General features: G+C 38.4%; 1 protein-coding gene and 1 long non-coding RNA gene across 13 annotated transcripts; one reads left to right on the top strand and one right to left on the bottom strand.

Annotated features, from left to right (window-relative positions):
- Nucleotides 1-162,288: 162,288 nt before the first annotated feature.
- On the bottom strand, nt 162,289-467,258 carry ptprt (protein tyrosine phosphatase receptor type T). Of its 12 annotated transcripts, XM_063473709.1 has the most exons (38): nt 466,822-467,258; nt 419,753-419,878; nt 385,700-385,860; nt 384,383-384,493; nt 380,965-381,046; nt 379,470-379,585; nt 378,564-378,738; nt 361,747-362,040; nt 326,255-326,370; nt 324,815-324,995; nt 313,439-313,548; nt 291,760-291,961; nt 287,942-288,044; nt 283,479-283,755; nt 274,276-274,312; nt 272,250-272,306; nt 259,244-259,379; nt 253,722-253,754; nt 245,523-245,552; nt 233,276-233,430; nt 227,626-227,706; nt 227,473-227,508; nt 214,486-214,578; nt 213,870-213,979; nt 210,192-210,279; nt 190,661-190,737; nt 189,174-189,210; nt 188,598-188,695; nt 188,161-188,277; nt 181,606-181,760; nt 177,596-177,731; nt 175,020-175,169; nt 174,698-174,871; nt 174,474-174,605; nt 173,961-174,086; nt 171,700-171,863; nt 166,968-167,103; nt 162,289-165,283 (listed from the first exon to the last, which is right to left on the bottom strand). In XM_063473709.1, exons 1-38 carry the CDS (start codon nt 466,907-466,909, stop codon nt 165,230-165,232), a joined length of 4,554 nt encoding a protein of 1,517 aa, XP_063329779.1. In that variant the 5' UTR covers nt 466,910-467,258; the 3' UTR covers nt 162,289-165,229. The 12 variants fall into 12 exon arrangements, with proteins under 12 accessions (XP_063329779.1, XP_063329769.1, XP_063329771.1 ...); XM_063473699.1 differs by lacking the exon at nt 245,523-245,552 and having other exon boundaries at nt 174,468-174,605; XM_063473701.1 differs by lacking the exon at nt 245,523-245,552.
- A 51,520-nt stretch (nt 467,259-518,778) lies between these two features.
- Nucleotides 518,779-519,376, top strand: LOC134627297 (uncharacterized). The gene is made up of 3 exons (XR_010093888.1): nt 518,779-518,903; nt 518,990-519,215; nt 519,299-519,376. It is a non-coding gene; the product is annotated as an uncharacterized LOC134627297 (long non-coding RNA).
- Nucleotides 519,377-543,868: the final 24,492 nt, after the last annotated feature.

Genomic DNA, 543,868 nt, shown 5'->3' with positions numbered 1-543,868 from the left:
GTATCTATGAATCAAATATTTAATTAAATTACATTAATAAAGAAGTTATACAAAGTCATAAAAAGTGGTATCACTGTATACAGCTACAGAGATCAGCAGCACACTGTTAATGATGACGTTAACCTTGTCACTAAACCTGCCTTTCCATAATGCAGCATTGCTGGTAATGACCTGTTAATTACCCTTTTCTGTGTATGTGTCATAGATCTATCTAGCTCTTTCATCTGTCAGCTTTTTAAGTTTGAGGTACCGCAAGAGAATAATTCCATTGTGGAAAAAATTGATTCTACTGTATTTTGCCAAAATGTTTTATTTTATAGAGAATTTAGAGACAAATTGAAGACATTATTCTTCACTGCCTACACCAAGCCCATTTACACATTTTACAAGATACAGAGTGATTAAAACTGAGTTTAGTAAAAACATCAATCCATATAAGAGATTTCTTTTAATACTGAAAGTGGAGTTTGAATTTATTTTTAAATTTTATTCTTTATTTATTTTATTTTATTTTTTAAATAATAATAATAGGGGTTATCATCTAAATCAAACTTCCTTTTTTTCCTTTCTCTTCCCCTCCTCCTGACAATCCTTGTCTTCACAGATCATTAAAGGAATGGATTAAAGCATGGGCTGATAGATGGATAGGTGGAATGTTGAGTGAACATAAACACACACCAGTGAGCATGCCTCCTCTTCTAAGATATAATTTCTCTGACACAGCAGGTGGGATACCTAGATTTTGTGTTTGTGTATGTTTTTAAATGGGAAGATCATTTTTCATATTCTGTTTATATGTGTTTGTATTTGCTTAGGTGTGTCATTTGCATTTAAAATTGGATTTTCCTGTTGTTAATCTCTGGTTTTTCATGTTAATCTACCTTCTGAGTATCTTGCTTTTTCTTGTCTGCAAAATAAAACATAGATTGGGCTATGTATTTGACTTTCCAGTAGGATGATAGGTCGATTGACCAAACAATGTTATAATACTGGAAGACTGGAGTTGGATTTCAAGTTAAAGTCCTAAATTGACTGAAAAAAGTCACTTTCCAGATGCAGAACTTTCATGTCATCAGATTAATATCTATGTAGACAGTAAATTACAGACTATAAGTTTCAGTAAAAGGACTAGATGTTACAATCCCTGATAATGCATTGCTTTAAATGGAGAAAATCCTGAAGGATGGCTGTTATGAGGAAAGGCAGCCCAGAAACTTTACCAGCGGCACACATCATTGTGTGCCTCAACTTTCGGTTTTTTACCCAAGCTAATCTGCCATTATTTCTTCCTTGGTTAGGTTTAGGGACTAGAGATCTGATCTAGATTATCATATTCAAATTTGGGACACATCGTCAGTAGTGGACCTTGGATTGACTGAGTTCCAATCTGGAGACTATGGGAGGGTCTGTACGACAATGAACTTGGATCGGGGTGCTGATACCCCGAGGACTGTGGGGATTCTCCTGCCTCTGGGCTTCAATCGACTGACTTGACTTACTTCTTTAAAAGTCATTATATAAGACATTATATTAGGAAAATATTATTCTTCAGGCCATTCTCCATGCCAACTTCTTCCACTGCTCCGTGGTCTAGTTCTAATACTCACAGCCCATTGTTGCTGCTTTTGGTGGTAGATAGGGGTCAGCATGTGCACCCTGACTATGACTATGCAGATAATCAGTATTATTCACGTCACCTGGAATTATGCCTGATCAGTACCCCCTCCTTAAACCTCCCTTAATTCTGTGTCTGCCCCCAATTAGTGCAGTTCCAATTCTTTTTGCAGAGCGAGCTAGGGCATTGGTTTGGCTCAGTGGGATGAGCAGGTGAACATATGCCATATAGCCGGTGTACTGCCTGTCTTTCTCTCTCCCTCCACTTTTCAGCCACTAATCAGAAGGTCGCTGGTTCGATCCCAGGCTGCCTCCTGACTGCATGCCAAATATCCTTGGGCAAGCTACTAACCCCATGTGGTGGTCAGAGGGCCCGGTGGCGCCAGTGTCCGGCAGCCTCGCCTCTGTCAGTGCGCCCCAGGGCAGCTGTGGCTACAATGTAGCTTGCCATCACCTGTGTGTGAATGGGTGAATGACTGAATGTAGTGTAAAGCGCTTTGGGGTCCTTAGGGACTAAGTAAAGTGCTATACAAATGCAGGTCATTACCATTTACTCTTGAAAAAAGGCCCCCCAAAAAGCAAGATATAGTGTCAATACCCCAGCTATTTACAATGCACCAATATACTTCGATATTTGCCTAGCATGTGTATATGTATTGTAGTGTAGGCAGGACACACCCCATCCAGTAGTGCGGTATGAAAGCTTTTGACATGTGGGTTCAAAACAGTTGGCTTCAAGCTGGGCATTTACATGACCTCACATATTCATTGTAACGCACAGACATCCACACCCACAATAAAGTTATTTTCTGTCTGACACAGCATGTTCTATTTACACAGATGCATGTATTCCCACACATTTGCATCACACTGAGCTTTCATATGAAACATAAACACACAATTACTGACAGGCCTCCTGTTGTTGCTTAAATTTGTTATGTTTCCTCTCTGAACTGCAGGTCTAGAATGAACACAAAAGCACACAGCAGTAGGGACAGCTTTTCATATTTGTCAGCAGTTAATGCTTTGTAATTAGCTGAAGCAAAAGCTGAGTTTAATTGTGTTATAATATAATAGAATGATGTTTGTGCTAGGTTTTTCATTTTGGGCATAGAGTGTGATCTCACATAAAACTGAAGCTGAGAAGCTGATATCAAGTACCCAAACATTATTGAGATATTTTAAAATGAAGTTCTTAGTATTGTTTACATGGACAGAATCACTGAGTCACAGGTCAAACAACGATAGGTAAAGTTTATTAGGTTTGAAGCTTAATAGTTTTAAACAAGATAAGATGTATATATATCAGGAAGATGGCCACAATTGATCATGTGCTCAGCGAATAGCTCAGGCACCAGAAACCTGAGAAGGAAGAGGAGTAAGGATGGGAACCATCAGAGCCAGGAGCCAAATTCTACTAGTGGCTGAGGCTGGACAAAGCTGGATTGCAAGACAGTACAGAGACACTAATCATGGCAGCACAGGAATAAGCTTGATTGTTACTGTAGACTGCACTGCATAGCAATAAGCTTATGGTCTTTTCCCTGGGAGTAACAGCAAGTAAATTTGTAATGTTTTACAACTGTAATTACAATTAAAATCTTAAAATATATTAAAAACATGTTTGTTCTTGCAACATGCCTCAACAGTCTCGCTATGGATGAACACCTACCTCAGTCTCATTGAAACAGCATGTGCTATAAAACTTCAAGGTAAACGACTGACTCAGCCTTGTGACCATGTCTGAAGGGAAATGTGTGTATCTCCATTAGTGTATATGTGTGTACCTTTTTGATGGACCTGAATGAAGTATGGCAGGTGTTCCTGCCAGAGGTGCTGGAAAAGAAGGACAGATCAGAACAGCTTTCACAGAAACACCCTGAAACTTGCTTGGATATTGCAAGGCTTTGTAAGGTTTCGGGCATTTGTGTGTCTGTTGTGTCACTCATGTGCGTTATCTATGCTTAGGTGTGACAAGGACAAATTCTCTTTTTCACATTCTTTCAGAGAATCTTAATTCTATTTAGACAAGAGAATAACAAAAGTTTTTTTTTCTATAAATACATTTTTGCCTCTCATCAGCTTTTTTTTTTTTTTTTTAAAAAACATGTAGTTAATGCAAAAAATATTCTTTTTTAATTTGTAGGAGTGCATAATATCTACTAAAGATCCTCTGTCAGATTGTTTAAGGTTTTAAAATATTTAAGAAGTTTTAAATAGAATTTCTCTTTGTTTTTAAGAAAGTGATTCCATGTGAATCCCACTCTTTTAGTCTGATTGGTTTGCTTTTTTTTTTTTTTTCAGGTAAAGACTGCTGTGTTAGTTCATTTCTAAAGAATTGGAGTACATACACAACACTATTACTGTTCCAATACTATACATTCTACTGTGTATTCACCCACTGATCAAAACACATGCCTGCTGCCACATTATCTTAGTTCCCTTTTCTAATCCTTCAAAGCCTTGTCAGTTCTGGGCACTGAACCCAAATGTGATATTGTATGACCCTTTAATAATCTCAAAGTGTGATGTAGGTGTACCAAAAGGAATTATGTTACACCAAATATGAATGAGTAGGAGGTTAATTGTATATATCCTCTTCTGTGTGTCACAGTGTTAGGATTGACAGAGTTAGAGAATGAAACACACAAGGAGGTCCAGATTATGCTGGCTCCTATAAGAGTGTACTGAAAAGAAAATGCATCTAGCATGAAATATGTAAAGCAAAGGAGCTGAGCTGGAATCTTTCATGAGCTTTAGGGAACTTGTAGACAGCCACCTATTTAGATTAGAAGAGGAAATGTACTTAGCACAAAAAAGTAGGAAAGATAAGGTAATTTATGTTTGGTCAATTATCTATTTGTTGTAATGATGCATCTTGGCAATAAATCTTATACTGTGGGAGAGACTGTTTATTTCTTCTTAAGTGGTGCCACATTTGTAATGAAAATGTATTTGTTAGTTGAGCTGCAAAGTTGAGCATGTAGGTTGCACTAATCTTCTCTGCCAAGGCCAAACAGCTTCTGCTGTTGACTCTTATTTTCAGCTTCTGCAGCTGATTACCAGCACCTGCACTGACATAGACAGACAATCTGGAAAAGACTGGACACAGCCAATCTCAATCTCACAGGGCTGAAAGGATGCCTATCATATCTGCCCTTTACTGGCAGGCCCACTTGCATTGGTGTTGGCAACATGTGCACTGGAACCTGAACATGTGGAGGAATGTTATGCGTTATACTTGTGTACTGAAAAGCCATGCGACAGGCAGGATTAGGACCCAGAATTCAGGACTTGGGAAGCAAAACTGGCCTTAAAATGAAGCTTTTGTTACTGGCAACTTACAGGTTAAGGAAAATAAACATACCAAACCCCACAGGGTGGGGTGAGAGGGAGTTTTTTTTTTAGAAAGCTGTATGCCCGGAGTGAGCTAGACACTGACTCACTGATCCACCAGGATCTACATTGAGGACACTGAGACACTGTCATTCGGACTAGATATGTGTGGTCAAATGATTACATTTTGTGTGTAAAAACCTTATAAATAAGATTTAAGCCATCAATACATATGCTCAACCAGCTGAAATAATAAGCTGATTTTTGTAAAACAAAACTTGTGGTTAGTGCTTGTGTAATGTGTGTCTGGTAGAGTGACCATTGGAGATTATATGTGTTAATTAAATAAATAGTCCCCTAACACCATTATACGATTGCTCTCATGTGACAAAAAAGTTAATGCATTAATAATGCATGATGTTCGATAATGTAGCAATAAAGCCAAACAGGCTCTTGCAGTTCACACATGTGACTGTGTTTGTTGTGCTGCCCATCTGCTGCTCCATTTGAAATTCTGCTTGTTCTGAACCAAAGTCTTTCCATTGTCATGCAGACTGGTGTCACAATACACAAATGCATTGATTTAGTCCCGGGACACACATGCTTAAACCACATTTGGACACAGAGAGACAGAAGTAAATGTTTCAGAACTTACTAAGCAAAAATTGTATTTATTTACTGTAAAGTACACGACACACACGGTGATTGTGCTCACGAGTATTGTGTTTTATTGACAGTTCTGCATTCAAGGGAAACAGTCCGTTCCAGTCCAGCTGTTTCTCTCCCCACTCGACTCAGCCTTCACTATATAAAGAAACAGAAAGAGACACCGTCATCAGTCAATCGCCACCACCTGTGGCTCACCTGTCTCCTGGTACCGCCCCCTTGAGCTCACTGCACCACTCCTCCCCTGCAGCTGAGCCAGGGACCACACCTCTGCCACATTTACCTTTACATGTGCCCCCAAGTTCAATATAACAACAACAAACACAATGGAAGCCCGTTTTACAGAAGCCACTTCAGCTGCAGCCCAGAGGCTCATGTACAAAGGCCAAACCTGACGCACAACCCATTTAAAATTTATTTTGTAGAATTAAAGTATTAGAGTGAGACTTTTCGAGAAGAACATGTGTACTTTTGAACAACCTTAATGATAATACTTTGTAATAATCAAGAAAAGCAAAAAAAAAAAAAAAAAAAGCAAAGGCAAAGGCAAAGCGCCATCCTTCAAAAAACCCTTCTTTTGAGTAATCACATATTATAATGTCATCATATTGCTTGGTAACCACCTAATAACAGGCTTAAATCACCAAGTGGTGTATTTACCTATAATACCTTAGAAAATCATTGTAACATTTTATTTTATGACAGTAACATTTAATTTATAGTCACAAAATTTCCAAATATTATTTGAATTAATATGCTAAATGCAAAATAAAACTGGCTTTCAACATTTATGTAACAATATCTTGTAATTCACAGTATAAGAGGGCTTTCTCAGGTCTAAAAATACTCCTCCTACTACTTTAATACGATCTAGATATCCCTTAATAATTTCTGTAAGATAATATGTTGCCATTTATGTTTAGAGATATAAATACCCTAAACATTGCTTATAAAGCCCAATTGTTTTGGCTTAATAAGCATCTGTCTTTTCACTTTTAGAAAAATGGACTGACCATGAGCTCTTCAATAACATTACAAAATGCAGGAAGAACTGAAGTCAGTCAAATTTGGTAAAACAGTGTAAATATATGTCGATTACAACACCTATTTATCAAAAACAAACAGTGCTGTGGTCTGCACAACCAAAAATTTGGTGTTGGGGTTTCTTTTAGCAAAATGGGAAAAGTGAATAACCAGTGCATAATAATTATGTAGTGCTGTTAGGTAGTTAAGTACTACCTAGAATGCTTTTGTTCTCCAGTGACTATATATGCATGTAAAAGAAATATGTATACGAAAAACACATTGTATTGGTTGAGGGTTTCTTTAATTTCCTTCTTCTGTCATCATCCACCCCTCTTCCAACCCAGTATCACAGCAAAGCATGTATTAGACACACTATCCCACCGTGTATTTCAGTTCATTACCAGCAGGGGGAGATAATATATTTAAAGCTACGAAGTTGGCAGTGAATAAAAAATGTATGAAGTATATGCCAGGGTCCTTAATTTTCGGAATCTATTAATCTAGGTGGCTAATATGTATATACATGTAAATGTGTCCATAATGTCTGTTTAAACGCTTTTCTGTGATTATTTTCCTGCTGGCTTAAAATAAAATGTCTCCCTCTCCTGTAACTGCAACTTACTGCAACTTTTGCATGTTTGGAGCGACGTGTCCAATGTACACTTTACCGTGATAATGGGTTGCCTCCACGGCTACTATAAACTGTCTTCAGTTATGTAATCAATCACCCCATTATATACTGTTTATACTACCCTGCTTCCCTTTATTGCCTGCCACATTGTCTGTTTTATTTTCTCGGTTTTCCATTGTTTCCTCATTACATTCCTTCTCTGTGGCTTTTTGCCTGTTTTGAGATTTTTGCCTCCAGCTTCATTTAATTTCTTTCTTTCTTTTTCACAAAGACAGACTTCCAGCAAATAACCTCTCATCTTATGCTATAGTTTGGGGATTTGAATTTTTACCGTCTCTATCCCATGTTCTTCCACGTAAACCCCTGTACATGTTGGTAGATATGTTGTTACTTATATCTCTGTAGACTGTAGTAATTGTTTGCCTATATCCATACACACATACACACAGGCATGCACCTAAACTTTCACCAATAACACCTGTTAGAGCAGTTTAAGCTTTCCATCTGTGCCTTTTTCCTTCTTTCCTTCTTGTACCTGATTCTTGCAGTGTAGACATCATCCAGGCAGTCTGGAGGCTGCAAAGGTTGGTGCCCACCTGGCTCGGTGCCTTGTGACTATTTAATACATACATTGTCTGACAGAACCTTGGCTGGCAATGTGCATGTGTTTTTATGTCCATGCCAGCCTGAAAGCCTAACAGGCAGAAAGACCTCTGACAGTGACCGGACACTTCTCAACAATTTGCACAATACATACACACTCATATGGCCTTGTGGGTTTCATGTTTATGTTACTCCTACAAACACTTGTAGATTGTGCCAAATGCTTATTTTCCCACAAAGTCTAAGCTTATGTGGGTATTTGCGTGGTAGAAAGACAAATTTATGTCTATTATATTTGTGAGGCCTATGACCAGTGTACACGTGTGGTGGTGCACATCCATTAACAATGGTGGATACGGGGCATAAAGCTGTGTTTCTGTTGAGAACTCAGTGAAAGTAATTAATTATCATTTAGGGTCTGAGGGCCCAGAAATTTCTAATTAAAAACAAACAAACATAGAATAATCACACTTTACAATATCTAGTTTAATGGAAACTGTCATTTTACAAGCCCATTAACAATACAATGAGCACCATCTAATTTTCTCCTTGACTCTTTTTTTTTTATTTTCCCTTTCCAACTTGCTTTTATCTCTCAGCCCCTTTCAGCCCAAGGCTACAACAGTATGTAAGCAACCCTGATTGATTAACCAAAGGGTGGAAACTTTTACAAAATGCTATTTTTCATGAAAAATGTGTTGTGTGTATGGCTGAACATTAATGACCTATATCTGTAGACTCAATATGTTTGTCACTCAAACCCTGTGATGAGTCAAGAAACAAGTTGTTAAAAAAAGAAGAAGTTTATAGTTGGTTAATTTCCTTTGAGTCTTGAATATAATAACAAATAAATTCCAATGACAAACTCTTCTGTTGGATTGTTCAGCAACTTGTTTAATGCCTAAAGCAATAATGGACAGTGGTGCTTGTCTGTATATCTGTGTGTTTTAACAGTGGTTGCCGTTATGCTTACCAGCTATAATGTGTATGCTCAGTATCTTATTTTAGCATGTTTAGAGGTACATACTTGCAATTTACTAATATGTTTTCTTAAGGACAAAGTGCAGTTTTGGCCTGAAAGTTAGAGTATTTCTAAAATGACAGTGCATCCTTAGAAGGACACTGAAACTCACATATAGTCCATCTGATCTAAACTAGAAGCTGATCATCAAGTTCAGCATGACTCATTCTCTTGAGCTCATGACCCAAAATACCTTTGCAATCCCACCTAATATTGAATGTTTAACAAAGCATGGGAGTTCTATTTATGGTTATGATAGCATCACAACAAATATATGGAGTTTAAACCAGGATCCAACAATAGGTTGTCCCATTCTTCATCCTGGAGTGTGCTTACATGGAAAACCAGAGAGAGACAGAACAGCAAGACAAAGAAAGTAGCAATGTGACACTCATAAGGAACTGGGGTGGGCGTGGATTGCAAAGCAGCTTGCAAATGTGGAGCAATTTCAGTCAGTCTAAACAAGTTAAAGTGCATATCCTATGTTACATTTGCCATATGTTGGCAGTGATACCAGCTCAGGATTTCAGGATTAGAGACTGAGGCCAGTTTTTGCTAGGAAAACATGGAAATAGGTAAATTCCAAAAATTGGAATTGTAATAACCTTGAATATCTGTATTTAGTATGACTGCCTTTATTCTTCAACAGCCTGAACTCTCTTAGGGAAGCTTTCTTCTTTCAATTTATTTAAGTAATCTTTGAGAATAGTTCTTCAAGCTTCTTGAAGAACATTTAAAAGCTCTTCTTTGGTCACTGGCTGCTGTTTATTCCATTATCTGTCAAGATAACTATTCAATGATGTTGAGACCATGACTAATAGTGTTCCATTTTATGTTTTGCTATCCAGATATACACTGGAAGTTTGTATAATCTGACTGTACTTTTCTGTTTTTATTAATTAGATCATCAATTTAGACATGATCCCGAACACTGGTAAGACTAGCCCCCAACCATGACAGAGTCTGCACCACGGCCTCTCTGTGTGAGGATCTAAACGTATTCTACGCTAGCTTCGACACAGCGAACACCATGAGACCGGACAGTGTGCGCACCGCGGATGACGTCAGTGGGCACACTGTGTCTGAGGAGGATGTGCGGAAGTGCTTCAGGAGGGTGAACGCACGCAAAGCTACTGGTCCGGACGGGATTCCCGGCGGCGTCCGCAAGTCATGCGCGGCTCAGCTGGCTGGAGTGTTTACACACATCTTCAATCTTTCCCTCTCTCTGTCTGTAGTCCCAGCCTGCTTTAAAATGGCCACCATCGTCCCTGTACCCAAATCCTCCACCATCTCCTCATTGAACGACTGGCGACCTGTAGCCCTGACCCTCATCGTGAGCAAATGCTTCGAGAATCTGGTCAGGGACTTCGTTTGCTCTTCACTACCCGACTCACTGGACCCTCTACAGTTCGCATACCGCCACAACAGGTCCACTGATGATGCCATAGCCCTGACACTACATACTGTTCTGTCACACCTGGAGAAGAGAGACACGTATGTAGGGATGGGTACCGGTAGACATAAACGGTAGTAACCAGACCGAAAAGCAGCGCACATTTCGGTGCTTCATTTTGGTGCTTTTTTTTTACTTGAGATGTCATACACTTTGGATTCTAGCCAATCATTTTACCTTTGCAAGCGTAGTAGGCGGGCCCAGGTACGTACGTTCTTTTAGAGCAGAGCTACAGATTAAAAATGCCCAAGGCGAAGCGGTTAAAAGTCTGGCTGTACTTCACAGCAAAAGATGCAAACTCAGCAGCCTGCAACAAGTGCTTTAAGCTGATACTGGGATACTGTGCAAAGGAGGTAACTCCTCGAATCTGATGAAACACCTGGCGACGCATAGCGTTTTTTTAAAAGCCGAGAAATGCACTGTATTTGACAGCTTGCTGCGAGACCTCACACCGTGCACATCTAGTGCGGGTGGGTTGCCTGTTATCGGACCCGGAGTTAGCAACATCCCCCAAAAACCCGAAGAGGAGAGTCCTGGCCCCTAGCCCTGCCAGTGTAGCAGAAATGATGACGAATGATGATGGCAGCAGCAGCCGTTCTTCTCTGGGTCAGTAGCTTACTGTTGTTCATGTATAATTTACGTTGAGTAGGCTAAGCACGTTATTACATTAATGCATGTAAGGTAAACTAGCAAACACTGTTGTAGTTACATGCGGCTGCCTTCTTGTGTGATGGCAGATACTCCCTTCACCCTGGCCAAAAAGGCTAAAATGACCCAAAAAAAAGTGGGAAACAGCTAAACATGAGAGGTTTTTAGATAAAGTTGGTGTTTTTTTTCCATTGTTTAAGCACTGCTTCCAGCCAAGAGTGATACCATAAATCCCCTATACAGAAAAGGCTAACATTGTTATCTTTTTACAAAAAAAAATAAACAGCTAAACATGAGAGGTTTTAGGACAAAGTTTGTGTTCTTGATTCTTTAAGCACCGGTTCGAGCACTGTTTAAGCACCGGCACCGTTTCAAAAGTACCGGTTTGGTACTGGTATCGGATAAAACCTAAACGATACTCATCCCTACACGTATGTGAGAATGCTGTTTGTAGACTACAGCTCAGCATTCAATACCATCGTTCCCTCGAAGCTCGAGCAGCTTCCGCTTCCTTGGTGTACATCTGGCTGAGGATCTTACGTGGTCAGGACACATAAACAAAACAGTGAAGAAGGCGCAGCAGCGCCTCTTTTTTCTCAGGAGACTGAAAAGATTTGGCATGAGCCCCCGCATCCTCAGGACCTTCTATCGCTGTGCCATTGAGAGCATCCTCACTGGATGCATCACCACCTGGTATGGCAACAGCACCGCTTACAACCGCAAAGCTCTCTAGAGAGTAGTGCGGTGTGCTGAACGGATAATTGGAGGTGAGCTTCCCTCCCTCCAAGACATCTACAGGAAGCGGTGCCTGAGGAAAGCGGGAAGGATCATCAAGGACTCCAGTCACCCCAGCCATAAACTCTTCAGACTACTTCCATCGGGAAGGAGGTTCTGCAGCATCCGGTCCCGTACCAGCAGACTGAGAGACAGCTTTTTCCATCAGGCCATCAGACTGCTGAACACGTCATAGACACCTCACCCTCACTACTGGAACTTCAACATTATGCACTCCATACTGTACATTAATGCCACTGTTTTGCACATGTCCAACTACCAACCTCTGTATATTTTATATATCTTATTTTATTGTTTACTCTATTTAATTTGTAAAATATGTACACACACACACACACACACACACACACACACACACGTAGAAAAACATATTTAGTATACACATCCAGTAATGCATATACTCTTATATACTGTACATATATTTATTACTCTCAGATTTAGCCATTCTTATATTTTGCTTGTTTTACGCTATTGTATTTTTGCACAGCGCTGTTGCTTGTGAAGCTCGCACACAAGAATTTCAGTCGCATGTACTGTACCAGTGTACCTGCACATGTGATGTGACAATAAAAAGTGATATGATTTGATTTGATTTGACTGTGTTTTAGAGATGGTGCTGATAATGAAAAGTTAGAATTAACTTTTTTTTTGCTAAATTGCTTTACTCAAATATCCTTCATTTAAAAGTTCTTTGTGGAGATTCCCCTTTTAACCCTTTATAAAACCATGTGCATTATAATAAGATCATAGGTTAGTCACAGGTTACTCTCAAAAAGTAACAGATCCTTGGGGCCTAGACAGACAGATTCAGACAGGAATACACTTAAAACCTAAATTATAAGCATGCTTTGAAATGTTTTCCAGAGAAAACATTATGCAACCTGGGACGTTGCCCCTCAAAAGAACATACATAATCAACTTGTTAATATAAACATAAACATACAGAAAATACAAATATCAACATAGTTGAATTTTACAGGAACACACACAAACACATGCACACACATTATGAGTGGTAGGGTGCCTCATTATTCCTGGTTATTAAAGTGTAAAAGATTTTCATTAGTGCTGACAAGCCAGCAGGCTGAGGACATAGCTGACTGACAAGAGGTCAGACAGGAAGAGGAGAATGGATGATACAGGGATTAGGGGAGTAGAGGGAGAAGAACAAACACAAAGAGGTAAGCTTGTTTATGAAGTACTTATAGAAGAATGACAATGAGTATAAAAGTAAAAAAGCAGGAAATTAGGAGAAAAAAAAACTTGGAAAAAAGTACTATGTTGTTAAGCAGACAAGGAGAGGGGGTGGGGTGGCTGAACTATGAAGAAATTTAATTTAAAAAGAGAGAATATGAGGAGAAAGAGATTGTATTGGAAGGCATGTAATTTTGAAAAGGATGGGGATGCAGGGAAGGATACATCCATAAAAAGTCGTGAGATTGAGTGAATGATGAAAAGAGAGAGAAAAGGTGATAAAAGTGAGACAGAACAGAAAAAAATTCAAGCTTGCTTAAACTATAAGTTACCGAAGAGTCTTTTAAAGTCTTTTAATAAGCCAGACTCCAAAAGTCATCACAAATTGAACACCATAGAAGACCTGAAAGATTCAGTCAAACCACTTTTTGACTTTTTTAAAACCAATCTTTTAAAAAAACAAAAAAACCCAAACAAACAATAGGACATTAACAATATGAAATGACCCACCCCCTTGTCTCTCACTAAGTGTGTTAATGTAATGTTTTATACCTTGTCTCTCACTAAGTGAGAGACAAGGTATAAAACATTACATTAACACACAGAATGATTGACTGAATGGTTGGACAGACTGATGAAAGCACAGTATGTGTTTTTAAAACATTATGATATTGAGAATGAATAAAAGAATTTTAAACCTTTTCTGTTATTTTCATTTTTCTCCATTTGTGGCACTTTGGATATAGTGTGATGACAGCTCAATACATACCGTGAGCTGTTCTTCATTTCTTCTTATTTAGTTAAATAATTTAAATAATTTCTATTCCCATTGCTTTTATCTAACAATCACTATCCAAAAAAGTGACATGGCAGTGCCTTATCGCATTCTATTCAGTATTTTCAATACTTTCTATGCTGCACCACACAATGAATTTAATGAGTTTATAAGAAATATATCAGTCCCAAAGTATTCAGAGATTACATTAATTATAATGGATGTAATTTGCCTTGCAACAAATAAGTCACGCCTTGTCTAAAATTAATATTGACTCTGAGTTTTTCTTTCTGGTCGTCTAACATTAATGTATTAAGTATAGTACATTTAAAAATGAAATGAACAACATGCGTCTTTGTTACTGGCATTCAGGGTTGACACTTTTCAGTTTGCCAAGGCACACTAAGAGACAGTGTGTGTATACACATGTGTATCATTGGGTATGACAGTATGTCCTTCCAGATCCAGACAGAACAGTCAAACTAAAGTCACCTCCTCATCAGCTTTCAGACAGCCTTGTGCGTGTGTATGTGTGCGTGTGTTTGCTTGAACATTTGTAAAAGGTTTTGTGTAAGTTTATGTGAATATCTGTTTCCCACATCATATACTGAATGACATTATGTGCACTGCGGTGCACAAGCTCACACATCTGAGGTTGCAGTGGGAGTTGCAAAAAGCTGCAATCAATGTTAAAGTGGAAAACATAATCAAGAAAAGGGAAAATTAAAGCAAATATTATAAACCCAGTTTGCAGCTGCTGTGACATCCACACAAATATTGACTTGCAGAAATCTTTTCTGGGACTTTGAATCCAGGCAGAAGAGGACATACCGTAATGTGAATCACTCAAGTTCTCAAGAGAGTTGTCTCTCTCTCGTCTCCAATACAGTTTTTGGCCTAAGCTTGTTTCTCTGTTTTGATCTGTGGAATTACTTTATCTATATTTAATGGCCAGTGTTTCTCTGCTATGTACTGGGTGCTCCAGCTTCCTCCTACAGTTCAAAGACATTTAGGTTAGGTTAACTGGTGTGAATATGAGTCTGAATGGTTATGCATGTTAGTTCTGTGAAAGACTGGTGACATATCCAGGGTGTAGGCTGTGTCTTGTCCCATGACAACTGGGCTCCCACCATGACCATGTGTTATGTGTGATAAATTGGTTTTCTGGTTAGTTTGCTTTTCACAGTTTTTATAGTGGTCTAGTTTTAATTACTATTGTTAGACTAAGTTTTCTTATTGTTTGTTTCTAATTATGCTAACATTCCGAGTTCTGTTTTCTGTTGAATTATAATTATGGGTTCGTTTTGGAGTTTGATTAAACCCAGCATTGAAAGTCCACAATCCAGTGAACTCCTTGTAGTGCTCCTAGTGCCAGTTCCAAACCCTGATAAATGGGGAGGGGTTGCATCGGGGAGGGCATATTGCATTGAAAATTTTCCAAATCAAACATGCAGATAACCAGTAAGATTTCTCTAATAACTGGGTCAGGGCTCAGGTTAACATCAACATTGTCCAACAGGGTGGTAGTGGAAACTGTGCTACTGTTAGCCAAAGACAAAGGAAGAGGAGAGGGGGAATTCGTGGACTTATAGTGTAGGAACTATGACTGGTAAATTAAGAAAGCTGACTGAAATGATTGAGAGAAGGAAAGTGGAAGACCAGCTGGAAGAGAAGCAAGTATGGCAGCATCAAAGGTGGATTTGAAGTTTGGAGCTGGAAATTGAATGGGGTGATGTTTAATGTTGTCACTGCTTATACACCAGATGTTGGATGTCAGAAGAGAAAGATGAAATATGAAGTAAGTTGGATGAAGTAGAGAATGGTGGAAGTTACAGATGTTAGAAGGCTAGGGCAGGGAAGGTAGGGAAGTTACTAGATGACTGAGAAAGTACAACTGAAGAAGTGAAGGAAAGGAGGTATTTGGTTAATCCTTTGGAAAGAGGAATGAAGGGTAGGTCACTTGGTGGTGGAATGAGCAAGTACAGAAAAGTGTTCAAAGGAAGATGGTGACAAAGAAAAAATGCAATAGCAAGGGAGATAAAGACAGTAGATAGGACTACTGGAAAGTTAGGTGTACTACAAAGGAAGAGGAAAGAAAAGGGTTATGACGAGTTGTATTTGAGGCACTAAGGACTGACAAAAAGACTTGCTTTAATTGGCTAGACAGAGAGGTCAAGCTTGAAAGGATGTGCAGCAGGTTATGGTGATTGTGGAGAAAGTGAACTATTAATAGAGAAAAATATAAACACAAGTGAAAACAACATGTTGAGAAGGTGGAAGCAGTACTTTGAAGAGCAGGTGAATAACAAAAATATGAGAGATCAGAATCAGAATCAGAATACTTTATAATACTTTATAATTACACATACTAGAATCCCCCCCCCCCCCCCCCCCCCCCCACACACACACACACACACACGTCCTTCACTTGTGCTCATCCATTATTTAAAACAAATATCTCCCATTGAGCAGTGTGGAGGTATGGGGTAGAGACACTGAGACTGAACACTCTAATTAGCACAGTGAATGGTAAGCTTGTTTTTGGAAGAAGAAGGCAGTGGAACACTCAGAGTTTTGACATATTCAGCTGGGAGACAAAACAAAGACAGAAACATTGCTTGGAAGAAAAAAAACGCAAGGAGAAACCAAAGTTCAGTTTATAATCTTTGGATGTTTTTCAATAATTCCAATATATTACAGACATTAGAGCACGGGATAGCCATTGAAGGTACTATGCTGCAGTGGTTTAAATCATATTTATCTACATGACAACAATTTATTCATACTGTGTATATGTGAAGTATTCCTCATATTCTAATGTTAATTATGGAGTTCCACAGGGTTCTGTGCTAGAACTTATTCTGTTTACATTATGTTTCTCTTACCAACCAGATTGGATTTGGGAGATAGGCACCTACTCTACTTTTAATTATACATGGAGTGTTTCTTCTTCACTCATCTTTTTTCCCTCACTATGTTATCATACACTATTCTGCATTTAGTCATTTGTTATTTTTATTCTCCGGCTCTCTTCCACAGTGTACTTTTTGTCCTGTCTTCCTCCCTTCACCCCCAACCAGTTGGGCAGAAGGCTGCCCCTCTCTGAGTTTGGTTCTGCTGGAGGTTTCATCCTATTATAATTAAGTTTTTCGTTCCCACTGTCACCAAGTCCTTGCTCATAGGGGCTAGTTTAATTCCCGGGGTTTTCTGTATTATCCTAGGATCTATATGTTACATATAAATATAACAGAACCTTGAAGTGACTTTTGTTGTGTTTTGGCACATAAATAAACTGTACTAAAATTGGATTTAATTGAAATCCTGTACTGTCAGATAGAAAAATCAGATATTTGTTTAAATTGAAACTTGGAAAAAAGTAAATAAACAACGAAAAAAGTGAAAATTCACAAAACTTAGATTTCTGAGGTGGACTGTACAATTTATGTGAGTACGTGCTTCTCTGTGTGTAATTGTACAGCTTGTGGATATCACATATAATGAATGGGGTCAGCTGTAAATGTGTGTGCATGTAGTTCTCATTGTACGGTGTCTGAGAGCTGTTATGATTTACAGAGAGAGAGAGGTTAGAGGTCACAGTATACTGCTGCTCTGACCCTGAGAAACACTGCCAGCAAGAAGTGCTGTTTGCACACACAGACACACAGATGAAGATGTGTGTTGTGTGAGTAACATCTGTAAAAACATGAGTAAAGAAAAACTTCTCCACCAGATTTGTTTCTCTAACTCTGGAATGGCATGCCGGGTGGAAAAGATGTTAGGCTTCTGTGCACAAGTGTGTATGAGTATGTGTAACTTTGCTTACTGTGTATTTGTGCTACATGGACATTATTAGCTTAGTAAAAAGGCAGAAGACAGCAGAGGTTGTGCCCCTCACCTTTACCACTTTCAGTAATATAATTAATTCAGGATGAGGAGAGTTATTCCTATGTTTACTTGTGTTGCTGATGTTGTACGGGCATAATCACATTATGGCAACTTTTTGCCCGTTAAAGTAAATTTTGTTGTTTCGGGAAGGCATATGAAGCAATTTAATGTTGCATTTTAATTTAAACTAAGGTCATTTTACTCTCTCCAGAAGTATTTGCTAAGATGCTAAGGTAAATTTTCTTTGTCCTCCTGAAGCAACCGCAGAATGTTAAATGGACACCTAAATTTTAGGTGGGATCAACTGTTGTAAAAAAAAAAATACTCTTGCAACTGTTTAAATATTGGTTCCATAGATAATGTACACAAAATTGTTGTGCTGACATGTTTTGATAACTGAGTAATATTTTGTGGAAACATTTGTCAGGTCAAGCTGAGGCAATAAAAAGTCTTTTCAGTTCGATGTCTAATGAAACTGTAAAAAAGAATTCATAGTTGCCTCAGCTGCCTCATTAAAAAGAAACCACTCCGCCTGGCAGACACTGAAATTCTTGCTAAACAGTACAAAACAAGCAAAAACATTTTATCCTGATTCAAATTCAAAGCGACCCTTTCTTTTGATATTCAACTTAAAAAGAAAATAATTAAGCTGCAATCAGCACATGCTAACAACAAATAAATAGACAGAAGAATGTGATCACATAACTGGTCCCACAAAACAAGTATAAAACTGCACAAGGGTGAGCGTGGCAAAGTTGGGTCTGTGGCTTGGCTGCAGGGGAGGGGTGGTGCAGTGCAGAGGTTCAGGCAGTTGTGTCAGAGGGTTGGTTAACTCAGCTGGTGCTTGTTGTCTAATCATGCCTCCCCTATTTCAGTAGAACGGTGGGCCCTGGAGTGGTATGGAATCAGAGAGGCAATGGCGGAGCTGGGTGGATATGGTGGACTGAAAGAGTGAATATGTGTGCGAACCCCATTGTGAATAAAGGGAAACTCACATTGTCAACAAAAACTTTGTGTGTGGGATATGTTATGTCAGGTTCCTCAGAACAGTCAGCATGTTACAGCGAGTTAATGTTTTGCAGTGTCACCTATCATATTAACCAAATTAACCAAGAAATCACCAGAAAACACTGTCTATGTTTAGCTCAGGAAATAACAAGAAAATCAAAGTATGCTCAGCTTAACCCTCCACAACCTGATTTCATGTTTTATAATCTTTTAGGGTATAATCCTTTAGTGTTTAATCTTTTAGGGTATCATTAGGGTATATAGCTTTACACACTTCTCATTCTGTTTAATTAACATAAACATAATTAGACATACTATATAGAATGTGTACTTTCATATTTTCTACTTGCCTGAGAATCTTTTTAACCCTTTTTGGGACTCCATGATTAAGTGTTTGCAGTTGCCTCACCCACCAGTGAAAGCAATGGCTTTCTTTAATATTCCACACTGCAACAGCAGTAGTCTCTATATTGTTGTCTCAGTGTTAAAAGATGTAACACGGTTGTATGATGATGTTGTTTATATAACAGTTTAGGGACATAGAATAGTCTCTTGAGGTTAGTAGAGATTAAAACACTGTTTTTTTGCGGGAGGGGGCGGGTTTGCCCTGCTCCGCATGAGACGTTTGCCTGCTGTGTTTTAATTGGCTATTATATATTTTTGTCATTTATTTTTAACTTATCGAAACCAATAAGCATTATTTTTTATATTCTTTGTATAGTTTCAGCACTTGTATGGAAGTGTTTTTCCAATAAAAGTTGTGTTTTGGTGTGTTTTACTCATTTTTGTTGTGATCTTACTAGTGTATACACAGAAACATGTCATTACGTTCTCTTTATTAGCTTGCATGGTTGCATGGTTACTCTTCTACCCCAATTTTTTCTTTTCTATCAATTTTTCATTCCTCTTGCCGGGTTTTCAGCATGATTTTATATTGATTGATTGATTTATCCCAGCTGTCTTATTTTAGCACTGCTGCTGCACAGCAAGAAGGTCCTAAGTTCAATTCCACCATCAGGCCGGGGTCTTTCTGTGTGGAGTTTGCATGTTCTCCCCGTGTTTGCGTGGGTTCCCTCTGGGTACTCCGGCTTCCTCCCACTGTCCAAAGACATGCAGTTTGTGGGGATAGGTTAATTGATTAATCCAAATTGCCCATAGGTGTGAATGCGGGAGTGAATGTGTGTTAGCGACAGTCTGGCGACCTGTCCAGGGTGTACCCCGCCTCTCGCCCTATGACAGCTGGGATAGGCTCCAGCACCCCTCGCGTCCCTGAAAAGGATAAGCGGAAGCGAATGGATTGGATGGATGGATGGATGACTGATTTATTGATTCACAGTTTTCACATTCCTTTGATTTACAAAAAATAAAAAATAAAATAAAATAGTCATCACGCCAGTCCACTAGTCTGCCAGCTGTGTCAGAACCTTTTATTTTCCCTCAGCCGATCACATCACCGCCAACTCAGCTTAATGCATTATATTTCTTTGTTGTTGGAATGAGCATTTATAGATAGTGTTATCAATCTTAAAACAAGGCTTTTGTTAAAAGAACAATTGCTACAGTGTTCTGTTAATATCATAGAACTGCCTATCTCACATTCTGGAAGACATGTCTATGCAGTTTCATATTTAATAATTTTTGCATCATATTTTATATTGTTATATCTAGGGATGGGTACCGGTATCCGGTGCCATGATGGCACCGGTTCTGACATAAACGGTAGTAACCAGACCGAAAAGCAGCACACATTTCGGTGCTTTATTTCGGTGCTTTTTTTTCCTGAGATGTCATACACTTTGGATTCGAGCCAATCATTTTATGTTTCCGAGGATAGTAGGCGGGCCCAGGTACGTCCGTTCTTTTAGAGCAGAGCTACAGATTAAAAATGCCCAAGGCGAAGCGGTCAAAGTCTGGCTGTACTTCACAGCAAAAGATGCAAACTCAGCAGCCTGCAACAAGTGCTTTAAGCTGATACTGCGCAAAGGAGGTAACACCGCGAATCTGATGAAACGCCTGGCGACTCATAGCGTTTTTTTAAGCTGAGAAATGCACCGTATTTGATAGCTTCCTGCGAGACCTCACACCGAGCACATCTACTGCGGGTGCGGTGCCTGTTATCGGACCCGGAGTTAGCAACATCCCCCAAAAACCCAAAGAGTAGAGTCCTGGCCCCTAGCCCTGCCAGTGTAGCAGACATGGTGACGGATGATGATGGCAGCAGCAGCCGTTTTTCTCTGCGTGAGTAGCTTAATGTTGTTCGTGTGTAATTTACGTTGAGTAGGCTAACCACGTTATTAAATTAATGCATGTAAGGTGAACTAGCAAACACCGTCGCAGTTACATGCGGCTGTCTTCTTGCTTGATGGCAGATGCTCCCTTCACCCTGGCCAAAAAGGCTAAAATGACCAAAGAAAAAGTGGGAAACAGCTAAACATGAGAGGTTTTTGGGCAAAGTTTGTGTTTTTTCCATTGTTTAAGCACTGCTTCCAGCCAAGAGTGATACCATATATGCCCTATAGCTGAAGAAAAGGCTAACATTGTTATCTTTTTACAAAAAAAACAGCTAAAAATGAGAGGGTTTAGGACAAATTTGTGTTTTCCATTCTTTAAGCACCGGTTCGAGCACCATTTAAGCACCGGCACCGTTTCAAAAGTACCGGTTTGGTACTGGTATCGGATAAAACCTAAACGATACCCATCCCTAGTTATATCACACACCGGGCCGGGGACGAGTTCCTGCTCCAAGTGGAGGAGTTTAAGTATCTCGGGGTCTTGTTCGCGAGTAATGGGAGAAGGGAACTGGAGATCGACAGACGGATTGGTGCTGCGGCCGCAGTGATGCGCACCCTGCAACGGTCCGTCGTGATGAAGAGAGAGCTGAGTGTAAAAGCGAAGATCTACGTCCCTACCCTCACCTATGGCCACGAGCTGTGGGTAGTGACCGAAAGAACGAGATCGTGGATACAAGCGACGGAAATGAGCTTCCTCCGAAGGGTGGCTGGCCTCTCCCTTAGAGATAGGGTGAGAAGTTCAGCCATCCGGGAGGGGTTCAGAGTAGAGCCGCTGCTCCTCCACATCGAAAGGATCCAGCTGAGGTGGTTCGGGCATCTGACAAGGATGCCTCCTGGGCGCCTCCTGGGTGAGGTGTTCCGGGCGTGTCCCACCGGGAGGAGGTCCCGGGGCAGACCTGGGACTAGGGATGGGTATCGTTTAGGTTTTATCCGATACCGGTGCCAAATCGGTACTTTTGAAACGGTGCCAGTGCTTAAACGGTGCTCGAACCGGTGCTTAAAGAATGGAGAACACAAACTTCGTCCAAAAACCAATCATGTTTTTATTTTTAGCAGTCTCTTTTTTTCTGCAAAATGATAAGAACCGTAACAACATATAAACATCATCTGTGCAAAGATTTATGTTTTTAAAGTAAAACAGTGAAAAATTACAGCGCAGTCAATACATGAATATCCAGACGTTGTACAAAAATGTCCAATTCTGGCACACAATTGGACACCTTGCCAGTTGATTTTTTTAGGTATTTAAGAGCAGACATTAATTAATTTTATTAACATGCCTGAAAATGCTTTTTTTAAAAATAATTTTTTGAAGAATTAACCATACATTTACATGGTAATGGGCCTTTTCTGCCATGGAGCACTCTGGCCCTTTAAACTCCGAGGGGCTGTAACTTTGGTTTCTTTTGGTCAATTTGCATGATTGACACCTCTTTTTAATTGTTTGAGCCAATAGAGTCACAGTAACGATGCCACGTTCACGTTACTTCAACCAATCAGACGTTCCAAGGCCAAAACCCACGTGGGCCCAAATTTACTGCATGTGACGTCTGTCCAGTCACGTGTCTATAGGTGGGTCTAAAATGGAGGTTGTTGACGGAAAACGACTCTGATGTGGCTAGGTAGGCGTGGTAACTGCTGATAATCACATGGCTACCGGCTACCGGCGAAAATAACGGAGGAAATCTGGACGGTAAGCCAATTTCTATCTTAGCGCATTTGCGCCGCTTTGTGTTTTTGTGGTCTTCTTTTGCGGCTCATTCAGTGAATTTTGGTCAGAGTGTGGTGAAACTTGGTGTTTGGAATTGGTGATAGCTCTGGAAGATAACCAGCCTTTCTTTAGCCGGTTACATGAAGTCTGGAGAATTTCTGGTTCGCCTTGTTTGTTTAGCGGACTTGTGCGCATTTACATAACTGCTCGTTTAATCATGGCTTGTTTTTGTTGAGTTTGGTGGTTGTAGAAATGGTTTATATGACATTTTAGCTGAGATTCAGAGGTTTCTGTGGATACCACACATGTCTGGACTTATATTTCTCACCCCGTGTTATAACTGATTAAACGTGATCTCCTCCTTTTTGCTTGCGGTACCGGGGGCGTGGGGCTTAAAGCACTGCTGAGTTTGCATCTTTTGCTGTGAAGTACAGCCAGACTTTTGACCGCTTCGCCTTGGGCATTTTTAATCTGTAGCTCTGCTCTAAAAGAACGTACGTACCTGGGCCCGCCTACTATCCTTGTAAAGGTAAAATGATTGGCTAGAATCCAAAGTGTATGACATCTCAAGAAAAAAAAAGCACCGAAATAAAGCACCGAAATGTGCGCTGCTTTTCGGTCTGGTTACTACTGTTTATGTCAGAACCGGTGCCATAATGGCACCGGATACCGGTACCCATCCCTATCCGTGACACGCTGGAGAGATTATATATCTTGGCTGGCCTGGGAACACCTTGGTGTTCCCCCAGATAAGCTAGAGGCGGTGGCTGGGGAGAGGGAGGTCTGGGCTTCTTTGCTCAGGCTGCTGCCCCCGGGACCCGGCCCCGGATAAAGCGGAAGAAGATGGACGGATGGATGGATGGATGGATATCACACACAGCTACTCAAATAGGGAAGGCGTAATTAGATGATGGAGGTCAGCTGTGTGTGTCAGCCTCACCTAAGACCACACCCTGAACCCACTGCTCCCCTGCAGCTGAGCCGCAAATCACACCCCTGGCACCCGAGGAGAGGAAATCAGCCACAACCATCTGTGCATCGGGCCTATGGAACACCTTGACCTTAAAAGGCTGGAGAGTCAGATAGCAATGGGTGATCTGGGTGTTGGCATCCTTCTTATGTTGGAGTCACTGCAGTGGGGCATGACCTGAGAGTGAAAGGGTGGCCCTCGAGGTAATGGTTGGCCAGGCACTACTTTTCCACAGTACTTCCACTGCAAGATATTGTCTGAAAACCTGTTACTAGTGTTGATGTAAACCCTACCAGAAAAAGGATGATGGGTGCTGACCCATCAAAACACCAAGACTTCTCAATAATGGTGCCAGGACTTTAGTGACTTAGCCACTTTTGCCTGTGCTTGTGCACACATGTACAAATGTATCTGTTTTATTTATAGTTGATGTAGAAATTAGGCATTAGGTCATCTTAAGGATTGTACTCCTCTCTTACTGTTCTCTGTCTGCTGTTGTTGTTTTCTCTCCCTTGCTCTCTTTGCATGCACACATGCATCTCTGTATGTACTGCTACCAGTTAGTTGTTTCTGCACTCTGGGGGATCAGAATGAGACATGGGCATACGGAGCTAACATTTTCCCACAGGGCTGCTCATGCCAACACTCCTTCATATGTATGAGATTTGCTGTAAGCCAAGTGTGTATTAGTGAGTGTTCATGCATGTGTATATCTGTGTAGAGCATTAACATATTTCCACCTCTAGATTGCACTTTTTTTTAAAGTATGACTTTATAAGTAATGTTTACATGTCTCTTGATTAAAAATCTTATGCTAATTTATATGCATACTTATATATATATCTATCTGTCTAGGCTGGTGTTTTCAGTTGCTCTTACTGATTAATCCTCCTTCAAGTTGCAGCTGGGATAGGCTTAGCTTGAATCAGCTGACACCAATAATATAACCAAAAATATAACATCTTGGTAAGTTAGCATTACAATTAACCCACTTTACCATGTCATTGTGTTTACAATCTGAATTCCCAAAAGGTAGGTAACCCTACAATAAAATATAGGAAGCATATCAAGTTTTTACCTTAAGGGAATGTATAATTCATCCATCGGTCTATCCTGTTTCCATATCCAAGTGGCAGGGGTACACTCTGGACAGCTAGCCAGCCTGTTGCAGGGCTAACACAGAGATAAAGAAAACCATTCAGACTCACACTTATGGGTAATTTAGAATCATTAATTAATCCAGTATTCCCAAAGTGGGGGGCACAGAGCCATTGCAGGGGGGGGGGGGGGGGGGGGGGGGGGGGGGGGGGCTGCATGAATAATATATATATAAAAAAAGAATGCTTGGACACTGCTAGCATAATGGACAGGTTTTTTCACGGGCTCCTACACAAATGGAAAGCAGCGGTTGAAGCATTGCCAGATGCTTCCAAGCCAAAGACTAGAACATATGATGAAGCATATCTTGCCTTTGTTCTTCACCTGCACAACAGCTCTCATGCCAATTTTCCGTTGTAACCCTCAAACTGAATGGAAACGTAACTACACTTATTTTTCACTTTTTCACAAAACTAAAACATCACTACTTCCACGTCTAATTGTCTGTAATGGAGGTGGAGTAAACTGGATCTGCACTCCGTGCCCAGCGAATGCTTGCAACACAGGGGGAACAAATTTTGTCGGAGATACCTATCTTGGTACAACACTGATCCTGCCACAATTTGTCCCCCCCAGTTCAAATCACGGACAAACAGTATCCCACAGTTGTTTATGTTTTTACACCCATTTTGCACAGAGAAACATTTTTTGAAAAATGTACTGATAGCAGTGTTGAATTCCCCCCCCCAAAAAAAAAAAACAAACAAACAAACAAAAAAAACCAACTATAGGTTTCAGTAGCTAGGCCCACATCCTCATTTTAGGTTTGACAGCATTTTAGTAGGTAAAGGTTAATGCTTGGACATGAATTGAGCTGTGGTTTGGGGAAGGCCTCGAAGGGGACTGGCAACGGCTCCCGGGCCTGGCAGATCCCCATGTACTAAATAGGGGTGAAGAAGTTAAAGAATTTAAAACAAGGAGCGAGGGAGGGTGGGGCACGTAAACGAGAATGAACAGCTTGAAGAACTGGGGGAACCTATATAGATGACAACTGGAAGGAGTATGTTTGGAGGCACGGTCGCTCCTGAAATTCCGATACATAATCTCCAAAAAATAATTAAAGATGGTTTGTTTTCTGTGTTTTTTTGTTTTGTTTTATTTAATTTCAGGGCCCGTTTATTTAATTGCAACCTGTAATTTATTGCAGTTTTATTTGTTTATTTGTTTACAAAAGGTTTGAGGTGTGGAATAAACTCCAATGGAGTTTGAAAACAAAATATGGGTGTGTGTGGTTGGTAGTGATGTGCGATACCACTGATTTCCTTTCCGATCCGATACCACGTAAAATTCAAGGTGGTATCGACGATACTGATCCGATACCGATACTTTGTACAAAAACTTATTTTATTTATTGTATCTCAAATTATAGCGTCATAATGATTACAGGACATCAGATTACTTGTTCTTATCACTTAATAATGCAGAATTCATCATATAGAAATAAAAAAACTGAAGTTGTGTGCTATTTGAACGCCTTGCCTGTCTGCAGCACTAAAGGACTCCGCGAGAGACGTCTGTCTCGCCCTAGCATCACCTGTCCCTGTCCACTCCTCTTCAGTTCGCCTCAACATACGCTCATCATAGGTGTTTGACAAGGTTAGTGGTGTTGCCACAACACCTCACTTTCTTGCCACATGTATCGCAAACCGCGTCTCGGTTGTTTGTGGATGTAAAATACGTCCGCACATAACTCCAATTACGCTCAGCCATTGTTGTGAGTGTGCACGCCAAGGGGCTACTACACATTTATACAGCCGTATTTCGCACATGACTATGAAAGGCGGAAGAGGAAGTAGTTCCTTCCAATGTAGACAATCCGAATGATATAGTTTCTTTCCACTGTGTTCCTGTTAATGATAAACTACAAATTTACCCTAAATTACTATAATATCGATATTTTAATGTGAGAATCGATTCTAGAACATAAATGACTGGTATCGGAGGAATCGATATTTCAGTATCGATCCGCACATCACTAGTGGCTGGAGTATGTGTTTGTGTGGGAGGGGGGGCACGCAACGATTTTCTTGTAAAACAAAGGGGGGCCTAGCAAAAAAAGGTTGGGAACCACTGAATTAATCTAATCCCACTAACTACATGTCTTTGGACTGAAGAAGAGAGAGTTCATGAAGAGAACCCACGCAGACTTGGGGAGAACATGTAAACACCACACAGAAAATTGTGTGGATTCAAATCCGTTCTTGCGACTACCTTTTTGCTCTAAGGCAACAGCACTAACCACCATATCACCGTGTTGGTCTGAATGTATTATTTTAAGAAAAAAACAAAAAAAGGTCATTTTGAATTTGATGGCAGCAGAAAAAAGTATCAAATAAAGTTGGGACAGGGCCCTGTTTACCATTACTTTTAGCATCCCTTCTTTTTAACAACAGTTCAATAAGGAAATGAAGGAGAGTAACATGGGAGAGCTGGAGATGGGGAGGAGGTGGGTTGCACAAAGGTGTCTGCAAGGGAGAATAACAGATGTGCTGTGAGATGTGAAGCGCACAAAGTTGAGGCTGAAAACCAGGGAGAAAGATGACTGGACTAGACAAGTGATGTCAGCAATGAACTTGACAGTGTGGGAAAGTGGAAGTGATGTAAAGCCTGCTACAATGGCCCTTGTGATTACAGATTTTCCTTATTGAGCTTACACCTAAACTTCATTTTATAAATGTTTTGGGAATTGAGACGATCGGTTGCTGGACTTTTAGAAGAGAAATATCTTATTTTTGTTTTATATAGGGTTCTAGCTCCACAACAGTCTTGGTTCTTTGTCATGTTTTTAGTTTTATGATATGCCGAGTGTTTTCAATTAGTGAAAGGCTGTACCATGGGCAAGCCAGTTCAGCACCCACATTCATCTACTCTGAAGCCATGCTGTTGTAATAGATGCAATATGTAGGTTAGCATTGTCTTGATGACATGTGTGTATGAATGTTTTTTCCACTTTTTTTTTTTTTTTACAAATTTAAACAACAAGAAAATGCAATATATGTAGCTTTCAATTAATAGACTGTTTCACACAAGTGATAGTGTTCCTGCTGTCACTGTTGTCTACAGTGAGGATTAAAAATCTGCTGCAGAGAGGGAAAAAAATAGATGTCAGAGATGGGGGACTGATTCCAGCTGTGTAATTACAACAAATGAATTTGTAACATTATCAACATGGGTATCAAGGGAGAGTGTTGCAGCTCAACAAAATCAGCTGAATCAAAAAATAATGTCTGCCAAAGATAAGCTGTGAAGCAATAAGACTGAGAAAAAAATTTAGAGATTTTAGTACCTGTGTACAACTAGCAAGAGGGATCTGTCTGCATCTTGGAAATGCTGCAACATGGAGGCACTTTATTTTTACATGACATGCACTATCCATAGAGCTACATGTAAAGAGTATGCAGGCTGACCTTAATATAACAAAAATGCTCTTTGCAGTCCATTGTGAACATTTCTAAAACAATAAATTAAATAAATTTTGTGAAGCTTCTGCTGCTTGCATATGTTGTTTTAGGGGGGTCCTTTTATTTATATTTGAATTAGTAAGTGCAAAGTACAACTCATATTGACACAGTAGCCACGCTTATGTGTTGTGCCACACTGAAATAAACCAAAATTATCCTTAAGCTCATAATAACATTGAATTATAAGCTGAAATATACTCAATGTGTTTGTCTTCTTGGATTTCACAAGCAGTAATGGAAATGAGCTCTGCAAAAATCTGTTTTGCAGCTTTACAACATGAGGCAATTTGGCATTTTGAAATAAGTACCCGCCTGTACAACGTGCAACAGTTCCTGCTCCCAATTTAACTCTTATAATTACATGCCTTTGGAATTTGGATTGCACAGTGGCTGCATGGTGTGTGCTTTTGGAAGCAATATTGGATATGTTGTTGGTTTGGGGGCCAGAAAGAGTGCAGAAAATGTAGGCTGGTTCTGGCTGCGAGTGGAATCCACTGTGGTTTACCTCTATCTCCCCTCATGCAGGGCTCTGTCTTTCTCAGCCTCACTGTGTTTTGTTTTCTTTAGGGGATTTCGAGGTCTCTAACTCTGCCATCCAAATCCATTGTATTTGCCATACACTCTCCTTCAGTCCTCCTGTATCTCCTCTGCTTCTTCTCATGCCTCCGTACTCTTCATTTCTCCTCAGACTTTCTCTATTTCCTTCTTCTTTTCTTCTCCCCAGATCTCATCTCTGCCAATTTTTCTTATCCTTTGTCTATCTTATTTGTTTTTTTTTCTCCTACCCAGCATCACTATTCCTTAATTTACCTGATCACATCTCCCACATGGTTATTCTTGTCTCATTTTTTTCCCTTCTGATTTTCTCACTGTCTGTATTTCTACTTTTTTTCCCCTCATCATTACTTCTTCTACCTGATCTTAACTTTTATTATCATCTCCTTATTTATTTAATTTTCTTTGTCTTAGCATTTTTTTCATCTCAAAACAATCCTCCATAGTCTACTTTCTACTATTTTTCCATGTCCTCTGATTTATTGTCCAGTCTGCGTTCCTCATCCTACTGATATTTGCTTAATTTCTTGTTTCCTGTATCTTTTACACCCTCCCAATTTCATTATTTTCTTGTGCCAGGGAATAAAATGCTGTTCTGTCAGATCAGAGGGATCAGAATTGATAAGCGTCTAATGATTCAGATTCCATGATCAGCATCACTTATCAATTCAGTTTCTTGTTAATTCTCATTGGGTCCACTTTGAGAGCCACCACCATCGATAAGCAGCATATCAAAGACAACATGCGTTTAAATGAATTTACTCCACTTTAACACTACTCTGGCTTCTTCGCTAACTTAGTGTTAGCATGTGTCATGGTTAAGTTAGCATGCATCACTATTACACAGATGTTATTTACGTTATCTCAAAAAAAAAATGATGACAATATCCACAAGAATCAAAGCACCATAATTTATAAGCAACACACACCTCATATCACCTGGTTTTGTTCAACAGAGTTAGAAGGTAAAGATTTTGAGGCATATTCACCACAGAGAGGGTGCGACATTTTAGTGAGGAGTGCTTGCCCTTTTCTTACTGCTCAGGGCTCACAAAGATGTATCAAGGTATGTTGCTGTTGATCTTCAATGTTTCTGGACATATTTACAATCGTTGTTGAAACTTTCTAGAAAAGTGTGTCTCTCCATGTCAAAGTGTTATTATGACAGTCAGTGGAGGAAGAGAATTCAAACACAAGATACACATAAAAGACCATAATTCAGCCTTTGCTACTAAAAACCGGTGATAGTCATACATGGAGAACAGTGATGATAAACAGTTCCAATGAGAAGCAGGCCAAAGTCAAGGTCCATAAAACACCCCGATGGTCAGATACAAAGAAATAAACATGCAAGGGATAAAAACAAGAAAAACATGAGCAAAACAAAGAAGACTAGAAATATATGAAAGGCCTGGGTGACTTTACTGTTGGAGGAACAGTGCAATATGACAAGTAGAAGTGAACAAGTGGAGTCATTTTCACTGAGAGTGATGGTTTAAATGGAAACAAGTGACACTAATATTGGTGGAGCAATCATGAAGGAGAGAAAACTAATAAAGAAAAGAAGTAAAAATGCCAACAGTATAAACTGACTAAAAAAAATAAAGCAGGAAGAAATATCTTGAATAATCAGGCCCCATCTTATCTTAAAGACCTCACAAGGCTTCCTTGTGGTCTCTAGGGTAGTTTAAATAGAATGGCCTTAAACAGAAAAGCCTCTAGCTTTCAGGGCCCTCTTCTGTGGAACCAGCTCCCAGTTTGGAGCCATCTCTACTTTTAAAACTGGGCCTAAAACTTTCCTTTTTGACAACGCTTGTAGTTAGGACTGGATCAGGTGACCTTGAACCCTTAGTCACACTGCAATAGGCCTTGGCTGCTTGACGTTTCCTATGAGGACTCCCATGGGTGTTTCTTCTGCACTCACCTTTTTTTTAAATCTCTGCACTCTCTCTTTAATCATTAGTTAATATTAATCTCTGACTCTGTGTCTTTTGTTCTGTCTTCTTCCCCTCTCCCCCAACCAGTAGCAGATGGCTCCCCCTCCCTGACCCTGGTTCTGCTGGAGTTTTCTTTTCTGGAGTTAAAATAGAGTTTTTCCTTCCCACTGTCACCAAGTGCCTGCTCACGAAGGTGGTGTAATTGTTGGGTTATTTTTTGTAATGTTGTAGAGGCTTTACATTACAATATAAGGCACTTTGAGTTGATTGTTGTTGTGATTTGGTGCTATATATACCGAATTGAATTAAATTGAATTGACTTACTAGGAGCCTAACATCATGGCAGTCTTGGCTTCTCTATGAAGTAAAATTGTTCATCAGTCACTTTTGCTGCGATGTTATAGGTCAATGGGCACAAATCTTCTGCTGTGATACAATGATTAGGTTTAGAAACCAGAAAATTACTTGAATAGTTTTTGCATTAATTGTTAAATGGTTAGCCTATGGAAAATATAGCACTTTTGGTTTGAATATGCCGCTTGACAACATTAAATCAGCATGAGAAAAAGTATCCAGCAAATTTCACTGTGAAACCAATGGGGACAGGAAAAGAGTTTTCCACAAGCCATCATACATAATAATTAATCTCTTCTGGCAGCATTTCTTTTTATTTCCATCTCCAGAATCAGAGGCAGGTTTGGTCTCTTTAAGTAAACTCAATATTTCATTTTAAGAGTTTATTAATACATTAAATTTTAAGATAATCCAAAAATTGGATTTTGCTTTCTTTTGTCTGCTGCTGATAATTTTGTAAAGAAAATGGGCAAATTTGCAACTGGGCTGTTGCAGTTAAAATAGAAAAAAGGTATCCTTAGAGAATTGAGAATGGGCAGCTAGAACTGGAAAGCATTATCTATTTTTTGCAAGTGTCCATTATAGCTCTTGGCTTGAGTTTTCTTCTCCAACCACTCGTTCCTATATGCTTGACATCGCAAGGAGTGGCTTTATTAAAATCAGTGGTCTACACTAAAACAGCTCTTCAAAAATTTAAAGCATTTAAAGAATTTGTGTGTTTTTTATTTGTGCATTTAATGAGAAAGAAGCATGTAATCAAACAGTAGTGAAGAAAAAAGAAGAGATGCTGTGAGGTTGGTGGTTGTGTGTCGGTTTTGAGGAGGAGGCCTGCTGCTTCTTTCCTGCAATGCAAAACAGCTTTTTGGGATTAGCTTCTGTGGTCTCCCGTGGCAGAAAATCTGTGGAGGAAAGGGGATGGATTGGGATAAGAAGAAATGAGAGGAAGTGTGGGAGGAAAAAAGGAAGCTAGAAAAGAGAACTAAACAAAATCAGCAAGGAAATGAAAAGGCAGTGTCAGTGGGAGATGATGGGGTTGAGAAGAGAAAAGTTTAAAGAAATGGAAGGAAAGGAACTGAAGGGTTGGAGAAGAAACTGAAAGGAAAGTTTATCCAGGAAGGTTGAAGATACCTCTTTAAACCTCTCTGGACCTCTTTACAGATGTTAATAAAAACATTGCAATGATTGGGAAATTATTTAAATCCTATACATCAAAAAAAATGTTTTACTTTGGTATCAGTTTGTCTTTTGTGCTTTGTATGTAGTTTTACTTTCCTTGTCCTGTTTTCTGTGATTAGTTTCAGCTGTGTTCCCCTGGTATTGTTCTTTTCTGTGCTGTACCATCTGAAGTTGTCCCATCGCCCTCCCATCATGTTCCTATTAAAGTCCCTGTCATATTTTCTGTTTAGATACTTGGACTTTGTGATCTGCTGCTGTTGGGGCAACTGCTGCGCCTAAATAAAGTTTAACTTTTTCTACATCAATCCTGTACTCTGAGTCTGTGTTTGAGTATGCATCCACACACATTACGACAACATTGTTGGATTATTTGTCCACCCCGTTATTCACAAAGTAAATAGCTTTGTGAATGACTATGTTTGTTTATAGACTTCAGCATCTACGGTAGATTATATATCATTAAAATAATTATTGCAAAATCTCTGCAGGGCAGGGACAAGATTGAAAAATAAGACTGAATGGATGTGATCCTTGGGCCATTTCAACTAGGGGTACGCAATAATAATGGACATCTAGTAAAAATCACTGCATGGGCTCAGGGACACTATTTAACATCTGGAAATATGAGTGAACGCTCGGCAACAAGAAACAAAACAACAAAGACTAAAGTCCAGATATTTCATCCATTGAAAATCCTCTACTTTATGAAACAAAAACTACAATAAAGAAGACATTTTTGCACAGCTGAAAATGATCTCAAGTAATGAGTAATCTCAAGTAACTGGAAACATTTTGCTTTCCGAGCTATAGAAGTTGGGATTATCACTTCTAAACACTTATAGAGGGTTGGAAACTGCTATGTTATATCAGTATCTCCTTCATGTAATCGTTTTATTATATTATTCATTTTAAGTCCCTGCTGTATGTATTGACCAATGGGGACAGGACTCAAGCTGCCATTGGCTATTTAAGTTGAAATGTAAACCTGCATTGGTATTCATTGTAATGTATACTGACAGCTTTTCACAGGAACTTGCGGCTTCAAAAGTTAGTTAGCAATGCACTCCAAGATTGCAACCCTAGAGTTAGTCTACTAGTTTTCACATCACATTATTAAATGTGCTGTTTCTCACTGCTTTTCTTGTGCGTGGGAACATAATCCAAATTCAAAGTATGTCTGCTACTACATACAGGGACAAATTATTTTTTGCTCAAAGTCCTGCCCATAATTGAATTCTTAGGGATTATAACATAAATCATATTTCACTGCTTAAAAAAGCAACTGCATATGTGCTAAAGGTTTGGACATTCATAACTGAATCAAAATTAAAACATTTTCTAACTACAGTACGCATTTCAAAAAGTCTCTTCATATGCCAGTTTCTCCTTTTTTTTTCTGATGGCAGCAGTCTCAAAATCCTAATCATTTTGGATAGAATGCAGATACGTGGGAAAGGAGGTGTAAGAGCATTTCATTGCAAGGTGTATTTTTTTTTAATCTCTATTTCACATACCCACCGTCCTTACATGTCCCACTCTATCCAGTTCTGCATGCAGCTCTGCGATATGCTTCTGCCATCAGGTTTCTGATGAGATTAGGCACCGATTTCTAGTGAGGATGGAATCTTTGCAGATGACAAGTCTCCTGAGCAGAGGTACTCTTCACATCCTGAAAGACTGGTTAATGAGTTTGTGCATACAGACACCACTGCGATGGCTGGCAGTGACACTGGATCAGATTCCAGCCATGGTATGTCTTAAAGACTCGTATAACTCAATGTTTCATTTAGCATTCCACATATGTTATGAATGGAGTATAATAATAAACGGATAAAATTATATGGTAATAATAAGAAGAAGAAGGAGGAATGGATACTTTTTAAATAAATAGTAACAGTAGCTGGGAACAAAGGTGGCTATATTATTGTAAACTAGGAATAGCTTAAAACTGTACAACAGCTGCGACTGATCCAGCCATCTTTAGCTGCATAAACATTGTTAGGTGTAATTTACAGCTGAATCTCAATGATTTCAGCACATCTCTGCTCTGGTGTTAGTAATATGACCTGAATCATTTGAATTATTTTGTGTGGTTTCTTCAAAAAATTCAGCTGTAAGGAAGAATTAGGTCTATAACCTTGAAAATGTGGAGCATATGCATTAGAAGAAAGTGTATGGGTGCCTGTGTCTGTGAGTGTGTGTATGAAGCTTTTCTGATTTTCACCATTAAATATTAAATATCACCGTTAATATTTGATAGTGAGACCTACCTCTGGAGTTTCTGGATGAGTTCACAGTTGAAGTTCCCTTTTTTTTCTTACATTTCCACGTCTGTTCTTGTTTTCTTGTGATTAATACTATTGCAGTGTTCTTCTTAATGAGCTTATTACATCTTGCTTTTTTGTGTTTTCCCTTTTTCTAATATTTTCTCCATATTTTAAAAACTTTGTCTGACCTATCTCAGTCTGAGATTGAAGCATCTCTTCAAAATTCAGATTCAGGTTTGGAATAAAATTTGGTACAGACACCACTGGTCCTTAGACAATAATGACTGATTTAACCTAGCATTCCTACAGGGTTTATCTTTATCTAACTATTTAATGTGCTGCCATCCATTTATCAATCCATCCATCTATCCTGCACAGACTGGAAAAGTCAGGGATCAAACCACAAACCTTCTGATTAGTAAATGGCCTGTTCTACCTCCTGAGCTACAGCCACCCCACTGACAAAGCAAAGTATGCCTAGAAAGGGACCCAGGATCCTTTTGCTGTAATGCAACATTGCTAACCAGTGCAATGCCATACAACCCTGGATGCAATTCCATTAATACAAACATTCATGACTCCCTTAGGAAGATTTAGAACTCTGGTGCTTGTGGTACTGTTAACAGGCCAAAACATTTTCTTTTTCTCTTACTCGTCCACTTTTGCTATTTTTCTTTTTTTTCTTTTATACCTTGCTTCAATTATCTGATTTGCTTTTGTTTTTCCCATTAATATTTAATCTTTATCTCCTCTTTCATCCATTTGTGCCTTTTCCAATTTTCTCCTTTTCTTTCATCATTACGCCACTGTTTCCCTTTCTTTTTTGCTCCGTTTTTTGCAGGCAATTTCTATTAGTCTCTTGCTTCTTTATTACATCCCCTTCATTTGTCAAATGTATTTCCTTCTTTATTTTATTCCATTCTTCAATGTATGTTTGTAATTTAGTCCATCTTGCATGAATGTGTGCACTTTTTATTGGCTGTCGGTTTTTCACTGTAACAGTAACAATTTTCTTATTTCTTATGTTGCTGTGTATTAGCATTTAGTGATTCTGCTTTTATTTCCAATTACATGGACAACATGTCACTTATCTTCGAATATGGTATCTGTTGTTGTTTGTAAGGAGGTCAAGCTATCTAAGTATGATCTGTGATAAATTAAAATTTAAGGCTTTATATCCACTTCAGGATTGTAACAGTGCAGGATGCAGAATGGAATACGAAAATGATCATGAACATGAACATGAATAGATGTTCTTGGCTACAACTGCCACTTACAGTTGATGCTAATATTTCTTTTCTAATCACCTATGATAACCAGAATGCCAAAACTCCATTGCATACTCAGAACAATAGTCAAGGCACATTCCAACTTTCTTTCTCTCCTCAACTTGATTCATGAAAATAGATTGCAAACACATGTACAGGGACAGGTACACAGGCAACTGCCTCTTCCCTTCTTATCAGTTCTGTTTGTGTTCTGTTTATGAATGGTAATAAGACGCATCAAGTTTATGTGTCAGATGAGAGACATGACAGCCGACATGAGCAAGCTGGCATGACACAAAGGCAACAAGAGTTGCAGAAAGAAACATGCTACCTCTCCTCTATACTTCCCGATCCCCTCTCTCATATGTGACCCAGTTGGAACTGATGTGTAACGGCTTCACAACAATGAAAACCAAAGAGACAAGAGGAGAAGTAGGTGGAGGAGGTAGGGTTATCAAAGTAGGGAACAGGGGCATGTAGGTGGGGGTCACCAAAGTAATCAAAAGTCTAATCTTGCACTATCTTGCTCTAGATTTTGATCTTTAATTCTGAGTTTTCTGTTCTTTTCATAACGAAAAACTTACACCTCAGGCTGCTTACTGCTTACTGCTTTTCCTTCTGTATCCGTATTGTTGTTTGTGCGGTGGTGGTGTGTTTTTTTCTTTCAAAGCACACAAAGTGAGAAAGAATTTAAAAAGAAACCCTTGCAGAAGCGGCTTGTAATATTCGCCTCTGCCTCCTGGATTTCTACTCTCCTCTCTCTGTTGTTTTATTGCAGTTTATTGCTTGTCTAATTTGTCTCCATATTTAGATGAAGTTAAAACATTTCACACAAAAACCTGCGCTGACAACCCATTATATTAAAGCACCCGACTCCATTTGTAAATGGGTATGAACACCATCATCCACGCTCAAAATTGTTGGAGTCTTGGATTGAAATTTTTTTTTAATAAGATACCAAAATAGCTATAATAAATTCCCTGAGGGTTGGACTGCAAAGCAAAATTAATGGGTTTGGGAGGTACATCTAGGTGAAGGTCAAAGTTTTCAATGTCATAAAGGTACATCTCTTTTAGCAACTTATACAACATAGCAGTTTATGATGAATATACAACCTGGTTTGGACCTGTAGTTTTGGTTCAAAATAAGATGTTCTAAGTGCAATATAGATCATCTGCTGAAGCAATACATTATATATTGATCAATACCACCAACTGCTGCCCCAATGTAAAGTTACAGCCACAAAAATGGTATAAGCCATTGTACAAACAATTTACATTTATACACCTGGTGCAGAATTGTAGAAAATGTTTTAACACTTTTATTACTGGCCCTAATCTGATACTAAACTGTGTTTGTTACGTCCCCCCGAAGGGGTCTAGGTATGCGAGTGAGGGGACCAGTAACAAATGAGTCCAGAACAGAATGAAAGGAGAACAGACAGGTGCTTATTATTATTATTATTACAGGTGCAAGCCCACACTACTCATATAAAGCGGCTACTCTCCCCACTGCTCCTACAACTCCACACCATAGGCAGGACAATCACACACCTAGCACTCAAAGCGGAGACACCAGAGAACACCCACCCTGCTCACAGCTCATCCCCAGTTTAAATAGCCTCAGAGGTGATTGCTGACTGGATTCAGGTGGCAAACGAGGCTAATCAAGAGCAGCTGTGTCCTGGGGAAAGAGGAGAGTGAGAGAAACAGAGGGGGTAGGAGTGGCAAGAGAGGAGGAGGCGGAGAAAAACACCACGCCCCCACAAGGGCAGATTCAGGAGGCCCAGCTAGGGCCGTAACAGTGTTCTAAACAGATGTGTTCCTCAGAGAACATTTCAAACTGGACAAGGCTGGCTGACCCATTTCATGCCGAAAAAGAATCAAGTGACGTATAAAATTCACCTTTTTAAGCAGAAAGCCTTGGTTAACAAAGAAATGTCATAACCACCCATTATCTCTGCCTGGGGTTTTAGGTTTTGAAAAACCAGCTGAAGCAAATGTATATTTTAAAAATTGTTTTAAATCATCACATCACAGCTACAATTTCTATTTAAAAAGAAAAAAAAAATTAACAATGCTACAAACTGCTGAAAATGATGGCTCGTTCAGAGATTGCCAAAGCCAGGAAACTGGTAAGTGGGAGTGGTACCAAGTGCAGACACAATACAGAGCCACAATAAGATCTCACAAGTTTTTACAGAATAAACAATAGCAAGGCATGAATACGTGGTGGGGAATCTCTGACATGGGACACTGAAAACAGAGGGAGAGGATGGTTAGAATCTGGTCGGGGAAGTGGGAGTGACACTGGTCTTAAGTACCATCCCAGTGATTGCAAGAGATGAAAAACAGGTGGTGAGGTCTAGGTGGATGTGGAGAAGCTGAGCCAGGATGGAAAAACACTGGATACTCACCCAAATCATGACAGAGATGCTTTTCTGCATACCTTGGTTGTAAAAAGTGTTTTTTTGAGTTACACTATGCAGTCTGGCCATTCTCATCTGACCTTTGGCATCATCAAGGTATGTTCATGAGAGAACTGCTGCCCTTTCTATTTTTTCCTTTGGTGTTGGAAAATCTCAGTAGATCTTTAGTAGATTCTGGATTATTCAGACCAGTCAGTCCAGCAACCATGACACATTCAAAGTCACTTAAATGACCCTTCTTCCACTACAAGTATGTTTATTTTCACCTTTGGTTAACTAAAAGGAAATGTGAATTAGCCCTTTTTTTCTTTGTCATTTTTTTCATTTGTTTAGTGATCAGGTGAAATACGCCGAAGGCAATGATTATGTTTGGATTTTGGAATGAGCTGTTAATTAGTTAAGTAGAAGTACGTATATCATTCGAGGAAGAAACAGCTTTCTAAACCTTCTTTTTTTCTTTCTTTAGATTTAGTTTTTACTCTGGAAGCTGAAGCCAAGGATTCTAGCAAGAGATGATCATATGAAAGATCAAATCCCAGAAAAGTAAGGCTCAATTAACTTGCTTTTTATTTTATTTGTTAATTTATTTTTATGTATAATTATTTTGATAAAAAGTCAAAACAAGTAGAAATGATTTGTCAAGGAGACCAAATTCCTAAAAAATGAAAAATCATCATTATAGTGCATCAGATTTACAGTACTCTTCTTTGACTCAAAACACATCACATAATTTTTTTTCTCAGGTTGATTTCCCTTTCACTTTTTTCTGTGTGCATAAAGGTTGCTGTGTTTACCATTACCAATAGGTGCCAGCATTGTTACATCAAGCTATAAGTTTTCTCCGCTGGCATCTGCTAAGTGTTGAAAGCCAGCACAGAGCGGCTGGATGGCACACACTCAGCTACAGCTCAGACTGATAAGGGAATACACCAGACTCAGTCCGGTACTTTCTGTTGGAATACACACAAACTGGTTTTGACTGGAGTGGATGGAGGAGGAGGTTGGGTGAAAGGAGGAAAGAGAGAGGGATTAGGCATCTAATAGGGAAGAAAACTAGAGAGGGGGGAGGAAAAACATCGGGAAGTGATGCTTAAGTGGAAATGGTGAGAGGAATGACATATATACATAGGGTAGGTGAAATTAAGAAATGGGGCAATACAATAAGTAGGATAATGTTGGAGATGTAAGACAAAATAGGGATTCAGAGAAAGAGAAGAACTTAAAAACAGAAACTTTGAGAAATAATGAAGGAAAATTAGATATCATAAATCTTTAAGGATGATGAGGTTAACCTTTTCTCCTTGTTTCTCTCCTCCCTCCTTTGTTTTCAGCTCCATTTCTTCCCTTTCTCTTTTCCCGAATTCCCGTTATCTCATCCTCTCCTCTTCCCCTTTTCTTCACATGTTTTCATTTACTTTCTTCCTCTTTTTTCATGCCTTTTCAATCTTTCTCTTTTCGCCTTCCTGCAAACCCACTCTCTCAGAGCGCTGGAGGTAGACAGTAATGAGAGGAGTGACAGATTGCAGCAAGTTATCTGCTTCCTAATGCTACTTACATGGGGACAGCTTGCCATGTTCCCTCGATGAAGAGATGGAAAAATAAGGAGACAGAGCGGAGGGAGAAGGAGAGCTTACCATTCTTCCTCCAACTTCCTTGGATTTTGTTCTTTCTTTTCTGTTTGCATGTCTTTTTCCAAACTTTCTTCCTGGTCATTCTTCTTTTTTGTACCAGGAATTGAGAGACATATTAAAAGATTGATAGGTATCATTTTGAGGAACCTAGAAAGTGTCATACAAGTTGTATAGATTTAATTAATGCTGCTGTTCCATCATTCTTCTTACCTAGTGGCACATAGAAATTGGTCAGTTTAAAACTTTGTTTGTTTGTTGTATATTTGCTACTATGACAATTCAATTTCCCGCTGGGATTAATAAAGTTTCTCTGATTCTGATTCTGATTGAAAGTATTTCTGAACAGCTAACACTGGCACATGGCACTGGTGGAAAAGACACAGCTATGGCTGTTTTTTTTTTTCTAAGAGTACTGACAAAAGCTGGCATCCCCTACAGGTGCTGCTGAACTATTCCTTCTGTACTAAACAGAGAGTTTTAATATATTGTATTTATGTTTGGTATTTCAGCTGGACAGTAGCTAATCAGAAAACTCTACAGTGGGTTGTGTCAAGAGCCCAGAAGATCACTAGGTTGCAACTTTGAACCCTACAAGACGTTTACAGCAGTCACTGCCTCAGGAAAGTCTCCAACTGCAAGGACACTACACACCCATGCCACAATCTATTTGAACTTCTGCCATCCAGAAAATTCTACAGAGCTTTTCATGCACTGACTAAATCACTGGCTCAGGGATAGTTTCATCCCAAAACCCATAAACACATTTGATCTGTCCATCAAGCAGATCGTTTCAGACTCACAATTACCTCAATACAAATTTAAACTACGACTGTAATTGGCTAACTTGAACTATTTGCTCGATGCACATCATGTTTTGTATTTATATTTTCCTTTGTGACTGTAGAATGAATAAGACAGCGCAGATGTCTGTATGGGATGTTAGCATAGACCAAGGACTGAGAGTCAGACTTTATGGTAACTAGGCAACTCAAAATATGAGTTCAACCCTTGAATTAAAGCAAAGAGCAGGCACTTCTGTTGTATTAAAAGGGTTTCATTTCCAATTTGTTGTGATTTGACATCAGTCCATTTAATTACGCTTATCCATTTCAGGGTCACAGGGGAGCTGGATCCTATCCCAGCTATGGCACTGTTCGGACAAGTTGCCACTCTGTCACAGGGCTGACACTGAAACAGACAACCATGCTCACATTAACACCTACAGACAATTTAGAATCACCACTTAACCTATGTCCCCTGTGGGATCAAGCCAGAGTACCCAGAATGAACCCATGTAGGCATGGGGAGAACATGCAAATTTCTTATAATGACATAATGAGCGAAAATTGGAAAAAATGATGCTACCCAAACATTACTGAACTATCTCTATTTAAATATAGATGAAAGGAAGGAAAATCACAATGATTTATCAAGCAAAATGCACATTAAGGCGTAACCTTTTATGGTGTGGATTTTCTGTAATGTGCAAATAAGAAATGATGACTTAGAGGCGGTGATTTTTCTTTCAAATCCAAACTGAATATGTGGAACATTTTAAGTAAATATCTTCTCAGTTCTGTGAAGATCAGCTTATGCCTTCGCAATGCTTAATGTGCTGAATGTGTTATCTTTTAATTCCACAACAGTTCATTCATTTCACATTTGAGAACTTATTTCCACTGCCTGAATCTGTTGCAGATGTAACAGAGTGTGGTGAATGTAGATTTACTCTGCTTACTATAAACATGCACTATATGATAATGCATGCAGAAACTCCTGGTGGACTTTCTGCATCCCAAGAAGAACATCAGTAGAGAAGAAGGAAATTGTGGCAGTTTTTTTTTTGTTTGTGTGCATTTGTTTTTTTATTGTTGAATGGATACGTATAGAAAAGTCTTAATCTTTGAATTATATATATATATATATATATATATATATATATATATATATATATATATATATATATATATATATAATCAACTGATACTCTACGCTATTTAAGGTGCTTCAGCCTGCATACAGTGGCTGCTGCCTTTGCAAGCTGTTTTGCAAACCCACCTCCAACCAAGCTCTTCAATTCCATGCTTTTTCTGACTTAGTCAATGCCATGTTCATTGTCAGTGGTGCCTACTCAGTTCTGTGAGGTGCCTACTCTGTTTTGCGTGGAGGTCCTGCTTCTGCACTTAGTGACTTCTGTCTTTCCACATACTGTATGTACATGTCAGCTCATACCTCCACACCAAGGATTGTTGGTTACTTAACAATCCTGTAGTGATTTCAAGCAAACTGTTAGCCCATCCACTTTGTGATCCTATGCTACATGACCACAATACTTCTAGCTTCTTTAGTTTTCATTGTTATAATTTATTAATGTCATGGACGTAAAATCAAATAGTCAAAAACTCAACGTACATGTAATGTAAAGACCATTCGTTCGAAAAGCAAATAATTGGGACTGAAACATACTAGATATTAGCTTATTTTATGTTATCTTATTACACAAGAATTGGACTGATATAAAAATAGAAAAGAAAGAAAAACAGCAAGAGCCATAATTCAAAGTAAAGTTATAGGTTAACTGTACTACATGCAATCTTTGATTGACAGATGATTTCTGATAAATATATTGCAATGAAACCAGAGTAAAACAGTAATGAGCAGTTAGCAGCACACGTGGAAGCCAGAAAACACCGCCTGCCCAAACACCCCCTCACCACCACCACCAAAGAGAAAGAAAGACAGGAATAAAAAGGATCATGAGGATTATCACTTTGAGGTTACCAGTGCAGGATCCAGATTTAGTCTCTCTCTGGAGCCAGGTTCATTAAAACATGCCAGTATTGCTGTCATATGAGAAAATACCTGATATAAAGCTCAGCCAGTGACCCATTTTGTTATATAGCAGGAATGTACACTAATGGACACAGTGTTTGACATTTTACACGCTGGCAGTTCTGCAATATTTTGTTTTTGCATTAATGCAAACACTGCCACTGGAAAACAACTTAATCTCACATGCTGTTTATAAGCGCAAACACAAAACATGTATTGTCACACAATTATTCTCATGCTCAGCCTTTCAGATGATGCACAGCATTTCTCAGTCATACATACACACACACATGCTTCCACAAACGCCTTACAGTCACCCTGCCTGTTTGGTACGGCACTGCACTGTGGTGGAAGCTGTCACCAACTAGTCTCACTGGACAATTCATTGTCACACAAAAGTGTGACTGGTTGACAGATCGCCAGACAGACTTATGAAAAGCCTGCAAGACATGCTGCAAGAAAGAGAAGGAGTGGCAGAGAGAGAGTGAGGCAGAGAGAGGAGTGGGAGGCAGGGAGAGAAAAAGGAGAGAGACAGAAATGGAGACAGAAATGATTTAAAGTTATTAATAGAGAGGACAAAACAAAGGCAAGTAGAGAAGTTCAAATGAGCATCGTTTGAGTAAAATTGCGCTATTTCTTCAGAAATACACCTGCTTGTGTTAATTACAGAAGTCATTAAAATCAGCCATTAAAAATACTCATTTTTGAGTGCATTGAAGAAGTAATTACATCAAATGGATGTTGACAACACTGGGGCATTCATTAAGGTCTTCAAATGAATGATCCATAAAAATTAAAAATGATACCAGTCACTGTCACTATTAGCTTGACACTCTCTCCTTTCTCTTGTGCTTCAATCTTTTTTTCTCCCAGAAAGCTTCTACAGTTATACACGGTGAATTTAAATGCTTTTTTGAATCCATTAGGCAGTGAAACCATACAGAGGACACGGGGTTATGGACACTTTGATTGCATACTGCTGTGTATATTGACAAAAATATTAATAATTACACAATTTCAAAACGTGTTTAACCATGTGTTAATAACGAAATGCTAATTAGGTATCATGCAGCCAAAATAAGGCACCCCAACTATCCAATAGAGGTCTTTCTGAGTCCAGAAAGTTTATTCTTTGAATGAAAAAATATCTAAATATCCCATTAAAGTTTTTGTAACATATCTAATATCAGCAATTGAAATAAAAATAAATGCCATTAAGTAGAAAACATGCCATGCCCCATTTAGGTCCTGGCTTGGTTCACTGTCCAGAAAAACTTGCAGACAAGATTCAATAACCAACTCCATTTGGTCATATTATTTTAATTTAGAAACTCGACTGCTGAATAAAATAAAACAAACAAACAGACCAAAAAAAACCATCATCAGAAGCATAAGAAGGACAGGGTGTTTAAAGTTCATGCTGGCCTCAAAACATTTACACACAAAATGTTACACGGACCTACATCCAAGAGAAAATAAAAGCTAAGGTCTGCACACACAAAAAAGACCGCTGTAACAAGCCTTGCCACAGTGGATGCTGCTGTTAAATCCACTTGTTTGGCAAGAGTACATAACTTGAAAGGTGTTTGAAACTGGTTTTGTTTGGGGGTTTTTTTGTTTTTTGTTTTTTTTGCAAAAACATATTTTAAAATATTCTCATGTAAATTTACCAGCAACTGGTTGTGTATCTCTAAGCGTCTGTTATATGTGTTTGGTGGGGTGTAAATATACCCATAACATCAAAACTATTAATGACACCCATACACACATGTTCCACAGCTTCTCTTTCTCTCTCTCTCTCTCTCTGTTTTACACACAGACACACACACACACACACACACATACACACATAACATGCACAGCCACAGGGCATGAGTGGGTGTCTGGTTTAAATAAGCTGTCATAAATTTATCTGATTGAGCGACTGCCTGTCATACATGGCTGTGATTAGCTGACAGGTACTAGTTAGATATTCCTTGCTGTCCAGAGGGGGTAGTCCATCCCAGAATCATTACATGAATTCCAATCTGCTCAGCATACTCCTTATGTATGAAAATTTGTGTATATTCCTTAAATGAAACCGGGGCATTTTACCAGTCACTGGAAACAAGTAATTTATAGCTTACACTGCATGCAGTAATAGCCAATTGACCATCAGTGAGGTATCACAATATTGACTCATCTATCATTAAGTTCAAATTGATCAGGAGAGACAGAATCAATCACTGCCTAATCAGTTTAACTTTTAGCACTGCAACATGACAGGGTCAAATACCACCCCACACGGACGTGTGCGCTCATACATACATGCACTTAGCATAAAAGGGTCATCTGGGCATAGCTGAGTGACACATTACAGCTGAGACCATAGCAGTAGTAATATATTGGATGCCAGTGACTGTGTGTGTGTGTATCTGAATTATGATTAGTTGGTGCATGTGGTGAGAGCAAAATAGAGGTATGTGTGTGTTTATGTGTGTGTGTTGGTCTGTCTCTGCATATTATAGATTGCTGTGGAGAGCAGGGAACTAAAATGTGCGTGTGTGTGTAATTACTAACGTGAATTTCTGACTTATGGTTCTCATGTGTGAGCACGTAATAACTAATGCTTGCAGGCTAGATGGGTGCAGAGCAGAGCAATGATTATGGAGTCATTCCTCAGCTCAAGGTTGGCAGAGTGGACACACACAAACACACATACACCAGAAGAGATAAATGATTACTGGACTGTGATTGTCCTGCCACACCCAGAAAATTCTCATCGCTTACTACAACTGAAAAACGTTGCAAATACATGTTTGTATTCCTGAACTTGTGAAGTGGTTCAAAACAGTTTACTCATTGCTTTTGTTGTTGTTTTCATCTAAAAGAAAAACTGATCCATCTGCACAGTAGTGATATCTGTGCTGGATGTTCTTGTCAGTTTCATGTCGGTATGTGGTTACAGTAAAGCAGGAGCTTCATTACCAAACAGAATTTGGGGAATTTCTTGGGTTTTTGGAAAAAAAATTAATTGATTTGTTTTTCATACATTATAGGAGAATATGTGTAGGCTATGTATATATACTATGTATTGAAAACTAGGTTGTCATGTGAAGCATGTAGCCTGAAACTAGCTACTAGCATTAAGTAGCTACTAGCTTTAGCAGCTACTTCTTGAAGTCTTTAAAAAAGTATGTTTCTTAGTTTGACCCTTTTGATATAGTGAAATGTATATTTGACAGTCCTAAAGGATGTGTCACTGCATGTACATTTATTTAATCAAGACCTATATTTCCTGTGTACCTGTAATACACTACTAAGTTCTAAACAAAAATAGTTACTACTTTCTTATTTATTCTTCCTGTTCTTCTTTATTATTTCCTGTATGCTGTTTTGTGACATTTTATGTTTCTCACACACACACACACACACACACACACACACACACACACAGAGCTCTGTAAAGTTAGTAAAGGTCATCAGGATCCTCTGAGGATTGTGGTTAAGTCTGTGTTTATCCTATTTGCACCCAAGCATAGAGGACAGTAGAGAAATAGTTTTTCTTCTAGTTCTCATTACCAAGGGTGTCTGTATGTGTGAGTGTGCATGTGAGTGCGGAATTAAAAATAAATTATATAAAACAAAATTTGACACTTAAAAAAAAAATCTGTACTTTCTTACTATTTTACTTCATAATTTGCCTTTTAAAATCTACTGCATAATCTGAAAAAAGTAATTGTCAAGGAAAGTGGTAAATATATTACTCATCCAAAGTTATGTTTGTAATTTACTCCATATTTAAATTTGTGTCAGAAATTCCATTATCTGATTGTCCTGTGTATTTATTTTCCAGCATAATATCCATTAAATGAACATACGGTGATGAGTTGGACCATGAAATCTCTTGAACTTTGTTGAATTTCTTCAATGTTTTGTTGAATTCTGCACAATGACTATTTGTGGAATTCTGCGAGTTGTTCTTTTGTCAGCGGTTCCAGTTCATGTTCATCAAATATTAAGTACAACTGTGTGTTTGTATTTTTCTGGTCATCTTTTAATGATGAAAAGATGACAGTGTCAGGCTTGATTTTCTGTGTCTGTGTTTGTAGGTGTGTGTGTGTGTGTGTGTGTGTGTGTGTGTGTGTGTGTGTGTGTGTGTGTGTGTGTGTGTGTGCGTGTGCGTTACGGATATAGGCAGTGAATTACTTTTGTCATTTTTCAGCAGACTGCATATATCAAAACGTGTGCAGTGACCTTAGCTGTCACCTGTTCTCACACAGAAACAGACACACACATGCATGAGCACAGACACACATGCATGCATTATAAATTACTCACCATATTCGGGTTCTTGTTAGTGTAGTGACCTAAGTCAGTATCGATGTACCCTATCATTTGTGGGTGTGAGTAAGCAAGCGTAAATTATATTAGATGTTTAAATATTCATTGGTCTTTCCTCAAAGACTCACAGTTGGAAGGGAGCTGGTCATCAAACTATAGCACACTGGGTCACACAAATAGTCTATGTGCATTGTAATCCACAAAATAATTTTAAACTATTCATGGAAAAATTCTGTGTGTTCCAGCACATTTTGTTCTATTAACTGTTGTATGTGTGAATGTTGTAACTGCAGCTTATTGGAAGAAATACTGCACTAGAAATTAACAGGACATATACAGCTGATCGTCATATTGATCACGATAGCTGTTGTGAATAGAAGAGTGGGGGTGGCTGTAGCTCAGGAGGTAGATCTACTAATTGGTAGGTTTGTGGTTTGATCCCTGGCTGTTCGAGTCTGCTTTCCAAAAATCGCTGGGCAAAAAACCCAACCCTAAATTGCTCTGTGATGCCTCCGTTCTGACATCGCTTATACAGGAAAAGTGTTTGGTGAATGAGGGCTCAGGTTGAGTTGAAAAGTGTTATATAAGAACCAGTCCATTTAGCATTTGCTAAGAGTAGCTTGATGTGCAGCAATTTCAAAATTTCAAGCTTAATGATTTCCTGTAGCATTTTTTCTTGTCTTATTTGCACCAATGTTGCATATTAATGTTTGTTTTTTTATGTCTTTTACAGATTTTATGATGATCATCACCTGATATCAATTCTGATGGAGTAGGCTGCACTCATAAGGATTATTTTGTGTGGCAGTAGACTCATCTGATGAAAGCCTGAAGTAGAAAGCCCGGCTGAACAGAGAAACTTGCTAACTGCCGTCATGCTTCAGTGATGTTATTTTTTCGGTCACTGCCCACAACTTGTGACCATAGGTGAGAATAGTAATGTAGATCAACCAGTAAATCGACAGCTATGCTTTCATGCTCAAATCTCTCTTCACCACAGCAGATCAATCAGCGTCTGCATCACTGCCAATGCTGCACCAATAAATCTGTCAATCTCTCACTTCACTCATGAACAAAACTTCAAGATACTTGAATTCCTCCGCTTGGGGCAGTAACTCTTGCCCAAGCTGAAGTGGGCACTCTACCCCTTTATGGCCACGAAGCTTGGAGACTTGGAGATGCTCTAATCCCAGCGTGATATGGTCCCTTCTGTCCTTCAAAGCTGACCATTTTTATCTTTTTGTGCCCTGCTCATCTCTCTTTTTTACTCTTTCTGACTCCCCCTGTGTTTGTAAGTCCTTGGTGGCACACATACAGCCAATTAATTGATTACTCAACAGTTACTATAATATGATCGGCTTTTGTCTCATTAATCACCAGATCATCCCGTCAATATTGTGGTAAGGTTGCTAGTGATTTTCAGGTATGATATTATCAGTGTTTTTGAAACATAATGTGTCATTTCACACTCGGTTTTAACCTGCCTCTCCAAGCTGTTGGCTTTATCCAACGGAACAGAACTGAACCCAGACCCCACTATCTCTTGGCCTCGGTGCCCACACCTAGAAATTCTGTCCATAACCAGATTGATGGGGTAGATTAATTGAGAAAGGGCAGCCCTTGTAGATATCTGACCAGGAATTAATTTGACTTAATTTGAACCAAGCCCTCGCTAGAGTTGGACAGGTACTAGAACAAAGCACTATCTCAGGCTCAGAGAAGTGATACTCCATCTACATCTAACCAGTTGACTGCCCCTAGAACCCATCATGCAGATTCTGCGCTCATAGGAAGATTGACACATGAACTTTTTTTAGGCTTGGCCCAGTTTTGTATGGCCCTGTCCTGGGCAGATTAACTTGTCCCTAAATCTTGTACTCAAGATTCCTCTGAATCATTCTTAGTCTGGAACATTTCCCAGGCCCAATTGCCTTTGTGACACCCTGTCAGGGGGTGAATTGCCCAGATACACTGGGTCACAAAACCCTTTCACCACTTTGAGGTGGTGATCCACAAAGGGTCTTCATACATGGCACATACATAATGCTAGGATCCCAAGTATTGCCATAAATACTAGTTTTAACACAAACCAAGTTAAACATAAATATATTATGTAATGTATTTTTCCCTGAGTGCCCCATATATGAATGTAGTGTCTTTAAAATGAAAGCAAGAGATGCTTTTAATCCCATTCTTTTTAAAATATGCATGAATAACTTTTCTCTTCAAACCTAATTGATTGCTCGAATCTGCCGAAAGCTTGTTTAAGGTCACATCTGTTTGCATGTTTCAGATGCACCGTTTGTCAAAATAAACCCAACCAAAGAGAAAAAACGATAGTTATTAAGAGACAGCTATTATCACATCCAAGGCCCTAGAGAGATGCAACATGCCACTTAAAGGACAAAACAGAATAATTCTCCACAAATTATAGGCTGTAAGGCAGCACAATTACAACGTCTCCTGGAAGAAATGTGGTGTATTTACGTCTAGATAATGTTTGTGAAAGGAGCAGGTTTGGGTTTTTTCATTAACTCTGGAGAGTATCACATGAGAAAGAAAGGAGACAAGTTTAAACTTATTCAGATTTAAGAATTAAAACACAGAGAAGTTACTTGTCACATAGTGATGTAAAAATGAGATGACAAGAGATGAAGGAGAAACTAGAATGTCAACAGGGGTAATTCTTGTTTCCCTACTTAAGAATTAAGTTAAAACTTTCAGGGAGCTGTATGAAGAACATTTACCACTGGACGCTAACTTGATAATATGGAGATGTAGAATATTTGTGATTACATTCCCAGCACGGTACCCATAGGGGAATCTGGCTGTGCTAATCAGCATAAATTTTTAAACAGAGAGCAGGTATACAAGGCAGATGAAAACAGTTTCATGAGTTTAGCTTCATCACTCCATATAGACATGACTGATCATCTTAACAAGAGGTGAGATGACATAGCCCAAAGTTACAGAATTACACTTCTTTCAAGCCTTTTATAGATCTAAGTATCTCCTTCATGCATGCACTTTTTACTGATTTGGATATATACATTAAAGTATCTAAATCTCCCAGGCATTTATTTGGTTTCACTACTGTCCACTGAATTGAATAACTGGTACTTTGGGTATTTTATATATATATATATATATATATATATATATATATATATATATATACACATATATATATGTGTGTGTGTGTGTGTGTACAATCCAAATCTAAATCCAAAATATCAGATATAAGATACTGCTGTTTGAATAGACAGCTGACACTGCAACACTTATGCCAAGCTGTTAAAGCCTTTGTCAGTATGTTACATCCTTTGACGGCGCACACTGAGGATCCAGGGGGTTTGTCAATGCGTTGTGCCACACCCCAGTGGCTTTCTTTAACAAACTTAGGTTTTTATTTTCATTCATTTACTTCAATTTATTTATTTATATTTTAGCAGGGATTTTAGGAATTCTATTAACCTTTTGGAGCTTTGTACTTTCTTAAATGTGTTCTTAGAGCTGTTGACCAAAGTTTTGATAAGCTATTTTCACAGCCTTTTGAGCATTTATCAATATGTCAAGCCATTTTGAAGAATTTGCATGTTGATGAGGTCTTTGTGTTTTGATTTAAAAATCTTTTTTATCTTTGGGCTACTATTTGCATGAGACTTTGCCTTTTCTAAAGTGAGCATCTGGAAATGTCACCTTAAATAGACATAAACACGGGAACTAAGATATGTCCTTCAGTGTGCATATTTAACAAATGTAGTACTGCTATCTTGCATTTCAACATATCTCTAGAATTAGAATGTCCTGCACCCAAGAATGTCCTGACTTAGATGAGATGCTGAAAAACTAGTTCATGCATTTAAAACTTCTAGACTGACTATTGTAATTAATCATTATCAGGCTGTCCTAAAAAAACTCTCTGAAAAGCCTTCAGTTGATCTAAACCGCCACAGCAAAAGTATTGACAGGGACGAGAAATTGACTTCTCCTCATTGGTTCCCTTTTTAATCAAGAATTTAATTTAAAATCCTTCTCCTCACATACAAACTCTGGAATAATGAGGACCTATCTTGTCTTAAAGATCTGAAAGTACCATATTACCCCAATGGAGTACTTCACTCCATTGGGGTAATGCAGGCTTATTTGTGGTTTCTAGGGTATTTAAAAGTAGAATGGGAGACAAAGTCTTCAGCTTTCAGGCCCCTCTTCAGCTCCCAATTTGGATTCGGGAGACAGACACACTCACTACTTTTAAGATTTGGCTTAACCTCCTAGGACCTGGCGTCCACATATGTGGACATCACATTTTGGGTTATTTAGACCAAAATACTCAATTTTGCTCTACATGGGCCTGATATCCACTTACGAGGACATTATACTGCTACTGTTCTATCAAAATTTTAAACGAATATCCTCATATGTGGCTCTTATTTTTCTTAAAAACAAAAATAAGGTAAAAAAAAAATAAATCTGATAACTCTTTGTTTTTACATTCATCGGGCCCCAATATGCCCAAATATCAAAAGAGAAATTAAAAATGCATGCCGTGGAAGAGTTCGGGTCTTAGGAGGTTAAAGCTTTTTTTTTTTTTTTTTTTTGATAAAGCGTATACTTAGGGCTGGATCAACCTTCAATCCTGCCTTAGTTACTCTCCAATAGACTTTGACTGCTGGGAGCTTTCTATGAGTATTTCAAGAGTATTTCTTTTTCACTCACCTCCTTTCACTCTCTGTGTGCTTATACACCACTCTGGATTTAATCAGTTATTATTCATCTCTACAGTGTGTCTTTTGTTCCGTGTTCCATCTTCCTCGCTTATGTACACAAATGTGCTAAAATGCTAGTAAGATATTGCAGGGTAGTTTGGGATTTATATTGATTTTGACCCTTTTAGTCTTTTGTTCCTGAATATTATGTCAGTTTGTGACAAAAGGCTTGAGCAAACTCAACAAACCAGTACCACTAACTCACCATGTTATTGTCTACTGTTTTTGTATGTGCTGGCTTGCATGTTTCAGAAGTAACTGACCTGGTTTACCATAGTAAAAATGTTCACCATCGTCTCATAGCTACCTGGCATCACCGGCACAGCACGAGCTCTTCCTGGTATACTTTGTTTCCTCCAATCCCATTGGAGCATTACAGCTGAATGCCTCCTGCTTTGCCTGTGTGGTTTTCAAGCAAAAGCCATATTGACAGGGCAAATATCAAACAATGTTTTTCTCTTGGCCTATTTACTCACTGGCAACAATAGGGAGCTCTTTCAAAACTTTTTATGCTTGTGTCAAGTCCATCTGTCTTCCAAAGCTTATCTGTCAACACAGTGTAAATGTAAGCAACATCTCATCTTTCTTTTACATTTTGGAACGCTTTAAATGTGACTGATATGCTGGTAAGATTGTGATTGATGGCTGACTGGCATACATATGTAATGTAGCAGAGATATAATAATGATACAAATTTGAGCTATTTAGGAGCACATTTTCCTATAATGACTGAAAATTATTTCATGAACAGTAAAAACTTTAAATAGTGGAGGGGTCAACCATCAATAGTTGCAGATGTCTGATAACTCTTACTTATCATTTATGGTAAAAAAGTATATAAATACATTGAATAACATGGTTTCTGCAGTACTCGGAAGTACTGTATACACGGAGATCAAATTTATTGTGCTCACCTTACTTATTTAAATGTATATTTAATTCAAGTAAATGCCAAACCTTATGGCTTTTGCCTACTTCTCCTTTAATTTAGTAGTGCTATTCTAGCTTCTGATTGGTTAAGTTAATCACATGTCTGATTAAATTCACGAAATAGTATTGTAGAACTCATGAAAATATGAACATCCATGTCGGTTCATGATCATCCTGTTCTTCTCCTTCTTCTTCAGAAAGACCCAGTAATCTTACACGTTTCTACATAAAATCTTTCCACCACTAGAGAAGTATCAGAGAGTCACTGAAAACAGCAAAAGAGGTCAGCTCGGTAGCAGGTAGGTCAAAGTAAGAAAATTGTTTGGGGCTTGAAGGTAATACACTAAAGTAGAGTTAGTTTGTGACCTGCAAGCAAGGCTTGAATTAACCTCTTGTTTCAAAATGAAATTACTGCTTTCTGGTTTTCAAACTTTATACCTAATGACTGCTCTACGTTTTTGTAGCATATCATGAAATGGCTCAGTAGTAAATTTTACCTTCGTTATGTTTTGATAAATTAGTTTTAGGCAAAACAAAATCCGAATGAATTATTTCACTGTTAAGACATGTAATGTTATACACTGGTGAATTTGGATGATTTAGGAAAAGGATTCCAAATGAATCTAACTGAATATTTGTTTATTGGTATCAACACTGTTTCATATTTAATGATCAATTCAAATGAGTGAGGTGGAGAGGCAGGTGTTAATTTCTTTATCCCTCATCCTCTCTTAAATACACTGAGGGCTGTACTGAACAAATGCATATTTCCTACTTTAAGAGAGAGTTGCTTGTGTCAGATTTTGTTGTTGTTGTCATTTACAGGTTTCATGTTATCTGTGTTGTTGTACAGTTTAAGGGGAAAAAGAAGCCAGTTATATTGCCCATTATTGCTAATTGCAGTAGTATATGAAGTCATTTATTTCAATTATATTTCAAGTCTAGATAAATGTTCCGTGGGGGCTAGATTTTAACATTAACTTGAGGAAAGCTTTAATTGGTCAGCTCTTAATACTTGTTTTGATAAAGCTAATAAATAGGCATGTTTTGCTACTTATTTATCCTAGTAAAATAATATCCCTTCCCCCCCCCCCCCCCCCCCCCCCCCCCCCCCCCCCATGTCATTTTTAAATCTTCTGAAGTCCAAGAGCTCCCCCCACCTTCTTTGAAAACTGGTCTTTTTGTTTAGTAGGTTTTCCTCAGTCACTTTTTTCCAGTGTGCACCATTTCAGTTACCTCCATTAATTTCCCAGGAGATTTATCACCCAAGTGGCAGACAAAATTGCCCAGTAAACAGTGAGCCATATAGTGGAACAATTTAAACACAATTTTGTGCAATTAAGATTTTGTAAAGCATACGTTTAAGTTAATGTTCCTTTTGCCAGTTTTACTGCCTTATAATATTTCAAGTTGACTTAGTAAAGGAGTTGTTCCAGTAATTGTGACTTCTTTTATTCTTCAGGGTTAAATGGTTTGACCCTGGAGCTTATAACTTTGTGCAGTTGCCTAAACTTGTTTAAAAGGAATTCTAACACTAACAGTGATCTCCTGCATTACTCTTAGTACATGTATTATTCTTCTTATAATTATTATTGTTACATGCAATCAGATCATTTGCATTCTGAAGTGTCAGAAGATGGTTTCTATGTCATATATATAAAGCAAACGTAGATGAGCCACTTCATTCCTTATACTGAAGAGTGCATTTAGCAATAAATGTACATTTTGTGACTTGTATTTAACAAGTAGGGTCAGGACCACTGCTATACTGCTAATGTGCTTGTGTAGCCTCAGTAGTGCCCCGTAAAGAGAGACCTGATCTGTTACTGTTGACTGATAGACTGGCAAATAGCATCTGTCTTCTCTATCACTCAATCAGTTACACTCTCTTAAATACGCACATACACACTAGGAAAGATTTAAACATAGACAGAGATATCTGTTGTTGACACAAGCAGAATTAAAGCCTCTGCAGCACTCATCAACTTTGGAGAATTTGGGCCTGATGCCAGTGCGCCATCCTACCATCACTAGAAAATCAAAGATAAATATTTGATGTCTGAAAGACTGTGTGTCTGTGTGTGTGTGTGTGTGTGTGTGTGTGTGTGTGTGTGTGTGTGTGTGTGTGTGCGTGCGTGTGGGTGTGGGTGTGGGCGCGAGCGGGGGTGGGGTGGGGGTGTTTGAGTCTTTTACTGTGTCTTTTTTTCTCTCACTAAAATGCAAAACTTTCCATTGATCCACTCATCATTTTATGCAGCTTGGCTTTTTGGAATGGCATATACAGCAGTGTGTTACTGTACTGACAGTCTCCAAGGGTATGGCAGTGACAACTTCACAGTGTCACCTTGGTGATGGTTGCTTAATGATGAAGGAGGGTGGTAAGTGGAGTGGACGTGTGATACTGACACAGCAGGGAATAAAGCACAGGATGCCAGTGTCCTGCCAGCTGTTTTCCAACCTTTTAATGCCAGGTGAAAAACTCCTATTGCTTATAATTACATCCTGCAGAAGTCAAAAGTATTTTTGCAGAAGTTAAAAAACACATTTTTAAACTTAGCCATAAGCAACTGAACTGTTCTTAAATAATTGTTAGTAAGCATCTGAGAGTTTCTTTGTTTCTTTTTTATGGGCTTGCTATACCAAATATTACCCATCTTTTTTTTTCAATAAAATATGTGTTTTACAGTGCAACCAGTATTTTAACACATCCTTCAGTCTTCAGTAGTCCTTCAGAAGTTTTTATCAGCCCAATTGCTTGGATAAGTCCCTCTGTCTGCCTTTCCAACTATATTTTTCTTTCATCCATCCATCTCCTACCTGCAGTGACTTTTCTGTTGCAGTGCGCCGACTGTGTTGTTGCTAATCACTCTCTTTCAGCTTCGCCTCCAGCAACGATTAATGGGTTTCATTTTCGCTCATTTGGAGCCAACACCTGTGACCAATGAGAGAAAAGCAAGGAGTAATTATACCCATATTTGAAATGAATATGCGTGTTGTGTGTATGTGTACGAGAGGGGGAGAGCAAACACAGCAAAGTCATAATAAATCTAACTTTACTTGATCTCTGTTTGTGTGTGTGTTGTTTGTGTACGACTCCCACCTGAGGTTGAAGTCATTACACTGTTGCAGCAAGTGAACTTGGTGTGTGTGAAATACAGAGAGATGGCAAGCAAGGGATGTGGGATGAGATGGGGGGAAAAAAGAATCATTCTCCAGTGCCCGGTGGTACACCTCATCACTCAGATGTATCATATGAGCTCTGCATGTGTGTGTGTAATTACTCTGATACATCACCTGAACTAGATGTGAACTCTGTCAGGAGCTACCTCTCAGCCCCAGCAGAACCTTTAGGCTCTGCATGTGTATGTCCCCATGTGTGCACATGCAGGTTGACTAACTTATGCAGGAGAGCTCCAAAAGTTGATTCTGTTCATCTGGACGTAGCGTCCAGGGAAACCTGCAGTCAGCTGAGACTGAAGAAGTCACTTGGATGAGTGACGAAACGTTTCTCCCACAAAACGCTACGTCCAGATGAACAGAATCAACTTTTGGAGATTTACTTTCCTGGATGATTGAGAATGCATCAAGACGTTATGCAGGAGAGATATGCACATGCGTGTGCAAGACTGGGCCTGCCCCAAACTATGGAGCATTTTGTGCATTTGTGTAAGCAGTATGCATAAATCCTCTCATGTAAGCTGTGTATTTGCTTTGTGAAGCACTTTGTGTCTCTCGTTTGTAAAAACCACTATACAATTACATTTTGGTTGCCCGTTTGTATATTTTTCTGAATTTGTATTAACTTCTGGTTCATGCCAATCCAAAATTCTATTTTGGCATTTAAAAAAAATACTTTCAGGGTTTAGTAAAAGGGTCAATTCTGAAAGATATCTACTAAAAACTAAAAGATATTTACAACGGTTCTGTACTTTTTTTGTTTTATGAGAATTGCTTTCAAAGCTTGAAATTTTGGGAGGAGAGTATTAAAGTGAATCCTACAAATATCATGCACTGAAGTTTGCAGCAGACAAATGACTGCAAATTGTGTCAAATTTAACACTGAAAAAAATATGATCGTTTCTGCTAGGAGCTTTTATTTATGTGGAATGCCAGTGGGAGATGTTATCAGAACTGGTGTGAAGCTGGCATAGCCGGACGGCTCAAAGTTGTAAGCTTAACACAAAGTTCTAATGGCAAGGTCATCACATTTCTGGCTATCAGTAATATTAGTATTTAGTTGACTCTCAACTAAGAACATACTAACACATTTTTTATGTATTGACATAACAGGCATATGGCATTGTCTCAATAAATCTGTCCCATATCTGTCTCTGTAAGAACTCTTTCAACTCCAGCAATTACACTGGATTTACTCTATGTCAGTGCTACATTTGTCTATAACACTGTATTTGCTCCCACACCTTTAATTACTTCGTGATGACCCACCATGTTATTTCTCTTCCCCTTTCCTGTTTTTTTTTTTTTTTTCTTGCTTTGGTGCTCTTTTTTTCCTTTCTGGTTTTGGTCCATCTTTTCTGAACTAGTTTCTTTTGTGAAAAATATCTACATTATTAAAAAAAAATATTTATTTTCTCTTTTTTAACCTTTATCTGCCCTCTTTCTTTCTTGGCCTGTCTTCCTCTGTCTCTTTGATCATTTGATTTTCTGGGCTTGGCTCTCAGTTCAGCCTCTTTTTTTTGTACAACCTTGTAATAAATATTTCATTCATGTTCTTTGATCAGACTGGGTAGAATCTAATTGGCAGGTGGAATTTGGGCATCTTGTACGGAGGCTGTATTTACACTACTGCTGTTTCCAAACAATTACCTTTAACAGGAACATGCTGATGTAAATTACGTTCAGGATTTTATAGACCTAGAATCAATTTGCTCGCTTTACAGTATCCAATTTAATTTATTCACCTTCATGTCACTGAACCATGTTGTCATATCAATGATCTTGCTTGGTGTTCAAGGCTACTTTTGATTTATGACTGTATTCTCATGAAGCTTACAATAAGGAAGATCTATAATCACTCACCTGCCTGCTTTCCTGGGTGTTTAGCTAGTCTGTTTTGTATATCACTACCACCTTCCACATCTTTACGCTAGCGCAGAGCTTCCCAAAGTGTGGGGCCCGCCCCCTAGGGGGCGCAGTATGAAAAGGGAAAAAAAAAAACGCTTGGACACTGCTAGCACGGGCGCCTACACAAACGCAAAGCAGGAGATGAAGCATCGCTAAATATGTTTCCAAACCAACTTCATTCTAAGCCAAAGACTAGAAAATATGGTGAAGCATATCTTCCCTTTGGTTTCACCTGCACAAGTGCCGAGGTAGGTCTCCCCTGCAGAATTGGCTTTCCCTTCGTCGGGAGCAGCGCTGGGCTCTTCAAATCACGGACAAACAGTATCCCACATTCTTGATTTTTAGTTCACACACACTTGTTGTAATGACTAACTACTCCTGACATTTTGGAGATGTTAGCTCTTTATACAGTAAAGTTACAGTGGGATACAAATAATATCAGGCTGATCCTGCCACGATTTGTTCCTCCAGTTCAAATCACGGACAAACAGTATCCTACAGCTGTTTATGTTTTTGAACCCATTTTGCACAGAGAGGCATTTTTTTGAAAAATGTATTGATAGCAATGTTGAATATTATTACACAGGAAAAAAACAACTGCACGTAAAATAATCACACCCTGACGCCTCTGCCTTTCTAAATGGAGGGACAGTAACTGCGTGTAAAAACTGAAGATAGTCAGATTAACAGTAACAGTGTTTTGTCTCTATCTGCCATTCTGCAATTCATCTCATGTAAACAATAACGTGGCGCACAGCGTGACGTGAAAAAAGGCACATACCTTTGACGTTGCGTGAGGAACTCTGTATTCCTCATCCACAGATAAACGCATAAAAGGAGTGTTAAATAATCTCCGTTTTCGGTGATTCCAAACGCCGTTTACGTGTGGACGAAACAGCTGCGTTTTCAAAAATACCCGTGTAGGCGTGGACGTAGCATAAAAGAGTTAGTAGTTTATTTTATTACTACCTGTAATTTATTGCAGATTACTTGTATTTGCTTAATTGTTTATTAAATGTTTGAGGTGTGAAATAAACCGCAATGGAGCAAAATATGGGTGTGTGTGGTTGGCGGATGTGTTTGTGCGTGCACGCGCGCACGCCGGGGGGGGGGCGAACATTTATCTTGTAAAACAAAGGGGGGCCTCGCAAAAAAAGTTTGGGAACCGCTTCACTAGCGCAGTCATCTTCTTGCCTGCTTTCTTTGAGCCAGTCAGCCTCCACTCTGATTGGTTTAAATCTCAGTGCTCTATATCATTCTCCCTTTCAGACTCTCATTCGTGCAATGGTATCTTCATTTTTTTTGTTTCCCGTGTTAACGCTTACCTGTTTGATCATGTCCAACACTGCATGTGACATGCTCAACGCTGTCCCCGTCCAAGTTCAGCGAGAGTCGTTTGGCTCCTCTCCTGAGTGCCACTTTAAGAGACGGAGATTTCACATCCCATCCAATCAGACCTCCACTCTGCACCTTTCTTCTGTATCCAACATCAATGCAGCCCTGAGAGTAGAGGAATTACAAGGGCTGGAAGCTGCATCAGACATGGCTTAGTACAAGAGGCTAGTCTGTCCATCTCCTCGAAACCCCATTCTTGCCATTTCTGCGCATCCCAAAACAAACATTCACAAGAACCAGGAAATCTGCCAACCAGAATTCCCTCCCCTTGGAAAAGCATAAAATCTCCATGGAATCTGGAATTCCCAAGCCCATCTACCAGCAACAAATATGTGACAAGTCTCTTGCCTGCAAGAGCTAGAAAATGCAAAATGCACGCACTTGACTGTGATCTCTCCCACTCATCAGGCAATGCTCCCTGGGCCTTCTGATCTTACATGCTCATCCTCACAGCGGTTCTTTTTGGCATTCGCTTCTTCCACCTTTTGTAGTGGGCCACCACTACATTCTTCAAGCAGCCACAGTTTCTCTTTTAGCCTACGCTCTAAGCTTCTTCAAGCTAAATACATTAATTTAATTCATTTTCTGCTGCCTTCCCCAAAATGCGACAAGAAAGTCACTGCTAATGCCAGCTTAGCATGTCCTCAAGTACTCCTATCCATGCCTATTCAGAGACCTACCAAATGGTGAATTTCTGGTTGGCTTTGGCATTTTTTTGAGACATCATCTGCTCAGTTTACCCAGAGCAGAGCTAAAAGTTAGCACTGATATGGGATCTCAATCTCAAATACAGCAAAATTCTGTTTTATCAATATCACAAAGCTATCTCCAATCTGTCCTCTACATTTCTCAGTTCAGCACTTGCGTAAATTGGTCTGTTCTATAAAGCTAGAAGCTACTCATTCTGTTAGTAGGCAGACAGGAATTTATCTCTTGTTCCACCTGGAGCACCACTGGGCACCCTGCTTACTTATGCCCCAGACTTTGAATTTCAGGCTCAGTTCAGTCTGGGTGTTCTCCCTCTGCTTCTCTCCAAATCTGATCAGGCTGATGACCATGGATGGCAGATATTTTTTTTCAATAAGCTGGTTTGCAATAACTTTAATGAATGAATGCAAAGCTTCCTCCACGTATGCAGCACATACAGAGAGGCACATCCAAAGTCTGTTTGTCCTCACTTTCGGCCCAGGCCATGTGCACAGGAGTGGAACCAAGCTGGTTCCAAAAACCCTTTCATCCTTCCAACACCACATTGGTAAATCTCAGTGATCTCCATCATTCTCACTTTCAGATCACCACCTTAATTTTCAATTCAGTTCAGTTTTATTTATAGAGTGCCAAATCACAACAGCAGTTGTCTCAAGGTGGTTTATATTGTAAAGTAAAAACCCTACAATAATAAAAAGACACTGCAATAATCCACCTAATCCAAGTCACTCAGGGCTCTATCCAAGCCTCAATCTTCAATTTTACCACTTTCATCTTCAACCCTAACACCACTAGGATTCTGTTCTGCCATGACGGGTCATCAGAGTCTAATCACCAAATACAGTGATTAATATATTGATCAATATATCAATAAATCGTGTTCATTTCTTCCAAATCTTTTTGAAATAAAGTAAGGACAACATGCTCATTTAAAAGTTAGGGGGAAAAAATTAATTTCAACTTCAATTATATTGTCTTCTTGAGATGTTGTGGCTCACTTTGGAATCAGGTATTAGTTAAGTAAGCAGCAAACCATCAAATACTCTCTGCCCTTACTATCTCAGGAATGATGTGCTAAAGTTTTCCGCAAAGTGAAAATACACCCTTTAGAAAATTTAGGTAAAATGGTTTTTTTTGCATTAAAAAAAAAAAAAAAATATATATATATATATATATATATATATATATATATATATATATATATATATATATATATATATATATATATATATATATATATATATATATATCGATAGATAGATAGATGCATCCACAGCATACTACATATTGGATTATTCACTCTAGTTCTTCCACAAGCTCTTTGCAGTGAAGTCTTTGTAGTGAAGACGAAGCCTTTCTGTTTCCAGCAGAGATGCAGGTAAGAATCTCTGAGGATTTAAATAAAGAGGAGTTGAATCAAAATCAGCTGTTGCCTCTGGGTTGTACAGCCGCAGGCTCAGTCCTGGGGGGATTTGGAGTGTGTGTTTCCTTCTGGAACCCGTCATGTTGGATGATTGAACTTGTATATGTGTGCTGTGTTGCTCTCATGAGACTGAATGTGCAAGTGCACAGCTCCACAGGTAAAGGTGTGCAAGTTAGTGAGGCTGAGGAAATGACTAGGAAATTCACTTTAAAATAAAGAATGATGTTGTTTTAGTTGTTTGTTTTTTTTCAGTGAAACCAGTAAATGATAAACATCCGGTTAACATTTGACAATATTCAATTCACAGATCTTTGGGTTTTTTTGTTTGTTTTTTTTTTTTTAGCTTTATTAAAGTTTAATAAAGAAAGAAAACCTTAGGGACTTGCTGTGGAAACATAGGAGTAAACATTGGCCTGATTACTTGAACATTCTGGAGTGTAGCCCAGGATTTACATATATAAATATCAGAAAAAATGTGACTTGCTTCATTCCATGTTGTTAGAAATATTTTTTTAAATGGGCAAAAAGACACTTTTTAGTACATTGTTTTTGTTGAGGACCATACAGGAGGTGACAGTAGAAGTTACGCCTCTTTTTAAAAAAAAATATTTTTAACAACAGTAATTATTCCATAAATTTTTGTGGGCAAATATGTATTTGTATTTGTATCTTTTTTTTAAATTGATGTGTACAGTGAAATTAAGAAATGGCCTGTGTCTTCAGTGTTGTATGTCATGTGTCATCTGTGTCATTTTGGGTCTCACAGATTATCTCAGGTTGAAGTAATGTTTCACTTGAAAAATGCCAAAATAACATTAATTAATTAATTAATTTAAAAACACTATGAAATTCAATACAACTTTCTGATTTAAAAACTTTACCTGGAAAGTTTTAAAGTCCAGGGCTAAGTTTCAGTCTGTCAGCAAAGACTATGAAAGTTTAAAAGGAGTGCATGTGTTGGTGTGTGGGGGGAGTGTGGTTTTTGTGTGTGTAGAGACTCGAAAAGGATTTAAAGATAGATACTGAAGTTACGGATTGTCCCCTGCAGTGCAATATTCTATACCACACACACACACACACACACACACACACACACACATTAGGTAGCAGCTATCCCCCATCGAGCTATATCTTCTTCTGTATCTGACATTCTATGGCTGGATGGGCAGAAAGCTACACACCCACCCACCCACACACACACACACACGCACACACAGAGTTGACTTGGGTCTTTCGCAGTGTCATCATCTTCACTGTGAAAACGTGTGATCCTTCTCTCTCTCTTCTATGTATCACACATTCGTCCCCAAAGATCAATTTCTGGAAATAAATGGTAAAGTTAAATGGAAGGATGGCAATCTGGCAGAGAATCTGGACCAAATGCTGTAGTCAGAGAAAAAAGGTTCCCGGAAACTTTTGAAAACAGCACTTTCCTGCCCCTTTCCTTTGTGAGGAAATAGGTTGACTGCCACCATAGGGCCAATCTAATCCTAAGTGCTCTCTAAAATAGCTTTTTACAGGACCTGCTGTCTTGAATTTCCAAGTAGATGTGGAACAAATCCTCCAGCTTTGCCTGAAGGGCCTTTTCAGGGCTTTCACTGAAGGCAAAGATGACACTTTGTTCATTAAGTTTCACCTCAGCACGATTCATATGAACTTTGCAGACATGCAGTTGTTGTATTTGTACTATGTCATTGTAAAGTGAGTAATATTTTTGCTTAGGTTCTGTTTTGAACTGTCAGTAGGAGTTTAAAGTAGTTTCATTTCTTTTGTTATTTGTTTCATAATAAATTAGTTCAAATCTTATACATACCAGATCCCATGCACATAGTTTCTAAAATTACAGAATTTTCTGCTGGGGTCATAACCTTTTTTGTTTGTTCTCCCTCTTTCTTTTTCATCTTGTGCCTCTTCTTCTTAGTCTTCCTTGTCTTCTCATTTTATAGAAAGCTTGGTAGCTAGTCTTATGAACTGAATTCCCTAAAACTGCATTTTCCTGAGACCAGTTAACAAGACCTAACTGGCTGACAACATGACATGACTTTAAAAACCATTTAATACATTTAATAAATGCTCACAAAAATGAAGTATTGTCTTGTGAAAATTTCTAGCTATGTGTAAAGCTGACGTATATTACCTGGGCCTGCAGTCGGAAAACCAAGCAGTCACATTTCTTTCTAGAGTTCTTTCTATTACAGTTTTAATATACAATGCTGTCCTTGCCCATTAGCTATGATGAATGTCTTGGATTCCTAGTTATGGCAGAGAAAGAGAAGAAACGAGAGCATTCACCTCAAATTACTGTCATCCAGATAAATCGCTTACGGCACGCCAACAAAACTGGCGCAGTGCCCTTTTAACAAGCTTAAATCAATTAAGACAAAATGATCAATTTACCTCAGTAATTAGCCCATGCATTAGTGGTTATTACCAAGAAACACATTTATTCATCAGTTTTTCTGCTCTCCTTCTCAACCTCCATCACTTTCCTTATCAAGACCATACGTGACGCTAAACGGGAAGTGTGCAATCAGCTAAATTGAATTTAATTGATTAAATAATTAGACAGCTTTAAATGAGTCAATTAATGAGAGTCAATTATAGAAGAACAGGCAGGTGGGGGGGTTGGAGATATCCCATGGGTTTCGGGGGTTTATTAATAATAACTAGGATTTTAACATCTTGGCACCAGGGAAACGTAATCCCTCATTGTCTGTAACCCAGAAAAGCTTCACTCCAAGGAGACTCAGTCACTCAGAAAACTCAAACACACTTCAAAACTTCAAATACAGCAGTACAGTGCAAAAGTATGAATGGCTTTATTTCTGACTTTGCAAACATGCACAGTTTTGTGGAATATTTCTCATATTGACATATTGCCAGCATAAACCTTTATAACCACAGCTCAGGGTTGTCTAACTTTTTTGGTGCCCTTTGGGGAGAGCCCTCAGATGTACGGGTAATTCTTCCATCAGAGATTTTGATGAACTGTCAATTTTGAGTAAGTGGATTCAGGGGAGTTTTAATTGACCTATTTACAGCAGTTTTAAGAAAATCAAATGTGTTTTTTGTGTCTAGGATGAAGATCTAAACAGACAAGACTTTTAGTAATATTAGAAGAAAAGAAAAATGTCTTCACCTGTGATGGAGTTCAGGACTCAAACATCAAGTCTTTGTCCAAGAGACACCATGGTCATTTTCAAGAACTGACATGACCTTTAATGTTAGAAGTCTCTCATCCATCTTCTTGACTGTCTCAAATATTGGCAATATATCTTCTTGCTTTTTTACTTTAACTTTAAACCTAACTTTATTTTAAAAAAAAACAGCTCTTATTTCTTTACTGCAATAGAAAAAGGTTAATAATACACTGACAAGAAATATTTAGGGGTCCTTGAAGCTTTATTTCTGCCTTGGATAGCATGAGCTATGGTATGAATAAAAAGAAAACCACAAGATGTTCATAATATGAATATAGAAATGGTCTTTAATAAGAGCTGTTGGCAGAAAAGCATTTGCTGCTCCATACTTTTAAGTCTTACAAGACTGTAACCATTCAGTGGAGCTGGTAACTGCATGTATTAAGTTTAGATTAATTCCAAATCATGTTCCATAAGAGATTGTAAATATCAACACTTCACCGAGTTCTTTTGATTCATCAGAGGCATTCGATGGAAGACAAAACACTGCTCAGTTGACCATTTAACACTTTATTTCTCTTTCACATTACTTCTAGAAGGGAGATGCGTCCTGCATGACACATTGCCGCCGATCTCAAAATGGTGGTGTGCCCCTAACAGTTTTATTACAGATGCTCTCTCATTCTAATGGTAAATGGCCTGTATTTGTATAGCGCTTTACTTAGTCCCTAAGGACCCCAAAGCGCTTTACACTACATTCAGTCATTCACCCATTCACACACTGGTGATGGCAAGCTACATTGTAGCCACAGCTGCCCTGGGGCGCACTGACAGAGGCGAGGCTGCCAGACACTGGCGCCATCGGGCCCTCTGACCACCACCAGTAGGAAACAGGTGAAGTGTCTTGCCCAAGGACACAATGACCGAGACTGTCGGAGCCGGGGCTCGAACCGGCAACCTTCCGATTACAAGACGAACTGCCAACTCTTGAGCCACAATAGTCTAAACAACAGTGTCTCAATAACTTTCCACTAGAGATGGTCCCCACTTATCTGCATTTTCCCAGGCAAGCGGGAGCGAGAGTCTGCAGCTTTCTACTCCCCAAGGACACAAGGTCTGATGCCTTCATTTTTCAGGGCTGTGTCCACTTAATACTACACTATATAACTTTATAACACTTATTATTAATAAAAAGCATAGCATTATTGAGGCACTGCAAATTATTTAATTCCAACAAGATGATTTATATATCTACCACTGATCTGACATGACACACTGTATTCATCCCACGGTGTTATACCTTGACTTGTTCCAAAATTTTATAATTCAGGGCAGTAAAAGGGAACACGGGTAGATAAGAATCTATGCAGCTGTATTTAGCAACGCTGACTGGATGAAACTATTCTTTTAAAAACAAAACACAGACAAAAAAAACATGAACAACATGAAAAATTGGTTTCAAAACTTGTTTCCATCCCATTGATTCTTTGACTTTTTTCTCAGAAAACTCATACTCTTTCTGCTCTCAGATTGATTACAGTCTCTAGTAATGAGACAGCCGGGTTTAGAGATTTTCTCTTCACAAAATGACAAGGTAAAAAATATGAAGGACACCCTCAATCAGTCACTCATATGGACTGTGTCAGTTTGAATAACTGCAGAGCAATTGGGTAAATATGAGTGCCTGGCTATGGTAATGGTAACTGATTGATATTTGAAGTAGCAATGAAACAGTCCTGGTGCCATGCAAACTAATGTGTACAACTTGAGCCAAGTAAACAAAATAAAAAAAATACTTTGTTATACAGAGGGTTTATCAGTGTGAATTACAGTTGGAGAACATAGTGAGTAATATATATGGCTCACATTAAAAGCCATATCAAATCCTAACGTGGCATTCTACTGGGACCCCATTATTTCAGTTTGAAAAAGCTGCTGCTTAAAAGCGTGGCTAAAAATGTTATAGCATGCAAGCAATTCACATTTAGTCTTATTGGTCATATCCTCGTAAGGATATGACCTTACAATAGAATAGAGGGAAACCCAACAAATGTTATAAGAAACTTCAGAAACCAGTTGTTTTATCTGCCATCCAGTGATTGTTTTTTCTCTCATTCTTATTAACCTGATCTCTCCTCTCCGATTAATCCCCGGTGCTGATGAATTGTAGAGGCTAACCTGCATGCAAATAAAGCTAGAGAAGGTGGAGTATGGTTCCTCATTCTCAGCGTCAGCATTCTCCCCCATCACCAGCTTTTATTGTATCCTATTGTTGCATCAGTGAATGGCTAGATTTCTTATTTCATGTCTATTTGTAATCATTTTGGTTTGGCTGTTTGGAGACCTTATTAAAAACGTTTTTGTTTTAATAAGGTCCCTTTGTTCCTGTTAGGCAATTTTATCTTCCCACTCTCATTAAGTGCTCACTCATAGGAGAGCGAGCACTCTCCTGTGATTGTTGGGGTTTTCTCTGTGTTATTGTACGGTTTTTAACTTACCGTATAAAGTGTCTTGAAGTTCTTATAAATTAAAATAAAAGTGTGGTCAGTATTTTACCACTTTGTGATTATCATAAGGCTACCGTAAAAAAAGTCTCTTAAATAAAAAAATATCTTAGGAACAAAGATTAACGGTAATAATTTTACATTAAAATGGTTTACGTGAACTGATCACAGCTAGCTACAGAATGCAAAAAACACAACCATTATGATTTTATGTCCAAAAAATATTTCTAGCATTATATTAAATTGTCTTAATGCAAAATAAATTTAAAAAATATACATATACATAAATCCCTAAATGTGCAGAAGGGAATATGATGCAATATCAGTTTGTACTAGAAGATAAAAAAATGTGGTATCTCCTCTGCCCTTAGTCCAGTAGAAGAAAACGTTTCCCACTTGCTAATATCCAGTGTTATCACGATCAATATGAATTCTATTTTATATTTTATTGACACAGTTTTAAGGCAAACATGTTCACTTAAAAGTAGTTCAGTCCATTTAAAAAACAAACATGACATACTTATTTTCACCCACAGATAGTCTATCTTTTTCAACTAAAACAGCTATTGATGAGCTTGTGCCATTTACATAATGTATTTAAAATGAAATGAAAAGCTTCTGGATCAGCAGTCAGACATCTATCTTAAAGACTGACTTGGGGAATAAATTATCTTTGTAATGCTTTCCCCATTTACAGTCATGTCATGCTTTCTTCTCTAATGGAAAAGTTGAATGGGGAAAATAGCATTGAGAGAGTTAAGTGAGACTTTTTGAAACCTTTTTCTATTTTTAATAGAAAAAAAACATTGGAAATGAATTTATCAAAGGCAATGAGAGTAAAAATGGTGTAGAAAAGTTCTATGTTCAGTTATTTTAAAGTTCTGACAAACACAGGAAACGGCTTTGTCAGACAGTAAAGTGCAATTTGGAGTAAAAGTAAGCCTACAACATAAATTACAATGGTTTTTAGGCTGCAAAGATACAAAGGGAGACACAAATATTAACCCACAGAAATTAAAAATCCATGTCATCAAAAAAATTTTGACATTGTTTAGGGTTAATATATAGAGAATATATCTAAATGAGCAATAAAACAGATATCTTTTGAAGTGTAATCATCAATCTACAAAATGATCTATTCATCATTTCTGACTGTGCAGGGTCTGCTATGCTATGTGATTTTGTTAAGCTTCAGTGTATCAGTCAGTCAGTGTCAAGTTACCTGATTCAGATGAGACAAGGTATACTTATTTATCCGTTATTTGAGAAATTGATTTGTTATACCAGTTAATATAATTTTATTGAAAACATTATCAACATTATTGGTAATAATAACGCAAAGAAGAAGATTTTGAAATCATCAAATCAAGTTTAAAATGGCAAAAAATAAGAAATGGCAATCTGCGGTGTTGCTGTTGATGTATTGTAGATAGATATCGTATGAGATGTCAAAGATTTCCTGTATGTGTCCAAATGACATATAGTTGAAAAAACATCTTTTAAAGAAAGTTCTGTGGGCCTTCCATGCATTGATTTTCTTAAGACTTTCTTTTTCCTTCATAACTATATGATGTAAGCAAAAACAAAATTTTAATTAATCTTTAAGTCTTTTTTTACTCTGTAATCTCAAAGTGAAACTTTAGTATTCATTGATTCCAAATTCAGACTTGTGAATAAATATGCAATGACATTTAAAAACCAGCTTATTTTAAAGCACACTGGTTGAACAGATGTTTGCATTTGGATGTTCTCACTAGGTGGGAATAATGCACCACTTCACTGTCCATCTCCTTCTCAAGATACGGACAAATATACCGGACGTCCTCCACCGTGGGATACCCTGTCTTTTTCTCTCCCATCCCCTCAGCCACTCTCCCTCAAATGAAATTTGCTAGTTTATTTGGTCACAAACCCAGAGTATCCTGCATCTCATGCTTAAGGGTGTGTGTGTGTGTGTCTGTGTGTGTATGTATGTGCGTACGCACAATTCTCATAACCTTGAACCTGCCCGTTGCCACAAGCACCTCTTGGGAAGTTCAAATTCTTGGCCCAGTCTAATGCAGACTGTCATTGGTTCAGCCAAGATTGCTGTGCAAATGAACAAACTCTGATTGGTTCACACGGTGTTGAGGGACACTGGAGGTGCCAGAGGAAATAAGAGGACAAGGAGAATGAAGGAGAAATAAAAAGAAAACATTACAAAAACAGAAGGGGAGATGGAGAGAAAAGGGCATGTGATTTAGAAAGTAATAAGCTTGAAAAAGATCTGAAGAGACAGGGAGCAGAACTGTAGAAAAGAGGGGAGCCAGAAATGAGAGGGATAAATGTGGACACTTAAAAAGTTGTAAGTTGAAGTATAACTCTTCAGTCGAGATTAGAAGTCACCCATAGGAAAGTAGTTGTCTTTTTTTTGGTTTTCTTTTTTTGTTTACCAAACAGCAAGGCCATTACACACCACTGGTTTGCTTTACCAACTTTTTCTTTCCCCCCCTTTTTTTCTCCTGTCCTGTGCAGCTGCTTTTGCAATCAGAACTATGATCTGAATGCACTGTTGTGCCAAACACTTTTTGCTTTTCCAAGATCAGCTCTATAAATTCTGTATAGGTTCCACTTGTTCATGTGTTTTATCTGTTTATTCATTCATTTCTATTTGTGTTTTATTTTTCAGTTACACACTGCAGACATTATATGCAGTATAGTATGACAATGTCTAAGCTGTCAGGCAGGGGAATAGGGGATAGCAGAAAATATAATAAAAGGATAGAGCATAAATAGAAATGTGCAGTGTATCACCAACTACTGCACCTGTAAGAAAAACCAAACATACAGCACCTGGAACAATCTTACTGTGGTGTGTGTGTGTGTGTGTGTGTGTGTGTGTGTGTGTGTGTGTGTACGGGTTCGTACTATCCTGGTGGGGACCAAAATCTGACTTTTACTATCCTGGTGGGGACTTTCTGCACCGTGGGGACCAAAATCCAGGTCCCCTCTGGGTTGAAAGCAATTTTCACACTCAAAATGCGGTTTTACTGTCAGGGTTACAATTAGGTTATGGTTAGGTTTAGGGTAAGGGTTAGGGTTAGGCATTCATTTTTAATGGTTAGGGTTAGGGTAAGGGGCTAGGGAAAGCATTATGTCAATGGGATGTCCCCACGAGGATAGCAAACCAGACATGTGTGTGTGTGTGTGTGTGTGTGTGTGTGTGTGTGTGAGAGAGAGAGAGAGAGAGAGTGACTGTGTATGTGTCTTTGTCACAACATGTACTTGATGATGGTGGGAAGCGCAATAACACCCCCCGGAGCCAAAGGCAGACCCAGGTGATTCGGGCCATCTGCAGATACCCAAGAGTACTGAAGACCTAAGGCCACACATCTGAGTAACATCTGTGCATCCATCCCAGGAGCAGAAGAAGGAAGGCCTCAGATGGGACACCCAAGGCCACAGGGCAAGAGTCCTAGAGAACCAGAGGCAATGGGCAGCCATTCCAACTTCCACATTTATTTATTTATTTATTTATTTATTTTTTTGAAAATTTGTCCTCAAAAAAACATCCTCTGAGGAAATAATTAAGTTGATGTCAAGCAATAATGAGCTGGTTCTGATGGTTCCAAACAAGAAAAGGAAAAAAACTGAGATTTTAGGTTCATCCAATTCTCAAGAGAAGGCAGGAACAGGGAAAATTTTGTGGCTTGATCCAGAAGTTTTAAGCTGTATATCGACATATTTCAGGATATGAGTGGTACAGTTTGAGCTTTTGTTGGCAGAGTTGGCAGCACATCTGAAGAGACAGAGAAATCATTTCAGAAAGCTGAGTGACCTGGAGGAGCGTCTAGCTATGTGTCCGGGGTACTATCATTTTACTTTTACCATATCCTCGTATATTCAGTACGGGTGCCTATTTTGAGCTACGAGCACACTTGTTGCCAAATGCAGTACTGTGATTGGTCATATCTGTTTATTTGGATCAGAAAAATCAAACTCGTTTATAAATAATAAATGCTGTAAATTCATCTAGAGAAATTATGTGGTCGGCATGAATGACTGCATTAAAAATAGGTGAATCGTAAAAATATTTTTAACACAGAAAATATTTGCATGGATTTTATGTGTCTGGTGTGTAAAGGGCTTTACTGTTAACCATCTGAATCAACTTTATTGACTAAGTATGTGTACAGAAACAAGGAATTAGGCTTCAGCTTAGATCATATGTATTGTCGGAGGTCCCAAAAGAGTTGACTCCTGGAACCCAACATGTGTGGCGTAAACATGGATTTACTGGAAGAACGAGATAGTGTTCCAATATCCAGCTCATTTATTGAAGGCTGCTCACTAGGTGCATATTGGCAAGACAGAAAGATGACATGGGGAAAAGTGTGGTTTAGGGCAGATGACAAGGACTGAGAAATGAAGTGAAGCACAGGTAAGAAAAGAGTTTAATTAGCCCTTACAATCCAACTCTCCTTCCTGACATTCTCCTCTCTTTCACTTTTAGTTCTTGCTTGTCTTTGAGTTTTGATCTATTCCATTTTCCTCCTTTGCGACTCCTGTTCGCATTTATCTTATCTTACTATTTTGGTATTTCTCTGTCTCTTTACATCTCTTCCGTTCTATGAAAGTGAGTTGATGGGTCTGTCTAGCACAAACCCCTCACTGGAACAATCAGAGACAATTCTACTACAGTGGCAAAAAGCATTGGACACCAGGCAGAACTCTTTGTGTGATCTCATGCACGAGGGAGATGCCTGAGACGAGTGTTGTTCCTGCTGCTTGAACCCCAGTCACTCTCCGTTAGCTCCCTCGTAGCACTGCTCTTTATTGTGGTTACATGAATATGCATAGGTTCATTAACATGTGTCGTCTTACATAGGCACGCATGTGAACAAAGAGTACTGTCTGTGTGTGTGTGTGTGTGTGTGTACACTATGTGTGTGGGGTCAAAATGTGACCCTCTGAAGACTCCCCAGACCTGCTGGTACCAGGAGGAGTTCACTCTCAACTTGTAGTTCGTAGGATATTTAAAAGTACAATGGAAGGCAAGGTCTTCAGCTTTTAGGCCTAAAAACTTATAGTTAGGGCTGGATTAGGAGACCCTGAATCTTCCCTTAGTTACACAGAAAAAGGGTTCTGAGAGCTTCCCATGATGCACTCAGTGACATTTCTTTACACTGACTATGTATGTATTGTCCCGCGCTCTTCCACAAAGTGTATTTGTCCTGTCTTCCTCCCTTCACCCCCAGTCTATTGTGGCAGATAGCTGTCCCTCCCTGAGCCTGGTTCTGCTGAAGATTTCTTCTTGTTGTCTACTTCCACTTTTGCCAAGTACTTGCTTATAGAGGGTCGTCTGAATGTTGGGGTTTTCTCTGTTTTATTGTAGGGTCTTTACCTTACAGTACAAAGCGCCATGAGGCATGTGTTCTTGTGTTCTCATGAATTAAACAGAATCTGTGGTCAGTATTTTACCACTTTGTGGTACAGTATAAAATGCCTTGAGCTGACTGTTGTGATATAAATAAAACTGAATTGATTTGAATATTGTTACAGCCCTAGCATTAGAAAATTAAAAAAATCACTGAACCCACCACTTTTCAGCTGGCACATACAAAAAAATGCTAAAAGTGATAACCTCAGTCAGTAATTTCACATTCAGCTTTGAGAATGGAGAAAATACAAGGCACAATGAGACTGACAGAAAAAGAAAGCTAGGAGCTGATGGAGAAGAAACTGGAAAGGCAAATGACCACAGCGCCAAGGTAAGGATATGGAGTATGTCCCTGTGATCATATCCAAACAATGTAATTCTAATTGCAACAGACAGATATGTTCTTTACTGTTGGTCCTATGAGCTCAGTTTTTAGGAACAGCACTAGCAACTGTAGCATATTTATAGTGTCAAAATAGGTCTCGGATGAGTTAACTAATGGGGAGCATGAAATGAACAGGAAGAAATGCAATGTTAAAAGTTGAGAAATAAGAGGGGAGGGGAAGCAAGCTACAGAAAGTAAGAACAGAAAAATGATGGTTGTTGAAAAACATCAAAGGAGCCAAAAGAGAGAAGAATCCAACAAATCCTGAAATGTTTTTAGTCTCCGAAATGCAAAAATATTGAGGAAAAATGGAAAATAGAATAGATCTGATGTCTGTACTAACTTTGTTTTTAATCCCTGATCTATCTATCTATCTATCTATCTATCTATCTATCTATCTATCTATCTATCTATCTCTCTCTCTCTCTCCACTGTTACCTCTTTCTACTTCTGTCTAATTACAAACAGTCCATTTAGGCCACTGATTGTCCTTTCAGTGCCATGTTCCACCAAATAGTTTCTTAACATTGTTGTGTCCATTATTATCTACCCACAAGGCAACACTCCAGTGTGAGCAAGGGCCATTTAGCACCTTTTAATGCAAAGTGTTTACCAATGTGTAGGAATGAGCCTAGATCGATAGCACATTGCTGTTTCTCTAAACATCTTTTAACACCAGACTCCCTGCGCTGCTTTCAGGCCCATAATTGTTTCTCTCTGTTTTGTAAAAAAAAAAAATCAATCCAGCAATGATTGGATCCCCTTACCCACCTCACCCCAACTCTGTCCTTCCTTAAAGTCCCATTATGCTTTGGCTGATACATATTTTTTCCTTTTAGTTGTCTAGCTTATTTTTTTAATAATTCACTTGTTCCTGAATTTGTCAATCAATCAGTTAAGGTCACCAGTCAAAGGAAAGTTAACTCAGTCACTCAAGTTTACAAGGTATACAAGGTCAATACAAGATGCATTTTTTTTTTTTACTTTTTTTTAACTTACTAAATGGGGACTAAAAATAAGGATATCTTTAAGGTCCCAAATTGTTTCTGCAACTCCAGAATTATCTTACCAATTCATAAAACTATTTTAAATTTCAAATGTATCTGACAATAAATTGCCATAAAAACAAATTTTAGTATGACTTTCTAGTAGGCCATGTTTAGCCTTGTGAAATATTGTCGCCCTTTTTTCAGCTCAACAGTCACAGTATTATGGATATGCCAAAACATAGAAGTCCAAATATATAGTAAAACACAGAATCACTGTAAGAAAAATAAATCAATTAAATTATGATGAGGGATCTTAGAATAAAACCAATTTATGTTTTTTTTTTCTTAGTAAATCATGACCATGAAGTGATGAACACTTATTAAATAAGGCCATAGTGCTAAACTAATACATCATTAGAACATACATCATCCTCTACTTGGCAAATTGCAAACAAACAAACAAGTAAAACACTTTCAATCACTGATGATTCTTACTGGCTTACTTTTTGTATGTAGATGTATTTGACCAGATGGTCAAATGCATATACATCTGGGCATTTCCCTGCAAAACCACTGTAAGAGCTTTGTCCATCCTGCTGGCAATAAATCACACTTATTCTCGGTGGGTGTTGGACTCTGCCAGGGCTGCACTTTGTCACAAAGTCTTTCCATAATATTTATAGACAGAATTCCATACTACTTTCACCTACTGACTTTGGATAGTGACCAAAAGAATGGGATACAAGCAGTGGAAATTAGCTTTCTCTGTAGGGAGGCTGACGTGTCTTTCTTATTGAAAGAAGCCATATTTAAAGAAGCCAGTTGAGGTGGTTTGACCATCTGACAAGGATGCCTCTTGGGTGAGGTTTTCTGGGCATTTCACACTGGGAAGAGGCTCTGGGGAAGATTCATGACACGATGGAGCGATTCCAGGCTCCGGCTGGCCCAGGAATACCTCGGTGTTCCCCTGGATAAGCTGGAGGAGGTGGCTGAGGAGAGGGATGTCTGGGCTCCTCTGTGAGACTACTACTGTTGCAAATCAGATAAGCAGACAAAAATGGATGGTTGGGTGGATTTTCTGAAAAAGGTCTTTGTTTTATATTATTTGTATTGCTGTGATGTTGCAACCTTTCTTGTATTTGTATGCTTAAGTATCTCTAATGTTTCTCATACCAAGTGAACATGCACACAGCCACACTTCCTGAGTTTCTGTCCTCTGCTTATGGTGCCTCTTCTATAGTCTTCATTTCTCACTTCACACTTCTCAGCATTGTCCTCCAAGACTTCTCTTTGAATTCCTTAGATCAAATAAAGTCTTTGTAACATCTATCTAGCTCTGTATCTGTTTTTTGCTGCCTTCGTTCCAGCATCTAAGTAAGGGTCTTAGGATGTGTAAGGGGGTCATGATTTAGAGGAGTGATGAAAGAATCTGGCAGAAATCTAATGAATACAGAAACTGAATGTCTCTTCTCTTGTGATTATTAGGTCATTTTGGGTGTGAGAGGGGGAAGGTATAAAATCTTCAAATAAGTTTTGCTATGACTGAAATATGTATTTACTATCCTGATTCTAAAATGGTTCCCAAGGCAAGAAAAAAAATAATAAGTACTACAACACTCTTGAAACACATTAAGAATAATCCTTCATTATCTCACCAATTTCCTCTGTTCTTGGCTCAAAATGTAAAAATACTTCCTCACAGACTGTTGAATTGTAGATACCAATATAATTTAACTGCAACCCCTTCATTTGTCATTTTGCATGTGTGTGTATGTGTGTTTTAACTCATTACTTCCTTTCTGAAGACAGAAAAATGATTGACAATATGCTCAGTTTCCCTTTTCCTCCCTCAACCCCAACTTCAGATTTCATTCCATGAGTCAGAAAAACAATTATTTATTTCCTCTCTCTAGTGTAGAGAATGTAGAGGATTTTCTGTCTTCCTACCAACATGACCTTCTTTCACTCCATGATTGTCTCTGCAAGCTCTGAACACAGCCATTGTGGGCCTTTCAGGGGAGTTTTAATACAAAGCTCTGGAATAATGCTTGTAAAATAAGTATTTTCTAGCTGTATGAATAATTTCTGAGGATGAAGACCTAGGAGTGGACCAAGTACTGCAGTGTAATTGAAGGATACCCTTGAGGACTTTTATAAAAAATGAAAACCAAGGCTCCTGTGGCTGGTGGAATTGTGATTTCTCAGGACTTGAAGTATGTCCTTTAAAAAAATGAGCATGTAATTTCTAGTTAATGCCGTAAGCCCAGGGCTTACAAGGTGACAGGTCTGAATTTCCATTTTGCATGCTTTAATTTATTCATTAGTGTAAAAAAAAAGCTTACTCTTACATACACAAAAAAAGGAAGTTCATGTGTTATGTAAACATGCTGACTTGAAATTTACACCTAATACATGAACTTCTTTACTTTGATGCCAAAATTAGTAGGTTTTAAGGTTTCCCCATTATTTCAGTTTACTGTGGAGCCAAACACTCCAAATTATGCTGGATCTGACCTAATTTATACAAGAGTATATTAGATTATATTAAGAAAATATTTATCAGTTTTAATATGCTTTTAAGGTTGTTATCTTTCATTTAAAAATGACAGCTATCAGAGCTAAAAGAGAAATAATATGATTGTTTATTGCTTGCATATGTGAGAATTGTATAGCTTCTCTAGCGATAACAAGCTTGTGCTACATAATTATGTCTGTGTTAATTCTCAGTCATCCAGGTCATGGTGGTTTAAGGAGCTTGAAAACAAAGTGACTGGAGTGAAGTTTTTTGAAGATGTCTCCCTATGACTGTTATGCTTTTTGTGGGTTTATTTCTTTTGTTTTGTTTGTTGTTGTTTTGTGGGGTGGGTTTATGATATATGCTAGCAAAAACACCCAACCTTGACAGAAGTGGTATATCTGGATGTAGACTAAACAGAATGATTGGTACATAGGTGTGAATTTGGCTGGTCACCGTAAAAGGTGCTCACAATTTTCTCAGCTGTGAAGCTGTAAAGTCCCGTTTGGGAACTTTGTGTTTTGCACGTTGTTTCCTTTTTTTTTTCTCGCTCATTAATTTCACTTTCACTTTGTTTTTACCTTGATTGAAGTTTGTAATTTTGGTTGTAGATTGTGGTTTGGATTAAATTATACCCTTTCACAACATTATGACTTTTAAAACTACCAAAAATTTTCTGGGGTCTTTGATATGAGAAAGATGAAGGCTCATATGCTGATGTGAGTGCAATGCACAATTTAACTTTGCTTCCTTTTTCCCCCTCAGACGTAAAAGGCTGATCGGGTATTGTCGTCACTCCAACAAGCAGGCAGGTGGTGTAGAGATCCAAGTTTATGAATGCAATAGCTTGAAAATGAGGCAACGTAGGAGCTTCAAATTGACACCATAGGTGCGGCTACTAAAAGTCTTAGAGTTCAAATTTTGGTTTATTTCAACCTGATGGTCAAGGTCAGACGTCAAGGTTTCTGAATCACTTGTGAATCCGAGAATTTGAAGATGAAGCAACATAGCACTTTTAAAATGATACCATAGGTGCGTCTACTACAAATCTCAGATGAGTTCAAATCTCAGTGACAAAGAGCTCAAGGTCAGAGGCCTTTAAAAAAAAAAAAAAAAAAACATTGTGAATTCGATAACTTGAGAACAAGGTGATGTTGGATTTTGAAAGTGATGCAAAAAGTTGATCTTCTACGAGGCTAAGCAGGAACACTAGCAGTTGCCAGGATTTTTTTCTTGTTGTTGTTGATGTTTTTATTTATACTAAAAGTATGAGGAAATATGTCTGTGAAGGTTCTCAGTCATACAGGTCATTGTGGTTCCAAACTCCTTAGACTATGAGGAAATAATAGTTTTGTACCACGTATGCAATATAAAAAATTCCTGTAAGTAGTCTCCTCGCTGATCAGTTTTTTCCCCAATAAAACACGTGTCTATCCCTTCCTTCCTCTCATTATTTGTTCACCCTCCCACCCTACTCCTCCTTCCGGCTGATTGCTGGGCATTAACAATTTAAATTGTTTGCCTTTTTAGTCACGCCAATTGTAATATTGCTCTCGGAGAGGGAGAGTAGTTAATGAGTTTCTACTTTGGGGTCCTCCCGCTGAGACAACACAGGAATAGATCTTTTCCCTTTTCCCTGTTACTTTCTCTTCCTTCCTCACTTGCTGCATGACAATTGCCCTTTCGTTCTTTTTATGTGCAAAAAAAATATCACAATGTCAATTTTCAGCATGTATGTATATGCCTTTGTCTGAATTTCATTGTGGATGTTTGCCTTTGAATCCCCCTGTGAGCATGTGTAAAACCATTTTTCCCAGTGTGTGCGTTTATATGTGTGTGCATGTGTACATGCACGCGTGTGTGTAGGTGTGTGTGCTGTGTGCATGTCTACCCTGAGGACTTTTTGCAAGTGTGGAATGGGTTCTTAATGCTTAATGAGAAAGCAGTGAGGTAGAAAACTACATATGGTTGCTAATATCTCTCTTTCTCTCTCTCTCTCTCTCTGTTTCTGTCTCTCAAATTCACATATAAAGGTGCTTTACTGGCATTATAATTTCTAAAAACAATATTGCCAAAGTAAGATTTAAGAAAATCAGTAAAGTTATTATAATAAATGCACAGAACTTTTTGAAATCAGTTGACTCACAGCCTTATAGAGTATTAATAAATATGTCCATCAACGATTCATCAGGCACGTTGTGATAAAGTTTTTATCAAACTGACAAACACTAAAAATAAGACTACTTCCTCTGTTTTCTAAAATCATTTTAATTAATTAATTTTATTTTTATTTTACTTAACTAAAATATTTTTTTCATATCTAGTTTTAGTTCTAAGTTTAGTTTTAGTTAACCATAATAACCTTGCCTAGGACTCATTTTAATTTTGAGATAATTTTTAGATCACTGAAATTTGGTATTGCAGAACTGAAACTTTCAAAATAAATGCATCTCCATTTCAGCTTCACCTGTCAACACTGATAACATATTCTGCTCCCTCTCTCTCTTTGTTGCTCCCTCTTTCTCTCTCTCTCTCTCTCTCTCACACACACACACACACACACACACACATGGACACTTTTATTTTATATCAAGGTTGTACTTACTGTCACTAAACCACATAACACAACCACTTATCTCTTTTTTTAAATATTTCTCACTGAAAACTCAATACATGGCTTTGTAATCATCAGCATAACAACAGCGATGGCTTTTGTGCCAAATCCTGAAGCATTCCATCAATATGCCCCCTGTCTTCATCTGCTTCTTCTAGTATTATTAAAAGGTCTCGCATTACAAGCTTTAAAATTTTCCCTTAAGTGCAATTTGAAATGTGGCTTTAAGTTCATCTAATATAAAGTAGTTGAACTTAAAAAAAAATCTGTTACGTAAATAAAAAAAAGATGATTTACAGAAAATAACACAGATAATTGGAAAAAGCAGAGGGAAAGAAAAATGCAAGAATTATATTGATCATGATAACTATATAAACACCTGCGGCGGAGGTGGGGTCCCTGGCTCAGCTGCAGTGTGCTCAAGGGGCAGTGCCAGGGAGGTTGGTGGGACAGGTGCACAGAATTAACTAATGAGGTTTCTCCCTTATACATTGTGAAGCCGGAGCCCAGAGGGTGGTGTGTGTGCTGGAGTCCAGCTGAAAAGCTGCGGGACGCACGTGCCTAACCTGAAAGAACACAAACAGTGTTTTTACCAAATAATAACTGACAAATAAACACGGAACAGTGTGTCGAATCGTCTTCCTTTTCTACAACACCGTGGTTTTTATTGCTAGGACAACTATACTTGAAATAGTTGCCATTTCTGTTTTCTGTATGTAAATAAGACAACAATAGTGTTAGAAAATATTATGTAGTTTAAAGAAAAAGGAAGTGAAATTGACCGAATGGAGGAATGCGAACAAGAGACAAAAAGATGAAGAGATATGAGGGTTTAAAAATGGTGAGAAAGTAGAAGGGAGAAAGCAGAGATTAAAAGAGACAGCCGAAAGAACAGCACAGATAATACAGGGAATATATCACTCATAAAAGAACAGACAGGATAAAAGACAAGATGAACATGTCTCAGTCGTCTTGTCAGTGATTTGCACTGTCAGTCAAAGTCAACTCAAAACCCAGGCCTTTGAAAACATTACAAACAGATCAAGGTTCCTAACTAGCTAACACTCACCGCTTTTTATCCTGGGTGTAATAGAATGTCCTTTTCAATTGTGTGTTGTGTTTTTTTGTTTCCTATTTTTCTGTCAACTATAGTTATAGTTCTATTTAAGGTGACTGTCTGCAGAAAACAGCTTTAAAAAAGGAGGCATCCATATTGCAAACAAGGGCCTCATAAATATTTGGTTATCATTTGTCATAAGAGTTATGTTTTAACCTTTTTGATTCTAATTTCACATTTCTAATTGCAATTCCACTAGCTTTTAACAGTTGCAAATGTGCTTCGAGTCATATTTCCTATGTATCATCAAATGATTGTAATTTTAATTTAATTAAAAAGGGAAATTTTATTTTTTATTATATATGCAAGATTAATTTTGTGTAATAATACCTAATTTGTTCAAGTATGCAGTGCCACAAAAAAAGCATAAGTCCTCTTCCTGATTTCTCAGGGATTTTTTTGTTTTGTTTTGTTTTTTACATACAGTATCTGTCACATTCACATGCATCCATGTCATAGACAAAGATAGGGGATCCCATTTTTGGCAAGTAATCATTTAAAAACTACATTTGACATGTTCACAAATTATCTTTATATAATAATAAAATTTGCTGAACATTCTTAAACACTTCTTCTCCTATTGATCTTTCTGAGTTAACTAATAATTACTTCTTCTAAACCATCAATATTTTTTAGGCCTCCTTCCTATAAGACTTCTCAAAGAAGTCCTACCATTAATGAATGATTCATTCTTAAACGTGACCAACCTATCTCCATTAATGGGTTGCCTACCACAGGCAGCACTTAAGCTGTTACTTAAATAGCCATTCCTTGACCCAGCTTGCCTTGGCTAATTATAAGCCAATCTCCAACCTTCCTTTTATCTCAGAAATTTTTGAAAGAGTAGTTGTACACCAGATATCTTCTCATCACAGTACATAAACAGTTTTAGTAACAGTTATAAATGATCTTCTTATGGCCTCTGACAGTGGACTCATCTCTGTGCTTGTCTTGCTAGACCTAAGTGCAACATGCCATACTGTTGACCACAATATTTTATTACAGCAATGAGAGCATACCATAGGAATTGAAGGCACTTTGCTGCATTGATTTGAATCTTATCTATCTAGCAGAGTATAATTTGTTCATGTAAATGGAGAGTCCTCTTCACACACTAACGTTAATTGTGGAGTTCCACAGGGTTCAGTGCTAGGACCAATTCTGTTTACATTATACATGCTTCCACTAGGCAGTATCATTAGAAGGAATAGCACACAGCTTTATCTATCCATGAAGCCAATAACACACACCAATTAGATAAACTGCAGGAATGTCTTAAAGACTAATTTTTGGCAGCTAAATTCAGATAAAACTGAAACTATTTTTTCCTGCCCTAAAAATCTTAGAAATATGGTATCTAACCAGATGCTTCAGTAACACTTTGAGGAAATTTGAAGTCGTTTTTGACTAGGATATGTCCTTCAGTCTGCAGATTAAACAAATATCTAGGGCTTCTTTTTTTCCATTTGCACAATATCTCTTAAATTGGAAAAATCCTGTCTCAGAGTGATGCTGGAAAACTAGTTCATGCATTTATTACTTCTAGGCTGGACTACTGTAATTCACTATTATCAGGATGTCCTGAAAAAGTCCCTGAAAAGCCTTCAGTTGAGCCACAATGCTGCAGCAAGAATACTGACAGGGACTAAAAAGAGAAAGCATATTTCTTTTATATTGGCTTCTCTTCATTGGCCTCATTTCCTGCTCAATCTAGAATCAAATTTAAAATCCTTCCCATTACATACAAGATCTTGACTAATCAGGCTCCATCCTATCTTAAAGACCTCATAGTAGCTTATCAGCCCAATAAAGCGCTTCCCTCTCGGACTGCAGGTTAACTTTTAGTTTCTAGAGTATTTAAAATTAGAATTAGAGGCAGAGCCTTCAGCTTTCAGGCCTCTCTTCTGTGGAACCAGCTTCCAGTTTGGAAACAGCTTCCCGTATTTCCTCTTCTCTCGCTTTTTTCACTCCTTATGTGTTTATACACCTTTCTCTATTTACTCATTAGTTATTTTGAATCTCTGGCTCTCTGCTACATTGTGCTTTTGTCCTGTCTATCTCCCCTCATCCCCAACTGGTTGCAGCTGATGGCTCCCTGAGCCTGCTTGTGCCAGAGGTTTCTTCCTGTTAAAAGGGAGTTTTTTTTCTTCCCATCTTCGCCAAAACATTGGTTTGAAGGTGTCATGGTGCTGGGGTTTCCTTTGTTTTCTTTGTATTATTGTAGGGTTACTTTACGATATAAAGCGCTTTTAGGCAACTGTTGTTGTGATTTGGCGCTATATAAATAAATCTAAATTTAATTGAAGTAAACACTTAAAGGTAACAATAAGCAAAAAAAAAAAAATGAAAGGAGCATTTATTTTCAAAGCAGGTTACAAAATTTAAGTTTGGTCACTTTTCTGTAAGAGTCACTAAAGCCATGTTTCTACATCAAAACCTAGTAATTTACATTTTGCTTTCCAAATGGACCAAATCTCAACTGTATGTAACCTAATTAACACCAGTAACATCTATGTAATATTTTATTTCACCATTTACACATTTAATTGCGTTACTACTTCCCCTTACTAATTCCATCCCAATTACAAGGCATGTGTGTGCGAATGGCAAGGGTAATTCTGTAAATGGCATGAGCTCTTTCCGTCTTATTGGAGGTGGAGCACAACTACAAACTTTATTAGGAAGAAGAGGTACATATAGATATGTGTATTTTGCTTTTTCATATGTGATTTTGATATATATATCTAGGAACAGATGGGAACAGAGTGGTTAAACTTTGAGTTTATGCTATTATAGTCTCCAAACAACCTAAATGAAGCAAAACGAAGAGATTCTGTGGCTAAGAGAAATCGAGGTAAATATAAAGATAAATGGAGTTTGTGTATGAATTAGATAGTTAGAGAGAGATAAAGTGTGTGTGTGTGTGTGTGTGTGTGTGTGTGTGTGTGTGTGTGTGTGTGTAGGTGTGTGTGTGTGTGTGTGTGTGGACGGGTATTAACATCTTCATGGGGACCAAAAATTGGTAGTTTACTATACTTGTGGGGACAAACAGCCCTTGTGGGGACCAAAATCCCGGTCCCCACGAGTTTGAAGGCATTTTTGAGCCTCAAAATGTGGTTTTAGTGTCAGGGTTACAATTAGGTTATGGTTAGGTTTAGGGTAAGGGTCAGGGTTAGGCATTCATTTTTGAATGCTATGTACTTCCTCGTGCATATGGTACGACAACTTTTCTCCGTGCCCCTGGTACTCTGCTCAGAAACACTTTGCCACACACACACTCCTCGTGCATATGGTACGACAATGTTTCTACATGCCCCTGGTACTCTGTTCAGAAACACTTGGGCTAGGGAAAGCATTGTGTCAATGAAATGTCCCCACAAGGATATAAATACACACATGTGTGTGTGTGTGTGTGTGTGTACGGGTTCGTACTATCCTGGTGGGGACTTTCTGCACCGTGGGGACCAAAATCCAGGTCCCCTCGGGGTTGAAAGCAATTTTCACACTCAAAATGCGGTTATGGTTAGGTTTAGGGTAAGGGTAAGGGTTAGGGTTAGGCATTCATTTTTAATGGTTAGGGTTAGGGTAAGGGGCTAGGGAAAGCATTATGTCAATGGCATGTCCCCACGAGGATAGCAAACCAGACGTGTGTGTGTGTGTGTGCGAGCGCGCGTGTGTGTGTGTGTGGTAAGTGAAAGATAGCTCACAGGGCAGATTTTCTGTGATTCGTCTCAGTGATTGTTCACATCTGTCTGCATCTAATTGGTGGAACGTACATTTTTATCCTGACAAGAGAAGCTCGCCATTTTCTCTTTTCTTCCCTACATTCTGCGTTAGTCACAGTATATTGAGTGGTTGTGTTCAACCTGAATGAAGGGGAGGCCTATTGGTAGATATGATCACACCTTCATACATATAAAGACTCTTAGATGACACACAAAAAATAATTTGAAATGGATATTCAGGTTTCTTCTAATTAATGCATTTCTTGTTTACACTGTATCCATTTCATACAGATTCATCACAGCATCTATATGAAACAGGAACCCTTCAAGACAGCACACGCTAGTTTTGTTTTAAGAGGTAACAAAGCAAACAGGATTATTTCCTCTTTTCCATAGCTCTGCCAATCCATATTCTTGTCATCTCTCTTTTTAATATTATTTATAATAATTTTAACATTAGTTCTAGTTGGCTAAAGAAACTTAAGTAACAATTGTTGGCAGCTGAGAGATAAAATCTCTCCAGTGAGTGCTTGGTCTACCCTGGGTAGGACAGTAGGACAGACCTGGAACACCTTACAGGAGGCACCCGGGAGCCATCCTTGTCGGATGGATGAACCACCTGTCAGTGTGGAGTAACCCTCTTGAATGACTGATCTCCTAACAATACCTCTAAACCAGGAACCCTTCAAAGACAGCTGTTTTCTTTTGCTTTTATCCACAGTCCCATCCTTTTGGTCACTACCTAAAGCTGACCATTGGTGAGGTAAATTTATACTCCACTCTTTCTTCAGCACATCAGATCGATACAATGTCCACATCACAGTTGTGGGTCCAATCTGTCTATCTCCCACTTCCCTCTCTCCTCACTTATGAGCAAGACCTCAAAATTGGAGATGCTAATTCTCACAATGCACCCTCAACAGGCTCAGTGTCCCCAGCCTCTCTGGGAATGCTGTAGACGTTCTGCCAGAAGTGAGAGTCGAAGATCTCACCTACTGGGGCCTCTGCTAGGTATTCCGAGCACAGGCTCACAATACGTTTGGTATTGGTATATAGGCATGCCAGGCCAGTCCAGCATCTTACCCCACACCACCTGATCCAAGTAACCACTAGGTGGTAATCAGTTGACAGCTCAGCTCCTCTCTTCGGCCCTAATGTCTAAGACAAATGGCCTCAGAATGATGAACTGATCATCGACCTGTGACCGAGAGTGTCCTAGTGCCACATGCACTTATGAACAAACTTTTGCTCAAACATTGTGTCCATTATGGACAAACTGTGATTTGCAAAGAAGTCCAATAACTAACACCTCTCGGGTTCAAATCAGGCAGGCCATTCCTACCAATTGTGCCATTACAGATCTCACTGTTATTGACCATGTGAGCACTGAAGCTCCCAGTAGGACAAAGGAGTTGCACAATTAAGCATCATACCCAGTGAATCCAAGAAAGCTGGGTACTATGCATAGGCACAGCAATGGTCAGAACCCATTCCCTGATGCAAGGAGGTAACGCTCTCATCCACTGGGGAAAACCCCAACGTGCAGGGTTAGGGTTAGCCAGCCACCTCTGACTGAGGGGCAACTCCAGATTGGAGCAGAGTCCAGCTCCTCTCCAGTACAAAGATATACCATGGAAAGGAGCCAGAGATTAAAAATGTATAATAATAATAATAATAATAATAATAATAATAATAATTCAATGCGAAGTGGTCTATAAACTCACAGAGAATGGAAAAAGATGAATGAAGAGAGCTTTGAATCAGGTTGAAATTTCTCTACGCATTGAAATTTGGTTATTAGAAAATTTGCACTGAATTTTAAAAAAAAACAAATTCTACAGATTGTGACCCCTGGAGTAAAATTATAGATTCGTTGCATTTTTGTGCATCTCTAACACGCAGAGATCCTTTATCTGTCCCCTATCCGTTATTCTGTGATCTTCTCCCATCCATTTTCTTGTCTTCTAATTCTTTTTTCAATTCAACGCCCAAGTTTTTCTTTTCTTTTTTTCTTCCTAAACTGTCTCTAATAGCATGCCCTTCACTGCCTGACCACAATGGTCTCAGCATTTGGATTACTGTAATGGGGCTTCGCCTCACCCTTATATGATCAGCCATCTGGGGCTTTCTGTCTTTTAGCATTGAGTTAGTATCTTCCCAATAGGATTGACTGAGAAAGCTAAGCTGCAAAAGCACTAATCTCCCAGCACTTGCTATTGTTAGTGTCCCCAATGGCATCTGCACTAAAAGGGGGCTAATTGATGTTGCCGCCTGCTTATTGTAGGCCTTGAGAGGAAGTGGGTGATTATTGACCACTCATATGTAGAGGGAAGTGGGGTGAAGTGAAACTGCTCTGAGCTGGAGGTCATTATTTTGGGCCTTCAAATCACTGGCACATGGTAGAAAGTACAGAATTGAGACTGCTTTGTTTTAGACATTTTTTTGAGTGTGGTTTTAAAAGATTTACTGCATTATTCACCTGAATTTGTGAAGCCATTTTGGAAGGTCCAAACCATTATTGTACCAGACTTTTCCACCCTTACATTATGCTTTGCTGGAGTGATGGAAACTGCAGTTATGTTAATGATATTGGCATTAGTTGACAGTTGTTGACTCTTTTTTTTTTAATCCCTTCCGTGGGTCATTCTTCATAGTGTAAACATTTAAGTTACATGCTTTGGTGTCTGGTTATTAATGTGAGATTATTATATTCCAATTTTAATTTCAGTAATGATTTGTATTTGTAACAAAATTTAATTTGTATTTTATTTATTTAGATTAGACACTCAGAACAGGAGCTTAATCCCAACAGAGCCCTCATCAACCCAGCCCCTCCAACAATAATGTTCAATCTGAGAGAGCCAAGCCTGAAAGAGATAGAGGACGTAATTAAGGCAACACGCTCAACCTCCGCTCTGCTCCGCTGACACCTCTGGAAAAGATGACAGGGAGAAAGGGGGAAATTGCTGACCAGTGGAGGTGTGATGAGGGAGTGTGGATCCCAAAAGAAGAAAATTCAAAGATCACTTACCAATCAAAGAAAAAAACCAAACGGATCATTACCTCATGAAAACAGCTGAAATATGTTTGCCATTTTTATGACATGTTATTATAGTTCAACTATTTTTCAAGCAGGTTATCACCTACAAAATCCATTTTCACACCTATACAGGGGTAACAGCAGTGTGGAACAGTGAGTTTAAAAGCAAAGAGAATGAAGGAATGCTTTCTTATCTGTTAGCCTGCAGCACTGCCAGGCCAACTGATAACTCAACATGGACAAATAAACACATACCCATGGACATTTTTGTACTTACAAACGCACACCCATGACTTAATACCAATTGCAGATCAATGGCTTTCAAACAGGCAATCTGATGGTACAATTATCAAAGAAACAACATAATTATTTTCACCCTGCATCAGCCAATAATGTGTGTGAATCTTTATTCTGTGTGAGTGTATGCATTAGCCAGAGCCCCCTTAACAAGGTTATTATTTTTTATTTTGCATTGTGACTTGTATGTGTTCTTAAAGCAGTGAAAAACCCAGAACTTAAACCAACAAATATAACAATATATTAACAACAACTAGCTGAATAACAAGGCTTGGGCACTGTGTGGTATGAATACCTCTCACAATATTAATGGGAACTAAAAAATGTGTAGGATCTGCACCTGTTTGTTTGTTGGTACTATTTTTGTTAATCATAAATCAGAGATTCTGACTTTATTACATACTATATATTATACAGAAAGATCAGCGATCAGATCAGATCAGAATAACAACTTAGTGTCAATTTCTACTTCATAAACAACATATATATATATATATATACATATATATATACATATATATATAGCAGCTGGAGCAGCTGGTTAGACTACACGCCTTTGGAGCAGAGGATCGCAAGTTCGATTCCTACCTGGGGCGTTTGTATCCAGTAAGGGTCCTAAGGCTAGACCCCCTATGCTAAGCGAGCCTACTGCAGACATGAGCGAGACAGATAAATATGAAGGCATGCCGGCTCGGACGTCGCCCGGATCAACAAGGTCCGCGTCAGGTGTTGAGGAACCAGGGCACCCTGACGACAAGTGGGCTACTGGAACAAGAAGGCATCGGTGGGCAAGAGATGAAAACAGGGTGTTGTTGGAATGCTACTACGCAAGTAACCCTGGCGGAAGGGGTTACATGAATAGGATGAGGGACCTATGGATTCTTCGATACCCAACATGCACAATAACGGCGAAACAACTAGTAGCTCAGTGTTCCAACATTCGAAAGAAGGGACTGCTATCACAGCTAGAGATTGACGAGGTACAACATAAATGCTACGGCAAGGAGGAGTCAGGACGCCAGGTCAGGGGGGAGATATCATCACCCCCACCCGAGATTGGGTACGTGCAATAGGAGAAGGATCGTTGAGTGCGAGAGGAACTGACCTGAAAGACAGGATCATGGCCAAGCTTGAAACCTGGATCCCCCGTAGCCGGTTACCAAGATTACGTGAAGTACCCTCAGAAGGTCTGCTAGATGATGTTAATGCAGCACTACGGACGATACCTACAACCACGGTTACCGACACTAACAAGCTGATCTACACTACGGCAGCAGTGATCAGTGAGATGCTTGGCTACAAGTTGAACAGCCACAAGGGGCAGTACCCTCCATGGAGAAGGAGGCTAGAGGGCAAGATCAAAGTAGCACGGAGGGAGGTTAGCCAACTAACGGAGTTGCAGAAAGGCGTGACAAAGAAGGTGCATAAGAAATACAGCAAGCTGTCCATACCTGAGGCCTTGGAAACTGCCAAGCAAAGACTCACAGCCTTGGCCAGCCGCTTGAGGAGGTACACCAGAGAGATAGAAGGCAGGAGAATAAACCAGCTGTTCTCCACAGAACCAGCAAAGGTGTACTCTCAGTGGCAAGTGAACAATAAGAGAACAGCACCACCAAGGCTGGAGACGGAGCAATACTGGAAGAGCATATGGGAGAAGGACGCAACCCATAACGGCAATGCTCAGTGGCTAGTGGATCTGAGGGCAGACCATAGCGACCTCCCTGAACAGGGTCCAGTAACCATCACAGTGGCAGATATCCAAGAAAGGGTCTCCAGTATGAAGAGTTGGACAGCACCAGGGCCCGACATGGTTCACGCCTACTGGCTGAAAAAGCTGACTGCACTCCACGAGCGTCTGGCAGCACAAATGAACCAGCTGCTAGTTAACGAGAGACACCCGGAATGGCTAACCGAAGGTCGGACGGTCCTGATCCCCAAGGACCCCAAGAAGGGACCGGTCCCATCCAACTACCGACCAATAACCTGCCTCAGTACTACATGGAAGCTCCTGTCAGGCATCATAGCGGCTAAGATGAACAGGCACATGGGTCAATACATGAGCGGGGCACAGAAAGGGATTGGCAAGAATACCAGAGGCGCAAAACACCAGCTACTGGTAGACAGAACAGTCAGCCGAGACTGCAAGACCAGACTGACCAACCTGTGCACAGCCTGGATTGATTACAAGAAGGCCTATGACTCAATGCCCCACAGCTGGATACTGGAATGCCTAGAATTGTACAAGATCAACAGGACCCTAAGAGCCTTCATCAGGAACTCAATGGGGATGTGGCGTACAACACTAGAGGCCAACTCCAAGCCCATAGCACAAGTCACCATCAAGTGCGGGATCTACCAAGGAGATGCTCTGTCCCCACTGCTGTTCTGCATAGGCCTGAACCCCCTCAGTGAGATCATTAACAAGACTGGCTACGGATACCGACTACGAAACGGAGCGGTTGTCAGCCACCTCCTGTACATGGATGACATCAAGCTGTATGCCAAGAGTGAACGAGACATCGATTCACTGATCCACACGACCAGGCTATACAGCAATGACATCGGGATGTCATTCGGGCTGGAGAAGTGTAGTCGGATGGTAACAAAGAGAGGGAAGGTAGTCAGAACTGAGGGGATCGAACTACCAGAAGGCAACATTGCAGACATAGAGGACAGTTACAAGTACCTGGGGATCCCGCAGGCGAATGGGAACCATGAAGAGGCCGCTAGAAAAGCTGCAACCACCAAGTACCTGCAGAGGGTCAGGCAAGTCCTGAGGAGTCAGCTGAACGGTAAGAACAAGATCCGGGCTATCAACACCTACGCCCTGCCCGTGATCAGGTACCCTGCTGGGGTAATAGGCTGGCCAAAGGAGGAGATAGAAGCCACTGACATAAAGACAAGAAAGCTCCTTACCATGCATGGAGGGTTTCACCCCAAGTCCAGCACCCTGAGGCTGTACGCTAAGCGGAAGGAAGGGGGCCGAGGACTGGTGAGTGTCAGCACCACAGTCCAGGATGAGACAACGAACATCCAAGAATACATTGGGAAGATGGCCCCAACTGACCGAGTGCTCAGTGAATACCTCAGGCAGCAGAAACCCAAGAAAGAGGAGGAAGACGAGGAACCATCATGGAAGGACAGGCCCCTGCACGGTATGTACCACCGGCAGATAGAGGAGGTGGCTGATATCCAGAAATCCTACCAGTGGCTGGACAAAGCTGGACTGAAAGACAGCACAGAGGCACTAATCATGGCAGCACAAGAACAAGCTCTGAGTACAAGATCCATAGAGGCTGGGGTCTATCACACCAGGCAAGACCCCAGGTGCAGGCTGTGTAAAGATGCCCCTGAGACAATCCAGCACATAACAGCAGGGTGCAAGATGCTAGCAGGCAAGGCATACATGGAACGCCATAACCAAGTGGCCGGCATAGTGTACAGGAACATCTGTGCCGAGTATAACCTGGAAGGCCTGAGGTCAAAATGGGAGATCCCCCCAAGGGTGATGGAGAATGACCGAGCTAAGATCCTGTGGGACTTCCAGATACAGACAGACAAAATGGTGGTGGCTAACCAACCGGACATAGTGGTGGTAGACAAACAGGAGAAGACGGCCGTAGTGATCGATGTAGCGGTTCCGAATGACAGCAATATCAGGAAGAAGGAACACGAGAAGCTCGAGAAATACCAAGGGCTCAGAGAAGAGATCGAGAGGATGTGGAGGGTGAAGGTAACGGTGGTCCCCGTGGTAATCGGAGCACTAGGTGCGGTGACTCCCAAGCTAGGCGAGTGGCTCCAGCAGATCCCGGGAACAACATCGGAGATCTCTGTCCAGAAGAGCGCAGTCCTGGGAACAGCTAAGATACTGCGCAGGACCCTCAAGCTCCCAGGCCTCTGGTAGAGGACCCGAGCTTGAAGGATAAACTGCCCGTAGGGGCGTGCTGGGTGTTTTTTTTTTATAAATATATATATATATTAGGGGTGCAACGATACACAAAATTCACGGTTCGGTTCGGTTCGATACTTTGGTGTCCCAGTTCGATATTTTTTCGATACAAAAAAATGTTCATGCTTTTTAATTTTTCATTTATTAAAATTATAAATATATATTTTAGCTCAAAAGTACAGTTTTTAATAAATAAAAAACTGTAATAAATCTATCTGATCGAGAAATCACTCATCTTTGGAAAAAGAGAGTTTATTACAGAGAAATGGCTCTTTCCAAAATAAAAGCTATACTATACGCTTCTTCTGGGCTATATTCTCAGCATCATATTAAACATATCAGGTCCCCATAAGGAGAATCATGTGCTAACGGCGGTCTAAATGACTCGGGTAAAGTTTGTAGCATGCGTGCTTGTTGTTTTTGTCTGCTTCCACTTGTCTTCGCACTAGGATGATGTCGGCGTAAATGTGCAGTCATATTCGTTGTGTTCCCACTAGTGCTGTCAGCGTTAATCTCGTTGAAATGACGTTAACGCCACAACACGGCAAATCTCTGTTAACGAGCTACCGCGGATCGCCCCGTGCGTGGGGCTGGACGGCGTCAACACGTTAACAAGCTAACTGCGCTAACGCACTAGTTCCCACCAATGTAATTGAGCATTGCGTGGCACATCCGACATACTGTTTTACTTTTGTCCATGACGCGCTTACCTTCAGGGTCATACTTCACATGAAGACCAAAATAGTTCCAAATGCCAGATCTGAATTAGGGTGGGGGAGGTTCAATTTGCCATGTTGCAACGAGCTTAGCTTCTGTCTTGCTAGCTTGCACTGCGCTCAGTGGATCTGCGCTCGACAGTGCAGCCTAGGCAGATAAGTCGAACGCAGATCCACTGAGCTCTCAACACAGACAGCATCGTCAGAAGAAAAGTTGATAAAATAAATTAAAAATTTTGTATTGTTCGATACATATGCGTACCAAACCGAAAGCACTGTATCGAACGGTTCAATATCGATACGAGTATTGTTGCACCCCTAATATATATATATATATATATATATATATATACATAAAGTATAAACCGCCCGCAGGGGCGTGCTGGGTGTTTTGGGGGTTTTTTATATATATGTATATATAGCAAGTTGTTCATGTTACATTATAGCATTGTGAAAATACCACTGAGATGAACAGGAGAGGGCAACCAAGAGTCACCTGAGCAATACATTTTGCATATGCATCTCGGTAAAAAGCAAAGAGTGTGACTAATGCTTTTGAGTTTGGGATTAACTTTTCCACCCAGAATATCATTCTCTTTAAACCTCCTGACACAATATGCTTTCTAGCACACAAACGCATACTCACATGCATGCAACCAGTATGCAAATAGCTGACTTCTAAAATAGCAAATGTTGACTGAGATGAAAGGTTTGGCTTTTCTCCCTCTAAGAGGATCCAAGCCAAAATGAATAAATGCCAACAATTTCTGTTTGAGTGTGCACGTATGTGTGTGAATGAAAATTGGGCTTCTTTGTACCTTCACTATTCCTTGGCATGTCTTCAAACATTAGTGTGTAATCTAGGTCTATGTCATTGGCATAACAAAGAAAAATGTGCACTGGTAACATGTATTATTCTTTAAATCTTCTTCTTTTTACTTGTTAATGAAGTGCACAGAAAATATACTTTTTACAGATATTTGCCATCAGTTCTACTCCTTTTTGTCTTTTTGCAACCTAAGCCTTAATTTGTTTTCTTGCCTGGTGTTGAGTTTTAAGAATTAAGTCTAGTTTTTAGGGTTTGGCAAGATTTGGTTCTTTTTTTCTCTATTAACAACCATTTACTAATTATTCATTTACTAAAATTTTATCTTTCTGGGCATATTCAAACTCATTAGAATTCCCAAGATTAACATTAATATGGTCGGATATGGTCTTTAAAGAAAAAATTCACACTATGTGAAATCTTAGTCATCAGGTATGGCCGTCAGTCATTAAGGGACTACTTATTACATTCACTTGAGCATTGCACATATATTGCATCATGTCTGATTGAAGCATTAAAATAGAAAGGAAATGCTCAGTGGTTTATGCATAGATCCCTCCTCAATCTGCTCAGAGTGAGAAACAAAGTGTGTCTTTGTTGCACACTTGTGCCTTACTTCTTAAAAGGTAATCCTCTGCGGTTTCTAAGTGACAAGATCACTTTCTTACATCAGGTCTATAAGTTCTGTATAACACTTATCAGTTCACTTTTCTAACCATATTTAAAGTTTTGGATAAACAACGAGCAGAGTTCCTTGTTTTATGTCACAACATCAGAAAATCTGGTGATTTCAGTCTGTTTGTGTGTCTTTTTAGAAGCACTGTGCATCTCAGCATTTGTTGGCCACTTACGAAACACATCTGTTGCTGTACCCATTTAGTTCTTAAATGTGTCCACTTTATGATAATACCACTTACAGTTAATTGTGGAATATCTACAGTGAAGGTTTTTCAAGAACTCACGTGTTGCAATGGTGGCAATGTGTTAGAGTAGTACCCTCAAATTCAGTGATCTCTTTAGAATGACACTTTCCTTCACAAATGTTTGTACAGGCAGATTGCATGACTAGGTGGTTGATTTTATATACCTGTGGCCATGGGAATGAAAACACCAAATATTAACAGCTATTGCCCAATGATTATGTCACTATGGTGTAGAAAATGGGGTTCTGGGACCAATGCTTGTTGGACAGGCGAAACCAAAATTTTCAGCCATAATGCACAGTGCCACAAGTGAAAAACAAATACAAGAAATCTACACAAACAACTCATATCAACTATGAAACATGATAGTGGAGTGTTGATGATTTGGGTTCGATTTGAATAGTCTTCACAGGTTAGGTGGCACCACTTTATAACCCTGTGCCCTTAGGTGGTTGCATGTCGGGTTATTAATCCAGCAAAACTTGTGCATTCTGCATATATATTTTTATCCATTGCTAAATACAGTAAAATAATTATACTGTTAATGCCATGCTAGTGCTGTTGCTTTTCTCCACTAACTTATTGACAACTTCAATTGCTCCAATACTCAAAAATACTCACTACTGCAAGTCCTCCCTCTCTTTCTGCCAGTCTCCTTTATGTCTCTTTATCTTACTCAGCCCCCTCACTTGTTTTTCTTCCCTGATATCCCTCCTGTCTCACAGGAATAAAATTAGTAGAACCGAGGTGAAGAGAAAGAGCAATGGTATAATAAAATCAAAGGACACTCATTACTGAAGGTCTCCTGAAGGGGTGAGATAGGTATGTGTTTTTTCTACAAGTTATCCATTTCACTCAGGGTGTGATGTATTATGCTAAATTACAGCAAACCAGTAGTGTTTGCTAATGTCCCACTTTGCCCAAGAGATTAGGCCTATTTATTTTGGCAGACTTTCAAAGGCAGTTTTGCCCTGTCACTGGTGAACAAATTTGTCACTAAAGAGTAATAATCATTATTGTATGTGAAGGACAGTATTTCAATATTTAGTTTAATTGAGGGCCATTTGGACTATACAGAATAATTAAGGGCCCTTAATGACACATAGGTTCATTATAATATCTTTTTATTTATTTGTATGTATATGCAGCTTTGTTGCAGACACCTCATAACGCTCCTATGGATTGTTTATTCCTCTCCTGTTCAGCACAGCAAGGCACTTTACATTCTTATAATGATGTATGCTACATACATTTTACATTTACATTGGGTTAGTTATCATTCTGTCTACTGTCTGACAGCTACTGGTACTATTAAAGTATTATTGTACTACTGTAAAGTTTGTTTATACTATATTGTGTTATGTCTATTGTAAATACAAACACTGAGTCTGTTATTTTGCACTTTATGCTGTTAATTTTGCACTAAGGGTGTAACACTACGACATGCATGCTGCATCTCTGAATTTTGAATGTTCTGATATATGCGATAATGCTTGTTACGAAACACAAAAGAGATGGTTTTAGTACTAAGCTACTCGCACACAAATAAGGGAAACGAGCCACTCTGGATTTAAGAACCAGTATTAGAGTGAGCAAAAAGGTTCAGAGTCACACACATAAACAAAGCCACAGTCATAATCACAAATACTCTGTTTGAAATATACTTCAATATTAAAGTAACAAAAAGGTTCTAAAATCACAACAACTGTGTTTAAAATCATCGGTATTAATGTGCATATGCAAATAAACTGATATGATATACTTTTTCTGCTTTTTTAAAAAATAGATAAATAAATGAAACTAAATCTTTCAGAGTAGCTTAAAGACAACCACACAGTCCTGGTTATACATACACACACACACACACACACACACAAACCCAACAGTACATAAATAATGATGCTTACTCCCACCAGCCCCAACAGATGACTTTAAATACAGCTTAACACAAAAGGAATGTTTTTGGGTCAGATGTCCCTTAGAGTGGTGGACGGAGGCTTCAGTGACACAATATCCCTCTAACGACATCACAGAATGGATACTAGAAACACACTTTACAGCTTAGAGCGGCCTTTTTAACTGCTTAGACTAAGCTCCTTTGTGGCATTCCAAAGGAACAGTATGGAGTAAAAAAAGGAGGGGGAGATTACACCATCCTCTTTAGATGATAGCCAGACAATAGCCACACGCTTAAAAGATTAGATGGTCATAAGGTTTTTGACGCACTTTAAACAATGCTAAGTGGAGGATTTTCACTTTCTCTATCTCTTTTTGCCCCCTTTTCTCTCCTCAGTTTACTCTTTCTTTGTTTGTATATTTATCCACTTTGCAGTTTACTTTGTCTTTCTCTTAATACTCAGTTGATCCCATGCCTGGGTTTTAAAGTGAATTCCAGTGCAATGAGCTCAGCTGAAATTATTCAGGAGGTTGTGGTTGTAAATGTCACTGCATACCCTTATGGGGATTCTGCTGGTGTTTTTTTTTTGTGTGTTTGTTTGTTTGTTTTGTTTTGTTTTATTTCATTTTTTTCAAATGACACACGAGACAATCCCTGCTATTGTTTACCCTACCCCCACCTACTCCCACATGTTGTGCTGAAAAGGCTTGAATACAAACTGTGCATAAGGAGATGAAGGTCAAGATTGAAGTGATGAGTCATCATGTTTTTAAGATACTTATTATTGTTGACAGAGATGCCTCATGGCTCTGGTTTGTACATCATTTAAATGGAGATCATTGGACAGAATGAATGCAATTCAACTGTTTTTGCCTTGAGTGTCATTTATTAAATATTAAATATTACACACACAGCATTTAAACGGCAAGCTAACGGAACTGTGAAATTCAACATACTGGGCTTGGTCATATCTGCATTTCTTCACTGTGTCAGCATGGAATGTAATTATGAGTGAAAAGTACGATACCTGTATAGTAAATATATGTTATTCACTGAGAGAGTAGAATCAAAACAAAATGAATTGCCAACAGAATGCATCAATTTCTTCTAGTTTTCCGACTGGACATACTTTAAGCTTTTGTCCATCTTTACTTGTTGTAATGTCTGCGAAGGTTCTCAGTCATCCAGGTCATCGTAGTCTAAGCAGCTTGGAAAGAAAAACATCTGGACTTCTTTAAGTTGCTTGAAGACGTTTCACCTCTCATCCGAGAAGCTTCTTCAGTTCTAGGATCAAATGGTGGAGAGTCCCAGATTTAAGCCCTGTGGGAGTAACCCACCGAGAGGGACAATGGACCCCCTAATGAATTTGTGAAGACAGGTGTAGGTCACAATCAGCCAAGGTTTCGGGTGAACTCAGACACCAACTAGGGAGGATCAGAAAGACAAACGCAAAAACATTGTCATCTCAATGTAGTGTATGCTGTACAGTGTAGCGAGGAATGCCCAGACCTCTACATTGGAGAGACCAAACAACCACTTCATAAACGCATGGCACAACATAGAAGAGCCACCTCCACGGGGCAAGACTCGGCGGTCCATCTGCATCTCAAGGACAAAGGTCACTCTTTCGAGGATGCCAATGTTCACATTTTGGACAGAGAAGACAGATGGTTTGAAAGAGGAGTGAAAGAAGCCATCGATGTCCACTGTGAATGACCGTCTTTGAACAGAGGCGGTGGCTTACGACACCAACTGTATGCCATCTATAATCCAGGACTGAGACCGCTTCCCAGATGCCTTAACGCCCACTCACATCCTGGGCCATCTGACCTCAGGAAATCACATGATAGGGTGGAGTTAGGTTTCACAATGAGCTCACCCGAAACCTTGGCTGATTGTGACCTACACCCATCTTCACACCTTGGCTCGTGTGATTAGGTAGAGGATTATTAGGGGGTCCATTGTCCCTCTTGGGGGGACACGTCCATAGGGCTTAAATCTGGGACTCTCCACCATTTGACCCTAGGACTGAAGAAGCTTCTCGGATGAGAGGTGAAACGTCTTCAAGCAACTTAAAGAAGTCCAGACGCTTTTCTTTGCAAGCTCCTTAGACTACTTGTTGTAATGGCAATTCAGTATGAGAACACATAGTCACTGGATGTGCAGAAATTCTGCAAGTAAAACACAGATTGAGGATCACTGAGCACATCGTGTTGCCAGTGCTGTGCAGGTTGCTGCTTTTCTGCTAGATTTTCTGTGTCCTTGTTTGGCTTTTTAAAAGTGGTCGTTTGGGAAATGGTGTTTGTTGGTCTCATGTTACCTAGTAAGTGGTGCTCTACACTTCAAGTAAATTTTTTTCACTTAAACTCTGCCTGGCTTTTGGAAAAGAGCCACAAATTGTAATTTTCATTGAAAAGAAGAAAACCAGGCCAGTGCTTTGAAGACAGGCTCCCAGTGGGCCTGTACCAACAAACACTTAGCTGCCATGTTTATTTATGGCCATTTGCAAAGAAAATAGAGGGTTTTTTTCTCAGATCTTTATTTTTATTAATCTTTTTAATTCTTTAAAACCTGCAATGTCATGCCCTAAAAATCTACTGTGCCTTTACTCGTGATAGTATAAAGTCACTTTATGTAACACCAAACACTATACACTTTAGATTATTTAAATTCCCCCTTGAACTTAAATCAGAATTAATTTTAGGTTTTGCCATCTTTAAATTTTGTGCTGTCAATAAGCAAGACTTTCCTTCGTAGGCGCATCTTGGAGTTCACATATAGTACATGAAAATGAAGTCCAACCATTACTACTAGTGCCAGTCCCAAGCCCATAAAAATTGGGAGGGTTGTTTCAGAAAGAGTATCCAATGTAAAATGGTAATGTCTTGGTCAAATCAAACATAGGGATCATAAAGAATGGGATTTCCGTGTGGGAAGTCAAGTAATAACAACTACCTCCAGTGTTGCTGTCCAAATGGGTGCTGGTGGAAATTGTGCGACTGCTGCAACTTGCTGCCTATAGCATTTATATAGATTGCTAGAGATAGAGATAAATCATATTTATCTAGAGATAAAAGTGAAGGTAATAAGGACCTGGATTAACGGCATGTCAAATGGGCACTTTGAGGGAGCTTGGCTGCCTTTGTTCTAATGGTGTCAATAGAGTAATGAAAGGAAACTAATAAAGACCTTTTTCTTTTAAGATAAACCACTGTCCCAAAGGATAGCTCCACTGAGGTATTAATATTGCTAGTGACTATAATTCTTTATGAAACATCTATACATATCCATCATTCCATCATTTAGTTTTTCATGAATAGGCAGTGTTGGGAAGGTTACTTTTAAAATGTATTCCACTACAGATTACACAATACATGCCCCGGAATACTTTGGATTACTTAATATATTATCATGCTTTTGATAACTACATAAATATTCTATTGCTGTGTGATTTATTACTATTACTGAAGGCTACTCACCATACCAATACCAAGTAGACTGCCATACCATAACGGGTATGGCAGTCCATTCTTCCTGCAGCACGGACTACACCACCCATGAGGCTACATTCTTTAGGGCTATGCCTGTAACACTCTGCCTATTGCCTTCATATTAAATAATTTTTTGAAAAAAAATTTTTAAAGATATTTCTTCACGTCATTATGCGGGCCGCAAGTAGAGGTGACATGGGCCGCGAGATTGAGACACAGGCATTAGAGCCTCTTAATGCGTGTTTTGTTTGGGTTGCCACTGACGTGGAATTACCAAAAATAGAGAGGTCATAGCCTAACATATGAAACAGGAAAGGACCGGCGTGTAATTCATTTATTTCAACAAAGTAACTGTATTCTGAATATCACCTTTTAAAATGGTAACTGTAACGGAATACAGTTACTCATATTTTGTATTTTAAATACGTAACAGCAGTACATGTTTTCCGTTACTCCCCAACACTGTGAATAGGTTACAGTAAAAAAAATAATAATTAAAAATAATTTAATCACCATGAAGAAGAACGTAAATTATTAAAAGAAAAGAAAATGCTATGAACATTACTAGGTTCTTGCTTTAAAATACCAAGCAGTGGTATATGCACTCTTTCATTTAAATAACTGAAAATGTAATAAAATCTTGTTTGCTAAAAAGCTAGCAAATGCTTTTATCTAAAGTTGAAGCAACTCAATTCTATCTCAGAAAAATCTGTTAAAAGACTCACCCAGGCTTAAACAGTCTTACAGATTGTCAGTACAGAGTTTGTGACTCAACAGTGACTAAACGTAAACAAAAATACCAAAATTATACAAAAGCATTCTGAAGTAGTGAAAGAAGATTAAACTTCTACTTTTGTTTTCCTTTGTTTGCATTTGTATTTCAGTGCTTTCTGTAGTAACAAAAAAAGGAAAATTCTCATTATGATATTGAATGTGTTTTTAATAAAGCAGACATTATTACAAAAGTTTTCAAGAGGAAAAAAATAATATAAAAAACAGATCATTGGTGTTGCATCTTTAAAAAAAAATAAAAATGAAATCACTGAGCCTCATAAAAGCTCAATGGCATTTTATCCAAACATTCAAAAAATTTTCGACAAATTTGCTGTTTGCCGTAAAACCTCGTTCTTCTCATAGTTAAACCTCAAACATTTCCTGTCTTATTTATTCTGACAGTCATATACATTTCAAAATTGCTATTTGTTCCACTTAAGTCTTTACTGACTTTGAGGCTGTACATGTATAAATATTTACCTTCTTGTTGTCAATAGACAATATGTTGACTGTGATTGGTTCTAGATTCTTCTCTTGTGGCAGGGATTATTGGTTTATTGTAACAGATACATTATAACAATTAACATTCTAACATTTTAACAACTGACAATTAATCTCACTGCTTTATCTGCAAAGTGTAATGTTAACCTCACAGATGTTTACAAACACAGGATATTTGCTAATGTTGTCACACATTTGACATACTGCTGAAAATTACTTCTTTGTATTGCATTAATCAAACAAGATAAGTAGAAATGTGGAAATGTAGTTAGGTGGAGCAAGAATTGATGGAAAGAAGGAGAGATTAACGGAATACTGTAATTTAAGGGTAAGAGGTGAAACGTATAATAGTTTGATATAAACCAAAAAAGTAAATGATACATAAGACTGTTGAAATGGAAGAACAAGATGAGGTATATTACACATCAGTAATTAATCATTACTGATGTGTAATATAGACACAATAGATGGTAAAAGATTTAATTCATTCATTTCTGAAAATAGCAGTTTTAGAAATAAAATTATGGAATCTAAATACACGCAGATAAAAGTCATTTGCCTTCATGAAAGTCTCGTTCAATACAAACAGCTGTCCAAAATGCCTTTAGTGTCGTTAGCGCTAGCGTTCTTTCTTGTCACAGTTACTCTTTTACTTCAAATATCTTTTTATTTCTTAATTTGTTTCTGGGGGGTTTTTTGTGCTCTTATCTACTTTCTGTTGTTTGTCCCAGAATTACTTTTTTCTTACATTAAATACATATTTTATTCAAAATATTATTTTCAGATTGCTGACAAATAATTTCACTAAAGAATTTTAGTAGAACTTGGACTTGTGGGTGTAGAATATTTTATTCTTTTTTTCTGTTTTTATTGTTTTTATGTTAAAAACTCACACTAGGACACAAACTTAAAATTATTACATTTGATTATATAGTACATTTGAGGTTTGCCAGATGTTGCTGCATCTCACAATTCCCTCTGTAAATGCAGCAGGTCTCATTCTGATTTCTCGAGCTCTGATCAATGGCAATAATGCTGACATACTCTGTAAGACAAAGAAATCAAGGATCTGATGATAAATAGGTCCCCAGAAGAAATGTGTTTTAGTAGATGATAAGCCAGGTGGGGATCGCAGAGAATGAATAGAATTTAGAGTGAGAAATTAGGGAGGAAAGAGAAGAAAAGAAGTAATAACAAATCTGTAATTTCAAACAGCTGGTGGATGCTTGGTTCAAACACTGGGAACATTCATGTATAAGATGCACTCTGCATTCTCATACATGCACACAAACAATAAACTGTATACATACTGCATATTGTAAAGAACACTGAAGAATTATTTAAAAGATAAACCAATAATTTAAATAAAATAGAAACTACAAACATACACACCCGCACAAAACGTGCTGTATGGATGCATATACACATTCCTACTAACGCACATACACACTCACTTGCCAGTGCATCCCTGCAGACTTCCTCTTCTCCTCTTCAGTTGAGTTGACAGCCTTTAGATAAATCACTCTTTAGAGCAGCGTGCGAGCGAGTTGGCTGTTCTACCAATTATTTTAATGAGAACATAAGCTCGCCCAATTCATCTGAGCTCTGTTCAAAGTACCCCCCTTAGGGAAGACAAAATCCTGCTGCTTAAAGAGTTTTGTTGGCTCTTTTGTTTTGCCTCCGAAAATCAGTTATGAAACAAAAAACGGTTTTGTTTACATGTCTGATTTACTGGGATGAAATTTGTGGTGTTGCTGCTTAAAGAAAAAGGCATTCTGCATACGTGAGCTGCTGCCAAGCAGCTTGTTGGGTATATTAAGGAGCTATCATAAACACTGTTATAGATGTTACGTAAAGATTCATGACTGAAATTTACTGTAAAATTTTAGGGAGCCTGGAATTTAAAAAGAAGATGACACTGGACCTCATTTACCAACAGTGTGTACTAGTGCTGGGCGATATGACGATATATATCGTGTGGACGATAGAAAAGTGTCTATCGTGCCATTTGTCTTCTATCGTTTCTATCGCTTCTAACCCTAATTTTATAAATTATTACATAAAAAAGATCATTAACCCTTTACAACCGGTCAGAGCAGGCACACTCCGTTTTCCCTAACTATTTTTAAATCCCTGTAGAACTGGAACCACGTGAGGTAGCGCAATAATTTCTTTTGCATATGAAAACGTAGGAGTTGTACTTACATCTTATTCCATTAGCTTGCCCTAAGTCACGGTTTCCTTCCACATATAGCTTTGCAAAAATTGCATAAAAAGTACTTCCAGCAACAAAAACATAATATTCCAGAAACACGCTTTGCCGATCCGATCAGCTGTTCATAACACTTACTGGTTGGAATATAAGTTAGCGCGAACTATCGCATGTCCGCCATTAGCTGCCCGAAACCGGAAGTGACGTCATTTCCCGGAAAATATAGTTTTTTAGCTTCAAAGCCTATGTTGGTGTTTTTAAAAGTCATGTTTGACTTTATGCTCTTCTGTATCGTTTCCGGGATGCTTAGAAGTCAAATTACACTGTTGGAAATAGTTTATTTTGATGCACATGCTGTGTTTTTGCAAATTTGCATTTATTTATTTTCATTTTTCCTGTGGTATATAAAATTTGTGTATCTCAAAAATAAAACTATGAAGACACTCAAAATAAATTTCTCGTGGTTGGAAACTATTTTGTGCAACTTTTTTGTATTTACAGTTTTGAGGGATAAGCCTCTTAAATTTCTCTAACTAGAAATATATGTAAAAAAAAAAAAAAAAAAGATTTTAAATTTTTTTGTAGTTTATTGCACTTTTTTGCAATTTATGTAGTTACTATAGACTTAATACATACATATTATTAAACTTTGGGCTAGAACGGTTGTATTGATGTATAGCAACTTGAAATGCTCCCACAAATGGCACTACAGCATGTAAAATGTAAAGATAAACTCTGGCGGACTTGGTTCTATGGTAGGTCTTAAAGGGTTAAATAGCCTGTGCAAATATATTAATGTTGTCTTCTCACTATACATACTCTGAACTTTATGCAAGAGAAAATAAAGTATAAAAAAATGATATTTTTTGCAAAGAAACTCCGTCTTGTGGTTTTGCGACATGGTGCTGCTTTACGTGCACCCGGATTTGCGACATGCTTTACGGTAACTCAAAACAACTGCACCCTCTCCACTCGCTGTTTACAGACTGCATACTTTCCAGATGACCACAGGTCAGGTGGTATATCGTGATATATATCGTTATCGTGATATAAAATAATTCATATCGTGATAAATATTTTTTCCATATCGCCCAGCACTAGTGTGTACAAATGTTTGACACACAAATCAGTGTTTGATTAATATTTTCATACCTGATTTTATTTGTACTACTTTAAAACTGAATCTCAGACTATGAAGATCCAAGCTGAATACTACGACTACTATTACTATTACTACGACTAATAATAATAATGATAATAAATTAAAGCTAAAGTCTTTAACCCTTTTTATTTAAGCATATTGCTGACCTTATCTGAACTGATATTGACTTGTCTTATTTTTATCATTCATGCTAAAAGGGCTTCCATGCTTGCAGGATTTTGTCACTGCTTTTTTTTCTGTCTTCTTTCACATGAACCTTGATATCCTAACCTCTCCAAACATTTTTTAAGGTTACCAAAGTAGCTGGGAACACAATATTCAGGAAACCAGTAGTTTAGGCTCTAGCATTGCTTTCTCTACTTAACCTTGAGGTAAATGTTTTTCCTTTTTTAGAGAAATGGGGATACTGTATGCAAATTGCAGGCAGCAAACACAACTTGTGTAGTCTGATTCAATAACATGTAAACTGCAGTAAAAACAAAATTGGCTGGTGTGCATGTGTCATTAATCTGACTTGTGATTTTATTTGCAAACTGTTTTTTGTGCAAGGTAAGAACATTTCTACGGACATGTTAGTAAATGAGGCCCTGTGAGTGTCTGTCCTTTGAAGATTTTTGGATCAAGATATAATGCGGTTTAAATACTAGATTTCTCAGTTATCTGTCAGTAGCTGTGGCTGCACTCAATGCTAATGCTCCAGTCAAAGCTAGACAGATCATATCTGGTGACACAGCTTAGAAGATGAAAATATGGTTGCATGCATGCTGTATTATATGTAAAACAGAGACATAACTTCACAGTTGAAGCAGTGCTGCCCAGAAATCAATGCAAAAAAACAAAGCTACTTATGCTAGCACTGCTTACATTGCCCTCTTGTGATTCGTTAATAGTATAAAAGTACATAAACATTTATGACTGAAATTTAATTAATAATAAGGGGTAAGAAGCAGATACTGGATGTGTGTTGAAATAAACCTTTTTTTTATTTTTACATTTTGTAAAATTTTACATTTGCTACTGATGGATAGTGTTAAAAAAGAAATATCTATTTAATTTCAAGGTAACATGGCCCAGTTCTAACACTGACATCTTAATATGAAATAAACTTTTTATTTTGAGGTTATTAAAAATGAAATATTATATGGTATGCCAAAAACTTGGCACGATTAAAGGAATACACCAATAAGCAACTTATTACCATTTTATTTAAGATTTTATTTATTTTTTTACGTTTCAACATAATATATTTGAAATTCTTCCTTTTTAGTCAAAAGATCCTACATAATTGATTTTTACAAGCACTGACAACCCTAAAAAAATCACCTTCACATGGGAATAGAGACAGGCATGTGCACAAAAAAGTCCTGCCTGTCTCCAAGTATCTTGAGGAGAAGCAAAGATCAAACCAAAGCAGAAGCAGAAGGGGGGAAATGGTTACTATAAAACAGAGAAATAATGGATTCCTTGAATACCTCCTGCTTTCTGCTCCTCCCAGAAAATAAATGAATCAATATGAAAAGAGGAAAAACAGAAGGGTCACAAAAGAAAGCATGGAAGCAATGACAGTGATACTCAGAAAAATAATTACAAAGGAACTCATGCAGGAAAGATGAGATATGAAAAAAGACAGAAAAGAGCTGCCAAACAAACAAGATGAGAAAATTGAGAATGTTAGAAAAGAAAAGGAGCCTACCTTGAGAGAGGTAAAGACAAAGAAAGGGTGGAATAAAGTTTAAAAGACAGAGCTTTCTGTCCTGCTGCTCATGAAGAGAGAATCAAGAACAGGGAAACTAGTATCACATGGTTCATTAAATTCAAGATATTTTAAAGAGTATTAAGTAGTTTTTGACCTTTACAGGAACAGCAACAAAGGGAAGACAGAGAGGACCAAGAGAGCAAATCTCCTAACTCCTCTCATTATCTTTTCTCTGTTTATCTCCTTCCTTATGTCCCTTTTAGCTCTATCTTTTGTTCTGTTTTTTCTCTTCACATCTCCCAACCTGTATAAATGTGTCTGCACCCTTGCCTCATCCTCATCTTCTCCCTAGTTTGTATTTTTCTATTCTTCCCTTCTATTTTTCTTTGTTCCCTTCTTTCTTCATCTTCACCCTTTTGATCTCTTTTGTTATTCTTTGTTGTCATCCTTTGCCTCCCTCTTCTCTCCTCATTTCCTTTTCACCCTTTTACTATGACATTAACCTTCTTTATCCTGTTCCCTTTTCATCTGCTTCTTTCCTTCCTCTTTCCCTCACACTCCTCCTCATTTGTCTCCTCTTTTTACTTCAGTCTTTCTTGTCTACCTCTTCTCTATTTATCCCCACCTTGCTTCACATTCTCTTTAGCTTTTATAATCTGGACTCTTACAATGACAGTATGCAGATTCCCAAGGCCTTGCAGGCTTCATGCTGAATTAACCAGCTAACTACACACAAAGAAGCATGTATAAATTAATGAACACACGGACACACACACACACATACACACTCGTGCACTCAGATGTGATGCCAGCTAACTAGGGAAATGCATCTGCTGCTAACGAGGAGCAAAGCGCTGACAACACCTTGTAGCTTAATGAAGTCTGCTAATCATAAATGAAGGCTAGAAATACTCATGCGCAGGTTTGGTTTTATTATGAATTCTTTTGATTAGTGATTGTAATTGAAGGGTCATGGTGGGTAACGCTTAGTTAGTGTGATGGAGTGGGTGGGACAGAACGAGAGGCAGAAGAGAATAAATATATGTATGTATATATATAAATATATATATATACATATATATCGGTGAACCCGTGCAAATTGTAGCCTCAGTTTTCCTTTTCCTAGAGAGAACCCAGTGTGGTCTTCTGCATTCAGATATGCTTTCTTTATACCTTGGTTGATTTTTTTTTTAAAACATTTTTTATTACTATCAGTGGCAGTTGTTACATTACATGGAATCTGTTTCTATTGAAATTATATCAGAACATCTGAACATTTTTCTTTGTATACACAGGTGTGTGTATGTGTGTGTGTGTGTGTGTGTATGTGTGTGTGTGTGTGTGTGTGTGTGTGTGTGTGTCCACATGTTTGAGAAAGAGAGAGATGCTATAGGTGGTTTAAAACCACTATCTCTTTACTGCAGCTGGATAGAACACAGATTGGACCAGACCTATAAATACTCTCTCTGAGACAGGCGTGCACACACACACACCATAAATACACTTTGTCGCTGAGCTTAAGCTCAGTCTGCTCTGCCAAACGTGATTAAACAGGTTATAAATCACAGCACGTGCACGCGCGGGCACACACACACTCACACTCTTTATAGTGCATGCATGTAAATATACAGATTTGTGTACCTGAAAGCATACACACAAATAGAAAATGATCACAGGAGCCAGGCCTTTGCCTGGCTGTTAGATATTTAGTCGAAATAATTTGAACATTGGCAGTTGAACTTGACACATGAACTTATAGATCAAACTTATTTTTAAGTAAATGTCAGTGCTATTTAGAAAGCATGTACATCAATAATTCAGTAACTGAAAATTGACATAATGATAGTAAATTGATATCAATGTGGCAAAAATGCCGTAATGATATATGAGTGAGATAACAATGTTTATAGAATTCATTTTCATTTATACCAAAAGTTTAACAAACAAGTGCAAAATCCACAGTTTTTTAGGTAAACTAACAGCAGCACTAATTGTTTCCTTACTATTTTTAATCCTAATGCACACAAAACTGTGTAATAGGGATGCATGTTACCATCAGTTATGCTAGAATAGTACTCATTTAATGCAATTTTAAGGTAGTAAGAAGGATTTATGAATATCATTGACTAATGCATTGGAAAATATGAGTGGTGTAGAACAGGAGATGAGTGCTAAAAGAATGAGTACTGAAAAGACACTGGAGTTGTATTTTCATTGAGTAAATATGAGATAAAATGAATAGATTCATAAAGACATTGTGAGAGAAAAATGTGCCGTGATATAGTATTGAAAAAGTTTCTCAGTCATAAATAACAATGCATTTAGAGATAATTGTAATCACTTCCAGTTTGTTTCCATGAGTGACCTTTTTAACTTTCCAACTTATGAGAAATAAACAATGGGACTGAACTTAGATGACTCAGTTGTGGTTTGGGGTGTATGTTCTCTTAAATCAACACATTGTTTACTGGTGGGACTGTCTTAACCTCATTAGCCGCTGCCTGGCTGATTAGCATTAGGCTCTAGGGTACAGGGAAACAGCAATTACTGATCATTATCACTATTTATTTAAATAATGAAGCAACAAGGGCTTTGTATTGGCAAACAAAAGGTCAGAAATTAGCAGAGAAGTGGCTGTATGTTTTGCTCTCTTTCTCCTGTGTGAGCACTGTTATATGTTTCCACTGAATCAAATATCTTATTGGTTACCCTCACAGTAAGAAATTGCTGTTGGAGATGTAATTTAATGGGAAGGCAAGAGAGATGGAATATAATTTATAATAATATTAATATTAACTAATAATAATATTTATAATATTAATCTTTATTTGTACATGTGTACACATTTTTTCTTTCTGCTCCTGCTATTCCAGCTGGCATGAGAACAGTATAATTTGATATGTTAAATTCACTTTTATTTATATATTACCAATTCGCAACAACAGTCACCTCACCACTCTCCTTATTAGCAAGAACCTAGGCAGTGATGGAAATGAAGAACTTTCTTTAAATGGCAAGAGACCTCTGACATAATCAGGCTCAAACTACTGTGACCAGTTGGAGAATGAGGAGAAGAGAAGATAAAAATAGCAAACATAGAGAGATGAAGGACAAAATGCAAACTATGCAAGACAGTAAACAAAAATACTGACATATAGCAGTATATGAACAGACAGGGGTAGAAAAGAAGTGCTCAGTGCATCATGTGAAGTCCCTCAGCAGTCTTCTTATCGAGCCTGAACTATAAGCTTTATAAAAAAAAAAGGACAATTTTAGGCCTCATTTTAAAAGAGGGTGTCTGTTTCCTGAACCCACACTGGGAAATGGTTCTACAGGAAAGAAGCCTGATAGCTGAAGGCTATAAGGAGGCTCGCGTTCTACACTCTAGGAACAACAAGTAAGCCTGGCAACTGAGACTGAAGTGCTCTATTGAGATAATACAGTTAGTTCCACTGACAAATTTGGGCAGTTACACATTTTTTTGTGGTAATTCTGCCTCTGTATATCAGTGGTGTATTTGAAATCAAACAAGATGCTATTGAAGTGGTGTTTCAGCTTTAATTTTAGGGGGTTAACAAAAAATTGTTGCATTGACTGTTTTGGAATTTAAGACATTTTTATATATGATATTTTATCTTTAGAGACTCAAAAGTAATTGTATAAAGTAACCATTCTAAATATGAGGGCAATTTTTAATACAATGAAAAGGGTTTTAGTGAAAATCATTTGTCTGATGTTTTCATTCTCTATAGGGTTGAGACCAAAAAAATATAATAACGAATATCCTATTTTCTTTTTCTTGAGAAAGTCATGGGTTGCTTCAGCACAATGGGTCATTTTCCCTTAAGGTGTACTGTGAATTACAGCAGGTGATATGGTATCCTTTGGATAATCAGCTGTTCCTTTCCTGCTCTATACTTTTCTGTTTTCATCATTCTGATAGAGGTTAATCTTAGTTCATATGTCTATTTTGTTTCTAAAACTGGGAAGACTTCTCACTGCCAAAGTCCACAATCAAGAGACGCCATAGGGGTTGTACTTAACAAAAAGAAGGCCAGATTAAACAATTATATATTTATCTCTTTAAGAGTGATTTGAGTAGGTCAGATGTTATAAAGGTGCTTTTCTTCAAAAGGGAATGAATTCTGTAGTCGACCACCCTGGTGTTGCTGAAGTAACCTATGCATTTATCCTATGTAAGAATGGGACAGATTGTTAACTTCGTGACTCCTAAAGTTCCTGTTATTTCTTGCTCGGGTCTTTTGGATCAGATGAAAGGTTTTCAGCTTTCATACTGAAAGAAAATGTAAAATATTATTACTTCTATAGTTAAATATATCTACTATATTATCAAAATATTTGCCATAAATTGAAAATGACAAGTGGTGGAGGAATTTTTCAAACCATTACTTTAGGAAAAGAAGCAATAAAATACCATGAAATCATCTCACTAGACATAAAGCTGTACAGGAATGATTGTTCTGCAGAAAAAATATTCTCCATCAGTGTCAAACGGATTGTTATTACTGCTGCACATGTTTAAGACTGAGCCCATTTTAAATACTTTATATTCTGTTTAATGTCGAGCATCATATTCGATAAACCCTATGTTTGCATTTGTTGAGGACCACATATCTCTTATCTCATGTCCTCTTGTTTCTAATATGAAAGCTAACATTTTAATTTATGTGTATTTTTAGATTTGACAGGGCAAGAACTGCTTGCTTTGCTTGTCCTAATGGAAAGCCACTATTGTATATGCAATCCAGCACTGCAAGGACTGCACAGATCTGTATGAAATGGACAAAAAAGAACAACTTCACTGGTACAAGGTCTTAAGAGAGTCAGCTCCTCAGGTCAAGAATCAACTATGCAGCCACATCTAAAGGATAAGAGACACTCCTTTGTGTGCATCAATATGATCTGATTTTGGACAGAGATGGCACTATAATGTTAAACAGTGTTGGCCATCTTTAAAATAGGAGAGATGGCCTAATAATGTACCACCTAATACACATGCAAAATTCAGGCTTGGCACTTATCCTGTATTACTACTATTATATCTTAATTCCTTGACAGAATCGGTGCACCAGATGTGTTCTTTTGCATATTGGATTATCACAAAAGTACTCTAACAAGTACAGTAAACTTTATGTTGAGAACGAGACTATTGTCACTGTATTATGTATTATCTCTTTATCAGAAAAATATACTCAGACTCCCAGAAAAGGATAATGACTATATATGATATATGTTTTGATAGCAAACGCTACAAGAAAACAGTGGTTGGAGAATTAATCCTCAGAAAAACAGTGAGCTCTAGACAAAATAATTGTAAAAAATAAATAAATAAATAAAACAAAATAAATACACACATAAAACCCACTATTAGGAGCAGTAATTTTTATTAAAAAATAAAACATACTAACTGTAAATTTGTCGGAATTAGTCCTGTAAACAAATTAAACACATGCCAAATCCTCAGCTTAACTCATTTAGAATGGAGACATGTCTCTAATATTTTTCACAGATGAAACTTCACTTTTGTTTGCATGTGTCACTGACTGGTGCTTTAGTATTCGATTGCTTCTGCTGGTGGTGTTGTGGGGAATCACAGTGTTTCAGTGTGATAAGGGAACAGCAGCAGCTGAATACTGAAAACAGAGTGATTGAAAATGGTGGTAATTACTGTCTTGTCTTTGGCTTGAAAAGATATCTGTTATTTGTCACACACAATTTTCTTTATGTTATGTGTTAGTGTGAGAGCATCAGTGTAAAGCCACCAGGTATCTTTGTCTCCATGTGTTCATGTAGATGAGTTCATCTGATGAGAATGAGTTTGCATACAGTATATGTGTATTTTTGTTGTGTGTTTAAAGCACATATGTACTGTGCACTCACATGAGATGGAAATTCAATGTTTGAGGTGCGGATCTTTCTGTTTCTGTTTCATCTCAGACACAAACACTAATCTCTTTTAAAATTTAAACCCAGATCATACACTTAGATATGTCAAGCAACTTGTTGCTGTTGTGTACCAGTATTTAAATTAAGTTCTGAATTTTGGTCTGTGCAGATATGAACCTAGGTCTGCATTCAAATATTCTGTTCTTGGGAAGCAGAAGACAATATATAGTCCTTACTCAAACTTTGTGCGGTAGCAGTCAGCATTAGTTTTTGTTCATCGTGTGATTTTATTTTTTATGTTTGAATTCATTAATGACTTCAATTCCTGTCCATGGTTTAATGATGAACACACATCAACAAACAAGAGGAGAATTACCTAAAAACAGAATTGTTTGTAGCCATTAGGAAGAGGAACAATACTAAAAAAAAAAATTATATAAAGAAAACACTTTTTTAAATTAAAGGAACAATACACTGATGAGAAATATTTAGAATTCCATTTCATGATGGCATTCATTATAAATATTAACAATTTAAGTTAAATATCTGTTCATATACAGACACACACTAAGGGTTACAACCAGTGTTGGGTAAGTTACTTTAAATTAGTAACTTAGTTACATTACTAGTTACTTCTCTAAAAAAGTAACTCAGTTACTTCAAGTTACTCGTTACTTTCAAAGTAACTAGTTACTAGGGAAAGTAACTTTGGTTTTACTCAGAATTCTCTTGTTAATGTGTTGCTTCCGTAACTGGATACCCAGCAAGATTGCCAGTCTTCTAGCTTGCTTACTTGCCACAAGTGCACTGTGCCACCTACCAATAGAAAGGAAAAAATAATGTGCACATTTCCACGAGAGAAATCCCACGCCTGGACCGTCGTTGACCGCCGCCATGATTCTAGCCTACGTCACAGCGTCATGTGCGCTTTTTACATCCAACACAAAAACTGCAGTCGTGGTGCTTTCAATTGTACTCAGAACTTGGAAATTCTGCCTTCTGAATAGGAAGATGTAGGTAACACCAGACTGCAGATGAGCTGCATACAGAGCTGGACTGGGACAAAAAAATCGTCCCGGGCATTTTGACTAGAGACCGGCCCGCCATTATAGGAAAAATCATAAAGCCTTTGAATGAAAACAAACACTGTTGTGACAGTGATGTACACTGTTCTGATGGTATATATGTATCAATCTATCAATTGTTTGTTGTAAGACTCAGATAATTATTTTTTTAAAAGCGAGACATTTTAAATGAGAATAATAAAGAAAAGTATTTCCTTGTCCCCCCCTTTCCCTGTTAATGCCCTACCTGGCCCCCTGGCAACACTTTGCTAGACCCACCCCTGCACAGTTACCAGCTGTCAGCTACTTAGAAAAGGATCCTGGTGTTATTTGTCTCTCAGAAACAGTTCATAACTTCCCTTCAACTCATTCATGTCACCTAAAAGGTAAACCTGTTTCTCCATCACCTGTTCAGCTCTGATGATTCAGTAAGGACATCTCCTGGTTTCATCTTCATGTTTCCCTCTCACCAGATAACCAAACTGATATCATGACCAGCAGCTTTTACAACTGTGGCTCCAGCAAACATCAGCTGATACTAGAAATTAATATTAAATAAATTCTAACAACAGCTGATCAAGCTTAAACGTGCTGCTGTTGTTTAGCGCGACAGCCGCTGGTTTCCTCTTTCTGGCGCAAAGTGGGCGATAAATAAACAAGAGAGAAAAGCCGATCAGCTGATCATTGATCAGTTTCGTGATTGAAGTAGAAACGGGAGAGAATGAGAGAAGAAGAGGCAGCTGTGCAGCTCCAGCTTTGTGTCTTTTTCATTGTAGCTGAAGTCCGGGACAAACTGTGTTCCTTTTCACCTCAGTACGAAACGCGTAATATTTTCTCTGAATACAAGACGATTCTGTTTTTTAGGGGACGGTTGGCAACTCTAATAATTAACCGTATGAACAAAATAAAGTTCAACATCAGTAACATAGCACCCACCCAGCTGTATAGAAACTCCGTCATGCTAGCTAGCACGCAGTACGAAAATGTCAGCATACCGAAAATAAACTCCACCTAAACTTGGTTTATATCTGACTCCGATAGACTGCAGGTGATAACTTCTTACCTGAAGTTCAGTTCACCTGACACGTGGACCGGTGGCCGCTTCGGGTCTCTCCTCTTGCCTCCCTTTTCCTTCATCCACCTGCTGGCTTCCACCACTTGCTAATGTTACTGAATCTGTGGAAGCTCCGCGATATCCACCACACGAAGTAACGAATAACGAGCCTATCTAAATCCCAGTAACGAGTAACGCGTTCCTGGTTTTGGCATAATAACTAGTTACCGTGCTCGTTACCACAATAATAACGTAGTTACTGTAACGCGTTACTTAATAACGCGTTAGTCCCAACACTGGTTACAACAAAAGTAGTATGGTCGATAGTTAAGCATAGAGTCCTGGAAGCTGACCTGGAAGAGAAGAAGAAAAATATCTGTGACTGAGAAAGCGAAGCATAAAAGATGAAAATGAGAAAAGAAAAGACACACTGGACAGAGAAAGACTGAAAAATTGAATCACGGACAGATTAATATAAACGTAGAATAAATTAAAAAGATGCCAACTGCTTTTAGCATCGTATGGTGATGGTTTGGGAGTACTTTGGTGGGAGATCTGGACAAAAGAGACTTTTGAAAAAGGAATGTTATAGCTCCTTTTGTCAATGGCACCCCAGAGGTACTAAGTCAAGTGTAAGTACCATTAGTCTAAGGAGCTTGGAAAGAAAAGCGTCTGGACTTCTTAAAGTTGCTTGAAGACGTTTCACCTCTCATCCGAGAAGCTTCTTCAGTTCTAAGGTCAAATGGCCGAGAGTCCCAGATTTAAACCCAGTGGGAGTATCCCCCCAAAGAGGGACAAAGGACCCCCTGGTGATCCTCTAATCACATGAGCCAAGGTGTGAAAGCGGGTGTGGGACCTAATCAGCCAGGGTTTCGGGTGAGCTCATTGTTAAACCTGGCCCCACCCTATCATGTGAATTCCTGAGGTCAGATGGCCCAGAATGTGAGTGGGCGTTAAGGCGTCTGGAAAGGGATCTCAAAACTGGATTATAGATGGCAGACAATTGGTGTCGTAAACCACCGCCTCTGTTCAAAGATGGTCGCTCACAGTGGACATAGATGGCCTCTTTCACTCCTCTTTCAAACCATCTGTCCTCTCTGTCCAAAATGTGAACATTGGCATCCTCGAAAGAGTGACCTTTATCCTTAAGATGCAGATGGACTGCTGAGTCTTGTCCTGTGGAGGTGGCTCTTCTATGTTGTGCCATGCGCTTGTGAAGTGGCTGTTTGGTCTCTCCAATGTAGAGGTCTGGGCATTCCTCGCTGCACTGTACAGCATACACCACGTTGTTAAGTCTGTGTTTTGGAGTTTTGTCTTTCGGGTGAACCAGTTTCTGTCTGAGTGTGCTGCTGGGTCTGAAGTACACTGGGATGTCGTGCTTGGAGAAAACTCTCCTGAGTTTCTCTGATACACCGGCTACATAGGGGATGACAACGTTGTTGCGTCTGTCTTTCTTATCCTCCCTCGCTGGTGTCTGATCTTCTTTTCTGTGCATCTTTGCTGACTTCATGAACGCCCAGTTGGGATAACCGCATGTTTTGAGTGCTTCCTTTACATGTGTGTGTTCCTTCTTTTTCCCTTCAGGCTTAGAGGGAACATGTTCTGCCCGGTGGTGTAGGGTCCTGATTACTCCAAGTTTGTGTTCCAGAGGGTGATGGAAGTCAAAGAGGAGGTACTGGTCCGTGTGTGTGGGCTTCCAGTAAACTTCAATGTTGAGGTTGCCGTTTTCTTCAATGTGCACAGCGCAGTCCAGGAAGGGCAAGCAGTTGTCCTTTGTGTCTTCCCTGGTGAACTTGATGTTTTTATCCACGGCGTTAATGTGCGCAGTGAAGGATTCCACTTCTTGTGTTTTGATTTTGTCCCAGGTGTCATCTACATATCTGTACCAGTGGCTGGGTACTCTCCCTTTAAAAGAGCCAAGAGCCTTTCTTTCCACTTCCTCCATGTAAAGGTTGGCTACAATAGGTGACACGGGGGAGCCCATGGCACAGCCATGTTTTTGTCTGTAGAACAAAAACATCACAGCCACAGAAACTGCCATACGGATCAACAAATTATCACAGACAGAAGCAGACAGAAGCAGAGCAAATCAGGATGGAAAGAGTGGAAAGAAAGGCTCTTGGCTCTTTTAAAGGGAGAGTACCCAGCCACTGGTACAGATATGTAGACGACACCTGGGACAAAATCAAAACACAAGAAGTGGAATCCTTCACTGCGCACATTAACTCCGTGGATAAAAACATCAAGTTCACCAGGGAAGACACAAAGGACAACTGCTTGCCCTTCCTGGACTGCGCTGTGCACATTAAAGAAAACGGCAACCTCAACATTGAAGTTTACTGGAAGCCCACACACACGGACCAGTACCTCCTCTTTGACTTCCATCACCCTCTGGAACACAAACTTGGAGTAATCAGGACCCTACACCACCGGGCAGAACATGTTCCCTCTAAGCCTGAAGGGAAAAAGAAGGAACACACACATGTAAAGGAAGCACTCAAAACATGCGGTTATCCCAACTGGGCGTTCATGAAGTCAGCAAAGATGCACAGAAAAGAAGATCAGACACCAGCGAGGGAGGATAAGAAAGACAGACGCAACAACGTTGTCATCCCCTATGTAGCCGGTGTATCAGAGAAACTCAGGAGAGTTTTCTCCAAGCACGACATCCCAGTGTACTTCAGACCCAGCAGCACACTCAGACAGAAACTGGTTCACCCGAAAGACAAAACTCCAAAACACAGACTTAACAACGTGGTGTATGCTGTACAGTGCAGCGAGGAATGCCCAGACCTCTACATTAGAGAGACCAAACAGCCACTTCACAAGCGCATGGCACAACATAGAAGAGCCACCTCCACAGGACAAGACTCAGCAGTCCATCTGCATCTTAAGGATAAAGGTCACTCTTTCGAGGATGCCAATGTTCACATTTTGGACAGAGAGGACAGATGGTTTGAAAGAGGAGTGAAAGAGGCCATCTATGTCCACTGTGAGCGACCATCTTTGAACAGAGGCGGTGGTTTACGACACCAATTGTCTGCCATCTATAATCCAGTTTTGAGATCCCTTTCCAGACGCCTTAACGCCCACTCACATTCTGGGCCATCTGACCTCAGGAATTCACATGATAGGGTGGGGCCAGGTTTAACAATGAGCTCACCCGAAACCCTGGCTGATTAGGTCCCACACCCGCTTTCACACCTTGGCTCATGTGATTAGAGGATCACCAGGGGGTCCTTTGTCCCTCTTTGGGGGGATACTCCCACTGGGTTTAAATCTGGGACTCTCGGCCATTTGACCTTAGAACTGAAGAAGCTTCTCGGATGAGAGGTGAAACGTCTTCAAGCAACTTTAAGAAGTCCAGATGCTTTTCTTTCCAAGCTCCTTAGACTACGATGACCTGGATGACTGAGAACCTTCACAGACATAAGTACCATTAGTGTATTTGTTCCACTGGAACCTGTTTTTGTTCCTATTTGGTTTGTTGTATACATAGAAAGAGTCAGTATTGCCATCCAATATTGTACTGTCCATTTTGTGGAAAAATACAGTTTTTTGTTTCCGTTACAAAAAAGTCTGCTTTTTACACATGTTTAATCTTTCTCATCATATATTAGCATGTTTTTAATTATGGAAAAATCAAATGTAGTGTGTGCTGTATAACTGGTCACCTATGTATAGCCCAAACTTTCCATATCCTGATCTTTCATAATTATAAAATTGAAATTAAAATCCAAAACCTTTTACTGAAGGTTTAAAAGAAAATCTGCAAAAGCAAATGTTTTAGATAATTAAAGATAGCGATTTTTGTGACTATTAACATAATTCTGTCAGCAGTTTTTTGTCCACTAATTAACACAGTATTTTAAATGGTCATTGAAATCCCAATAATTTTTCATTACCTATTGAATTTGAAAACCTCTGACCTCAGCTATTACTGGCCTATCATGGTTTGCACACAGGTGACATTGTTTAACTACTTACATGTCCCTGAAAACAACTGGCTCAGATGTACCTTAATTCTACCTTTATGCTTTATAATATCTTTATAAATAAACCTAAAAAAAATTAACTTATTTCTTTCTGTGCTTTGGGGGGAAGAAAAAGGGGAAAAAATCCAATAGATTGGCACGATTTAAACCCATCTAGTATGAACAAAATACGTTCATTAATAAAATCATTTAGTTACAATTACATGGACTTTATGAAATTATGTATGTATTCTAAGTATATATGTCCATTTGTTTCAAAAATATATGTATGTTTCAAAAATGCAGAAGTTAGCTTGTTTGGGTGCAAGTTCATATTATATCGAGGTTTTACAGTTACTGATTAATTTCTAGAATTTATTTATTTATTTATTGAGGAATGTTGATAAAAACTCCCTTTCTCCAGCGATTATAGCTTCTGATAATTATCCATCTGCCAAAGGCCATACCTCATTTTGATCATACAGCTACTGTTTCACTTAATTATTTGTGTATATTGATCACTGCAGTGTTTGGCCTTCCCAACACTGAGTGCCAGGAAAAACCTTACATTGTTTAAGCAATCAAGCAAATTACATGTTGTGTTATTCAAAACAAACAAACAAACAAAGTCATTAGAAAATAAAAACGTTAGAAGCTTCATCATTAAGTAAGATGCCTAAATTGCAATGACAGACTATTTGGCTTAGTTGAAGAATATCAGATAAGGCCTTTGCGCATACTGAGAGCAAATGTCACATGCTAAGTGTTGTCATGGAAAAATAACAATACACAGTCTTTATTTTGTGAGATGACAATAACTATATTTAAATGCACAAAATACAGTCCAGATCAAAAGTTGAAGCAAGGTTTCAAGTAGAGCTTTAGCATACAACAAGAAGAAATGGGAGTGAGACAAAACATTTCTTTGAGCATGCAATTTATTGAAAACAACGCTTACATTGAAACAGGCTGCTTTATAGCTGATCAAAAGTTTAGGACCAAAACTCCAAAAAAAAAACTCTGTAAACCCCACCAAAACAGAAATCAAAGTTTTGAACATGAATTCAGTAGTGAGTAGCTTCACCGTTATTGTTGATCACTTCAAAAATTCTTTGCATCATGCTTGAAGCAAGCATTTCCATGAGGTGGGTGGGAACATTTCTCCCACTGGTGAAGAAAACCAAAAAAAGGGCATCTACTGTCTGGAACGGTTGTCCATTTTTTTTAAACTTCCCTTGTTATCCATCACAAAAGGTTCTCTATCCGGTCTTTAAGTCTGACATCATTAGCCGTGCCTGGACCCAAACTCCGCAGCAAGTCACACGATCACTGCGGCATCACTGAGAGTTAAAAACTGTCTAAATCCTTTCATCTGTAATAAAATGATCAGCGTTGCTGCTCTACCAGGTGTAACAATTAAGTTTAACATCCAGGCATCCACGAAAACCGAATTTATGAAATTTAACGGAGTTAGAAGTTAGCAGGAAGTTAGCTCGCTAGTTTCCATCTAAATATTATATACCATGTTCTGACTGAGGGATTTGTGAAACAAATTAAGACGTACAGCTCTGCTATCATTTCCGACATAAATGAAGACAGGAAAGTAAACTGCAGTGACATTTGTACAGTAACTGAAGTTGGGCTAGCTGGTATATAATGATGTGCTATGTGATATTAGCATAATATAAACAGTGAAGTTGGAGGATGAACGCTAACTTTTTTCCACTCAATAAAAGTTAACGTGAGGGTTCCCGAAGGTTCGGGACAAATGCAATCGCATGGCAGGGTGCTGTAAACAGACCGAACCTCAGTTGGGAGAACAACTGAGATAATCCATCCACTATACGAGGTTAGTTATAAATATACTGCTGCATGGACTGAGCTGTAGTTACTTTGTAAGGTTTTAAAAACTGAGCATTAAAATGATTAGCGGTAACAAAAACCGAGAGAGGCTGTGAGTGATCACTGACTGTTTTTAGGGGCTTGTTGAGATTAAATAGAACAAGATACAAAGCATTAACACATGTAAAAAACACAAAAGCCTTATTGAACGTGGAGTCGTTTGGGCCCGGAAGCAGAATTCTTCCGGAAGCAGAATTCATCACGTCATCACTTAAAGACCGGATTGGATTTAGATCAGGGTAAATCGCAGGATGGTCCAAAAGAGTGATGTTATTCTCCTGGAGTCCCTTGCCCTGTGGGTATTGTGTACTGTAGCATTGTCCTGTTGAAAAACTCAGTCACACAGACAAGGACCCTCAGTCATGAGGGATGCGCTCTGCAACATCTGGACATAGCTAGTGGTCATTTGATGCCCCTGCACCTCCTGATGCTCCGTTGTTCCACTGAAGGAAAAAACACCCCAGACCATTATGGCACCCCCTCCACTGTGGTGGGTAGAAAACATCTCAGGTGGGATCTGCTTGTCATGGCAGTAATGTTGGAAACCATCAGGACCATCAATTGTACATTTCTTTTCATCAGAGAATAAAACTTTCTTCCATCTTTTAATGTCCCATGTTTGGTGCTCTCTTGCAAAGTCCAAACGGTCAGTTCTGTGGCGTTCAAGGAGACGAGGCCTTTGAAGACGTTTTTTGTTTTTGAAGCTCTTCAATCTCAGATGTCGTCTGATGGTTATGGGGCTTCAGTCGGCACCAATAACGGCCTTAATTTGGGTCGGGGATCGTCCAGTGTCTTGACGGACAGCCAACTGGATCCTGCAGCTCAGTGGTGGTGAAATTTTTGGGGGTCTTCCACTTGAATGTTTTGTTCCATAACCCTCGGGATCACTTAAGAAATTCCAAATGACTGTCTTACTGCGTCCCACCTCAGCAGCGATGGTGCACTGCGAGGCACCCTGCTTATGCAGTTCAGCAACCTGACCACGTTCAAAAAAGGAAAGTTTTTTTGCCTTTGTTATCAGAATGTCATGACAATGTGACTACCTGTTAGAAAATGACAATGAATCCACATTTTTGCACAGATTTGGCCTTTTAAAGGCATGTGGTCCTAAACTTTTGATCAGCTGTAAAACAGCCTGTTTCAGTTTAAGCATTGTTTTCAATAAATTGCATGCTCAAAAAGATGTTTTGTCTCACTCCCATTTCTTCATGTTGAAGCTCTACTTGGAACCTTGTTAAGATCCAACCATGGGTTAGGGTGTTGTTTTTTGGGGTTTTTGCCATTTTCCAAGTGGTCTTAAACTTTTGATTGGGACTGTATATTGTTTCTTATTTTAAAAATTACAATTATCCTAACAAGCTTTAAGTTTTATAATATTCCACTTTACATGTATTTTTTCATCTTCCTACTTTTGACAAGGTTTGCACTGCTGTGCCATTTTGTTTCTTTTAATCAAAGATGGGGTTTGGGGTTTTTTTGTTTTTTCAGTTTCCACTCGTGGTGGGCTTTTTCCAGACCTGTAAAAAATCTGTCCCTTCCATTTCTTCGAGTTCTTTCTTGAAATGTTTATATTTTGAGATTTACTCATAATAAGCTGGTAATTTTTAGGCTCAGGTCCATGGGGCCTTAAACCAGGGCCTTTCAAACCAAGTTCACAAGTGTTCTATCAAAGGCATTTTGAACTCATTCCACTATGCATTTGAAGTCATGCAGATCATGTCCATATTGGGTTCGTCAGTCCATGACCAATTCTGCACATCAATATAATGTCAACATTGCTGTTATCAACATGATACATATCAATACAGATTATTTAAAAAACAGTTATTATGTGCTTGCCTATTGATTTATTGAGTACACGTGGTTTCTTTTTTTATTTTACATTTTCCAGTTTTTCTCTAAACTGTTAGTTTATTTATTTCAATTAATCAACTTAAGCATTGTTTTCAATAAACAATGTTTTATCCTGGTTTGCAACCAGGATAAAACTGTCATTTATTAAAATGTGTTGAAATATTAAAGACACTGAAATTAATGTTAAAATGTAACATAATAATGGTTAAAGTATTTTAAAAAAAATTAATTTCTTTAAAGGTAGTAAAGTTTAAAAAGTAGTAAGTTTAAAAAGCATTTGCATTGTATATGGTTCATTTTTACAAGTATCCTGTTTTATTGTGACGAGCTTTTTAAGAGGAGGTGAATGTGGTTGTGATCGTTAGCCTTCTGTGAGAGAAGTTCTCGGAAAGGCAAAGAGAGTTGTGAAAGTGTGTATGTATGAACTGGACTAACTCATCTGGAGATGCATACAAAAGTGTAAATAAGGCTACAGAAAAATTATCTATTGGCTTACAGAAAACATGTCTTCCATTCTCTGGAAACATGTGACTACAGAGCATATAAAAGCAATTTTACCATATTCTTACAAATCTGTAAGTGTGAATGTAAACCATTCAATGGGAAAACATTGAAACACCCTGGTTAACATGGAGCATTAACACCTAGATAAAATCTCATTGTGGTCTGGGATGTTTTTCTTGGTCTGAACATGGAGTCTTAGTTCTATTAAAGGGGAATCTTAAAGTGCAATGGGATACTTCTAATAATCACATGCTTCAAAATTGTGAGGTGGCAGCTCATCACCAGATAAGGGCCTGTTTTTAATGTCATTTTTTGTGTCATTTTTAGTGCTTTAGATACTGAAACATATTGTTTAATTTAGTCACTCAGTCCATCCTTCATAGCACTCACAGAGGAGAGCTGAAGCTATAGAGTAGGAGCAAATTAAAAAATATTTTTGAGCCTCAATACAATTGAAATGTGTGCGCAGAAGTGGAGTAGCCCCATATGAGAGTGGCGTTGGTAATGTTTTCTACATTGACTGTAAGTCTCCAGTGAGTGTAGTCTGCCCACATCAGAGCACAGAGTTTGGTTATGTGTTTACTCTGAAAATCTCATCTCCTCTGAATCAATACTCCATTTACCACAAGCTCACACTGTGCTCCTCTGTCCTTTCGCGCTCCCATTTCTCTACATTCCTTCTCACCTGCTTGAAAGTGCTGTTGTTTTTGTGTTTCTTCTTCCTCTTTTGCATCTGTTCACAGTTCTTCTTTTTCCTCTTTTCTTTTACCCCTCTTTTTCTCTTTTGCCCCCTATCTCCCTTTCCATCTATTCTATTTCTTTAAATTGTTAGTCCTTAGTTCCTCTTCTACAGTGCTGGGTGATGTTATTTTTAAAAGTAACTTGAACTATTACAGTGATAACTACCATAAAAAGTTACTTGTTAGAGTAGTTTTGTGTCCTTGCATTTCCTTGTCTAGATGGCATGTGGCCTACTGTAGCATCTCTTGGACTGCATAAGGAGCAACAATATTGTAAAACTCTATGTTAACTTTCTATCCCATCCATTCATTTTCTTTCACTTATCCCATTCAGGGTCACAGTTGGGCTAGAGCCAATCCCATCTGTCACAGGGGGAGAGGTGCGGTATGCCATGAACAGGCCAGCAATCTATTGCAGGGCTAACACAGAGAGATAGACAACCATTCAGACTCATAGCAAATTTAGAATCGCTAATAAACTGAAGGTGCCTGTCTTTGGGAGGAAGTCAGAGTACATGGAGAGAACACACACAGACATGGGGAAAAGATGCAAACTCCAGACAGATTGACCCCCAGCCAGCAGATTTAAGCCAATGACCTTTCTGCTGTGACACAATGGTGCTGACTACAACACCACCATGCTGCCATTAATGACTTTAATGGAACTAAAGGCTAACTGTTGTGCTAGCAGTAGCACCAAAGTCACTTACCTTACCCTGACCAAAATCAGCGTAATAAAATTCATTACAATTCCAAGCAACAGTATCTCTGGGATGTTCATTCCAATGGTAAACACCTTACTGAGATCATAGGGAATTGTTGAATTTCCTATTTTTTATTTATTTTAACAGTCCAGAAGGAAAAGAAAACCTCTGTTAACTGTAAAGTTTAAAAAAAATAATAATAAAAAAAAAAAACTTCTACAGAACATAATGGGTGAGAGAGAAGAAAAAGTTAATGATATGCATTATTGGCAAAAAAAAAATGGATTAAGAGTTAAAAGTATCTACTTTACACACCAATTAAATGCTCAAGCCAGAACCTGGTTTCTCAGGCCAGGAGTCTGATAGCTGAAGCCTCGGATTACCATTCTACTTTTGGAAACTCCAGAAACCACAAGTAAGCCAGGAGTCTGAAAGCAAAGTGCTTCTTACATTTCAAGATTACTGCCATTCTGCTCCTCAATGGGCCTCATCGTCATTGTTGTGGAGTTGTTCATAGCTCGCAGGTACTTCTTCAAATCTGAAGTAGCTCTCTTTGCAGCTGAAAGACAATGATAATTACTATGATTATGATGTTGTTCTTGTCCTTTTCAGCCACAAATTCAACATAATGTGAATACTTCCAGCATGTAAAGGCTGCCCTCTCTCGATTCTCTCTATGTGATCGGTACTTCTTAAAAAGATTTTTATTTCTTCCCATTCTGCTTTTGTCTTTTCATTTTCATTCTCTTCTACTGATCTTTTATTTCCTACTTTTTCCTTTTTATTTTACTGATTATTCAATTTGTTATCAAATCAAATTAAAATTCTTTTTATCTTGTTAAATTCAAGACCCTTTTTCATCCCTTTTTTCTCTTCATTTTTCATCTGCATTTCTCTTTCTCTACTCTCCTTTCCTCTTCTCTCCTTTCCTCTTCTCTCCTCTCCTCTCTAAAACCAATTTCCCAATAGGTCACATGGGGTCTCTTTGTGTGTGTGCATGTGTTTATGCAAGTAAAGCCGCAGCTGTATTAAACACTTAGCCCTTTTCCACTCCTGAGCTGAGACAATTTATCCATCGCTCAGGGCGAGAGGAGTGAAATGGCTAAATCACATTGTGCCATTAATTTAATTAGCTTGTAATTGACATTTTAAATGCTTCACATTTAAATTAGCTGGCCTGGCATCGCATGGAAGTCACAGCAACTGAGGAATTGATTAAATCTCTGCAAAGCAGCGCAGAAGAAAATGCCAGCTCTAGCAGGAAAAGAGATGACATACTATAAGAGAGAATCATACTGGAGTATGGGCTATAAGTAAGAAAAAAGACATCAAGGGAAAAAATACACTTAGAAAATGAGATTATGAGGAATAATGTGCAGAAGAACTGTGACTGTAAGAGGTATTGGAAGGTAGGATTAAAAAAAGAGAAGTCAGTGTATTAGATGGAGAAAAGTCCTTACCTACCAGAAATGACACTGGCCAAAGGTCTGTCCACAACTCATTCATCACAGTGACATCTGCCATATGCTACTCTTTTAACTGTTGTTGGTGTGTACACCAGCACATCAAAAACCAAATGGTTCTTAAGAAAGAAATTAACCTAAAAATGAGTTATAAGTTGTTTCTAAGATGAAACATTGACTGAGAGAGTAATTTCCAGCAAGTGTTAAACAATAATATATTGCATCCGCTGGGCTAACTGAAATTCTTTAGGTAATAAAAGTCCTCTTTTCTAACAGTAATGACAATGTTGCTGGAAAAGCAATTTATCAAGCTTATAACACATCCAAATGCCTATCATCTTGTGTTATTCAGCACATTCCATACTCGGTGACTGCCTAGATACTTTGTCTTGTGCATGGTATGTGTCATGCACATCAAACAGTGAATGTGTTTCTATTCCCAGTAAATATTGTGTCTGAAGCTTTTTGTGTGTGTGCTTGCATTAAAAATGACAAAATGAAATTTATCAATTATGAAAGCGTAGCATTAATTGTTTATTGTCTGTGCACATGATCAGCCTGCTGCAGCTGATCCCTGTAGATGGTGAATATCGGGCATACTTGTATAGCCTGTATAATTGTAAATTGCTGCTGTTGTTACATTTCTTGTCTGAGCTGACTGCCTGGAGTTGCTGATATGACAATATTGGTGATGTAACTCTGTTATTGAATAATATATGGCTTAGCAAGTGCTGTGCAACAAAGCTGAGCTATATTGAAGTGTATCCATGACAGCTGCAAGTAATCTGAATAGAACAATTCCACACTTAAATCACTGTAACCAACACTATTCATTGCATTTTACACATTTACATGTCATAAACAATGATGCAATTTATTGGTAAGTATAATCTTTTAGTTGGAAGAGTACAAACAAAGCTTCGTTAGCATGCTAAAATATTAGGCTAACTTTGAGCTTATTTTTTGATGTGTTTGCAAGATGTTATGACATTGGCTGCTGTGCTTTGTTACCATTAGCAGTATTCACATGGTAATTATGTGTAATAGTAAATGTACTTTGTGAGAGCTGTTAATTTTCTTTCTAATGTTCTAATTCCACCAGGATACATATGAATCAGATCTATTCTATCAAGTCAGCAATTTTATCTGTAAGGCTAATTCATTACCAGGCTTTGTTTGCCCTTTGTGTACAAAAACAGGTGTATGTGTTGAGATTATGAAATTTAATGTTCAATAATAGTTAACATTAGTGACATTAGTACCTTTTTCCAAGTTTAAATTAGTACATTAAAAATAAATAAATAAATAACTGACACTTGTCTAATGCCCAGTAGTGAATACTGTGACTAAATAAGCTTTGGTGGTATAAGATGATAAGCTCCTCACTGTCTGTACCTCCTCAGAATATATTCAGTAAACCAGAAAAATGATTAGCACAGCTCTGATCAGATTCTAATCAATGTGTATTTTTGTGTGTGTGAAAGAGAGAAAGAGGAAAATATGCAAAAGTGTTGCATTGACAACATTCTCACCACTGTTTGTAATATTTGTGGGTGAGAACAAAAGTATGTGAATGATAGACAGGATTTCAATTAGGACATAATGAGAGTCATGAACTGATATGACTGGACATCAAGCAACAATAGCTAGAAGATGGAGAGAGCAGTCTATGTGATTGTGTGTCTGCATTGCATATTTAAGTATGTGTAGAAGAGTGCAGAAAGCCAGAATGACTGGCAATGTCAGCACTTTTCATCTATTTTTTAAAGGAGCTCTTCACATCCCAGCACACACTCACACATACACACTCACACTTACAGGCAGGTATCTGGCTGATGCCTGATCTCTCTTCCATGGTCTTTTAATATTCTTTCAGCTGCAGTTTTTCAAAGGGGTCCATCACAAAGACAATCTGTTTGATCTGCACACTGTCATCTGCAGACAGTAGAGGGACAGAGATCTAGACCAATCAGCCACAAGACTAAAACCAACTGCTTTGAGCCATCGTGACTTGGTCTTTGGCACAGGCTGTGTTGGTGTCATTACTACAGAAAAGTACTGTATTACATTACACATTACTCATTAATTTTCTTAACAGTAATGCAAAATGTTGCATTACTTTTTCATAACTCTGCAAAATTACCTGAAACACACTGTCTCATAATTACCAGGTAATATAGACTAATAGGGTACAGCTACGCACAACACAAATCTTTATCCTAATTAGGACAGACATAGAATCTTTCTTTTAGTGTTTATGTACGAACACAAATCTAACAGCGAAATGCAAAGATGAAAACCAGCCCAAAGAGATTTCAAAGCAATCACCACAGTCATTCTGTAGAAACATGAACATGTAGAATTCACCTACAGGTAGATTTGTAAGTTAGTTCAACACTTGGGCTCTTCTTCTTCCTCAAGCTGTTTTTCATATATGTGAAGGTATTTAAAATTATTTCTGAACTACAATAAAACATTACAGAAGAAGATAAGATAAGATAAGATAAGATAAGATAAGATAAGATAACCTTTATTAGTCCCACACGTGGGAAATTTGTTTTGTCACAGCAGGAAGTGGACAGTGCAAAAGTTATGAAGGACAATTAGAATAAAATAAAATAAGAATAAATACAGTACACAACTGTACAGAATAGAATAAAAATAGAATACTATATACAGTAGAATAAAATAGAATAAAATATACAATAGGATAAAAATAGAATACAAATGCTATATACAACTGAGTGAAAAATACAACGGTGCCAGAAAGATTATTGCACATTTGTGTTATTGCACATTTGTGGATGTGTGTGTATGATCAGTTAAAGTCTTTGTTGTGGAGTCTGACAGCAGTGGGGAGGAAAGACCTGCGAAATCTCTCCGTCCCACACCGTGGGTGCCGCAGTCTCCCACTGAAGGAGCTGCTCAGTGCTGTCACAGTCTCATGCATGGGGTGGGAGATGTTGTCCAGCAGGGATGACAGCTTAGCCACCATTCTCCTGTCACTCACCACCTCCACTGGGTCCAGAGGGCATCCTAGAACAGAGCTGGCCCTTCGGATCAGCCTGTTCAGTCTTTTCCTGTCCCCAGCAGAGATGCTGCCGCCCCAGCAGACCACACCATAAAAGATGGCTGAGGCCACCACAGAGTCATAGAAGGTCTTCAGGAGTGGGCCCTCCACTCCAAACGACCTGAGTCTCCGCAGCAGGTACAGTCTGCTCTGCCCTTTCCTGTAGAGGGCGTCTGAGTTATGAGTCCAGTCCAGTTTGTTGTTCAGATGAACACCAAGGTACCTGTAGCTGTCCACAGTCTCAATGTCCATACCTTGGATGTTCAGTGGTTGCAGTGGAGGATGTTTGTGCCTGCGGAAGTCTACCACCAGCTCCTTGGTTTTACTGGCATTGATCTGGAGGTAGTTCAGCTGGCACCAGTCCACAAAGTCCTGAGTCAGTCCTCTGTACTCCTTGTCGTCCCCATCAGTGATGAGGCCGACTATAGCAGAGTCATCAGAGAACTTCTGCAGGAAGCACTGGGTGGAGTTGTGGGAGAAGTCTGCAGTGTAGATGGTGAAGAGGAACGGAGCCAGAACCGTTCCCTGTGGGGCCCCCGTACTGCAGACGACCCTGTCCGACACACAGCCCTGAGTCCTCACATACTGTGGTCGGTCGGTGAGGTAGTCCAAAATCCAGGTAGTGAGGTGATGGTCCACTCCAGAGTTCTCCAGCTTGTCCTTCAGAACCGAGGGAAGAATAGTGTTGAAGGCACTGGAGAAATCAAAGAACATGATTCTCACAGTGCTCCCAGCGGTCTCCAGGTGAGCGAGGGAGCGATGTAGGAGGTGAATGACGGCATCATCCGCTCCAATGCCAGGCTGGTAGGCAAACTGAAGTGGGTCCAGTGATGAGCTCACAAGGCGTCGAAGCTGAGCCAGGACCAGCCGCTCCAGGGTCTTCATCAGGTGGGATGTCAGAGCCACCGGCCTGTAGCTGTTGAGGACCTTGGGGCGTGAAGTCTTTGGCACTGGTACAACACAGGAGGTTTTCCAGAGCTGTGGGACTCTTCCCAGCCTCAGGCTCAGGTTGAAGAGGTGCTCAATCACACCACACAGTTGGTCCACGCAGGACCTGACGACCCTCGAGCTGATGCCATCTGGACCCGCTGCCTTCTTGCCATTAATCCTCCTCAGTTCCCTCCTAACCTGGGTGGTTGAGAGAGACAGGCTGGAGCCTTGTGTTGATTGTGTATTGGATGCTGTTGTTGGGGGTGGGGAGGAGTGAGCAGGGTGAATAGAGGAGGTGTGAAGTGTCTGAGGTGTCAGAGGTGGAACAGCAGCAGTGGGGGTGGTTGAGTCTGCAGCCGATGTTGGAGACTGCCTCATGGCTGAATCAAATCTGTTGAAGAAATGATTCAGTTCATTTGCCCACCTCACATCCCTCCCAGGCAGAGAGTTCTGATGTTTGTGGCCTGAGATGGTTCTGAGGCCTCTCCAGACTTCACCAACGTTATTTTGCTGAAGCTGGTTCTCCATCTTCTGCCTGTAGCTGTCCTTCCCATTCCTTATCAGTCCCCTCAGCTCTCTCTGCACCCTTTTCAACTCCTCTTTGTCTTTGGATTTGAAGGCCCTCCTCTTCTGTTTGACAGGACAGCTTTAATTTCCGGGGTAATCCAAGGTTTGTTGTTGGAGAAACACCGTACAGTCCTGGTAGGTACGGTGTTATCTACACAGAAATTAATATAGTCCGTAATGCATGTAGTAAGGCTGTCGATGTCCTCTCCGTGGTCGTCACAGATCACCTCCCACACAGTCGACTCAAAACAATCCTTAAGAGCCTCCTCGCTCTCCTGCGACCATCTCTGTACTGTGCGGGTGGCTGGTGGCTCCCTGCGCACTAAGGGCTCATACACAGGGACAAGGTGCACCAGGTTGTGATCAGATCTGCCCAGGGGAGGGAGAGGTGATGAACTGTATGCCTCTTCAGCATTGGCATACAGTAAGTCCAGTGTTTTATTGTCTCTGGTTGGGCAGGTCACATACTGGGTGAAGGTGGGCAGTGTGGAGTCCAGTGAGGCATGATTAAAGTCCCCTGATATTATGAGGAGGGCTCTCGGAGATTGTGTTTGCAGTCTGCTGACCACTGAGTGGAGAGTGTCACAGGCTGCATCCGCGTTGGCCGAGGGGGGGACATACGCTGTTATCGCGATAACATGCGAGAATTCCCGGGGCAGGTAGTACGGACGCATGCTAACGGCTAACAGCTCAATGTCTCTGCTGCAGAGTTGTTCTTTTACAGTGATGTGCCCAGGGTTACACCATCTGTCATTCACAAACACTGCCAGTCCCCCTCCTTTCCTCTTACCGCTGTCTCTTGTCCTGTCCGCTCGAAGCAGCTGGAATCCCGGTAGTGTCACGCTCGTGTCCGGAGTTAGCGGTGTTAGCCACGACTCCGTTAGCATCATGATGCTACATTGCCGGTACTCCCTCTGTGACCAGGTTAGCGACGTGAGCTCATCCAATTTATTGTGCAAAGACCGTACATTTCCAATAATTACAGAAGGAAGAGATGGTCGATAACGTCTCCTTCTCGGGCGACGGCGCTCCTTCCCAGCACGACACCCCCGTCTTTTCCTCCTCAGCTCGCTGGGAATGTCGGGTCTGTCCGCCGGTAGTACTGCTGTGGGACGCAGCGCTAACAGCTGATCCTTACTGTAAACAAAGGATCCCTGCTCTGGGTCCCCACACACGGGTGAAAAAAGTAGAAAAAAACTAAGAAAAACGACCAGAACTAGCACAAAACGGTAGAACATGGTTGCAGAGTCTAATTACTAATACGTTAGTTATAGAAAAATTACGAGAAGAAAAGATAAGAAAGAAAGAAACTCGAAATGAGCAGAGCTGCTGTAACAGGCTGCCGCACACGGGGGGCGCCGGAAGAGGATAATATAGGATAGGATATCCTATATTATCCTATAATAATAGGATAATATGTGATGTTATTTCATGTCATTATAAAGTGCAAGAAAGAAAAAGTCTTTTAACCAGTTATGTTACAAGTCTTCAACAGTTATATATACACTGGTCATTTTGGTCCACCTTTTGCTCCCAAAACAGCCATGACCCATCAAGGCATGGACTCCCATAGACCCCTCAAGCTGAGCACCAAGCTGTTACCAACAGATCTTTTAAGTCCTGTAAGCTGTGAGGTGAGGCTTCCATTTTTCTCCAACACATTCCACAAATGCTCCATTGGATTGAGATCTGGGAAGTTTGGAGGCCAAGTTAACACCTCAAATTTATTGTTGTCCTCTTCAAACCATTCCCGAATTAGTTTTGCTTTGTGGCAGGACACATTATCCTGAAGAAAGAGGCCACAGCCATCAGAATACAGTTTCCATGAAATTGTGTGCATAGTCTGCAACAATGCTAATGAGATGTTACATGTCAAAGTAACATCCACATGGATGTTACTTTGACAGGACCCAAGGTTTCCCAGGAGAACATTGCCCAAATCATTACACTGCGTATATCGGTGTGGCTTCTTCCCATAGTGCATACTGGTGTCTGATGTTCCCCAGATAACCGACACCCATGTCCCCAGTCATCCATGTAGTGTAACATAAAATGTGACTCATCAGGCCACGGTACCTCCTTCCATTGCTCCATGGACCATAGCCTCACCTGCCTATGTTGGCGCTTTCGTTTATCGACAGTGGTCAGCACTTGCAGTCTGACCGGTACAGCTATGCATCCCTATATGCAACAAACTGATGCAATGTGTATTCTGACACCTTTCTATCAAAACCAATATCAACTTCTTCGGCGGTTTGAGCTATAGGCACCATAGGGCAAGAGCTGGAGTACACCCTGGGCAGGTCACCAGTCTGTCACCGGTCTGTCACACACACAACCAATGACAGATTATTGCACACACACACACACACACACACACACACACACACACACACACATATATATATATATATATATATATATATATATATATATATATATATATAATAGAGGGAGAGGCAATCTATCTTTTACCTTCTTAAACTTTTGTTTTTACTCTAGAATTCATTTTATTTCTTTTTTCACATTTCCCCCTCTTGCTGTATTCATTCCCCTTTGCCTCAGTGAAGATCTGAAAGGCCACTGACCCTCATCATCAAATGCATTACAATCGCGGACACATGTGTATGTGTGTGTGTGTGTGTATTGCTAACTCTTGCCCCTGAATCCATTGGCATCCATAGGATACTCCATCAGGGTTTCCCGCCCTCCATTCCTGTACACTTGAAGTTATCAAGCTCATCTGTTTGTCATCTGCTGATCAAAGCACCACTACTTATGCTGAGAGAGATCCTTCAGTCCACCTGAGCACTGAACAAACTGCATTAGTGAAACCAGCCTCATTTTGCAAGTTTGCCTCCGTTTACCTTTCCAGCCCCTTACCTGTTCTTTCCTCTGTGCAAAAGTCTGAATTTTTTCTGGTGTGAAAGATTCTGTTTTGGACCCTTGAGTGATTGGAGCTTGGCTCTCTTGGATTCACTAATGGAATTTCCCAGCCTCAAGATTTTGTAAATAGCTCCTTGTCTTACTTGCACTGTAAATAAACTCACAGAATTTGGTCCTACATTTGAGTCTGGCCTGTACTATTGGTTCTGACACTTAGCCTTCAACCCAAAATCTGAAGCATATGTATTTCTTAGTAAAAACCTGTATATAAGATCAAATATGATTAATAACAGTAATAATGTGGGGAAAACAGTGGTTAGGATTATCAATGATGGATAACAGCTTTTTTCAGTGATGACTTCTCAATCCCACCTTCAAATTTGTCCAGTTTGCAGCCAATCACAGAGCCTGTCTTCCTGTTCAGTTTATTCATTCTGGTGTCACCAGCTCTGATGCTGTTCCCCCAGTACACCACAGCAAAGTATACTACACTCGCAAAAACAGACTGATAGAAAATCTCCAGCATTTTGTGGCACACATTAAAGGATCACCTTCCCTAGGAAACAGAGCCTATTCATCCCCTATATCTAGCCTGTTGTTCTTCCCTTTCAGCCTGTTATCAATCCACCTGCAACATCCTGTCCTAGGATCAATATGGGCACTGACTGTAGGTTGATTAATATTATTTGATATTATTGCTATATATGCAGAACCACATATGACCAGCAAATAAATAGTACATAAATAAAAAGAGCATGATGATCAAAGTTAGCAGAGACTGTTGCCTGTGGAAGGATTCTACATAATAGGGTTTTTTTGGTGAGGTCTCTCTGTATCTGAGAGACCTCAGTATGTTCTCCTTGTAATGCTCTCTTGCAGATAACATATTTTTCCAGAAAACTTACATTGTTATCTTATTTGTTACTTTTGCTTAGTTTTTATGAGCAAGATACTGACTACTCCTACAATACAGCTCAAGAAGTCATCCAACAAAAGGATAAAAAAAGAGTGTGTAATAATCTTGGTTATAATAACATATTTTTACATTTCCTTTTTAATGGAAAAGACAGATATCCGTGAGTGAAGAATAACCTCACGTCTCTAGTGTCCTTCACTATGTCAGTAAGTATTTAGACTTTCATCTGGTTTTAACAGCTAGATTCACCAAATTGCTTGGTCATTTTCATAGTAGTCACGCCGTCAAATGCCTATGGATTATATTTCTGATGTGGCCATTTTTAGCTTTGACAGAAAGAACTAGAGTAAATGTTTTTACACAAAAATATAGGCAATCAGATAATCCATTAGTGCTGGTAAGGTGGCAGCATTTTTAGTCATGGTCACAGTAAATATGGAGTCAATAATCCCCCAACTGTCTCTAGAGACAAGGTTATTAAAGAGCCAACACATATTTTACATGCTAAGTTTGCATTGCACACAATCTTCTGGAACTTATACCAAAAAAAAGTGTTATTGTTTGGAAACTGCTGTTTCAAATATTCTGAAGTTTAAAAAATATATTCTAGGAAGCTAAAACAAATCGGTGTTTATTAGTTTGTATAACTGTACTTCCAAAATTATGCTTTTTGGGGGGAGCTCATAAGGATGTGACGCTAAATTTTTTAACAAGTCACAGTTAAATTGAAAGCCTGTACCAATCAATGCTGGAGCAGAAAACGGCTGTTGTTAAAAACTGAAAATATAATAATTTTTACATTAATTTAAACAACAACTGCTGAAATTAAACAAGTTCCTGAGAAAATTAGGTTTTATTTTGCTACTACTGAGTCAATTCATTGAGCTACAAGTTCTTGCCAGTGCACCAGTATGTGCAAAAGATATTTGTAGGATATTTATACCTTACTTTAAAATATCATAGTTTGTGTTTTGTAAAGTAACACAGAGTGTTATTTTATAAATAAATATTTTGTCCATGCAATTTATATCACTATAAGTCAATTACATAGAGCAAACACTGCAAGTTACAATATGAAGATGTCCATATAGACATCGGATGAACTGTGTAAAAAGTCTAGTTCTGTAAAGACAAACTCAGAACAAATAGGTACACATCCTGTATTTTTAATAAGGATATTTTTGTTTTGGCAGCTTATCAGACTCTGGTAAACCATAAAAAAACAACTTTAGAATAATAAAAATTGGGGTTGCATAAAGTGTTCTGCTTGATTGTCCTTTTTCAAGAACTTGATGATATGATGATGCTGTGTTGCAAAAAAAAAAAAAAGATCTTTTGGGTCCAAAAACTTATGGACCTAACTATACATGTTTGTGTATTTGTAATTTACCTTTCCAGTGCATGCAGACACAGGCTAGTGTACGTGCATCAGGTTTTGTATCTTGTTATATTTGTTGTTTCAGTTAAAACCTGGATCTGTGTGTGTATATGTGAATTTGTGTGGGTGCAAACTTGTCTGAGTGTTGGTTGATTGCAGTCAGATGGAAAAACAATTGGAAAGGCCTCCTTAACAGACTGAGCCATATAATCAGAGGTTACAAAGTGAGCTGTGTTCAGAATATCAATATTTTTTCAACACTGCTCGTTACCATATAGATAAGACTGACACATAATGCCTCCATCACTATATTTTTGTCCAACATTAAAATGCAATCAGCAGCCCACCCCTCTTGACAGAAAGCTCTTCAGCTGAGCAGTTCCAGGTTATTGACTGGAAGCAGCATTTAAGAGGTTAAAAGTGTAATCAAAAGGCGAACAATTCTCAAAATATCACTTACACCAAGCAATACATTTCCTGCATGGGGCAGAGCTTCAACGAAAAGTGTTCCATCTCTGCAAAACCGAACTTACCAAGCAGTGACAGTTGTAATGGCAGAAAATTGTTAAAATGCATAATTCTTAAGACATTATCTATATTATTTTACAAAACTGAACAGTACTGAGCTGTGCTGGGTCTGGTTTTGACACATGACTTCTGTTATCCTGGTTGTTAGGTTATCTACAAAAAAGGCTTTCCCACAGGGTTTTTCACTTCGCCAACTCAGGGATCCAATATGCTTCTAGTGAGTCTTTACAGATGCAAATGCAATGTGTTTTTTGCATTTATTAACTTTTTTCTCTTTTTTTCTGTTCCTGTGTAAGAATGCATCTTGTGCAAACATAAACTTTAAAAACAAGAGACAACTGAGACAAAAAAATCGTGCACTGTCCTACTATCCTATCATTTCTTTCTGATTGGACTGGTATGTTTGAACTTTTGAACCCATTTGTTCATCCTTATGTAGAAGTCAATTTTCAAAAACTCAGGCTTCCAAATAAAGTGGACAATCTGGGTGATATCAGAAGTGTGATAAAATGTCAGCACAACAGTGCGCTGCTGCTGAATTAAACCTTCCACACTTTGGAAATACCTGAGAACTTGCTAATCCTACGGGGTATTCAGCGGTCTATTCAGTGGTCTTATTTTTCTTTCAATGAGAGCTGTATAGACGAACCTCACCAAGGACAGCAGAGGTCTACCATATTGTCATTCCCCAGACATGTGTCTGAGAGTACTCACATCAGTATATGGAGGAACTAATGTGTGTAGTTCCATGTTGCAGGAAGAGAAAGTGTTGCACAAAAGAGCCAAATGTGAGTAAAAGACGATAACACTGCATCTGTGTATGGGCATGTGTGACCTACCACCAAGCAACCAGAGGGTGGCCAGCATCCGAAAATCAGCACAAAGTCAAAAGTAAATTCTGTGTGTGTGTGTGTGTGTGTGTGTGTGTGTGTGTGTGTGTGTGTGTGTGAGACAGAGCTCACCATTGTAGAACTGAGTTATCATTGGTGTAGTGACATATGTGCATATGTGCAGGGTTATACATATATTAGCATATTTGTGTACTCCTTGTGTGTTGTGATTCATGCAGTAGGATCAGGGGTCATGTTCCCACCCAGTGTGATGCTGCTGAGGAAATGTGTGTGGGTGTGTGTGCATTAGTATGGGCCACAAAGCACAAGGCAGGGGACCAGAAGGTGATAAGTCAGCCTTATACCTAGAATTATAATGATGCTGCTCTGCTCCAGTTCCCTGCCGGACACCCTCCATCCCTCTACAGCTGCATCTTTACTGTACAACACAGAACCTTAATACACACACCAATAAAACTATTGTAGTTGGCCCATCATGTTACTGAAGTTGTAGTTTTTTCTGGACTTCTACTAAATCATTCATAGGAGGGATTTTATTCAAAAAGTTTTGCCACGTCAGCGTTGACCACTTTCAAAAGGTAGTCAGTGCTGACTGACACTGCAATGGTCACCTGGAAAGCCACTCAATAAAAGTGGAACAGTGGTATGCCACTCCTGGATTGTAGTATTTGGCCAGCACTTTGTTTGTACAGAGGATCCAAGGTTATATGTGTATTTGTGTTATTCTAAATGCCTGCTAATCTAATGGAGGGGTACTGAAAAATCTTCTTTTTAATAAGTGTCAGTCATGGCCAGTTAAAGTTAACCTCCTTGTGTTAGCCAAAAAATGTATTTAAAGTTATGATTGCAACATTCTATTTTACTGAATGTGAATAATGTTTTTCAATAACTTTAGTTTTCTTTTTTAAAGTAAATTTAAATTTTAACAGACACCGGTTTCAATCAGCATCTGTATCTTTGTGCACTGGTTGATTGGATCCCCATTAGCCGCTTTCTGAATAGACACTATTCTGAATACATGTCAGATCGTATGACTTTCTGGAAATTTGTAATTGTTTCTTTAATGAAATAGATGATTTAGATTAATGGTGTTATTGGCCTGTGCTTATCTATCTAAAGGTTAGCTGACTACTTAGATGGCAATAACAATAAATAAAAAGCAAAGGAACTATTTCATAGCTTTTTGAGTCTGTGTATGTTAAAGTAGTTGATGTTACATACAGCAGTTTTCCAGTGTTTTCCACCACTCCACTATACAAACACACATTCCTCACACAGGCCTAATGAAAGGTGCGGTTAAATTAGATCATGAGAGTTATACAATTAGGGCCATCTTTAACACTTGCAGGGCCCTAACTTTAAGGAAGTGCAATAAAGGCAGTCACCTTAGGTGGATTTATACTAAAAAGACTCCAATATTAGAAGGAAATCCCCAACAATCAGACGATCCTCTACGAGCAAGTGGTGACAGTGGTGAGGAAGAACTTTATTTTAACAAAGAGAAATCTCCAGCAGAACCAGCCTTAGGGAAGAACAGACATCTATCAATCAAGTTGGGGCTGAGGAAAAAGAGGAAAGATTTAAAAAAGGAAAGCGTAGGGAGACAAGTAGTCCAGGAGTATGGATGGGTAGACAGCAGAAGGAATAGGTTCAAGGTTCAAGGTTCTTTATTTGTCACATGCATAGTTATACAAGTATAACACACAGTGAAATGTATCCTGACACGCTCCTCAACATGTGCAAAAAAAAAAAGGGGGGGGGGGGGGGGGGTAGAGGAATAACATTATAAATATATATATATATATATAAAGTATATACATTGGGTGAATGTGCAGTAGTAGCAGCAAGCAGGTGAATTCTGTACATTAATATGAATAGACATCTGACTATTTTACAGAATGGACAATATAAACATATTTAAAGTTAAAGGAATTGAGTGTCTGGAGGAGAGTCTCAGTCAATTATAGATGATGTGAGAGGGCGGGTGTGTGTGTGTGTGTGGGGGGGGGGGGGGGGGGGGGGGGGGGGTTGGTTTAGGGCCCGGATGGCTTAAGGATAGAAGCTCCTCTTGAGTCTCTCTGTCCTTGCCCGGATGATGCGGAACCTTCTACCAGATTGCAGAAGTTGGAACAGTTTGTTGCCAGGATGGGACGGGTCCTTCAGTATCTGCGTTGCTCTAGTCCGGCATCTCCTGGTGTAGGTGTCCTGAAGCGGGGGGAGAGCAATCCTGCAGCAGCGTTCTGCTGTACGGATCACTCTCTGGAGAGCTTTTTGGTCCTTCACACAGCTGTTTCCAAACCACGATGTCATGTTCTGTGTGAGGATGCTCTCCACAGCGCCTGTATAGAAGATACTGAGGATCTTTGGAGAGACCCTGAACTTCCTCAGTTGTCGTAGGTGATACAGGCGCTGCCTAGCCTTTTTGGTCTGGGCCTGAATGTGGGCAGCCCATGTCAGGTCTGAGGAGATGTGGACGCCAAGATACTTAAAGGACTGCACCCTCTCTACTGGAGCTCCATTAATGATAATGGGCTTGTAGTCTCTGTGCTGACTCCTTCTGAAGTCCACCACCAGCTCCTTGGTCTTGCTGACGTTCAGCTGGAGGTGGTTGTCCTGGCACCATGATGCCAGATTCTTCACTTCGTCCATGTAGGCCGCCTCATCGCTGTTGGAGATGGCACCCAACACCACTGTGTCGTCAGCAAACTTCACAATGGTGTTGGAGCCGTGGGTGGCCACACAGTCTGAAGTGTAGAGGGAGTAGAGCAGTGGCGAGAGGACACACCCCTGTGGTGCTCCTGTGTTGATGGTGATGCTGTCGGAGACACACCTACCCACCCTCACCACCTGAGTTCTGCCAGTGAGGAAGTCCAACACCCATGCACACAGACGGCTGTTGAGTCCCAGATCCCTCAGCTTTGTGAACAGTCTGCTGGGCACTATTGTGTTAAACGCTGAACTGTAATCAACAAACAGCATTCTCACATAGTTACCCTGTTTCTTGTCCACGTGGCTGAGGGTGGTGTGCAGGACGTGGGCGATGGCATCCTCAGTGGATCTGTTGGGTCGGTAGGCGAACTGGAGCGGATCTGTGGTGTCTGGGATGGAGGAGGAGATGATGTTCTTCAGCAGCCTCTCAAACACCTTCATTACTACCGAGGTCAGCGCAACTGGCCGGTAATCGTTCAGGGATGAGGGTTTGCTGTTCTTGGGCACCGGGATGATGGTGGATCTTTTGAAGCATGTGGGGACCACAGACTTCGCCAGGGACTCGTTGAAGATGTAAGTGAACACACCTGCTAGCTGGTCAGCACAGCAGCGCAGCAGACGGCCGGTGATGCCGTCTGGCCCCGCCGCTTTCCTTGTGTTCACTCTCCTCAATGCCGCTCGGACGTCATGCTCCGCGATGCTGGTCACCGGTCTCTCGCTGATGACGTCACTGTCCTCGGTAGTCAGGCGGTAGATGGCATTAGCCGCCTGGCTAACCTCGAAACGGGCGTAGAACTGGTTCAGCTCATTGGTGAATGCAGAGTCGCCGTTGATCGGCGCAGTGTCCCTGGGTTTGTAGTCCGTAATGGTGCGTAGTCCGTGCCACATACTCCGTGTGTCGCCCTGGAGGAAGCGGGACTCCACACACTCCCGGTACCGGCGTTTAGTATCTCTCACCGCGCGCCGTACGCCGTATGAGGCCGCTTTGTAGGCGCTCATATCGCCAGTGGCGAGACCCGCGTTGTAGGTGGCGGTCCTGGCGTTTACTGCAGCGCAGATCGATCTGTCCATCCACGGTTTCTGGTTTGGGAATGTGGTGACTCTCGCAGTGGGGATAATCTCCTCCGCTAGCATATTGACGAAGCATACTGCTACTTCCATAAACTCGTTGATGTCGACTGCACATGCTCTGAACATGTCCCAGTCGACGTCGTCGAGTGCGTCCTGTAGCGTAGCTTCTGATTGGGCAGACCACCGTTTCACCTCCCTCGTGGTTACTTCTTCCCTCCGTATGTTTTGTTTATACTGGGGAATGAGGAAGATGGCGTTGTGGTCAGACTTCCCAAAAGCCGGGTGTGAGACAGCTTTGTAGCCCTGCTTGTATGGCATGTAGCAGTGATCCAAAATTCGATCCCCCCTCGTTGGACACGAGACATGCTGGTAAAAGTTTGGCATGACTTGTCTGAGGTTCGCTTTATTAAAGTCTCCTGCTACAATGAGGGCTGCGCCCGGATCCTTGTTTTGAAGCGAACTCAGCACATCATGTAGTTCGGACAAAGCCATACCTGTGTCCGCTTGGGGTGGGATGTAGACCACCGTGGCGATGACCGAGGTGAACTCACGGGGCAGATAGAAAGGGCGGCACTTAATGCTCAGGAATTCCAGATGTGGCGAGCAGCTGCTGGAAAGAGTAGAAATGCTCCTGGCATCACACCACTTTCTGTTTACCATGAAGCACACTCCTCCACCTTTGGTTTTGTTCGACTCTGCCGTTCTGTCCGCGCGGAGCACAAAGAATGAATCCGACGGAGTTACGGCCTGGTCCGGCACGGTGGGGGTCAGCCATGTCTCCGTGAAGCACAGAATGTTGCAGTCCCTCATGTCACGTTGGAAGGTGACTCTTGCTCTTAGGTCATCGAGCTTGTTCTCCATGGATTGTACGTTGGCCAGTAGGATACTGGGCAGTGGTGCGCGATGCGCCTGCTGTCTCAGTCTGTTCCTAATGCCAGCGCGTTTCCCCCGGCGCTTCTTTGTTCTACGCCTCGGATGAGCGGCCCGTCCTTTGTTGTTCTCCGCGCCGCGTAGAATCTCTGGCGGCCAGGATGGGTCAGGTTTAAAAGTGTCCAAGATTAGATGTGCAACCTTGTCACCGATGTTTACAAGTGATCTGCCGTCGTATACTATAAGACTAGAGGATTTTGGAATGTAAACCAGTGCAAAAAATAAGTAAAAAACAAGAAAAGTGGATAGTCGGAGCGGAGCGGTCAGGAAGGCGTCTGGACGTGGCCGCGAATATTGAAGATCAGACTAAAACCGTATTCCTGCAAATTACACCTGTTTGGTAAAGACTTATTTCTTCTTTCCGCTCCTGAAACCACACCCCATTTCAAGCATCCACCATTTCTCTTTTCTCTCTTTCCTTTGTCTTATCTGTGCTTAAGTTTCTACTTCTGACTCTTGTCCTCTCACGCTCACTTGTCTCGTCCACTAAGGTCTACCTGGTTTTGTACCTCATGTTTACTTCTGACTTTTTTTTTGCTTTTTATTTATCATTTAACTGTTTCTTATCTTATTTCCACAACACTTCTCTTTTCCTGCTTTTGTCACCTCTTTTCTCTTTTTTCCCCCCATACTAACAACTTCTTTTCTATCTCTCGTGGCCGTCTACTTAAAAAAGAGAAATAATCTCCTTGGCATTTTGGTGAACTGATGCTTTCTGATGACCTAGCTGTGGCACCATGTTCCTCCCCAGGCAAAGAGCTAAATTACAGCAACCTTCACATGGAGCAAAGAGCATTGGAGAGAAAATTGTCTCTCTTTGAAAATTGTATCTCTATTTAGTCCTACAATAACACAGCAAGAAAGCCCAAGGGAAGAATCCCTCTATTCCACCTAAACATGGTTTTATAAAAGGGGGTCTTTTTGCGGTCCTATTGTTCCTCCTCGTGTACCTCCTCTACCCTCTTTCTTGTATTCATTTTCCTCTCCTTTGCTCTTGATTTTGTATAACTCTCTCTGCTCATTCTGTGAATATTCCATTTTTTTCTCACCTTGTTCATCACATCTATCATGCTATCTTTGACTGATGATGTCTCATTTGGTTGACCTTTTCTTTCCTCATCTAATCTCTGATGGATTTATTTTATTTTATTTTTTTTACAAACGCTGTCTTGTCCTCCTTTCCTTCTCCTACACTTATGTACCATGAAATGTGTTGCACTTTCTTTTTCTCCCAACATTTTGACTTTGGCAAACAAAAGTAAACTCCTGTTATTTAATACAGCTATTATAACAGCTATAACAGATCCCACCCATGGCTTCTCAAAAAGAAGCTGTAGGGCACCTGAAAAAATGGGATAATTATTCTGAAGCCAGATTGCTGTAGTCCTGGTATGCTTACACAGAGTACATTTCCTTTCTCACTTACATGTAAAACATAATACTTCACAAGTACACAACAAATGAAATTATTACACTGACTAAAAGTTGCATGACTTCAAAAATGAAATGCATCCACATACAAACTCATTTACGAGCATACAAGAAACATACATTGTGGATAATGCGACATAGAGAAAGACAGAATGAGGGCAGGCTGATCTGACTGGAGAGGGAATGATTTCACCATATACTCATCTCAGTCTTCATGATTACGGCCATCGGTAGAAATGGCAAATAATGGCGGCAATGTGCTGTGAAATGAACACCATTATGTGCGCGTATGTGCTTGTGTGAATGTGAGAAAGTGTTAGAGCAGGAGTGAGAGACACAGGGTTGCACTGGTCTGGGCAATAGAGAGTAAGACAGTCCACAGAAGTTAGAGAGAGAGAGAAACAAGAGATGGAAGATGATGAGCCCTCTGAGACAGAACAGCATGTGTGAAAGCATTCGCGTTTGTGTGAGGGGGGCACAGAGGGAGAAAGTAAGCAGAGATATGATTGCTGGCAATCAGACTCAACAATTTGATCAGGTCTTCCGAGTGTCAAGCTAACACATTACAGCCAGGAGACCCACATGTCGATTGATGCACACACACTCATAGTGTTTTCATCACTTTCAGTGGACATATCCTAACCTCAAACCAGCTCTTAATGATATCATTTAAGGTTTTAAGGGTTTATATCACGGAGACTTAGTTGCTACCACACACACACATGCAGATTACACAGTCTACTTTAGTAAATGGACACACAGTACAATTAGGGCTTTTGCGTTTTACAAATTCAGTAGCAGGTTTGGGTACAGGAAGAGTGGTGTTTTTACAATATTACGGGGAAATTGAAAAACATTAATTTTCTCTTGGGATTGTAGTTTTTAAATGTGTTTATAAATCACAGACAAAATTAATTGCATTACATGTTGTTTTTCACATTGCTTAGCTTACCTATAAATGACCAAGGATATTCATTAGCTGAAGCTCAGGGTTTATACAGTGCACTTACAATACCAAAAGTCAGCAAGAGTCAAGAGACCCCAAGATACAGTGTGCTGTTCCCAAATTATGGTATGTGCTGAAGATGCAGTGGTTAACCTCTTGGGAAAAGTAGCATCAAGGTGTTTGCTTGGTAAAAGTGGTCAGTGCTGATGCTGTAATGGTCAGCCTGTCAGTAAACCAATCCGTCGCTGCTCCAGAGCTCCAGAGCAGTCTACTACTTTTTTCAGACAGTAAACCTGTGCAGTTTGGGAGTGGGCTTCGTTAGATGGTACCTCTCTCTTAAAACTTTGTTTGTACTGACGACATAAGGTTATCTGACTGTTTGTGTCATTTTGAATGCACGCAAGTCTGCAGTAGAAGGCAATAAAAAAATCGTATGAGAAGTTGGGTCAGGAAAAGTTAAAGTTACATTAAGTTAAATAATAATTATATAGTTACTTTTGTAACATTTTGTTTTACTGAATGAGTTTCTTGACCAGTTATGACCATCATGACCAGTTAAGTCACGTTAAGTTTATTTCTATAGCACATTTAAAAACAACAGCGGTTGACCAAAATTCTGTATAGCTAACCAAACAACATAAAACATAAGATAAAATGACAGTTTAAGAATGGAAACACACATTGGGAACCTGAACCTGAGTAAAAACAACACAAACAAGGAGTGCTCTGAACCCATTCTGATTTAAAGGTCATAGAGAAAGAAAATGGGTTTTCAAATGGGTTTTAAAAGTGTCTCTGTTGGGGAGGTCCTGATGTGAAGTGACAGTTTGTTCCACAGTTTCAAAGCAGCAATTGCAAAGGCCCAATCCCCTCTGTGCTTTAATCGGGACTTTGGGACAGCTAGGACCATTTGCTCAACAGACCTCAGTAATCTATAGGGAACGTTCAAACTTAAAAGATCAGAGAGGTAAGAAGGTCCCAACCCACACAATACCTTAAAAACAAATAACGTTTACATTTTAAAGTCAATTCAAAAACTGAGTGGCAACCAGTATAGCGATGCTAATATGGGGGATATGTAGTTTTGTTTGCATTTGCCAGTTAATAATTATACCTGAGCATTTTGGACCAGTTGCAGGCTAGGGAATGAACAAGGTGTGATCAAATGAAGCTTTCTCAACGTATCAACAGAGCAATGGCTTCACTTTTGCAGGTAGCCACAGATAAACAAAGCTAGTTTTAATGACAGCATCAAACTGTTTAAGTTTAACTTCTTATGCATTAAAATCTAAAATAATGTATTTATATTAATTCCTTAATATATTTTGTTTTAGTCAGTGTTAATAAAGATCACATTATGTGCTTTATTTTTCTTAACATTAAAAATGCCACAGTGTTCTCATTGTCCTTCAGTAATCAAGAAAAAAACCCTAAAAATTACCAAATGGGAAAGTCAACATTATTATTATGTGAGTGTTATGATGTGATTTTTAACTGTATTTTCTCTTCTCTTTTTTATTCTTCCTCCAAAACTGGTCAGTTGGGGTTCTCAGTGGCATTCTACATGTATTGTAAGGCCACGTTTCTGAAGTTAATATTAGTATCAGTTGCACATATTTTGGCCTTGATCCCTTATTATATATAATCTGGATGTTATGGTCACTTAATGAGCCCTATCTGAATTTGTGTTTATCTCAACTGAATGAAGAATGTCTGCTGTCTTGCCCATGTCAGTCTTGAAAATATCATTTTTAGTTGTTTTTAGGCCTACTCTGTTATTGAATCAGTAGCTAATAGCTAAGTTAGCTTTTGCTAACATAGTTAGCACAAAAGCCTACCAAGCCTGATTGATCAGCTACTACAATTCAGAAATAACATACCATTAGCCACTTTTACCAAGCAGTTTACCAACTGCCTGACTGTTGCAGCATCTGCACTGACCACTTTTACCAAGTGGTTGACCAATGCAACACTGGCAAATACCACTATTTACAAATGGCTTACCATTGGTCACTTTGACTGAGGGGGTTACCAAGCGGTTTCCAGCACTGGCAATAGCAACAATTCTGGGAGCGGCTTATTATTGGCCACTTTTGGATCTTGGCAGTGCTCCAAAAGTATTGAGCCATCTCTCGTGGCTTTACATGTTACTTCCAAGGAGTCAGTCTTGTTTTGTAATTTTTTTTAAAGTCGCCTTGAACAGTAGTCCTCTAGGCTTCCTGAAGTCTTTACAAGTTTTATTGGCTGTTGTTTCGTTCAACTTTAGCATAGTACTTGTACCTGAACAGTTTCAAAAGATTTTTGTCAGTTTGTTGGTTTGATAAGCCTCTTAACACTAATATATGAACCATTCAAATATAAAAAGGCACCTAATTCAAAGGATGAACCAGTGTTGTTTCCACACATAACAGACAAGTTAGCAAAGAACCCATTTTAAATTGTATCTTTAAGTGCTTTGTTATTAGCAGCCTGTTGCAAAAACACAAAAGGATTTTTGCACCAAGATGATTCCCAAACAGCTATTAACCAAAAATAGGAATTGCTTCCTTCGCTATTATCTTCTTAATAAATAAACAAACAAAACAGTTAAAATAAAACCAAAACACAAAAAATGAAAACAAAAGGAACAAAAAGGTAGTGACTTATCAAAAAAGTAACACCTTAAACATCTACATATTAAAAATTTAATTGATGCATTCTGGATTAAACTGATGTGAATTTGGAGATAAATATTGCAAAGCCTCACCCATCTCCACTGGGAATTGCAAACTTTTTCACAATATTGAGCTTCTCACTACTCCCTCCCCTTGATACATATTGACAGGTGGTTTACAAATTGTGTTTTATTAAACTGACATGTCTCTCAATCAGTTTGTCTATTTACGGTTGTAGACAAACTTGTTCTGTTCTGACAGTGAGAGACCCTTTTTTCTTTGCCTTTCTGCATTGGTCCAGTCTCTAGTTTATTTTGTAATTGCCTCTCCATGTCTGTCATTTGAAGAAAGGAGGCTGTTACACTGCAACCACTCAGTGTTTTCTCCTTGTTTTCTGTATTTTTTTTCATATCTTTGTCCCCAGCTAGCCTTCTGTGAAGGAAACTGTTTTTTGATGTTGTCAAATTGGCATCACTGCTCACACTTTTATCTCTCTTTTGTCTATAACATCTTAAGTCCTTACGATTTATTCATATTTTTTGTCGGGAGAAAATTGTTGATTTTGGAAGCAAAATTTGCATCACCTGTTTTGATCAAGAAGGCTTGTTACAGGCTATCAATACATGTATCTGTGTCTCCTATAAACTACATCAAACAACTATGTTTGGTATTTGCTTTTTCAATATCCTACAATTCATTAACATGACAACAATGACATTTGTTGCTGATTGTTTTGAATTGGAAACCAAAAGATTATTGACTTAAAAGCCTGCACACCAACTGTCTCTCCAGATGAACTGGAGATTTTATATTTTTTAGAACTGAACAAGAACAATATAGTTCAAAAGTATGCTGGGATGCAGGAAGGTATTCATTAAGGGTGCAGCTTTGATGTAGGCAAAGTAGTTGCAGTTTGTGCTATGTGTAGTCAAGAGCCAGAGGCAAAAAACTTCTGTTCAAAACTGTGCATCCAAAAATATCCATACAGATTATTTTTCTCAAAACTGTATGAATATATGGTCCTATGTTCGAAATCTCAGTTATTTTGAAATCATATGTACATGCATGTGCATTATTTCAACTCCTGGCTTCAGTGATGAGTAGAGAGATAAGATCAAACTATATGTAAAATGTTGTTGCATTATTCAACAAGCAATAAAAACAAAGAAAAAAGTTTGAAAAAGCTTAAATCTAAATGCACAGTTAGCTATTGCATATCCAAATTAACTCTTGATATGTTAATCATGTCAGAAACTACCTGTCTTGCAGCTTGTCATCCTGCCACGTATTCATTATTTTTACACACAGATCTCCATTAAATATGGAGGCACTCAGCCAAAGAAAATAAGCTTCTGCAAATTTCTTTTCTTTATTGTCTGTCTCATTCCCATGCCTCTCTCAAATCCAGCTTCATCAGAAAGAGTTGCTGTCTAGAGTGAAGATTTCAAACAAGTGCAGAGCATTAGATTAGGATTGTCTGATAAAAAATTCTCTCTAAAGTGATAGCAGCGCTGTGCATCTCTTTTCTCTTGCTGCTTTTGAAGCAAGTCAGTGTCGTTTTGTCTGGCATTCTTCAAGTCGTTTAAGGAGACAAAATGCTCCATGGTGCATTAACAGGCCCTCTGATGTTTGGTTCCCTATAAGGCATTCATTGCTCTACAGTCAGTATACACTTTCTGCCTTCTTTTCTTTTCTTTTCTGTGTGTGTGTTTATATGAGTGAGTGAAGTCATCATTAATGAATAGCGGTAGAACAGTTTACAGTATAGTTCATTTAGCACACAGGCAGAAATAGTCATTTCTGTGTGTGCTAAACAACAGTTCAGAGTAGTCAACCTTCTTGGAGGCACGGGGTGGAGTGCTGGAGAGTGCTCCATCTGGGGAGTCCATTAGGGACTTTAATACTCATGTGGGCAATGTCCCTGTAAGATGCTGGACAGACCTGTTGTACACAAAAGTCTTGTTAGGGTGCACTAGCATGCTATATCTTCAATTCCCATGTCTGGTTTGGGGGTTACAACCACGACAGGCACCAACCACCTTGAGCAATGGAGGTGCTGAACATGGTCCATTCGGACTCAATGTCCTCAGTCTCCCTTGGAATGCTGTTGAAGCTCTGCCAGAGGTGTGTGTTGAAGATCTGGTGGACTGGGGCCTCTGCCAGGTGTTCCAAGTGTACCCTCCTTATACCTTTAGGTGCACCAGGTCTGTTCAGCGTCCTCCCCCGCCACCTGAGCCAACTCCCCACCAGGTGGTGATCAGTTGACAGCTCAGCCCCTCTCTTTACCCTAGGGTCCAGAATTTATGGCTGCAGGTCTGGTGAAGCAATTACAAAACTGATCATCGACCTGCGGCCTAGAGCGTCCTGTTGCCACGTGCACTTATGGACATTCTTATGTTCGAAGGTGGTGTTCGTTATGGCCAGACTGTGGTTTGCACAGAAGTCCAACAACAAAACACCTCTCATGTTCAGATCCAGGAGGCCGTTCCTCCCAGTCACGCCCCTCCAGGTCTCACTGTCATTGCCCACATGAGCATTGAAGTCTCCCAGTAGGACAACAGTCCCCAGGCGGAGCACCCTCCAGCACCCTATCCAGGGACTCTAAGAAGGCTGGGTACTCTGAACCGCCACTCGGCGCATAAGTGCAGATGACAGTCAGGACCCGTTCCCCAACCCACAGACGCAGGGAACAAACCCTCTCATCCACTGGGAGAAACCCCAACGTACAGGCAGCAAGCCAAGGGGATTCTAGGATCCTAGTATCCTGGTATAATTAAAACCATTGGTCTCCTATATCTCTTAAGTGAATGATAAGTGACTAATGACATTCCGATCACTTTATGCAAACCTCGTTACACTATCAAACTGAAAACACACTGTATGTCTATTAATGAAGAGATAGAGAAATGAGACATGGAAATAAGCAACTGAGCTTTGACATCTTGAACGACAGTTCTGTTCCCCTGAGCGAACTCCTGACAACAGTGCAGCAAATGAATAATTTGAAAGCTGTACTGTAAAAAAAAGCCACAATTACCACAGAAAGATTCCTCTATAGGCTAATATGCTCTGTTAAGCTTGGCAAGCCTAAGAAAGCACTCTGAAATTAGTGTTCAAGTCAGTCACACACATATACACCACACAATGGCTTCACTGTCAGTTCTCTGACACTGAATAACTCTGGCTCTATGTGCTCTGTGATACTGAGCGCCTTAATAGGAGTCAATGAACTCTGCCCAAAGCCCTGTCACGGAGCTCCATTTTCAGACATTTTGCCTGAATAATAATCATTATTGCTGTCAGACTCTAATAATGCAGATAACTAGAGAGTAGATACAATTTGACTGATTTCAGTGAAAATGATAGCACAACCACTATTCACTACACCCGCAGTTACACTACAACTCAATTAGTGCTAGTATACTTACTATAGTTACTTCCTCAAACTCTATGACTCACATAAACTATGTTTATGTCTTTGTCAGCTTTGCTCATATTACACATATTAAGGATTTGGGCTGAAGCCTATTAAGTTTAATGTGATTCTTGAGGAGTCAAATAAAATCTACAAATTCAATTTGTTAATTAAACACCATGTTGATATTGTATACCAAAGTTAAAAATAAGAAAGAAAAACTGTCATTGTATCATTTTTTTCTTGTTTAAAAGTGCCATAAAAGAGAGATGCTAAAATTTGCAATCAAAATTGAGACAGGGATTCTGTGTGGTCTCCTGAAATGAACTGTTTTTTGCATAGTGAATAACAAAAATTTAGCATGCAGCGCAGTCAGTCTGACGTGTGTTTTCATACTGAATCAAAATCTGCACTGTTTTTTAATGCAAAACAGCATTAGGAGTTATCTTGCAGCTAAAGTGTGTTTATTTTACCAGGAGAAATATTCGAGATAAAGTATTATCACTAGAGCTACGCTATATGACCAGTTTTGTACATGCACAGCTCTCCTTAGCAGGGTTTCAAGAACTTTTAATACATTTCAACACTTTCAATAAGAGCTCTCACGTAGACTGAGAGCAGAGTCGGGAAGTCAAAATCTACATAATGCGACTTTCAAAAAAGCAAAAGATCAAATACAAACATTCCTGAAAAAATTGTTGAAATCTGGTAAAAAAAAAATGCATTTGAGAGCCCCTGTATTAATAGCATTACCATGTTACTACACTAGTTGACGAATACTACAAATGAGTGAAACCCTGTTGATTAGCCTGTACTAGCCATTGTGCCTTAAGGCAACTATTGCTATGAACTGGCCCTATAGAAATTGAATTTAATGTTTACCGAAACCCAAAGCTATAGGCCAATTGTATTTTATTTTCAGCTACTTCTACAATCCCTCTAAAAAATATGTAACTTGTGCAAAATATTTTTGTACTTCTTTTCTTGTGCAAGGAAATATTTCTGTGGGCATGGTTTGGCCTATGACTTCAGGATAATGCTTAAAGATACAAATAACATAAATAACGTGAACATGGCAGTCCGTTGGAACTACTACTAAGAGTAGCCCCTGCATAGAGCATGCAGGACACAGGATACATGACACCCACTTGCTTGCTGTCCGTTTTCTATAAACAGTGATAGGAAATTGGTAGGGTGAAGACTGTCATATCATAATCATGTGAATGTTTGCATTTTCCTATGCAGTTTCCCCAGGTAATGTGTAAATCAGTTGTGCAGTCAATTTGTGAAAACTGCTTATGTCTCCTTTTTCTATAGAAGCAACTATGAAAAAGGACAATTGTATTACCCTGGATACTTGTCCATCTCCCCTCCTTTTGCACTATCTTTGTTTGTTCATTATAGAAAGTTTTCTTGCTTTTCTCTTATTCTGTTGTTTTAATTGTGCTATATAAAAAATCACTTTGACCTTGACCTTTAGACTTGTCAACAGATACATTTTTCTATGAATTTACATTACAAAATATATGGTCTTTCAACTACTGACCTTTAAACCAATGTGCCATTGGCTTGAATTAGAACTAGGGCCATCCTTTTGTATTCAAGATTAAAGTATGTGAAAGTATTAGTTGATGTGTGCATGCGCATTCATTGCACACAATTTTAAAGTGATGCATTCTGACAGATAAGAAAATGAAGAAAGAGTCTTAAGGAAATAATTGCAAAGAGGAGTGATCCTCTGGACCCTCAGTCTCAAAGCAAGGATGGAGGAGGGCAATGAACCATTAGGTTGAGATTAGAAAATGATCACATTTAATTGATTATTTGCAGACTCACCTGCTGGCTCTTATTATATTTATGAAACTAGCTGAGCTGGGTGGCAGCAGTTATCCTCTTCTTTGTAAATGGCACTGGCATCTCATGCCTGATGCTCAAAAACTTGTTCAAGCATTTATTACTTCTAGGTTGAACTACTGTAATTCATTTTTATCGGGTTATCCTAAAAACTCTTGGAAAGTTTTCATTTGATCCAGAATGCTGCAGGAAGAATACTAACAGGGACTTGAAAGTCAGACCATATCTCCCCCATATTTGCATCTCTTTATTGGCTCTTGTCCAGATGTCTAAAGTAACACTAGACTAATAGATCTTTACGTAAATGTATATACAATTACTAACTGTAAAGTGCTTACTCCACCTTTTGCTATACATTATGCTATATTTGTTATCAGTGTTGGTCAAGTTAATTGAAAATAGTAATTAGTTAGTAATTACTTATTACTTCTCCAAGAAAGTAATCCCGTTACTTTACTGATTACTTATTTTCAAAAGTAATTAGTTGCTTATTACTTAGTTACTTTTTAAAAACATGATACACAACCTGAATACCTAATAAAGCAATAGACCTTTCAGCCCATGCCAATGGGGGGTCCGGGGGTTTCTCTGTGAATTTCACATTCCTGTGGCAGCGTGCCAGGTGCTTGCTAAGATTTGAAATTAAATTTTTCACTGTCAAAAGAAGTTTTCTTCCCACGCAGAGTTAATGCTTTGTCACTTTTTACGGAATCAAACACAACGTAATGTCAGTACTTCCAAGCTTTAAATGCTGCATGGTCGTACTCTCTTTTGCACTCCATATTATACGTTGTTGATCTACACACATCTGTTGCTGCCACGGATGTCACACGCTCATGAGACACTCTCACAAACAAAATCACAGTTTAGTAATGCAGTAACTAAACGTGCTTAAGGGAAAGTAACAGTTATCCGATTACTTCTTTTGAAAAAGTTAACCCTAACTTTACTCGTTGCTTGAAAAAAGTAATCAGATTACAGTAACGCGTTAACGTTACTGTAATCCATACTTGTAATTGATTTTCATCTTGATTTTGATTGATGGCAAATAACATAGAAATGCAACAGTCCCTTCTCCAGACAGCTGACAATGAGCCAGCTAAACAACATCAGGTGATTTTAAGCTAACATTATGCCAGTGTCCTAAAAATCACGCTGTTCTCTGATAAACTGCATCACATTCTCACATCGTAAGATTCCAAGTTCAACAATCCACTTTTTAAAGAATCAAGTGGTGAGGTTTTACACACTGTAAGTCTTAATTACAGCCTGCATAAACATATGTTGTTTTATGGGGGAGAACCTTTTTGCACACGTGTGAAGTACTTGAACATATATCATGACGTTTTAAGTAAAAATTCTCTGCAATGTTATTTTTTCAACAGGTTAATCAAAGAGAATAATAGCATCTGCTTAAAAAAATCTTTAAGGAACATTTTGTAGATATTATTGACATATTGATATTATTGTCTTGTGTGGTCTTACCAAAGAGAGACTACAGCATTTCAGAAATGTGCATGCATACACACACACACACACACACACACAAAGCAAACCTGAAGGTCATTTTGAGTTCATTTCTGTTTTAATTAATTGGCATGATGGAGGGTACAAAAAGAGATACCCTTGACCAGTATGTCTTTTTTTTTAATTTTGTTCTTTTTTCAGTTCCAGTGTCATTAGAGTGTGTAGTCAAAGCATCAGATGCTGGTTTGCTATTTAATTATTGTTATTCCATTAACAAGCTCGTGGTTTTTTCTGGATGGCTAGTGGCAGCAAAAAGGCAAAGCAAATTTAAAGTCAGATAAAAATGATTCACAAAGTACCTAAAACAGTCAGGTGCACTTTGCAAAAGAATATTAATAAACCCAATTTTATATCAAAATGTAAAAAGGAAGCTTTGTGTGTGTGTGTGTCTGTGTGTACATGTTTACACAACTTTGTGAGGACAGAAAATTGGCATGCCACTATACTTGACCAACAGTCACTTAAGCGGCTAGGGGAAAGCATTATGTCACATGAATCTGTGTGTGTGTGCTTGCATGTGTTTAAACATATAATTACTGTTATTTACATATGATCATGATCAGTGTTGGGTAAGTTACTTTAAATTAGTAACTTAGTTACATTACTAGTTACTTCTATCAAAAGTAACTCAGTTACTTCAAGTTACTCGTTACTTTCAAAGTAACTAGTTACTAGGGAAAGTAACTTTGGTTTTACTCAGAATTCTCTTGTTAATGTGTTGCTTCCGTAACTGGATACCCAGCGAGATTGCCAGTCTTCTAGCTTGCTTACTTGCCACAAGTGCACTGTGCCACCTACCAATAGAAAGAAAAAAATAATGTGCATATTTCCACGAGAGAAATCCCACGCCTGGACCGTCATTGACCGCCGCCATGATTCTAGCCTGCTTTTTACATCCAACACAAAAACTGCAGTCGTGGTGCTTTCGATTGTACTCAGAACTTGGAAATTCTGCCTTCTGAATAGGAAGATGTAGGCAACACCAGACTGCTGATGAGCTGCATACAGGGCTGGTTTGGGACAAAAAATCAGCCCGGGGATTTTGACCAGAGACCAGCCCGCCATTATAGGAAAAATCATAAAGCCTTTGAATGAAAACAAACGCTGTTGTGACAGTGATGTACACTGTTTTGATGGTATATATGTATCAATCTATCAATCGTTTGTTGTAAGATTCAGATAATTATTTTTTAAAAGCTAGATATTTTAAATGAGGATAAGAAAGAAAAGTATTTCTTTGTGCCCCCTCTCCCTGTTAATGCACTACCTGGCCCCCCTGGCAAAACTTTGCTAGATCCGCCCCTGCACAGTTACCAGCTGTCAGCTACGTAGAAAAAGGATCCTGGTGTTATTTGTCTCTCAGGAACAGTTCATAACTTCCCTTCAACTCATTCATGTCACCTAAAAGGTAAACCTGTTTCTCCATCAGCTGTTCAGCTCTGATTATTCAGTAAGGACATCTCCTGGTTTCATATACATGTTTCCCTCTCACCAGATAACCAAACCGATATCATGACCAGCAGCTTTTACAGCTGTGGCTCCAGCAAACATCAGCTGATACTAGAAATTAATATTAAATAAATTCTAACAACAGCTGATCAAGCTTAAACGTGCTGCTGTTGTTTAGCGCGACAGCCGCTGGTTTCCTCTTTCTGGCGCAAAGTGGGCGATAAACAAACAAGAGAGAAAAGCCGATCAGCTGATCATTGATCAGTTTCATGACCAGTGTTGCCAACTTAGCGACTTTGTCGCTATATTTAGCGAGTTTTCAGACCCCCTAGCGACTTTTTTCTAAAAAAAAAGTCGCTAAAAAAAAAGACGTGAAAGCCCGTATGGCTTTTACTCTCAACAAGCAGCGGGTGCTGTAACGCAGTCAGTTCTTCTTTTACTCTTTTACTCTTATGCTGTTTTGTGGATCACAAGGTTTAAAACTACTTATAAACACACACACACAAAGTAACTCCACCAGAGTGCCTATTTCGGGTCACTTTTGCCGGTCCAAGCCCGGGTAAAGGAGCAGGGTTGGAATTGTGACATTAAAAAAAGCAATAATTGCTAAAAGAAATTTAATTTGTAGTTCTAAATAAACTCTAAATGCATTTAGGACGTTTTTTACTCACTTTATGTCTCTTCCACAATGTTATTTCTCTCTCCAACAACATAGGTTACAATTACATTAGCATGACCAATTATGCAAATTAGGTGATGACGTCATTTAGCGACTTCTAGCGACTTTTAGGACAACCGATAGCGATTTTCCTTACTGAGGAGTTGGCAACACTGTTCATGACTGAAGTAGAAACGGGAGAGAATGAGAGAAGAAGAGGCAGCTGTGCAGCTCCAGCTTTGTGTCTTTTTCATTGTAGCTGAAGTCCGGGACAAACTGTGTTTCTTTTCACCTCAGTACGAAACGCGTAATATTTTCTCTGAATACAAGACGATTCTGTTTTTTACGGGATGGTTGGCATCATAATAATTAACCTTATGAACAAAATAAAGTTCAACATCAGTAACATCATAGCATCCACCCAGCTGTATAGAAACTCCGTCATGCTAGCTAGTACGCAGTACGGAAAAAGTCAGAATAACGAAAATAAACTCCACCTAAACTTGGTTATATCTGACCCAGATAGACTGCAGGTCATAACTTCTTACCTGAAGTTCAGTTCACCTGACACTCGGACCGGCGGCCGCCTCGGCTCCCTCTTCCTTCTGCCTCCTCTTTCCCTCATCCACCTGCTGGCCTCCAACACGTGCTAATGTTACTGAATCTGTGGAAGCTCCGCGATAGCTACCACACGAAGTAACGAGTAACGACCCTATCTAAATCCCAGTAACGACTAACGCGTTCCTGATTTTGGCATAATAACTAGTTACCGTGCTCGTTACCACAATAATAACGTAGTTACTGTAACGCGTTACTTAATAACGCGTTAGTCCCAACACTGATCATGATAAACAAAGCATTTTTACTTTGAAAAAGAAAAGAAAAGAAATGACATTAGCATTTATATCATGGTCCCAGTATTTAGAGTTTTATTCTGGACTTGTGTATTTCTTGGAAAGCTATTAGATAATTTAGGTTCTAGTTTCCGAAGATGTTATGTTCTAGTGCCTCTGAGTTTCTTATTTATTGGTCTTGATTTCTTGTTTTATTTTAGTTCTTCTTTCGTGTCCAGTGTGTCCTCATCTCATCTCTTTGTTTCTGTCTTCAGTGCCTTTGTGTGTTTACCTTAGTTTCATCTCTCTGTGTCATCCTTTTCTCTCCCTGTCTCCATGTCTGTTGTTCCCCAGTCCCAGTGTCAAGTTCACATGTCTTATTCTGTGTTGCAGTGTGTGTTACTTCCTGCTTTATTTTGTTATGGTCAGTTTTGCTTTATCTGTCTCATTAGTCAGATTTAGTTCACCTGTGTTTTGTACCGTGTTCCATCTCCCTGGTTACCTCATGTGTGTACTTAAGCCCTTAGTTTCCTTCTTCCCTTGTTGTGATCTCCCCTCATGTTCTGTCAATTGCTGTGTCCAAATTCATGGGCTGCATCCTCCTGAGCACGCATTTGTAGACCGATTACGTCACAGCGACGCGCTGAAGGCTGTCCAAATTCGTAGACTCCTCCAAATGCAGCCGACAAATGCGTCCTCCTTTTCCCCGAATTTGAAGGATGGGTCGGGTGTGTCCTTCGTGGCCCACCATATCCCAGAATTCATAGCGCGGCCCAGCCAAACTGCAGTTTCCGGCAATGGCGGCCACTACTAAGTTTTAAAATTACTGTTATTAATCCTTCTGGGTCACAAAATAAACTTTTAACATATTTTCAGGCGAGAATGTGGGTGTGTAAACTTGAAATATCTGCTCGGTTTATCAAGATATCGCATATTTGCATAAGTGCTTCGACGTTTTCAGAGACGTCTGTTACCCACCAGCTCGATAGCTAGCCGATAGCTCAAGGGTCACTGGAGCCACCGAGAATGGCACCACTCCCGGCACATCATTTTCAGATCACCGCCAACTTTCGCTACACGGGTTAAACGTAATATATAAGTCACTTAGACAACCTAAAAATGTTATTGTTTGGCTTTTTTCAGTGTTTTATTTGTTCGTGAGTAAATCAGTTTGGCTGAGATTAAAGTTATTAGATTAGATAAAATAAAACTTTATTAATCCCCGGGTGGGTTCCTCCTTGGTTTTTACACCACTGAATAAACGTCAAACAGAAAACTGATTAAACAGAAGTATGAGACGGTCGAGAATTTACCCCAGTGTCCTGTTATATTTTAAATAGCAAGGAGCAGACTGCCGAGTTTATTAAACTCCACCGAGACATCGGTGACGTTAATCAGAAGGCTAGACCGTCCAATTTCACGGCCGTTTACTTCCAGCCTACCCGACCTTCTGAGGACCCGGCCCACGTAGACCGCGAAGGCCGAGTCCTCAGGAGGATGCAGCCCATGAATTTGGACACAGCTAATGTTAATTTTTAGTCAGTTTGTTCCAGCTCTGCTCTGCCTTATATTTTGTTCAAATCTGTCATTTGCCAGCCAATAAAACTGTGCTTTGCATTCATGTTTGTCTGTGGAGTCCCACATTTGGATCCACTCCCTTCCTGCTACACAACTTTCCCATGACAATTTAAGAAAACGTTAGAATTTTTTTTTAATGTGTTTGTTGTTGTTTTTTTACTCAAGTTCAGTTAATTTCCTTTCACAATCAGTGTTATGGTAAACATGACTGAATAGAATCGTATCTTAGTGAAGTAGTAATTTCCTGTATAATTTTACTATGTCTCTGTTCAATAATCAAGTACAGTGCTCTACTACTCTACTACATAATCCTCTCTAATCCCCCATTACTCTCTTTTCCATAGCTGCCCTTACCTCCTTTCTTTTTAACTGCCTTTGTAATTTTTAGAGGCTAGTCAGCAGAAACGTTGCCTCCACTTCAAATTCATTACATCCAATTATGTGCTGTGTCCTTCATTAAATTTCAGAGGGGAGTGGAACTCAATTGCTGTCTTGAGTAGCAAATAATTCTATTTTATTATATTATATTTCATTTTATTTGATCTTCTTCATAGATCATTTTTATTGACCCTTGTTAATGTCTTGTTTTGGTACATTTAAGTTTTGTTTGTTTGTTTTTTATTTGTCAAACATTAAAAATTGAAATGCATAAATTCAAACTATTATTATTATTATTATTGTTGTTGTTGTTGTTGCTGCTGCTGTTGTTAATGACAGCAGATATAAAATAGACTATTCAGAATGGCATCCATCCTCTACTATTTGGTCCTGTCCAAGCAAAACTGACAGCTAAGCAGAGCTGTTCAAATGTCCCTCTTCGCTGAAATATCTTCTAGCTCATCTTCCGAGGTCATTCACAAGCCAGATATCGCACATGATCTCTGCAGTGTGTGCTAAGTTTGATTTAGTTATGCTCTGGGCATAAGTAGCTGGTAATTCCTAGAACACCTCACCTGGTAGGTGACCAGAATGCATCCCAGATGAATAAAACTTACTCTGTTTTCCTAAAAATCTAAACCTAAAATTTGAAAGTGAGTTCATATATCCGTCAAAGGAAGCTCATGGAATATACCCTAGATCTTATTCTTTTGATCACAACCCACAGCTCATGACCTGAGGTGACAGCAGAAATACAGTGAGACCAGTAAATTGACAGTTTTGCCTTTAGGCTCAACTCCCTGTTCTTCATAACAGACTGGACTTCCACTATTGCAGATGCAGCGTTGAACTCCATGTCAGTCTACTGCGTCTGCCTCCCCCTAGTCATGATAAGACCCTGGAGGCTTTAAACCCATTTTTGAGGTAAGAACGATGGTTGCAAAGTTTTAGTTGCTAATCCACTTCCAATTTGTTCTGGCTTCAAACCATCCCAGTATAAGATGGAAGTTACAAGGTTAAGGCGTTAGGATCATACACAACAGCAAAGACATGATCCTGAACCCACTGACCTAGACACCCTCATTGTGTTAGGCACCCAAAAAGTTCAGTCAAATTACCTGTCATCATTCACTGTAGCTGTCTTCTATGGTCTTTATGGCCTTTTAACATTACTGAGCTGGTCAGTGCATTCTTTCTTTATAAAGAATCAGATTGTGAACATGGACACTGTTAAAGTTTTTTGCTGTTGCTCAGATAAGTTTATCATTTATTTATTTATTCATTTTTTTCAGCCTAATAATGGCATATTTGGGCAGCATATTTAAAATAACAAAGAAAACAAAACACTTTACTTAAGCTTTGGTTATTGTGTATGCCTCATTTGGCATGAAATAACGTGGGTACAGGACTCGCATTGCCATGAAACTGCTTGCCAATGTATTCTCTGTTTAGTTTTGAGTCTCTGAAAATGGTATAATGTATAAAGATGGCTCTAATTCATAAACACATATTTAACAATTTTTATAAAGACCTTGAATTCAAGATGAAAGTCAACTCATCAATCACATATTGACAGCATTACAATGTTGTAGGTACATAGTAACAATCCATGTGCAGTTCAGTCAACAGCCTCGAAAATAAGAGGATGTCTGTGAGGAGCATAAGATGAGAGGAGCTCAGTTTTAAATTTAAGATTAGTCGGTACGTTATGCTTTAAAATTCCATAAAAATATTGTTAAATGATGTATGAAAATAGCACTCCCTGCAGCAAGCAACGTAGGAGGATACAGCGTGAAGAAAACATGAAATTTAACCAATAGGTAATACACTAAGTAAACAGCATTACCCCTAAATATTTACCATAGTTTGCATTTGTGTGATGATTATTTTAAAAAATAATCAGTCTATTTGTAAATCTTGGGGCTGCATTAAAAGAAAAGTTACAAGCCTTTGTAACATGAGCCTACTTAGTAGATTTGAACAGTTAAATCAGTGTTTCAGCTTAACCTTTTCCCTTCATTTGTAAGCATACTCTGTCCGTCAAATGTAGTGATCAGCAGCATAATATAAATCTACAAATGAAAACCAGCATTTTAAAGGTTGAACCTTTACAGACGTATTGTGACAGTCTCAGAATTGACCTATTTTGTTTCACAGAAAAAAAAGATTTCCCATACGTCTTCATTTTGGGAAATCCAGAAATCCAGCAGAAGCGAATGAGTGTGGAGCTGATAGATTGCACCTTAAGTCATGCATGACTTAGCTTCTCGTTAGCTTCCCACTAGCAAAGAGAATGGAACAATGGCTCAATTTATACAGAGGAAAAAAATGGTAAATGAGCCAACTGTTTGTGCTGGGATCACAACTTTTGTGGAAAATGACACTTATACAAAAAGTACTAACACAGTGTAGCTACCCCACGTTTTCTACAACAGTATGCCATATTGATAAGGTCACATGTTATAGTGGAGAGAAGTATGGTATGTGTGGTGCTGGAGATGTACGAAAAGCATACATCATTAATGTATAAGTTGAAGAATTTTGGACCCAAAACTGACCCTTGGGGTACACCACACGCAATGTCCATACATAAGGAGCAACCACCATTTAATTTCACAAACTGCTTCCTGTCACTTAAATAACTCCAGACCCAATTTAAAACTACCCCTCTGACACCATAACGTTCCAGTTTTCTTATTAATATATCATGATCTATAGTGTCAAATGCCTAAAGTCTATGTATAACCCAGCCACATATTGCTTTTTGTCTATGGAATTTGTGATGTATTCTATTGAATCTAATAGTGCCAATGATATCAATCTGCTTGATCTGAATCTGTACTGACTCTCGGTGAGTAGTTTATGTTTATCTATAAATATTTCCAGTTGGCGATATGTTTTGTTCATTCAGCACACCACTGGCTCTGTGGCCTTTCATGTAGTGGTGGAAAAGCTGGAATGGAAGAAATTAATTCTGTGGACATGTTCAATTCAATACAATTCAACTTTATTTATATAGCGCCAAATCACAACAACAGTCACAGCAAGGCGCTTTATATTTTAAGGTTGACCCTACAATAATACATACAGAAAAAAACCAGCAATCATATGACTCCCTATGAGCAAGCACTTTGGCGACAGTAGGAAGGAAAAACTCCCTTTTAACAGGAAGAAACCTCCGACAGAACCAGGCTCAAATGTGTGTTTTATACACATGACAAGTTAAGATCAGGAGTATCTAAAACTAACTGATTGTAATCTGTGTGCCACGCAGTCACAATTCTGGGTAGGTTGTAGAAGATCAATACTTATTTCACTCAGTGACATGTAAATCAATTTATAATATTTATGTAATGTGTTTTTCAGGATTTTTGATATGCTGTCTCTCATTAATATTAACCACAATAAAAAAAAAAATAGGGGAAAAAGGCCCCAAGGCAAACCCAGGAATCACTGGAGAGATTATGTTTCTTGGCTGGCTTAGGAATGTCTTTTTGACCCCCAGGATGAGCTGAAGGAGGTGGCTGGGGTGAGGGAAGTCTGGGCTTCTCTGCTAAGACTGCTGTCCCTGCGACCTGTACCCAGATAAGGAGGGATGGATGGAGGGATGGATGGATGGATATGCGAGTGTCAATTTCCCAATTGGCTGTTCAGTCATGTAGTGTCTCTCGTTCACCAGTGCACTTACTGGAGTGGAAAGACACACGTTTTGCATTTGTGCTTGAGCATAATGAGAAAAGGGAGGGAGCAGTATGCTACTTTGGAGTTTGTTGAGACATTTTACAAACTTTTTATTGGATGAGTTCCTGCCAGCATAGCTTTTGTGTCATTGCACTGTTAAAAAAAGAACAAAAGTTATGTTCAGAAAAATCGTCAAAGTGCTTGCAAGTCTAAACCTATCGAGGAAAGAAATATTTGCACTGAAATTTATGTTGGAATGAATAAGACTCTAGCATTCAGCACAGAGAAATAATTTAAGCATGTTAAAAGCCTAAAGGGTATCTTACCACAGCTGTCACTAGTTGTATTACATACGCAGAATAAATACAGCAGTGTTGACCATGGTAAACAAAGGGGATACATGCACGCACACACACACACACAGAATGGAAGAACAGTATATTACTGTACCAACATACTGTGCCAGCAAGACCCCTCCTTCTTCCCGCAGATAATGACATTTCTGTGAGAGCAAATGAAATGGGCCAATTTTCAAATTCATTATGAAGTCTGTTCTGAAAAGGAGTTTAAAAAATATGAATCAGAAGAGAGACTAAGGGTGTAAGGAACATGAGATTAATAATAGACATTAACACTGATTATGTATCCATGTTTGTGTGTTTGTGAGAGACTGTGTGTGCATTTTGTGCTCTGCTTCTCCCTTTAGGTGTGCATATGCTTTGTGTTTGTTTCTGTTTGTTTCTCTTCCTGGGTGTGTAGATGCATGCAGACTTATGTGTGCGTTATGTATGCTTTGAGCGTACCTTTTTTATGTGTGTGTGCATACATCACCTCAGCCCAAAGCCAAGCTGACAGACAGCTTCCCTCTGAGGAGCCCCTTAGTGTTTCTGATTGATCGTCATAATGCCAAGGTACAGGCCCTGTCCTTGGTGCCTATGCTAATCTCAAGCTCATGCATATTTATGAGCTCCTTGGGAATCAACTAGCTAAATAAAGGATGAGGCTGTTGGCTTGGAGCTCCGTTCATCACTGAATCTGATTGATTAGAAAGAGGGGGGGAAAATCAGCCTGTAAAGACCTGTGGTTTTTCTTTCTTTTCCCTCAGCCTCAGTTCTGGGGTCACAGTGAGAGCTTGTGGCATGTATGAGACGAAACAGTGGAGACCTCAAGGTCAGATCTTTTATAGATGTTATAGGGTGACTTTTACATTTACTCATATTTTATTTCCTGTTTTTTGCTCTTTCTTTCTGTTTTGTCAATCACTCATAGGCAGGTTTTTGGGTTTTTTTTTTTTTTTTTTGCCAAACAGAGATTTAAACACAAATTTCTAACCTCAAAGTCTGCTTTTGATTATGCACAAGGTTTCATGCATCTAGTCCCTGTTTGTGGATATTGGCTGTGTTTTATAATTTATCAGAAATAAGCATCACGATATGGACTTTAAAGGGGGGAATTTAAAAATTGGTAGGTTTAATATCCCTAATTCTTTTGACAGTTAAAAACAGTTAATTCCTACTTGCCAAATTGACTGATCACCTAGGAAGAGAGAGAAAATGATCTAGTGAAGCGAAGTCCCTCAAACATTAAGAATGTCTCTGAAAGCTTTAGCGTAATTATTTCATACATCAAAATTAGAGGCTGTGAAGACAGAGACGACAACACATTCAACATTTTGGTCCCTTTATTTCATGTTAACCACATTTCAAACAACTAAACAACCAATGGTAATGGCATCACCAGATCTAAACAGCACTTTGCTAGACAAATAATCATCAGAATAATAATTATACAAAAGAAATGTACAAATTCAAGACAAAAATAATCTAAAAGAACGTTAAAAAAAATATAATACATATGAAGGGCCATGATTCAAGTCAATAAAATAAAGCATCAGTGAACAAAAGGATCAAGATATCCAGCATTCACATTGTCTTCAATACAGCACTCTCACTATTTTGATAGGTCCATTAACGAGCCTGACTGGACTCCAGCGAAAAATAAGAATAAAAATAAATCAACGCAAGCACAGATTGAATAGTTTGCTACAACATTTAACTACAAGTATGTCAGCTCTTGCCATAAGCACTGAAATGTTTCCTAACAAAAGAAAAGTTCATCAGAAGCTGAACCTTATATGAAATCATTCTAAAATATCTAATGCATCTAAAAATGTTCGTACTTTCTCGCATGGGAAAAAAGTAAATCAGGTAATTGGTGACAATTATGTATTTTTAATGCATTGGGATTTAAGATAATTCACTTCAGTAGTCTGATTTTTTGAGTGTTTGAAAATTAAGCCATCATTCTGGTCCTTTTTATTAGAATGACAGTGTTTTAGAGAGAGGTAAAAACAGATCTGAAAATAGTATCACCTTAAAGATTCAACACATTTCAGAGGCTGTTCATATAAATACAGGTGGTGTATCTATAACATGAGATTCTGGTTTAGTCTTTTGGGATAAGGGGAAAATGGGATAGCATAGAAGAGTCTGACCAGATGAGTAGGAGATAATGGGAAGCTGAGGTCAATGCCATGCATAATTCTCATTAATTCCCACACTCCCACACGTTCTTTAAGGTGCAGAGGCATCTAAACTATTAGCCATGTTAACTGCCTTTCAACCTGGGGTCAAACACTAACTGAAATCATTTCCTGTTAGTGATTTTCTCAAATGCATTTTTAATATCCGTATATTTCAGTGGGCTTGACGTAAAGCATTCGTTAATTATAAAAGAAATGTAAATGTGGCCTGTCTCTTTGTTTTGTGATGTTCTTTTTAAATCATAGGTTATAGGGGAAACATGGGCCCAATCCCTTAGCTTGGATATTTATTATAGATAGAATTATACATAGAATTACTGAACTGTTTACCAGTCTGCTCTAAGTATCAAGGATTCTTAAATCCTTTCTTAATCTCAGCAGGTTTAACTACTTTCTTATCATTTGAATGATTATTTTTTAGATCCAAATAGTGGCCCAATATCAATGACTACTCGCAACACTGTAGACCAGGTTAAAATCAAATCATCGACACTATAAAGTAGATTAATTCGTCTGTAAGCTACACTCAGTTATTGAACAATTTCACATTAAAGCAAATTGCTATAAAATGACCAAACACTGATTTCAGTTAAGAATTTACCCCAGGCTGTTCAATGTCAGAAATTTCAAGTCTAAATGTTCCAAAATGGACAAACATGCAAAAGTGCAAGTTATAGTTTATGTAGTTTTTAGAGGGGGAACATTTTTTATTTCTTTTTGGGGAATTTGGGGACTCATTTTCAATAAATTATAGTAGTGCTGTTATCATATTAGAGACAAAGTATTATCTGGTTGTTTCATATTCTGTACCAAAAGTGTCACAATAAATAAATAATAAAAAAGTCAAATTTTATAAAAGTTATTCTGAATGCGGTGGCATTAGCTAAATGTGCAATATGCGAACAATATGTCGGCTTTTTTGACATTTCTGTGGAGACAGTCTGTGGTATGGTAACACAGTTTTTAGAGTTATAGTGTTTTGAAATCACATTAATTTGTAATGTACCAGTTGCTGATGTTTGCCTGTTTGTTTGTTTGTTTGATTGTGGTTGTCTTATCCTATTTACAGCAAGGGTGGATGCACACAATAAGATTTTAATTTTGTCTTTTTTTAAGCATTCATGAAACCACCACTGTCCCAGTGAAAAAAAGCCAGAACAGAGACGTGACTTGGCCTTAAATCTAAGGCAGGTTTCTTTTTTTCCTTTTTTCTACTGTTATTTTTTTTCACAGTGTCCCTGACTCCACTTATTGTAGGTTATATATGTTTTTGTTCTTGTGTTTTTCTGACATTTGAACTCAGTGAAAGTAAAACTATAAAAAAGATACAACCATGCTAACATATTTTCTTTTCAGGCCAATTACAGAATTACAAGTGTAATTAAAACGAACTTTTAGTTAATAAAAGGGAATCAGCATGTAATTTGAAGAAAAAAAAAGTTAACTAAGCTAAGTGAGTCATGGTCAAAAAAACGTACATTTCCATTCCCTTTGAGAGTTACCAAAAAAAATCTTCCAGTGGGCATCCAGCCTTCAGAGGGAGACAACATTCAAGGCGTAGAATATATCTAAAAAGGAAATACTGTACAATAGTCACATCACAGCCCAGCAGAGAGGACAGAGAAATAGAGGAGTAAAAGTGGTGCGTCTTTTAAACATTTGTTTTTTGTTTGTTTACCATATTTTTTTTTCTTTGTACAAGCATATAAAGTCCCCAGTCTTGCTGAAGCAAACAGACATTAAAATCACCAGTGTGCATGTTTGTTGCCTTTTCCCTCTTCTGTACAGGTTTGTTGTGTGTGTTGTTGCAGGCACGCATATAGATAAACACTTCCTCAAATATGCAAGCATGCCCTCTCTTCACACACAGCCACGTGCATATGCACTCAAATACAAACACACACACGTGCGCGCACACACCCACACACACAGGCACGCTCAGTCAGTCGGATTCAGGTCAACACAAAGCAGTATTGCCCTCCGTGTTTCCCAGTGTTGCGTTGAGAATGACAGGCATCGACAAATGGCCGATCGGGAATAGAGATGTTTAGCCCACACCCAATCAGAAGGAGTTGAGCGCTTCCAGAGCCACTTCATAGCAGAATTTATACTGTTCCTGTGTAGAAATAAAACAACAAGCAAAGCTAAGTCAGAAAATTCTTGAAATTTGGCTTTGTTTCCCTCAAACTCTCAATATAAATGTATAGCTGCACTCTCAGCTTGGCTTTAAACTTCAAACATGTATGATAAAACCAAACTCTACGCTCATAACTATTTACTAAATATTGACTTATTTATTTAAAAAATGTACTGGAGCACTGTAATAAAAAACAAAAAATGAAATTTCGTGACATATAATTCACAACATAATATGCAACCGACGATGACGAGTATAGAACACAGTAACACAATTTCCATATATTTACCAATGAAAATGAGTCATAATTCATGAACTGAGAATCATAACATTATCAGCATAGCAGGTAATATTGGCCTCAGCCAGACAGCAAAGGATTGGATTGGCTGGACTGCAGTATGTGGGTGAACTAATCCAATGCCACAGCTTTATGAACAATTCTGTCATCATTCTCTAGCTGTGATGACATGTGACGACAACTTTCAAATGTCCAGATGGTTTCATGGTTTGGGATGTTTGGCAAAGAATTAAGAACAATGAAACGCTTTTAATCTTTGACTGACAAGAAACAAAGAGTCAAATAAATCCATACTTATTTGAATTCTTTACATTATTTGTTGTTAATTTCACTGAATGGTAAAACACTGTACGAAGCTGTTCGGCTTAGTACCAAGATTAAGTAGCTGTTGATAACAAACTAAAATCATTTGAACATTTTTGGTACTAAATACATAGATGCTTTTTTTAAACAGTAATCCAAGGGAATTGATGGGGTAATTGGGCAATAAAAAAGAAAGAAATCATAAAAACATTGCAAAATTCATAGCTCTAAATAAGACTTCTGTACAACTAAAGAAATGTTTTTATCTTCCTGCTCAAGTTGTCCGACTGGTTCATTCTTCTCATTCATTAGATATGTTTTGGGTAATCACATGACTGGAGGAGTTAGATCATGTGGGTGCCATAGGCAACTCTCTGACATATCTCTGAATATTATGCTACTACAGAACACCATGCTAATGGTATCACCTCAAAGACATCTCAGTTTTACTTTTTTCTCCTTTAGGAATTTAAAGCCAGTTTTTAAAAAGTTTAGGGTCACCAGCACTTTTTACCCACAGCTTTGTTTTATGATGACAACCCCCCCCCCCCCCCCCCCCCCCCCCAAAAAAAAAAAAAACATAGCCAATCACAATTAAATCTTCACTTATACCACTAAAGGACTAAAGCTTTGGCAAATACAGAAAATTGACTGTTATAATCCATTTGCCTTGCATCTGTGAACAGGTGTGCTTTAGTTCATGGGTGTGAGTAACAAAATGAGAAATTCTTTACAAAGGAGATGTGAAAAGCACTGAAACAGCTGTGACCTGTCTTTATGCAAATACAAATTTTTGGTAGTGTGGGAATACTTGCATGTTTGCTACCACAGAGACAAAAACAGAGTAAAGCTTTAATTCTATATTAATTTATGTAAATCTGTTTATACTATTTACTCATTGCTGCCTTTTAATAACCTGTTTTTACCTTAGTTGAATTCCGCTCTAAACTAAAAATTTCAAGAAACTACATTTTGATCCAATATCATAAAAGCAAAACATTTCAGTAGCATCATCTCCCCATAAAATATACAAACAAATATGTATGTATTGTGATTTCTTACCATAGTCTCCACCATGTTGGTCTTGTTGTTCCTCAGGGTTTTAACAGTGTGGAAAACATCTACAATATTCTGCTGCTGGATCATCTCATTGATGCTGCAGATGGCACAGAAAGTTCCAGAACGTCCACCACCAGTTCTGTAAAGGAGGAGGAACAAAGGAGTAGGACCAAGAAATGAAGAGAGAAAGGGAGACAGAGGCTCTTCAGTATTAAACATCATCACCATTTTGGAAACATAGCTGGAGGTCAAGAAAATCATAGTGAGGTCAAAAAGAAAACAGAGGATGGAATGAGATGAAGGAAAGATACAGGTGTAGAGAGAATATTAGAAAGGTTTTGTGGGGTATTCTCCTAACTGCTTATCCAACCAAGCTGCAGGACAGTCATTGGATAATGTCCTGAAATTGTATGAGCCCTAAACACTTGTTGGAAATTTAATAAAGCTTATAAAATAGGCTATACAGGTTAAATTAGTTTGCTTGTTGTGGTGTCATTTAAAATGTGACGTATTTAACGAATGGTTTCTGTTTAGTAAACTGCAACATTTTAAGGGGATATAAGGAAAAATTATTAGGTTTGGTGATATATGGTGTTATATTCCTTCTTGTAGCCTGTATAGATGACAGAATGTGGAAAAAAAACAATTTACAAAGCTAAACAATGTTTTAATTAGCTCTCAGAAAAACAAGTCACTGCAGAGAGTAAATAGGATCCTGAAAGCCAAATTGGAGATATTAGATGTCACTTTTAATGCTAAAGAAACAAGTATGACAATGTGAGTTGAGAAAAAAGGCTTTAAGGGACAGAGAGTGACAGCAAGTGACAGAGTGAGAATTCAGTACAAAGAAACCTGCCACTGTATGCAGAAAGAGACCTACTAATAGATTTTAGAAATTTGAATAAATGTGTTCGACTTAAATCAAAATAATAATAAAAGCCTTTATGAACATTTTATACAGATGACAAAGTGCCATCTGTATAAAGTGATCCAGCAACACAAACATATTTATGTATACTATATATATTGTGTGTTTACTGGCTATATGCCCCAATCAGCAGTCAGTGCTCTGCCAGTGAAAAGTCAGACCACCCACCATGAAAACAGCTCCAGACTTTCCCATCTCACTTGGTTCCAGCTGAATTCCTTCAGTATTGAGACTGAATAAAACATTTAGGTACTGCGAGGTGGAGTGACAGCCATCAGAAAAATCATCCACTGTCTACCTATTCTGCATTAGGAATGCCAAGGCTGCTACAGCTTGCAGTCCACTCGGAATACCTTTGTTAGTGATAGTGACTGGATTTTTTATAGAAAGTCTATAATCTAAGCTTTTTAGAAGCGCTTCAGAAGGTTAAAAATAAATATGGAAAGTTTTTGTTGCTGTCTCAGAACCACTTATACAATAATATCAGACTGCAAGCTTGAAATTCATTAGTTAACAAAAAATTTAAATGCAAAAGTATTGCTCATGCACTTCTTGATTTCATGTTAGATTAAAATTTCAGACAGTTGCTTCAGTGTCAGAAACTAATTTCTAGGGTAATGGTGAAAAAATGAAAGCAAATACATTTTACATTAGTCCTGTCAAATACATCTAAAAGCTAAAATACATGAACATTATGAAGTACTGAACAACAACCAGAAAATGAAACTTTTCAGACTTGTCAGGACTCAAGTAGCAGTAACAGTCAAGGAAATTGAGTAACCTTAACATCTTGCATAGAAACATATCAGATATGAAAAGTGGTTCATCTCTGATGTCAAACAAAATTAAAAATTCAATTTAAAAGCCACTTCAACTGCAGTCACCTTCTATTGTGTTAGCTAGATTACAGGAGCCTTGTGTGAATATGGCTGATTTAAAAAGAACATTTGCTGTAATTTGTTTCTAGAACCATGCTGGTGTTCAGATCAGTAAATGAATAAAACACTATTTTGGCTCACTGCTCTTGGTTAATATAACACTGCACTAAATTTGATATGATAGATGAGAAGAGGGGTGTCATAATAATAATAATAATAATAATAATAATAATAATAATAATGTTGACTATAACTGTGATGGTCCAACTCCCTAAGGTGATAAGCCATCATCAGTGATGACCCTAACCACAACTCTAGCCCTAGGCAATTAGAAAATTTTACTTTTGTTTGAATTAAATTGCCCAAAGTCTGGCCAATCAGGGGGCAAGGAAAATACTCATTTTGACTAACAAACATCAACAAGCATTCATTTTTCCCATAGATGTTCTAATTTTTCATTTTTCCAAATTATAAGTTTAAAATTGTAGCGTCACTCTTTGGCAACAGGCAAACGATATCTTCATAAGGTTTAAAACAAACTGCCAGGTTGGCCCATCTATGTAAGTAAGTATTAATTGAATTGATGAAAATATTAGGAAGAAAGTGACCTAGCTGTGCATCCAGTTACTCTGAAGTGATGGGTTACTATAGTGGGTGGGTTAGCACTTCTTTTAAAGGTATTTAAAAATGGTCGATATTTGCTTGTTCGCCTTTGTGTATGGTATGTGATTTAAGCTTTGAAAAAATCATTTTAATATATTGGAGTTCAATTTCAAATTGTTTGGATGCCATCCCCTGTTTATCAGTTGCTTTTAGTGTTTACTTCATCCACAGTTTCAGGTGAAATATTTAAAGCGGCTAAAACCGAAATCCAAAACATTACAACTAAATCTACTGCGAAAAGTATCTGACAGTCAGTGGTTGGTGGTTAAGTGGTTTGTAGGAAATAAATTCCTATGTGATTTAAATGAATTGTGACATACTTGAAACCACATTACTCTAGATATGAACTGCTGCATGCTGAATATTACTAATTTGTTAGAAAGAGGCACCTTATCTTTATTACTTTGCTTTATCTAAAATATATATCTATATAACTCGAGATAAATACAGCAAACGCAGATTGCTGAATTAAGTGTGCTAACTCCTCACTATTTTCTAAAAGCTCCTCCCAGTGTGACTTGTTGAAAGTAAGACATGTGCTCAGCATTAAAGATGCATCAAATTCCAACCTTCAGGACAAGTGAAGAGCAGAAAAATAATCAATTTTCACCATCTACTGATAGAACCATCATGTTTCTACTTATCGCTAGTATTACTGAGTCTGTGAAATCAATAGCTGGGGTTGATTAGCCAGAGTAGCCGTCTTCAGCCAGAAGCAGAGACAGCTTACATCTCTGTCACTCACATTTACTGGGTTTGAGCATAACTAAAGAATTTAGCCCCCAAATGGTCTTGCTATCTTAATTTATCTGCTAGTGTTTTAATTTCACAGAAATTAAATGGATTGTAGATTTAAATAGAATGTGTTTTAAAATACCAGTTTGAGCATTTAATTTATAGTGATTGACAGAGTTTACTCAAATTAATATCATATCTATATCTATAGGTGACAGGTTTATTTGAAATGAAGGTCAAAGCATGTGATTACTAACATATATGACACCAGTTATTAAACTTTTATTCTCCATATAAGGGCTAATAGCTGAATTGCACATTGTTCTGTAGCAGTGTAGACTGTTACAAGCTTCAGCCTTAAACCATTTAGGCTTTCAGGCAGAAATAACATGACATTCATAGCCATGTGCTGAGAGCTTTACAAAATATTTGACAGTGACAGATTATTTTACAATGGACATTTATTTTTAAATGTTCAAACATAACTTACAATCTGTAAATTTAGTTCAGAACTAGGATATGAATATTATTCTTTTTTATTTCTGCCTCTTTTTATGTTAAGTGAAGAAAGAAAAGGCTAATAAGCAAAAAACTGTTAAAAAAACAAAAACAAAAAACCCCAAATCAATACCTCATTGGTCCAATGAGGTGTTACACAGGGAGCTGATTGGATGAGCACCACAGATAGGCAGTGTTTGGAGTGTGTGTACACACGTTACTGTTAGCAGTTCTCTCTTCTATAGATTTTACAGCTTCTGTTTCCTTCCCTCATTATCAGCTTCATTTGCTCTGCTCAAATAGGGTGAATTCGTATCGAGCTGAGCTATGTTTTTATACTTGTATACCAACACACATTCATGTATGTAGTATAATAAACATTCTGTAGTGTTATTTAAAATATATTTGGTAAAAACAGAAGTAGTAGTAGCACCGTACCAAACACTGAATAAACCTGGACATCTGAACATAGCATGCACAACCAGGCGTGTGGGTGATCCATACTGCATCAGCACAGCCACACATAACAATAGAGATGAATGATGACCTCTTTAAAACTTGACACATTCCAGGCTTTTTAAGCCATGAGCCTCATTTATATTTAATGAAAATAATTCATAACAAGTCTCACAGCATTTATGAACCGACATTTCAGACGTTTTGACATCAGTAGTGAATATATATGGCTTTCCAGCACAAGATTAATGCTGAGTCTGAGGCAAGTGTATATTTGACAGATAAGTGGAACAACATAAAGCATGAAATGGTACTCAACATGTACAAAACCTACAAAAAGTGTTTTTTGTGTGTGAATATCTGTCTTAAAAGTGTGTATGTGTTCTTTTATAGAAGTGCACAGCTTACTTTATAATCATCTTCCCTCTCTGTCTGTCACAAACACACACTCTAAGGGAAGATTTGTCTTGCCATTCATGTTGATCTGTTATCTCACTGAGCAGTGACTGTTCCAGTCTACTATTTCATCACGTTTTCTATTATTTGTGTCTGCATGTGTCTGTGTGACTATACTTACAGGCAGTGTACCACAGTTCTCCCGTCTCCTCCGTCATATTGTTCCTGCCACTTAGCCAATCTCCTGACCAACTGCAGGATGGAGCGCTTGGAGAGAGGTGTGTCCCTGTAGGCTGGCCAGCCAATAAACTGGAAGTGCTGCACCAGGCGGTAACCATCTTGTGGCTAAGAAGAGAAACGTGAAGATTAGGGTTTTGATCACTGCTGACATAGCTGTTATCACAACAATCAACATCATGCTGTAATTCCATGGAATTCCATTTCAATTTCATGCACAGCGATATTGCTAAAGCTACCATTTTTCAGAATTAAGACCAAAAATTGAACAATGAAACCCACTGGCTCCCTTTAGAAAATATATCTGCATCTAACAGGTCTGTTTGTGCTTAAATGATATGGAAAGTTGGATGAAAAGCTGGTCAACTATAACAAATACAGAGTTGGTTTTTCAGTTGTGGTCTCATTTGGTAATATTATCCATCCATTCATTTTCTTAGCCACTTTTTTGGTTACAGACTATGAGGAGGCTAGAGCCTATCCCACTGGGCAAAGAGCAAAAAGCAGCATACCCTGCACAGGTTGCTAGTCATAATACCAATACAGAGAGATGGACACAAAACAAGTCGTTGGATCCAAACCCAGGACCTTCTTCCAGTGAGACACTGCCATCATTGTGCCACCCAAGTAAGTATTTTGCTAAACTGATACATAAAACACATTTTGTATGTAATCAGGCTTTTGTGCTCCAATTAGTTCCTGGTTTTGAACAAATGTCTTTTCAAAAGAAATAGGCTTGGATTCAACAAAGACCTTAGCTTGTTATGTTTAATTCAATTTCATGGCAGACATGGCATATTTTCAGTTGTCTAGCCCAAGGCAAGTGGCATGCACCAAGTAAAATACCAAAACCCACCATCACTGTCAGACTGATTTACTGATGTTTGTCACAAATGCATATGCACATTGACATTTACACACAAACCAAACAAATTCAGCAGTATCATTTTTTATACCATTTTTCCTTCCCTGTCTTTTCAGTGCACCTGCCATTTACTTTCTCCCCTTCCATCTTTCCTTTACTCTACGTCCATCTTTCTCTAAATTACCCAGTCTCTTATACCAATTAACACTAATCTAAAATATTTTCTGTACCCTGCATTTATGTGTCTTCATTCTACTTTTCTGTTCCCCCTATTTCTTTGTATTGTCACGTATTTCTTGCGAACATTTTCTCCCTTCCACTTTTTCACTGTTCTCTGCTCATTTGATGGCTAAGCGATTGGCGATAGAGACTCGGCTAGGCTGGAGCTGCTCTCGCAGTGTGAGATGTGCTGTTATGGCAATGATATGAGCCATTTCACACTAGACTGCTGATGTGTTTGAGAGAAGGAGAGAGAGAATATAGATAGCAGGGTAGCGGGGAGTTCTCCAAGTGCTATACATAGGAACATGCAGATGATAAGGCACCACTAGAGTTGAGCGGTCATGGATGAGTTAGAAAATGAGATGAAAAGAGGGTAACAAGAAGAGGCAAGAGGATAGGAAGGAAAAGAAAAGGAGAAATAGAAGTGAAAAGGGAACAAAGGTGCATAGAGGTTGGAGAAGACAAGAAAAGGAAGAGGAGGATAAAAAGGTAGAGTTAAAAAAAACAAAAAACAACTGTCATTACTGTACCACATTCAACATCACTATCATTTTTTCTATGTAGTCACCAAACCAGGACTCAGGTAGCCTTGCTGCAAAAGAGAAGCCATAAATTGGTTTTCCAATATATCCTTTTGCCAACTGCCTACTGTGTAGTAAAGGTCGCATGCAATGAAAAAATGCCTTTGCTGTATTGTTATGGTGTGTTCCACGGTATACTGTTTCACTATCTATTGCTTTTACTTGAACTTTAAACACATTTTGTATTCCTAGTAAGTGTCAGGAAAGTAGTGCTTCATTTGTCAAATAATAGAGTCCCTTGAAATCCACAACACATATTTTATTAAGAAGAGGCCTTAAAACACTAAGGCGCTCCATGACTTTGAATTTAGCAATGCACCACAAAATCTAGCCATGAACTCGTAATTTGAAAACTGTCAAGGAGGAGAAGAGAAGACAAAAAAAGAGAAATTATCAAAGTGTGTTCCAGGACACCAACTAAAGACAAACTGAAGATGTTTAGATGTTCTACATGCAAAACATCTAATCTTATAATTTTTTTTCAACTTAAATATAAAATAAAAGAAGTACTGTATTAAATATGTAAACGTTTAGTACCCTAGCCATGTTGCAGATCCTGAAGATTCGGTTGATGATATCCTCATCGATGTCTGCAGATATGAACTCCACTTGAATAGGGCCGTAGCAACATGAATTTTTTTCTGGCCAGTACTGCATACATAACTTTAGAAAACAAACACAAAGGTTGGAAGAAAAAGACAAAATGCAGAAAATAAGAATGGGTTGGAGAAAATGAAGTCCACCAGTTAGAACAAGTACATTCACATGACATTTCTTTCCAGTAAGTGGGATAGGTTTTACTTCTTGGCCAGATCCATGAGCTATGAATCCTTGCTGTAGCCCATGTTACAAATCAGTTACAAATGGAAATAAATAGAAATAAATGGGAGAGACAAGTAATAGAGTAAATAAAAAATCAACTCTGATACATTCATCAGGCTATCTGATAGTGCAGCCAGTTTCAGGTGCTGATGTCCAGTGTCTTTTTGTTAGTTAGACCAAAATAAGTACAGAACATGTTTGTAGATTTGTGTGTGTGTGTACCTGTACCTGTGCTGCATCCATTTCATTGAGCATTACAATGGAGGAGCAGTTGTAGTCAAACACCAACCTCCAGAAGTCACCCATGGTGTTGGGCAAAGGATGCTGAGTAACTATGAAGGCCGCTGGCTGTTTGTGGCTCTAGAATGGTGAAACGAATAACAATCAAAAAGCACAATACAAACTATGATAAGCTTACACATACATAATCAGACATTTAAACAAAAACTTACATCCATTAATGCAGCATTAATGTAATTGGAGCTCTCTCCATCCACAGAAATCAGAAAAGGAAGGCATCGGTCTGCTGGTAGAACATCCATACTGCGGTTCTTGTCGTGGTTTCTGGGTAGCAAACCCACACTGCAGTCCTCTGGACGAACTCTAGGGGTCACTATGTTTAGAGTCTGATGGGCAGAAAAGCAATGATTTGAACCTTCAACCTAACTTGAACCCACACATTCACATTATCAGCTAGGGTGTTGTTCAAATGCACGTGTGGTGAGTGTTCCCAAAAATGACAAAAAACAAACGGGTGTGAATATGCGTGCTCACCTGGAACTCATCTTTGATCTGGCTGGAGTTGGTCTGTGGGTCCAACCTGCTGATGTTGTAGTAAATGGCTCTGAACTCACACACTGGTATGGCTGTGTTTCCACACAGACATGCTTCCAAGATGGCATCGTGAACAAACACATACTGCTCCTGCACCAAAGCAAAATGAGTTCTGGAGTCAAAATTTCTTTCACTGAAATAGAAAACTCTGGCTTATGCAAGCAAACAGTGCTGAACCTGCCTGTAGCCCTTGGACTGGACCACAGTGCCTCACAGTAGCTGTAAGCAATGACACCTCTGGAATAGATGATGCAGTCGGGCAAAGCTGCATTAAGTCTTTTCAAGCTGACAACAAACTCAAACATTCCAATGTGAACACAACTTTTGTTTGCTTTGTGTATGAACATTATTTGCATGCGTGTGCTTTTGTAGGAGCCTGAAAGTGATTTAAAAGGGCACAGTGCTTTGCTAGTGGTGCCTCTGTGGTCTGGCTCAAGTATGTTCTTTGTGTTCCAAATCACTAGCTTGCGCTAAATGCATCAGCTACCATGAGCTACAGCAGCCACCGTGCATGCTAATTTACCTCTATCTCTCTTTCTGTCCCCCTATCGTTGCATTTTTATCTGGGGTTGGCTCCGTTTTTATTTCTCTGTTGCTCGTTTCCTCTCACACTTGTGTTTGTCTGCTGCCGCTCGCTTTTTCAATTTGCTTCTCGTTTTATCTCTCGGTCTCTCTCTGTTGAATGTTAATTGTTGCCCTTGGAGCAGAGAAGAGGCTTTAAAAGCATCACTGAAATGACCTCTCCTGGCCATTACCTATGCCAGTGACATGCACAGACACAATTGCGCGCAAAAACACATGTATACACACATGCACGTCACATACTCACTGAAACATTTACGCACACTCTTCTTTCCCCTGTGCCTTTTAAAAGATTAATTGCTTTGTGTTGTGTGGAGCAGGATTATAATAGCATCAAGCAGCTTCAACACTGACACAAATTGCTCCCACACATATTCAAAAGACAGGGCAGGATGCATTTAACTTGGTATCAAGAGGCATAAAAACACACGTGAATGTGCACAGACAGACACACATACACAAAACTAGCTTTTATACCACTGCTGTCATTTGAAAACACTCAACGTGATGCCCTAGGTAACTTTTCTGAACCTGGCACTTCTAAAACCCATTCAAAAGTCAATTTCATACTCTGAGCTTGAGCTGTCAGTCTGAAAATGAGGCTGTTTTTCTTTATTCCTGGAAAAGTTGACTTTTTGGATATGCAAGGTTTTCATCAGTAACACAAATGGAATGCAGAGGCGGAACGGATTAGGTCGGCTTAAGGTAGCTTTAGAAAAGAAATGAACGCTGCTGTTCCAAAATGGAATACCCAACATTTGAAAATGCAGACTCTTTAAAACGTTTGATAGTACTAAATTAGAACAAATTACGACACCATGTAAAGGATAGTAACCCAAGTACTCAGCTAGCAAAGACAGAACGTTTTAGGAAACATCATCCGTATTTTGGGAATACTGAACAGTGCTGATTTATGCTTGGCCACTTCAAATCTTAACTTGTTGTATAGTTGTGACTACACCAGTACCAGACAATATACCAAATCTCTCCCATGTCATCTGTTATAGAAATAATAAATTAATACAATCTATTTGACTGGGATGTTACATCTCACCTCTGATATTTCTTACCAGCTATTACATACACATATTGACACAAAACTCTCCTAAAACTGTCTATGTCTGAATTTGTGTTTGTTTGATCTGAGTTTGGGTGCATACCATATCTGTGTGAGTTTTTGTACTAGTTTTCATCTGATATTCAGAGAATGTTTAATGTTTAATGTTCAATATATAATAATCTAACTGCATTAAATCATAGATGACTGCTAGAAGTCCTGGGATACTCCATACTGTCTTACTTTTTGCGATGCTACATCTCAAACTTACAACTGCAGACAAAATGACATATGGTACTGGAAGGGAATGAACCTTAATGTTGTTTTTTCTTCAGTGCAATGTATCTAGATGCTTTGCTAATGTAGAAAATGTATCCAGTATGTGCTAATCAAAATTTGATGGAAAGCCTCTGTAGAACTCAAGTCAATAATAATTACAGTAGGTGCTGATGATTTATTTTAACATGAACCAAAAATCTCCACACTTTATTTGAAAAATTTAAAATCCATAATGCATAACTTTTCATGATTGTCTAACCCAGCAGCCTGCCGTACCTGAACACCCACTTGTTTTGACCAACTAGACTCAACATCATCTGTGTTTAGTTATTATTTTGCCTATGCCCCAAAAGGTTGATTCTGTTCATCTAGACGTAGCATCTTCAATGTTTCGTCACTCATCCAAGTGACTTCTTCAGTCTCAGCTGACTGCAGGTTTCCCCAACCTTATAAACAGTACATTTGCACAATAACTGAAACCAGCGCACTGAATGAACAATGGGCTGTGAGGTCAGTTGCTTGATCATTAATATGCAAATTGTCATGGCCATTGATATTTTGCCTATGATTTATATCTATTTTCCATGATTACACTTACCTCTGTCTGAACCATGTTGACTCGTTGTGACCTTAGTTCTCGGATGCAGTTGAAAATGTCCACCACGCCTTCATTCTCCGCCATGTCTAACATGATGTCCACTGCAATGAAACAGCCTGTTCTCCCTGCACCGGCACTGGAGACAATCATAAACAAACATGATACTCTCAATCTAACAAAATTGTAATAATGAACAACTTAATTTTTTTATTCTTAACCTTTATTTATACAGATACTCCCACTGAGACCCAATGTCTCATTTACAAGAGAGACCTGTTCATATCCTTCAGTAAGACCAATCACTTTTAAGCCTTCAACACTGACATTTTGGGTAATGCAACTAACATACAGACTAATTTCTAATAATTTTTAGTGTTTTTCTTTTTCTTTTCTTTTTTTAAACAACGCAGTCAGATCTCTGGGTAGCCATATTGCATATGTATTTGTAGGAGCTTCCCTTTCACGGCACAAAAATTGGTGAAGGGCTGTTACACACAGATTTATGCAGTGGAAAAGATGAATCCTGCACTCTGTCTGAGCTGTCTGGAGTCATCCAGAGAACGGCTTCCCAGTTTTACTGAGCACCCCCTGAGTAAGGTCAGAATCTGACTGAAGATTTTGCCCTTGTATCAGAGCATATCATTTTGTCTTCCTGTTTCTCTCTCTGGTCTGAATATCTCTTTTGTTTTGGCAGCAAAATGTATGCTAAAACCTAAAGTTTTCCTATACTGTTAAAGTTATAAAGTGTTTCTGTGCTGTACGTTTGTGTAGTTAGCAGTCTCCCAGGCATCTCATTAGGATTAGTCTTGATAGGTTGCTTTGATCATTTTTTTAAGAGAAATGAGTGCATCTGTTTTTATAAATTGCTGCACTGGTATTAATTCACCCGCACAACTTTCCACTCCCGTCAAAGTTTTTTTTTTTTTTTTATTGCAGCATTATGCTAATTTTCTTTTCTCAGTAAATCTGGCCCTAAGAACACTGACAAACTGGGGGGCGAAAAGTGAAAAAAAAAAACCCTTCTGCCTACAAGTATCTTATAGTTTAGTAAATACAACTGTTATCGAGTAAATTATAAAGACAAAAGAAAAAAATACAGCATGGTGGATTCATTTCTTTGCTAGATACAGTGACTTCACAGAGTCTAAGCTAAGCCACACCTGGGGTCTGTTCCAGCAGGTATAACACACTCAGAACCTAACCTTAAATTCTGAGTTCTCTTACCTCAAGATGGAAATTAGCATCAGCCAGGTAAAAAAGCATATTTACATGTAGTAGTACAGGATGATATTAGTATGAGAAAGATCAATTTTTTCTTCCACTAATCCAATAGCGGAATAGGCTGGAGCCTATGCCTATAATAATTGTATATAATTGCCTATAATTGTAATAAATTGTTGTTTTAAACTCTTTCCAGAAGAAAAGTAAAATAAATAGTAAAATAAATAAAAAATACTCTAAGTTGTTTCCAATGAATGAGTACTCTGGGCTATTGTGTTCTTATCAGATCAGTAAATGCTCACTGGAATGGCTGATAAAATTAAAATTAGGTATACTATATCTTGTTACTATATTTTAGAAATACGCTGTGAAACCTCCGAGTTTTGTAACTCAGAAAAACCTATTAACTTTGCAATCTCAGCAATGTTAATGGAGTTTAGTATGAAGGTAGAGCCTTTCTCTATTGCTCTCTTTCACTTTCTAACTGACAAGCATAAGTATGTGGAGACTTTAGTAGCCCATGTCAGGTGTTGAGGCGACACATTCTGAACAGCAATGCCTGGAGGGAAGATATGGACAGACAAGCAAACCAACAGATGGATGGACTGAAAGAGCGAGGGAAAGAGGGATGGAAAGGGAATAGTTGGAAGAGTTTAGCGACTGGGAGTGATAGAAGTGGCCGTCACGGGGGAGATATCAAGGGAGGAAAGGAGGCACGGATGGAGGGATGTAGCGGAAACTGAGAGAATGAGGTGTAGAGGGAGGGGAAAAACCCATCTTTCAATTTACAATTCCGCTGACAGTTTTCAGAGACAGCTAAAAGAGAGAGAGCGAAAGACAGCGCGAGAGAAGAAACAGAAAAGAAAGAGAGAGAGAGAGAGATAAGATGTGAGGGACGGAAAGATAGAAAGTTGAAGAGAGAAGAGGAGGGGGCGCCTCGGCAGATTACCTGTCAACCTCTGTGATTAATGTTGAGACCAGAATACTGCTGGGCCTCTATGTGTGTGTGCTTGTGCGTGTTTGAAAGCCTCATGACACAGGCCAATAGCATCAGAGTGCCCCCGGAAATTGGAAGTGACTGCCATAACTTCCTGCCTGCCTGTCCACATACTATGGCTGTCTTTTTATGTGTCTGCTCGCCTCATTTGTCCGTCCAGTTTTTTTTTCATTCTCTGTTTGTGTGTCCAATTTTGTTCTTTGAGTGTGTGTCTCTTTTGACTTTTCCATTATTAATAATCCCAAGTGTTTTTTTAGTTGTAACACACATCTTTCCCAAACCTTAGACAAGCTGATTTATAGTATTTGCTAAAAAGATGGCAACTTGAGAATATACAGATAAAACAATATTCATGCATCATTTTACTGTCTAATGGCTAATTTGGCAAGGGACTGCCAAGCAACCAGGTTTGCTGTTTGTTAGTGGGAAGCTCCAAAGACTTATCCAAATGGTTAGTTTTAGTTAACTGAACAAAAGCATCTTTCATTCCAGCAAAAAAAAAAAAAAAAAAAATTTGTATTGTGCTCCACATACAATTTCTGGTTAAATTATACCTATTCATCTCTGAATCACAATGGTGACTGTATGGGACTTTCTGTGTAGAGTCTGCATCTTCTGAGTTTCCTCCTGGTACTCCAGCTTCCTCCCACAGTCCAAAGACATGCATGTTTAGGTTAACTGGTCATTCTAAATTGGCCAGCTATATGTGATAGCTAAAGTGCATATAATAAATCACTGTATGGATGCATGATTAAATGTGGCTTGTAGTCTAAAGCACTCTGTGAGGTCTGTGACATTAGAAAAAGTGCTATATAGTATGATGGTCCTTTGATTCCATTAAGGACTAACCATGGCAAGGTTAGTCATTTTATTCTCTTTGTGGGAATAAAACTCTAAAGCTATGTGTTGTATCAAGGTGGGCCATGAAATGAATAATTAAATTTAAATGCTTGAGACAAGATGAGGAATCTACTCAAAACCTTTTTTTCATAGCTTGTCAGAATGCTGACCTTTTAATGCCTGTGCCAGCTGAGCACCTGGCTCCAGAAGTGACCTGTTACATCCCATAAAGAACAGAACATTGAGGTTAAATATAGTATCACCATGGGGATCCTAATACTATCACTTTTTCCCCCCTCCTACTTTTCATGGCGGTGTATGGGTGAAAGGAGATAGGAGATGAAATTCTTTTTTAACTTAAAACTTTTTATTCACTTTCTAAAAATTAGCACTATTGATCTAAGCTACAGAAAAGAAAGGGTGACGTGTTTGAGAGATTACAACAGTAATCATACCTTGTCCTATTGTCTTAATTGACAAGGAAAAGGGGAACCTATAAAAAAGTAAAAAAAAAAAAAAAAAAAAGAGTTCTGGAAGAAAAGCCAGTGGAAAGAAGTGTTTCTTAGATTTAGGTTGAGATAAAGTCTTATATTTTGGGGCTTCTGACGAACTATCCAAACTGATTGTTTAGTCAGAAGCCTTTTAAAATGACTCATAAGACCACAAAAATAACTCGTGGATATTTTCAGATCTGCCAAATCACAATTAGGCCAATGCTGTAAAACAATCCAAGGTTTGTAAAGATGATTTTGTAACAGAAATACCAATAGTCATTTGATCATTACTGTTTACCCAGAGCCTTTCCCTGTGATAAGCAAGAAATGTGAGCTATGCATCTGAATGGCTGTTTGTTTGTCCTTGTCTTGCCCGTGCAGCCACTGACCAGCAGCGCCAGGGAATTAAGTTTATCTTCAGTACAAAACCTCTGTGTCCTCTATGTAAGTACGCTTACCTGCAGTGTACCACTATGGGTCCGGCATCTGGAGGGTTGAGGAACTTGACCTGTCGTATGAAGCCAAGCAGTCCTGTGGCGTAACACGGAACGCCGTGGTCGGGCCAGCTGGTGAAATGAAACTGACGGAGTTCACGGATCTCATGATGGCCCTTCTGAAAAACATGCACAGAGGGAGATGTTATGCTAAGTAGCATATTTCATAATGGCAGTTTCACGAAAAGAGTCTGTCTCTTCATGAAAAGTGTTGGCCATTTTGCCTCTTGATGATGACAAATGGCTGAATCTTACAAACTGTTTCATTGCTCTTTTGGGGAAGACTGACAAGAAGACATATCATGGTTCAGGACCCTAATTTACAGCAGGGATTTCAGGAATATGGGGGCCTTGATGCCTCTTCAGATGAAAAATAAATCAATCTCATCGTGGATGTCAAGATGGTACTTCGGGCCACTTCGGGGAATGAGAGGCAGGAAGACTTATTGTGGCTCATTTGCCTAATTTACAGGGGAGATTTGAGGAAACTGAAGGCCATCTCGCTCTACAAAAAGATTAATTGATTTCACAAATCTCATGATGGCCCTTTTGGGAAAGACTTGCAGGAAGAAATGCCACGGTTCAGTTCAGCTGCCCAATTTACAAGGAGATTTTTGAATATCTAGCAATTATCCGACTGCTTGTTATTGTATGAAGTGCTCAGCGATAACAGAAAACATTTAAATATGGGATGTGTTTTAATTAAACAACATTTGTTTCTGAGAAAAGTTTTGCTGCATGACAGACCAAATAAGTTTCAAATGTATAAACAAGATACCGTTGGTTATAAAAAGGATTAAGATAAAACATAATTTGGAAAATCCACTTCTTAGATATAAAGAGAAACAGTCTGCTATATAAAAGTGCAGATTACAAAATAACAAAATGACAAAACATGTGTGTGACAGGATCCTGACATTTTCATGATGTGCTTTCCAGAAACACATAAGCTACAGAATATCTCCTCATCTTACAATTGGAGTATTAGGATGCTAACAATGACATATGATACCTAACAGATAGCAGTGAAGTCTCACATAACATTGCTTCCTTGAAACATGGACATACAGTCTCAGGACTGTGGTGTGCAGTAGGTTCATGCTTATCAGATAAAGAAACAGAATTACTTTAAGTCTGGATCCCCAGACAGGCTGCATTTGAGGGCTCGAAGTCAAAAAAATCTGTTATGACTCTATATATTGTCTCCAATATTGAGTTACGAAAGAAAACTGTATTCTCATTACTCTGTATGAAACTGCGTATTAAGCAAAAAGTAAGGCCACATCCACAGAAGCCAATCCTATCCGAACAATTCGGAATAGCATTATACATTTTTCTCTTTTCCGCCCATTTCTTTTGAAATGTTATCATCTGATAACAACTCGAGCAAAGAACACATTGGAATCCTACAGTCAGGGGTTATTGGAAATGAAACCTTTGTGTCGTTGTTACAGTGCCAACACGGCAATTCTTTCATCAATATGAATTTAAGTGAAAAGTCTTTTTTTTTTAATTTAGGAATATGATTCCAGGGAATCACACACCTTATACTAAAGCTTCAGGACTCCCCTGAAGGCATAATGTATTCTGACAGTGTATAACTTTGAAAGTGTATGCCACCTGCACGAGGCAATCAGAAGGCTAAGAGGGATCTCGCCTCAAGTTTCCTATTTTGAGTTCTGACCTGCATATCCTGGTGGTTCAACTGAATCTCTCCTCACTGGATATAGAAATGTATTTTTTAAATCCTTTCTTCAGCTTCCATCAGTTCAATTTTTTTCTATAATACTGCACTCTTCTGCTCTAATAATTCAAACCGATCGATTCTATTATATTATTCTAAACTAAACGGGGCTCAGTCACGTCCTCCCCAGTTCAGTTACTCTCTAAGAATAGAGTTGAAATGAAACTGCGTCTTCCATTCTGGCTCTGTAATATACAAGGTTGTATTGAATTATTTGTTGTGACAGACTATCTGATAATAACCCGAGAAGCACGGGTAACATAGGAAGTGGGGTTGGTGTTAAGAACCTGAGACTGGGTGGGAAAGAGCAGAGGTTAAGGAAGAGAGTAGGAAGTGGTGGGCTGAGGAAGGAGTACAGGAAGGAGGACAAATATGATGAAAAAAGAAGGAAGGAAAAGATCGAGGAGAGAAACATGGACACGCGACGTATGTGACAGAGACTTGAAGTGAAAAAGAAGGGAAAAAAACTGAAGACCGCAAGGCGATAACTGGACTTTCCATTGATTTGCACTCCTGTGATGTTAAAATTACTTCTCTAAATCAATAGACAACAGTCCAACAGAGCTAGAGACACAGAGATGGGTAAACGAAAAAAAATAAAAATAAAACAAAAAAATAAAACACTGGTATTGAAATGTTGGAAATTGGTGATGAGGAACTCAGAACACTTTAACAGCTCTCCCTACTCCTCTAACCCTAATTGCAATAGATACATAAAAAATAAATGTTTTAATGGATTGAAATTATCCCTCATTTTCAAATGCATTTAAATCCAGTCTCCGTTTCACTGGTACTCATGTTACTTGTCTTAGCAGAAGATGTGAACATGACTCGTTTATACTTTGCAAATCCTCTGCTCTGTAAGAAACACATATATAAATCTATGTGACAACATTTTAGAAAGGTTTATTTGACATCAACAATCATTACGTATCTTTTATTGTTAGAATTTGTTTTGGTGTCTGGAACAGCCTGTAATCACCGTAAGGGGGAGTTCATCCTGACACTGGAATTTGTTGTCCACAACAATCTCTTATGCTGTCATGTCCTCCTTATAATCACTTAAATATGAGTCCAGCACTTCAAACCCTCCATAGAAAATAAAAAAGAGACTGTATGCTTAGCCTCAAAAGTTGAGGTTAAATGTCATGGCGACATACCAGCACTGTGGAAATGTCTTGATTCATTCATCATTTCTTTATATTTTGCTAGTATATAAGGAAAAACAGATTTAATATAATTCTAACAAGTTTGAAAGTCAGTATTCGGTATGTCCACCTTTTTCTGAACTCGTTTAGGCATGCTTCTAATAATTTCTTGACGTAGTCTTCAGGAATAGTTTTCCAGTCTTCTTAAAGAACATTCCAAAGCTCTTCTTTGGATGTTGGCTGCTGTTTGTTCCATTCTCTGTCAAGATGATTCTGCACTGATTCAATAATGTTGAGGTCTGGGAAGGCTAGTCTATGACTGATAATGTTTCATTATCTGTTCTTCTGTCCTGGTAAGCATTGACTGCATTGACTGTGTGTTTGGGATGGTTATCATGCTGAAATATGAAGCTGGTGCCAATCAGATGCTTTCCATATACTCTAGTGTATAGAGTGATAGTATTGTATTCTAAATTCAAATCTGATACTTTACCAGATAACTCAGTTTTGATAAAATCTCCAACACAACTGGCTAAAACGCAGTCCCAAACTCTGACAGAGCCTCCACTGTGTTTTACAGACGGTCGTAGACATTCACTGCAAACTGAAAGTGAAACTTTCAAAGTTAAATTGATCCCTTCAACACTGATTTTTAGTCCAGTTCTTGTGTAATACCCCTTTCTCCCCTGAATGGCTTTTTTTCTCTGGCGAACAGAAAATGAATCAACTAAAAGCTTCTGTATTTCTCCTATTTTCCTATTTCTTAAGGACATGACTTTCAGATGCTTTTCATCTACTGAAGATTGTTTTTAGGCCTTCCAGTTTGTCCTACGCTTGTATAGTTTTCTTAAATTTTCAGCTAACAGGTCTTTGGAAATCACCTTGTTGGTGCAAAATACCTGCCAAATGCCTGTCAAGTTGTATCTTCCTTGGAATTATTCAACTCAAGAAATGCTGTTGTAACAGGCTTGTAGTAAGAACAATATGTGTAGACACAACACTGGCCTGAGAAAAGTCTAGGGAACTATTGCTCAAGACACTTTAAAAATGACATGGTCTGATCCCTTGAAAGCAAAATTCAAGAAATAAGGAGTGACTTTTGTACAGTACTGTAACAACAAAATATCGGTGAGAAAAAAGTTGGAATTAAATTAATTACAAATACTGTGTTATTTTTCATGAAAAAAACTTTGAAATGGATTAATGTTATACAGGATGGCAAATGATCAAAAAGTACCATAACTGATAGGGAAGAAATAAGAATGTATTTAATTTATTTGGCAGATTTGAAGTGCTGATCCTAAACTGTTTTTCTCAGCTAAGCTACGCAGAAGAAAAAAAACATTCTGGGCAAAATATTGATTGTCGGGAGCCACTTGAGAAGCATCTTCTCGTTCATTTGAGGAAGAGCACTTTGTTGTACTACTCCAACATTTCTGGACTGTGTTTAATCTTGCAGACCAGTACAAGCCCTTACTACCCTTGTTTTTTTTTCAAACTGCTGTTTTCACTCTGAACGGCTGCTACACAGATGTCAACTGCCTACAATTTATTACACTGGACTATAGTTTCAGTTGAAAAATGACTCATATGTCCTGTCTGATATGTGTATGCTGGTCTTCAAAGCAATTTTTTGTTAGACTTTAGTCTTGTGAGTCGTGAGTCCTGTTGAGTTTGGCCTCTGCTGTGGTCTTCAGTTTACTGCGGTCTCCTGACATGAGTGTCATTAATCTTATTTTGGGTGTTAGCACATTGGCGAACAAGCCCTTGTTGGCTTGAAAAAATTGATAAAAAAAAAATAAAATAAATAAAATTAAAAATCCACCTGTGTACATACAGTACTATCTGTAGTACTCTTTCATTCCAGCTGCAGCTGTGACTACCTCTGGAAACTTCCTTGCTAATGTCAAGGCTGCACAGTTAAGAACAGAGACAGTAAAACTACTTTACAGTCCGCTTCATTTATAGCAAAATTTTCAACTTCACATAAAACATCAACACTGAAATGAATGCTGCTTAAGCTGCTGAGCAGAAAGTTTTATACTCACATATGCTACTTTTTTCTTTCACAGCTGCTATCATTCTGACATTCAAAGATGAGCTACCTTTTGTCATCCTGCATCTTTAGCTCTTTTTCTCTCCCACTCACAGGCACACATTTGCACACATTTTCTTTTAGTCTTACTTAGTCACCCTCTATTCCTCAGTGCTCAGTTAATCTCTTTGGATGTGCCATTAATAAACCTTTTCATTAAGCTCTTATTCTCATTATTCACTGCAACTGAGGCTATTTAGTTGTTACACAGAACCCACATACCCTCTGTCTTGCTTTCTCTTTGTTTTTCACACTCACACACAGTGGAAAAAACCCACTGAATTTTAAAGATGGAGAATTTGAATTAGCAAGTGTCTGATGTGTGTTTGTAAGTATTTATGCATACTGTCAAACGACAGGCATTTAGAGATCAGCTTTCCTTTGAATTTCAACACGCACGCGCACGCACTCAGAGGTGGTATGGATTAATGGCTTGCTAAATGAGCTGACAGCAAACACTTCAAGACTTGTCTTTATAAGCTGATTTTGCACGACTGAGGGGGGAAGGAAATAGAGGATAGAGGAAAAATGACACTGAGGTATAAAAAGAAGAAAAACGAATGGAAAACACACAAGAGTAGTCAGGAACATGTATTATAATGTGTAATAACTGTAGAAGATAGGTATCTATTCTAAAAAATAAATAGTATTAAAATGATAATGGGCCTAAAGATCAACCTCTGTCCCTTGACTCCCAAGTAAAATATTTATATAAGCAAGATTTGAGTGTTGTAAATACTTTCTATACTCAAACAAGCAAAAAGAGGTAGAAAGTAAAATGAAGGAGAAAAGGAAAAACAATGGAACAGGCAAACAGAGACCGAGAATAAAAAAACAAGACTGAAAGTCGCTCGAAAGATAAAGGATTTTGGATCACAGCCTCTGTCTTGTTGTAATGTGCATTTCTGCAGTTTTTGCATTCAGTGTGCAGAGCCCTGGAGAACAACATCACAACAATGAAACTACATTCGTCGATCATCTATTCTCCTCTCAAATCCCTCCTGCCTGATTACAAGTGCCAAGATTATGCTTTCAAGATTCCTCTTAAACAGTGAGAAGCAAACAAGTAACAGAGCTCACTTGCCTTAAATCCCAATCACATATTGGCTGTAATGGTAATCTAGGTCTGGGCTTTACAAAATATGGAAGCAATACATGCTACAATGGGGTGTAAATACGCTGCTAGAGAGCATGAGTGGGTTCAAATCCCATCACAGGCCTTGTGGGGCAGAGCAAATTGGTGTGACATCATGACTCAATGTTAAAATGCAGGATAAACACTATGACAAAGACATCAACAGCTTCATCCCTTTTTCAGAGCAGGAAAGTTAAATCTTCATATTTCCAATTAAAGCTGCTGGTAGAACTGGTATTTGAAGTCCTGAATGTGGAATAATTCTCACTTTTTTAACAACTATTGTTTTCATTTTAATTACATTCTCAGTGGAATTGACCATGGCATGATTCCTGGATTATTGAATAAAGAATTAAAAATATACTCTTGCCATTAAATATAAAGTTTATTTGTTTACCTTTTGAACAGTGAACGTCCGTATGACATATTCCGCCAGTGGTTCAGTCTCTATGAGGGTCACCTTGATGTCTCCGTACACCTCTGTCTCATCAGGCCAGTAACGAACACACTTCACCTGAAAAAGATCGTTTTCATTGTCACTGTGTTTTAAAATATGCCTTACGTGGTGTTCATTATCCCCCCATGAGCATCAAGAGGCAGAGATGATACTGATTAGAAATCACTAGATGGCATCTCAAAGTAATTCAGTAGTGTGACTGGAGAAAACCTAGAGCTCCAGATAAAACAACAGTAAATATAACTAGATCATACATATATACATACACACACACACACACACACACACACACACACACACACACACACACAGATATACATATACTTTATTTACTTCTAATACACACATTTTTGGAGCTGCTTGGATGATAAACTCACCCTTCCCACTTCCACAAGGTTTGTAACCATGACGATTGAGGCCGAGTTCTCCTGCCACACCATTCTCCAAAAATCCCTCACAGTCTCTTGCATGGGCCCTGACAGACACACACACACACACACACACACACACACACACACACACACACACACACACACACACACAAGGTGTAAACATTTTGATACACATAAACAAGCACACAGACATAGGTGTGTAAATAAGCATATGTTCATTCCAATGCCACGTAAAAATGTCAGCACTGGTAGTACAGACTTGCACAAACACACCCATACAGACACACACATGTATTTGAACACCATCAATCCCAGATAGTAGTTTGGGGGTTTGAGGTAATGGGGTCTTAAATTTGTCAGGGGGGTTTTATACGGCAGTTTAGATTTAGGAGGTTGTGGTAATAGCCTTCCAGTCCGAGAGGACGACATTTACCAGGTGGCTCCTACACGCGTACTCACACACGCACACAAATAGGATCACATGCACACATTCATATCTACACAAATGTGGAAGCACGCATTAATGCTTCTCACACACACTTATCACGTCAGTTTAATTACCTTGTGTGGCGATGTAATGTCTGGGTCTATGGTACCCCTGCGAGACAGAAAAAAGGAAGCAATAAAAAAATATATATCTCCACACTTTCGTCATATCCATTTGTCTCTTTATATTCTTTATTTTTCCTATCCAACATCCAAATTTCCTCTATTTTTAGCACATTGTTTTCCAAGAATTCTCATTCCTACTCACTATTTTTTCCAGGTAATCAGTCTTCACCCATCTCCCCCTATTTCGACTGTTTTCCTTTTCACTCCCCCAAAGTTAGGTAAAGTGTTACATTTTGCATTTTTAAGCAAAATATACTAAAAAATTCCTCCCCTATTCTTTCATTCAGTTTCTCCCAATTGTGTTGCGTTTTCTCCACTTCATTTCTACTCGTTGTTAGTCATCTTCTCATTCATTCACCATCTTTCACTCTTCTTCTTTGTCTTGTCTTCACGTTCAGTTTTTTCCATGTTTTATCCTTCATTTTTTTCCAGTCACTAAATTTTCCCTCTGCTGGATAAAAAGACACCAGTCTCCAACCAGCGATTATTTCTCTCTCTTGTCCCATCATGATTCCCTATAAGATGGATAACCTTGTTGAGATAAAAGCATTTATCACTTTCACTTTGCCATTAGAATCACTTTGTGAGCATGACGTTATCTTCACGGGGGGATGTGTTTTAATTTTTCAATTCTTTTCTTTTCTTCTTAAGAAAAAATCTAGTCTGGGAGACTGATTTTGTACCAGATTTATTAAGACTACCATTACAACAGTAAGCTGTGAGCAGGAGATTAAATCAATAAGTGAAGCACAATACCTGCAGGGGAGAGAGGAAGGGAGTAAAAACGAACGATGGATGGATGGATAAGGAAAGGTAATAAGAGGGGCACACAGTGGGAGGTGATGGAATGACTGATGTAATTAAAGGAGGAAAGGGTAAACAAGGAGGGGGGTATGTTTTCCCCCTTTTCATTTTTTTTATGTGCCCGTTGGGGAAGGAATGGAATCCAAAGGGGGGAAAAAAACAACACTAATGGTTTTATCTGCTGTGGTAACCTTAACTAAGGACCTGATTCACTAGTACAAATTTCAAGCAATATTGTTTGTGTGCAGATGCAGGTGTCTGCATCCGATTTAAAACTGAGAATATGACATCATCCATACTATTGACTGACTGACTGACATCCATACTATTTGATATCCAGGGCATCCACACAGAATGAGACTATTACAACCTGTGAGCACACAATGTCAATGAAACTCACATAAAATAACTATTTGTGAGGCAAAGGGTGTGGTTTCCAAGTTAGACGTCTCTCAAGTTTCAACCAAGTGATAGAAGCAGCTACCAACAGGAGCAAATACTACAGCTGGCATATGATGAAGTTGTAAATACATTAGAGGGTTTCCTACACAAGCATCACAAGACTCACTGTTTGGATCATCACTACAGTGTGTGTGTGCATTGTAATGCAGTGTAATTGTGTAAACACTCACGTCAATATAATTGGCATTGATGTAGTCAGAGTGCGGGTCTCCATCCAGCAACTGCAGTCGGACTCTGGTGTGATCGTCTGTGGGATCAGATAGCACAAAAATACAACAGGCCTAAAGTTACATTTACCCACAGATCGGAAAAACTAACTGACTGGAGGGGGAACTAACTAACCAGGCCCAAGGTTATGAGTCCAAACAACAAATGTAAGTGCACTTTTCCTGCTGCTGTTGCCTGTTCTTTGTAATTGTTGATGGATCAAGTCCTGTCTCCTGTTAATAGTCAGTGTTGGCTTCTTTTACCTGAGTAGTTAACCTTTAGTTAATCTTGACTAAGCAAGATAGCTAAGTCAAATTGTGTCATCCAGAAACACCAAACATCCCCAGTTCCCTTGGTATAGTTTTATTTAGACACTTCATTTCAAATGTTTTTTTCCCCCACTTTAGTTCATTTGGTCTCAGAGCAGTTCCATTCAGATGATCTGAATGGGTATGACAGAAGCAAACACATAAAAGTATTAAAGTAACATTTTGTGCATAACTCCCCAGTGCAGATTTATGACAAATATCATTTGCATAAGTCAGGATGATGGGACAAATTCTGTTTCTATTACTTGCTGCCTCTGTCAGCAAATGCTGTTGCATTTACTACCAAATGACAAGCAACACAGAGTTATTTGTCTCACAGGCCTTTTTGGTTACTATGCAATGATTCCTTTTAGTTGTAAAAGCTGTTGAACAAATTGTTCAAATGAAATGTCTACTGTACCATTTGCAAACAGTGACATGTGATCACCGAATGAGAAAAAAAGATGGCTTTGGACTTCTCTTCTGCTTTGAAATAGTTGCTGGAATAGTAAAATCAACAGAAATTGTGGACATAATCCAGAGATAATAGTTCAAAGTGCAAGCTGCAACTGTACTTCTTCATAGTAATGTGACCCAGCAGGCACCATTTGTCAATAAAAGCTGCAATCCGTCCTCCTTTTCTATAACCGCTTGGATTTTGTCCACGACTGTCTGAAGATCGCTAATGGTAACAGTGGGATCCAGAGTCATTTCTTTGGCAATTTCTCGCATGTAATGTGTGTAAGATACATCTTAGTTGCTCTCGCTGGGATGCATCTTCAGTGATGTTTCTGAAGTCATGAGATGTTTTGGATTTTTCAACATCAGACGCCCTCGCACAGATCAATTTCCAACTTTCATCCCATCAGCAGCCACCCATGGATTAGTCCATGGGTGGCTGCTGATAGGACATTGTTATTTCCAATTCCTTACTATTAGCGTATCTGTTTTGTTTTGTTTTTTCTGTTTTTGTGTCCCCTGAGACTTATATCTCCTCTTCTCTATCAGTCACGGTTGTTAGAATGGAACTCCTTGTCTTTGTTGTTTGTTCTTCCTGCTTCTTTAGCATGTCAGCATCTCCTGTTTTCTGCAGGCATGTCCATTTTTTTGGACAACGACAGTAAGTGTCTAGAGATGGCACAGTTTTAAAAAGAGTTAAAAGAAATCCAAGTAGAGAAATATCACATATTCAAATAACACAAGCACATATACAAACACAAGTTGTTATATCTCAAGGAGTTTATGAAGACAGAGTGAAGGTTCGACACATAAGTCCCAAAAAACTAATAATAATAAATTAAATTATAAATAAATAAATTGATAATCACGGGACTATTTTTTACAACGTATAAGAATTTTAATATATATTTTAACCTCAGAAACTATCTGTAATAATCATAACAGCAGAACCTCTCACCTCACTCACTGTTCATCCTCATTATCCAAGTCCATGTCACCATGATGAAAATGTTTTTTTTTTCTTTTTGAGTGTCAATTATTTTGTTCTTGGCTGTATAATAGCTATCTATAGCATTGGGACACATACGAGTTATTAAGTGTAATGCGAGGCATTGATTTTTTTTCTTTTTAAACTTAGTTGTAACATAGCAACAGCAGGTAATTGCAGATGATGGGGACAAATAAGAATAATTGCACTGCTTCTTGAAAGTTTTTAATTTTTTGAAAAAAAAAAAGAAAGCGAATACAGACTAAATGGAAAAGAGCAGGTCGGTAAATGTGAGATATTACAAAGAAAACTAGAAGACAAGAGCAGAATAGAGGTAAAAATTATGTCACGTGTAGTTGGCAAGTATAAGATAAAGATAAATAACATAAGAGGCTAGGAGAAATGTGGAATGTTGTTACCTTTCAGTCTATGAAATGGCATCTCATATATATTTCTGTCATCCTGGTCGTCATCCTAGTATAAAATGACGCACATGTTTGGTTGTTGACCAGCCTACACTTCTGAACTGTGGTAGCAATTGAGAATGCTTGGGATGGAACAATGTAACAATATAGCAACTGAAACCATGAATTAAACTTCTAGTATTTCTGCAGGATTTATTTTTTACCCATTTTGAATTAAGTTGTTAATTCAAATTGTAAATTGTTAAATTGCATCAGAAACAAAGCTTTTATGTTAGCAGATCTACTGTGTGGTTGATGACTCATGCATTCAATGGAAACCATTTTCTCTGTGTTTATAGAGTTGCATGGGAGCAATCATTATGTTAAAAAGGCATTAACATTTTTTTTTTGTTTTGATGACTATCTTAGAATTGATGTGTGAATTCATTTCCATTCATGGCTGGCACAAAATGAGGCCTGCAGCGGAGTAAACATACTCAGAAGTAGGGTAAAATTGCAGAGACCGTTAACGTTGGAACATTTTTTAACAAGCAAAATCATTTAGAACATACAACATGTATTTGGATTTTCTGTAATAAGGATGTTGCCAAGCAGCTGAACAATATCCTGGAAAGCATAACAGTGTACTATTTATTTAGATGACGCTAAAGCTGATATGATTTTTTTAACTACTTTTTAAATTAAGAAGTGAACAAACACCATTTGTTGATAAAGATCATAACATAGGTCCAAATCTTCAGTGAGAGCTAGGACTTTTGGCTACTTGTGGCTCATTTGCCCATTTCTAGTGGTTCTGACAAAAGAAAAAAATAGGAAAATAAAGATCCGTACATTTTTCTTAAATTCCTATTCAATTACAATTCGAATGAGCCAAACCCATCTCTGATTCAGCAAGTGGCCAATCTATTGCAGGGCTAACAGAGAGAGACAAGTTCTCAGAAACACTGTTTAACATACGTGTCCATGTCCAGCAGGTTTGAGCCTACACCATCAAAGTTTTTAATATTTTATTGTTTCATTAATCATTGCTGTAAATAATTCTCTACAGTCTCCAAAATGTAAAAATATGCAGTCTGCATGCTGAATTTGAGAAAAACGTTAATATTTCAGCAACTAAAATGTGTCATAGCTCGCATCTATCACCTAACACCTTATTCTGTTAATTTTGTCACAGAGTAGAATAGAAAATTTGACATCACATGGACAGTCATTTTATATAATTTTTAAATGGAACAAAAACATTCGATAATTTTAATGGTGATTCAAAGTTCAAGTACCAAAAAAACATCACAAATAGCCCATCGCAGAATGGTCACACAGCCTATTAAGTATGTGATTCATACTTAATAGGCTGAGTTAGCTTTATTATAAGGCTCAAATGTGCAGATGAGCTATGTTGCTCCAAGCACATTTTTTTTGGTAAAACATTTCTCAAAAATGGTGCTTTTAATAGCCAGACCATGGTGTAGATGTATTTAGCTCAAGTTCTTAGCTCTCAAATGGAATCAGTTGCTGGCCAACCTTTACATCTGTGATAAGCTGTTTATCTATGAGCTTAGTGCAGTCTCAGTAATGTTGAGAAGCTGAAACTTTGGAATTTAAACCGTTCATGTAGACTCTTGCAGACATTTGTTTCAGTACAGAAGAGTAAAAATGAAAATAAATGTAAGTATGAAAGCAAAGACATCTTTGATTGTACATGCTTTTGCTGATTTGCTATTTATTTTGTATTTTTTTCCAGAAATTAGGGACGCTTTAACGAAAAGAATGTGGACTCGGCATATGTAAACATTGCTTTAGACTGAGCCTGTTCATTGATTATATTGTACATTCGACTGTGAAATTTATATGTACTATTTAGCCTGTGTGTACAACATGTTGTGACTGAACAACATAAACTTAATAAACTAAGTGACATCTTGTGTAAACATCTACAAAATGCTGCACTCGGGGTTATCCCTGAATTCTGTTGCATCCCTTGGCCAAATTACAATTACAGAACCAAGGGTTTCATGATCACTTAATATGAAAAGACGACCGCATAGAAAGGTCATGACCGTCAGTAGGGATTACCCCAGGACTGCATTAAAATGACAAGCCTCAACTGCAGACTATTCATCCACACGGTCAGGTAATGTCACTGAGTTAAAGCACAGAATACAGTACAAATTCTTAGAATAACAACATATAACACCTTGATTATCACTTTTAGGATCACCTTGAGGAGAATTATTTGTATGACTGCTATCAGAGTAATTTTGCAGCTCTGGCTGGGCAGCAACAATGATGGCAGCATGACTCCACTCTGCTGGTACAAGATTCTGTCATCAGCTATCAGCGCACTCACACTCACGCTCTCAACTCTCTCACTCTCTCAGTCAAACACACACACGCACACACACAAATACACAGCATGTAAAAACAAACACAACAGGAGGTAGTCTGCCAGCCGTCTGCTCGTTCCCTCTCTGTCTTTTTCTTACTTCTCTTCTCCCTCTTTTACTCCGTTTCTCATCTGCCTCTTCGATTTCTATTCCTCCTTTTCTCTGCTGATCCTGTCCATTTCTGTCTACCTCCTCCTCTCCTCACTTCTCCCCCTCCATGGTCTTCTTTCAGCTACCTGTCTCCTCCCCCCCCCTCCCTCTCTCGTTCCCCATGCCATCTTGCTACTTCAGACAGCAATAATTACGCAGGGCTAGTGTCAGAGGCTGTCATAACACAGGAGCCACTGATATGAGGCTGGAGGAAAGAAGGGAGGGGCCCTTCCCACTAGCCTGCACAGGGAGGGGAGCTTCTAATTGGGCTCAAATAGCAGGAGGTACTGACTTGAAAACACTACAGATGTGGACATGGGGCACAGGCTTGAAAAGGCTGATGGGGTGTGTATCATTGAGTGTGTGAGTGAGTGAGTGGGAGAAAGAGAATTGTAGACATCTTTTTGTTAGTATGATATACACTGTGTGCGCATACATGCAGGAGCAACTGATTCTGAAAGCAAAAGAAAGTCTTTTGTTAGAACCAAGACAACCTCAAATACACACTTCAATGATTACATTTGCAGGCACAGATATTACAGATATTTGTAGTTTTTTCTCTTTTCATTCATGTAAAAGGTTTGCACAATTATAAAACCCAACAACTAGGCGAAGGAAGTCATTTTCACCCAACAACAACACATTTTATTAGATGAAATGCCCTGTTTGTAATTTAGGCTTCACTTCTTTAACAAATCTACATTAATTTCTGTTACGCTAGCATAATAACCAACTAGTGGCTAATTTGCTATTGTTCTCAAATAAGAATGCCTCTTGCACATGGCGAAACTTTTGTGGGTGAACTCCAGATTTTGTAAGCAATCGACACCTCTAAGGCAGCACTTCTAGCATCAGACCAGACTGTGCTTTTCTGAAGGAGGCAAATGTTTTTCAGACAGAAGGATGATGGTGTTAATGTACACTACGAGAATGAAAGAAGCTTTAGATGCGCAAAATAAAATAATGAAATTGTGAAAAATATGTGAACTTTAACTGTAAAACTAAAACCTCATGCTCAGGCAACTCAGGCAATAAGAACCTAATACTAACTCCAGTATTATACAAAGTCTTAACCCCAATATAAAAATGTGTAGTTGAAGTCTTTCTAACTTACATCTAGATATGGATGGAGACATAAAATGTAGAGAAGATATGTGCACTCAGCCTCATGTTGGTGTCTGTAGCATTGGAGTAACAACAAAGTCATCAGACGCTGTGGTGTCCAAGGGCAAAGTGTCACGAACCCATTACTCATTAATGAGCTCCACTCTTCTGCTGAGTCGCCCTATCTTCATAACCTTGCAACTCCCCTCTCTACTTTCCTCTCTTCTCATCTCCTATCTACTCTCTGCTTTTAGTTTGGTTCCATTTTCTGTCTCATTTCTGTCTTCTATTTTCAAAATCTTGCCATTATTCCAGCAGCCACTGCCAAAGTTTTGTTGGGGAGGACTTGTTAACTTGAGGGGGTAAGGAAAAGGCCAAACAATATAGACTTCTTGTTTTTATCTCTAGCAAATTTACCAGAGCAGGAGAGAGCTGTAATTTGGAGACATCAGATCAGATGGTATGCACTGCACATGGGGGCTGTACACAAATAAAATGAGCAGGAGCCACCAGCCCTAATGACTGCTATTGTACCACAGCAAACACAAGCAGCTGTTTTTTGCTCTCTTCTATAAATCAAAGGTCAAGATACATTTTTTTATTACTTACCACCAAAAGTAAGACCCATGAAATATACTGCAAATATCAGCAGGGGATAATCTATGAAGTCATTATTTTCCAGTTTCATGAATATATTGCCCTTTTATTGCTTTAAAAGGCCAGTGACCACCCTAAATTGTTCAGGCTTGATGAGGCAAAAAAATTATTCAGGTTATATAAGGCCACCCACCACTGAAAACAGTACCTCTGCTTTGCATGGTCTAACCTGGAGCACATTTGGAAACTAGAATAAACACATATCAAGATCACACATCATCGCTTATGAAGATATTTTATTTAAACTTTCAAAGCTCTTTTGTCTTTTAAAACAGCAGCTCTCACAGATAACCCTGAGAATACTGCATTGTACAAAAGAATGGAACATTTTCTTCTGGTATTTGTATCCAGTAAGTGAGTTTTTTATGTTTGTTTGTTTTTTACCTTCACTAACTCTGAAACAAGTCATCACACATAATTTGACCATGATATAATTTGGTTCAAAATTACAATTTAATTAAATGCCAATCAAAACGCACAATCTTGGACTGAATAGCCGTGTGATTAATTTGGGAAAATTAATTCAGTTAAAACAGATGAGACTCTTCTTTCTTGTGGGTTTCTTTTTGTTTCAAAGACAGGACGACAAAGTAATTACTGAGTTATTCATATTGAACAAAACTTTATTCACCTCCGGCAGATATTACATTACGGTCATTTGAGCATATGAGTTAGTAAAACCCTCTATACTGGCTCTTTAATATTCCAGTGTCTCTCCAGCTGCCTGAAGACAGCTAAAAAATATAAAAGATCTTGCTGTTTGAGAATAAAGAGCGTTACGCTTCAGTATGCCCATTAGGTTATATTTTTCAATGCTGGAGAGATAAAGTGGCACTATTACAGACGAGAAGCATGATGGGAAACTTATGCTACATTCCATAACCTCTTTATAAATAATATCCCCTTTCCCTTTGATTCTTCTACTTCCTGTGATGATGATAGCGGTCAAGGGATCATGAGTATATGGAGCACAATGTAATTGCTTTACCTGTTTGACACTCAAATACTTAAAAGAGAATTAAAGAGAAGCCTTAAGGTTATTTAGTGATATTACATTTTCATAAAAAGCAAAAGCAAATCAAACAAATGGTTTAAAACAAAGTCTAACACTTTAACACAACAAGTTACTTGTTAATTACACTGTTGAAAACAGGGAAACCTGTTAGGAATTATGTCCTCTTTAACAGATTGAACTGAGAAAAATACAAACATGCTCACAGTAGCAAGTTGAAAGTGCTGAACAAGATGTTTTACTCTTCTGTCCTCTCCTTCCTTCCCTTCCCTTTCCTCTCTTCTCTTCCTCCTGCTCTTTTCGCCTCTCTTTTCAGTAGCTACTAAGCAGGGATTGTGTCTGTCACAGATATACTTAATCAGTTAACTCCCTATGGAGCTCAACTCACTCACGGAATACACTCCGCTGTCAGACCGGCTCAAGGCATTAGGGAATTTAATAGCATGTGTGATTGAGTGTAAGTGTGTATATGGGTTAGAGAGAGACTGAGCAGCTTCTAAGTGTGTGAACATCCGTCTCCCCTTTCTTCCTTAAATGTTCTATGTTCTGGTAAATTTTTTTGGGATGTATCCTGACAGGTTTGTGCATGAGCATTTTTAAAAGCAAATTTCAATAGGCTTTTTTGTGCTTAAATGATGTATTTGTTCCACTGTCAGCAACTTATGCATGTGTGTACCTCAGCATGGATGGAAGAGTGTGTGAGTGTGTTGGGGGGTATTATAGTGTGTAATAGCCTATTAAGACCAGAGCTCCCTGCAGCTGATGTGTCAAACAACACAGAATGCTGTCGACTTACACAAATACACACAAACACAAGCCTCGAGATGCTGTTTCCAGCTGTTTGAAGGCTGTCAGGTGCAAAAAAGATAGAGGAGAGAAAGATGGAGGAAGGAAAATCAGCTTTAAAGTTGGACATGGTTCAATAAAGAGTGATACAACAGATGATACATCAGATGTGGAAGAAATATATCTTGCAACCATGTTGTCCATGGGAAACATAAAAATTGCACCAGTCGTTATTGACTGGTGCAGTTTAGCTAGTTCATTAAATAAGCTAGCAAGAAATCAAACACTGTATATTTTAATTTAGAGAATTCAGTATTTGGCAATTTCTTAAGTTCTGCATCTCTGCTATTAACAATAAATAAATAAATGAATACATTTTAAAATTTAAGAACCATACCTGAAGATTTGATTCTCCAACTTCCCTTCAAGGCTGCTTTAAGATTGGCTGGTATGTTTAAAATGCTCCCTGAGAGTCATGTTTTCTGCAATGCATGCTGGATGTGTATACACACAAACACACACACACACACACACACACACACACACACACACACACACACACACACACACACACACACTCTTTTCCAAGTCTTCCTTCACTACATGCATGAATCTTCTCTGCGGTCGCCATCTTTTCCTCAGGCCTGGCACAGCTCTATGTCCAGTATATTCACGCTCTCTCCTCTGCATATACGCAAACAAGTCTCTCAAACATCATCTTGAAACCACTGAAACTGAATGGTGCCAATGATCCTGTTCATCCTGGTCACTCCCAATGAAAATCTTAACTTCTTAACGTCTCAAGCTCAGCCTATCGTCTTTTTTGTCAGTGGCACCATCTCCAAGCCATCCATCAGGTCTTACTACCATCTTCTAAACCTTCCCTTTTACTCTCATTGCTATCTTTCCATCACAAATCACCCCTGACACTCATTTCCACCCACTCCACCACCCCTGGCTTTTTTCATCACCTCTCTTTGTGTACTGTTCATCCCTTTGGACAATTGACCTAATTTAAACTCACCTTCACTACCTCTGCTCCTTGCATTTCCACCTTTTTCCTTCTCATTCCCACCCATTTATTCTGTGTTGCTTATACTTTCATTCCCCTTCTCTCCAATGCATACCTCCATCTTCTTCAGACTTCTACCTGCTCCTTACTCTCGTTATAGATTACAGTGTCATCTGCAAATATTGTAGTCCACAGAGACTCCAGCCTGACCTCATCTGTCACCTTGCCCATCATCATGGCCAACAAGAGTGGGATCTGATCAGAGCTGGTCCCTAATGTAATCCCATTCACACCTTAACCCATCTGTCATTCTGATTGGTGATTTCTCACTTTCTCATGCCGTACTGCTGCTCACTAACTGTCACCTCTACCTACCTACAACTCTTTCCCATAGCTTCATGGTATGGCTAATCAACTACATCCCACCATAGTTACTGCAGCTCTGCACATGAGCCTTGTTCTTGAAAATTGCCACCAGTACACTATTTTTCCATTCCTCAGGCATCCTCTCTCGAGTAAGAGATTGTGTTAAACAATCTGGTCAAAAAGCCAAATGCAGTCCCCCTCTAGACATCTCTATACCTCCACAGCAATGTCATCTGGATCAACCACCGTTCCAGTCTTCATTCTTTTCTCAACTGCTCTCACGTTCTCCCTACTAATGCACCGCACTCCCTGAATCACTAACTTTCCTCCATCTGTCCTCTCTTATTTTCTTCATTCATCAGATGCTCAAAGTACTCCATCCATCTTCTCAGCATGCTCTCTTCACTTGTTAGCACATTTCCATTTCTGTCCTTAATCACTCTTATCTAGTGCACATCTCTCTGCCTTGCCAACTTTACAAGTCTGTTTCTCCTTCCTTGAAATCTAGCCTTACAAGACACTGTAAGTCTTTTCCTTTGTGACCTCTCTCTTTGCTGAAAGCCTAGTTTCCATTTACTCAGTCTACTTTTTTAATCTCCCCGACTATCCCGCGTTTTCTTTTCTAACATGTTCCTTTGAATACTTTCCTATATGGCCTCATTCCAACACCAAGTCTCTTCTCCTCTTCCCTCTGTCCAGATGATAACCAAACTTTTACTCAGCAGTACAGCTGTACTTTCCCAGTCATCTGGTAACTAACTCTTCCCTACCACCCAGAGCCTGTCTCAACTCCTCCCTGAATCACCCTTTTTCACCCAATGTTGTTCCCTCCTCTTCTGATAGTAGCTTTGGCACTAATCAACAGCTACATAAAGCTTGTCAGCAGATTGAAACATGCCTGGTAGATGGCTCCACTGATTTTGGGCTTAATAAAACCAGGTGGACCAACTGCCACCAACACCAGCACCAGCACATGACATAGCACCCCAAATCATCACAAAGTGTAAAACTGTAACCTCACAGTAGATTTCAAACACCTTGGATTCTGTGCCACTCCACCCATGCTCCAAACTCTAGGGCATTGATTTCAAAAGAAATGCAAATTTTACCTTAATCTGAAAAGAGGACTTTGGACAACTGAATATTTCATTTTCTCCTTCGCCCAGGAAAGACACTTCTGATGTAGTCTCTGGTTCAGGTGTGACTTGATATTAGGAATGCAGCAGTTGTAGATTAATCCCTGAAGACATCAGTGTATCGTGGCTCTTGATGCACTGACACCAGCCTCTGTCCAATCCTTGTTTAATTCTCTAAAGTTCTTTAAAAAACAACTTTTCCTATAATCCTCTCAAGGCAGTGATCATCCCTGATGATTGTACAGTTTTTCCTGCCACATTTTTCCATTCCAGTTCCAGTTTAATATGCTTTGATACAACACTCACGCCACCCATTTAAACAATGACCCTCTGTGGAGGGTGCCAATGATCATCATCTGAACAGCTGTCAAGTCAGCAGTCTTCCCCATGATTATGGTTATATGTGCTGAAGGAAACCAAGAGATAAATGGTATTTACAATTTTTGCTTAGCAAATTTACTAAAACTTGAAATGAAATATTTGATCATTTGTGGAACTGTTTTTATGACTTTCTATACACCATAAACGATCAACAATAAAGGTTTGAAATATTTCACTTTACAAGTAGTAAATATAGAATATATGAAAGTTTACCAAGTTTAACAATTTTGTGAGATGCACTTGTATGGCTGTCTAGACAGCAGCACATCTCATTAAATCTGATTCATTCATCAACAATCAATTATCACACACTGTCAACGATCACAGCTCATCATTGTTAGCTATCAACGAGTATCAAACTGCCAACCCCCTGACGTTTTGGAATGATGAAATATAATCACTCATAATCCTCCACCTTCTAATTAAAAATACAATCATTGGTGAAACCATTACTTCAGCATCTCTTTCCACTACCTGATGATTTTGGGGGATAAACAGCAATCATTAAAAATCAGCATCAAATTTCTACATGTTTTGTGATTACCATGTCATTGTTACCCCCCACTGCGTCTGAAGAGGAACAATGATTAACAGCAATCACCTTCAACAGTGTCAATAATACTGCCGCTGGCATTAAAAATCAGACTAATTATTAACGTTATTTGTGTGCATCCCTCCTGGTGGGAGCTGCAAACGAAACCATTTCATTCTTTGGTAGCTCTGGGAGTCTTCTAGGATAAGCTGAAGCTGGTTTTAAGTAGCACATTAACACCAGTGGTTAACACTGGCTACTGTAAAGAACTTTGTAAAGGACCGCACTTAGTGAATTTATCTAAAGTTGTTTAGCTCTATTCCATCATATATTTTAACATCTGTTTCTAAATATGACTTTTTAAAAAACATCACAGGTTACTTTTGAAACAAGAATGCGTTTGGAAAATGCTCGTCATGAGAAAAGAAAGAGTTTCTGAAAAACACAAATCAAATTCATCTTACTGTACCGTCTGTGGGTGGAATAATACTGCAGCAGTACTGCACTGCTGCAAGCAATCAAGCACAAACCAGACTGCTGTGATCTGTACAAACCTGAGTAATATATATGTGTGCGTGCATGCGTGTGCGTGTGTATAGACTGCAGGTGTAGGACTCTCTCTCATTTGTTCAGAGCGTGTGTTTATTTGTATAACTGTGTGTGTGTGTGTGTGTGTGTGTGTGTGAGTATTTGTGACAGCTTGGAGGATGCTAATATTTGTTGTGGTTCTTTGGTCAAACACTTCAGAGGAGTTGTTGGCGTTCTGAGTTCAGAGCAGCTCAACAGACGTGTTGCGAATCTGAGCCAGAGAGGATAAGAGAGGAAGAGGGGAGACACACTGTGTACAGCTGCATATAAAACTAACACACACACACAGTCACTCTCTCTCACACACATACACAATTGTGCTTGTTTTTAAAACCTTCCTTGCCTGTTCACTTTGTTTTTTTTCTCCGCGCAGAACCCCGTACACACAATGCCCTTATCTTCTCTTGCATTCATTTTTCCCTTTCATACACACACACACATACACACTTACGTCACCTCTGCTGTAATGAGAAGCAACATGATGCAGGAGGGGATCCTGATTATGCCAGTGATGCTTGGAGGTGTAAAACCAGGTGAAGGGTGTCTGTGCATAGTAACAGTGTCTTGGAAAAGACTACCAGCCTGTGAAATGATTCTTATTCACCTTACGGACGATACATTAGTGAACAGAAGGAGTCAGAAAGAGATTCAAAAGACAAGAACAAGAAGTAGTGAGGTTAAGTTAAACGAAATGAAAGAAAATGTGAGAAAGGCTGAGGTAGGATAGAATGACTGATGCAACACGAATAGATTAAGTTTAGACAAGTAGTTAGCGACAGAGGGGAGATTCAGTTACATTTCAGAAAGAAAGAGAAGACAGAAAGAGGAAAAAAAAAAGACCAAAATGTGGGGAAAAAAATAGAAAAAGGAAGCCGGATGAAGGAAGATAAAAGGAAAAGCAAGAAAAGAAAATGACAGACTATGGAGTGGCACATTCTCACTTCGGCAATTTAAAATATTTAAGCATTTTGTCTACACTGAGGAAACAGAGTCACGAAGCTTTTAGATGTAACTTGAGTCAATTTTTGAAGTTAAGGGGCTAAACTGTGCCTTTTTGTCTTTTTCACAATAAACATAAAATGGAAATAATGAGATTCAGGAAAAAAACGTTAATGTAGTTGTGAAGAGAAAGAACTGGGAAAATAAAGTTTCCTGGTACAAAAAAATGAGACGGATACAACACAGAAATCTGCTTCCAACAGAACACATATCACTAATGAGTTACATAAAAAAGTAAATGTTTTATTTTCAGCGTTCCTCTTGGGGAAAATGAATTGCAGAAGGAGCTGAACAAAGAGAGTATAGATGTGTGTGTACGTCTATATTTGTATATTACAAACTGTTAGAGAGTTCTTACTCAGTATTACACACTGAGTAAACTCTCTATAAAGTTAAATGACTTATTACAGCAACAGGTTTTTGTTTTGTTCATTTTTGTTTTTTGCATCAAAATGCTTTTCGTTTTTGAGGTTTATAATGCAGAATTCCCAGTGATGCAAAAAGCAATATGAAGAAATCAATAAGCAAATCAATGATCATTATGTGTAGGTTAGACAGATGGTTTCTGAAATATATTAAAGAAACACCACACTGACTTCTGACTTCGTTATTGATTCGATGCAGTTGGTGAGAAAATACATTTTCTCAGCAGTCAGGTAAAATACTGAGAGGCTATCTTGCAAAATATAAACTGAATCCACAGATACCCGACTCTATATTTCTCTGAGTTTATAGCAATGATGGCATTTCTAATGCTCGAACTCAACTCTTGTGGAAATACCAATACATTTCCCTCCTGGGACTGCCTAACTTAACTAATCTGTTTAATGTACAACACTATTTATTTTTTTTAGTCAGGCAGTGAGATTAATTTTACATTATGAAGCAGTGTGAAAACCTAGACAGACCAATATTTATAAACAGTAACATTTGTAGCAAAATCAATTCATTAAAATGTACTAAAATTACCTTTAAATGTAATCCAGGGAATACACAAGCACAAACTGCCTGGCAAAATGCCATACAAAGGAGAAATAAACACTCCAAATATGATGCCGGAGTGTGCATGAAGACTAATAATAGCAGTCAAAAGGAAATCTATCATGGCCTTTGCTGTACAACAGACTTGAGAATGCATCACCTCCTGCTTTCCTTCTTTTTTCTCTTAGAGAACACAAAGACCTCAAACGCATTCCTTAGACTCTTACCATAAGCTCCAGTATCACAGCTAAATGCCTAATCCTAACTGTAAACTAACCTTAATTCTAACCTTAACCCTAAAACCACATTCTGATCATCAAACGGCCTCTAAAGGTTTGTCTGAAAGTTAAAGCCATACAAAAAGCTTAAAAAATATAACACTTAATTTTAAGGTCTGTTAATGAAGCTGTGCAAGGCTACACGGCATAATGCACAAGTACACACAACTCCTTTTTGCACATATGTAAAGGCTTGCCAATAAATGCATTTCAGTTTAAAGAAATGCCTCTGTTGAATTATGAATGACCATATGGGTAGAACTGAGAGCTAAGAGGGAAAAGAAAGGAAAAAGAAGCAAAGTGGAGGAGAAGGATGCAAAGGAGGGAGGAGGAAATAGAAGCAGACAGATGCCTATAATGAGGAAACACTACTGTGCCTTGCCTCAACCCATAAACTGTCAGTGTTGATCAGAGAGGATGAACAGATGGATAGAATCACAGGAAAAGAGAGGAAGAAAGGAAAGGTGGAAAAAAAGATGAAATGAGAAAAACATGACTGGATTGAAGAGAGAAGGGAGGGAAAAAGGGAAGTGAATTTAAATTGGAGATAAAAATATGGTTAAAATTTCCAAAAAAGAGAGAAAGGGTGAGGTGAAAGGAGACGACATGTCGAGAAAAGTGCAGTGGGAGGTGATAGACGGAGGGAAAGGAGTAAAGAAAAAGTAAAATGAAGAACAAGGAGGTGAAAAGAGGTTGATTGGTGAGAAAAGGGAAGAAAGGAAAAAATAAGATTGTAGAAGACAGATGAAAAGGGATTGGGAAGAGAGAAAAAGGAATTGCAAAAGCCGAGTGTTGAGGAAAGGAAGTTGTGAGAACAAGTGGGGAGAGGAGGGAAAGTGTTGAGTAGATGGGAGGACAGGAGGCTGGTAGATTAACATTTATTTAGTGTGCTGAAGGGATTTCAAACATGGCATCAACCGTTTGCGTTGGCAGATGGCCGGAGGAAGAGTGTGTTAACACTTCAACTCGAATCAGCCCTTTCCAAACTGTTCCAGAGAGAGAACGAGAGAGGAAAAGAGAGGTGGTAAAAGTGCGCATTAGTGTGTGTATGTGGAAAGGAGAGAGAGTGCTGCTGAGAAGTCACACATAGGGAAACGTCCTCACAAGGATAGAACAATTATCACAGCTGCCTCAGAAGAGATTTAAAGGCTTAGAACTAGAATGTTGGCTTAAATCTCACAAAGCCAGACCACAAACTTAGGCTCCATTCACAGTGATCTGTGAAGGTTCAATGGGCATTTGTTTGGGTTAGAGATGCTGTCACCGTGCTGACACCGAAACGACCTCTGAGACATAGATGTCACTTGAACTCCTAATTTGGTGAGTCTTAACATAAACCCCTTTCACCTTCCTGCTGCCACTTATAGGGCTTCACTGAAAACTGATTGCTGATTGAGTTTGGAGTGGTGAATGGGATGCAGCGCTGCACAACTGTGCTAAAAAGCTGTCTTGTGGTCTCAGCATCATGTGTAATATAAACTATGTTTAGGTTTGAATGGATTCAAATTCAATCACAGTCCAGCAAGCAGAACTATATGTGTTTATGAACTTTGTTAAACTTGTGAGCTTCAAAGCAAAATGCAAATAATTGGTTTCAGAAGGCAAGTCAAAGTTTAACATGATCAAAGTTAAATGACGGAAGAACCTTTTACTCCTTTTAAAGTTTGATCGTTAGCCAGTTATTCTGTCTCTCAACACATTCCTTGTTCTCATAAAGACACAGAAAAAAGTCATTTCCCCTACGGCCTTTTAAAACATTTTCCTAAGAAAATGAGCCTTTGTATAATCACAGAAAGCAAGATGGACAGTTTCCATTACTAGGTCCTTGTAATTAAAGGATTTATACTAATAGCAAATTTATCATAATTCCTGTTGGCTATCAAGTCCTTGACAGGCTATTTCATTTCAGCACAGTGTTTCATTTTAAAGCCTTCAGGTTACAACAGTGTCTTTGCCTTGACATCTAAACCCCTGTAATGAGATATGTACGCGCACACTGATCTGAGTGGCCAACACACACACACACACACACACACACACACACACACACACACACACACACACACACACACACACACACACAATTTACAAAAGCAATCTTCCGGATCATACTGGCCATGTGGGTCAGGCAAAGCCACACATGCTAAAACATGTAGATACACACCCATAAGGAGCTTATTAAAACTTTAGCCAAACAATATGCTTCTTGTTCAAACCTAATAGAGGTCTGAGGTTGCCATGTACAATTTAACTAGCAAGCACACAAACACTCCTCTACAGAACATCCAATCAGACAAACACCATTCATGCACACACATTCACATGCTAACTCTAATGACCAAACACAATCACATTTACGTTACATATCATATGGTCCCCACTCTGAATATCATTACGGCAGTCTGTCTGCGCTCCAAAATGAATGTTAAGAAAAAAAAACTTCTCTCTGAATAAAATAGGGGCTGGTGGCTTTGATCATCAAGGATTGAAATAAATCCCTCTGCAAATTCAGAGTTATTTTTTACATGTGTATCAGACTTACCAAAGACGGGGATATGAGTTGTAGTCGACTTTGATATTGTGTTATTAAAAAAGGGGGGGCTGGCGATATGCCAAAAGATGGTTTTCTTTCTGCATAAACTTAAAATCAAAATTCTAAATTATTTTTTTTCTTTTAAAGATTATAAGCCTTTCCCCAATAATTTAGCATACATGAGCAAGAGCATCCAACAAAAGAAAAGCACCAATAGTGAGTTTATTATCCTTTCGCTTTATTATTGCAATGATAACAAGATAGCAGCACTTGCAATGGTTTCATGTTGTGTTATTTGGAAATTCTGAACAAAACAAAATGACACAAGTAAAATAAGGGACATGCTTACAATATCATATATTTTAAAATGGTGAAAGTGCCAGTGTAACACTGCCTTCTTCCAAGAGATTGATCTTAATAGTGTTAGAAAGGCATAAATGTTGCAAGGCTAGCAAGTGTTTTCATTTATAATCAAGCTATGTCGCATCCAGACACTGACAAAGGTGACCAAAAAAATATAATAAAAAATAAAAAAGCTATCATAAATGTTGAGTTTAAAAAAGAGATGCTAAGAACCCAAGAAGATTGTTCTGCCTGACCAGAGAAACTGTAAGTATGTGACTCATAAATCTGATATTGGTTTACACAAAAAAAGCAAGTCTTTTTTTTTTTTTTTTTTGGCGAAGCAGATGTTGAAAAAAAAAATTAAGTTGAAGTCCTATATTAACGTGCAGTCTTGAGTTTTTTGTTTTTGTCTTTATTCCCCCATTAATTTAAATGGTTCTGCTGTCAGAGATCAATGTTTCAGTATAATTACAGTAGCGTATCATAAGTAGCATTTCTTAAAAGTGGTCTGGTCAGTGTGTTGACCCAAGTGGACAACTTTCAAAGCCCAGTTCAAAACCAAGTCACCAGATAATTCCATCCATTATCATCCATGGGTATGTCATCCATTCCATCAATGGCATACCCAAAGTTTGGTGGAGTGAGGAATAATTGTTCATAGGTCTGATTGTCTGATTGTTGAGGTTTCTTTATATTATTGTAGCGTCTTTACTTTACAATATAAAGCTCCGTGAGATGACTGTTGTTGTGATTTGGTGCAATGAAAATAAAACTGAATTGAATTTCAAAAAAGGTAAAGGACACTTTAAGGGCGTATGTAGCCCCATAAATATGGACTTGAGTTCTGCAGCTAAAGGAGGGTGTCCTCCTTCATACTGCAGCATATTTTTGTACCTGTTTGCCTTCCTAATAATTTTAAATATAATGAAAACTTGCTATTGATGTTATTCAAACAGTTTTGATGATGATGCATTTCAGCTACAAACAGAACTTCACAGCAGCCATAGAGGGAAGAGAATTTTGTGGCAATGCTTTAATACATCAAACACACTCAATGCCATTAGTTTCACAGAGACAACTATTTGTTCAGATGTTTTGTTTCTATTTTTGTTTAATGCGTGCATATGAGCCAATCCAAAAGCGATCACAGGAGACCACTTCCCAAAGTGGGAACTACAGGGGACCCATAGAAACCTGGCTCCTCTGCAAGTTACCCCTGAAAATATGACTTATGAAGTTCTGGGAAATATAAATATTAACAATAGTCTCCTTCATCACCATGTATTTATATTTACTGGTATGTAATTGGTATTGTAAAACTCTCTGTCACAAGTCACTGTGGTGCTGTGTGTACAGCAGTGTGTACTTTTTATCTGATTTCATAGAATTCATATTATTACTCAGGGCTTAATTTATAAATCAGGTGCTCTTATACCACAGAGAGGGTTCTGGTGGGCGAGGAGAGAGAAAAATTGATGGAATGCAAAAAAACAAAGCAAGACATATGCTTGCTTATTAAACAAATCGAAACCAAAATGCCATCATGCAGAATTTATTATTATCATTATTATTATTATTATTATAATACACTTTACAAGTGCGCAAGTAGCAGAGATCTGCTCTGAAATGCACTGGAGGACACGTGTATGAGTGTGAGCAAGGTGTGTGAGGTGGAGCCGTAAGGTTGAATGCTTGATATTAGTATTTTACCAAATGGTTCATAAATGAAATCCTGTGGTTACAAATGAAACACAGCACACCAAACTAATGTGAAGCTTCAGGCTGGACAGTTAACGGAGAAACGTATTTGTACTGTAGAAAAATCCAACTGAAGAGACGGTTACATATTTAAGCCAATATTCAAACCAAATTAGTCAGTCAAAACAAACACCACAGTAAAAATGGCTAAAATAAATAAATTAAAATAAGTAGTATCAAATAAAGACTAAAATAAACCACACTAAACCTCACAACGCCAGATTACAGTTCAAACTTTACTAAATGCGTAACACAGCCACATTCAGCAAAAAGTACTGCAGGAGTATTCATTCCTGTCATTGCAGTACTCACAAGCGATGATGTTGCCATAGCGATTCTTGTTGCGGTTCTCATCCTTCTTGGCTGTTTCCCAGGGTGCTGTCTGTCCCTCTGCCAGGGCCTAAACATACACATGTCCACATGCATGTGCAGACAGACAGACAGACACACACACACAGACACACACATAGTTTCATATTCAAGTATGAACACACAGAAATATGCAAGCACATATGGTCTGATGCCTAGAGCTTGTATACTGACACATGGGCTGGCAGAAGTTGAAACAGTAAAATGAATATGAATATGAATGAAAAGACAATCAACAGTCCGTGGCTTAAACATAACTACACTCTCACAGAAAAAAAAGGATAAAGGCAGTGATTATTATTTGTCAACCTGGATGTACAAAAGTTAGACTTTCCAGTCAGTAAACACACTACAGAACTTCTGGTTAGATATTTTCTAATGGCATAATACCAGATTTATCAGTCCCAACTGGATCACTACTTTAGCCAGGTAACTGTTCTGCCAAATTTCAGCTAAATATGAGATATCTAATCAACAGACCAACAGACAGGGTTGAAAACATAACCTCATTCCAGCTTTACTGGCAGAGGTAATCTGCTTAAATTCCTACACTGAATTAAAAAAAGCAACTACCAGCAAGCTGCAACTTTACAGAAGAGGGAAGACGTTTTTTTAATTTGTTTTTGGATTTTTTTTTGTCTTTTTTTAATATTTGAAATCAAAATGCACAGGTAAATAGAAGGAAAGCTGAAAAAAAGACAAAAACTTTGAGTTCACTGTTCTGCTGCTTTGGTCTGAAAGACATTATCCTTTCAGCCCTTTGCTGGAGGAGAGAAGACAGATTGTTCTTACTCCCTGCTGTGATACGGGCCTATGTGACAAACCTTGCAAACATGGCAAGGACAAAATGTGTATGTGTGTGTGGGTGTGCTTGTCATTGCATTCGTGCATTCTCATTACTCATTTGTCTATGCACACTTTTGTTGAAATATTTGTATGTGTGAATGTGTACTATGATTTATTGAAAATGCGTGTGTGTGTGCCTGTGTCTGCGCGTGCACATGTATAAGATCACTCTCAAGCTTGCATTAAGCAACCAAACCCCAACTCCCAAAAGCTGCCATATGGACACTGAATTATTTTAAAATAATCCGTACTGCTCATTCATATGGGCACACAAACACACATTCTCACTACAGGGACAAGAGGACAGTCCTTTTTTAGTCCATTAACAGCTTAAGAACAGACAACAGCATTCACTTTTGAACAGCGTTATGACCTATATACACAGACATGCACATACACACACACACACACAAACTAGACAATACAAACACATTGTGACAGAAAGACAAACACCTAAACTTGTTGCTCAGTCAAGCAGAAAATGGATTGTTTCAAGTGGCATATGCGTCTGAGTCCAATATGTGTGTCTGTGCATGTGTGTGAGAATGCGTGTGTGTGTGGACTGTAAGTAGGACTTTCCACTGTTGCACAGTTCATGTTTATTTACCAAAAAGACAGAAAATTGTGTCGTCCTCTAATGTTAGTTAGAAGCTCCATGTGTGATAGCATGTGAGAGCAAGAGAGTGAGATTGTGCGTGTGTGCATGTATAAGAGAGAGAACATTTGCATGAGGTGTGGGTTGGCTGTATTTTCTTGACCTGAAAACATAACACAGTTTTAATCAGACTCTTCTTATTTGAATTCTATTGCTGATTGGGATTATTAGTATTTTGTATAAAATCACTGAGTAGGTGGACCACACACACAGTCTCTGTTGCACTGCTGAGTGGGTGCTTTAGGTTTTTCTGCAGTAAGAGTTCAATTAAATAAAATATTCCATTTACAATATAATTATGGTGGAATTAATTATTTACACTTTTGATCTGCATCATCCAAAAACTCTCCACCGAACTAGGGGTACTATATATTTTTGGACTACATCACATGAAGGGTAAAGATATAATAGCTAGTTAACTCGTCCACCCTATGAGGTGTCAAACAATGTGGAATATTACTTTAGAAGTAAAAGGTGTAATCCCAGTGAGGAGCTAAATGTTGACAGTGTGGCTTCTGTTGGTGTTAGTGGGGTTAATGGGTTTCAACAATGGAGGTCACATCGCATGCAGAGACAAGGACAGGAAAGCTCCATATGGGTTGCGGTGACAGATGAAGACACACGCGTACAAGGACACACACACAAACACACGCACACCCAAAATACTGGAGACAGCTGGAGAGAAATTGTCTGGGTTTAGTAGCTTCCTCTAGAAAACTCAATTTGCTATAGACACTATACGGTTGCGGGTGAAAGGACAGGGAATGATAGAAGAGGGTGTTGGAGTTACTTATATACAAGTTTTGATTAACCGTAGGATAGACAGGACTAAAGTTGTTGTGACATTTAAATAACAAGAAACATACATTAAATGGGACATTGTCTTTTAAAACTACCTCAAAAGTAAATCCTACATCTGATGAAATGACTGAAAAAGTTAGAGGTGGGGCCCTCTATACTGTCTAGTGTCTCCTTTTAATCTCTGAGATTAAATAGATAGACCTGGTAGCTACCAGCTCTTTTTCTCTCTCTCTCTCCCTCTCTCTCGCTCTAATGTACACACACAGAGGCATACACACATTCAACAATAAATCACATTTGCTCTCCCCTGAAACGTATCAGTGGGTTTAAACCAAAATGACAGGAAGCAAATGAAAATATAACGTACGGTATCACGGAGGGACAATTTTCAACACGCAAGCAGAGTCAGTAATAGAAAATATTCATTCTTATGAGAGTGGGAGGTTGAAGGAGATAGAGGAAAAACAGAGTCTCTCTCATGCCTTTTCAAAGATTTATTTCTAGTGACAGAGATGAGGCAAATGAAGGGAAAATAAAATAAAGACAGTAAGGAAGAATAGATTGGTAGTGGAATAAATGAATGAAATCTGGGAATCTGGATTTGGGAGTAAAATGAGGGTATGGCAGAGCGCCAGTGACAAAGAATGATTATGAAAATGTCTATATGTGATAAACTGTGCTCTAAACAAACAGTCGGCAGAGACAGACAGATAATGCACCACTCGTGTATGAAGAGACCGCACAACAGAATGTCATTAAAAGAGAATTGATGGCAAAAAGTGAGGAACAGAAATGAAAGAAAATGGTAAAAATTAAAGCAGGATGGTATTTCAAAGCAGAGCAATAAAGGAAAGACTGATAGTTTGAGTAAAAGAAAACTAAAGAAAAACTTGCTGAAAATGTAAGAGAAAAGATTAGGCATTGGTTTTCGCTAAGTAAAAAACCCCAGAAAAAACTAATTAAAAAGAAAAGCAGCAGCAAATGCAAAGAAAAAAGTTTGCTACAACATCTGCTTGTTCAATTTTCAAATATTGATGAGATGAAGAGTTAATAATTGATAGCTTGCCTTTGCATTAAACTAAATTCAATCTCACACTTTCATTCAGGAACAAAAAAAGACCAACACACAGTTGTCGCACAACTTGGCAGCAACAACAGTAAGAGAACATTTAAGGCTACTTTTGCAAAAGAGGCCACTCATATTCCCAATTTACTGCTAAACTGCTACTGCTAAGCTATAGCTATGACCTTTGACATTATTACTAATAGAAGCATTACTGTCACTCTCAGTATAAGTTCCTGTGTGTGTGTGTGTTCACCTCATATTCCTCCTTAAAACCATAGCCTTGGCCACATTTCATCTGGGTGATGTGTTGCAGGAGGTCTGCTACTCGAATAGCTGGTTGAAACTGGCCTGCCTGGAACTGACCTGCAGAAACAGAAACGTTTTACAGAGAGAGAGAAAAATGAGTGCATAAACACAAAGATGAATAACAAGTACGTGGGAAGGTGAGTGGGTGGGTGGATGAACGGATTAATGCAAGGATCCTGAAACTTGTTCTACCAAATTGCATTTCACTCTTTATGAAGTTCATTCATTCTGATTCTGAGAAATTCTGATCCATTCTCTAAATTACCCTAAATTTGCTCAATGAACAAAAACTTACTCAAAAATACTAAACGGAACACACAGAACCAGAGCTACTGGCTAACTCCTTAACTCCTAGACGACTACATGGCTGAATGACTGCAATGTTTTTTCCTTCTTTTTTCTTTTTCAAATCTGAGATATATAGTATGTTTTACAAATTGTCAAATATGTACGTGGCTGTGAAAACATATTTTCTTTCGTATTTACCTGATATGTCAATGTTATACCTCCAAACAAAGAAAGGGACCACCTAACTGAGGGACTATTTAAAACAGTCCACATACCACTCTGGTAGGAGATCTCCACCGACTCGCATCCTCCATAGGGAAAACTCTGCAGGGTCAAAGAGGGCTGGGAAAGGGAAGGCTGGCTACTATCTGTTAGAGAGAGAGAGAGAGCCATAGATGGAAGTGAGACGGGCAGAGTGATTAGCAACATTTACACCAAGTACAGACATTCTGTCCTGTACCATATGTAGACACTTAAAAAACAATCATTCCTCCTTTAAGTGACAAGTTATGAAGTAAAGGCGTTAAGTAACTTATCCCTAATTGGTGAACAGAATGCTAGGACACTTAAATTAAACATCTGTCCTCATTAGGGGTAATGACAGAATTGATTGGATGAATGTGTGGTGTCTAATAGTGAGCAAAGGTGGAGGGATAAATGAGAGTTCAGGGGACTGAGCTGTGACTGGAACAAAAAACCCCAAAACAATTTATATTTTCAGGTTGGGCATAATACATTTGCAAGGATGTGGGAACCTAAAACATAGCTGTTGTATTCATTTTTCACTAGAATAAACAAGCAGAATGCTCCGGTGTGACTACTTAATAGAACCTTTATTTGTTTTCAGCAGTTACTTCCTCTTTTTAGAGCTGTACAAGTCACCTTTTGCACCTCAGCCAACCAAGTAAAATGTGATATTTTCTCTAAGGGAAAATTTACAAATGGACAAAACAGAAAGACACCAAAAGAGGGAGCAAAGTGAGAAGACTATCTGCAAACCCAACTCGGGAAATGTTGGGATAGTTGAATAAAAACAGAACGCAAAGATCTGCAAATTTCATAAATTCACAAAACGTATCAGATGTTTCAACTGTGGCATTTTACTATTTCGTGAAAAGTACTTGCTCATTGTAAATTTGATGGTAACAACACATCTCGATTTATGTTTCCCACTGTCCCGACTCTTTTGGAATTGGGGTTGCATGTATACTGAGTAAAAAGCAATAGTGAGAGGAGTAAAGGAGAGTATGAAAAAAAGAGAAGAAAGAAACTGAATTTGTTGTGTGACATCTGTGTCAGATTATCTTAGCTGTGAAATCTTCTCAACATAGCTTTAATAAATAAACATTTTGTTGAGTGATGGGGTAACATGGCTTATATGCCGATACTTTCAGTCTCAACTGTTCTGTCTCACTTCTGTGGGTTGTAATGTGAAACGGCTTGACTCTTCTTTTTCTGGCTGCTCCCTTTAGGGGTCACCACAGCGGCTCATCTTCCTCCATCATCCTATCTCTACCATCCTCTCTGTCACACCAGCCCTCTGCATATCCTCTACAACCATGAGCCTGCTTTGAGGCCTTGCTCTTCTTATCCTGCCTGGCATCTCAATATGCAACATTTTTGTTCAATATATACACTTTCCCTTCTCTGCACGTGTACAACCCACCTCAGTGTGATATACTAATTTCTGAGTTTTCAACTCTTTGTTAGTGCCACTGTCTCAACTAGAGCAGGGCGATATGACCAAAAATATTTATCACGATATACATTTGAAAATGTGCGATAACGATATAACTGACGATATAATTGACACTAGACAAAATACTTTACAACTCCACAACTTTATTAGTGCAAAAAAAAAAAAAAACAGCAATGTATTTTCACTTAAACAAGCAGCTCTTTTTTATGTGCATTAAAGTTATATAAAAATGTAACAGTGCAAATGCAAATTCCTTGCTGACAGTTTAACCAAAAGGCATTTCCAGTGGAAATTGGCCGACATATCCTCAGCATAACCATGTATAATATCCACAAAACTTAAAAAGAGGTTATACACACACAATGCGGTAATATTATGTTGAACCACAGTACGCATCACTCCGCGAGGCTCCTGCCTACGATAGCTATAATGCTCCGACAGTCCATCAAGCGGTGCGGGTTCGTAGCTTAGCAAAGTCGTACTAAAACCTTTGACAGATTTTCGAGCGCCGCGTACCACATAAAATCGTTTCAAGGTCAGTAAACACAACCAGAATTCATCCATAAGGCACACGGGATTATAAGGGGCACTGTCGACTTTCAGAAAAATCTAAGGATTGATTTTAAGTGTGCCGTATTTTCCAAAAAACACGGTAATAACGACGGCCCGCTAGCACGCTCTACCAAAAATTGTGCTTTGTTGTGTATCTGATGGACGAAAGCTAAACCAGTTCCACACCACTGAAGTTGCAGCATTTTTACAAACCAATTCTGGTTCATCCGTTTCATTCAACGATCCGCTTTCGCCCTTCTCATTCTCCGTCGCCATACTTTTTCCGCCATGTGCGTATGAAAACAAAGGCACTGCGCATGCGCGTTTTACCCATATTCTATTGCGATATTCATTTTCTTATCGTTGCCCAACATTATACCGGTATTACCGTGAACGGTATGATATGACCCAGCCCTAGTCTCAACACTATAAATGATTACATGTCTCTCTACCATCTTGTAAAATGTCACTTTCACTCTTATCCTTCTGTCACAAATAACCCCAAATAACCTCTCTACCCACTCCATCCTGCCTAGCACCCTTCTTCACCTCTCTTGTCAGTTGCTTTGGACGGTTGACCCCAAGTATTGACACTCATTTGCCTTGACTCTATTCTTTGCATGTACACATTTCCACTCGTCTCTTTCGCATTCACACACATATATTCTTTCTTGCTTCTACTGACTTTCATTCCTCTTTATAAGTGCATACCTCCACCCCTTTCCACCTGTTCCCTACTCTAATTACAGATCACAATATCATCTGCAAACATCAAAGTCCATGGAGACTCTTTCCTGACCTCATCTGTCAACTTGTCCATCACCGTAGCAAACAACAAGGGACTCAGAGCAGAGCCATGTTATCCCACCCTCACCTTACACCTATCTGTTACTCCAACCAGACACCTCACCACTGTCTTGCTGTCTTCATCCATGTCCTGCACGACCCGCACATACTCTGCCATTCCTCACTTCCTCACAGTTCCTCTCTTGGCACCCTATCATATACTTTCTCTAGATCCTCAAAGACACAGTGCAACCCCATCTGACTTTCTCTGTATTTCTCTATCAACACTATCAAATAAAACACCACATCTCTATTTTAGACGGGCAAAAAAGTCACTGCCCTCTCTCCTAGACATCTCTGTGCCTCCACAGGTATGTCATCTATATCAACTGCCTTTCCACTCTTTATAGCTGTCTTCACTCCCACCTTACGAATCTTTTGCACTTAATGATTTGCTTGCTGTGTTCCATTATGTTTGTTATGGCCATGTTTTGAATATGTTTTCTTGAAATAACTATGTGCATGTTAATGTTTCACTTTAAATTTAATAACAGTTTTAAGGTTTTCCAGAAACTAAATAATGAAGACTGAACCTGCTGGGTAGGTCTTTCACAAGGTCGTATTTGGGTATGTGTGCTCAGGACAAAATAAAAGGTGGTGAAAGAAGTCTGCAAAGTGTTTCAAAATAGCTGAGAAATTCTGTTGCTTGAAATAAAAGACTACAAGACACAATAAGAAGGTGACAAAATTATGGGGAATGAAAGAAGAGCTGTTGACTTGAGAAAAACACAGTGGTGGAGAAAATGGGAAAGAAGGCAGATGAGGGGGAAAGGTGAAAGAAAGACAGGTGTAAGGAGAGGAGGAAACAAGGAGAAAGGTCAGGACAGACAGACTGTCTGCTCGCAGAAACAGAACTGGGGTGCACTACGCTTGCCTACTTTACACAATCATGTCAGATAAGTCCAGTTGAGACTTTAGCACTTACGTTAAAAGCTAAATCTGATTTACACCTCTTTTAATTTTACACCTTTAAGAAAAAAATAATTAAGTTACTGTAACTCTGTGGTTGAAATAATTCCCAAATTTTCATAAATAGCTCTAAAAAGAAGATTTTTGGTAGCCAGGAGTAAATAATTTCAGTAATCTCTAAATTCAGAGATCATTTCATCAGTTTGACACAATGACTTAACTTCAATATAATTGCATGTGAAAATATGAATGATAGTTTTGGTGCACTGGATTTTCTCCTGTCATGCGCCCCGGGCATGATGTTCCTCTACATAAAGAGAAATAGCTCAGAGTATAGTCCATCTTACAATGCAGCTGAAATGAAACACACAGTTGTTCAAGCTCATACTTTCAAGCACAACATATTTTCAAATACAATCGGTGTGCTTTCATTTGCCGCTCTTTTTTTTCCTCTCATCATCTTCTTAGTTGTTTTTTTTTTTTGTAGCCACCATCCTGCTCTTTCATTTGCGCCTTTACAAGACACAAGAATATGTTTGTACGTTTTCTTAGTCTAGTCAGTTTAGTTTCTGATAGCCAAACGTAGCAATTTTATCCATCAGGTTGCCTCTTAATCACCATACTAACAGACACACACAGTATGTTGCCAGTGAGTTAGTAAAACGTGTACTGCTGGCCCCCAAAACAATACATAGAACCATACAAATATACAACCAGCGCAGGGGCCACATAAGTGTAAGTATCCACACAGAATACTTTTTTTTTGGCTAAATAACTCCCAAGCATGAAGGTCATACATGTGTTGTTGATGTGTATTATTTGTATGCAAATATTAACGTTTTTATATACTGTAAATGGATGTGTATGTACCTTTCAGTACTTGCTGTTTTGCATATGTGTGTGTGTGTGTGTGTGTGTGTGTGTGTAGGCACATGCACGTGTGCGTACATGTTAAACTCACCAAGGTCAAATATGCATTAAGCCAGGCATGAAATAGAGTCATAGCAGTAGCTCCACAACACTGACTATGATGAAGACATCTCAATGCTAATGGGGAGATTTATTGACCCCACAGGCACAAGGTTGTATGTGTGTGACAGACAGATATAAGGACGGAGCTGGGTGTGCACAGCTAGTGTGTGTTGACAGTGTGAGAGAGAGGGATTGATTTGAGTGAGGTGTGTGTGAGTGCGTGTGTGTGAAGGCCGTTTATGCTGTCGGTGAGTGTGTATGTTAATGCAGTCCTTCATGCTTGGCAGTGTGCTATATAAAGTTCCCTCCTCCCACCCTGTGACTTTATTAAGACTCAGTTATGGATGACTTCAAGTCAAAGTATCACTGTGTTAGCACTTAACTCCATCTTCAAAACTAGTGCGCCCATCTTTCTGCCTTTAAATCTATATTGTATACCCTTTTTCAAAGAGAGGCAAAATGTTCCCATTTAGCTCTGTAGTCTTCCAGGATTAAAAGCTTAGCCTTTTTGCTACAGTATATGCAATTAAATATCACAGGCATGACCACCACTATGTTCATCATATACTGCATATTATAAATTTAGATTGCTTTAAATTATATCTCACAGTCAGTTATGATTTTTTGTATGGCTATGGTTTGGCCTCACAAAAATAACTGACATCCACAACATTTTTTTCCAAGTAATATGAAAGAAGTGGCTTTATTAGCAACCGAATATCTGTATTTACAGAGAAATAAAAAATCAAATTCTGCTTTTATTCATTCGGCATGCATCGGCCAACACAGGCACAGTCACTGTAATTAGAGTAGTCAAACTATTATTCAAACGGAAATTGAAATTATGCTAAACAATACACACTATTAAAATATAACCATTATTTTCTACTTGGACATTTGTAGATGGAAATAAGTAGCAGACATGCCATTCTTGCTTTATTCTATCCCTATCTTAGTCCACTGTTCCGCATTACAACGTAATAATGCAACTCATTTTACATTCATTAAATACAGCATTTCATTTTAAATATGCCTACCATGATTCAATCGTTTTCTTCTAGCTACACATCCTAGCATGAAGAAACATCTGTTATATCAGGCATGCCTTTGTAAATGCACAGTTTCTTAAAATGCAAATAACACATTCTGCAAACATTACAGCACTAAAGGTCAAGAGCTGGAAACACTCTCATGCAGCTTGGAGACAGAAATCTTAGCAGCGAGCATTTAAAAAAAAGTGAGAAAGCTGTGGCTGGTAAGTTTATCTCTCTAGTTCTCTTCCTCTTTCTGTCTTTCAATGAAGCACAAGGTCAAGTTCAACTCCATTTCACTGCTGCACAGCCTGGCCGGTGAAATTCTCTTCGGTATGGATGAAAAATTGCTCAGATATTTGAAACACATTATAGCCGGTAGAAGAACAGTAAGCCGTTAACATAAAAGATGGAAAATACAAGTGCAACTGAGCTGTCCAGGGGAGGAGGGATGAAATGGAAAGCAAAAAAATGATAGAAATGCAGACAGCAATCAGTGGATGAAAGAGTGGAAAATGAAAAGAAATAAAGAGATCCCTTGAGCCCAAATATGTCTCCCAGTCAACAAACAATGTATAGTAAAATTGGCCTTGAAGGGAAGAGGGTACACATATGTTTGCCCAAAGGAGTCAGGTCTTTTACCATTACTTGCTGCTAAATGGTGCTAATATTTTCAAAAGAACAGAACACTTAATAGGGCTGGTCTTCGCCTATTAAAAAGCATAAATATAACACATGAAATGATTATAGGCAACTGAATGCATCAATTGTGCTAGACTTGACCCATCTTATGATCTTGTTTACCACCTTTAAAAAAAAAAAAGACTTAACAGTATTTTTTTTTTTGGTTGACACAATGGCAGAGTGGTTAGCACTGTTGTTATGTAGTTTACATGTGTCCCTGTGCAGGTTTCCTCCTGCCACAGTCCTCCTTCCAAACTGGCTCTTGGTATGCATGCGAGAGTGTGTGGTTGCCTGCCTCTCTATGTTAGCCCTGTGATGGACTGGCAGTATTTCCATGCCTTTCACCTTATGGCATGCCAAGTGCGTGGATGCATACTTTTTTAAAGCCTTAGTGGGTCTGAGTGATGAGCGACAAAGGATAAAAATGACAGGAGAGAAAAAAATTGAATCGATTTCTTAGATAAGGATCATGTCATTAATTAAAGTGCAGTTCGCTGATTGTGACTACAAATTCAGCTTAGAAGACTTTGAAATCCAGAAGAGAAGAAATGAAAAGAATGACAAAAAAAACAAAAATGGAGAAGGATTGGGAAATAAAGGGCGATAAATGACGGAAGAGAAAGAGCACCAGCAGAATATATATCTACTGAGGGTCACAGAGATCAACTGGTCTAGACAGTATCCCAGCGGTTTACCTCATTTCACCTCCCTTCTCATGACACAAGGCCAGAAATCACTTATTCACAAACTCCTCATAACTGTGTGTGCATGTGCACGAAAGCCTGCCTCTTTGTAACATAGAGACACCATAGTCGAACAGAGATAACTGTGTGTGGGTGGGTGTTTGTTTGTACATGAGTTACTTAAACTGTGATCTGTGAAGTCAGCACACAGAATAGTCTGCTTCATGAGAATTTCTTATTTAACAAAAATTGAGTCTTATCTTATCAAGTTAGCAACTGAGAGAGAAAGAAACAGGTGGCCAGAAAGCTTCTCCTACTTCTCTTTCCAGAAAAAGAAGCATCAACTTCAGATCCTTGTTTGCCACAGTTTGCTGTGTACTGTTATTCAGTTTGTTAGTATTGATGACTTTTGCCTGATGCATTGAAATAAAAATTAAAGCTAATAATACGTGAGTTATACTAGTTAAATGTCTTCATTTCAAAGCTGTCAAAAATCACATGTTTTTCAGTTACTCCTGATATAAGAAACCACTACTAATACTAATATTATTACTAAAAATAATAAGCCAACACATTCTTGAATCCAACCTACGAATCTGAAAATGCAATATGGCAGCAAAGAGGTTTGTTGGGGTTTTTTTAGTATTAAAAAATACAGATTTAATCTCACTGGGCCCTTTCTCTGTGGAGTTTGCATGTTCTCCACATGTTTGCGTGGGTTCTCTCCAGGTACTCCAGTTTCCTCCCACAGTCCAGACATGCAGTTAGTGGGGTTAGGTTAATTGGTGACTATAAATTGCCCATAGCTGTGAATGTGAGTGTGAATGGTTGTCTGTATCTGTGTTAGACATGTACCATCATCGGTGACCTGTCCAGGATGTACCCCCTGATCCTGATAAGGATAAGGGCTCCAGACACCTCAACCTAGTTTACATGTCCCTATTTTTATCCGCACCCTTTGATCTTCAGAATGCCAAGAAAAATAAATAAAATAAAATAAAATAAATCCTGGAGATATTCCTACTATGCATTTTCATTTGCTCATTGCATTTTCATCTGAAACCATTTTTTTTTTTTATATTGGTATTTTTAGTATGTTCCTATACCCTCGCACACTAAGCCTTACTGAATGAAGAAAAAAAAAACTGAAAAGGATCCCAGTCATTAAAGCAAACTGAGCCAACTAACTGCCGAAAAGGTCTGGTATGCTGGGTTTAGCTGTGGCTCCCCAGTCAAAAGGAAGTATGTCTGAGAGACCAGTAGACTTGAATATAAGCTGTGTAAGCAGGCAGTCAAGATGTGGCTGAAAAAGAGCACAGAGGTTCAATCTGCCTTAAGAGCATAAGGTTTAGAAAAGCTTTCTCTCAACCCTGCACTCACCTTCAATTACCCAGCAGTGCCACATTATGGCCAAACAAAATGACTACCATTAGCCATAATCACCTTACATGCAGCCTGATGCTATGCTGAACTGGACTGGGAAAATAATTGGCCCTCAGTAATATGGTTGGGGAAAAAAAGAAGAAGAGATATTTCCAATACGAGCAGGGCTGTGGATAGAAAATATGTGCTCTTTGCACAGGTGGTAACTCTGGACGATCATCAACTTTCATTGTGCCAGCAGCACGGTTGCTGTTAAGTGTTCTACTTACTTGCACTGCAAAATATTTTTTTGGAAAATGTCACGTCAACAAGGTCTTTGGACTGAATCGTTTCTTTCAGTAAAATATGCACTGAAAAAAATCAAGGATTCTTATCTTTTCATTATGTTAGTTTGCTCAAAATCTTTTCAGCACTTTTCCTGCGTATCATTTTTTTGAACAAAGATGTCCTTCACTCGTATGTATTGGCCCTTTTCAATCACAGCAGCTTCTTAAGGGACCTTAAATTGTTCATTAAAATGGAAGAACCTAGCTCTAAACTTAAACGCCATAAAGTATAGAACAAAGTAAAAGTCCAGGTGTTAAAAATATGTTAGGTACACACTGTTCTCATCAAAATCTACTCCCAGTATTAGTTTCCCATGCATGTACATACATGCATGTAAAACTTTTTAACAAATAATGGTTGTCATAGGACACTGGCACTTGGATCGCCTGCAACTTATATCTTGTCCTTATTAGCAAATGTTTTAGCAGTAGTATATATATATATATATATATATATATATATACAGTAAGAGTAGAAAAGGTACTGATAAAAAATACCCCAAAACCTGACATATTTACAGTTACCTATAGTAATGTGCTACTTCCACCAGGGCCAAAAAGGTGTCCTCCGGTCATCTTTTAACCACTAAGGCTGTGCTGTACTGATAACACTGATCACATAAACAAAGTGGACCCTGATCATGATTTAGGGGAGCAAATTAATATACTGAACAAATGATCCCTTTTAATGCACTTCTGCCTTCAGTCAAATTTAATCAAAGCCTTGAAATTTTGAAGCTGTAACCTTCTGTTGATTTGAGTTTTCCCAACTTTAAGGTTTTTAAAGGCAAGCAGGAATATGCAGAGGGGAATTTAAAATACAGATTTTTATTGTCTTTTTCTTGAGCTCCTATGCGTCTGTGTTTGCCATAGTATTTGTGCAACTGTGTGTACCTAATTAACCGCAGAAAGCTCCTGATCCATAGAAAAACATGACTTCTGTGTTAACAGCAGCAAAGGATTGTCCTTGGCAGGGTATAAAAGGCTGACACTTCCTTTGTGAACTGACAGAGAACAGTGTTGCGTAACCTCTTAACATACATCAGTGTCTGACAAATTGATTTTTAGACAAAAACGTGTTTGCACATAAAATGCACACTATGCCGCTGTGGCTTTGTACTGATCCACAGGATTTATGTCACATCAGTGTTAACACTGTGCTGGGTGTATGTGCATATGGATATTTGTGAGTGTGTACTCTGTGTATTTGTAACTTTGTGATGCGTTCTTGAGTCTTCATCTATATATTTGCATTTTTGTCTATATCGTGCAACAAAAACTTAAGGCGAAAAACAGCAAGGTTGTGTGTGCATTTCTATGGAATACCCTTTGCGGAGCCAAAAAAAAACACCTGAGTCTAAACACACATGCCCTCCTGCTGCCCCAGAAAAAAACAAAACAAAGCAAAAAAAAAAAAAAAGGAAAAGAAAGAAAAAAAGCTTTTCTTTGCATAGTGGATTTATTCAAGCTCCTTTTACTTCCCTTTGATCCTTCAATCTGTATGTCTCTTTTACTGTCTTCTTAATAACTTTCTCTCTCTCTCTCTCTGCACCTATCTCAGCTCTTCCTGAAAGCTATTGAAAAATGATCCCCACTAGCATCATTGAGGCTCCTGCTACTATTATCCATTTTGAAAAGCCTGAATGGCATTGAAATGTATTTAAATGTAGGAATCTTACTTTTAAAGTAATATGATTTTTATCCATTTATTATAGATTGAAGTTCAGCTGCCTTTAGAAGTCAAAAAAAGAACTATTGGACTCATTAGAAATTAAAGTGTTAAAGTGATAATGTATGACCAGAGAAAAAATTATTAAAAGGGTATTTTAACATTCAGTCTTGCAGTGATTTATATGTACTATTTGCTGTCTGCTTGGTCAATTTGGTTCAAGCGTAGATTTCACATTGTTTTCCTGTCTTGCAACAGAGGCTGTTTGGTTTGTACTTTAAATTTATGGTCAATAGAAGACATCAAAAGTATGTGGATTTCTTTAAGTTAAGTTAGGGTATTACAGACTGAAAATAATGAAAACACTGCCATTTTAAATATATTTAAAACTATCTTAGAAAGTTAGTAAAAGGATGGAAGTCTTCTGACCACTATGCTTACAATGTATAAATACATTGAGGTTATTATTGCACTATTTCACAAATGACTTTAGTAAGGTCAGTTCTGTTAACTAATAGATACATGTCGACATGGATTAAATGGAAAAGAAAACTTATGCTAAAATGGAAGGTACTGATTCATATTGTCTGGTTTATTTCTATTTTTAACATCTGTATTTCCTATTCCTCTCTCTTTCCTCTTTTTTCTCTTCTACACTCTGCCTTGTTACCTTGGATAATGATGTTGATGATAATAACCTAAATTGTTATGCTTAGGATGATGTGCAACCAACACCTACACTGCTGCTATATGATGACTACAGATGACATTTATGCAGGAAGAGATAAACTTTATAAAATCCAGGAAACCTTTTTTTTTTTTTTTCATTTCTTAGACCTTAAAAATATGTAAACTCTGCTATTTATTTTTTCACTGGATGAAATCTATTTTTTTTCTATATTTTGTGTATTAATTGTAGTGGATTTTTCTTTGAGTAATGATCAAAGTTTCATTTTACATCCCTTGATTTTCGAACTGTAGTAAGAACAGATGGTTCCATAAAACACTAATGTCATACCATGAAGATGTATGACAGCAAATTTGTGCCATTGCACAAATCGCTCAAGCATTTGTTTGCATTCTGCTTCATCATGCCTTGATGTTTCATCGGCAAATGGCACAGACACCTCTGTACCGACTGCATGAATTGCAGAAAAGAAGCTCAAATACATTAAAGTTGGATCACTGCTATAGAATAAAAGTTGTATTTTTCTACAACTGTCTACTTTGCTTTGGTGAGTTTTTTTTTTAGGGCAGGAACAACTCAAAAATGGGTGTTTATGACAGTGATTTTCCAAAAGGCCTAAAAACTGTCTACACAGATGTATGTGAAACTCATGTCCTTAAGAAATGAGGGTGGGCGGCTATCAAAGAACTGACATCATCCTTGATCAATCTACAGTTTGCTGAAGCCTCATCAGAAATGGTCTCAATGGAATGGTGGGTGTCAATGGCAAATTACACAAAAACTGGGCTCAAAAGTGCCAAAAGGTTTTGGAGAGATAGAAAAGCATATAATGGAACAACATCAGTCATAGATTGGCCTCCCCAGAACCCAGACTTCATCAATATTGAAGAATTGTGGGACCATCTTGACAGAGATTGGATCACAAAGCAGACAAAAAAACAAAACAAAACAAAAACCTTCAAGAAGTCTACTCTTTAAGACTACTTTGCGAAATTAGAAGAAGGCTTGCCTTTGTGGTGGAATAAAGGTGCTTATGACAAATACTGAGTTTTAAGCTTTTAAGCGACTTTTTTATTAAAAATTGTACAGAATTGGTTTTGGCTTGTATATGTTTATCTTTGGACATTTCAATAAATCACTGCACCCATTTGCAATCTTCCTAGCAAACTATAAAGAAATGGGGGTGGCTTTTGGACAGTACTGTGAAAAATGAAAAAATAGAAACAGTGAAAAAGAACGGAGAAACTCCACAATCAAAAGAAAGAGCGGAAAGTGGAAGCAGAACATTTGGAGAAAAACGAGAACACTGGCGAGAGGAGGTGTGGCAAGAAGAGGATGAGCTAGGAGCTGACTGATAACTATAATCACATAAAACAAACTTTCCTGTAAAATCCTTTGCATGTGCAGAATGTGTGAGACTGTGTGAAGTGGTTCACTTATGCAAAGACAAGCTATACACAGACGTCACACTTTGGCAGTGGCTTGAGCCAACCTTCTTGGCAAAGAATGTGTCAATCTGGCCAACAGAAGGGAAGAGAGGGAGGAAATGAAGAGAAAAAAACAGAAAGAAGGTACAGGAAAATGGTTTTGCAATTTCATTCTGTCCTTGTGTAAATGATGTGATTGTGTGTGGACACATTTCTCCTAGCGTGTGAGTACAAGGGGACTCAACTTCATTTCAAGATCAAGCACAAAAAATAAGACATGAATTTTTTCTGCTTCATGTATCAGTGCAATTAGCAATAAATTGCGTATTGCAAACATTAGTACATCAGATTTATGCCTTGAGAAAGGAAACTCATAGAAATCCAAATTCTTACCTATAGAAGTTGTGGCTGGAACTGGCTCTTTGGACACTGCAAAGATATTCACAGTCATAAATGAAAAAAAAAGTGCTCAGTTATGAATAGCATTCAATTCAATGTAAAATTAAAAGACAGATAGACAGATAGTGTGTGAGGATGTGTGTGTACCTGAGTAGTAGGAATTCAGCAGGGATTTGCTCTGCAGCATCTTGCTTCCTTGCACTGAGAAGGAGCAGGGAGAAGGAGAAGCTGGGAAGGAGACAGAAAGGTGAAAAGAAGGTGAAAAAAAGAATTCAAAACAATAAAAACGGAGGAAGATGAAAAAGAGAGAGAAGGAGATTAGGGTGGACAAGGAGAAGTAAATGTAGACAGGAAAGAGCAAAAAATATATATAAAATGAAAAGTTGTACAGTGAAAGTTTTAAATGAAACAAGCATAAGAGTAAGAAAGTGAAACATGCAACATGAGAAGGAGAAGAGGTACAGGAATCAGGAGGTTGAAAAAGAAGAGAGTCAGGTTTGATAAGAAAAGAAAAGGAAAAACAAAATATCATAGGACATGAAATTAAAAAAAATAATCCACATAAAGACAGATCAGTATCCTATATTCAGCAGTTCAGGGGGCAACTCAATAAAACTAATGGCACCATTATAGTTAACAATATTAAATTTTGAGGATAACAGGACTTATATTCCAATAATTGTGCACTAAAATCTGGTGTAAAAACGAAACCAAAAAAGACCAATGGATAGGAAGATCACAATTTGTTTTAGGAAACACAATATAAGCATTCTGTAGGATTTATAATACTATACCAATGATATGTCAGTTTTGATTAAAACAACAGAAGTCATTGATAAGAAGTCAGGGAAATTGTAAACACAGTACTTGCATGTGCTAATTTGACCCTTCCTGCCTTAGGTGCCACCCTTTTTGTAGAGCTGACTCTAATCAGCAATTAAGAGAGTACTTAAGGTGAGAGAGAAAGGTAAGGTCTAAAGCAGGGGTGGGAAGCTCCAGGCCTCAAGGGCCAGTGGCCGGTGGCTGTGTATTCCTGCTTTGTTGAAAGCAGTGTGTTTTGGTCATTTAGCTTTTTGCCTTTCTTTTCAGTTTAGTGAACAACTCCTGGGTTTTGTATTGTTTTTTCTTTTTTTTAAAGGTGATAGCCGCTTCTCCGTCTCTTTTAGTTTAATTAGTAATAGAAATTAATAAAAGCCTTTAATTTAACAATTTTGCCTCCCTGTCTCATTATTTTTCAACCTGGACACGTTTTGTTACTTTCACACATCCCTTGGAAAGTAACAATATTATTCATGTAATTTGTCACTTATTAGTTGACAATTACATATGTCTCCTAGAAATACACAGAAATATGAACGGTGAGCTCTGGACACACAGTTTAACTCCAAATGAGAGTGACAGATCTGTCTCAGTATACCCTTAAATCCAGTGCATAATAGCTCAGTGCCAAACATTTTATGCCTTTATGTGAGATGCCAGCAGCACTGACAAAACTTCAGTATTTAATGCCCTTGAAATGATAAATTGGCTGAAAGTAGGACTCCAGAACAAAACAAGAACCATGAGCATTTGTTGAAGTGACTTAAGCTTGCATCTATCGTCACTTTTATGGTTATCGGAGATACAGATGGAACAAAAGCATTACAGTGCACTTTTTTAGTTTACTGAGTTTTAGTTTACTGAAATTCTGTAGCATTCTGTCTCATCAAGGTGGTTAGTCAAAATTGCTATTGCCAGTTCAAATTGGCCACCATGGGAATAAAGTCAATCAACCAAAGCTGAAAGTAGTTTAGGAGATATGTCATTGGTAATAAATGTGACTGACGTACTTGGTTTATTAAACAGTGACTAAAAGCTATAAGTCCTTGCACATACACTTTACCTCTCACATATACACATACCTCTAGGGTTCTATAAATAAATGATATCTGGGATAGACAGAGGCCCACATATAAACAAATACAATAAGACAAAACCTAAGGGGAGTGCTGGGAAACTGACAGTTTCATATCATATGCTACCTAGCCTGTTCAATAATCCACATTATATGCCATAGCTAACCTACACATATTTATCTCTTAAGACCTGTATGCATATGGATGCACATGTTTATGCCCACTTAAAGGTAACTGTTCTTTGTCTGTAGCAACTTGGCTCATTTACATGTTAGCATAGACATCACTTATGAATGTGTTAGTTTTTTACTATCTGTGAATTTTGATGGTCTAAAGTGAAAAGGTTCCTTTTATGTTCACTGAGCAGATCACAAGATAATGTGCATTTGTTTTCCATCTTTTCCTCTCTCACGCCGTTTTTTTTTTTTTTTTTCATCTCTACTTTGTTGCAGTTTCTCTTATTTTGATTTGTTTCCCACACACATTCCATTTGTATTGTTTACTTAAGCATACAGTAGTTATATATTATATTTGTAATTAGTGCTAGTGTCAGATTCCATCCATCTTCCAGGGGGCTGGAGTGAGTAGAGCGAGAGGCAGGGTCTGGGCTCACACAAAGAGACAGACAAACATTCACAATCACATACACACCAAGAGGATATTTAGAATCACCTGAGCCCACTAATGGCATGTCTTTGGACTATGGAAGAAACCTGGGATAGCAAACCCACAGAGACACGAGAAGAACTCCACAACGTTTTTTTTAAACACAACAACAACAACAAAAAAAACCTCTGCTGTCATTTTGCGGTTTCAAATGGGTAAGGTGGTTTCAGGAATCATCTCTTACTTTAGGAATATTGCTGATAACCAGATTACTATGTAATAATGAAACACCAAGAACAGATTCTATAACCAATGTGTGATATTCTCTCTTCCCAAATAAAAAGGAATAGTGTTTATTTAGAAAAAGCGGCAGTAGACTAATGTCCTAAAAAAATGGATGGATGATGAATGCCCATTAAGCACACATGCGCGCACACACACACACACACACACACACACACCACCAAACATCCATTCACCCGTCCCAGCTAATTGTTATTCAAACTATGATACTCTGTTTGCTGTAACGTTTTCTGATACAATGGCCCAATTTCTCTACTGCTGATTATTTAAGTTTCGTCTTCTCTCTCCATTGTCCTCTTTCCTCTGCCTGTTCTCTAGTCTCTTCCCTCTGCTCTCCTCTCCTAATACCCCCACATAACATATTTTCTCCTCTTCTATGATAAAATCCCTCACGTCTCATGTGTACCGGCACTGTATGCTAATGTGCCGGAGAAAGAAGCTCAACTTTAATACAGTGAGGAGTGTACCTGCATACAAAAAGAAATCTGCTTTGGCAGCAATGTCCTGTGAAGTAAGCTGGTGACTGGGTGAAAACACAATAACACAAAAAGGTTATTTGCCCTGTGAGGGTCCATTTCCGCAAATATTATTGGGTCCCCTATCTTGTGTCAGCATTTTTCTCTGTCTCATTAAGACTGAGCTTGAATTGGTGACTATGGTGTGTGTGTGTGTGTGTGTGTGTGTGTGTGTGTGTGTGTGTGTCCAATTTCTTTATTTCTTTTTCAAATATTCACAAGACACTGTAAGCAGAGAACAAAAAGAGAGAATGAATCATATTTTTATACGTGTAACCTTGACAAAGTTTTGTACAATCTTTCCAAAGCTCACAATGGGCAAAGTCAAGTCTCTTTTACATATCCAAATTTTCATTTCACATTTACTGAAAAATTGCATAAAGAAATTCAGTTTCAATGCTCAAATTTTGTTTGGCTACAGGGAAGGTCTAGTAAGTTCTCAAGAAGCACAAGATGTCAAGCTTCTGTCTTATACATTCAAAAAACATAAACATATTTATAGACCTAGGGTAGTTGTTTCTAATTGAAGAAAGGGAATTACAGTTTGGTCCATAAGTTTTTGTTTAATAACACATTTCTTTGTATTTATTGACTCTGTGCAATGACTGCCAGATAGACATCACCAAATGCTATTTCTGCCTTTGAGATACTCTGACTGGTCTTTAGTGCATCCACCATCAGATGCTGCTTTTTTATGGGTCTTTCTGCCTTCAGTTTCCAGCTTCCAGATCAGGCCACTCACTTGGCCATTTAAAAGTATCCCATTTCTCTTCCTTGAGAAAATCTTTGGTTGTATTTGCATTATGGTTTAGATCATTATCTGTTTACACTGAGGTGCTTTCTGATCGGTTTTTCAGCATTTGGCTGAATCTGAGCAGAGTATAGCCATGTACGTAGACTTTAGAATTCATCGTGCTACTTTCATCACCAGTTAGATTATCAATGAATACTAATAACACGGTTCCAGTGACACCCATACATGCCACAGCATGCCTCCACCCACCAGATAATGTGCTATGCATTGGGTTGGTATGATTCCACTCTGTTATTGGGTTTTTCACTCTAATGATGGGCTTCTTCACTTGCATAAACATCTCTTTGGACATTATACTGAAACAGCTACTAAATGCAAGTTAAAAAGTTGGAATCAACTGTAGAAGGTTTTTGTGTGTTTTTTTTTTAAATATTTTTCTCTTTCTCTTATATATTATATATCTTAACTTGTTATAAAGTAATGAGGAAACAAGCCTCACCTGGCCATAAAAACATTTAAGTCAATTGTCAAATTACTTTTGAGCCTTTGAAAAAGTGAGACTGTGTACGAATGGCTGCAATTCTTAAACAATTAATCCAAAGCATGTGTTAATCCCTTGAATTAAAGCTGCCCTTCAATGTCATCTGATGAATTGTTTTAAGGTGTCAGTAAACTGGCAAAATTACAAAAAAATCATTGTCATTGTCCAAAGACTTGTGGACTTATGGCTGATAAAACATTAAATGTCAAGATGAAGGTTAGCTCCTTTTTCTATATGTTGCAAATGCAAAAACTAATTGCAAGGTATATTTGAAGGCAAGTAACCTGTCAAAATTAAAACATCACCTGCTAATTTTACAGTATATATAGGTCCTACACTCCAGATAAAAGTGGTCTGCTTTAAGTATTTTCAGTACAAAAACATTATTTTACGTCAAAACTGCAGCACGGACAGTTAGAAAAAGAGTGCAGGCAATTACGTCCAGCATTAGCTTGGTACTTAGTCCCTCTTCACCATCCCTGGCTTTCAGTGGTCAAGCACTCCCAAAAGGCCAGCATGACATTTTCAAGTGAAAATGCCCTCCTGAGAGGTCTTGTCTAATTACATCAGAATCACACACAGTTTTACAAAAAGCTGGGACTACTCCCCAACAAATCAAGGCCTAGTTGAAATGTGTGGAATATGCTGTGAAAGAGGATATGTACACTTATATTGTACTTGTATAAAGCACCACATAAAGGGAAAAAATAGAGAGCTCAGCTGAAAATTCTTAAAACAGCACTAAGTACGATGGAGGCTAGTGAAGCAGCACAACACACTATGGGTGAAAGACGGCCATATGGAGAGTTTTATTATAAAAATGAAATGTCCACTATTTGAATAAATGAATGTGACAAAATGATTAATGGTACAGAGTCCTAGCATATGCATATTTTAGGGAGTGACAAGGGGAAAAGAAACTTTATAATGTGAAAGTTAACTTTCAGAGAAACAGCAAATTATTTCAATCTGTGGGGTTTTTGTTATTTTTTCTTAACACTTTCCAGAAAGAATACAATGTCTCACAGACATGTTGTGTATTCTTGATAATTCTTGGTATACAATTGGAAAGGACAATGTAGTATTATATTTTCTTGTAAAAAAAAACCCATTATGGTGCCATTTACAGCTGATATCTTCTGGATGCACCTTAGGGCTAGAACTGCGGAGCATTTTGACTTACTGAACCCATTGAGGTCCTGGTTGGAGGTGGAAAAGGGGTCATCTTTGTGTAAGGTGCTGACTTTAGTGGTGCTCTTATCAGCTGTGGTGACCGGACCCATCTCCCTCTGCTGAGTGGAGCTGCTAGCAGTTTCCTTCTGCTTTTTTGCCAACTTTCTATAGAGGTTCAAAAACATAAAAACAAGGATACACAAAGATGAATTATTCACATACAGAAATGCATGCAATTCCTTACATCCACATGCAGTGCGTAAACACAAAGGCACATATGCAAAGAAATATTCTTTACGGAACAACAATACTCTTTGGAAGATGAGTTATGGTGAGAACACTAAGAAAAGAGAACATTTTCTTTATTATATGCTGTGACTTGAAACAAAAGAGAATAAATGGCAATATAAGAATGAACAGTGAGTTCTGTGCGCTATAGTGTAGTCAGAGACACATTTCACAGCAAATATTATATAAAACATATATTTTTTATACTATATGTCAAAATGACAAGGAATATCATTTTGATGATGTATAATGAGTAGTTAAACCCAATCAGGAAGTAAACATGTGCATCTGCATCATCTTTTTAAAAGGTGTGTTTTACCAGTTTACACCAACAATAAAAAAAAGTTTCTCCATATCATCATTCTAAGGGGCTGTTTCCTGTTGAAAAATGATCAAACTGCATAAAAAAGTATGTTTTAAAAATGGCCTATGTATGTATAGAAAAGCCTTAGAAATTACAGGGTAAGCTGTTATTTTGTCCTCTCTTATATTACTACAGCAAGGGGAAAAATACAGGTGATATGATTCAATGTGGAGAGGCTGACATTCAGTACTTCCGGAACATGTGGGGCTTCTAAAGTGACTATATATAATGGTAAGGGTAGTTATGCAGTGACTGCTGATGAGATGCCCCTTGAGTGTGAATGTATCCTTTGATATTTTTTCTTCCACTTATCTGCCACAACGCCCATCTGTTGGCCATTTTGCATAGACTATTTTGAGTTTTGCCTGAACCTTCAGTTTTAGGTCCGCTGAGAGACCAGATGGTAGAAGTGACAGAAAACCATTACAATCTGACATTGTCCAGTAGATTCACCAGAACTAACGGAAATATCAAGATAAAGCGTATTTTTACTATCATATTCTATACAAGGAGGAGGGCACGATAATATGGTGGTTAGTACTGTAACCTCAAAGCAAGAAGGTTTCTGGTTTGAACCCAAGCTTGGCCCTTGTTGTGTGGAGTTTGCTGTGTGGGTTTCCTCCTGTTATGCCGGCTTACTGCCACAGTCCAAAAACTGCTTAAATTCATAGAATAAAGCACTATATAAAATTTAATACAAAATTAAATACAGAATTAAATACAAAATTTTGTTGATGACTTATAAATCGCTGAACGGTCAGGCTCCAGAATATCTGTCTGACTTACTGCAGCCTTATATGCACCCTAGAGCTCTAAGATCAAGTGACCTCTTGCTCTTGGCCACTTCTAAGTCGAGGCTGGTTCACAGAGGTGACCGGGCATTTGTGGTTGTGGCGCCAAAAATGTGGAATGATTTACCTCTCCACTTTAGCAAGGCCCCAACCGTCAGTCTTTTCAAATCCCATCTTAAAACACATTTTTACTCATTGGCTTTCAACACCACATGAGAGTTACCTATCTATCCACTTGGTCATCTGTTACCAGGTACTTGTTGTTGATGTTATTTGTTACTGTGTAATTTTTTTTTATTATCTTTGTACAGCACTTTAATAACAACAAAATGTTGGCCAAATTTGCTATATAAATAAAGTAAAGTAAAAGTAAAGTATATAACTGTACGGTTAAATGCGGCTTATTGCCTAAATGTTTTGACTAGTCAGTAAGACAAGAAAAGTGATATTAGTGCCAGTCCATTCCGTTTATCTTCTAAAAACTGCTCTCAAAAAATGACTGACGAACACAGAAGTGATAATTAACGTGCTACTTTTAAATATCAGTGTGACATATTGTTCTCTAGATACAGAACAGCTCGACAGTGTGACTTAAATAAGCTCTGCAGTTTGACTCATCTCTATATGAGGAAACTCTGGGCTTGGACATCACCTTGACTAGACAGCTGTGTCCAAATCCTGACCACTCTCCAGACTTTGTGTGTCATTAGGGGCCCACAAGGCTTGTCAAATTTTAAAGTGTGAAAAAGGCTAAAAACATGTAGTCTCATTTTGCCTGGATTTAAAAGACAAGAGCTTCACTATCGGAATAATTGGATACCAAAGGCTACAGAACATTAAATTATAAAATCAGAAAATATGATTTCGCAGTGTATGTTGTATTTTGCAAGCATTTGCCTTTAAATGCCCATGAACAATCGGTTCACATGAAGTAAAACAATAATACTGTTATTTAAAACAAAAAACAAACAAGTGCATTTTGTTGATGTTAAATATGCTTAAATTGTATGAATCATTGTGCATTTCAATTAAATGCACTGTATATTACTGGAAGTACTTATAATTAAAATTGAATAACTAAATGGTACATGGGTCAATCTGTATAAACTGAGAACAGTCTATTCATGGGAGAGTAGCCAGCTCTTCATTACCTGCTTGATTTGGATGATAACAGAACTTGGATGCCAATAGGCTCAGCAGAATAGCAGCCCTTTAATGTAGAAGTGTACCTTTTTATATTCTTTTGATATAAAAAATAACCTTGTGGATGTGCTTTAAACCACAATTTAATGGAATTTACTTTCAAATCATAGGTCCAAGTGATCTACTAAAAGAAACCTGTAAATTGTCTACACTCGTAAAAGAACCTTTTAATCTTGCAAAACACTTACAGAGTGTGATACAGTGGAACCCCGGCTTATGAAAACCCCATTTAACGAAAAATTCAAGTTACGAAGGCACTTAACGGCAATATTTCTGCCCGTGGTACAGCAAAATGCCCGCGTAACGAAATAGATAAAATAAAAAATTTAAAAAAATTACATTAAATTCCATAATGTTATGTACATGTACACGTACGTATGTATGCATGCATACGTATGCTTTCTTCAACCTCCGCCACCTCCTCCTCCACCAAGAACTTCGTCTTCAGCCAGCATCGCCTCACTCAAAAGGCGAAAGACCCTCTGGAACAAATTAATTTCGTAAGTCGGGGTTCCACTGTATTTATTAAACTACTCACGTCAAATACTTACTGAAGAAGCTGCTACATGAGGTGTTCACCTGCAGTCAGGAGTCATATCCAAGGACACTTTGCCATGAAGAGGGACCAGGGATAATACACCCCACCCTGTAATTACTGGACAACCAAGTCTACCACCTGAGCCACAGACTTACCACACTGTTTGCTTTTAGATCCTAAAAAGGATACCTTTTTTTTTTTTTTAGCATATTCTTTTATCCAATAGTGTCTTAAAAAGACAGCAGAAATGACTCCATGCCATGTCACTGCTTCCACCATGGCTGACAGATGATATTGTATGCTTCAGATCATGAGCCATTACTTTCCTTCTTCATACATTTCTCCTCATATATTTCTCAGTGTTTTCTAATTGGCACCTTAGTTTGCAAATGATCAACAAACTCTATCATTAATATGTATTTCAAAATAGAGTAAATATAAATAAATTTTGCAGATTTGTCCTATAAAATTCGTCATACTTCTTTCTCTGAGTTTTTGAGGAGAAAAACCTCCTCCAGAATCCACCAACACAACTTTCTGCTTACTTTAAGTATCTGACATCTAGTCACGAATGGTATACAGTGGGCTGTGTACAAGAAATGGTTATAATAGTTGGATGTGTATGTGTGTTGTTGTTTCTATGAGTAAACACTTGATCTCCTTGATATCTGTGTATGCACTGCAGGTGCTGGACATTCAGTGTTTTTGGCTGTGTCTAAGTGTTACATGTGTCTGTTGTATTGGACTGTTGGTGTACACTGGGCAGTGCGTGGGTGTGTTCCTAAGTGACTTATCACGAATCCGCCTAATACGCCTGCTTACACGTGTCTCTGGAAAAACTGCAGTGTCTTGCACAGTCACTCTAAAAGGCAAATAGAGAAAACACAATGTCACTCATACCTATAGTGAATAATCGTGGGTCTCTTAACACTTACTTGCTACAGGATTGTTTCACTACTATATGTTGTTAGTGAGACATGAAATTAAAACTATGTACTCCAAAAATATGCCAATAAACATCCAAAGGACACACTGAATCTGTTTCTTGGCTAAACAGCATCTAGAAAACATGAATTTAAAAAAATTGTTGTTTGTGTGTGTGTGTGTGTGTGTGTGTGTGTGTGTGTGTGTGTGTGTGTGTGCGTGTGTGTGTGTGTGCGTGTGTGTGTGTGTGCGTGTGTGTGTGTGTGTGTGGCATTTGTTAAGCCCACTAAGGGTCAGGAAGCAATAAGCGTGAGGTCAAAAGCGAAGGCAAGATCCCTTTTCATCCCCATGATTCCATTGGCTGACAGAATTATACTAACAATAATGTTTGTTTGTGACTGAGAGAGATATGTAGAGATATGAAATTAAAGCAGTAAACACATTATAGTGTGCGTGTGTGTGGATACATAGCAAGGAGGCCTGGCCCAGATCTGGTATCAAGCCGGCACTGCTGGCTGACTTCTGGCATGATAAGACGTATGTCATCCAGATATAGGCCAGGCCTGGCATAGATGGCGCTGTCTGTGTAATGGCATGCCATGTCTAGCTCGATTGTAGTTTGGTTCATGTGGCCCAGGCCCATAGAAAACAGGTCTGGCCCGGATCTGGCATTAAGCTGGCACTTCAGACTGACTGGTGTCATGGCAGAGTGTATGTCAACCAGATGTGCGCCATGTCTGGCAATGATGCCACTGTTTATGCGATGGCATGCCATATCTGGCTCGATTGTGGTTTGGGTTATGTGGCCCAGGCTCATGGAAAACAGGTCTAGCCTGGATCTGGCATCAAGCTGGCACTTCTTACTGACCCTATGTCATGGCAGAGTGTATGTCAACCAGATGTGTGCCAGGTCTGGCAATGATGGCACTATTTATGTTCCTATTTTCCTATTTTAGTTAGAAGACCCAAATGCCATGTTGCAATACTATACTGCTATGGTAGCCAACGTTTTAAATGCAGGTTTGACAGGTTTGTGAGTGTACACTTTATCCAAAACCCTAGTGACGGTTTACTCATCTTTGCCAGTGGGTGGCTGTAGCTCAGGAGGTAGAGCAGGTCACCTACTGATCAGAAGGCTAGTGGTTCGATCCCTGACTCCTCCAGTCCGCATGTCAAGAGTGTGAATGTGTACGAATGTAGTTAGGAAGCACTCAGTTTAGAAAAAGTGTGTGAATGTGGCATGTTGTATAGAGCACTTTGAGTAATCTGGGAGACTAGAAAAGCGCTATATAAGAGTCAGTCCATTCACTGCGTTTCGTCATGTTCTGGCACATGTTGTTATTACATGGCTTGATTAAGTGTACACATTAGGCTGACATCTGGGGCCAGAGCTGAAACTGTTCTGGGCCAGCACAGGGCCAGCAGTGTCAAAGAATGACGGCCCTTTGGTGGCCCAGATCAGGTTTGCCAGAGGTAGTCCACACATGGGCCAGCACAGGACCATCAGTGTGACTGCAACTGGCCTTGTGTGGGCCAGATCCGGGCCACCAAAGGGCCGTCATTGTTTGCGGTATGTGGGCCATGTGTAAGCACATTGTGTGGGCCAGATCCAGGCCATACCAATTTTGCTGTGTGTGTGTGTGTGTGTGTGTGTGTGTGTGTGTGTGTGTGTGTGTGTGTGTGTGTGTGTGTTTTTGAAAGCCTGGGATCAGATGATGAGCTGTAGTTGCCCTTAAGCACTTAAGCCAGGGAGAGAAAAGACAGAGAAGTACAAATCAAAGACAGATGATAAGCCAGAGACAGAGCAGAGGTGAAAAGTGAAAATAAGAAAGGAGGAAGACGAATGAAACAGCTCAACAATAAAGAGGCAATAAATAAAAAACAACAACATAAAAAACAAACGAGAGAGTGAGATGAACGATGTTAGAAAGAAAATTTTCAGGAGAACTACAAGAGAAAAGAAGGAATGACCTTACAAAGTTTCTCCCATAATCATTTCTTTCCATCAACTCCAGGTTCAACCTTGCTATGCTCCACACCAATTTATAGGCGACAGAGCCTCAAAACCTCCTGTGTGATTGGAGCTTAGAGTGGCCTATTCCTGACTATCTGACTGCACTTTGACAGAAAAGTGGGCAGAGATGAAGAGAAAGAGGAAGAGGAGAGCAAAGAAAGTCAAATAAAAAAAACTGAAGAGAAGGAGAAAAAAAATAAGAAACGGGAAGTTGAGGAGAAAAATCAAAGGAAAATAAAACCGGGATAGAGGTGGAAGATGAAGAAAGCGACAGAAGTAGAAACAATGCAGCAAAAGCAGGAATAGAGTGGAAGGAGAAGTAAAAGCAAAAGACAAAAACCTGTAACTTGTAGTGTGTGTAAGGCTTCCCCACTCTCCTCCCCGCTCTTTCACCAAACCTCGACCTAGCACACATTCATACCAATAATGGACTCATTTAAATGACAAATTCCTTGCATATTCTAAGTGGCACTGAGCACGACATAATCCTTCTTTAATGAATGTCACGGCGGCAGTTCATTAAGTACTAAGGTTACCCTGCCGGGGTGCAACCACGGCAAAAATCATGGATTTCTTTGTGGCCAGAGCGACATTAATTGTAGGCTGTTTGATAGGTTGATAATGAGAGATGTTTGGCAGAAATTTCTTTTTTTGTGTGTGAGTGTGAGAAAAGATACATTATAATAGAGAGACATGAGATGAGATGAAATGAGGTGAGTCAATGCATCAGTAGATATGGTCAGGAAAAATTTTTATTCTTTCTTATTTGATGTGTTAACCTGAGCACTTGATGGGTCCATTTCCAAAATGCTGTATATGTAAAATTCATTACCAAATATCATTACCAAAACTCATTGCTAATTATATAATAAAATAAAAAAGTTGCTATCCAGGGAGTTAAAGTTTATCTGAAGCTCAGGAGGTAGAGCAGGTCATCTACTGATAGGAAGGTGTGTGGTTTGCTCCCTGGCTCCCCCACTGTGCATGCCAAATATCCTTGGGCAAGATACTAGCCCCAAGTTGCTCTTCGATGCATCCATCGAAGTATGAATGCGTGTAAAATGCTTGTGTAAATGGGTGAATGTGGCATGTTGTATAAAGCGCTTTGAGTGCTCCAGAACAGTAGTAATCCTCTAAGATATAAGAATCACTCCATTTACCAGTATATTGTTTTCATGATAAGTAAGACCATTTATTTGAAATCAAAACGGTAATGCAGTACAGCTGTTTCCTTCCTTCCTTCACCTTTTAGACTCCCATGTCTATATTTCAGTAGCAGAGTTACTGTTTTGACTCCATGGAGGAGATCGCTGACACATAGAAAGATAATGGCCAAAAATGTTTAAAAGCACCTTGTCCATTCTTATTCACGTTTTTGTGGAAATGATTCATTCTTCAATTTTCAGAAAGCAAACTCTGAACTGAATTTATTTCATGGCAGCAAGTATGGCTTGTTGATACAAACTCATGCCAAGAGAATTGCATTCATTTTAGTTGAAGCTTGGCAAGTGATCACGGCAACCTCAAGGCGTCCAGTCAAACATGGGAGACGCCATTTGTTTCTTTTGTTGAGTGAGAACTTCTGTATTATGGCTAGAATGGCGTCAGCCATTTGGTTGGCAACTAGATAGCTCAAATATCCTCGAGCCATCCCCAGCCAGTGCTGAAGTCAGACAGGCAGTCAGTCACTTCAGGATGACAGCAGTAGCTCCAGAGGAGGCTGCAGGCGAAGCCCAAACAAACTTTCATCTGCGTATCACAGGATTTAGAGACAGACCCAGCAAGGGAGGGAGAGATTGAGGGATATAAAGAGAGGTGAAGAGAGAGATAGAGGTTGAAAAGACAGAGAGTGAACCAAAACACACAAACACACACTATAGGCAATGTTCCCTCTAAGCTGCACGCGTGCGCAATTTCACACTGCTGGCACGGTCTCTGCGCACAGAAAATCTGTGTTGCGCACAAACAAAAAAAATCTAACCTGAATTGAAATTAAAATGAATACTTTAACAATTCTGTTTTGCAGTGTTAGTCAGTAAGTGACTGGCTGCTCCCGTATGGGATTAGAACGATGCCACCTTATCCCATAGTCCAGCCAATAATGCGATTCACGTTTGTATATACGCAGCTAATCAATGTCGTTGACAGGCTATGACAGCGTCCTTATGTGCCGACACCGGTGTTTTAGCTAGCAAAGCGGCTGATGTGGAGTGAAGCCACGTTAATGACAACGTGTACAACCATTGGAGATGTGAGCAGTACAGACGGAACAATTGACGGAAAAAGTGTGGACTTTATACCAGTTTTTAAATTGTGTTGATAGGCCACGTAAAACCAGAGTTATGATAAAAAAATATGCAATGTTTGGTTTTCTTCCTGAATACTATCGTTGTTTATATTAACACAACGGTAGAAACAGAAAAAAACTGCGTTTTATAAGGAAAACGCTCGAAAGCACTCTCCACCTGTGAGCAAAAACAAAACTGAAAAAAAAACCCCACCCTTTCCTATTGGTCGAAAAATGTACCATGTCGACCAATCAAAAAATGATATGGCAACATGGCATTTAGTTGTTGACGTTTTAGGAGTGACGGTGGTGTTTTGAGATGTGAGAGATTTGCGACGTTTAGCACAAATCTTGTGTAGTTAGTGTGTAGTAGTCAATAGTTTTGTTGTGTGTGGCAGAACAATGAGGCGACTGCTGAATGTTACAGGTGTTACAGGAGTGATACATCTCCTGTTGTCAGGCCTGCAGGTATCAGGCTGTTGTTCTCCTTTATCTCATAGTGGACAGAAATTATGTTTTGGAGTGGCACAAATAATTTGTGTGGCATCAAATTTGATGCAGAACAGCTGATTGTTCTGTAAATAGTTTGAAATGTTTATTTAAAAAAAAGCCTTGGCTGCATTTTTAGGTAAAGAGCTGCAAAAAACTTTGTTGTTTGCGTAACTCAGTTACTTGTTTGAAGAAGTAACTATATAATTAATTGCCCAACATTGGTCATTATATGCTGTATTTTGCAGACAGAGTTACAGGACTCTCTCCCAGCCCACAGACTCATACTCATAATACAAGTCAGAGCAAATAATAATAATAATAATAATAATAATAATAATAATAATAAAGTGTGTTTTCAAAATTGGAGTTCAAGTTATTTTTACTGCCAATAGTGTTAACATACTACACGGGTCATGAACAAGATTTTTTTAAATTTTCATTGTAAGTGGGCTAAAGCAGTTAATTAAAAGTAGTCTAACATAAATGTAAATGCTGTAATTTGATTATTTTAATAAACCATGTAACTTGGATGGATTCGATGCTGGCGTGACCACAGTGCACATGTCTGCTGTTGCTCACAGTGGTCCAAGGGATCGCTCAGGGAGTTTGTGTGTTCGCTCAGACACATGAAAAATTAGAGGGAACATTGACTACAGGATTACAGGAGTCTTGTGCAAATTTAAATCCCCTTCTCATCTAACAGTAAACCTCCTTCGGCTATAACTGTGCATCTATATATATATATATATATATATGGGTGAGACTGTCTGTGTATTACAGCCAATTTTTAAAAACGGGAAAAAATGTATGTGTATTTTCATCTTCTAATTATTAATTACCCCTTTACTACATATTTAGTTGTCAAATGTTATGTTTATTTGTATGTTTCCATTAGGGCTGGGGGATATGGCCTCAAATCCATATCGCGGTATAATTTGAAGCATGTGCGGTAATGATATATATCGCGTTATATTCTTTTCTTCTGTATACCATATTTTACGCACTATAAGGCGCATTTAAAATCCTTTAATTTTCTCAAAAATCGACATATAGCGCTTTACTAGTCCCTAAGGACCCCAAAGCACTTTACACATTCTGTCATCCACCCATTCACACACAGGTGATGGCAAGCTACATTGTAGCCACAGTCGCCCTGGGGCGCACTGAGGCGAGGCTGCCGGACAGTGGCGCCACCGGGCCCTCTGATCACCACCAATAGGGAACGGGTGAAGTGTCTTGTACAAGGACACAACGACCAAGACTGTCCGAGCCGGGGCTCGAACCAGCAACCTTCCAATTACAAGACGAACTGCCAACTCTTGAGCCACGAACGCCCCATAGATTTAGTACAACTTTGGTAGGCTACGAAGCTGCACCACTTGATGGATTGTCAGAGCATTACGGCTACCGTAGTCAGGAGCCTCACGAAGTAATCTAGGTCCAAAACTCTGTCTGCTTCTGTCTCTGGTTATATTCATATCGTTTCTACCGTATACCGTTTATACCACCCACCCCTAGTTTCGATCATATCTTTTCTGCTTGTAATTGTATTTAAATTATGGCATTTTTGGTCTTTAGAGGTACTGATAGTTATAGTCAAAAGAAAAATGCCAAGAACTATATTAGGTTTGTTTGAGAGAGACTTTTATCAAAGTCAAATATTTCATATAAATCAAGGTCTTAATGCATTTGTGTCTATGTGTAATAATCCAAACTGTCATGTATGGACATTCCTTGAGTTTATGCTTACTCTGTCAGTCTGTGTGTGAGCTGTACATTTGTCCAAGGCTGTTATTGTGGTGTGTTGGTGTATGATTTTGACTATTGTTACAAGGATTATTCTTAAGATGTCTGCTTGTGTCTCCACTGACATATTTATATGAGATTCAGCATGGCAGGTCATGCTCATTTTTTCTATGCTGAGACAAATTAAACACTGTCACGAGTGTGCAAAAGCAGAGAAACCACAGTGATGGCTGCTGTCTTTCTAATTGTGCCAGTTTCATACTATAAAAAAGCAATTTCCAGTGGGTCAACAAGCCTCAGGGGGGCTGTTTTAAAAAGAAGTGTTGGTATATGATGACTTTTCTACTCAGTTAGGAGCCTGCTGGAGATCTGGAGGAAATTTTCAAATGCTTTGAAGACAGCTGCAGAAGTGAAGAGTTTTAGAAATTCTCAGCAAGGATTTGTGCAGGAGCTTGGGGCAACAGCGTGCATGTCACTGTGCAGGTATACTGGTGTGTGTGCGTGTGTGTGCGCCTGTACGTGCTTCTGCGTGTATGAACAGACAGCTATAATAGTGCCTCATTAGAACTGGTTAATAAGGAAATAGCCACTTGGTAGAGAAGATAATAGTGAATTACATTGACCTTTTAGGATGAAAACACTTTAAGAGACGGGCCGTGCAAACAATGCAGATGAAGTCTGGCTGAAATTTACCCTCACTGCCAAACTCACGCTGTAGTTAGTTCAGCCACCCAAAAATATATACTCAACAATGAGAAGAAGTCTTTTGATAAGGAGTACATATTTTGTATAGTGTTACTATTACATTAATTACACTATTACATTTGGTTAGTCAGTATAGCAGGTGAATCTAACTTGTGAATGTAAAGCAGAATGGTCAGAAGTATTAGACTTCCTACATTCCAGATATTTAATAGCAAAGCTATTTGAGGGCAGTTACTATGCAAAATGTACATACACAGTAAACTGAGGTTAAAATGTATATATCTCCTTTAAGTGAACTTAATATTGATATTACACTTTCCCCAATCTTTTTCTAATATGTCACATGCAGTTTATGTCACATGTAGTAAAGATTAAATGAATGAATACATTTTTTACCTAACATTTGTTTTTCCTAGCAGCTAAAGAGGGTCAGTATTTCTAATATGGCAGCGTAACACTGTAAATAATGTTGTATCTCTCCTGTGTTGCTGCAATTTTATTGGCAAGCTACCAAGTGCCTGCTTTTATCTCGCTCTAGACTTATGTTCAAGCCAAATAACATTATTGTGACTGCACGCTGCAGTGTTTGTGTACCAACCATCAAATAAGAATTTGTCTTTGGCAGGTAATAAAGTAGACATTTTATCATGCAGTGCAAATGACAAGCTGGCTCTTAAAAATAAATAAATATGAAAGATTGATTCTACTATAACCATTTTTCTGAAAGCTGTGATGGCTTAGAGGATTTAAATGTTTTGATAATTAAATACTTTATACTTAAATTTAGATACAGGTTTAACAGTATACATGAAAAAGGACAAAAATGTAACAACTCAAAAGGTAGCGATAAAAAAAAGAGTAATGGACTGAGAAAGGAATTTTTCTGATGTGAAATCTCTACTTACAGGTAATAAGAGTAGGAATAAGCATGTCTTCTGAAGCATGGTGAGGTGAGGCCGATGATGACAACAGAGCAAAACCCAGAAGAAGGACAAACACATTGGATTAGTTCATGAGTTAAATGAAAATGTAATTCTGACTGTATTTATTTTAAATTGATAAACTACCTGTTTTTCTTTCAACTATTTTCCCCAACCTACCTGTACAACCTGCCTGTCTGAATCCTAAATTTGCTTTTCTATGTGTCCTCATCTGAAAACATTTGCTGTCATTTAAATTTGTTTTTACAGATGCTGAATGGGTTATTTTTTGCTAACTATTAAGTATGTATTAGTACATCTAGTTGCTGACGCATATAATTAATTTTTCTCTACTGCATGTTGGATTAATATGTTTTGCCTTCGCAAAATCTCAAGAAAAAAGTTCATGCTGAGGCATAACAGACCATCTAAGGAATATTCTAGAGTGATGTCCAAAGATATATTTGGTTAAAAAAAAGCTTCATTGTAAGTCAGCTGTGAACCGGCCAGCAGTCAATCAAATAAATTGGATAAGAAGATCTATGACTTGTGAAATGATTACTTCACTCACCCAAAAAATTATACTTTTTTCATAAGAGCTTTACCAGGTCATTAACTTTAGAAGATAAAAACACATTTATTAATCCATCATTCAGTCTTGTACCCTGATGTTAAAACTTTAACTTTCACCCACACTATCAAATTATTAACTGAATGACTTTTTCTTTATAAAATTTGAAAATTAGATAAAAGAAATAAAACAAAGCAGTTTCAATATACAAATCATTCTATTAATAGGAAATAGTCGCATTGGACTTTCGACAACTCCAGTTAAGGAACTACTGAGCAATATTAGAATCTGACCAAGGTGTATGATTTGTGGGTAGTTGAAAGAAGTAGCATGGTACTTCAGAAAGAAGTACATTCATTTTGTGTTGTAGTACACATTCTACAGTAAACAAAAACAAATGTATGTCCAGTACTTAATTAGATATATTTTTAAATATTAAAAAAAATAGTTCAAATTCCAAATAGAGCTAGTCTTCAACACAGGTCTTACTTTGCTGACAGCATTAATGACCTACAACTTTTATTCAATGTAGCATATGCTAATGTGCTAGCAATGGGCTCTGGTCTCCATTAATTTAACAGGGACTCAGGGGTATATCATGGTCTATGCTGTCATTATGTTATATATAACTGAATGGCATGCCCTGAAATATATTTTTTAACCTGTAGGTTTTTCAATACGGCATGAATACTTAATTTTGGTTTACAGGCGAAAAGAAAAGTAAATACAAATACACCACTGATGCCTCCATCACCATTTGGCAGGTAAGTAGATGAGATAGATCGAATGAGAAGTGACAAAACAAACCCAAAGGGAGAGGATGGAAACTGGAAGAGTAACACACAGAAGCAAGGAGGTAAAGGTTGAATGAGTGTGGTTTGTAGCAATAATATCTGTATAAGGCCATAATTTTACTCTGGATTGTGTTTAAAATCGTTAATCACAGAATATGTACTAATTATATCTGAAATTTAATGAATTGCAAGACTAGTGAAAGTAATAATAAAAATCAAATTAATATTAAAAGGACCAACATGTCAAAGCTAAGCCAAGAAAATCTTTAACCTTTTACATTTTTTCTTCTCCTTTATCTTGTTTTTGATAATAAAGCCACAGGTTTATTCCACTGCACTGTACTTGACTAATATGACATATCCATATGTGTATCAGTGTGTGTGTGTGTGTGTGTGTATGCTCGTTCTGCTACTTCCTCAATGGTTTGTTGGTAACTTTGCCCCCCAGCATACATCCTTCACCTATGAGTGGCCAGAGATCGGGATCTCATAATATGTCTGGACACACAACACACACAAACATACACACTCATACTTCATCAGACTGAGTTGTTATAGCACGGGAAAGTCAAGCACAGTTCAGAAGGATCAATATTTCCATTCCACTTTACAGAGGAGCACACCTTACACAACTACTGCAGACTGCTTCAATCAGTCAATCTATCTGATATGCCATCTTAATTACTTACATAATATGAATTTTGTAAATGCTGACAAAATACTTACTATAGCTTTTCATGTGACAGAGAAGTTACTGGCCGTTAGTAGGGCCCCCTTTGTTTTGTTCTCATTCTGTCCGTTTTATTGTTCTATTCTTCTCCTTCTGCTCCTGTTTTTCATCTTCTGATAATAATGTGAATGATAAAATAAATAAATAAATAAGACAAAAAAAAAGACTAACAAGAGAAGCATAGAGACTCTATAGTACTTCCTACCCCTCTCCCCAAAAAACACATTTCTAACACTAATAACACATTTATAAAATGACATGGTTGGATAAAATGGGTTAGCTAGCCAGATATAATAACAGTTACCAGCCTGGAGGGGCTACTTTGCTATATTTAAGGGCAGTAAAAAAGTATAGAAGATATAGCGAAGGCAGCAGAGATGGAATGAAAAATCATTTGTAATCAACAGAAGAGCTATTTTTGAGTTCTGGGTGCACACTTCAACACTATTGTAAGGGAACGAGCTGAGGCAAAAATAATGTTTTCAGGGCTCGCAAAATTTCAAAATCCCTGGTAGCCCTTCGGGCAGGCACTCGTCGGTTTTTGGTAGCCCAAAATAAATTTAAGTAGCCCGAATAAAAAAAAAAAAAGAGGACAATTTTTTGATTGATGTTTTGTTTCCTTTACAATATTATACTTTAATGTATAATATTGTAAAGGAAACAAAACATCAGTCTAAAAATATTTAAAACACAAATTACAACAACAAATTACAATCATCAACTCAAATATTTGGTTCTAATTGAACAGAAATTTCTATGGACTTGCAAGAACTGTGTAGAACATGAATCAGTCTGTGTCAGATCCTGAATTTGAAATTTCCACTGAAATCACGGGTAAGAGGCAAGTGGAACCAAGATCTAGGCCATTTGCTTTTTGAAGTTTGCAAAGACTGCTAAATTTTGCCAATGGTAGTTCACTCTTTGCAACATAGCACGCTGTTCTAAACAGCTTTTTCAGGACTTCTTGTTATGCTTGGTTTATTTTTAGTATGTTTTTTGCAATTGGTGTTTGTTCTGGGAAAGATACTGCAGACTGAGCAATAATGCATTTCTTGCATTTCTCATGGGTTCTGATGGGGTCTTTCTTAAAATGACTGGTCCCAGTAACAAAGGCGCTCGTCGACTCAGAAATCGAGGGAAACTCACAACACACCCGGCAGAACATTATGTTATTTAGCTCGTCATATTCCAGCCACATAAATTCTTTTGTCCATGAAACCAAAAAAGCTGCGCTTTCCTTTTGCCTCATAGTCTGATTTGTCATAACTTTTCCGTTTTGTGGTAGGCTTTTCTTTGGCTGCCCCTTCTTCACCCTGACCTGTCTTGTTTGGCTCTGCAGAACTAAAATACCTGCGTAAATCCATCTGCTTTTACACACGTACTTACATAACGATCAGCAATTCTCTGCGCAATCAACCTCTATCACATGTTTAAGCTTGCTGCAGGAGATTTCACTTGTCATGTTTGATAGTAAGCTAACGATTGATAAGACGATGCCAGAGGAATTGGTGCGCAATTAATCTGTGACTTACCAATCAGTGCTGCTGCTCTCTATACACAGTTCGCGCGATCGCAAAGTGAAAGTAAAAGCAAAAAACAAGCGCAAATTCAAACGCGATTTCAATGTGTCACATATTGACAGTGGCTCATCGATGCCGATGACATAATTACTAAGCTACATTTGCGAAAGAATGCAAAAGCATTGACATATCTTTCCTTCCTATGATAGCCCGACGGGCAGGGCGGAAATGGATTTTGGTAGCCCGACTGGAAAAATCGCTAGCCCCGGGACGTCGGGCTAGCGATTTTGCGAGCCCTGGTTTTACTCAATGCTTACACATATTTTTACATGAAGATAGAATAAATCTGCCACAGCCTTTGAAAGCAAATGTAGTTTGCTTTAAACCAGCGCTTCATAGCTTTGTTGTGGAAACATTAGTGCAACTGAGAAAAGTGTTGATGAAACTGGTATTACATCAAACCACAAATCAATATCTACACCCAATTCTAATGTCAATCCCCAAACAAAGAACTGCCCTTAAGCAGAGCTTTGCAAAAATGTGGAAAAAGGTCCTCACTTTTCCAAATGTCCTCACTGAAATGGCCATAAACAAATACTGGTCCTCATTAAGATAGCTGAACAAGTGACTATGTGCACATATATACACACAGACACACCCATAACCCTCTTTAAGAGCTCTGCTGACATTGTCCTTATGATATTAATAAAATGCAGAGCACTGGGAGCCCAGCTGTAAAAGTCACAGTCGTTAAAACTGGTCATAAATATTAATATAGTGTAGAAAAAACACTCAACCAAGTTATTCAGGGTACCGTGTTTGAGACTGATTAAATGGGGCAGAGAGAGAATGAGAAGAGACCAGGTTGGATGAGAAATGGGGAAAAATCTGAACTTTTTGTTAACAAGTTACACCTAAGGTCTCCGTGTGTAGCAGTAAAAGCATGTTAGTTAAACCTTTTAATATGTAACTATGAGAGTAAATTCCGTGTTTGAAGGACAGAAAGTTAAGAAACACAGGGTATCAATGAAAGTGAAATCTCTTCAGAGTGCTCACCTCTACAGCCAAGTTAATTTGAGGTTTGACAGAACACCACTTACTTGACATGTACGGAAGGAGGACGCTACGATGGAATATGCATATGGACACACAGCAACACTGAGACATAGTGAAAAAAATGACAAGAGAAAAGTACTTACATATGTATGCATAAATGTCAAAATAAATAAGTTCTTTGACAAATGAGGGGTGGAAAAGGAAGCCTTTTAAAGACTGCATCTCCACACACAAGTTCTGTAGTTTTTATCTACAGATTTGATCATTATGGCTTTGGTTGCATAAAACAGTATGAGACCACACAAACATAGAAACACTGCTCATATCACCCACACTCGAAAACTAAACCGAAATTCTTTCTGTGCAATGCTATGCCAACTACGATTTGATTATCGAGAAATGCAATTAACTGTTTCATATGGCAGTAGAATACACACACAGTATTTGCATGGCCTATGTTTAACCTTGTCTATTAGATTACGTGTTTTCAGCTTTTAGGCTAGTCGACTACTCTGATTTTTTTCTCTTATTTAAACAACTAGTAAATTAGCCACCCAGAATATCCGTGGTGATCACACAGTATGAGTTTGTACATTTGTGTGAGTGTGTAAATGGTTTGCCATCACCAATTTTAAATGTGCTGTAAGTGGACCATCAAGCATTTATCTCAGCAAGCTGCAGAGTCCATTATTCAACCATGTGTCACATCTGCAGAATAGGGGTCAAGTCCAGCTCTGTTGTGAGTGCATGTGTGTTTAAGTGTGTCTGTGTTAACACCTCCAATTTATCTACGGATACGTCCAAGTTTAGCATGGAAGAACTCGGTACTTTCAAATTTGTGTGCTTCTTAATGTTTGTCTGCGTGTTTGTGTACATCTTCTAGTTTAGAGACAGAGTTTCAGTCCACCAATGTATTGCATGTGTGTACGCACTTGCATGCACGGGCACAGACACAAACACACACACACACACCACTTGGCTTCACAAGAGCCTGCCATTTGCAGTGGATTCAGCCTGAGTCCATTCCCTTGGCTGACACCAGTTTCTAATCGTCTCATTCCTCTTGTTATAGATGAGAACCCCAGGGTGTAGTATACAATCTAGAAAGAAGATGTGTCCTTTTGTTGTCTCAAAGTTGAGAGTCATCATTTATATTGTGTTGTTTTTTGTTTTTGTTTTTACCAAAAAACTGTTAATCTTGGCATCCTCACAATTTTCTAAAGGAATTAATACAAAAGCTCTTTTCCTCACACACATTCATATAGCACTTTATCTATCTCACATCCACACCTAAGGCCAATTCGGACATACCGCTTAACTTAATATGTATGTTTTGAATGTCAGAGGAAACCAGAAAACATGGGGAAAAAAAACCTGTACAGCTATGCATAAAGGTCAAGCAAACGCCCCGGAAGGAGATTTCAAATCAAAGAACTCTTTGCTGTAGGTCAACAGTACTAATCACTAGATTAATTAATTTCAGAATTTTTTTAAGAAAAAAATGAACTGCTGCTATTTGCGGCAATGATTACAACTGCTAAATCAGGATTATGATTAAAAGTTTCAAGAAAATAAACCAACAGTTTTGGCAAAGTTCCTACTTTCTCTGAGCGACTGTGCACCATCCACAAGGACTGTCACAACCTTTAACATCTAGCACTGCATCAATGTCAATAAACTTCCTTTGGGTCGGCTTTAAATATATGAAGAAGAACTATGTTATAGAATTCCAAGTTCAAGCCACTGGCAATTTAATCTTTATATGCTACTACTTGTCTTTGGCCAAAAAATCTTTGGTAAGTAATTTTTGACTCTAAATACTTTAAAATCCCCCAGAATACTAAATGAAATATTTAATGTAAAGTAAAAAGAAAAAACTGTACTTTATTGCAAAGTCATTGTAGCACTGCACTAAATATAACCCAAGTTGTCTAATCAATAGTTTAATTTTATGTTATATGTGTATAGGGTTATCCATATATAACCTTAAGATGCAGTAAGGGGATTTATTTGAGAAAAAGATAACTACCATGACAGCAACAGAATGGATTGTTTTTGAGCCCAGAACAGTGTAGGTGGAGATATTTGTGAAGCATCGCATTTCATTCGGCAAGACATACCACAAATCCTAATCACCCACCTATGTTTTTGTTGAAGCCAAAAACATAATTTCTCTCCTAAAGTTTGATTAATTATTTAACTTTTTAAGCTAATTTTAGGGCAGGCTGGCTTGATTCCTGCATAACTGCATTATACCTAGATATAATTAATTACACCAACCTGCTATCAATGTAGAAAGCACCATAATGTGGGAACATATATTTTTTTCTCTGTCTGAAATTCTGTTGATGGAAAATTAACAGCAGATATCTTGCAAATAATGAAACAGTTAACAATGTTTATCAGTTTGTCAAAGCAAATGACTGGTAGAGTGTTGGGCAGATAAATCTCATATCAGAGGAAATGATAAGTATACTTTGATGCATTGAACGTCCTCAGAAATTATAATAGTTTTAGATGTGCACTTTTGACAGGACAATCAAGTACCAAAAAGCACAGATGGTGTGCAACAATGTGTAAATGTTCACATTAAATAAATTAAAGTACTGACAAAGTGACAAAATATGTTAGAAAGTTTTCCAAAAGAATCTTAGATTAACTTAACTTTTCTACCTAGGTAATAGTAACAGCCAAAGCAGCCATTAAAAAATTCCATTCACACTTCAGTTTGCTACTAAAACTTTGCTAAAACGTATTCCCCAAGTTAGACTTTCAGTCAGCAAGGAAGAGAGATAAGCATACAGACTAATGATACTAATACAGGTAGGGTGCCAACAACTGCCTAAATGACTTCTAATGTCTAACAATGGAACTTGCAAAGTAACATTAAAATCTAAATTTCATCTGTTTAGTGGCATAAATCGGGCAGTAAAAAGGCAATCAGAGGCGCTTTAAGTCTCAGTGGTAAAACTGCTGAGAGGAAATTGCATACCACAGTGATTAAAATATTAGGCGTTACATTTTCATTGTCTGAAAGAAAACAAATATGTAACCCTTAAATGCCTTTACATGTTGCTTATGTCAGAACATTCTATGGTCCTTTTCACCAATACTAAGATTCATAACCAAGGTGATTACACACTGTCTGCACACTTATTATATTGAAAGGTACACACCATGTATCCCAAGCTTTTTTGTTTGTTTTGTTTGTTTGTTTTTCCCCAAAAGGTACATCTGATTTTTATGTTATCCCAATTCAAGGTGAAAGATGGATAACTGGAAAGTCTTTCAAAAAAATATATGGAGGAACGTTCAATTATATCATTAATGACATCTTTTTGTTGGTGTTATAGCTAATGAGTTTGTCATATATGAGAAGAATAATTCTCTGCAATTTAATATTCAATGACAGTGACAAGATGTATTTGGAAACTACTAAATGCTGAGGTGGAAATCACATTGAAGAACAGTGCGGAGTGGATGTGGTCATGTCTAGAAGCAAACATACAATACCCCACGCTCAGAGTTCTCCATGTGTGAATCTCTCTATCGGAGCAAGGGCAAGGCAGGTACAGGACGGGACAGGAAGGGGTGGAGCCAAAGACAGGAAGCAGGAAGATAGAGAGAAACATAAAAGGACGTGAGACTTGATTCAAAGAGGACGAGTTGAGAAAGACATCTGTTTTTTGTTTTTTTTTAATCGTTTGTAATGCATTCCTTTCATTCCCTCACATTCATTACTTTTTCAATTTATGCTAAGCATATGACACCAAAGTTCAGAACTAACATAATAGGGCTGGGACTCTTTGAAGCACCTTTGTGATATTACAAGAATTGAGAAGTTCATTGAATATATGAAGCATAGTATCTGAAGTTTATTTTTGCTAAGAAGATCTAGTTTAACAATTTGCCTTTTGGACCATTTTGGACCATCATCACCATTGGTGAAAATCTAAAATGTCAAACTTCACTGAATACAATATAAAAAAGTCACTTTTCAAATCAAAGTTGAGGATCGGAGCCCAAATTCCATGATCCTTTTTTATTAATTCCTCTATGAGAAAGTAAAAAGCTCCAGCCTGCAGATGTGATTCTTCAAATTGTTTGGTTGCAATTAATCTTGAGAACTTTTCAAGACCCCTACATTTCGGGAGACGAGTAGTTGTGCAGTAAACCCAGACTAGGTTTACGATCTCTCTCAAGAGTGAGTCAACACAAGACTAAGAGTGTGAGTCAATAACTTCATCAAGGCAAATGTGAATAAGGTTGCAGGTGCAATACATTGTTGTTAAGCATAAGGTATGTCTCCGATACAAGCCTAGAACAAATAAAAACTTCAGTCTGAAAGCAGTGCAGCTTTCAGTCTACACCATTTAAATTTCAAGGTCGAGTCCCTGTGAACTCTGTGCCAATTCCTGTGTACCTACCTACTTTTACACTCCTTAAACTCCTGGGAAGTTTTATCCTTCCTACTGAAATTATGTGTTTGGTCTTCAAACACTTGTTTGTCAAATTGACACAGCTTTTATGTTTAAGTGTGTCAGTGGTACCATGAACACTCTCCATGCATTTTTAACATTCACAGGATTCAACAATCATTGGGCTGTAAATTGTGATTTTATTTATTTTTTTACATCTTGAAGTGTACCATTGTGCTAGCCTTCACCAGTGCACATAACACTGAAAAGTTGAAAGATTTTTGGCCAAACTAACATCACAATTCACGGCATTGCTTTAGCCCTATTAAAGTGGATTCAGATAACCTTGTTTTTTTAAGTACCAAAAAGGTATTAGCCTTTTTTTTAAGGGGAAATAAAAAGCTGTGTAAGGACACTTCATGGACTTTGTAAAAAGATCTGTATGTAACATAAACTTGATCAAAACTATTGTTTGTAGTTGTTGTTTTGGTGCTTTTTAGAACTAACAAAACAAATGATTATCGTTATCACCATCATCACAATCACAGGAAAATCGTGCAATACTGGTATTTTGCATTCAGTAGTAGTTTTTTTAGACAAACAGACAGAAACAATTGCATATATGACTTTAACTTTGAGTTTGTGCACTTCTACATATGTGTATAGTATTTACTTAAAGTTATACACCGTGGTAAAACCATGAAACAGACAAGGGTTAATAACTTCAATAATTTGCTTGTTTGCCTGACTAAACTCACTTCTGTGTTCTTTCTTTTTAGATGTTTATATAATTAGTTTTTATTTAGAATGAGAATTTAATTCACACCTCCTTTTAAAGTTGTTGTGGGCATGAAAGGCGTATGAAAGCTTCAGATAAAATACAATCACAAAAGGCAGTTATTGAGCCAGAATTTGAAATAGCTTGGATAAAAGGAAAAAAGGGGTGAAATAAGTTTAACATATTTTCCATCAATTTGCAGTTCCAAAGATGTCACCTTTTCTCAATTACTTGGTTTAGGTCTGCTTCTCTGGCATTACAAACAGAAATCAGCCGGTGTACAGGGAGCTTCTGGAACATTAATTATTCATTGATTCTCCTCTTAACCTTTTTATGAAAAGTGTGTCTTCTGGTGCTGGTTCTTTGAGCCCTCAGGGCTACCTGGCTGTAGAAACACTGAATCCCCATTAAGCCTTCAGCCTTGTTCAGTGTTATTCACTTTCACATGCATTATCGGCAACATGTCCTGGCTTTCTTCAGAAAATAAAGTCCATTTGGAACACATGTAAAAGTGGTCTAAAAGATTAATTGGACAGCTATGCGCGTACTTCCCAACAAAGTTTTGGTGCAGAGTAATTTATGAGGTTTAAAAGGCATGTAAAACACTTTCTGTTTAAAAAAATCTGCCACTGGGACTGGCTGAAGTATGCAGTGTAAAATATAGATGATCCCAGATATATGGTAAAACCGTCACTGTCTGAATCCATTCAGCTGGACTCATATTATCGATTGTTTTTCTTTCTTGTGTCTCCATGACTCCCCACTATGTCTTGGTACAATTTAATAATTTCCCTTTTCTCACATTTTTCCTATCTTGATATGTACTCCATGATTTCATTTGACATATATGTGCCCTTTAATTCTGACTGATGGCCTCGGTCAGCTCCGGTTCATGAGGAGCATCCCAACTGCTTCTTCTTTTCTCTATTTTTTTTCTCTACAGTGTCATTGCTTTTTTTGTCTATATCTACTGTAGCAATGTTTGCCCTCTAATTGGCTTTTTATGTATATTATGCCCCCCCTAGTCTGGTGCTAATCAGATGCTAATCTGATTAGCATATCCACTTGACCCCAGGGTTAACCTGTGCTGCCTGGTTTTCAATTACCATATTCCTTCCAATCTTATACATTTGTCCCTTCCTTCTGTCCCTCTCATCCTTTCCCACTTTTATTTTGTTTAACTTCTATATTCCCTATTTGTGCCTCCTTCTGATTTCTCCACCTTTACCTTTTTTGTTATATAATATATTATCCTCCTTTGGCTCTACTGGATTTTTAATCCTCTTATTTGGTATATTTTCTGTTAGCCTGGGTTAGCCTCTAATTAGCATTTCAAACTGACCCAGTGCCCTGCCTGACTTTATATTTTTGCCTGAGTACTCTTTTACTTGCTTAAAATGGTTACAACGTTATATTTGACTAGCAATAAGGTATCTGCCAGTTTTCCTCAGGGCATTTTTATCTGTTCATCAAGCTTAATGTTTTCATTTGTGGTTATGACTAGGTCCATGTGGCCACGTGTTTCTAATGACAAAAGGGCATTTAATTGCTTTCAATAATGTGGTTTTATACTAAAACATAAGTGCTACATCAAATGCATGCCCTACATGACAGGAAGGAAGTAGGCTTATGGTCACAATTTATCAAAAAAACAAAACAGGAGGGGAAAATTCAGCAGCTGTTCAATAGTAACAGGTTATGAACAATTCTTTAATTTAGCAAGTGCAAGCTGAGAACATCCTTGTTGCATTTAGACAATATTTTGTCCTTTTTCTCTCTCTCTCTCTATGGAACAGTATGATTTTACATGACATTGTGCTTGATTCAAGCTTTTTGCTAACTAATGATTTTAGTCTAAGGAGCTTGGAAAGAAAAAACACCTGGACTTCTTTAAGTTTCCTTGAAGATGTTTCACCTCTCATCCGAGAAGCTTCTTCAGTTCTAAGCGCAATTGGTGGAGAGTCCCAGATTTTAAGCCCTATGGGAGTGTCCCCAAGAGGGTCATGGACCCCCTATTGATCCTCTACCTAATCACACGAGCCAAAGTGTGAAAACGGGTGTGGGTCACTATCAGCCAAGGTTTTAGGTGAACTCATTTTAAGACCATGCCCCACCATATCATGTGACTTACTGAGATCAAATGACCCTAGATGTGAGTGAGCACTGAGGCATCTGGGACGGGATCTCAAAACTGGATTATAGATTGCAGACAGCTGGTGTTGTAAGACAGCCCCTCTGTTCAAAGATGGTCTTCCATGACCCTCTTAGGAACATTCCCAATAGGGCTTAAAAATCTGGGACTTTCCACCGATTGCTCTTAGAACTGAAGAGGCTAGAGGTGAAACGTCTTCAAGAAGTCAAAGAAGTCCAGGCTCTTTTAATTCCAAGCTCCTTAGACTACTATGACCTGGATGGCTGAGAAGCTTCACAGACAACAAATAATTTTAGTTTTACACAAGCAAGTAATCTACCTGAGAACCTGACCTTGTTCAGTGCTATGGTATTTCATTTTAGTGGATGTTCGGGCGATATTAAAACACAACTTTTTATTTTAGGAATGGAGCCAGTACAGATTTTTAAAGCATCAAACAATCTCCAGTAGCTTTATATATATATATATATATATATATATTCCAAAAACAGTATTAAGTTTTGTAAAAAAAAAAAAAAAAAAATCTCAGTTTTTAATGTCTAAAACAGAAGGACCAAGTGAATATATTGTCTAAATGTATTTCATCACACTCCCGTGCAGCGTTTAATTTTGAAGTGTATGCAGTTTATAATAAATACTGATGATTACTGATCTCTTAACGTACTATAGAGTGGTTACTGGAATGCATTTGCAAGTGTGTCATTATTTTCTAATTTGACTGGTAACAGAAAATAATCTTATACTATTTAGTTTTTTCTCTAATTCTTGCTGCCAAGTTAATGTTTTAAACCAAAACCAACTTTTTGGGCAAAAAAAAAAAAAAGCTGTGACACAAAAATTACAAATGTAAAAGCAATATGAAGGATATGAAGGTTAGAGAGGAATGGGAGAATTGATGGAACAGTATAGAAAACTAGAGAAAGTAATAGAAAGAAAGGCTGGTGATGGTGCAAGCCAGTGTGCAAGTAAACAAAGACACAGAAAGCTTTTTATATCTGCTAAATGGGTTATATAATACAGTTCCTATGAGTTTTAAATATATATATGTCTCTGGGGAATAGTATAATTTTAATGTATTTGTCTTTAAGGATTATAGGATTAAATATGTCACCAGGTTTAATACAAAATTTTGACCTTTTATATTGCCAGAAGAAATGAATATAAATCTGTAGGTTTTGCAATATGTTTTTAACCAGAAATGTTTGTTAAAAATTTTAAATCTTAGACTTTTTTTTTTTTTTTTGCAAGAAACAAAACCTAAAGGAAAAAAAAACATTGTAAATTCTGATTCAGTTTTATTTCTAAATGTGGTCAAATCTCTTTAACTGAACATATTTTTTTTTCTTGATAGATCATTAGGGTCAAATTAATCTGTCACTCCCTGTACACTTAAAACTATCCACCTGTGTATATATGCTAATGAGGACACTTGAAACTTTAAGAATACAGCCTATGCATTAACCTCGCTTTCTTTTAGTTTACTAATTTGCATTAAAGGTGCATTATTATAAACATAAAACTGCACTGCTACTTACTGGTATAGAACAAACTACACACTGCCTTGTCTAAGGGTTAAGATAATGGCACTGAAGCTACAAAAAATGTGTTAATAATGACTCATTGTGAAAATGCTACATTTAATACCTTTAAGCTGCTACTCTGTCCTGTTGGTTAGTTCAATACCTACCTGCGTTTGAAGGTGAGAACAACTCCAAGAAGGATGATGATGAACATAAGAATCCCAGCAATCACGCCAGCCATTTTAACTGTGCTGTCCACCTGTTTCTCTGGCTCCATAGCATCAGAGTCCTGCGTTGATGCACCTAAAAGCACACATATGCACACACAAACAAACAGGTATGCAGATAGTCACATTGGTAGGGAACCTCAAACATATTTGCTTGGCATATACATTCACACAGAAATGCATATGCGTGGATGGACACATTCATTTGCATACAGCATTGGAAGTTCAATACGGTGAGCAGGTCTTGCAGGCACACACATTCACTCACACCATTGTGGTCAGAAGTTTACACAAACTCATCATGAGTCGTCAATTAATCATTTGGGGATATTATTCTTTGAACTGTTCATTTTTTAAGGGTGTCATGTTTGTACAGCTTTAATGTTTTCTTTAAGGTCCCTTGGAGCAATTTCTAAATAACTGCAGATAATAAGTTCACCAGTTTAAGCAACTATGTGGAAGAAAAAGTTATTTAGATGTGCCACTACTTTGCCAAGGTGCAAGACACAGCTGTCTTGGAAATCAGTTAGGATGTTCAGAAACAACACAGGAATCAAGGTTCAAACCAGCCATGGAAAACTGCTCAGATGTCACAACCCACAGTGAAGCTAGTCACTCTGTTGGATGGACTGAGAGACTGTTGACCAAGAAATAAGCCCCTCTTCAAAAATTGAGACATTCAAGCTCAATTGAAATTTGTAGCCCACACAAACAAGCCAAATGTCTTCTGGAAAAATATTTTTGTCAGATAAGATTGCACTGTTGGCAATAATGAAAGAGGTATTTTTGGAGGCTTTCAATCCTAATAACACTTTACCAGTTGTCATGCAAGGTGGTGGTAGCATTATGCTCTTGAGTTTTGCTGCTAATGGTACTGGGACATTACACAAAGTGGATGGAATTCTGGAGGGGGAGGATGGCAATCCTAATAAAATCAGACTTGTGCACCTAGTTCTTGTTTTTTAAAGTCATTAAAGATGCATGCTGTGCAATCATTCCACCCTGGAACAAAGAACACTTCAAAGAAATAATTAAAAGCCCCAAATTACCATGACATTCATCCTCATGATGAGTGTATGTAAACTTCTGACCACTACTAGATCGATATGTATACAAAGATATCTTTATTGATGGACCCATATATGTAGATATAAAATGTATACACAGTCATACATATGCTCAAAGACAAAACATATATATGTTGGCAATGAAGGAATACTGGAAACACTGTATCCCAAGGTGAAGATAAATTCTTAACACTGCATCCACATAAAAAGAGGCAAGTATAACCCATAAAATCATGGCAAAAAAACAAAAACATAAACGTAATAGACACTGGATGAAATGTGATCATTTTTGTTCAAAAATGAAAATTTAAAGGAGAAATTTGAAATTTAGCATTATTTGACAATATTAGACAAGAATTTGTAATGACAAAGCTCACACTAAAATGTGTTAATTTTAAGTATGTCATTTTAAAAGCAAACGTATTATTTTCACAAATGTGTATATTTCATTTTAGAACAAAATGATTAGACATACTTTGAGTGATAACTGTTAAAAGGCTTTGTGTTCTTAAAAATGAATGATTACAGCTTGTTAAATATGTAAAAAATCATAAACAATGGCATACAACCATACACAGTGCAATGAAGATGACAAACAGTGAATGAAGAAAGCAATTCATTGGCAAAAAAAGGTGGTGCTTCATGAACTGTTAATAATCAATAACTAATTACTCTCAAATTTACTACCCTTTCTGAGTGTTTGACACAGTCTCTTTCAAATGTAATGCAGTTTTAAATTTAGTAATGCCTCTTACAGGTAAATATATAAAGCCAAAAAATAAAGGAAAATATAGGTGAAGAATAGTGGAATAACGTTTTAAAGAAAATTGTTTTTCTTAAACCATTACTGACTTCATTTCAAAGAACAAAAACAGTCAAAGGACAATGCACAAATGTGTAAGTCAGTAAAAGACATCCAGGTTCATGGTCCAGAAATGTACATAGAAAACACAGTACAGACTGGATTTGCATCACTTTGAGTTACGTAAGGATTAAATAATTTGGCAAACAGGTGAACAAATGGGGAAACTTGGGGAAGAGGGATAAAAGGTTTGTGTATATTGTTGATTTTACTAAACAAGAAAACATATTCAAATATATAAAGCACTGCTCTCATTGTGTGAAGCCAAATAAAATATATTATGTTTATAATAAAAGAATGGTATGCAATATGAGTTATAGCTTAACCACAGTTTCCATTAATGATAATACCACTGAATCTGATCAACACTGATGTCACAGAAGGTCACAGAGAGGCCAATGAAGTGTGTTAAAGGCATATAAATTTCTTCTGATGTTTCATTCATATATATGAAATTCACATCAAGAATTTATTTTGTAAAATGTTTTCAAATACCGTCTGTGCTGAACCACAGAAATATCTAAAAAAAAACCAAAAAAACAGCATAGTGTATTTGGTCTGTCCTTTAAGACAAAGACACAAATGCACTCTCATTGTCAGTGTTTTTCTCAACTGATAACTGGTTGTTAAAAATGATAATAGTCAAAGATAAGTTCCTATGATATTTTGTATAGAAACCAAAAGGTAACTGTCAATAACTTTCAACAGACTGAATGTCAAAAGGTAAAATCCGACATAAGACAAAGGACTGGTAAAATGTATTACTTAAAAACTGACAGTTCATAATAAAAAATACACTGGAAAGACAAAGACAAGAATCCCCAAGCTTGTGATCGTGCACATGAATGCCCCTGTCCTCGTGGAGACATATGCCAAACAGATTCTTGTTATAACCTTGATAGACAAAGACAGCCGATTAATAAAGTAATACTGCTGTGTGGGAGTTCAGTTTAATCCCCCGTCTCTCTCATCTTCGCCCCCTCTGCAATAACAACACAAGGTTGGCAGTGGAATGCACTGAGCTAACGGCTTAAGCACCTAACCTTGGCACACTCAGTAATAGCTGCTGCAGTCCTCAATTGCCGTGGTGAGGAGATGTTCTTTTAAAAACCCCGAATGCCTTCAATGACAACATATTCTCAGTCTTTATAGCTCAATCATTGACAGTCTACCTGTCGTGAAGCTGTATCATCTTTGAAGAAAAAAAAAAGAAGAATGCATCAGTTATTCTCTGACAATTTATTGCTAAAAAGATTTCTTTGTGTAAGTTTAATAAGGGAGGTCATTATTATGTTCTACTTTTTGAACACTGAGTTCTCAAAACTTGTACCCCATATCGGCTGATCTTAAGTGTTTTATGAAGGAATGGATGGAATTTTGAAGGTCTTATAAATACAACATTTTAAGACTGAATTGTGTTAGATCTACACCAGTGTTAGCATGCTAACCCCTAGTACATCATGTGTAATACCGCCCCCACTTCAAGATGCAACACTGAGTTACAATACTGACGGGGTGGTTTACGCAACAAGCTAATACTGCTGACATAAACACCAGTTATTTAGGAAATTAAAGCATCTTGGGCAAAGAATAACATGCCCTTCCAGAGACAATAGTGTCCCTCTAAAAAGAAAGACAATTTTTTTTTATATTCCTTTCTTTTTGTTTTTGCTTCCTCTTAACATTTTTAATCTTATATACTAGATTCTGACTTTTTTCTTCCTAGAGAAACAGAAAAATCATAAAGGCACAAAATGCAAAGTGTAAAAAATGGCTAGTATAAAAATTTTAAAAGACATGGACCTGTGATTATTTTTACACTTGTGCCACCCCAAGCAATGACTGTAGAGAGGAAAGTGGTTCTGCAAGGTGCCTTTATTCAGATATTGGAAAGGTGCTTTTAAGAACTAAGGGACTTTGCAAGGACTTTTTACTTGAAATTGCTTTTAGTAATAATACAATGTAGTGATGTTTAAGCTTCTCAAATCTTTTTTGAGATTGTTCATTATTTTAGAAGTGTTTGTTATATTCACTATGTTGCATATGGCAATAATGATGAAGACATTAACAACACAATGTTGTGGATTTCAGCACATTCAATGTACTCTTAATGAATGAACTGTGAAATCTTACTTACTACTCTTTTATATCAAATTAGCAACATCAGAAAATAGTGTTCATGGTACACTATCGAATAGCTTATAGCTCTGTAAACAGCAAAGGGTTCAAGGTTCAACTTTTCTGTGTCTGTCAAGCACATTATAGTTACACGAAAGTCTTGAGCGATCATGCAAGAGACGAGTTCACACATTTCCCTGTAGTCTGTGCCCTGGTAATCACCCCACAGGTGTATTAAACCTCAATTTCCCCCCTGAGTGATCCACAATATGTATCACCTGACACATTTCAGTGTGACCCCATTTGTTCACACTTCACCAGCCCATGTGATGATTGGGTTCAACAGTTCATGATGTAACAGGAGAGGACCCCATCTGGTGATGAGTTCAGCTCCATTTAACATTGTGATTGGCCAGTTGGGGAGCCAATCAGGCACACTTACACAGAGTTCTGACCAGGGCATAGAAGAAGTGATCTACTGTGACTTTGTCCATTACATGAGGGTAAAAGTTGAGATGAAGCAAATTGGAACAGCAAAATAAGACTAATTTCCAACTGGTGCAAATACAATATGGAGCAGACTATGGTCTCATTTATTTTTGTATTGTCAGTTTAAGGTAACAGGTGGCCTGTAAGTACATAAAATAGATGCATCCATCTTGCTTTCTTGCCACAGGTACTGGCAGGTGGTGTAGGTATTATTTTCTTGGCAGATACCAGGTTGCTAAAAAAGAGAGTTGGAACAGTGAAGAGCTTTGCATCGTGTCATAGTGTGTGAATGTCCTCATCTTTTCACAAACTGTAACTTTCTATTAATGAGCATCCTAAAATGTGCACTACCTCAAAAAAAGAAAGAAAGAAAGAAATCCAGAAATTCTCACATATACTTATGTCTGCAATCTGAATATTTACAACATTAAATCACTCATCTGTGGTCTCATAGAGGATGGACTGAACTGAGCCTACATGGTAACGGCCACAGTAATTTTTTGTTATTATTATTATGTAATGTTAACTCAACAGACATGAAATATCAGAAAGAAAGATCCAACTGTTCTACCAGTACCTGGATGGCTGTCTAGGTGCCTGAATTCACACCACCTAGTTTTCACAATAATAGGTTGTCAGGACTATACTGTAAGGTTTGGAAAAGGGCTACTGTGGTAACACTAACACAAAGCATAAATACTTTAGATTGTGTATATAGTGTAAATTGCTGCAAAAGTGATATATCTTAAAAGCTATTGGAAACAACAAACCTTTTAATTGGAAGAACATTCAATTAGAAAAGAAGAATGAACTGAACATTTTGGTGCACAGTTATTGAAGTACTGGAAAAATATGGTTCAATGATTTCCTCAACAGAAGCCATGCTAAAATATATAAACTATAGTGCAGAACTAAATATATGCACCTATACTGTCAAATACTGTCACAAATTCCTAAAAATATCTACAGGGTGAGAATTACTTCACAAAAACTTTAAATATGAACTTGAGCCAAAATAAATAATTGGCTCGGGATAAAATATAAAAAATAAAAGGATGTCATGGAATGTTTTAATTTATAAAAGTTGACTTCTGTATTAACGCAGAATGGAGTAAAGACAGAAAACATTAAAGGGGACCGCTTCAATGTTTGCCACTGCAATTGTGACAACACTGGGTTGATGATGATACTGATTACTTCCAAAAGGCATTAATCCCTTGAATATCTTGTGTTCCTGAATGCACATAGGCTGTGTAAGTGTGCACACGTGCAACTGGGTATGATGTTTTTTGAGGGTGTTTTTTCCCCCCCATTTATACCATTTCCCACCCTTTTTTATTTCCCCTACTTGGAGAACATGATAAAATTATCAGGGAGGAATTACGGGTAAAACCTGAGATATTAAAAACATAATCTCATCCAAATGGAGAGAAGATTGATTCTCCTAGCTTCCAACGCACTCCTGCACCCCTGAATGGCATATTAAATGGTTCTTTTCAGCGTGAATGTGTGTATGTGTGTCAGGTGCAGATCACTGTTTGAAGGTGGGTGTATTTTGTGTGTCTTCACAAATGTACTTTTCTTTCTGTGTTTGAGTGTCATGGATCACTGTGCATGTGCACTGAATTTGACTTACTTGTTCACGTTATAGGATATCGGTTGTCTAACACATTTAAATGGAAAGTTGAACAGAGTATAATGAGAATTTGCTGCAATATTTTTGTTTGATTAAAAAAAAAAATAGGTGATGCAGGGTGTTACAGTATGTAGGCTTTACTGGTGCATGTATACATGCAAAAATATCTTAAATGACCTGAAGGTTTAGTTTTCCGGTACTGTTTTGTCAGCAGCTGCAGGGCTTATCCTCTGTGGATTAGTGTTACCATGGCTGAGTACGTTTAACAGGATTACTAATCTGAACTATGCTACCACAGCGCTCCATGTCAGTGTTTGCATGTATACTTTTAAATCTGCCTTTTGCTGCGTTTCTGAACATTTAGGTCCATGTTTGTGTAACTATATCTGCATATGTAACAAGTTACCTCTGCGTGAATGGATCTACCTGCATTACTTTGGAAATGTGTCTCTGTCCAGTTTTGTGTATGTATATACTGAATGTATCTGTGGTCCAATGGTACCTCGGTTAAGATAGCTGTCTCTGTGAACATTAACAATGGTAGTGATTGGCTGTCAGCTCTGTCTTACAGACACACACACATACGCCAGTTTCCACTGATGTTAAATAAAGCAGGATACTGTTTACTAAATACTTAAATCACGTTCTGAGTGATTGTATGCATGTGTGTATTTCTGGACTTATGATTTATGACGTCTTTATGAGACAGGTCATGTACGATTTATTGTGGTTCTATATTGTAACGGTTTACACATTCGATTGACAAGTGAAAGGTTGCAAGTTTGATTCCAGCTGTAGACAAGCGTAAAACTGCCAAATCAAACATGTGGTGCTACTTGCTGTGGTGGCCAGCTGAAGTATCACCACATGTTTGATTTGGCAGAATAGAAGATAATACATCTTCTTGTAATAGAAGACATTAGATCTGCTACTGGATCTAACATGTATTCCTTCCCGAACCCAGTGCTGATAGCTCTATGCCAATTTATAGATCCCCAGTGTATATTTTTGGGGGATAACAATCCTAAAGCGCAGCTCTTATGATCATCAAATTAGTTACTTGAAGAAATTTATGTCTGCCAAGGTAAAGGCTAGGGATGGGTATCGTTTAGGTTTTATCCGATACCGGTGCCAAATCGGTACTTTTGAAACGGTGCCGGTGCTTAAACGGTGCTCGAACCGGTGCTTAAAGAATGGAGAACACAAACTTCGTCCAAAAACCTCTCATGTTTTTATTTTTAGCAGTCTCTTTTTTTCTGAAAAATGATAAGAACCGTAACAACATATAAACATCATCTGTGCAAAGATTTATGTTTTTAAAGCGAAACAGTGAAAAATTACAGCGCTGTCAATACATGAATATCCAGACGTTGTACAAAAATGTCCAATTCTGGCACACAATTGGACACCATACCAGTTGATTTTTTTAGGTATTTAAGAGCAGACATTAATTAATTTTATTAACATGCCTAAAAATGCTTTTTTAAAAAATACGTTTTTGAAGAATTAACCATACATTTACATGGTAATGGGCCTTTTCTGCTATGGAGCGCTTAATTGGCCTCTGGCCCTTTAAACTCTGAGGGGCTGTAACTTTGGTTTCTTTTGGTCAATTTGCATGATTGACACCTCTTTTTAATTGTTTGAGCCAATAGAGTCACAGTAACGATGCCACGTTCACGTTAATTCAACCAATCAGACGTTCCAAGGCCAAAACCCACGTGGGCCCAAATTTACTGCATGTGACGTCTGTCCAGTCACGTGTCTATAGGTGGGTCTAAAATGGAGGTTGTTGACGGAAAACGACTCTGATGCGGCTAGGTAGGCGTGGTAACTGCTGATAATCATATGGTTACCGGCTACCGGCGAAAATAACGGAGGAAATCTGGAGGGTAAGCCAATTTCTGTCTTAGCGCATTTGCGCCGCTGTGTGTTTTTGTGGTCTTCTTTTGCGGCCCATTTAGTGAATTTTGGTCAGAGTGTGGTGAAACTTGGTGTTTGGAATTGGTGATAGCTCTGGAAGATAACCAGCTTTTCTTTAGCCGGTTACATGAAGTCTGGAGAATTTCTGGTTCGCCTTGTTTGTTTAGCGGACTTGTGCGCATTTACGTAACTGCTCGTTTAATCATGGCTTGTTTTCGTTGAGTTTGGTGGTTGTAGAAATGGTTTATATGACATTTTAGCTGAGATTCAGAGGTTTCTGTGGATACCTCACATGTCTGGACTTATATTTCTCACCCCGTGTTATAACCGATTAAACGTGATCTCCTCCTTTTTGCTCGCGGTACCGGGGGTGTGGGGCTTAAAGCACTTGTTGCAGGCTGCTGAGTTTGCATCTTTTGCTGTGAAGTACAGCCAGACTTTTGACCGCTTCATCTTGGGCATTTTTAATCTGTAGCTCTGCTCTAAAAGAACGTACGTACCTGGGCCCGCCTACTATCCTTGTAAAGGTAAAATGATTGGCTAGAATCCAAAGTGTATGACATCTCAAGAAAAGAAAAAAAAAGCACCGAAATAAAGCACCGAAATGTGCGCTGCTTTTCGGTCTGGTTACTACCGTTTATGTCAGAACCGGTGCCATCATGGCACCGGACACCGGTACCCATCCCTAATAAAGGCTGAAGTGATTTTCATGTCAGGTGCAGTTGCTGAAATCTTACAGGTACAAAGAAGAAAAAAAAAAAGGCTTTCAAGAACCTGATCCTTCAAGCTTGTTAAATGAAAACAAATTAAACTAGAATTTTAAAAAAGTGATAAATCACGTAACACTAGCGCATTCTCAGTGACTTGCAAAGCAATAAAGCAAAAATTGAGAAAAAAACATATTAGATAATTTTTTTTAAATTGATCTACGTGTCACAGAGTGAAATAACTATTTCATCCCCTATGACCCAGTCAGAATTCTGGCTCCAACAGCCTATGTCCCTATGTGTCACACAGATAGCAAATCAGTCAATCTGTCACTCTTACTCCTGATCTCAACTCCTTATTTATATAAATCACACCAATATTTTTCTTCCATTCCAACCTCACCTGACCACCATAGGCAAGAACAAAGACCTGTTTAAGGACATCAGGGGCAAGTAGACATATACAATTATTAATTTTTTATTTATCCAGGATAAAATCTCACTCAGGTTGAAAATCTAATTACCAAAAGCGACCTGGCACAAGGCTAGAATGGCCAACAAGACCTTAGCAAGAAGCTTGGCGAGAAGACTGGTCTTGGAGTAACTGTTCCGAAATGGAAGAACTATAAAATGACCATCAGCTATCCCTTGGTCTGGAGCTCTATGGAAGATCTTGCCTCATGGGGTGAGCACTTTTGCAATTCTCAGCATTGCATATTTTGTTCTCCCTTCCTTTCCACTCTGTTCCTCTCTCTCCTTTTACTGTCTCCCTCCCCGGATGCTGATGACATCTTCTCGAAGTGCCTTCTAAGATTTATGCAGGGGCAGGTGAAAACTCACTGGAGCAGGTGGAAAATTCAAGCCAGAGAAAGAAGGGTGGATTTAGCATAAGACAACAATTCACAACAATGTCTTTCTGGTGAAGAGGTAAGCAAGTACGCCTGTCTGCATGCACAATGCTACAGTAAGAAGAGGGAAAAAATCTTTAGAGTCAGTCTCTGACTTTTGTCATGTCTCTTTCTCTGTGTTTCATGTTCGTCCTGGCCTTTTTTTTTCTTGACAAAAAAAAAAAAAAGTCCACTATCCACCCACCCCATTTTTTGTTTCTGTCAGGTCTAAATGCAGTTGAAGCCTGCATGCTCACTGTGCAGCCTGAAAAGCACTTCATCCATTCCTTATGGTATTGTGCCATAAATGTCACATCATCCCTAGATACTTACCTACAAATGCTCCTTATGAGAGTTTTTTTTTTAAACATTCTGACTCAATGTGTTGCAAATTCAGTCAGAAAACTGACTGACGAAGCAGCAACAAGTAAGCAGTTGGCAATGATGGAAAAACAGCAGCAGTTACAAAGAAAAGTATGCTTGTTTGTCTGAGGTAGTTGGGTTCAATGACAAGTATAATTCAGACACGACTCCCTCAAAATGTTACTTTTACAGTGTTCTCATGCACACCCATATCACACAAACACATGCACACACATACTCAGATAGCAAGCCACATGTTGCGTCAGTATTGCACAGTGTCTGTGTGAGTTACAACACGACTCTGAACACCACCAATTATAATCGACCTCAGGACTAATGGGAATGGGAATTAAAACTGACATATAATACCAATGTGTGAATGACAAGGGGTGGGTTTGATGCTCCTATGAGCTATGGTAGCTGAGAACATGCTGGGCATTCAAACCCTGCCAGTGTAAAAGTCCCACCTATCAGTGTATACCTTCTGGTTTATTTTCCCCTCGGTAAGCAAAAACGTATGATTTGGAAATTAATTTCTATTTTACAAAAAAAAAAGAAAAAACAAAAACAACAGTGTTTTGGCTAAGAGCTACAAAAGCTTTTTTCAAATTGCAGGCTGTCTTTTAGTTCTGCATTACTAATATGTGACTTGAATGATGCAATCCACAACCATGGCTAAGAGACATGCATGCACAGAGTAGCAATGGTATTTCTCTGCTTCATGTGGTGGGCTGCATATGAAGTCACTGTCAGTGAATTATTTATTTTATTTATTTAACTGATTTGTTCTCAGCCATATTGCCAGTTTATCACAGTGGTCTCTTATGTATTTGCCACAGCAACTGAACAAATACAGCTTTAAGTGAGAGTTTATTTGTACACATGAAGAGAGACTGCAGAGTATTCTTTCTGGAAGACACAAACAAGTAATTGCAAATAAGTTATATTGTTACTATTTAAAAAAAGGTTTGTGAGTATAAGGATTGTAATAAGTGGACAAATTTTACGTTCCATATAGACTCAGCTTTAGATAAATAAGTAGAGTCGTTTAGCATTTCTCAAGCAGGATAGATTAATAAAGTGTGACTTCTGGCAGCTACTAAGGGGAGTACAAAGAAAGAGAAAAAGCTGCATTTTATGCATCACTTTTTCAATTTAGGATGTCTGCCTAAATGGTCCTCTGAATATGATATTAAATATAATACGTGAATTGCTACATTGTGAAAGTAAGTTCAGTTTTAAAACGATATGGTTTTTAATGTACCCAGAGATCTTCTGCATTCATATAAATATAATCTGTTTTTATTCAATTGAGAATTTTATTTGTTTATAGTTCCAGACTTGTGCATGATATGCATAATTCTTTCTGCGAGAGCTTGCAAACTGAATTTCCCCCAGGACAATAAGTGTTATGGTATTCTTGTGCAATAAACTCATAGTCTTGACAAATAACTGTGACAGCAGTTTATAATAATGCTTTTTGCTGACTGCTTCCCTGTTGTGTCCACATTGTTAAAGTCAACATTTCGACTGTTGTATCACTCAATGACATTCATATTCTACTGTCACATCTCTGAATTGGAAAAACAAATACTAAGAGGATTAGAATTGCTATGGTTTTGACACAATTTAATAAACAATGTTTAGCTGCTGTGTATTTATTACAGATGGATGATTGGATTTCAAAGAACTGTGCTGGTATTATTATTATTATTATTTTGTGTTTGTCATTGAAAATTTACTTAAATATTCCACAGTAACCAGCTCTGTCGATTTAAGGTTGTTCACTGCACTAAATACACTAATAGCAGTAAACAGCTGACAAAACACATTACTGAAATATAATTCTTCCAGTGTCTAATAATAACTAACTAATAGGAGATATCTTCTTTTTCATAAGTTAATATACAGTAATTGTGTCACATTCAAAAGCTGGATCTCTCACTAAAGAATTACACACATTTATACGCCTCATTTCTTTCAGCCTTGGTGGCAAAGCTCCAAAACTTGACATGGTTGACAAATTCAAAAATGAAGCAGTTTTCTTTTCTTTCCAAATACAAGGATACAAATCGTATGAGACATAAATTAACATAATGGTTCTGCTGAAACCGCACCATTCTCTGTTTGGTGGCTTTTGCATATTAATTGATGTTTTGACCACTTAGTTGTTGTTATTCAACATTTTTGTGCTCTGCTAGGTGTTTGAGCATGTAGTACAACTGAATTAAGCATCTTTACTGATTTGATATTATACAACAAATGTCATGGACCTATATACGAAGGCTTTAGAATAAGCAAAGAGGTGAATATTGTGGGAGAACTGTCAAAGATTATCAAATGAAAATTGTTACCATCCCTTTTTTTCAATCAGACAATCATACTTGCAAAAATGGAAACCATACTTTCAGAATAGTATATGCATTGTTAATAAAGTTGGGGGGGGCAGGGGAAAAAAAACTTACATGTATTTTTTTTATAGTCTAGTCAATTTTCTTTTTAATATTAAACTATACTTTACTAAAGAATAAAAGATAAAAAAACAAAGTCTACAATCAGCTTAATGGTGCAACAGCTGCGCTACTGACCATGCACAAAAGCAGCATGGTTTCACTTAAGTGTGTGTGTGAAAAATGTGTGTGTATGTGTGCATGCAAGACAGAGAGGAGGTTCAAGCACAGCCAGCAACGCTTGAAGCAGAGCAGACATGCAAACAAATGTATTAAGATGGTGATGAGAAGGAAAGATAACGGCAAAAAATTAACAAAGGGAAGAAAAAAGGGAGGGTGTAGGGCAGGGGACAACCAAAATGAAACAGTGTTTGCGTCGTGTTTATGGTTGTACTGTGACATAACATTGGGAAGAAAATATTCTGCCTATAAAGCAATAATCACCTTCGCTTGGGATGACTAGAATGTACGGCGTTGTTATTTGTCCCCTACCTATTACCACTAAGGCCAAGGGTCGCACGTCCCCGCCGGAAAGCATGAGAAAGAAAGGGAAGAGAGAAAACAAACAACAACAAAAAAGGAAAAGAAAGAAGAAAAAGTCTAAGAAAAAAAGATGTATAGTTGTCTTTCTTCAATTCATCAAGTTTTAGATCTCCCTGGTTTTGAATTGCACAATCTGTCTTAGAGGAGAGAAACTGCAGTGGTGAGAGATAGCACTAGAACCATGAGATCAATACCACTCAGCTGGGATATGACTGGTCTTATTTCTAGGAAATAACCCTCAATGAGCATCTTGACTGGCCCATTACCAGGAAAAGGCCAGAAAGAGGTGATGCTGGTGAGGATGTTTATTACAAAGTAGTTGTCAGTGAATGCAGATATGGTGTTGGCGGTTATCATTGGAGCTTGTTATGTCTGTTAGCCTGGTTTGAAGGGTTAATAAAAACAGGGGAGTAGGAAATGTAAGACGGAAGAAATAAAATGATGGTTAAAAGAAAATAAATTATGAACTTTGTGGCATGGCAAAGTTGGTGGAGAGACCAATTTTGGCATCTGACTCTAGTTAATACTTTCCTTTATATAGCATTCTAATACAAATACTGTAACTACTAAAAGTTTACTGGTAGAATATTTGTTTTGGAAGAGTAAAACTGAGGCAGGTATGTGGCTCTAGTTGTCCCTCCTTTTGTTCTCAAAAGTCACTTGAGCTATTATTGCTTTGTTACCTTTAAATGCTTAATAGCTCACAATGTGATCGATTAAGGCCTTACAAATTTATTTTGTGCAGTTCAGAAACAACAGAAAGAAAGCAAGTGATGTCACGTACTTATTGTAAATATGCAATAGTGCATGATAAGTGCACATATATTGGATATTAGGTAACGCAGCAAACATAATCATGATTATTTGCAAAATCAGCCATCTGCATTGCCTCAGAACACCAAATAACATAATATTAATGATACTTCATGTATAAAAATATTTTTTTGGGATTACATATAATTTCACATACTCAAAATAGATTTGTATTATTTTTAAATATATGAAAGATGGCCACAAAGTTAAAAGCATGTCTTTTTCCAAGCACACATACATGCAGACAGACAGAGAGCAGTGTTTAGACACTGTAGACATCCTACCAGAGTACATCTCACTCAAAAAAGAAAAGGAAAAAAACTGAAAATGGATAAAAAAAAAGAATGGTAAAAAAGATAAGAATGTTCATAAATGACCAATAAATGTTTTATGTAGACAAAAAAATAATAAGAGAGTTAGAGATACAGAAACAGACAAAGGAGATGTGGAAAAATCAAATCAATGCTTGATGCAGATGAAAAACTAAAACAGATAAAGGAGACGAGGTGAGAGAAAAAATCAATAGCAAGCTGAAAAGCTTTTAAAGCATATTGCCTGGCACATAAATGGGTGTATTTGCCAGAGATGAGCAGCAAATAAAAATGGGAGACATGGGGAAAGCAAAACAGAAGAAGATGAAATGGGTTTTGGAGCTAACACTTTAGCCTTCATTCACTAGGTTTAATGAAGGTGGTCAATTGGTATTATAATGGCCCCAATGTTCCACTTTATACCCTGATGACCAACATGGATGTGGTGTGAGATGCAAAAAGAATAGCATGATGGAGGAAAGTCACAGAAAAGGTGAGCGTGAAAAGGGCTATAAGGATAGAAGAGATGGAGAGAGAACGCTATGCGACAAAATCATGCAAGATAACGTGGCTGTGATATAGGTTTGCCCGGGCTGATGGTTGTGAGTTCACCTTTTCCAGAATAGTGTGCAATCTTCTCATCTTGGCTGATACAGTTGTAGCACAACACAATTCTAGGGGGTCGTGTATTCACACCATTTTTTTTTCTTTAAAATGAACTACTAACAAATTTAAAATTAAAATGACAAATATCTTATCATAATTAATGTGCATGCTGACTATCAGTGGAAGGCTGCTCATACCTTTGTTAGCCAAGCGGACACAGTTGATTTTGGTTTCCTGTGGAGAGAGAGACAGACAGGTTAACTAATTAACTTGTGGTAAAATATACAGTTAATTTTTCAGATACTTGTGTTTTGAATCATGAGGGTAAGGCTTAGTTGAACACATAGGAAAATGGTGCCTGTTTTTGGTCTACTCTGACCCTTTGGAATCTGACTTTTTTCTGAGTATTCTCCAAGGCATAAGTCAAGTTTCCTTTGTTGCAGTATTGAAAAATCATTGGCACTAGCTCTATTCTGTACAGAATGACCAATGGACTGGTTCTTATTTAGCACTTTTATACTATACACCTGAGCACTCAAAGTGCTTTATACAACATGCCTCATTTGCCCATTTTTACAAGCACTTTTTCTATGCTTACGTGCTTTCTATCTAACAAGCACTTGGCCAAGGATATTTGGCATGTAGGCAGGAGGAGCCAAGGATCAAACCACCCACCTTTCAATTAGTAGACAACGTACTCTACCTCCTGAGCTACACCCACCCCAAAAAACAGAGCAGACAACAATGATTGCAGAGATAAAGACATTAAATCAGACAAAGCTTGAAAAAGAAAAGCTGAGCTATAGTTGGGCTGTAAACAGGCTTCCAGATACACAGCAACTGTGGCCAAGCTAAAACAACATAAATGCCGCATATATCAGCCATCAGACGACATTGGCAGGCATTGAGATCAGCTGATGTCCAGAGGCTGCAGTATATCTTGAATTGCAAGCTCAGCACCATGTTTTAGAAAACTTTTAGAAAACTTAGAAACAAATGACAAAGAAAAGTGTTAAATCTGAAACAGGAACCAGAAAATCAATCAGGAATCATGCTTTGGAAATTTGTCCACAACAATTTAAAAAAAATGTATTTAAATCGTAGTTCACAGGCTAAAACAAGGTACCCTCTTTAATATATGGGTTACTGCATACAGTAACCACTTGCCTGACAGTACATATATTGTATACCCCACGTAATCATTGGTCTTAATCATCAGTAAGATCACAAAACCATGCCACTGGCTTCTCATTTTGTCCAAACACACATGATTGACACATCATTCATACCAGGATCAATATGCTGTACAACTGTTGATGTTGATTCGAATGATTTTCCACACATCATATAAAAATAAGTGAAAAAAGTACAAAAGTACCTTCATTGTTATTAAACACCCATTTTTCTAAGCACTGTGATGGCCCTAAGCTTTGGCCAGGGCCTACAGTATTTTCCCCTTTGCCCCTCTGTGTTGTCTTCTAGGTTCCTAGTAGGTGAAGTTAATTAGTGTAACTGGGAGCACCTGGCTGGTTTTGCTTGAGCATTTAAGAGTTGTCTGTCTCAGGTTTGGCTTTCTTACATCAGTCCTCGGGTTACAGAAGCCTATTGTTGTTGAATATTAAGAACTGGAATAAAGCTGCAGATTAATATTTTGATCTCACAAATGGGTCAGCAGACTCACAGAGTCATCATGGGCAGTCATTGTTCCCATAAGATGGGCATAAGTAGAAGAACATCAATTATTTAAGCCTATATGCAGCAGAACTGTGTGCAGTAGTGCTTGCACTAGAGTGGGCAGAGGGTGTGAGGGATAGTAAGATGCTTATATTCAGTGTTTGATACAGGGACAGCCAGTAAGGACTTGGATATGATCTGTGAAATTCTATCAGTTAATTCATGCTTAAATTAACAGGGCAAAAGTATAACAGTGGGTGCCAGCACACACAAGAATGAATAGCAATAAAAAGGAAGACAAACAAGATAGGTTTTCAAATCAAACCATCCAAGTCAGGGAAAAACAGAGCAGGGAAATAAACTGGCAAAAAAAATTGGGATGTGGAAGTAAAGGGAGTCAGTCATACATGATACAAAGAAAGGTAGGATAGATAAGGAGGTATGGCACTAACAAGAAGCGTGTGATAATCAGCAGACTTTGAATTGTACGCAGTAGTTTAAATGGGACACTTTTTATTATGGGGAAGAATCCAACTAACTATAGTAATCTGTGTGAAGAAAGAGAAACAGAGCAACATGTCTTGATATTTGGTTGTTTGGCTTCGGCTTGGCCATTTTGGTTTGTTGGGTTTTACACTACAAAACACCACATACTTGACATTTATTCACTCATCCAACTGCTTAAACACTGACAGCACAAACTAACCCACCATCTAAAATTAACTGCTTAATTAATTAATTGCCTTTGGTAAACTTTTGTCCAAATTATGTCTATCCCATTATTTGTCATGGCTCTTGAGCCAGATGACGACAGCATGTACTGAAGGAATACTCTTATATGATTCTCCAATGAGTCTAAATGTGACCCTATAAAAAATACATACATAGTACAATATAAAACTACAGTATACATGTCTAGATATTTACAGCAAATAGGGTAGAAGATGTCTCTCAACCTCTGTCTTTTAAACCAGCACTTTTCATTCCTTTGCTGCCCGTGGCTTTTCCTCTTTTCTTTCTTTTATGATGTGCTGTCATCAGTGCGTGCACCTATCTCACCCACTTGTCATAAAGCGATTGGCCTCTTTCAAGTATTGCCCCATTTGTCTTCATCAAATACAAAGACTACAGCAGCTACCAACACGGAAAGGTGTTACCTCAGCATTAAAATCAGTCCTAATGTACAGGCTTCTGTACACTCATTTTCATTTTAATTGTGCCGTTTTGGGTCTTACTTAGATTACTGTAAATGGTCTTCCTGTAGGAAGAAACAAAATAACCTATTTAAGAAGGAGAGATGCTTTGCAAGGCCTAAAGTTAAGCTAATTTCTGTGCTTAAAGACAGAAGTAAAACTCTTTCTTCAAGGTTGCTCTTAGCAGTGGAGTTCAAAAGCAAACAAAAAGCCCACCGCACTGAATGTGACAAGTTTGAATTCATAAACACTTAAAAACATAACTAACAAAGTTAAACATAAGAGAACAAATGGTAGCAGCCTGCACCTCATCTGACCCCTACTCAAAAACATCATTTATATATTCCACTAGATTGGCTTTTTAGATTTAATTATGTGGCCAGGGGCCAAAAGTAAGTCCAGCTCTATTCAAACTACAGTTTGGTATTTGAGGATTTAACACCACTAACTTATATTGTTCATTTTATTGTCATGTTTACAAAGATTTATGAAAGGATACATGCAAGCAAATGATAGATCCTATGAGCATCTTCAAACACACCTGCTTCTACTAAATCTCTGTCTGCTTTCCATCTGTCCATCTGTCTGTCTGAATAATGACTCTCTCAATCCCTGGCTGTTCGACTGCTTTATTGTCTTATTTATCTGTTTCCCTCATTTGTCTCTGTGCATAATTTGATTGAAGGAACCTGTAGAAAACTGAGAGTGAATGTATCATAAGAGTCATACACACACACACAGCTTTCAACAGCAATTAATGTACTCTTCAGTTAATATGTAAAATAGAGGGCAAGAAAAACTGATTCGTAAGACTAAAAAAGGGATTTCACCAGGCCAATACGTGTGTGCTAATGACAAAAATCATGCCACTTGCTATTTCTAAAAAAATGGATGCTGTATCTACTAGAGACTGAACAAATTCCTCAGTGGGGGGGAAACAAAATAAGAGTTGTTTTTGAAGATATTTTGGTTCATGATACGGGACACTAAACTTGTCAAAACATATAATTTCATTTATATAGAATCTAATGAATACTGAATTCACAGCTGTGTTGCAGCAATGCTCAACATAAAATATTCACAAAGGTAACATAACTTTGTACTTGTAACACATTAACATGGCTCCTCAAAACATGAGCTCAGTGCTGCTCATTTCTATGATACTATCATTACACCACAAAAATATATTAGTAGTACTGCTACTGACTATCAAGATTCTAGTATTGTGCGACCCCTTTATTTGCTGGGCATATGAGTTATTATGTTTTTGAAGGTTTGCAACTTACAAGGACATATGTCAGAACCTACACATACCTATTATGTGTAGGTTTAGAAGGATGTATGAGTATGTAAGGGAACTAACAGGCTATAGGAACCACTTCTGCTCTAACCTGAGGTACACACAGTCCAGACTGGTTCCCAAGAGTTTGCACCTTGGGTCCGCAGACAAGGGACAGAGAGCAAAGCTCCTGAGTAAAAGCATAAGACGAAGCATAAGAAATAACCATCCAAAAACGCTACTTCTAAGGCTTCAAAAGTCAATGGGTGACATCCTGGTGGTTTCAAACATCTTTTTTTTAACTGTCTGATTAGGCCTAAAAAGTAACAAATGATTACTTTCTTTCATATGCCTATTCCTCTAAGAGTGAAATGTATCATATGAATGGACACAGTTGGAATAAGATCAGTTTCATGAGGACCAATGAATTGTGTTTCTTTATAAACTGACCCTATTGTACCCATTTATGGTCCATTTAGAGACGTGGTTGTTCTGGATTCACAGTCACTGTGAACAGAAACAGGGCCTCCACTTGGCTCATGCTAATGGACTAAGCCTCAGGGGGTTATAAGAAGCAAAGTTAATAAATATAAGGATTTATTGCCCTGACTCTATACAGAGCATTTGGAGACCAGAAGGGGGTTGAGGTGTTTACAATGGAGACACAGCATTCATTTCTGTGTGTGTAGTAGTTAACGTTGTAGAGCCTGACAGGAATACTAAAAGTGTAAGAGAGATGCAGCTGCTGTGTGGGTGAGCTCTCTCTCCATCCATCTATCGTTCCATCTTTGCCAGTCTTTTCCTCTCCTTTTTCCCCCAATTCAATCACAGTTGGTTGGCTCAGTGTTCTAACCGACTGGTAGGATTTTCAATCATGTATGTTTTTTGTGTGACTTCTGGATACTGTGATTAGCTGTTGGAGTTCCCAGGCAACCCCATGTAGCCAGGGTAACAACTTTTTTTTTTGAAAATAATGTTACCCTGTCTTTGACACTTTGTTTCTTTTTTTTTTTTCCTCAAGCTCATTCTTTTACCAAAAACTCTTGATACTCAGACGAGCAGGCAAACACATGGGCATGAACTGCTCATGCACAGTATATGCTTGCATTGTTTAATTTGAAAAATGGCTGTTTAATGAATAGAATCTTAATAAGTCCATCACAAATGCAAACCTAGACAAATGTACGTGCAAAAATTCCTACACACTTACCCACAAGCCAAACGTACGAAAGTGTGTGAGCCTTAGTCATACACCAGCACACAGAAAAAATGCATTTAGGGATTTTTGAGTCATCTGAGTGCATCTTGATTGACACTGACTGTCAGTTGGTAAAATCTTTCTCTGTCTCTCTCCTACACTCTCCAAAAACTGCACTCTGAGGCTTGCCTGGTGCGTGTGTGTGTGACGTTGATTGTCAGAGCATCTTGGCCAACCCCTGAGGCTTTTTACTTGTCAAGAAAGGTGTCTGGCTGCATTTCTCACACTGCGGAAGGGCATGTTTTTCCATGTTTGTCACACTTTCCTTTTGTTTTGTGCCATTTCCCACCCCATTTTTCCTTGCATTCTACTTCCTCCTCCTTTACCATTTTCTTCAAATACCTCCACCTTCCCTGAGTCCAGAGTCTCCAAAATCCTTCACCTCCTTTTGTCCTCCCATGAATTTCTTCCAAATTTCCCATCCTGTTTTTTATCCATTTTATCCACAGATCATTTTATGTATGTTGACAAGTAAAACTTGGTTAGACCTTTCTCAGTCGCCCTTCTTTAAACCTATTACTTCAGGTAGCTCTGTGTATATTATCTTTCAGACACATTTAATCTTTTTTCAGACTTTTGTCCTGCTTCTATATTAAAAAATTAACAACACTAGGCGTGATCTTTCAACCTTTCTAAACCTCTCCTTAATCTCTTTAGTTACTTTTCATTTGCAACTAGAAACTTTAATATATTGTTGGCTGGTATTTGCTCAGAGGCAACGTGCATATTCAATTAATAAAATACCCCATTTAAGGATTGCATTTGGGTCACAGGGAGGTGATCAAAATGGATAACCGTGCTCACATTCTCGTTTCTGCTTGTGTACATCTTTAAAAAGAAAACTTGGTTAAGTATAGATTGCGGTTTTGGTTAAATGCTAATGAACACACTGGGTCAAAAGTATTTTTTTTCAGTAACCAAACTCATGACAGTTCCGCTCATATCAGTTTTTATCTTTATTGACTTCCATCTTTGCCTCCAGTATTATATCTTGTTTAATGTCTCTTTTACTCTTTTTAGATTGCTATTACCCCCTCCCACAATTCTCTCTCATTCCCTACTCCCAAACCACTCTTGCTCTTACTTCTCTTACTTATTGCCCTAGGCATTTATTCTTGCGTGTGTATGGGTGGGTGGGCGACGTGTGTGCTTGTGTGGCATCGCACAACATTGAGACGTCGAGATTGCCTAGTAGCTTTAGTGTGCAGAGCTAACTGGCACAATGACAGGAGATGAGAGACTGGCATCAGACTGATGTTACCTCTGGGAGAATCAAGCCCAAAAGAAAGCAGGGAAACAGGTGGTTGCTGAAGAGAAGGAGGAAAAGCAGTGGGGATAAGGGGGTGAGCAACAGATGAGCATGAAGGGTTAAATCAGAGAAAACATTTGTCATAAGCATAGAGGAAGTCAGAGCAGAAACTGACGGAAGGGACACAGAAAGATGGAGAGAATTTAGGAAAGGGAGGTAGAAGATTAAAAAAAGAATTTGATTGTTTTTTATTAGATGAAAGAGAAAAAAAACAGCAGTGAGCAATGAAGAGATGGAGAGTGGGTGGATTGAGAGAACAATTTCTTCTAAATGTCCTCAAGAGAGATGGCAGAAAAAAAAGGAGGAAAACGATTGCGGATAGACATTCTCCTTGATAGACAGGTGGAGCTCAGAGGGGGAGAAAAAAGTAGTAGGATTATCCAAGGCAGGCAGAGAATGAGAAACAGACTTTCATCCATGGGATCAAACTACGACAAATGAGCCAAGTCCTCTAAAATGTAAATGAGGAGTTTCTTTCCAATATGAGACATCTACTGCTGCAGAATAAAAGTGACACCTACACTACAAAATGACTGACAGCAAAGAAATTAAACAAATCACAGGACTTTGTGAGGACTACAGATAACTTAAATCCTTGATTGACAAACTATCACTTTCACATAATATTACTAAACGCAATTTACAGAATACATTATATAAATACTGACTGTCTTCTTTCTGCACCAATGTGGCTCTGCAGTCATTTCAGAGCGGATGAAAATGTCCACAGTGAATCTGCTGGCTAGTTTAATCTCTGAGTAGCAAGCATGGCTCCAAAAAAAATAACAACTGACTCAAGACCTGGATTTTTGTGTGTGTGTCTGATGTCTGTCTGAACATGTCCCTGTGTGCGTGGGTGTGTGAGAAAGGTGATGTGCCCTTCAAAAAGTCCAGTTGAGTTCAACCTATTTTCATTCACCGTGTTCAGGAGTCCTGTGTCCTATATGTAATGTATGTTGTGGAACAATTTGATTACTCTTGCCACTTTAGGATTTCACTATTATCCACATTAATAATTATCTTTGGAGGTTTTGACTCCTTGATTTTACTCACCTCAGATCCCTGAAATATACTGTATGTAGCCCTGGTTAGTTAAAAAGAGACTGTTGCACAGCAATGCAGTCACAAAACATCAAAGATTTGTGGCTGAAATTAAAATGTTTTAATTCAATTCATTTTTAATTGTATAATGCTAAATCACAACAAAAGTCAACTCATGTATTATATAGTGTATGTAGTAATGTAGTAATAACAACTGACTTTTCCTTTTGACATGTAACTCAAATGGTTTGATCAGACTGCAGTAAAGTCCTTCATTTTAAATCTTACTTCTTTAACATTTATCTGACATTTTTCTGTCTGGGAAAGTAAAATCGATAGACCACTCTGGTTGTTGCAATCACTTGAAAGTATAATCAGGTAAAAAAAAAAAAAATCACGCTTTATGAACACGTGTCTATTTCTATGCCTGATTTCCTTATCAAATCATCTTGTTTAAGGCGACTACACAGGTGTGCTTGCATTTTGATTTCCGTTTTAACCACTAAGCACACGCACAATTCCCCAATTCATCATCTAAACAAACCTGAAACTGATTGGATTGACTGACATCCAATCAAATAAGGAACTCTGATTTGACTGGATTTGGGGTCTGTACATACAAGTGCGCAAAGCACACACGATACACAAAAGTGGGGCACACAAGCGAGTATTCACACTTTTAAATTACTACTCATCTGCTCACAGTCACACTTGTTCAGTCATGCAAGAATCCCCCCCCCCCCCCCCCCCCCCACACACACACACACACACACACCCACTTGCACACAGTCTTTCTCCATATGAGTGCATTGTGGGAAATCTGCTTTCTGGAGGAGGATATTACATCACGACAGTCAGCCAGTTCACCCGGCTTCGCTCTCCAAACTGAGTTACCGTGGTTACGGCGTTGGAAAATTAAAATAACCCCCACAGGAGTTCAGAGTATTATGGAAATTCAAAAGCCAAGTTGAAGTTGTGAATGAGTTATGAGAAGGACACGGGTGGTGGGAGGTGGGCGAGGTGTTGTTGTATTTGCAGACAGTATAATTACCAGACAAAAAGGGCAGCAAACAGACATCAACAGCTGAATGCTAGGAGTGGGGATTCCCAGAGGGAGTTGTAATTGTGTTCTTTTATATTAATTATTTATTTATTCTGATAAGCAAACACATAACCTTCAGTATATTAAACTACAGGCTTGAGAAGTCACACAAAATGCCCTTGCATAACTCTGTCTCCATATGTATTCTAACTTCAATCACTTGCTGTCACATTAATGACTTAGGAACAGAATTGTTGGCCCTTTTTTTTAATAATCTGCTGAGATTGAGAAATAATATGTTTGTTTTTACTTTTGCTTTTGCTAGCCAAAGAATGGTTTTAAAGTTGCTGTTTTTTAAAATTATTTTTTATGACAAATAAAAATAAGATAATCCTGGTAAAGCTTCATATCAAATTTGTTACACCATGTGTTGTGCGCCTCAAAAGTCACTATTATTCCCATTATTAATGACATGACAATAAACCCAAAATGTAAACTAATCTAATTTGTAATTATTTTTAAATTAAATCTAATTTGGCCAGATGGGAAATATGAACATGCTACTTCTTGTTACAATGGGTACTTCTGGAGAGTTGAGACTCACCCCATTGGCTCTGCTCATTGCCTGGTAGTAGATGCTGTAGCTCTTGGCAGGTGACAGCGGAGGATTCCAGAAACCACCATAGCTCTTGTTGTCCCCCACAGTGAAGGGCTGTACCACCGTGAGGCTGGATGGTGGTAATTCAGCAGCAATGTAATAGGGTGAGTCCAAGATGGAGGCATTGCGGAAGCTCACTGGGACAGAAAAACACTCAGGGGCTTCAGAAGCGGCACGGCGGGTCTTGGACTTGCGCACCTCCTTCACAACGAGCTGGTAGGAGCTGGAAAAATAAATGACGTCTTTAAAAGTAGTGTCTTATGTTGTTTACTGAAACAGGAACAAATCTACTTATCACTACCTAAAGCAATACTTATGAGGAGATGGTTTACGTGGCAACGATGACAGCCAGAGTTTTTGAAAAGAATAAAAAAATAATCACAATAACCTGATAATATTTCAACTGTTATTCGTCCAGTTAGTACAGTAGAGACACACTTTGTTTTGAAATAGGGACATAACACATAAAACTGACAACTCTACTTTAACTTTACTATCCCCAGTAGCTCCCATCATTAAAAGCTTTCATTTTCCAGAGTGCTTTAAATTCATTATTACAATAAAAGCATTAGCAGAAGAGGCCCGAGGTCTGCTATGAGGGGGGAAAAAAATTCACAAAATCCCAAACTAACCATTAAAAAGGCGTATAATTTGTTATAAGGGTCACTTATTTCTGAACGACAGATATACTTTAGAAGCTAAACTTCAAACAAAGTTCCTGGCAAATCATTTCCTGTGCTGATTCAGCAGCCCAGTACAGCTTAAAGGAAGAAAATACATATGTCTGTGTGTGTGTGTGTGTGTGTGTGTGTGTGTGTGCATGTGTGTGCATATGTGTGTGTATATATAAGAGAAAGGTGAGGGTCGAAATGAATGGATCTTTTTCAAAGTCCAAAAGTGTCTCCTCTTGCCTTATATTCTTTATGTGTACATCAAGTGCACGTGTGTGTGCATGCTCTCTAACAGGTGCGCATTTACCTGTATGTGCTTTGGCAGGTGTGCTTGTGCTTGTGTGTATTTTAACACATGTGTAGTGGGGTGTTTATATACTTGAATGAACATCTATCTTTGTGCAGTGGAGCTGCTTTCATGTGTATGTGTGTTTCCATTACACTCTGAGAGGCTTCATGAATGGCTGAGGGCTCCTTTAGCGGTCAGGACAAACGCAGCGGCCCTCCGCAATTACCTCCGTCCTCCACGCCAAGAACTCACTTCACAATTATACGCAATTAGGGAAATGTATGTTTCTGTGAAGGGGGCCGCGGCCAATTATCCCCTGTTCCCGTTTGGCAGCTTTCATAAAAGATAATTGCTGATGACCAAAGATGAGTCTATCTCTCTCTCCCTTACTGTCACTCTCTTTGCTGTTTCTGCCTTTCTGGTAAAATATCCATTTCAAACTAATGGCTTTCAGAGGCTGCACAAGGGATGAAGCAGGGGCCTAGCACAAGGAGCGGATAGGGAATTGTGTATGTGTGGGTCTGTGTCGAGCGCTTGGGAGCCCTTATATGTGTGTGTGTGCTTCTGTTGTAACTATCCATGTCTTTGAATACATATCCATAAGTGTGTGTATGTGTGTTATTGTACCTTTACTCTGTTTGTGAGATGTTACACCTTTACAGCTTGAACATTTAGAGTAAGGGGATTTTCTGAGGCTGGTGGATGGCTGTGTGATTATTAGGCAACATAAAGCGAGTGAATTTGAAAAGTGAAGAAAACACTGCGTGTGTGTGTGTGTGTTCTTTGGGGGTTTTTTGTTTGTTTTTTTCCTCAAATAGACAGCTGTTACTGTCACTGTTAAAACTTGGTTTTAAGCTTTAAAGTTGAAGTTTACAGTCAAGGCTTAAAATAAATATATCTCATCAGTACCAATGAAAAGTTTGTTCAGACCTTCCACTGGTACTGTATACTTCTGGAAAGTGTTTTGCTGAGGCTTGCAGACATTTTTTTGTCATGCACTCTGATCAATGGAGCATGTATGTATGAATATATTTGCAAGTAAAACTGAGAGATTTTTGAGACTTATTTTCTTCATGTTCCTGTTTTGGAGCAACTATATTATGTGGATGTCATTTTGTGTCACACTGAAGTAATATTCCTTCCAGCCAAGCCACTCTATCATGGCAACACCACCCACCAATGTCCGTGGTTTTGCACAGCAGGACAATGCACTGTTCACTTTGCAAAATCTCATCAAGACATGTTGAAGAAATGTAACAGAATCCATGGTGCTTAGCCAGCCTCGAGACTCAGGATGCCCGAGAACAAGCCAGATCCATAGAAGTCTAAATCTTAACCCACTGGGCTCAAAGAATCTGTAATGTGCCACTGTCATATACCACAGGACAACCTCAGAGATTCCATGACAGGCCCAGCAGCTGTTTTAGCAGCATGAAGGAGACCTACACAATATTAAGCACTGGATTTTAATCAACTGGTGCATATCTGCACTGCCAATCACTGTAAACATTTACAATGGTTTCCGCTTGTGTGCATTTATGTGAAAGTGAACGTGTAGGCACCTGAGCATGCAGCCTGATGTGTGTGTCAGAGTGCATCTTATGAGTGTGTGTCTCAACAGCTGCTTCTCTTTACAGAGCCTTTTTGAGAAAAAAAAACTTATCTAACCTCCTAAATTTCAGATGCTCTGATCTGCAGGATGAATAAGAAAACAATTGCAGCAAAAACATTTGTGTGCACATTAACAAACAGATGCCTTTTTTTCCTGCTTCCACACGTACATCTGTTGCCACTTAAAACATGTAATACTTGCACCAAACACACATAATAAGCAAACACATTAATGGGCTTATCTCTAGTTGATAAACACATAAAGATGGGGGTGCAGCCTAATTCAACATGAGATATATTTGCCATCTGCGGGTGATTAATGATAAGATATGATAAGGGATTTACAAAAATTAATGCTAAACCACTGACCTACACTCACATTTCACAAATCCATTTCCCAAAGTCTAAATTGAAGTGATATATATTCTCCACACAGCATTGTCGAAGCTGTATTTCCCTAAAGGCGAGCGAGAATAATGTTCTCCCCTGCACCAATTAAATGGATGAGATCACATGTTCAAAGTGAACTTTTAATTAAAAACATGCTGGCTGAAAAAATGAGAAAAGGAAAAGAAATAAATTAGCTGGGTGCCTTCACTCGCTGCTTTGTTTTGAAGTGAATACAGTGGACTGGTGACTGGGAAAATAAAACCTGTGTGTGCTGTGTGTGTGCCTGATAAAAGCATTCTAAGGGATTTTGCAGAACATGCAAACACAATCTATTTATTGGGGAAGTCATTCGCAAAGATGTTCTTGCACCACAAACGTTGTGATTTCTCCGGTTGCTAGACAAGCCGCACAATCTGCTGCTGACCATGGCAACCTGCTAGAGACCAAAGCAATCAAAAGATTTTTGATTGGATACCTCTTTGCAACCAATGACCAGTGACTGTCAGCAACCTCCAGCAACGACTGCAGCATTCACTCTTCCTTAGTGATCAGCAGGTGCCACTGGCCTGTCTGAATGAGGCTCATATAGTCAATTTCACTGACAGTTAGCAACTTGCAGCCACCAGATTACACAATTTTTCCCTTGTGACTCATGGTTGCCACTGACTGGTCACAAGGCCTGTTTATCCGGGGCCTTAAGAGACAGGTGGGTGCTGTTTGTCCTGTTTGACTTTTTGTTGAAGGTTGATAAAACTAAGAATTACCATTAATTAAATTTTGTGTTAAACGTGTCTTTTAGTTAACCAAAACTGGTAGTGTCAGCAAATTACAGACACACTTTGTGAGCCAAGCTAAAAACCCACTCCAAGTGTTAGTTTATGCTGAGGCTTTTTTCTTTTATACTGTTTAGTCCTTGTTTTCGCATGTATGGTACAAATTTATAACACCATCAATATCTATGTATAAGACTATGAATACGGTGTTTTCTGTACAATATGCTCAATAAAATCCAAATTTCCATTTCCTTATGTTAAGAATTTGATGGCTGAAACCTTAAATTAAAACAAAGTTTCAAGTGACCAGCTAAAGTATCAGACACTTGGGCCTGCAATGTCCAGTAGAAGTTGCAATTCCACTAGTGAATAGCCAAAAAAGTTACAAAAAGCAAAATGAGTAATGGCAAAATGTTTCACTGACAAATTAAAAAAAAAATCATTCTCTGAATTCCTTTGCATACAAATTAGACTTATATGTGTGAGTAACTGCAATGGCTCTAAAAGGGCCCTGAAGGAAGACCAAAAGAACATGGATGGAAAAAAGTAGGGGGGTAATGAAAGGGAGGTAGATGGGATGCTGGGAGGAAAAATGTGAGTAGGACAGCAGAGGATAGTAAAAGAAACTCTATGAAAAAGAAACTAAAATTTTGTTAAGGAACGTTAAGAAATTACCTGATAGGTGCTCCGCGGGACTGGGCAGGTTTCAGCAGGATAGTGATGGTTGTCTCGGTCTCATTAAGTGGAGACTCTGACTCATACTCTGGCATCATGGGGGCTGAAAAGGTTTAACAAATTTAAATTTTAAAACAGGTTACCTTACACGGACGATTTTATTGGCCAGAATCATTTAAAAAGCTCTGGGTTGTGGTCAGTCATTTGGTAGAGCACATTTTGAGTCCCTATACCTTTCTTAAAAATGCACTAAAATTAAGTTAACTTGTTTGAGCCATGTCATAGTTTTGTTATTCTCAGAAAAAAACCCACCCGATGTTAATCTGTCTTTAAATGAAAGACCTTTTTAGTTAGCTGCCCTCCAGGAAGCCTTTAATGAAAATAATTAAGTAACATGACAAGTTCAAAATAAGACAGTTTTATAAGGTTTAAATACTTTTCTAAAAACATATGGTTGATTTGTCCCTTCATGGTAAAAGTTGTGACCTGAAGCTAATGCAACTCAAAATGTCTCGTTACAAAACAAATGAAAACTTTTCTGATCATTGGTGTTTATATAACACTTTTATTTATCTATCAGATGAAATTAAGGCTAAAATAATTTCATAAGTGTAAATATAGTAAATGTCTAGAACAAAATATGCAGATTTATTAGCGTTGTACGTGAATTCTGGTAATTTTAGTATGCTATACATTAGTATACTATCATTTTACATGAATTGTAACAGTACATGGTTTTTGTTTTGGACTGTAAAACTTTATGTGACAAGGCCAAAGCAATCATGCAATCTGATGCCTGTGGGATCATGCCTCTTTGGTCAAACAGTGGAGCAAAGAGGTCCACACAAAGATACATGTGCTTTGCCCATCACCGATTCATGCCCAGAGCCAGCACATAGGAGGTACAGTTCTTACACATAATGAATAAAATATGAGATCTTTTAAAAACTGTAAATATGATAAATGTCAAGAAAAAAGTACAAGCATGTGTAATTCTACTATACTGACATATATTTGTATACCAAGATGTTACAAGCATTGTAACAGTGCATGATTTGTCATTTTTGGGTTTTTCTTCCTGTTTAATAAATAATAGACGGAGCATCTAACTTTATGGGGCAAGGCCATGCAATCTGATGCCTGTGGGATCATTCCTCTTTCGACTATCGAACACTGGAACAATGATGCCCACACAAAGACAGATGACCTTTGCCCTTGACTCATTCATGCCTGCAGTGAACATATTGGAGACACTGATCTTTGTAGCATGCTCATACACATGTACAAGACCCTAGCAAAGAAGATATATCCCTGTTAGGATATATCTTTGACCTATGCATCTCAGACTGATGGATTGTCTGTAAGAGAGACTGTGCCCTATTGAACAAGAAACCAATATCTCAAAAGGGTTTGACTGCAATTTGAAACAAGTGAACATGCTAGCTGACCAACAATCATTCTCCTCCTAATGACACGTTTTAGAAATAGCGATACATCCCAAAACCAATCCCAAAAGTAACTCTGTACAAAGGGTTTGTAAAGGTATAAAATCACAGAAATACAATATGTTTCTTGACTTATATGCACACCAACAGTGCTTTGCAAGATACTACCAGAAAGGCATTCTAGTACCTTTGTGGTAGTATACAAATACAATTTTTTTATTATTATTTTTTATGGTCTGGCCTTTAAAGGGTTAATGTAACTATTAAATATAACTTGAATAAAAAAAGAAGTCTAAAAAAAAAACCAAGCTTTGAGATCTACTTCTTCGTCACTGACAAACACGGACGTGCATATGGCAAAGCCAGCTATATTTCATTCCTCTGAGTCAACAACGGAAGAAAAAAGCACCCTCCCATGTGTATGTCGAATCCCTGATTTAAAACATGTAAATGCTAAATTGCTATGAAATGTTTTGTTTTTTTAACATTACAGTATATCTCAACAAGAATGACATTATCAGGATGTATAAAGATAAAGAAAAAGTAGATGTAAGCTTCACCTCCGAGGGCTTCACAGACATTCTATTACACTCAAATTTTAATTTCACATCTGTCATGCCCTCATACTGAAGGTGCAGCATATAAATGTCTGAGTAGAACATCAACACTTCTTTTCCTGATTGGTATGGCATTCAGGTTATTAGCATGAATCCTACCCCCGCCACTCTGTCCATCCATCTCTATGTGTCTGCAGCATTTAATTTAAATCTCTTCATCCTGTAGCTCCTGAACGAGATAATAAAGATTGGTGATGGCGTGACATTTGGAAGAAGACATATCTGTTATGTGTGGAGGCACCACATTTCCCTTTTGTTCCTCTTGGCAATGTGTTGTTAAGTCTTGAAAGGATGATGGAAGAACGGAGGCTCGGTGGAAAGGTCACACTAAAAATCACTGTAGGTGTTGACAGATAGGACAACACTTAAAACATACTGTTAACACATTACACATTCATCTTCTAGATCAGTCAGGACTTCATCGTGTACAGCAGCACTGTGACAAGTCTGGATTCAGTGGTATATTCGCACTTGACTTTAAGCCACAAACCCACATTTTGGGGTTTTTTTATATTATAGGGAATAGAAGTGACGTGTATACCGTCAACACACGCTAGTGTATATTGTAGTTTACTGTATTATTGTTGGGTTGTATTATTGTAGGGTCTTTACTGTACAATATAAAGAGCTTAAAACAACTGCTGTTGTGATTTGGCGCTATATCAATAAAACCAAATGGAATTGAACTAAGTTGAATAGTGTCGTTAACAGAAAACAATTTCAGGCCATTTTTTATAAACCACACTGCTTTTTTTAGTAAAAGAGTGGACACTTGCTGTGGCACTTAACAGACTCCAGGACTGAATACAGATAAGTGAATGAATATGAAGTGGTTTGAATACAGAGCCTCTTTTGGCACACACAGTGAAAGCACAAGATCTGTGCTTCATATCTTGATATGCTAGTCAACTATGTAATGAGACTGACAAATGTGGAAGTGACAAGCTTTCAGTGAAATGCCGAGTGGTTTATATTTCTAAATGTTCATATTTTACTCTGCAGCTTTTGTATTCATTCCTAAATTAAAATTATTCTCAGTAATGCGATACTTATTCAGAGTTCCTTCTGTATAAAGTTGACTTGTAACCATAAGAGTTTATCGGTTTAGCACAAACTTACAGGGAGTGTCTCCTCAGAGCTTTCTGTTTTCTTTTTTTTTTTTTTTTCCAAAGGTCACAACTGCCTCAATGAGGTCTAATTAGCTTAACAAACAAACCACAAAGGAGAGACAATCCAGTAAAAGATTTGTAAAGGGCTTACAGGAGAATTGTTGAAAAAAAAGGCAAAATGTGAAATCAGAAAGGTACACAGAGAGATTTAGATAACAAAGAATGAGCTGAAGGGTTTTATTTAGCATCAGTCATTCTGTCATTTGGGCATCACAGCATAGCCTTCTCTAAACAGTTGAAATGATAATGTTCTCTCATTCAAGAATAAAGAGCTGTATTAACATATGAGGGCACTTCACAATTCTTGCCACAAAAGTTGATTGTTTTTCCTTTTTTTGTGCGGCGACTGACATTTTCTGTGGACCAAGGCTGGTGACACAAACAGGGGGTTACAAAGCCAGATAAAAAGCCAGATGGGAGAACAACCAAATGGTCATTCAGACAAAGAGAGACACAAATTAAAACGCTTATTTATAGTGCAACTGACTGACATGTCAGCATGCAGGCTGTCTAATAAACAAGTTTTTACTGTCTGTATGTGGTATTAATGTTTTAAGAAGCAAATAACACCTAACAGTAATGTTTACCTGCAATCTTGGTGGTTATGCGGGTAGTGACAGGCGGACCAAAGCCCTTGTTGGTAGATGCTTTAAGGGTGAAGAAGTAGGTGGTTCCCGGGTACAGCCCAACAAACAGATGGTGGGTCTCATTCCTCAGCTTGAAAACCCGTCCCCGCTGGGTTGTCAGATCAGCACTGGGGTCCAAGGAGCTCAGTGCCTTATAGGTAATCTAGAGGTAGATGGGAAAATTTTACATTTAAATGCACTTACATAATTCAGCTTTATTTATTCATCTGTTTACATTTGTTTCACTCATGCAATTTAAATAAACAAGTGATAGCTCATTTAATTTTAACATAACTGAAATATCTTTTATTTATTTATTTTTAAAGGAAGGAACAAGCAGGTTTGGTTTAACGTTGCACTTGAGGTTTTAGATATCAATTTGTTTAAACCAATTTTTGTAATGCTTGATTTCAATCAATAATATCCGTTTTCGTTTTTTTTATCCATAAGTAGTTTGGTTCGATTGAATAATGCTTCAAAATTTAAAAAGAACACATTTATGCATTCATCTAATTGTACACGCAGGCATGCAACAGCATCCTTTGGATTCACTGATGTACAACTGGTGTACAGTTGGCTGTACAACCAACCAATAAAATGAAAAATGCTATAAATGCTACATGGCCTGAGGGGAATTGCAATCAGTGATCATTCTTTTGTCAACATGAATGTTCAATTTTCCCATTAGACATTTCATTTGATTTGATTTAATTTCAAAAATGCCAGCTTAAGTACAGTCTTAGAGTGTAAAATATGTTATGGTATAAACAGTAATTTTAACCTGTAAAGAATATCAAAATAGACTGATTTTCTTTCTTCTATTTTTTAATCTTCAAATCACAAAAAAACAAAAAACAAAACAAAAGAAAGTAAGCTTTAAATTCAGAGTCACCATCTTCCAAACACCTCCACTGACACATCTAAAAAATCCAGTAAATCAATCATCAGTTATTAAATTGTCTGCTAAATGCAGTACAAATCAATTTTTGGAGTTCAAGAGATGGTGGCTCTTTACAATAGGTCTGTGTGTCTCTCCATGATCTCCACTTTGAGACTGGAACAAATTGAGCAAATTGACCCGTAACCATTAAACTGGCAGAAACACTAAAATAGTTCTTCTGTTAAAAGAACTGTCAATGTCTGTCGTGGTGTTGCTACTGGCAAGTTTCCACACTGTGAAACCATCAATGACTGCACACATGGGCACACACAAACACGCACGATAAAACACAGGAGGACAGCTGTCATTGTGAATGACAGTCAGTACAAAAGATTATTGAGTGGTGGGAAAAAACACATTAAAAGCAAATCAACTCCAAACACATTTCAGCACTTTGTGGTTGTGTGTAAGTGCTTGTCCGAGTACATATCTGTTTGTCTTTTAGCCACAAAGTGTGAAAAAACGTACTGGATAAAGTGTGAAGGTGAAAACAAAGAGGCAGGTAGAGCAGGAGACTGAACCAGAGAGACAGAAACAACAAAACGAGTGAGTCATAAGGCACTTGGTGAGGTGGAAACCGCAACCAATGCAAAATCTTTTGCCAACTTGCAGAGCTACCTCACCTAGAAAGGCTCATGTTTCCTTTTAGTTGTCTTCTAATTTTTCGATTTCATGACTAAATGCTCTGTAAAGGCAACATGGTCAACCCCAAATTCTCAAAGGAAAACTTTCCCACCACCATTAGAGCATCACAGCATCATAGCTATGGCTACAAAAACAGGAAAAAAAATCACATCATTAAATGTCAGACTCACATCAACTGAAAAGTTACCAAATACGTTAACTAACAAGGAGAAAGATCCTTAAGAGATGCATAATACACAGAAATAACTGAGCAAGAATAAAAACATTTTGAGGGAGACAGGTGAAAAAAACAACAGAGAACTGTTCTGGAGGAACAACATGACTATGACCTCTCCAGTTTACATTCAGGAATAAAGACAATATGTCATATTTCAGAATGAACAGCACAGAATGACACAAAGGGGTATAGTGAAAAGATGGAAAAGAAAGAAAAAGGTGGACAAACAAACTGAGTACAGCACAAAGTTTTGGAACACAGAAATGCAATGAATAGATGATAGGCTAATTTAGACACAAACACATTTGCGCAATCAAACAGTGATGGATTATGGATTCCAGGAAGGGTTTTAATTTAATGTATTGATAATCTTTAGCACCATTACTCTCAATTTAAAATGAGAATACTGAATTGATATACACTCAAAGCAGATTAGTGGGAGTGAGTAAAAAAGAAGACAACGATGAAAATAATAATGGTGATAAAGAGGAAGATAAAAACAAGACTGAACAAGAATGAATAAGGAAAAGAAAGCAAGGACATGAAAAGAAACAAGTGATGTGGATAGACACAAAGGGAAAGTGGGTAGCTGCGAGTGTGCATGGGAGTGTGTTAGAGTGAAATAGCACATTTGTTGGAGGACGAATTCAGGAATTCAAAATCATGGATGTTGGGTGGTCCACGTCAGCCCATTAACAGTCAAATCAAAGGCATTGACAGCTGGGTGCATCACTTCAACTAGGCCCCAGGCTGTAGTACTGATGTGTGAATACGTGACTTTGGATGGATGTGCTGGAGCAAATACAAATGCAAAGAGCGAGGACATACAACAGGACAGAGCAGAAGAAAGAAAAGACGCAAAGTAAGGGAGACCATGTAAATATGTGAGACAATAGAATGGCTGCCCCAGACTCGGACATATGATGGTGCAGAAGCTACAGTACATTCATGTTATTCATAAGCAGAAAATAAAGATTCATAGTTAGTTTGAGCTCATTTGTCTGCGTTATTTGATGCATTGGGATTGCCACTGTCCCCTAGTGAAAAGCTGTTCCTATGGATAGCAATAGTTAGAAAAGAGATCAGAAGGTCTGACATGAATGAATGTTCCCATTATGTTCAGTAGCTCTTTGCTTCTATTGTGAATTTAACGCGAGACTGAAACTCTACCTTGTCTAGATATTTGGAGGCCGCTGCTCTTTTCTGGCTAAAATCGAACTACCTCAAAACCCTCCAAAGTTGAAATAAGGGCCTAAAGCCACAAACAATGCTTCTACTAGTCTTCCTTCTTTTTTTGTTTTTTCGTCAATTTTACTGCCAGTGACCTGAGATGGTAAAATGATAAGAAGTTTTCTCCTCCACTTTCCCGACACATTACTCCCCTGCTACAAACCAGACAGATGACTAAAGTGCCTCTCAGATTGAGGAACCTGGGACAAAACCTTTAGCCAATAGAAGATAACAGTCTAAAACGCAGCAGAAAAACCCTAGACAGAGCAGCAGCTTTGCCTTCAACAACGGCTGACGTCTCCCAGGCCTGAAAGTTCGCCTGGCTGGCTGAATAAAACATGGTGAATCAATAGCTATTTATACAGGCTGGGACTTGGGGGCTGGAACAATAAAATATCATCTCTTTCATCTACGCTGCAGTTTTGGTTTGCACATCGATGGCTGTTATTTTATAAGTCATGAATGGCTCTCTATATTTTTATAGGCTTTATGCTCTCTCCGTCTCTCTTTTTCTCTCATCTTACCCACTCACATTTCTTTCCATATTGAGCAGTAGACTCTTGCTTTCTCTCCATCTTCTACCCTTTACAGGGTATTTCCTCTTTCTAGCCACTCTTTTCTTTTTCTCTTCCTCCCTTTTCTTCACAATTTCCTTGTTTTTCCTCACCATTCTTCACTCTCTCTCTTTCTCCCTTTATAGTTGATGTACTTGGAATTGGTAGAGCTATAAAGCTCAGGTTGTTTTATTGGCCAATGAAAAGGCAGGCGCGCAGCGGGGCAGTGCATCTTGGGTAATAGAGTGTGTGTCTTTGAGGGATAACTTACCAGAGGGAAGGCAGACATATGTGTGAGTTAGTGCGTGATTGAATTAGTGGGTAGGAAAGGAGAAAGTGAGAATGGTAAATAGATGATAAAGTAGAAATGGAAAGAAATGATCAAAGGAACAGGAGAAGGGAAAAGTGAAAGGTGAGGAAAATAGAACAGGAACACATAAATAGGGGTGGGTTTTACATTGGTATCAGTTCCAGACTGATCAACATGGAAATATTGATAACTATAGTTCTGCTATCAGGATTTCTGAAAGATTTATTCTTTGTGACCTTTTCAAATTCCTAACTAACCCCAAATACTGATGAAGCTACCAGTGTAAGCAGATTAACATTGAAATTACTGTACATTTACATTCTGTGCTATACAGTCAGAGCAGAATGTTCGAAGCTGTGGGCTTACTATGCTACATTTACCAAAACGCAGTGCATTGTATGGAAGAGAATTGTGAATTAATCGTAGCACAGCAAGCTCTGGTAAACTTGAATGGCTCCAATGAAAATGGGATTGGCTGGTAATATAACTGCCTCAATCTAGTCAGTTCAAGGCAACGCTTGTTATCATTATTCCACTAAGTCAGATGCTCAGGTTAGACATCCCAATCAAGCTCATACACTTTATACCGACTCCTTAAAGTTGGTCAATTTACCTGAGCTGTTCAGGTTGCTAGCTAATCACTTACATAGCAACAACTGGCAATTGTTAGCCAAAGTTTGAACTCATCCAGATCTATGTGCTCGCGTTTACAACTTGTAAGAGATTACCACAGCTCTTTACCCAAGCGGCACATTAGCAAATGTCCCTCTGGGTGCTAATAATTTGAGGATAACATTCTAACCTGTAGTCATAAGGAGCAGTATGGCTTTTTATTTATAAATACCCATCTTAATACTCTAAAGTGGGAAACACTCTTTTTAAACTGCTTCTACTGTAGCTAAAGATTGTATGCTTTAAATATTTATTTATGAGTTTTTAACATTTGATATTACGTTTATATCACAAAGTAAAAAGTATTTTTTACAACTTGTCACCAACATGTCTAAAACCATTTAAAAGAGCATCTTATATTGAAATCACTCGCTGTAATTTTATATCTGTGCAGGTGTTTGTGTGTCTGTGTACTGCATAATACTGTATTTATTTTGTCCAAACAAACACAGAAGACAAATGCTTGTGAATACTAAAAGTCATAACTTCCACCCAGAAGTCAAGCCTACTACAAACACACGGTGGGTGTATGATGCCTCGCTGCAGCTTTTGGAATCATGGCCAAGGCTTATGAAAATAAAGGATGTTTATTGAAGAGCCTTTGTGCAATCTAGAATGTTATTTCTATTGAGTTTTGCTATTTTCCATTCTTGTTCTCTGTGCTCCTGTTTGTTTTATTAGAGAACATGCAGTGTCTTCATTCTTCACCATCTTAGCGTCAGTGTTCTCTGTCCTGTTGAATTAAGAACAGACTATGTGAGGTATTTGCTCTTTCTGCTCTGTTTTATTTACTTTAATGGATTTTCACATTGTTTACCTCTCTGCTACAAGCATTTTGTATACATAAATAAACCTTGTTTAAGGTATCTTGTAAGTATTTCATTGCTTTTTTCCCCCCCTTTTTGGTATAGTCATGAACAATTCACTTGAACATTACTGGTTTCTTCTAAACTGGCAAGCCTAGATCTACCCCCCCCCCCCCCCCCCCCCCCCCCCCACTGCTTTGTTAGACTTATTTATACAGATCCATGGATTGCAGCAGTAAAACTCTGTTTTATCTACACTGCAGCTTTATACATTAACAAACATTTTTATAGCACGCAATGCACCTGTTCTTGCCATTTGCTGATTCTTTTCTGTCGCTCGTAGGAGCTATGACGAAGGCAGTAGCTCCATTCATTTGTGTGCTATAAATACTACCTTGTGGCCCTAGGAGGTGAAAGGCCACCTCCTGCATCTGTAAAGTGACACCTTTTACCAGCTAGACAAAATCACAGCTGGCCATTGTTCCCGGTTTCTTTTCCGCTCTCACTTCTGAGGTGAGAAGACTGCTCTTTACTGCTCTGACTTTACTGGCAGAGGCCTGATCTGACCTCTCCAAGCTTTCTGCCATTTGCTCTGCAAATAGACACACCAAAATAAATTCTGATCGCAACAAGGCGACATCCCGCAGAAGATCCACCGTTAGCTGGTACCTACCACTAACCAAGTTAAAAGGTTGAAGTTAGTCACAGCAGAGCATGTTAGTGCAGAGTGCTAATTCAGATAACAAAGAGAACAAAGGCAATACAGCTTTCTGTGGGCTTGAACCTTAAAGGACAACGACTGAAGCGAAACACAACTCTTCCTTGCTTGGACCCAATCTATGAAGCCCTACCGATCAACGACTGAACCATAATTTTGACTTTTAAGATAACTTAACATACATGCAACAAACCGTTTTCATTCACTTAATTATAATCTGAAACATTAATTTCCAAGATATTGTCTGAAACCTTAGTCAGTGACCTTTTTATCTAGTTATGTGACTGCATAACAGCTCTTTACTCCTGCAGTTCATGCAGGTCACAAAAAAAAGCGTATTTATTCCGTTAGCTGATGCTTGAAAGTTAAGTAACAGAGTCTAATGGTTTGTGTGGAAATTCAGTATAATTTTTAAAATCTGTTAAGAATGAATGAAGAAGGGAAAAAATAAGTTTTAGTTTAAAAACAAATCTATCCCACACTTGGCGTTTGATCTCTAAAATTCAAAGAGGTTTGCCGAAATAGTAAAGCCTTCACAAACTCTTCCAAGCTATACACCTTCTCAATGTGAAGTTATAACAAGAAAACATTTAATAGATTTCCGTATGGTTGTAATAGATTAATACTTTGAAAAAAAAATTCTTTACGTCTTCTCTTTAGTGTGTAACTTGACACATCCTGCGTCAGTCTGAGAGTTAGGATGCACCTATTGTTTTAAGATTCAGCATCTCTGCTTTTAGAAGTTTTCATTTGGGACCTTCATCTCCAGCTCATGACTTTATATTGTCAAGACATTCTGGGTCACTACACACACAGAAGCAATACAAATGCTAATACAAAGATAGACACACTACACACACACACACACACACAAAGATGTACAAATTCAAAGACTTATATAATCCACAAATGAATGCCTGCACACAGAGAGATGAACACATCCTAATATGTATGCATAAATAAAAAACACAAATGGGAATGAGATGTTTGCTGTTTTCCTTGTCCTATTTTTCAATTGTGCCCAAATAGATAAGCTAACTGGAGATAGAAATAGCTACAGACAATAGTCCGATAATATTTCCTAGCTGTGTTATCTCTATTTTTGTCACTGGCTCTTGATAACACAAGTGAGAGAGAGAAAGATAAGCGGAATAGACCAAGCTGAGGGCAAAATATAGCTTGATAAATCTTCCATCTAGCAGGTCTTACCGAGAACTATATGAGAGATAAACAGTAGACAAATAATACATTAAATGAACTGAACTGCTAATCACTAAAAAGGTCTGGATGGCTTAATCGGGTTGCTCAATCAGTCAAGAGGCAGAAGGCAAGAGTGAAAAGTTCTGGGAGTATATAATTTAACACATGACAGGATACAAGAGCCTTGAAATGTTCTTTTATCCTCTCATTTGTCGACCAAAAGTTCACATGAAAATCAATACTACTAGCTCCACAAAAGTATCAAAGAGCAGAATTCTGTTCACTCTAGAAGAAGCAATCAGAGATGGAGCATTAAAATCAGCCAGTGGTGACAGTTTGACAGGAAACGGCCTGAATCGGCATCCCACTAATGCCTGTTTGACAGCCACACAGCAACTTCCCGCCAGCCGAGATAAGATAAGTGACAGAGCGAGCACTCTCCCTCTAGATGTTAATGTAGACAACAAACGCTTTTTCTGCTCTCATTCCTACATTAAAAATCATTTGCTGACACGATATTCACCACAGATTGACAGTGATTTATGACTGAAGTGTGAAATGTGTTGTTTGCTGTGCTATTCTTTTTTAAACACCAAGAAGTTATAACTGTGAAAAACAGACTAGTGACAAGCTCATCATTTTTTTTCAAGTTTGGTTTTTCTTCCTTTGGATCGAAGGAGGGCAATTAATTTCCCCAAGGGGTCACATGAGAAACTAAGTGTGTGGAGAAACTGAACTAAAATCATGTTTTTGACACATTGGGTTGTTCCAAGCTGACCTCAAATCTGTTCAGTTTTAATTTTATCTCTTTATAAAATGCTACTCGTAATTACAATTAGGTAATGAAATGTACAATAGACATGATTATCACTGAGAGAGAATCTGTGTCTGGATTTGGCAAATTACATCACTGAGAATGTTTGTTTATATATCAATTTAGATCCAAAGAGAACTAACATATTCAGTGTTGGCAGGTCAGTAAAAATGTGACCTCACATTTGGCTTTAAAGAAACTGCCACTGTCTCATGAATGTTTTCACCAGGCTTTACATTTCATGTGCAAATAGGCCTTTGACAGTTGCAGTTTGGGATGTGGTTCATTCATTAATGCAGTCACATCAATAGCAAATGCAAGATCTTCCATCCATTCTGCATCTGAGAGCGTCACAAAAAACGTCCTGCTTTTAGCCCTATACTCAAAGGTGTAAGTCCTTTGCCCACCTGATAGCTGTGTGGTAGCCTATGTCACCATATTCAGTCTACAAAAGTACAAACTGTCTGACATTAACAAATTTATTTACTCAACAACATGGCAAATTCTTGTACACTGACTTACACAACACTGTCTGGTATAATATAATGCAAAAATACCAATTTCAGTTCTGGATTCATTTATCAGTCACTTTATCTTGCAACTGCTTCTAAAGTCTGGCCATTTTCCCCATCAGATTTCCCCATTAGATTTGGACAGCTATTGGTTGTTACACCTCGCAGTTCAGGTCCATCCAAATATGAACTTAATTTAAAAATACAGACTGTCTTTGTTAAAATTATTAAATGTGATCACTGTGCATTTTTAGTAAACACTGCCTACAGTAACATTCATAAAACATTACATTTATAGCAAAGGTGTGCACAGCTGAGCTAATATGTGAGAAAAAATAAGTAAAATATTAAAAAGTGAGAATAAAATTTTCATAAGTAAGGGAGCCAAAACACTTGTAATTGCCAACTGAGGAGCTGGTTTGAGTTGACTTGTGGGGTTCTTGAGGAGCATGTGATTGGCTAGAGAAATGGGACTGTAGCCCTGATTGGCTGTACATCAGGAAGTCGTAATGCTTGAGAGATTAGAAGGTTGCACCTAATCCTGCGTAGCGATGGGGGATGGATAATCCTCTCTGATTATTACCCCCTTGTGCAAGGCCTGTGTGTGTGTGTATGAGACAGTATGCCTGTGTGTGTTTGTGTTACTGCGACTAAATATATAATCCTCTTCTTTTTGACTACAGGGAGACAGATTAAAGTGATCTTACTTCACAGTTTCAGTACATTTTTATAGATCTACATTTACTGATACTCCTTTATTTCACATTTATTTTTGTGATGTATTTTTTTTATTGTTTATAATCGTAAGATGTTAGACTGTAGCATCTCATTGTGATAACATGCAAAATACAAACATAGAGAATACAAGATCCCAAAGAACCATTGTTATCAATTCGAAGAACAAAGAGTTTGGCAGCAGATGGTATGGATGCAAATGCCCTGAGGTCAACATTGTGGAGCGAGTCTGACACAAATCATTTGAGACAGCTTAAAAGTGCAAAAAAAGAATTGTGTTGTAGCATGTTCTCTATAACTAATTTATATTTTTTTAATAAAAGGTTCAATTATACTTTACTTAATTTACTTTTTTCTACTTTTTAATTAACTTAGTGTGACATAACTGAATTAATTAAAATATATACAGAATTAGATTTGGAATCACACCTATTTCTGTTGTAACACATTTTTTCTGAATCTTTTTGTTATATAGTCGAAACAATCGAAATGGTTTTTCGCTCATTTGAAATTATCCTTAATAATGCAAAATTATTTTTAACACAGAACACAGTAGTTTAGTATCACGGGTTTTCATGTTAAATCCTTGGAAAGGAGACAAAAAGGGGAGGAGTGGCAGCAAAAAACAGAACACAAAAGAGTAATAAAATGAACAGTCTATAGTGCTTAACTTCATTCGTGTCAGTGACTCTGTCTAACTTGGGTGGGCTATTGTGGGACAACAACCCATCCAACCTATCCAATCCATCCATCTCCCAATGTATGACAGAAGTTACAGCAGCAACAGATAATTGATGCCATTTAGGTGGCCATAAAATGTGTTGATAAGCTGAGGCTCAAGTGGAGTTGCTGGAAAAAAGAGAGCCATGATAAACTGTCTGTGCTGTTGGTGGATTGTTTACAGTATTTTAACATTGAATGCAATATAAATTTATTGGTTATCAAAAGTCCTGATATATCATGACACCCCTAATTATTGTAATTACACGTTATCACCAATACCTGTAATTGTATTATTTAGGGGCATATAAACATGAAAGAAAAATTCCCCAAAGTTGAAAATAGCAGACAACATTGCTTCATTGCTTTGCCAATAACCTCACTCAAAGCCTAACAGGATTTATTTTTTTTGGCAGTTGTTTTATCTAAAGTTTTTCTCTACTTCCAACAAAGTTTACTGTTTTACTTATAATTACTTAGACTTTGGTTTTGGGACATTTACTTTCATTTATCTTGGAAGTGTGCAAGTATTAAAGGAGTAGCTGTGTAGCAACAAGGCCTTCATGGTACGCTTAGATAGGCTTACTGTGTTGCCTGACGTTAATGTGTTTTTTGCTCAGTTAGTTTTAATGCTAAAGTTTCTTGGTTCATTTTTTACCAGACATATTGTTTTGACATGATGATAAAATTATTCCACTGGCTTTGGAGCCCAATGACCCCTACATTTTTAATGTAGCACTTTTTCAGAACACTGCAGTTCAAACTGATGCTGACTATCCTGAATAGATAGATTTAAATTTAAAAAAAACCAAAACCTTTTTCTAAAAGTGAAAACCCAAGTCTTTCAATAAGCAAAACATGGATTTTTAGTTACTAAAAAAAGAAAAAGAAAAGAGTTAAACTGGAAAACTCTCCTATACTGCTGTTATATACAAATTAGTTTTCAGTGCAAAAGTTCAAGTTGCTTATTTTCATGGATTTAGAGGATATGGAAGATACTGAACACTATGGATGGGAAAAAAATAGTACAGGATAATATTGCAATATTTTGCATGGGGATATTGTATTGATACAGGGACATGAAATATCATAATAATAAAATAATTTAAATGCCTTGGGAATACTATCAATTATAGGGCTCATTTCATGTAACACCATCTTGAGATAACATTAGCCAAACAAACACACATTAACTCAGTTCAACCGAAAAACAATCCAACACCGAACACACACCTAGTGTAAAAATACTCACATGAGTAATAATAGGACAATAACCTTCATGTGTCAACCAAAAAAATAAATAAATAAAATAAAATCAGTGGCTTTCTAGTGATTGTGGGGGTTCTGTTTCATATTCTTGTATTTTGTGGTGACTAAAAGTTTGCTCAGAGCCTGAGGGTGTTGCATGCTCACAACCACTTTTGATCACAAAGTAATTGCATAGGTTGCACAACAGAATGCAAACTGATGCAAACAGTCAGAGTCTGATTTGGGCAAACTGCAATCACTCCCAGAGTGAGTGAGGTTTGCAAATAATTGCTATCTAATTTATAAATACAAAGACCTGCCAATATGTTGACACCAGTCAGAATGAGTCTTAACTCAAGGGCATTCGACTCAAGTGGCTACAAGCTGGTTGTATTCTGGTTATAATCCTATAGTGCAGGAAGGTTGCTGGACAGAAAAACAATGGTTAAATGTGCATTTCTGTCTATGTAGACAGCACATTTATCTGATAATACAGTAAATTGCTTTATTATCATAAATAGATTGCATTTAATTGCAAAGATGACCCCATTCAGTCGCAGACCGATATGTCTGATTCCATCATTGCAACGTTTATGGCAGCTTTTAGTGAGATAACTTTATCTTACTGGATAAATCAGATACCGACAAAGTTAAAGTTTGAGGACATGAATTTGCAGTTGAAAAACTGTAGCATATTGTAAAATGTTAAAAATCACAAAGAAATTCTATTGTTAGTGAATTGTTTTTATAATATAGTGTTATGGTGTGAATATCACCATGATAAAGTAAAATCATAAAAATAATAAATATTTAAAATACACACACATGCAAAAGAAAAGAGGCTGCATGCAGTGTAGTGAAGGGCACATAGACTGACAAAGGTGTAAGTGATACTAGGCCATACCCCTACAGGCCAGACAGGCAGTGTGACAGAGTAAATGGGGTCATCAGCTTAAGGACTTGCAAGCTACACTAAATATACCCCATTATTGACAAAAAAGAAAAACAATACAGAGAGAGAGAGAGAGAAAAGAGAAAGGTAAAACACAAGATGGATAGAAGTTAATGGCTTAGATGAGATTGCTTCTTTAGCATTTATGTCTTGATTCTGGCTCTGTTTACACTGTGAAAGTGGGGGAAAAAAACTCAAGATCTACATGCTTGTTCAATTTATTTGTCATTTTTCTTTCTCCCTTCCTTCCCATACTTCTCGCCTTCTGAAATACTTCAGATCGTGGTGGAAAAAAAGAAGAATGCAAGGCAGCCCTGGGGCATTTATGTGTGTGAACAGTTTCCCTTAACCTGTCTTTTCATCTCCTATATTAAATGCTCTATGGCATAAGTCATAACTCAAAGTCTAGAATTACTAGGCAACTATGACTTCAATGAATTTTGCTGCAAAATGAACAGATTATTCCTTTACTGTTGTTGTATTTCTTCTACAAAATGCGGGGAGTGGCAGATCTGTCACATGCTTTGGTGCGATACTGGGGAGGATAACACCAATGGAGAATTTACATGCACTTATTGATATGGCATCAACTGGTCAGTAATCAGTTTATTAATTATCTGAAAGGAATTATAGGCCTCTTTTAGAAGCTAGCTTTCCCAACCTGTAGCATGACTATAGCATGACTAAAGTATTAGCTTTCAATTTCAATCATGGGATAATAGCCTTGCTTGCACCATTAGAATTTTGAGGTTATGTAGGTGAGGTGAGCCACTTCTGTTCCTCAGTAAATAGTAGAGAGAACGAATACCAAGATCATGCTATGCAACTGATGTTCTCCTAATGAGAAGGAATCATTTCTTTGTTCAGAAAACAGCAATATGGGGAGAGAATGTTACTGTACTACATGGTCAGCTGTATCTAGAGAAATCCACAGCTTGGAACAGAGTAACTAACTGAATTAAATGCCAGACTGGTTGCCAGTATTTATTTTTGTGATTGATTAAAACCTCTATCCGCAGAGAGTTGGAAGGTAAAGTTATTTGCGCACAGGACCAGACAAGAATAACTACATACCATACTAGTCACCAATTTCTTCGGTGTGTTGGATTAAACAACTCAGAGGTTTGTCAGGAAACACTCATATTCTTACCCCAATCTTGCAGCTGGATTTTGGGAATGTGGGTCAGACCTGAAATGCATCATTGCATGGAGTTGGGCAGTCATGATGCATTTATTGTTGCCTTTAAAAGAATGCATAATGACTGATTTCTGATCTACAGTTTCTGCTGTTAAGGACTAATTAAATTTATTAATTAGTAGCTTTTCAATTAATACTTGACATTAATTTTAAGAAAATGAAATGGAACCATATTAACTTTTATTATCCATATACCTGAAGCATTTTCTAGGAGGTTATAATTCTGAAACACAAACTGCTTCTTCACTACTGATGGAATATATATATATTCCATTTCATATTAGACTTAAATATAAAATGCTCTCACTTGCTAGTTGGTCAAACCGTGATTTGCTACTCTGCTTGATTCTAATCAATGTTAGCACCAGCATCTGTTTAACAAGCAGGGGTTCAGAAATAACTCTGCAGAGACCAGCAGGGAGGTGAGGACTAGCAGAGAGGACCAGTGATGCTTGAATGGTCTGATGAGGCAATCAAAGAAGGGATTGACAGGGCCATGATCTGTGTGTGTGCAAGTGTGTTTTTGAGTGCACCTCTGCTCAGTTCAGTAACCATCAATAACTGTGTATTATCTGAGGTCTCACAGAGGCCTGGTAAAGTTGCAGGGAAAATATAGATTCATATAAACCAGTTACAGTGGAAGCCTTCAGTTGTTCACTGGCTTTCTTTTTCAAAGGTATTCAAGTTGGCCTTTTTCCATGCCCAGCAGAACATTAAAAATAAAAATCCATCAAGAGTTCTCAAATTAACAGTTTTAAGCCAATATTCACAACTCCAACATTTAACCTAATTGCAGAAAAAAAATCTAACTGCCTGACATCTACCGACCAAACTGAGTACCAATTAAAATTTACCATGCAAATTTCAGAATATCAATGCTAAAAATAAATAAATAAATAAATATTTCAGCATAGAACTCACTGTAAACTTCCAAGGAGGAGAAGAAAAGACCTTAAATAAACGACTTGCTCAAAAATTGCTTATTGATTTTTTTATTTTAGAAAAAGGAGGTTACATATAAGCAATTAACTGGATTTTTCTTGTGCTTAGTGCATGGGGATGGTTGGAAAGACTGATGAAAATTTGTACTCTTACTGGGGATAAATATCAGCTAATACAAGCACAATAGTCAGATTAAGAGCCAATTAAATGCACCATACCAATCTAAGAAGATTAGAATAATACCTTGTATTAAGTTAGTCTGATGTTATTATGTATTTCAATATCTGCAAAGAGATGTGAATCTCTTAGATGTGGATCTAAGAGTTAATGTCCAAAACCGGAAATGACACATTTTAACAAATAAATCAGTGTTATTAATAATGTTTTTTTCCCACAGGACTTTTTGTAGTCCTGTGAAAAACTATGTACATCTTTACTGCTTCCATAGGAACTAACAGGATGATTGCAGCCAATTGCTGGTAATCAAATGCATTATAAAATGATTACCAACAACAACAACCTTTATTAAAAAGTACCTCACACCAACTACTTCTTAGTTGGTTATTGCTGCTAAAGATGAAGATGGTTCTATAAGCTACTGAATCACAGGGTGTACATAGTTTTTTAAGGGTTTTTGCATTAATCCTGTAAAAACTTTCTTTTTCACTTGACTGTATGTCATGTTCTCTTATTTTGAGCAATATATATTAATAAATTATATGCTGTTTCATTTTTGCCTTTCCTACCTCACCTACAACCAAACATTACACTTCTTTTTGCATCCCTTTTTCTCCAGACATTATTCTCATTTTCTCAAATGAATGGAGCACCAGAGGGATTGGGGGAGGAGTGGGGGATCCCTTTAGATCTTACCCAGATGTGTCCTTTAATCCTGTAATTAGCTGCAATTACGGTAATAGATACAAGAGATGGAGTGATCATATTTGCACACTGATTAATTTCTGTAATCTTGCTGTATGGTAAGAACTATGTCTTCTGGTCAGATTTCTACTTGCTCACTGAATGCTTTATCTCTCTCTCTCACTTCTGCCTTCCTTCTTCCCATTCTCCTTATCTCTCTGCACCATTTCCCACCTCCACAAATCTACCCTGAGCCCACCCCCCAGTTTTTCTCCATACTCCTCAATCCCCTCTTTGTCCTAGGTGTAATTCATCTGGTTTCTATCCTGAAAAGGACGCAGAGGGGAAAAAAGGAACACACAAGAGACAACAGAACAGAATAGGACACAACAAGAGGCCCTTTAGATGTTGCAGATGATGCCTTTAATCCTGTCAATAGCTGCAATTATAGTAATTATCTCTAATAGCAGCGCATTATGTTGAGGCTCTGATATGTTTAACAGATGATGCTGAGTCGTGCCGCCTCTACCAGGCAGAGAGGGCAGAGAGCTTAGATTGGTGTTGATTTCATTAATATCAAACAAGGTGAAACTGATGATGGTCCCAAGGAGGTTCATAGACTGAGGACATTTTTTTTTGTTTTGTTTTTTCAGGCTCTGGGTTGAGGTCTAATGGAAGTGTCAGACATGGTACTAAGGGGTCTTTTAGAGGTGTAGAATGAGAGAAGAGACTGGAGATTGATGGTAGTAAATATAAGGGGTTTGAGAGAAAATAGGGATAATTATATGTTTGGAAGATGCTCCCAAAATAAGATTTGCCTTCTGTGTTACAAGATGTGTAAATCTGCAAGACAAGTGGAATAATCTACAGCTAAAATATACAATACGTTAGTTCCTAATCTAAACTACAGCAACCTAGCTTTATAACTGTAACACCTGTTTAGTGTGTGGTTAATATTTACAGATTTTACAACTAACTACAAAAATTAAGCTGTTCTGGATGTGGCTTGAAAGATGACTTTCTAACTTGCACAGCAAATATTCTACCTTTTTTTGGTGAAAAAAAAAATTGTAACTATCTGTGAAAATGAATTCTGTATAGGTTATAACGACAAACGCCAGTGTTGTTGTCTGTGGCAGAACAAAGCTCCTGGTTACTAGATTTATGGATGAAATAACTACCTTTTCTGATGGATTTATAGTCTTTATTAATTATAGTTAAGGAGACAATAAGTCAGGGTATACTTTTCTCAGTTTCTCAGTCAGTATTATCCCACATCTCTTATAAATATATATTTTTAAAAGACTGATGGTCAGAACACTCTCCTCAGTGTTTAAATGTGGACCTTCACTAATTGGTGGGCTATGTCACAGTCGTTACATCTATCCTTTATTCACAGTTTATGGATTACACACTTTAAAGTCCTCATACACTTAATACACACATTTGGAGACTAGTTGGTCTTTTTTAGAGCAACATCTCTTTCCTTGGTAGCTCATTCTCTCCATCTTTCAGATGCGCACACAATAATAGCCCTTCCAGGTCTTGATGTGAGGTAGCTCCTTGATGCAGTGATATAAGAGGCAGACAATAGACCAAGAACGGGTCAATAATTCATTAGATAGAGGACTCAACTTCAACCCAAATAAACGTACACACACACACACACACACACACACACACACGCACGCACACCTACCTATCTCACTCAATTCCAAACATTGTATAAAAGACTGTCAAAGAATAAGTCTCTCTCCCACTTTCTCTTGCAACTTAGACTTTCTACATTCCCTTTATGATAATTTACATTTAATCCTGAATTCATGGTCATATATGTCAATTATTCGTGGATAAAACTATATTTGATACTAACATGAACTGTCAGTGGTTAGAGACTGTTCTTGTGTTTCCCTGTTTCACCTAGTTTTAAAAATAAGACCATATGAATGAAAAACAAACAAGACATCCGGCTAAAAAGGTTTTTTTTTTAATTCTTGCATTTTTTTCTCCTATATGGCACTTGGGAGCAGAAGAATGCACAAGGCACAGGGGTGTGATGGTTAGTACCATTGCCTTGTAGCAATAAAGTCCTGGTTTTGAATCCATTTGCGGAGTTAGAACTTTCCAGGTACACCAGCTTTCTCCCACAGTCCAAAGACATTAATACTAGGTAAACTGGTGATTTGAAATTGGCTACAAAAGTCCAAAAGCCAAAATGTGTGGATGTGGGTTGTGAATGGTTGTTTGTGTTAGCCAGTGTTGGGTAAGTTACTTTAAATTAGTAACTTAGTTACATTACAGTTACTTCTATTAAAAGTAACTCAGTTACTTCAAGTTACTCGTTACTTTCAAAGTAACTAGTTACTAGGGAAAGTAACTTTGGTTTTACTCAGAATTCTATTGTTAGTGTGTTGCTTCCGTAACTGGATACCCAGCAAGATTGCCAGTCTTCTAGCTTGCTTACTTGCCACAAGTGCACTGTGCCACCTACCAATAGAAAGGAAAAAATAATGTGCATATTTCCACGAGAGAAATCCCACGCCTGGACCGCCATGATTCTAGCCTACGTCACAGCGTCATGTGCGCTTTTTACATCCAAAACAAAAACTGCGGTCGTAGTGCTTTCGATTGTACTCAGAACTCGGAAATTCTGCCTTCCGAATAGGAAGATGTAGGTAACACCAGACTGTAGATTAGCTGTATACAAGGCTGGACTGGGACAAAAAAAATCAGCCTGGGCATTTTGACTAGGAAAAATCATAAAGCCTTTGAATGAAAACAAACACTGTTGTGACAGTGATGTACACTGTTTTGATGGTATATATGTATCAATCTATAAATCGTTTGTTGTAAGATTCGGATAATTATTTGTTAAAAGCTAGATATTTTAAATGAGAATAAGAAAGAAAAGTATTTCTTTGTGCCCCCCCTCTCCCTGTTAATGCCCTACCTGGCCCCCCTGGCAACACTTTGCTAGACCTGCCCCTGCACAGTTACCAGCTGCCAGCTACTTAGAAAAAGGATCCTGGTGTTACTTGTCTCTCAGGAACAGTTCATAACTTCCCTTCAACTCATTCATATCACCTAAAAGGTAAACCTGTTTCTCCATCACCTGTTCAGCTCTGATGATTCAGTAAGGACATCTCCTGGTTTCATCTGCATGTTTCCCTCTCACCACATATCCAAACCGATATCATGACCAGCAGCTTTTACAGCTGTGGCTCCAGCAAACATCAGCTGATACTAGAAATTAATATTAACCTCCTAGGACCTGGCGTCCACATATGTGGACATCACATTTTGGGTTATTTAGACCAAAATACTAAATTTTGCTCAACAAGGGCCTGATATCCACTTACGAGGACAGTATACTGCAACTGTTCTATCAAAATTTCAAATGAATATCCTCGTATGTGGCTCTCATTTTTCTCAGAAACTAATCAGCCCAAATATCAAAGAGAAATTAAAAACGCATGCCATGGAAGAGTTCGGGTCTTAGGAGGTTAAATAAATTCTAACAACAGTTTATCATTCTTAAACATGCTGCTGTTGTTTAACGCGACATCCGCTGGTTTCTTCTTTCAGGTGCAAAGTGGGCGATAAACAAACAAGAGAGAAAAGCCGATCAGCTGATCACTGATCTGTTTCATGATTGAAGTAGAAACGGGAGAGAATGAGAGAAGAAGAAACAGCTGACAGCGTAAAGACGCAGAATAAATCCAGCTTTGTGTCTTTTTCATTGTAGCTGAAGTCCGGGACAAACTGTGCTCCTTTTCACCTCAATACGAAACGCGCAATATTTTCTCTGAATACGGAACGATTGAGTTTTTTACGGGATGGTTGGCAACTCTAATAATTAACCTTATGAACAAAATAAAGTTCAACATCAGTAACATCATAGCACCCACACAGCTGTATAGAAACTCAGTCATGCTAGCTAGTACGCAGTACGAAAAAGTCAGCATAACGAGAATAAACTCCACCTAAACTTGGTTTAAATCTGACCCAGATAGACTGCAGGTCATAACTTCTTACCTGAAGTTCAGTTCTCCTGACACTTGGACCGGCGGCCGCCTCGGGTCTCTCCTCCTCCTGCCTCCCCTTTCCTTCCTCCACCTGCTGGCCTCCACCACTTGCTAATATTACTGAATCTGTGGAAGCTCTGATAGCCACCGCAAGAAGTAACGAATAAAGAGCCTATCTAAATCCCAGTAACGATTAACGTGTTCCTGATTTTGGCATAATAACTAGTTACCGTGCTCGTTACCACAATAATAACGTAGTTACTGTAACGCATTACTTAATAACGCGTTAGTCCCAACACTGGTGTTAGCCCTGTGATAAGTAACCTATCTAGGGTAAATCCATTTTCTCGCCCCATCTTAGCTGGTATATATTCCAGTCCAATCCAGCTGTACCGGAAGACAGCGGTTTAATGGATAATATACATTCTTATGTACATACGTACGTAGGTCCAAAAGCATAATGACAGCCTCCTTTGGCGCTGTGTTCCTTGGTTTGGGATAGCCCCTTAGTACAAATGAAGAGAATCGTAATGCTACAGAAAACAACATTTTCTAGACTGGTTTCAAGGCCTCGTTTAGGGACTTCAACCCCATCCACAAACTCTGAGATGCAGTATGAGATGGGGCTTATTGCCCAAGTGTTTATACAAAGCTTTCCTTTTAGTGGAATTAGTATATACAACACAGTACAAAACAAGCACTGAAATAAACACATCACAACAAGCCAGTCTCAGACAGATAGAAATGGGATGCCAAGAGTGACAAATCTAAATCTGAACAGCTGTAGCTGCATTGTGAAGAGTGCCTCAGTTAAACACCACATTAATCTGAACATCATTTTTAAAAATTATATATTTCATTCTCAGTTCATCTTATTCATAGTTTTACAAATTAATGTGTTTTAAAGAGTTCCTCTCTTCCCTTAAACCACATTCTCCATCTCGGTCCGAAACAAACAAGTCAAATATTGTTTCTGTAGCTATAGTAAGAGAGAAAGCTGCAAAAAAGGTCAGCCAAGGTGAAATGAGACACAAGATCCCTCAAACTGGGATCATGCTTGAAACCCTCTGCTTTACAGTAGTCACAACTCAGTGGTTTAATTCCAGAAAGATATCCATTTAGGGAGTAAAAGCTCTTGAATGTTGTGCCTGTTAGCAAGCTTCGATGTGCTACAGGCTGAATTAGGCAAATTTAACAAACATCTTAGAAAGTATAATGAGGATTGATTTTTCTTTATATGTAAATAATGTAGGTATCTTACATTTAAGTCATTTCATTTGTCAGTATCCTGACATTTAAGGCTCCCCCCCAGCGTGCTTATAAAACAATAACAGGCACCTAGGCTTTAGACGCTTGATTTTCAAAACTACATAAACTGCTGGGATTACGACAAAGTGGAACCAAATGCCAGGAGAATGGTACTTGTTTGACTGTATTGTGACAAGTATAAAATTTGGTGAAGAGGGGACTGCACAGAGTCCTGACCTCAACCCAACAGAGCAGAGACTGTGAGCCAGGCCATCTTGTCCGACATCATTGTCTGACCCTACAAATGCACTTTTGGAAGAATGGTCAAAAATTTCCATAAACATACTCCTTAACTTTGTGGAAAGCCTCCCCAGAAAAGTTGAAGCTTTTATAGCTGCAAAAGGTGGGCTGATATCACATTAAACCCTATGTATTTAGGCTGGGGTGTCACTGAAGTTTATATAAGTTTAAAGGCAAATGAACAAATACTTCTCACAAGTTAGCTTGGTGCTTAAAGGTATAAAACTGACAAGTTTGCGTAATGCACAATCATGCACCCCTCTGTATATAAAACACAAAAACACAACCACAGACTCAGAACTTGTCTGCATGATTTTTGTAAAGATCCGATACTCGAGAAAATATTGTCATGCATTAAAAAAAATTTTGCTTTTTTACTAATTGCTGTGTTTCATACGTTTAATCATTAAAGCATCTTAATATAGGAGACAGGGAAAGACATATATTGGTATTTCAGCAGGACTCTGCGAACCAGCACTGAGCCGCTGATCCCTACACATTTACACTTCTTTTGGGGTACTTTTGTGCAATACCTTGTACTTCAGTATACACTATGCACAGTGGTTAGAATAAGTTTTTCACCTTTCCATAATTCTGTTACAATATTACTGCGGTGCGCCCAATTACATCTGTATTTGTTATTTTTCGTGTTTGATGTTTTGTAAGCAACTGGATATTTAAATTTCATTTTTCTTCCTCCCTCTCTTGCTTTCGTCCTTCCTTCAATCTATCTACCCGTGCATCTGCTCATTTTTAAAACTCCCATTGATGTTCTTTGAAGTCTTTCACTGACCTCATACAATGTGATGATTCCATTGGTCTCGTTGGGAGCTTTCCACTGCATGAAGATCTTTTCTTCATATGGCGTATTCTGCAGAGATTCCATAGGCACTGACCCAGGAACTGAAAAGACACCAAGTACACAAAGTGTAATAATACATTACAACACAAATATGTACTCATATTTGAAGAATGTACATAAAATTATATTCAAATAACTGCTTCGCAAACATATGTATGTGGCAAAAGTATTAATAAAGTATAGGTATTACAGCAGAGATTATAAACTATTTTAGAAGCATGAAATGTATTTATAGTAATTATATTACAATATTACAATAAAAATGAAAATGTTCATTATTTTCTGACATTACCATCTAATTGTCAATCTCACTGAAATGTCTTAGGTTGTAAAGAAAGTCAACTTTCCAGAAAATGAATCCACACAATCATTGAGTCCATTTTTAATAATCCCCAAAAGAGCACTTAGCACACGAATACAGAGTACCAGTTCAAAAACACAAATTGAGATAGACATAAGCAAAAAGGCCAATGTGCAATGTAATGACTAAGTGAATCTAAATATTAAAGGCAGGGAGTAAAAAGAACTATGGAATCAGAATCAGAAGTAAAGAGAGGTATATTAAATTACACTAAATTACAGTTCAGCTTTCTCATGATTTAATTAAATTTCTTGAGTCCAAAAGTTTCAAATGTCTCAGAAGGTAGAAATATTCAATTACCTGAAATTTAATTATAGGCTTTTTTCTCCCTTTGAGGCAGTGTGAGAAACACTGTTTGATCTGGAAAACTTGATAAATGGAGGACATTTGCAACTATTAGGTATGATAGGATATTTCACAATATTTCTTATAGTGTGAAAGAATGAAAGATTTTGCTGACATGCAGCAATACCAGTCTATGTTAAAAGAATTCTTATTTTAAAAGAATTCTTCTTTTAACATAGATATAGTCTCAGCCAGCCTATATTGATCAACTGTTTAATCACATGAAAATGAGGACATAACTTCATACGTAATGTGATCTCCTGAGGAATGTGTAAGTAAAACAGAGCTTCTGTCTTAATTAGCAGTTCAACATCTACTACACATATTGAAAGTTTAACGACAACCTACGACTTTTAGGTATTGCCATATTATTGTGCAGCTCAGCTGCAATTTGTGAAATTAAACCAGTGTCATCCTAAGATGAATGGGAGACAGACAAGCTGTAATAATGTCATGTAGAGATACATCTTGAAGCACCCTGTAGTCAGTGAATAATGGAACAACTGCTGAGATTAAAAAAAAGACAGCAGCCACTGTGATTTTCTTGGGCTATGGGCAGATTTTCTGACTCACTGCTGGGAACGCTACATCCAAATCAGACTCACTGGAATGAAAAGCCTCAAACATAAAATTTTATTAGCTTACAAAGTCAATTACCAATTCAATGTCAATGGACCAACTGTCTCTAGTAAGGGAAAAAACTTTTATCTGTGTTAATGATTTGATTCAAAGTTCAGCAAGACTCACATTCTGTGTACTTATTATTTAAGGACATTTTACAGTAAATTATGTCTTCTTCCAGACATTTGGTATCCATCCTGTTCTTTGATTGTAATGAACACATCTTTACTTACAACCCTTAAGTTCAACTAAGATCAGCTGACTGTATTGACACTTGCTCAGAAGATGTGATTTCTTCTGGATTTATTACTCTCAAGGTGGATTACTTTACTATCTATTAGTCTATTATAAAGCAATGTCCTCAATATTGCTTCAATTTTTAATTAATCAAAACTGTTTAATGATTGTGTTGTGAATTAAGTAATTCTGCCAATGGAACATTTGAACTGATGGACTAAATCTGATCACTGGGGAGTAAATATTTTTTATGGACTGCAGTTTTTTTGGGAAAAAAAAGAAAAAAGAAAACTGTGTTTCCAAACAGCTTGAGTACACTGCATTTCAAATCCAGTGAGTTGGAGTGAGGTGAATGGTTATCAGTGTAAAAGGTTGTTAATGAAATTGTAAACTGTGGGGTCAAAGATACTGAGCAGTGAGGATCCTGTCTGTACAGGAAAGCGCAGACAGGATTATTTGTGTGCAAAGACAGTTGACTCATTAAAATCTACCTAGTAACAAGAGTGAGTGTATCAGTGGGGTTTTCAGGATGAGGCAGGCTTTCACATGTCTTCATGGAGGTATACAGACAGAGAAGAGGTGTCAGACATCTCATCTGGGAGTGAAGCTGTCAAACAGTCGAACTCACCAATTCACACAATGTGTTACACATAAAAGCAGAAACGCGCAGTTACACACAGACACATGCACTAGACCCTTGAACACAATACTTACACACAGTTGCACGTACATACACTGAGGGGTGTGAATTGTTCTAAATGATAAGAAGAAAGAGACAGAGTGTGCCAGAAGGGACAACCAACTGCAATGTGCAAGAATTCATGTGTGTGCTTCTATGTGTGCATTTGTGTCTGTGTGCATACTTGCTCCTCTTGGTTTGGAGACATTAATCTCTTTCTCTAGTCTCATTTTAGGAAGCTAGTTCCCAAAACATAAATCAGTAAGCTTTGCTACTAAGTCCTGCTTTTGTTTAGGTCAAGGACAGGATAAGGCCTTTAACTTCAGATTTTTCTTTCCAGCTTTCATTTTTTCTTCATGACTACTTACTATTTACGTACATATATGACAAGTAAAGTTTTACAGTTTAGAGTAAAATGTCATATATATTTGTAATATTCTGGATATTTACAATTGAGCTATTTGTATATATTAGAGTCGTTTCTTAAATTTTGTAACTTTGTAATATATTGTATTATTTATTTTAGTTCAGTCTGCTATTGTTCTTATGGTCTTGGAGCAACCGCACACAACAAAGTTTTCTTAGGGATTATTAAAGTATTCTGAATCTGATTCTGATTATTTATTGTATGCTGACCTTAATTCTGATTGTTCTTGGATGAACATAATGTTGGCTTACATAAAAGTTAAGCTTGTGTTGGTGTTGGACTCACTGTAAGTCATTGTGAGTGGCAGTGTTGGGTAAAAGCCTGTCATGTAAGGCAGAAATGAGTCTGACAATTGCAGGAAGCTTTTACAGTTGCCTTAGTCTGATGCCCCTCAGCTGAAAAAAAAGCTTTGCAGAATTTTTTTTTCCCAAAAAGTTCCACCATTTACAGCCACAAATTGAATCTAACAAAGATGGATGTGCCACAGCTAGTCCTTTTACACCTGAGAATTGGCCGCCATTATCCATCTCTCTCTATAACATCCAACAGTTTAGGAAAACCCACAGTATGGGAAGTTTCCAACCTTTTCTGCTATTTTTAAAGCCATAAAACTGTGACATGACAAACACAACAAAGACCAGTCCTTCTGAGGTTGAAAGGGTTATATTTAAAAACTCCACACTTATCCACAATTCAATGCCCAATATTTAAAAATAGTTATTTTGTTGTTTTGGCCCCTTTTTGGCTGTTAGAAGATAAAAAGAATTTCCTACATTTCCTACAAAACATTTCCTAAAAATATACTTAAAAGAGAGGGTGACGTGAAAAAAGTAACATTTATTGCAATACAGCTGCTCACACCTATAGGTTATTAAACACAGATATTTGTGTTATTATTTCTTATATGAGAAAATAACAGGTTAGAGGATAATGTAACAACAGTATGGCCATTTATCGGTTACATTAAAAATTATGGCCCATGACTCCAAACCTCAGAGTTAATGTTTTATACCTTAAAACCCCCAAAGATCAGAGCACAACAATGGCACATGGAAAAATAACAAAGATTATTGGAAACTATTTTTTGACCAAAATTCATTCACAAACTATTCTGACTCACAGCTACTGAGATGCACAACAGAAAGCACACAGACTAGTAAACTATCAGACAAGTCTGACAGGAATATTTTGATTAGTAATTCCAAGGTGTTGATTAAGGGCCCAGCCTGTGGAGCATATCAAATTACCCTAACAAAGAAATGCAATTAAATGCTGCCATTTTTATTCAACACCTTATCACTCACTTCTGTGTCTCTGTGTGTGCATTCTCATCTTTTATGATGCACAGTGTCTACCTGAAAACCGTTGGATGTTTGTGTGGTACTTCTGTGTGTTGTCTCTGCTGTCTGTGTATGTGCACATGTGTATGTGTGTACACCATGTTTGCATATCTGTGTGGGGACCAAAAATTGAAAGTTCACTATACTTGTGGGGACCAACAGCCTTTATGGAGACAAAATCCCCATCCCCACAGGTTTGAAGGAATTTTTGGAAACTCAAAATTTTAGTGTCAAAGTTACAGTTAGGTTTTGGTCAGGGTCAGGCATTCATTTTTGATGGTTTTTGTTAGGGGTAAGCGACTATGGAAAGTGTTATGTCAATTAGATGTCCCCACAAAGATATGAAAACACAACTGTGTGTGTGTGTGTGTGTGTGTGTGTGTGTGTGTGCACGTGCGCGCACGCAAATGCACGTGAGGAGCCTTCTGTTACTCACAGTGTGTACCATGACATCTGTGTATGCTGCTTTCCAGTGTGTGCATGACTCACATGACAAACCCCCGTATCTGCTGTGGTTTGCATGTGTTTGTGTGTTCCTGTGTACCTCGGGGGCTTGGACAGAAGAATACAGACTTCATTGAAAAGATAATGGCAGCTGTAACACATTAATCATAACTTGATTAAGTCCCATCATGCTGCAAGATGAATGGCCTGCTTTATTACGCCAGCAGCTCTCTCTTCTGTGTGTGCCCCTGTCTTGCCATCTCTCTCAATCTTTCTTTTGTATTCACATTTTTTTGTCTCTTAACCCTCTCTTGCTTTCTAAGTTTGGTTCAAATTATCTTTATTGGCATGAAATAAATCTCTGCATTTTATCCGTGGCTTTCATTTGTCTTGCGCCCTTTATTATGCAACAGACCTGATTGTTTATATGAAAATTTTGACTTTTAATCTTTGTTAGTGTTTCATCTTGTAGCAGCTGTTTGCAAGAAAAAACAAATTTTAAAAATCCCTCTGAGTGATTTTGTGATTATCTCAACTATAACTATGTAAAAGTGAAGTAAATACTCTTGTAGTAACTATTCAGTTTGAGCTATTTTTTCCATAACAGTGCTTTATTTTTTTTGTTTTTAACATAAACAACTACAATTTTTTTTCTTCTTGCAGGGGGGGGGGGGTATTATTTAGTGTTATGTAGTGTGTTTTTTTTACATGTTGTTCAAGACAGATGTTTAGCTTCCTGGGGAACAAATAAACTCATCTTGACAAAAAGCAAACAAGCAAGCATTTCTTGCTCCTAAATACTGATAAGACAGAGTTGATGGTCATTGGGCCACACAAATTTCAGCACTTGTCCCAAAATTTCATCTTGAAAATTGATGACAGTGCCATAAACTGCAGGAACAAGGTAAAAAACGTGAGTGTGTGGTTCGACATGGTGCTCTCCTTTGAATCTCATGTAAAAGAGATAACAAAGACCGCCTTTTACCATTTGAGGAACATAGCCAGAATCAGACAAGTTTTGTCAAGCGACACTGCAGAGGTTCTTGTCCATGCATTTGTGTCTTCCCGTATTGATTATTGCAATGCTCTTCTTTCTGGCCTACCAAAGAAAAGTTTTAGAGGTCTACAGATGGTGCAAAATGCAGCTGCTCGCATTTTAACAAGAACTGGGAAATTTGAGCACATTACCCCTGTTCTGAGATCTCTGCATTGGCTACCTTGTCAGGTTCGAGCAGATTTTAAGGTCCTGCTGCTCACCTACAAGGCTTTAAACGGATTGGCACCTACATACCTCTCCGACCTTTTACACCTTTATGTTCCATCTCATGCTCTACGATCTCAGGACTCTGGCCTTCTTAAAGTTCCTAGAGCCAGAAAAAAGACAATTGGAGAGCGTGCTTTTTCTTTTCGTGCCCCATTTCTGTGGAACAACCTCCCTCAAGATATTCGGCAGGCATGCTCTGTGGAGGTTTTTAAAACTAAGTTGAAGACACATTTGTTCACCTTATCCTATATGTCTTAATTCTATGGCTTTTAGTTTTTAAATTTTTGTTTTTTAACTTGTATTGTGTCTCTTACCTGTATTCCTATGTATCGCTTTTACTTTATTTATCCCTTTAGTTGTACAGCACTTTGTTTGAAAGCGTTTTATAAATAAAGTTATTATTATTATTATTATTATTATTATTATTATTATCAAGATTTACTAGCAGTAGTGCTGGATTCAGTCTTCATTGTGATACAAGGATTTAGGACAGATACATATTTGCAGTTATAATTAGAAACCCCTCAGAAAGTACAAGGGCAAGATTTGAATCATTTGAAAAACTTCTTTTTGGCAATCAGACCACAAATAATCCCCTTCATTAAAGCCAATGTTTTATCCATGTGAAAATTCCTATTCCTATGTATACAGTGTGAAAAATAATTATTTGATTCCCTCCTGAAGTTTTCTCACTTACAAGGAAATTAACTCTCTATTTAACTCTGTTTTTATGGTAGTTTCATTTTAATGGAAAGAAGCAGAATATTGACCGAATTTTTTTTTATTTGCTCTTACTTCAAAATAGCAGCTACAAGCCCAGACACTAACAATGACTAAAAGTCATTATTGCCATATAAACAATCAGGTCTGTTATGTAATAAAAAGCCCAAAACAAATGAGAGCCAGGGATGAAATGCAGAGATTTATTTCATGCATGATAATCTGAACTGAATTAATACATTTCTATTAAGAACAAACCAGCATAAAATTAAAATCAGTTTAATCCTTTGGAGGTAAACAAACTTACAATTTTAGCAGGGAATCAAATCAATATTTCCTCCACTGTATGTATCTAATCTATGGAATATTAAATGTTAAATGTTAAATGATTCCTTTAACATTTTATATACACAGTAACATCTCGTTAATTTTTTAACCTGATCTCAAGTTGTCAATAATGGTAAATACGATTATGCCAAAATACAATTCTCGTTCTATTGTCATGTAAAGATTTTGTCCTGTGGGATTAGAAAATTTGACTTTTACATCAAATAAAAGTATAAGAATGATTAAAAGCACATTAATGTAAATGCACTTCTACAACTTTAAATGTGCTCTGATAAACTGCCTTTCAGAAAAGTGAAACTTTCACAAGGATCTTAAACAAGGACTGTACTGTGATGATAACAGGATTATGTCATCTCAATTGCTGTCATTACAGTCTGTGTGAGGAGATCATCTTTCTCTTTAACAGTGGTTTGGATATTTGTGCACATATAAACAAAGGGATTTAAGGTTACCATATTTATTACCCATTTGTCGTGTAGTCATTGGCACAATACCCGAATAGATGGAACTGTAGTACTATAGAATTAGTACCCATACACTCTTCCTCACTCTAAAAACAAGATATTGTTTCTGTCCATCTCTCTTTCATTCAGATCCAGTTCACAGTCCTCAAACTGTAAATGTGGTGGGTGTCAGAGCCCGCCATAATATGATGCCCAAACGCCTTCTATGATCTCCTATGACTCCTATGCATTACTGAGCTGAGGATGAAAATTATGGCTATACTCAAGACAGCCACACACCCACGAATACACTTACAAACAAAGTCCATAAGAGATGCTTAGAGATATTAACAGAGCTCTACTCACAAGCCCTTCTACTAATATTACAGAAATTAATGAGTAATAACTACCACTGTCACAGTAATCCTAGAAACACCGGGGTATAAAGATCAAGAATGTGTGCACAAATAGCTCCCCATATAGAAGATGTCTGGACACTGAAATCAAGGAATCCTGCAAAGACATTAGAACATTAAGAGAGGAGCCGAAGAGCATTATGACAGCATTATTCACTGGGACCCAAGGGGGACCCATGCAGACTCACAGATACAGTAAGTATAATCTCCACTTAAGAACAACAAGATTTCCATAAGTGATGCTATAGAGAGTGCCAAACAAAGGCCCACATCTCTGGCCACCAGGCCAAAGAGATATACCAGAAAGGCAAGGGTCGACAGAATTCTTCCCTCTTTACAACATGTTTTTTTTCTCCTGGGCATCACAGTAACCAGTAGGCAAGCACAGCTAAGAAAGAAACTGGAAACAGCACCAGAGGGTCAAAGTTCCAGCTACTAGTTGATACAGTAATATACCTCTCTTAAGACCAGGGAGTCAATCTGAGGACCACCTGAATTGACTACAAGACAAGCTACAACTCAGCCAATTGAGCCCTTCATCTGTAGGTCATTAGGTTTCCAGAGGGCAGGTTAGTGGACATGCAGGACAGTTACAAGTACCTAAGAAAGTAACGGACATTAAGAAAACTAACCAGGAACTAGAAAAAGCAAAAGCAAAAAGACACAGAAACTCTGATCATGGAAACACGTGAACACTCCCTAAACAGCAGATTGATAGAGGCCACAGCCAACAGGACTCAGGTTGGGTTGGCCTGGAGACAGTCCAGCACATAGTAATGGCTCATAAGATACAAGCTGGGATAGCATACACTGAGAGGCAGAACCAGGTGGCTGATATAAAGCAGCATTTATGCTGTATATGGATTAGAAGTCCCGATGGGAGGTGGTCAAAAACAACAGGCACTTTAGGAACCGAGCTTGAGGAACACAAACATAGTAGTGATTAAGTTATTGTCCTGGCATGATGTGAAGTAGTGGGAACCTGCCTCTGTTTGACAGTGAAAGGCAAGGTCCTAATTTTTGTCTGCTTTAGTCTTGTGTAGCTTTTAATAGTTTTATCTATATATAGAATTTTAAGGAGTGATTTCCATCTTGTGTATAGTGGCTGTAGTTATAGGCGTTATTCTTGTTAATTGAGATAATGGAAAACATTAGTATTACTTCATTACTCCGGTCATTGTACAGAACATCTTTCTGCCGATCCTTTTATCAAGGAGCAATGGCTTTGATAAGCAATGCTTATCAAATAGCATATATAATACTGGATCGTCAATCTCTTTGAAAGGTAGCAATGTCATATTAGCTATTTTTAAAGAAAGTTTCACAAGTTTCCTCAGCAGTCTTGTTGTTGCTTCTTCTGTAATTGTTATTATAATTTGTAGACAACTTTAGGTTAGAAAGGCACATTTTGCAAAGTGCTTATAAATGGTAGTCCAGCCAGTTTATGAGAAAATCAGTATTCAAGCCAAATATAATCAAAGAGAGTAAACATGAAAAACCTTTATCTTCTTAGCAGCATGGCAGTAAGAAACTGTTTTTCTTTTTTTACACTAATAGGTGTGTCAGCCTAATAGTGGTGGTCTGCTCACAGTGAGCTAAAGCTAAAATGTTCATGACTTAATATGATTTGATAGACTGTGTGTATGTGCATGTTAATATGCTTTAATCTGAAAGGTAAAACAATTAAAGAGGACATTATTAAAATTGCTCTTATCCTGAGATTACTTTTACAAACTAGGAGAGCATGGTCCTTGTGAGTAAGCGAAAAGTAATTTCATATCTTAATTGCAAATCCCCAAACACAGGCTCAAGTTTATTTCCATTTTATAGTATGAGCACAATAAAAAAAAATTGGAAAACCATATATGTTTATGTATGTGCATGTGAGAGAGCAAAAGCTTCACTCACAGGAGCCCCAGCTCTATAAAGCTATTACCATACAAACAGTAATTAGCCTCCATGTGAACAATTGCTGTTCTGTTCCCTAATTACTGAATTACAACCAGGAGATTAACGATGGTTAAATAAAAAACAATTAAGAACAAAACAATTAAGCCTTTTTTTCCCTACCCCCTCAAAGCCATTGGTACTCCCCAGTCATGTTAGTTTTTTTTTTTTATTTTAAGGGTTCAGGCAACTTATATTATCTGTGTGCTCGTCTAGCAAAGGTAGGAATTTCAGACTGAGATGTGATGTTCCCCAGAAGCTAAATTCAGAGAATATTAGTTATGAGATCAGGAGAAGAACAGTGAGCCCTGAGGAGGGCGGGAAAGAGATAAGAGATTTGGGATCATTAGAACAATGTTTGTATCCTGCTTATCAGGCACTGCTCTAATGCTATTCCACTTTATCGCAGGCATGTTGTTGAGAGAAATGTGAAGCATCAATGAATTATTACTAGCTGTGGCGAGGGTATACACTATGTTCTGAATTAGTAGAACATAGAGCCCTCTAGAAAGAAAAGGAAGGAACAAGTTTAAAATGTGGTTGTTTAGAAATAACCCCTACCTAATAATGCATGCTTTTAGGCTCCATAGTATGTACTATAAAAAAAATCCTGTTCAAAAGTCTACTGCTAAGACAACCATGTTTATTGTGTAACTTTGAACGCGGCAAGGATCAAACCTGTGTGAGTGTATTTTTACTTTATTTGTAATTGTTGTTCTGTTCCCTTAATGCAGTCTCATGGATTACTTTACTTTCGGACTATAGCTGATATAAAAATTCTGTGTGACGTTTGGGAGTCTTATTATAAGCAACCACATTAATAACTTTTGTTTGAAACAACTGTTTTACGTTTGCAATTTATAACCCAGGAAACAAACAATCTGGGATCATGTTTTATTTGTCTTTACAGAATGCACCTGGTCTCTTCCTGTTAATAGGCTGTCCTATTAACAGATCTATTGTCAACCATTTATCTAACTTACGGTTCAAATTTTCCTTGAAATAAAAGCATGCTTATTTCTCCCAGGACAAAGCCAGAGGATTTATCCCAGGAATAGCTGACTTCAGGCCTGGACTGGTAATCTAGCACACCGAACATTTTCCCGGCGGGCTAACGCACTTTTGGGCCAATAGGCCAGCTTGAGGGCTGCTGCGTACTGGCTGTACAAGAACTGACAGCAGCCCATTCGTTCATTTTCATTACTGACACTGGATTGTCCAATCTCTTAATCCGACAGGCCACTCCCCTACATTTGCTGTGCACTCATGCACCATGTAGAAAACATTTTGTGAGGAAGAAGGGGCGAGAAGGTGGAGCTGGAAAGCTGAGAGAAAACAATAAAAAGAAACTACAATGAATGCAGCAAAATGTGTCAAATTGCACCATGAACAGTAGCACCAACAACAAGTAGTAAGCAGGCCTCACAGACACAGGAGGTTGCTGCTGCTAGCACCATTCAGGTAAAATGAATGGCTACGACCATGAGCCGTTGCTAATTTCTAACTTTTATTTATGCTGCTTTTAATTAATGTCGCATGCTGCAGTTCAACTAAGAAATAACCCAACAACAACTGTACCAACCTGATTAAATGCCAGGGCCCATTTCTTCCCCCAGTCCAGCCCTGCTGTCTGGTAATATGTTGGCTCAATATTACATTATAAAGTATGCTAATAAACATGCTTATACATTTTTCCAATCGGGGCTTTCACTCACCATCCTCTTCCGTCTGTTTGACTATCTCTTCACTCTCCTTGCTGCCCTCAGGGTTGGCCAGCACAAGCCGCAGCCTAACGGTCACAAATGGCCTCAGTCCCCTCAAAGTGTAATGTGATGATGTTTGGATTAATTCTTCAGCTACAAACTCCTGCTGGTTGAACACGTACTGGTACTGCACCTGGAAAGCACAAGAAGAAACATGGGAGATTTTGCTTTTTGGTTAACAATAATAGTGACAAATCCAGAGCTGCCCTCATGTAATATACTTGGGAAATATTAATAAAATAATAACAATATAATGAAAAAAGTCAGGAGTCTGATGTCTGTGAAGGTTCTCAGTCATCCAGGTTATCGTAGTCATCGTGTTCACATTGGCAAATGTTAAGCTCACCCGAAACCTTGGCTGACTGTGACCTACACCCGTTTTCACACCTTGGCTCATGTGATTAGGTAGAGGATCATTAGGGGGTCCATTACCCTCACAGGGCTTAAATCTGGGACTCTCCACCATTTGACCCTAGAACTGAGGAAGCTTCTCGGATGAGAGGTGAAACGTCTTCAAGCAACTTCAAGAAGTCCAGACGCTCCTTAGACTCAGGAGTCTGATCTTTGTAGCATACAATAAGAGGATCTGGAGACTCACTGTTTGAGTCTACTCAATGTAAATCAATGTCAATGTAAATGTTTAAATGGTAAAACATTTATTTCTATGTGGTCTCTATCAGGAGGGCTATCCATAGGGCAGGGGTGTCAAACTCAAATACACAGTGGGCCAAAATTCAAAACTGGAACAAAGTCGTGGGCTAACATTAATATTTATTGAAAAAAAAAATCTTCCTCCAGATATAAGAATGAATCTTTTCTTATGGACTCAAACAAGTTTTGCTGAAAAACTGAATATGGAGCAAGCAAAGCTTAATACTAAACAATATATATATTAGCTGTATAATACCAGTAGGCCAGCTCTAATAGTAATTTGGTATGGCTTCGCGGGCCAAATGTAATTAGGCTGCGGGCCAAATTTGGCCCGCGGGCCAGAGTTTGACACCTATGCCATAGGGGAAAAGGAGTTACTGAGTGATTCCGTGAGTAATGTGTGAATCGCCTCTGGGACGTCCCGTGTTTGACACCACTCTCCACCGCAATCATCAAAACATTAGATGAGGTCATATCTCTTGAAAGAATGGGCTTCTATCCAAAGTATGGACAAAAACTGTGACAAGTCCTCAGGTCAGCTTTCAGCCAGTTACAACATGCATTCCCCTGCTCTCTTTCCCACATTTCCCATCTATCATCAAACTATCATAAATAACAGAAAGATATGAAAAATAATAAAGTTAACTGGCAGTTGATTTTTTTTCCATAAACTCTGCTCCCGGTCCTTATTAATTCCACATAATACCCTAAAGGTGGAGAATAATTAATGGTTGTGCTTACCGTCAGATTGTAGCTGTGGCAGCGTGTCACAGCGTACCCAAAAGTCTCCCATTGTACTGTCAGCTGGCGGGCTCTGACATCCACCACATTGACATTTTGAGGACCGTGAACTGGATCTGAATGAAACAGAGATGGACAGAAACAATAGCTTGTTCTTAGAGTGAGCTGGAGGAATGGCAGCCTCAAGCAAGGGAAGAGTGTATGGGTACTAAGTTCATAGTACTACAGTTCCATCTATTTGACTTAAAAAGGGTTAAGCTACACTCCCTGGAAGATTTTGTTGGCTTCTAAACTACAATTTGCAGGTCAACTCAATGCTAGGGCTGGGCCATATCATACCGTTCACAGTAATACCGGTATAATGTTGGGCAACGATAAGAAAATGAAATATCGCGATAGAATATGGGTAAAACGCGCATGCGCAGTGCCTTTGTTTTCATACGCACATGGCGGAAAAAGTATGGCGACGGAGAATGAGAAGGGCGAAAGCGGATCGTTGAATGAAACGGATGAACCAGAAGTGGTTTGAAAAAATGCTGCGACTTCAGTGGTGTGGAACTGGTTTAGCTTTCGTCCATCAGATGCACTATTTTTGGTAGAGCATGCTAGCGGGCCGTCGTTATTACAGAGTTTTTTGGAAAATACGGCACACTTTAAATCAATCCTTTGATTTTTCTGAAAATCGATAGTGCCCCTTATAATCCCGTGTGCCTTATGGATGAATTCTGGTTGTGTTTACTGACCTTAAAACGATTTTATGTGGTACACGGTGCTCGAAAATCTGTCAAATGTTTTAGTACGACTTTGCTAAGCTACGAACCCTCACTGCTTGATGGATTGTCGGAGCATTACGGCTATCGCAGGCAGGAGCCTCGCGGAGTGATACGTACTGTGCTTCAACATAATATTACTGTACTGTGTGTGTATAACCTCTTTTTAAGTTTTGTGGATATTATACATGGTTATGCTGAGGATATGTCGGCCAATTTCCACTGGAAATGCCTTTTGGTTCAACTGTTAGCAAGGAATTTGCATTTGCACTGTTACATTTTTATATAACTTTAATGCTCATAAAAATAGCTGCTTGTTTTTTGCACTAATAAAGTTGTGGAGTTGTAAAGTATTTTGTCTAGTGTCAATTATATCGTCAGTTATATCGTTATCGCAAATTTTCAAATGTATATCGTGATAAATATTTTTGGTCATGTCGCCCTGCTCTACTCAATGCTGCTGATTTCAACCAAGTATTTTTTTTTAAATCAAGCTTGCAAGCTCTGGCATTTACCAGATTCAGTTAGTCAATTTATTCACTGACAATAATGGCAAGGAAATTATGACAGGCCAGAAAGGCTTTTAAAAGGTTCACAGGTCCCCACCTCTCATCTGTTAAATAACAGACATTCTGCCTCACCACTAGGCAGTGCTACGACATTACAAAGTTCAGATTCAGGGTATAATGACACAAGTCTTAATCTGCAGACATTAGCAGTTGTATTACTTCCTTTGCCATATGTGATACTCAGTCTCTCGCTCTCTCTCACTCACACACACATCCAGAGTGTCACTATAAAGGGCATTTAATTGATTACTTTTGCCTTAATTACTTGTAGACCTTCCATAAGCACAACTTGGCGAACCTGCAAAATGTGAAAGAAATATTCAAACAAACACGTGTAAAACCACAAGCTTACATGAGCTTACATGAACAACAAGCAACAAGCTCAAATTGGCCCACCTACACCCATGCAGCAAAACAGCTACACACAACAACACATCCCCTCACAGTTTTGTTCTAGCCATATGTTGGGCTCTCATCCCCAGGTTTGTCTTTCACAACTGACTGCACACTAACAAGCTTGTTCAAACCAATCTTTCTTTCTGCCTAATTAGTTTCTATCAGCTAACGATGGCATCCAAAACAGGTCACTGTATAATTAGTAAAGCTATTAAGCATATTTCTCCAATCAAAATGAAAACCATTATTCTAGGTGAAGTTATCTCTAAAAATACACATATTGGAGAAATAATGAATAATGAAATTGATTATTTCAGATACTTGTCAGAAGAAAGAAACACAGCTAATGAATTTTTGGTATTTGAGAATATCCTTTACTATTATAACCAAGGATTTTACCCTCAGACTTTAAAGATGTAAGGACAAAACATTTTACTTTTTGAAAATTAGCATGGATACTTAAGTTTAATTGAGTCAGATTTAAAAAAGAAGAAACTTTTTTTTTTTTACTTTTCAGGTTTTTCCACAAAACATCTTATTAGAACTCTGCTTACTTGTTTAATTTAGAAAAGCCTATCAAAGTGAAGGCTAAGGTAATAACCTTTGGTCTGATACCAAAATGCTGCATGAATGCATCTGAGCGCATTAGAAGATTGTTCAAACAAGCTTCTTAGTATAATGGGACAAGATTAGACCACAGCAGCATGGATAAGCCATCTTAGAGACCATCTTAGACATGAAACATATGTTACAGGACTTCTTGTTGATGACGTTTTATTACTGTTGTGTTTGTGACTTTGGGTGAGACTTTAGACTCCCTGGGATGCTTTATGGTTTAAAGAGTCTCTGTTTCTACTTAAAAGACCAAAGCCTATGAAGTAATCTACTATTCCTGGATAAAACTGTGGCAGACTGACATTTGGCAGCCAAGAAAGCAGCAGGGGGAAGTAATATAACCAACTTATAGCCCAATCTTCAGGTCAGCACAGCAGGCAATATGCTTTCACACAGCCCACATACTGTCTGCAGAAAATGGGACTTTACTACATCTGACTGAGACTAATGCAGATGGGCTGATGGGCTACTCTTGCTGTATTTTTATTTTATTCAAGAAAAAAAAAATTGCAGGTCAAAGTGCAGCATTTGGGATACAAGGGCCGCCCACTTAAAGATAACTTGCTTTTTACCCAACAGGTGATAATCACTTGTCTATTTGCCAGCAGCAGGATATTTGGCAAAATTTCATGTGAATTTTCTTCAAATGTGTTTTTGAAATGTAGTGTGATGACAGAGTCAGATCAAAAGTGAACAGTGATGCTCACCTTATTTCCCTATTATCCACTGCATTAAATCAATATTATCTTTATTATGAGGTTGATGATAAGTTGAATCTGCCTCCTCATAGTTTCACGTCACAAGCTGTCTGAGAATGATTTTTAAACTAAAGCACAATGACTGTCCACTTAGAAACACACGTTTATCCCATCTCCATCCTTTTTTCCCCCAAACTGGGCATTTATCTGTGAAGAACTCTGTGAATGTATGGAGAGGGCATGGTGGGGAGCAGAATAGACACACGTGAGCCAGTTTGAACAAAGATAAAAACAGAAGTAGCCAAACTATAGCTCTAAGATAAAAATGTGCAGAGCTGTGTAAATGTAATGACTTAAAAGTATTTTAATTGTTCAGCTGATCTGTCCACCTGTGTTGCTCTCTCACCCACATGCTATTGTGTGCTATATTTGTTTTGTTTTTTTTGTGTTTCGGCCAGATATTGTGCATTATGGAGAGTCAATACCACTACCCAAATGGGTGCATGGTAACATCCTCTGCTGCCCTACCCTAAGGGCTATGCTGTAGGTCATCATCAATGCCACAGGGCGCCAATATGATCATCAACTATGGAGTAAATCGCTCAACCCCTGTGGGAAGATTAAAGCTTTTATTATAGTCTGTTACAGACATGGACAGCTGGAGGCGTGATGGCCGAGTAGTCATTCCTGTTCTACTTCTTTGATGTCCATCACCTGGAGTGCGTGCATGGTTTATAATGTAAAGTCTCCACAAACAAGTTTGCATAGTCACAAAAAATTGGCAGACACACAAATGTCCATACTGACTGTGATGACCAATTTACATATATTTACTTGGACCTGGCAGACTCGCAGATGCAAAAAGTATAATTAATCCTTGGGCTTCATCTCTATCATTAGTTGAAGTTTCTCATTCTATGGTCAAATAAGCCTAAATTTAAAATATAACACATTTAAGTGACAAATATACTAGATAATTAGCTTTTGTTTGCAGAATGGGTTGATCAAAATCCTGGATACTTGTTGATTCAAACAGCCACTCAGGTTGCTGACATCTGCTAGAAGCATACAGGACTGCAAACACACTTTTCCTAAGTCTGATCCATAGTGCAGTGACCACATCACTGGTCGAATGATCTACCTTTTAAAATGAAGGTATGTTTAATTGCCCTGAAATTAAGTTTTGATTGGATTCATGCTTAAGATATTTTTCCAAGAAAGGTAATATTGCCCTGTTTCTATGTAGCTAGTCGATATTAGATAATTAAATGTCTTCTTCTCCCTCACATTTTAATAAGATTGCCCCAAACAAGTAGTTTTTTGTGCCATAGAATAGAATAGCCCTTTATTGTCATTGTAGATGTACAATTAAATTGTAGGTGCTCCACACCAACTGTGTCAGAATAAAATACAAATAGTAGACGGCAGGAATAAATGGCAAACAGGAGAAATATATACAAGAATAAGAGAAAGGCACACATTATAGAAGAGAATAGTTGAAAACTGCTTGGAAGCAGTGCAAAGAAAAGACTTGAGTGAGAAAGACTGAGTGGCCTGAGTGATGGGGGTAACTCAGACAATGGCTCAGATAGGTGGGGTGGGGTGGGCAGGGGTGTGGGGGGATAGTGTTTGTTAACAGTGTGAATGCCCCAGGGGAAGAACCTGTTTATGATCCTGGAGGTGTTGGACCTGATTGACCAGAGGCCCAATCAGAGGGCAGCAGGTCAAACAGGTCGTGAGCAGGGTGCAACAGGTCACCTATGATGGCCAATGATTCTTTGGGCAATGTTAATTACTCTCTGCGCAGCCTTCCTGTTTTCAATTGTGTCCCTTGCGTACCGAACAACCAGGCAGTAGGAGAGCATGCTCTCCACTGGCTGGTCCAGGATATTCTTCCCCAGGACACAGAGGAAGTGCAGCCGCTGTTGGGCCTGCTTTACCAGGGCGTTGGTGTTGGGGGTCCAGGTGAGATCAGTGGAGATGTGGGTGCCGGGAAACCTGAACTTACTGAATTACATGAGTGGTTTCAGATGATGGAAAGAAACAAAGGACTTAATTTTATGACTTGCTGTTTTCAAACAACAGTCTTATGATCCATTCAGACCAAGAATGCCTAAAACCGTCTGTAATTTTCTCCTCTTTTTACTGTTCATTCAATATCAAGTAACTACACAATATCAAACTGGTGCTCTGGCAAAGACATCACTGTTTTTAGTTAGTGAAATGCTGCTGTGGGTGCCGTTTATAAATCACAAGTGCCCATTACTTTACTTTTATTTAATTTTTTTCAAAATTTTCTTCTCATGCAGTGTAATTTAAATATTCATTTCCACTGTTGAATTGTTCTCTATGCCATATAACCATATACGACTGCAACAATGTAAACAGTAACAACAGACAAAATTTCCTCAAAATGATTAGGTAGTAAAATCTTTTCTGAAAAGTACCCTCCAGTTGGAGACAAAACAAAGAAAGATGCTGTTTTAGATTTAAACTTTTCTATAGAGAACACATTTGAACTAACCTTTAAATATGCATGCTTAAGCAGATCAAGTAGCGTACCTACAGGAAACGCACAATGTAATTCCTCAATTTCAAAGGCATAATCACTCACTCATTCAGAGAGAATTAAGTAATCAGGTTTCCCCAAGAAAAGCAATACATCAAAGCTTCCCTTACTGCAACGCCTATTGTTTCTAAACACACTAAGAATACAGCACAGAAACAGCTAAAAAAAACAAACCAAAAACAGCTCCACAAATCCCCCCTCACCAACTACCAGCCCTGACCACTTAATCCAGTAGTCTTTCAGTTTAGTATGATCTGAACTAATCTTTCAGATTATCCGTCTCATTCCTAGTTGGACCCGGATAAACAGATTCTTAACTTCTATTTATAAAAGCAGAGAGAATTAGATTGTAATAGAATGGAAACAGAAAATTAGATCAAAGATTCCACCAGTGACCACTTCACTGCTTTATGAAATGTTACATTGTATTATATATTTATTAGATATTTTGTTTTTTCTTTACTGCTGTATACAGTAATTATGCTCAAATTTTAGTTTGGATTATCATCCAGCTCTATTTCTTCTCTTTATAAACCAAAGTAAAGAAGCGTGCTGTAAAGTTGTGGAGAAGGAATGCAGGGAAGACTGGGAGGAAACAAGTAGGAGAGCTTATTTGAATTATTACTTTGTTTACATCGTTAAGTTGATGATGGTGTCTCCCAGGCTGCCCTTGGTCATGACAAATGCCAGATTTGCCACATCATCCATCTGATTTATTCTCTCCTCCTGCCCTCTTCTTCACTCTTTCCTTACAATCACACTACTTCTATATTCTTCTCTTTAACATCAGCTTTGCATCTCTTGTCGATGTTTCTGAAATCACCTCTGTGTCAAAGGATGATAGTGATGCAGGATGAAAAGAATCACTAAGAATCCAAAGTATAAACAAAAAAAAGACAAAAAAGGAGATGTGTAGAGTAACCGCTGAAAGAGGAAAATAAAGCACAAATTGACATATGGGATAAAAATAGAGGTCAGTTACACGCAAGAAGAACAATTGTATCACTCCACAGGGAGACAAACCCTGTACTGGGCAATGTTTCCACCCTCATTAATCAGGGCTGGTCAAGGGTTGGCATGTTAGCCATCACACACTGTGGAAGGGCATTGTAGATGGCACAGCTGGCACACAATGTGACAAGGCCAAACAGTGGGCCATGTTGCAGCCAGACATGGACCCTCTTTCCCTATGGTGGACCAGAGAAGTAGTTCTTAACATTAAAAGGACTACAGAAGCTACCTTTAGCATTTTTCTTTTAGCTTAGCACTACAAAAAAATACATCTACTTTATAAAGAAAATTTGACTCCCATATCATAACACATCTACTATATGACTTGCATAATGAAGAGTTTAAATACATTGAATACAACGACTATCAAAAAGTCCTCTGATGCTGATATTGAGTAAACTGTATTTCAAGGTTTTGACTGTCCCAAAATGAGACAATTCAGCTGTAATTCATTTTTTTTAGCTGTGCTGGAAACTGGATAGTGTGGAAACTTGGAATATGTGAAATGCAAATAGAAGCTTGTCCCCATGACAATTCTAGCGTACAATAATGCCAGAGGTTAAATGCAGGATCACCAAACTCAAGACGTTTAGCACTTTTACTTTTCTTTGACTTTTCTACAACCCCAGCCTGAACTGTCTGTGATCATCTACACAAGAAGGACTAACAAGCACACAAGCCAATGGATAATGCTAATTCCCAGCTGACTTAACTGGAGGTAGAGATAAAGTTGTTTTGCCTGTCTTTGAAAGTACTTAAGGGCCCATTGGATGTTTTGGCAGGTAGATATCTAGTTCAGGCAAGAGCCTAGTGAGGCATTGTGTTTTGGAGTGCCTTTCTGAATCTGATGAATGAGCAGCAGAAATAGAGCCATTAATCCAAAGACTTTAGGGAGCCGTTCCAGGGAGAAGAGGAGAGAAAAAGAAGAGAAGGAATGGAAATCAATCTTACTGCCCCCCATGCTTCCTGTCCTCCTCTCTTGTTCTCCTTTTCCTTTTGTTTTTGTATCATTCCTTTTCCACCTTTTGAGGATTTTCCTTTAATTAACTGTTTACTCCTCGTTTTACCTCGACCAGTTATTTTTTCTGCATAGAATTTATGACAATTAAAAAATTCAATCAATAATAACTTTTTTCATCTTTCCTCCAAGATTGTCTTCCATTTGCCACTTCTGCTTTTCGTTCTGTATAATTTTTAGTCATTTCCCTGTTTGTTCGACCAGTTTTGCACTTGGTTATAAAAATACTTATTCAGAAATCTGCTGTCTTCAAGGTCCAAGGGAAATAAGCGTAGTGAAAAATGCAAAACTATGCATCACCTATGACAAAGGTTAGGGAAAGATCATGGTGCCGAACAAACTTTAGTCAAGTTATAGGTAGGGAAATGCTGAACAGGTACTTCAGCTGATCTTAAACTTAAACTTGGCATACCATTCAGGTATAATCATAGGATATGCCTGATTCAAGATAAATATAGTTCCTTCTATATCTGAAGTTTGTGTACCTCTATTAAATACATTTAGTTAGACACTTGCATTCTTGTCCATGCCAACTTCTATGATTCTAGTAACTTTTATGTGATAAGGTGTAACAATTTTAATTTAACATATCAACATTGGCATTGAAAAAACTGGCAAGTATACATTCCTCCAGTACAAAGTCTCTGGATAGTGAGTTGAGGAGGACTGCTTGAAGTTTAGCACAGCTCACTACAAAAAAGTGTATAATTCTGAGCTTCTAAAGGAACATGTTCTTGTTGCAGCTCTACTGTACTTTCTTCTAATCAGTCTTCCTACATTAATGTGTTCCCCAAAGTCAAAAATCAGGCATCAGAAGAAATGAATATGGGGCAGTGCAGACTAAGAAAACCATACACATCTTTTATTTTCATCACATATGGGATACACACATTTCCTTAAAAGTACAAACAGCCAGTAAACAGCAACTGTGTCATGCTAGATGATACTGTACTGTAGTTGAAATGGGTGCTGCAATTAATTTTGTATATTCCATAAAGAAAAGCTTTTACTAATTGGCTTTGCTGAAACGACCTAAAGATTTGTGCTGGTATTTGCATATGTGCTGTTAGAAAGGACCTGTATGTCTATGTCTCTCTCTATGGCCTCTTATGCCTTCGATGCGGTTTGAATTTTTACTTCTTTTTGTGTTTTTGATCCTCTTCTATATTCACACCTAAAAGGTAAAAAATGACAAATGAGAGTGAAAGAAGAGTCAGTGTGAAAGTAAAATCATAGAGAGCTTCCCACTGAGAGAAGCATGGAAGGGACACTTTTCTGTGCCATGCTTCACATGCATGTGTTCTATGTGCAGTCAAAGTGTGGGTGAAGCAAAATTACATATCATGATAAGCACACTAGCCAAAGGCTAGAAAATCAATTAATACAGCTGATTCTAAACACCTCAAACCACTACACACTCACATGTGCATGCACACACTCACACACATGCACACGCACACAGTGGAGCACCCCTGAGGCTCTTATGGCTTCAGCATTATTTGTGACCAGTGATGTGTTGCAGAGGCTGCACCTTTAATCTGCATCCTCACACCAAAGAAATAACAACCTAACCTCTACATAAACACGTACACACACACGCGCTCACACACACACTCACACACACACACACACACACACACAGAGAGCGAGCCAAGCTTTACTATGACCCCTGAAGGCAAACAAGCAAGATCAGAAGAAAACATGGAGGCTTTCACCCTCCTCAAATTTAACATGCGCGCGTGTGTGTGTGTCTGTTTGTGTGTGTCGGTATGTACTGTGTAATCATGTGTATGAAAATAATGCTGTTTATTATAGTACATATTATAGTATATAGCAAAAGCCCACCTCTTTTTGTGTGCATTTGTGTGAAGTGTTTACTGAGCTGTCAAAAATGAAGTACCTATTCATATAAATACCATATATGGCCACTCATATGGACACACACACACATACACATACATACACACACACACACACACACACACACACACACACACACACACACACACACAGAAACATCTTTACCCAAGCACTTAAGGACATACTTTGATTCACCTCATTAATAAAAAGCAAAAATGAAGTATGCAATATTTCATCAGTGAAGTACCTCAATAGCACATCATAAAATTATCAACCTCTTAATCATGCCAGCTTTAGGAATGTCATTAAACTGGCTCATTGCCTCAACACACACACACACACGCACACATTTGTATGACCATCTTTGTGAGGCCATTTAATCCCACATACCTTTGAACCCTTAAATTTTAAGTTTAACCATTATGTCTTAAGCCATAAACTGCTCTTTTACATGTAAAATTTCTGTAATCTGATGATCTTAAACTCAGTCTGGTGCTCAAAAAACATCTGACATCTGACACATGCACTGTCTTAAGCAGACCCTATAATCAGTGAAGTAAATTACTCTACACAGGTACAATTAATGTACAATTTAGATGCTGGGGAAACTCAAACATATATAAAGACAGATCCAACTCAACTCGAGCACACACAATAGCAGCAGCAGACAACATGACACCCTGTAGCTCTTTGTCTTTGATAAATTGGATTAAATTCACTAGTAGCAGATGCCTTTTAGTGGATTTTAATTACGCCTCCCTGCATGAAACCAACTACTGAAATTTAAACCATAACTCATAATATCTGAATTAAACTTGCAGCACAGCGAATTCACAAAGATTTTATTTTTAAAAGATATAAAGAAACTTTTCATGTCTCAAAAGTCATCTGCAACTATTACAAGTCAAAAATAACTCAGCGCAATTAATTTTAAAGATGGATTCGGGTGCACATTGTTATATAAGAGGTTAAAGTTAAGTTGAAGATAATTTCATTTCAGTTTTATGCTGAAAATCAATAACTGTTTGTGTTCTCATCGTTGCTGCCAAGTGCTCTTTTCTGTGCTTCCTACTACTTCTGAAAAATTAGCAGACAATTATAAATGACTGATACAGGATTGTTGCACACTTCTACCAAGGAACCAGTGCAAGCCCCCATTTTATCCCATTCTCCGCTGAGCAAAAGAAAGACTTTTTTCAAGTCTTTAAAGTCTTTAACCTTTAAAAATGTACAACAAATGTGACCTCATCTCCTATCTTAAGTGAAGTAAAATACTGTTCAAAAAGTCTTGAGCCACCACTCATTTCTACACATACTGCTGCTACGGATCAAGACTTACTGGAGGTCTTGGTGTGATGTGTGTCCTTAAAAAAATCTGAAACTGGAGGACAAAAGAAGAAGTGTCCCGAAAGTCATTTAAATCAGTGGCGCCAAGTCTTATGGAATGAATGAATCCTAATCATGAACACAGAACAGTACTGTCAGATTTTGATTCACCATGCAATAGCATGAAACACAAACACACGCCCAATACAGTAAAAGAACACGCAGAGGAACCCAGTCAGTCATGGACTGGTCTCCCCAGAGTCCAGACCTCAACATTATTGAAGCAGTGTGGGATCATCTTAAAAGAGAATGGAACAAAAGGTAGCCAGCATTCAAAGAAAGGTTTTAAGATGCCTGGTGAACTATTCCTGAAGAACAAGTTGCAAGAAAGGATGTCTAAGAGAGTTCAGGCTGTGTTGAAAAATAAAGGTGCTCATACCAATTATTGACTTTTAAAATTGGACAAATTACAGATGTTCCAATAAATCACTCCCATTTTCTTAGCAAATATAAAGAGGTTTAAGACTTTTGCACAGTACTGCAAATGAGAACAAAATGCTCTTGAAGTCAAAAAGCATCACATGATACTGTAGCCGTGGAATGAGCACTACTGCGGCATCTTTCACTGTAAGCGCTGTAATCCTTCAGCGGGACAGATACAGGATGAATGTATATTATTATGATATCAAAAGCCACAAGAAGAAGAATGCTCGGAGCCAACACTACGCAGTAATGTAATTCAAAATGGAGCAGAAAGAAAATCTATTTCGAATCCCGCTTTATTAATACCATTGCTGCCTACAGCCAGGAAAGGGACAATTGAGTTGTAGCAATTTGCAGAATGAGGGGGCCAGAGAGCGGAGGGAGAAAGAGGAATAAGAAGGAGGGGTGCCGAGACTGAGAAAGAGACCAAAAAAAAGACTGTGAACAGATGGAAAGAGCAAGAAAAAAACTGAAAATTTAATAGGAAGACACTAAATAAACAAAATGAAATAAGTCGAGTTAAATGGGAGAAATGCGAAGTCAAAAAATAAAGGGACTGAAAAAGGAAAGACCAAAAACAAAGAAAGTGATACAGAGGAAAAGACAGAATGAGCTAGAGGAGACGAGAAAGAGATTTAAAGCAGCGACATAATGAGCCAGTTGATAGTGAGGCCTGAGGTTAAGCACCTGAAGCCAGCAAGTAATTGGCTGAGAATGACAGAGTGACAAGCAGAGAGATATAGGCTGTGACCTGGAAGGAGAGAGAAAGATGGAAGCAGAGAGATGGGGGTAGCTGTTGAATGTAAGATGAATACGTTCAACAGCTCCTCCCATCATTTTTTTTTTAATTTGATTTTGGCTGGAAAAAGAGGAGGAAAGGATGGGAAATCCTCAGGGGCCTAGAATAAAAGCATGAATACAGCTACTCGTTAGAATAATGTCACTCAGCCAATTATATCAGATTAAATTATAAAAGAAAATGTCTTTTACTTCAACTCCTCAGGAGAGTTTGAGATGCTGTGGTGATACCTCCAGTGGGTCGTGTGTTGTAACTTCCCTTTGAAGATGGATCTTCTTTTTATTATTATTTTAAAAAATTCTTTCCCTTGATCACTAAAGAAAGATCCCCTGCAGGCTTTTAGAGCTGTGTTTTAAAGGAGGACTAGAGAGGTGGGACGTTTGAGTGTAAAATGAGGGGGGGGAATATAATTTAAAAAGTTTATCATGTGCTATTTTACAATGACAAAAATACACACAGCTAATGATAGGAGTATCTGAATGACCTTTCTCGGGAAGCTGTCTAGACTGCTGGAGTAAAAGCCAAACCCCTTTCCAAGTTATCCAATATATAGTCAGGACAGCTTGTGACAGCCCTGGAAACCTGTAAGGTGCGTGTGTGGCTGGGGGTAGAAACCGAGAAAAATATTCAATTACATGTCAGGATATACAGTGAACTACATTACAAACAGTCCCATGCCAAGCTAACCACATCTGGTATTGCAGATCTTGATCCCTGATCACCACCTGTACACCTGTATCATATAAACTGTGACATCTAGGGCTGTGCGATATGACCAAAATCTCACATCCCGATATAAGACATGTATCGTCCTGATAACGATATAAATCACAAAAATGCAACATTTCTGTAAATTCTGTGAATCTCGGGCAGCTCGACTTGCGTGAAGTGTTTCCAGCTGGGCGTCGTGTACCTGGAGTCGAGTGTTTTAACCGATGCATGAAATTATACATTTTTAGACATAAGTTGTAACGGCAGCCGTTTTCTTTGTGAGTATTTATTACATGGCGTGCTGCGGGGAAAAGCCTGTTCTAACGTTTGAGTCTAAGGTTTATTTTTTAGCACCTGACGGCTCTTTTTTGCTTCTCATCCGTAAACACACACTCTTTCACGTGACTCCGTTTATTTTGAAAAGTCTCAACAGGACCTTGAGCTTTATTGTGAAAGGTTTATGTGGAAAATAAACAAGCGGACACGCGATGGTTTTACCGTAATTGTTGCTAACCACAACGCATAAAAACAGTCACTTGTCCGTTGGTAGTGTGGTTATATTAAATATAAGAGAAAGAGAGAACTTTAAGAAATTAATATAGCCACTACAGTGACCATCAAAACTATGAAAAAATATTGCCGTAAACAGTTTATTTTGTGACACCACGAAACAAACGATAGCATAAAATGAAACATCGTTTTTATATCGTCATCCGATATATATCGTTATATATCGTTATATGAACAGCCCTAGTGACATCACTCACGTGTTTTGGACTATTCTGAAGCTTCTTTTTTAGTATTTTGGCCAGTGGATCCAGAAGTGACCATGATTAGCCCAGAGGATGGGGTGTTAAGATATTTGCTAATTCTCGCATGTGTTCGGTAGCAAGACGCTCTCCTAAACTGAAACCCCACAAACACACATTTACCGCTAACAGACTAATAAAATAAGACAATTTCACTCACCAAACTGAAGCGAAATCTGCTGAATGACCTTTGCTACACAACAACGCCATTTGTAATATCATTTCACTAAAAGTAGTGCTCCAAATTTTAAGCAATATGGTAGAGAGATCCAATTCAATGACTCAATTTGCAGAAATGAAGTCTTCAGCAGCCGGTTTTAGCACATCTGTCAATCAAGGCAGCCCCTATCCAAACGTTAAAGCTTACAGGTAACAATTCCAAGAAGAATGACAAAAATCCAGTGGCCTGTGGGGAAGTCATTTGCTTTTGAAGGCAGAACAAGTGGTCATTAGAGGAACTGCATTTACTGGCACTTCATTTTTCAGCCTCCGGGACTGCCACTGCGATTGAGCTGTAATTTGTTGTCATTATTTCAAACACATTTTAGTCTGACCTGATTTACATTATTGGCAAGTACCAATATAGCACACGCTATGTGAGAGTTTTGTAGACCATTGCGTGCAGTGACCATTTCAGTCCCAAACAAACACTGATGAGTGTACAAAGTAGGTATTACACATAAGGCCAGAATGAAGTCCTTATTTGCTCAGATCATTGTAGTCTCAGGACTGCACAGACTTGAACTTGAAAGCAAATAGTTAATACACCAAACCATTTAAGTAAGCGCAGTAAAAGGCAGGTAGAAAATTTGATATGGGGAATGGTTTAAACCGAGAACTGAAAAGGTGATGAGTTTAAATTGAACCAGTGAGGTCATGTCAGGAAAAAGAGAGGTCACAGGCAAAGATCTGGATGTGAAGTTTTAGATTTTTTTCCTTTTTATTAAAGAAAATGAAAAAAAAAATCTCATATTCTTTTAATAAAAGGTTCAGAGTTGGGAATGGGAAAGGAGGTGAACACTGAAATATTTACTTTACATTAGATTTTATTTAAGACTGTGGTCTTAAATATGTTTTAATACAAGCTCAAAGTCTATCTCACGTGTTAATTAATAACCTCTTGTCACATGACAGGCCAGTGTCAGGGAAAGGGCCCCTTGCAGGACTCAAAACACAGCAGAAAAAATAACAGAACTTATCTGAACTCCTCAGCTGGTCAGTGTAATGAAGGCTGCAAAAGGCTTCTTAAATCACAACGTCTGATTATTGAAGGAAACTGCAGCAGCAGCTTTTAATGATAACTACCAAAAAAATGCTAATGTGATTGGACTTTCCTTCCTGAAGATGACATTTGATACTTACACACAAACCAAAACCCGACAAATTGTTTTGGTAGAGGGATAATGCGTATCTTTTAATCTCTGACTATAGTTTGGAAGAAAAAAAGACGGAAAAGTATCATCAAAGTTAAAGTTACTGGGTTGTTTTCATCTTTCTTTTAATGAGTTATTCAGTTTTTGCTTTGTCCATCCTCACATTGACGAGACAAGAGGGTGATTTGTTTGGCTATGTGCCAAGACGGCCCTTTCAAAATGCCACGACGCTGAAAGCACATCGAGCGAGCATCTCACCATGCGCCCACTGTGTTTTTGTGTTAATGACTCTCTTGCAGCAGTGCAGTTGTCAATGTACACCTGTGTATATGTGTGTGTGTAGGTTTTAAAACCAAAGCTACACAGATCATTAAATTCTTTGTCTCTTTCTGGGTGTTTGTCTTTGTTTGCGCATATGAGTGCTAAGTGTCAATGATTTTTGTCTTGTCTGTGAGCGTAATGGGGGGGTATTGACCGGCGTCCCATTAAAATGGAGCCCTCTATTGGGAACGCAGACAGGAGTGTAACATTTATTGAATCCAATTTGTGTTTAAGAAAGACATGGAGAAGTTAAGGGACAAAATGTAACAAATATTATGTTAATACTTTTGGGAGAAATACCCAGTAGTATCTGTGCGATCACATTTACTGCTGATGTGTCATGGTATGTACAAGCAGGAGGTAGAAGGTGGGGGAAAACAATGATGCATGAAACTTTGCACAAACACATGCTTGTCATTCTGACATGCAGAAAACGTTGGCTTGATGAAGGTTTTCTTGAGATTATATCTCAATCGGAAAGACTGGCAATTTTGAAGGCGGTCTATGCTAAATGCAAATTTTGAACCCTGTTGTGAGGGCTGATAAATGAATATGGCGTGTTTATATGATTGAACGCCTTCGTGAAGCAGCAGGCCAGCTTTCATAAAGGCTCAACAAAGCTCTCATCAGCATGGCTTTTATCCCAGCCGAAATGTCGGGCCCCCATCCATCGCCATGCTTCAGAAAGAAAAGGACAGACTCAATTTATCATTCACAAATCAGAAATAGGAGCAGAAACACAAGATTGACTTTGGGACAGGCAAAGAACTCTGTGGGCAGATACTACAACACACTGGCTTCTTTCAGTTCATTTGAAAAGGTGCTTTACTGAAGAGGAATAAAGAAGCACTTATAGTCAAAGCAAACACAATATGAGCAGACACAGAGAGTAGCAATAGCAATGAGGCAATAATAATGTCAGTCTTTCCCTGTGTATCCAGCTTTATCCTCATTGTTTCTCTGGCTCTTTCCACCTCAGTCTCTCTTTTTTTCTCACCCTTCCTCAGTTCCTGTGTCATTTTCATGCTTTATACCGCAATATTATTATCATGCTTTTGTATCCCACCATCCGCCACTGTTTTCTCGCATCTATTTTTATCTTTTATGTTTTCTTATTATATCAATTTCTACCCGCTCTTCCTCTCTATTCTTTATCTTTGTCTCTAATCATCTTCTTGTTTCTTTTCCCCCCTAATTTGCATGCGCCTCTACTGCCTTCCTCCTTCCCCTCCAGCTCTCATCAGTAGTTAGAAACTGGACAAAGAACAGAGAGGTCAGTGAAGTCTGCTGGGTACTCTTAATGAGCTCAACATATACACCCAAACCTACAGGCACACAGACAGATAGACATTTGTGGGATGACATACTACACATTTTTACACAACAAGATGTTCACTGGCACGCACAAACACATAAGCAATCTGTCCTCTATTGGCTCTTGTTATTCGCTCTGGTGAGTGAGCTCCATTCACTTTGACTTGATTGGAGAAAGGGAACGAGAGCTTGTGTGTGTGTGTGTTTGTGTTCAACTACAAACTCAGAGTAATTAAAAAAGATAGACAGAGGCAGTCAAGCATGAAGTGCATTAGCGAAACTGGTCAGTATCACCTAGCAAAGATGCATCTTTGCCTAACTGCCAATATGTTTATGTGTGTCTGTGTGTGTCCATTAAAAGCTTGACACAAAAACACTGGCCTGTACTTGTTTGCAAACCACAGGTCAGTGTTCTATGCAGACTACTCAAGTTCTTCTACACTATCCGGTCTCTCAACCAGGACTCTCAGCACTACTACAAGTAAGTGCTGCAACATTCACTAACTTCTAACCTCCACACAAGAACAACAAACTGCCCTCAGTGGCGACTTTATGACCATTATTACTTGTCCTTTTCATGGGAAAAAGGAAGCTGAGAATGCAATCAGCATTCTGCCGCTGAACGCACCAACTACGTAAGTGTGTATAAATATTAGCGTTTTGAGTGTAATTGGAATTTTTGTTGGTTTACAAGCTTCAACGAGAAAGCAAATGGTTGTGTGTCTTCTCTACTGCTGAAAACTGTCATGCAGTAATGACTGCTCTCACAGGGGATCAGACAGCATGAATTCCTGCCTGCCACCTCCACCTTAATGTGGTTGTGGGTGGTGTGTGTGTGTGCCGGCAAACCCCATGCGAGCACATTTATTAGCCCAGATATTGAAGCAGTGGGCTTTCGAGAAAGGAAGAATGCGCAGCCAAATCATTTTTCTCTATTATTTTGATGTGCTTCTCAGTTTATTGTAATATACTGCAAACCACTTTGGCAATATTGTTAATTTGTTTGACACTGATAGAGATAAATCACACTGTAAAAAAAGTAAACTTGGTGGAGTGAGAGAAAGCAAGAACGAGACAAAGTGAGGGAGAGGCAGAGATACAAAGGAGGGGTAAGAAAGAGAAATAAATATGAAGCAAAAAAGAAGATGTATAAAAATCTGACATCTTAGAGCTTATTATTTCAGACTCAGAGGTTTAGACATCCTAATTCTTTTCATTACAGCAAAATTAATCTTAGAAACACCTGTCAGTATAACAGTTCAATAGCATCACAAACGACGGCCTTGAAAATTACCATAAAGTCATCACCTGGTCTAAACAGCTTCAGAAAACTCCTGTGTGCGCAGAATACTTGAATACATATAAATAATTAATCATAAATGAGTGTATATAAACCTTTATTCAGCTGGGAGTATTGACTCTGCATATTGCTTGAGTTTCTTTCAGCATTTCCAACTGTGGAAAGAAAAAGAGCCCACAGTCTATTTTTCCTTTTTCTATTATTTTTTTCTCTCTTCTTTGGCTCTGTTCACCGACCTACCTGCACCCCCGCTGGGACTCCCCAGCGTGACCTTGGCCACAGCTGCTGCGATAGATAGAGGTTCAAAGATAGCTGTCTGCATCATGTAGACTGCCTAGCATGTGGGAACCACAAAATTAAAGGAACTTGAAATTTTCCAGTAATACTTTAACCCTTTACCAGAGCTCATGTACTCTAAATTCCTTTCTTTCCTTTTTCATTAAAGTTGTGGCCCAAGGGAGAACTTATAATGGGAAATGAGAGCGAGCAAGAGAAAGAGAAAGAGCGAGAGAGAAACTGATACTGGCACGCTACATGTACAAAAGTATTTTGCCACGTCACTTAATATTTTAATTAAGGTGTTTTCAGTCCTATTGCCATATATGTAAAAAACAATGAATAAATAAAACTGGTCATTCTGACCTCCTTCAGAACTCACTGAATTTAAACGTGGTTCTCTGATAGGATACCAAGAAGTCAGTTCATGAAATTTCTCTTCTTCCCTCTACTATAAGTAGTATTATTGCAAAATGCAAGTGTTTAGGAACCACAGTAACTCAAAGTTACAGAGCGGGGTCACCAAGAACTGATGAGCATAGAGCATGAACGTCTCCAACACTCTGCTGACTCAATAACTGGAGAGTTCCAAAGTTCCTCATTGGCACAAAAACTGTGTGCTGGGAGCTTCATGGCATGGGTCTCCATGGGCAAGCAGGTCCTGTAAGTGCAATGTGTAGGTGGACGTATACAGTAGTGTTCTTATTAGAGTACGTTGTCCACATAGTATACCTTTGATTGTGAATAGATCAATTAGGGGTTTGTCCTCAAGAGAAGAGAAGCGAAGCGAAGCGAAGAGAAGAGAAGAGAGGAGAAGATAAGAGAAGAAAAAAAAATGAACATAACTAACTTTATCCAGTCCAAACCTATCTCAAAGGGTTTTCAATAGGAAAATGTAGGGAAAGAACTGCTAATATTGAGCAGTAAGTAGGAAAGTTTCTTTCATATTACTTTTTTTTTTTTTTGCATTTCAACCACATGAACATCAGCATGTGTTCCCAAACTGTATCCAAACTCAGAACTGAAGGTCTTGACTGTGGAGAACAGAAGCCATAAAGGACAATTGTGCGTATGTGAAGTATGGCTCGAAGGCCACATCTATAAACTGCATGATTTAATCCCAACAGCTCCACTGGATGATTTCTGATGTCACACCTCCAATACATCACATCATGTTGCCGGGCGCATCATTTCCCATCACTGATCAGAGGGAATGCCGTGCATCAAGTCAGGTGAGAGGGAGTGTTTGGAGTAGAAGGTGCAATATGTACATACCACCCTATAGCTAAGTCATACGGCAAGGTATGCTATGTTTTTGTAAACACTCAAGTCTTGGCGAGGTAAATGAGTATAAACCTTAACCATTGTTTAACTGACAAGTTAATGAAACACTGCAAAGGTAATGAGTTGGGTTTTTTTTTAATTTGGCACTACAAACCAAGTGGCCTCTCTCTCCGTCTGTTCCTCCTCTACCCTCATTTGTTCATCTAATCGTCTCTTTATTTGCCTCACCTTTTTGTTATCTATCTAAATCACTCTTGTTTCTGTTTTTTTTGTTGCACACTCTTTTTATTGCTCCCCTTCTCTTCGCTCTCTGCACACCCTCCTCAGATTCCTCTCACTCAATGAGATGATCAAGTAGGGCATCATTAAGCACCAATCAACAAGCCGGCAAACTCCCAATCACCATAGCAACTCATTACCACCTTGACCTGCCGCTGCAAGAAACAAATGTTCAAGCCTCTGCCAATCTCATTATTGTTAGCGTCATTGTTTGATTGTATCTTTTCTTCTTTTTTTTCGAAACCTCTCCAGCAGTTATTTGTGGTGTAGCGGTGCTAATGAGTGTGATGTGCCGATGTCAAGATGGCTGCAATCAGCTTGTTTTTCATAAAGGTCACGTCTCAGGAACATTGGGGGTGGGGGTGGTGGTGGTGGTGGTGGTGGGGGGGGGGGGGGGGGGGGGGGGGGTTATGAATGACCAGTGTTGCTGCTTTTTGTTCCCATTTCTATTAAATAGGTGTCGGTGTGTGCTCACTTGTCATCTTTGTAGCTGTTGCTACTCTTGAGAACAGAGAGAAAAGACTAAAAATAGTGTTCAGATTTAAGTAAAATAGAAATGTTTGCTGTAAGCTGTTACATTCAGTGTGTCTTTATAAAAAAATAAATAAATAAATAATAAGAATAAACAGCAGATGCACATATACATAGACCTTTGCCCACTTCCTCTATGGTCATCAAAGTATCAAAGTACAGCCTGGCACAGCTGATCAAAGATGTAAAGGGTCAAAGACAGCACATACTGCCCTTTGATCTCCTGGTGAGGCTTCGCCCCTGTCAGATGATCGTTAAAATCTTCTGAAGTGGACCCTCTTCTCTGTCACAACAGTTCTGCTTCTGTAGTTTGAAAGGAGATTGTCTCTTTCACTTTCAATTCACTCAAACAGCAAAGAGCCCGTAACCCTGCTTTAAAAACTGCCAAAGATCTTTCACTAAAGAGACTCCAGACCATCGGACAGTCTTTGATTCAATTCCCCACGGAGGCCAGGAAATGACTGAAGAAATTATAACAACTGCTGCGGTGCAATAACGAAAAGAAGACTGGGCCATTGTTGCAATTTGAATATAAAGTTAAATTGGTGAATGCAAGCACATTTTCTCATTTGACTATACTACAGGAAACTTTTAGGTAAAATAAGCCCATCTCTGAGCTTTATAACAAAGCTGCCCTTAAAACACCAAACTTGAAAAATTCAACTAATTAGTACTCCAGTGAAGTCTAACACAAATAATCTAGTTGTTTGTCAAATGTTAGCTTGAGTAAATAAGAGAAACCAACCAGTGAAAATGAGCAACAGTGAATAAATCACATGGTATTTCAAGAAATGAGTGGTAACATTCAATAATTAGTATTTGTGTTGCTGTTTTTTTACTTAAACTATTTTCTATAGGTTGCTTTTAAACTGAACAAATATGAAGACCTATTTTAATTTTAAATATGGTTGCATTAGAAGTCCAAATCTGGACTGTTGCAAATAAATACATAACTAATAAAAACAGCTGATGGCATGAATATTTTTAGCTAATGATCTTAGCTTGCAAAAACTGATTTTCTGAAGTCTCTTTTTGTTTTAAAATCACTGGGCTAGTTTATATCAGCGTCTGAAGAAGATCACTGATTGCTTTGTAATGTATTTTGAGGCAATCTGTCCGAGAAAGTTTTTCAAAGAAATTTGACTTTAGTTACTCGACCACACACAGTCAGTCACACACACAGAAAATTAAACAGCCTCACTGAGTGAGGTGATGAAAATTGGCCCACTTTTCATCACTTGTCCAATTCAGAGTGTGGAGCTGTTGACTTCCTGTGTCAGAAAATGCAGCTTTCAGCTCTAATCCACTCTGTTCACCTCCACTGCTTCTACAAGAAACCATAAAGAGAGCCACAGAAAATCGAAGCTGCTGCCAGCATCCCTGGTCACTAAACGAGTAAAATTGTCCTCAATTTATCTGTCCTTTTATCTGTCCTGCACTATCATGCCTTCTTTGCCCTGTCATCTGTTCCACAGTTGCATGCCTTTCCACTTCTATTCCACTCTTTATGCTCACTCTAGCCTTCCCTTTATCTGCCTTACCCCATTTACTCTTCTGCTGTGGAAAATTACTGTATTGGATCTAATAAATAATGTAATAGTTTGTTAATGCTGTGTATCTTTGAAGGATTGAATGTTTAGTTACAAAGAGAAACACAGAGGAACTAGAAGTTTTTGCACAGGAATCCAGTAGCAGACTTTCTGTCTATATATCTGTGCTAAATAACATTTTTAACTTGAAGTACGAAAAAACTGTATCACTGTTCTCAACAAACAATTGTAAAGGTATGTGCTCAAAAAGTCCTCTCTAGAAAAAAAAGCTACTGCTGCTGTGTCCTTTTAATTCTGTGGAAATTCCTCAGAGAAAAAGCAATTTCCACAAAACTTCTTTCCTCCCTCCTTCTCTCTGACCCCTCTCTCTCTCTGCACCACCTCTCGACATCTCTATTCTTTCCCCGCTTTCCCCGACACTCCTGCTGTGCTTAGATATAGAGAAACAAGCTTGTTGCCCTGGAAACAATGCAAATCAGCCCCAACAGGCCAATTACCAAAGAGCACCAATTAAAGCCAGACCTGTTCCGTTTAATGCATTTTATCTAGGCTGCCCTTTGGATACACCAGGCGCAGACACACACGCACACACACGTAGCCACCTCTTCCTCACCAACGAGCAATTGTTAACTTAGTAAAAGTAAGAGTTGCTTTGTGTCATAAATGTATGCAGTGTTCGAGTTCTTTTATTATTTTGCACGAGTTGTGCTTGTGTCTATTATATCATGCTTACAACTAAACCAGAGTTCATCATCCATCACCCGCTGAACTGTAACACATCAAAATGGTTGGTTATGTTCCCTGCAACCAAAATCTAGTACAATCTGACCCCGTGGAGAAAGAAGGACCAGCAGTAAGTGCTTACAAAAGGAAGGAGTGTGTGCCGTTGTGTCCATGTGGTAATTGCTCAGGACAATTAAAGCTACAAATGATGACTCTCTTTCACTCGGCTGAGACCTTGTTATTTCTCTTCCAAGCGAACTAGAGATTTCATTACTGAACTCTTGTTCGTGTGTGTATTTTGCAGCAACGTATGTGTTTGTTGTGGCCTTCTCATCTTGCTCTAAAAAATTATTCTCGCACGAGCGTGTGGTTCTGTTTATGTGTGCCGGCTTTGTTGTTACAAGCCTTTATTGATATTTTTAGTTTGGAGGAAGATAAGGGCATTTATACTCTCTGTATGTGTGTTGTGTGTCCGTGGAGCGAGGAGGCTAGTGTGTGGTAGCGGGGAGAAGGCTAGCTACCTAGTGGCTGTATACTGCCTCCTACCAAGACTTAATGAAGGAGAAATTGGATCCTGATGGCTTCACAACAAAGGACAGCCCTGCGGCATTGTGTGTGTGGGTGTGTGTGTGTAAGGGCGCATCTATGTGTGTGAGCAACTTATTTGCGGGCAAAATGGGAAACATTTTCTTCTAATAAAGAGCCTCTATTTCTTTTGCGCTTGCCTGGCTTCCTCCTCAAACTCTGCTGGACTGGCCTTGTATGTTAGTGTGCGTGTATGTGTGTGTCTAAAACTAGTGCTGAAAGCTCGTGTGTGCGCGCACCCATGTAGAACTGTGTCTATGATTATAAGAAGGTTTTTTTTTATTTTTGTATGTACATCTCAGCCTTGGATGGTTACTTATTACTCAGAAATCATGGTGCTTTGTTATAAGAGATGTTGTAAAATCATAGAAAAGAGCTGAAACACAGTAAACACGAATGCACAACCCGACTGAAGGACCCAATAGAATTATGGGAAAAGAGACTACCTGCATTGTGGGTATTCATAAGTCTGTTTTGTATTTTGTATTTGTAATTTTTCTGTCATTCAAGAAAGTGTTGTGGTAAGTTCTTTGTTCCCCTGCATTCAGCACACATCTCTCTCACTTACAGGTTTCTCTCCAACACACACACACACACACACACACACACACACACACACACACACACACACACACACACACACACACACACACACACACACTCTCACCCCTGGTGTTACTCATCCTGCTTGCTTGCAGCTTTCTCAAGTGTTGATTACAATCGCTACACTGCTGTGAGAGCAAAAAAAAAGAAAAGAAAGTGTTGTACATTAATGTTTGTGTGTCTCGTGCACTGCATCACCTGCAGACCTGTGTGCGAGTGCACGTGTCCACACGTTCACATCATTAGGAGGTATAAATGAAGTTTGCAGGTTTGTTTTTGTGTGTTCATTTGAATGCCGCGTGCACGCCTGTATCTTGTACTTAATATAATGACTTTTGCTTCATGTTCTCACGTCTGACACCGGTTTTTAAGCAGTTCTCGCTTCATCTGTCAGACAGACAAACTTCGCACCCCTCTACTCCCTTCTGCTCCACCATGACAAGCATGTAACACACCCTCAGAATAGAGGCCTGTTACTAGGAAGATTTAAAGTGTTGTGAGAGTATCTAGGTAGATTTCTCTGCGTTTCTGTTATTTTTGGAACCAATTATGCCACTTAGATCAGTGAATAATGGACCTTTTCACTGTTCCTGATTGAATAATAACAGCTAGCTGGTGAACCTCATCTGTACGATTTTTAGTGTTTTCATATGTGTTTGTTTGTGTTAGGTGATCTGTTTTTCAAATGTTTTTAAAAGCTGACATCATAGTTAATCAACTCCAGCTCCAATACGATGAAACCAAATAGTGTCCACTGTTTCCATACTGTTTGTAGAATAATAAACACCCGCTGGGGAAAGTGCAAGAAGAGCAGAAGAGCATTGTCCGTAGTTTGATGATGATTAATAGTCTGTCCCGTGTGCTATTACTCTTACTAATTAGAAGAAGAAATTACTGAGGCACACAAAGAGTCACACAAACTGATACTCTTATATTCCAGTAGGAAGAGTACAATGAACACAACATTAACATTTTAAATATAAAAGACATTTCTCCTTTTAGGCTCAGCTTTTTGGGTTTAGATTCATTTCTGATTAATAAGATTTAAAATAAGATATAAAATGTTTTATATCCTGACATGTTTTCACAGCACCCATATTACCGTGTGATTTTATTCCCTTATCAGCCTGTGTGACTGCAAACAGCTACAAGTGAGAATAGATTGTCTTGGGCACATGCGTTTTTAAAACAAATATCGAAACACTGCACAACGTGTCTTAGTATTCCCCATTTCCTTAAAAATGTCGTTGGTATAAAAAGGATGTATATGCCTTACTCAGAGGCATCTCAGTGAGTTGAAAGCAAGTGATCAAGATGTTGAACCTCGATTGCTTCCTCCTAGAATTTTTTTAAGACTCAATTACAACCCCTTCAGAAACCAAGAGAAACAGCAAATTTAAAGGAATTAGGAAACGACTATCTATCTATGTAGTGCATTAACACAGTAAGTGGATAATTTCTGAAATTTCTCAGCCATTATCAAATTAGATGTGGCAGATGAGGCAGATGGAGTAGACTGTCGAGGGAGTCTAAACCCAACAATTGGAAGTCTTTTCTATCTTAAATAGAGAGTCTGGCAAGTTATGAAGATGCAGCTGTGCCTTCATAATGTCCTTATGGGATTATGTTATATGTACCTCAGGACATAATTTGCCTGTGTGAGTGTGTGTATGTGCGCTAAGAACGACACAAAGATATGCATGTACATGAACATAAAAAACAAAAATCGTTTCAAAGAATAAAGAAATGCAGTCTATGTGCTTGTGGGAAATACAAAAGATAGGCATCATCTGCTTGAGCAGCATTAAAACTTAAACTATCTCTTTCCAATCCTAACTCTTGAGTGCTCTGAGACACACATGCTAAAAACACACGTGGATACAAAAAAAAAACAAAATCCAGGGTATGAAACATTGTTAGTTTTCTAAAACGTTTTCAGATTGGATGTAAACTGTGAAGCACTTAAGGAGTACATTTAATATAGCCACTGATTTAAATTTAATATCCTTATGCCTTATTATTTCCTAATTGAAATGTGGGCTAAATGAAAGGCAGCATCCCCGCTCAGGGGATATTCCTGATATGTGCTTCAATTTACCCTGCAGAGTGCGCTTGTCAGGTCATTTAACGTCTAATGATTTTTAAGAAAAAATTTAATTTTGATTTTAATTTAGTAGAGTTTTTTTATGCATCAGTTTAGGCCAGTTACTGTAATATCAGTGGGACTGGATTTATTAAAGGTATAATAGATTTTTTAACTTTGTGCAGAAGTTTAGAGGCAATCTCATTTCCGCAAGTGTTCTTCGTGGTATTTTATACTGGAAATGATTTTATTTTACAAACTTCCATTTGTATTTAACTAATGCTATGAAAGCTAAAGCCAGCATAAGAAATAGCCATGCTATGTGTTTCAGTGAGAGAGAATGCTACAAAAGTGGTACATGTCATTCTAACTGACGTGGTTAAGTTAGCTTAAAGGAGCACTCAAGGAAGCAGGATTTCAACTTAGTGCATTAAAAAAGTAACACCAGTGACAAAGAGACTATGCTGAAAGGGTGACAAGACATCAGAGGAAATTCAAAAGAGGAATTCACAAGAAAGTATAAGGCACTCTGTGGGTGGTTGTCGGCCTCAGCGCATGAATGAGGGAACGTCAGATTGCAGAGAGCCAACGCACATGTGCGCTGACCTTAAATGACAGGAGGGGAGAACTGACAAGGACATGACAGGCATTCAAAGATTAAGTAATAAAGAAATAAGCCATTATGGAAACCTAAAGGGCCTGAAAAAAAAACACAGACGAACAGGGAATTTTACATAAAGTAGCATGATAAGAAAAGGAAAAACTACAAAAGCAAAGAGATCCACAGAACGAGGCCTTGGTCTGAGTTGGTTAAATGGTTAACTGCTTCCCTGAGGTAACAACATAGTCATGCCTCGAGCGATGACAATATTGACAATCTTCATGAAATATAACAAACAGAAATGTGCTTCCGTGTTCACTTCTATTTTTAATAGCCTCATATTTATATTATATTATGTCTAAAAGTAGCAGGAGGCAAATTATGATTTACTTCCTACTGAGCAAGCACTGTAAGAAAGAACTGGCTCATTTGTACAATACTTAATAAAAAAGGAGGCTTCCATCTGTGCTGCAACACAGGAAACCCTTCATTTGACTACCAGACTGAAGCCACTGCCAGTGGAACAGTCACTTTGTACTACCATGCTTACTATTTCTCATAGCATGGTGGAGACAAGTTCCTTGACATATGAAAGGCTCCTTCATATCAAGTAGCACTGTGATGAAAAACTCATGTTCTGATTCAAGATTGTCTTGTTTTAGCGTTTTGTCAGAGAGCATTTACAAGGTCTGGAATAGGCCAAATAAAGACAGAGCAATGAGAATAAAGGCAAGTGGAAAACCGGTTTCATTAAAATGGCAGTTACATTTTTAAAACTTGGAATATATGTCTACTGTCTGATTTCAAAAGCACCTGCCATCCACTGTAAATACATTCAACTGCATCAAACTCTAAAATCAACATGTCAGTATTATTGTGATAAGTTTATATGGCAACGGAGACTTTATAGAGCACTTCAACACACTTTGCATTTTGTCTTGCAAAACCAGTCTAATAAATGAGTCTTCAATGTGGTATCAGAATAGCACAGTTTTCTAAACAGCAAAACTAAATTGTTTCACTGCAGCAGTTTCAGAAATTAAATATTAAAGTTCAAATGCCAGTGTCATACTAATTTTCTACATAAGCACATTTTAAAAATGTCACCTACAAACTCATTTACACTTGGTAATGAGGCATTGTGGCTTACAAAGTGTTAAAGCACACGGGATGGATGTGTTTGTTAAAAATAATTTTTTAGCAATAAACAACCATGTATTTATCAATATAATTTTAATGATACAGCTATACACTGACACAGTGTATTTGCCACTTTACACATAGTAATACTTGTAGAACATCTATTTTTCTAAAGATATTATTGTTTATTAAAATACATTTGTGTGATACCATCATATTAACAACTAAGGGAAATGCTAGAACGTTGAATGGTTGAGAAATAATAAAATTATTATTATTATAAATCAAGGACTTAGTTAAATTTATTCAAATGGTTAGCTCCACTGCCTCAGAGAAGGAAGGTCCTACGAACCAACCTCCACCATCTGACCAGGGCCTTTCTGTATGGAGTTTGGATGTTCTGCCCGTAGGTGTGAATGTGAATGGTTGTCTGTCTCATTGTGTTAGCCCTAAATGCTGGTTCTCACCATGTAAGAGCTGCAAAAGGCTCCAGCGCCCCAAGAACCTGAATTGGCTGGCTGGCTGGCTGGATGGATGGATACTATACACATTGTTTTTGATGGCTTTAGAAGTAAAATTAAAGGGGAAGCCATGGATAAATTGCCAATAAAAAGGATGTAATTATCTTAATTAGAAGCAAAACAAGTCAGGGATGGCACACAGAACTAAACATTGGAGGTGAGAGTTAACGCTACAGAAAAGCTATAAGCCACATCTTCAACATCACTGTGGCTTTTCTGAATAATAATGCATAAGAGTATTATCTGTCATTAGAGAAACACTGCTAAAAGTTTAAAATATCAGCTTTTATAGCTGTATTGCAGAGGCTGATTTGGCAACATCTGAATGCTCTGGGCAATAAGAGAAGAAAGACTGGGCTCAGCAAATGGGGGTGGAAGCATAAAGTGCTCAATTTGTAGGTGAGAGGAGACTAGTTGAAAGTTCCATGCAGATGTCCAGTGATTTGGCAGCCACTAGGAACCTTCTGATGACATCCACTCCTGACTAAGGGCTACAGCTCATCAGCTGGTAGCTGAAAAGAGCAGCGTACATCTGTGACATTCCATTTCCTTTTCAGCACAATGTGCTTATTTCACAAAAAATATGGATCCAGGCTTTGATTCGATACCAGTGCACCTGCAAAAATCTGAGCTCTGAACTGTTTCATTCTGGTAATGTTTGATGTAAAACGGATGCACTCTCTTAACTGCATCTATACTGCTTGGCTCGGCAAAATGATAGAGCAGTGGTGTCAGCCAAATCAGTATATACCCAGCAGGTGAATTAAAAATCCATTTTTATGGAGTAACACATTAGCCAACACTCACATTACCATCCTTCACATAAAGATCTACTTTATAAGAAACGGCCAAGAGGGGGAAAGGAAAGAAGATGCTCAGATGCAGTATATAACCTCAGATGAATTGAGTCTTTATAGAGTGCTGCATATTAGCCAACATTCACATTAGCACCTGCCTTCTATAAAGAAGAGACGCGGAAAGGAAATTGTATGGGAGTAAAAGGCAAAGAAAATATACTAAGGGAAGATTTAAAGACCGTAGGTGAATAAAAAGTCCGTCTGTATTGGGTAACAAATTAGCCAACACTTACATTATCGCCGCACATAAAAAATATTAATTTATAAGTAAGGGACTACAGGAGGATACACTTACACTTTGAAGAGGTAATGTTTAAGTTAAAAGCTGATATTTATAGAGACAAGGATCACAGCCAATATTCACATTTTATGCTTGGGAACTTTGAATTTCAAGCAAGAGTAGAGGCAAGAAGACAGAGGAACAGGGAAGGATAAAGGAGAGGGAAAAGGACAGAGATACAAAGATGAACGACGAGTAAGGGGAAGAGAAAATGTCAGGAGTGTGTTTGTGTGTGTTGACAGGCTCTCTGCAGCTAAGCAGTGTCACTGACTTAAGTAAGAAAGATCAACAGGGATGAAATGAAATGATAGAGGCTCATTTTGAAATCAGATCAAGAGCACAAAACTATGAAGGTCATACACACTTATAGAGAGCACTGCAGGAGTGAGGAAACATCTCTTATTCTGAGTTTGGTTTATTGAAAAAGGTATATATTTATAGGCATAAAAACAAATTATCCAAATGGAAAAAAGTTGAGGAACCATTTGAAAGCCCTGAAATGTATAAAGAATGATGATAAGGAAGATGGGGGAATAGGACCAAGAAAAAAGAGGAAAGACAGGAGAAGTTGTAGTGGAGAGTGCACAATGAAATCAATCATGATCAAGGCCATGTCCTCACTGAACCCAGTCGGTTCTCCTTCCCAGGGTATCAAATGCTGCAGTTTTGTCAAAGTCGCTAGCATGTCAGACACAGTGCTCTTTGCTGTTGGTGCCATGATGCACAAGTTCAAGCAATACTAGTTGGACAAAGGAAATGCTTTTACTGGAAAGCGCCATAAGTGTGCATAAGAAGGAGCTTCGTCTTTGTATTTGGTCTACTTTTTAGTAACTCGCTCATTATTTTTACTTTCACTTGCTGTTCACTTTTAATTAGTTATGCTTTCACATGCTTTCTGTTTTCATTTTCACTTGCTGTTTTATTGGGTTTAGACCCTGAAACTATGAAGACTGGTGAAATGAAATTAAAGGGTACCCATCGGGCTAAAATGTGATGCCAGTTGGTCCAAATTATATGTATGTATATATACATATAATTGGCTAAAACTGGCTAAAAAAACTGGCTAAAATGTGATGCCAGTTGGTCCAAATTATATGTATGTATATATATTTGTGTGTGCGTGCGTGTGTTTGCCTTGTCATTTTTTTTCTGAATTATTTAAGGTTTCTGGTCTGACAGTCTTTTGTTTTCCACTGACATCGCCTATATATGGCTTAACTTAACAGGCATAACCTGTCAGATTGTCAGTTAATAGTGAGTCACTTTACTGAGTCATGTTTGGGTAGTTTTTGCAGGAACTTCGACATAATTTTATGAGTCTGTGACAGTTTTTCAAGTTGCCTTCCAGTTTTTTCTCCATTCTGCTCCTTTTCCTACTTGCTTATGTGAGAAATATTGGTCGTTAGTATTTTCATTGTTAGCAGTTTTCTTTATCTGCACTGGTATAACTGTTATGGAATAGTCCATCTGTGTAGCAACATCTGTGCAATAAATAGCTTCACCCTATTTGATTCGAATAATTCCCATCATATTAGTTAGCCATTTGGTATTTTACTGAAAACTGAAACAGAATAACATTATCTACTGCACTTATGGAGTGATCAGTTGCTTCAGGGATCAAATCTCTTTGTTTTTAACTATCCCGGCTTTTAAAGGGGAAGAGACAAGATACACAACAAACAGGTCACCAAGCAATCCCAGGGCTATAATGTTCATAGAATCGCAACATACTCTCCAAACATCCTTAAACAACTCATCTCCTATAGCACCTCTTTTTTGTAATCCACATCTACTTCTTAATTAAAAGTTCAACTAAACCCTTTCCTATTGCCCTCTGATTTACCAGTTAAATACCTGGGTTGCGTGGACCAGCACTGTGCCTCCATTTAGAGATGCAAAGGAAGAGTGAGGGGCAGGCTGCAGGTAGAGAGGTTGCACAAATAATACAAAAGTGTAATTACCCATAAGCCATTTGAAACCATGAAGGAAGTATTTTAATGGTGGTGGGAAAATCTAAAATATATAATTTTAATGAAAAGACATCATTTTGCAGGTGTGTAATAAATGCCAGGAGGATGACTTTAAAGTGATTATTAGGTCTGTTGGTGAAGCCTAATTTGAATGGCTGTAGATGATAACAAGAACAGAAAGGTGAACACAGGAGGTGTGGCGACAAACACACACACGCATTCCAGCAGCCAGCAGGTTCTTGAACATCTGTCCTGCCTGCCTGTTTCAATCCTGTCACGCACAACACACACAAATGAGCACACATGGAGCACCCCATGAATGGTTGTGACAGCTAAACATTGCGCCACTAGCCCAGAAACACATGTTCCTTTCCACTATGCTTTCCACACAAACACAAAAAGAGTGACCACCGGCTCTGTTCCATTTCACTTCACGTCACTGGCTTCTCTTTCCCTTACACTGCGTCCTTCTTCTGTCTCTTTCTTCTCCACCACTCCATTTCTTCTGTGCTCCATATTTTTTTTATTATCCTTTTTTTCTTGTTTTCTTCCTTTAACTCTTTTTTCTCTCACCCTCTCTTCTCATCCTTTAGCACATTTTCTCTTGTTTCTGTTTTCCCCCCCCCCGCTTTGTTGATTTCCCACTGTCTCACTGCAGCTATTTTTATTTCACACGCAACATTTTTCCACCTAATCCTATCTCACTGTCTCCAATTCCTCTTGTGCCTCATCTTATTCCTACGTGAGAAATAGTTATCCCTTTTCAACTCGCAGCTGTACACCTGCTGAAAACAAGTGGCTACTTCTAAATGCACTGCAAGTACACACAGACAAACTGTTCTGAGATTTGAGCCTCTGTTCAATCTGAAGTTTTGTCTGAGCAAAATAAAAATTTGAAGAGCGTGTATGTGCATGTCTGCGAAAGGGCAGAGAGCTTCAGATGTGCATACCGGGAAGTCTGAGACAGGACAGGTGTGTATGTGTGTGTATGTAGACAATAGGTGGGCTGAGGGTGAATCTTTATGGGCACAAGAATAAACACAGTAGAGACCAGGAAATTCAGATAACCTGTGTGATGATGTACTCCAAGGCAAAGAAAGAATACAGATCTATTAGAGGTTTAGAGCTGGATTTGTAAAGGATGGTAAAAGGGAAAGAGAAGCAAAATAATCATTTTCTACAATTCTTATTGTCAACAAAAGTCAATAAAACACATACTCACTTCAAAGTCCATATATTATATCCCTCTGTGCCACAGAACTTCATTATTGTCCAAATAATTACATCCACAAGCAACTCTTACTGCTGAGTGATATGCTCCTTCATTACAATAAACAGACAGACCATTATCAAAAATACTCACTGCCTCACAAAATTTGTATTGATCCACAGGAGAAAAAAATAGTAACATGTACTTCTTTTATGATTAATGTTCCAAAATAACTAGCATGCCCATTGGGCACTACACTGAAATAAGGAACTATAACATAAACTGATGCATTCATTTTTTTCTTTTCAAAGATATTTCAAAGAGCCAGATAATAGGTGGACTTAGAGATTGTAAACATTCACTGCTTTGCCCCCTGGTCCCTCGGGGAGATTTATTTCTCCCATATTTAGAGCAGCTATGTGAACTATATTTATAGCCAAGTGACATAAGAATCTATAAACAGCTAGAAAAAAAGATATAATACAGGAGAACAAAACAGGGTGTATCAAAAAGAATCATCTGAATTCAAAAGGCCATAGTTTCGGTTTTTTTTAAGTAATAGACATAGAAGCTTGTGGTAAATTTTTAAATATCTTCTGAAAATAAAATTTTACACAAAACTTGTGTCCCCCTCCATACGATAGTCAAATTTGTCCCATACTATTGGGAGCATGTCTGGAGCCACTGCAGCCATGCTGTTGTTATGCTGCTACTGTCAACCATGTGAAACTCACTTTAAAATTAGATGATTCATTTTGGTAACTCTGTATTTCATTGCAACTTATGCTGTTTCTAATTGTTCTTCCACTAGATGAGTAAATTTCACGCTGGCATGCATAAAAATTGTCTGTTGTGCATTTTCTAACTGGTATAGGTAGGGAATTTTATTTATTACAACATCCAAAAGCAAAAGAAAGAGTTAACATTTTTACTAGTAACTGTGCAAACTGGCATCTGCTGTATATATCAATTTGTAAAAGCACTCTTCAATTTGTAATTTAATATTAGCAAAATTATCTCACTGCATCATCACTGAGTATTGTAGCTGTGGATTCACAAACCTGAAAAAATCTGGCTGCTACGTTGCATAAGCATTTTCTGTGTAGATAGAAGGATAGAAGGTAAGGTCTATGCCTCGTTTAAAAACTTGGTTAGGCTCATATTCCACAGCTAGTAAGCTATTTAGCTAGCAGATTTGCACAATGAGTTCTTTATGAGAAAACATTTATGCGTAGGGCCCATAACACCCCAGCGCCTCACCAGCTACTTGTGTTTCAAGATGGGAGACAGAAAGTAAGAGTGAGAGATGGAAAGTGAGAGATAGATAAAGCAAGGAAGCAGGGAGAGAGACCAAAACAGAGACTGTAGTGTTAACACATAATTTTCACCTGCTGATACCACAGAGTTAAGAAAAAAGAAAAAACATGGGGTGGACCGAAGACCACAAATGCACAAACACAAACACATTGTGGTAGACACACAAGCATGTACACAACACAGACACACACACACACACACAAACACAGAAAGATATGCACACAGTAGAGTTCACACGTTCTCACTCACACATAACACAGCAACCGCAAATACACGAAATTCCCATTCCAATTAAATTTAAGCATCTGCCAAGTTAATGCTCCAAAGTTTTGACAGAACTTGTAGCATAAACAACAAATGCCCCAAGGCACACACACTAGCTATGTATATTCCATCAAAAAAAAAGTAAAAGCATTATTAAAGCATTTTCTCTTTCTCTCTCTCCCCTCTTTGAATGCAAGGTTAGATCCAGATCGAACACACTGTCTTTACAGAATAACACCTTCATCTTTTTGATCTCCTCTCACTCTTCATCATCATTTTGTCTTGGTCTTGTTCTCTCTAATTCTCATAAAATGAAGCCCTTGAGAAAAACAACTGAGAAAGAATGGCAGAAGGAAGAAGGACATGGCAGAGAAGAAAGAGGGAGGTATGAATAAAAGGGGAAAGTGTTAAAAACAAAAGAAGTAAACATTAAAGGACAGAAGGGAAGAAGACTTCAAAAAACGACACCATAAAGTAAAACCCAAGTGACGAAAAAGGAGAAAGGGTGAAGAAAACTCTAAAATGGGAGAAAGGAAGACAAGGAGGAAATGAAGTCAGGGCAAAAGAGTGGAAAACGTTGCAGAGAAAAGGAAATGAAAAGGATTGAAAAAAGTTAGAAGTGGGAAAATGAAATTAAGAACAAAAGAGAGAGGGAAGCAAGAATAGTGTCAGAAAATCAGAAGACTAAAGTAGTACAGTGAAAGCAAAAAAAAAAAAAAGAGGTCAAAAGGCCAGGATAGAACAAAGACAATTAGTTGCATGGCAAAATGCAAACACAGAGAAGTCCATAGAGAATGCTGGAATGGAGAATGATGGCTTCCTACTTGTTAAGTAAGAACACACTTAACACATACACACAGACACACACCTACACACACATAAGAGGCCATCAGAGATCTGATGGGCTGTCATTTTATCAAATGAACTGCCACTTATTGCGTCCTTACACCCCCGCTGGGATACTCATTATTGGCCATGATTGCCCCCACCTAACCTCTCCTACCTTCTTCCCTGCAAACCATGCACTCCAACATTTCTTCATCTCTGGGGATTCTTCTCAACATGTCAATTATCATCAGCTTTGATTTGCGTTCTCTTCCCAAGAAGACGTAAAAGGAAACACTTTTTTTCCTCATTTTTTCCTTCTTTGTTATCTTTCTCATCAGCCTTTTTTTTAACCTCTCTGGCTCCAAGTCATGCTGTCACCATACGCAGACCATAGTAAATCATTCTTATTATATTAGTGCTACCCAAGGATTCTACTTAATGAATGAGATGAGTATATCAGTGGATCACAGTACAGTTGTCCAACAGAAATAAGACAAAACAGAATCAAACAACTGCAAAGAGAGATTTCTAAATGAAATCTAAATTTTAAAAAATAATTGAGAAATAGGTAAAAAGGCAACATAAATGGGAAAATACTTAAACAAATAATTAAAGCAATAACAAAGAAAAAAACAAGTGCTTACTTACCCGCACATTTGGTCCTGGTTACCAGTGGTGGACCTGGGGGTCCTGTTCCTCCCTCTCCAGGTCTGGAAAGCAGGACCTTGATCTCATATTCTACATCTGGGTCCAGATGCCACAGTTTATATGTAGGGGAGTCAACCACATGGGTCTCTACCCAGTTCCCTGAAGTGGTCCGGTACTCCACTTCCTTCAGGATTATTGGCCCATCACCAATGATGCTGTTGGCATTGGGTTTGATCCAGAGGTAAGTAGCACCAACAGAAAGAAGCTCAGGAGGTGCAATGGGAGTGGGTGGAGCTGTGAAATAAAGACAAAAATGTTTATTTAAGTGTAAAATCTTTCTCTTTTTTAAATAAAATAATCAATAAATATTCTTCTGAATACATCAATAAAAGGTTTTGTCCCTGATAAATTCCACAGTCCCTGATAAGTCACACAGCAAACAGGAAAAAAATACATCACTTTCTTTTCACTGTAACTATATCTGCAGCTGGGCTTATCATTGATAATGCAGCACGAATTACAGGATTTACTGTTGCCAAAAACTGAATGAAAAAAAAGAAAAGAATTCCAGCTGTGTTCCAGTATGTAGTACTCAAAAAGACTGAATGTCTCCAATCTTCTCTTTGGGTTTGAGGTGTAATTTTCAGAAAAAACAATCTAAAACTTATCTTTTCATTATATAGGCAAGTACTTTTTTCACACTTCAGTAGCAACTACAGACTATTTGGTCCCCACCCATCCATCCACCCATCCATCCATCCATCCATCCATCCATTATCTGAGACTCAACTTCTCACATCCTTGGACTTTCACAGACACATGCTGTACCTTTAAGTGTACAAATCCATCAACTTTTAATGTAATGTTCAAGAATTACTCTGCTGCTAACGTGCACTTTACCTTTTGCAGTGAAAATAGATACCATTAAAGCTAAAGGAGACATTTGAGATGTCAAATTCTTTACCTGTAGCATTAATCCATCACTTTGTTGACACACTGCTAACAGCTACTTTGAAATAATGGCATCTGTCAAGCCTAAAAGCATGAGGTTTTATTACTCTTTCCTTTTTTTTTCTTCTTGTCCAAACCAAGTTCACATTTCATAGGTAATATCTTTTCAAAATGAAAGTAACCTCTGAAATGACACAGACAAGAAAAGTTCTAACCCATATGAAAAGAAGTGTAACTAAAAGCAGACCATTTGCTATACTTGACAAATAATATATATATTGGGGAAATTTAAATATTTGACAAAACGACTTTGAGTAAAAGGATATAAAGTGCTAAAGTGCTACTAAACACCAATGCCACAAGGGACTTTTCATACTCCCCACTATCACATATGAATGTGTAATACATGGTGAGTATGAGACCACGTAAATGATCTTCTGTTTTCAGGAAGAAGACATTAGGTATATGCAATCTACTGGAAATTTAATTATTTGAGAAAGACAAATACATAGTAATATTAACTTTCAAAACAAAATGTGAAGGCACAGTAGTGTGACTCAACAACTGGCTCAGTTAAAAAGCAACAGGAGCAGATGGAAACAATGGCATGGAAATTAAATGGAGTATTTTTTACTGACCCTCAGACAGTGCCGGTGAGAATTCTGTTCATCATTATGAACTATGGTAATTAGTATGGGCAGCTCCCACTTCTTGGAAGACCTCTATATCAGCACCTTGAACAGCGGTCATGACCCACTTTTTAACAGAAGGATATGATGTGCCTGAGCTGCACTAGAAACAAGAGAATGCTGTCCAAGTGTGGATTAACTTCTTGTGTCCTTAAAATGTGAATCATAATCACACTGTAATATTCTTTTAGGTAAAACAATAAAAATAAAAATCAGTTTCCTGGAGCTTTGTTGTGATACAGAATCTTTGAGGCATCTACACATGGATCAGCTTGAAAATTGATCAATGATTATTAAGATGGAGGCAATGATGCTCAGAAACACACATGTGCAAATAGAGGACCAACCAATTAAAGGTCTTTTCAAAATGAAGCTTCCTTACCCTACACAGTAATCTTCTGAAAACACTTGCAACTAAAAGAGTCATTTAAAGATTGAAGTTTGTGGTCTCTGAGAATGAATCTCTTTGCCATGACAGGTGCTTTGTCAGTTGACAGCTACGTTATGCTGGGTAAGAATAATGGTCCCTTTACTCCTGCAGTCTAAAAGCAAAAGTCCTGATTTCCCTCTCCAAGTTTTTTACTTTCCTCACGGCTGCATTAGAATATGTATGGTGGCTGCGGGGCCGATGAATCAACTGTCAGTTACTGCATACTCATCCATCTCAACTATATGGAGGCTAAGTGTGTGTGTCTGAGTCTGTGTGTGTGTGCATTTGTGAGTGTAGGAGAGAGTCAGACAATAAGCATCTCTGTGTATGCCTAAGAGAGGTTTAGTGTGCTTTGCATGTATTTGGATGCATGTGTTTCTGTCAAAATATTTCCCTTCTTAGCAAACAGAAACTTTGATTCTTGGGATAAAAAAAAAAAATTTCCTTCATAAAATAGTGATACAGTGAAATAAAACCAATCATCACTACTGTATTAATCCCAAAAAATACATAACAGTTTTGTTACAGTCTTTTGTCCAATGAACACAGTTTAAATGTCATTTCCCCCACTCAAAACTGGTCTCAGTATGAAGGGAAAAATGTGCCACTGATGATGTTTCTGCGAACAATAGAGGTCCATTCAAACCATCTTTTGCAAAGTAAGAAATAGTCATCACATTATTGTAATGAAGTAACCAAATGCATGTTTCCTTTTCTCATCCAGTGTCATTTGACTGCCTGAATTTTGGTTACCATATGGTCTGAAACAGGCAGCCACCCAACATTTTTTCAAGAAAAACACTATCTGTGTCTAAAGCCTGTCTGATCTTTGGACCATCACAACCATTATCTCTCTGCCCCTTGATGTCAGCATTATAACATATGGTGCAGTGAAAATTGGTTTCTAGGTTAGTTAGTTCAGTATGATAAAAAATGGGCTCCAGAATGAGAAGTCATCAGTCAGTCAGTTTAAGCTGCCCTTGCTGGCTAGTTAGTTTTATTTCCTCTTGGCTTTCTTACTAATCTATCAGTTCTGTTTTTAGGATATTGCCTTTGTATCAACAGATAGGTCATGTAAAACAATGATGTGGACAAGCTTTTTCTAGTTAGAAAATATAGTGAGGAAGTATAGGTAACGTTCAAGGTACTACAGCTGTGTCCAGTTGCAGTAGTCATACAAAACTGGATTTTACTTTTCGCAGAAAATTTTTAAGCGTAACTCACAGTAGGAAAATGGTCTCATCTATTTGAAAGGCTAGAAAATATTGCGAAAAATTTTTTTTTTTTTTTTTTTAGTATTGCACTAAATGAGGTAAACACACCAAATCACTGACAACTACCTATAAAAGAAGCTTGTCAACCTTTGCTACAAGTGCTTTAACACAGACTTAACTGTTCATTAACATCATTTATATTCAACAACTTCTCCTGATGTTACTCCACTGGAAGAAAGGCAAAATCAATCAATCACTCCCTGCTCCTTCTGTTTTCTCCCACCATCTCTCCATTTCTCCCTCTGCCAGCTCATTTGCAGCAGAGAGTTACAGAGGCCACCCGGTGACATGCAACCTGGTACCCACGATGATATGGAGCGAACACACATTTTCAGAAACTCAGACACAGACGTTTGCTGATAAAAAATTGACTCTAGTACCTCTTGTGCATATGCATGCAAATGCACCCACACAAAATGAAGCATGGGCCTGCATGTAAATGCAAACAAATACATGACTGTACTTACACATACCGCAACTGGAACTGAATGATAAACTGGAGATACAAACACAATAACTAGTAAGAAGCACACACAAGCATTTCAGTACATGTAGACTATGTATTGCAAGCATATGCGGGGTTCTCTAATGAATATGAAAAACTACAAACATATTCTGATTGCTAATCAACAGCTTTAGCCTTCAAACTTGACTTCAAACAGTGATGTTAATGAACTGTGATAGGATGGTGAGTGGAGGGCAGAAGAAAGCAGAAAGAAGGTTTTTTGAGAGTAAGGGAGACAGGGAGCATATAGGTAGAACCGCAAACCACGACTGGCGAGAGATTTTATCATATATTTAAATGAAAAGTAAAAAAGAGAGAAAGTGAGGAAAGAAACACAATGAAGGAATGTTGCCAAAATGGTGAGAGTGAACAATGCTTAAAAAAAAGTAGCGGGACAAATGCTGCACCAGCGAGTTGAAAATGACCCTTGTGCAATCAGTACTCTGAAAAAATTTTGACATTGAGGTTTTTTTTTGTTTTTTTATGATTGGCAGACAGGCCCTTGTTAAAATTGTGTTACAAGAGACTTCAAATGTAGCTCTTGTTAGTTAAATGACTTCTCTAAACCTGCACAAATTATATTTGCATATCTGCTTTGCTTTTCACATTCATCGTTTTAGCCTTTTAAAAAACTCCCAAGACATAAAACATTGCATTATAAAGTAAAAAAATGCAGCAGCCAACAATAATTCTGTCATTCATATGGGAAACAGAACGTGTCTAGGGCACTCTGAATGCCTACAAGACTCAAAAATACATAGAGAAACTAACAGCATATGTAACCTGATGGAATCTTTTCTTTTTTATTTCCTGCAGGTTAAGTTACCAAAAAGTTATTCTTATAACCAAATTCTGACATTTGAAAAATGCAGAAAACTCACTGAAACTGATTTGTAAACAAATGATTGTAATAACAGCTTTTCAGGTGTTTTTATGAGTCAGATTCTCTCCTACACGTTTCACAAACACCACAAACTGTATGCTGAATGGTTAAAAATGCTTTTCATCTACTGAAAGTTAGATACGAATATAAACAAGAGGAGAGAATAGGCCGTTTCCACTGAGCTCTTCCTGCAGAGCTCTGTTATGCCTCTGCAGAAGCCACATACCTACTGTAGTAAAAACAAGCAAAAATTGGGATACAGCGGGCAAAAGGCGCCGTAACTCTGGGCCCACAAAGACCACTGTGTAAGTATTTATGTCTATGTTTTTGCAGCAGTCGCAGCCCCAAAAGGTTTTATCTTTTGTATTCTGGAGTCTTGTTGTCTGAAGACTCATCGTGCCTCATGTTACTACACCCTGCGGGAACAAAGTATATGGATCTACTTTTTACTACACTGTATTACAATCCCAGCATGGTGTTTAAAGAAGGCTCATGATGTATCTGTGTCAAGACAAATAAGCTAAAAACAAAAGAACTTAAGTAATGTTCTTTGTACAGTGGAAAAAAAAATGTCCTTGCGTGTGCTAAGTTTGCTTTACTTAATGTAGTTTTTATTAGTGTGCACACCAAAAAGCATTGGCTGTTTCTGTGTGTGTGTTTGCATTGTAGAGATTTTTCTGTCTATAGTAGTTTCTCTCCGTTATTAAGACCTCAAGGTCATTTAGCTAGACTTTCTCAAAATGTCCAATGGGTATTCAGAAAATCAAAAGCCTACATAGTTTCTATTTTCTAATTTTAAGAGAGAGATTAAAAGATTACACATATATACTAGCCCTACTTGTCTTTTAACTAATGGATATTTAGAAAAATAATCTCAAAATTGAATTTTTCAGTAGATGAATTTTTGACACACCAGCTGGTAGCAAAAAACTTTCAGAAACTTTGAGTGAACATTTCATAAAAGGAGAAAACTGTAGACATTATTTCATGTCCATAGTGGTCTTGACCTTTTTAGCTAGGTAGAAAAAAGAGACACATTAAGTTTCCATTTGTATGCACCACAGTCATGAAACAGCATATGCACCTGCATGACAATGACATAAGTGCTCATTTTCTGCCCTCCCATTTCAACACGTGTGTATATATATATATATATATAATGAACCTATTTGGCAGCCAAAACGAAGCATATACAATCTTTACCTGTAGAGGTTTGATACAACAGGTAATTACCACATATATGTTATTTACATAAGTATTAACCAGCCTTCCTACAAAACCAAAAAACTGTGACTTCACACATTTTACAGATTAAGTGGGCCTCAGATTGAATGTAATCACAGGTTGTTAAAGTGTCAGTGGACAAACCAATGTTTTTTAAGTGTTGCACATAAATAAAGATTGAACGAAGAACACAGATTATCTTTTGACTGTTTGCATCGTGCTATTTTCTTTACTCTTACAGTAAGAATTTTTCACTGACCAACCAATGAAAACTAAGCTATATGTTAATTACAGTTAAAAATAGTTTTGGATTTTTTTTTTTATTTTTTTTTTACTTTGTAGCTATCATTATTCCATCTTAAACACTACTGTTTTTGCAATTTTATTATTTCTGCTACTGTCTAGATACAACATACATATAGGTTTTAAAATTTTTATAAAGTGGGAGAGACAATCCCTACTTTTATTACTATTAGTTATTCTTTTTAAATCATTTTTGACATGAGTGATAATAAAAGCAGGAACTTTTCATTACCAGTTTAACCAGAGTGCAGCAACAAAGCACCCCCACCCATCATGAAATTTTGACCTGTCTCAGTTAGAGGTTATAGTTGTGATGCTGTTAATATTAGTTTTTCTGAGTGTGTATTTTCTTTGAGATTTATCGTTTGTGGCAAATCTAAAAGTACTTTTGACTGCAACTCAGCCATGTTCTTGGAAAGTGAAAGATTATAAGATTGCAAACGTGCGTGCGTGTGTGTGTGTGTGTGTGTGCAGTGGGTGAAAGACTGAGTGATATTAGGCTTCAGCCCACCAGAGGAGAGAAAATATATCACCCTTGTGGCGGAAAAGATGGAAAAATCTGTTGCACCAAAAATGACAGTCACTCTGCCAAAATCTGTTTTTCTCCCATTTCAACAGTGGAGCAAGAAGGAGTAATGACAGTCAAGATGATAACAGAGAATAACTGAGGGTGAAAGAAGCCATTTAATTTTTCTTTTGTTCATGAACTGCTTCCTCTCCCTCTATCTGGCCAGTTTATATGGGTTTTCTTTCCTTTTAATAATCCACGCAGAATAAAATCCTCAAAAATGAACTTTATCAAGTAGCTATTAAATAAGCTGGAGTTGCCTTTTATTTACAAAAATCTGAATATGTTGTTAAAGGATATTTTTTGAACAATATGAAAGTTTGAAAAGACAATTTTCTTTTCTGTCTTTCCCCATATTAGTTATTTTTTTTCTCTTTTTGCTTAATCTCCTTGTAAATTGTTGTCTTATCAGTAGTACACTGCAGGTCCATTTCGCAGCTCCTTGAACTTCATCTCAGTTCATCTCACATAGCAAAGATAAGACACACGTACACACTCACATGCGCACAGATTAGCATAATTCAGATATGATAAGATCAACAGAATTTGCCAAGTGTTAATGATAACTGCCACATGGCAGCTTTTTGAGTGGAACAAATTTATATTGGATAGTTTTTTAGTATTTCAAACTTCTCTATCTCTGATTTCCAGGTTCAACGTTCAGTGTTTCTAGAACACTGAGCACCAGTCTGTAAAGTGATGTAATTTTGTCAACCAACACTTTTTTTTCTTTGAAACAGCACTGTAATTATGCAAATTGCAGAGATATTTCACAAGAGCTGGTGTCACTTCTAACCTCTAATTTAAGCGAGCTGAAGAACACTGCAAAGACACCAATTCATTTTCCTTATCATTTAAAGATCAACAGGCAGGGGTTTACTGATGACAGTTATCAGACTATGCAGCTGAAATATCAAGGGATTCTGTTTGTTGCTCCTGTCATGTGAACTAAGATATCAGATAATTCATTGTTATAAAAGGCAGCAATCCAAAAAGAAAAAAGTTCATAAGGATGTCACATTTTTAAATGGTGCTGTCTTAAATCTTTGAACAAGCAAGATAAACAAACCTGTTAGACCTAGGCATACCTAAAAGCATCTAATTCATAACTATGATGTTTCTTTTGTGCTTTTGGTCAGTTTTATTGTTTTTGTTCATCATTTAGGTTGGACAACATTTAAGGGACAAAGATTTTATTTATTTAGAATACATGCCTGTATTCTGATGGCCCAGCCGTGTGTGCTTCAAATTTAATATGGGTATTCACTATTGTGAATGCATTCTACCTGAAGGGAAAATTTCTGACTCACTCATCAACTTGGTGTAAACTCGGTCCACTGACTTGTCCTCCCATTGTCCTCAGTATCTCCTGGTTTTAGCATTATTTCCACTGCCTGGCACAGCCCCACTCGGTTTCACTTACTTTTGATAAAAGCTGTTTTTCCCCTGCAAATAGCAGATCCTGTAGCTAAAGTAGTCAGCAATGATTGTCATAGCAGTGCAGTGTAAAGCTACTGTGAAATTATAGTAAACATGACTTAGTATTGGCCAAACGTATTTGGAATTATTTCACCAAATACCAAGACATTACCTGGTACAAATAAGCTAATAAAATCAAATAGAGAAAAGCAATTTCACATCATAACATGCATATCAAATTAAGTTGTAGTCATGTAATGTGCAGCAGGTCCAGGAGGAAAGCTCGGGGAACAGAACAGTGTTTCCATCTTTAAGGTAGTTTAATGTTGCCATTACCGATACTATGTAAACATGTTAGATGAGTTGTTTTGAACATTCATTTCAATGTAAAATCCTGCACTCAGTCTTACAAATGTATCAAATGTGGCTGTTTTTCTAAGAATATAAGCTGATTTTGAAATTGATGCCCCTAACTGGAGAAGTCCCAGAGAGGGATTAGTCTCTTAGAACATAAGATGGCGAAGTTAAAAGCTCTATCATGCAAACAATAAAACATTTATAAACAAGATCCAGAAAGGCTGCCAGCCTTTATATGCTCAAGCTCACTTGAGACTGACTGATGCAAAAGTTAGTGTTAGTGCCATGGATGACATACTGGTGATAACCACATTGATGCTGCTGCTATATACGGGTTTAGGAGTGACATGGTGCCATCCAGAAGTTTATTTCAGCAAGAAAATGCCAAACCCCATCTTGCAGACCTGTATAAACATCTGTTTTCACCCACTGCAAACATTTGGAGCATTATGAAATACACAGAGGAACATGCCCTATGCAAATGTTTTTATGCCTTTCTTAAATTTCAACAAAAGTAATAATTGCACAGTTTCAACATTTGCATACGCTGTCTTTATGCTGGTGAAACTTTTTGCTCTAAAACAGAAAAATATTAAACTATGGAAATGGAATAAATAAGGATAGATTGTGTTATCAGTACCTCTCAGACCACAGCGGTGGGTCTGACAGACTATGATGGGTCTTCGTGTCGTATGGAGTGTATCTGACAAGGTTTCACATAATGCTGTCACCGGGGAAACAATTCAGTGGTATGTGTTATTTTTTCATAGTAATTATGACTATGAGTGGAGACAAAGCCTCTGATTTTAATCTTTTTTCACTAGAATTTGTGAGATTGCGCCACATTACGGTCCCGTCAAAATGTCCATAGAGATGACAGTCAACTTCTACCTGCTTGCTTAACATGAGCTGCTGGAGAGATAAGCTGGCAAAAGGTGAAAGGAACTGAGAAACAGCGCAGGAGGAGACTATCTGATCTTCTTAGTTTCACAAAAATATTTTCCAGTGTTCTTTAATGAAATGAGAATTAATCCAAAATCTGTCAGCTTAGAAAAGATAAAACAGCAGGACAACTTTAGTGGAGATGTTTCTCCACACTAACCAGTTGCTTTACTTCCCTACTCCTCCGGTTGCTTCTCACTTCTGTTTTTTTTGTTTTTGTTTTTTTCTCAGTTATCGTTGCAGTGATAAATTAAATCTACTTGCTTTTAATCCGCCCAAACTTTCTTCTTACTTTTTCCCCATTTCACCTTATTTTCTGTGGTCCTCTCTCTTGTTCTTTTGAACTCTGCTGTAAACACGTTTTTCTTTTACTCCTTCATCTGTGCTGTCCTGTTTCTGATTTCAACTTTTCACCTTTACTGCATCCTCTCCTGCCTGCTTCCCTCACTTCTTGCTGACCCTCTTCTTACTTCCTCTCTCTGTCCAATTCGTTCCTTTTCTCACCCGCAGTCCTTCTCATCCGTTATTCACCGTACCTGTTCATGCATTACTTATATTTCTCTTCAGAAATTCTGTGTGAAGTGTCCACTCTCTTGTACTAACACACACACACACACACACACACACACACACACAAGGAGAGAAGGAGATGCACATGAAAGAGAAATGGACATGGAATACCAATTACATGACAAACTGCTCAGTGTACACAACACAACACAACGCATGCACAGACACACAGACACACGCACACTTAAAGACACACATACCCTAAGGCAAGCCCTAAGAACCTGGTTAAAGAGGCAGGCGGAGTGTACACTGGCTTAATCTTCCCTTCTTATTCCATGCACACACACACACAGAAACCTACACACTCCCCGATGTAGCCAAACAAACAACTTTGCACACTTTTTTACACTTTCTCTCTCCTCGGGGAGCTCATCTTTGCAAAACTTATGAAAGTATGATAAACTAATAAACATTTTATTTATTTGTTATCCATTTTTTATTTTTTTGAGCTGCAGCAGTGCAGTGCAGCTCTTCTGCAATCCAAGTTCTAGTAATCTATCAGTTTTTATGCCGAAAAAAGATCAAATTACACGAGTAAAAGTTTTTGCAGGTAATGACTTTAAAAAAACAAACAAATTTGGCCACATTACCATGACAGCTGGTGAGATAACTATTACATTTTGATTTCCCTTTTCCAGAATTACTGGATACACTTCCTCCCATGCTTGCTTAAAGGTAATTTGACTAAATAATAAGACCTTCATAAATCACAGTGATTGGGTTTTATTTCTATATTTAGTTTTTCATCATTTTATTTATCTGGGCAAAAAACTAATAATATCTTTCACTTTCTTGATGTGTTTTTATTTCATGTTGATGTACATTTAATGCACATTTTCACAAACTATCAGTGGAAAAACACAGTTATGACATTCGCATTACCTTGTTGTATTTTTCACAGAAATGCTGTTTTGATAAGTATTTACAGCTGGTTGTACTGACACTTGTGTTCTATGTCAAACTTCATGCAGCTCTTAGCGCTCAATTATTCATAGAGATGCCTCCTATGAAAGCCTCCCTAATATCTTGAGGGCATAAACCATCTAAAATGAATGTCAGGTTTGTTTACAGAATGAACTGTGCCTGTAGATAAGTTAAGGTTTTAAGAAGATGGCATCATTTGTGCAAATATTATTGCAAACAACTGCTTGGAAAACTTGGAAATTGATTTTCGTGTGAATGTGTGACATCGCATTTGTCTGCTTTTTAAATGTTTGACATCTCATTTTGGAATAACACTCCTCACTTGGAAGTCTAACATAGTTTCCAACAGTTATTTTTATAAATTGAAGATTGTGTTGTGTTCACACCCAGTGGGAGTTCAGAGCGTCAGTGAGTTTCTAGAGATCTGACACATACAGCTGAGCTGTCCACTCTCCTATTGATTTCCTTATCAGGGAACAGACACACAGAAGATGCTGGGAATGTGCTTTGGGCGACTGAAAGCTCTATGGACAAACACACATATACAGTATGCAGACACACACATACACACTCAGAGACCCTTACACATTGCAGTGGCACTGCTAGGTCTAATTCTTGGACTACAATCAGCTTTATGACCACCGAGGGAGACTTAGAAAAATGTGGCCATATTCCTGGGGAACTCGCACACATAACCAATACACACACTCTGCATGGTGTCCACAGGGCACTGGCTGTCAGTGGCTCTCCTGGATCTCTGCTACGCCCCACTGAGTCTTATCTATGACAGACAGAACAGGACACACATACACACTGATGCCCATGCCCATGCACAATACACCACATTCACAACTCAAATACAGCCTAAATTCATACTCCCTGAGACATGTCAGCATGTAGGCTTGCTCACTCTTTAACACACACACACACACACACACACACACACACACACACACACACACACACACACACACACACACACACCCAAACACAAGCACAGCCGGGGGTATGGTTGAGACCTTGTTGCCCTGGGGCTTTGACTGCATCTGTTCTACAAGAGCCATACAAATGAGAAACGCACAGGAGCATTGAAAAACATCTGTGTGCATGTGTGTGTGTGGGTGTAGATGTGTGTATGTGTTTTGCTAAACTTTTTACAGCCGTGAGTGTCTGTTTGGGAAACTTTGTGCCTGGCTTGTGTGGAAGCGTTGCATGCTTTCAGTCATTTTGTTGACACGCTCTTTTAACTTCAACTGGATTTTTTCTTAGTGTATTGGAGACAGTGCATTCATTCTACATTTACAGTTTCCAGTTATTCTTCCACTCCCATCTAGTCCCCTTTGTCTTCTAGAGGAGTATATGTTAGTGACTTTATCACCATTTCCACTTACATATACTTATTTTTAGCGTTAATATGAGCAAGCACCATTATAACCACATATAAATGACACAAAAGAACAACCACACCAGGTTATCTTTAATGCAAAGATGTAATGCTTTTAAAGAGGCAAGGAGGTGGAGGAGGAGGAGGTGCTGTTGACAACTAACGGCTGTCACTGCATGATTTCCTTGCCGTATATTAACTTCAAGAGAGGTGTGAAGTCAGGCAGAGGCATGAATAAGAAAGAAGTAAGGTGAAACAATAATATGGACACTGAATGATGGAAAGATGACAGAAGAGGTGTAAAGCTGTGCATTATACTTAAAAAGCCTGACTTCTGTTTGCTTTTGCTCCACGTTCTTCAGATGAATGTTAAAATCTGAAGACCGGTGGGTAAAATGTCTTTCTTTGGCTCTGGCAGTATTATAGAACCCAAATCTTCCCCAGTATTGTCTGATTTTTTTGCAGACAAAACACCGCAAAAAGAGTTACTTGAAAGTTGCTACACATGCCAATTTTTGCTCAGTTCAGTCATTTTTATCCTGGAATAGGTTTAACTGTAATGAGTTTAACTGTACTGAGTAATAAAGAAATTTACCTCCACCAGGCAGTAGCTCGGCTGATTCAGAACATTTCATTTCAGCTGCCTTTTCTAATTTAGTCAACAAGGAAGAAATCATCTGCTCAGCTGGTCAGCATTATTGTGTCACAAAATTAATATGCATGCATGAGCATGTATGGGAGACAGACATACAGTCACACAGGGTGCTGTCAGAATAGAAGAGTCTCTCTCTCCAGATTCCTACCGTCACACCTGGCTGAACAACACACTAATTAACCCTGATTTCACTTAGAAAGCCTGGAAGAAGACACAAACACACACATACCCGCACAAATTAATTTGAAAACCTAATAATGGCGATACCTTACATGTGAAAACACAAATGAAAAGGCATGATGATACACACGCCCAGAGAGAAATTAAGCCACACAGGACGATTCTACAGCACATGAATGAATAGATTAGAAAACTCACAAGTACACTAACGTGTGAATCAAGGACAATGCCACATTTACACACATTTAGCAGCACACACTGTGCACACAGGGCTTCGGGGAGGTGTGTTCATGCATGTGCGTGTGTTTAATTTTTCCGTTCTCGCTCGTTCACTGTGTTGGCATGGGCTATTCCCCTGGCACAATGCATGGCTGACAGCACCTGAGCTACAAACACAAACACATACACACAGGAGTAAGACACAGAAACACATGCATGCACACAGACACATTCAGTAAGGTAAGCAATACACACGCACGCACACGCACACATTTGGATGTTCTCAGGAGTACAGTCTGTGCGTTCTGCTAACAGATGGTAATGACAATTTCAGTCCCTGGACTATCATCTAATCAAAACAGCACACTCACACACACACACACACACACACACACACACACACACACACACACACACAAAAACAGGCTACACATTCCAGCCTCCCTTCAGATTAAAACATCCTTCACACCAAATAAGGTTAACAGCATAATTCAAACCAAATATGCATTGAGAACATAATTTAGGCCGGAGCGCCTCTGCACTGAAACGGATTTCAGTGATGCAATTCAAATTCCATTAAAAACAAACACAGTTCAATCCCCCTTGCGCCGCATGATTATATATTTAATACATATAAAAAAAATATTTCACACTAAATATTTTAGGGCAGAGAGGTGTGTTTGTGGGAAATGCATCCTAGACATCTACTTTAAACTTCACTGGAAGCACTCTATTCTTAAAAAACATAAGATATATACTGTTTATATATGTTAAATAGTCGAACCCATAGACTGAAGGGTATGTTACACTATAACTGCAGAAAACCATTCCTTTGTGTTTGGACCCCTTTTCCCTGGTTATAAACTTTGGTCAGGATGCAACACAAGATGTTGTCAAAAGGCAGCCCGGGAGAATGTCAAGCGATCAAGCATAAACTCAGCTCTACAGTGACTGAACACATAGGGCTTCAGTGTCTTGGTCAAGGACACTTAAAAAGAGAATAAAAGATTGTGAGCTTGGGGTCTTATACTTTATTTCTTAAAGGATAAATGCCAGGAAAAAATACCTGTTACTATTGTTGTGTTCCATGCTGCAAGAAAGGTAGCTTAAGAGAATCGTAGAGTGCTAATAGGCTAACATATTAGCATACATTGCTTGGTGTTCGCATATTTTTCCGTGTTGCTTCACATATATTTAAGTATCAGTGCTAAAATACAAGTATTCACTATGTTGAGCAATAACTAACTGAACCCTTTTATAGACTTCATGAGAGACAGACGGCCCTTTAGCAGGCGCTACGTCAATCAGGTCAACGTTGAGAAAAATGAATGATTATTTCCTATTTATTCAGAACTTCATGAAGTCCACAAGTTGGAGGTGGAGACAAAGATTGTTATAAAAAAGAATTAAAAACACAGTGCAACAGAAGGAGATGGGGAGAGGTAAAAGAATGTAATTATGTCTGACAACAACAGATAGCTGCAATGCTATAATTCTATCAAAGTCCTTACAACAATATTATCCAGCCTACTCAGTACATCAATATCCTTCTCAGCAGGACAGGACCATATTTCCTGTTGTTCACAAGAACCATGGGAAAGGGAATAACTTGCTAAATGGCAGATTTTCCTTCATATTTTTGCCCTGTCACAGAGTTGATAGATTGCATTAGAGTATTTGAATGTCCTCAGTGAGAGGATTTGTCGAACAGCACAGAACAGTACACTACGGGGGCAGAGGAAACAGGAGGTGAGAAGAGATGAAAGCAAAACACTGAAGAAGAAAAGAAGAAGCAGGCAGGAGACACAGAAAAAAGAATCAATTTTGTAAGCAAATCATTGCTACTTTCTTTAGCATTAGTCAGATTAATGATTACCTTCTATTATTGCTTTATAAACATAGTTTCAGCTTATCTGAGACAATTGGGGGTTTTTATGTTTGGCAGCATGATGTATTCTCTGCATGTTCTTGCATTTCTTTTATATTGTTGATAAGCTAGTGTTTAAATTGCATGTTTAGCTACCCCATTACATCACACCTGTGTGCATATCACACATTTCTTATAGGTTTGAAATATTTCGATATCTCTGTCTTGATGCCTGCTTAATCATCCAGGTAAGGAAATCCCCAAAAGTTGATTCTGTTCATCTGAACATAGCGTTTTCAGTGGGAGAAATGTTTTGTCATCAAACAACCTCTGCTTAAGTGGATGGCACAACACAGAAGAGCTAACTCGTCAGGCCACGACTCCGCAGTCTATTTACACCTACAGGCCAGTGGACACATCACACAGTGGATGTACACATCCTCGACAGGGAGAAACGCTGGTTTGACCAGGGAGTCAAGAAGGCAGTTTATGTGTACTGTTCTGTGCATCTCTGTATCGAGGAGGGGGCCTAAGGGTACATCTTTCACCATCTCACAATGCTGTGATTGCACCCATTCCCCAACTCTCTGTGAATAGTACTCATGGAGTCGTTGTTGATCAATCGTCATGACAATTTGCATACTAATGATCAAGAAACTGACCTCTCAGCCCATTGTTCCTTCAGTGGGCTAGTTTCAGTCATTGTGCAAATGTGCTATTTAAAAGACTGGGGAAACCTGCAGTCAGCTGAGACTGAAGAAGTCACTTGGATGAGTGACGAAATGTTTCTCCCACTAAAAACGCTACGTCCAGATGAACAGAATCAACTTTTTGGGATTTGGATATCTTGAGTAGTTCTGTGAGTTGTATATGATAACAGATGACCCAAAAGGTTTTCTATCCAACTTTTATCTGTAGTCCTGCTGAAGTACTGCTGTACTCTTCCTTTGACCTAATCAAGAAGAAACTATTATAAACTATTACAAAATCATCTTTTAATTAGGTGACTATGAACATTCAGAGGATAAAAAAATCTTTTTTCATATATATTTAAAATAACTAAACAAAATACCAGTATGAGTTTTGAAGACTGTGGGAAAGGGAGGGAATAAGAATCAACATACTGGGAAGAAAATGAACTAAAAGATGGACAAAGACAGGCAGAAACTGAGTGAATGAGGGCTCATTGTGAGTTCTAGGCACTATTCTCAAGTCTATTCAGTATTCTATCCTCAGCATTCTCACATCCCTAACGAGCAACAGCCAAACGCACATGCAACTACACAACCACAACCCAGGCTTGTTTCTCATTTTCTAAAGAAACTGTCCCACTTTACTGCATCCTTTCTGATCTGATTTGTTGAACAAAGCTCTACTTTTATCCATCAAAATTGCTTTCCGATGCTCTGGTTTTAAATGAAAGATAAATCATCTTGTTTTTGTAGTTTAAAGAAGTTAAACAGATGAACGTACCTTTAACAATGAGGTCAGCATAGTTGGACACCCCAGATCCACCGTCTGATCGGATGACACAGCGGTAGCGGCTTGTGCTGCGCTGAGATGTGTCGCCAACGCTAACGGTCGCAGAAAAACGTCTGTGGTTCACCACCCTGGTCACCATCAGGGCTGTGTCTTTACCATTCCATTGCTGCATGGTGGAAAAGACCAGAGAGTTTTCAACAAAAACTCCAAGTGTTTGCTGTCATTTTTTTTGCTTTGCATATGATTGTGGTATCATACTCTCCCATATAGACCCCCTTGGTGAGGAGGGTCATTGCTCTCCTTTGGAGCATTCTCAACAGTACATACTCATTTAGTGAAAACATGTAAGCTTGCCAATGCACATGGATGTAAAGCAGAATGAGTACATAGGCATGGCTGCACACAGCATATACACTCAGGTGCATAAACAAATCACACGTGCAGGGATGGAATCACTGGTGCAAAGCAGAACAAGGAGTTTTAATCAATTCTGAAATAGAGCTGGTAATACTGGGGATGTTCGCCAAACAATACTATAAAATAAAATTAAGAAAAATATATAAATAATAACTTTATCTGTTATGTTGGCCTTTCAATGGTTTAAATTTGCTTTTAGTTTATTGAAAAATATATACCCGTTTATCCTATATGTCCATTAAAATTAAAGTCTAGGAAGAAGTTCCAGGTGTAAACAGCAGTACATACTGTAGGTACTGATATCTATAAATATGCAGTGTTGTTGACATTAGTAATACTGTTAGTACACTTTTTTTTATATATTCATATATTTCATTGGGCAAATATGGTTTGGTTTGTGGTATTCTGTCCCTCCTTTTAACAAACATATATGTATATATATCCATTTTCGCACAGTTTTACTAACGTGAACATACTCACCTGTAGCCAGAGTTTATCATGCTGAGACCACTTCCCTCCAGCAGTACACTGAAAAGTAGCATTCTGACCCACATTTACCTCCACATTCTGCAGGCGTAGAAAGTGTGGGGCTTTACCTGCAACACATACAGCAATGTGCTGATGATATAGGTGTGTAAAAGTCAGGATAAATATAAATCCATTCTTCTTGGTCTTTTTTTTTATACATGTTGAATTAAATGTTGTTGAAGTCATCAAATGCATATATAGTCTGCAAAAACAAATAAATTATTTAAATGATAAACACTTTCCCAATAAGCCAAAATAAACATGCTAATAAAAAATAAATTGCATGCTGCTCAAAGTGTTACTGTTACAGTTTAAGATTTCACACTAGATTCATGCTAGCAACATGAAACAGCACTTTCAGGGAAACCATGAACGATACTAATTCAGTTCTAGGAGAGCTTAACATTGTCTGGAGTACGGCAGAGAAATTCTGTGGCCATGAGACAGATGCAAAGGTCTGTCAGTGAGACAGACAGCTAGACACTGGGTGACTTTGGTCTGCCATTGAGACCAGCCTGGGACTGGTTAATTTCATTTTGACTGTCTGCAGACATAGATAAGACTAACAGAGTATGCATCGATCACTCAACAATGATAATTTGTCCTGACATTAATGGTCAGCTTGTTGCAAATGACAAGGGCAAAAACTTAGATTTGCTTTTTTTGAAAATCTTTCATTATTTTTTATAGTCATCTTTTTCCTCAGTCTTTTTAAAATTAAATTGGATTTTAGTTTTTTGAATTTGTAGTATTTATTTTCCTTACGCTGTAAATATGTTTGCTCTCTTTTTGAATAATACGATTAGTGGCTTGCAAAGGTGAACTGATTGTTTTGCGTCGGCTGTTCAAAGGAAAGATACAAGGCGGATAGAAAGAAGGGCTGAGAAGAGGATCAGCAAGAGAACCATGGTGGACAGACTGAACATAGATAAAATACAAAGATAATACTGGTGGAGTGATTAAAAAAATAAAATACTTTTCATTTTCATTTATAATCCTTTCAAAATGAATGCAATATCATTTATCAATGAATTTAGCTATACTGCTCTAAAATGATGACTGAGTATGTTTTGATTCCTATCTATAAAATAGACGTAAAACTTTGATTCCTAAAACAACACAAACAGTTAATAGGAGCAGAAGGAGAATGTCAGGAGTTGCAGAATACTGAGAAGGCAGGGCGCAGTAAGTAGACCTCAGACTGTGGCAATAAGCAGTCCAGAGTTTTGTGAAGCAAAGCGTTTTTGTCACATTTGAGTGATGAAGACCCTGAGTCTGGACCTTCTTCCTTGCTCTCTACAATCTGTCTGCGACCCTCACAATCTGTCCTTTATGCTGTGTTTGTGTGTGTGTAAGTGTGCGACATCTATAAAACAGATGATGCTCAGCAGGGCTACAGTTGTGCAGGGTCAACCATCACAACACATTCACAATCTCTCCCACTTACGGCATGGGTGAGCCAGAACTCGTATGTCATCAATGGCGATGAAACCTGGGTGGCCTTGGACTGAAACAGCTTCAAATATTACCTTAGACCAGACAGAAGAAAGGAAGAAAAAGAGAAAAAAGAAAGGAAGAAAGAATGAAAGAAATGCAAGCATTATAATGAAATTCAAAAATAAGAACTTTCTTTCACAAACTGGAACATCTTGACATCCCTATGAAGCTCATATGGGAACCCCAGGGGAGTTTTCCACTAAAAGTCAGCAACTATTCCTCTTTTTACTTCATCCCTTCTGTCTCCATCCTTATGCCAACCACATATGCTGCCTCTCCTCTGCCTTCTTCCTCTCTTCTTCATTTAAACCTCCTCTACTTTTCCTCTTGTTTTCTTCCACGCTTTATCTATGTTGTATTTTTCAGACTTTTCCACCATCTCTCCCCATATTTTCTCTATATTTTCGCATTTTCCTCTATTTTTCCTTCCTATTTTTAATTGCTCTTTTGTGTCTTTCTCATTTTACTCTCCCAACAGGACAGTCCCTTATATTTTCCAACAGAGTTTATGCAAACTCTCAGGATGACAACAGGGTGTCAGCAGGGCTGTCAAGGGGCCATGCACTCCTGACCCACACATATATAGACTCATACACACTACGCACACTACACACACACACACACCTCTGTGCTGTACTTGTCAGGATTCTCAGCAGTATCAGCTGCGACTCACTCTGAATACTTAAGACTTCTGGGAAGTCTTTACTCTCCTCTGTTACTTCAAAAATAAATCCCTTTTGGCATACATATCAAGTTTCTAAAAGTCACAGTCACTGCTAAAGCTTTGCTGTATTAGCAACAGTTTGACAATGTTGTTTACAGTGTTGGTAAACTGAATTTAATTTGAAATTATAAGCATTTACAACATTATTTTGATTTGTGTAATAGCATGTCACTGTGTGAAATTGGGATTTCTGTTCCCAACTTGTGATTGCACATATTTGTTTCGCTGTAGAAACAAAGGCTGGTGCTGATTTGACCCTGATAAGCATACATGTTGTTCACTATTTACAGTTTTGTGTCTCTAATATTTTTCTCGTGAGATTTTGTCAGAATTTTTTCATTTTTCGATGCATCCCCACTGGGGAATATCTGAACATTCAAATATCTTGAACTCTATGTTGATATGATATTCCAATAACAAACAAATTATTGATCTAGAAATGTTAAACAATTCAAAAGAGGAACTAAATTGTCTTTAAAATTTGTTTCTGCCCTCAGTGGCCTCCAGTACTCTGTACTGTACTGAGTGCTATTTCCCCCCAGGTGGTGACTCTTTATTAGGGAAGGAAGCATGCACAGAGACACACTGACATTTAATTCACTTTGATTACCATTGTGCCTTGTATCTGTGTGAGACACAGGGGTGCCTGCATTTACTGAGCACAGCTCAGTCATTAGGTACAACAGAGTTGCTTTTGTGGAGCCTCATAAAATAACACAGCAGGGTATGTCTCTGTACCTTAAACCGACCAATACACACACACACACACACACACACACACACACACACACACACACACACACACACACACACACGTACACAACAGAGAAAGTCATTAAAGAATGACTGTCAAGAAATGTACCTTTTGTGCTCAACCTACAGTTAGGTCCATGTGTTTTTGGACGATGACATATTTGTTGTTATTTACAGTGGCTTGCAAAAGTATTCGGCCCCCTTGAACTTTTCCACATTTTGTCACATTACAGCCACAAACATGAATCAATTTTATTGGAATTCCACGTGAAAGACCAATACAAAGTGGTGTACACGTGAGAAGTGGAACGAAAATCATACATGATTCCAAACATTTTTTACAAATAAATAACTGAAAAGTGGGGTGTGCGTAATTATTCAGCCCCCTGAGTCAATACTTTGTAGAACCACCTTTTGCTGCAATTACAGCTGCCAGTCTTTTAGGGTATGTCTCTACCAGCTTTGCACATCTAGAGACTGAAATTCTTGCCCATTCTTCTTTGCAAAACAACTCCAGCTCAGTCAGATTAGATGGACAACATTTGTGAACAGCAGTTTTCAGATCCTGCCACAGATTCTCGATTGGATTTAGACACCAGACAGGTCAGGGATAAAGTTATTGAGAAATTTAAAGCAGGCTTAGGCTACAAAAAGATTTCCCAAGCCTTGAACATCCCACGGAGCACTGTTCAAGCGATCATTCAGAAATGGAAGGAGTATGGCACAACTGTAAACCTACCAAGACAAGGCCGTCCACCTAAACTCACAGGCCGAACAAGGAGAGCGCTGATCAGAAATGCAGCCAAGAGGCCCATGGTGACTCTGGACGAGCTGCAGAGATCTACAGCTCAGGTGGGGGAATCTGTCCATAGGACAACTATTAGTCGTGCACTGCACAAAGTTGGCCTTTATGGAAGAGTGGCAAGAAGAAAGCCATTGTTAACAGAAAACCATAAGAAGTCCCGTTTGCAGTTTGCCACAAGCCATGTGGGGGACACAGCAAACATGTGGAAGAAGGTGCTCTGGTCAGATGAGACCAAAATGGAACTTTTTGGTCAAAATGCTAAACGCTATGTGTGGCGGAAAACTAACACTGCACATCACTCTGAACACACCATCCCCACTGTCAAATATGGTGGTGGCAGCATCATGCTCTGGGGGTGCTTCTCTTCAGCAGGGACAGGGAAGCTGGTCAGAGTTGATGGGAAGATAGATGGAGCCAAATACAGGGCAATCTTGGAAGAAAACCTCTTGGAGTCTGCAAAAGACTTGAGACTGGGGCAGAGATTCACCTTCCAGCAGGACAACAACCCTAAACATAAAGCCAGGGCAACAATGGAATGGTTTAAAACAAAACATATCCATGTGTTAGAATGGCCCAGTCAAAGTCCAGATCTAAATCCAATCGAGAATCTGTGGCAAGATCTGAAAACTGCTGTTCACAAACGCTGTCCATCTAATCTGACTGAGCTGGAGCTGTTTTGCAAAGAAGAATGGACAAGGATTTCAGTCGCTAGATGTGCAAAGCTGGTAGAGACATACCCTAAAAGACTGGCAGCTGTAATTGCAGCAAAAGGTGGTTCTACAAAGTATTGACTCAGGGGGCTGAATAATTACGCACACCCCACTTTTCAGTTATTTATTTGTAAAAAATGTTTGGAATCATGTATGATTTTCGTTCCACTTCTCACGTGTACACCACTTTGTATTGGTCTTTCACGTGGAATTCCAATAAAATTGATTCATGTTTGCGGCTGTAATGTGACAAAATGTGGAAAAGTTCAAGGGGGCCGAATACTTTTGCAAGCCACTGTATGTGCATCTAAGCAGTACAGTACCTAAACAATGTCTGTGAGAGTATGTCCAGAGGACTTGTGTGCATTTGCAGTACCTGATAGGAGTTGGGCCAGAATGTAGAAATGGCCAATTCAGCTTTCACCCAACCTTCAGTGACAGTATCAGAGGCATTCCACACTGGGTTACCCTGAGCACCTCCATTCACCTGCAGGCAGGGAGAGAAAAAGAGGCACGGTTTAATTAAAGCAGATTTAGTGGATAAAACGAAGAAAACGGTAACACTAACCAACTGCAGTGAGAAAACTACTGAATCCAACAGTAACATGCTGTTTCCCATTATAACATGACATATTGCATTTTACTGTGAATAGTTTGGATTTTAAGTCGTGACTGAATCAACTGCATAAAGGTCTGCAGTCATAGAACTATAGAAGTTATAGAAGTCATAGTATGGAGACAGCTGAACATGTAGAGCTGTATAAAGGAAAATATGTAATTTCCAGGATTACTGACTTTATCAGCTGTATCTATCATTATTGACAATGATGGTTCTATTTTTTTTTGTCACATTTAGACACATTACTCATAAAGTCTTTTCACTCATAAACTGTTTTCAAAGCCAAATCCTCAAAATTTTTTGATGGGTTTTTCACCATACTTCTGTATAATAAAGCTGTAGCATTTCAACTTCCTCACTCGTTTCCATACCTTCATCAGTGTCTTCATGCCATTTCTTTTCTTTGTATGCCTTCCACACAGCTCTATATTTCTCCAGTTTCTCTCTTTACTGTCTTTTCATATCTCCATTCACCATCCACAGCTTCTTTTTAATTCTACTCAGGTGCCCATGAGTGCATTCGTACTTTAACATAAAAAATTCATTCTTGCAAGTCCATACCTACTACTGTTCTATCCCATGGCAGCTACTCCTAATGTTTACTGCTAGCTTACTTTAATGGTTGGTATTCATAATCAGCTTTTGAGTCCATTAATAGAAGCAAGCCATAAGCAATTTCTTCTTTCTAAAAGTCCACAAACTACATAAAAATCAAGAGCTCTGCTATCTAGCAGCGTATACTACAGCTAACTTGATCCCTGCTAAAAGGGAATAGATGATGGCTTTCTGTTTACCTACCTATCACTTATTCTCTTACACCCTCTCTCTCTTACCTTCTCTCTCTCGGACACACACACAGACAGACAGACACAGCCACACACACACACACACACACACACACACACACACACACACACACACACACAGATATTTAGTGCCGGAGGGCTAACTTCATCCCTCCTAACAGAGAACAGAGGTGTGTTTGTTTGTTTACTTGTTCAAGTTTCATCAGGCCCTTCATATGTCAATCTACCCACTCCCCCCCTGTCATTCACACACACACTGAACACACACCTTGACGTAGACATTGAGTGTGCCTGGGCTGGCTCCATCCCGGCTGGATAGAGAGTAAAGAAAGTCGATGCAGTGGGTGTCATTCTCCTTCAGGGTGGGCATGTACAAGTGAGCCTTCTGACCTGATGCCCGGCCTGAAGCGTTCACCACCATGAACGAACCTACAGAAACAAAAATACAAAAATGACACTAATGAAATAGCTGTTGTTCCATTATCAATAATGATTCTTTCACTGAACCTAACAAAGTTGGTCAATATTGTGTGAAAAACATTTTCTAGGGTATGCAGAATTCAGACTTAATCTGCCACTTCTGATAACTGGTTCTTTTGGTTGCTTTGCTCCATACCATTCAAATAATTTTCAAGGTGTCATTAACATCTTGTTATGTGTACCACTGCATTTAGGCTGCAGCACAAATATCCACAAAGCAAACCAGCTGTAACCCTGAGAATTACTTGGTTTATATTTATATTATATGTTTTACATTTAGACTTGTTTTGTTTTTGTTTAAGCACATAAAAAAGGTCAGCCCAGTTGTCCTACCACTATTACTTTTGCTGCACAAATAAACATCTTCTTGATGGATTTATCCTCTAAATGTAGCAATGACAGAAACATGCTGCAACATGACTTTCTAGCCTAATTACTGTTGAACACACAATTAATTTCTAAATACTAAATCGCTGGAACACAGTTGACTAGCTTTGTGTGACATTCGCCAGATGCTTGATAAAGCAAAAAAAAAAAAAAAGACCTCAGGCTCTTTAATTCACCAGAACTGTATATCAATGTCTTAATGTATCCACACCCTGGGGTTCTGAACTAAGACGTAAAACACATTTTCTCTGTCGGCTCGTTGTTTAAGTGTGTTTTAGTCAGTGCTTTATGGAGCAGGATGGAGCTTTTATGGGTTGGCCTCCTCCATTTGGCTGACTGCCATCAGGTGGACTGAGAGTTTGAAGTGACTAGGATACTGGCAAGAAAAGGGAAAGAAGAGATACTGAATCAAGCAGATGTGACTCTGCACTTCTAACGTGAGTTCTTGCGCATGTATGAAACTGTTCTGAATCAAAGTACGAAGAAATATAATGTGTGTAGGGGGCAGGAGCTTAAAAATACAGTGAGTCATATCTTTAGGTTATTTAGTAGAAAAAAACAATATTGTACTCATAAATATGCATCAATTAGTGTTTAATTACGTATTCCAACAAGTTGATGCCTTCTCTTCAATGAATTTAAAGTAGTTTGAGGACATAAATATGTTGCCCCTCCATCTTTACTACAGTGGCCAGAGTTGACGTTGTCGCTTCACCTAATCATTTTTATGTATGCTGCTAAAGACCGGTCACATACATTCGCATCCCAAATGTGGATGAAAAGAAAACTCATGCAGACTCAAGATATGAAGATGATATCTATGTTTTATCTAAAAAGGAAGAAAAGAAACAGAAATGTGAAGGAAAGAGGCAAATGTGATGGTGTCTGGACAAAATGAAAGTAAGTACTGGCACAGCAGTGCTTCCCAGATTGAAGAAGCTGCAGAGAAAGAATTATTTTAAAAGTGATTGCCCACTTTCTGCTCGGTGTGTAATTTGACCTAACAGTCTAAATTAAAAGGCTTTGCTATCTCTTGGCTGACTAAAGTACAGTCACAATGTGAGAGCTAGTTTTAGCAGCCTAACAGAACCATTAGAAAGGTTTGTTTGCTTGATTTCACCTCCGAACATTCCAATTCACAAATATAATTTTCATGAGAGAAATTCATACTTTATAACTCAAATACTTGATTTTAAAGGCAGTGAAATGATGTGAAGACAATAGATTGTAATGGCAGGGCAAACCCATACGCAAAGTGACACATTTATAAAGGACACTGACTTTTACTGTCACTGACTTTAATTCCTTGAAGATTACCATAACCTTAATCTTATCTGAATTCTGATCTTGAATAACACAAATACACATATACAGGTGCCTGAAAACGACTGATGCCTCAAAAAATTTCATCCATTTCAACTCAATGGAACTAATCCACTCCGGCACTGTGGAAGTCTTAGAGTATGATGGTTAATGTGATGGTTTATGTGTGCCTGTGTGTATTGATATTGTTGAAGTTACGGTAATTTGATGTGGGCCTGCCTGACAGATGAGGAGTGTGTCTCACTGCTGAAGTTAAATGACGGTTTGTGTGTGTACGCTGCCTGCGTGCATGTAAAATTAATCTAGCCTGGGTTTCTAAACAGGTCTTTCCACAGCGAACTGGCTCTGATTACATTTCTTATTCACACAAACTCACACACAAACACACTCGGGCATACATGCATGCACCTCTCTCAATACTCCTTTTTTTTGTCCTTTGATGCTCTGTAAAGCTCCTTCCACAGGTACTTTTGTTTATCTGCTTTTTTTGTTGTTTGTTTGTTTTTTAAAGCAGACTTGAGTCAGTCTGACACTCAAACAATACGTGTGATGTCTGTTACCCAGAAACTTCTCTCACTATGACAACTCTCTCTGTGAAGGAAGCAGAAGTGTTACAATGTACCCACAAACACAAAAGGCATACGCCGATTTGCCACAATATTAAAGACCTTCACAGGTTAAATGAATTTATTATTTTACTACATTTTGCTGGGAAACCTTGTGTCCTGACTTTCTTGTGGATATTAGTTAGAAACGTGACGCACCAGTGTGTCCCACAACACTGAAAAAACTGCTCACGAAGCACTAGACGCAAAGAGTTGACCTGGCTTCCAAACACACTTTATCCCAATGTAATTGAGCACCTGAGGAATGAAGTAGAACCCCTGAGGCCCCACTCCAGAGAGTTGGGTCGGCATCCACCTATCATTGTATATTCACACATATGGAACAATGTCATCCAAACAAAACACACAACCAAAATGGATGCCTCAGACACCTATAAAAACCTATTTTGATACAATGAAATATCGCTAAGACACCGACAATCATGTTTTCATTGGGTCACAAATGTCATAGCAAACACAGACACACTATGACACACAAAAACAAGTGCACACAGCCATCATTTCACACATTGTTTCCCAGGTGTGAGGTCAATCTGTTAACGTGACAAAAACTGATGAATCGGTCTACCGTGTCAACACGCACACACAAACACACTCGAACGCTTACACGTACATCAAAATAACTGGGTCAACTCGGTGCAACAAACGTTCCAGCACATATTGCCGCATGAGACCAGCTGTTTTCACAAATACTGCTGAGAGTTTGAGATTTCACTTTTACTTTTCAAAAGCAGTCTACATCAAAGGGCAGCAGACGCCGCGACTGTGTCTGTCAGCTGCTGAAGTGCCTTTGAGCAAAGTATTTAACCCCTGGTGCTGCTGTGCATCTGCACTGTAATGTGATCATGTTCAAAATATTGTAAAAAATGATACTTAACACTAAGAGAAGTATAATATTATTTTAATATAGTGGTAAATTGTAATTTGTACTAAATTACTCTAAAAATTGATATTGTTAACTCTGATTGGTTAGCCATTTCAAGTCTATGAATTAATGACAGGTATAAAAAAAATAATCAAAACACAATTTGCATTTAATGTATGAAAATATCATAGAAGATCATTTTAAGGATATATTCTGATTTAACAGGAGCTTAACTTAAGATTTGATTGACTCTAAAAAATTGAATTATATTTGACATATTTAACATCATATTTGTTCAATTATTTATGTTAATTTTTTGTAGTTCAGCCAGTCGTGCCATAAAAATAAAAGATTATGATTTACCTGTGTAGGGAAAGGACAGTTCCAGTACAATGTACAATCAAAAGCTGCCAAAATGTTAAGATTGTGGGGTCTAAAAATTTGGCAGCTCCTATTTGGTGATCTATATGTGTGAGAGAGAAAACCTGGAACACTAGGAGGGTCTTAGAGAAATATCAAAGGTGAGTCATACAGCTCAGCAGTAATAAAATCTGGCTAGTTAACATGCAGATTGCTGCACTCTCACAGAGATACACTACAGTGACAAGTGTACAGTAGAAGATTCTTTAATGGTTTTTGTATTTTAGTACTTCAGTATTTTTGTGCATAAAATGGCTACAGTTTTGTAATTGTCAAAGGTTCTATTATAGTTCATGTTTCAGAGAAGTAGAGCACTTTCCTTCGATGATATTATTGGGCAACCCTTATTTAACAAGAAACTGGCTTGTGTAAAAAGAGGACAATGTTTCACTGTTCACCAAACTGCATATGTGTAAAAGAAAAAACTCAAATGTGTGAGAGAATATGCTTTCTATGTGTCACTGACTTTCCACTGTTTGCAAGGGGTGACAAGAGAGTCACTCCTTTAAAAGAGCATAAAAATGGTTGTGAAGCGTGTAGGCTGCTGGCTAAAAATAAGAAACTATCTCACATGTAGAATGACACACTGCGACCTCTGTTGTCTGTGGGGCCCAAAGGAAAATACTCAGAACACAAGCCTCCCACACTCTTACTTGTTATCATTTACTAGAGACTTATTACATGTCATTTCCATATCATTAAAATCAGCTTTAAACTGAGAGAAACCCTTTATTCATCGGGATCATTGTAGTTTCCTCTTTCTCCTTTCAACTAAGTAAGGAGGGAGATAAAGGAGTATTTTTAATGTGTGAGTTAAGTAAGACCACATGGAGAGTGCGAGACACTGGAAAGAAGAAATGAAATGAGGAAAGAAACAATAAAAAAACGTAATCTTTGATGTAGACAGGCTTTATAGTGATGACAAAATATGCTACAATATAAAATAGCATAATTTTCATTATTGTTAAGTTTATCACTTAAAGAAAACACTATGAACACACATACAAAGAGGCACACCCATATGTTCAATGTTTCAATGTCCCAATCGGGCCCTGCCATTTGCCATTGCACCGCCATCATCTCTTTTAGGTTAAGTTGCATTTGCCCTCCAAATCCCCCAGTTCTCCATGCTTATTTGCTTCTTAAAAGGCTGATATATATTTAATTATTTTAACAACTTAAAATAGGCATATAAGTTTAAATTTCTTGTCAACTGCAAACACAGAATTATGATACTGCATGGAAATAACTGAGTCCAAACTCACTCCCACCGACGCTCGGGTGGAAACCTTGGCATCATATGCACTGGACAGATTTTAGCATTATCTTTCAACATGCCAGGTTAACTTTTTAAATTATTCTAAGCCAAGCCATATTCTGTTCCTAAACCCAGCCAAGTTTTTATGTCCAAACCTAACTAAACAGCAAGTAAAAGCAAAAAGAATAAACGAGGGAAACAAAAGTAAGCGCCTCATGAAAACAAGCCAGACTATGAGCAAAAATAAAGTTCCACAAAGGACATGAATCTTGTCTTCTTCTTGATGGTTTTGTGATTTACTGGTCTTTAAGTTGAAAGTGGTTGCAAATATCTCCTTAAGGCTTTTCTGTGTTTTTGCATTGGTTCAATGCAGGGCTAATGGACAGTTTTTGCGGACCATTGTCCATATGTTGTGGTACTGTACTGTCACTAGGGGGCAGTGTCACAAAAAACTGTCTGTGGGCAGGCTCCTCCTTGTGCTATCGTTTGTCCTTCTGCTAGCTATTAGAGACGTGGCAACATACAAAAGCTGTGTCCCAAAACGTAGGCTGCATCGTTTGGGGGCCGCAGTTGAAGGCCGATTACGTCACAGCCAGGCGACGAAGGCTGTCCCAATTCATCGACTCCTTCAAATGTGGCCGACAAATGTGTCCTTCATTTCCCCGAATTTGAAGGATGGGTCGGGTGTGTCCTTCGTGGCCCACCATATCCCAGAATTCATAGCGCGGCCCAGCCAATTTCAAGCTGTGTCCCAAAATGTAGGCTGCATCGTTCGGAGGCCGCATTTGAAGGCCGATTACGTCACAGCCAGGCAACGAAGGCCGTCCCAATTCGTCGACTCCTTCAAATGCGGCCTACTTCATTTCCCCGAATTTGAAGGACACATTTGTCACATTGTAACGTCGGGTTGTGTTTAGTGGTTGAGAGGAGGCGGCAAAACACTTAGCAGGGCTAGTCGAAAGAATGCACATTCACACTGCATTAGGAATTCCACAGCGTGTGCTTTAATAAACCTCATCTTCGCCAACCATATAAGCCCGGTTGAACGGCTGCAGCTTAACAAACATAATGCGCAGTGTTCGTACAACCCATACGTTGCAAACAAAAAGAAAAACAAAAGAAAGGTCTCTCCTCATGCACTAGCGTGCAAGCACATGTCCAGAGAATCACAGAGAGAAGGCAGTGGCGCAAACTGATGACAACAATAACCCTCGACTTGGGTGTCTTAAAGAGACACCACACCATTGTGACTGTTACATATTCCCCCCGGGTTAAACAAAGGCTGTCCTCAGCCGGACCCAGGTGACCCTCCTCCCCGCTACCCCCTTTCACTACACATAGCTACTTTAGGTAGTAAGCAGGTTGTGGAGGAAATGTTATACACCCTTACAGCATCGGTACAGTCAAGACTTAACCAGCCTCCATACATGGTCAGCAGGATAAGAAGTTGAAACCAAAACAGGGAAATGTACAGTGCAATATCGACAAACTGGCATACATGACAGTGTCCCACATGGTGAATGTCCATTTAAATAAATGTTATAGAAAGAAAAAAACTTAGGATAGCCAGGACAATTACAGAATGAAATTCCCTCTTTCTCGTAGCTTTTTCTTCTTTTCAAAAACTGTAACAGTCAGCATAACATGTGAAAACAGCATGAGAAAGCACTGTAGAAAACTTAAACAACAATCATGTTACAACAGTAACCAACACGAAATACATTTAAAAAAATGCAAATCCAGGAACTATGGCAAAGCTGCATCGAACCCACGCCCAGGAAACGCAGGTCCACGCACATCCAATGGAGCCACGACGAAGAGGCCAAACAGAGAACGGCACCACAGTCCACAAACAGCGCTGGAGCAGCTCCAGTCGTTGCCATGGAAATGCACCGCCGCGACCCTTTGATCCTCCCGACGTCTGCGTCCAGGCCAGCCTGGTGAGTTCCCGCGAAACATGGTGGGCAGCCACTTCGCCGCTTCGTACCTTTTTATGTACCAATCATCAGCTGCTCGAAGATACTGCACACTGAGGTCCAAGAGAAGATGTTCGGGCGCCATTTTGTAACGTCGGGTTGTGTTTAGTGGTTGAGAGGAGGCGGCAAAACACTTAGCAGGGCTAGTCGAAAGAATGCACATTCACACTGCATTAGGAATTCCACAGCGTGTGCTTTAATAAACCTCATCTTCGCCAACCATATAAGCCCGGTTGAACGGCTGCAGCTTAACAAACATAATGCGCAGTGTTCGTACAACCCATACGTTGCAAACAAAAAGAAAAACAAAAGAAAGGTCTCTCCTCATGCACTAGCGTGCAAGCACATGTCCAGAGAATCACAGAGAGAAGGCAGTGGCGCAAACTGATGACAACAATAACCCTCGACTTGGGTGTCTTAAAGAGACACCACACCATTGTGACTGTTACAACATTCATGGGTCGGGTGTGTCCTTCGTGGCCCACCATATCCCAGAATTCAACTCAAACTGAATTGGCCCAGTCAATTTCAGTTTCCAACACTGGCGGCCACTACTAAGTTTTAATATTACTCTTATCAATCTTTCTGGGTCACAAAATAAACTTTTAACATATTTTCAGGCGAGAAAGTAGCTGTGTAAACTTCAAATATCTGCTTGGTTTATCAAGACATCGCATATTTGCAAAAGTGCTCCGACGATTTCGGAGACGTGTGTTACCCACCCGCTCGATATCTAGTCGGGGGTTCAATGGTCACTCGAGCCGGCGAGAGCAGCGGACTCCCGGCTTCATCGTTTTCAGACCCCCCTGTCTGTCGCTACTCAGGTTAAACATGATATATAAGTCACTCGGATAACTTAAAAATGTAATTGTTTGGCTTTTTTCGGTGTTTTATTGCTTCCAGAGTAAATCGGTTTGGCTGAGATCAAAGTTATTAGATTATTAGATTAAATAAAACTCTCTTAATCCATCGGGTGGGTTCCTCCGGGATTTTCACACAGCTGAATAAACGTCAAACAGAAAACTGATTAAACTGACGATCGAGAATTTACGCCAGTGTCCTGTTATATTTTAGATAGCAATGAGCAGACGGCCGAGTTTATTAAACTCCACCGACACAGCGGTGACGCAAATCTGAAGGTTAGACTGTCCCATTTCACAGCCTCGCACTTCCAGCCTTCTCGGTCTTTGAAGGACCCGGCCCACGTAGACCGCGAAGGCCGGATCCTCCGAAGGATGCAGCCTACGTTTTGGGACACAGCTAAAGAGCAGAAGTGGCTACTCTCCATGCTTTTCATATTGCTTTTGATACTTTAAGCTTTGCTCCTGTTTGCTGATGTTGTCCCTTTCCATGTCCAGCTCACTTTTTAGCATATGCACCATCTGTGCATCTATGGTACACAGATGCAGCATCATAAAATAAGCTTTATGCAGACTTCATTGATCTTTCAAACAGGATAACTTTACAGCTATATCCCCTCACCTTTATACAAATCTTCAGTGTTTTTATTCAGTTATTTTCTTATAAAATGATGCCTCTGCTTTCCTCATTTGTTACTGTTCCCTTTTGTCTTTCTAACATTGTTTACTCATATATCCTCATATTTGTCACTGTCTTTATGTTTATTGATCTTTCAATCACATGTCTTTAAAAGGCTGCAAGGGGTTGTTCTGTTGTCTGTGTTCATAAATATTGACGTGGATATTCACTGCAAGTTGAAGCATACTTTAGATTGCATAGTGTAGATTCTATGCAATTTTTAGAAATCTTTGTGTCCTTGCTGGAGAATGAGCGATGGCTCTGTCCCCACCCTTACATCTCTCCTCACTGTCTCTTAACCTTGCAGTAATCTGGTAAGTGGCAAATCAATAATTGAAGTGCCATTATTGGGGCAATGGGCTAAGCCATAAATGCAAACAACTCATTTATCCATCTAAAAGTGAATATGTGCTCCTACCATTTTATCCTCTATACCTTTTTCACTCCATCCTTGTCTGTAACCTTCTTTGAAATCCACTTATAATCCATTCGCCTTTCTTCTAGCTCCCAGCTTCAGTCTTTCTGTCTCTCTCTATCATCAGTGGCTTGTACACACAAGACGCCTCACCATTAGAGTGACATTTACTTTCAACACCAGGCCGAAAGAAGCTTTTAAAGCATCAAAATCTAATTCATTTACACCTATTATAGCAAATGGAGCAGGTGGTGTGTCTGAATGTGTGTGTACTTGCGCAATTGTTTGTATGTGCCTAGGGAATTTTGTCACTCTTCACAGACCTCACAAATAGCTTCCATAATGCTTTTACATTGGTTTACATTGTGGCTGGCTAGCTCTCTTCATTTGCACAAAACACAAAAGCTCAATGTTGACACCTTACCAATACGTAGAAGCAAAAGGTGCAGGAAAAATCCTGATGACAAAGCAAATGCCGGCAACTTTGTCTCAAAAAGAAAACAAGAGCTTGCTGAGATTGTGTGCCTTTCAAAAACCTGGGAGTGTAACTGTACGATTCCCAGGGCAGCCAGTTCTATCAGTCTTGGTAAAATAGCACAGATAGGATTACGCATGTCCTTTAGATGCAATAACATGTCATTTTCATGTCGTCTACATCTCAACAAGAAGAGCAAAAAGTAGTCTCAGTACCGTGAAGAAAGATAAGAACTTTCAATCTACATAATCTCCATGACAAACTTTTTTTTCACAAAACAATGGGGTTTTGAGGTTGAGACATAAAAGTCACAACAAAGCAGAGAGAGGCGCAGACTAAATCGCTTTTTAATAGATCAGTTACATTCCCAGATTTCCTGTTGAAACATGACGTTGATGCAAGATGTTCACAGTACGATGTGCTCAAATGGCTCCCTGGGGTCTCTGCTCAAAGCATGCTGTGTAGCTCTTAAATCTCTCTTTCATTCTTCTTATCGGGTGTTTTGTGTCTGTCATCTTTTGGATTAAGACGAGCTCTGAGCTCTGAGCAAGATATCTCTTGCTGTTCTTTTAATATCTAAGAGTGTGGTATACATTTGTAATTTTGACTGGGTTTTTGAAATCCAGCAATAGAGATTTGATTTGATGGTGTAGTGAGACAGCGTATGTCCACATGTGGCCTCGAAATGTCTGTCAGGAAGCTACTGTGGCTGTTTTTGTACTTTATCTTAACATTCTGCCAACTTTTTTTATACACCTACTGTGCTCTTCTGTATCTTTACAAGACTTGTTATAATATTGTCACTGAATATAGTGATCAGAACTTAAACAATGGAAGTACATTTTATCTGCAGAATTATGTCCTTTCCTTTGTGTGTGTTTAAGAAAACACTACAAAACTATAAAATTCAGCATTCTACGGACATAGCTGGTATAGTACAATCACAAAAGATGAGAGAACAAAGATACTGGTCTCTAACTTACAACCTCAAATCCCCCAAAAGTTGGGGCGCTACATAAAATATAAAGAAAAGTATATATTTTATTCTAAACAGAACATAGAGAACACATCCAAAATTTAAACTTTGTTCAAATGTACCATTTAAAGAAAAAAACAAATGTCATGTTGAATTTGATGGCCACAATACATCTTAGATGAGTTAGGACAGGGCCATATTTACCACAAACATCTGGAAACTGAAGATACCACATGGTGTATTTGTTGTCCCACTCTTGTATTATAAAGGATTGTATGCGCTTAACAGTCTTTGAAATAATGTTCATTTCATGATGTGCCATTGGTGCAGTCTCTGCAAGCAGGCCAGTTTAGCACTCGGGCTCTTTTATTACAAAGCCATGCTTTTGTAATAAATGCAGTATTTTAGCATTGTCTTGCTGAAACGTGCAAGGCCTTCCTTAAAAATGACAATATCTGGATGGGAGCATATATTGCTCTACAACTTTTATATAACTTATAGTAATGATGATGTTTTTCCAGTTGTGCAATATTGCAGTTCCTTAGGCAATTCCCTCTCTTTATAGTCTGACGTCTATGTTTTCCAAAAAGAAGTTCAAATTTCAACATAGAACAGTTTTCCATTTTGTCTAGCTGCATTTGAAATTACCTTTCAGATAGTGTTAATATATAGCTTCTTGTTTGCACGATAGAGCTTTAACTTGCATTTGTGAATGAGACAGCGAACTTCGTTCACAGATAATGATTTTTGGAAGTTCCTCCTGAGCCAATCCAGTGATGTCCATGACAGAATCTCACCTGTTTTTACTGCAGTGGCTCCTGAGGGTCTTATGAACACAGACATCCAATACTGATTTTTAGCCCGGTCCTTTGCACACAGAGATTTCTCCAGATTCTCTGAATCTTTTAATGACATTATATACTGTAGATGTTGAGATATTCACAATTTTATGTTGAGGAACATTATTCTGAAATTGCTCCACAGTTTGTACAGTTTGTAGTTTTTTGCAAACTGGTGAACCTCTGTCCATCCATGAGAAACACTGTAGTTCTAAGATGCTCTTTTAATACCTATTTGTGCTACTGATGTTCTGCCAAAACGCTCCAGTTCCAATATATTTCTCCAGCTGTTTCTTTTTTTTTTTTCAGAATCACTTACTTTCGCAATATCCAGAAATATTCTCAGTTCAAATGTAATGTTTCCTATGTTCTATAGTGAATAAAAGATGACTTTATGAGATTTGCAAATACAGCATCCCAACGTTTTTTGGAACTGGGTTTGTACTTGAGTCTCTAAGAGACCTTATTCCACAATATGTGAATAGCTTGAGGTATACCACGTTAATGACTTAATTTGATTGTATTGAAATACAGCTTGCTTTCTATATAAGGTGTTGTGTGTAAGTTCCCTTGTTTTATTCTTGTATTAGGTAAAGTGAAGTTTATTTGTATTTGAAGTTCATTTCCCTGCATATTTTATTGTTATTTACGCTTGCCAGCTGGATAACAGTGAGGAGGAATGTTGTGGTGTAACTACACAGGTGTATAATGAGATAAAGAAGCATGAAGTGAAACTATCTGGATCACAATGTGTTGTTAGCAGCTGCGTCTCTGAAGCATCTTTGAATTTTTACACAGTCTCACATCAACATATTCACGTGTTGACATCAATCCATGTCTGTGTGTCAGGTGAGGTGTGTGCATCTACACAGTCCTTTTTTTATTGCCTTAATAATCAGGAAGACTTTACTTCTTAATTAAGCACCTGCCAATCATAGAAATAATGATTCAGAAGAAACTGTGCGTTACAAAACATATTTTAGTTAATTTATTTAATTAATACAAAAAAGCTGTCCCTTATAAATTAAAGTTGGACAAATGTAGAAATGTGCATACCCACACATGTATATTCAGAATGTGGAGGCACAGAATTTTTAGCTATTAAGAAGAAAATTAATAAGGCATCTCATATACATATACATGTGCCTGCAGGCCAATGAGAAGGTGCTTTAATCCTTTCCTGATTAAGTGGTAAAGACAGGAGATTGGCATTATTGATCAGGTCTTTTGGAGCAATCTCTCTATTTAGGTAATCAATGCAGTCTCTCGCTCTGTCTCTCACTTGCTCACAAACACACCCACACGCACACACAAAAGTACCTATGGTAAAACCTTGTGCAAGGATTTAGAGTTGACCTGAGGGAACTCTAAATCCCAAAAGCCCTTGCTGAACAGGTCATGGGAGTGTTGACCTATAGGAGATCGAAAATTGAACATGTGACTACTGACACTACAGACAATGGATGGGGAAGCTGGCTTATGTGCTTCTGTTTTGCTCTTATCCCATGTATCCATCCATGTGTAGCTGTGTTTGTACGTATGTGTGTGAGCTCTCAAGGCAAAGTACAGCAAAAAATCATGTGTGCCGCCCTGAGGTGTTTTTACAAATCAAGAAGAAAAGAAAAAAAAGATGCAATTTATGAAAAATACTGAAAACTGAAGCTTCAGTGAAGGACATAATGGATGAAAATGATAGCTTAAAAAAGGCTGACCAGTTAAAAAATGTAGAAAGAATGAAAACCATCTGTTCCTGTTAAAGTATTTTTCTCACTCACTGAAATTAGACCTGCACTAAATTCTTGTGTACATTTATTCACATAAGCCTGTCATCTGTTTTAAAACAGCAAAATCCCAATGATACTTTAAACACTGTTAACTCATCAAAGGTAGTGCCACTAATGAAGTCCAGTTCTTTTACATGTTTAGTCTTTCTATACATTATAGGTTGTCAGCTATCAAATGTATTTATTGGGGTTTTACCTGGGCACACTGTGGTTTGATAGATAAAGGTGTCTATTTTAGCAATAAATGGTCCAAAATCCAAATCAAGCAAATCTGAGATCATTTGTTGAATCCAAATGAATTTCCTTTCAAACCTGAATAAGCGGCAGATTTATATTCATTCAAGTAATTTCACTCATCTCCAAGTCAAAACTCAGTCTGGCCTTTTTATTCAAGTTTAATGAAATTATTGAAGTTCAGTGTTATTTTACTGTTATCCAGTGTATATATGACAAGCATAATTATATGATTATTCTCTGTGTCTAAGTTTGACTACAGGATAAAGGAGTTTGCATCTCAGCATATCCATTTCATTGTGCTAACACATGCTGCACTAAAATACCTAATTTATGCTCCTGTCTGAAATCTACATCGTATTTTAAAACATGACTGGAAACCCCTCTTTACCATAACCCACTGATTGTGGGCTGTGCTGACCCGACATGTAGTTACGTTTCTTGGGTGGTAATTGTCTGGCTATGTAGAAGGTTACAGCATAGGGTTACGATGCATTTCCCGCTATGTTGTAAGTGATGACATAGATTTCCTGCTGAAGCATAAGTCTTTAAGATGTAATGCATTTAGTGTGTGTGGTATGGTGCAATCACAAAAGATGAGAGAACAAAGATACTGGTCTCTAACTTACAACCTCAAATCCCCCAAAAGTGTGTGTGTGTGTGTGTGTGTGTGTGTGTGTGTGTGTGTGTGTGTGTGTGTGTCTGTCTGTGTGTGTGTGTGTACTTTTCATTGCACAAGTATGTGTGTGTGCTTTATTTCAAAAATACAGCCCTGCGTTATTGAGTGTGTGATACATGACTCTCAGACTGTTAAGTGAATGTGAAAAATGATAATAAAGTTTCATATTGTTCCCTGCGATACTGATTTATGACAGTGTAATAAACACCCGCATCACTCTGGGACATTGATTTACAAACAAAAATACATTCAATACACAGAAGCCCGCACAAACATTTACTTTTTCGGGCATGCATACTTAAGTACTGATCAACAAGAAGAAACAGTGAAATGTAAAGACACATAAAGTGCCTCTGCATATTAGCAGACTTTTATAACAAGCTTACATGTGCACAAATGAGAAACCTTCAACAAACACACACACACACACGCACACACGCACACACACACAGCTATTTGGTTTCCATATATCACTGGGTTTACGATTGCTCTCTGCTATTCCCCACTTTCCTCTCTGTAGCACTGAACCTGTGGGTAATTGGCTTTTTAATGACCTCTGCATTTCCACACATTTCCCATATTGGTTATTTGCCTTCTCAAGCCTAATCTGAGAAGTCACACAGAGAGGGTGATGGTGTGGGTGGGGTGGGGTGGGGGCAGGTAAGAGAGTAGACATCACAAGAGAAGAGCAGAAGACAAGGTGGAATTTTCATCCATGTATTATGATGCATACTGAAAAATTGCAAAGGCAAAGGAACACAAAATTGAAATTTGTCTGAGTAGGAAATTTTTTGAAATGACACAGAGCAAAGTAAGTGCATCTAAAAAATAAACAAGGATTTCAGTTCTGGGTAATCATCCTGAAGAATTTCATTGCAAAGCTATTCCAAGAAATGTCTGGATAATGTCTGTCCGCCATGACCTTCAGAAATGTCACGACTACTATTTCTATCCCTACAAGACTCCATTACGACAACTACATGGACCATTTATGTCTCTGTTGAATATTTAGTTGTTTTGTTTTTTTTTACTTATGCTTATGCAGTGTAAGAAGTGCTTGGTATGTCACATTAATATATTACCATTATTGTCTTCATATGGACTTATCTAATCCATATACATTGGACTCTCTATGCAGTATGTGATGTATACATAAGTGATTACATATTTGAATTTATTTAGTGTAAGTCTGTAGATCTTTGTTTTTCTTTGAGCTGCAGTGCATTTTGATTTATATGTACGACTGTGAGCAGCATAGCTAAGATGTATGACTGAAAATTCTGTTTCAGAGGGATAAAGAGGGAAGAAACGGGCACCAAAAAAAAAAAGAATTGAAAGCGAGATATTCCCTTCACAGGAAGCAGAAAAGGGCTTTGAAGTAACTTTGCTGCAGGTGTGTCAGCCAGTCAGTAGTCAACAGACAGAAGGGTCAGGCTTTCAAACTAAAAATAAGGTCTTTTATTCAGTCCTGCAAGTTAACTGCAAGTAAGTCCCAATGAAGCACCATTTAAGCACCATTTAAGCACCATTTAATCGAAAGAACCATTTCCAAAATAGAAACGGCTTGTGTTAGCAGTTCAGTGACTTAACTTGTTGGTTTGATCATTTTAGCCAAAGCTGTTCACATTGAATGAATAAAACACGTTATAACAGGAGCAAGATGGCATTTAATCTGATAAATCTTTAAAATAAACCGCTAAAGTCATATCCAGTGTAAACATTTGATAAACAATGTTATAAAGGTCACTGATGAAGGAAATCAGTGTTGTTGTTTTTTTCATATTTTTAACAAAAAAATTAGCAAAATATGCAAAATCTGGAAAAAGGGTTAGACAAATGATCACTAAAATAATCAGGTAAGTAGTATTAGTTCTGTCTGTAGTTATTATGGTCAGGTTATTTTCTGTAGGTATTAGTAGGTAGAATTTAAAACCCATCATGTCAACAACAAGGTTGTGACAGTATTAATGTCACATGTTTTATTCTTGCCAGGTTTACTGCCACTGCCCCACATATGTCAATAAAAAACAACATTGCATTTGCACGTATATGTGAGATTGTTCCTGCAATTCAATGTGAATAAGTGTCACTTTCACACTTTCCTGCTTAAATGTTTGCTTGTACTCACATATGTGTCCAAATGCACATGAGTCAGTCTGTATTTGTCACATATGTAGAATTATTTCTGAAGCTTTTAGTGTGCATGAAATTCACAAGAAAACGACCTTAAGAAACTTAAACCGTCTCAAAGTATTTGATTGCAGAGAACACACTTGTACTGTAATTGATGTGGTTACATTTGAATTATTGACAAGAATTTCATGCACCAGTTGTCTCTCATAATCAATGCATTCTGCAATTCAGCTGTTGACAAGAGTTTTAAAAAAAAATCTATTGTATGTTTGAAGACCGTGTTATTGAAATGCATCATTAAAGTTCAGAGAATGAACACAGTCTGCAAAATACAGCCCGGAATACCTGAATAAACAGAACTGCATATTTCATTATTGAAATGCAGTGTTACATAGCACAGTGCTGTTTAGGCCAGATCCAATTTCTTTGAAACTGATGAGAAGAAAAATAGCCATACTTGTTTATCTACCACAGCAGCTTTTCAAAAACAAATGCATACTTGTCTTCAAGTAAAAACTCCTGTAATCATTTAGATCTTTTCTACAACCATCACAAATGCGGCTTGGTTTCATCTTTGATTTGTTTCTAAGACTTTTACAAAAGCAACTGCACAAATGACACACTGGAAAGTAGGGATGGGTACCGGTGTCCGGTGCCATGATGGCACCGGTTCTGACATAAACGGTAGTAACCAGACCGAAAAGCAGCGCACATTTCGGTGCTTTATTTCGGTGCTTTATTTCGGTGCTTTATTTTTTTTTCCTGAGCCAATTCTAGCCAATCATTTTACGTTTCCGAGGATAGTAGGCGGGCCCAGGTACGTACGTTCTTTTAGAGCAGAGCTACAGATTAAAAACTGCCCAAGGCGAAGCGGTCAAAAGTCCGGCTGTACTTCGCAGCAAAAGATGCAAACTCAGCTGCCTGCAACAAGTGCTTTAAGCTGATACTGTGATACTGTCAAAGGAGGTAACACCTCGAATCCGATGAAACACCTGGCGACGCATAGCGTTTTTTTAAAAGCCGAGAAGTGCGCCGTATTTGATAGCTTGCTGCGAGACCTCACACCGTGCACATCTACTGCGGGTGTGGTGCCTGTTATCGGACCCGGAGTTAGCAACATCCCCCAAAAACCCGAAGAGTAGAGTCCTGGCCCCTAGCCCTGCCAGTGTAGCAGAAATGATGACAGATGATGATGGCAGCAGTAGCCGTTCTTCTCTGCGTGAGTAGCTTAATGTTGTTCGTGTGTAATTTACGTTGAGTACGCTAACCACGTTATTAAATTAATGCACGTAAGGTGAACTAGCAAACACCATCGTAGTTACATGCGGCTGTCTTCTTGTTTGATGGCAGATACTCCCTTCACCCTGGCCAAAAAGGCTAAAATGACCAAAGAAAAAGTGGAAAACAGTTAAACATGAGAGGTTTTTGGACCAATTTTGTGTTTTTTCCATTGTTTAAGCACTGCTTCCAGCCAAGAGTGATACCATATATGCCCTATAGCTGCAGAAAAGGCTAACATTGTTATCTTTTTACAAAAAAACAGCTAAACATGAGAGGGTTTTGGACCAATTTTGTGTTCTCCATTCTTTAAGCACCGGTTTGAGCACCGTTTAAGCACCGGCACCGTTTCAAAAGTACCGGTTTGGCACCGGTATCGGATAAAACCTAAACGATACCCATCCCTACTGGAAAGACAGGTGAACTGGAGAAGAAGGCAGTGTAGAAAAAAAACAGTTGTCTGAATGAACAGTAAATTCAGTTCAGTTCAATTTGGTTTTATTTATATTGCACCAAATCACAACAGCAGTTGCCTCAAGGTACTTTATATTGTAAGGTATAGACCCAATAATAATACAGATGAAACCCTAACAATCAAACGACCTCCTGTGGGCGAACACTTGGCGACAGTGGGAAGGAAAATCTCTCTACAGGAAGAAACCAAGCTCATAGAGGGGCAGCCCTATCGCCCTGCGGGCGGGCTATCCTTTCAAGCTCGGGTCCTCTACCAGAGGCCTGGGAGCTTGAGGGTAGTGCTGGGCGATATATCGAGTTTTTTAAAAATATCGATATATTTTTATACGAGATATAAGATGTGACAATATCCTTTATATCCATATAGTCTATGTTACGTTATAATTATAGTTTCGGAGCCGCAAATTTGCCTCTCTTTCGTCCACTTTTGTCTTTACGCAACGTTACTCGACCTCACCTCTCCTTCACTGAACACAACTCCCCCTCCTCCCCCATCGCTTCATTTGCAGGCAGCGACAAGATGGACACGGCAAATCTCCGTTAACAAGTTACTGCGCATCGCCCCGTGCGTGGGGCTGGACGGCGTCAACGTGTTAACGAGCTAGCCACGCTAACGCCTAACTGCACGGCCTGAAATCCTTTCATTTTCTCAAAAGTTGACTGCGCGCCTTTTGTATGAATTCTGGTTGTGCTTGATGACCGCGAACCGATTTTATGTGGTACACAGCGCTCAGCAATCTCTCAAAAAATGTTTTAGTTCGACTTTGGTAAGCTAGGGAGCTGCACTGCTTGACGGATTGTCGGAGCATTACGGCTACCGAGGAGCCTTGCGGAGTAATACGTACTGTGCTTCAACGTAATATTATGGTACTGTGTGTGTATAAGGACCATAAATGGCACCTGTTCAGAGACACGGTTACGAAGCGGATTTCAAACTCCAGGCTGTCAGTCACGCAGTAGAAGTTGGGAACAGAGCAGCTGTGAAATCTGTCTGTTATTATGCTCAGCGTCTTTTAGTTTACATTTTGACTGCACAATTGTGAGCTCTTTGTTATGCACAAAACAACATAGTTTTCTTTTATTTATAGAGCATCATTATTTAATAAATGCTCATAATTTATTTTTGAGTAGTTTTTTTCATGTACATCTACGCTGTATGTTAATAAAAGTGCCTGTGTGACACCTGGGACTCAGCTTTGACTAAGAACTCTCTTTTTGTTCTTACTTTATGGCTTTAAAAAAATATCGAGATATATATCTTATATCGCCATCCAGCTAAAAAATATTGAGATATGAATTTTGGGTCATATCGCCCAGCTCTACTTGAGGGTCCTGTGCAGTATCTTAGCTGTTGCTAGGACTGCGCTCTTCTGGACAGAGATCTCCACCGATTACCACTAGGACCACCGTTACCTTCACCCTCCACATCTTCTCGAGCTCTCCTCTGAGCCCTTGGTATTTCTCAAGTTTGTCGTGTTCCTGTTATGCTCTCTCTCTCTCTCTCTCTCTCTCTCATAGCATAACATGGCCTATGCATACAGTAAGCAAAATTTGTACTATCATCAATTGCTTCTTTCTACAAAATACAGAGTGCAGGTGGCACAAATTCACTTTTAGCTGAATAACTCTAGAAAACACTTGTGATATGTTTTATTAATTATTATGTCAAGAGTCTGTTTTAATTTGTTTTTTAAACAGTAAGCACCTCTGAGGATCTAGGACGTGGTAGAAAAAGACCCTATTCTCATAGTAGCAATATCTGGCAAACAGTGACTTTTAAAACAATGATCTGACCATGCAAAGAATTTATTAAAGCAAAGAAAATATATTAATGGATATAAGCAAAAATGATGGACAGAACAAAAAGTACTTGCATTACAGTGGGCATATTTTACTTTTAACACTTTAGCAACAAAGCGGGAAATAGTGCCATCCGGCAACTGCTGCTCCAGATGAAGTTGTTGTACCATCAGGAGGTGTATTGGGGTTGCTGCCGTGAAGTTACAGTTGGCTGGAGTTGGTTCAGGTTTTTTTTCAGACTCCACGACTACTGAGGACAAAAATGAGGTTCAAAGAGAGATAATAATTTCCTCTCTATGTACACTGCATGGGACATGTACACCTATTTCCCTATAAGAGCTTATTTCCTCTTCATTCGCCTAAAGGAGAAAATCACTCAGCGAATATTATGGATATTTTTATAACCCCACATGAGTGCTGCCTTGTAAAGACACACATGCGCACACACACAGGTAGGCACACGCAAACACACACTATCAGTGTGCTCAAAGGCACATTTGACTCACATGCACAGTAATATAGAGCCCACAGCTGGGTGTAGGGTATATAATTTAACCACTAACTGCAAATGAAGAAACACATCAGGGGCTCAGATTAGATGGAGCTGGCAGAGATGGAAAACGAAACAGAGGCCATCAATGATGTCTTTGTGCTTTGTGTCCTCCCCCTCTCTCTCCTTCTGGTTATCACCTTCTTTTCCTTCCTTGTCTGTCATTTTTAGACATTATTGCCTTTCTTTTAGTGTTTGTCCCATTCAGTCTACCCCACTCTCTCTCACTACCCCTTCCACACACAGTCACCCCCACACACTCACATATAAACACAGAGTTATCACTGGCCTACAGGGACTCATTACTTCTGTGATCCAAGGCTTTTATATGGTGGCTTGGTCTTAAAAATGGGCATTTATTGCTCCCCCTGATAAATAGTGCATGTGTGTGTGTTTGTTACTGAATCTGCTGTTTACTGGGTCTCTTTGGAAAAAAATATATACAGAAAATGCATATTGTGTTGCAGAATGAGTGTGTTTAAGTGTGTATTAAAAAGACAGATAGTCAAAGCAAGAAAAATGAAAAACAGCAAAGGTCATGTGTGACTGTTGAAGCAGTGACTATCACTTGAACAGATGATGGACAAGATTCTCTGACACCCCAGCATGAATGGACTGCAAACAAAAATTATTATTTCTATCTTCCCAGGCATCTCATTCTAGAACCAAAGAAAGGGCAAACATAGTGCTTATAAAGTCTGAATAAAAGAGAAGAAGCCAATTGTGTTTTCTTTCAGGAGGAATAAGGGTGTAAAGAGGTAATCACAAACACTCAAACTTGCCTAAAGGAAAAGTAAGACAGAGGTTCAGTCAGTGTAGGTGAATACACTCTCATCTTATCTGTGTGTGTAATATACCAAGGCTACAGAAGGACAGTTGAGGAGTGGATTGAACTGCAGAGGTAGTTTGAGAAGTTTCTATGGACATCTTGATACTTTCATTTCGCTGTAAGGCTGGGTCACTGTTTACTTGCCCTTTGCTGTAGTGTGATTGCATGAGCACTGACTCTCCATAGTGAAAGGTTAGTGGGAAGTATAAGTTTGGGAAAGGGTCAAAGAAAGAGCCAATGAGGCCAATAGTAAACCACTGGAAAGAAAGAGCAAAGAACTATTAGACTTTCTCAACACAGAAAGTGAAGAGTAATAAAACACAGAATTGGCACGGCACCTGGGGGTCCTGGCCTGGCTTCACCGTCTTTCACATTCTACCTCGCGCCCTCTCTCATGGCTGGCATTCCCTCACCTTGGGGGATTTCCTCGGGCGTGTTGCTACAGCTGGCACGGGATTGGCAGCGGCACCTATTTATTCTCACCTCATCATCGAGCCCATAAAACGAACGTGTCGGGTTCGAATCTTTGGCTGTCTCATGGACAACTAGTTAGACTTTCTCTTGATTATTTCCGAGTGAACGCCTCTTGTGCTCATCACGTTTTCTTCTCCACTTTCAGATTTCGCACTGTTGGTCATCTTCACGTTCAGCACTTCGGGCTCTAGAGAGCTGTTGACCTCCCTCACCTGCCTGCCCACTTTCCCTCTGTCTTCCATTCAGAGAGATTCATAAATATTATTGCTGGAGACTGCGTCAAAGTTTATTGACAGTCTGAGCAATTGTGGCAACTGTTTCCTGTAAGTCAATCGGTGAACTGTGTTTGTGTTTGAGTTTGCTTCAAAGTGCAATTCTTATGAATCATGACATAAATTACATATAAATTTACATAGACATCACTCATTATTATTATTGTTATTATGATTATTATTATTATTGGTTCTGTTTTTTCTTATGTATAGGTAATATCAGTTCAGACAGATTTTCATTTAGTACCCTCTGTTGGTCTCCCTATTGCTCACTCATCATCCAATCCTTCTCCTTCCCTTCATCTTATTCTCTTATCTCGTGGTTCGATGTCTGTCACTGACTGCTCTATCTGCTCTGGGTTACAAAGGGATTTTACCAGTCAGATAATCCATCTATCTTCATCTTCCATGCTCTCTGTGAATATACACCACTGCTTTAATGGCTTTACTCTGAAAGATACCAACAGCTCCAAAAAGCTCTCCGAGCGACATTTCACTGGAAGCCACGATTCCCTTGCTCATTTTAAAGTGAAGGAGACTTTTTTATTTCTCTGTATTTAAGTAGGGAAAAAAGCTTGCTGAAGAGCGTAGTTTTATAAAAAGGTGTTCCTTTTAGTTATGTGATCACACTCTACTCACTGGTTATGCTGAAGGTCTAAATCTGAAGGTGGAGACCAAATCTTGTGCCATAAAATGGGCAATTATCTTCCATAGTTTTCATTTTTTTAGATGACTTAAGGAATATAATGACTGCCAGAATCAGATGTAAATAATCACTTTTAATAACAGTCACATTCCGGTTTCTTATCCAAAAATATGAGAATGTATATATGGTATAAACTCTTTATTAAGTACATTGCTAGTACTCAGTTGCACCCCAATTTGCCTTCCTTATTGCTTTCATTCTTTGTGGCAAAAATTCAGCCAGTTTCTAGAAATTTAGTTCCATGTTGACATGAAAGCGTCAAGCAGTTGCTTCACATTAGGAAGCTAAACATCCTTGATACAAATCTTCATTTCCCAAGGTGCTTACTAAATTTAATTCTGGAAGTCTTTGGTGTACAGTGAACTCATTGCTATGGTCAAAAATAAAGATGGTTGTGCATGAAAGTATTAGTAGATTAGCAATTTCAGAACTACTCAGACCAGTCCATAGGGCACCAACACCATGCTACGTTCAAAGTTACTTTAAAAACCGTTCATCCCCATTCTCAGGCTCAGTTTGAACTTCAGCAGGTCGCCGTGACCATGTCTTCATGCCTAAATGCATTGAGTTGATACCTTGTGATTGGCTAACTAACCAGCAGAGGAAAAGGTGTACCTAACAAAGTGACTTGTGTGTGTAAACTTCTGCTACACTCCCCTCTTGTTTTGCTGCCCTGACGTGTTTGAGTGTGTTTCTGACCCGGGAATGTGTATGTATATGTTAGCTGTGCATAACCCATAGATCATTACATATAATATTATTTATAAGGTCAGACTTCATTGCAATCAAATTAACGGTGAATAAAATTCCTTTACATTGACTTGTTTTCTCATCTAATCTATTTTCCACTCACAGAAGCAAGTGCTGTACGTGGGCAATACTTGCAACATTATTTATTAGATTTGAAGCTTTCTTTGCTTAGGGCAGTTGCTTTTTAATAAAATATTTTAATTTTTTGTTGGTCACTAATTGGAACATTTGTCATCCAGATTTATGTGTGGACATTTATGTGTGGCCTGCCATGACTGTGTAGTGACCTACTGAATAAAACATTATCTGAATGTAACACACGAGTACTTTTCTGATCTTGTAGCGAGTACAACAATCATGACTGTAAGGGAATTCAGCTGTATAATAACAATAACAATCAATAACACTAGAATATACTGTAACACAATCACACTACCCACTTGCTGCCATCTGTAATAATTGTATATAATTCCTCACATACAAGGTCTTAAATAATCAGGCCCCATCTTATCTTAATGACCTTGTAGTACCATATCACACCATTAGAGCACTTCGCTTTCACACTGCAGGCTTACTTGTTGTTCCTAGAGTATTTAAAAGTAGAATGGGAGGCATCGGAGTTTTCAGGCCCCTCTTCTGTGGAACCAGCTTCCAGTTTGGATTCGGGAGACAGACACTATCTCTACTTTTAAGATTAGGCTTAAAACTTTATATATAGTTAGGGCTGGACCAGGTGACCCTGAATCCTCCCTTAGTTATGCTGCAATAGACGTAGGCTGCCGGGGATTCCCATGACGAATTGAGTTTTTCCTTTCCAGTCACCTTTCTCACTCACTATGTGTTAATAGACCTCTCTGCATTGAATCGTACCTGCTATTAATCTCTGTCTCTCTTCCACAGCATGTCTTTATCCTGTTTTCCTTCTCTCACCCCAACCGGTCGCAGCAGATGGCCGCCCCTCCCTGAGCCTGGTTCTGCCGGAGGTTTCTTCCTGTTAAAAGGGAGTTTTTCCTTCCCACTGTTGCCAAAGTGCTTGCTCATAGGGGGTCATATGATTGTTGGGTTGTTCTCTGTATCTATCATTGTATATTGATCTACTGTACAATATAAAGCACCTTGAGGCGACTGTTGTTGTGATTTGGTGCTATATAAATAAAATTGAATTGAACTGAATTAATTCTTAAATTAATCCTTTAGCAGCCCTTTTATTTCCACAACAAGAGTCTGTTTGATGTAAAATTCTGTGTAGCAGTTGAAATGACATGGGACAAAGTGGTTCACCTATATAACAACTGTTTAAACCTAACTGTCCATGTAATTCTAGAGGTGCCAGTTGGGTGTTTGTCTTCTTTATACTAAAGTTCAAAGCAAATGAACAGTGGCAACAGCTTTTTCTCAGGTAACAGAAAAAAATGGGGGCTTTGCGCAGTGTCTGTCAGTTTGCTTGTGTCGCTTTTGCGCCATCTGTCCTTTTCTCAACTCTACTTTGCTTCTTCCTTCCCACCCACAAATCAGAAATGCAATCAAGCTGGCTCCAACAAGGACCCTCGAATCACCACTAGCGGCTAAAAAAGCTCACGGTATATTTAACCTCTGTACCCATCAGCAGCCACTTGAAAAACACTCCCTTGCCTGCCTGTGCACGCACACACACAGTTTTACTATGCTCTCATTACTATACTCAAGCATACTATACCATGTGAGTGTCTTTGTTTGTGGACTGTACTTGTTTTAGTTTTTAACTAAATTCGTGTATGTGTGTGTGTTTGTGTGTGTGCGTGTTCAGTTTGTGTGACTACTGAGTGGTGAGGCACTCTCTGATTAGCACCCATTTGTTTTCAGATGCTCGAAGAACAAAATAAAAGGCAGCGCTGACAAGAGGACAGACACGGCAGGATTAAAATACACACGCATGTCAAAATACAGTTTGAGACAGTTCAAACATACTTTTCTGTCAAGCTGTCAAATTGTAAAAAAAACAAAAACGATTGAGAGAAACCGAGAGGCACATTTAGGACAAAGACGCCTCAGGAGGAATGAATGCATTGCAGAGAAAGAAGGTCCAGGAATAGAGGAAGAAAAATGAAAGAAGAAAAGAAAGAGCAAAGACAGGCAGAGCTGTAAGGCTTTGTGAAACACGGTTTGGGCCCTGGATTGACAGTCACTGCAAACATCAACACTGCAAATGACAGGGTACACCAGCAAAAAGGCACCCATTCAAACACTCGCACAAACCTCTGGCACTGTTAGCAGAACTCTGGATAGCCTTTGTTAAAATCACCTAAACCCTCAAGAAGGAATAAAAAAGGCAGCATATTTCATTTGGCTGTCAAACTTTTTGGAATCCTGTAAAGCGCCAAAGGATAGAAGGGGTTTGTGCAAAAAAAAAAAAGTGTGTAAAACCAAAAACATAAAAGACTTAGTAAAGACTGGGCTATGTGAAAGTCAAACACTTGCATGCAGAAAATAGAACGGGTAGCTTACGTCAAATGACTACGATCACTTTGCTGGCATGTGAATGAAGTTGATTTTTGGCAATTTTGGCCATTTTTGACTCTATAATATAGTTAGAAAATACAATTTCAATCTTGCAGCTTGGTGTCATTTATAGTCCTCGTGCAGCATGGGTTGCCCCACACAGGTGTTTTCACTTGTGCCTGATTAGACCACTTCTCAGGACTGTGGGGGCGTGTATATATTGACTGACATCTCCGTCGAGCTGCAGCTGTCTGGACAACTTACTGTACATCTTTGTTTGCTGCAAATGGTCAGACTATTTTTGGTGATATAATTAACGGGGTAGCTGTGCTTCAACCAGAGCAGAGGTTTAATTAGCTGGAATGATTGACTGCATCTATTTAGCATTCAGAACTGTGCAACTGTGTGAGTCTGTCCAATACAGGTTTTTCATTTTCTTGGGTGCAGGTACACGTATTGCACTAGAACTGAAAAATCGTGGAGTTATAATATAACAGGAACTTGCAGGAAAATGTAATTAACTAACCATTAGCCAGTGTATTTCAAGTGTTTATGACTAGTTAGTTAGGTGTGCATCATAGGTGGTATAGGTCTTGTAAGACCATGCTAAACAACCATAAACATTGGTAAACCTTGTTTAACTGCACAACAAACATTCATGTACATGCAACCAGTATTCCACCCCTGTAACTTCCAAATATTTATATGAGCATATATGAAACTATAATAGTAACTGTTAGAGTTAACTATCCTGATTTTCACAGGTGACTATCCTGTTTTTTCCATGTTACAACTTCATTATATTATTATGACATTTCTGTGGACCTCCAGCACTGTGTAGAGTAAGCCCACATACTGTTTCATACTTATTAACTGTACACCTGTCTTGAAGAGATTTTTTTTTTTTATCTTTCTGATAATGCTAATCGTGGTCTGTTCTCTTTTAATCCCTCTGTATTATCTTGCACTTGCTTTAATATTCTTATCTGTATCCTCTGTATTTCAGCTGCAACAACAACCCAATTTCCCTTCAGGGCTCATTAAATCTTCATCTACTTTGTCTCATTCACAGAAAGGCTAGAAAGACATTGTCTGTCAATGCTGAAATCATTAATGAACATGTTTCTGTTGTTATCTGGCTTCAAAAACACAGAGCACACACACACACACACACACACACACACACACACACACACACACACACACACACACACACAACAACAACAGCCAATTGGGTGCGATTATGAACACTGTCTCTTTCCAGAGTTAAGAAATAAAGGTTTCAGAGACAATATCAGCCATAAACACATGGTGCATACCAGATGCATGACAACTGTAAAAGTGTAACACACACACTGGCTGAGGGTTTCTGTAAGTGCTGAACAGAGACTCAAAGAGGAAACAAGAGCAAAGGATATCTACTCTTCTTTGAATGCTCCTCCTCTGTGACAGAATTAAGTCTCTTTCCATTTCCACCTGAACCCCTCGGCCCCTTAAATCTCTTGTTTCTGTGTGTCTGACAGTAAGAAATATGTCAAGTCTACTTCACACTATTTTACAGCACAGAAAGGTCCAAATTAAAACAATAGGTGGCTTTATGGTAACCTACTGAAAGTTCTCCATGCTCCCCAATTTGCCTTTTTGTGCGGATAAGTCAGTAAGTATAGTAAGACTCAGTGGAGTAAGAGTCATTAAGGAAGTCTCAACTCTTTGTGTCATTTTTTTTTTTTTTTGGTTTCCTTTACTTTCTGTCACTGTCATATATTTTTCTAGATGCCTGTCTGCCCTCATCATTCTCTTTTGTGTGTTTTTGCATCATTATGTGGAGTTCTTTTGAGCCTCCTGTCACTCGTTATCTCACATTCACTCTGTCCTCACTCTCCAAAATCACTTGATTTCCATTTTAGTTTTATTATTTCAGTCATTTTGCCACATTTAACTTTTCCTTCTATCCTTATGAATGAAATGCTGCCATCTGGATTTATGTATTTTTGTTTCTTCACACATACCATACCATAATGCAGGAATAAATTTAAATTTTTTTTTTTTATTAGGTTTGTATATGTCGATAATGAAGGTGGTAATTTTTCTCTGTCTTTATTTATCAATACATTGCTGTCCACCATCTAAATTCTCTCACCTTTTGTTGTATTTTTCTGTCTCCGTATCTTTACTCTTCCACTTCCTTACTTTAACTCCCCCCTTCATGCTCTCCCTCTGATCATTTTTCACATTTCAGATTGTGGCCGTGTTGACGGGTGCTGAAAACATCGACTTGCTTTGATGTTTGATGTTTGCTGCTTGTGTAAGTTTGTCTCGCTGAGCCTAGGGTTTGAAGGTAATAAGAGGTATGAGATATGAGTGTGAGTGGGGAGCTAGGCAGCGGGTACAGAAAAAAAAGCAGAAAAAAAACTTTTTCATTCGGCGATTTGCAGGTTTGCAAAACTTGGACAATGAAAAAAATTGCTGCAATGGCATTTTTAAAAAATTATTATCCTATATGTATTATTATTATTATGAAAAATGCTAGCCAGAGCTCAACTAATACTTACAAAGTGTAGTCTACTGGCCAAAACTTCCATCTGAATAAAACAATAAGTCAAGCAAATAAACATTAAATAGCATAATAGTAAATAAATGAATGAGTTTTATGCTTCTAAAGAGTCATCAAAAATAAAAGGTGCAAAGTACAGAAAAAAAAATCAAAGACTGGAATCTGAGTATGTTTTTGATATTTGTTGGATCTGTTTTGTTTTGTAGTGATATACATAAACACGTCATATACATCAGCGGTCCCCAACCTTTTTTGCACCACGGACCGGTTTATGCCCGACAATATTTTCACGGACCGGCCTTTAAGGTGTTGCGGATAAATACAACAAAATAAAACTAGTACCGGTACCGAAAAAAAGAAGATTTATTCATAACACACGTGAAAAGACCCAGGAAAACCGAGTTAACGATAAAAACGATAACAACGCTGAAAACCGATAAAAATCCTGAAAACCATACATTTCACACCTGAGCCTCAACTCTCGTGGCCCGGTACCAAACGACTCACGGACCGGTCCGAGGCCCGGGGGTTGGGGACCGCTGATATACATTGTACCATTTACTTCATGAACTCTCAGGATTAGATCATTGGGTCTTTATATATGTTATCAGGGATGGAAAAACAGTCATGCCATCTAATCTCGTCACATCTCTAAGTTGTCAGAGGTGTGGATTATATCATCACCAAGTCAGTACAGATGATGAAAGAAGACGTTAAAGCGCTGATTCAAATCCAATCGTGCCTTACCACGAGATCTATGAGCTGTCAGGGTTATGGACTATATGACAAAGATGTCTAAATGGTGGTGGAGAGAGAGAAATGGAGAGAGTGATGGTGCCAATCCAATCTTGTCATATCTACAAACTGTCAAGTGTGGGTTATGCTCTATGACAACCATATCAGTCACATCAATATTATGGAGGTGAGGCGAGAAAGAGGATTATATGACTTATATGTATAACTTTGTTGATAATGGAGGCAAAGAGACAAAAGCAAGGGTCCTGTTTGCTTCTCCATTCATGCAGGCTACATGCTGTACCCAAACTGGCAGTAAACATCTCACACATTAGACACTCACCTTTGGGGAAACACAGCTTGATAATCAGCGGGGGTTACATAGAAAATGAATGTACAGTAGATACATATTTGTAGGTTTACAATATTTTAAACATTTAAACTTATTTTTGAGGTTTAAATGGTTAAATGCGGTTCAAGGTTAATTCAAATATTCTTAAAAACATTTGATAATTTTAAGAACGTCTTTTTTCATATCTGAGCTCAGTGAAACCAACCATTTTTTCAACATTTCAGACTAAATTATTGACACTACTGACTCATTACATAGAGACCCGGCACACAGAATGCACTTGCCTTGACACAGCCCTGTAGTTGGTGGAGTTTTCAGCTTTTTTATGGGCTAAATAAAACACAGTGGTAATATCCTTATGACATTTCTTTCACTTTTATTGTCCATTTTCCTTTCATGTTTTTTTCACAGTCAGATCTATTGCCACTGCTCAATGGAGATTACAAAAATACTTCAGAACATCTAAGTGCGTTGCTGTAATAGTTTTATGTTGCATCAGGGCCTGCAACTAACATCCCAGCTAGCCTGCTTTGATCTAATAACCTACTGATAAAATTCATATGAAGATGTTTTGGTAGCACCTTCTTCACATGCTTTTAGATCTGATATTACTCTTACAGATGTAGTTCAATATGATGTCAAGTTTGATGACATTTTCATGATCCAGATATTTCAACAAAAAGTAATCATCCATCCATGTTTAACTGAGGTGTAACCACAGGTGATTAACAAATGTAAAGAAAAAAAAAAGATCTTCACAGACCTACACTTGACAAATGCTTGGAAACAGTGATATTTTAAGTGTGAACATTAATGTGCAAAGGTTTTGAGCAACCCCTCATTTTTTTACATTTTGTTTCCATTTTGCATCAATGGAGTCAGACTTTCTTGTATTTTTTTTTAAATTGGTCTTGAGCGATAGGTCTCCAGACTTCCTGAGGGCTTTTTTCTTTGGACATTGACTGTTTGTTCACGTATTTTTAGTTGAGTCATCGTACCTGACCCTTATCAGAGGAATGTTTTGTTGTTAGTTTGTTTGTTAAAACAATTGTTTAAGCATAAAAAAGCACTTAAATCAAGTGATGAGCCAACATTACGTCTAAACATAACAAACAACTGAACACAGATTTTGAATAGTATCTTTTGACACTTTGTTTGTGGCAACATGGTGCACAATAGGGCTGCCACGATTAGCCGACAAGTCACGATTACGTCGACTATCAAAATCGTCGACGACTGATTTAATAGTCGACACGTCGTTTGAAGCTTTGTAAGATTCCAAAACACGCAGGAATAAGTAGTAGGATTTAAGAGTGTAATAACGGACTGAAACAGAAGATGGCAGCACTGCATGTACAAGGATGCCAGCTGCCGTTAAACCCCGAAGAAGAAGAAGAAGCTGTGTCCCAGAATTCATAGCGCGGCCCAGATAAGTTTCCAACAATGGCGGCCGCTAGTTAGTTTTAATATTACTCTTATTATTCTTTCTGGGTCACAAAATAAACGTTTAACATATTTTCAGGCGAGAATGTAGCTGTGTAAACCTCAAATATCTGCTCAGTTTATCAAGACACCACATATTTTCAAAAGCGCTCCGACGTTTTCGGAGATGTCTGTTACCCACTAGCTCGATAGCTAGCCGGGGGCAAGGCTCACTAGCGCCCGTGAGAACACCGGACTCCCGGCAAATCGTTTTCAAACCCACCGCTGTCTTTCGCTACTCAGGTTAAACATGATATATAAGTCACTTAGCTAACTTAAAATGTTATTGTTTGGCTTTTTTCAGTATTTTATTTGTTCCTGAGTAAATCGGTTTGGCTGAGATTAAAGTTATAGTTTGTACACAGCTGAATAAACGTCAAGCAGACAACTGATTATCAGAAGTGTGAGATCAGAATCAGAATACTTGATCCCTAGGGGAAATTATTTTGCTCGAGAATATACTCCGGTGTCCTGTTATATTTTAGATAGCAAGGAGCAGACGGCTGAGTTTATTAAACTTCACCGAAACAATCTGCAAATTTCATTAAAATTTAATAAACTATCATCTTGTCTTTATTTTTAGTTAGCACATGCCTTAAACACTTAAAGCTGTAAGTTAATGATAGTTATATAAGAGCAGATGCATGCTGGTGCAATAAGCTGTACGTTGTACGTCCAATGGATGCATGATCTGATTAGTCGACTAATCGCAAAAATAATCGGTGACTAGTCGACTATCAAAATAATCGTTTGTGGCAGCCCTAGTGCACAAACACATAATCTGTCCCCATCTCTTTAGTTGAATCTATGAAAAATACCAAAGATAACACATTTTCACAGATATAAAATTCCCAAAGAGCTATTAGCTAAGAAACGTGTTGTATCGTGGAATGGTTTGAAGTGTGTCCATAGAAAACCCAAATAGGAGGACAAAAAAAGGACAAAAAATGTAAGGCCTAAAAAGCTATCTACAGCTGATGAGCAGTAGACGAAAACCATATATTTAGACGTGACACAGGATGTATTTATACACCTCATCTATTTTATATTCCCATTTACCACTAATAAAAGTAGTTTAACGAGGATAGCTTTGCCCTGAAAGAGAAAGATACTGATATTGTATTATAGTCATCTGGGCAGACTTAACAAAATGAAAAAAAAAATGAGACACAGACAAAGAGCTTGACAGACAATTTGTTCTTGTCCTGGCTTATCAGATCTGTAGCTATCAGGGCAAAGTGTGCAGCTGATAAGTCTATGATGAGGATGGCTTATAGGCCATGATGGATATCACCAGTGACAACCACCACCCACAAGGATAGATGAGACAGATAACTGACATAAGACATACATACTAAGAGCAAGATGTCTGGCATAGCCTTCATGCCCATTCACTCGTATCAGATTTTCAGTACAAGATCTTACTGTGGTGAGCAGAGGCAGTGGCTGACAGACCTATTATTGCACCAAACTGACATGTCAGAGGCAGAGAATTATTGGAGGGAGAGATGATGATGATATATTGGGGCAATAATTGACATGACTATAAGATAATAAATGACGGTGAAAGAAATAAGAAGGGGTATGTTATATGGCTATTGGTTACAATATGATAATTATATAGTAATTAATTAGAGAGGGGAAATGGCAAGGAGCAAAACAGAGAGATGTACTTTCCTGTAATAATATTAATCGCTGTTACAGTAAGTCATTATTTTTTATTGGCTAGCAGGGACACAAAAACATATTCTGCTTTGTCAAACCTGGTTTCCATTCCAAATCCTTACTATCTGACAGCAATATTAGAATCTACATCAAAGTGACACGGAATAAAGTGAATATAAGTAAAATTCTGTCACTGTTGTATATTTTCTCAATAAAAGACCATGATTTATAAGTTTCCAGCTCTACAACATAGTCCCAGAACAGAAAATGTGTTTCAGTCTGTGTTAGATATTAACATATTTAAGATTAAGGATTAAGGTTTGAAAGAGAAAAATAATGCCCTTACTGGCTTTTAAAATAATTTGAATAGCTTTGAATTTTAATGCTGCATTGCTAATAGAGTTTTTGATAAACAGTCTTGTCAGTCAAAGAAGTAAATTTGGCAACAAGAAGAAGGTGACTCAAGTTATACACAGTGAAATGTAAGAGAGAGAAAGTGTGAAAAAGAGCATGTGGGAAAGCAGGCGTGTTAGAAAGTGAGACAGTGGGCGAGATAAAGAGAGCAAAAGGGCAGAACTCTGTGAGAGAACGAGATGGATAGACATGCAGTCTGATTGCCATTTGGCGTTTGATAAGTAGAAAGTGACCCAGCTGAGGTCACGTCACGATATGTCTACTGACTCTGCCAACTCAGTAGGACAGAAGGAGAGATGAAGATATAGAGAAAAAAAATTACCACAAATTCCTATGCAAACAGGAGACTAATAAAGTGTTTATCCTACAACTTTAAAAGTAATGTCTGTACAATTAAACGCTGTAGTTCTTGGTAACCCAAGACCTCCAAATCCCAGTAAAAACAATTACTTAATCAGGTAATAAACCACTACAACATCTACAGAATTCTGGAAGTATCTACCATTGACTTTTTTGTTTGTTTGTTTTTGTTTTTGTTTTGTTCTTACTATATACAACAATGACGTAATGTTAGAGATATGTGAAATTGATTTATTCTTAAAATGAAAAACTGTCCTTTAAAATGACTGATAGTGGGCTCCTTACAAAAATAAGTATTGCTACATTTGTGTAATTCTGAAACGTCATAGGAACACTAACCTTTTTTGTTTCTTTACCAAAATAAGATACAAATAAAATAGAGTCATTTCCTGTTCTAATGAATGCAGAAATATAAAAATAAATTATAATCCAGAAAAAGTATATTTTTTCTGCTACATACATGATGCTTTCCGTCCTGTTATAAAAATGTAGCAAATGGTAATCATTCCTTATCTATTATAAAATCACGTAATATTGTACATTTTTATGTTTGATTTTATCAACCTAATGTTAACTACAACTGACCAAGACTAGAACTGATTTGATTTAATTTAATTTTAATTGGTTGTGATACAAAAATCAAAACCATAACCATGACAATAATTATAATAGGTCTCATTATAAAGACACCATACAAAAACTTGAACTACAATACAGAGAGACATATGTAGAATCTTACCAGTAGGTAGGGCAGGATCCATGGTGGGTTTTTCCCAGGAGTTGACTTGTTCCCAGGTAAAACCATTGGTTCCCAGAGAAACACTGTATCCACAGCTGCTATATGACTCCTCAAATGTACAGCCACCTACAAAGAAATAGAAAAAGATGCATGCATTTTTAAATGACATTAATATTGGAATTGGGAAGTTATACTGTATTGTACAGACCAATTCACTGAAGCAGTGGTTGAACCTCAGAATTGCAAATGATAGTCAAAGACGGAAATGTAGTGTGTAAGAAAAAAAAGTGACTGAAATTACACAAAACAACCTTAATTGTTATAATTGTTACAGTTTTAGCCTTGAGTTGGTAACAGCTGATAGTTGTATCAAGTCAATTTGCCCAAAATTAAAAGTCTTTCAACCATAGGAAGCAGCAAGCCTTAAGCAATTACTGTCACAAATGCAAAAAAGTAAGATCAAGTGCTGCATCCGTTTACTAAAAAAGGCATGAGATGAATTATTATTTTTGCATTATTTTAACAAAGAAGGCTTTAAAATGAATGCTATTTGAATCCCATATTGTGGGAACTCATACTGAGATAGTTGAAGAGTAGAAAGAGGTTATAAAACAATCATGTAATAGCTAATGGTGACCATAAACAGAATTAACAGTAGGGGCTGATCTAATGAAATTCTTAATAATCGAAACTTCTTCCTACTTATGTGACGACAAATACGGTCTTTATAAGCTCCCTTGGTACTGTTAACAATATAATACCAATTAAGTTAACAGCGTGAATTGAAAGTGCCAGTGCAGACAGACACTGTCACAGTTTATCAGGGAAGTGAAGAGAACAGGGGGAGTGAGAAAGAAAGAAAACAGACTTTATGAGAGAGGATGCCTTTGCAAGAGAGAGTGAGAGAGTGAGTGAGGGGCACATGAAGAGAAAGCTCTGTGTGTCAACATGATTAAGTCACAGTGTCTCATCATTATTTCATGGCCCAGCTAAGACACATTTTCCACTGCATTAGCCTTCTCTTTTAGCCTCAAGCACTGCATACACACACATCTGCAACAGAGTCCCTTAATTAGACATATGCTTTGACGCACAACCGTTTTAATTTGTTTTGAAGTATTTGAAATTGGAGAACGTCATTGCTTTATTCACGAAATCATTTAATGCTTACTTTTTTTGTCTGCCTCTTTGTCCCAGTCATCCACCGAGGAAATAAATGCCAGTTTAAACTTCATCAAACATGTTTTTAGATTCCAACAAGGCCAAATCAAGATGGCTTATGATGCTTTGTAGAATATTGGCAGCATTTAACTGCAAAATCCTTCTGTAGTGTTGTAGCATAGCTGCTGTGATGAGAGCTTAAACTGTACATCGCCCACTGGCTTGTGAAGTCTTATCTTGAAGCTAGCTTTGAAGTGAGCATTTTGGTCCAAACATGACAAATAAGGGGACATCTGACTAGGAAACTGCATGTTTATGTTGTAGGTAGACCTGGCCTAACGCTTGCACTGCTTTAAATAAAAAAAATGACCTTAAACTAGAACATAAACTCATCTGCACAGTGTTTACTGAGACTACAGATCAAGTGAGCTAAGCTGTTCTCCTTAAGATGTCTATGCATTCTTACCTTTTTATTGTAACCTGATGATTTGGTTACAAATCATCATGAAATTGCCGTGAATCATCACCTGTTATATATTGCAAATAATTCAGGTTTAAGGGGGCTTTGCATTGGCTTCATTTTTCAGACCTGGATGCTACATCCATCTTTTATATACAGTCTGTGGATAATGCTGACGTGTCAAGCAAGTGCCCATTTTCTTAAAAAGACTAAGAAACAATGGCTGAGTCACACCTCATGACTGTGGCTCTGCCTTTTCTCGTCACTACAGAGTTGGTGTGGAGAATTAAGGCTAGTTACAAGCTATGAGGCAGGTGAGATTTCCACAATCCTATTATTGAGGATATAGGATATAGAGAGCTGGAGCACTGTTTACTCGTTTAAACATGCACAGGTTTAAAATACACAGCAGATTGCATATCCATATATCCATATATTGATATCTTTAATACACACCCTCTGAATAGTGTCTAAAATATATGATATGGTTTTGATTATGCTTCTTCAAGCAAGCCTTACATCAACTGGGAAATGAATTTGAAAAACATGGGAAAAAAATTCATCCATCTGCATTCCGTTTGAAAAAAATAACCTCCAGCAAAGGGTGAAAACTAGGAAAACACTATTTTTCTCACAGATATGAAAATAACTGTTATAAATTAATCAATACAGAGATAATTAGCCTTTATCGCCCCCTCGTTGTTCAGTGATCTCATTAGAAATGAAAAGAAATCAAAGTGAACTCATTAGAACAGAGGGATAAACAGGCAAAGGGGGGCTGTGGGGTATCTATCAATATTCAATATCAGAACTGCAATTTTAAGGACCACAATCAGGGCACGAGAGAGAGAGAGAGAATTGGCTCACAGCAGTAGCCAAACATTCAGTATGTGTGTGTCAATGCCCCTGATCTAGTTTTGAAATTCAGCACGACTCCTCCCCTCTCTGCACACAAACATAATCACATGTTCTCAGTCATAAAATGCATTTCCATAATGAAAACATAACACTGCTACTCGAGTGTGATCTGAAGCATAGGCGTGTGTGTGTTCTTGTGTGAAAGTGGATGCGATGGTGAGAATGTGTTGTGGCGGGATGGTACGTGTATGGGCTCATGTATGTGTCATTGCTTTTATGCATCAGCCATTATTGTTGGGTCTGTGCATATGGTAACGTGTGAATTAGTGTGACACCATAACAAGCATAATCTCTTCGTGTATGAAGTTTAGCATTAATGTATGGGATATATAAGGATATATAATCAATTAATAATACTGCAGCCCGTGCATACATACACAGATAGAGATACACATGCACAGAGAACAATCACCCCATGTGATGCCTGTTATATGTTTATTAATCAAAATTCCCTTAAAATGGGTTTGCGATTCCCTTATTGTTTAAATTTGGCAGCACTGGTTTGCTCTGCTCTTTGGCACTCTGTAATTTTCTGTTGTCAGCAAACGTGTTTCCCTAAAGTTGTCAACTTCTATGTCGTAGCATAATGGAAAACAACTTCGTTTCCATCATCTCGATTAAATAAACCACTTTTCTGAATTACAATAAAATGCAGGAAACAGGAAAAGCATTCATGTTTCACTTACACTCTCGTGAATAGTATAGCCTACACATGAAAGGTGGCTCATGTTGAAAACTGAGCTACATGTACCCAACAATCTGCAGCTCTCTAAATGTATCTCCAAAAGCACAAGACTCCTCCTGTGGGTTTCCAGTAAACACTGGTGTATTGATGCATGCTGCTTTTAAAAGCGGCTGATATAAAGTCATTGTTCTATCAAAGAGGTTTTTACAGTATTATAGTGCTATTATAGTTTCATTTATTGTACCCAGACTCTACTCAGTATCTTATCTCATGCATTTTTGTTAGTGAGTCATAATAGTTCCCTTTCTCAGTGCTGTTGCTGTTTACGTCACTGACATTTTGTTCCTAGAAATAAAAATTTAAAAATGCATTTGGAAAAACAACAACAACATTTCCTTCAGTGAAAAGCTCCAGGATACAAAAAAGTTTTCCAGGTAGCTAGGGTTGTGCCGATGGATGATGATGTCAGGGACTGACGATAACCAACTTTTAATGTAATTTCCCCATTGATAGATTAAATTAATGTCATTATTATGAAATGGGCATGCAATGGCTGTGTATGGAGCAGTTACAGTGACCCATCATCATCATCAAATCAGAGAAAACCGGAGATTATTCCTAACTGCTGGATGGATGTTTTAAGCTAGAGCATAATGTGACAGTAAATTTGCAGAAAAAGTTCAATTTGTGTAAGAACAGAATGTAAACAGCGAGGAGAGTGATGTGAAAAATTTTGCACAGATAAAGACAAACAAACTGGACAATAACTAAACAAAGAACCAGCAAACATTACAACTTATAAAAATGTTGTTTACCGTCCCTCAAAGGTGAGCACTGTAACGTAAAGTTCATAACTGCAACTTTGCATATCACTAGCTCCTGTGACAGAATCTACCGATGCCAATGACTCTGAAAAAATGATTTTCTGATTTTAAATGCTGATGTGACTGATTGGTCTTTAAGCAGATGTTTTGGTGTCTTCAGTGCCAGAGCATCATTTGTCTTTCAGTCTGCTGTAGTTTAACCACAAAGAATGATCTCAGTCTTACTTTAGCCACTTAATTCCTCCCTTCTAAGTGTTCTCTCATTTTTGGATGGTGTCACATTTATTTGCATGCTATACCTTGCTGGCAGCCAGTGAAAAATATTTAACCAAGATAAAAAAAAAAAATGAAGATCAACTCCAGCTCCTTGCAATCAAACCTATGATTTTCTGGCAACAGAATTTGGAAACCGTTTTGCAAACTTGTTTTTCAGTTGAGTAATTCCAGTTTTGCATTTAACAATTCCAATATCCCAATGAAAGCTTTAATTTTTTTCTTTCTTTCTTTCTTTTTTTTTTTTTTTTTTAACAACTCATCAGTGGCAGTTATTGTCAACAAATTAATAGGCAACAGAGAAATTACAAGGACTTATTGTTGTCACTGCAGTTGAGATGTAATTTGTTTGGCTGTCAACAAAACAGTCTCACCAAAGCTTAATAATCAAAATGATAATTACTTTTACACAGTGCTAAAGGTTTGCACAAATGAGGTTTAAAGAGACAAGTGTGAACACATTTCAAAAGGTAAAAGCAAATTGTTGAAACTCATAAATTTAGAACCTATTGAGAGATGGAATCCAGGTAACCTTTTTTTCTGTTGTGTTAATCTGAACTATAGCATTACTTCCTCCCCAAAGGTTTCAGTCTATTTCTAATGGGATTGTATTTTTAGGCCACAATTTATCAAAGAGTGAATATGGCCTGATTCATTTAAAATGTATTATCAACACAAGTGCACGTTAGCATGTAATTACCCAAATGTAATATGTGCCGTCTAAGTATGCTGTAAAATGATACAATGTCACTTAACTATATTAATGAATATTCATGTTTTATAAGGAAGTAGGTTATTGAGGAAACATCCATGCAGAAGTGATTTCTCTGCTTGAGCTCATTTAGCCTTTTGGTTAGATTACATAGATCAAATCAACTCTATATCAACATAATAGATGCACACACACACACACACACACAAAGTCATTACACAAGCAACCTAGCTTTCATCCACAAACGCTTGTAAACATGAGGATATAGCAAAGCAAATCCCCATAAGAGCAGCAAGAATAAGTTGGTGCCCTGAAAATATCCACTTACGCACACATGAACATATCTTCTAATGATAACACTTATTTAGACAGAATTCCCTGTCTTTCTTATGTTTAAATTTTCATTCCCCAGAGGCACCAATAGCAGCCATTAAAGCCTTTCATGTCAGCAAAAGCTAACGCAGTTCGACAGGACCCACGAAGCCACAAACCAAAGGAGGGCACCCAGAGGCGTCAGACTCTAAAGAGTCTGTTTACTGCTCACTTAGATAACATCAACTGATCCTGAGCATCACTGTATGTTCAAGTGTGTGTGCTGGAGCAAACCCAGGTCATGTTACTGTGTGTTCATATGCGAGCGGGTGTGTGCGGAGCAAAACATTTAGTAAACCAAAAGTGGATAGTAATGAACTACTATATGAAGCTGAACTTGATTATTTCCATTTCTCAGTACTTCTACACCATATCACCGGGAGATGTTGTATGCAAATTAAAATCTCAACAGTAACCTGAGGTGGCTACAGAAACTGAATGTAGTTTTGATCTAGCTAAAAACTGTAAATGAATCATAAACATAACCCAGGAACAAGAAATCAAAGGACGTACTGTATAAACTGTACACACATATATTTAATATGGTTTTTATTTTGCCTTTCTATTTCCAGTTTGGTGTACTTTGTGTGTTTAGAGCTCACTTCACGTTTCCAGGCATACAAGCATGCAACAGGAAAGTCTGAAAAACACAGGTATGGCTTAATATATGAGTGTGTATGCCTGTGCATGTGTAGGCTTTCACTGAATAAAAGTGTACATGTACTTTACTCACGCACGCCCATTTCTTAGTTAGCTTGAATTAAATCCACTGTCAGCTAACATGCCAGGAGCTTTAAATATTCCCATTAAGTCATTTAAAACATATGCTATTATATGCTATTTGCTCCCATGGTCTCCTTTCACACACACACAAAGACACACACACACACCCCAAGGCAAACAAACTCACTGGCTATCTAAATGCCATTACTACCACCCAAATACGCTTGGATAATAAGAGAAAGGAGGCAGAGATTTGTTAGAGTAACACACAACTGGAACAGATGGATATGAAGTCTGTGTGTGTTCCACTTTATAAGTGTAAGTGTGAGACAAAGTGTTTGGTGGTGGCAGAGGTGAAATAATTCTGTTCATGCAACCAAAACTTGATTTGGAGAAAAAAGCCAAAGTTGCAAAGTGAAACGTTTTGGGATTTTGCCCGAGTCACATCAGTGTTTTTGTCTGGAGACACGAGGGAATGGTAAGAGAAAAAGGATGTTTACTATAAACACGGGTGCTACTTTTACAAGTACTTTATTAAAAAGGGGTCAAGTAATTTAAAACACGGAGGATACTGGTATGTTTATATACAGTAGCTCTGTGAATTGAAAAGCTTGGAGTTCGAAAGTCAGCCCAGTGAAAGAAGCAGTGAACCTAGTGAACCTATGCTAAATCCAATTTATTTGTAAAGAAGAAAAAAATTGAAACTTGTACCAAAATACTGGTAGACCAAAGGTCACAAGTTGCATTTGATTCTGAAAGGTCTTTAGGAGGGATCTCCAATGTTTGTATGAGAGCAGAATAGGAGAGCAAAAAAGTGAATAGGAAAAAAGGACAGAGCCCTAAAACAAAAGGAGTGCAGGTGTTAAAGATATGATCTGGTAACACGCAAATGATAACAGGTACTGGTTTATGCAAAGAATTTCATGTAAATTTTTGGTATTTTTTTATGTTTTGCATTCTTAAGTTGAATGAAAGACCACCAAAAAATGAGTGTGTAAGTACATAAAGGGGTAAACAAATGAGCCAGTGAAATTTTTGTTAGTGTCTGCATTACGTAGAACTAATGCCAACATAGAGGCTACAGAGATGCGCTTGGATGCAGTCCTCCAAAAAGTCGACAGCGTGTAGCCTGACGGCGATGTCAGTGTCTGTAGCTACAATACTGACTGGTTGGAAATTGGCTTAAACTGGAAAGAGACAGACAGCTGAGCTAACAACATGAGCACAAGCAGTGCTGTGGTGAATTTTCCACCTTCTGTCTCCTCTGGGGCAGCAGCTAAGCTGAAGGACTGACAACAACAGAAATACAAACAAGTGTAACCCACAGACTGGTTGTTCTACATATTCTTGACACTGGCGCCAGATAATAATAGCATTTAAACATGGATCTGGAAACCTCTGCATAGCACAGATGCAGTACCTTGTCAGGTGCTTAAGCCAATTATTGAATACTCAAACCACTCTGAGGGAGCAGGGGACTCAGTGAATGACAGCAAATGATCGAGATCATGAGCAACGCATAAAAGAGTCAGGAAATGAATGAGGTACTTACAAACAGGCAAGTTAATAATTGAGGGGAAAGTAAATACGTGTATGAGCATGTTAACTGAGTAACCATAAATAATTGAATAAGGGAGTAAACACATGAGTATGTGAAGCTGTTTTCACAAATTAATTCTGGACGATATTGGGAGAATCAGTCTGAGACAATCAAACATCACAATAAGTACCGCTAACTGTCCAATCAAACTTTTCAGACATCTGCATTCTCACATGCACATCAGTTGCATAATGGCTGCTGGGCAAGTGAGCCAATGAGCAAGCAGGTAACAGAGCAACTAAGTATCATGTTACACAAATGTGAGAGGGACGGATTGAATTGGTGAAAGGGTGAGGACATGAGTGAGGAAGCACATGTTTAAGTGAGTAAAACAATGGTGAATGATGAAGTGGGCAACGAGGGACGAATGATAAATTTAGTAACTGAGAGAAGATGTAACGAGTAGATGACTTAACAAACTACTGAAAAGCAGATAAATGAGAGGATTATCAATGGTTGTTGCTTTCAATCATACTTTCCAGTGTGTATGTGCATGTGTGTGCATGTGTGTTAAAGTCTTAAGATAAAGGAAGTGTTTTCCTGACGGGCCTATAGTGACTTTAATTGTCTGCAACATGAATCAATAAGAGACCTGCCTCATAACCTTAAGTTCTGCATGAAAGAACACAGAAAGCAACATCGCCACCAATCTGTTTCACTGGCTATCACACACAACCACAGACACACACTTCAAGCTTTATGACCACACACGATACATGAAAAAAGACCCTCACATAAAAGCCAGCGTCTGCATGTACTGTGTGTCAGTATTGAATTGGACTGGACAGAAGGGAAACTCCAAAGTCAAAGTAGAAGCATCAGAGCATATAGGAGATTTTATTTACTACATTTATATACCCACAACCATATCCGCATTGTCTACCCATACCCATTATTCCCATTTCATGACAGTTTGAAACAAGCAATCTAAATCTGATAACAAGAAGTTACTAAAATAAGTAGTTATTTGTCTCACACATAGACATAAATGGTCTGATTTATGTTCTTTGTGAAGCTGCAGTAATTTTCTTCCACTTCCCAAAACACACTTTAACCTCACCCAAGTCAAGTAAACACAACACACACACAGACATGTTTACAGCACAAACAAAATGGATATACACACTTGGAAATTGAGTTAACCCTGTCTGGCCCTTGACTGGCAACCAAAGTAGCCAGGTCTGTTCTCAGTTTAACATGGTTTGACCCAACAGATTAACAAGGCCTGTTTATTAGAAAGGAGGCCATCTGAGTCACCCAGGAGCTGAATTCTCTTAATCCCATTTGAGACAGAGCCATGGTGGTTTGTAGAAGCTAGGTAACCTTATTTTGGCATGGAATGAAAACCAAGGTATCTCTGTTTTGGGTTTAAAAATGCTCTAGGCTATTTAAGATCAAGCTAAAATAGGTGTTGTGAATACTCAAATGTGTGGAATAGGGTGTGACTATTTTTGTCAAAGCCTCTGGGATTTCACAGACTTGCTCAATGGTTCTTCTGATGCACCCAGTTGATGCAATAATCAGTTATGTATTGATACTTTTAAAGGACTCCTAGCCATCAAATTTAAAAGTACTACCCTAAGCATGATTTTTTTTTTTTTAATATGCAGGGTTAGTATTATGAAAGAACCTATTTTAACCCCTTTTTCCTAAAGGTAACCAAGTACAGGACACTCACCCCCAGGCTCCCCATCAACACTCACCCAAAGCTCTCTTCTGCATCCACTTTCTTACATGAATGTTGTCAGATACAGGGATTCTGGGCAGTACTACCAACCACAAGCCTCAACACACCTCTGACATCTGACCAACATTTATTCTGAAGGGAAACGCTGGTTCCCCTTAAAGTTAGAGTATGAAATGTAAATTTCTTTTAAAAAAATGTCAACAATCCTTCCATTTTTTTTAAATTGGCGCTCACGTGTGTACCACAAAATCAGCTTCACAGGAATTGTTTACAGAACAAGATAATTCATTTGTTAAAAGAAATATAGTTTTCTGTTTAGTTAGTTGCACATGTCAGACCTTGTTAACCAACAAATATTTACTATTTTAATAAGAAAAAATAATCTCCCGTTTAATAGCTAGTAAAAGATTAAATTGTATTTTAATCCTAGAATTTACATATATATATACATGTGTGAATTGCTTTTGTAAAGCATTTTATGTTACAGCAGTCCCAGTGTATAGCTCAGGGACTTTTATTGTGAAAGGAAGGGACAGGAAGAAACCCTTTTGGTGCCTGCCTATAACAAGTTGGATATCTGGTATTAGTCAGGGAGTGACAGGTCTAATGTTCTCTTTAGACTACTGATTTGAAAAGGACTTCAGTGGGACCTTAATGTATTTGTTGCTGCTAGGAAACAAGATTGTGTGGAATTACATAAAGTACTGTAATACCTACAGTATTTTTAGATCAAAGAAAAGAGGTTAAAAAAAGCAATGTTTATCCATATAAATGATAAACATATCTGATCTTGACTCATAACCCTCTCAGTAACCTTAGTGTAAAGAGGATGTGACAGTGCCAGATATTAGCAGCCTTGTGAGTCACAGTCATAAATGTAATGATGAGCTTTCCACCACTTTCCAATTGGTTGAATCACCATAACCAAAGCAGTGCATCATTATTGTTAAACATCCAGTTGGTTTTGTGTCAGCAGACATATGTGGGTTACTCAGCCACTTATGTCATGCATGTGACATTGACATAACAGATTGTCAGAAACTTCTAAACTTTTAAAATTGTTAGACGATCTGAGTCACAAAATGAGTTATTTGGAGAAAAGACACACATACAGGAGATAATGGTACCCAGTGATAGTCACACTCAATCTCAGTGGAACCCAAAGCCTCTCAAAACCCCTCTATCCTCTTTCTCTGTCACACACACCTCCACAGGGGTACTGTAGAGTTTGTGAAATTCCTAATGTGGTCCTGTTGCTATTAGCATGCTAATCCTGCTCTGGATTACAGTGCTGTCAGAGCGCTGCATTAATAAACCACTTCCACCTCCATCCTGTTCACTCTTAAACTCACTTTCATGGTTGCGCAGGCACAAACGCGTATTCCTCTGCTCACAGAGTGTGAAAACATACTCTCGCTTTTTTGCCATTTTTGACACTCACTGTAAGCAAAAAAGCGCACACATGTGCACGATGTCTTTGTCACAAATATGCACTCGCAGCACAGAGGAATTTTAATCCTAATACTCTCATTTACACTCTGCCATGTTTTTGGAGAGTTCTGATTCCACAGAGGAATTTAGAGCCACAGAGAGGAAGAGATTCTGAGTCATCACAATAAGCAGCACTTTGACAGGAGATATGAGAGTGCTGTAGGCAGTTTGTGAATACCCTGAAATCCTTATGGGGCATCAGAGTAGTAACTTTCAGATGTTTCTTTTTATTAAATAACAAGGTTTCAGAGTGAGGTTCACAAGTAATTTGACCAAGGGTCAGCGGTCATACTGCTTGTCATCAGTGCACCTCCATCTGCGATTAGTTGTGTGCCTTTAGTAATGTCAATAGTTCAACAGCGTGGGGGCAAAATCTGTCATGCAGAATGGGTACTAATGCAGTTTTGATCATTTAAAAGTCTGCACTTGCCTTTACCCAAACTTTAAAGTTAACGAGACTGTACGGCTCCAACTGGCCCTTTCAAGGGCACACACAAACACAGGGCCATGAGGATAAGCCCTCATACACACACACTCATCTCTAACACATACAGAGAAAGAAGCAGGCCAACAGAAAGACTGATATCTGTGCACACACAAACACACACTGCTGAGTCCAGCTCTGGAGACACTCTCTCACACACTCTCTGTGGTGCTCATTAGGAGAGGTAGCAGGTCCAGCCCTCCTCCTGGCAAAACTACAGGGTGGACCAACTCCCTCCCTGTCCTCCTCTCTTCTTCCTCTCCTCTTCTCCTGTCAACTTCAGTGTTCCTCTGCTACTCTTTCACTACTCTGTCACTTTCTTTTTCTCTGTCTGCATGTGTTTTTTTTACTCTTCTTTTTACTCTCCTGTCATTTTTTTTAAACTTTTATATTATATTTTGCCCACATTTTCTTTGATTTTTCTTCTTACTACTACACTCGCTTACTGTTTCATCATTCTCGTGGTTTCTCGACTGCCCCACTTACCCCTGTCCTACACCTCTCTTTTCTTAATGCCAACTCACCTCATCCCTTTCTTCCCTCGAGCAAGTTGTTTCTCTTATCTCGTATTCTTATTATTCTTTTATCCTGGACCTTAGTTTCACTGCCAACATTAGGGCTATCACTAAATCAGCTTTTTTGGCATCTCATAAATATAGTTTAACTGAGAGAATACGTGCCCCAGCAAAATCTACAGAAGCTCATTCATGCTGTACTGCAATGCTCTTTTTATTTGCTTCCATAAAAAGATCTTAATGCTGCAAGAATTTTATCAAAATCCAGGAAGACAAAGCCTATCAGCTGCCTGCAGTGGCTTCTAATAAAATACAGGATTCAATTTAAAATATTATTTACTCATTATAATTCGCTAAATGGCTTGTACCCAAAATATATATTGGATTCTTGATGAATTAAGGTCTGATCTGAAATCTGATCAGTTAGTACTGTAGTAGAGAAATGTGAATCTAAAAAGAGTAAATGGCATTTAGCTGCTATGCTGACCATCGTTGGACTAACCGCTAACTGCTGAGGACAGATTGTCTCCAACCTTTGCTGTTTTTAAAAAAGCTCATTTAACCTCTTAAGCCCCAAGCCTACCTGATCTCCTGCTTTTTGCCCCCGTATCAGGGGGCGTTGGGGCTTAAGAGGTTAACTGAGTAACTGTACAATGATTTTTATTACTGTTGTTTTCATTTTTAAAAAATATTTATTGTTGTTGCTGTTATTATTACTAATTGTATTATTTCTGTCTTTTTTCTTTGTTTACTCTTTTATTTTTGTTTTAATTTCATCTTTAAAGCATTTACAATGACTATAGTGTTTGAAAGGTGCTATTAATAAACTTTAGTTTAGCAGTCAATTCCACAGCGGCTCCTGGTTACCTCACAACCACTTACCAACTGGTTGAGAAATAGACATTTTTCTCTAGCGACCACTAGTTGACAGGTGATCACCTGCATATATGTGCCTGGAAATTTAGACCTCACCAAAGCAATGTCTTACTATATTCATTCAATATTTTTGACACTTCTCAATGTGTTTTGTTACATCTTGATTAATTACTGAACTGTGAGCCTAAGCAGTCAGTAAATATTCATAATTCAATGGATTTCCTGCTTATATTAGTAAAGCGTTAGAGGAAGACTTGCCATATTTTGCTATGAACTTTTGTTGATGTTGGACACCAAAGCTATGAATGTGTCAGTTCAAGTAATATTAGCAGACTGAGATTTGGAAATATATGTCTTCCTAAACAGGAAGCAGACATTTTATACCCAACATGAAAGGATCTGACAAACTGTGACACATGTCTCTAATACAGTGAAAGACGTGTAAACAAAATAAATATGAAAAAAGCAATACTTGTATAACTAACTTGCTCTGATCACTCATTTTCAATGCAAATGCAGCCAGTCACACGGCGCTCATGCTGCCACATATTTGAACTCGTGTTTATGCTGAAGAACGAGTTTAACTGCAAGCATATTCTCATTGAAGTTTGTCAGTTACAATTTTCTTTGGGAAACATGTAACATTTATGAGCCACAATCAAGTCACTTTTTCAGAATATCTAATGTAGAGTCGTCAATACAGAAACGGAAAGATGTCTTGATGACAACTAAATTGTGGGTGCAATTACAGTATTCAGAAACACATTGTAAAGAGCCATAGAGGATGAGTCTGCACCACTTCTTAGCAAATGATTACAAAATTTTGTTGTTTGTCAAATCAAACAGTAGAAAGGGGAAGTGATGGAGACATTGTTTTTCCAGCTTTTCTTTCTTTTTTGAAATATAGATTACGACTGTCTGAAAACAAGCTTTGGTTCAATGCTTTAAACTGTAAACAGAACTTTCTTATTGTTGCTGTGTGTTGCGTTTCTGCATTTTTTTTCCATTTTATTTTGAAGCATCTCTTTCTATTTTGAATTCAGTTCAATTCATTTTTTTTTAACTGGCACCAATTTACAATAACAATAACCTTAAGGCGCTTCATATTAAAGAGTAGAGATTCCACAACATCAAAAAGGAAAAACCCAAAAATCAGATGAGCCCCTGTAAGCAAGCACTTTGCGATAGTGGGAAGGAAAAACTGTTGAAATGTTGAAGATACATTGCTCACACACAGTGACTTATTTACCCGTAGAGTGCATACGCATTAGTTCCATGAAAAAGAGACATCCTAAATTTGAAAACAGGCATACCACACACCGGATTTGAGTGTGCTTGTGTGTGGAATCTCAGCACAGATTTTATAACCGTCACGAGCAGCAAAAATGCAGTTGATGCATTCTAGAGTAGATAAACATTTTGTTTGGCCAAGTAAGTAAGTATTCTTTATGATGGGGGGGGGGGGTGCCGGATGTATTTATCAATTTAGTGCAGGCCAGGATAAAAATGGACTCGCTCCGTTTTGTGGTAATTATTTATTGAACATATAAGGCAGAAAAGCTGTGACAGAAAGAAAGGTTGAGACGAAAGAGCTGAGCTAATCAGCCAGTTTATCAACATCCCATCCAAGAATTTGAAAATAACGGCAACATTCATATTATCACTGAGACAAGGACATCTGCTCCGTCGTGGTCTGCCTCCAATTTCTTGATGTGTTTACCAAATGATTTCAGTCTTTTTTAGACCCTGCCATTCCTCTCTGGCCCACTACTCACGATGAGCTTGCTTTCTAGCACCTGGCACATAATCCCTCCAACTTCCAGTCATATAACACTGAGTCAGTCAGATTCATCTTACTGTGTATGACTCTATGTTCAAACTGGAAGTCACTTGTGAATACTGCTAAACTCATTTCAGGGTTTTCAAAGAAAGCACGTGACCCTCAGGTCTTAAGATTCACAATAATTTAAGAACTACATTTATTATGGAAACATTGCTTATGCATGATTAAAGACATATAGTGTGACTGACCTTGACATTTCAAACTAAAATTAAGTTTGTGATTCATGATCATATCTATTTTTAAGACACTTGTTTTGACTGCTTGCAGACACTGGAGCTCGGCAAAGGATGTCTGATCACCATTAAGATTAGTATACACAAAAATACATTCTAATTAACACTTTTGTGCTTGACCTTTGATGGATCACTGACCAGTTGGTGAAATTTAACAGAAGACAGAACAGTATGGTACAAATGTCCACTGTATTTTAATTGTAATGAGCCTAAAATTACATAAATGTCAATGCCAACTCAAACGCATCCCTTTGAAAAAGTATTAAAGGTTTCCATTAATGCAACTGCCCTTTACTTATTATTAAAATAACCGCTCTAATGCTTACACAAAGACTTACATAGACACAAAAGATAAAATTTTAATGTCTCATGAGTTCGAGGTTTTCACTTCACAGTAACACTCACCACACACACACACCACATGGCAGGCAAATACAAAGCACATCTACTCCACATAATTTACCCTTGAGCAAAAGCCAGTTTAATCCCTGTAAATATTCATAACAGGAATGTGTAGGTTGAAGTGGCCCTTCACTCACACCTCTGGCAGGCTTAATACTTAATTTAAATTAGCTGGAATGCTGAAAGCTCCTCTTAGCAATGCTTTAGGTCATGAACATCACTGAGCATTTAGCCTCCACTTATTGGAGGAAGCTCACATATTGGCAGATAGAGGCTGTGTGGGTCCTCTTTATCTCAGTCAGTAGCTTTTGTCCTGTCTTGGACAAAATCTAGAGTAACTGATGGTAGATTCAGACCAATTTCCACAAGAACATTACCTACTGTTCCCATTTTTTTTTCTATTCAGTTCTGCATACATTTGTTTTTGGTGCCCACTGACCCCTTCTGATTTCCATAAAGCATGTGCACACATCTGTTTTATGCAAAACAGGACAGTTACGTTTGAAAAGTGTCGGGAAAAATCAGACACTTTATTTCATATTAGCTTCTCTTCAGTGGCTCACTATTAAATCCAAAATTCATTTTAAAGGTACACTAAGTCATTTTTGAGGTAATTTAACAGAAAAAAAGGATAGGATCTTAAACATATATTGATCATAAACATATATTGATTAGTGTCTTCCAACAAATTAATGCATTTCAAATTGCATTTCAAATTCAGAATGAATCCATTAAAAGAAATTGGAGCGGGCGCCGGTTTGTGAAAGCCATCACACCATCCTGAATACAGTGGCCGAGATTGACAATGCCGTTCCACCTAATTGCATTTTATGTGTGACTAGAGACCAGCCACATACGTAGTAAGTTACTTTAAGTTACTTTAAATTTAAAGATCATAAATAACTCTTAAAAATGACTTCTGGAGATAAGTCTTATGGCCGGACAAGATGAGAACTTTTATATCTGGAGAAAAGTTCTCGTCATGGCTGACCATAAAACTTTTCTCCAAAATGCATTTGGCTTATCCATGTGGGCAGCTGCAAATTCCAGTTGAGCTTGAAGGTGTTGATTTTGGAGCAGGAGCTTCTTTCTTGATCAGCATCCTCTCAGGCAATGAGGATGGAAAACTCACTTCATTGTGGACAGTGATGCTGGTATTCCAGCAGTTTCCAGTTCACGGCATGTTGGAGCCTTGTTGGTTCTTGGGGTTTTTTTTCTGAACATCCTACTCAATTTTATTTTATCTGAGGGTGACAGTTTGGGTCTTCTTTGGTACCCTGGCAAAGTGGGGACACATTTAATAACTTGTACTTGGAGTTCTTTTAACTGGTGATCCTGGAATCTGCAGTTGGTTAAAAATGATCTGTTAAACTTTTATAATCGACTTCCAAATGCCCTGTCATCAAGCCTATTCAAAATTTGTGGACTATGTTTAAAGGCTGAGTTTATGCCAAGTCTACCTATTCTGCCAAGAAGAGCAGTGAAATATCCAGCCAGAACTATGCCAGAAGCTTGTTGATGACTATTAAAAGCATCTGGTCGAGGAGAAACTTGCTAAGGGACATTTACCAAATATTAGTGGGGGTGTATGTACACTTTTGACCCTGTATGCACACTTTTGAGTGTATGATGATGTGTTTGCAAAAAATCTCACCACAAATGTATACAATTGCAGTAAGTAAGAAAAAAATACAGAATATGCCTCTTTGACTACAGGATCTCCACCTATTTTCATCTGTGTCAACCTACAAAACCTTGATCCGTTAATATAGTGATAGCAGTACTGATTGTAGAAATGATAAATACACACACACACATACGCACACTTGTCCAGTTTTTCATCAGGTAACCTGGGGTTTAACCTGTTTAAACTGAGGCCTGTTCTTTCATCAAAAGCAGATTAGCTCCACACACACACGCTCACACACACACATTGACCTGCAAGACTGGTCGTGGTAAAATATTGACACCCACACACACAAACACATACACACACACATATTGAGTACCTATCTTGCTTACTCAATCTCTCTGCAGACTAACGTAAAACAGTTATATACAAAATGTATTCCTTCTCCCTCTATGACAAAGATTGATTACAATCAGGGGATTTATGGGAAAAATCAGCCAAGCTTGCTCCTCTCAAGAACACAAACACACACTTACACCCATTTTGTTTTACTCATATTATAGGGACATATATCTGATATCTGTTTACAGACTCACACTCTGGGGAGACCCTATAATTTGAATAAAATGAAAACGACAATCTGTATTCCAACAAAAAGGGGAAAAAAAGCTACATTGTGCATGAAAGCATAAATACAAATGCCTGTGAGGTCATCATTTGTGGGCATGCACCTGCATGCATCAGTGTTCGTTGTCTGAATGTCACTGTGTGTTTTTGTTTTCGTGTGAGTTTTTACTACCTGGGGTCATGTTTTTGAAACCAGGTCAGCCTTTCACCCCAACAAGAGAGCAAGGACAGGCATACCCATGGGCTCCTGTGTATGTTGTTATGTGTGTGCCGTGTGTGTGTATTTATAGCAATGCACAGGTGCACAACTCTCTGACATCTCCCCTCTGCTTTTTCATCATTGTCCTGATTTTATATGTGGATGCATTGCTGTGTCTCTAAAAGTGTGTGCTGTCCTGTGTGTTTATTCTCCCCAGAGCCTGCCATTGGCCTATTTCAGACTGAAATGTTACATAGTGATGTATTTTTACCTCGATCAGAGTCCAGCTAACCTGTAAATGACCTTGGTCCAACAAAACTAGCTGGACCTTCCACTCAAAAATTGTTTTTCATAGCAGGTGCACAAACAGTGAACTGATGTGGATGTAGTGGGCCTCTTTTTCTACAAGAATGAAAATGTGTTTCCCTGTCACAGGAGAATTAAGATTCGGATTTAGATATTACATGAGTAGAAATTTATGTCAAAATATTTATGTCACATTGCTACGGTTAGGTAAATTACAATCTATCAATGTGATACAAAGCAGTTTGAAATCTCGAAGTCTTTTGATCTTGCATCACACGGATTTAAAAACAAATACCAAAAGCTGGGATTGGGAAATGCTTAAAGATGCGTCAGAATGACTACTTTCTTAGTTTTAGGTATAGATTGAAAAAATGACCTTGTCTCTCTGAGGGTACTGTAGCTGCTTTTCCTCTGACCCACGCCAATCATTATCCCAAGGGCTTTCTGACAAATGTAAACATATGTCATCGGGGATCTGAAGAAATAACTGATGCATTTCAATAACAGGACTGCCTCAACTGGGATGGTCCTCGCAGGCTTTCTGCTGTGTGGATTTCAGCAGTGGCTGAATACATAACCAGCATGTCAGACTCCTGCTGGGAAACTCTCATCCCCAGAGTTTTTCAAAGAGCCAATCCCTTCCAACTGGTGTTTTTGCCTTGAGAGTGCTGGTGCTTGAATTTGTCAGAAAAGAAGTTTTGCTCTCTTCCTTCATTCCTTTCATTATGCCCCAGTGTGTAGATATAAAGTTGGGTCTAAGAAATACAAGCCAAGATGGGGCCATAATATTGACAAGCTTGTGTGCGCACCTTTATCTAAAATGCAGGCCAGTGGCCAGAATGAAGACTGTGATTAATGAGTCTCTCCGTCAGAGATGCTAATCACTTGCAGCTACACACTCCAAACAAGACCTGTATGTGACCTGACTTCTTAGTTAAAGCATTCAGAAATGTCTTATCACTTTTCCTCTTTCTAGACATACAGTCACAAAGGCAACTTCTGTAAATAGGAAACTAGCTGGTAACAAATGTTGTAAATTATAGGCAAACATTTTAAGAAAACCTAGTGTGTGTATACCCCTTCCTATGCGTGGATGATACTGAGATGCAACTAGTTTTAGTTTTTTGGGGGGGTTTTCTTCATGTTGGTGCATGTGTGGCAAGGTGGTAGAGGGTTAAGCAGGGGTGGGGAGGCAAGATGATTGGCAGTTGGTCTGGACCAGGGTGGTCGGCTGGAACAGGGCTTCAGCACAGCCCAGTAGACATGGCCTCACACACACACATTCACACACAAAAACACCCACAACAGGCCTAAACACATGAGCATGGAATCACTTTCCCTTCAGTACAAATACACACACACAAACACCACAGGGACCTCTCCTCACCTCAACTTGTCTCCCTTTGACAGCTTTCAACAGTGGTCAACACATTCACACATACACACACATACAGAACACACAAAAACAACACACTGAACTCTTGACAGATACATCCTCCCACTCTCCTCCCTGTCACAGTGCTGGCTGCCTCACTACCTATGCGTGGACACACACATACACACATACTGAAGGACAGCTTGGCTCTTGGTCAGGTCAATGGTTCGTGCTACAGAAACACCTCAACTTGTAAAAGCCAAGGGATACTTTCAGTCTCTCTTCACACTCTGTTCATTTCTCTCCTGCTGTAGTATCTCTCTTTTTCTGCTGCTCATTCTACGGCACAGAAATGAGCTTTAACCTGTTTTTTCTTTTCAAATATTTGTAAAATTCATTCATCATTATCATTTTTATAGTAACAAAAAAGCTTGAACTTCATAAGACGGCAGATGGAGGATGTGCAATGTGTAACCTATAGAAGCTTTGTCATTTGTTCAAGCTGCATGTGAGCAAAGTTATCTGCTATGTGTAGACACAACCCTGGTTCATCCCTTAGGTTAGGTGCCTGGTGCTTAAATGACTAATAGGTCAGTGTTAAGTGGCTTAATAAAAGAAATGGCCAAGTACAAGGGTTGGACCGAAAATCAGTACAAAGTTGCCAATGTGTGAAGAAAAACTTTAAAAAATGGGAAGTCCTTGGAAGGAAAATATGAAGAATAGAGGGATGGCTTAAGACTTCTGTACAGTAGATTAAGTATATACACAAAGTAAATATGCAAGTATGGAAGCTTGTTTTTGGCACTGAAAAGAAAGTCATCATTAACTCAAAATTTCCAACTAATACATCAAAATTTCGAGTTATTTTCTTGAAATTTTGAGTTAGTTCAGCAGTTACATGACACACCTTTACAGAGCGTCCTGACTGGCAGAACTAACTTGAACTTTCTAGTTAATTTCTCAAAATGTCAGATTATTAACTTGAAATTTAAAAATGCCTACTCCAAAATTTCATGTTATTTTCTTGAAATTGTATCTTATAAACTCAAAATTTTGAGATACATAACTGAAAATTTCAAGTTATAGATTAGATAGCCAAAAAATTCAGTGACAGAAACAAGCTTTCATACAAAAGAAAGTCTTCCAGTTTTCCAGTAAACAACAGGTGAGGTGAAATGAGAACAGGAGAAACTTTTCTGGCCCTTGAAAGTTGCATGTGAGAAGGAAAGTTGAAGTTTTAGGCAATCTGATACTGTACAATTATGACAGAATAAGACTCTAACATAGAGTTAAACTTTGAAGTAATATGGTTTGCCTTCCAAGTCTGATTAACCTTCCATGTAGTTCAGAGGTGAAAGTGATTAAAAAGTTCAAGTTCAACTTTTGTGTTTTTACATTTTGCAGCTCCATCTAGTAGCCTATTTTCATTCGTTCTCCTAAAGAATCTGCTGTTCCAATTCCTCATTGCACCCCACGAACATTTACATCACAGAGCCTAACATGGTCACGGTATATTCAATTCTCTCGCCAGGTTTTGTGGGTTTTGAAAAGAGGCTTTAAATAATCAGCACATGACTGATTTAGATGAGGTTATGCTCTTTTTGGAACAAAGAAAAGTGCCACAAATTCCAATCTAGTGGAAATACATGAAATAGAAATGAAAAATGAGGCCTTGTGGAAAAAAAAAAGAAAGAGAGAGCAAACAAAATGACCTTGTGTTAGTCTATGATTTTTAAAGTTCCAGCTTCTTTATCAAAGAAAACTATGTTTGTCTCTCAAGGGAGGTGCTTGAAATGCATAAATTAAGAATAAATGATCAAAAAGGGGATAAATGGGCAGCTGTAACATGATTGGGCTGCTAATCAAAGCCAGCATTTTCCACTATCCATCAATGAAAGAAAGGCACTAAAGCCTTGAGAAGCTTTTGCAAAGTAACCCTTCCTTTGAGTTTGAAAAGGGGTAGGAGGACAAGAACAGGGCTTTCAACTCACTGAAACCACCCCCACGTGTAAACACAGGCATTACATTTTTTCAAAGCAAGTGTAGGAAAAAGTTGAACCGCAAATACAATTTGAAGGTGTAACTACTTCAAACAATAAACTAATCAATATGATTTTGATTTATTATGTGAATGCGAGCAATCAACCTTTGACTTCTTTGAAAACAAGATGCAGATTTTAGAAAAAAAAGCCCAAACTCCTTCCACCATACATCCACAAACAAACAGGCACATACAGATTTCGACTTCCAGTTTTAGAGCCTTATGGTCACTGAGTTGGAATAAGAAAGGGGACGAGTGCATGCATGTGTATTTGTACAGACGTGTGTATTGATGTGTATGCACGTGTGTGCGTGTGTGCACGTGCTTGACAGCCGATCTTTAGCCCCATTAAACTATCACCTTTCAAGGCTATGGACTAACATGGCCTCCCTCTAGCAGATGTTTTCACGGTCATTAACGTTTTAGCATCCAACCATGCTAACAAGCTAACAAGATGTTACGAATAGCATTGTGTCTTCCAGTGTTTCTTTCTCATTTAGCTTAAATCTTTTTTTTGTACATAACATGTTTCTAACTATAAAATGACGAAATGACTTTATTATTTCAAAGTTATTACAGTATTGTGTCATTCAAGTGTGTTGAAAAGAGATTTGTGGTTATCTGTGTAGCATTATAACCTCAGAATTTTATCAGCTGTGATTCAGTAGCATCATTTTTTATTAGCTTAACTATTAACTGTTGTTTTAGTGTTATGCTAGAACGAGTAATATTATACTACTATTGTACTAGTTAAATCTTTGTGCACTCAAAATAAAATTAGGCAAAAAATAGCTTTCCTGATAAATTTCTTTAAAGAAAATCATGCAAGAAGAGTAGTCACCTTATCATTGCTTTTATTTTCCTTTTTTTCAATTGCTTGCTTGTTTTGTTTCCCATGAACATGTAGATACATTTTCATTGTGTTACTTTATCTAAATACAATGAACAAACTACATAATGTCTATTTGGCTTTTATGGATTATTTTTGTGTTTGGAAGTTTCTAATGACATGTAAGGTTAGTGGTATTATAGAATGCAGTACAAAAACTTTAATCTCTGAACCAAGCCTGCAAGATTTGTTGATTTGTTATCCTCTTAATATTTAACTTGTTAAATTTATCTTGTTCCTCCATACATCAATTATCTACTCTGTCTGTTCTATTAATTATGATTCTATAATGCGGGAATAAATCAGAAAGGTATCTCATTTCTTGCCTCCTTATCTTTCTCCTTGTCCTTCCGTTTCCCTGTTGTGTCAACAAAAATTCAATAAACCTCTATAATGTATTTGGCAGAAAAGCAAACCACTCTTATGTTTTTCTATATACTGCACATTTAGGTATTAAAAATTTCGCAAAAACCTTGCTTTGCCCTTCAAGGAGAAAAAAAATCTATGTAGCTTGGAATGAATTATCTACTTACAAACCCCAGCTGACTGAATCACTCAACATATTCTGTCTAGAATGCCAAATATTCTCTACATTTATTATTTTAGCTTTTGGGTCTAGCTTTTGTTTCAGTAAATATATTGGCAGATCAGGTGGAGTGTGACAGAAATAGAGCTTGATTGCATAGTACCACATTACATCAAAGAAGTATCTAAATTTCTATGTCACAAAAAAATCAAAATTCAAATTAGTTTAAGTTTCATTAAAACACACAATATTACGCATTTATTTAAAGTAAACTAACAATTAGAAGCATTGCTTTGACCACAGGCTTCTTGAAGAAAAACAACCTACAATGTCAACAAGTCACATTTTACACAGTGTAGAAAAAAATACAATCATAAATAAATAAGATTAAGCAGCCAAATTGTGATAAGCACTTGTACTAAATAGGTATTTAACAAGAGCAGAAAAGAATTGACCACACATTTCCATAATTCATTCCATTAACCTTTGCTCATTTGATACAATATGACAAACACACACACAGGCACACACAAACCTAAGAACCCCCTACCAACATAATTGGGCTCAACTATCAGGGCTGTTAAATCTATCATCTGTGAACTGGGCACAGCAGTCATCCATCAACACACTGCCAGCTGCAAATACTTTAGGCAGCATTACATCTATCTTTCCGTCACACATAGATACACATTAAAGTATCTAAAGGAATGCAATTTCAAGTGCCTGCATGTACAAACAATATTTTTTTGCTGAAAACATGAAAGCACATGAATGTATCACTATACATTTTTACTAGGGGTGCAACCATACACAAAATTCACGGTTCGGTTCGATACTTTGGTGTCACGGTTCGATATTTTTTCGATACAAAAAAATGTTCATGCCTTTTTAATTTGTCATTTATTAAAATTATAAATATATATTTTAATTCAAAAGTACAGTTTTTAAATTTAATGTTGCTGAAACGACAAAGTAATAAAAAAATAAATATCTGATCGAGAAATCCCTCATCTTTGGAAAAGAGAGTTTATTACAGAGAAATGGCTCTTTCCAAAATAAAAGCTATACTATACGCTTCTTCTGGGGTATATTCTCAGCAGCATATTAAACATATCAGGTCCCCATAAGGAGAATCATGTGCTAACGGCGGTCTAAATGACTCGGGTAAAGTTTGTAGCATGCGTGCTTGTTGTTTTTGTCTGCTTCCGCTTGTCTTTGCACTAGGATTATGTCGGAGTAAATGTGCAGTCATATTCATTGTGTTCCCACTAGTGCTGTCAGCGTTAATCTGAAATGACGTTAACGCCACAACACCGCAAATCTCCGTTAACGAGCTACCGCAGATCGCCCCGTGTGTGGGGCTGGACAGCGTCAACACGTTAATGAGCAAACTGTGCTAACACAGTAGTTCCCACCCACTTAATTGAGCATTGCGTGGCTCATCCGACATACTGTTTTACTTTTGTCCATGACGCGCTTACCTTCAGGGTCATACTTCACATGAAGACCAAAATAGTTCCAAAGGCCAGATCTGAATGAGGGTGGGGGAGGTTCAATTTGCTATGTTGCAACGAGCTTAGCTTCTGTATTGCTAGCTTGCGCTGCACTCAGTGGATCTGCGCTCGACAGTGCAGCCTAGGCGGAGTAGTCGAACGCAGATCCACTGAGCTCTCAACACAGACAACATGTCAGAAGAAAAGTTGATAAAATAAATTAAAAATTTTGTATTGTTCGATACACATGCGTACCGAACCGAAAGCACTGTATCGAACGGTTCAATATCGATATGAGTATCGTTGCACCCCTTATTTTTTACTATAATCACATTGAATCTATCCATTCATTTTCTTAACTGTTTATCCACCTCAGAGGTTGCAGGTTCCAGGGGGAGTGGAGTATGTCCCGGCCAACATAGGGCATAAGGCAGAGTAGAACCCCGACTAGTCCATTAGTAAAGTACAAATGAAAAACAAAAAACAAACAACCATTCACACTTACACTTAATTTACAGCCTATGTAACTGAAGGGAGAGCTGTACACAGAAAGGTTCATACATCCAGTCAACTTAAAACAATAACCTTCTTACTGGGAGATGACAGTGCTAGCCACAACCACCTATCTCTATCTAAAATCCAGGCCTATATCATCTCTTTCTCCCAGCCCAACTTCTATCACCCGATAGCCTGTTACATCCATGCTATTTCTCTTTAAATTTTTATTGTTCTCAGTTTCCTTTTCTCTTAATAACATCATTTTTTGTTTCTTTCCTACAAAGGAAAGATACAAAGGATACAAAGGAGGAGGAGTATTGTGAGGTGTTGAGAGAAAGGCAGAAAGAGAAAAGCAGAACAGGTAGAAGCCAGAAGCAAAGAGAGAGCGATCAATAAGTCAGGTCTAGTTTATCAGTCTGTATTAATGGGAATTAACCTTTAACCTGCACTCTCAATGGCACGCTCGCGAATACAAACGTGCAGCAAATCCTCTAATTGCAAATGTCATGTAGCTGCAAGGTGTTATTGACACCACCTTATTATCAACTGTTTGTGGATCTGTGTGTGTGTGTGTTTCCTAGATGTGCAGTCATTCCAATAGTCAGATTTTGTTACATTTTTGTTGTACCATTTCTTTTTATTTTTAATGTCCAACCTGTATGGGATAAGTTGATACAGTCCGGTAGTATTCACAGAGTATCAAATACTGTTTTTCTGCCACGCCATTAGTGTCTGTACCTAAGTATACTTTAGTGTCTACACAGGGTTAACACTGAGACGCACCAAACCACAAACTTTTTTTAAACCTAACTAAGTAGTTTTGGCACCTAAACCAAACCAGTGTGAGAATCTGGTGACTGAAGGCACTGAAGCCAGAGAATACTGGCCCTCCTTTACTAGTATATGTGTGTGAAAATTATTTTCCTGTGGAAAAAAAACAACATGTTTTCAAAACTTTGGATTAACGAAACATGTGCACTAGGCTATTTAGTTGTTACTATTGCACACATGTACATAACTAAATCAGAATCAAAAGTATTGTGTAATTTGTCATTTGCATACATCTAAATGCTCCCATTCCTTGATATTACAAAACATGTTTATCTCCAAGTGAAGTGTAAAATATGGTTCACCAGAATGATGGTCAAAATCCAAAAAGCCACACTGAGGCTGAAAACTGTAAACAATAACCAGTAGTAGTAGTACTAGTAATATTAGGAGTAGTAAAAGTAGTAGTAGTAATTTACAGCCCCATTATAACAATTTGTTCGTGCACATGGTAAGAGGCACAAAGTATGAACAAATCCACATTCAGAAATATTGATAAAGTAAAGATTTCTGCATGAAAAGCTTGTGCATACAATTTACACACTCTGAGTAAATGAAGGCCATTGTATTCACATCTCTGCTACTCCTGCAATTCAAAGAAACTGCAGAATTTCACAGCCTGCAGTGAGAGTGCATATGCTAATGCATATGTTTTTTATAGTTTCCTATGTGGATAATCATAGTTCAACCACAAAAATAAAAAAAAAAAATGTCTGTAATCAGCAATACTTTATTTATAATGGTAGAGTTACTTGATGTTACTAATTAATACAGAGAGAAATAGATGCTCACAAACACACAAGCACATACACATGTGCACAGGTGAGCAATGTTCCATAGCACATAAAGAAATTACAAGCAGGTATGTGTGAAAATTAATTATCATATTTCCACACACACACACACACACACACACACACACACACACACACACACACACACACACACACACACACACACACACACACACACACTTTCCACCAATCACTTAAATGAACCACAGAGCGAGGTATAATTACTCTCTATCCTTTCCTCCCTCGCTCTCTTTTTTCAGAGTCTCTCACTCATCTAAATGCTAATGCAGTATCTAACCTTTATGCAGCCTAGCTAAGCTAACAATTGGCTTTGGCTGTTGCATGCTCTTTGCCGCCAAACTACATAGCAATTAAGAGAGAGAGAGAGGGCAAGAGAGATGACTGATGACAAGTCTTCAGAAAATACCAGCTTTAACAAACAAAGAAGGGGATAATGTGTGAATGATCTCTGAAATGTTTGATACAATGACTTTGCAGGGATGAGTATGGTCCTACTGTGCTTTTTTCCCCTTTTCAGACAGGCTAAACATGAGGTCCACATAAAAGTTGTACATGTTCAGCGTGCACAATGCTGAGATTTTCATCTCAAAGCAATTCCACTACCTGAATTTAGAAATGTAATTCTGTCCCTCACATAACTTCAATGTAATGTAGCTTTTATTTGTATGTGAATTGTGAATGTTTCTAAATGTTCTGCATGTTGTGTATCCTAAATTTTGCTTTGTGTTTTCTTAGCTCAGTTACAGTATCAAGTAGTAAAAATATACTTCTTTAAAATCTAACACTGATTAAAACGTTGATGTGAAGCGTAATAAGTAGGAAAGGTAAGCATCTCTAATATAGCTCTGTGTACCCTGTGTGTGTACAAGCACTGTTCAATCTAAACTACAAAGGTATGTTAAACTGTTTTGAAAAGCAGTTCAACTTGGCTTGACTTAAAAATGACCAGAGCTTTACCATTTCCATCACGTTTGGATATCCCGGACAAACCCCCATTTACTTTAGAGAATCAAAAAGAAAGGAAAAGAAAATCACTTAATGACATTGCTTGCAACACAGAGAGAGGAGAACAAAGAAAAAGCACATATAGAGCACATAAAACATATATATACATCAATGTTATTGGCTGACTTTTTGGTATAAGGGTTCAGTGTTTATATTTTTGTGTGTGCATTTTGATATTCAGTCCAGAGAGCATCTATCAGTATTCCATGACTGTATGTATTCACTGTTTTCCTCTCCGAACTAGACACCAATTACTGCTGCCAATCACACACACACACACACACACACACACACACACACACACACACACACACACACACACACACGGACCTACAGCTTTAAGTAAAAAGCGTGCACAAACACACACATACGCTCAATCACTCCCAGTGTGTGAAGCTGTGAACAAAAGCCATTTATCACCCACCACCACCACCCAACCCCCTCTTTACATAAACATTCACAGATGAGCACTGTTATGCTGCCATCCTGCTTCTCTGTTTTTACCCAAAATATTAGATCAATCCTTATTCAATTTATTTATTCATTAACAACCCAAAATATAACCTTAGCACATGTCAGTAAACAAAATGAAAATCAAAAATGTGTTTTAATAAAAACCATTGGGGTTTCAAAGCAAATTGCTGGAAAGGACAAGTACACACCAATTTTTAAAATTTGATTTTGTAGAGGATGTCTAACACACATCCATGACTTCAGGGGGAAATAGTTTTTGAACTTGTGTTCCTACACACTGCCTGGAGGTCATGGAACGAACACACACAGGCAGGCGCTGGTACACCCTCTAGACCTGGTGTCAGCTTTATTCATCACTACACACTCTGATCTTCTTTCTTTTTACAGAGGGAAAGCACACACACACACACACACACACACACACACACACACACACACACACACACACACACACACACACACACACACACACACACACACAGTCACCTGTAGGATTTTATATATAAAAACACACACTCACATGTGAAAGGCACATTAAAGTAGACACATGAATCTACAAACATACAGCCATCCACACATTCACTGCTGTCCTTGCCTGTAACCTTGCCAAAGACCGCAGTACAGTAGTTTATTTGAGGCCCTGTTGAATTCAATATTTCCACACTCAACATTGCGAGAAACAAAGAGAGTGGGTTAGTGAGGGAAATTCTTCGGGTTAATTGTTATAAGGTTTAACAAAGATAGAGAAAAGCAAAAAAACAGGAAATTAAAAATCTCTTCACAAATATGCATTGTATGCAGATGTTATCACGGTAACTATTCCTTTGTCACCTCTGTGCTTTGCTCTCTCGTGAGCTCTGTCTGTCAGAAGCCACCTGATAATAGCCACAATCAAATCTTCAAAAAAAAATTCAATTAACTTTAGTCTCCACTTTAGCACATCAGTCTGATTACTTCATTAGCACAAACAATAGTCAAAACATTCAGCCCAGTCTTTCACTAAGGGTATATCTCATTTGCATGTCATTTTTATTGCATTTGCATTTTTGCATAGCTTACCTCCATCTGACTAACAACGTTCTGCATTTGCCATTACGTAAGATACTTATTCCGTACTAAAAGGACATCAGGGTCTGCATGTGCACTTCAAAGACATCTGTCTTTGCAAGGTGAAACTACAACTATTAAAGTCCAGTCCAGAGATTGTGTGGAATGAATTTCTCTTAGTAACTCTTTCATCCTTATACTTCTACCACATTTAGCTGTTTTGAAGAAACAGTGGTGGGTAGCTCATGGGTCAGCATTGTGATTTTGTTGCCAAAAAAATAGCATTTTTAAAACCTATTTGTAGCAAGACAGTGGGATGGATGGATGCACATGCCATAATTCAGTTTGTCCCCACTGACTATTTCTTCTGGATGTTACAACAGGAAGGCGCACTATCACTGGGACAAACACAACCTCATGAATGTTGGAAAAAATTATCTGTTTCATGGCATTTTGGCTTCAAAACTGTGGATTCTTCAACTTAAACTGCTGAGTTATATCTGGAACAATGGGGAACTTATTGAAAGACTTTCTGTTCAGTCTTTAATTATATTCTGTTCTGTGTGTGTGTATTTGTGTGTGCGTGCGTGTGTGTGATGTACATGACTGCTGACCTTTAGCTCTGAATCCCAAAGCTGTAGTTCTGTTTCCTGATGATGCCACAGCAACACATACAGTATCATATAGCTGTTCTCCTACTGTTGTACATGAAGTACCATTCTGAAATTGATGCCAATGCTCCCTGATTGAGGGAAGCACAATATCACTGTAGTAAGCATTGAAGGTCCTGGGTTTGAATCTACTATCTGGCCAGAGCTTTTGTTTCCTCCTTGTGTTGGGACATAATCTCCCTGGTAAGAGTTGAAAGGAGTTGGTAGAATAAAAATCAAATGTAAATTCTCAACACATGGACAGGCTTGACCTTAATTACAGTTGAAAGTAGTGGTAATGGTTCAGTTTTATCTAATTCTGTTTACTGAAAATTTAGATGTTGCAGCCTCAGCCTTTTGATTGAACTTAGTCTAGTTTTATTTCACTTTTTTGCATGTAGTGTTCCAATGAGGAGCTCTGAGTGTCCACCCATAGGTCTTCTTGGCTGGATTCATGGGTTTAATGGGTTGGTAGTGGTTGGTTCCTCTGTAACACTGTGCCTTTTAAAATGCCTGACTTTTTAGTACTCTGGTGACAGAACCAAGACGCTGCTGTCACATTTCTGTCATCTGACAAAAGCATCTTGGTTCTCTCATCTGCCTCCAAACCTATTTTTGTACATTGTTCTGCTGTACTGTTGTGTATTTGCCAGTGCCTTGTGGTTTACTGAGAGTGTATGTCTTTTTGTTGTTGTTTTTTTAAAGATGAATCTATATTTGTAAAATATCACCAAAGCCGTTTTCTGACCCAAGTAGAAGTCTTCTTGATATTTTCATGTTACTCTCCTACAACACTTGGCAGGGACATTTCTCCACTCGCTGTCATTTCATAGGATCATCTCCTTTCTTTGATATTTTTTTCTTTATGTGAAGAGGTACAGAATGACAGTTGATATGGATGAGTCTGAGCCCACCTCTGATACAATGACCTGGGGCCCGTTCTTCGTACCTCGCTTACTACATCCAAGATCAAATGACACATCCAAGATCAAATCATCGCGCTAACTTTGATCTCGCTAATCCGGTTCTCCGAACACACCTGTTGTTGACGATTAGTATAGCTGGATGAAGTAATCTGAGATCACTGGGTGGCTTAAAAGGGGCTACGCATCGAATCCGGCTAACTTACTTAGCGAGGTACGAAGAACGGGCCCCTGATCCACAAAAGCAGGGTTTTTTTGTTTTTGTTTTTTGTTTACAATTTGACAAAAATGTTAAAACACCATGAAAGGAAGAGGAAGTGGAATTATGGGAGCCCACTGCCACAGAAATCTTCAGTGAACTGCTGAAAGTTGGGGCAGGGGGCCCTGCTGTTACACAATACTTTTTGTACAGGCTGCGGTGGATATGGAGGACTTTAAACTGGCAGTTTTCATGAGAGGGCTGGACCTTGGAAAAAAAACAGCAGGTTGAGCTTAATGCATTTCCAATTAAAGTCTTTGGCACTAGATCCTTTGCGTCAGACTAATATTACATCCACCCCAGTAAATATACGCCTCCCTACTGCTTCCTCTGAGCAATGTAAGTGGAAACATTACTTTTGTCCAACCACTTAGTGCCACAACAACTTTTTGTTTGGGAACTCGATAGGAGCTGATAAGAGTTTATATGCCAGTTAGCAACCCTTGTGGAGGACACAACTAAAAAAATAGTCACATAATATACAAGCACAAACACACATACACACAAAGCCAGCCAAGTCGGACTCTCTCCACAGGGAGCCATGCATGACGGTGGCATTAACTTTCAGCAGAAAATTAGCCTCAGCCAACCAATTAACCAGCTCTTAAATCTCCTTAGTAAGGACATGATGCGTGTGTATGTGTGTGAGACAGAGGGAAACAAAAGAGAACATGAGGGTGTGTGTCTGAGTGGGATAGTCAAGAAGAGAGTGTGTGTGTGAATGTGTGTGTGTGAGTGTGAGTGTGTGTGTGTGAGTGAATGTGTGTGTGTGCTTGCGAATGTTGAGTAAAGGTTAATAGGACCTCAAGAGGAATAAGACTAGGGGGTTGTTACTATCCCAGAGCTGTCTCCTCCTCCTACCAATGACACACACACACACACACACACACACACACACACACACACACACACACACACACACACACACACACACACACGCACACGCACACACACACACAGGCTCAGTGCCAAGATTGGTGGTCTATTGAGCAACAGGGTAGTTCATTACCATCCATGGCTTACACTTGCACTACTATTTCTTAATACCCAACACTTTCCTCTTATCATACACTCTCTTTATCTCTATCGTTCCCTCCTTATTTTGCTGCTCTTTTGAGTTTCCTCTTCTCTCTTTTTATCTTCTCCCATAGCCTACCCTGCTCTTGCTCTCTTTGCCTCACAGCAGTCAACACTAGACATGAAGAGATCCTCTGAGAAACAAATGGGCATGTGTGCTTGGTATTACAGTTTTGACAGGCGAGCTAAGATCATGCTTTTGGACTGTAGTGAAAGTGAAACAAGTTGAATGAGCAAATAAATAGGAATGCATCGCTGGTACAAGGCAGATTTGGGAAAACTGCATTAATTAATCAAAAACTAGTTATAGCTTCTTTTTTCTTTTCTTTTTTTTTTTACTAAAAACAAAAACATATCTATCTGTCACTCCAAATACTCTCCATCACTCCCCTTCTTTGGCCTCTTACTCTGTCATCTTCATTCATTTAATCCTGTCATCGCTCTCATTTTACATCTTACACTTTCATTTGATTTTTTTACCTGCCACCCCAACTCAATGTATCTATAAAGCTCTCTTTTTAATCACCTTCTTTTCTTCTTTCTCTTGTTATCTCTTCCCTCTCTAATCTTTAGAAAGGGAAAAAGGCTGCTCTTATGGCACAGTTAATATCTGCTCTAAAGTACAGACACGGTCGACACAGTTGGCTGCTGCTGCTGCTGGTATTGCATTTCTTTGGGTTTTGTTGCTCCTTTGTGAGTCATGCTATTCTGGGCTACAGACTGACAGCCTGATAGAATAAGACTGTGGTGCTCAGATAGCTACAGCCTGTACTTCTTTCCAGCAGTGTAACAAAAGTTATGGAAGTCATTTATAATGTTCATACAGTGATGGTTTTATTATTGTACACAGTAACTTGACCATTGCACACAAATTCACACAAAGTAATGTTTATGAAACAGCAGATTAGGAAATAATTACATGTACATTTACTATTTGCATGAAAAGAAAATGTTACATGAACATAATTAAAAACGACAAAGTGCTAAAATCACAAGTAATGGGGGCATGACATGTCTCCATCACCTTGGGTTCATCATACCATGCCACTGACTATTACTCCACTGACAAACCACTTAGTTGTGGGTAGGCTGCAAAATGGACAGCTATGCCATGCTGAGCAATAAAAGTATACATGGTATTATCCTAGAAAACTACTATTTGAAATATTTTCAAATTTCATACCCAAACTGGCAAGACTGAATTATTCTTGCTTGCATGTTAGTCTCTGATTAGATTTGTTTTCTTTTTTAACATACAGATTTTTCTCTTATTTTTCTGGAAAATTTGTCATTAACACTTATTTTAACGTCTGCTGTTAAATATACCCGGAGTATTGTGCACAATTAAGGGGATAACTCAAAGTCTGTGAATGACACATTTTACAAATAGGAGTCCCAATCTGTTGATGGAGCTATAGACGGGGACTTGAGTGTGGGCTTTAAAATGATGAGACTGTTTTAAACTACACTTGTGAAGCTGAAATGGGTCATGCACCTGTTTCATGCGGGTCCATGCATGTTAAGAGTGTTTTAATGGGCCATTATCTCATTGCATACAACCATGGAGGACTTAAAGTATATTCATAATTAGTCATGACTCATAACTCAGCAGTAGTCATCAACAAAGTCTCATCCAACATCTGCTCCGCAATTATCCTCAACTAGTAGTAAAACCCGCCGCAGCCTATTCCTGTCTCAAAGTTTGTAGTGGGAGGCAGAAAAAGCAGTTTGTAATACAAACCTCTATTCTTACTTTTCACCACTTCATCACAATTCAGAATTCTGCCATTCATTTAATGGGCTGCACAGTAATGAAATTTCCTTTCCAGCTTGTAGTACAACATGACAAATAGCTGTCATCTCTGTTGCTTGCAGTAAACACGTATTGTATTGCTGAAGGTTTTTGTCTTTGTTCAGAATCTACAATAAAAACTACATGGAAGGAAGAAGCTCTAGTTTGTTGTTCTAGTTTAACACTGAAGAACTAGAACGTTTATTAAATCAAGAATTTATTAGTGTGTTTGTCTGTTTGTTTCTTTCTCTCAGTTTTTTGCACATCTGTCTATTGGGAAAAACTTTACTGCTTTAATCTAAAAATATGCCAGAAAAGCTCTATGTTCTTTACAGTTAAAATGCCTTTTGCTCTCTAACTGTCCACCGGGCAGAGTAGATGTGAATTTATTTATAGCATGTTTAGTAACAAAGACGTACTTCATGAACTGCCTCACATAGTACAAAGAACAAAGGCGCAGATCAAATATAGATCATCACTCCGTCTGTGTTGATGTGTCTTCCTATATATCTGCCCCCTTTTTCCTGCTTGTTTTTCTGTGCCACTGTAGCTTTTCACAAGCAATCAAATTTTCATCTGTTAGAAAAACAGGTTATTTATGTTTCAAACAAAGTCTTCTATTTCATAATTGTTGTATAATGGCTCCGTTCACACAAAATATGACCACTGGGATTTGTGGGTGTTCTAGATAACAGAAGAATGGGAAGAACAACATCCTGGAAGAAAATTCTTTCCAGTTCTATTTAAAGGTGCACAGATGACCCTATAAAGAACTTACAACTTCCTGAATTGTCTCCTTGGAGTTAAATAAACAACACGATTATGATTGACTGATTAACTTGATATCCTAATTATCAGTGATTTCAAACATTAATTGATGCACCTCGGTATATTTCTATATTAAGCTTTCTTTGGGAAAACCAGCTTTGCTGTCAGTTACATTGGCATTAGGCTACATTCCCAGTGTAGAAATGTAGCCTAATAGAAATGTGATCTAAAGAGTAGCAAATTATTTTCTTCGTGGAATACGTTTTTTTAAAGTAACAGTTTGTAATAAATTACTTTTTGAGTAATGACCACAGTGCTAGTACTTATATGACTTTACAAAAAGCAGAAAACATATGCACTTACATGTGGCAGCGTTCAGCAGTGGCAGCTTAGAGACAGGCTGACATGGTATAAAAATGCACTACGGTTAGATTTAGACTATCCTGATGGAAAAGGTCACTCTGCAATTTATGCAACAAGCAACAATTCAGTTTCATTCACAGTATATAGTGCCAGATCACAACAGCAGTCGCCTCAAAGTGCTTTATATTGTTAAGCAGATACCCTACAATGATCTTTGAGCAATTCTTTAGCAACAGTGGGAAGGAAAAGCTCCCTTTTAACAGGAAAGAACCTCTGGCAGAACCAGACCTCAGGGATGGTCAGCCATCTGCTGTGCTGTGTTGGGGGTGAGGGGAGCAAGAAAAGATAAAAAACACACTGGAAGAGAGCCAGAGATTAATAACTAATGATTAAATCAGAGTGGTGTGTAAACACATAGTGATAGAAAAAGGTGCGTGAAAAAGAGACATGCATCATGGGAAACTACTTGGAGCCCAGGGCTATTGTAGGGTCACCTGATCCAGCCTTAACTATATGCTTTATCAAGAAGGAAAGATTTAAGCCCAGCCTTAAAAGTAGAGAGGGTGTCTGTCTCCTGAAACCAAACTGGGAGCTGGTTCCACAGGGGCCTGAAAGCTGAAGGCTCTTCCTCCCATTTTACCACAAGTAAGCCAACAGTCTGAGCGCGAGGTGTTCACTTATTCAGCTTATTCAAGCATGAGGATGGCATGTAAAAACACTAACACATTTATGTATTAAAGTGTTCATCAATGAGGCTTTGTCTCTGGCGTTTTCTCACTGTCCATGTTAAACTTTTTAATCTCTTCCTTTTCCCTCCTCCTGCACCTCCTCCTCAGCAATCTACAATCTTTATTTCCCCTTCTTTTCTCCCACTCATTCTCCCATTTGTCATTTCTGCTTTTTATCCTCCAGAGTCAATGGTTTTCTCTCATCTCAAATCTCTTTCTCTCACAGCTTCCTCCACTTCCTCCTCATTGGTTTCACTTTTACCCTCTCTTCCTCTCGATCTCCCCCACTTATGTATTTATCTCTTTCTTTCCATCGCCCCTACTTCTCTAACCTCTATCTGTGAGTGACAGGTAAAGCAGTGGCTGCCATGCTTCTTGGCTGAGGAAATGGTTTTCTGTCTATCTGTCCATTTTCCTGTCTGTCTTCCTGTCTGTGCGTCTGTATCACTTATCCAAGCAGCATTTTCTGTAGCTACCCATGACAGAAGCAATTATCTATTAATCAGCATTTCATCTGAGCGCACACTCACCTTTGGACACGTACACTCACACTGAACTCATGAACACTTACACCGCTGTGTTTTGCCTTTCGCTTCACGTGCACCGCTTTGGTTTGGTTTGACTGACAGTTAGATGGATGATTGCTGAAATGATGAAATCATAAGTGGATAGACTGACAGGCAGATGGACTGCCGAATCAGTGGAAGCGAGGCTAAAATGAATGAATGAATGGGAGGATGCTTAGATAGAGTGAGAAAAACAAGAAAGAGGCTGAATTGTTAAAAAAGAAAGAAAGAAAATCACACATCAAGAATGCAGTATGAAGAGAAAGATTAAAAGTAAGTGATAAATAAAGGAGAGCAGATGCTGGATTACAGTTGTGTATACTTGGCAGTATTTTAGTCAAGTGTGTGCATTTGTGTGTACTATACATGTGTATCTGTTTGTGTGAAAGAGTGTGTACAGATGAAAGTCTGTAAACAACTAGAAGATGGTTGGCACCTTCAGACTGTTCCGTCAAAAAAACAACGTGTGTGTATATTGGGCAGCCTGTGTATTTCGTCTGTGTGTGTGTGTGTGTGTGTGTGTGTGTGTGTGTGTGTGTGTGTGTGTGTGTGTGTGTGTGTTTCTGTGTGTAAATAATGAGAGGGGAAATCAAACTGCCAGGCAAATATTATGATGTTTGCTCTTATCTGTCTCTAGCGCTCTCTCCATTCCTCTCTATCCAAACCTTTGTCAATCTTCATTTATTTCTTCTTTGCCAACTTTATATTCCCTTATAATTAGTTTTCTTCTGTCTTTCTACCGTTAGTTCTGTGCAGTTTCTCCCCATGAGAAAGATACTTTTCGACTTTTGAATTGCAGTCTCAGTTTCTTTGCATCTCATGTGCTCTGTTCATTTTTTATCATCTCTGACCACTTCTTCTGAAATATCTGTTTTTATTTCTGCCTTTCCTCAGTCTATGTACATTACAGTCCAGTCCAGTCACATAACAAAATTTTGAATAATCACAAAAAAGCAGTCTATTTTTCTTGCTCAAGGACACCAGTTTTCGCATTTTTTGTGACAATAAACATGAATTTGTGTGTCTGTCATGTCAGAAGCATCTATATTTTCTTGAGAAAGCAGTGAGATGTCACCATGAGAACCAAGAAAACTAAGCTTTAAAAGACATAGCAGTATTTAAGCCCATAAAAGGTCTTTTCCTTACCCTGACCCTGTAGGTTTTTTTAATACATAACCTTAACCAAATCATTTTTTAATGCTTAACCTGAAACAATAAGATGGGAAAATCTTTCATATGTATGAACTTGTGAATGATTTGCTTCACCTCCGACCACTCTCAAAAGTAGAAAACATTCATTTTGTGTACATGGACACAAATCAATACACATGAGAGCACACTGATAAAGAGTTGTGTTCAGGAGCACAAAATAATGTTAGGAATTCATGTTGAAGAACATATAATAATGTAACAAGTTGCCCATAGACCAGGTTGGACAATCACATTGTCCTGTTACTAAGCTGTTATTAAAGCACAGTAAGGTGTTTTCTGAATCTAGTAGTGTCCCCTGTGAGCCTGTGTTTAAGCACAGTGGTCCTTTGAGCAGAAGTCTCCACATTAGTGTTATGAAAGAGAGAATATTAGCTGCAAATTTTTAGCAAATGCGTTTTGCCATGCTCATCATTTTAGTTTAAGTGACATGCCATTCACCCCTAAACCAAACACAAAACTGCAGCTAAAGCTGATTTGCCAGAGTTCTTTTTGGTCTTCAATAAAGTATTCAACAACAAGGTTAGAGACAGGTATCATGAAAGCGTGAATAAATAGCATGTAAAGGCATACCATGATTCCACATTTTGAACATTGCTTTAACCTTGACTTTATACCTAATAACTAATAACATTTTTGCATGGCATAAAAAGTGGTAGAAGTGGAATTCAGTTATTTATATGCATTCCTATAAAGACACTGACTCAAGAGCAAAAGTCGAAAGAGCTCCACAGCCTGTCGGAGTCATTGGCTAGGAACCAGTTTATGAAATATGGTGACTCAAACCATGAATACACTATTCGGGTTATACTTTTATTGAATGCCGTTATCTATTCTTCCTAATATGTTTTTTTCTATTTCTACCGCTTGTGTTTCCTGCCCTGCTTCTTTTTTTTTTTTATACAGTTAAGGATGATGATAGAAAAGCTGGCCATAACTACTAATAGAGACCAAGACCCGAGTTGTAATAAACAGGAATTATTCTACAAAGGCTCTTTTATCCTGAACTTTAAAGTTTTATTTGGTTATTTAGATTTTTATACGAAATGTTTTATAGACTAGTTGAGAGTGCCTCTGACTACATCTGTGTATCTATCTTCTGAGTAAAACCTCCCACACAGTCTGACATAAATTAAATTTAGTCACTCTGAGAATACAGTGAGATGCTCAGATGTCATCTAATATCTTTTCTTTCTCTTCTCTCTCCTTCAGCTAAATTGAATAACTGTCTTTATAACTGCTACCCACACTTATTTGACTCATTTCCTCCTTTATTTTCCTTTTGCCATCCACACCCCCAAGCTTGTTGATTCAGCCGACGAAGCAGTCTCTCTCGCCTAACATCTTCTATTAAATATGGATTAATTACCGCAAAACCTTGTTAAGCATCGTTAAGACCTCTTGCATTAATCAGCAGTTATTTTAATTAGAGGGAAGGAAGTTTTTAATGCGCTGCACCGTGTATGTTTTACACCTCCAACATTCTAATCAGCTCAATCACGACTTGATTTGTCTCCAAGTTTGTTTTGCCATTTTAGACATGTGCCCTCATCTTCAGCAGTTACTCCAGTTGGAGTGCCATGGCAGGAAAATGGCCACTCTAGCCTTTTCATAAAAGCTTAACTAATCTGGAGGAAACATCACGCCAATTAAGAAAAATTGGTGAGACTGTCGCACAAGCATCAGTTATTTTGGCAAAACCTCAAAAGCAGTGTCCTCACATTAAAGAGACAAAATTCTCGGTTGGTTGTAGTTATGTTTCAGTAGAAATAAAAACTGTGTATTTAGTAGTTGCTCATTAAACTTTGTGTGCTATGCATACCAATAATTTCAAAGTAAGAGGTTATTATATTATTAGCCCTGTGAAAGAAATTTCAGCATGCTACTGACTTTCAATCAGAAGACTGAGGTCCAGTTCTCATGTCAGACAACTTTTCAGTTTTGTCTTCATTCATGGTTTAATTTCAACCAAAACCTGTTGGTTAGGTGCAGGCCTAACCATCATCTTTTCCTAACTTCTCGAGTTAGGAAAAGATGATTGTTTGGATGAAAAAGTAACTTTTTACAGCAAGAAACATGTGTTAAAAAGCGTAATTCTTTAAATTACCAGTCAATTAAATCTGACCCATCAAAAAGGTGACAAAACCAAAGGTTTTTTTTTCATGAAATGTGTGTCACAGTGTCTAAAAGATGCTTAATTATTAAAGCTAATCAACATGCCATAAGCTGCTTTCACAAATGAACAGTGGGGGCGATTTTGGCAAGGGGCCAGCTTTCTGAAAATTTAAGGAACCACTCATACTCAAAATTTTATTAAGAGTTGCATTTTCCTTTCGCTTAACTCCTGAAAGCTTAAAAGTGCCACAAAGCTATGTTGACTGATGCATTCCCTTCTGAAAGTGAAGTCAAAGTGCAATAAGACATGGAAGATGAACATCTGCACCATCCTGCCCTGAAGCCGAAGTTAACAGCCTCTAAAGGATAAAAACAAAAACATTTTCCAGCTCATTTATGTCTGCTAGCATCCAGCTGCTGAATTCTATCAGGAATGCCATTATGCCCTTCTAAGGTTGAGGTTTCTGAATGCACTGTTGTATCACTTATGACTGCTGTATAATTTATAGGCTGCTATAAACGTAACCTTGTATAATTTATGTAATGCATGAATTAACTGTAATTAATGGTTTAATTTGTTATAATGAAAGTTCAATGTCCACCAGGCATATATTTTATTTAGGCTATTACTGCTTGAAAGACGGCTGTATGGTAAGTGTTAGTGGTATCTTCTGCTGCTTTGAGGTGACTAATGAACACAGAAATGAATGCTCTTTTCTTCTCTTTTCAAAGCTCACAGTCATGATATTTTCTACTGTACTCAGGTAGGGAAAGAAAATCATTCCAGTGTCACTGGCATGTACCCAAAAAGTAATTATAATTATGAGAGTATCTTTGTGAGATTTCTTAATCATGATTTATGATATACTTAGTCAACATGACTGCATACCTCAACCTACACTTGTCCCAAACAGATATAATGAATGTAAACTTATTTTTTTCACTCTATCTACATTTGTTTATTGATTATAATGTGGGTTTAAAATGTTGCCACCATATTAATAAGAATACCTTTTTGCTATCCAACTTTTAAGTTCTGGATTTGAGATCTTAACAGCACATTTAAACAGAAATGGTGGGAACACCAGGGCATTTTGGCCTGAAGATCATTTTAGCTTGCTCTCAGCAGCAAACTTTACCAGAACTATTGTAGCAAGTAGTAATGAGCTGACATACTGCAGAAATACCATGTATTATATATGACTCTTTTGCCTAAAAACTGTATACTCTTTCCACATTCTACAGGGCCTGTGGGTGGCACACAAAGATGTACAGCAAGGCAAGCAACCTCAAACTATTTTTCTACAAATAAATTTGGACAAGTTGCCTGGTGAACTGGTCAGTCAGCAAAAGTGTTAAGTTAGAGCTGCAAGAATATGATCATTACATATGATCATTACATAGCTATAACCTGTTTTACATTTACAAATTACACTGTTGTTCCTTATTATATATTTTTTTCTATAGATACAACAATATCATCAATCTGAATTATTTTGGATGTGATAAAAGTGTAGCCTGGTTTTGCCAAAGGTTTCTTCCTGTTGAAAGGGAGTTTTTCCTTCCCACTGTCACCAAGTACTTGCTCAAAAGGGGTCATTTGATTGTTGGGGTTATCTTGCCAACTGTTGTTGTTGTTGTTTTTGTTGCTGTTCTTGTTCTTGTTGATGTTGCTTTGGCGCTATTTAAAGTGAATTGAATTGAATTGAATTGAATGGCATATGTTTAAACTACAGATTTAACAATGCGGTACTTTACAATAACACAATGTCCTGGGATGATATTAACTTTTCAGCTTGTATTGCTATCTCACTTTTGTACTCAAAAAGTACTGCACAAAAATACACTGAAATACACACCATATGTTCTTAGTTTAGTTTAATGAGGGAAGGCATTAACTGTTTATGTTTATGCTCAACTATAAAGGGAATTCTTTGTTTTAAAATGTTTATACATGCTTTCTACTTTTCTCTGAGAGTAAGTGAGAGATGTTTCTCCCTCTGAGTCATGCTCTAAATCCTCTGCAGGTGGGAAAAATAATTTTTCTCCGTTTCGTGCTCAGCTTGTGCAAATTATAAGACATCTTGGTTTCACTACACCAAATATCTTCAGCCCATTTAATAAAGCTATCTGTAGTTCTAATGGAAAAATGGCCGCATCTCTGATGGCTAAATCTGTACATTTGTTACGAATGAGTTTTATGTGCACTGATGGCTCCGTGGACACACCAGCCAATTCGCCCTCAGGCCCATTAAACACCCATTTTTCTTGTCCTTACATTAGAGTTGCATTTGACAGCTATGTCATCGTTGAGTGCGCATAGTGTCTCATTCAGCTTTGAACTGTCAAATATCCCCATTGCAGATAACTGTCAGCCTGGCTACCATCTTCCACCACAGGGAACTCATGGTTGTTTGCCTCCTACAAGGGAGTAACTTTGTTATTGTTTTCAGGCAATAATTTTGATAATTGGCCATGAGCTTACAGAAAAATTGCATTTCAGTGAAAACATGCAGAGGAAGGGAATATAATCTGCATTTTTGTGACTAGGGGTATAATGGTGCTGAAGATGCTTTGTGATTATTGCCTCAAATGTTTAAAGAGCCTTCAGGCAAATGGTGAACTTGAAAGACATCCTAATAATGAAATTTATTGGAGAATCATAAAAAACAGACCACATCTGTGGTGAAAAAATGACTTTCCCACTATTTTTTCCCAATCATTCTGTATGTACTCCTCGCTAGACTTTTAAACATGGAAGATGTACGAGAATTTTACGCGACGTTAATGAGAACTGTGGAAATGATTTTGTCTTTCCACCTCTGAACTTGTCTGCAGCTGAGATTATGATCAGCTGAAATTTCACAAAATTTATTTGCATTAACCAAAGCCTATGTTAGCACTTAGAACAGGTCTTCCAGCTAATTGGGGCCTGGCAATTCAGGCTATTGCCAGCATTGGTGGTATGCCATCTAAGGATGGTGAGTGGTCCCTGCATCAGCAGGCATTCAGCACCAAGGGTATACAAATTAATTTCTGATGTAACTGCGTGCTAATACTGCACCACATGCACATTTGCATTAACACCTTCTTTTTTCTAAGTGCACATTAGTGAATGGAGAGACTGGCTGCTCTCACTCTTTATACCTTTGGTCTCTTTCAGCTCCACTACGCACTACCATTCATTCAATACCAAACTGTCCGTCTCTTTCTATTTCCGACACACACACACACACACACACACACACACACACACACACACACACACACACACACACACACACACACACACACACACACACACACACACACACACGATGCTCCAGCACTCAACATGCCCTGCTATTAGGCTGTCAGTTAGTCGGGCCAATAGAATAAGTGCTGTGGATTAGGCAGAGACACACACGCACACAGAGGATGGACAGCATACTAAACAGAGTGGGGCATGAGGTGACAGATATCCTGTCATAAATCCCTCTCTCTCTCTCTGTCGTTCTTTAAGACACATACACACACACAGCAAAGGAAACAATTATAGCCACTCAGACAGTCGATAACAGTGAGACATAATCAACTTAGTGCAGTTTTTTTTTCTTGAAGTCTTGTGATACTTTGTCATTTCCTCCGACCACTCGTCCTTACTCCTTTGCCTCTCTTCATCTCAGCTAGACAGCTCCTCTCTTTTTTTTTTGTTCTTGTCCTCTCTTCTGCTCTCACAGTCTCTTCCTTCTCCAGTCCTGTTCTTGGCATCTGCTCTTCTCTCCCCTCTATAACTTCAGTTTTTTCTCTACCTTTTGTTTACATGTCCAGAATGTTACTCTACTTCTTACCATTTCTGTCTTTTCTTTCATTTCCACCATTTTCTTCCTCTCCACTTCCTTTCAAAATAGAAGGGGAGATGGAGAAGATTCATAGAGAGCAGCTTGAAGGCAAAGGCAAAAGGATGAGATTGCAAGAAGGGATGGTCATATCATCTGCTGCCTCATTCGTCACCCCATCTAGATGAGTACTCTCCTTCTTACTCCTCCTCATCATATTTCCCTTGCATCTCTCTTTCTCCCCTTTTCTTCTTTCCTCACTCCCACCCCTTCGTTTTGCTCTCTTAACCCTGAGTTTCTCTCTCTTACCCCTCCCCCTCCTAAGTTCACCTTTCCACACATCTCCATTCTCTTCCCAAATTGTTCTTTGACCTTCTCATTTCACCGTCTTCTTTACTCCTACGTTCATCATTGTTCATTCTACACGTCCTTCCTCTGCTCATGTAAATCTCTTTTCCCCCCACCTCTGCACATTTTTACTCCACTTCACTTATATGAGAGGTCTCCATGTGTCATTCATTTACAAAACGCACAGAGCAGTCTCTACACTAATCTTACAAATGGCTCTTTAATTGGGGAATTGAGAGTTGTTTATTTGATCAGAGCCAAAGACTTCTCTATATCCCTTTATCATGTCAACACAACAGGCAAACAAGTCAAGGAGAAAGAGTAAGTAAGTACATGGTCGCTCCCTTTCTCCTTTCATTCTTTTTTCTCACTTTCCCCCCTTTTGTCCTTGCTGCCAAAGAAATCTAATTAAGTGGAATATAAATTGTAAATTGGTTTCCTTGAAAACACACACACCTCAGTGCCCATCACCTCCAGATTCAACCGGATATTCAACAATTAGCGGGCACTGGAGCTCAAAGACATGTATCAGGAGCACAGCTGCACCCAACACACACACACACCAAATGAAAGGACGGCCTTGAGTAACACATGCCTCTGCTTTCTTGAACATAATGTTGTTGCAAAACACAAGAACAAATGAACCTCTTTTTAAAGGATCAGTTCACCCAAATCACAAAAGCATAGGTAAGGAGAAAGCAGGTAAGTTATTAATGCTTTATCAATAAGTCATACACTGACTTTGCCATTTCATTGGTTTAAGCAAAACGCCAACTAGAACAGCTGAATGTTTAAAAAAAAATAAAAGTATGAAATAAATAAACACAGAAAAACTAAGTCCCCAAACAGACAAATACAAATGCAGCTTCCATATGAGGATGGATTAGAGGGTTATTACAACCTCTACAAGATGTCATTAAGAGTGACTGACAGCTGGGGGGTGAAATTGTTTTCTTCATCATTGGATTTCAGTCTATTATCATTATAGCTGAATACGTTTCACATTTTTTGTAAGAGGAATAAAAAGAAAAAACAATAATTTTAAAAAGTCTGATCCAACGTGTGTGTGTGTGTGTGTGTGTGTGTGTGTGTGTGTGTGTGTGTGTGTGTGTGTGTGTGTGTGTGTGTGTGTGTGTGTGAGAGAGAGAGTGTGTGTGAGAGAGAGAGAGATAGGGGAATCTGTCCGACAGATAGCAAGGATGTATCAATATCGCCCCCCAACGGCACGTACCAAACAACAAGCAAAAAACTGTCCCTTTGCTCTCTCCTGTTACATATACACGAACACACACTAATAAAATAAATTGCAAATAAAGTGAAAAAATGTGAGTGAAACAATTCAGAATGATGATGCATTCTTATATTATAAAGACTCCAAATCGTTCTTTAGAAAAAACGAACAAACAAACAAAAATCTAAAAATATTTTCAGCCTCTGCAACATTTTGAGCCTTTTGTCCATTTATCACAGCCTGATGATCAGATCACCTGTGTTTCATTAGTTGCTTTAAATCTATATGAAGGATAGGCTGTTTCCTTTTTTATGGCTTTAAAACTGTTTTCTTTTGTTCTCCTCATGTCTGTTAATGTTAGCCTGTCGAAATGAAGACTCATATCTTACAAAGCTTTAAGTTTTTAGTTGAATTCAGACATAAACACACACAATTGACCAGTTATATACTTCTTTTATCGTAACGCACGAAGTACAGGTTACCTCCGCTGCACCATTACGCACGGAGAGAGGCTACTCGCGGCTCTGCACCTCTGCAACACAGAAGGCAAGATAAAGCGAGGAAGGACTCAGTGTTTAGAGCCAGTCTTTCCTTCAAAGTAGCCTCTTTTTGCAGTCGTACAAGTCATGAATACCAAGCAGAAGATGCTTGGAGAGAGTCGAACACAGAGCAGACAGGTTGCTGCTGCAGTCCGCTGAAACATCGCTGACTTTAACGGATTTTTTCATCTCACGTCTACCTTCAGTTTCCTGAGTTTGAGCAGAGGACACAAGCGGACGTTTTTGAAAGTCTCATATTGTATCATGACCGTTAAAAAGTGAGATTCAACGATCAAAGAGCATACAAAACAGGGGATACAGCCCTAGGCAGAGTGATAGTGTCATAAAGTGCTTGCATTATAATTTTAAATATTGACTATATTTTTTTTGAAGAATCATTAAATGTTTCCATTACTGAATCGCATGTTGATCTCTTCTAAACGGCTTCTTGGTTTTCGTTCGGGATGTGTTTTATCAGGAAATGATATACATCCGATGTTTGGGAGTAATAACGATGCTGTTGTAATTCGACTCTCGTGTCTTTGTATCTAACTGTGGAGCTTCCACTTCTGAAAAAAGATAATCGTCATCACCACTGACTCGATTATATCCCTAAAAACAAAAGGATTCCGAAAACTCTCCATACCTCGCCTGTGCGTAACAAGTGCCAGAGCGATGCTGAGTATGGGCTGCGGAGGGGAGATGTTGCGGACTGCAAGAGGATTCCGTAGCTTTAAACTCCGAGAGATTAAACTGTGTATCTGTATGTTTACTGTAATATGCTGTCAGGTATATTTGCCGTTTGAGAAGCGGAGTATTACTCGGCTATCTGAACTGCTGTTAGATTTAGTCCATTGCCCAAAGATTAAAAAGGAAACTTCGGTTATTCTTCACTTTGTTTCTAAATAACATTTGCACTTTTTTCATATGGTACTGCTGTACAGGTGCGTGTTTATATGCATGCCGGAGTACATGTCAAAATATCTGTGATCATTAGGTTATGTAAAGAAGTGTGGGGACGCTGTAAGTTGACTGTTTTGCGCTCAGACCGAGTCAAGAGCGCACTGCTCAGCCCGTTTCTAAAACCAAGTGATTTCAGCAAAGTAGACTATAATTTGAACTGAAAATGAGACACATTTCTAACCGTCAACAACATGTAGCCCGTCCTTACAGTAAGCTTCGTAAAGCAAAACCTCCTAAAGCTCCAAAACTTTGTCAAAACCTCCGATGAGCCATATGAAGCTGAACTGCATATGCTGACGCAAACTCAGACGAGTGTCCATCATAAGTCAAACTGCCACTATTATTAAAAAAAACCATCTCAATAATTACTTAAACAAGGGATTTATTGCAGTTTCCTTTTTTGGACATTCTTACTCATATGCAAAGATTTCTGTGTGCATACAGAACAGTGGTTTAGATTCCGCGACTAACGTGCTGAGTTTAAAGTTGCTTTACTATCACATTATCCAGCAGTACCACATATGCATCTGTAATGCCCTGGAAATCACAAAGCGCTCAGATCACCCTGCATGTCCTCCCTATGTGAGCAACTTCAGCGCTGTGACATTTATTACTAAATTCAACTCAAACTGAATCAAAGCCGACCAATGCACAAAGAATCTGAAAATATTTAAAACACACACACACACGAATAAATTGCTTCACTACCTGGAAAGAATTGTCCATCAGTGTGTCCCCAAAGTACAAAGTAGAAGAAAGCTGCCAGCCAAACGCCAGAATTACTCCGTTTATCCATCTCTTCCTTCTTTTTCTTCTTGTTTTGTTCAGCAGTAAGAATTATTTTACATACTCCCGTCTGGTCCTTAAAGTTGTTTCCCTTAGTTCGGGACAGCAGTGGCAGTAATAAGAGTAATAAAATCCTTGCATTGGTGGATAAGAAGAATCAGAAAGACACAAGTAGATGCAAAGAGGGAAGTTGGGGGCAAATAAATGGGAGCTCTCCCCTTCCCTTTCCTCTCCTGTCTTCTATGTTCCGACAGAGCGAGCCTACGTGTCCGTGCGCGTCAGTGCGCGCGTGTGCCCCAGAGACTGTATGAAGGGCTCTGTGTTTGTGTGCGCGCTCAGACGGTCTCTGACAGACTGACTTGGAGTTGGTGAGGAATGGAGAGGAGTGCACATTACACCGGGTGCCAGACACCCGCGTAAAGAGGAGTGGATTAACGCGTGCTGAATGTCCGGTGACACGTTTCAAAATAAAACAGGGTGGCGTTTGAATGGAAACTAAAACAGGACATGGCCATTTACCATCAAGACCGAGTTTTGAAATAAGTAAGAGCTGTAAATTAACCAATAACTGGCCAAACTGGGAAAAACATGAACAAGGGGAGCAGAGGTCACTAAAGGGGCAATAAAACTGGGTTTTCCTCAGGTGTAATCTTGGGTATCAGCATTGGGGAAATATTTTTTAAAAACCATTTATGATCATTCTAAACCTAAAGAACCTCTGAAATGGAAACATCTAGTCTACTCTCTCACTGGCAACAAACGTCTCCGTGGTCATTCTATAGAGAACAGTTTGGGACGTTTGGTAATAGATTCTTTTAGTTTGGAAAAATGATTAAATGTGGAGTCCTTAAACGTTAAAGTATCCGTGTGGTTAATTTGCTTGTATTTACTTTGGAATAAAATAACCACTAAGCAAAAAAGTTGCAGGCATACACGCACACTACTGCTCATTAAACACATGCTTTTAACTTTAAGGTTTAGATGTCAAAGTTCCTTTACTGGCTTCGTTTTATTCCCGCTAGCTTCACTACAATAAAGCAGTTTTAAGTTCCTAGGTTCCCCCTGGGTCCTATCGCCTGCATCCTCCGCAAAGGATAGGATTCGCATTCAGTCTCATTTCTCCCTCCCTCGCATTCTCTTTCTCTGCGTGTCTTTTTCTGTCATGAGATCCCGTTCAGTCCACTCATTCTGCTGTCACAGGATTTCTCTTTCAAGGGCTGTCTGTCTTACCTCTCTGCCCACAAACACTGCGACACAATCTGACTTTAACACGCGAGTGAGTGTTTTTAAGAGTAAGATTTTTGTTTAAAGGATTTTTAAGAGATGCAGTGCCACCAAGGACTTTGGTAGAAACGATAAAGTTCAGATGAGCTGCTATGTGTTTTTGTTAACGAGCGAAACACTGATACCAAGTGTATGTCGAAAATATGAACTTGAACTGTAATGTGTGTGTGATATACTGTATCTAGTTGCTATAATAATGTGGGTTTTTTTTTTGATATGGTGACCTCATCCTGTCTCCGAGGACCTTCTGAGGAACGAGCTTCTTGTTTTTGTTCCACGCTAATAGACATAATATTATATCAAGGTTAATTTCTGTTTTGTTGCCTGCTTGAAAAAAACCAGTGTGAGTTTATAGAGTAAGCTTAAATAAATGTGTCAGTTCTCACTTCTGGCTGTGGTTGTTGTCCATGATACTGACCAAAGCTGGGATGGTGTCATTGATATTAATGCTTATGCTTGTATGAAATTATTTTTGCACTTACAGTGTGCGCAGACATGTATCTGTGTCATAGATAGCGAGAGGGAAACAAATGCAGAGAAAATATATGTGACAGCGATCTCTGTGATGTGTTCAAGTGCAACTGCATCTGATTAACCATAGCAGTTCTTTTTTTGTTGGTGTAGTCTCTTTAAGGATATCAGGGTGCTTTAAGGCTCTTGTATCTAACCCTGGAGAACCCATGGGGTCAGATCCAACCCCAATGGTTTTCTAGGGAAACCATGGGGTCAAATTTGACCCCATGGGTTCTCCAGGGCTAATTAAACTAAATTTCAAATCAATCATAAGTCAAAAATACACACAGAAGTTTTGTAGATTTTCTGAGGAAAAAAACTGTGAACATTACTGACATCAGGAGTGAAGACTAAGAATGTTTGAGAAGATGTTTTTGATAGTGGTCTGACCACTGAAGCTGTCACTAGCAAGCCATTTATAGAATCATGTTTTGATGGCTTTGGCACTTTCCTGGGCTGAGACAGACAGACACCATAGATAAGCATTTCTATTTGTGCACAGTCCAGACTATTCTTCTGTTAGCCATCTTTTTGTGTTTGTTTTTTTAAGAAAAACTGTTCAGGTAGCAGCTCTTTACAATAAAAACACATTTGTGGATGCAGACACATACAGACAAACACACAATCAATCTGCCCTCATTTCTTGGAGTCTGTATTGTCACTTTGTCCGCTGAGTTTACCCATCCCATGTCTGAATTGCCTGTTTGGTAAGCAGGGTTGGACTGGGACAAAAAAAAAATCACCCCTGGCATATATATATATATATATATATATGTATGTATGTATGTATGTCTGTATGTGTGTGTGTGTGTGTGTGTGTGTGTGTGTGTAGACAGCAGTATCCTATGACTGCAAGGGCTTTATTTTACTTGTTGGTGGTACTTCTGTTGACTAGTTTCGTTTTCTTTTTATCTCTTAGCTTTTCAGCTCCACCTTTCATCAACCACAGGAAAGTGTGTGTGTGTGTGTGCGTGTGTGTGTGTGCGTGTGTGTGTGTGTGTGTGTGTGTGTGTGTGTGTGTGTGAGGGGTGGGGTGGGGTGGGGGGGTGTTAGGGTTCATCCCTGATACTAAGTGACCTTTCAGTAACACTGGATAGCATCTATATGGCCTTGAGCCAGGTGTAGCTTTTAGAGTACCCACAGCACCAATTGGGAAAGCAGTCAGTGCCTGTAGGGAAATAGAAAAATATAAGGATAACTACACTTCCAATAGTGGATTTCTAAGTCATAGTTCCCTCACGTATAGTGGGACATTTTTAAATGGACATTTGTCACAGGGATCAGAGAGTACTTGAGTGGTAAACTGACCTAGTTCTCGTGTGGGTTTGAAGTAGGGCTCTGCAATCTATCATCTGTGATAATACCAGCATACATTTTTACATGATATAAAAAAAAGTCATATCATTATATCAGTGATACAGTAACATGCATTTATTTTCCCCAGTGCTCAACAACGTGACAAGCCCAGGCTGAACGCCAGCTTAAAATGATGATTTAGTAAAAAGGGAGCTACTTTAACAGCCTTCGACAAAACACACTACAGCATTATTGCAAAATATGCAAAAGAAAAAGAAAAAAGATAACAGTTCATGTTAAAGATGGAAACAGAAAACCTGTTTCACAGTGTAACTTTTAACTCAAAATTTTAACTTAAATGTTACAAAGTAACTAAGTTTGAGTTTACATTTGTTTTATGCTGTGTCAATACTTTTTAGCTACAATGCAGGTGCTGCCAGCACCTTGTAGCAATAGATTCACACTTTGAATTAGATGTCATCAGTGACAGTAGCTAGTTGGAAAAGAAGGCTAGAAAATGATCTTCATTTTAGTTAAACTGTAAATTAACAATATTATTATTGTTATTATTATTATTATTATTATTATAGAAGAAATCTCACATGTCAGATGGGCAGCAGGGTGGTGAGGTGGTTAGCACTGTTGCCTCGCACAAGATGTATACCGCCTTTCACCCTATGATAGCTGGGATAGGCTCCAACTCCCTCCATGACCCTGATAAGAATAAGCGAAAGAAGACAGTTTTTGTGGTGAATATGGATGTTTTACTCTTGATTGCATTCTGTCTCTCCCATAAACTTGAGGCAGCATGATATATAAGTTTAGTCTACTACTGCACTGTCCATGTCTGTTTTCTAAAGATGTTTTATGCATCAGCTTACCAAATTGTCGCAGTCCTCTTACTAGATATCTATGTAGCAAATTAGTTACTGTGGTATGCTTGTTTACATAGCAATGACAATGATCATTTCAGACAACAAAACAAAACATGTATGAAGTAAACCATTAAGCAATGAAAAAGGAAAGGTTTTCTTGTTTTCAGGCAACTTTAAAACGTCTGCACAATATCAAATGGCGCACCCGAACTGCCATTTATAAGACCATGTCAAATCTTTTTCGGCCTACTGCCCTTCAGAGGTCCCCACTGACTGTGTGGTATTTGTTCCCCTCCATTTCCAGGTGAGCGTGACAGGATGCATTAAATTTTGTAAATTCCACACAGTCATTTGGGAAGGTCTAGACACTATTTGCCCTTGCACGGTCCTCAGGCCAACATATAGGCTACCACAAAACAGCCTGTTGCACTGCAGTTTTGGCATTTGAAAGTGTTGATCAATCAATATTTAAAATATATGATATAATTTGTGATTTGACAAATACATATTAACTGCAGTTTGAATGCCCTTTATACTCTCTCATTCCAGTTTTTCTTGTCAAGCGCAAGTTATAACACTAAAAGCAGCACATCATCTCCACTGTATTCAGTGTGAATTAGGAACTGCTTTTCCTTCTTGAGTCACCTGATGGTTTGCCAGAATTGGCTTGAGGCTGACCAAAAGGCTCCATGGCCTCACTGACCTCCCCCCATACCCAAGTTTTGGTTTAGTTACTCCTAAGGCCACGTTCCATTTAGCCTTTTGATATCTCTAAGCTGCCTCATGCCAGCCAAGCTTGAAAGCTTTTTCAGCTTGGTGACTGGAATGGACTGATAGATAGCATTGAATGCACTTTATACAAAATGCCACATTCATACTCCAATGGATGCATCGGAGAGCAACTTAGGGTTAGTATCTTGCCCAAGGATATTTGAGGGAGAAGGATCGAACCAACCAACCTTCCAATCAGTAGATGACCTGTTCTACCTCCTGAGCTAGAGCCACCCACAGCCATCTCTGGTGCCCACCATTTGGTTTGTTGGTTCTGGCCACAAGAGGCACCAACCTTCATTTTCAACAGACCACTGCTGAGCTGCTCTCCACTCAGACTCAATGTCCTCTGCCTTCCTCAGAATGCTGTCAAAGTTCTGCCAGCGGTAGAAAGTGAGGATCTTGTAGACTGGGGCTTCTGTCAGATGCTCCCAATGCAGCCTCGCTACATGTTTCGGTATGCCAGATCTGTCAGGTATGCATTTTCTCTCTCTCTCACTTTAGTCTTAAATTCTCCCTGGCCTTACTAATATATTCACTTTTTAATTTCCTCTTCCATTTTGCATCTGTGTGCTGATAATGACTATAAATAATGAATCATTTCCATTGTTTGGTGAAGTAAAAATCAATGTCTAATTAACAAGTATATTGTGTCTATCCAGGCCATATATTCCTCACCTCAGCATCATCATTTATTTATTAAAAATCAATTATGCAAAATTAATAGGGTTGCTCATGTCATTACTATTTTTTAATAAAACTAAAATATCATATTTTAAAATTGGAAACTGGACACCCCCCAAAAGGTAACCACACTAGCATTTTACTAATTTTTAGAGAGAAATCTATCATCTGGACACTCAAATTTTTAACAGTGGTTTCTTGTTTGGAAGTAGCATAGCATTTACAGTTAAGTGTCTATTGAAAAAACATAAAATTAATTAGCTCAGTGAGTATGTACTGACATGCCAGGGGGGTGTGAGCAGTAAAGGATTTGTTTTAGATTTGCAGGTTCAAAAAAACACCACTGAGATGCACTCAACACATAAGCTCAGAAGAACAGCATGCATGCAAATGGATCACCATACACACCCACATACAGCCATCTACATGTATATGAAGCCACATAATACTGAGGTGCAGAGTTCCATTTTGCATTTAGTGAGATATAAATCAGGGCAGCATAGCGGTGGGATAGTTTGCACTGTTGCCTCACAATAAGGTCCCAGGTTCAAATCTACCAGTCTGCATGTTGTCCCCATGTCTACGTGGGTTCTTTCCAGGTGCTCGGGTGTCCTCCCACAGTCAAAAGGCATGAAGTTAGTGGGGTTAGGTTAACTGGTGTTTCTGAATGGTTGTCTGTTTCTCTGTGTTATCCCTGTGACAGACTGGCAGTCTGTCAAGGGTGTATGGCAGCTGGGATAGGCTCCAGCCCCCCGTAACCCTGCACTGAATAAATGGAAGAAAATGGAAGGATGGAGATAGAAATCAGAGGATGTTAGCCACAGCACGGCATATATAACAGCGTTATTAAGTACGGATGGAAATTGGAATGCATAGTGTGAAGATGGAGTGACTGGGTGAGTAATTGTGTGTATTTGGAAGAGCGTTAATTCCTGCCCACTTACTGAACCAGAATATTGGGAGATTCTGCTTTCTGGATTTATTTTTTTGTTGTTTTGCTTGAGTTAACTCCAATATTTTTCCTCAGTAAAGAGGTTTGAGTCCTTAATTTAATCTCTTATCGTTGGATAAAACTATAAATAAATTATAAAGCCATAATGTAAGAATATAAAATTGTAGCTAGAAAGTATACACTTTATATAAATAACATAAATCACAATGCACAACAGCTAATGTTCTATTTAAAAAAAAAAACCTCAGCTCTTTACACTGTGTATTTTTCCAAAGGCTTTATTAAGTGTGTGTTTAAATGCCTGTCATAAAATAAACAAGTAGAAATATTTTGTGCTATGGTTCACTTTTGATTGTGCTGACATAGTGCACAATTTCCACTTTTATCAGCACCTGGAAAGGTATTCTTGGGAATGCTGAGCACTGAACAGTTGTGTTTATTTTAGACTACTCAGTAAACTGTTTTGGCAGAAAATCCACAACAGCCAGAACAGTGCTGCAGGAAAATAGTATGTTGAGCTCCTCAGGTGCTTGTTCACAAGATAAAACAAAATCTGTGCGGGGATTGATGTGGTATCAGGAGTGATATGCCACTGTACTGGACTTACAAGAAAGCTAAGCCTCAAATTCTCAATTTGCCAATTGACATACATTTCTATCCTTGTCTATGATCACCAGCTTTGGATAAGAGAAGCACAAATATCAAAAGGCATTTCAGTATGGTACCACTTTGAAACAAGCCAGCTGATAACAGTTCAAGTATTCTTTATCCTACCAAACATCAATATTCTTTCTGCTTATTTAAGCTATTCCTGGAATAGTCTCTTACATGATTACCTTTCATTTTTCAATCTTGTCAATGGTTTCTCCATTTGCTGGAATGTAGTGCTCACAATCACTGCATTTAAAATGAAAACAAATTTAGGTAAACTGATACCAGATATGTACCAATTATCTTTTCATCATAAACGCCCTCCAACCTTATTAGCTGTCTCCCAGACACCACAGATCCGGCTCCAGTTCTCCTACCGACCCAACAGATCCACAGAGGACGCCATCGCCCACGTCCTGCACACCACCCTCAGCCACGCAGACAAGAAACAGGGTAACTATGTGAGAATGCTGTCTGTTGATTACAGTTCAGCGTTTAACACAATAGTGCCCATCAGACTGTTCACAAAGCTGAAGGATCTGGGACTCAACAGCCGTCTGTGTTCATGGGTGTTGTACTTCCTCACTGGCAGAACTCAGGTGGTGAGGGTGGGTAGATGCGTCTCTAACAGCATCACCATCAACACAGGAGCACCACAGGGATGTGTCCTCTCGCCACTGCTCTACTCCCCTTTACACTTCACACTGTGTGGCCACCCACGGCTCCAACACCATTGTGAAGTTTGCTGACGACACAGTGGTGTTGGGTGCCATCTCCAACAACGATGAGACGGCCTACATGGATGAAGTGAAGAATCTGGCATCATGGTGCCAGGGTAACCATCTCCAGCTGAACGTTGGCAAGACCAAGGAGCTGGTGGTGGATTTCAGAAGGAGTCAGCGCAGAGACTACAAGCCCATTATCATCAATGGAGCTCCAGTGGAGAGGGTGCAGTCCTTCAAGTATCTCGGTGTCCACATCTCCTCAGACCTGACATGGTCTGCCCACATTCAGGTCCAGATCAAAAAGGCTAGGCAGCACCTGTACCACCTACGACAACTGAGGAAGTTCAGGGTCTCTCCAGAGATCCTCAGGATTTTCTATACAGGCGCTGTGGAGAGCATCCTCACAGAGAACATCACATCCTGGTTTGGGAACAGCTGTGTTAAGGACCAAAAAGCTCTCCAGAGAGTGATCCGTACAGCAGAACGCTGCTGCAGGATTGCTCTCCCCCCGCTTCAGGACACCTACACCAGGAGATGCCGGACTAGAGCAACGCAGATACTGAAGGACCCGTCCCATCCTGGCAACAAACTGTTCCAACTTCTACAATCTGGTAGAAGGTTCCGCATCATCCGGGCAAGGACAGAGAGACTCAAGAGGAGCTTCTATCCCCAAGCCATCCGGGCCCTAAACCAATAAAGAACTTTGAACCTTGAACCTTGTAGAATAGTTAAGTATAGAGATCATGGTTGGCTCAATGCCTGTATGAACCTCATAGGTTTGAAACATAAATTAATGAAATTCCTCCACAAGTAATTACATAGCTGCTGCAGGATGGTGATTTAACTGTAAAATGACCCAGGGGCTGGACAACTTTGATTTATATAGAAAAATAACCAAACTACAGCCAATTGGCAACAAGCTGACCAGAGTCCCCTATTGTAAATAGAAGACATGTTGCAGACAAGTTGCTCTCGTTGCAAAATGATTCTAATTGATTGGAGTGTGTTGGCAATCTGTCTGCATGTATAAATTAAATAGTGATTATTTGTAAACCTTGGCCAGTCTGTGTAAAAGTGACTGCAGTCGGTCAGTCTGCAGTCAGTCAGACTGCAGTTATTCCAAGATAGGTTGCCTCCCACCAAGTGACACGTGCAGTTGCCTTGCATGCTCAATTGCCGTGCAACTGGCATTGGTCACAGCAACTACTTGCATTTAGTCACCAAAAGTGAAAAAATTGAATGCAGATAATGTTGTCACTGAAACAAAAAGTGCAAACAAATTAAGGGAAAGATCAAGATTTGGCATAAAATTGGATAAAATATTTGTATATATTTTTACTTTCATATACCAATTAAAACAAAGAAAACAAAAATCACATTATAAAGGTTGTGCCATTGTCATCTAGTAAAAAAACCCCTCAAAGCCCTCCATTAGATTGGCGATTTGTCCACAGTGTACCTCGCCCCTGGCCCTATGATAGCCCCTTCCTCACTGTAAGGGGTCCCCTGCAATAATATTGAATAGTACATTTTCAAAAATTATTTGGAAGGATAGATATTTAGAGTAAAAACATAAATGTCATAATGTTATAAAGCAAAAATAAGATGTTTTGCAAATCTGTGAGCTTGCTGAAATTCACTGGTTTCAAAACAAACTAATACAATTCTGATATTTGTTGATCTTTTCTTCTTTTTGTCTGTGGTTAAAAAATTTAATAACAAAGGCCTGCCCTGTTATGCCTGCTCAGCATCCCCATAACACAAAGATGCAACCTAAACCACACTGAGCTACAGCGGCAGGCAGCAAGCAATACCAAGATTAAATTATTAATAGTGGTTTTTACTGAGCACCAATAGCCTCCCACTAAGGATGGCATAAATCAAACTGACAAAAATGTAAGTGATAGTTATACAGAGAATTGTAAGAAAAGCATAACTGGATTTATGAAGCAAAAAGAAGTAATAGTGTGTGTGTATACAGTGTGTGTCTGCGTGTGTGTGTGTCTGCGTGTGTGTGTGCACGCGCGCGCACTGGGATAATAGCACTCACAATATATATTGGTATGATGTCTGCCAGTTCTGAGTGCAGCAACTGTATCTACTGCTATTTTGATTTTAATTCATAATGTATGAGCTCATTTCATCCACGGGTGTTTGATTTACTAAAGTTCAGATTTTTATACTTAAAAATAGGAAAATATTTCTCTTGGTTCTCTCCAGCCTCATTTTTATATATCATTATGATTTGATTTGACTGAGTTTAAACTAACTGAAGTCCCTGTAACACTGAGTACAGCTGCACAGGTAAGACAAAAACACTGTAGAGGTTAGCTCATGCTGAGCATTTGTGGCTATAACTAAATATATACACTCACTATGTACACTTACACGGTACACTAAATATACATGGCATATTTATCTATTATTATTTACACTTGCTTATGCTGAGCTGGATTCCCAGAACTGCCTTTATTCTTTGTGGCAGAGATTCAACATGGTGGTGGAAACCTTCCCCAGAGATGATTAGTCTTTATTGACATCTCTTGTTCCACCAAATCCCAAAGCTGCTCTATTAATAGTATTGAGATCTGGTGTATATGGAGAGTATAGTGAACTCACTGTCATGTTGCTGTGTGCAGCCATCAGAAGATGGGTTCCCTATGGACACAAAGGGATGGAGATGGTCAGCACCTATACTTGAGTAAGCTGTGGTGACTAAATGCTCAGTCGAGGTTCCAAACAATGCAATGAAGATATCCCCCACATCGTCAACATCCTAAACCACTGATACAAGACAGGATGGGTCTGGATCCATGCTTTCATGTTATTTATGTCAAATTTTGACCCTAACACCTGTTGCAATAGAAATCGAGACTCATCAGATTGCACAATGTTTTTCAAATAGTGAACTCACATGAAATGTGGTTTAGTTTCCTGCTCTTAGCTCACAGAGAGTGGATCCTGGTACAGACTTCTGCACTTCTGCTTCAGGGTTCCCCCATGTGTGTTCAGAGATGCTCTTCTGCACATCTTGGATATAAGGACATAGTGTAGTGGTCATTGGAGTTGCTGTTGCCTTCCTTTGAGTGTGATGCAGTCCGCCATTGTCCTCTGACCTCTGACATCAACAAGGCATTTACACCCAGAGAACTGTGACTTATGGGACAGTTTCTCTTTTTCAAGTTATTGTCTGTAAACGTCAGAGATGGTTGTGTAGCAAAATCCCACTGAATCAACTGAAATACTCCAACAAACATGTCCGATTAAAGGTCACTTAAATCACCTTTCCTCCCTCTGATGTTTGCTTTTAACTTCAGCAGGTCTTCTTGTTATTTCCTTTCACATGATTGCCTGGTTATCTGTATTAACAAGCAGTTGAGCAGATGTGGCTGGTGAGTGTATCCAATGTACTCACCAGAAATCAAGTTTCTTGACAATAAATGATTTTTTTTTTTAATTATGCCTGCCTTGGTACCATAAAAAATACATGTGGGTAGAAATAATAAAATAAGTACAGAGGGTAAAAAGAAGATTTTGTACCAAGCCCAGGGAATGCAAAGAAGCCATGGCAGATCTGCAAATTAGTGTGGCGGGGAGTTGTTTGCAAGTCTAGAGGTCTTTTGTTTGCGTTCACTTTAGACCGGTACTTTCAGGCTGTGCATCACTCTGCCCGCAGCACTTGTTAAACTCTTTTGCTCTTGGTACGTAGCTAGATGTTTACTCTCTGATATGCTCAGCAGCTGTGACACTTAAGATTTTGTTGCACATAACAGTAGTCTGATTAGTAAATGCTAAATGCAGAACAACTGTTTCATGTTGAAATTTGTTTTAAGGCATTTGTGCGTTTTCCAGACTTTAACACACAAAATTACTTTCCCTAGGTATCCACTAATGTCCAGTCAATTCATTTCCACACTTGTTTCCCATTCAACCTTACACCATTCATTCTGAAAAACCACACTTTACAAAGAAATGCAAAAACAGTCAGGGAAAACAGATTAACAACAGAAATACCTCTAATTAAAGACATCTAATATGCAATTCACTGTGAGAGTCAGAGCCTGAGGAGATGGTAGGTAATTCAAAATCAAAGCCAGCACTTCAGGTGTGCTTGAAAACACCAGTTCTCCCTGGAGACATGCATGGCATTCTAGTATAATACTTTGTAAATTGCTTTAAAAATCTCATTTGCCATGTCTTTTATTTCAGGTACTACTTGTGGCAGGATTAAATGATAGCTTTTATGTTTCAGCAAAGTAATGTTCAGACAATATTCAGTGACGAAACGTGGAAAGAACATTTTATTCTTTGAATCTGTTAAATTCATACACAATAAATGGGAACCTCCAGTACAAACTCAGTGTCCCAATCAAGGGCACTTCAACCACAGCCTATACTGACTGAAGTTTGAGTTCAGGGTTTTAAAAACCTCTGAGATCACCTTGTATACAAAGCAGTATTTCTGACTGAGTTCACTGGCATGGATTTAAAAATCTAAATATTGAAGAAAAGTGCTGCTTTTAGAGGTGTACAGAGAAAACTCAAGCTACTTTCTCTGCACCTAAATATATCCAAAATGAAGTTTGTAAATGCTGCTAATCTGAAATATGTTGTCTTTGTTCCTGTTCCATTTATTCCTATCAAAATTGTCTTTCTTGACTACAGGTTGTCGAAGATGTGACAGTAAAGACTGTTTTTAAGAGCTACTACATTCTGATTTATTTTTAACTTAAAAGGTTTTTGAATGAAAAAAAAAGTGAGAATTCAGTACTATTATGTGTCTGATCAGAAAAAGTGGTGCTCTGGCAAGTCTCTTGGAAGCTGTGGCAGTGCCTGGGAATCTGCAGATTTACATTTGGACAGTCTGCATTTTCCTATATGATAAACAATTTTTGATAATTAATATACATTTTTGACAGTCACAACTAATGAAGTGCCGTCAAATCAGAATGCACCTACTAGACAATGATAAACAGCAAACAGACGCATGAAGAAGAAAAAAGAGACAAAGATGAAAAGAGAATATAGTGGCGTGTGCTAGAGTGAAGTCATTACAGCAGGGAGTCCCATTTTCAGGATATGAAAACTGAGACTCTCCATTTACCAGTCAGATATTACTTCCACCATCAAAGAAGATAGCCTGAAATTCCTATGCAGGTGGTCTCCGTGTGTGTTTGTGCATGCATGATGTGTGTGTATGTATGAATGGGTTAGAATATGTAGAAATGTAAATTCACCAGTGTTGTTTCACAGAAAACAGAGACAGGATTTTTATGTGATTGACAGTGATTTGCAGCTGTGCTCACTACAGGAGAGACGGCATCCATCTATACACACAGACTTTCTCTGCAGGAGTGATAGATTGTTATGCTCCTCCATTTGGGAAATCAGAAGAATGGAAGTCACTCGCTTCCTAGCACTCGCTCAGTCTTAAGATCTCTCTCTTCGTGCGTCTCTCTGCACAAAGAACCTGATCCATTTGTGTTTCACTTGCTATTTGCATTGAAATCACATCAAGGCAGCATGCAGAGTAATGAACTAGCACAGCCTGAGAGGAGGTAGGAGGCAAAACAGGCAGATAGAAGACAGACAGGTAGATACATGGGTCGGGTTCTGGCATGAAAAGGAAAAGTGAGAAGATGCTCTGCCAGGTAGAAAAAGAATAAGCAAAGAAAATAAAGAATAAAAGCTGGAAAGAGACAAAGGAGAAAGAAGACAAGTTAAAAAAGAGACCAAACGAATACAAAGACAGACAATGAAGCAATGAAAAAAGATTAAGTTAAAAAGAGACAAAGAGACTAATAGGCAGAGGCAAAGACAGGAAGAAAACTGAAAGTAGTCAACAAGACAAAGAGAGGACAGCGCACAAAAAAGATACAAAAGGAAGTTAAGTAGACTGACATTAAGGAGGGCACAGAAAAAAGCAAGGCAGAGAGCAAAAAAAGTAAATACAGAGCAGGTCAAACAAAGCAGGAAAAAGAAACTGAAGGAAGATCGTTAATAAATTAACACAGAGAGAAAGAAGAAGTGAACAAAAATAAAGTGGCGTCTTAACAAATATGTTAAGAAGCGAGCATAGGAAAAATACATCAAAAGAAAAAAGGAAACGAAAGACATGTAGAAAGAAAAGAGCAAAACTATAGAAAACAAAGACCTTACCACAGCGTGATAGTTGAGCGGTGTGATGAAAAAACAACTAGACTGTGTGAGTGAACGTTTTAAAGAATCAGAGGAAGATGATGAAACCACCTGTGTAGTATTAGATGAGTGCAAGTGATATAACTGGTAATGTGGGAGGAGAATGTGGAAAGGACATCCTCACAGCACCAGCAGGGCGTTTTCAGTGCCTCAGCACTAAATGAAAAGGGATGCGGACTATGACCTCCAGTTGGCTCCCATTGTAATGTAACACTGTAAATGTAAACAAATTCATTTAATTCACTTATTTCTGAAAACAACAATTCACCCGTAACCCTGTATGCATGTAATTATGTACACCCACATTTCTGTAGTTTTATACATTGTTATAATACTACTTCTTTGCTGCTGGCATAGGCAGGATGTAGAAGTACATATAATGGAAAAAAATGTGTCCCACTCACAAATAGTCAAGTCACCAGTGTTTTTATTGGGCTGTTATCATCCATTTGTATGTGCTTAGATCACCCAGAAAATCAATTTTGTGACTTGTTGGCTTAGCCAGGAACTCACATCTCTTTAAAATGCTGTGACAACTTCTGACATTTTCATGTATTCAGGCAGACCCACAAATATAAACTTACCACACTACTTTTACACGCATGAGAACATACAGGTAGTTCCTGAGGGAGTCTAGTCTTTCTCTTTAGTATCCTAACCATAAAGCAGCAACGCGTGATTTCAGTGTCCGTTATCTAAATTGATCATTTGTCAGAAGCAATCCAAGTAAAGATGTGACAGATCACAGTATCAATGAGCCAATCCCTGCACGGTGAATATACACACTCAAACAAGTGCCCTGCTAATTCCCAGACACCCATTCAGTATGCTATAAAGCATGAAGGTCTACATCAGTACTCTGTCTGCAGCTGACTTTGTTATGTCCTGTGTGTGTGTGTGTGCGTGTGTGTGTGTGTGTGTGTGTGTGTGTGTGTGTGTGTGTGTGTGTGTGTGTGTGTGTGTGTGTGTGTGTGTGTGTGTGTGACACTGAAGGAGAAGAGAGAAGGAGGCTGAGTGAGGACTCACTTCCCATCTCATATCACATATTTTGCTCTGCATGGTTAACCATTCACATGACAGACTTCCTGTAGGTGAAGATCTAATGGTATCACCATTAGATCAGTGTCTTTTGTGATTATGTTAGGATATATACTTTTATTTATATGATAATATATATTTTGCATTTCAATACAGAATGCATCTGCAACAGTGGGCCTGGTTTTATGCAAAAATTCATGATGACACAAGTGATGAATAAAATTTTAGATTTCACCATCTGATCATGAATGCAGACCAACTTGATCGTCTGTTTTGTTTTTGTTTTTTAACCATTGTTGCATGAGTAAATGGTTGTTCTAAATTTGGCTTTGCTGGTGAGCGTTTAATGTAGAAGCGAGGGTGGAATAAACACCTTTAAAAGGTGCAAAGGAAGGTGAGAAGTAATGGATGGCTTTGAGTCTCAGATGATCAAACAACAGCAGGTGATATTAATGTTATGATCAACATTTATGACATGCTTTGCAGCTTGTATGCGATATTCCTGAATCCAAAGGTAGTGTAGTAACAACTTTGTGTGAAATATGTGTTTGTTGAATAACCTCTATATTATTATCCGTGCTGTTGGTTCCCATAGTATTTTGTTAATTTGCTGTCTATTCCGGTTAAAACAACTCATTTGGAAGTAAATGTCACCAGAATGCAGCAAAACATTTTGAAAAGATGCAAGATGCCAATTTTAGCTATTCCCTCTATTTATTTTAGTATCGATTGACCTAAAGCTTACTTTGCAGTGACCCAACAAGCTGTTGATACAGGTTTGTCTCTCCCAGCTTCTCATAAATGAACACTTGTAAAGGAAACCTTCTAAAACCATATTTAAACCCACTGGGTAAGCTTCATTTGGTATGTAGATTTAATATTGTGATTAATATTGTGAAGGGGCATTTCATAAATTATTGCTTAAAAAGCACAATCTATCCCTGAACCTAACCAAATAAGAAACACATTAAAATAAAGTGCAAAACGAACACACGTCTTAACACACCAGATGAGTAAAATCCGTGTGAATATATGAATATGAATTTGCAGCATTTATGCTTTCTTGTTTAGAAACTTCACCTTATTATCACTTGATGTTAACTTCATTGTTTTCACAGTGCATTTATTGATTACACAGTTGCAAAAGCGCAACATGTTCAATGTGTAAACACGTTCCACGGCAAATTCGGATCTGGAAAATTTTGAATTTCGTGTTGCTTTTTCGTATTGCGCCTTTGATCTGCTGCTCCATGTCTAATAATACCATTGTTAATGAGTCAAGGGATCTGTTGATCAGATCCCTTGACTGCAATTGCCAGCTGGGACCCTTGAGAAGAACGTGGTGTTTTTTGATAAATAGATGCAAGGACTTGATGGTCACATCATGAGGCAGTCTAAGAACATTAATTCCTACTGTTAGTTTCTATTATGCAGCACAAGTGAGTTTCTTGTCAACATATTTTAAACTACATCACAATGAATATTTGTAAAGTAATTATACAAACAGTCACATATTAATATACAACATCCCACTTCATGAACTTCTCCCTGATCTAGGAGAGCGTCTTTGCAAATACATCACGGTGTGTTTTTTAAACCCTGAGGATTTTGTACCTGGGTGTTCCAGGTTGTCTGTGCCTATGTGCCTGTGTTTTTGTGTGTCTTCTCCCAAGGGCATTGGTAGGTTGTGCCGCAGACAGAGATATGTGGCTGGAGGTGAACACACCGACATTTCAGCAGGAACAAGCCATTTTCCTAACGCAAAAATCCAGTGTTTGTCTCTGTGATTTATAGCTACCTGACTGTAGCCGCACACCCAGCATTGCTCATGTGGGCCACTAGAATGTTAAAGGACACACACACTCACACACACACACACACACAAGCACAGGCAGGTACTTGAATACATACATGCACAAAGAAATACACAAATGACCCAATCACATTCATGGAGGTGAAGACTCAAGATTTCATCTTCATACAAATGTTTAGAAAACACAAAATCCATACACACAGTCACACATACACAACATTAATGGGGCCATGCAGCACCAAAACATTTTTCTGGGCTGTGTGTGTGTGTGTTTTCAAGTGATACTTATCTACACAGTGTTGTCTCTTACATCTGATGTCATGGGAGATACAAGAAAAAAGACATTAACATGAGATATGAGCAAGTTCACAAAGTGTGCGTGTTTGTGTGTGTGTTCAGTGCTGAAGGGCACATCTGAATCCTTCAGACCCTCTTTGATATAGATCTGAAACACTCTAATGTTGGATCATTTTAATTCCCCACTGTGGCACACACACACACACACACAAATACATACTCAGTCTTACAAAACGTGTACAGTCAGATGTTTGATGCAAATGCGAGAGCACGTAGTTACATGTGCATTTCAAAATGAACAAGCACTCAAACAACATAAAACAAACCTCATTCACACACAGTCACGAACATCTGCACAGATTCACAAACAAAATGCATCCCCTTGAACTAGAATTGATGTGCGTGTTTCAAATGAATAGTCAGAAATTATAAAATATCTTTTAGAAGATTGTGTTCATCATTTTTTCCCCTTTTTGCGCATGCAGCACCAGTCATTTTTCAAGAAGTAATAATATTGAAATATAGAAATTCTTAGTAATTCTTAGTATAAAGATGACAAAAAGAAAAGTGGCCAATTACACTTTTGAATGTCATTTACACTTTTTCTGATATCTGAGTATCTGAGAATCGAGAACCTGTTCTTGTAGAGAACTGGTTCACAGTAGCTACTGTGACGGCCAGTGGGCTGGCCTTGCGTTTTGCTTTTTCTGTTACCTGTTTCTTGCAGGTAGGTGGAGCTGACCCAATTACAGATGCAGCACACCTGAGGAGGCCAGTCCCAGTGCATATAAAAGACACTTTGACTGAACCAGCTGGGGCTCTCTCTCTCTCGCTCTGACTGGCTCTGTCTCTGGCTTGTTCATTTGGAGTTTCAGTTATGGCTGTTATGTCCTTTAAATTGTGTTTAAGTTACTTTACCTTATTTTCATTAAATATGTCTTACAGCCTTTAGAAGCCTGTGTGTGGTCTCCCATTTGTTTGTCACTTCCTATGAGCCGGGTTGTGACAAATGGGGGCTCGTCTGTGCAATTAACCTGGTTTGGTAAGCTTTCTAACGTTTGATTGAGAGCTGGTCTGTTTGCAGCTGATTGCAACTAGTGCTGTTTGGTTTCATCTGTTTAGCTGACTTTGTCTGGTTGTGTCTTGGCTAGGTCTTGCCTTGTGGGCAGTTGTTGAGTTAATTGCTGCTGCGTTTGGTTGTTTGTGGTGGTTTGGTGTTCTAGGTTTGTGTGTTTTGTTTGGGAGGCCATTTTGTTAGGGGGCTTGAGTGGAGGCAGTCATGTTAACACTGATGTTTTGCTATAGGCTATAGGCTTAGGTTTGGTGGAGCTAGTGTTGATGTGCTGTCTTTTGTCGACTTTGGAGCATATGAGCTGTATTGATTATTGAATGTGCGTAAGTTAAAACCAGTGCTTTCCCTGTTAGGTTGAAGGAGTGTTTCTCTCTTGAGACTCATTCATTGAAATTTCTGTTGCGGTGAACACGGTTAGAGCAGTCGTCTCGGGAGCACGTCCCCAGAATTGAGGGGGTCGCTGTTTGTGCAGTTGCCTTTCTCTTTCTGGTGGTTTTTAGTGCATAAGTACCCACCGTAAGTAACTGCATGAAGACTAGGCTTCAGTTAAGTAGATTTTGGTTAGGCAGTTAGTGGGGAAGTGCTGATTTCACTTGCATTTCAAAGATCAATACTCTGCTGTTATGGCTACAGTTGATGCTTTTGTTCAGTCTCCATCGGAGGAACTCTTAAACAGTTATACTAAAGAACAACTGTTGAAACTTGTTGAACATTATGTCGATGTTGGGATAAACGGTTGAAAGATGAGATTAAAGGAGTATTGAAGGCTGCATTAGTAAAGATAGGCGTGTTGCCACGTAAAATGCAGGCTTTAGTGGCTGAGGTTGATCAGTCTGTGGTCTCAACTGCCGTTGCTTTGTCTTTTGAGCAGCAAAAGGAGTTGTTACTCTTGCAAATGGAAAGAGACAAGCTGAGCATTGAGAAAGAACGTGTGAGGCCTTCTTTAGAAAAGGAAAAGATGGAGCTAGAGCAGTATCGGCTAGACCTAATCAAGGCGGGCAAGTTATCAGGTGGTGTGGAGGCTAAAGAGTCTTCTCCACAAGGAGTTGAAACTTTTGACGTCGTGCGTAATTTGCGTTTGGTGCCGAAATTTGATGAAAAAGAGCCAGATGCCTTTTTCTCCCTTTTTGAACGCATTGCCGCTTTGAGAGGATGGCCAGAAGCTGACTGTGTGATTATGTTAGTCTGTTTTGACTGGAAAGGCTCAGGAAGCTTATTCAGCACTCAGTGCATCTGATTGCCAGAGTTTTGCTACTGTTAAAGATGCAGTTCTGAAAGCGTATGAGTTGGTACCAGAAGCTTACGTCAACGTTTCAGATCATGGAGAAAGTCGGATAAGCAGTCGCATATAGAGTTTGCGAGGGATTTAACTAAACACTTCAACCGATGGTGTTCTGCACTGGGAGTGTCTACTTTCCAGGATTTATGTGAATTAATGGTATTGGAGCAGTTTAAAGATCGTGTTCCTCCTGAGGTTGCAACTTACATTGCCGAACGGGAAGTGAAAACAGTTTCTGACGCTGCTAAATTGGCAGATGAATATATCTTGGCACATAAGGGGCAGTTTGGTAGAAACGGTTTTTCAGTTAATGCTCCTAAAGTTTTTGGTCAAACTAAATTTGTGTCATCGGTTCCTGCGAAGGCCAATGGTGCTGTGAAGCCCAGTAAGTTTGGTCAAGCTTGCAATTATTGCCATTGCGATGGACACTGGAAAGCCGAATGTCCCTTGTTGACAAGCAAGTTGGCGCGTACAGGCAAACGGGTTAAGCCTGCGGCTCTTACCATTCCTGCACGGGAAATTTCAGTAGTCTCTCGGGAAATGCCAGTTTCGGCTAAGTCTGACTCGGAGAGCTATTCGGGGTTTGAAAGTTTTGTCAGATGGGTTTGTATCACTCCCAGGTGATGTTCATAAAGTTCCTGTAAAGATTTTGCGTGACACAGGAGCGAAGGATTCTTTTATCTTAGCCTCTGTGTTACCATTTTCACAGGTTACTGATACTGGTGAGTGTGTGCTTGTTCAAGGCATGGGTTTAACCACTATCTGTGCTCCACTGCATAAAGTCAGGCTCTCATGCAGTTTTGTGGATGATGATATCTGCATTGGTGTTCGTCCTGCTTTGCCACTTGAGGGCGTACATGTGATTTTTGGGCAATGATTTGGCTGGAAATCGAGTCTGGGCTGACAGTTCTTTGCCTGTTAAATCTAGAGTTCTGAATGAGTCCCATGAGTGTGAACAGGGTTTGTCTGACTTTGTAGCTTGTGCTGTTACAAGGGCTGCAGCTAAAAGGGATGCGGAGCCTGTAACTCAAGCAGAAGAGTGTCAGGTTGAACCAGATTTCATTATTCCTCAACATTTGTCAGTTTCCCAACAAGAGCTAGTTCAAGCACAGCATGCTGATGCTTCTTTGGCTGAGTTGTTTCACCGGGTGCAACCTAGTGTTGACGCTAGAAGTGCGGCCTCGGGTTATTTTCTGCATGAGGATGTGCTAGTCCGTAAGTGGAGTCCGCAAGGGTTGGACTATGTTGGACGTCCAGTTGTCCAGATTGTGGTTCCGACTAAATACCGTGACGAGGTGTTGAAGTGTTCTCATGACAAATCTGGGCATTTGGGAGTGACGAAGATTTACAATTACATCTTGGGCTACTTCTTTTGGCCACGTCTTAAGCGTGATGTTTCAGCTTACATTAAAACCTGCCATATTTGCCAAGTTGTAGGTAAGCCCAATCAATCTATTAAACCTGCTCCACTTTGTCCCATCCCTGCCGTGAGTAACCCATTTGAACATTTGATCATTGACTGCGTGGGCCCTCTTCCTAGATCAAAATCTGGTTCAGAGTATCTTCTGACTGTGATGTGCCAGGTTACGCGTTATCCTGCTGCATATCCACTGCGTACCATCACAGCCAAGTCTGTGGTGAAGGCTTTGACACAGCTCATTTCTATATTTGGCATTCCGAAGATTATTCAGAGTGACCAGGGATCTAACTTTTCATCCAATCTATTTGCACAAGTTCTTAAGCTGTTGAATATTACACATAACAAAGCCTCTCCTTATCATCCACAGAGCCAAGGTGCTTTAGAGCGCTTCCATCAAACGCTGAAGTCCTTGTTACGTGTCTATTGCACAGAAATGAGGAGTGACTGGGAGGAAGGTTTACCGTGGGTTGTGACACTACTTAGAATTGATCGCCTGCCTACCTATAGACTCCACTTGTTGGTTCCACTTCCACCTGCCCCACAATAAGCTGATTTCAGCTTGTGTGCAGAAAGAGGAAAATAGCGTTGCACTCTGCAGCGTGGATATCAACATAACTTTTATTTTTATTGCACAAAAAGCAAGAGAGCACAATGGTAAAGTGCAAACTGAATCCAGGACAGAAACAGATGCATTATGCTGCTAACAGACCTTCGTCTCGTTGCCAGCACCTGCACAGACAGCATGCTAACGCTAAGCTAGCCAAGAACCCAGAGTGACGTTAAAGCTGAGTGAATGCAGACCCCAACCTAGCTGCCAGACCGTGACTTTCAACAGGCAGCTGCAGCCTCCATTTCTACCTGTTCATGTTCAAGGGTGCCATAGCAGGGAGAAAAATGATGACAAGTCTGTGAGCCCATGACTGGCAGGGGCCCTACAGAACAGGAGAACAGTCAGTTAGTCTTGTTTTCTTATTTTTAAATTGGTAACCTATCACCATAAAATACTGTTTGCTTATAAACGTGTTTGTTTTCTAGCATTAGTTTTGTTTTTGGCAACAAAGAATAAAATCCAGTCAGCCTCTGACCCCATCTCTCCCCACCTTAATCATTTGGTTTGGTCCAGGTGCCAGCCCTAGCTCCTCTGAGTGCAAGAGGCGTAATGATTATTTAAGGACATCTGGGCTTCAAAAAAGAAAAGAGACATTAAACTCATAGCAAATTCCACATGAAAGAAACTACTTGCTTTACAAGTATTAGTTAGCCTACTTTATTTGTAACAGAAAATAATGCATTTGTGTTATTTTAGCCATGTAAATGGTGCAGGCAGACCCTTTATACATATGTATACTAAACCACTGATCTGACAATCTGGTGCCAGGCAAAACAGATCGAACCTCTGGCTCAGGTGTAGCTGCCCCACTCCCATCTCCCCATATCCACACTCCTGACACTCCACCAACCTCAGATGTATCTGAAGAAGCAGGTGAGTACTGTTATGTCAAAAAACGTGCCTAATTGCTGGAGGTCCCTTGGTTTTGTTTTGTTTTTTTACTCCACAAAATTAATTTTTTAACAATAAAACACTAGAGTGAAGAGAAGTGTGCATTGCTCTGCATATATTTTGCACACTCGCTATGACTGTTGCAGGTGGTGAGAGCTTTCAGTAAGTTAAATCTAATTGAAACCTATTTGAGTTCCACTAGGCCTCAGGCAGGACAGACACATATTTTAGTTGGCTATACTTTCAAAATTTATATCCAAAGGATTAAATATATAACAATAATATATCCAATATTGAAGTGGTTGAGACGGCGTCCCATATGCTTGGAGACACACCTGTTCATGTATCTACAGGAGAATCACTGTGAGACTCCCCTTGAAGTTTCTTAATGCTGGTTTTCATCTTTGCTTTCTGCTGTGGCCTTTGTGCTCATACCTAAATACTAAAGGAAAGATCATATGTGTGTCCTCATTAGGGCAGATATTTGTGTCAGTGTGTAGGGGGCTGTAGCCTGAGGTTTGTATTGTTAAATGGTAATTGTGAGACAATACATTTCAGGCTATTTTATGGAGAAATTACCTAAAAGTGACGTAATGAATTGTGTAATGAATTATAGAATTATTTTTAAGAACAGCAACAAGTAATGTATAACACATTACCTTTTTTGAGCAATAAACCCAACACTAAGATTTGCCCACACACTATCCAGTTAACTTGAACGAATGTAATGTATTTGATATGCTGCTTAACGATGATGATGAGTCTGAAAGAGGAGCCAGTGAGAATTAATAAGCGAATATTGATAATGAAACTGGAATTAATCACTGAATTGCCTTCCGCATTTTGCATTGAACTTTTTATTACTGTGCCCTAAAACAAGCATAATGGGACAACATGGACCAAAGTGATAACCAGCAGAAGAGCTGGTCCACATGTGGTTAGAAACATTAGATGCCACTGTACAGTAGACATACTGGGACAAGTCCCCCTTTGTGCGTTAATGGTGCATGGCAATAAATCAACAGCACATTAATGCAGATACATTAGTGTGATTGTCATGAACAAATTAGATCGAAGCAGAGAGGACAAATGGCCTCTACAGTGCATTTCACATCAGGTGACTCCTTGAAACATCAGATTATGTTTGCAGCACAGCACAAAGTATGCTTGATGTAGAGATTTATAGTTTCAAAGTTCTTGCCTAGTTTAAACTTCTGGCTAAATGCTAAATGGTTCTTATATAGTTCTTTTCCTCTACTTGAGCACTCAAACATACCTCATTCACCCATTCACATTCATTCATACGAGCAGTTTTCTATGTTTAAGTGCTTTCTATCTAAGATTCACTGTTCTGCCTTGAATTCAGTGCCCCCTACTGGGCCTTGTAAATTGTTGTTAATGTGACATGCACTTTGACCCAGAACAGGAAGTCAGCCATGTTAGTTGGGGTAAGCAGGTTCACATGTGCTGAAGTGTTCCTGTAGTTATCCGCTGCAATCCTCTTTCTTGTTTATGCCTTCGAAAGCATCGTCTGTAAGTACTTGTTGACTTAAAAGTATAGAGCCATATTTTAGTAACATTTTGGTAGTTTTGTGTTCTAAAGCCTAACTTTGTGTATAATTATATTGCTAAGCTAATCTCATGTCATGTATACATAGGAGGACCTATTACATGGATATTTCTTTGTCTTTTGTTGCTAGCCTTGACTTGCTGTAGAGTACATAAGGGAATTTGTAATATCAGTGTGTTAATCACCTTACTGTTGTATTCTTGTTTTGTTTTAGTTTCACTCTGATTCAATGGTGTATGGCGCTGCAATGTAAAATAAAGCACCTGGAGCTTGGACGCTATATCCTGACTCCCGTATTCTTTTGAATGGAGTTTGGCTGGCTGCTGAATTGTGTACCTACGCACGCATGCACACACGCAAGGAGAGCAGTACAGTGAAAAGACGAAGACACAGCTGGCTAGACTATACTATTGCAGCAGATTGCAGAGAACATGGACAAAAAAGGTAGGAGAAGCCCTTCACTGAAGGAATCACTGAGCATTAAAGATGAAGCATCAGTTACTTCCCGGCGTTCTAGTTCTGCACGCTCGTCAAAATCATCTGTGGGTGTTGAAGCAGCACGAGCAAGGGCATTAGCAGAAGCTGCAAAAGCACGTGCAACATTTGCAGAAAGGGAAATTGCTATCAAAGTCGACAAAGCGAGATTGGAGGCTAATTTAGATGCCCTGCATCTGGAAAAGGAGGCTGCAGCTGCCATCGCCCAGGCAGAGATATTGGAGGCAGCAGCAGAACATGTGGGCGAGGAGCTTTGCAGTAAGAAAAGCGACTCAGCAGAACTTCAGGGCATGTACGAACGTGTGAGTGACTATGTTAGGGACCAGGCCACACGTCTTAGTCAACAGTCTGAAACAACGTTCCACCTGGCACATGACCAGAAACCAGAGCATCCCACCTGTTTTACGACGCAATGTTCTCAAAACACCTGGAAGGAGGCCAACAACGAAAGTGTTAACCAGCATTCCTACTCTCCACAACTGGATGCCGAGCAAGATTTTAAGATACCCCTAGCATCTCACCTACCTACTGACTCTCACTTACCTGCCCAACTACAAGACAAAGGTCTCCCCCATATTAAAAAAGAGGCAATGCTGCAGGTACCATACAGTTACAAATGTCAGGAAAGGGCAAAGCCTGTCACTCCGCAGTATGCAGCTAGTCCGCCGACGAAGAGTGTGCATCCAGAGTCTGCAGGTATGATGGACATAGCAAGGTATTTAGCCCGGAAAGAGCTTGTGAGTACTGGCTTATCAAAATTTGATGACTGTCCAGAAACTTACAGAGCATGGAGGTCATCTTTCCTTAACACAATAAAGGATTTAGACCTCACAGCCAGTGAAGAGTTGGACTTGCTGTCGAAATGGCTTGGAAAAGAGTCATCAGAGTATGTGAGGCGTATGAGGGCAGTTCAGGTAGGCAACCCAGGAGCAGCCTTAAAAATGACTTGGGACAGGTTGGATGAATGTTACGGCGCCCCGGAGGTCATAGAACGTGCTTTGTTTGAGAAACTGGACAGCTTTCCTAAAATCTCAAACAAGGACAATAGTAAGTTAAGAGAACTTGGTGATCTTCTAATGGAGCTACTCTCAGCTAAAGAAGATGGCTCTCTTCCAGGTTTGGCATACCTGGACACTGCTCGCGGCATTGGCCCAATTGTAGAAAAGCTGCCATACAACTTGCAGGACAAATGGATTTCTCAAGGATCCAAGTATAAGGAAGAGCATCATGTATCATATCCTTCCTTCTCTTTCTTTACTCAGTTTATCTGCCACCAAGCTAAGACAAGGAATGATCCCAGCTTTGCACTTCCAAGCAACTATTCTACCAAGCTAGAGAGGCCTTTCTTAAAGTCTGCAACATTCAGGAAACCAGTTTCAGTGCAAAAGACTAATGTCTCTTCAGCTGCAGATCTGAAGGTAACAGATAAAGATGAACCAGATAGATATTGTCCCATCCACAACAAGCCTCACCCACTGAGGAAATGCCGCAGCTTCAGATTGAAAACTATTGAGGAACGGAAAGCCTACTTAAAAGAGCAAGGGATTTGTTTCAGATGCTGCTCATAATCCACACATCTTGCCCGCATCTGCAAAGCTGCATTAAAATGTGATGAGTGCAACAGCGACAGCCACATTACCGCATTACATCCTGGTCCACCACCATGGATAACCAAGTCCTTAGACACTCCAACAGAGGACAGCGGGGAGGAAGGAAAACAGGATGCCTTATCGCCTGCTGTGAGCTCCTTGTGCACTGATGTTTGTGGTAGCAACATTACAGCAAAGTCCTGCTCTAAAATATGTCTCGTCAAGGTCTATCCAAAAGGTCAGCGTGAAAATGCCGTTATGATGTACGCTATGCTCGACGACCAGAGTAACAGATCATTAGCAAGGACAGAATTCTTCGACCTGTTCAACATTCATGGTGAGGCATTCCCCTACACCTTGAAGACATGTGCTGGCATTAGAGAGAGTTCTGGAAGAAGAGCCAATGGATATCAGATTGAGGCACTTAATGGTGGTATCAGCCTCACACTGCCAACACTGCTTGAATGCAATGACATTCCAGACAATCGTGAGGAAATCCCAACACCCGAGGCCGCTTTCCACCATCCTCATCTCAAGAGAATTGCCACTGAAATCCCAGCTATAGATGGGGATGCTCTCATTCTACTTTTGCTTGGCAGAGACATTCTTAGGGTCCACAAAGTCAGACAGCAGATCAATGGCCCTGGCAACGCACCCTTTGCACAAAAGTTGGATCTTGGTTGGGTCCTGGTGGGTGATGTTTGCTTAGGGAAAGTCCATAAACCTACAGTTTGCAGCTTCAAGACAAATGTCTTAGAGAATGGAAGACCCTCACTGTTCAGACAATGCACAAGCCATGTTCACCTCAAAGAAAGGGTTGATTTGAGTTTATTACAGAGTCCCTTACAAGGCTGTTGGGGTGGCAGAACGGTGGATTCCCTTGGAGTCACAGTTTTCAGGAGAACAAATGATGATGAGAAGACTGCATTATCAGTGGAAGATGAACACTTTCTAAAAATAATGGATAAGGAGGTTTCCCAAGGTGAGTCCAACAGCTGGGTTGCACCCCTCCCCTTTCGATCTCCAAGGCCACCTCTGCCAAACAATCGAGAGCAAGCTGCGATGCGCCTTTCTTCTCTTAGACGCACACTGGAGAGGAAGCCAAACAAAAAGGAGCAGTTTCTTGTTTTCATGCAGCGTGTATTGGATAACAACCACGCAGAGCTAGCACCTCCACTGATAGAGGGGACTGAGTGCTGGTATTTACCAACATTTGGAGTTTATCATCCAAGAAAGCCAGACCAGATCAGAGTAGTTTTTGATTCTAGTGCACAATACAAGGGCATCTCTCTGAACAATGTTCTACTCACTGGACCAGACCTGAATAATAGTCTCTTAGGTGTCCTTATGCGTTTCAGGAAGGAGCAGGTGGCAGTGACAGCAGACATCGAGCAGATGTTTTACAGTTTTGTGGTGAGAGAGGATCATCGAGACTTTTTGCGCTTTCTGTGGTACCGTGATAACAACCCAAACAAAGACGTGGTGGAGTACAGGATGCGTGTCCATGTATTTGGCAACAGTCCCTCTCCAGCAGTGGCTACTTACTGCCTCAGGAGAGCAGCTGAGAAGGGAGAAGAGAAACATGGGCCAGACACCAAACGTTTTGTGGAACGTGAGTTTTATGTGGATGATGGTCTAGTTTCTTTACCAACTGAAGAGGAAGCCATTTCCCTGATTAAGAGAACGCAAGCCTCTCTTTCAGAGTCTAATATAAGGCTTCATAAGATAGTATCAAACAGCATGAATGTGCTGAGAGCATTTCCAGCAGAAGACCACGCGAAAGAAATCAAGGATCTTGACCTAGGAGCAGAACCTATTCCTACACAGCGTAGTCTTGGTTTGAGCTGGGAAGTGGCTACAGATACATTCACTTTTCAAGCATCGACCAACCAGCAACCTTTCACACGGCGTGGGGCTTTATCCACAGTAAATAGCCTCTTCGATCCTCTTGGGTTTGTAGCCCCTATCACCATTCAAGGAAAGTTTCTACTAAGAGAACTATCCACTTCAGTAAGCGACTGGGATGAGTCACTCCCTTTAGAGAAATACAGTGAATGGGAAGCGTGGAGGGACTCACTACAAGACCTTCAACAGCTGCATATTCCTCGAGCTTACACAGTCAAGTCTCCTTCAAAGGCCAAGAAAAAAGAAATATGCATTTTCTCAGATGCTTCAACCAAAGCCATCGGTGCTGTAGCATACCTCAAAACAACTGATGACGAAGGACAGATAAACATTGGCTTTGTTCTAGGGAAGGCCAAACTGGCACCATTAAGTGAGCCCACCATCCCCAGATTAGAACTCTGTGCGGCAGTGCTAGCGGTGGAAATGGCTGAACTTATTGTCCAGGAGTTGGACTTGGAGCTTGATGCAGTCACCTTCTTTTGTGATAGCAAAGTAGTGCTTGGATATATCTATAATGAGTCGAAACGCTTTTATGTGTATGTTCACAACCGAGTTCAACGAATTCGACAATCGACGCAGCCAGAACAGTGGAGATATGTGCCCACAGAACATAATCCAGCAGATCATGCTTCAAGATCAATCCAAGCCTCTCAGCTCACTAATACAAACTGGCTGACTGGACCAGCGTTCTTATATGAACAACACAAAAATTCTGCTGAGCAGCAGGAGATCTTCAGTCTTGTTGACCCAGACGTGGATAAAGAGATCCAGCCACAAGTCACGTGCTGTGCCAGTAAGAAAGAGGAGAAGAAACTCACCCCAGAAAGGTTTGAGAAATTTTCTTCATGGAACTCTTTGCAGAGAGCAGTTGCCACACTTATTCACATTGCACATTCTTTTCAGTCCATGACCCAAAGCAACAATGAATGCAAAGGATGGCATCAGTGTTCAAAGCCACATACTGTCAGTGAATTGTCCAAGGCAAGGAGTGTTATTATTCGCTCTGTGCAGGCAGCTAGTTTCTCTGAGGAGTTAGACACTCTCTCCAAGAAAGGCAATATCAGCCAGAAAAGCCCATTGGCAAAGCTGAATCCATTCATAGACGCAGATGGTCTGCTTCGAGTTGGCGGCAGGCTAAAACTAGCTGATCTTATCAATCAGGAGAAGCACCCAGTCATTATGCCTGGCAAACATCATGTCTCTACATTGCTCATACGACACTACCATGAACAAGTGGAACACCAAGGCCGTGTCTTCACAAAAGGTGTGATTCGAGCAGCTGGAATATGGTTGATAGGTGGCAAAAGATGCATAGGCAGTGTTCTTCATGGATGTGTTGTTTGTCGGAAGCTGCGAGGCAGAACTGAGAGCCAGAAGATGTCCCATTTGCCAGAGGAACGACTTAGTACTTCTCCCCCCTTTACTTACACAGGTCTGGATGTCTTTGGGCCTTGGAATGTAGTTGCAAGGCGCACAAGAGGAGGACTGGCCTACAATAAGCGCTGGGCGGTGTTATTTACTTGTCTAAGTACTCGTGCTGTTCACATTGAAGTGATTGAGTCCATGGATACTTCATCCTTCATTAACTGTCTCCGAAGATTCTTTGCTATCCGGGGCCCATGTAAACAACTGCACTCTGACTGTGGGACTAATTTTGTTGGTGCCTGCAACAAACTTGAGTACCACAAAACGGTAAAAGACTCAAAAGTACAGAGATATGTGAACAATCATGGTTGTACATGGGAGTTCAACCTTCCACACTCCTCACATATGGGGGGCGCATGGGAGCGCATGATTGGAGTTGCAAGGAGGATCTTGGACTCTATGCTAATGCACACAGATTGTTCCCATCTCACTCACGAAGTACTGTGCACTTTAATGGCAGAAGTAACGGCTATTATTAACTCCAGGCCTATAGTTCCTGTCTCTTCAGATGCAGACTCACCTGAAATACTTAGCCCAGCTATGCTCCTTACTCAAAAGGCAAGCACACCACCTCCACCTGGGAAGTTTACGGAGAAGGATCTCTACAAGCAGCAATGGCAGCAAGTCCAGCACCTAGCAGACCACTTCTGGAGGCGCTGGAAAACAGAGTATCTACACACACTCCAAGCTCGTCAGAAATGGTTGAAGTCATGTCCTAACATTGAGAAGGGCGATGTTGTCCTACTGAAGGATAATGAGGCAGCCCGCAATGACTGGCCTATGGCACTTGTTACAGACACTTTTCCCAGCAGTGATGGAAGAGTTCGCAAAGTGGAGCTCAAGGTCATCAAACAAGGATCAGAAAAAAGGTTCCTCAGGCCTGTCTCTGAGGTCATTCTTCTCGTGAAAAAGTGATGTTATAAGAAAATATATCTCTTTATAGTTACAGACTAATTTGTGGCATCTTACAGATACCAGGCGGGGAGTGTTCTGCCTTGAATTCAGTGCCCCCTACTGGGCCTTGTAAATTGTTGTTAATGTGACATGCACTTTGACCCAGAACAGGAAGTCAGCCATGTTAGTTGGGGTAAACAGGTTCACATGTGCTGAAGTGTTCCTGTAGTTATCTGCAATCCTCTTTCTTGTTTATGCCTTCGAAAGCATCGTCTGTAAGTACTTGTTGACTTAAGAGTATAGAGCCATATTTTAGTAACATTTTGGTAGTTTTGTGTTCTAAAGCCTAACTTTGTGTATAATTATATTGCTAAGCTAATCTCATGTCATGTATACATAGGAGGACCTATTACATGGATATTTCTTTGTCTTTTGTTGCTAGCCTTGACTTGCTGTAGAGTACATAAGGGAATTTGTAATATCAGTGTGTTAATCACCTTACTGTTGTATTCTTGTTTTGTTTTAGTTTCACTCTGATTCAATGGTGTATGGCGGTGCAATGTAAAATAAAGCACCTGGAGCTTGGACGCTATATCCTGACTCCCGTATTCTTTTGAATGGAGTTTGGCTGGCTGCTGAATTGTGTACCTACGCACGCATGCACACACGCACACACGCAAGGAGAGCAGTATATTCACACTCCAATGGATGTACTGGAGAGCAACTTGGGTTTTAATATCTCGCACAAAAAGATATTGGGGCATGCAAACTGGACCAGCCAGCAAGTTTCTGATTAATAGATGACCTGCTCTGTCTCCTAAGCTGTAGGCACTCCAAGCTTTTACTATCTGAAACCAGATTTTGTAGATTTTTAAGGTGCAAATAATCAAAATTTCATTCATTAGGTCTTAAATTATTATCCCATTCTATCTGTGTCATGTGATCCTCTGGAGAAACTATTCATTTTATACCATTCAGTACCCACTGGAACAATTTGCAATTCAGTGTGTTCATCTCCCATGTGTTCCCTACTTGGAAACTTGCTGGTCTAAGTGAGCAAGACCTGAGTGTCTGCTACAACATGAGGTCAGCAGTTGGATCAGTGCTGCAGTTTCTTGTATTAGTAAAAAAACAATGTTTGCTGGAGTGAAGCTTTCAGTTTAGCAGTATATTTTTGTTAGAACCGGCACTTACAGTGAGATTTGTTTTGTTGCCGAACAATTCCGAAACGGGGATCCAAAATTCTTTAGGGGTGTATGTGGATCATATTTATCGAGAAGATAATGAATCTCGTAATAGAACCATTGATGTGCACTGCTGAAAGGATCCAGCTGAGGTGCTGCTGGAATGTTATGATGATGTTTCCTGGACTTTGGAGGACTTTCAGGAATATAGATATGCTGGGGAGATTTCTTATGTCATCTTATATTTCAGGTTAATCTTGTGATTCATAGAAGCTGCTGGAATGTGGCTGAATAGATGTATGTCTGAACTACCTTGTGAAGCGAGAAGCTCATTGCAAGCAGAAACTGATAAGAAACTGGAAATGGATGGACTAGGTGAAAATATGGAAATAATTGAGGGTTTTTTTTAACCTTTTTTTTACTGGTTGGTGTTACCCATAGTTTTTATGATTTTTGTCAGTGGAAAAAACTGCTACATTCAACAGTAGCATTTGATAAACGTTAAGCTGCTTTAGCCTACCAATACAGACACACAAACACACAAACACATAATAAACTGGTATTGTCAGAAAACTAAGAAAAAAATGCCTTTCAGTCATTCATTAAATCCAGTAAAGTTCAGCAGGAGTTCAGGTTTTGAGAAGTACTTGTACATTGGCTGCATCCGTGTGCTACAGTCAAAAAACAGATGCCTTTTCCATTCCCTAATTTTAGATATTTAAGTACATGTTTGCCCTCGGTGTCTTGATGTCACAGATGATGTTTAGCTATTTAGAGAGCAGTGCCTGGGACCTCAAACAAGTGGAAAAGCTGCTTTCATGGTGATGGCTAAGAGGCTCTACACCCACTGCTCTCCATCATCCCCTCTATCGCTGGCTTTCGCACTTTATATCCATCTATACCAATGGCTCTGACATGTCTCTTACTTATGTCTCTGCCTGTATCTCTCTGTTGGTATACACATTTATCTGCCACTCTGTGTGTTGGCTATCTTTCTTCAAAATAGTATATAGTTATAACTTCGTGCCCAGCCACAATCCTTGCAATAGAGACATTTTTACTTTGTTGATACAAATTATTTGACATTTGAAAAAAAAAAACAGGAAAGGAAAGAAAATACAAACCCACAAAAAGCCAAATTTTTTTATTTGGCTTAAAACAAACTATATAGTTTGTTTTGTTTTAATTTTGCCCTTGTCATTTAGCTCTAATGTAGTAATTGCTATTTTTGAAATTACCTATTCCCCTTACCACAATGAATCGGGGATGGAAATAATTGTCTTTGCAGTGAAGGGACTTCAAACACTGACATGGCTTTTGACAAACATTACACCATCACAATCCACAAACCTCATTACAACCACATTTTATACAGGCTATTCTTACTGCATAACCTCAGTGAAACGTTAACACTGTGTAGTTAGAATCACCCAAATTAATGAGGACAGGGATAGTCTTCGGTGTAAGACTCATTAGATAGAATACATGATGTGTCCCCAAAAATAGTTTTTCCGACAAGTCTCCCATTCACATGAGGAAACAAACATGTAGGTAACAAGGAATATTTTTTTTTTAATGATTCAAACATCTTTATAAATTGCCCTTCAAAATGCAAACTTAGACATTTTCTCAACTTTTAGGGTTATTGTGATCAACGCCATGTGTAGATCACTGCTGTAATCTTAAATGCACTAGTATTCTGATACTATGACTGGTTTGTTAACAAACATGCCACATCCGAAATTAGCAGAAGCTCTTTTCCATTGCTGAACTGACATTATTACTACTGCCTGCAGGAGTTATTCATATAACTAAATGTATACTGAATTCACATATACATATATCCATACAGATGTCTACACAAACGAATAAGGTGAACGAGCAGTTACATGTATTATGCATGCAAACACACACCAAGAGAAAAACACATACCCATCCAACATGAAAGTATCCAAATGCAACAAATGCAACAACAGATACAACACAAAGAATCTGATTGATTAACTGGGCAGACAAAGGATACAGAATAAGCAGCACACACACACACACACACAGTCTACTGTGCTAAGGACATAGTTTATGACACATACACACAGGCACATTCACTAACAGCTAAAAGTGTGTTCCCCTAATAGAGGACAATCTTAATGACACAAACGTCCTGTCCTGACACTGACACAGTATACACACACAGACACTTGCTTCTTACTCCTCAGATTAAAAGTGGACAAGTGCGCACACACACACACACACACACACACACACACACACACACACACACACACACACACACACACACACACATCATGACGATGAGTCATGTAGTCTGTGTCTCCATCACAGCAAACAGGGTAATAAGACTGATGATGTCACAGGTGTCCTCTGACAACACTATACCGAATGCACAACAATAGAATTTGTGGTTTGTCTGAATTAAATGTTTATAAATAGTGTGACCAGCATTTCTATCTCATAGAGTTTTCTCATCATATTTTAGAAAGGCTGAAAGCTACGGATGAGCGTTTCTGGAAGGCGATAAAACTCTACTACCACAGAAACTTCAAGACAAAAAGGGGTAATATAGAAATAAAATTGTGATGTTTGAAATGTACTGTATAATTATTGAAATTCTGAAAATAGATCTGCTACCATCCAGTATTAAGTACCAGGAAGACAAGTACTGAGTGCTGAAACATAACAGTATCCTGGCTTTTGTATGATAATTGAGTGTGTAAAAGGCCACTGTAAATATCAGAAAATTGCTACCATGATGGAAAAACAACTCAAATCATTTCTTTGATAAAATTGTGTAAGTAGTTGTCATCCTGTGATGAAAAGCTCCGGACAGACACACTGCACAAAATGTATTATTAGAGGCACTACGAAAAGTAGTGTAATGAAAGTAAGTTTGTAGGTTGTTTTTATTTTTATTTTTTTAATGTTGGTCTTTACAAGCTGGTGTCAAGTAAAAACTGGACACTGTGACATGATATTTAACCAGTCCTGGAAATCTCAGCGGAAAATCTAGAAGAAGGAGCACGAGAAAGCTGAGAAGTACCAGGTGCTGAAGGTACAACTGAAGAAGATTTGGAAGGAAAGTCCAAAGTGGTCCCAGTGGTAACAGGATCAATAAGAGCTGTAACACCCAAACTGGAAGACTAGACTTCAGAGGATTTCAGGCACTATATCAGGGTCTCTATCCAGATGAGAGCACTCTTAAGGTGTAAACAAACAGATGCTTAGCATCTTGGAAAATGTGTAGCTAGTTTAGCCCAAGACGACTGATCACCTCAGCTAAAGATAAACACTGTATAATATATGGGCTGACGAATTATTTTGTTACATAATTTAGCAAATGCAACCCACTGCTAACGAGTGGATTAACTTATTTTATTCTGTAAATGAACGGGGCATACGGTATCAATGAACCAAGACTACTTACATAAGGCATATCAACTGACTAGTAATTTATTGATTAGGATGTTTTTGTGCATGATTGAACATAAATAATGTAACACTTATCTAACCAAAAACAAGAACAGTTTAAGGACAACTCCCTTAAACTTTCTGTTGTTTCTGAGAAAATCCCTGAACTTGGTCCCTTTTGTTTTCACACCACAAATTAACCACACCAGAGTGTTCTTGGAAAGGGACCAAGACCCAGTTTTTCAGGAGGACTTTGTGAGCCTGTCAACATTGGACCAGAATTTAATTACCAGGTGTATTCACAAGTTATACTGCCTCAGAGCAAGTCTCACTCTTCATGTCTGGGGTTTGCGTTAGAGCCAGGGAAATTTTGAGTTGTAACAGGCCAGTTCCTCTGCAGTGAGCAATACAGTTAGCACCATATGTTTTCGGACAATTACATATTTTGTATTTTTTCCTCTGAACAACACCACAGTGGATAAAATCATCAAAATGCGATTGAAGAGCAAAAACTGTTTTTGAAATACAGCCCTTAAAGAAATTATTTTTTTTCAGAGGCTCCGAAGTACAAACAAAGTAACATAATTTTAAAGGATTCTTTTAATAAGTGATTGGACATTTTTCACAATCAATGGCTGCCTGGAGTTTACATCACTTGAGATATTTTACTATGCATTTACTGCAGCCACCTCCTGTTGCTTGTTTGTGGGTCTTTCTGGATTGAGTTTTGTATGTATTAACAGAAAAGATTGCTCTATCGAAAACTGACTAAGTCAGTGTATCATATACTATTTCTTTTCCTTTGTTTATTATTTATTTATTTATTTTTAAATAATGAGCCAAAACCTTTTGCATAAGGTTTTGGCTCATTATCCATTTGTACTGTGAAGCCCTGTCCCATCAGTTTTGCAGCATTTGGCAGAATCTGAACAGAGTATAGCCCTGTGCACTTTACAATTCCTCCTGCTGCTTTTATCAGTCACATCAATGAATACCAGGGACCCGGTTCTACTAAGGGTTGCATCTTAACACAAAAACCGCATTCTACTATAATTCTGTGGTCTTACACATGTGTTATTATTGCTGAGCTGGCCAGTGGGCTCCTGTTTTTAAAAATGCTTGATGATTTGTTCACTTATCAAGTTTTTGCCTTCACTCTGATAACTTTTATTTGGTTTTTCAGTCACATAAAAAAAAAACTTTGATCTAATTATGTTTAAGTACTGGAAAAAATTGGCACTATAAATTAAAAAAGACCTACATTTTAAAAACCATTTCTGCAAAACTGTTGTTGAATCAAAGACTGAAAGTGTGCACTTCAATCACATCTTGATTATTTGATTTAAAACCTACTGTGTTGGTATACAGAGTCAAAATTACAAAAAATGTGTCATTGTCCAAATACACATGGACCTAACTGTACACACTGCACTAAACAGGCCACTGTGGCCAGGGGTGAGGAATCATTCTCGAGCGTTTCATTTTCACTAAAGTAAGTATGCCCTTTACCAAGTATCTATAAGTATTCCCATTTAACAGCATGATAAATTCAACTCCAAGAAACTATAAGGATTTCATTGGGCGAAATTGCTCACTTTTAGGAACTTTAAGTCTGTGGTACTTTCAATAGATCTGGCATTAAGAATTTACATTTAATTGTCTGCCATTTAGCAACCACTGTGATGTAAATTGTTTTCACATTTGTTTTTTCTTAGCATAAAGCTGAAGTATACCACACTTTGTAGAAAGAGTTTTTGTCGTAGTATTTCTCATAAGAGAAGATAGCTTGCTAAAGGCATTATTGCTCTCACATAAGTAAATAATTCTAAAATGAGACTGGATTGCTAGTAAATGTTGTGTCCTGCTGATTAATGAAGTCCTCGTGTCCCCTATAGCCATCTGTTGATCATCATTTTACAACTGAATTAGGTTTGTGGAAATAATCCTCATTTGATAAATGAATGCTGACCACTTTTAGCATTACCTGGCCACATATCAGTAAATACAACCCACAGTACAGCAAGAAGCAGTGTACGCAGCAGATAAATTATTAAACCATGAAGTGAGTTCACTTTATTAAGTTTTTCTCCTCTATAAGCGGAAAAGAAAACACATATTGTATGTCTCACCTTTATAAAACCTCTTTCAATAGTGAACACACAGACACACACCTGCACAAATGCTTACTGTCAGAAACACATCCCCACACTCTCATACACAGAGAGCAACTGAATAACAGTTGTAGGGCCAAAAGTGATTACTTAGTGCCTCAATTTCCCTTTTCACTCGTCTTTAGCTTTTATTTTTTCAGGTCATACCACAAAAAGGGAGTGCTGCATTTATATCGTGCCTCCTTGCTTAAATGGATGTTTATCAGATTAAAATGTTTATTTCTCATCTCCACCGCTTTGCTATTGCTTTCACAAAGAGAGCAAAAAAAGAGAGAGATAAATACAAATACCAACAACTTGTATTGTACATAAACACACAATATGACTGGACTTTATTGTATGTGGGAACACATTAAGCACAGTGTTTCTATCTAGAAAAAAAGTGCAGACCATATGATGTATAGACGTAAGCGATTACATGCAATATGATGCATTTATATGTAATTATGCATATGTTTTCATCATTTCATCAAGTTTCATCATTAGATTCAGGTGGTTTTGTGTCAGTAACAGAAGCAACGTGATTTAAGAACAAGTGTTTGGCCACTAAAACTCTCTTGGGCTCTTTGGTCAAGCTCTATTGGATCTGTTTGCTGACCAGTCTGACATGGCTGGAAAGGTCAATCCCTTTAAGTGGCCATCAACCAAGTGGCACGCATGTCGTTCTAAATGGGATCCTAACACCTGTCGACCTACTAAATCAAATCATGGTATCTAAAAAAAACAGCAGAAAAAGCAGTGATAGTGAACATTTAATGTGGAAATTTTTAAACAAAACTGTCCAGCTTGTGTTTTTGCTTGTACTTTGACACTGTTGACATAGTTGGAGAAGCCAATCCATTAATAGTCCGGTAGCTTAGTGTCACCTGTGGTCCAGAGACCAGCTAGCCATGATTACTGTGGAAAGCAGGGATCACTACACCAGATGAATAACATATTGGTGGCTCCTTCTCTATTTAAAAGTGTGTTAATCTGGAGCATCAGCTGTTTCGCCATACTCAAAGGGAAACCCTGCCTTGACCCTGCATAATTGCTACTGCCCTGGTTTAATTTTCAGTTCTTAATGTCATTCTCTTCCCACAAAGAAGGTTTAACAGATTATTTAGCTACTATTTTATAGAACATTCACAACATAAACTAGATTATAGAATGACAAGATGACTGACATTGATATAAACTATATTCTGCTTCCAGCAGCAGCAACAGTAGATCATTACAGGGAAAATTAAATAAAATAAGGAAGAAATACCTGAATATGGACGTTATAGCGAAATGGACACCAGCATAAAATAAATAAATTAAAAATTAAAATAAACTATGACACGAAGAAAAACATGATTCACTTGTGTGAAACTGGATTTACTATGTCCTTATTACACACTGTACAGCATTACATGTGTGTGTATGTATTTAACTCATTTTGGAACACAAAGATGAGCCAAAAGAAATTGTAGAAAAGGAGAGACATTTTCATTTATATTCCAACTCGGCGCAGAAGTACAGTTGACAATGTCAGCGAAACTAGAAAATGGAGATCCTGAATCATATGAAAAACACAATATGCCATTTAAAATCACAAAGATGATTCTTTGTGCTTATGCTGTGCTTTTCTGTAACAACACCACACAGTTGCTTTAGATAAAAAGGCTTGTGTGAAATGTGACTTAGCTTGTCATAATCAGAGATCAGCAATGAGGTTTTATAAGCATTACATGGACATGAATACAACAATGTTTTTATTTCCTTTTCAGAAGCAGTAGTCATCTAATTTGAAATATAAAAGAAGATGGATCTGCTCTTGCTTGACTTTCAAACAACTAACTCAGAGTGAGGATGATATACATAGACGGAGGTTAATGGGGGTCAGGTGCTGCTTGTTGTGTCATTGAGCTATTCTTCATCTCTATCAGTGCTCAGTGCACTGCACAGATCCATTTCATTTTTAGTTTCACATGCAGTTTCAGTACACAAGCCAACAATAATATACACAACCTCCGAGGATTGTTTTTAATATCATTTTATTCCAGCAAAGTGAAAACAGGAGAGAAGAGCATTTCTGCAGTCAGACAGACTTCATGAGAAACACTTCATGAGTACATTTTTTGGACTGGGATACAAACCATCTAACCACTTGTATTCTGAGAAGGATCTGTGCTCATTTGTCCCCAATAAATCATCAGATACCATAAACATACAGTTTCATATCATATTGTGTAAATGGTCATTTCAGTGTTAATTTTAACTCCATCTTAAAAGAAGCAAAGAAAATAAAAATAAAAAAACAGTAAGTACTTACTTTCAACAGTGATTATCTGGATATTTTGTCCTGTTACCACCATAGGTCAATGCCATGCATCTCACCACTAACAGTATTGTAAACTGCATAGGAAAGTAAGAAGGCAGAACACCAAATTGATGCAATGAAGTCCTCAAACAACAATAGGAAAATGACATGGCATAATATCATTTTCAAAATGAGCACTGGAGCACTGTGCTGATTTTTCATTGAAACCCCTCTTATTGTCCTCCCATATGTAGCATCTGCATTCAGCCCTAATCCAGTATAGCAAAACTTGCTGATAGCTCAAGGCGGGCACTGCTTTTAAAAGCTGTTCCAAATGAGTGCTAACATACATGCAGTCCAATCTTGAAGCTATAACATTGTACATCACTAAACATTTGAATGTGCCGTGCATTCCTACTTTAAACAAAAAAGGTAAAGACTCCAAAACAGAGATAAAAAACTGGCTTCTTAGTAGCTAGCTGAATCATTGTTTAGTATTGTGTTTTTGCTTTTTTTACACTTGCGTCATCACCAACCACTATCAAATCAAATCTTAAATCCTGCCTCTTCTGGTTGTTCTATTAACATGCATTTTTTCTTAAACACAAGCTATAATAAACCCTACAAAGATGCAATCTTACAAAGTATTAATATTTGTATATTTAAGGTGATATAAAAAAATCATTTGAAACACTGCCATGAAACACAGAAAACACCCCATGGGGCCTGTAGTACTTACTTATAAGTCCTACAGCCAGCATAAGTTATAGCTGTCTATCTATCTATAGATTAAGGATTAATTACATAATAATTACACTATCCAATAATATAAAAATGATTATTCATTTTTATATTATTGGATGCTGTAATTATTTAAAAAACCTCAACAGTTAACATTTAATTCGTTCAATTCTTGTCAGATAGTTAGAGGGTTTTGTTAACTCAGCTCTGTCCTTTTATATTTTTCCTAAATCACCCCTAAGCTGGGACACAGTTATAATAGTTTTTTGCTAAATTAAGAACTGTCTAAAAGGAAATCTAAGTCTACTAGAAAACAGACAATAACAGTAGCAGATACTGAAAGAATCAGGGCCATATGATGAATCTTATTCATGTTTCATGTCTGGTGAACTGTGGACTGACCTCTCATAACACTGTGGCTGGAGGTTAATGAGATTGACCTGCTGTGACATGGCCAGAGCAGGAAGGCCTTCTTTTAGAAGTAACACGTCAATGCATTCTGCATAAAAATGGGTATAGTCAGCTGCCTTAAAAGGTGCGATCTCAAAAATGTTCATTCAAGTAATGGGATAGAGTCTTTTCTATTATCTGTTCATGAATTTACTTAAACTGGCTAATCACGGCTGGCTGTTATTATTACAATCCCAGTACCAAACTACACACAGATAAAGTTAGCAACTGGTAGCATTTAGAAGCTAAAGAATGAGCTATTATTATTATCTTCAGGAGTTGTGCAAACCAGAAGATATTACAGTGAGAGTTAATGTTGGAGTTTACTTCACCAGGTGGACAAACTAACTTACTGCAAGTTACAACTACATCTATAACTGATTATGGGGATGTAAGTGAACCCAGTTTGTGTTTACTGTCTTATGAACCCTGATGTGATGTGACATTGCACATGACTACGTTGGCTTGTTCACAGTATAGAGTTTCTAATAACACTGTCCAGAAAAGAAAAACTCAGATTTGATTATCCTTTCCCACAAATTGCTTGTGCATGGGATGACCTACAGTAGAGTGATGAATAAGTACTTTTATTATGTGTGCTGGTGTCATCAGCTTTAGAAATAGCTGCACTTGTCACCCTAATAACCTGGAATATTGTGGTTTTGAGTGTCTGTCTAACACTCTGTTTGACAATGTGTCTGTAACAGCCACAAGTAAATGATGGCCCATTGCAAATGAAAGTGAAAACTAAAAGTGGAAAGTTGGAACCAGTTTACTAGACAGTGTGTTTGTGTTGCTTCCATTTGACTGAGAGTAAATAAATAAGCTCAACTTAGCCATACAGAAGCCTATAGCAGCCAGCCCATTAAGCCTGTTTAGTCAATGCCACAGCCTCATGCGGCCAGTCAATCCCTTTGGTGATCTGTGACTTATCGTCAGTAAAAAGCTCTTAGACAGAAGTGTAATTAAAGCAGAACACTCAGTAAACTCAGCTCCCTCCATTTAATTTGTGTATATATTATATACACACACACACACACACATATATATATATATATACACACACATATATATACATATATATATATATATATATATATATATATATATATGTGTATATATATATATATATACATATACATATATATATTAACAGAGTACATTTGGCAAAGATGACCCTGAGCTGTCGTGTATGCCATTGTGTGCCTGCTTAAAGCACATTTAAAAGGAGTCTTTTTAGCTAGACCAAAACAGTTGTTGCTTACTGCCAACCCTAGATGCCAGATTTGGCTTACTGTGACTTTGTAGTTTTCCTGTAAATGAAATTCATTGTGACAAAAGAAAAAAGGTAATCAAAATTGTATCCCAGAAGGCATGTTCAAGTGGTTGGAGTGAGGCTTCAGGGTAGGGTGCTTTTCATGGGTAAAGTCACAAAAACTTTTTATGATCACACTTTGGACACTGTCTCTACTTATTTGCACTGAGGCATTTTAGGTATTCTGTTTTTGATTTGTCTTGAATAACATTTGTAATTTTAATTGTGAAATAAACCATGAATAAATATTATCTTCAATTTTTAATTGGTACGAGTGACATCAAGGGACTCTGCTGTGCTGCAGCCTAAAATTAAAAATTAGACTGAATAACTTCTTAAAAGGTGTTTCAGATCATGTTATTCAAGCTGTGTTAATGAATTAACCAACTACTCAGACAATGCCAACTATAATAAAAAGCCTAATAAAAAGTTTGTGTTCACACTTTCACAACATTAAAAGTGTTTACATGTGCTGCAATTATGTCACTTATTAAGACAGTTGCTTAATCTGTAAAGCAATCTGTAACATATTATCAAGGTACCCAACACAGGCCATCACATTGTAGGTTGATCTCTTTAGTTGGCAGACATTTACTGTAGGTTACTGTCATCCCTATTGCTACAACACCTTTCCCACCCTGAAGTTAAAAAGTTTAGGCTGAAGGTACGGCTAATTAATTTGTTAAATCTGTTCCTTTATTGCAAGTTATGCTGTAGCACTTTATAAACCTTATAAGAGGAAGGAACTTTTAAAAAATGATAATGAAACCTAGGATACAAGGATTCTTGATGTTACCTATTTAAAACCAACAAAGGAATGAATGTCAGCAAGCTCATTATTGGACAGTATTGTCACCCTGCCAGAGAAGGGATTTGGCAGCGGGGGGGTGGGGGTGGGGGTGGGGGTGGGGCAGTGAAAAACAAGACTAAATCCAGACTCTCTATCTTTAGAAGGCTTAATGAACTTGTCTGCAATCTTGTCGTGCCAGAGAATGAATGAATGAATGACTCTTCAGTCAGTGAGTATCACTAAAAATCTGCCTATTCAACTCCTTTGCTCCATTAGCTGAGATAACATTGTCAATTTAATAAATTGTGAAAGACTTTCTTTTTTTTTGAAGGTTTCAAGGTGTAAATATTTGGAGGTAACCAATTCAAATGGTATTGTCCAGAGCCTGAAACCACTTCAGATGTGTTTGGTGTGACCTGCCCTTTGCCAGAAATCTCTGGCTGCTGGGGAAAGTGTACTTGTCAGCTTTCCATCCTAAAACAGTGTCTGTGACAGCTAGGCCAGTTTTGTCCATTACCATTTTGTTTGTTCATTTTGCTGTTCCATTCTGGCAAACAGGTCCCAGAAACTTACAATGAGCAAACTGGCAATGCTTTCCTTTTTTGCTCAGAGTCTTTAACAGTGCACATAATCACACAGGCTGTTGTAGAGGTCGGATCACAAGGATGAAATGGACTCTGTTATCTTCAGCTAGTAAATGCTTTCAAATGGTAACCAAAACTCTGTGAAACCAACATAGAAACAGACAGGATTATATTCTCCTGTGGTTTTAACGGAAGCTCTACGCAACGTGCATTTGTTCCTGTATTTGTGTGTCACGGGAGGTGAATCCTTTTTAGTTGCCACTGAGAGCCCTTATGTAGAGAAGTACACAGTAAGTGTCAATGTCAGAAGTTAAGCCAGAGGAGGATCAGAAGGTGTCTAAACCTGTTAACCACGGAGGGACCTGTGCCAGCACTTTACATAAGCTATTATGACAGCAAAGCACGGTACAGAGGGGGAGAATTAAGAATGGAATACAGCAAATTTTATTATCCTCACTATTTTTCAAAAGTGATTAGCTAAGCTGGTAGGTGCTTTACCATAACACATAATGTATGGTATTTTTAATCATATTTTCTTGCTGATCTGTGGGAAAGAATGTTTTAGAAATCAAAAAAGAAGAGATGAGATGGATGCAAGAAAAACAACTGTTTAGAAGAAAGAGAGAAAGTACAGCAGAAGAGAAAAACAAGAGAAGAGAGAAATAGAAAAATAAATTTAGAAGGAAAGTGCAAAAAAGCAAAGAATAGAACAATGAAGCTGGAAAATAGAACAGAGAATAGTGGGTGAAAGTAGAGGAAAGCTGATGTTGAGAAGAAGCTGCAGTATAGGATGAAGCAAAGATTTTGTGAAAGGAAGATAAATAGAAGAAGAGAGAGCAACCGGAGGAGCAACCGTTGTTGTTTTGGGAAGAGAAAAGGGTGAGAAAGAACCAAGTGAAGTTGGACAAATAGAGAAGAGGTGTCACAAAGAAGAAGAGGAGACAAAATTAATACAGCAGAGAAGATTGGAAAAGGAAAGAAACACAAGAAGGTAAACACATAGGAGCGAGGAGGAAAGTGAAGGAACAGTGCACAAAAGTGAAGTGCCAAGGAGAGTATACACACACAGATTGGAGAACAAGGTTCAGAGAGTGTCTAAGCGAGACAGACAGACAGACAGATAGATAGATAGATAGATAGATAGACAGACAGACAGACAGATAGATAGATAGATAGATAGATAGACAGACAGACAGACAGATAGACGGACAGATAGACAGACAGATGCAGAGAGAGAGTAAAGCTACTACACAGGCAGGCACTGAGGCAGGCAGTCCTTCAACTGGATAATCCTCTCCACTAATACTAATCCCTGCTTCCCCACTCACACATACGGTCACACACACTTCATAGTTTTGCCACCTTACCATGCACGATTTTTTTGTGTGGTGTACGGTGTGTGTGTGTGTGTGTGCGTGTGTCTGTGTGTGTGTGTGTGTGTGTGTAAATAACAAGAGAGCCTAGATTTGCTGTAAAACACGATTTTTAATATAGTCAAATATACTATATTAGTATTGAATGGAAATTATGGTACTCATTTTGGTAGTACTATCTATTTCTCTAGCTCTATAATAATGTCATAATGGTGGGATAATAAGGCAAAAATAAAAAGGTGATTATGTCACTTAATTATATCATACATGAGACATATATCAACAATGGGTATAGTTGTGTAATACCACTTAGAAATTATGTAACTGGATAATAACAGGCCACATAGTAATAGCATAGTAAAACATAGTGGTTACAATATGACAGCTTGCTAGCAATAAAATGGTAATATCTGCGCAGTAAAGTTTTTATATAAGTAATTGTGTTAAAAACCTCAAAATAATAAGGTAATATTAGTTGATGTGTGTTAACATATTAGGATACTATTAGCAAATTATATATGGTGAACATGTTATAGACACATGTAATCAAGGCTGCAAAATGCAAAACTACTTGTTTCAATTCTATATGAGTCCATATTGATAACCTACGAAGTTATACTTCATGAAGTGTAATTATTACCTGGAAATGTGGTGAAGTTTGTTGTAGCAGTCTATTATTAAGGAATATGATAGGAATAAGCTGCTTATTGAAGCCGTGAATCCTGGTTATTACACATAAACTGCCACATGTTTCGAAATCATAACATAATAACATGTTAAAGCAGCCATCATTACTAACTTATCATTATATCATTGACTTAATAAATTTAGAATATAAAAAGTCTAATGCATAGATATTAACATTTTTTGTTAAGAAGTTATCATATCATGACCACTATATTGCCGTACTATTACTAATTGGTTTTGCTTTGCATTCATACATTTTTTTCTAAATGATCACCCCCAGTTTCTTCATTATTACCCAATTACATGCATTTCAATGTAATATTACAGTTATAATCACTGTCTATACAGAATACCCTAATGGATATTTCTTGAATAATATTTTGATAATTAAGAGGTAATAACTAGTTGTTTTGATATTAAAACTTTCTTTATTCCACCTTAATTCTCCACTATTACCACAATAATATCTATATTGAGCTATAATTAGCTAATAATAGCTATCATAGAAAGGGCTACCATTATGGTTTTAGTAGTTGTACATTACATAAAAAAGCTAGATGTTCTGGGTTAAATATATGAAACCAGTGAAGACAAATGTAAAATGTCAGATTTTAAGAGAGGCTCTATTCAAACTGTTATGAAGTTAAGTGCCTTGCTGACTGTAACTCTGGAAGAGAGAGAAGGGAGGCAGCAGTGTGTTTATGTTTTTCAACTCCCTCCCTCTCTCTCTCTCTCTTTCCTTCTCTCTGAGCTCCCCATAGCCATTAATTATGATACGCACCCACACACATGCGCTTCACTTCAATGCACATACATACACACTCACAGACAAAAAATAGTGTGATGGCAGAATCTTTCAAGTAAACGCAAACACACACACACACATACACTGACACCTCCATGGCTAAGCAGATAAAGGATTAGTGGTTGATCCTGTTTGAGTCAGGCTGCTTGGATGACTTTACTTTCACACTGCCAACCTCACACACACACACACACACACACACACACACACACACACACACACACATGTCTGGTTTGCTATCTTCGTGGGGACATCCCATTGACATAATGCTTTCCCTAGCCCCTTACCCTAACCCTAACCATTAAAAATGAATGCCTAACCCTAACCCTTACCCTAAACCTAACCATAACCTAATTGTAACCCTGACAGTAAAACCGCATTTTGAGTGTGAAAATTGCTTTCAACCCCGAGGGGACCTGGATTTTGGTCCCCACGGTGCAGAAAGTCCCCACCAGGATAGTAAAAGTCAGATTTTGGTCCCCACCAGGATAGTACGAACCCGTACACACATACACACACACACACACACACACACACACACACACACACACACACACACACACAAATACACATATACACAATTAACCTTGTGACATAGACACATGCAACTCACAATCAGAATGTGCACACATAGGCCTCCAGTCATAAGTAGAAAATATAGATAAACACATGCACACAGACAAGCACTCTCTGTCACACACACACACACACACACACACACACACACACACACACACACACACACACACACACACACACACACACACACACAGTGGTCAGCTGTCAGGAGAGTGATAATCTCTGTCCTCACAGTGCACAACCAGGTTTGTGTGTAAAGGCGGAAAGGTGGATTGAGTTGACAAGAAATAACACAGTGCAAGTAGCTGGGCCAACAAGTGATTGAGTGAGTCATGAAGTGAAAAAAGAGCAACGCTAGACACACCGCATACTCAAAACCTTCTTGGCATTAAAGCGTCTTGTAGAACTGGGACAGAGGTGAGGAGGCAGGTGGGAAGGCTGACAGACAATACTGCTAGACAGACAAACCAATCGTCCTCACTGACGGCCTCTCTTTTCATTGACTGAACTGCTTGCCAAGCACAAGGGGTAATTTACTTCATGGGGAAAAATAAGTGGGTAGCAGATATTGAATTGCTTATTCAGCTTAAAATCTACTTAAACTTTTCAATTTAATCATTCTTTTCTTCTCCCACTGCGCATCCGAGGGGTGAACTTTCCCACCACCTTACCATTATTTTTGGTAATGCCACAGATCTTTCTTAACACAAGAGGATATAAAAGCCCAGGGTCTAATTCCCACAATTCAATTTTACTTTTAAAGTGCCAACCTTCTATTTTAGTTTTCAATTAATTTTCTCAATAATTTACTGAGGATGAATTAAAGGAACTTATTTAAAAAAGTTGGATTCCCTCTCTTTCCAATTTCCCTGCTTTATCATGTGGTTTCAAAAGACATGGAGTAAGTTTCAGGGCAACCCAAAAGAATTCATACAGAAAGAGTTCTAAGCAAGTAGGTTGGGGAGATTGGAATGATAACAGGTCTGGATAGATTTGAGTTAGTACTACTTCACATGTTGTTTTATTTAGTTATTTTTTTTCTGACATGCAAAAGTCATTATCTAATCACAATTATTAAGGAAAATACATAGTTATAGGACTTTCTGACCAGAAGGTTTTTTGCATTTCCATTAAAATTGTTGGTTTTACCTTAAATATTGGTTCGAGGTGAGGAGCAAATGCCAATTGAATTCATCAGGTATTATAAAGACAACTGTCATGTATGAGCACTAGCTAGATTTATGAAAACTCATTTGAAACAAAGTCTACCATGTTTGGTAGATGTACACGGCACAAGAAGAATGCTAAGAACCATTGGTAGTAATAGTTAGTCTGTATGTAACCTTTTTTCTCCTTAAAAACCTTGGACAAACATCATCACACTTAGAGCAATTATTAAGATCTATATGTTTTTAAATGATTTATTACAATCCCCTATTCTTTTGATTTTCATATTCATCATCACCCAGTGAATATGTTAGTTTCTCCATTTGCATTTGTTTCACGTGGCAAGTTCACCACTAAATAGATAATAATAGATTTGAAGAAGCACTTTGTTCAATGTTCATAGAAGAAATGTTGCTAGTTTGCACAATAAAATCACTGCTGTGTGAAATACCATCACAGTTTTCCATGAAGCAGGTTTTAGCCAAGTTTTTTCAGTAATACTGAAATACTGAATAGAATACTTTTTTTTGTCCTGTGAGATTTTTAAAAAGTGGGTAGATGCAATGTTGAACACAGTATAATTGAAAATAGATAAATAAGTAAGTAAATAAGTAAATAGATAAAGCTAGGCTTTTTTTCTCTTTTTTTTTTAAGGAAATTTTCGTGATGCTGCTTTCGAGCACGTGAATGAAAACCAAACTGATTCTCAGCTGCTGAAAGATCACAAGCCTAAAATTAGGGTGAGTAGCAATTAGCAAATATCAACTAGCAAAGCTACATGAAGAAACCTCACTTTGTTACAAAAAGCTACAGCTGTCACAAAAAATAGTTTTTTTTAAAAAATGTATTAATATGTTTGACAAAATATGTCAAACAGAGAAAAAGCACTGACAAAAGATTGACTTTGAGGCAGTCAACGGGAACACACAATCAAGTCTACAGGATCACAAATCCCCATGTTTGTCACACAAAAACATCAGTTTATGGTAAATATATATAATTATATATATGCAGTACATCAAATGTAGAAATAATAAAAAGGTTCTATATGGTGTTATCATGTAAAGGGAAAGATTTCTGGAACCATCCAGAGATGCAATTCCTCACCTGTACTTTACCTCAAACTTTTAATCCACAGAGGAAAAATGCCACTGGATCCAATTTCCCAAGATGGTGTTTCTATACCCCTGCCCACTGAAAAATTGATTCTTTTTTCAGTCATCTTTCCCTTTGAACATTTTTCTAAGTAGAAATTCAAAGCATTATGAAGAGTAGGTGAGGTTAACTCACTTCAAAGAGAGAAAATTACAATATTAAAACTATGAAGAGGCTAAACACATAATAAATGCTGAAAGTCACATAGTGGTTTGGATGTCTGTAACAGGAAATGTGTTGTACACTACTATAGTATTAAAAGTGGTGCATGGATATATGTGTGCTTTAAGGGCTTTAAGATTAGTCAGTAAGATTGGAAAAACCTAACATATTAATAAATATATTAATAAAGGAGAAAGCTGGTAAACGTCTTAACTGTAATTTAACAGGCTTATCAATATCATAGCTCTATCATTAAAACACTGGACAATCTGATGGATTTTAATTGTTATTCCTCTAAATTAACTCTTGAATGTGATATTTTTTTGTTCATATTATTTCAACTGCATCACCAGTGGTGTTCACAGGTGTGACAGCAAGTAAAGAATACATTTAAAAATACTTTAAGTGCAGGCTTAGACTACATTCAAATGTGATGTTGACCAAATAAACTAAGTGCCCTGTTATATGATATTATATTAAGGTTTACAGAACAATAATATTTTAGTAAATTTGTTTGCAGCAAACTAAAATAAAATAAAAAAATATATATATCAAGGACTAAAGCTGCGTCTAAGAATCTGTAAACTCTCCCTCTGCATGAAGTCTTGGGGATCTTCTAGGAATAGTGAATTTTCTGGTGAACTGATTGGTGTTTATGACTTCATAAGTCTTGATTTCTTCTCCAGAGCAGGTTAGCTCTGCAGCCCGGTAAGAAGTTAACTGCTTTTAAAACACTGAAAACGCACATTTAACCCTTAATGCCTGCAAAAATCCAGCTTTACAATGTCCATGATAAATAAGTTGGTATGTAAATAAAGAACCCATTTAACACTTGAAACCCACAATGTAGAGAACAATTTTATAAAATTGTCTGTAGAAATACTGTCTTTGGTGTAAAGCAGCAGTGAAATGGCATACCAATTACTGGTACTTAATTATGTCATCTTGTAAAGGCAGTTAACGCATACATGTATATAGCAGTTTGAAAAACATACACAATTGCACAGTTTTTATGAAACAATGCTTATAACGTTGGGAGCAATTTAATGGATAGTGACTACAGATTTGCATAAGAGATTTGTATGCACATCAAAACTTAACAATAGAAGACAGATGACAGAATATATTAAAACATGATTGATATTAGTAATGTCATTCACAGCTTCAGGTCTTTCCGATTCACTTGATTAAATACCTGCAATCATCATACATCAGCAAGAATAATACACGTGCTCCATCTTCAGTCTTCAATTTGAAGAATGGACTGTGTGCAATTACAAACAGCATGGGTACTTTCATTAACTGGTGAATTCAGTTAGCAAAGCATCATGAACTAACAAAGTAGACACATGACCTTGAGTGGTTTTCCACACATCACACTGACAAAATGTTCCACAGGCAGAGATAGGATTGGTTTGTTTTGTTTGTTTGTTTTTTCAATAAGTAGCTTTTTCAGAGCCCATAACACACAGTGCAGCATAGTTAGCCAGTGGTTAGCGCTGGTGCCTCACATCAAGAAGGTCCTGGGTTCAAATCAAGTTTGCGCATTCGGCATAGGTTTTCTCCAACTATTCCAGACTCCTCCCCCAATCCAAAGACATGCAGTTAGTAGGAATAAATGGTGATTCTAAATTGGCTGCAGGTGTTAATAATTGTCTGTCTCTGCATTAGCAATGCATCAGACTGGCGACCTTTCCAGGTTGTACCCCGCTTCTTGCCCAGAAGCAGCTGGGAAAGGCTCCACCCCCACCCCCACCTCCTCCCCAAACCAGAATTTGTTAAGCATAAGAAAATAAATGGATGGACGCATACAGTAGAATTAGATTACTTGCTAATAAAGGACTGACAAGCAATGGAGAGTGTGACTAATAATTCAGTTCAAGTATGTTCATATAGCACCAAATCACAATATAAGTAATCTCAGGACACAAATTTCATGTAGATAAATGTCATTTTTGAAAGGCACAGAAGTTTAAAAAATTAATGAATGTCATAACTAAAAAGAATATTAGTTATACACCCAAACACACACACACACACACACACACACACACACACACACACACACACACACACACACACACACCAATGAGTATGATCTTGTGTGTGTGAGAGCTACTTTTTCAGCATTTCACTAAACCATCTACTTTTTTTCAACAAACAACTTTTCCAGAAATAAAATTTGTAGAAACCAACATTTCTATAACAGATTGCAGTAGACATGAAAAAAAGGGTTTATAATTGTGCACTGAATCTTGTTTTTTTCTTTTTTTATTACGTGTATGTTCTGTGCAGGTTCAGTCATCCAGGTCCTGATAGTCTAAGGAGCTTGAAAAAGTGACTGGAATTCTGTTAGTTTTGTGAAGACATGTTTCACAATGAGCATATTAGCCCAGAAGTTAGCATTTGCCTGAAAAAGGCAGGTTGTCCTTTGACATTTTTGACAGACCAAGAGAAATTTCTTCAAGTGTTGTAGTCTGCAGGCTCAATCTACAAAATCTATGAAATTCTTGACAAAGCCCCTTCTAAAACACATGATGAAAGTGGTTGTAATTTTTGACCTGTCAACACTGGAAAAGACGAAACTAAAATTTCTTTCTGAATTGTAGCGTAAATTCAAACTCACAGAAGTGCTGTGCCGTGCCAAAAAGTGGGTTTGCTTTAATAATTTAAAAATACAGCTTTAAAAATACAGTTTACTTGTGTTTTAATTTAATTTGTGAGACTGTTGGAATCAGCTACCGTATATCAGTGTCATGGTCCAGGTGAGCAGCTGGTAATTTTCTACCGAGTTCCATTTCCTCCTGTTTCTGCCCCTGGGCGGAGCTGTCATCCTCTCACCTGTCCAACTCATCTGGAACTAATCCTTGGCAATCTATGGAGGGTACTTATGACCGACATCACTGCCATTTCATCTTTCCTTGTCTCATGACCAAGTTTGTGTACTCAACTGGTTCTCTTGTGCTACAGCTCTCACGTCACGCCACTGCTTCATACCTCAACTGCACTCACCACCTGTACACTGGTCCATGCTCACCATATTATTGTTAACCCGCTTCATGCTCCGTTTCCCTGGAAGGATCTGATCACCTGATACCTGCCTGCCCTCCTGCCATCAGTTCTTACATGGCCACTGCACTCAGTTTGCTCTCCGGACCTTCATCCTCCTCTCCAAGCTCCAAAAACTGCCTGCTAAGTAAGCCATATTCCTTCCTTAACATTCATTCTCTCACAGAAAACATTCGCACCCCCACTAACGACCATCTCCCCTGTTCACAGTTTGCCACGCTAGACCATCCTGCCACGAGTCACACCCGGAGCTCACCATTGTTTCCTCTCTCTCTTTTAGATTGCCACGCCGGGAATTCCTTGTTTAGTTGAATTCTTTGTTTATGGTTAAATAATAAAGCTTGAGTGAAATTTACTCTGCCGTGTCTGCATCTGGTTCTGCACTTGAATCCAGTCACGTACAGGCCTCTGGGCCCCTTTGACAATAAGATTAAATTGTGCATCTGTATTTTGTCACAATGCTGACCTTCATTTAGATTTCATTAATTTGTGACCTTATTTCTGTCATTCATGTCTGCATTTGTTTCAGTACTGGTCACTGTCAGCTTCTCTCAGATACCCCTCTCTTCCCATCATCTCCTTCACCTGACTGTTCCACTTACCTGCACACCTGATACTGATACCAGCTTTCTGCCCTTTGCCGTTTTGTAAATTATTTTCTTTTTTGCCTATTAGATCTTTTTCCACCACCTGCCTTTGCTTTGTGCCCTTATTTTGGTTTCTTCTGCCCTATGTTTGGAATCGTTAGGGTTTCCATGAAAGCAAAACAGCATTCACTCCTCACTTCCCTTCTCTATGACGTTCAGTTGGAAGGAAGGGAAAACTGTGGTTTCTGGTCTTTGTTCCTTGAGGTTTAACACCAGCAGTTGCAGTGTTTCTCTCCCCATAGCACCACAGCTTTGACTATAATATGTTTAACCAGGCAAGGACATCAGTGAGTGGGCAGTTTAATTTTTGGTTCCCCGTCATTTTTATATGTAAGATTTCAGTCCTTTTAAGCCAAGGAGAGGAAAGTAAAAATTTGCAGCAGTAGCCACTGACTCCCCTGTCATTAGCTCTAATTCTTACCTGTCACAAAATATAATTTGGTTACATCTTTTAATACAGTGTTCATCTGAAAGCAATGCCTACAGCTCCACGGGGCAAGCTGAGAGACAGAACATGCATACGGGAGGTTTAAAGCAGGCATTTTTCAATGTACAGGCAGTGAAAGTATCAGCATATACTCATTAACTTATACATGTGGTGAAAATTACTTCCAGGTACTACCATCTGTGCATGTCTGTGTCTGTGTCATTACCTGTTTCCAAGACACATTGAGTGAAGAATACAAACTGTTGTTCTGTTAAGATCTTCACCTCTCTGCAGTTTTCTCAGTCCAAGTATGTGTGGACGTGCCTTCCTGTGATTCATATTGTGTTAACGTGTCCCTGCTGTCTTCACTAAAATGAAAAAGTAAAATATCATGTGGCATCCAACTAAAGTAGGGCTTGATACACTGTGAAGCATCACACAGACAAGATTTTCCCAAAAGAAAGTTCAAACTATTTTGGTTTTCTTGGAAACATTTTTTCTCCTGCCACACGTCTGTGTGAAAATCTGTTCTCTCACTGCTGTTTCTTTTTCTTCAGTGTCATCTGTCTTATTCTCTTTGCCAGGTCTAACCTTCTGTAAGCAACCATTTGTCCAAAAACAGATCACAGACAGAAAAGTTATTTTTCGTATTTGTTATTTGCAGATTTTTTAACATCTTGCCTCAGCATACGTCGATTTTCTTTGCATTTTTCACACTCTCGTATTCTGTATTTATCGGCATTCACAGGCATATTCTAACTATTGTGTGTGCCGATTTTGCATTCTTGTTCTTCGTGTGTGAATGTGTGAATTTTGGGTTTTGTGAAGCATGTGTAGTCATTCAGCGCGTGCTTAATGTGTATGTGTTTTGGCTCTGGCTGGTAGAGGCCCCTCTCTAGTACCCCCCAGTTCTGTCTCTCCTGCCAATAGCTAATTGATTTGGCTCCATCCTGCCTGCTCTACTTACTCAAGTAGTTAATTAACTTAACTTTTAATTTGTTTCCACACAGCGCCTGGGTAAAACATAAAGCTGACACCGGCTGTGCACGACCACTCACCCTGTTTTTGTGTAACGGAGCGCACAAAGCAGGGAGTCCCACAGCTTGTAAACTGGCCCGGAGGGCTTAAGAAGTTGCTCCATTTACTGCACATGTCACAGACTGGCTAACTTCCTCTGGCTTCACTCCGTTATTCGCGCCATCTCTTCATTGTGCTGTTTTTAGTTAATGCTCACTTACGCTACCTTCTTCGGTGTTGCTCCGTTTTCTCTTTTCAACATTTCAACATTGCAGTGGTGTCACTGTTAAATGTACATTAATTATGATTTTAATTGGCACATTACACAGAATTACCATACTACATCTACAGGGGGTTGATGAGGTTCTTGATTAATAGCAATTACTCTGCAATTACTTAGCCAGGTGCTGAGATTTCTGGCTTTCAAAAGTCACTTTCCAAGGCGTACACCTTTTGAACAAAAGCTCTTTTCACACCTACCCATATTTTTTAGCAGCTTAACAATGAAGAATTGTGCTATTAAAAAAAAACAAGCAATTTGCAAAACAACATGTCAGGTACGAAGGCTAAAAAGCCTCATTCTCAAGACAAATAAAATCAAATGACAAAGCTGTATGATTGTTACACTGCACATGCTAATATAGCTTATTATGTCTTTGCACTGCTTACTCATTTGTACTGAGGACTGTGACTATTGTCTTCACAGTCTAAGAGCTGGAAGCAGTATGTGTACTTGTGAGTACTCGCCACACTGGCTGATGTTTTACAGCGCAGATGCAAATTATTTTTCTATTAAAATAATGATTTTTATTCCAAAGTCCAAAATATAGTACAAACAATCACACGTGTATCTTAATACAACATATGTAGATGGAGGCTTGGATAAGTTTTTTTCCATTGTGTTCATTGGGATCTGCCATAATAGGAAAAGCACAGGTGGAGCACGTAGCCTTAATGATGGTCCCAGTCCAATGAACCAGGGTGCATAATGCATGATGCCGGCTCACTGAGGCACACTAAGTAGAACACATTGGGTAATTAGTGTTTCACTTTCACCTGTGTGTGTGTTTTTAATGCTTTAATGAAAATGCTTTATGGAAAAAGGCAGTCAGTAGAGCTAGTTCTGATTTTCATCCTTTAATCCTCATGTCAGTAGCCAATCATGACACATACTATATGGCTATGAGGTGTCTATTTTTTAATATTAGTAAAAGTATTAATACAAGAATATATCTTGTTTTTTGGCTTTAATTGCTTAAAAACAGTAAAAAGCCTTAAAGTTATGCCACAATTATATTCTCGATGCTTCAGAATATATCCATCGGGTTCAGTTACGCATTTTATTTCAGGCAATATTGTGATCAGATTTTGTTCAGTGAGTTTGCTTCATCATTTTTCTATTAGCTGTTCAGCACTAGTTTCAATGACGGTGATCTAAAGTCCACAGTTACCTCGAAACCGGCAACAACATCTTACGTGTCAGATGAAAACACATGCCTCTTTTTTTGTGACAAACCAGCCTCACCCGGTGAAAGCCAAACGCTTATTTCATGTTTTCATAACACCTACGTTTGAACTTTAAAATCAAGTCCCTCATGGTGTAAGCAGGGCAAAAACAGCCTTCCTTTTAAGTAATTTCATGGCGCCTGTCTCATTCTGCTCCTCTCTTCACAGTACATCTCTTTCTTGTTGTCCTTGTGTCTGTTTCTTTCTCTTTTTCTCCTTTGGGCCTCCCTGTTCATTTGTCTCTCTTTGTCCTTGTTGGGCGCAAAACAATTTTGTCGTCCTTTTGGACAGGACTGTTTATCTGTCATAAAAACATTCTCAAAAATATTTTTTTTCCTTTCTCTCAGCTGGTTTTATTATAAAAAAGTTCTTTCTGCTGCCACACTGGGGGGTCTGACACTTTCACTAAATCCTGGCAGTTGTTTTCTGTGGCCTTCATCAAATCTGTGTGTTGGTACAATGAAAACCACAGTCACAAAGTTTAGTGTTTCATGTGCTGCAGTCGGGATTTTTATTACAAAATGAGATCAAAAATTTTGAGAAACGAACAAATCATATTTATGTCAACACTTTGTGGAAACACCCAGTTTAAGGCATCGGGACATTATACAAATGGCGACAACTGGATGCTATTTTTTCTTGATGGCATATTATTGCTATAGTTTCAGTTGCTAATATCAGCACATTCCAGTATTCATTCTGGTTTTATGCAGTATGTGCTTTTTCCCTCTACGTCATCTCGGAAAATATCTGGCTTTTCACTGGCTTGATATGCGACTTCTTTTAAAAATAATTGGTTTGTTGTTTGTTATTTGATGCTGCACTGTCTACTTTACTAACAGACTGTTAACATTACAGTTAAAATTGACTTTACATGTAACTGTAATGTTAACAATGAACTACAGAAGCTAATGGTTTCTGAGATTAGCAGGTTTGGGGTAATTCTTTGTTAGTCCATTACATTCGGCAACATTTTCACATTACATGTAATCATTTGGTTCATTTTCAAGATTTCTGGTATCTTTTAAATTCATCTGCCAAAATGAATCGATCCCTTATTCTCAGACAACACACACACTCAAGTTTTTGTTCGCACTCTGCACACAGTATTACAGTTTTTGTCTTAAGGTAACACCCAGTCGGTTTAGATCATGCCTTTTCTTAGCAGATGTCCTTCTTTCCCAGAAAAAAAGTACATCATGTCAAAGAACAGAACTGGCCAATAAATGCACAGCCTGGGCTCTCTGATGACATCGAGGCTTAATAAGAAATAAGTCTGCAGGATGTGTCATCGTTTTTCAGCCCAAATTTCTTTCTGGAAAACTTGTTGCTATCAACAGGTTATCAGCTCATTAAGGATTACACTGAATTTACTGTATACAGTTATGTCCATAGGTTTATGGACAATGACATGGTTTTTTTTTTTTTTTTTTTTTGGTAATTTTTCAACAATCAAGATGTGATTGAAGTTCAGACCTTTAGCTTTTATTAACTGTTAGGCATTTTTATACAGTCTCCAATTTTCAAAGGCTCAAAGTAATTGAACAATTGACCATTAAGCAGTTTCATGACTGTTTTTCACTGTTTATCTTTAGCAAAACATTAAAGCACAACAATGGTGTTTTTACACGCTCCATAAATAGAACTTGATGTTGGGACTATCTTGGGATAAATAGCACTTTTCCTACTACTCCAACAAGTGGAAGAAGAAATTGGTGCACCTGTTCACCATCTGCTGCTTCAGTTACAAAAACACTGGATTTCTGCGCCATCTAAAAATTTAGAGTAATTAGATTTTAATTAATGACGGTATCTGTTTTATTTGTGAGTGGTTATAGAGGAAAACCTCTTAGGCTTAGACTGAAGGACACCTGGGAGAAGCCCTGTTATACTTGCAGGTCCCTGAGCAGGAGCTCTTGGTTAAATGACTTGCTCACTGTCAGCATTTAGACAAAGAGGGATGTTTCTCATTTAATGTGTCCCTCCAGATTTTCACAGCCGGTCAGCGTAAACGAGATTTAACATAACAAGAGTCAATTCCACCATCAGGCTGAGACCTTTCTGTGTGGCTCTTGCATGTTCTCCCCATGTTTGCATGGCTTCCCCCCACAGTCCAAAGAGATTTTCCATAGGTATGAATGGTTGTCTGTCTCTGTGTGTTAGCTCTGTAACAGACTGGTGACCCGACCAGGGTGTACACTGCGTCTTGCTGTAAGACAGCTGGGACAGCCACCCACGACATTGAATTGGATAAGAGGATGGATGGATGGATGGATGTTACTGATGCAGTAAGACAACAGACACACAAGTGCCAACATGTTCCTGTTTTAAAGTTACCACTGCATTAGCTTTGTATTGCACTTTTGATTATGTGTTTTACCAACATACACAACCCTGCTCTTGTAAGAGGTTTTATGTTATTTAGATTAAATAACCTTGTTCCATCCTATATCAGATTTTGGGGCATATATATAAAGCATTTCCATATGGAAAAGAAATAGTAAAAACTTATAAAAGACTTGCATAAGATGTGGCCTACTTCATATAGTGAATCATATAAGGCTTGTATGATTTACTCATGAAAGTGGCCACTTTCTCATTACTTTCATATATTGTTTTAGTAAGTATCCAAAACATACAAGTTTCATTTATATAATTTTTCAAGGGATCTTATATCTGTTTTCACTCTTGTATGCTTTTCATACAAGTTTCACACAAGACAGATACAAACTTTATTAGATAGAGCTCTCTGTCATATTATATACACACATACATATATATACATACATATACATATACACACATATATATACAACAGATCAAAGATTTCACATCATCAGCACATATGGAGGGTTTTGTGCTGGTATTTGTGCTGATGCTCAATATAATGATATGTGTTCATGTGACTGGCATAAATTCATAAGATTAAAGGTCAAGGTTAAGTAGTTTTGGCTAATGACAAGTGCTGTGGGAAAATAACATGAAACTCCATGCTGGGAAAAACAAAATACAGACAACAGTGCCATCTTCTGGATACTATGATCTCCAATAAACTTACATTTTAGTTTTCTTTTAGTCTTTGTTGTTGTTTTATTTGTCTGCTGCTCTTGACATAGAGAAAGCAAATGTATTTATGATCAGTTAAAATGCAGAAACACAGTAAACGTTTGCTAAAGTGTGGTAAACTAAGTTAATGTTATATTATGCATGTTTTATTATTGTTATAATTGTTATGTTCTTCAAAGAATGTTTAAGAGGTTAGCCTTCACTTTAGAAGTAAATCCAGAGTTTGTTGTGTTAAGTATATCGGTTAAGGCTCAGTTTAGATGCTACAGAAAATTATGTCATTATGTCAAGAGCAACTTTTGCAAGTTTATTTGTAATTTTTTTTAAAGTTATATATGTTTATATGTTCATTTTTAATAAGGGAAAAGTTTTAGTAGTGTGGTATGGTGAGCTGGGTTGCTGTAGGTGTAAGAATGAAAATGCACCTTTTCGTACAGACCAGCAGATGGCAGCATACGCACTCAGCCTTTCTTCGTCTCTGCAATTCTGAAAACGAGTTAAGCATCATTTTGAAAAATGTTCACCTGCTCGGTTTTAATTATACTTCCTGGATTACTGGTAAGGAGTAAGTGGTAAGTAACAGAGGTTTATGTGACACCTGTTAAATATTGATGATGCAATGCACATTTTAACAATGTTTTACTTAACACACAATCACTCCTTCACACCCTTGCTTGTCTTTTGCAAATGTGGTGTCGCTGCTATGATATTGTGTCTTATCATTAAGTAATGAATATAAAAATTTAGTGGCTGCTAAAAATAGTAAATCTTTCTTTATAGTTACTGTTTGCACATGTACATCAAAAACTAATAGGTAGGGGTTAAAAGGAGCTTGCAGTAATAGCAAATTGTTCAACAGTACACTATGCACTGACCAGCTGGCTACATGAAAGATTATTTTAAAATCCATGTTTGCACAGCAGAGTTTTTGTGCAGCAGGCTTGTGTTTAAAAGACTTCAAATGATAAACATTAAACATGAGAGGTGATGTGGATGAAGGGGTACTTGTATCCATCTGACAGGCCTGGAGGTTGTGTCAGATGAAAGGAGGTTGGAAGCAACACATGTAAAGAACCTTAGCAGTGTATTTACCCATAAGTACACATAGCTTTTTGTTGACATTTCATACACAATATAATATTTTTTAATGGATTTATGTTTCTTTCCCAAGTAGCAGCTAATTCACTTTTTCCATATGAAACTGGAAGTTTGTTGAAACTTGAAAGTGTTACCTTTGCTGTGTATCTTTAAATAAAGCAGCTTTGACAGAAACATGTTGCAGTGTTCACAGTGGCTAAAAGTAATCCCCTCATTATGCTAAGGGACAGTGTGTTTGACAGTATGGGTTTAAAGGTATCTTTAATGAAGCATGGTGTTAGTGGGACTCTAAACAAAATAGCATCCCCCTGCGGCTCTGCAGTGTATGGAGTGCAGGGATGTGTGCTGTAGAGACTCCTCAGCATAGTGCAGTATGTTTGTCTACACTCATGTCTGTCTATGCTTACCATCACGGATTATACTACAAAGAAAATTTAATTTTGCTCAGAAATTATTGTAAACAAAAAGATTCCTGAAACAGTGGAAAAAGTTTCCAGTGCATGAGTTATCAAGGCATTTGAGAAGAATGTTTTCCTCCCTTTGGGGCACTAGATAGTAAATGAAAAGCTCAAGTATCTCTAAATGTTCTCTAATACAAATGTTGGATTGTGGTTTCCAAACTGGAAACAACGACACCATTTGTTTGTTTTTAAAAATGAACTAAACTCACTGCCACACATTCATACACAAACACCTAAATTCACAAATACTAAACACTGAGACACGAATGTACATGTTTTCATGGAAAACCTTTCTCACCTGCAAAAACATCTGGATCCTTTTTACACTTACACTTACACACACACACGTTCAGCTATCTTAGTGAGGACCTTCATTGACATAATGCTTTCCCTAGCCCCTTACCCTAACCATTAAAAATGAATGCCTAACCCTAACCCTTACCCTAGACCTAACCATAACCTAATTGTAACCCTGACACTAAAACCACATTTTGAGCCTCAAAAATGCCTTTAAATGCCTTCAAATTTGTGAGGACCGGGTTGTGTGTCTTCACAAGTGACTGTTGGTTCTCACAAGTATAGTAGAATGCAGATTTCGGTCCTCACAAAGATAGCTAGACAAGAACACACACACACACACACACACAGGGACTTGAGCGTGCATGGGTTTGAGTGCATGCCTCTGTGCGTAATCATGAATATGATGTGTGTGTGTTATCGCCACCTTGTTGCCCAGTAGTTAACCTAGGTCTCCAGCTGTCTCTCTTCATCTCACTGTTGATCCTGTTTCTAATCTGCTTCTTTTATGAGAGCCCTTAAAACCAGTAATATCGCATGTGTGTCCATGTGTGTGAGTGTTTGTGTGTGGGTGTTTTCTGTCCTGTTTCTTCATGATTGAGTCATTTGTGAAGTATTACTAATAAAGAAATATCCATTTACTATCCATAGATTGGCAAATTTCTCAGTTCTTAATAATGACAACATCATGAAAATAGAGTTCATATGCAGGTTGTAAACACTCAGTTATACCCCAAATTTAAACTACTTACAGAATGACTCATCACTTCCTTTGATTTTATGGGACCCCTAACTTCTGAATGTACTTCCTCCATTAAGAGCCTCGGTGTTACTTTTGACAGTGCCTTTAAATTTGATAAACAAATCAGCTCCGTAGTCAAGGGATCTTTTTATCATTTACGGATTTTAGCTAAAGTCAAGTCCTACCTGTGCAGGAACGATCTAGAAAGGGTGGTCCATGCTCTTATTACTTCACGGCTGGACTACTGTAACTCCCTTTATGTTGGTTTAGATCGTTCCTGTTTGCATCGCCTCCAACTGGTGCAAAACGCTGCTGCTCGCATGCTGACCGGTTCCAAAAAGAGAGACCACATCACTCCGGTTCTCTGCTCTCTCCACTGGCTCCCAGTTGCTTTTAGGATTGATTTTAAAATTTTACTGCTGGTTTTTAAGGTTCTAAACGGTACTGCACCTCCTTACCTGGCAGAGCTTCTTAGCATTTACTGCCCCAGGAGATCTTTGAGGTCAGCAGACTTGATGCTTTTAGATGTTCCCAGGTACAGATTGAAGACTAGGGGAGAGAGGGCTTTTGCTGTGGCTGCACCCAGACTGTGGAACAGTTTACCCCCTCACATCAGATTCTCCACAAGCCTAGGAACTTTTAAAACTGCTCTTAAAACTCACCTCTTTTCATTGGCTTTTAGCAAGGTTTAACCTATTGTTTTAATTTATTGCTTTATCAGTGAGGTATTTTATGTACCTGTGTTTTATAGTATTTTATATTTGTATTTTATTGTACAGCACTTTGGTCAGCCTTGGTTGTTTTTAAATGTGCTTTATAAATAAACTTGACTTGACACTGTTTTTTGTCGGACCTTCATCAAATTTAACAATTAATGTGTAAAAGACCTGTCCACTTAAAACTCAATGAAGCAGTTTAGTCAGTATAACTAAATCATAGTGAATGTAGAGCGTACAATATTAATGTAAAATATCGAAAGGTTTCTCTAAAAAACAGACTCAGTCTGAGCATTATCGTGATTTCCAATAAAAATAGGTGGTTGAAATAAAAATGAAATAATATCCAAGATAAATTGTAAACTTAGCACCATTTTAACAATCACCGTGATAGGGCATTGTTGATGGTCTCTTTTGATAAAGTATTCTTTGGGTTGAGTCAACAATGCTATCACTTATCACTGCTCTACTTATATAAGAAACCACAAATAGCTTCAGCTGTCAAACCACCAAATCACCATATGGTAAAACTGCCTTTAAGTTTTTAAGGTTATCAAGTTCAGTTTCCACATCGGGAATAGCTTTGCTCTCATATCCAATAATAGCAAACTTTAAGTTGAAAACTTTAGCATAACTCGATTTACCACTCCCTCACTGAATTCAAAAGATCCATCCACTTTTCGAATTTTGCTTAACCCAATCCTCCTCCTCTCTGACCCCTGCCTCCAACATTTTCAAGAAGATACCGAGACATTCCCAAGTCAACCGAGAGACATAATCCATAGTGTCCAGCATTTTTTCTATGTGGACAAGTGAGTCACCCGAAAAGCAACCCGGTCAAATACCGAAAACTCCTCCACACAGGAATACTGTATATCCCATGGCTTATTTAGATAAATATGTCAAAGAAAAGAGAAAAGCAGCACAAGAAATCACATAGTAGATCAAAAATAGAGAGAAATAAACAAGATATAACATGTGAAAAGGAAAAAAAACAAAAAACAAAACAAGGACACAAAGAAAGAGAAAAGGAGGCAAAAATGGGCAGAGAGACCTGACCCAGATGGCCCAGAAGTAAAATCAAGAAAACAACTGAGGAGGAGGAGACAGAGAGAGGTCAGTGATTCGTGGATCAGAATGCATGTTTTAAACCGTGCTTAAAGCAGTTGAGTCAAGCAGATTTACAACAGCTATTCAGTTCAGCTATCCAGACACATTTGATGCACCTGTGATCATCTGCGTCTACTCAATATGCTTTTTACAGGCGTGGTTCCAGCGCTGAACACTCACAGGTAAAACGTCTTGTCCTAAAAAGTCAAAGTTTGACTGTGTATTGTATAAAAGCTACATGATATCAGTCATTCAAAAGAGACCTGAAACCACCAACTCCATGAAGAAGCTCTGTGGAGTCATAGGGCAATCCTGCAACGCATGGATACCATCTTCTTTTAGTTTGTCTTCAGCATAAAACATTTCTGGCTTTCTTTTCATGTCTTGCCTTTGAAGAGCCTGAAACCACGTTAAGTGGACAGCTGTTTACATAGAGTAACAGGTAGTCTCTTCGTGACCCGGAGGTTAAAACGCTAACCATGAATATGGAAGTACACATCTGGCCCTGCATGTTTCTCTGCTCACTCTCATACTCTTTAACTGCTAGCTATAAAACAGAAGCAAAAACATGATCTGTTAATGATATAATCGCCAAACAAGAAAGATTTGTTCTTGGGAATAGAGCATGGTTCACCTCATTAGAGGTGGTGTCATGCCGAAAAAAAGGATTCTAATTGAATTTTATATTATGTGCAATAATGCCATAAAACTATAAAACCTAATAATTTCTTTAGAAATCTGCTGAATTTCAGGTTGGGCATTCATGCATGATGGTTGAATCTCTGTAGCAGCTGCAAATGTTGAGCCTGTGTACCCTTAAGCAAAGGAAAATCTGCAGCAATCCTGCTGCTAAAATGATTACATCAAGCTTGTTTGTTTCTTCCGACCTCTGAACAGCATGCAGTTACTTTGTTCCTCTCTTGCTCTTGTCATGAAACCTGTGTGGAGACTGTTGCGTGATGCCCCTTTATTCCCTGCTGAGATGATTGAGTCAAGCTTGTTTTGCCGACACAAGAGGAATCAGGATCGGGAGACTCCATGGGAGCTCGGCTTGCCATCGAGCACAAACTGAGTCATCGCACCAAGAATCTTATTTGTTCCATATATTTTTAATTAGAAAACAACATGTTTTTATTGGTCCCTTTGGATAATGAATAGGTGACTGATACGCTGGTTTCCAGTTTGGTAGGCAGGTACTAATAGTGAATTTCAGTAGACGCTGTTGTCTACCCTCCAGTGCCTTAACGGGCAAATATTCTAGTTTTGGTGCGTTTTTAGTTATTGTGTGATATGTTTGCCATTATCATAACACTACAGGTTATCGCAGTTATGATGATTGGATTTAGACTCCTATGTAAACAGTTTTATTAAACCCCTTAAAACTATGTAATTTGCAACCTTGGTTAAATTTGCTCAAGACATACCAAAAAAGGTGAAAGACTAATCCTCAGATAGCCAGCAGAGGTAAACCAGTGCCAAGTACTAAACCACTGTGTCATCCTGGCAGGTAGGACAAAAACAAACAAAAACGAAAACAGTTGACTGTCTAAAGGCTCACAAAAATGAGCAACACACGATGAGACATACCCCATTGTGTCTTAGTTTTTTTATTAAAAGGATAAATATTTGCTTGCATTTTTTGTAAAACAGCAGGGCATTATTCAGAAGTGTTTTTAACCATATTGTGTAACCCAGTGTTTCCCAACCACTGTGCCACGGCACATAGGTGTGCCATGAGAAATGATCAGGTGTGCCATCGAAGATTATCTGGTTTCACCTGATTAGTACTCTAAGCGACCAGTGTGAGTAATGAGCAGAACAATTATATTCTCTTCCACTAGAGGGCAGTACAAATACCTGCTCTAATTAAATGGGTCGCCAACTGCCAGTAAAATAGAAGACGAAAAAGAAATTACATAATAGCCATGCTGTGAGAAGAGGCAGCATGTAATAGCAATAGATAAATATTTGAAAAGAAGTCAATCTGACCTGGGTCCTGGAGAAAGTTCGACCCAGGTGAAGGTCCTAGCATGAGTAGTAGACTTGTAGTCAAGATCGCCTCAACCAAGACAATACCAAGACCAGAGGGTATCGAGACCAAGACAAGACCAAGACAAAGTCGAGAAGAGACCAAGACCGAGACAAAAAAAGTCTTTAAACTGCAGCCAGATGCTACTTTGTTTACAGGTGTCAGGCATATTTATGTGTTTTTGCGATGCACTCGCACAGCCCTCCTCACCGCTGTCTATTGTCTCACTCACTTACTGAGAGGACAGACGCATGCTCCACTTGACTGTTGTGTCTCTCACGCTCTGTTTTTCACATAATGATATTATCCTATATCCTCGCATGTGATTGGCCACAATATGGAGGGATTGGAGCATAGCTGAACCACTGTGTGAGAGCTGAGCAGCGAAAGGAAATTAAGTGAGGAGCCGACTCTCGCTCAATGGGAGTCGACTCTTCTGATTCACTACAAAGCACTCTCTAAGCACGGCTCTTAGAGCTGATGTTTTGTGCATGACACATTATCAAACGTTACATTGTGTGTCATGGATACTGTTGACTCCAAATCTCCCGACCACTATGTCAATCTGAGACAGCAAGACCGAGACCATGTAAAAGAGGTCTCGAGACCAAGACCGGTCTCGAGACATCCAACTCTAATGAGTAGTGGTCAAAAGAAAGCAACAACAACAACAAAAAAAAATTATACTGGGGACAAACCGAGCCACTTCCGCTCTGCCTGGTGCACAGGGAAAAATTATCAATATGCTTTTTGTGACACTTTTGTTTGGCGGTGTGCCGTATGATTTTTCTAATGTGAAATATGTGCCGTGGTTCCAAAAGTTTGGGAAACACTGGTGTAACCTATTGTGTACTTGAGATTTTCTAGAGCTCTAATCTGTTCCGTGGTGATGGTGAGTCACTGAAATTAAATTGAGTTAAAAAAAATCATGAAACATACGAAAGTGCAGGTGTTCAACTCAGCCTTTAAATTTACAATTATATAATTCACAGCTTTGTGTTGGCTTGAAAAACTATGAAAAATCATAATCAGAGTTAATATAGATCACAATCGTTTGCTCATTAGCTTTTCATTTGTTCTCTTGTGAAGGCTTTCTCCTTCACACATTTCTTTTTTTCCTGCAAAACACAGACCGCCTATTTCAGTCAACATAAACAAGTCATGGAAAGTTATCTAAAATATTTTACATGATACATTGATGCAGTTTATTCTTAATCTTCAAAATAGGGTTCTTAAATGAGTGTTTCAAGTTTAAAGTCAGAAAATGCATCACTGAAACTAGACCGTAGTAAAGGATATGTGGAAACAGTTATTGGGTGAAGTACATAGTTTGTCCGTATTTCATCTTAACAGTGTCTGCAGCTGTGGTCAGAAATTATTCGTCACAGAATATTTTGGGTTTTTAATGATTTCTCTAAACTGTCCCCCCCCAGGTTGGAATAATTGTACAACAAACAAATGATTTAATGAACTGGTTGCACAACTTTGGATAGTCTCTATTCCACCAAGGATCAAAAGCTTGCAGACATGTTAACATATGTACACACTCACTTCCATCCTTTAACAAGTGATGCTGAAGATTTTATATTGTGTTTTAACTTGACAACGCCAAAGCCTATTAACTTCTCATTATGGACTGTGATTGACTACAACTGGTTTCTCTTTACCAGCATAAAAAGAATTTGTTTGACAAAAATGACCAAGGAACTCAGTGAAGACCTGAGAAGGAGAATTGCAATATAATCAAATTCCACACTACTGAAAAGATGTTTTTCTCAAGACAAAGCAAAGGTATAAATATGAATAAGATTAGCCCTTATTTTTAATTGTTTCCATATTTATGATACTGCCTTTGAGAGGCAGCTGACAGTTAGAAAAAGTAGATTTACATCTGCAAAGCTTTGTGTGGAATCAATGCAGCATCATGTTGGACAGACATGAGAATAAACTGACCTGGAAAACAAAGCGCTGGACAGCAGTGATACAAAGCAAACAGAAAATTTAACAAATGAGGGGGGAATGTTTAGCAGAGCGGAGAGGACTGATTAGCAGAGTGGAAACAGGTGAGTAGGGTCCAGGTCATTTGGGTTGATGGTTCAGGCAGTAAGCAGGTGGCAGTAGCGGGAGTGCCAGTTCCAAGCAGAGAGGAAAATGTGAAAAAAGAAACAGACTAAATAAATAAAATCAAAAAATCCATGAAACAAAATGCAAATCAAGACAGTTCCCATTTTAAAATAATAATGTATATTTCAAAACAGTAGCTCCATGCTGTAGTAGCTTACACAGTCACCTAATAAAATGAAAGATCCCTAGTTTAATCCTGGGAGAAGACACAAAACCGTTTGGGGTTGCTTCAGGACGGGCATCTGGTGTAAAAAATCTGCCAGATCAAACATGTGGATCTACCTGTTGTGGTGACCCCTGATGAATAAGGGAGCAGCCAAAAGCAGTTTCTTTATTTTATGTAGTTTTCAATGTTAGACCAATTTATCTGAATGTAACTGGCCGGTTAAAATAGGCTTTAAAAAATACAACCCATACGAGCAACGTGTTTAGATGCACAGAAACATCTGACAGCTCATTCCAGCAGATGCGTAGCACTGACCCAAGTTTACCTCTTGGTGCTCAAAAGTCGGTGAAAAATGTAGAACAGCAACAACAGTCCACCATGTGGAGGTTTTTATCGCTGCCGCATGCCTCTCATATCTCCACAGAAAATGACCTTAGTGTTCAAACCTTCCTTGGAGCTCCTGATAGGGGAAAAAAAAGAGAGTGGGAAGTACCCAGAACAGATATACAGTATTTTTGGGTGCTAATCTGATGCTAGTGAAAAAAATAAACAAAAGCTCATGAAGATACGTTAAGCTATTTTAGCAGTTCTGTGTCAAGAAAAACTCTGTCTTATTTATCCATGTGTCTTTTTATAACTATTTATCATCTATTTAACCCTCATTTGTGTTTGAACAAAGATGTTGGTCTTCAGGAAAACGGTTGTGTGTCAGAGATACGATGTGCAAATAAACTCCTGTTGCCATGGCGTGCTAAGCAGAATATAAATTTGATATAGAATTTTAGCATCTGTTGCATATTTACCCTGTGGTCATGGCCTTGCAGGGCCCCTTGGGTTCTTGTCTTTCTCTTTTGCAGGACTCATGTTTTCCAAAGACCAGCCTGTGTCTCAGTTTCTCATCCTCCCATCATCAGATGGCCTGTGTTTCCCTCTTTTATTTAATACTCAAATTATGAGAATTTGTATCTAAAACTGGGAGTAAGGAACGTTTAAGAAGCCTTTATTCTCTGCTGGTGTTACCAGGCAAGTGTCTTCTTCCAAATTACAAAATACACCACAGAGGCGATTTAGTGGACACAAAGAGTTCTTTTAAAGTAACTTATCTGAGCAATTTCATCTGTAAAAATCTCAAACGTAAACAGTAACTTGAACTATTTCCTATGCCTGAATCTTTTTTCCAGCAATAATAATTTTAGACAATCGTATCCTTCCAACTTTGGTACAATTATGTTTGATGTAATGTTATTCAAATATAGTTTTCTTTATTGTATACCTTAACAAATCATACTAAGCTAGAGTTGCTAAGATAAAGCAAGGGGACAACATCAGAGCCAAATGATTAGATTGTATAGCACACGGGCACAAATGACGTCAAGCAGTCAGTGGTTTGCCCCAGCCCCTGCATGCTAGGACACTATGACTACACAAAGTACATTACCGCTAAAGAGTAAACGTGCCCGTAATCACAGTTAGATAATTCTTTGGGCTTGGTTTAGAAAAAAGGGATATCTGCCTATATGGATTAAACCATCCTGCCACTCCTTACCCATTCGGAGGTATAGTACTCCTATTTTTTTTTCCACTTACTTCCTGATGAAATAAAATATATCTTTTTAGTTTCCATTTTCAAACTTCTACAGAGAAATAGCTTCAAAGAACATCCAAAACAATGTGTCCACTTGTGGACACATTCCAAGCCTTCACAGCAGCTCTTTATCTGATTAGGGATTAAAGCCACAAAAACACATTTTCAATTGGTTTCACACATATACACCCCTACAAGTGAATTTCATGTGACCTTGCCTTAGAATTCCTCTTCTGTTGGTGGTTTCATTCATCTACCCGCTGTGAGGGAAATGGTTACAATCACAAAGAGGGCTTGGTTTTCTTCTTTTTTACCACTTTTTTTTCCTGGTCAGACCGACTCAAGTCAATGCACGCAATGCATACAGTAAGAAATCTCATTCTTTTTTTTTCTGATGAGCGTGTGGGGTTATGAGGTTCAGGGGGCTTGGAGACCCATCTTTGTATGGTATGTCAGCTGGAGAGATTTGGATCATATCAAAATTGATGAAAAGTTTAATTCTGATATTGAACATAGCTGGTGTCTTAAAATGTTAGTTAAAAAAAAAAGAAGAATATTTTGGAGAATAGCTACTCCCATCAGTTTGATTGATGCTGATTCCTATGATTTGGTTGTTGATCCTTTTGTTTTTCAAATTCAGAAATAAAAAGTAAAACATGTATTTTAGAAACTACAAACTAGATTGCTCAGGAACTTTAATATGATGCTATTTGAAATCCATGATGCTATTTTAATCGTGTCATCTGACACAACAAAAATGCAGCAAGTAATAAACACCTAGTCACTACAAACAATATCCTTTTGCAGAACAGAGAAAACAATTTCAATAAGGAGAGATCATTAGAAAGAATGAACACGATTTTTTGATGAACAGAAATTAGATAGAGGTGTTTAGCGGTTAGACTGTCCGTCTCGGCGGAATGGAACCCCAGCTGTGAAAGCAGGACCTCTGGGAGCCTAAGCCAAAGATAAAAAAAAAGTAAAACCTTAACAATACCCATGATGGGTGCATGCAAATATCTGACCAACACTGTACATGCCTTCCTGCCTCGTGATTGGCTAATTTAATATTTATGAGCACTTCAGTCTACATGTAGGTGTAGTTTTTCACAAGTGAATGGTGAGTAGGGATGGGAATTGAAAACTGGTTCCCTACAGAAACCGTTAACAGTATTTCAATTCCAAGGAATTGTTAGTCTGCTTCTTATCAATTAGTTTCACTTGCACTCGTGCTACTACAGCTGATTTCAGTGCGGGTTCCAGGAGGGATAGAGTGGCACAGTCTATAGCATGGATATGGATGTTACTTTTATTATTATTGCACAGAATGACGAAAGTGCAATGTTAAAGTAGAAACTGCATCCAGGAAAGAAAAAACAGCATTATGCAACTAACACAACTTTGGCTCTTTGCAAGCATCTAGGCTGACAGCATGCTAATGCTGGCTAAGCTAGCCAGGTATCCAGAGTGATGTTAAAGCTGAATGCCGACCCTACTCCAGCTGCCAGAACCTTACCTTTAACAGGTAACAAACTGATGAGCAGTCAGGTTGCAGCCACCATTTCTACCATTTCTATATAAGTGTCCTCATTAGGATAGGGATTTGTGTTGGTGTGTGGGACTGTGGCCTCTAGGTTTATATTGATGAATGGTAATTATATAACTTTTTACGGACTAACACAAAAGTATTGTAACAAGTATTATAACGAATTACTTTTGCCTCTGAGTAATTAAGTAACATACTGCATTACTTTTAAGAAAAGTGTGTAATATGTGTCATACATTACTTGGGGTCATTACTGTTTGAGTGATGACCCCAACACTGATCACAATAATATGGTGAAATACTGCAAACTAGTGCTGTCAGCGCTAATCTCGTTAAAATGGCGCTAATGCGTTGACGCCGTGCAGCCCCACGCACGGGGCGATCCGTGCTAACTCTAACGGAGATTTGCCGCGTTAATGCGGTTATGGCGTTAACGTCATTTTAACGAGATAACGCTGACAGCACTACCCCAAACATGTGAAAACATTTAACCACACAGCATGCAATTAACTAACTGCAGAATGTAATGTCTTTAATATGCTCCTTTACTCTCAAAGCAGATCCAGTGAGAATAAATAAGGAATCAAACTGATACCTGCTAATGCTAATTTCTTATCAATTCAGATCTCTACTGGTGAGTGTATTTTTCACATAATAACTATGAATGTAAGTATTCTAAATGTGCAAAGCACCCATTTACTCACTGCATCACATTGTGGTAACTGACTGTTGGTGAAATACTACTACAGTGAAGAAAATATTTTCACCCTCCAACTCCCAATGCCCAAACCAGCGCTAACTGTGTGTATCTGTGTTGAGTGTGTGCTAACAATGTGTTTAGTGGCAGTCTGTCAGCAGCTGGTTAAGTTTGTGTCTGTAGGATAAATAAAGGATGGTCAGTCAATAAAAAAACAGCAGTTTGGCATTTTAATAACCTGCCTCAGTTACCATGATGGAATAAATTGGTCATGACTCATGACAGACTGAGTTGTTAACTGACTTTTAAGATCAAAGTATCATTTGCTTAAACACACACCACCTCACACTGACTGTTAAAAAAACATTTTCTAATGCATTTAGTTGTTTAGTTGTTGATGGTGACAGATTCATGATGTGCAGTTTACAAAGGAATTAAACCCATTTATTTTGCACATTCCTGATAAAAGCAGCACCTGTGAGGAACAGCAAACTTTCCACTCTGTCATTTCTTTGATGGCCTTTCTCTTGAGTAAAAGTTTACAGCGCTCCTTAGCTTTGAGAGTCAGGAAATGCGTGCAATGAAGCATTTCTGAAACAGATCAAAATACCATTTTTCTTTTTGTTAAACATGCAGACCCTTTTATGGTCGCTCACCTAATTGTTTTTTGGACTCTAATACCCGGTACTCTGCATACTTCAGTGAGTTGTTTATATGTTTTTTGAGCTCGCTCCTCTATAAAACATATTTTCCCCATTATCAAATGACATTCCAGATTTTTTTTTCTTTTATAGATGATGGAGAGCTACACAGCACTGCCTACCAGGAGTAGGCATGAAGCAGGGAAACCTAATATCAGTGCATTTGTTTAGACTTGATCATTTTAGTAATACAGGGGAATATTTTTCAATTTAATATTTTAATGTAAATATAGCTAGCATACTTCCAGTATAGTAGTTTTTCCTTTCAAATTCTACTTAATAGAATCTTTTTCTGTATTTTTTTCTGGTTCTCATACTTTATTTTCACCTTTGGGATCCATTCAGTCTTAGTATAATTATGCTGATACATAATCTTAATGAATTGGATAAATGGAAGAGAATGCATGGTTGGTTATATGGCAACTAAAAAGAAATGCATTTAACTAAGGTGTCTACAAAATTTAAGTCCACTTTATTGACAACGCTCATCTTATCCCACTTTGGAAAGCAATAAACCAAGATCAACAACAGCACACCCTCACTCTCATTCTTTGTTACATTTGAACAATATATATTTCAAGGTGTCTGTGCAGCAGAACTCCAAAGTAAACTCAAATTCGGCTTTGTTGCAAACTCTAAAAAACAATACAAAGATAAGTAAGCCAGGAGCAAAAATCAGAAACCTTCACTTTTTATAGAAAACACAGAACTAGGACAGACACAACTAAGAGGGAGAACTCAACAAAGGTCAAGGAAAGACTGAGACAATATATATATACACCAGATAATTAGAAATATAGGAAACGCAAGAGAATACAGCTGAATGGAATCAAGCTAAGAGACAAGAGGAAGCAAAACAAGACAAGAGACTATCAAAATAAGTAACAAAGGAAGTAACAAACACTTCCTTGTTACTTCCTTTGTTACTTATTTATTTACTATTAAAAAGGAAGTAACAAACACTGAGACGAGGACTAAGACACGTGAACTTAATACAGAGACGGGAGATGAACATGAAGACATGACTGACTGGGGAGACATAGAGAGGGAATACAAAAGATAATAACTAAAGATTACATAATTTAATGAAAATAACAGACTGGAAACAAAGGGAAACTAACATAAAACTAGAAACTATGACCTGGAAATATAGATAATAAAAATCAGAGATACTAGGAATATAGCACATAAACAGAATCAATCAATCAAACACACACAAAGAGAACAAAACAAAAACTCAGTCACAAATAAAAGCTAGGGAGTAAAGATGTGTTTTCAGATGGGATTTAAAAATGTCAAGGGTTGGAGAGATCCTAATTTAAATGGGCAGACTGTTCCATAGTATAGTCACAGCAATCGCAAAGGCCTGTTCTCCTCTGTGTTTTAGTCTGCTTCAGAAGACTATGGAGCTCAAAACCAAAACTCACCACAACCTAGAATGAATCTAAAGACCTGACAGCATCCTTGTTACATGTCATCAACAGATCAGTCCAGTAGATGCATTAGCACAACCTACACGACAGGGGCAGCTTGTTATAGTGTCTTACTTCAAAATGATATGAAAAACTCAGGCTGTTATCATGAAAAAGGAATATGAATAGCGTGCTAATTTCCTTAACTTAGTGTTTTTGCAGCAGAAAGTTAACACGTGAAAAACTATCTGCTTTTTAGAGGCTACTCTGTTTCATCTTATTATGTTCCACATTTCATGTTTCATATTTTTAGCAAATATTGTGCCCAACATTCTGAAAACACTTACAATAAACAATCCAATAAACTTTTTGGTTCTTTTAAAAGTTCTTCGGGTTGAAAAGCAGCTTTAGTCAGCAGATTTTCTCTTGACAGCAAAGGTTTACTAGTTGTTGTTGCAACACTGTGACAGCACCATCGTGCTTTGTGTGCCCTCAGGAAGAGTTTTCTAACACATATTGCCATCCGGGAGTTTTTTTCAATAGTGATGCCAGAATTCAAATGGCACAGAGGACCCCTTCAGCAGACGGATGAAGCAGACAGTAGACAGTAAATTCTCTAAAACCAGTATATTTAAGGCATATAATTTCAAGTAATTTAATTAGAGGCTGTTTTACAGTTCACCATGTATGTGTACATAGTGGGACACTAACTAACACCCTGCTGAACATGTTTAGAACAAATAAATCTCAAATCAAGACTAAACTTACCATCAGCAGTGCAAACACGGGCAGAGCTTCAGACACCAATAATAATTCTTCTTACTTGATGTCTCTCTTCTGCTAATTTCACCACAAGCCACAGTTTACTCTGTCCAAGTCTGTAAAAAGGCTGTGGTCTGAAAACATCTTAATGTCGAAGCCTGACAGTCAATCGAGGGATTGCAGTATTGCTAAATGTGTGCAGAGGGAAACGAATTAAAACCTTGTATCTCAATAGAGTCATCTCTACTGGACCTCAAGAAAAACAAATTCTATTTTTACAGACTGAAAGCTTTTGTTTTTACCATTTCAGTGGTTTGTCTATTCCAAAGACTTGGGTTGACATTTCCCATCATAACACCATAAGGTTTTAATGAGAACCACGAAAACAGTCTGCTCTGTGCTGGACTAAAGCAGATTCTAGAATCCCAAAATTATTAGTTTTCATAGTTCGGTCACGTCACTGATTTTATTTGGTCAAACTAACAGTCCAAGTCTAAATAATTTGTATGACTCTTGATTCATTGTAAACATTATATTGATTGGTTGATGCCATTAGAGAAAAGCTGTTATTAAATTAAAATTAAAAGCGGTGGCATAAAATAGGAGGAAGCTGAGGAGGTAGAGCAGGTCACCTACTAATTGGAAGGTTGGTGGTTCAATCCCTGGTTGCTCTGGTCTGCATGTCAGATATCCTTGGGCAAGATACTAACCCCAGGTTGTTCTCCAATGTGTTCACTGGAGCATAAACATGAGTGAGTTAGATAAAAGGTATATGGAGGTGTGAATGTGTGAATGCAGCAGGTTGTATAAAGTGCTCAGGTGGAATAGAAAAGCTCTATATGAGAACCAAAATTCTAAAAAGGAAATTGTTTAAATACAGCTGAATCCTTGCAAACTATTTTACTATCATGGCTAATCACATTCATTTTAAACATTTTTAATTCAGTTTTTCATCAAATCACAATAACAGTTCTCTCAAAGCCATTTATATTATAAGGTAAATATCCTACAGTAATACAGAGAAAATTCCAACAATTAGCTGACCCCCTTTGAGCAAGCACTTGGTGACAAAGGGATGAAAAAACCTTCTTTTAACGGGAAGAAGCCTCTTGTCGAACCAGGCTCAGGGAGAACCGGGTGAGAGAGATGGGACAAATACACATCTGTGGTTTCAAGGAGGTTCTGAATTTAGTATCTTACTAATCTTAAGATTTGGATCCGTTAGCTGCCAGTACATTTAAACATGTAACCTTTCACTGATGGGTTCTTAGATCATCCAAACTGCTGGAAAAACTTCATTTCAGAGACATAAAGTTGTTTATCAGTGGTAGGCAGTATGAGGATTTAAAAATATTTTTAATATGTAGTTCTTTCCCATAAGAAATTTGCCAGTGAGCAATGGGGTTCATCCACTAGTGCCAGCAACAAATCCAAATCATCATAACTGTTTTCTTTTCTAGACTGTTAAAAAACAAAAAGATTTTCTCTGCTACATAAATCTGTATCTTTGATCTAGTAATTAAGGCTGCTGTGAGTCAGTCTTTAAATCAGCTTCAGTTTAAAAGACAATTAGTCTAAATAGAGACATGACATGAAACATTAAGGTTGTTCTTAATAAACAGGATGAAAAAAACAGAACAAACAAAAGGGAATAGCATGCAACATGTGAGTCAAAGCCGCAACACTGCCGGCCATGCAGTGGGATTTTTTTGTTTCTTTTTTAGAAGGGCTTAATATTGTGAAATATAAATGTGTATTAAATAAAATAAGCCATTCTTTCTAGTCTACATCTAGAAAACAAATGAATCATTTTTATGGTGACAGTGTCTCTTAATGCCATATTATTAAAACATTTTACACCAATAATTAGAAAAAAGGAAGCATGTTTTGAAAGACTGGATTATGTTTTGTATTAGTATGATGGGTAAGTTGCAAAGCTTGTTGATGCCAAACATATTAGCAACTAGTGCAGTAATTTTGACCAGGACTGACTTGCTGTTAAAACATCCTAAAATCCAAATGGTGGATTATATATTTTATATTAAGTTAAAAACCTACCAAATCAGACAGACTTTGTCCATGTCAAAACAAAAATGGGTGTAGTGATGTATTTCATCATATATTTGTATAATCAAAACAAATTCCCAGCGACTGAGGTTTGTGGTCAACCAAAGAGATGAATTTGCCTTGCCTTGCCCACTTACCTGACTACTTACCCAAACAGGCACAACAAATCAATTGCCAAAACGTGGCAGGCTATAATCAAATTTTAGAGTCTTAGCTCTGCTGTTTCCAGCTGCTTTTTTTCTTTCAGGGTGGTCAAATTAAGTTTACTGACTTTGCCATAGAAAACAAAGCTGCCCAGTACTTGCACTAAAATAAATAAACAGGGATAATAAAAAGAAGAGACTGAACAACAATAGACTGAGCCAGGAGGAGGAGGCTAAAGATCAAGCTGGAAATATGGAACCACTTAGGGCTGAGAGTGCAGCCTTAAAGGGTTAAAGATGGTTGTGGGATAAGTGGAGCTCGTTTATCGCAAATTTGACAGTGGTAGTTAAATGTAGAGTTTTCCCTCCAATCTGCCAGTCTGAGGAAGCAGACAAGCCTCTCTGCTTTCTTCACCACCTATCCGTCCCTCTCCTGTGCTCTTCTATGTTGTCTATGTCTG

This window comes from Pelmatolapia mariae, linkage group LG5 (assembly GCF_036321145.2).
Source record: "Pelmatolapia mariae isolate MD_Pm_ZW linkage group LG5, Pm_UMD_F_2, whole genome shotgun sequence".
NCBI classification, from domain to species: domain Eukaryota; kingdom Metazoa; phylum Chordata; class Actinopteri; order Cichliformes; family Cichlidae; genus Pelmatolapia; species Pelmatolapia mariae.
The sequence above is the reverse complement of the archived record's forward strand: the minus strand, read 5'-3'. Positions and strand labels throughout refer to the sequence as shown.

Bases quoted from the DNA above. Each gene is read 5' to 3' on its own strand.
- ptprt (XM_063473709.1), bottom strand. From the start codon at position 466,909: ATGGATAAACGGAGTAATTCTGGCGTTTGGCTGGCAGCTTTCTTCTAC. The intron at 188,696-189,173 runs GTAATTAAACTG...TGTGTCTGTCAG, and splicing joins ACATTACATCGCCACACAAG to GGCCCATGCAAGAGACTGTG. The intron at 167,104-171,699 runs GTAAGTATAGTC...CCTCCTTTACAG, and splicing joins AGAACTGTGGTACACTGCCT to AACTGGTGGTGGACGTTCTG.